Raw genomic sequence first — 576,716 nt, 5'->3', positions numbered from 1 at the left:
ACTGGGTTTATACCCAGAGGATTATAAATCATTCTACTATAAAGACACATGCACATGTATGTTTACTGCAGCACTATTCACAATAGCAAAGACTTGGAACCAACCCAAATGCCCATCAATGATAGACTGGATAAAGAAAATGTGGCACATACACACCATGGAATACTATGCAGCCATAAAAAAGGATGAATTCATATCCTTTGTAGGGACATAGATGAAGCTGGAAACCATGATTCTCAGCAAAGTAACACAGGAACAGAAAACCAAACACTGCATGTTCTCACTCATAAGTGGGAGTTGAACAATGAGAACATGTGGACACAGGGAGGGGAACATCACACAGTAGGGCCTGTCAGGGGGTGGGAGGCTAGGGGAGGGATAGCATTAGGAGAAATACCTAATCTAGATGACTGATTGAAGGGTGCAACAAACCACCATAGCACATGTATACCTGTGTAACAAACCTGCACGTTTTGCCCATGTATCCCAGAACTTAAAGTATAATAATAATTTTTAAAAAGTACTATTTGGGAAGGAGGTTGAAAAGGGATTGCCCAATACTTGGAATACATTTTAAGATCGAGTCCCATCATCTATACAGAAAATTGTATGCAGTCCATTGCCGGAGGCACTGTGATGAAATCTCCTGTGGAGTAAACAAAGAGAGAATAAGCATCAAGACTCAACAAGACTGACTCAACCGGAATCAGAAGAGGACTGGCAAGCTCACAACAAAATCATAATACTGGTCACAAAATCCTCCCTAAGGCTGCCAGTTTCCAGAAGTGTAGCCAGAGCAAATCAGCATGCTGAAAGACAAGTATGAGAGGCTCAGACAATGAGACTTTTTTTTAAGGCACGGCACATTCTATAGCTCACCTAGAGAGGTGCTGCAGATGGTAAGAAAAATGCAGGTCTTCTTCTGCAGAGAGAGTAAGACGTCAAAAAGATTGCAAACCTCAGGGTGATTTAAAAGTACACTCGTTGTCTTTTTGATTTTTTAAAGAAGTGTCGAATTAGGCCCCTGTTAGCTAAAGATTTACAGACCCAGGCCAAATTCCAACAGTCTCAACTCCTTCCAGCCAGCTCCAGGAAGCTGCTGTACAGATTTTTGGGAAGGGAGCCTAAAGAGCTAGAACCACCTGGTTTCAGGGTTACTTGGGAGCATTGAGTTTGCTTGACCTGGTTCATTAAGGGCCATAAAATAATAACCAATTTTTCTAATCTGAGCCTTATTACTGGATAATAAGTTGCCTATTTTATTCCTGCCCTGGGTAAGGAACGCTCCATTTGTCTTGTTCGTCCCTGAAATGAAAATTGCCTACTTTCTGATACGATCCACTGATAAAAACATTGTCTTAACAAATTTTTCTGAGGAATTTCCCAGACCACAGTGAGGTATGAAAACCAAGGCTCTGGAAGCCAGCTGGGGTGCAACAGACCCAGGGTCCAAGGATTTCCCGAAAGTTACCTCTTTCATTCAAGTTGGTGGGAGAGTTTCAGGGCCAAGGGAAGTCATCAGGTTGCCGGACAACCAAGGAGGGCCCTGTCATCGTCTTCACTGGAGAGAGTGACAGCATCGCTGTTGGATTTGCTAGTCATTTATTGGAATCCCCCTAGAACTTAGGATAAATTGGAAAGCTGAGTGTCTTCAGAAAAACTTTGCAGATTGAAAGTCTGTAAACCAAAGTTGCTGGTTTTGATTTGAGGCCTGTGCCAAACACACACACCCTCCTAAACTGACAGGATCAACCTAGCCACCAGCCCCCAAAACACAAACACCCAAAGAAAATAAAGATTCCAGATCCTGAGAATACCTCTACATTTAACTGCAACCTCTACCACCTTTGGTAAGATAAACAACTCAGACAGGGCTTCAAGTGACCTTTTAATCACAATAAGTGGGTTGCACAGGGCCCTCCAGAGATTGTAATGGGGCTCACTTGTAACAAAAGGCAACCTTGACCACAAGCAGAGTAAAATCAGACAGGGGCACAACCTCTGCCCTTGCTCTGTAAACTCCCAGCTTTTTATTTATGTATTTTTATTGCTGATTTAGATTTTTAGCACTTGACTCCAAGATAAGAGCTCATGCAGCCTAGTGTTATCAGTTCACTTTTTTCAGAAAAAAAATGGCATTCTGTTTATTTTATTTAAAACTTTATATTGGCTGGGCGCAGTGGCTCATGCTTGTAATCCCAGCACTTTGGGAGGCCGAGGTGGGCAGATCACCTGAGGTCGGGAGTTCAAGACCAGCCTGGACAACATGGTGAACCCCTGTCTCTACTAAATATACAAAAATCATCTGGGCATGATGGCATGCACCTGTAATCCCAGCCACTCAGGAGGCTGAGGCAGGAGAATTGCTTGAACCTGGGAGGTGGAGGTTGCAGTGAGCCGAGATCGCAATGCTGCATTCCAGCCTGGGCAACAGAGTGAGACCCTGTCTCAAAACAAAGCAAAACTTTGTATTGAAAATCAAGCAGAAGAGAGAGACGGAGCAAGAAGAGGAGAATGGAATCATCGTGAACACTTCTTAATCGCAACGAGCATCATTTATTTTCTCAACTTGTGATTCATAGGATTTCATAAGACATCTAATCCACCCTTCTCATTTTACATATGAGGAAATTGAGGGCCAAAATAACTTGTCTAAGATCGCACATGTTTATGGGTGCAAATATAATGTTAAAACTTATTCCTAGCTACTGGTTAGCTTATTATTATTCAATTTCCTGCTCATTCTTTCCATGAGAGTTGATTAGCATACAAAAATTTGTGTTTAAGGAAAAGCCTGGCTCGTTACTACCAAAAAGAAGGGAAGACTCAATTGGACAAGCCATTTTCTATCTGTCAAGGCCTGAGAAAGCTGTTGCTCCAAGCCCTGGTAAACAATGCCACCTCGGGTAACCAGATAGCCCTGAGGGTCATAGTTGCAAGGCTCAGGACAGTAACCTCACTTCCACTTTACTCTCTCTGCTTGGAAAAGAAAACTCTAGAATTAGCTATCCCACTGTCTTACTAAGACTTGTATTTTTTTTTTTTATTTTTTTTTTTACCTGCAAGGATTCCTTGCTTTTGCAGAAGTTAGACATTTAAGTTAAAAAATCAGGCCCCAATGGGGAAACCCTACCTCTACTAAAAATACAAAAAAATTAGTCAGGTGCAGTGGTTCACACCTGTAATCCCAGCTGCTCAGGAGGTTGAGGTGGGAGAATCTCTTGAATCCAGGAGGTGGAGGTTGCAGTGAGCCGAGATCATACTACTGCACTCCAGCCTGGGCCACAAAGTGAGAAAAAAAAAAGTCGGTTCCCGGAATATGCAATGGTGATGTTTTAATTTCATGCAAAGAGCAGGTCTTTAGTTATCTGAGTATGTGGTTCTCATTTTCCTTGACTGAACTACTGGGAAATTCAGAGGCCACAATAACGTGAAAACAGTATTTACAAGTAGCGTGTTGTTGTTATTACAGCAATTTATCAGTCTCGCTTGTAGCTGGACAAATCTTCTTTCACATTGCCTGAATTAGTGTTTTTAAAACTTTTCCTTTGGAGAAATCTCTTCAACTTCCTATTTCAATTCACCATACAGTTTCTACATGACAGAACCAACATCACGTATATTTGGTGTTTCTTACTTTAAACTGAATTTTAGATTCTATTCTTTATACGTAGATTGAAGAGAATCGTTGATTCACTTCAGAATTCCTCAGCCTCAGCACTGTTGACATTTGGGGTTGGATAATTCTTTGTTGAATGGGACTGTCCTGTGGATTGTAAGATTTTCAGTGGCATTCTTGCCCTCCACCCATTGGATGCCAGTAGCACCTCCCCTCCCACTGTGACAACCAAAAATGCCTCCAGACATTCCATGTGTCTTCTAGGGTGCAGAATCACTCCTAGTTAAGAACCACTGGCTGAGTGTGGTGGCTTATTCCTGAAATCCCAGCACTTTGGAAGGCCAAGGCAGGCAGATCGCTTGAGCTCACGAGTTTGAGACCAGCCTAGGCAACATAGTGAGACCCCATCTCTACAAAACATACCAAAACATTAGTTGGGCATGGTGGTGTGTGCCTGTAGTCCCAGCTACTCAGGAGGCTGAAGTAAGAGGATGGCTTGAGCCCAGTAAGCAGAGGTTGCAGTGAACCAAGATTATGCCACTGCACTACAGCCTGGGCAATAGAGCCAGACCCTGTCAAAAAAAAAAAAAGGACCACTGATGTAACTCATTCAGAAAGTGACCCCGGTAGAATGTAAGCCCCAGGAGAACAGGAACTGTCGGCTTTGTTCATCGCTGTATCAAGCACATGTTAGATGTTTTTTAGAAAAAGCATTTGTTGATTGAAAGACACAATGTGGTGTCGAAGGGAAAGCCTTGGATTTAGAATCCTCGGACATCAACTGCCACTCCCCTAGCTGTGCTGTTTGTCAAGACCACTTTATCTCTTTGAATCTTAGCATATTGGAGAAATAATCTTAGAGTAATACGTATTGAAGAGAATAATACATATTGGAGAAAATAATCTTTACCTTAACTTTACTATCTTGTGAATTTCAAACACGAATTTGTGTGACGATGTTCAGAAACTGTGAAATGACCTTCAGATCTGAAATATAATGGAGGACAAATGCCTTGGAGTAGATGCTGAATTTGAGACTAAAACCCAAGTCCACCTAAAACACGGTTCTTTCTTACTCTGTCACCAAGCGCTCTAACCCAGACTGTTTGACCTTGAAGTAAGGTAAGGATAGAGGAAGGAAATGGAGCTAGATCTAACAGCTCCAGAAAACCAGAGGGATGTGTTATGACTGAGTTGTGACACATGCCTGTTTGTGATTTCTTTGCACAACATAGACTGTTCTGTAGTAACCTAGAGGAAAATAATGTGTTCCTAAGCAAGATGGCACAGTAGCAGGTAGGAATTAAGAACCTTTCACACTACAAGACTATGGTTTCCCTACTCCTTTACCTTACAGACAAACTGAGAGAAAAATCATGTGTATGTGTGTATGTGCATGTATAAACACAAAATTTGCCTGTATTCTCATTTTCCCTCTTAAGTAGCCAGTTTTGCTGGAGGCCTAAACACATCACCAATCCACTTCTTTTTCTTTTTTTTTTTCTTTTTTTTTTTTTTTGAGACGGAGTCTTGCTCTGTCGCCCAGGCTGGAGTGCAGTGGCGCAATCTCGGCTCACTGCAAGCTCCACCTCCCAGGTTCACGCCACTCTTCTGCCTCAGCCTCCCGAGTAGCTGGGACTACAGGCACCCATCACCACGCCCAGCTAATTTTTTTTGTATTTTTTTAGTAGAGATGGGGTTTTACCATGTTAGCCAGGATGATCTCGATCTCCTGACCTCATGATGCCTGCCTCGGCCTCCCAAAGTGCTGGGATTACAGGTGTGATCCACTTCTTAGAGAGTCCGGCCACCCATCCACTTCTTAGAGAGTCCGGCCACCCATCCACTTCTTAGAGAGTCCAGAATAACGATAGAGAGTAGATGAAGAACATCCAGCGGCCAGGTTTCAAGAGGAAGGAGAGAGGATATATAGGTTACACCTGCGTATGAGTGGGATGCTCTCAGAAGATGTACAGGAGCCTTCCTTAGGAAGCCCACCTCATAACACTTGGCCATTGATGCCCCCAGAGTTACCTGGAGCTAGATATTAATGAGCTGGAAGGTGATTGTGGTACCGCGTTACCAGTTCTACAGGAACTAGAATCAGCTGCCCTAAGCGTTCGTACCTCAATTGTGCTATGAACAATTTTTTTTGGCTATGGGTAAGGCACTTGGCTTTTGTAGGCCTCAAGTTTCTCACCCAAAAAAGGGGAATAATATTGGTGATCCTGTCTAACTTGGAGTGAAGGGCAAATTCAGTGAAGAACTTAGCATTTTTTTTAGCACTTGTAATTGGTTGTTCTATTAGAGATCTCCAGAGAAACAGAAACCAGTAGGATGTGGTTGTATGGGGTGTGTGTGTGTGTGTGTGTGTGTGTGTGTGTGTAAAGAGAGAGAGAGAGAAATTTAAGGAATTAGGTCATGTAACAGTGGGAACTGACAATGCTGAAATCTGTGGGACAGGCTCAAAATTCTAGGAAGAGTTGTTATGGCAGTCCTGTGTTTGAAAGCAGTCTAGAAGCAAAATTCCTTGTTTCTCGGAGAATCTCAGTCTTTTCTCCTAAGACCTTCAAATAATTGATTGATGGAGGCCCACTTACATTATGGATGGTAGTTTGCTTTACTCAATGTAGATTTAAATCTACTGATTTAATTGCTTATCACATCTGACATATACCTTCACGGCAACATCTAGATGGATGTTTGACCGAACAACTGGGCACCATAGCCTAGCCAAGTTGACACATAAGGTTAACCATCACAGTTGTGAAAATATAGTTGACCTTTGAACAAAACAGGTTTGAGCTGCGTGGGTCCCCTTACGTGTGGATTTTCTTCCACCTCTGCTACCCCTAAGACAGCAAGACGAACTCTTCTACTTCCTCCTCAACATGAAAGCAAGGAAGATAAAGACTTTTGATGATCCACTTCCACTTAATGAATAGTAAATATACTTTCTCTTCCTTATGATTTTCTTAATAGCATTTTCTTTTGGCTAGCTTATTTATTGTAAGAATACACTATATGATACATATAACATACAAAATATACGTTAATTGTTTCTGATATCAGTAAGGCTTCCAGTCAACAGAAGGCTAGTTAAGTTTTTAGGGTAGTCAAAAGTTGTACTTGGATTTTTGACTACAGGGTGGGCTGGGACCCCAACCCCCATGTGGTTCAAGGGTCAACTATAACTAACTGTATAAACTATTTTTTAAAATTGATCATTAGCATTTTCTATCTTACAAAAGTAATGCACACTTATAGTAAAAAGTCAAACATTACTGAAACATATCAATTCTTACTATCATTATGATTAATAGCCATTATTTGTATAATTCTAAGTATTAAATAATAATTTACTAATTTAATAGCAATCACTGTTTATTGGGTCCTTCCTACCTTACTACTGTGCTGAATGACTACTGTGAAATGTTTCATTCAATCCTTACAACACCTGTATCAGGTGGGAACTGTTACTGTCCCTATGTCAGAGACAAGAAAACTAAATGTTAGACAGGTTAATTAAGTGGCCCAAAGTCAGCCAGTTAGTAAGTAGCAGAGCTGGAATTCAATCCTGGATTGAATCCTGATCTTAGAACTCAACTCTTAACCTTTTTGATTTTTTATCTTCCTAATTTTTTCTTTAGTATTTATCTTTTAAAATTTTTCTCTCTAGACACACAATGCATTCTCACTCTAAAGAAGTCAAACATTAGGAGGCGAACAACCTACCTGTTCCCACCCCTAGGGTAACTACTGTGAAGAGTTCGATGCCTATATATGCAGATTCATTTCTATGCTTATATTACCATAAATTTAAAGAGCCTGAATCACCATGCAACTGCAGATTAGCAGCTGTAGTATCCACACTGAAATTACCCAAGAGTGGTAACAAAACGGTGTCTACAAACCAGTCCTAGATAGCAGCCTGTTCATGCCCGCATGTCATCGGAGCCTGATTGCTACCTGACTTCTGACTCAATGCTTCTCCACGTCTCTCTCTACCCCTGTAGCCAAGACCTGTCATATTCATTATTATTCAAGCCTTCCAAGTGAAACTTAAGACTACTACTAAAACATATCGCTTTCCAAGTTGAACTTCTTTTTTGTGTGTGTGCGCTTTGTGGTTTTATTATTAATCTTTTTTATTATACTTTAAGTTTTAGGGTACATGTGCACAACATGCAGGTTAGTTACATATGTATACATGTGCCATGTTGGTGTGCTGCACCCATTAACTCATCATTTAACATTAGGTATATCTCCTAATGCTATCCCTCCCCCCTCCCCCCACCCCACAACAGGCCAATTTCTAATATTCCATAATCTCTCTCTGTCTCTCTCTTTGGTCTTCGTATGCTACTTCTTCTTCCTCTGAATTTTGTTGAGCTAAATGTAGTGATGCATGTATTTCTGCCATGGCGAGTATTGATTTGCGCAGCCAGAGCCTTCCTTTTGCGTGATCAGCAAAATATGCCAGCCCTAGGTGTGAATAACCTGGCCAAAAAGGGAGAAACAGAAAGACGGTCTACAGTGGCATTTTATCTTTCTATGTCTCGAGTATTTCCCAAACTTCAGTCATTTATCTATTACCTTCACTATTTTAGCCATGTTTTCATGCCACCGCTACTATTATTTACTATTTTTTAAGTCAATTCACTGTTTTAACTTAAAGTTGCCTTAAAACTTCTATCAGTGACATAAATGAAAAGCCACCATCACTTGCTATAACTAGAAGGTATTGTAAAAATAAATAATAACTATTAATTATTTAAGTGTGTTAAATAACATATTTTTCCTAGTTTGGGAAATATTGCTTTAATTGTCTAGAGATTCCACAGTGTTCAATTATTAGTGGGATCTCTGGATTCTGAAGATATCCACCAGAGAGATAAGCTTTAAAGAAAGTTGTCAAAAGTGCAGGCTTTGCTAGGCTCCCCAAACTACAGTTTGGTGGAACAGAGAAATTGACCCAACACACTGACAATGCTTGGTAGTCTGTAGATCTAGATGTGCACACATTTAGAACAGTAGACTCTTAGAGCTGTGAACACAATGTAATCTAACCTCACCATAGAACTTGAGTGCCTGGAGAAAGACAGTGTGGCCTGTTCCCCTCATAGGTAGATGGCAATAGAACAAAGTCAGTTCTACTGACCTTTGCCCTCTAGTCTTCCTATAACCTACCAGGTATGTGGGAGTCAAGCAGGCCTAGTGTTTTACTCCTCTACTGCTCTGTAACAAACCACCCCAGAACTCAGCGGCTTTAAACAGCCTCCATTTTTTTCCCTCACGATTCTATGGGTGAGGAAAGGGGGCAGGGCTTGGTGGGATGATGCTATTGCCCCACATGGAATCAACTAGAGTCATCCAGCCTCATTCTGCTAGAGACCAGGTTGGGCTGGAGGTCCATGAAAGCTTCATTCACATTCCTGGCACATGGCTGCCGCTCAACATGGCCTCTCTCTCTCCACATGGCTAGCTTAGGCTTCCTCCTAAAGAGGCTTCATTGTCTGGGGTAAATACCCAGGACTCATGATCTTGGGCCAAGAAAATTTAGGACGTGGACACACACTAGGAGTTTAGGAGTGGGGGCTTACAGGCAATAGAAAGAGAAAGAAAAAGAAAGGAAAACAGCTCTCTCTCTAGTGAGAGAGAGTGGCTTCCAAGAGGAAAAGGCTGGCCTGCGACGGATGCCCTGGATTTTACAGGCAGGCTTGAGGAGGCAGTGTCTGATTTACGTAGGGCCCACAGATTGGTTCTACCACATGTGACATTTACATAGCAAGCAGGGAAGGCTGGCCACCCCACCCTGATCTTTTTATGCAAATGGACTTTCCGCTTTGACCAGGGCCATCTTGTTTGCTGTTTGCTGTACATGTGGCTGGCAGAGAGAGAAGGGACGATGGAGCTGCCATTTTGAACATGATTGGCATAACTGCCAGCATCTTCATCTGCAGCTTGATTTCACAGGCTGCTCTTTGTTACGGAGGACTCCAGTACCCTCACTATCTGCCTAAGTAATTTCTTCTTAACTCCTATTATCACTCCCAATATAGAAGCTTCAGGATAATCCGGCATCTCACATGGCATTAAGCTGCCTCGAGTGTGAGGGAGCATTGCTAAAGAAGCAAAAGTGGGGACTGTAGATCTCTTAAGACCTGCCTCATTCTCTTGATCAAAACTAGTCACAGAGCCAGCCAAGATTCAAGGTCGGGGAAACCTGTCCCAGCTCTCAAAGGGAGGCAAAGAATCTATAGCCCTCTGTTCCACCACCCTTGGGTTCAAACCTCAGCTCCACTACATAATAAGTATTTTGTCTTAGACAAATTGTTTAACCTCAGTTCTCTCATTAGCAAGATGCAAGTTATAATATTTACCCCTATTAGATTGTTGTAAGGATTAAATAAGATAAGCATGTAAAGTGATTAGCTCAGTGCCAGTAAGATAGTCAGCGTTCAGCAAATCCTAACCGTTTCCTTCCCTATCTCAAGAGCAGAATGTCCTCCAATGTTATGAGGCTGCATAACCTCAACCTTGAGAACCATGATCCTGGGATGGAATATTCAAGCATAATAAAACATTATCTACCAAATGCTAAGCAAAAGGGAAATGCCCTCAGATATCAGTCTTCCAGCCATCCCAGACTCAACCTGTGTCCAAGCCAAAACAGAGGCTATGAATTGAAAGGTTTATCTTTGAAAGCAAACCTTTAAACATTCTGAAGGCCTGTGTGAAAACAGAACCAAGAAGCCAGGCCATAGCTGTTTTGAATCTGACCTTCACATGGTCATTTCATTGATTGGCATGTTTATTCCAGTTCTTAAATCTGCTTTGTGTCTTAAATAGAATGAATACCAAAGATACTCTCTCTCTGCTTGCATTCAAGGCCCAGTGATTTAATTAAGCTGGGCTATTTATTAAATATTATACTAGAAATGTTTTCCTGGTAAAGAAATATGTCCTACACACTAGTAGTTCTCAACAGAAGATGATGTTTGCACACACAACCCCTCCCCTTGCAGAGGAAATTTGGCAGTGTAAAAGATTTTTGGTTGTCCCAACTGGGGAGAGGGGGTGGTACTCCCAGCACTTAGTAGGTAGAGGGCAGGAATGCCACAAAGCATCTTACACTGCACAGAACAGCCCCCAACAACAGAGAATTCAGTGGCCCAAAATGTCAACAGTGCCAATGTTGAAAAACCCTAGTCTAGGACATCATGGTGATGCAATTTGCTTAGAAACTGACATAAAATTGAGTGAGGACAGGCTAACTTGGAATCCCCTCTAGCCATTTAGTGATTGAAGGACCAAATGGACTTTGCCTATCAGGCAAAATCCTTTATGTGGACTCAGAAGCATGGGGGAGGGCGTAGGAGTTGTATTGTGGGAGGTAGCTGCTTCCAATTAAGCACATACTCCAAAAGTGCTGTCTTTTCAATAATTTTAAGATGGTTTGTTAGACGATGATGAAATTTGGGGAAAACAGTATGAAAACAAATCCAGGCAACAGGTGGAGATGGTAACCAAAGGTGGCACCCCTTTCATGAACTTGCTGCCCCCCAACCCAGCCTGACTCTGCTCCCAGGAGTGACCATCCTGCTGCATGCTAGAAGCTGAGTGTACTTCTGTAAGCACCCAAAGAAAATGCCAGAATCCTCCAGCACCTCCAAGATCCTGGCAGGAAACTGGATGGTTATTGGCTATTGAATGAATGAAAAAGCAAAGGAATAGGTTAACCAGTCACTCAGCCAAATGAGCAAGCAAGTAATGTATTAATTTTTGTCATAACAAACCAGCACTTCAATTTTTAAGGGAAACCTAAAGCAAAAGCATAGAATTAAGATTTGAAATTTTGAAAAAGACTAAATATGATTTGATATATATCTTCAAGTAAAATTCTGAAAAAAAAAATCCCAGCTTTTATTGGGGAAATACCTTGCAGCAATGAGAATAAATGTACTGATTCATACAACAATGTGGATGAATTTCACAGATATCATGGTGAGCAAACGGAGACAAACACAAAAGAAAACACACTGCATGGGTCCCAGCACTTTGGGAAGCTGAGGCGGGTGGATCACAAGGTAAGGAGATCGAGACCATCCTGGCTAACATGGTGAAACCGCGTCTCTACTAAAAATACAAAAAATTAGCCGGGTGTGGTGGTGGGCGCCTGTAGTCCCAGCTACTCGGGAGGCTGAGGCAGAAGAATGTCATGAACCCAGGAGGCGGAGCTTGCAGTGAGCCGAGATCTCGCCACTGCATTCCAGCCTGGGCAACAGAGTGAGACTCCATATCAAAAAAAAAAAAAAAAAAAAAAAGAAAGAAAGAAAAGAAAGAAAGAAAACATATTGCATGGCTACATTTATGTAAAGCAGGGTTTCTTGAGGTTGGCATTAGTGGTATTTGGGATCAGAAAATTCTTTGTTGTAAAGGGCTGTCTGTGCATCGCAGGATGTTTACTGGCACCCCTGGCCTCACTAAGAGGCTAGTAGCACCCACTCTACAGTAGTGACAGCCAACACTGTCTTCAGAGATTGCCAAATGCCCAGGGGCAGGGTGAGATGACTCTGGGTTAAGTACCCCTGATACAAAATAACCTATGTTGTCAGAAGAGTGGTTAGTGCCAGGGAGAGGGCCCAAGGGGAATTTCCAGAGTACTAGTAATACATTTATATCTTGGTGCTAGCTAATTTGTGTTTTCACTTAATTAAAATTTTATTGAGTAAAATACATTCTGTGCGCTTCTCTGTGTGTATAAAGTTTATTTGGAAGAAAAAGAACAGAGCTCTACAAACAGGGAAAAGAAATTTCAACAGCGGATGGGGCAAAGGGTTTTGGGCTGGTAAAAGAATTTGTACACTATTCCAACATTTTCCAATAATATAGGTTTATGTCTCAACACTTGTTGCTGTTTCTGAAGTTTATGTAAGATTTTACAAAATGTGCTTAGACAAGAAATTTCTCAGCTCATCTTTAGAGAGAAAAGTCATGGAAAAATAGAAGTGTGTGTTCTACAAAGTTCTGGACCCGCACGTCCTCTGGCCAGCCCCTAAACTTGGCAGCCAGCCCCTAAGGTGGAGTTTCAAACACATTTACAGATTACATTGTTGAGATTATCATGAAAGGGTTCCGTTTGTCAAAGTCCCCTTCCTTGCTATGGTAACTGTCAGGTTTTGGGCTGCTGTTGTCCCACTGTTCTCCCAGTGAGTCATTGCTGTGACTGCACACACACACACACACACACACACACACACACGCGCACACACACATACACACACATATCCTTCTCTGAAATGTCTCTAGATACACTGGGACCCTTTAAACTTGTCAGGGCCCAAAAATCCTATTGAAATGACCTCTGAGGGCCTCATTGGGTTCTTTCCTTGAGCAGGAATTTTGCTTTATCTAACATCTTTTTAAATAAATAGACCAGTGGCTGGTGCTTAGAAACATTTTAGCTCTTTGGGAATTATCTTTGCAAAGTGGTGATTGTAACTTAACCTATCTGACATCTAAGTCATTCTATTTTAACATCTCTGCTAAGGGAAAAGCAAAGACCAAAGACACGGTGCTGAATGGTTTGGAATATACTTGGGACATTATTTTTCTGGAATTCCCTAAAGGGAAATTCTCTTAACTTTCCCACCATTTATTTTATTCATTTGCAAACTTGGTTCTGTAACTTGGTGCCTGACCCAGGATTTCAATGAGCTCCAAGATGTACATGAACAGAAATGTATGAACCAATGCACTTTGAAGGTTAACGGTTTTAATTAGTTGATGAAAAGCCACAGTATAAGTTATTCTTGCAGAGACAGAAACTAGACCGTGCATCTTCTGAACCCATTATATCTAATGTGCCCCAAGTTCTTAGCTGTGTTTCTGGAAAAGAACCATCAACATGGCCACAGTGTCTTGCTCTGGGCTTCTAGGAAATGGTGTAAAATCTGGTCTTTTTTTTTTCTTGAGGCATAAAGCTGTCTCCCTTTTGTTAATTTCAATTGTTTTGGGGAAACAGGTGGTTTTTGGTTACATGGATGAGTTCTTTAGGTGGTAATTTCTGAGATTTTTGGTGCACCTGTCACCCGAGTGTACACGGTACCCAATGTGTAGGCTTTTATCCCTCACTCCCCTTCCCATCCTTCCCCACAAGTCCCCAAGTCCATTATGTGTTATACGTACACCACGGAATACTACTTACCTCTTTTTTAAAGACAAAAGAGATCCAAATTTATGGAACTAGTGGGAAGTTGGGTGAAAGAATCATGCCCCAGAGTTTCTATCACAAAGAGAAAAGATGATATTTTCTGACTTAACACAAAATTGTGGCCTACGAAGAGCAGAAAAGTGATGGGAAATGTATCCCAAGACGCCTTCCTCCTTTGGATCAAAAGATGCATTGCACTAGTGAGATTGCAGCTGTTAACCTATCTTTTAGCATGGGTTCGCAAACTACTGCCAAGAGGGCCAAATCCATCCATGCTCATTCATTTATATATTGTCTGTGGATATCTGGTCTTGTACAGAGAAAGTTTGCCAACCTTGTGAAATTTTATTTTACCTATAAGTTGTATTAATGTTTAGTTGTCAGAATTTTGTCATCTTCACTTTTAGTTTTTACTTTTAAAGAGTAAAGTGGATGGATCACCTGAGGTCAGGAGTTCGAGACCAGCCTGGCCAACATGGTGAAACCCCCGTCTCTACTAAAAATACAAAAATTAGCCAGGCGTGGTGGCAGGTGCCTGTAGTGCCAGCTACTTAGGAGGCTGAGGCAGGAGAATCACTTGAACCCGAGAGGTGGAGGTTGCAGTGAGCCGAGATCGTGCCACTGCACTCCAGTCTGGGCAACAAGAGTGAAACTCCATCTCAAAAAAAAAAAAAAAAAAAAAAGAATAAAACCTCCTGAGATATATCTGCTGCTGGTAAATTTCCTCATGTAATACATTTGTGGCAGTGTGGAATTTTTGTCCCCTCTCATCACTTTATCTTCCTCTCTGTCTCCCTCCCTCCCTCTTTCCCTCTGCCTCTCTTTCTTGTCCCACTTCGTTCTCTCTTTTCCAATATCCTACCCCTTTCTGCCTACCACTATACATCCCCAGTAAAGACAAAACTTTTTTTTTCCCGAAGCAGTGTCTCACCCTGTCACCCAGGCTTGAGTGCAGTGGCATGATCTATCACTGCAACTGCCATCTCCCGGGTTCAAGTGATTCTTCCGCCTCAGCCTCCCCAGTAGCTGTGATTATAGGTGCGTGCCACCATGCCTGGCTAATTTTTGTATTTTTAACAGAGACAGGGTTTCATCATGTTGGCCAGGCTGGTCTTGAGCTCCTGACTTCAAGTGATCTTCCAGCCTCAACCTCCCAAAGTGCTGGGTTTACAGGTGTGAGCCATCGTGCCCAGCCAAGAGAAAGGGTTTTTTGATAAGACAGAAAAACAAAATGAAGACATGGCAACATCACAGTACATCAGCATGTTTCAGTAAAAAATGATTCTTACTGACCACAGATATATCTGTCTTAGAAGACTCAGTCTAAAGACTCTGAAAGACACAGAGCTGTGTGCATCTAGAATGTCTTGGGTGGGCCCAAGAATCTACAATTTCCACAAACCTATTATAGTTGGCACCTGCCCCAGAGGTTAAGCTAGGTCCTCAAACTCTTCTGTTCATGGACCAGCTTCTATTCCCCTCCCTCCCTGTGTGTCATGCCAGCAGGGTTTGTGCTTGGAGGGCAAAACAACTCATTCTTCCTATCAATTGCCTTGAATCTGCTCTGCCCTGGCCACTTGTTTCTCAAGGGATATGGATCTTTTACAGGGTCTGAAGTACCTTCACAGAGTTAGAACAAGTGGCCGTTCAGAATGCATGGAAATGTAATATCAAGCTTAGAAGTGCTTTCTGCTAAGCTATGCCAGGAATGGGAGGCTTAGGCACATGTTTATCATAATGGCAAAAAAAATTTATGGATTGGAACCATGTGTGCAAGGATTTAATACCTGGAGGCAATTAAGACTGTGATAGTTCTAGACAAAAAGCATTAAAATTCTGCAAACCACTCACCCCTTTTTATAAGGGAAAGCTCAGTGCAAACAAGCTACTTCCCCAAGATCTATCGTATAATTGAGAACTCTTTGAACAGTTTATAAAGAAATGGCCTCTACTCTGATACCAAGTTCCTTTTCTAGAATCCATAGGTGGTGCTAGCTCCTTATCTTTCTAACTTGATAGGCAAAAGACCCTCATCTTACCAATTCCCCAGGAAAGTTAAACATAACTACCTTTCTGGTACCCCTGTTGATAATTATTTGAACATATTTTTCTTTGAGGACTTATCAAAATTGTGTTATAATTGCATGTCTACAGTCCCTGTCCCCAGCAAAACTGGGAGCTCTTTGAGGACAATCACTTCTGCAACTTTGTCACCTCACTTCACACCATGCCTGGTACCCACCCTGGTTGATGTTAAATGGATACATCCATGAGTTTATTATCAGAGAAAGAAGAAAAGCTGCTTTTTGTTTGGGGGAACAGGGATAGGGCCCAGGATGAAGTGGGTAAGCCAGCTAACTGGGAGAATTCTCTTGCAGCCAGGCAGGAGAGGTGGAGACCATTCTCCCGGTCGGGGGGTGGGAAGGGGTGGTGGAGGATACACAGGCGCTTGGAATTTTGCTTGTGTGGCAGTGGCTTTGGGCCAAAGTATTGCACTTTTTGCAAACTCAGCCCCATAAACAGACATTTTCTGGACCAAAGCTCTCTGCTCAGATCCTTCCCGCCACTCTGGCTACATTTGTCCCAATCACATCACTCTGTGGGTTGAAAAAAATGCAAGACCTTGGGGAAGAAGAAAGGACATCTTTAGACAAGATGGCTCACATCTCATCCTCATAAGGGCCATGAGGGGTACATGGATTTCATTTTAGACCCCCTTTTCCCCGTGAGCACCAAAACTCACGTCAAGTTATGTTGGTATAGTGCTGGTGAACTTTAAAGGACATTGTATTTTCAAATGAACAAATGGGAGAAAATGTTCTCTTCCTTTTGCAGCCTGGTCCCTTTTCCCTAGTCCCATGGCAGCGTGACTGAGCCACAGTCGTTCCCATCTGTTGTGCAGCTGCTGAGTCAAAGAAAGAGGCTGGGATATTTTCTCGCATTGGGGCTGCATTAGGCCTGAGTTGCTTATACATTGCTTTTGGCACTCATTTTTGTAAGCACTCAAGCCTGTTTTCAAGTAAGCCCCTGAGATTTCTTTTTTCAAAGAATAACATTCTCTACATTCCCATCTTCGTTTGGGCATAAAAATGGGAGCGTTCCCTTTGTCTCTAAGCCTAGCATTTTTGCACAATTTAACAAATGTCTATTGAGCACCTACCACATGGCCAGGCACTGCACCATGGGATGTACGAAGTCTGATGCTGAAGAGACCATGATCTTTGCCTTCAGAGAGTTTGTGACCCATCAAAAAGGCCATAACAGTGAACAACTCATTATAATACAATAAAACGTGTACATATGATATCTAAGTGCCAAAGTGCTACAGAAGATAGAAAAACTAATTATATTTAGGAGTGGTAGGGAAGGCTTCTTTTTGAAGGTTAACTCAAGTTGGGATTTTAGGGGATGACTAGGAGTTTATCAAACAAAGACAATAACAACAATATATAATTAGATGTTTTATTATATTACCTAATTTTTGTCTATATTCACTACCACTTGTGGAGCATGTATTATGTGACAAGCATTCTGCTGAAATATTTACAAACATCATCTTATTTATTTCTCAGAATAATTATTATAATAATAACAAATTTATTTCTAACACTTGCTATGCAGCAGGCCTTGACCTAAGCACTTTATAAATAGACAAAGAACAAATGAGATGAATCTCTGGAGTTTTCTTCACAACCTTGTGGATCACTGCTCTGAGAATCACCAAAAGAGAAATAGTCAGCATTTTCCCAGTGTTTATATATTTCTACAATGTTTAACTGGTTAGTACATGGAAGGGGAGAGGGAAGGATGTCAGACGGTGGCAAAAGAAAAATCTTTATTCCCAGGCCTAACCCTCAATTTACTCTCAAATGTATAGATTTTTATTACTATGGACTTAGAAATATTTTTTTCTTTAGGAAAAAAGAATTTATGATTAAAATATCACCCAGAAAAGTAAAATTTTAGAAAAAAAAGATGTCCTCTTTTCCACCCTTAGTAAAGATCTATAATAACCTTTCTCATGATCTTTATCCACACTTCCTAGAGTTCCTCTGGGAAGAGTCTGCTACTGTCAAGCCATATTTATGCTTGGCTCTTTGGTTCCCATCTGAAACAGAGCTTTGGAACCATCATTATTCTGTAGCTGATCTCCAAGTCCATCTATGACTTGGCTTTGGACTTAGTTCTTTGGTATATAAGTTGACTTTCACCACTAAATCTAAGAAATCTGTGTTTGTATTTGTATTGACACAAATTAGGAATACTGATTGGAATAATGAAACAATGAGGAAAATTTTTCACATGGTGACAGTTACTGATTTTCCACATAAAACTACTCTTCCTGGTTTTCTGTCTTTTTAATCCAACTTTAGAGTATAAAAACGAAGTGAAATTAAACTGCCTTCATGCTACAGAAATAGGACAATTCCGTGAGAGACAATAGTCGCTCAACTGATAGTTTGATGTCCTACATCTGTCCATTGATTTGTCACAACTTGGGAACCATGAAGTTAAAATATTCCAATGTCCAGTGACCACCCCAACCAAAATCCTGCCAACAGGGTGCCCTTCCAAGAAACTCTGTGGTACCCTCAGAAAAGCCCTTTAAAATTCAACATGCTCCTCCTAGATGAACAAACTCTTCTTCAAACTGAGGGTGCTTTGGTCTTAGTGCCTGCCAACCAGTCTCTTCGGAGAAGCTGCAACCCACAGGACGGAAAGCTCCTAACTCATTTGCCAGAGCCCAGCATTGTGAAATGAAGTCAGAAATTTCCACAGTGCCAATAGCCACAAAAATAAGCCTTGCGCGTACAATCTGGGGTCCAGATCACCTAACCAGAGACCAAGTCACTCTTTAGAGTAAGTCAAAGTGTTTTGCTGGTGTGGTTGAATAAGAAATGGCAGTATACAGATATACCCCTGTTCTCTGTTCATCAAAGACTCTTCCCCATGTCTCTACCTAAAGGAGAAAAACAAGGGCGGGAGAAATAGATATTCAAAAGACAGAGCACACCTGACTTTAAAAAGTCATTCCCTGGCTTTGGTTTCAGCTCCCCATTTTGGTCCTTCGTGCATTACCATTTCCTCTCTTTTCTATGAGATTGTTATGTGCATCTAAATCTCAGATTAATTTAACAATCCCAACAATTTTGAGGACATCTGAGTGCTCACAGGTATGGCTTACATGAATCCTTAGCTTCATGACTCATAGTTCTGTGGTTCCCCAGGAAGTGCATCATTGAGAGAGAAAGGCTTTGGGAGCTAATGTTCTAAATATTAATTGAGGTTCTTAAATGTGAGCTCTCATTGCAGGCTCCAGACTCCCCCTGGAATGAAATTACATTGAACATTTAACATTTTTCAGAGTTCACCTTCTACTTTAAAGAAGGGGAAGAAAATTGTTTTGGCAATGCAGATGTCTATTAGTATACACATCAAGAATAATAAAACCATGGTTTTGGTTTTTTTTTTTTAAAAGGATGCAGAAAACAGCTCCCAGAGAAGTAATTTTTCAATTTCCTTGATTTGTTTAGTGGGAAATTGCTCTTCAATTTATTATAATTTGAAAAGACAATGAATTCTTCATTTGGAATTAAAGTAGAAATGACTGAAATGCATCTTGCTTGTCTCAGAATTTACAACCTGTTTGGATAAAGCATTTTGAGTCATGGATCATGGTTAAAACCCAAGACTTAGAAGGCTGGTAATGCATTCCACATGGTTTCTCCTAAATGATAATTATAGCTCATTCTGAACTACAAATTATATACACTAAAAATGTTAATTTAATTTAGGGTAACTGATTTTTTCCCTAAAAGCAGGTGTAATCGGAATTACATTGTCTAAATATTGTCAGTAATGCTAGACATGATGAATTGGTGTAACCAAATTATTTCGAATTTGACTTTATTTTGCGGATTTTCCTTGCAAATGTTCAGCCTGGTACGCATTCTCTGTGATTTATCCTGAACAGATCAAACATTAATGAAGAAAATCAAAACAAATGCCTCTCCCAGGCTCTCCAATATGGCTGTCGGAAATAGACTATCTAGGAGAGAAGAAAAGAGGATTAAAAACTGCAAACCAGCTTCCATGTGACTTCTTAGGATTTCCGAATCAGTCAGCATAAAAACAGAAACATTAATGATTATTGAAGTTGAAATTAACTGCAACCTCTGACGGAAAAGTACTTACTTATAAACTTTCAGTTAGTTTCTATAATGAAATATGGCAATGAATTAGCCATGATAACCTGGAAAAATAGGCTTAATGAGGAAAGCGGCTCATCTTTGGAAGCTGTGTTCTTCTCATATTTATTTCAGTGAATCTTCCTATTCCCACCCCACCAAAAAACACTGCCTTTTCACAAAGCCATCACTGCTTACAGGTAAAGGCAAATAGTTTGGAAAATTTTTAATTAGTCAAAACGTTCAAAGTGTCAGGAGGCTTAGAAACCATTCAAGTTCAGATACACTCAAAAGTCAGTATTCAGAAGGGAGGCAGACTATACCGTGAGTCATGGTTAGGGGCTGTGGCGCTGTGGCTCTGTGGCTCTGTAGCCCAGGGTTAGAACTGGCTTCCCAAACTTACTATGCCCAAGACCTTGAGGAATTTGTTTGATCAGTGTGAGCCTCAGTTTCTTCATCTGTCAAATGGGTATAATAATACAGGACAGGTATGAAAACAAAGAAAGCTTATCATAGAGTTTGGTGCCTAGAAATAATTTCTACATCTTTGCTGGCCTTATTGTAGCAAAAACTTAGAATGTATTTTAAAAATGTAGATCTTTGGGCTCCCACCCTGATAGATTCCAATTTGATCAGGGCACAGATAGGCATTTTGACAAACATCCAAGGTGGTCTTGGCGAGAAATATGGATGTGGTTCAACTCCCTTGTTTGAAAAATGATAAAAATAAGTCCCAGAGGGTGAAATGCCTTTCTCAAGGTCACACAGCTAGTGAACCACCTCATAGAGACCTCAGGTCTCTCATCTCCCATCCCAGCAGGCTCTCCACCACGGCTGTTTCCGTTTATTGAGCCTTTAGGATGAATTTCTTTTTTTTGAGATGGAATCTCACTCTGTCTCCCAGGCTGGAGTGCAGTGGCATGATCTCGGCTCACTGCAAGCTCCACCTCCTGGGTTCAAGCGGTTCTCCTGCTTCAGCCTCCCAGTTAGCTGGGACTACAGGCGCCCGCCACCACACCCAGCTAATTTTTTTTGGTATTTTTAGTAGAGATGGGGTTTCACCGTGTTAGCCAGGACGGTCTCGATCTCCTGACCTCGTGATCCACCCGCCTCGGCCTCCCAAAGTGCTGGGATTACAGGCATGAGCCACCACGCCAGGCCAAGATGAATTTCTTAACCAGAAGTTCACATTAGAAACATGTGAAGAGACTTTTCAATGACTCACACTCAACCCCCAGCATAGCTCTGCTGAATCTGAAAACAAGTGGCAGATCTCAGACCTGAACCCAACTGCCCTGGTGTTCCATAGCACCAGGCGGCTGCTCGTGTTAGCATCCCATGCTCATGTCAGACTGGAGTGCATAATGCGTAATTTAACTCATCTTTGGGTCATTCTTCTCTCCTGACGACACTGCTAGATCATGGTACTATACTAGAGACACAAGTTATTAAATGTATAATAAATATATTTTTGGTTTATTGCCCCTCTCTCAGTACAGAAATGCATTTTGTCATCCCTCCTCATTTTCCAAGAGCCTTTAATATACAGGTTAGGCTAAGATAGCGGTTCTCAACTGGGGGTGCTTTTGCCACCTGGAGAACATTTGGCAATGTCCAGAGACATTTTGGGGTGTCATGACTGGGAGGCAGTGTTACTGGCATCTTGTGAGTAAAGGCCAGGGATGCTGCTGCACATCCTACAATGCACAGGACAATCCCACAACAGAAGTATATGGCCCAAAATGTCACTAGTAGCAAGGTCACAAAACCATAAGCCAATCTGTGGAAGAAGGGCTCAGACTGGGGGATTTGCTTCTGAGGGAGCTGAAAGAGACTTATAGAGGGGAAAAAACTCATGTGGGAATGAACGAGGGAAGAGAAGTGTAGGCCCTACCATTTGGGAGCATCAGAGAGGTTCTGAAGAGGAAACAAAGAGTGGAGATTAGGGAGACAGAGATGGTGGGGCAGTCTTGAGGTGTGAGGGAGTCTGAAACTAAGAGAAAATGGTGCTTTAGGTTAGGAGTTGGATCCTCTTTAATACTCCTCAAGAAATGCAAGTTTAGATGGGAATTACTTATGTTTTGGTATCTTTGAATGTGACATTGCTCTGGGACTGGGCCCATGGAATGCTAGCTGATAGTACAGTTACAGAACAGTCCCTAGAATTGGATCCCTTTCCTGAAGATGATGAATAACATCTTAAAGTGTCAAAACAATTTTTCCTTTATTTAATACTGTTTAGGCCTTAGGTCAACACCATGCTTTTCAGTGAGGAGGAAAAGGGAGGTGGGAGAAGCCGAGTCAAAGACCCAGAAAGGCTCTAGAAGCAGGTTTCTGGATTGGCTTTGGTCACCAAAACCCCAATCACATTGACCAAGAGCCATTAACTTTCATGGTGACCCCAGGAAACCAAATAACTATATAATCTGTAGGTAAAATTCTTAGGCTGGTAAGGGCAGAACATTCTGTAAATACTGACTATGGGAAAGGATATCCCCTGTCACAGATTTTTACCATAATGGCCCACAACAACTCATGCCACCCCATGTCCAGGCATCTCTGCAACACAGCATCATCACTCCTTTCAACAACAGGCAGCTCCATTGTTCCACCCTCTTGAATTTGGGCTGCCCTTGCCACTTGTTTTGACCAATAGGATGTGGCAGAAGTGATGTTGTACAACTCCTGAAACCTGGGCCTTAAGAGACCTTGCAGCTTCTGCTGTCACCCTCCTGGAACCCTGATATGTCCCTGCTGTCAAGAAGTCCAGTGTTGCCTATGGGAGGAAGAGAAGGCGTGTCATGGAAAGCTGAGGCATCAATTACCAGACACATAAATGAAGCCACTGGGCTCTCCAGTGTCAGTCAAGCGGTCAAATGACTGCAGCTACGTGAGTGACCCCAGGCAAGACCAGCAGAAGAACCACCCAGATTGCCAATCCAGCAAATGAGGAGACAATAATAAATGATTGCTGTTTGGGGGTGGTTTGTTTCTCAGCAATTGGTAACTAAAAAAATTCTCTCAAAGTCCCCAGGAACAAATTGCCTTAGGCAAAAATTGCTCACACAGGCGGAGAAGGCAGCTGTGTCCTCCTCACTGTTTCTCTTTCTCCTAGGCCTACAACTCAATCTGGGTCTCAGGTAGTCAAAACTCTGAGGTCAGTAAAATGTCTTTGGCCCATTTTTGGTTCTTGTTAAGGATTCTTCTTTTCCCTCCCAGGAGCTCCTGTCCTCCCCACAGCAACTTCTAAAATACCAGGGCCACCAGGGGAGTAGCTAGTCACCACCAACCTTCTACCAGGCAGGACACCGTGTTCCAAGAAGTCCTCTTCTGGCTCACAAAAACTTTTCTTCCCTAAATATCCTGCTCCCACCTCGCAGTCACAGGGGAAATGGCTCAGATCTGTTGATTTATTAAGGTGTGACTGACTGAAAAAATGTTTCAACAGTATTTATTAATGATGATATTGTGAGAATCCTGTGTGCCTTAGGCACATACCACTGCTAAGTTTACACTGACCAGGTAATGGGGCACGGAAGGAAAAAGAATCAGAGCTATGAAGGGATTTGCCTGAGGGCACAGAGCTCAGAAAGACAGAGCTCAATCTTTCAGACTCGGAAGAGAGTGTTTTTCCAGTATTTAACATCACCTGATCTATAGGTGTGACCTGGGATACCTAATTTCAGAAACTGTGCCAGGGAAAGGAAGAAGGTCACTGGAGCATGTTTAGTCATTCAGTAAATGTTCGTGTGCTCACTGTCTGTAGGGCACCGTCTTAGCCATAGAGCTATATATAAGAATTACTGAGGATTTCTGAGCAAGTGAGCTCATGATGATATTCTAGTCCCCTGGAAGATCACTCTTCCAGTAACATACGTGAAGGGATTCGAATATCGGGTACGCAGCTAGGAGGCTACTTCAGTGCCTGAACAGGCAGGTTGGAAAGTTGAGAAGTTGTTGGCAGGGTGCGGTGGCTCACGCCTATAATCCCAGCACTTAAGGAGGCCAAGGCGGGCGGATCACAAGGTCAGGAGATCGAGACCATCGTGGCTAACACGGTGAAACCCCGTCTCTAATAAAAATACAAAAAAATTAGCCAGGCATGGTGGCGGGCACCTGTAGTCCCAGCTACTCAGGAGGCTGAGGCAGGAGAATGGCGTGAACCCGGGAGGCAGAGCTTGCAGTGAGCCAAGATTGCGCCACTGCACTCCAGCGTGGGCGACAGAGCGAGACTCCGTCTCAAAAAAAAAAGTTGAGAAGTTGTTTGGAGGCAAAAATTCACAGAATCATAGTTATGTTTTGAGAGATAGGATTTACGACCTGCTCTCCCTAATGACATATAATAATAAGGTTATGAACAGAGTCAGGCCAAGCTCTAGAGTCAGACAGAAGTGGACTTGGATTCCTGTTCCTTCAATAGCTGTATAACTTTGTCCGAAATTTTGTGCTTTCTAAATCTCAATTTCCCCATATGTAAAATGGGTCTCATAATGACACCAGCCTCAGAAGATGGTTGTGAGTATTGAACATCATCACATAGGCAAAGCACTAAATTTGTGCCTGGCTTATAAATATCCAGCAAGTGGTAGTTATTTTCACTGTTGCTCTGCTTGTATATGAATGTTTTCCCCACTTGCAAGCTTTTGCTGTGTGTCCATGTCCTCTTTCCTTTACCTTCATTGATGTGGTGTCATTGGGGTGTGTTTGAATGATTGGTCTGGCATTGTAGGGCCTTTGAGAAAACTGCATAAATATAATCTTTGGTGCTCCCAACTTCCATGCATTTTACCTATTGGTTTGACTGTGATTTTAAGAAGTCTTACTAAGTATCCAGCATTACCCTTGGGTCTGTATGACACATATTTTGATTTAAGAAACTCAATTATCTGGGAAACTCAGGACATCTCAGGTTCTGGAAAATTGCCTCAAGGGATTAACCGGTTTAATGGGGGAAGGTAGCAATCCTCTTCCCTCCCACTGCACACTCCTCTGAAATATCAAAGTTTTTCCCAGTGTTTGAATTGAGTCATATGTCAAGAAAAGCACATTGCATTCCGTTGACATAAGACAAATGCCATATGTTAAGTTTATTTTTAAATGGTGGATAAGAACGGGGAAACCATGTTCCAGTCTAAGAAAATATTGATGCTGTGGTGTTGGTGAGGCAGGTTATGGTTTAATTCTTACCTGTGGATTAAAGAATGAAAAATGAACCTACATCCATGGCCTGACATCTGTGTAAATGGAACGTAAGGATGGAGGCCTGTCTGCCTGCCTTATGTTCTTGGGATAAAGTAAATACTGAAAGTCTTGAAATCTTTCCTAAGCCTAACAACATTGGCACAGCTGGGGCCCAGATGCACCGCAGGGCGGGTGGAAGGTCTTGGGTAGGGTAGACAAAGCAGAAGTGAGACGATGCCTTGGAGTTTAGGGACGTGGGAAGAAATAGTGGGAAAAGGCTGCTTTTACCCAGAATTTTCCTTATGCACAATTAGAAAGTGGATGAAGTTGGAGTTTGAGCTGTCCCTTGTTGTGCTGGACCCCTGTTAACCTCAACAAGGATGGCATCATGTTCAAGAGGCCGAAGAGACTTGGAGCCAGCAGATGAGACATGGGGTTTTATTAGTGGGAAACTTACACACAGGGACGGTCCAGTGGTGGCAGACTGGGCAGAAGAACCACAACTGCTTGCAAAAAGCATGCAGTTTATATAGCATTTTCAGTTAGCACCCTCTGCCTAACAACCTCCACCTGGCAACCTTCAATTAACCCAAAACAAAGGGCCCGGATCTCCTGTACAGCTTACATTCCACAGGATGGATCCAAGGGCTTCAAATGTGCTCCACAGACAAGGAAAAAATCTCCCAGTTGGCCGCTCCTGGATTCCTTAGCTCGGAACTCCAGACACATATTCAGGTGCCATATGGGGTCATTTTCAGGGTAGGCTTAAGCAAGTTATTGCCGTCAGGTGCATCTGCCATACATCCCTCCACCCATCCCCTTTCTGGCCATCCTACCAGCTCACTCCCGATTCTATGTTCCACCCCCACCCTTCTCAATATTTACAGTCTCTCTTAATATGATCATGAGGGAAGTCTGGAAGTATCTCTTGAACCTAAAAATGCAGATGCCCCACACCTCATCTGTTCCCATCTTGGCACCATCCTACCTGCACCTCGGCAAGGAGATTTGGTCTCATGTTTGTCACCGCAAGCAATGGAAACAACTGGCGTGTCTGGCAACAGATGAAATAAGCCATGGTAATTTTGTATTGGTTCTGAGATATCTTGTTTATAAAATGGGACTAGTATTGGCTGCTTATTTCATGGAGTTCCTTGAAGATTAAATAATAACAGTTCTTGGCAAACAGCAGTCTATAAATTTTAGCTACCTGTATGATTATTCTACTTCTTGCTACTACATGTAATACTGTACAGCTGTTTTTAAAAAAATGATCTATGTTCTTCTATAGTAACAATGACTTCAAGGGCAAAAGAATGCAAATGAAAACAATAAGCACAGTGTACCATTTTTCTTTTTATTCAAAACAGCACCAATTGCCTGCCAAGAACACACTTGCCCAGCTTATCTCATTTTTACCAGCCTCTCAGACATTCAAGAGGAACTGGAAAATAAAAAATGTACAGGAATAGCATTTATATGTTTAAACAATTCTTTACAAAACAAAATTATACAGTTTTGGGATATACATATGTGTATAAAAACAGAAAACTCTCAGCAAAAATACAGATCAAACTCCTAAAGAAGTAAAGTGAGATCAGGCACGGTGGCTCACACCTGTAATCCCAGCACTTTGGGAGGCTGAGGCAGGTGGATCGCTTGAGGTCAGGAGTTTGAGACCAGCCTGACCAACATGGTGAAAACCTGTCTCTAACCAAAAATATAAAACTTAGCTGGGCATGGTGGCGTGCACACATAGTCCCAGCTACATGGGAGGCTGAGGCAGGAGAATTGCTTGAACCTGGGAGATGGAGGTTGCAGTGAGCTGAGATGGCACCACTGCACTCCAGCCTGGGTGACAAAGCAAGACTCCATCTCAAAAAAAAAAAAAAAAAAAAAAAAAAAAAAAAAAAAGTAAAGTGGATGAAATTTGGGGCTTTTTGTGTTTCTTTAATCTCTCAAAAAATTGAGGGGGTGTAGTTTGGGGTTAGAGGAAGGAATGATTTCAGTCTCATTCTTAATGGTTTTCATTTTGTATAGGAATTTATACTCATATACCTGTTACTTGTGCCATCAAAAAATACTTTAAAGGAGAAGGAGCAACCCATGCTCAGGTGTTCACTTTTAACCAAGTCAGTGTTTGTTCTTGAGTAAGCATGACCTGAATCTTACAATCTCAGAAGAGGAGGGCCCCACTGGGACCTTCTAGAAAAGGTGTGTGATCTACATGCGAGGGAACCGAGGCAACTAGCTTAAGGTCACATAGCAGAGGCAGTAGGGAGGGAAGAGGGGAGGGAAGGAACAAGTGGCTGGCTTTGGGGTGGGGAGGAGTCGTTGGATAAAAACTAGCTAATGTTGCAGAGCAGCTAAGGTTAAGGGGGCCTGAAGGCTGGAAGAAAGGAAGATGAACTAGAAGGATGTTAAAAGGTGTACGTAGCCGAAACACACAAAAGGAAAAATGTAGCATGCAAGTTTCTCAGGCTTTTCTCTTCCCAATGCTTACTGAGCGGCTTCTGGGTTTGCCTGCTCACCCTCTAGGGCCTTTTGTTGTGTTAATGCTGGGAATAGCAGAAAGATAATTTAAAAATATCCAGAAAATCTTGACATCTTTACATTAGAAAAGACCAAGAACCTCATGAAAGAAAATACCAGATCCAAAATGTCAAAAAATATCCAGAAAAATCTTGAAATCTTTACATTAGAAAAGACCAAGACCCTCATGAAAGAAAATACCAGATCCAAAATGTCAAAAAATAACCAGAAAAATCTTGAAATCTTTACATTAGAAAAGACCAAGACCCTCATGAAAGAAAATACCAGATCCAAAATGTCAAAAAAAATCCAGAAAATCTTGAAATCTTTACATTAGAAAAGACCAAGACCCTGATGAAAGAAAATACCGGATCCAAAATGTCAAGGGTAAGGAGTCAAGAAAGAACCATGCTAGAGGGAGTCTGGAAAGCGTGGAGGTTGCAGGGAGGTTCAACAAGAGTTGGCTGCACTCCAGAAACAATGGGATAAAAGGCGGAAAAGAGAACTTTATAACATTTCTGTGAGTTAAAAATGTAATCCCCTTTGCTCATTGTTTCTTGAGACTTCAGTAAAAATTTAAATTGTTCTTCAATATTTTCTGGATGTCAGACTTCATGCTATATTGAATGAGACAGTAGACCAAGTTACTAATGATGGCACTAAAAATCACCACTGCTGATGGAACTGGAAGGGGATAAACAACACTCTGAAATGCCAAGTTAGTATTAAGAGTATTAGAAACAGGCCCTCTCTCCGAATTGTATCTCCCAACCGTCTTCACTCCTTGCTCTCATCCCTTTGTTTCTCAGGCAAATACAAAAGTGACACGGTGGTCATATAAAGTCCACAACTGAAACCACTTTTTTTCCAATGTGATTTTTAGAAAGATTTTCATAACAGCACCATTTGCCTACCAGGAACACACTTTCCCAACTTTTGATTCTCATCTCCATAAGCCTTTGAGACTTTCAGTGAAACTAGAAAATGGAAATATGTAAAAACAGCACATGTCAAATCATCGCAACTTGGAAGAATAAAATATTCTCTCTCTTTGTTTCTCTCTCTCTCTCTCTCACACACACACACACACACACACACATACACACACACAAACATGAGGAAGGGAAAAAAACCAACTCATGTCCTCCATTTGTGCTGGCAGAGTACCAGGTGGGGGTGCTTAGGGACTTACTAAATTTGGTGCCCTGTTGAAAGCATAAGGTTTTTCTACTTAGTTACAAGCAGCCACTGCAGAGCGTTGGTTTATCCGCCCTTAGTGACCTTAGCCTGGTGAATGGGTTTTATGTACTGCATTTTCCAAACAGATCAGAATATGGAATATGCATTGACGTTTATGTGCCAAAAATTACCTGGGTGGCACCTTCCTATAAGAATGGAAATGATTCTCCTGAATCCCGCACACGTTGAACGAAGAATAAACAACCTTGTTGAAAGAGTCTACATGACCTGGAATGCTAAAAAGCCTTTGGTTTGCTTGCTGTAGTGCAAAAATATGAGAAATATTTAATCTTTAAAAATACACAATGGTATCATAATTTTGCTGCAGGTTCAAAGGCAGCACAATATAACTTAGGGTTTTTAAAATGTAATGTCATTGTATATTTTCAAATGCAAACAGCAGAGAGTTTGATAAATAGCTAGAGAGCACCAGACCATATCTTATCCTTATAAAAGTGTCTCCTGTGAATGTTCAGTGTATCTCTCAGAACATTCTTAATATGCTCCATAGCTGAATGTGCAGACAGCAACTCTATAGAAATGTATACACCTACTTGGTGTGCGGTCTATGTCGATTCCAAGTGAAGCTTATATAAACTTCAGATGCCCAGCCTTTTGCTTTTGGAAACACATCTAAATGTTTATAATTTTCTAGATCTCTTCTATACCCAGGGTTTTAAAAATTTTATTTTTGACACAATATTCCTGTTTTTTAAATAATCAAACCAAGTTATTTATAATATATCTTGATCTGTTTTAATCCATGTTTGATGTTTAATTGTGTATTTAAAACTTTATGAGTTTTATATCATAAAATTGATATATGGTCGTTATAAAATGGATTTTGTATAGTGTATGTTTAATTCAACTACAAGTAACAAAGACGTAAATATGGGGATTTATTGGCTCTTATAAAGCCTGGAACCAGGAACCAGGCAGCAGAGCAGCACTATCTAATAGAACTTTCTGTGATGATGGAAATGTTCTATTATTTGTCTTGTCCAGTTTAGTAGCCACTAGTCACAGGTAGCCACTGAGCACTTTAAATGTGGCTTAGTAGGGCTGAAGAATTAAACTTTTTATTTTATGTTATTTTAATTAATTTAAAATATTCATATGTGGCTACTGCTACTATCATAGCAGACGGCAAAAGTGGTAGCAGGTTGGTAGGAAGGAGACTCATGGTCCTTCATCCTAGTGTTCTCCCGTCCATGGCTTCTGCCCTCCAGATCTCCTCATGGTCCAAGATGGCTGCTGGGAGCATACCAGGAATCCACATCCCAAGCAGCAGAAAGCAACATAGGCAAAAGGGCAAATCCCTTCCCTTTCTAGAAGCCCTTTCTAGCTGTCATATACAACACTTCTACTTGCCTAGAACTTAGTCTTATGACTACACCGAGCCATAAGGAGTCTGGAAAATATTTGGGGTTTATTTTATTTGTGTATTAATTTTGTTCTGTTTTGGTTTGATTTTGTTTTCTTTTTTGACTGAGGAAGGGATTCGAGGGCAGGTAGTTCACAGTCCCTGCCACAAAAAGTTGCACAGTTCATCATTCCCTTCCGTTCCTCCGATCCCCAACCCAAACCCATTACTAGTCCTCAGAGATAACTGCCATTAGTAACATTGGATGTAACCATCTGGCAAATTCATTTGTACACAAACATATACCGTTTTTACATTATGCATTATTTACAACGTATCTTGGATGGCTTTCGATGATAGTATATATAGATCTACATAGTTCTACTTCATTCAATAGACAATAAATTCCACGAGGGCAAGAACTGGGCCTGCTGTATTCATCTTTGTGCCCTACATATAGTAGACATTGAAAGAAATCAGCACCATTGTGTCTCAATTTACGGATGTACCATACTTTATTTAATCCATTCTTTTCTCCTAACCCTCCAAATAACAAATCCTCCCGAGAAAAAACAACTTTGCTTTATTCTCAGAGAACTCTGCAGCATTAACTAAATTAGCTATGCCCCTGACAATCTAATTTTCTAATTGTCTTTCCAATCAACTGCAAAAATTGATTGTCTCCACTCTTTTGTGATTTGATTCCATTGCTATAACAACTCAAAAATATGTATCCATGTATCTGTTACTCCAGCCATGAAGATATGTGTGGATTTAGAGACAGCACCAGCTAAGGAAAAATCAAATTGTTTAAAAATTCTCTTAAGAAAGGAAATAAATCACTTCTTTGTGTTTTCCAGACATGGCCTAGTACAGATATATTCTACAACTGGAGAAAAATGGTTATGATTAAGGCTTAGAAGTGGAGTGCAGTGAAGAAACTTTAGGGAAACCTGACAACCACCCCCTCTGCTGATCCCTGTGGAATTTTACATGGATAATGAGTAAAAGGTATAGCTGAAGAAACAGAGAGACAGTTTGGCAAACAGGAAAGAAGCACGAACCCCTGACTTCATTTTCTTATCGTTCAAAGGGTGACAGTGTCCCTTGCATCGTGTCCAGCGTCATGGTGTGAATTCAATGAAATCATCAACGTATTCACCTACCATATGTTGCCTGGCACATAGCAGCACTCACACAATCAGAGCTGTATATGTGGAAAATATTCACTTGTTTCCCACATACTGGAATGGGTGCTAAGAACCACTGAGTCCATTTAAGGAGAGAGATTTTTTTTTCCTTTTTTGAGACAGAGTCTCACTCTGTCACCCAGGATGGCGTGCAATGGTGCGATTATCGGCTCACTGCAACCTCCACCTTAGGGAAAGAGATCTTTACAACAGTCTCTACCATAGCGAGTAACTGAAACTGTTAGGGCCTGCAATGTAGCATATTTTCATTTCTGTATAAAGGCATCCTTACTGATATATAGTCCATACATATTTGGGTATCTCCTATACTAATCGATTAAGGCATTCTTGATACCTAGAGGACATAAAGACCAGCACAATATGCAGGACAGCGGCAATCCACTAGACCAGAAAGAAGCTCCATATTACAGACACCAGGAAATGTTTCTAAACCAGAGATTTCCCTCAGTCATCTGCACCAGAAATCCTTAGAGCTGCTAGTTAAAATGTAAATTCCTGGGGCCCAATTAAACATGCAGAATCAGAATTCATAGGGGTGAGGTCTACAGGTCTCCAATTTAACAAGATGACCAGGTCATTTTTGTGCATAGAAAAATTTAAAAATCATTGTCCAAGAAGGACTTAAATTGAGTAACAATAACTAAATCGAATAACTGGGTGCTTTTTAGAACCTGTCTTGTTGAAGTGACACAGCTGACACAGTAGAATACAAAGAGGAGTAACACAGGTACCCTCTCCTCAAGAACACAGTGTCACGAGCACAGAGTAGAGATGAGTAGGAGGAGAAACAGCAGAAAGGAAGGAGGGATTAGCTCTTTAAGACATTGCTAGGGGAGGCTTTAAAGAACAGGTGATATCTGAGCTAGGCTTTGAAGGCTGAACAAGAGTTCACCAAGTTGCCGAGCTGGCACAATACATAGTCTAGGGCAGTACTTCTCAGACGTTACTGCATATAGGAATTGCCTGGGGAGCCTGTTAAAATGCAAACTCTATTTCAATCAGTCTGGGGTAAAGCTCCCAGATGGTGCTAATGTTCCATGGACCACATTTTGAGTAGCAAAGCTCCAGAGAAAGAAATGGCATAGTCATAATGAATCAGACAAGTGTGTATTAGTTTGTTCTCATGCCACTAATAAACACATGCCCAAGACTGGGTGATTTATAAAGGAAAGAGGTTTAATGGACTTACAGTTCCACATGGCTGGGGAGGCCTCACAATCATGGTGGAAGGCAAAGGAGGAGTAAAGTCAAGTCTTACATGGTGGCAGGCAAGAGAGCATGTGCAGAGGAACTCCCCTTTATGAAACCATCAGATCTCATGAGACTTATTCACTATCATAAGAACAGCACGGGAAAGACCTGCCCCCCGTGATTCAATTATCTCCCACCAGGTCCCTCCCATAACACGTGGGAATTATGGAAGCTACAATTCAAGATGAGATTTGGGTGGGGACACAGCCAAACCATACCAGTTTCCATTCTTCTGATAGTGAGGCAGGAATTACATAGTTTGTTGCAACCTTTTTTACTTCTCTTATGGAGAACCAACTGATCTCTTCCCTTCTACTCAGGAATATCATTAACCATCATTAAATAAATACACCCCTTAGGCATCTCACCCTAGACCCTGCTACATGGAGTTACCTGAGGAAAAAGCAACTCAATCTAAAACCAATATCAGCAATTCTAAGCATTCAGTAAACTGGCCAGTACATTTTAGTGGTTATTGTTTTACATCTATTTTCCTGTATCTTTTACTGTTCTGCCCTTCACCTCAGCCACAGATTTACTTCTTTTTTTATTGTATCCTCAAATTAAGGAACAACAGAACATACTTTCTCCAATGCAAATTCTCAGTGCTCCCCAAGTCCCACCTGTATACCACACCTCGGGGAAGATGCCAGAGATTGACTCTCTCATTGTCTTTGCTATGTTCTAAGAAATTCCCCCTACAATTACAGCTCTCAGCTTAACCTTTCTCCCAATCTCTAGACTGTCCTGCCAATAGAGAATACAGTGAAACGGTATGGAACATACACAGTGGAACAGAGGACACTGATGGAACAGTGTTTATAAGCACAAAGTTTGGAAGTACGGAATCCTAGATAAAATCCTGACTGTGGAATTAGCTGCGTGACCTTCGGCAAATTACTTCATCTCTTTGAGCCTCAGTGTCTTCACATATAAAATGAGAATAATAAAGGCCCTTATCTCATAGTATTTCTGAAAGTGTTAAAAAAGCAAACCTAAGTAAAGGGCCCAGTACCTGGTTTGTCAGAGTTATTTTTTAAAAAAGTTGTAGCTGTCATCATAATCAGACTCACTCTCCCTACTGTATAACCTCCACTGTCACCTCCGTTTCAGTTCCAATCCCTGTACTGACCCAGATGCCCAATTCACACACCTGAACACCCTGCACCCATCCGCCTTCACAGTGCCTTCTCTTACCCATAGATACTACTCTGTTTTTTTTGTCTGAAGCCATTTTCTGCTTGTGTATTTCTTCTAAAAGACTGAATCTTGTTTGCAGAGAAGGACAAACACACCCACATAACCCACGTTTGCTATCTCACCATGTTTTATTATAAGCCTTGTGGACAATCATGACAGGCGAGGGAAAAGGCAGCCTAGGAGAAAATGTTCCTGGATGCACTTGCCAAGCCAAGGTGTGGCCATGACAACCTGTGTACACACATGGATACCACTGAGATTTTTCTGTTTAGGATTTTGGCTTGCTTAACTACTGATCATATCTAATCTGTCTCATATATTTGAAGTAATTAACTACGGTTCTGTGTCCTGCAGTGCACTTGCATATTGCCACAATGACAGGCATTCCAAACTTTTGAAAGTTTGCTACTTACATCAAGATGGACTGAGTACACTTAAGCTGAATCTTGAAACACTTAAATAGTTAACCAATTTATTGTGAAATCAATTCGCCCTTTCACACTTAACTCTGTGAGTGTCTCAATTCATCATATCTGGAGATTCAATGTAGCACATGTGTTGGGGAGGAGAGTTTTTTCTTTGTGTAGTGTGTTGTCTTCTGTCCTGGAATAGGACAATGGGTAAGTAATGGATTATCAGGAGAAGTGAGAAAACTGATTTCCAATTAGTTTTCTTCCTCGAAGTGATTTAGGAGAGGTGAACTTTATTTCCTAAGCTGGCATTTTTCAAACTTTCAAAGATTGATTCATTCAAAAAAATGTTCCTGTGTGCTCCTATGCATGTGAATAGGATACACTAGGGATACACTGATCCCAGCACACCTCCATGATTTCTCTGTACAAAGGTCCATGGGCAGCATCTGACTGGAACGGAGAGAGCCATGGCACCTTCTACAAAGCCTTATGTGTACAGCAAGGGTGTGCACCAAAGGATGCTGTTTCTCCTTTAGTTATTTATTTGAGGCAATTTGGGATGAAGGTCCTGATCAGCATCATTTCAAATCCATTTTCCTACTCTGAGCCTTAGAAGAGGGGCTGAAGCTACTCCTTGGCTCTGCTACTAATTGTTAAATGAAACAAACATGATGCCTCCCATCACGGCGGTTACAGTCTAGGGAGGGGATAAACAGACAATGAATGAGGAAAGAAACAAAAAAGTTGAATGAAGATGGCAAGAAGTGTTATTAAGGAGATGAATAAGGTAGTGTGATAGAGAATAATGAGGAAGACCAGGGCAGGTGACATGTAAGGAGAAATTTGAAAATGAAGCATCAGGCATACAAAGAACAGAGGAACAGGTCTGTGTGCCGATAGAAGGCCCATGAGCCTAGAGGTGAGAGTAGAGTTGTATCTGCAGTGTGGGATGCCGGGGATGAATAGTGCTAGATGAGGTTGGAGAGGAGGACAGAGCTACATCCCACAAACTCCATGTAAGTAATGGGTTTGTGTGTTATGCCAAGTGTAATAGAAAGCCACTCAAAGATTTTGCAGAGCAGGACTCCTCCCTTTTTTATTACGTGAAATCTTACTTGTAAGACCAATATTTTACATGATTATAGCAGACCAACTCAGACTGAAGCAAGGATGGGGACGCAGAGCTTGCCAAAGAGGTGTTCTCCTCCCGGGCTCACTCCTGTGGCACCTCCCTGAGCCATTAGCTCTGCAGGCCACAGTTAGCTCGCTGTTCTAGGCAAAGGGGAGCCAGAGCTGATATTTCAGGCAGATAATGATTTCAACTAGGGGTGAGTGAAAAGAGTGGCATCAGGACCTAGAGTCACCCTGCTCTGGAGAAAACAAATTTGAAATGATGCTGATCAGGGCGGTCACATGATTTCTGTTAGCATTGTTCAGCATCCCAAGCCAGGAATTGAGAAAGTGGACAGCTGGAGTTGAGTAAGACAGTTGCAACCAGAGCTCTAAGATGTTGGTTATAGGTCCTAGTTTGCTAGGAAAGAAGAAAATAACTCAGGGGAGGATTGGAGGGAGAAACTCAAGGAAATAGAGCTCCCAGGAGATCAAAGGGAATATTAGCTGGGCAAGTGCAAGGAAAAAGCAGAAGAGAGTGCCAGGGGTATTGGGTAGAGATGTTCTGGGTGACAAGATCCAAAATGCAACCTGTGACTGGGAGTAGTGGCTCACACCTGTAATTGCAGAGCTTTGGGAGCCCAAGGCAGAAGGATCACTTGAGGCCAGGAGTTTCAGACCAGCATGGGTAACATAGCAAGACCCCATCTCTATTTAAAAAATTGTAAAAATAGCTGGGTGTGGGGATGCATGCCTGTAGTCCCAGCTACTCAGGATGCTAAGGCAGGAGGATGGCTTGAGCCCAGGAGATGGAGGCTGCAGTGAGTTATGGAGCACCACTCCACTCCAGCCTGGGCAACAGAGCAAGACCTGGTGTCAAAAAATAATAATTTTAAAAATAAATAACTAAACAAGAGAGAAAAAAAGCAGGCTGGGCACGGTGGCTCATGCCTATAATTCCAGCACTTTGGGAGGCCAAGGTGGGTGGATCACTTGAGGCCAGAAGTTCGAGACCAGCCTGGCCAACATGGTGAAATGCCATCTCTACCAAAACTACAAAAATTAGATGGGCATGGTGGCATGTGCCTGTAGTCCCAGCTACTTGAGAGTCTGAGGTATGAGAATCACTTGAATCACAGAAGCTGTAGTGAGCCAAGATTGCGCCACTACACTCCAGCCTGGGCAAAAGAGCGAGACTCTATCTCAAAAAAAGAAAAGAAAAAAAAGAAAAACAAAAAACAAATCATAGCTTGTGCATTACTAAGACAAGTGCAGTTAAAGGTTGCTGGAATGTAAGAGACCCAGGAAGTGTGAAGTCATTGGCTGGCTGAGCAGTAGGAGTGCTGAAGTCACGCAGGACGTGGTAGGAAGGATGGACAGAACTGTAGACTGGGTATGGATGAGAATTCATCAATATATCATGGTGACAACAGTGGGGAGAGGGTGATAGAGCTGAGTTACAGAGTCTTAAAGAGTAAAGCTTATTTGTTGTAACTTAATCAGTATTTCAGAAACCCAAAAGTGTATTTAAAAAGGTATTTATTATCCTTTGTATCTATCACTCAGCTTAAGAAAGCTTTATACCAACACTATTGCAGTCACCTGTGTGAATCCTAACGTATTTGTTCTCCTTTCTACTCTCACCAATATAACCACTGTTCTAATATGATGCTTATTATTTCCAAGCATTGCTTTACTTTTTTACTATATATAAAGTTTCCTTTAATGAAGCTTTGTTTTCCATGTCTTTAAATGTTGTGTAAATGATATACTATGTATTTGTCCACAATATGCTTTTTTTTTTTTTTTTGAGACAGAATTCCGTTTTTGTTGCCCAGGCTGGAGTGCAATGGTGTGATCTCGCTTCACTGCAACCTGTGCCTCCTGGGTTCAAGCGATTCTCCTGCCTCAGCCTCCTGAGTAGCTGGGATTACAGGCATGTGCCACCGTGCCCAGCTAATTTTGTATATTTAGTAGAGACAGGAATTCTCCATGTTGGTCAGGCTGGTCTCGAACTCCCAACTTCAGGTGATCTGCCCGCCTCGGCTTCCCAAAGTGCTGGGATTACAGGCATAAGCCACTGCACCTGGCCTACAATATGCTTTTATCATTCAACAGTAAATTATATAATATATAAAATATTTACTTATATAACATGTATATATTATATATAATATAGTATAATATAGTATATTATATATACTATATTATATACTATATATAGTATATTATATATACTATATATACTATATATGTGTATATATATACAGTATATATATACTATATATATACAATATATACATATTAGTATATATTGTATTATAGTATATATTGTATAATATAGTATATTGTATATAATATTTTGTATATAATATTGTATATAATATAGTATATTGTATATAATATATTGTATAAGATAGTATATATATAATATAGTATATAGTATATTATATATACTATAGTATAGTATATATAATATACTATAGTATATATAATATATCCTGGGTCTCTTACATTCCAGCAACCTTTAACTGCACTTGTCTTAGTAATGCACAAGCTATGATTTGTTTTTTGTTTTTCCTTTTTTTCTTTTCTTTTTTTGAGATAGAGTATCGCTCTTTTGCCCAGGCTGGAGTGCAGTGGCGCAATCTTGGCTCACTACAGCTTCTGTGATTCAAGTGATTCTCATACCTCAGACTCTCAAGTAGCTGGGACTACAGGCACATGCCACCATACCCATCTAATTTTTGTATTTTTGGTAGAGACGGCATTTCACCATGTTGGCCAGGCTGGTCTCGAACTTCTGGCCTCAAGTGATCCACCCACCTTGGCCTCCCAAAGTGCTGGAATTATAGGCATGAGCCACCGTGCCCAGCCTGCTTTTTTTCTCTCTTGTTTAGTTATTTATTTTTAAAATTATTATTTTTTGACACCAGGTCTTGCTCTGTTGCCCAGGCTGGAGTGGAGTGGTGCTCCATAGCTCACTGCAGCCTCCATCTCCTGGGCTCAAGCCATCCTCCTGCCTTAGCATCCTGAGTAGCTGGGACTACAGGCATGCATCCCCACACCCAGCTATTTTTACAATTTTTTAATAGAGATGGGGTCTTGCTATGTTACCCATGCTGGTCTGAAACTCCTGGCCTCAAGTGATCCTTCTGCCTTGGGCTCCCAAAGCTCTGCGATATAGTATATACTATACTATAGTATATTATATATGCTATATTATACTATAATATAATATAGTATATATAATATATACTATATTATATTATATCATAGTATATAGTATAATATATAGTATATTATAGTATAGTATATAGTATAGTATATATAGTATATAGTATAGTATATCATAATATAGTATATATAATATATACTATATTATATTATAATATACTATACTATAATATAATATAATATATATTATATAGTATATACATATTATGTAATATGTATTTTTATACATTATATAGTGTATATGTATCATATAATGTATAAAATATACACATTATTTTCCTGAATATATATACACATTATTTTCCCTAATATATAGAGTATATATAATGTATAAAATGTGTATACATATTATAGAATATATATATATTATTATAAAATATGTATACATATTATAGAATATGTATATATTGTATAATATATAGAATATGTATATATTGTATAATATATAGAATATGTATATATTGTATAATATATAGAATATGTATATATTGTATAATATATAGAATATGTATATATTGTATAATATATAGAATATGTATATATTATAGAATATGTATTCATTGTATAATATGTACATATCCTATAATAATATATACATAGCTATATATACATATTCTATAATATGTATATACAATATATACATATTCTATATCTATATATACATATGTGTGTATAAATATATGTGGCAAATGCATTTTTAAACTTTTTTATAATTTTTCTTTTTGCTATCTTTTGTTGAGCCTATTTTCTTAATTATATACATATTTATCATATGTATATAAAAATACATATGTTATACATTATATGTATATATTTCATATATAAATATATAGTATACATTAATTATAATATATGTATATAATATACATTATACATATTGTATATTTATATATTGTATAGTATACATATATTAAGTATGTCATATATTAAGTGTATGTAAGTATAAATATATATTAAGTATACACAAAGTATGTATACATATATCAAGTATATAATATATAATACATATAATATATATAAAATATATGTAAGGTATATATACATACATATATAGAGAGGGAGAGTTCACGTTCACTGCTGCATAGTTTTTTATTATGTGAATACGCAATTTATCCTTCTTCCTCTTGGAGAACATGAAGTCAGTTCTAATGTGTCTCATTTCAAACACTGCTCCAGTGAACATCTTTGTACGTATCTTCATGTGTGTCTGGGTGAGAGCTGCTCTGGTCTTACCTAGCTGTGAAACTCTTGGTCATAGTGTGAGGGCTTCTTTAGCATGACTAGATACTGCCAAATTGCTCTTTCGTGTAGTCATAAACATTTATATTCTCTCCAGGAGTCTAAGTTTCCATTACTCCATATCGTCATCTCCACTTGATATTATCCAACTTTTTAATAGGGTGTGAAATGATATTTACTAAGGTTTTGGCATCTACTTCCCTAATTACTAGTGTGGTTAAGAATCTTTTCATATTTTTGTGGGTATTCATGTTTCTTGGTCTGTGAATTGCTTCAATGTATCTATTACCCATTTTCTGTAAATTGGTGTTATTTTTTAATTGGTATATAGAACCTCATTATATATTCTAGACACTAATTCTGAGTGGCAAATGCATTTTTAAACCTTTTTTAAGATTTTCTTTTTGCTATCTTTTGTTGAGCCTATTTTCTTAATTTTAATATTGAAAAATGTATCAGGCTTTTCTGTGCTGTATTTAAGAAATCCTCAAAGGAAAAGTTCTAGAATGAGTGTGATCTGGAAGCATCCATGATCAGTGAGGGAAAAATCTGTCTTTTACTTTTTGTCCTGAGTTATAGAAAGTAAGAAAGGTTGAATGACCTCTACTTGAAAAAAGGATTGCTATTAAGTTTTCTAGGGAAAAGACTGCATTGTATAGTGATATTTCATGTCAAGCAAAGAGAATTCTAGAGACTTCAGTAGAAGGGGGTTGGTGGTGGACAGGCAGGACAAGGAATGAAAGAGAAAGGATGAGTAAGGCAGAGGTGAAGAAGAAAAGGAAGTGGTTGGAAGGGCTCACTTTCTGGCCAGTGATCATGCATCCCAGCAGCAAAGGGAGGCAAAGTGGAAGAGGGAACTGTTGTAGATCTCTTCAGCCCCTGGGCTCTTTGCAGACTTAAATGTACATGTGAATCACCTAGGGATCTCATTAAAATTCATATTCTAATTCAATAGGTCTGAGACCCAAGACACTGCGTTCCTAACATTAAAATTAATATTCTAATTCAGTGGGTCTGGGACTTAAGATACTGCATTCGTAACAAGCTCCCAAGCGATGCTGATTCTGATGGTGCAGAGCCTATCAAGTTAGTACACCATCCTTTGCATCCTTCAACAGTGCATTTCACAATAAGCTAAATGGTTTCAGAAAGAGTATTCACAAACAACAGATCTACAAAAATATTGTTTGACCCAGAACATTTCTAGTTTCTTCCAGAGATTTATACTTTTTTCCTTCTTCCAGTTCCCCAGGTCATCAGACTAAACATCCAAGCATGTGAATAACAAGGTCGGAGGCCATTGCTTTGATTGGACACAGCTGGTGCCTGGGCCGGGCAATGGGAACTAGGCTGGGCTGTCTAGGGGCTTTCTGGTGACTGAGGAAGCTGAACTGACTCAGGCTGATGGCACACACTCTTTTAAAAGAAAATGGGAGGAAATGCCTGAAAACTAAGCCTAGGATCCCACAGGGAGGGCAGAAGGGCTAACCTCACTTGACACAATTTATCATATGCAGTTGTTCTAGAAGAGTCAGGCAAATATGACATCCAGGTATCAGGTTGTACAATGACTTTGCTAATTTGAGCACCTAAACTAGCCCAGTTAGTATTCCCATCCTAAGGATATGTTATCATGAATGGTGCCATCTGTTTATCTATCTGCCTATCATGGGTCCAATAATCATCTGTCAGTTTATTTTTCCCAGAAATGTATGAACCACTTTTAAGCCCAGGGCTTTAAAGAAATGGAGGAGGCTGGGCTCGGTGGTTCACACTTGTAATCCCAACACTTTGGGAGGCTGAGGTGGGAGGATACCTTGAGTCCAGGAGTTCAAGACCAGCCTGGGCAAAATAGCGAGACTCCAACTCTAAAAAAGAAGAAGAGGAAGAAGAAGAAGGAGAAAGAGGGAGGATGGAAGAAGAAAGAAGGAAGAAAAAGAAAGAGAAGGAGGAGGACAAGGAGAAGGAGAGAAAGAAAGAAGGGAAGAGGAGGAAGAGAAAAGAGAAGAGAAGGAAATTCAAGCGCTCATTGAGAGTTTGTCATTTACTAGCTCTATAACCTGGGAGAAAAGGCCACTTTACCTCTCTGAATCTCAATTTCCTCATTCATAAAATGTAGAAAATGATGTTAATACTTTCTAAAGATTATAGTTTGTGATTTTCCTTTTATTTTGTTCATTTTTAGCTCATTTAAATCAAAATTTCTATAGAGGAGCCATGAACATCCATGTGCTTAGCAAACGCTGAAGTCCTTTAGTCTGACTGAGAAATGAGAGAAAAAAAGAAACCATCTCTTGAAGGAACAGTGGAAATAATGTGGCTTCAACGAGATTGCTATAGATCTGTTACCTTGTGGACACAGTCCAAGGCCATTTTGGTTCGTCTTGAGAAATGCTCAATCCAAGAACTCTTAGAGCTTGTTGGAGCTCAGCTGATATAATTTTAAGATGATTTTGCCTTCCTCCATGAAATTCATTATTTATTACTGTGAATGGCCTAAATCAACTGACAGTTTTTGCTGTGCTGATTGAAGAGGCACATTTCCATTTGTGAGAAATGTATTGCTTTAGCCATGAATTCTTTTCTCTGAGCTACATCGTATGTTGGTTTTCCCCCAATTTTTTTTTCTTTTTTAAAAAATAATTTTGGGGGTTTCTATCATGTTAGGAGAAAATGGAGATCAAAAGACTTGCACATTGTCTTGAAATTCAATTACTAGGTTTTTTTGTTGTTGTTGTTTTATTTTTTTAAACACTGAATCTTGGAGTCAGGGCATCTGAGTTCCTCTTTGTTGTTGCCTCTTTTGCAAAAAGAGAAATGAAAACAAGCCCTTGGAAGACCCTGGGCCCCAGAGCATGGAAAAATTTATTGTCATGCAGGATGCATGAAGGGTTTCAGAAGTTTGAGATGAGAACAGGAATTCGAGTGGCCTCAAAAATACTCTACTTTCAGGAGGACACTTGGATTCAACTGGGAGGCAAAGGCTGTTTTAAACAATGAGGGCAACCTTTCTCTCTTGCTACCAGCGAGATGTCAGAACTGGTCCTTACCATGGGGGAGGGGAAAATAAAAGACAGAGAAATTCCCTCCGCAAGGACCCAGTGTTAAAATACTGAGCTGCAATTATACTTCAAGGAGATGCCCAGCTGGAAGTATTTGAAAGGATTTTGACACCCAGTGGAAAACTCCAGAAGGGGTCCTGGGGTTAGAGGTCGTGTATGTAGCCTTAACGGCTACCTAGGACAGAGTTGTTTTTCTATCAGCACTTGACAGGTGAGTCGTGGACATCACATCTGCCTCCTGAGGGAGCTGACAAAATGTCAGGGCTCCACGCCCAGCTCAGCTTAGCATCACTCACTGCAGGCCCTTGTACAAACAGTTTCCAGTCACCAGGCCCTTTCTTTCCATTCAGCCTTTTTTAAAGTTAAACAAAGTCACTGACCATCACGAAGAAAATATTTAAAGCATTATATGGAAAAAAGGGAGTGCAAAATGGGACTGTACTTTGCTGTGTTTGGATTATAAACAAATATTCACACCTGTGTTAGGCCTCCGGCTGATGAAGCACCTAGCCAACTATTTGAAACAAACACAGTTTCATACTTTTCATAACTCCAAGTCATTTTAGCATATATTGCCAAGACTGCAAATTAAAACACGAAGAAGAGAAAGACCAGTGTATTCTGTGGGTGATTAACCATGGGAGAAAAATTGCTAAATTGGTGGAACCTCACCACCAATCTCTGATATATTCCATTTCTGCATTCAACAGTCTTGCTGGAGGTGGAATATCTTTAAAGTAGCATTTAAAGAATTGATGGTGCTGATAGATTTCTCCAACACATAAAGTAAAAATTAGTGGATACCTTTCACCACAACATTCATGCCAAGCATTAAAATCAGAACAAAAATCAAAGTCAGGAAAACTAGCATGATCAATTTAGTAAAAAATGTGGTCAGGTCAGCCTCACTAAGGGCAGTTTCTTGTTTTTAACTATGGTCAGCCCAGTAGCATAGTAACTCCATAGTACCCAAATATTGATTGGGTTTCCAACACTCCAAAGTTGGCTGACTACATAGAGACAGCTCCTGTCAACAAACGAATGAGGCCTTTGCTGCTTCATTCTGTGCAGTTAAGTGCATCTTCTTAAGAGATCTTCAGAGGTAATTACCTGGTTATTTTTAGAGCCATGGGGAGCACTGTTCCCTTGTTCATTTCCCTCACAGATCTGTGTAAAGTTATTTGCTGGATTTGACTTTCTGGAATTCAGGGTTGGCTCAGGGACCAAGTGAACCACTTAATAGTTGCCAACTGGTAGCCGGACACTGTAGTAGACACAGCCAACGAGGTTCCTCGCGTGATGGCTGAGCTCCGTGGGTGGTCCTCGTGTTCACACAACTGACTTGCCCTTTAGAGACCCCAAGCAGCCCCAGAAGCCACTGGAATTTTTGATAAATGTTGAAAAAAATATATATGGAGAGCCATTTTCTTAGATGAAGGCTGGTAGATTTGTATTCAACTTTTAGGCTGAAAATGAGCCCCGGCTGTGGGTTTTCCTTCTCCTTGTAGACACTGGGTATGCATGGTTACCAATCACAAAGCCATCTCGTGATTGGTCCTGAAGGGTATTTTCATTTTGTTTGAAATGGCTGGAATATTTATGGAGGGAGGACTGTGTGCTGGAGGAGAAATGAGGCCACACTCAGAAATGAATGAAGTGGGGATCCTGGCCTGAGGAAGGTTTTCTTCTGTCAGGGAGATGAATCAGACACAGGTGATTTTTCACACCAGAAAGAGCTGTGGAAGTTCTAAAGAGGGTGATGCCTTTCTTTGAGGCTAGCAGAAAAGAAGTTGATTGAGAAGAGAGATTAGAGTTTCTCAACCTTGGCACTCTTGATATTTTGGACTGGATAATTATTATTTGTTTTCGGGGGCTGTCCTTTGGGTTGTAAGACATTGAACAGCATCCCTGGCCTTGACTCACCAGATTCCTGTAGCACAGACACACACAGACTCCCGCTGTGACAATCAAAAGTGTCTCCAGACATTGCCAAATGTCCCCTGAAGGGGATAGTCACCCCTGATTGAGAAGGGCTAGTGTAAGGTACTGTTTCTGAGAGTTAGACCAAGGGTTAGTTGCATCAGAATCACCTAGTTGCTTGTTAAAAACACCATTTCCTAGGCTCCCCCGCTGCCCACTGTGCCCCCCCCCTCCCCCCGGCGGCCCCTGATGAATCAATCCATGTCTATAAGTAGGTCTCAGAAGTCTGGCTTTTAGCAAGTTTCTCAATTGAGCATAGCAGTAAAGCTGGCTGCAGGCATATGAGTTTTACCTGTTCAGTAAAGTTATCTTTCTGATCAAAGAACAGAGTATCACTAATGCTTTAAGGGAAGTTCTTGAGAACTTGAAGTAAGGTACTCTCATAGATTTGATTCAGGCCTGACTTCCCTATATTGAATTTTTTTTTTTTATGTCAAGCTATGCTGAAAGGAAGTTCTCCGTCTTGACTACATATTAGAATCACTCAAGGAGCTTTGAAAATTATGGATGCCTGAGCTCCACCTCCCAGAGCGTCTGATTTGATTCAACCGGGTGTGGTCTGGGCATCAAGATTTCCTAAATCTCGCTGGGAGACTCTAGTATGTTTCCAGTGTTGAAAACCGCTATCCTAGACCAGATTCTCAAACTTGAATGTGTTTAAGAATTACATGCAGTGCTTATTAAAATATAGATATCTGTCCCCCAATCCCTGCTAGGAACTGAGGTTAAGTAGTACTGAGATGGCATCCAGATATCTTCATTTTTATCAAGCTCATAACCACACACTGTCACATATACTCACACACTGTCACATATAGTCACACACATCCCCACAGACATACTCATGCACATATATAAGCTACAGAGCCATTTTGAGAACTACCAGGTTACAGTACTTGGGTATTACCTATTATGAAAACAGGAATGATCTCCCTTTTATGAAAGCAGATTGACTCCGGAAGAAGGAGATGAAGAAGCCTAGATTCCATAATGCGGGAGTCCCAGATCCTCAAAGTACGATGATTCGCCAAATCAAGAAATGAGGATTAGGTAAGAATGTGTAACTGTGGTCTATAAAGGATAATCTTCCTGCCTATGTATTTATTTTTAATACACAGACAACAAATGGAGGCCATTCCTTGTGTCTTAATAGGAAGCAGTCACCCTCGAAAGGAACTAAATCATCACCTTGGGAATTGTGGCCAGTCATGAGACATGCATGAGGAGACTGAAGGGGTACGTGCCTCTCATTCCTGCTGGAACCTGGATTCACTCATCCACGTATTCAGAATGTGAGGAGAAACCATTCTATACCCAATCCTCAAGTAGACATGGATGATACAAAGATTATTTTAAAAACACAAGTTCCCGCTCTGAAGTGGTCATCTAAGTCATCATAAATCCCTGATCAGAAGCTTGCAGAAAACAGAGACACCCCCGAAAGAAGGCAGGGATGGCCAGAATATGTGAGACTTGGAGTCCAATGAAATTTTTTTTCGTATTTTGCAATGATAAGCTAATGAGCCAAAGTAAGCAGGTCATGGCACCCCCAAAAAGCTTTTCACAGTTTGCTTCTCTTGAGGAGATTGATTTTAAATGTGATGTTCAGCAGTTACCTCCAGCGATGGAAATGAAAGGTGGCAGCCCCAAGAGAGCCAGGATCAAACACTGGCCTGGCCTTGCTCATGTGGATGCTGGGCATTCCCTATTCTCCAACAAGACCAGCTCTTTGGATGCTCACCAAAAAGTCAGCTCCCTCTCCCTCTCCAAATTTATTTCACTCAGGCTGGTTGCACCTGAAATAATAAACTCTGAGGTTACATGTCCCAAATCACCTGTCTTCTCCATTTCTCTCCCGCCTTGTGGCAGCCCACACTCAGTGTGAGTTCTTTAGAGAGGCGTTTGTAAACTGGGAGCAGTCTGTGTATCGCAGGCCTGCCATGGAGAAGTGATCTAGCCCCTCTGAGTTTCATTTTCCTCCTCTGTGGAATAGGACTGATAGGATTGTCAAGAGGATTAAATTCTCCCCACTCATCCCCAATGGGGTAGCTCCTCCTTTTATTAAGATTTCAGCTTAAATATACTGCCTTCAGAGACCACCCAATCGCTTTCTATCATGTTGCCCTATTTCAGTTCTCTACATAGCACTTACTATCTTTGTTTGTTTGTTCATAAGCTCATTGATTGTCTCAGACTGGAAGCCTTCAGAGGGCAGGAACTCTGTGTAACTTGTTCACTGCTGTATCTTTAGCATGGAGAATAATGCCTGGCACATAGTAGGCTCTCAGTAAATTTTTATTGACTCATATGTGCAAAGGACCTAGTACGGTGCCAGGTACTCAATAGGTGCTCAATAAATGATAATCATAATTATTATTTATAATTATTTTTTGAGACAACACAGGATTTTGATTCAGAGAATCTTACTATATTTATGAAAGTGGTGATAGGGACCTCATATGAGAGGTGCCATGACTAATGAGGCTGGTTACTGATTGGGGGTCAGGGAGGTGCCAGGGCAAAACATTTTTGTTGTTATTTCTAATACTTTTAGTATCAAATTTAATACAACCTATGTGGTTTTCTCTAATGCTACTAAAACACGATTGCTTATAATTTTTAAATGAATTCTGTCATCGACACAAATGATGTGCCTAGAGACACAAGCGTGCCCTCTTGATTTTTCTCTCTTTATCTAATTTTCTCCTACTTCACTGATGTGAGGTTACTGAAAATTGGCTCGTGTTACTTACTTCAAGCAACCCAAAACTAACCTTATTGATTTTGCTTTCATCTCACCTTGGGGCAAAGAATAGACCCATAAATCTGAGCATAAACCAGTAAGAATTTTTTCCTGAAGATGATGTTCAAAATCATATCATAAACATACAGTCTTACAAACAGCATGGTAGATTTAGGCAGAAGCAGTTATGTCTGAGGGTTTTGTTTTTTTAACTGCTTTATAATTGAAGGGTTTAAAGCAGACAGTTTTAGAGGCTTTTGTGGAAGGCTCTGGGAGTGATCCAACATGGAGTGGTAGCCCACAGGATCTGACAGGGAATGCCATTGATAAAAGTCCAACATGTCTTACTATTTCCTTGGGATAAGAAAGTTGGAACCGAGATAATAATGTGTCAAAAGCCAGAAAAATTGTGCTCCCTTTCTTCATCACAAATGAGTAAATATATCTGATCATTATCATGGCTTCCATGGAACATGTGGTCTAGGTCTCCGTTTCACAGCCATTGCACTGTATGTCTAAAGAGGATGCTTGAGTGAACTGCATTCTCTGGGTGATTAGTTGTTTCTACAACTGACAATTACAGCCAGAGTCAGAAACTTTTAGTGACTAGAAATGTAGTTTTCTTCACATTTTCTGTTGTTCAGGTCACCCTATGCCATGTTCAGGTCTTTTTCAGGAAGGACACTTGGACCAAGCAAAAGAAATAACATCAACAACAACAATAGTCACAGCTATTATTTATTGAGCACATACTATGTGCAAGGCCCTGACTAAAGACATTACAGATGTGATCGCACAGTCAAATCTTCTTCCTCTTTTTTCTCCAATAGGAGTGTCAGAAGTAGAATTAATAAAGATCCTCTGCCTAGATGTGTACTTTGTGTAAAGAAGAACCACCTCACATTCATATTAAGAATATGTAGTTCAGAACATTCTCCAAAACATGCTAGGGACTGGGAAGATACACAGATTCAAAGAATATTGTAATAGGCAAGAGGTTTATGTTCAGAAACATTCATGTCACATTATTTGTATGAGCAAAAATCCAAAGTGGCTATCAAATAAGAGAATGATTTGGTACATTATGGCACATTTATGTCTGCAATACTATGAACTTATTAAAAACCATGTGGATCAATACTAATAGACAGGAAAACATGCTGAGTGAAACACAAATAGACAAACACACATGATCCCTGTTTATGGAAATTTGTACACATATGGGTAAGGTCAGAGAAACCTTGGGAGACGTTTACTAAATCATTTTATTTTATTTTATTTTATTTTATTTATTTATTTTTTTGAGATGGAGTCTCGATCTGTCACCCAGGCTGGAGTGCAGTGGCTCGATGTCGGCTCACTGCCAGCTCCGCCTCCCGGGTTCACGCCATTCTCCTGCCTCAGCCTCCCGAGTAGCTGGGACTATAGGCGACCACCACCATGCCCGGCTAATTTTTTGTATTTTTTTAGTAGAGACGGGGTTTCACCATGTTAGCTAGGATGGTCTTGATCTCCTGACATCGTGATCCGCCCGCCTCGGCCTCCCAAAGTGCTGGGATTACAGATGTGAGCCACTGCACCCAGCCGATGTTTACTAAATCATTAATCCTACTCATCTCACATTAGGGATGGAAGAATGCTGGGTGATTTTTACCTTTCTCTTTGTATTCTCCTACAACTTTTTAAAGTTCTTATAATGAGCCTATGAATGTGTATGACATTTGAAAAATAGTCTTTTTAAAGAGCAGTTTTAGGTTCACAGCAAGATTAAGCAGAGGGTAGAGAGAGTTCCCATATACCCTCTACCAAACTGCCGCATGCACAGCCTCCACCACCACCAATATTCCCACTGGAGTGGTACATCTGTTTCAATCAATGAACCTACACTGACACATCATTATCACTTAAAGTCCATAGTTTACATCAGGGTCCACTCTTGGTGTTGTGCATTCTATCATCATGTATTGTTTTTAAAATATATGTTTTTAAAGGTTTTAAAGAATGGATTAATAAAACGGTCTCAGTTATTAATGAGAATTGGATGTTTAGGATAACATCTTCACTGACCCCAATCTTCCTAGCACCCTTAAATGAGGATGACTGCCTAGAAGGGAGAGTGCAGGTTTAACTTGCTGCAGCAATATTTTATTTCTGCGTCTTCTCCCTGCCTTTGGGTTGCCTGGGAAGCTGAAATAAGCAGCTACTCCCCATCTTTTTCTTAACCTATATCCCCAAGGATCAAAAGAAGCTGAACTTGGAGTTGTGGTTTTAAGGGCTCAGGAGATAAGAAAGAGCCCATGATGAGGCAGAAAGAGATGTCCTGTGGGAAATCTCTAGGATAAAACTTCGAAGTGAGGGACAGGCTTCTCTCTATGTGCCGTGCTGTTTGTGTTTGTATTTCAGTAGTTCTTCATCTAGCCTTCTTTGTCTTCATCAGTGGGGAAATGAGGAGGATGGTTTCAACATGGAGGCCCTAAATTCAAGATTCCAGAGAGCAAATACAGGCCATATTGTCCTGATAGTCCCAAGATCTCACATAAAGCCTGGCCTTTAGTCAGCACTCAGTAAATGCGTGAATGAATGAGAAAACAGGCAACAGGGATAACAGGACAGGAGGGGCTTTATAGAAAAGCTATCAACAAGCTTTAGGTAAGAGCCAATTAATAAACATTCCTTGTCTTAAAAAATGTTTGCGTGTGTGTGTGTGTGTGTGTGTGTGTGCGCGCGCGCGTGTGTGTGTGTGTTTAGAGACAAGGTCTTGCTCTTTAGCCTAGGCTAGAGTGCAGGGGCATGATCATAGCTCACTGCAGCCTTGAATTCCTGGGCTCAAGCGATCCTCCTGCCTCAGCCTCCCAAGTAGCTTGGACTACAGGTGTACTCCTCCATGCCTGGCTTATTATTGTTATTATCATTATTTGTAGCAACAGGTTCTCCCTATGTAGCCTAGGCTGGTCTCAAACTCCCAAGCTGAAGCAATCCTCCCACCTAAGCTTCCTGAGTAGCTAGGACTAAGGCACATGCCACCACATCTGGCTAGTTTTTCATTTTTTTGTAGAGACAAGATCTCGCTATGTTGCCCAGGCTAGTCTCCAATTCCTGAGATGAAGCAATCCTCCTGCCTCAGCATCCCTAAGTACGTTTGTGTTCTTAAAGGTAACTTTGACTATGCCTCACCTTCTCATTCAGATCTAGCTTATTCCTTTATAGTGCTTCTCCAGTAAAAATGAAATTTAATTTATTCTTTCTTCTATATTCTACCATCACCTTCCAAATGTCCACCATCTTCATTTTCATTTGAAATAACAACAAAAATAATTGGTCACTGCATACTAGTTAAGATTAGGTAAACCAACTTTCATTAGTAATAGGGTTCTGTACCTACTGGACTATAAGAAATGTAGAGAAATCCACCATTTCTGTAGGTAATGATCACAGAGAACTCTGTAGTCCTTATTTCCATGCTTTTCTTGGGAAGAATAGCAGAGTAGAAAGAGTATAGGTTTGGACCCTCTATCTTAATCGCTGTGTGTCCTTAGGTAAATTACTGGAAATCTGAGCATCAGTTTACTCATTTGTAAAAGCGTAAAAATAACTCTATTGGATTGTGAGGATTATAGTAAATGTGTATCTGGAAACTGCTGTTTAAATGATTATCTTTCTACTAAGGTCTTACTACCAGAACAGCGAAAAGGATCCCATTTTTCAGTTTTTGCATTGCAGTAACTGAAGAGAGAATCATCAAATGCTTTGGTCCCTCTTTCAAAATATTTATTTTACATGAAAAAAAAAAAATCAGGGCTAGGTTTTAAGAAAGGCCTAGGAGGTCTAAATGCTTGGATCTGTTGAACTCAGTGAGAGACACCTGGCTCCACATTTTTACACAGGGAGGTAACTCTTCAAACAAAAAGGCATACCACCTGCTGGTTGCTTTATTGAGAAACTGAGAATTATGTAACTTGGAATCACAAACAATCTGCATGTGAAATGAGGAGGCATACAAGGGACAAGTTTAATCAAGTTTATGGGCATTTTGAGATCTGTAACCACAAAGCAAGCACAGGTGAAGAAATCTTCAGTTATAAGGCTGCCGTGTGCCAAATCAAGCCTCAGTGCAAACATGAATTGATCTGATTATTTATCCAGCTCTGGCGTGAGACAACAAAAGGGCAGTGGTCTGGGAAGCCTAGAGTAAAAATACTTTGACTGTTCAGTATTTCACTTATGGAAAGTTATCTCAGATCATTAGCTTAGTAGCCCTATTGCAGAAAGAGAGAACAATAACATATTGGGGTTGATGATGTAATGATATGAACTGTGGACTGCTTTTCATTGGTAGGGAAAGCAGGTGTATAAACATCAATGTACCAAGCTAAATGTGAGGACTGTTTTATTTTATTTTGTTTTATTTATTTATTTATTTTTTGAGACAGAGTCTTGCTCTGTCGCCCAGGCTGGAGTACAGTGGCACAATCTCGACTCACTTCCACCTCTGCCTCCCAGGTTCAAGCGATTCTCCTGCCTCAGCCTCCCGAGTAGCTGGGATTACAGGCATGCACCACCATGCCTGGCTAATTTTTTGTATTTAGTAGAGACGGGGTTTCACCATGTTGGTCAGGCTGGTCTCGAACTCATGACCTCAGTGAGAGACTCACTGATCTCAGGTGACCCACCCACCTCGGCCTCCCAAAGTGAGGGAGGCGTGAGCCACCGTGTCCAGACTTGTTTTCTTTTAAAGAATCTCATTTGGCATGAGAGGATCTTTGCTTTGGACCAAAATCAGTAAATTTCTGTAGAAGTCCAGAGAGTAAATGTTTTTAGCTCTGCAAGTCATATGATCTCTGTCACAACTATTCAAGTCTGCTGTGGCAGCACAAAAGCAGCCATAGACAATTTATAAACAAATGAACATGACTGCCTTCCGATAAAACTTTATTTACAAAAATGGGTTGTGGGCCAGTCTTGGTCCATGAGCCATAGTTTGCTGACCCTTGCTTTAGACCAATGTACTCTGTATCTTTGTCACCCCAGATTCCAGACTATTTATACTGCCAGCTGACATCGTATGAACTTAAGTTTGTCTTTGCAGTAGAATGGATTTGTGTTGTGTGTTTTAAACCTGTGATTTAGTCCAGGAAATATTCCTACCATGAAAACATCACAGTAAGACTATATCTTCCCTTCCAGCCTTACAATTTTTCCCTTAGGTGATTTTCGGGATGTCGCTGTAAACTGCCTAGTTCAACTTGTGTCTCTAGTTTTAATTCCATCTTTCAACAATTTCTCCAAGCACCAATAAACCTTCATCCTTCACACAATAGAGAGGTCTCTATTTCTGTTTTTTCTTTTTTTCCAAACACACTAGATAAGCAAAGACAAATGTGTTGAAGGCTCTGTGTTATTGATGTACACTACAGAGTGCCTTGCCACTCATAGATGTTCAATAAATATTACATGAATGAAAAAGTGAGCAAGAGAAGAATGGAGGAAAGAAAGGAAGGGATGGAAGGAAGGAGGGAAATGATTATCAAATATTGAGTCAGTGAGTCTATGTGTTGCCACATCAATAGAGCTGGTACTTTTGGAAGAACAGCTATAGTCACGGGCTTTCTAAGTACATGTTTTGTTTAAAAGACTCCTCGATGAGGAAAGAGTAGTCCTTCATTTATTCAACAAATATTGATTAAGGATTATCTGTGTGCCATGCTTTAGGGTTACAGTGGTAGACAAAATCCCTGGGCTCCACGAGCTCCACGAGCTCACATTCTATTGGCAGGGGCAGATTGTAAATAAACAAATCTATATATGTATACACACACACACACACACACACACACACACACATATATATATATATTTTTTTTTTTGAGATGGAGTCTTGCTCTGTCGCCCAGACTGGAGTGCAGTGGCACAATGTCGGCTCACTGCAAGCTCCGCCTCCTGGGTTCACACCATTCTCTTGCCTCAGCCTCCTGGTAGCTGGGACTACAGGTGCCCACAACCACGCCCGGCTAATTTTTTGTATTTTTAGTAGAGACAGGGTTTCACAGTGTTAGCCAGGATGGTCTTGATCTCCTGACCTCTTGATCCACCCGCCTCGGCCTACCAAAGTGCTGGGATTACAGATGTGAGCCACCGCGCCCGGCCACAAGCCAATATATATTAAGATTCCAAGGGATTGGCTTCTAGACTCGCTCTGCAACAGTCAGCACTTGGGATTGTTGCCCTCAGCAACTGTTCGTTGAAGGAATGATCGAAGTCTGTGAGTCTGTTCTGCTCTGCCTCCATTTCCCACCTGCAGAATAGATCTGCACGATGGTCTCTGGGTAGAGTTAAGAGCAGAGGAAAAATGAGAACCAGGATATATTTCAGGCACTGTGAGTAGCTCTCTTGCTCCAGCATCAGGCTGGGGGATAGGAGGTGCTTCTTTTAAACAATTTGAAGTTTCCCAGGCTGGTGGCTGGCAGGGAATCCACTGTAAAACGTTGGTGGTAGCTTCAGTAACTAGAACCAGTAGGCTGTCCTTGACAACTTGATGTTCATGCCATCTCTGGGCCATATCAGTAACAGCACCACAAACATGGCTGGTGCCCATGGCAATGACAGCCTTAGGAACATCTGCTTTTTCTCCCTCCAACCCCCATGCTATACTCCCAGAGCCTAGGCTCCTGAGGGGATAAACAGAAAAAGGAATTTGCAGCCAACACAGAGAGAAACAATGAGGATGCTAGCTGCTGCAGCAGCCAGACGAGCCACTGCTTGTCTAGACAAAGTTGTTCTCTGCAAAGTTTCAGTGTCAGGAGGCAGGCAGAGGAGACCTGGGAGCAGAACTCATCCCGACCTCCTCGGTGGCACAGGGACAGCATGCATGTCACTCCAGGAAAGCCAAGCTATTCCAGGAGCAGAGAATTCTTTCAGGGATGCATCTAAAGCATCAGATATTTGTGAGCTATCTAGCATATGACCAAAAAGGGGCTGTGAAAAGGGAGAAGCCAACACAGCCATGTCCTCTCCAGAGAAGAAGACACAGTTTAGGGGAGCAAACACGGGTCCTGTCATTTTCTGCTAATAATCATATATCGCCCCTATACAGAGCTCTGTGCATTCCAAAATACCCTCATTTTAAAAAATAGTTTGTTGAGCACTTTCTGTGTGTCAAGTGATGTGCTAGGCTTTTCATACCTATTATTTAATCCACTTAACTACCCTGTAAAAGGTAGTTATCATTAAATCCATTTTTCACATAAGAAAACTGAGGCTCAGGGAAGTTAAATAAAGTTGTCAAGGGTCACAGAGATAGAAGGTAATGGAGCTGGGATTTAAACCAAACCATCTGATTTCGTCATATGATACCATCTTTAATTTATTCATTATTTCATGTATTCCTCACCACAAGCTATAAGATAAACAGACGGGGAATTATTTTCCTGATTTTATAGCCTAGGACTGGGCTGTCCAGTACAGTAGCCACTAGTCACATGGGTCTATTCAAATTTAAAAATTGATTAAATTAAAATAAAAATTTAAAATAAGTTCCTTAGCAGTCGTTAATTCAAGCACTTAGTAGTCACCTGCGACTAGAGGTTACCATATTGGACAATGCAAATAATAAATGTTTCCATCACTGCAGAAGTTCTAGTGATCAACACTGGCCCAAGTTTCCATCCAATCGTTTTTGAGGATTCTCTACTAGGCACTGTGCTAGAAGGTACAATGATGAGAAGGGCATCATCATTTCCTTAAGAAGGTCACAAATCTTGGGGGTCATGATTGATTATATAACTTGCTGGAAGTATAGACAGGGACCACACCCCTATTCACCTCCATCTCCACCATGACATTGACATTCTGGTCTCTTACGTAGAAATGGGAAAATAGAATGAAGTCTCTCAAATATTGGGTCTTTCTAGATATGCTCTTGCACCAACATTCAGGCTTGTGGTAAACTGGGTTGTTCTCTGAGAAAATGTGTATGGGAGACAGAAATAAAAATAAAGAGGAAAGAGTTTGTCTAGGGAGAATCACATTAAGGTGGTCAAATAGAGATCACATGTGCCTGCTGTTGAAAAAGAGCATTCTTATGTATCCATTGAGCTCACGAAGACATAAACCCAGCTCTTTTTGTGGGTCCAGTCACTGATTTGGGCAAATATTCTTGAAAGATAAATCAGAAACATGCAACCTTCCCCCAAAACAAACACTTATGAAGCTAAATACAGCTCTATGGTAAGAACAGTAGAGAGGGTAGATTTAACAACATAAATCCTTAGTTCAAATTCCAGCTACATCTTTTCCTAGCTGTGCAACTTTAGGCAAGTTACTACACGTCTCTACGTTTCAATGTCGCCATCCATAAAGTGGAAGTGATAATAGTCCTTGTGTCTTACGTTTCTTGTGAGAATCAAATATGGGATTTATGTGAATTGTACAGCACTCACACATGCCACGAATAGAAATTGTAGTTTTGGATAGCTAAAAACCATTTTACCCATGTATATGAACAGATCTGATTTTTCTAGACCAGTAAGCGTTAAATTGGTTTTATGGTGGTTTTTTTTTTTCGTTTGTTTTTTGAGACGGAGTCTTGTTCTGTCACCCAGGCTGGAGTGCAGTGACGTGATCTCGGCTCACTGCAAGCTCCGCCTCCCAGGTTCAAGCGATTCTCCTGCCTCAGCCTCGAGAGTAGCTGGGATTACAGCTGCATGCCACCACGCCCAGCTAATTTTGTATTTTTAGTAGAGACAGGGTTTCACCATGTTGGCCAGGCTGGTCTCGAACTCCTGACCTCATGATCCACCCATCTTGGCCTCCCAAAGTGCTGGTATTATAGGCGTGAGCCACTGCTCCTGGCCTTCTTTTGATTTTTTTTTTTTTTTTTTTGCAGAGATGTCTTTATGAGAAAAATATCAAAATAGACTTTTGAATATTGTGAGCCTTACAAAAATGTCTATGAGTTCTTCACAAATGGTGGCTTGTGACCCAAAAGGTCTATTCAAGCTATTCTCAGAAATAATATGGAAATTAAGGTAATTTAGCTTTGATGATCTAATCTCTTACCAGGTTTGCATCTCAGACACACCTTGTATTTTGTTATATGTTAAGCCTGTGTTAAAAAAAAAATTCAATCCCCCAAATTAGTTCTTCCAGGTGTTTCTAAAAAATAGTTTCCATATGACAGCAGCTCTTGTCAATATCCTGCTGAAAAATGAAACATTAAAAAAAGAAACTTAATACAGCTCTGACTTTGTCTAGGGACTCCTTCAGTTTCCTGTCTCCAGTGATATCATTTTAAACATTTGCTTTCTTCAAATGGCTTATGTGTGCTCTATAACTCTATTTGTGATGTGTCTTGGCATGTTGCTGTGGAAATACTAAATCATTCCACATGCGTATGTGTTTGCCTCTCCACGTATATTCTGGGATTTACTTGAGACCTGTGATTGTGTCTCCTTCTCCTCTTCTTAATTCTCTCTTCCTTACTCTTTCTTCCCTAGGACTGCCTCAAGACAGTGTCCAAGAAACAAGTACTCAATCACTCTTGACTGATTGATTGGTTTTCTAATTTTTTTAAAAAAATTACTTGGATGTATTGACTAGTATGCACCATGCATAGAATGAAGTGCTTTATATGTGTTCCTTCTGGGGTCTTCACAACAGCCCTACGAGTATTATCTCTGCTTTCCAGTTATGGGAACTGAGGCTTAGGGAAAAAAGTCACCTTTCCCAAGATCACAGCCGATGACTGTGTGGCAGATCTGGGAGTCAGAGCTAGGCTGTCTGACTCCAGGCTCATGTGCACTGCCTGTAGTAGCACTCTTTTGCCATCCTTTTAACTAGCTACTTCTCTAAAGTCACTGCTTTGAAGATTTAGAAAGGAAAGGGTGTCCTTTGGGCTCGTGAACCTGATGTCTCTGACAAAGGATGCTAGATATGATGCTCATAGTAAAGTCTACTGAATTCCTCCCTGATCTTCATTTCTAGAAGGTTCATGTTTCCATCCTGATAGGCTTTGATTGTGTCCCCACCTGAATCTCATCTTGAATTGTAGTTCCCATTTTCCCCTTGTGTCATGGGGGGGACCCAGCTGGAGGTAATTGAATCATGGGGGCAGTTACCCCCATGCTGCTGTTCTCCTGATAGTAAGTTCTCATGAGATTGAAGGTTTTATAAGGGGCTTTTCCCACTTTGGCTCGGCACGTCTCTTGCCCGCCGCCATGTAAGATATGCCTTTGCTCCTCCTTCGCCTTCTGCCATGATTTGTGTGGCCTCCCCAGCCACGTGGAACTGTGAGTCCATTAAACCTTTTTTTTTTGTTTATAAATTACCCAGTCTCCACTATTACTTCACAGCAGTATGAAAACGGACTAATACACATCCCCCTTAAAACAGCGCAGATGCCTCCTCATTGCATCGAGGCTGGTTGGTGTATGCAGCAATGCATTAACTATTCCCGCATCCTCTACCTACTTGCTGCTCAAAGCGTAGTCCTTGGACTAGGAATGTTAATATCACCTGAGATATTAGAAATGTAGACTCCCAGGTCCTGCCTCAGACTTAATGAATCATAATCTACATTTTAACAATATCCCTAGGTGGTTTGTGTGCATGTTAAAGTTTGAGAAGCACCTCTCTACTTGTCAGTTGTCACATACAGTGAAACTTCTCTCTTCCACCACTACGGGCAAAGAAGTAAGATGGGTCAGCAGATCCTGATTCAAGTGACTCTAAGCAACGTGATTACATCAATCCAGGGGGTAGTGTTGATTCTTCCGTGAACGCATAACCACTGCCATCAGATGTTCCAGGCTCCTGTCTCAACAGCAATTTTTCAAGTTAGTTGAAAATTCTCTACATAAGGAGCCAAGTGTTCAAATTAAAATACAAAACCTTGTCTACCAGTAGGTTTTTAGTTCATTGTGCTTCCCAGAGCATCACCCTAATGTCCCCCTTTACCAGATCCAAGCTTCAGCTGCTCAATTCATATGATATTTTAATCTAGCCTAATGCCAAAACATAATAACTTTGTTAAAGGAGAGGTGAGTTTAGGATTACAGTCCCTTTTAAGATCTGTACTAAGAAATGTTTATACCACCAGTCTCCAGTGTATGCCAAATCGTGTTGTTGCTGTGGGCAGTACAGTAGAATGGCCTCTTTATTTCTCTGTCTAGCCTCTTTAGAGCTATAAAGCCCAACCATGCTTTGTACTTGTAGTGGTTTGAATGCAATGTTATTTTGCAAAATAGAACTAATGATTATTCTGCAAGGGCTTAACATGTTTGCATCACAATTTAGACCCTGCTTCTTTTCAATAAATATATTTAAATTTATTGTTTTTTCCCGTGCTTGTATTCAAGTACTTACCGAGTAGTCTGGCAGGTACAAAACAAGTCAGACATGAATAACTGCTCTCAAGGAGAATATATTCTGGCTGGGAGAACAAGGCTGTACACAGGAAAAAATTGAAAGGAGTATAAATTCATCTGTGGAATTGACCAAATGGTGTTGTGTTCATGGACATGAGAGAGTATGAGCTTCATCTGTGAAGGCCTCATAGCAGAGGAAAGACTTGAAGAATGGATAGGCAAAAAGTGAAGAAGAGGTTATTCCAGAAGGAAAATAATCTTAGCAAGGGGATATGTGCCAGTGAGCCTGGAACCTTCTTTACTACAGCCTTGTCTGCAGCTAACATTAATTGACTAACATATCCACGGCTGTGTGTTTCTTCAGCTAAAACTGACTAGATTCAAAGATGCATTTAAGCCGGGTGTGGTGGCTCCTGCCTGTAATCCCAGCACTTTGGGAGGCTGAGGTGGGAGGATCACTTGAGGCCAGCAGTTTGAGACCAGCCTGGCTGATATGGTGAAACCCCCTCTCTACTAAAAATACAAAACTTAGCTGGGCGCGGTGGTGTGCACCTGTAATCCCAGCTACTTGGGAGGCTGAGGCAGGAGGATTGCTTAAACCCAGGAGGTAGAAGTTGTAGTGAGCTGAGATGTTGACACCTCACTCCAGCCTGGGCAACAGAGCTAGACTCTGTCTTAAAAAAAAAGCAACAAAGAAAGATGCATTTAGTCAACACATTTTTCTAGAGCTTAAATAATGTTTACAATTATAAAATATTACAATTATAAATAATTATATATAATATACATTATATATCAATATTAGTCTACATCAATAATATATTGGTTAATATTAATATAATGATTCTTCTATATAATTAACTTTACATTAATATAGTAGTAAGGTAATTATGTTACTACAGTAACAATATATAATTGTAAGATATAAATATATACTTATATGATCTAATTGTATATATAATAAATTACACAATAATTTGTAATTCACATTTTTAGGCCTCTCCATATGTCATGGCTGAGTGCTTTACGTGTGATATAACAATTTTATAGGGGTATTTTGGTCTCCACTTTACCAATAAGAAAACAGACTTAGTTTAGGAACTTAACCACACAGTAAGTGGCATTGCCTGTATGTGAATTCAAAGTTTGAATGCAAAACCCACATTCTTAACATTATGTCATACTGCCAGATATTCTGTATACTATATAGCATTTTGAATATTGTTTACTCAGGCACAATACAGCATTAAGATGTTAAGACAGGGAAAATAACCCCTTGAAGCAATTTCTGATCTTTATGAGAAGAGAAAGCCTGATGTATAGAGCTGAAACTATTGAGCAACATTGTGTGGCAACAATCTCTTTCTCAAGTCCTGAGAATACATTAAGAAAGCATGGAGGCAAGGTTAGTTTGGGTAAGACTTCTTAGAATTAATAATTTGGAGAAGATTAGCAGATCTACTATTCTAGGCCAAAGTTCCAATTTAATTATTTACATGCTTGTGTGGTTATATATTGTTCAAATATGACTTCCCAACATGGCCAAAATTTCGAGACACCAATTGAGAAAGATTTGGGTCATTTTAGAAATAGCAACCACTGAGTTTCTGACCTGATTTCCTGGGTGTGTGTTTAAATGCCTTTCACTCACTTATGTTTGGAGCTCATGGGAGGCAGTTTATGAAAACTGATTAAAAGAATGAAAAGTCACATGCTCAAACCTGGGTTTGAGAGCTTATCCTGCCACAAATGGTCATGAGAGTTAGCTTTTCCCTTAAACTCTAGGCCAGTGCACTCAGTGCAGCCCTGGCCAGAAGCATGGGCATAGCCTCAGAACCTGTTAGAGATGCAGAATCTCAGGTCCCACCCCAGAGAGGCTGAATCTGAATCCCTGGGGTAGGGCCAGTGATCTGCATTTTCACAAGCTCACCAGACTCAAGGAACTCTGTGCTAGGCCTCACCTTCCTCATCTCTAAAAAGGAGGTCATATAGCATAGCACCTTCTTCACGGGAGCGTTGTAAAGATTAAGTAAGATAATGCACATAAAACGCTTAGCGCAGTGTCTAAAACAAGGGTGATTAATATTATCTTCCACGGCTTCTTTTCTTTTTCTTTCTTTCTTTTTTTTTTTTTTTTTTTGAGACAAGCACTCTCTTTGTTACCAAGGCTAGAGTACAGGTGGCACAATCTCAGCTCACTGCAGCCTCCACCTCCTGGGCCGAAGTGATCCTCCCACCTTGGCCTCCCCAGTAGCTGGGACTACAGATGTACACCACGATGCCTGGCTCGTTTATGTTTATTTTTTGTAGAGATGGGGTCTCACTATGTTGCCCAGGCTGGTCTCAAACTCCTGGGCTCAAACGATCCACCTGCCTCAGCCTCCCAAAGTGCTGGGATTACAGGCATGAGATACCACATCCAGCCATCTTCCATGGCTTTATTTTATTTATTTATTTTTTTATTAAGAAGGGATAAGAAACCACAACCCTAAGCAGCTAAGTCTGTCTGCCTTAGGTTCCAGCAGAAATCAATTCTTACAGCGAGTGATTAAGACTTGTCTGACCTCTGCCTTGTGTTACTCAGAAAACCTGAACTGTATAAACAAGTTTCTGTTGTGGTCTTTCTTGGGCTCCTGTCTGAAAACCAAGGAGGTCTGTGGCTGAGTTTTTACGGTCAGTCCAGAGGCTCCATGGAGCAGCTCTAATGGATGTGTGTGTCAGATTGCAAAAACACCCAGACTGGAGCATTTAAAGTCCTCTTTAGAAAACCATCTCCAGGTTTCACATTTGAGAACATAAACACTTGTGAAGTGCAATGCTTCTTCCAGGGAGACATGGAACTGGCTCAGCTCCCTGTGAGGTGCCCATTATATATCACTGGCTGAGCAGAGTCCTCGTAAGGCCCAGCTTGACCCAGTGTGCTCACTTTCAAACCATCTGAACCCATTCTAGCATCTCTGTAGCTTTTGCTTAGTGTTTACGTATGAATTTGGAGCATCTATCCCGCTTAGAACCTTCATGCTTTTCACTTGCTCTTTCCCCCTTGGACAGAAATCAGCAAACTTTTCTGCAAAGATCCAGACAGTATGCTTTGGAGGCCATAGGATCTCTGCCAAAACCATTCAACTCTGCAGTTGTAGATCAAAAGCAGCCATAGATGATATGTAAATGAATGGGTGCAGCCGTGTCCCAATAAAACTTTACTTACAAAAAACAGGTGGCAGGCTAGATTTGGTCCACTGAGCCCAGACTTAGAATCTCAAAACATCTAATAAAAGGGACCCAGATGACTAGGCAGCAGAATAATTTGGTGTCCATGGGTAAAGTTCCAGCTTAGTAGTAGTTACTGGCCTGAACTTAGACATGCCTTGGGTCATGGAAAGTAAACAACGCTAATTGTCCCTTAAGACCAGCTGGACCAAGATCTATTCTGAAGCTGTTTTGCTTCCACCTGGTGGGAAACATCTTCTCTTGGCTTAAAACTTTTAATGAAGATATTGCCTCAGAGTTTGAGAACAACCAAAGTGAGTTCCATATCTGGAATAAGGAAGTTTTCCTCTAAATGATAAGGTAGAAAGGGAGATGCTGCTTAGATATCAATGAGTAGGATGCAGGCTCAGACCTAAAGCACAGGAGTAGAGAGGGGGGCCTCTGTCTTCCTTTCCTGAAACAGCTCAGGATACATGAATCCTGGTGCTTAGAAATGACAAAACTGGCCCATCTGCAAAGAGGTAACCCAGAGGTTGTGAATGTCATAGATTATTCTGTATCCATGTCCTAGGAATTCTGAAGAATGATAAGCATCTCTATATAAGACAGAAGCAGAAGAAACCAGTTGACAAACATTCTAACCTGGGTTATTCTTTCCTTTGCAGGGTTTTTGCAGTGCCAGGTGTGGACTGAGATTCAGCCTTGTAAGACTTACTCACTGAAAACTGGAATTTGCTTAGTTCCAAGGTAACCTTTTGTAACAGATGTCATTGGCTACCTATCCAATAGTCATTCCAATTCCCTTTGTTTTTCCTTGGAGGAGAACAAGATTTTCTTCATTATACACAATAAAATTGGGATGTCCGTGTGTAATTAAGAAAACATTGCTTGGTTTAATTCAATTATGATTATCTCATTATACATACCAGTGATTGTTTTATAGATAAATATGTAACCCAGAGCTGCCCAAAGAAAAATAAATTCTTCTGGAGATTTCTGGAAAAGGTAAACGTTCCCTTAAAAAGAGGCATTGGGGAAATGTGTCATCTTGCGGACATTGTTGATGTAGAGGTTGCAACTATGGTGGCCACCTTGCAACCCTGGGAAAGCCAAGCTATAGATGACGAGACAGAATTAACCCTTAGCTGCCTTACCTTGAGGCTTCTTGTTATGGACAGAGTGAAAATGTTCCTTATTGTCTCAACTAACGGGTTAGTTAGTTTCTGTTTCTTGCAACCAAAATAAATCCCCAGTCTTACACATTCCTGTTTGGTCTCTACCGGGCCAGTTCAGCTGTGAAGTTCTGCTTCTACCAGTTCTCAAATTTTCTGCTTTCACTATTCCCACCTTGTTTAACCACCTGGTAGAGGCCTGGGAATTGTACTTGGTTATGTTTTGTCCATCAATAGTAGCCCCTGAGGTTGAGGTCTTACGGGATAGGATCTCACCAGGAAGCCTCTGCACAGTGAAGACTTACTACTCACAGACTGAAGTGATTTCAGTTTGTTACTTTTGTTATTAGAAGGGTTGGTGATAATAACGCTGTTTCTTTTTCATTCATCCAGTACAATTGTCCTTCTCTAACAAAGCTTGTAGGCTAGTGGATATAGTCAAGTAAACTACTACATACAACATAATGATGAGCCATAGTGGGAACTGGGGCTGTGGCAGTTCAGAGGGAGGCCCTGTTTTTGACCTACACAATAGTCTTGCATATCCTATTTCTTCCAAACTTGCAATACTTCCTTCTCTGGAAATCCCAGACTCCCACTTTCTGGCCTCCATTGCAGCTAGGACATGAACATATAAGCCCCTTCTAGCCAGAGAGATGTATGAGAAAATCTTAGAAAAACTTCTGGGAAGGATTTTTCTTGAGGAGTAATATCAACACAAGTTATTTCATTTTTTTCCTAATCTTGGTTGTTTTGTCAGAGGCCATAATTTGGAACTACAGCAGCCATTTTGTGACCATGAGGCAAAAGTCAAGAGAACTGCAGAAAAGTTGAATCCAAGTCTTGATATTGTTATATCACAGAATTAATCCTAGCTCTGTGTCTCTCCATATTTCTTGTCATGTTTTAATACCATTTTAATCAGTATCTGTTACTTACAACTAATAGAATGCTAAGTGATACAAAGGATTCTAACCTGAACTGAGAGAGTCAAAGAATGCTTCCCGGAGGAGGTGACTCATGAACTAAAGCATAAAAGATAGTACACATTATGCAATGGAAGCAGAAGTGATAAAGAAGGGTGCAAAGACTTGGAGGAGAGAATGTGGCAAATGTAAGGACTCAAAATAGGTAACTATCACTGGAGCACAGAATATTGCATATGTACCAGCAAGAGAGAAGGCCAAAGAAGCCCATGGGAGGAATGGGGTGGTGGGGGCAAATCATACATGTCTTTGTAAGTCCCGTTTAGGAAATTTACCCATTTTCTTAAGAACATTAGGAATATTGTTAAAGCCTTTTTCATTCTCCAGGTCAAAAGTAATCACTGCTTTTACACACCCAGATTGCATTGCTGATAGTTTGCTGTTATTTCAGCCTATTAGGGATTACAGTTTGTCATTCAACTATCTGTTTCCTCCAGTAGACTGGAAGATTTTGGGGGTCAGACTATGTCTGATCTTATTTATTTTATTTTATTTTATTTTTATTTTATTTTGTTTTGAGACGAGGTCTCACTCTGTCACTCAGGCTTAAGTGCAATGGCATGATCTTGGCTCACTGCAATCTCCGCCTCCCAGGTTCAAGCGATTCTCCTGCCTCAGTCTCCTGAGTAGCTGGGATTACAGGCATGTACCACCATGCCCAGCTAATCCTGGCCTTAGGTGATCCACCCACTTCTGCATCCCAAAGTGCTTGGATTACAGGCATAAGCCACTGCTCCCAGACATCTTATCTCATTGAGATCAACCATCTCCAACATATCCTAATCAAGGTTTGTTGAATTGAATTACCCATCCCATTACAGTATACAAAACCTGAACCATTTGAATGTGTTTTACCTTCATGGATCATTTTTAATACCACATGAAGCCTGGAGAGGTAAAGAAAGGGGTCCAAGCTTCATGCAGCTTGTTAAGACAGAACCATAAGGATTAGAAATAGGTTTTAACTCTTTTGGTCCAAAAATGCTTTCTGCTACATCATACAGTTTCATCTCACAGCAGGTATTTCCATCACTAAAATGTGTGTACTTTTGTTCATTAGCAGTGAGGTGCCAATGCGATTTAAAAAAATTTTTTTTCATGTAGACATTTCCAGAAGCTTCTGTTTGTAGTGGTGGAAACATCCAGTCACACTTTCTTTTCTTGGGGAGAATCTGATTGGCCCTTTGGAGTTAGCAGATGTAAGGCAAGTAAAGCCTCTTTGTAATGGCTTGAGAAAGACTAGCATTCCCCCATGTCTCCTGTTCTGTAAAGCTCCTAGAATACTAATGGAGTAGGGGATAAATTTCTGTAGGAACTGTATTACGGCAACTATCTACCTGCCATAGCAGATAAATCTGAACATCTCAGTGGCTCAAGTCAATTGTTCTATTTCTCACTCACATAAAAATTAATGTTCAGGAGGACAGCATCAGAGATCCAAGCTCTATCTTGGATCCACCATTCCCTGTGGCTTTTGCCAGATCCTCTCAGTCTCGTAGACTCAAAGAAAAGAACTTTCACCATGGACATCACTTCTGCCCACATTACCTTGAGTAGGACTGTCACAGAGACATTTCTCTGCATGTGAGGATGGGAAAGGTAGTCAGTCCACCTTGGGTGCAGAAAGTTAGCGAAATGGTTTTGGTAGACAAGTAGTCATCTCTGACTTAAGGATCAATGGGAATCTTGGGAAAAAGCAGTGATACCTCTTACCTTCTGAGGTTCTGCTTTATATAGTATTTCTGATAGACTAGGATGGATCAGATGAGGCCAGGGAGCACAGGGGAAATTTCACCATAACTTGCTTGTTGATTCACCTCAAAGCAGGATTGTGTTTTCCACGGAGGGGTAGGTTAATTCTGAACATGATATGTGGCTGCAAGTTAGCAATCCCTCCTTATCCAAACATTGTCTTGGAGTAAGAATGTGTGAGTGCCCACATACTAAAAGAGCTGTATATTAAAGAATTATATATATTATTGGGAGCCCATTCCCCAATATGAAGTGACCTATCCTTCATTCAATCCTTCAGCAAAGCCTACTAAGTACCTACCATGTGCCCAGAACATTCTAGGTGCTGGGGATACTGTTGTTCCCTACTCCCACAGGGCTTAGCTTCTAGAGAAGGAGAGACAGGATAAATAACAAATAAATATAGTTTCAACTAGTCATAAGTACCATGAAGGAAACAGGGTTAGGAGATAGAAAGTGACCAGGGAAGAAGGGTCTAGCACTCTTCTAGTTTGTGTAGAATAGAGTATGATGAATTTAACCAAGGGAGAGAAAGCCTTTATTTCCCTATTTCTTTCTTTTTTTTTTTTTTTTGAGATGGAGTCTCGCTCTGTCGCTCAGGCTGGAGTGCAATGGCGCAATCTCAGCTCACTGCAACCTCTGCCTCCCTGGTTCAAGTGATTCTCCTGCCTCAACCTCCTGAGTAGCTGGGACTACAGGGGCATGCCACCACACCCAGCTAATGTTTGTATTTTTAGTAGAGATGGGGTTTCACCATGTTTGTCCAGGATGGTCTTGATTTCTTGACCTCATGATCCGCCCACCTCAGCATCCCAAAGTGCTGGGATTACAGGCGTGAGCCACTGCACCCGGCCTATTTCCCCATTTCTAAGACCAAGCAAGATTACTGCTGGGCCAGCAATGGATAACTGGAAAATTTTTCTCTGTGGTCCAAGACTACCCCACATTTCTGGACCTTTGCTCTCAAGAGCCATACTATGTGGCAACAATAACAACAGTAGCACAACATGAGCATCACGGATAGATCAATGATATTTTCCAAGATCTTCTTTGTAAAGGACAGTACTCACTTATGCCAGTGAACACCCCTGGGATTCTCAGACTTTGCATAGGAGGTAGAACTCCTTAGAAATAGGAAGAGAAATGATGAGAGATGGGGAGTTAAAATCGTACAATTTGATGAATAAGAGAAATGTTGCTTTAGATGAAGGAAGACGTAACAATTCTACCTTCATTCCACAATGATTTACTAAACACTTTCTGTGGATCAGATACTGTGTTAAGACCTGGAGATAAGGTGAACAAATGCAGCACAGCCCCTGACTTGACACATTTTAGTTTAAAGGAAAACTGAGAGTTTGTGACAGAAAGTCAAAGCTACCCGTGCACAATTTTTTGTGCTCTATGTACAAACCACTTTGCCCATTTCCATAAAGTGGGGTGTAAAGGTGAAGCCTTGTGTGCATCTTTGTCTTTTCATGAATACATGAGGACATTTTTCTTCCCCGCTCACTCCTCCCAGAAGGGGCACTGGCTTTCTGTTCCTAGTAATGATTCTGCAGGCGCCTCCCTCTTCTTGGGGAAATTCAGCCTCCTTCTGTTTTGTGACCAGGCAGCTCTGTGGGTCCCACAGTGTGATATACTAACCTTATCCTGGGCTCCAGCTGCAACATGCATCCTCTGATCCTGACCCTCCCAGATCACCCCGGGGTTGCCAGAAACCACTGGTCCCCATTGTGTGTCATTCCCCCAAAGTTAACTTTGTCATTCCACAAATGCTGTCAGAGGCCATGTCTGAAGACTATGCTGAAACAGCTCATCCAGAAGGAATATTCGGTCAATTCTTTGTCAGAAAGCCAAGAAATAAGACATTTATTTGATTGAATTCATGGAAACGTTGGTCTGTTTGATTTTTAGCAGAATTTCGTCTGGTTAGCTCATGTATATAGGCACAGTTCTTATGTCCTAGGATTACAGAGCCCATGGTGTCAAAAGCCACCACAACAAAAATGTATCTGTTTCCTCTCCCAAGATCTTCATCCTATCTCCATAACCATCCTGGAAAGCACTTGAGGGAAAGAACTATGACATATCTTCCATTGCACAGAGTAGGTGTTGAATATTTGTGTCAGGCAGGGTCTTGCCAAGAAAGAGATGGCCTACTCAAACTGAATAAGTTGAGAGTTTCACTATCCCTAGGCCTGAAAAGACATGAGAAGGAAGTGGAACTGAGACAGGGAAGGCAATAGAAACGGGAGAGAGAGTGTGTGTGAGAGAGAGAGAGAGAAAGAGAGATATTTTACCCACCATGTCCCAAATCCATAGAGAAAGAGATGAGAAAAATCCCTGACCTCACTGTCCTCCTCCCCTCCGATCATCTTCCTGGGTTCCCCGGTGGCTGAAATCCCCTGGAAGCCAGAGGGCACAGGAGCCTGTTGAAGTGACCCATATGTGTCAGCCTCTCAGGACACAGAAAAATCTAGAAGGATGGAAAGTAGAACAAGCAAGAAAGACAGACAGAAGATATCCAGCCCAGTACTGTTTTTTGTTTGTTTCAGGTTTTCTTTTCTTTCCTTTTCTTTTCTTTTCTTTTCTTTTTTTTTTTTTTTTTTTTTTTTGAGACAGAGTCTCACTGTGTCCCTTAGGCTGGAGTGCAGTGGTGTAATCTTGACTCACTGCAACCTCCACCTCCCAGGCTCAAGTGATGCTCCCACCTCAGCCTCCCGAGTAGCCAGGACTACAGACGTACACTACCATGCCCGGCTAATTTTTGTCTTTTTGTAGAGACGGGGTTCTGCCATGTTGCACAGGCGTGTGTGTGTGTGTGTGTGTGTGCGTGCGCGCGTGTGTGTGTGTGTTTAGATCGGATCTCACTCTATTACCCAGGCTGGTCTCAAACTCCTGGACTCAAGCAATCCTCCTGCCTCAGCCTCCCAAAGTGCTGGGATTATAGGTGTGAGTTATTCCACCTGGCCCCCACACTGTTTTAACCTATTTCCAGAAAAGGTTGATTGTATGCCCTTTCTGTGTCTGTGTCTTACTTTCCAAGTTAAGGAGTCATGTGGAATCACAGAGGCTTGAGCTTAGGAGAACTCTGAAAGCACCAACCCCTCTAGGATGCATAAAGCTTCTCTCAAGTATCCTCAGCAAGTGGCCCTCCAGCCTCCTTTCGAATGCTTCTGTTGATAGGGACATCACTACATATGAAGGCATTTGAGGGCACTTCTAATTAGAAGCCTCCACAAACCAGCTCCCTTGAATTTCCTAGTTTTATTCCTGGAGGTCACCAAAACAATTCCAAATCTCCAACTCCCCTTCACAAGCCTGCTTGAGCCTGAAAACTTTCTATTTTGTTCATGGGTAATCACTTTCTTAACAGGAAGGAGAGGAGAGGCTACAAAGCAAATAAAAGCCAATTTCCCAAGCAAAGATAGAAAAGAACTCAAGGTGTGAGGAGGAAACCACTTCTTACCTCGCATCCCACCACAAAAGCATCAAAAACACTCAGAACATGGATGGGCACGGTGGCTCACGCCTGTAATCCCAGCACTTTGGGAGGCCGAGGCGAGTGGATCACGAGGTCAGGAGATTAAGACCATCCTGGCTAACAAGGTGAAACCCCGTCTCTACTAAAAAAAAAACAAAATTAGCCGGGCGTGGTGGCAGCCGCCTGTAGTCCCAGCTACTTGGGAGGCTGAGGTAGGAGAATGGGGTGAACCCGGGAGGCGCAGCTTTCAGTCAGCCGAGATGGGGCCACTGCACTCCAGCCTGGGTGACAGGCTCAAAAAAAAGAAAAGAAAAAAAACAACCTCAGAACATCCTAAAAATGCAAATGCAATGAGGAAATCCCTGAGAACTAGAGCTGGGACCCTGAAGAAAGATTTACTTATGTTTCAAAGCCACATGCTTTAGATTCAGAAGCTGACCCCGCTCCCCTCAGCAACACAAAAGAAACCAAGAGCCATGATGAGCAGCAGCTAGTGTAATTAACGAAAACCTAGCGGCTAAAAATACTCTTTGCCCACGCAGAGGACCACACCATCTTTTTAAAATCCCAGCCTGCAGAAAGCACTCCGCGTGAAAAGAGCCAGGTCATTTGCATGAATCAGTGTAAAACATAGACAGTAGTGTATTTGTTAGGCTGGTAACACATGAGAAATGGAGGAGAGATTTGTTTTCTGTAGCAGTAGACAGAGCATTCCAGCTGGCAGCGTGCCTGAAACAAATAACCAAGACACAACTAGATCTGTGTGAAACGGTGAGAAAGTTTAGAGTCGGTGGGGCAAGGAAGGGCTGGGGCTGGGGTACACTGAAGAACACCATGGACAAGCAGAGAGGACAGGGAGAAGGTTTGCAAACTCTCGTAGTGGTAAATTCACCGTGCAGGGAGAGTCACGTACAGATTAGTTTGCCAGTTCCCATCTCCCACCTGTTCTCAGCTGTCACCACATCAGCATTCCAGTTCCAGCCCTGGATCATGAGCCTCTTTCCTCTTCACTGCTTTTGAGAGTTGAAATTAAATTTGGTTGATTCCATTTCCTATGCTTCTATTTGGCAGTGGCAGACCTAGAAATACCAGAGTAGGAATATCAAGAAGTAGGTTTCAGTTGTTTCCCTGCTGTTTACTGTATAAACTCAAATGCCACAGCAACCTTCCAGAGAGAAGTTTTTTTAGTCTAGTTTTTTTTTATCATATAAATATTTCTGAATTTACATTCAGTAAAATTCACTTTTTGTTTTTGCTGTACAGTTACTTCTGGGTTTTCATAACTGCCATGATGAACATGCAGAACCGTTGTCACCTCAGAACTTTCCTTTGTGCTAAAAATTTGTAGGCAGACCCTCTCTCAGCCCAGCCCTGACCCTTGGAAACCTCTGATAGAGATTTTCTTCTTCTAAAATGTCATATGAATGAAATCATAGAGTATAACCTTTTGAGTCTGTATTAGCCACATTTCACAAATAAGACATAACAAGCTCGGAGAAGTTTGGTAACTTGCCCAGGGCCATACAGCTAGAAAAGCAGAGCAAAAATTTAAGTGCAAGCCCACTGATTGCAAATCTTATCCTTTCACCCTAGTGCTAAGCAGAAACTCTGCCTGGCCTGAGTTTCCTCATCTCCCTCATCAACATGTGAAAAAGGGGCCAGTGAAATCATGAGTGCAGAGCAACTTCAGGAAGTGCAAAGCCCTTTGTGCAAGGTGCATATTGCTTATTGTTTCTTCCAGTCTTTGTTGCCAGCCAACCATTTTGCAGTAAAACATTGTGCCTTCCAAATTGCCCTTCTGAACATGGTGGTGCACCTTTGAACCTGGCCATAATCAGTCTGTTTAAAGAAATACACACACACACACACACACACACACACACACACACACACACACACACTCACCTTCTGCTAATGCAAGAAGTATCTCAGGAGGTTAAGGACCTGTCTGGACTGGAAAGATGAAGCACTGTTTTCCACAAAGTGGCAAAGCCACAGACTTATTTAATGGGATTTGAGGTTGTGCAGGGGTGTTTTGGTCATTGGAAGGGATTTTTCTATTCTCAGGACATAAAAGTAACTGCTATGAAATACAATTTTGACTTCACTATTTTGTCACAAGAAGTAAACATCATCTGCTGGCCTGATGGCTTGAAAGCCTGTCTCTAAACAGCTTCTGCCAAAGGCTTTGAAATGTTTGCTTTCAGACTGGATTCAACCACCAGGATATTTAGAGACACACATGTCATAGCCCCAAGAAGCAGATCCCTCTTTTGGTGAAGATAAATCTGCAAAGCTGTAGCTTTCTGGAAGCCACACAAATATGGATTTGGTCCCTTCCTCCACCCCTGCTCCCCATAAATGTTATGGAAAGCAAATGTCTGGCTGGGCGCGGTAGTTCACGCCTGTAATCTCAGCACTTTGGGAGGCTGAGGCCGGCAGATCACGAGGTCAGGAATTTAAGACCAGCCTGGCCAACATGGTGAAACCCCATCTCTACTAAAAATACAAAAATTATCCAGGCATGGTAGTGTGTGCCTGTAATCCCAGCTACTCAGGAGGCTGAGGCAGGGGAATCGCTTGAACCCAGGAGGCAGAGGTTGTGGTGAGCCGAGATTGGGCCTCCGTACTTCAGCCTGGGCAACAGAGTGAGACTCCATCTCAAAAAAAAAAAAAAAGCAAATGTCTACTTTTCTCTGTTACTACTGTACATGGTGCAGTTTTAGAATTAGGCCCAGTGAAGGCTGGGGCAGGGCCTCAGAGCTCTTGCTCCACTCCAGTGCTGTCCAATGGGTGTACAATGCAAGCCACAGATGTAGTTTTAAATTTTTTTAGTAGCTGTGTTTTAAAAAGTAAAGGAAAAATTGTCATTTATGTTAATAATATATTTTATTTAAACCAGTATATCCAAAATATGTAATCAGTATACCATGATTAATGAAATGTTTTCATTTTTAAAATATTAAGTATTTAAAATCCAGCACATCCCAACCAATCACATTTAAGGTGCTGTATGACACATAATCAGTGACTACTGTATTCAACAGCGCAACTCCAGGGGTAGGGGTAAATTCAAACCCCAATGGGGCTTCTTCATAGTAGTGTGACCTTGGGCAAGTTACTTAAGCTCTCTGAACCTTGGTCTTCTCATCCAAAAAATGATAATGATGTCTACCCACAGAGGGGATGTGAGGATTAAATCAGTTAATCCAAGGAAAGTGACTGGCACATGGTAAGTGGTCAGTGAATGTGAGTTGTTCATAGAAGCATAATTATTATTGTTTTTACTGGCATCGTTATGACTGTTAACATTGCTACTGAGAAAGTCAGAGCTCATCTGGTCTATTGTCGGTTATCTCATGGAAATGGAAACTGGAATCAGATTCGCTACCTCCAAGGTACTGGGGGATTGGGAAAAGAAAACCAAAGGAATAAATCGTATTTTTACAACTGTTAAAAATTTAAAAATCCTTCCTCCATATTATTTCTTTAATAGTCAAAATTAACTTGGAATGTAGAAACTGTTTTGTCTTCTTTACGGTTAAGGAAAGTAAGAATCAGAAAAGTTAGGTAAGGTCCTCAGGCCAAGCACGGTGTTGCACACCTGTAATCCCAGCACTTTGGGAGGCCGAGATAGGTGGATCAGTTGAGGTCAGGAGTTTGAGACCAGCCTGGCCAACGTGGCGAAACCCCATCTCTACTAAAAATACAAAAATTAGCCAGGCATGGTGGTGCATGCCTGTAGTACCAGCTACTCAGGAGGCAAAGCAGGAGAATCACTTAGGCCTGTGAGGCGGAGGTTGCAGTGAGCTGAGACTGCACCACTGCACTCCAGCCTGGGTGACAGAGTGAGACTCTGCCTCAAAAAAAAAAAAAAGAAAAGAAAAGTTAGGTAAGGTGTTCAAAGTAATTCACCCAGGCCAGGAGAGCCTGGACTTATATACAAGGCTATCATCTGCAATGCTGTTTCTCTGAGAACGTTCTCTAAACCTTCAGAGCCTGCCTGGCTGGAGTCCCGCAGGCCTACATCAGAATGCTGGGTATTCTGCTCATTGTGCGTCCCAGGCGAGTTACCTGACCTTTCTGTGCCTTGCTTTCCTCATCAGTAAGGTGGTAATAATATGTGCTGTGTGGGGAGTTGGGTAGAGTAAAGTGAAATGTGGTAGGTTTGCAGAGCGAGTAGCAGGGTATGTCACAAATAGTGAACATCTACTATATGTTGGTTACCTAAACCAACACTCCTCACTGTACTGTCAAGGCATTTGTTGAGTTGATTGGATTGTTGGTGTGAGCTTTAGATAGAGACTGTCAATGGCCAGTGTTTTAAGGCTGCACTTACTTAGATCAGAAAATCTCTGAAGGTTGAGGGTGAATCCCGGCATCATGCCTTTGATGAATGTTGATTGATTTCAATGAGCACATCTGGCTTCACATGTTTTTCTTTTGCCATGAAGCTTTCCTCATCCCACAAGATCACGTAAAGAGGCCTCATCTTGAAGCCATCACTGCCATTCGGCTAGCAGACGTTATACTTAGCTCTTTAGGGAAGGCATAATGAGAAAAAAATTACTGAACATCAAGAGAAGTGTGGCCTAAAGTCTTGGCAGGGTACACCTGGCTCCTTTCCATGGTACAGTTGAGGAGAATTTCACAAAAGTGTAGAGTTGTTTATAAAAATGTGGGTTGGGTTAAGGGAAACCAGCAATAGGTGGGTCGGAACGTTGTGCTTAGCTACAGAAGGGCTGTATCACCCCAAGCTCGAAGGGGAAAGGGGACGAAACCAGGAAGTTCCTGGAACTGGAGAGGATAGCTCTAGCTGTACTTGAGGGCTGCCTCACAGGAGTTGTGGCCTTCAGGAGAAAGACACCACCAAACTGCAGAGGAAGGAGCAAGGGAAATGAGCACTGCGGGCGTCGCTCTCACATTTCTTGACAATGCCTCTAATTGACTGCATTTAATGGAAAGTCAGAGGTCAAGGGAGCCCGCTGATGAAGTCTATGCCCAGAGCTGGTAAGGAATTATGGAGAGTGGTTCTGGAGGGGCAAAAGGAAAATATCCAACACTAAAACACCATTTGGTTTGGGTCTCAGAGCCTTTCCTCAGTAACTGACGATCCAGCTCCTAATCTTGGGTGGTGTTTTGGAAGGGAGCATAATCAACCTGTTGCCCTTCAAGTTCTGCCCTCCTAAAAGCTAATGTGCTCACTAACCCACAAAGTCCTCTTCCTTTCCAAAGTCTGATGGAGGTGGGCATGGTATTTTAAGGTGAACAAGAGGAAAAATGTATTTCACAGAAACTGAAGTGTTGGTCAAAATGTCTTACTCCCAGGATCTGATTTTTTGAAGCTCTGCCTGATTATTTCAAGTCCTTAAGGTAAGGAAGGTGTTAAATATGAATAAAGAAGCAGCCCCCACAGAAGCAGCACTAAGGACCTATACAGCTGCATCTTTGTTTGTAAGCATGATAAGACCCTGAGAAACCAAAACAGCCCATAGATTCAGTGCTTTTAATGAGCAAGGTTAGAAAAGGAAAAGATGGGGAGGACTTTGTCCTTTGCCATATTGTAACCCCAACAGAATAAGTTCTATTTTTTCACATATTTCAATTGACTGAATACAAACAACATGCTTGGCTGTAATGTCAAGAACATTCAGTTTAGTAGAAGTTGAGATTTTTGGTAATCTCTAGTTTTAAAATGGGAAACCTCTCTTCAAAAGGAACATGTTCACTGATTTGCTTACTGCTTCTCTCTTAAAAATTTTTGCTGATTATATATCTAATGCCCTTTGTGGAAAATTTGAAATCACATACACACACACACACACACACACACACACACACAAAACAATGAAATATCAGGTATCTTTTATTCTGACAAATATATCTGCTGATAACTTTTTAGTAAATCTCTGTGTATGTTTGGTATGTATGACTATTTTCCTTTAATCTTGATACATTTGGGGTTGTACTATAATTGTTCTGCTTCCTCTCAGCCTCTAATAATCTAGAAGAATAGTTCTTAATCTGGGACATATATTAAAATCAATTATAGATTTTATTTTTTAAAATAACTTAAAACTAAAATAGAACAAGCCTTCCCCTGGAAATGATAGTTCAATAAATACAAGGTGGATCTTGAGCATTTTTAGATATTTTAAAGCTCTTCTCATGATTCTAATATGCATCCTCAGTTGTGAATCAGTATATTCTCTTTGTTTTTTTTTTTTTTCTTGAGACAATCTCGCTCTGTCGCCCAGGCTGGAGTGCAGTGGCACTATCTAGGCTCACTGCAAGCTCCACCTCCCAGGTTCACGCCATTCTCCTGCCTCAGCCTCCCGAGTAGTTGGGACTACAGGCACCCGCCACCATGCCCAGCTAATTTTTTGTATTTTTGGTAGAGACGGGGTTTCCCCATGTTAGCCAGGATGGTCTCGATCTCTTCACCTGGTGATCCGCCCGCCTTGGCCTCCCAAAGTGCTGGGATTACAGGCGTGAACCACTGCACCTGGCCGTGAATTAGTATATTCTAATGGAAAAAAATAGCAGTGGATTCCCTTTAACATACATATAAACATTTTCATTTTTAACATAGGATCTTTTTTATTATGTGTTTTCCTACAACAAAATAATTATTTTTATATTGTGGTAAAATACACATAACATAAAAATTTACCATTTTAACCCTTTTAAGCATACAGCTTAGAGGCATTAAGAATGTTCAAAAATGTTGTGTAACTGTCACCACTATTTCTAGAACTTTTTCATCATTTCAAACAGAAACTCTGTGTCCATTAAACATTGACACCACATTTTTCCCATATCCCAAGCCCCTGGAGAAAAATAATATTATTTCAAATTGCCTGCAAAATATTCCTTATACAAATATACAATTATTTACTGAACTGTCATTATAACTTTGGACAATTAAGTTGTCTTAGATTTTTTTTCCCTAAGGCTACAGCAAACATCTGTGAGTGTGTGTGTGTCTGTGTATGTGTGAATGTCTGTGTGTTTCTATTTGGTTCTTCTTTATATCTTCTATTTTTATGCTGAAATCTCCTTTTTTCATTTGTTTCAAATGTATGTGCAATTGTTTGTTGGATCATTCATATAGTAGTTGCAGTCAAGTTTTTATTACAGAATTCTAAACATTCATATAAAATATATAATTATTATATGTATATATACGTATGTATGTATATATACATGTATGTATGTATGTATATATATACATGTATGTGTGTATATGTGTCTGTATATACAGACACATATACATACATACATAATCAATAGCCATTCTAAAATCACATGTACTCATCACTCAGGTTCAACGTAATTATTTCATTTAAGTTTTATATTTTTAAAAAACAGCATGATTTTTGGAAATACCAAAAATGGCAAAGGTAAAATCTTTCACCTTATGTGTATGTATATACAGACACATATATATGTATATGTGTGTATATATACATACACGTATAATATATAATTATATATTTTATATATGAGTATGTTTAGAATTAAGGATATATGTCATTAACTTAAGGATATAAAGTTTATCCTTAAGATAAACTCCTTGAGGTGAATTATTGGATCAAATGCTTGGTATTTTAAAGCTTTAAAGCTCTTGACAAAATAGCTTGATTAAATCTTTATCATTATTTTAAAAAACTATTTTACTGCACTTTTCATAAAACTGTCACATTTGGCAGATAAATAATATCTAATAGGTCTAATTTCCCTTAATAGGTTATTAATGAAGAACATACTTCTTTTGCATGTTTGTTAGCCATTTCTTATTTTGTAAATTATCAAGACATTTGACTGTTTATCCGCTTGAGTCTTACTGTTCCTTTTATTCATTTACATAAGTTTAGCACAGATGTAGACTGCTTACTCTTTACCAGTGATATTTGTTGCAAATAATATTCCTAGTTTGTTGTTGGATTATTGTGGCTTTTTTTATTTTCAAAATACAAAGTGTGAAATATTTGTGTGATAAAATCTTTGACCTTTTGTGATTGTTATCTTCTGTTTTTACCTTAAGAAGTTCTTCCCCAAATAGAGGTCAATAAAAAATCACTTAGTTTTTATATTTCTTCTTTAACTTTTTTCCACTTAATTTTTAGATATAACTGGAATTAATTTTGAGATTTTGTATTCAGTGAAAGTGAACTTTTTTTCTGCACAAATAGTTAACCCATTACAAGATATCTATTTGTTGAAAATCTTTCCTTTTCCTGCTAATTTATTATTGCATCTTCAACATATACATCAGAATTTAATGTGCTAGTTCTAGCTTCAGGACTAGCTATTCTATTTCAGGACTAGCTATTCTATTAATATTACAGGACTAGTCATTCTATTTCAATTATTGCCCTTTTATTGTTATACTGGAGCTGCACTGTGTAATCATTTCTAAAAACAAAAAACAAAACTTTTTATTATGGAGAATTTCAAGTATATACAAAATCAATAGCCATTCTAAAATCACTTGTACTCATCACTCAGGTTCAACGTAATTATTTCATTTAAGTTTTATATTTTTAAAATTCAGCATGATTTTTGGAAATACCAAAAATGGCAAAGAATCAAAGACAGGAAACTAGTAATCCTACCATTGCATCAAATTCATTTATGACTTGGTGTCTATCAATATAATAAGTATAAAATAGAAAAATCCATGTAACATAGTAGAAGAAAAACAGTTATTTCAGGAGACCTAGCTAAGGAGAGCCAGTGTAATTGAACCAAGAATATATGAGGATCTGAGATTTCTGAAAGCCAGAAAAGAGAACGTAAGTCATGTAAGAAACATGAGAGTCCATAGGAAGTGATGAACCTTTTCTTTACATGAAATTCAAAGGGGAATGTTTTATTTAAACAATGCTGAACAAAATGGACAATGTCTTCCAAAGCAGTACTTTTTCTTTTCTCAACTTTGGATAAAAACCAGAGTCTGTCTTTAATCACTGTCTTGATTACATTTTAACCAAGAGCTAAAGTAATATCATCCAGCTATATAACTTTTTAAGGATGCTTAGAGAATCTAAGACCTTAAGTCACAATATTTAATTAATGGAACTGTGTTATGACTAAAAGGCTGATAAACATATAATTGTTCCTGTATTAGAAAAAAATGGGAGATTGAGACACACTGCTTTTGACCAGTAATTCTCAGAGTATGGTCTAAGCCTTTTTATGATGGGTGATAGGTGTTAGTGAATTTTAAATGCATGTTTTGAGGTCCCCATCCAGGTAAGATGGAGGAGGCACACTCTACTCTGGATCGCCCATTGAACACACTATAAAATCTACATAGGATGCATAGAGCAGTTGTTTGAGGACCCTGCAAAATAAATAGTAGCAGATGGATTGAGGAAGACTAGACTTTGAAGTGCCACCAAAATGGTAGTGAGTTTATCACTTTTTCCCTTCCTGTATCCCCTGGCCTGAATACAACACACCCTGAAACTCAAACAGGAGTACTGGGGTATAAACAGTACTCCAGAAGAAGCCTCGTACTACTGGCTTGGGAAGAGAGGAAAGGGAGCCTCTGACACTCAGAACACAGTATGGAAATCCCATTTTCTTTTTTTTTTTATTTCCTTCTCTCTGTTTTCTCTTATCCTGTCCCCTGAGCAATCCAAGGTAAGCAGTGACAGAGGCTGCAGCTGGAGCTAGCAGGAGCCAAAACTCTAAGGGAAGGACATCTTCCTCTCCAATCAATAGGGTGGTGATCCCAAGAGAGTGGGACAACCCCTCCACTGCATCTTATTCTTTTTCTGTCCTCGTGCCACGTGGGCTTGGACATTTGTGCAGTTACAGATATGCATGGCAAAAGTAACTAAAGCCCCAGCTATCAGGCCAGAAGGCCAAGAAGAGAAACACTAGGAAACTGAAAGTACCAGGAGGAGTTCAGAGGGGGAGTTCAGGAAAGCAACCCCATAGCTATTTATGAACACTTGGGCTCACTGCAAGCTCCACATGCATGAGTCTGATCCTAATCAGCAAACCAAAGACTTTGAGAATTGAATGAATGCATAGACCATGGCCAAGGTCTCTAACTAACCACTGAGGGACACATATATGGGACACATCAGAATTGCACTGCAAAGGCTTTAAAAATGGAAATGAGGAGCTTCCAGATAGCTGAACACGTGAAGGTTCCCACAGGGGGGATGGAAGGTCTGCGCCCCTCCCCCCATATCTTGCCCTTTGTGTCTCTTCATCTTTATCTATCCTTTGCAATATCCCTTATAATAAACTGGTAAATGTTAAAGAGGAAAAGAAGTAGAAGAAGGAGAAGGAGGAGGTAGAGGAGGAGGGGGAGGAGGAGGGAAAGAAGGAGAAGAAGAGGAAGAAGAAGAGGAGGAGGAGGAAGGGAGAAAGAAAGAGAAGAAGCAAAAGAGGAGGGGGGAAAGGAGAAGAAGAGGAAGAAGAAAAAGAAGAGGTGGGGGAAGAGGAAGAGGAAAGAAAAAGGAGGAGGAGGAGGGAGGAGGAGGAAGAAGGAGGGGGAGGAGGAGGAAAAGAAAAGAAATGGAAACTACGTTTGCAACAGTTCCCACAGGTAGAGGTTGGAATTTGTGGTCTTAACCTAACAGTTTGATTGCCTGCTCCAGCAAAAATTTTAACAACTTTCATCAAATTTAAAAAAGACACAGAGTTTTATAATATTCAAAATGCTCAGAACATAATCCAACTTACTGGGCACACAAAGAATGAGAAAAATCTCAAATTGCTTCAAAAAGCAGTCAACTGACATCAACACTACAATGACATAGATAGTGAAGTTATCTGACAAAGACTTTACAGTAGCTATATACAAATGCTCCAATAAGCATCACAAACACATTTGGAATAAATGAAAAAATAGAATGTCTTGGTAATTAAATAGAAAGTATGAAACAGAACCAAATAGTAATTTTAGAACTGAAAAATACAATAACCAAAATTAATAACTCATTGTATGGGATCAATAGCAGATTGGAGATGACAGAAGAAAGAGTTAGATAACTTAAAAATAGATCAATAGAAATTAATATGCATAGTAAAGAGAAAAATATATATGTTTTTAATGAACAAAGCCTCAGGGACATGCAGAACACTAAGAAAAGGTCTAACATTCATGTCATCAGAGTTCCAGAAAAAGAGAAGAAGGAGTATAATGCTGAATAAATAGTTGAAGAAACAATGGCTGTAAACTTCTCAAATTTGGCAAAAGACACTCATCTACAGATTCAAGAAGCTTGGCAAACTCAAGCTGGATAAACCAAAAGAGTCTCATCATCAAACATAACAAAATTACTGAACTAAAAGCAATAAAAAACTTCTTGAAAACAGGAAGAGAAACACGATGTATTTTTAGAGGAAAATAATGATTTAAGTAACTGTAGATTTCTCATCAGAATACCATGGCAGCCAGAGGAAGTAGCACAACATGCTTTAAGTGCTGAAATTAAAGAACTGTTAATGCATAATTCTATATCCAGTGAAAAACTCCACGAAATGAAGGTGAAATAAAGATATTCTCAGTGAAGGAAAACTGAAAGAATCTACTGCCAGCAGGCCTGCTCTAAAAGAATATACAATCAGAGGTAAAGAGGGATACTGAATATTAATAAAATATTCAAATCATCAAGAAGACATAATAATCTTAAATGTTTATGCACCTTGTAACATAGTTTCAAAATTCTTGAAACCGACACTGACAGAACTGAAAGGAGAAATAGGTATAGGCATATGCACAATTGTAGTTGAAGTCTTCAACAAACTTCTTTCAGTAATAGGTAGATCTAGGAAATAAAAAAATTCCTAAGGATACAGTAGAACTCAACAACACCTTCAACCAACTACTTCAAATTGAATTTTATAGAACATTCCACGCAGCCACATCAAGATACACATTATTTTCAACAACACAGTGAACCTTCACCAAGACAAGCTATACTCTGACTCATAAGCCAAAGCTGAACAACTTTAATAAAAGGAACTGAAATATAAAGTTTGTTCTTGAACAATGATCAAATTAAACTAGAAATCAATAAATGATAACAAAAAGTCTTCAAACATTCAGAAATTAAACAACCCACTTCTACGCAATCCATAGGTAAAAAAGGAAGTCTCAAGAGAAGTCAGGAAATATTTTGAAATAAAAGGAAGGTAAAACATAGATAATTTATGGGATGCAGTTAAAGTAGTCCTTAGAGGAAAATTTGTAGCACTTTATAGCATTAAATACTTACATTAGGAAAGAAAAAAGGTCTCAAATCAGTTAACTCACTTTCTACCTTAATAAACCAAAAAAAGGCAAAACAAATTTATAGCAAAGGAAAGCAATAAGTAGCAGAAATCAATGAAATTGAAAACAGAAAAGCAGTAGAGAAAATCAGTAAAACCAAAAGTTGGTTCTTTCAAAAAAGTGATAAACTTAATAATTCTCTAGCAAGACTGACAAAGGAAAAAAATAGAACAAATTAGCAATATCAGGAATGAGAGGGGGGAATATCATTACAGATTCCACAAATATTGAAAGGATAACAAGGAATGCTATAAAAGAAAAACACACACAAACACACACACAAAATTCCACACATACATACACACTCAACAGCTTAGAAGAAATAGACCAATTCCTTGAAAACTGCAAACTAATAAAACTCACCCAAGATGAAATACATAATATGAATAGTACTAAAACTATTGAAGAAATTGAATCTGTGTTTTTAAAAATCTTCCACAAATGAAATCTCCAGGCCCAGGTAATTTGACCAAAAATTTGAAAAAGATGCCACCAATTCTACACAATTTCTTTCAGGACATGGAAGAGGAGAGAACACTTCCTCATTCATTTAATTAGACTAGCATTAGCCTGATACCAACATCAAACAGGCAATTCTAAAATAAAAAAAATAAACAAAAAAACCCCCAGAAAACTACAGACCAAGGTCAAGAACATGAATGCAAAAATTTTCAACAAAATATTAGCAAATAGAATACATCAGAAAAAAATAGACTGAAAAAATATAAACAGAGCCTCAGGAATCTATGGGACTATAACATTCATGTCATCAAAGGCCTAGAAAGTGAGGAGAAAAAAGACAGGGCTGAAAAGTCTCTGAAGAATTAATGACTGAAAACTTCCCAAATTGACAAAACACATAAATTTCTGGAATTGAGAACCTGGGAAAATTGCAAACAGCATAAACCTCAAAAAATCCATAAGGCACATTATGATCAAACTTCTGAAAACTAAACATAAAAAAAAAATCAAGAAGCCAGCAAGAGAGAAGTGGCACCCTACCTATAAAAGGAAAACAATTCAAATGACAGTGTATCTCTCATCAGAAACCAGGGAGGCAAGAAGGAAGTGGAACAATATTTTTGAAGCACTGAAAGAAAAGAACTGTCAACTGAGAGTCCCAATATCTATTCAGCGATAAACGGATCATCAGGATAATTCTCTTAGGAAAACAAAGAAAATTTGTCACTAAAAGAATGGCTAATGTTTTCTAAACAGAAATATATAGAAGGGAGGAAGGTAGAAAACTATAGGCAAAAATATGGCAAAAATAAAACAGACTTTCACTCTTTTTGGAGTTTTCTAAATTATACTTGATGGAAGCAAAAAAAAAGTTCTAACATTGTCTGCTGTAATTCTAAATGTGTAAAGAGGAACTATTTAAAGACAACTATATTATAAGTGAGAAAGTCTAATCAAACATGAAGACAGATAAGTTTGCAACACTTTACTAGAACTGGATAATGATACCAGTAGACTGAGAAGTTATGTATATATAATTTAATACCTAGAGAAACAGCTAAAATAGCTATCAAATCAACATGAAATTCTAAAAAAAAGTTAGAGTAACCCATAAATGGCAGGGAAAAAGATGTGAAAAACAGAGGGAACAAACAGAACAAAACATAAAATAAGACTTAAGCTCTAAGATATAAATAATCACATTAACTGTAAATGGTCTATATACAATAAAAATATTTACAGCAAGGATTTTTATTTAAAATAGTCCAACTATATGCTATCTATACAATGATATAAGGCAAGTTTAAAGTACAAGGATGGATAAAGATATGAAAACATTAATCAAAAGAAAGAAGAGACTTCAGGTGAAAGAAAATTACATAGACACAGAAAAATGTTATATAGTAATAAAATGGTAAATCCACCAAAAAGACACAGCAATCCTAAGTGTGTATGCATCAAACAACAGAGCTGCAAAATGCAGGAGCAAAAACTTACTGAACTGAAGGAGAAATCAACAAATCTAAAATTGTATTGTGAGATTTCAACATTCCTCCCTGAATAACAAATAGGACAACTGGACAGAAAGTCAGCAAAGATAAAAAAGAAACTCAACAATGCCATCAATCAGTATGATGTTACTGACTTTTATAAAACAATGCACCCAATACCAGCAAAGTAAACATTTTGTCAAGTGCCTGCAGAACATATACCAAGATGTAGTATACTTGGGCCATAAAACAAACATCAACAATTAAAATAATTAAAATAATACAAAGTATGTTCTTTGACCACAATGAAATCAAACTAGAAATCAGTAAAAGAAAGGTAATAGGGAAATCTCCAAAACTTGGAAACTAAGGAACATACTTTTAAATAATCTAATGTCAAAGTGGGAGTCTCAAGAGAAATTTTAAAATGCAGACAATGGAATGAAAATGAAAAATACAACATATCAAAATTTGTTAGATACAGCTAAAGCAATACTAAGAGAATTTATAGCACTACATGTATATAAAGAAGAAACTTCTCAAATAAAAAATCTAAGTTCCTACCTAAAGAACCTAGAAAAAGAGCGAAATAAACCCAAAGCAAGCAGAAGGAAGAAAATAATAAAGGTAAGAGCAGGAGTCAATAAAATCGAAAACAGAAAAACAATTATGTGAGAAAAATCAACAAAAAAGAGCTTTTTTTAAGATTAATAAAACTGACAAACCTTGAGCAAGACTTGAGAAGATACAAATTACCAATACCAGGAATGAAACGGGATATCACTACAGATTTTGCAGACATCAAAATAATAAGTAAATACTACAAACAACTCTACACACACGAATTTGACAACTTAGATAAAATGGACCCATTCCTCAAGAAACACAAACTATCACAACTCACTCAATATGAAATAGATCAGTTGAATAGCCCCCAAATTTAAAGGAATTGAATTTGTAATGTAAAAGTTTCAGAAAACATATGTGACTACCAAGTTGGGGTTTATCCCCAAGATACAAGCTTGGTTCAATATTCAAAAATCAGTCATTGTAATCTGAAATATTAATAGGCTAAAGAAGAAAAATTACATGATCATATCAATTGATGCAGAAAAGGAATCTGACAAAAGTGCCCACAGAACATATACCAAGATGTAGTATACCCTGGGCCATAAAACAAACACCAGCAATTCTAAGAATTGAAGCCTATGACCACAATGAAATCAAACTAGAAATCAATAAAGGAAAGATCATGGGGAAATCTCCAAAACATGGAAACTGAAGAACATACTTTGATTTGACAAATTTCGACATGTATCATGAGAAAAATTCTCAGAAAAATAGGAATAGAAGGAACCTTCTTAATTTGATAAAGAGCATCCACAAAAAAACCTACAGCTGGCATTATACTTAATGGAGAAAGACTGAATATTTTCTCCCTAAGATTGAGAACAAGACAAGGATGCTTATTCTCATCACCCTTATTCAACATGGTACTGTTAATTTCTAGCCAGTACAATAATGGGAGGAAAGGAATAAAGATTAGAAAGGAAGAAATACAACTGTCTCTATATGCAGATGACATGATAGTCTGCATAGAAAATCTCAAGGAGGCCAGGCACAATGGCTCATGCCTATAATCCTAGCCCTTTGGGAGGCCAAGGCAGGCGGATCACCTAAGGTCAGGAGTTCAAGACCAGCCTGGCCAACAAGGCGAAACCCTGTCTCTACCAAAAATACAAAAACTAGCTGGGCATGGTGGCACATGCCTGTAGTCCCAGCTACTCAGGGGACTGATGCAGGAGAATCACTTGAACCCAGGAGGCAGAAGTTGCAGTGAATTGAGACCACACAACTGCACTCCAGCCTGGGCAATAGAGCAAGACTCCATCTCAAAAAACAAAAAACAAACAACAAAAAAACAGAAAATCTCAAGAAATCTACCAAAAAACTTCTATCACTAAGAAGTGAGTTTAGCAAGGTCACAGAAGACAAGATAAACATACAAAAAAATTGCATTTCTATATACTAGCAGCGAACACATGAATACTGAAATTAAAAATATAATACCAATTATAATGACAAAAAATAAAAAGAGTGTATGAAATATGTATAGGACTTATATACTGACAATGCAAATGCTGATGAAATAAACCAAAGATCTAAATAAATGAAGAGACATATATATTCATGGATGAAAGACTCAACATAGTAAATATGCCAGTTCTTCCCAAATATTATACAGGTTTAATGCAATTCCTATCAAAAATCCCAGCTCAGGCCAGGCACAGTGGCTCATGCCTGTAATCCCAACACATTGGGAGGCCAAAGCTAGGGGTTGGCTTGAGCCCAAGAGTTCAAGGCCAGCCTGGGCAACATGGTAAGACCCTGTCTCTAAAAAGAAAAAAATTGTTTAATAAGCCAGGTGTAACGGCACTTGCCTGTAGTCCTAGCTACTCAGAAGTTTGAGTTAGGAGGATCGTTTCAGCCTGGGGAGCTAAAGCTGCAGTAAGCCATGACCAATGATTGCACCACTGAACTCCAGCCTGGGCAACAGAGCGAGATCCTGTCTCAAAAAAATAAAAACCTCAGCATAGGTTTTGTAGATATAGACAAGATTATTCTAAAATTTGTATGTAGAAACAAAGAAACTAGAATAGCTAAACTAATTTTGAAAGAGAATAGGTAAGAATAATCAATCTGCCCAATTTCAAAACTTATTAAATAGCTACAGTAATCAATACTGAGCAGTATTGGCTAAGGAATAAACATATAAATCAATGGGACAGAATACTGAACCCAGAAATAAATCCACACAGATACACCAAACTGATTTTGACAAAGGCATAAAAACAATTCCGTGGGGAAAAGATGGAGCCAGGCACAGTGGCTCACTCCTATAATCCCAGCACTTTGGAGGCTAAGGTGGGAGGATCACTTGAGCCCAGGAGTTGGAGACCAGCCTGGTCAACACAAGGAGACTTCGTCTCTACAAAAAACAAAAATAAAAATAAATTAGCTGGGCATGATGGCACACACCTGTGACTCCAGCTATTTGGGAGGCTGAGGTGAAAGGATCACTTGAGCCCAGGAGGTCAAGGACACATTGAGTCATGTTCACACCACTGTGCTTCAGCCTAGCCTACAGAGTGAGATCCTGTCTCAAAAAAAAAAAAAAAAGATGAACTTTTCAACAAGTGGTGCTGGAGGAGGTGGACATCCATAGGCAAAAAACTGACCTTCAACCTAAACTCTGTACCTTCTACAAAAACTAACTTGAAATGGATCACAGACTTAAATGTTAAGCTATAAAGTAATACTTCAAAAAGAGGAGAAAATCTTTGGGATCTAGGGCTAGAAAAAGAATTCTTAGACTTGACACCAAAATTATGATCCCTGAATTTTTAAAATAAAGATAAATTGGACTTCACCAAAATTAAAAACTTTTACTCCGCAAAATACCTGTAAAAGATAAGCAATAGCCTGAGGGAAAATATTTGCAAAGCACCTATCTAACAAAGGTCTAGTATCTAGACTATAAAAGAATTATCAAAACCCAAATAGAAAAAGCAAACAAGCCAATTAGAAAATGGGCAAAAGACAGAAAAAGACGTATACATTACTGGTGGGAATGTAAAATGGTACTGTCACTCTGGAAAACAATCTGGCACTTTTCCAAAAGTGTATCATTCCACTTGTTTAATATTCTTGAGATGAGAATATTATAAAAATGAAAATCAGATTTCTAGTTGCCCGTAGATAAGGAGAGGATAGGGACAAGAGAGAAGTGAATATGGCTGTAAAAAGACAGCATAAGGAATTCTTGAGTTGGTGGAAATGTTCTGTACCTTGACTGTATCAATGTCAATATCATAGTTGTGATATAATAGTAAAATTTTGCAAGAGAGTACCATTGAAGGAAATTGGGTACAGGGTACACTGAACCTCTCTGTACTACTTCTTACAGCTGCATGTGAATCTACAATTATTTAAAAATAAATCATTAAATTTCTTAAAATGCATTTTATTTCTTTTATGTCTTCTGCACGAATGACTTGTAATTCCATGAACTTTTATATATGATTAAGGGCTACGTAATAGTAACCTGTGACTTGTAATTCCATGAACTTTTATATATGATTAAGGGCTACGTAATAGTAACCTGTTAAGTGAGTTATTTGGAATTCCTAAAACTTGCTATTCATTAATTGAAACTAAAAGATTACTTTGGCTCTTAATTCTGAATTCTACTAAGAAGGCTGTCTGCCAGGCAGATTTCCACAGAGCTATGAAGCTCTTACTGTGTATGTAGGCTCAACTGATCACTGGAATCACTTCTGGGGGTGGTATACATCGTACTTTGCTATCTTACTGGATTGTAATTTTCAGTGTCTCCTAGTGTGGTTTGTTTTGTTCTGTTTTGTTTTTACCTGAAATTAATCTTGGTTTAGCTTCACAATTATTAAGTTTGTTGGGACTGTTTGCTTAACTTTACAGTTAAGAAATTCCTATTCATATGAGCAGTATGTCTAGCCTATAACTTTCCAATAACTAAACTTGCACATATCTCACGTGTTGTGACTCGAAATGGGTCATCCTTACCTGTATTGCTAAAACAGATGTACACATAATCCCAAAAGAATTTGCTCAGACACTGAATCTTTATTGTTATCTCTGAAATATTTTTCCACTGGAAAGTGGAGACAGCTTGGGTGGATAGGCTGGGAGGTCTTTTGCTCCACAAACTGCCATGGCAAAAGAAGTATGAAGGCCTTGAGTTTAGACTCTCTGGTTTGAATACACATTTTCCTAGCCGAATTGAATAGCAAGAAGTCCAAACTGGAGTTGCTAATGAAAGCAGGTATTAAGTTATTGAATGAAATGAGACCCAGATACATTGAACATCAAATGCATAAACAGCAATGTGGACTGTTATGAACGTTAATGATTCTGACTTGCATTAATGTCCAGGTGGAATGTCTTCCTATTTCAGCCCAAGGATGCACTGTTAAGAAAACAATTTCATTTTCCACAGAACAAAGTGTGCTTTGTACACTTGCTGGTGCCATTTGTGGCTGAGAAGAACTTTCTCGGATTGCTTTGGAATGATGAAGAGTGTGTCTCTCATGCAAGAACTGAAATGATACCTTCAGGTGAGTCCAGAGTCCAAATCCTCAAAGGAGGGATTTAGGAAAGCATTCGAGAGGATCAGGTTTAAACCAAACAATCCCTTAAGAAGAAATTCCATTCAAGTTCTTTCTTTAAAACAGGAAATTAAACAGAGTCATTATAAGGCAAACTCAAGAGAGTGGTAGCACCATCCCTCCCAACTGTTAGTTGCATGAATTTCATTTTGGGTCATCTGTGAATCGAAACTATTTAAATTTGATCCCGTTAACCACAGCTCTTTTAAAGTACAACCATCAGAATTCTAGGCAAAATGCACCCTTTTAGAAGCATATAATGTATCTGAAGTACAATTCTTTGCATAATTATCAAGATTTAAGTCTCCTGTAGTATTATTTTAAGTATTTTATTAAAGTCATGGGCCTATTCCCAAAACTCTTGTAGCAGTGGACAGGGACAGATTATAGAACATGAATTCTTTCAAGACCCTAGTTGAGTTAACATACTTTATTAAAATTACTTGAGGCAAACCAGAAAGTAAAACTGGTAAAGCAGGCATTGGTTGGCATACTTTCCAGATGTTTTTATTTTTAAGTTTTCATTAAGTGATTATCAGCAGAATAGCAACAAGATTGAAATCCCTCCCAGTAAATAACTCTCTCAGTTCCTTTCAACAAAGCCTTCACCCCACGACTGAATTGCACATTGTTCTATATGAACACAAGAAGAAAGACTTCATACACATCTTCTAAAATTCTTGTCAGGGCAGAATGTTGGTGCAAACTCCTCTTGAAACATTAAATGATGAATGCTTAAAATTAATCTGGTTTTATTGGAATGTTTTTCTGTGATGTGAAAATGAGGGATTTGGGCAAAACTGTTCAATTCAATCAAGGTCTTCACTTGTACAATTCAGTGAAATGTTCCCTAACTCTGCCGTCCCCACCCTTATTGGCATTAGGGACTAGTTTCATGGAAGACAATTTTTCCACAGACCGGGGTGAGGGATCGTTTCCAGATGATTCAAGCGCATTGCATTTATTGTGCACTTTATTTCTATTATTATTACATTGTAATATATAATGAAATAATTGTATATTTGTACATACAACTCACCGTAATGTAGAATCAGTGAGAACCCTGAGCTAGTTTTCCTGCAACAAGAGGGGTGCATCTGGCCGTTATGGGAGACAGTGACAGATCATCAGGTATTAGATTCTCATAAGGAGTGTGCAACCTAGATCCCTCGCATGTGCCAGACCTATATTGGTCAGTGGCTCTGGGGTTTGGGGACGCCTACCCTAAAAGATCTAGAGAAGGGAAGAGATGGGAGCCTGCCTGGCATATTTGAGAAACAGCAAGGGGGTCATCAGTTTAAAGGAGCAGAGTGAGAGAGTCGGGAAAGCTGTAGGAGACAAGGTCAGGGCAGTATAGGACCAGATGGTGTTGGGCCTCACAGCCCAGTGGAAACTTTGCCGTTTCACTCTCAATAGGAAAGGGAACAAGAGGAGGCCTTGTATCACAGTAGTGACAAGATATGGAGCTGGGCATGGAATCAGCCTCCCTCGACCACAGATCCCCTAATGGAAATGAACGGCTGTTGGAAAGAGGGGAGGGGAGCAGACGCAGACGCGGGGGCGAGAGCCAACAATGTGCACAGCACACTATTTCCCACAGTGAATGACAGAAAATAAAACAAAGTATGTTTTTGAAACCAGGAATACTCACACATGTGTGACACATACACATACAGAGAGAGAGAAAGAGATTTTACATCCCAAATACCTTTGTAGCGATGACAAAGTGAACAAAGTACAGAGACAAAAGAATTGAACATCACTGAAGTGCTTTGATCAAGACTAATTATTATTATTTTTAAATTAGGGTCATTTTGAAGAGTTCAGACTCCTCAGGAGTATATCTTGTTGGTTCCATCTGTCCAATGTTTCAAGAAAACAGTCTGTTTTGGCAGTTAACTTTGTCTACAATTCTTAGATAAAATATGTTAAACATCTGTCCCTGATCAACTTAAATATCACTGCCTTTATTGCATCTACTGCTGGCCCATCAGAATATAACTATATATAAGAGAAGTGTTTTTTTTTCCACCCAGTCTCAAGAACTGCATCTTTGCAGCATAATCATTATCTCAGGACTAAAAGGAAACATTTCTAAGTATGACAATTATGTATAGATATTATTAATTTGGGGACCACATGGGATGAATTGGGCCCAACGCCTATTTAAATATATGTCCACCCTCATTTGCAGCTGATAGCTTGGAGATTTTTTTTATATTTTGTCAGCCAGGACATCACTCATCCCACCTTCCATGAAAGAATTAACTTCCATCAGTACAAATATGCCTACCAATGTGGGTTTCCACCCAGCCATCATTGACACTCCCAAGACAGCCCCTTAGGAAAGGTTCTCTCTACACAAAACACCATGAATGCTGTCCATGATTAAGATCTACTGTCTGCCAGGTACCAGACTGAGCTCTTCACCTACAATAGTCCAGTTTCACCCCTTAATAGCTGTGTGACCTTGGGTAATGTGCTTTTCATCTCTGAGCCTCAGCTTCCTCATCTGTCAAATGGGGAGAACCTCACAGGGTGTTGTGAAGATCAAATAAGTTAATGCATGTAAGATACTTAGACTATGCCTAGCACATCATAAGCACCAAATGTGTAGCCTATTAATTATCTAATTTAAAAATCCTCACAACAAATTTAAGGGAGAACAACATCATGTTCTCCATCGTATTGATTAAGGGGAAGAGAAGATGAATAACAGTAGTAATGATTATAAATAATGCTAATAACTGGGCTAAGCAAGTTAGGTACATTATCGCTAGCAGTGATATATTATCACCATTATAATGGTGACAGTCCTTTCCTAAGGGGCTATTTAGGGAGTGTCAATGACGGCTGGGTGGAAATCCCACATTGGTTGGCATATTAGCACTGATGGAAGTTAATTATTTCATGCAAGATGGGTTGAATGATGTCCTGGCTGACAAAAAGAAATATCTCCAAGACAGGATAATGTACATTATTACTAGGGGTTAATTTCACATGGCTGGATTGACAGAACCAAGATTCAAACCCAGGTCTTCTGACGGGAATATCTGTGTTCATTCTGTTATACCAGGCTACCTCCATCCTTCAGGAGTTTTGTCTACATGGTAGAAGTCAAGTTTAAATTTAATTCTAAATCAATTCTAAAACCCCACTATAAATTGGCCAGTGGATTATGAAAACCTTTGTTTTTGTCAAGTGAACAAATCAGTAAGTTTGTCATCAAGATTTCTTTTTACTGTTTTACTAAACCTACCTCCTTTTTCCAAATGCTGTGGGGTTTATTTTTATTTCCTCTTTTGGTTAAAAAGGTAAAGTTATCAAACAATGGACTTCAAAGGTTTTTTTATATTAAAGCCTATCTCAGGAAATGACTTGGCTTTGAGAGGATGGGCAGTCCCTGTGCAACAGAGCCAATATTTTCATACCTAAGCAACGAGATTCAAAGCAATACAACATTGAATGCAAGCATGGGCTAGAACCATGTTTCTTACAGTGAAGTTCAAGGATGATCCTGCATCAAATAAACTGGGCTGGTGCTTAGAAAAGGCGCAAATTGCTGGGGCAGACTGACTGAATATAGTGATTTTGGAATAAGAGATAGCCATCTGCATTTTTACTAGTTCATCTGTGATCTCTATGCATAATATAGGTTGGAACAATAGCTTTACATATATGACTTCCTCGTTCTCATAATCTTTATGCCTGAGTACAGCTATTTTATTCTGTTTCATAAATAATACTACTGGACTTCAATAAAGTAGACTCATAATTATAAAAATAATCCTCATCAAGGCAGAATTTGCAAATGAGCAGCTTATTTGTTTTACTATTTGGGTACCAGTGGCTTATTTTCAATCATAAATCTGGCCAAGGAATCCTCTTTAAAATAAAAATAAAATAAAAAATACTTCTATAATTTTCGATACATTCTCAGATATAATCTCTTCAACTTTCCCACTCCCTTCCTTTCTTTCTTTCTTTCTTTCTTTCTTTTTTTTTTTTTTTGAGATAGAGTCTCACTCTGTCACCCAGACTGGGGTGCAGTGGCACGATGTCTGCTTACTACAACCTCCGCCTCCCTCCCAGGTTCAAGCTATTCTCCTGCCTCAGTCCCCCAAGTAGCTGGGACTACAGTCGTGTGCTACCATATCCAGCTAATTTTTTGTATTTTTAGTAGAAATGAGGTTTCACCATATAGGCAGGGAGGTCTCGAACTCCTGACCTCAAGTGATCTGCCCACCTCAGCCTCCCAAAGTGCTGGGATTACAGGTGTGAGCCACCACACCCGGCCATTCCCATCATTCTTTCTAATCTATCCTTCTAACAACCTAAAATGAGAACTTATCACTTTTTCCTGTATATCTCTTAAGTCCTTTTCTAGTTAATGTTCTTAAATCTACTTTACAGTTTACTCATTTTTTCCTCAATTATGTCCCACCTGCTATTTAATCTATTCATTGCATTTTTAATGTAATGATAATTTTCATTGATAAAAGACTTATTTCCATGTTTTTTAAGCCTGCAGTTTCTTTTTTCATAATTTCCTATTTTCACTATAGTTTTTGATAACTTAAACCATTTAAATCCTATTTATTTTATGAACGGTCATGTCCTTTGCTATTTTTGTTACATTTTACGCAGTATTTCTATTTCCTGTAGCATGTGTAGTATCTAGGAATCAACTACACTTAACAAAAAGGTCTTTCATTTGGGGCTTGATAAAGTCAGAAATGAAGAGAATATTTAAAGGCAGAGTGGTAAGTCCTTGAGCTAAGGACATGGGAATCTGAGAAGGTGTAGGCGCAGGTTTCAGACCTGGGTCCCAACACCAGACACTGGATCTTATCAGTTAAAGAGAGACAGAAGAAGCTGGGAAACTGGGAAGGCTGGTCTCTTACTGAAAAGAGGCCTGCAGAACCATAGGCACTGGCTTGTGGGGACCCCTGCCCCAAAAAAGTCATTCGTGTTTTGGAAACCTATCAAATCACTTTGCACAATGATTCCTTCATAGAGAAGATAAGAATTTTTCAAGAAGATAGCTTTAAAAATGACAAGTTCAGGCCGGGCACGGTGGCTCACGCCTGTAATCCCAGCAGTTTGGGAGGCTGAGGTGGGTGGATCATGAAGTCAGGAGTTCAAGATAGTGAAACCCTGTCTCTACTAAAAATACAAAAATTAGCTAGGCATGGTGGTGCATGCCTGTAATCCCAGCTACTCGGGAGGCTGAGGCAGGAGAATTGCTTGAACCCGGGAGGCAGAGGTTGTGGTGAGCGAAGATCGCACCACTGCACTCCAGCCTGGACCACAGAGCAAGACTCCATCTCAAAAAAAATAAAAATAAAAATAAAAATGACAAGTACAAACATTTTCCGTTGAAACTATAAATTCCCACAACTAACTGGAAGGAAGTGAAGAACAGCGTAGTTGTTAAAGGCATCATTTAATAGTGAGAAACATCTAGGTTTGAATGTTGATTCCACCTTCCTGCCTGTGTGACCTTGGATAAATTTCTTAACTGCTCTGTGCCTCCCATTCCTCTTCTGTAACATGGGAATAATAATAGTCTCTCCTTATACTTGTCAAGATAGGCTATGTTATTTCCATAATAACCTCACAAAATCAGTGACTTAGCACACAAAAAAGTTTATTTCTCACGCACACTTCATGCCCCTCACACATCAGTAATAGGCTGTATTCCTTGTTATCATCACTCACGGCCCCTGCCCAACAGAAGTTCAATCTCTGTGCTTCCATAGTCGCTGTAGAAGAGGACCAGAGAGCACTGTGTTGTCTCACACCGGCAATTCACTGCTTCCCCTGGAAATGACCCACATTACTAACACTCTTATCTCATTGGCCAAATAAGTCACATGTCCCCACCTAACTTCAAAGAAACCAAAAAGTGCAGTCCTACTGATGCAGGGCAGTCGAGCCCCAAAATTAGGACTTAGCCTGGGAGGGTTCTTGGCTTTTCCCAGGAAAGAATTCAAGGGTGAGCCAGTGGTGTTAGACAGCAACTTTTATTGAAGCAGCAGTGTACAGCAGCAGCAAAGGTACTGCTCCATGCAGAGCAGGGCTACCCTATAGGTGGTGTGTCCAGAGTAGCAGCTCAAAGACAGTTCTGAAGTCATATTTATATACACTTTTAATTACCTGCAAATTAAGGGACAGGTTATGCAGAAATTTCATGGAAAGAGGTGGTAACTTTTGGTGTTGCCATGGCAGTGGTAACTCACATGGCACACTGGTGGGCATGTATTATGGAAAGCTGCTTCTGCTCTGTCCCTGTTTTAGCTAGTCCTCAGTTTGGTCCAGTGTCTAAGCTCCGCCTCTAAAGTCAAGTCCCACCTCCTACCTCATTACCACACTTGAAAGAGGCAGAAAATTGTGTGAACAGCCCTAATGACTATGACACTCTCTCATAAGGCCTTCTGAGGCCTTCTGAGATAATGTCTATCAAAGTCATGTAACACATAATAGATAAATCTTACGTGTTTGTGGTTTTGATACTAATCATAAGGCATTGCCCATTGTCAAGAAGACGTATTTTACTTTTGGAAGTTTAGGACTGCTGTATATAGTATATAGCAGCATTTAAAGTAGATTTCAAAGGCTCAATAAAGATCATCACTGCATATTTTTTGGATAAATAAAATTTGTAAGACCATATCTGGAGGACAGAATTCAAACACACAACTAACAATGCAAATATCAAACCCGTAGCATTCTACAAATTGCATATGACATTTGTATATCCTGATCCTGATTAGAACCAAGCTCTACAATGAGATGGTCGTGGTTGCAGAGGAGACAGAAACAATGCTAACGGCTCAATAATTGAGGACATATGATGTGCTGTCTTTGGCTATGCACTTTATGTGCAGCATCTTATTTTATTCTCACAATAACCCAAGAGGTAGGTACTCTTTTACCTCCACTGTATAGATGAGGAAGCAAAGGCACAGAGAAGTCAAGTAATTTTCCCAAAGTTCTAGTAGATCACAGAGTATTCAGGAAATATGATGGAAGTTCAATACTCCTTATTGCTCTGCCCTCTGGCCTCAGTAGATTTGGCCTCAGATAGTCATAGGACCCTATATGGTGGTGGCCAACCAATAAATTTATTTAGATACACATATGTGGAAAACAACAAAAAAGGAGTATGTTTTTACCCACATGCTTTTGATGTTTGAATATTGCCATTGCTGGGTCTAAATTGAAACTGACCATCAGCAAGTGTCTAAAGAGTAAATAGATGCCAATCTGGTGAAGACTGATCACATTTCCATTTACAGGGATGCTAGATTTTTTTCTGAAGTTGGGGCACCCAGCAAAGCCACAGCTAGCTCTGGGTCTGTGTTGTTAAAGCCAGCTGATGTTTGTTGGGAAATCACCATGTGCCAAGCACAAGGTGAGAACTGCCCATACGTTTTTTCATTTAATCATCAAAACAATCCCAGTACTGTGGCAACTACTGTCCTTCCCATTCTCCAGATGAGGCAAGTGAGATTTAGAGGGGAGGGACCCAGGCTTCAAAGCAAGGTCTGTGTGACCCCAGAACCTCACCTATCCTCCCTTTTCAGCATGGACTGTGTGGGGTTCAGGTTAGTGGAAAGAAAAGGGAGGAATTTCAGTTCTAACTTTGCTGTTTCCACAACTGGCAGTTCTGTGAAGGTCGTTTGTCCTCTAGATGGACTTTAGTTTTTCCCCTTGTAAAATGCAGATAATGCCTCAAATATCTCATAAACCACCAATCACTCTTTCAACAACCTGGAACTTGTGATAGAAATCAAAAGTCTACTTTTTTCTGAGAAACACAACGTTATAGACATTTTGTTGTCATAGTGGCCACACATGAAAAGTTTTAAGGATCAAAACTGTAGTAGTAGTAGTATAGAAATGTATTTGATAGTAACATCTGATTCTGTCTTATAGAATAAAATTCCCATGTTCCACCAAGAAATCTTTTGTCCACTCCTGGGGTGAGAACTGCTGCACAAAATAACCTTAATAACTTCACCTCTAACTCTAAAATGTGACCAGTTTCTGACCACATTTCTCAATTTAAAGAGCAAAGACGGGGTAGCTTCTGTAATTTGCACATCGTGTTCCATGTATCTTGCCTTCTTAATACAAACAAAAGCTAGGCTGGTAATTACACCTAGAAGATAAAGAAAGCATTGTAAGATGTTTAAAATAGGCTGAGAACCAAGAGCACTAGTGGTAATTAACAAAGTATATCATTGAATAAAACAGGTAATTAGCCATGATAATGGAAATGTACACAGGACCTAATTAACAGAACTTTTCCTTACTATCTCTTGGGACAGACGGTAAACATTTTGTATTTAACTATCACACCCATGTGCATAATTTCTTAGTTGATTTTGGCCCAACTGACTGGGTAGTAGTCAAAACATCCAAAAAGTTGAGGGCAGTCAAAATGCTGAAGTTTTTTTATTCATACCATTTCCAGTGAGCCAAAGACAACATCAGTATGAATTGAAAGTGTTCTAAGATATCAAACCAAGATTCTTGTAAGAATTGCTTTCACCTGATGTCTGTGTTAGCAGTTCCTGTAATCCCAAAGAAACAACCCTTCATCCCACTCCTTCCTTTATTCTAGGATGGAGAAAGGTCTTAATCCCTCAGTCAACTGCAATCTGGCTTCCATGCACATTAGTTTAGCAGATCTGCTCAGGGTGGAGTTTCCAATGGCCACCATGTTGCCAAAACCAATAGAAGCCAGTTGATATAATTTCTCCTTATCCTTCTTGACCTCTTTAGTACTTTGGACTCTGTTGACCACTCCCTCCTTTAAAACGTACCCTGTTCTGTGATGCCCACTCTCTTGCTTTTCCTCCTACCCCTATAGTTTTACCTTCTCCATCTCTTTTACTGGCTCTCATTTTTTTGCCCTCTTTTCCCTTTATGAATAATCACTATGTAATCTCATGCCCACAACAATTCTAATTAAGCTGTTGCTTCCTTTACATTTCTACTCCCAATGCGTTAGCTCCAGCACTCAACATTTGTCTCCTGGATTATCTCATTGCCTTCCTAATTTTTCTCCCTGCTCCCAATTTTCCACCCCCAGCCCAAATCCATTCTGTACCAATATTTTCAAACTGCAGCTCTGATCCTGTTCTTTGTTCTCTGTTTTCTGGGCTTCTTTTTACAAAGTCATTTTGTATATGAGACAATTACGGTAGTTTGTAACTCCTCCGGGCTAGGTAAGTGACCCTAGAGGCTGGGGTGATAGAGGCAATAGCTGCTTTCACAGACATGTGCTTCCCAAGGGGAAAGTTACACCAAGGCCAGACTGAGGGGCAGGTGACTCTCCCAGGACTTTCCAGAAGCAGGGGTTTTGCCACCTGAAATACAATTGCTGGAATACATTCTGATCATTCATAAGCCCAGTTTTCTAGTCAAGTTTTATTCTGGCTTAAGGACAGTATGTGGATAAGCATCATAAGCAGGCAGAACCAGTAATTCCCTGACTCAAGTATACCAGGAAAGTCACTGGCTGATATTCTTATTTCCTGTTATAGTGCCTGTTTCATTAGGATTAAATTAGGCTGCTAGTAATACAAAACCTAGATGGAAGTTGATTTCTCTCTTACACAAAGTCCAAAGGTAAGCAGTCCAGGGCCGGTAAGGTGCTCCCTGATCATCAGATACAATCTCCTTCCAAGTTCCTGCTCCACTATCATCAGCACACTATTTCCAATCTGGCCGCTTGAGCCCCAGCCTTCATGTCTGTGTTCTAGCCAAAAGGAACAGCTATAAAAAGACACATCACCTTTCTTTCAGGGCATAGTTCCTGGCAGTTGCACAGACCACTCTTCTTGCATACCGTTAGCCAAACCTTAATCACATGGTCACCTTAGCTGCAAAGGAAACTAAGAGATGTCATCCATGAGGGTCATGATCTCAGCTAAACAATGAGTGTTCCATTGCTAAGGAAGAAGGAGCAAATTTACTTACGAAAAACCATCTTTGCTGCAGCACCTGAAAGCCCTTTGTCAGAGATGCAGACTTTTAGTTCTGAAAGATTTTCATTGACAGACTCTACTCTCTCTCTGTTTGGTACCATCATAGGTCCTTGCAGGCACTGATTTATCAGTTCTCTTCCAATGTGACATCAAGATCAAGGGGATGTCGGAGCAGATGGTGAAAATTACCACCAAGAAACAGAGGAGATTTTAAACCAGAAGGAATAGGACTAATGTGATAATACGCACAAGGCACTAAATAATTTCAAGGGGAAAAGCAAAAAAAAAAAAAAAAAGAGAGAGAGAGAGAGAAGTTAGGGCCTGGTCTGCTGTGTGGGCTTGGAGTCGAATTCCCTCCTCTGTGTACTGGGAATAAGTGGGTTATTATGAGGATGAAATGGTGAGGACATCTTTAAAGCCCTAAGTACCTTCCCGTGATGAACAGTAGATATTAGTCAATGTTTCTGTGACTAGCTACAAATATTACTTTGAACAAAAACCACCAGAGGCCAGGCATGATGGCTCATGCTTGTAATGCCCACAGTTTGGGAGGCTGAGGCAGGAGCATCACTTGAGCCCAGGAGTTTGAGAACAACCTGGGCAACATAGTGAGACCCTGTCTCTACCAAAAAAAAAAAAAAAAATTAAATTACCAGGCATGGTGGTGCGCAACTACTCAGGGGACTAAGGTGGGAGGATCACTTGAGCCCAGGAAGTTGAGGCTACAGTGGGCCATGGCCATGCCACTACACTCCAGCCTGGACAACAGAGAGAGATGCTGTCTCAGAAAAAACCACACACACACACACACACATACACACAGACAGAAAGAAACCAGGTTAAATATATAGATCTGATGTCTTCTGTTAGCCCAGTTGATGACCAAGTACCTATTATAAGTTTCATGAAGACCAGAGCAGGACCTGTTTTGTACACCATTGGATCCTTGCTGCCTAGCACAGCACCTGGCATGTGGTAGATACCCAAGAAATATTCATTGAGTTAAGTAAGCAAATGACCTGATAGAATAAGATAAATTGTACAGCAAGTAGTCAAGAACATCATAGTACAGACTGCATATGAGTTCTAAATCAAATTAAGGGAAAAGTAGTATAATGAGCAGCAGCATTTGGAAGGGAAATGGAAAGAAGAACTTACCAGTACCCTTGGTGCTGGCAAACATTTGGCAAATTTGTTTGTTTGTTTGTTTGTTTGTTTTGAGATGGAGTCTTGCTCTGTTGCCCAGGCTGAAGTGCAGTGGCGCAATCTCAGCTCACTGCAACCTCCACCTCCTGGATTCAAGCAATTCTCCTACCTCAGCCTCCCGAGTAGCTGGGATTACAGGCGCACGCCACCATGCCTGGCTAATTTTTGTATGTTTTTAGTAGAGGCTGGGTTTTACCATGTTAGTCAGGCTGGTCTCAAACTCCTGACCTTGTGAGCTGCCCACCTTGGCCTCCCAAAGTGCTGGGATTACAGGTGTGAGCCACCACGCCCTGCCAAATTTGTATTTTCTTTACATACACTTAGGAGTTTGGCCTTTTATTGTTTTTGATTTTTTTTGAGCTTTCTAAGTCTTAGCTGATGGTTTCTAAATTAGAATAGGATAAAAAATGTAAACTGGAATTGATTTAATTAATCTGTCAAGTACAGACAGGAAAAACCTGTTACGTGGACCCATGTTAAATGACACACATGAAAAATTTTAGTCCCGTGAACTGTTGGCAACTTCCTCTAGTCCGGATGATTGCTTTTCCCTTGAATTAAACACATCTAAATGTGTGTAAAATTCTCTAGCAAATACGGTGACCACATGAATAAGTCAGTAAAAGCTTTCTTTTTTACAGGTTGGGGCAATCTGTTAATGAGATATTTACAGTGTCAGTACCATCATTCCAGGTTCGTCACAGTCCATTTAATATCCACCTGGACATTGCATCATGTAACCACTGGAATGTGTAAATATTTCTCACCAGAATTACCAATAGCCCATACTGGAAAAGATTTGTAAATCTTGTTCTTTTTGTTTTCACTTTTTTTTAATTTTCTTTTTCTTTTTTTTTTTTTTTGAGACAGGGTCTCTCTCTGTCACCCAGGCTAGAGTGCTATGGCGTGATCATAGTTCCCTGCAACCTTGAACTACTGGGCTCAAGCAATCCTCCTGCCTCAGCCTCCCAAGTAGCTGGGACTATACGCACATGCCACCACAACTGGCTAATTTTTACAATTTTTTTTTTTTAGAGATAGGATCTCACTGTGTTGCCCAGGCTGGTCTCGAACTCCTAGCCTCAAGCCACACTTCCTCCTCAGCCTCCTAAGGCACTGGGATTACAGGCATGAGCCACTGTGCCCAGTGTGTTTTTACTTTATAAGAAAATCATATATATTTGCCATTGGACATTCTTTTTTTTCTCATATAGATCTTGTACCCACCTTTATTTAGCTTGCTGTATAATAAAGAGTGAATCTCAATCTATAATTCAGGTATGTAAGAAATAAAATTTTATTTTTTCAATTCTTTGCCTTAATTACTATATCAAGTCTCCTATCAACAAAGATGGGAAAAAATTAATTTCTACCGACTTAGGATCTTCCCTCTTTCCCGAGAGTTGTTGCTCAATGCCAAGGATGAGACTTCCGTTGTGCCAAGGCAATGGAAGGGGGTTCATGTGCTCTCCCGCTGAATCCTCTCCATGTGGCAGATGCTGTGGGTGCTCAGCACAGTCCTCTTTCCCCAGACTCCTGCTCTCATCCCCTGGCTGCTGAAGGTTTGCATCGTTCTCAGGAGTATTGTCCTCCGCTGAGTGGAGCCACTTCTCTTAGAAAAGCCTGGAAGATGATGAAAAAGTCCCCTTCAGGTCCCTCTGTAACTAATGATTGATGGAGCAGCATTAAAGCTCGGCCTTCGTGCCTCAAGATGGAACAAATTCTGTGATGCAACTTCACACTGCAGGGTTCTCCATGGGATCAGGCAAAGGCTGCTTTACTCCTGAAGCCATGTCTCTGCCTAATTTCTTCCCCTGCCCTATTCTGTTTGCTTTCCTCTCTTTCAGGTTTCTCCTGAGTACACTACCTCAAGCAAGCAGTCACTTTCACAAGAATCCCCATCTTGGGCTCTGTTTCTAGGGAATTTGACCTAAGGCAATTTGCACAGAGACTGCCATCATCCTTTATCTTCTTAGGTTGTCAGTCTGTTCAGGTTTCTGCTGAGTCAGCCCCTGATCCTATCTGCGAAGCTTCTTTTTTTTTTTTTTTTTTTTTTTTTTTTTGAGGTGGAGCTTTGCCCAGGCTGGAGTGCAATGGCTCAATCTTGGCTCACCGCAACCTCGGCCTCCCAGATTCCAGTGATTCTCCTGCCTCAGCCTCCTGAGTAGCTAGGATTACAGGCATGTGCCACCATGCCCAGCTAATTTTGTATTTTTAGTAGAGACGGGGTTTCTCCATGTTGGTCAGGCTGGTCTCGAACTCCTGACCTCAGGTGATCCGCCCGCCTCGGCCTCCCAAAGTGCTGGGATTACGGGCATGAGCCACCATGCCCGGCCAAAGCTTCTGTAAATCTAGTAGTTGCTCTGCTATGTCTGTGCCACTCTGGGGATGTGTAGAAATTCTTCTCCTGGAGCGTGGGAAATGTAATGATGCTGTTAAGGCCTGGTTTGCTGGGATGACCATACAGTCCTCTCTTCTGGAATCTTGCTGCCTCATCAGAACTCTGCCTGGCAAAGGAGGCACAAGTACCTTTCCCTCTGATCCCAAAACCTTATCTGGGGAAAACGCCATAACCTCTCCAGGGCTAAGGCTAGAGAGTTAGGGGTCATGCAGGTCACAAGAATGAACCTGCATCTTAGCTCTCATGTTATGCCTTTGACCCTCATCACCCAGTCCAGGAATTCTTTTCTAATTTTAGGAGCAAGAAACCTTGCTCAGACTGACTGTGTTTTCAGCTAGATTAATTGTCTATACCGTAAGTCTTTTCTATTCCTTCATTGTCTTGGCCAGTGATGTTCCAAAGAGATATAATGTGGCTATAGCCGTAAACTACATATGTTTATTCTCTGTAGCTACATTTAGAAGAAAGCAATCAGATAAAATTAATTGTAATAATACATTTTACTTAACTCAAAATATTTTCATTTCAATGTGTAGTCAGTTTTAAAAATTAATAATTATCTTAGCTCATTCAGGCTCCTATAACTAAATGGCATAACGCAGGTGGCTTATGAATCACAAAAATTTATTTCTGATAGTTCCGTATGCTGGAAGTCTAAGATCAAGGCACTGGCAGGGGTATCTGGTGAGGGACAGATTCTTGGTTCATAGGTGGCAGAAGGGCACAGAAACTCTCTGGAATTTCTTTAACAAAGATACTAATCCCATACATGAGAGCTCCATCCTGATGACCTAATCACCTCCCAAAGGCCCACCTCCTAATACCATCACACTGGGGGTTAGGTTTCAACAAGTGAATTTTGGGGGGGACACGAACATTCAGCTATACCAGTAATTAAGTGCTTTACATTCTCTTTTGCACTAAGTCTTTGAAATCTGGTGTGTGTTTTATACCTACAGCACACAGACTAACCACATTTCAGGCACTCAATGGCCATAGCTAGCTGGTGGCTACCATGTTGGGCAGTCCAAGTCTATATCATGAGTCTTCCTTTTTATTCCTTCATTGTCTGACTTTTGAAACTCAAAGTCCGAAAGAAGTTCTTTCTTCTTTGCTTTCCTGCTACTTCATCTATTCCCTGAGGCAATAAGCCCAGAATGAACAACTTCCCAAATACTGAGCAAAGTTATAAAATAAAAAGAAATCCTGAAAGAGGTATAAGAAAACAAAATTAGTTACTCAAATTTTATTCTGCCATTTTTTTACTGATAAAATATTATTTATTATAAATGTATCATTTATTCATATTTTATTATAACATTTTATGTTAATATCATATTTTATATTACTGATAAGCATTATTAATTATAAATACTATCCTACTATTGTTTATTGAATAACTACTACATACACTTCATACACTTTGTAAACTTTACTTCTAGGACTTAAAACAACCCTATGCAGAGGTATATTCAAATTTCTCAACTGAAGGCATGGGCTCATAGAAGTTAAGTAACTTGCATACAGCCACGGATGACAAAGCCAGTATTCAAATCCAAATCTTTCTGGTGGTCCCCAAATCTTTTGCCTCTTCAATGGAGCTATACCAGCTTTTTTCTCTTCTTGCTTGAACTAGTGACTTTGGCAGAACACATAGGAAAGATTGCCTGCTGCCACTTCATGACCTGGGATGAATTAGCTCTTAGATTCAACCAACAGGTGAACCCAGCAAAGCGTGGAGCAGCTGCTGGAACGGCTGGTTCATCCATGATTGCCCTGGCCTTTGGCGCCATCTCAAAGCAAGGCCATTCCTGCTTCCTGTGTCAAGAGAACCTTCATTTCTGATAAATAATGGTGGCTTGGATTGGAAAATTCATGCCCAACCTTTGGCAGCCAGCTATGGGTTCACTCCCTCAAACTGACTGCCTGCGGTTCACAGACAAAATTGGACATGAGTACTGGGTTCTCAGCCATCACTCGGGGTGCAATAGAGACCTGACTTGGAGTTTTAATCCTAGCTTAATCTTTTCTATAACAATTTTCATTTTTTATCTGAAGACAGCTATTCCTTTCTGTTCTACTCTGTGCTACACAGATCTAATTTTCTTCGTTCCTTTCTGAAAGAGGGCAGTCCACAAAGTTCAAAGGGTGGCTTGAGTAACCTGGCCTAGTTCTGTTTAATTCTTAGGTTGGTTTTCAGCATTTGGATTTGATTTTCTCCTTATTAACAATCCTAGCTTAGATCACTTTTTAATTTATCTAGTAGTATAAATAATTATTTACACATATGTCTTATTCATTTTTAGCAACTTGAGAGAAGTAACCTTGCCTTATCAACTTGGTTTTCCTCTTGTTTAATGCATTCATTCAACATGTGTTTATTAAGCACCTACAGTATCCCAGGGACACGCCAGCCACAAAAGATACAAAGAAGGACACAATTTGGTTCTTGCCCCAAGGACCCTACAGCAATATTTTTCAAAATGTGATGTTAATCGATTTTATAGGAAAAGGAATTCCGCTGGCAAGTAAATCTGGAAAATGCCATGTTAAATTACCTCTCCCCACTCCTACCCCATGCCACACACAGGACTTGTCAGAGTCTTCAATAAGCTAATGCACACTACTGCAAATCTCCAATAGAGAGAGTAAAATATGTAGTGTTTCCTGAAATGTTTTGACCATAGAACTGTTTGTATGTGATGTAATCTCATGAGACAAGTGTTTTGTGAAACGTGCTTTAAGGAATGGTGGCTTAGAGGCTGGTAGAAAAAACATGGAAATGTCATTGAAATAATGTCAGTCAACAGTTATGGAGTTCCAGTTCTGGGCCAGACTCTGTATAGATGCTGAGAAGGGGGAATCAATCCTTGTGAGGAAGGTAGAGAAAATAACATCAAGGAAGAGATCTTCTTAAGGTGACAATGGAAAGATTGGGCAAAGCTTTGCATATAGATATTTAGGAATATTTGTGATGAAATGAGTAAAAAAGATATATCTGCATTCAGCTTAATCTATACTCTTATAAATTTTAATAGTCATGTTTTGTTTTGTTGGCTTTTTTTTTTTTTTTTTGAAACAGAGTTTCTCTCTGTCACCCAGGCTGGAGTGCAGGGTGCGATCTCAGCTCACTGCAGCCTCACCTCCTGGGTTCAAGCGATTCTCGTGCCTCAGCCTCCTGAGTAACTGAGTTTATAGGCACACATCACCACATCTGGCTAATTTTTGTATTTTTAGTAGAGACGGGGTTTTGCCATGTTGGTCAGGCTGGTCTCGAACTCCTGACCTCAAGCTATCCACCCTCCTGGGCCTCCCAAAGTGCTGGGATTACAGGCATGAGCCACTGCACCTGGCCTGTTTTGTTTATATATTAAGGATCCACTTGGTAAATATCTCAAAATGGAATTTTGGTGACCTGAGGAGTGGCTTCCAAGATGCATATGTCATATTCCCAGAACCTGTGAATATGTTATCTTAAATGGTAAAAGAGATTTTGCAAATATTATCAAGAATCTTGAGATGAGGAGATTGTCCCAGATTATGTGGATGGACCTAATGTCATCACAAGAGTCCTTATTAGAGGGATGTAGGAGGCTGGTGCAGGTAGGTCATGCTGGTAATCCCAGCTTTTTGGGGAGGATGAGGTGGGAGGATTGCTTGAGGCCTGGAGTTTGAGACCAGCCTGGGCAACATAGTGAAACCCCATCTCTACAAAAAATAAAAGTTTTTAAAAGCAGAGAATGATTTGAAGATACTACACTGCTAGCTTTGAAGAATAAGGCAGGAGGACAGACCAGGGTGAAAAATGGTTGAAATTGTGGAAATTTTGCAGTTAGCTAGTGAGGGAGACATCTTTGGTCTCTTGCAGAGATGATGTCCAACCCCATTACCACAGTAACCTCAGCCCCAAAACCAGTGGGCACTTAATATATATTTGTTGGATGAATAAATAAATACATCACTCCACCCTCTTATTCCACCTCTGTTTTTTAAAGTCCTGTCTGTAGATATGCGGGTGATTTTGTCCTTCCCACTGATGGAAGCCAGCAGGGAGTCTCTCACAAGCAAAAATGACCATTGAGATTCCATGGGGTAAAAGCAGTCTCCTGTTTTTTGCCTTCTGTTTCCCTTTTAAATTCCTGCTCGTGACCATGGCCTCCACCCTCTCTGCCAGAAAACAGGGAGGGAACTAAAAAACAGAAAAAGAAGATGATGATAAAGTGCCTTTGTCACAGCTCAGACTTTATCTACAGCTTCCTCTTAAAGCAACCCAGCCCTTCCCCTCAGATTGTAATAACTGTACCCTTTTTAGTTGTTCTTATCAAGGGGAAAATAAGCAAAGAATCTCCTTTTCAAATGCTTTCAGAAGTCATCAGATCACATCCTGGAAAAAGGGAAAATTTTCAGACATTCGGGGAGTCAGGCCCAAAGAAATTTCACCTCCTCCTAGTTAGGACACACACCTGCTAACCCGAGAAGGTTCTGTCTCCTGTGTCTGGGGACAGGGGGGTTTACTGAGCCTCGGTGCAGCTGTTTGCTTTAGCAAAATAGCTTACACCGTAAATACCCCAAGGTATTGTGCCTGGTGTACAAAAATCTTGATTGCAGAGCAAATACATAAATCTGACCCTGACGAGGGCAGCTGAGCGGGCCACATGTTCGGAAATGTTCCGTGTTTTCTTTATAAGAGCATATTGCCTTGCCCGTGGACTTAGGGGATTCTATTTTCTCTTTTCATTTCAAATCCTCAGGCTCTCAGAAGAATTGAAAGCAAGCAGGTTATACCAGGTGCTTTGAGAACAATGAAAAACTGCGGCTGGACCTAAGAACATCAGTCATTTGGGGAATTTTTCCCCCTTTTTCAAAAGAGACCCAGTGGACTGAGCCGCAGAGCAGTTATTACAGTTTTGCTGGACCAGGTGGTTTTTTGGGCAATATCTGTCATGGACTGAGTTCAGTGGGTGTTGTCAAAGATCTGGCTTATTTCATGAAAAGAGAGATAGCCAAACAGACATCTGAATTCTAAAAAAAGAAGGGAAAATAATCAATTAGGTTATGGAATTATAACAAGACCTCCGTTACACAGCATCTCCCCTCTGGTAATCACAATCTTCAATGGAGATGCAGTTTAAAATAGGGTTTCTTTGTCCCAAGAAATACTCCAAACCAAAATTAGTGCTAAAATCAATCAACCCTAAACCAAGGACCCAACAAATTACTCAAACACTTGCTATTCTGACAGTTCTGTTCTTTATAGCCACTTCCCTTTGTTTCTTTAATTTCTTTCTCCTCCAAAAAGAATGGTTGAAATATATGGCGAGGAGAAAATAACTGATTACCGCTGGCAAGTTAACTGAACAGGCCAATTGTTCCATACGGCAAGAATCAGAAGGCCGGGAAGCCATTCACCAGGAAAGACTGATGTGTGAAAGGGCAAAGCAATGTTCCCTCTATTGTTGAGAAAGACTTTTCATGTTTGGTTCCAAATTCCTCAAGGCAGCCTGGTGTGCGGCAGTCCGGGCCATGGGGAGAGCATGCAAAAGCTGAAAGTCTACGCTTCACACACAGGATCAGGGTCAGCTTCCAGGAGACAAAGCACTCCTGTTCACTTATGTGAGAGCAGCGGAGGCCTTCCGCACAACTGTGAGCACAGAGCAACAGAACGGCCGTTTTGCTATGTTCACATGTAACCTGAATGGCCTCGGGCCTCAGCACATTCCAGTGAGGAATGAGGTCAGAGAGACACATGGGAACCCCTCCTCTTCATATGCACGCGCGCACACACACACACACACACACACACACACACACACACACACATATATATCCCAAAGTGTTTCTGGGAACCCCAGGGAGGCTCATATGCACTTAAACCAGCTTTAACTGTGTGATAATCATACAGGCAATTGGTTATTGCCAAAAGAGGATATTGCCAAAACTTCTCTGCCATGTCCTGCCAGGAAACAGAATCTCAGCCACCCTTGCCCCACTATTCCACCAGACACTCTCATCAACGTATAGGGATTCCCGTAAGGCCAGGCCGGGGCTGAGTTCTACCCAGAACTAGCAGAATGTTCTACTACCTCACACTGCCTGATGATCCTAAGCAGTGCCTTATGTGCCCACATCTCCCAGAGCCCCCCTTGCAAACAGCTGCAGCTTCTCCATGCAGCTCTCCACAAGACTTGGAACGCATACATGGGGCTGAGGAACAGACCCCACCTTGCCTGCTTATCCACCCCCAACTCCTGCCCCAGTGCCTGCTTACAAAGCTTCCCTTTGAGTGAATCATTTTTCTGTCAAAGTCTATCAATTCATGCAAATAATACACTGAGAAGCCCCTGACCCCGAAGTCAATGACAGCCAACTGGACACGCAGCCCCATTGAGGGTCAGCCTATAGGTCCAAGTGAGACCTCAACTAAAAGGGGTTCAATTTGTGTGTGGGTGGCTCTCAAGCTGACATAATTTTTTTATTATTTTACCAGTCATTTGATGTGTTTATTGTACTTGTTACTAAGAATGAGAAAGTCCTAGAATAAGAAAAAGTTATAAAGGAAACAGAGCTACAAGATGTTCTAGTTCAGCGAACTTGGGGAAGAAGAAACCTCGATCCTCCGTATGCCCCTCTGCATGGTTGCAATAACAATAGCAGCTGTAATCACTAACAGGCAGCAATTGCTTTAGAATTTATGAAGCATTTTACATACGTTATTTTATTTAAATAATGAACTGAACCCAACACTGTGGACCCGTAGTTATTAAATAACAATGAAATGGAACTTTCTGTTTCTAAGTAGGGAAGCTTAAAAAAAAAAAAAAAAAAACCTTATTAAAAATAGCTGCAAAGGCAACTTGAACATCAAAGAGCTTTTTATGAAACAGCATTTTGATGAGTTAAGTGTAAATGAATCAGAAACATGTGGATTAAATTTAAGTTAAAATAAACAAGGGTTTAAAAATTAAGAGACAAAGTAGTTTGAAAACACATCTTGTTTAATCCAAAGTGTCTGAGAAATGAAAGGGACTGAGGGTTTTACAAACCGGGGAGGTAAAAAAATGACCACCTTGTTACCTAGAGTTCTTGCCGTAGGTTCTAGTTAGAGTAAAACTCTACAGACCTTAAGTCCTAAAGGAGTGGAGACCTACAAGCTAACTTTGAAATTTTCCTTTAAGTTATGAAATTTTGTATTAATACCACATGACTAAAATCATGAATTAAGCTATCCACAGATTGATTATGCCATTGAAAGCTCCTGTTTTTCTGGTTTTTTAACTCTTCTATGGGATAACTTTCAGGAGCAGTGTGCTCAGTTTTCAAAGATGTATTCAAAGTTTGTATCTCTTTCTCTTTTTTAACATCCAAATATTTACTTTGAGACATCTCGTGATTTTTTTCTTCCTTTCAAGATTAATAGCCCAGAGACTATGAAATTTTTGTTTCCATCTTAGTTATCGAAGAGGGAATCTCTCTTCGATAAATAAAATGGAAACAATTAAAATGTTGCTAAACATTCTAAGATACACAGCTTCAAAAATCTACCTGTTTGGGGGTCCATTGTTGTTTCCCAGAGTTACATAAGAATCCTGGATTCTAGCCAGTAACCAAAACTGAGAAACTTTTGGTTTGCACAAGATGATTTCCTTTTGTCATGAGAAATTTTCACCTTATTGACCGTCCTCTACGTGTCTTCAGTGAACACTGCAATTTGGCATACCTTGCAGATGTTCCTCATGTTAGAAGATAAATGTTTCTTGCTCCAGCAGCAAACCCCATTGCAAACCTCAGGTTTCCTATGTGGAGATTCTCTGTCTCCTGGTAGTGAAATCCCCAAAGCAATTGCCACCGTTAGTCCAGCCTCAGCAGCTAATAAATAAGTACTGCTTCGTATAGTCACAATAATCTGTAGATTTCTAGGGAAAGTTTGAGGCAATGTCTGAGTGTCTGTGGGAGTTTTGTAGTACCAGTTATCCTCATTAATATTTTCTACCACATCATCCCATCATTAACTGGGTTCCAGAAACCAGAGCAGCCTGAGGCAAATTGTCAAATTGTCAAAATTTGTATTTAGTGCTTTTCCAACTTCTCATAGTAGATTCTACAACTTCTGTGCCCACACACAGACCTGGTGCCTTCATGGGGTACAGTGGAAAAGATTGTGCTTCAAGTCACACAGACCTGAGTTCAAGACCCACATCTACCACTTCCTGGTGGATTCAGTAAGAATTTGTCCCATAAAATAGCACTTTTAAAATTTTCCAAGTCACTTCTCTCCACTTCATGTCTGAGGGTCCTGGGCTTACAGCAGGTATGTTGTCGAGTAACTACGTTTTTTGTTTATTTGTTTGTTTGTTTGTTTGTTTGTTTGTTTTTGAGACAGAGTCTCCCTCTGTCGCCCAGGCTAGAGTGCAGTGGCACGATCTCGGCTCACTGCAACCTCTGCCTCCCAGCTTTAAGCAATTCTCTGCTTCAGCCTCCCGAGTAGCTGGGATTACAGGCGCCCACCACCATACCTGGCTAATTTTTGTATTTTTAGTAGATATGGGGTTTCACCATCTTTGCCAGGCTGGTCTTGAACTCTTAACCTCGTGATCCACCTGCCTCGGACTCCCAAGAGTAACTAGTTTTGACATTGCCTAGTTGGAATTGTGTCCGGAATTGGTGGGTTCTTGGTCTCACTGACTTTAAGAATGAAGCTGCGGACCCTCACAGTGAGTGTTACAGTTCTTAAAAGTGGCATGTCTGGAGTTTGTTCCTTCTGCTGTTCGGATGTGTTCGGAGTTTGTTCTTTTTGGTGGGTTCGTGGTCTCGCTGGCTCAGGAGTGAAGATGGGGACCTTCGCGGTGTTACAGCTCTTTAGGCAGCACGTCTGGAGTTGCTCGTTCCTCCCGGTGGGTTCGTGGTCTCGCTGGCCTCAAGAGTGAAGCTGCAGACCTTCGCAGTGAGTGTTACAGCTCATAAAGGCAGTGTGGACCCAAAGAGTGAGCAGTAGCAAGATTTATTGCAAAGAGCGAAAGAACAAAGTTTCCACAGTGTGGAAGGGGACCTGAGCAGGTTGCCACTGCTGGCTGGGGCAGCCTGCTTTTATTCTCTTATCTGGCGCCACCCACATCCTGCTGATTGGTAGAGCCTAGTGGTCTGTTTTGACAGGGCGCTGATTGGTGTGTTTACAATCCCTGAGCTGGACACAAAGGTTCTCCACCTCCCCACCAGATTAGCTAGATACAGAGTGTCAACACAAAGGTTCTCCAAGTCCCCACCAGAGTAGCTAGATAGAGAGTGTCGATTGGTGCATTCACAAACCCTGAGCTAGACACAGGGTGCTGATTGGTGTGTTTACAAACCTTGAGGTAGATGCAGAGTGCCGATTGGTGTATTTACAATCCCTGAGCTAGACATAAAGGTTCTCCAAGGCCCCACCAGACTCAACAGCCCAGCTGCCTTCACCCGTGGATCCTGCACCAGGGCTGCAGGTGGAGCTGCCTGCCAGTCCCGGGCCCTGCGCCCACACTCCTCAGCCCTTGGGTGGTGGATGGGACTGGGTGCCGTGGAGCAGGGGGCGGTGCTCGTCAGGGTGGCTCGGGCCACACAGGAGCCCATGGAGGTTGGGGGAGGCCCAGGCATGGTGGGCTGCAGGTCCCGAGCGCTGCCCCGCGGGAAGGCAGCTAAGGCCCGGCGAGAAATTGAGCACAGCAGCTGCTGGCCCAGGTGCTAAGCCCCTCACTGCCCGGGCCGGTGGGGCCAGCCGGCTGCTCGGAGTGCGGGGTCCGCCAAGCCCACGCCCACCCGGAACTCGCGCTGGCCCGCAAGCGCCATGGGCAGCCCCAGTTCCCGCCCGCGCCTCTCGCTCCACACCCCGCCACAAGCTGAGGGAGCCGGCTTTGGCCTTGGCCAGCCCAGAAAGGGGCTCCCACAGTGCAGCGGGGGGCTGAAGGGCTCCTCAAGTGCCGCCAAAGTGGGAGCCCAGGCAGAGGAGGCGCCGAGAAGGAGCGAGGGCTGTGTGGACTGCCAGCACGCTGTCATCTCTCAGAATGACAGTTGTTGTATGGTCTGGTATTGTTGTCTTATGACCTGTCCTTCATCCATGCAGACAGGCCTGCTGTCTCCCTATGTCCCTGCCTGTGTCTTTGACCACATGGCTTCCCCTGCCTGGAATTTGCTCTCCCTTACTGGTCCCATTTTCTGCTATCAAAAACCTACTCGCCTTGGGCTAAGCTTTCCCAGTATCTCTTCCATGAAGTGCCTGGTCAGAAGTGATGTCTTCCTCCCCTCATTTCCTGTACCCCAACTGGGACCCCCCCCCTCGCCACCCCCGCTGGTCCAATGTCATGTGTTGTCAATATTTCATCTGCATCAACACCATCTCCTCTTCTAAACCTGCTCTGTCCAATATTGTAGCCACTAGCCACGTGCAGTATCTTAATTTTAATTCATTAAAATTAAATAAAATTTAAAATACTATGAGGGGATCAAGAAAAGGTGATATACATACATAATGGAATACTATTCAGCCGTAAAAAGAATGAAATTGTATCTTTGCAGCAACACGGATGGAACTGGAAGTCATTATCTTAAGTGGAACAAGCCAGGCACAGAAAGTCACTCATAACTAGGTGCTAAAAAATGTGTACACATGGACATAGTGGAATTATGGACAGTGGAGACTTGGAAGGGTAATGAGGTAAGAGGGGGATGGATGATGAGAAATTAGTTAATGGATACAATGTACATTATTCAGATGATAGATACCCTAAAAGCCCTGACTTAATCACTATGCAATCTTTGCATATAACAAAATTGTACGTGTACCCCATAAAATTTTTGTAATTAAAAATTCAGTTCCTTGGTCACACTAGCCACATTTCAAGTGCTCAGTAACCATGTGTGGGGCTACCATATTGGACAGTAGATACGGAACTTCTCTATGGTTACAGAAAGTCCTATTGCACAGCACAGTTCTAGACTCTGTACAAGACGAAAGGCCACATCTTTATACTCTGTCTGTTTGACAAACTCTCCCAACCATTGGCCATACATAACTGCACTGCCTGGCATGTCCAGGTCTATGTGCATCTGTCAACTTCCTGTCTTTCAGGGGCAAATTCAAGCACCTTTTACAGAGCAATAATAGTAAAGTTGCATCATTTTAAGTGCTTTATATAGGCTCTCCTGACATTTGGGGCTAGATGACGCTTTGCTGTGGAGGCTGTGCCGGGCATTGCAGGTGTTTGGCAGCATCCCTGGGCTCTACCTCTCACATGCCAGTAGAACCTCCCTGTATTGTGACAACGTATGAATAAAATGTCTGCAGACATTGCCCAATGTCCCCTGTGGGAAGCTGGCAACATCATCCTCAGTTGAGAACTGCTGGTCTAGTTGGTAAGTTAAAGTTGGTTTGATGGATGAATACATGCCCCTCAAAATACTGACTTCTTGCTTCTAGCAAGTAAGATGCAAGTTTACAACTATGCTTAAGGGAAACCAAAAACTCCTTTTAATCCACTGTGTCATCCTCCTGGCCCAGGCCCCATCTGGGAAAGGTTCTGCCACCGCTTCATTTCATGTTGGGTGGAGATAGAGCCTTGGGTTTGGGACAGCCCAGATGCTACAGCCCACATCACTTGCGTTAACCTTGCCTTCTGTGCTCCAAGTGGCCGGCTTTTTCTAGGCCATCTGGTTTAGAAAAACAGTCTCAGCAAATAGCACCTCTGTGGGAGGGGGCAGGGTGGGCCTTGAAGAAATGTGGGAGGAAAAAGAGAGAGCTGATATGTATAGGCCATTCAGTATAGCTATAGAAGCCAACCTCAGAGGTGGGGCCACAGTCCTGAGTGGTTCCAGAGGACCCAGGGCCTAACAAGTGGCTCTGAAACCACAGCAGGCCACCTGGGAATGTTATTTAACCTTTATAAACAATCCCAAGTTCAATAAGGCAGGTAAGATGATTTTTTTTTAATCTGTGGGATCCCCCTAGGGCAGCTCTGTCCCCATTCTAGATTCAGCCTGTCATACCCCCTACTTTCCCTGTTTTTTTGTTGTTTGATAATTACAGTGACTGTAAACACTTCCTAAGAAAAATGTTTCTATTTAAAGTGTTTATCTAAGGTAGCATTTTCTCACTAGCCCTATGAGAAATTCTATAGATAAAAAAGCAGGTCACACAAGTTTGAGAAATGTTGACTACTTTGTCCCCTGGCTGGACTTCCCAATTCACATTACCATACAGAGGCTCTGAGAAGTCCTGCAGCAAAGAAATGTACATTACAAGCAAAATGCACCTTCTCTGGCTAACTCAAGCAAAAGTTGACCACATCAACCCCGTAAGTCCTTTGGGAAGAAGTAGAGATAGGAGATATGAAAATATTTTAAATGTCAAGAGTATAAATACAAATATCTTGTAGAACTCAGGAAGGCTGCTTTTTGCAAGGAAGCAGACAAACCCTGAATTATGGAACCGTTGGATTCAGGACAAACTTCACAGGCTCAAAATTCAACCAAAAAAAAGACAACAAAGATTTTTCCCCAATCAGTATCTAAAGATTTTTTCTTAGAAAAATAATCCATTTAAAGAGTTTTATTTTAGATTCAGAATTTCAGATGTTTTCTGTCTCTCTCTCTTATGCATCCAACTCCTGACTCTAATTAAAGATGTTACACTCAGCTCTTAACAAGCAATAAAATCCAGAGAATGAGTAGTTATAGTTTATAAATAATGATCTGCATCAGGCTGGAATGATAACTGGCAGGATGTGTCCAGAAATGGTCTCCTCCTTTTCTCCTGGCTCTTCCCTTCCATAGCTCTCCTGTCAGGGTCTCCAGGAGAAGCCCCATGAGGGCACCAAGCTCAAGGAGGCACCTGCCTTGCCCAGGTCACAGTGCCAGTATGTGGCAAAGCCATCTGCCCTAAAGTAGTAGAAAAACTTCATGATTATCCATGCCACCTCCTAAAATGATGCAATGACCATGGCAACAACAATAACTAAAGTGGCTTTATGCCAGCTGTTATTAGAAGAACTTTTGTCTAGAAACAGGGGTTTTTACCCTGGGATCCATGGATGTCCAATGGGTTAGTGGTTAGAATTCAGAGCGTCCTTCAACTTGAATGGGAGGTAGAAACCCATCTTTATTTTCAGTAACCTCTCAATGAAATCTAACATTTCCTTCCGTTAAGAATGTATGCAACAAACCACACCATTGAATTAGTGGTACCTGAGACTTTATAACCTGGAGAAGTTAATTTTTTTTGGTATTACATTACAGTTGTTGTAGACGCCTTGAAATATCTTTTTCACCTCACAACTTCAAAATTATGGTAGTTTTTTTTTTTTAATAGAAAGAGATGGGGTCTCACTATGTTGCCCAGGTTGGTCTCAAACTCTTGGCCTCTAGTGCTCCTCTCACCTTGGCCTCCCAAAGCACTGGGATTACAACCACCATGCCTGGCTGATAACTATATTTAGATATATTTGGGTTTTTTTGGAATCCTATGTATTTTATTTTATGCATTAAAAAATTTTTTTTTCTGAGAAGGCTTCAGCAGACTGCCAAGGGATTTGAGGCATAAAAATGATTAAGAACACTTAGTGGGCACTATTATTACCTCCTTTCTGTGAGGCACAGAAAGCCAAAGTCATTTGCCCAAGGTCAAAGAGCTTGTAAAAAGCAGAGCAAGGATAGGAATCCAGGCAATCTAGCTCCAGAGTTCATGCCCTTAATGAAGACTCTGCATCTGCCGCTCTGAGATTCTGTGAAAGCTCCTGTACTCGATTCTAGAGGTTCCGCGGTCTCCCTGTTTGTAACCTCAGCCCCTCGTCCATGCTTTACATAGCAACCAGGTGTGCTCCATTACACCCTTTATTGGCTTCTCATTGTACCATCCTGCTGGCTGTGGCCTTTGTCTACCTCTCCAAGCCCATGTCCTTCCTCTCCCTCACTTTCTGTCTTCCAGTCACGCTAGTCTCTGATCTCTGGTCTCCACCTCAAGCCTTTGAATTTAATTTTTTCTCCAACTGGAGTGCTCTTCCTCCCTTCTTTTCCATCTCATTCTTGTGATCTCTGCTTCCATGTCACTCCTCAAAGAGGGCTTCTGTGATTAACTTTTCAACGTAAGTTCTCCTGGGTTTGCGTTCTATATTTTGCATATTAACCCCTTCTTGGTTCTGGGTATTGCAAATATCTTCTTCCAGCTTTTCGGCTTGGCTTTTCACCTCCTTGTTGCTCATTAAAATGAGCACAATTCTGATTTTAATGAGTCAGATTGAGCAATCTTTTTCTGTATATTTTGTGCTTTTTGTTTCTTGCTTAAGAAATCATTCCCTACCTCCATGGGTCATGGAGATACACTTTTTTTACTTCTTCCTAAAATTATTAAAGTTTTGCCCTTCACATTTAAGTCCCCAGTGCATCTGGAATTGACTTTGATGCAAGTTGTGAGGTAGGCATGCAATTTCTTTCTCTTTCCATATGAATAAATGTCCTAACATCAATTACTAAATAGCCCATTTCTCTGCCATTGGCCCCACATGGATGCTGTCTGGTACATTTCTGTGGTCTGCTGGCCAATCCCTGGTTCAATAATACACTGTCTTATTTCATAGTGTTTGTTTGTTTTGTTTTTTTGAAACAGATTCTTACTCTGTTGCCCAGGCTGGAGTGCAGTGGCACAGTCTCAGCTCACTGCAACCTCTGCCTCCCAGGTTCAAGTGATTCTCGTGCCTCAGCCTCCCAAGTAGCTGGGATTACAGGTGTGTGCCACCATTCCCAGCTAATTTTTGTATTTTTAGTAGAGACAGGGCTTTGCCATGGTGGCCAGGCTGGTCTCAAACTCCTGGCCTCAAACGCCTTGGCCTCCCAAAATGCTGGGATTACAGATGTGAGCCACCATGCCTGGCCTTATTTCATATAGTCTTGATATGTGTTGTGGCAAGTCCCCTTCACTAATTTGTTTCTTAAGTAATGTCTTGCTAATTCTTGGCCTTTGCTATTCTAGATAAGTTTCTGAAACAGCCTGTCAAATTCCACTAAAAATAAATAAAACATAAAAATAAACCTGCTTGGACATTTTCATTGGAATTACTTTGTATCTACATATTAATTTAGGAAGAATTACCATCTTTAAAATATTGAGTGTGTGCATAAATAGGAACTAACTCTGTATTTATTTAGGTTGTCTCATGCATTTTCCCCACAGCTTTATTGACAAATAAGAATTGTACGTGCAAGGTGTATATACAATGTGATGATTTGATATATGTATACATTGTGAAATGATGATCAAATTAATTAACATATCCATCATCACACTTAGTTATCGTGTGTGTGTGTGTGTAGACACTTAAGATCTACTCTTAGCAAATTTCAAGTAAGCAATACAGTATTATTAACTATAGTCATCCTGCTGGACATTAGATCACAGAATTCATTCATCTTAAGACTGAAAGTTTGCACCCTTAGATCAACATTTCTTAATTCCCCACCACCACCACCTCATTCAATGCTTTTAATGCTTTCAATTTATAATTTTCTCCATCAGATCTTATATATATTTAATTATGTTTGTTGCTAAAATATGTAGATAGTTAGAAGATACCTTGCTATGATAATCAGGACTTTGCTTACATTTTTTGTTTATTGCTATTGTAGAGAAATGTAAATTAACTGTATATAGATATAATATTCCACAAACTTGCTAAATTCTTATATCTAATTATGGGTTTTTTGTAAGTTTGCTTTCTGCATAGACATATAATATCATCTGTAGATAATGAGAGTTTGGTTTCTTCCTTTCTAATATTTATATGTTTATTTACTTTTCTTATTTTATTGCATAAGCTAGGACCTCCAAAACAATGTTTAATAAAATAACTGTCAGTTTTTTATTCTGGTTTTAAAATAAATGCTTTTAACATTTCAACATGAAGACTGATGTTTGGTTATAGGTTTTGGTAGATACTGTTTTGGTTTGTATTAAGAAGTTTCCTTTCTGTTCTTTTTTTCCTAATTTAAAATAAATGTTTATTTTTTTTTAGAGGCAGAGTCTCAGTGTTGCTCAGGCTGGTCTCAAACGACTAGCCTCAAGCCTATTCTTAATATTTACCATATTTTTTAATCATAAATGTTTGCTGAATTTTATTTAGTCCTTTTATTAATCTATTGGAGTTTATTTCCTATATTTTATTAATATAGCCAATTAATAGATTTTTCCAAGGTTGAACCAACCTTGCTTTCCTGAAATAAACTCTTGGCTATTGTGCATCATCTTTCTTTATACTTTGACAGATTTAGTTTCTTTAATTTGTGCTTTGAATTCTGTGTTTATTATCTTTAATACATTTGGGCCATTATTTTCTTCTTGCACACTGTTCTTGTCTAGTTTTGGTGTCTGGGCTTTAATAGCCTCTTAAAAATGAGTTATGACATAGTCCTTTTTCTATTTTTGAGGATATTTCATATGATTGGATTTGTCTGTTCCTTGAACGTTTGGTAGAACTTGCCAGTAAGAAGCATCTGGCCTGGTGTTTTCTTGGTGAGAAGACTTTCTAACTGCTGAATCAACATCTTTGATTATTTTAGGATGTGGTAGATTACAAGAATGGTTGCAGTTCTCCATTCTTCTCTATATCCATGCCCTCTCACTAAAGAGAAAGTATCTATTTCCTCATTTTTTTGAATCTGGACTAGCCTTGTGAATTTCTTAGCCAATAGAATGCAGTTCTTCCACTGTCCCTGTTTCACAAGAGGCCTTTTGTGCTTCTGCTCATTATGTTAGAACCCTGCCACCAGCAAGAACAAGCCCTACCTAGCCTGTTGGAGGATGAAAGACCATCTAGTGGTCAAGCAGTTTGTCTCAACTGAGGCCACACTTTACTGCTGGCCTATAGCCAATTTTCCTTGAAGCATATTTGAGAGTGAGCCCAACTTCGATCCGCAGAGCCACCTACCTAATCTGCAGTCTGCTAGTCAGCCTCACTGAGACAGAGAAACAATCCAACTGACCTGTGGATTTCTGAGCAATAATAAATATTTGTCATTTTAAGTCATCGACTGGCAGGTTGGTAGTTAAACGGCAATAGATAGCTAACGCATAGGACCATTTATATTTTCTGATTCTTGAATCACTTTGGGTAATTTGTACTTGTCCAAAAATGTATCTATTTCATCTGAATTATTTAAAGTTATTGGCATAAAATCATTTATACTAATCTTATATTGTATTTTTTAATTTCTGATGCATTTATAATGCCCCTTTCTAATTATTTTGCTTGGGTTTTCTTTTTACTTGATCGACCTTATAGGAAGTTTAATTATATCACTTTAGTAAACCAACTACTATCTGTTGATGGGGAGGGTCTTTATTATGCATTGTGTTATCTTTCGTTGAAGTCTGCCCTTTCCATTATTATGTCCCTCGTTTTATTTTCTTCAGCTTTTTTGGCCTATTATTTATTTGTGTTATTTTATTTCAGTTGAATCTTAGCTAATTTGTTTTCTACTTTTTCTATTTTTAAATATAATCATTTAAGGATGCAAATTTCCCTTGAAGTAGGCCAGGCGCAGTGGCTCACACCTGTAATCCTAACACTTTAGGAGGCCAAGGCAGGTAGATCACCTGAGGTCGGGAGTTCGAGACCAGCTTGTCCAACATAGTGAAACCCCATCTCTACTAAAAATACAAAAATTAGCTGGGCGTGGTGGTGCACACCTGTAATCCCAGCTACTGAGGAGGCTGAGGCAGGAGAATCGCCTGAACCCGGGAAGTGGAGGTTGCAGTGAGCCGAGATTACACTATTGTACTCCAGCCTGGGTGACAAAGAGGGAAATTCTGCCTTAAAAAAAAAAAAAAAATTTCCTTGAAGAATATTTTTGTTGCATCCCGTGAGTTTTCCTATACAGTGTGTTCACTATCATTCAGTTTGAAAACCCATTATAGTTTATTTGACATATGAGCTAGAGAAGTATGCTTTTAATATCCAAACAAATGAGGGGGAGGGCCAGTTAAACTTTTTAAATTCATGGCTAGCCTTATTTTTATAGTCAGAAAGTACTACAACCAATTCATGTTGACTCACAATATCTGATTGTTAAAGATTCAGGAATTTTGCAAACCCATCGTTAAGCCATTGGTAACTTGAAATCAGCTGTGGTGGAAGTATTAATACCATGAAATAGGGAATCGCTGCAAATCGAGGCTTTTTTATTTTTCTTTCCCACAGAGGTAGTTTACTAGCATACCATTTGCCAGTGTGGTACCAAATGCTTAAAATTTGTTTGACGCTTGCTTTATACTCCAGTATGTGTTCAAATTTTATGCACATTGTGTGTATGCACAAAAAAGTTTATTTCAGTTATTAGTAATAGTGTTATATACGTGTCCACTAGATTATTCTTGCTAATCATGTTGTTTAAATGCTCTATATTTTTACCTCCTTCATCTACAATCTTTACCACTGTTATCTTTAGCACCTACCTAGCATTACCAGCCATTCAATACATTTTTATTAAATTAAGATGTAAATTATGGAATGACAGTTGAAGGAGTGGAAGGACTTGGTACATAGTGATAAAGAGAAAGCAGGTCCTTGGAGAAGGTATTTATTACACATCTTACATTCGAAAGGAAGGAGCAGGGGCTCTGCCCAGTCAGTGTAATTAGTGTGAACTGTGGAGGAAACTGAAGTCCAAGCCATTCGTGGAGTTGCCAAATGGAAGGAACCTATGGTCCGCACTCTCAGGGTGTCAGGCCAGCTCAAGTTTCACAAAGGAGTGAGGAAAATGGATTTTTCAGGCTGAGGATATCTAAAAATACTCACCATCTCTATGCAATGTCATCTGCATGTTACAAGTTTAATATTCATTTTGTAAAGTGTTTCCAGATCAGTTGTGTCTCTTAATATACATTTTTATTTTTTAAAAGGCTTAGTGCACTAGTTTAGGTTAGTGAATGGCTAAACGCCCCAAGAAATCATGAGCAATGTCAGAACAAAGTACTAGCAATACCGTTTACCCTTTGACCACCCTATTCTCAGTTTCCGCTCCAACGGGTTTTATTTATCTTAAGATTAAAGCAAATCACCAGTGGACATATAGTTATTGCTTTATGGTGAAATGCAAACACATAAGCCAGAGGCATCAGTGGTTTCTGTCACCTTTGAAAAATGATTCATTTTTATGAGCTTTGTTTTTCACTATTGGGAAACTTGATAACATTTCAGAGCCTGAAATCCTTCCCTAAGCTGAAATAACCTGTTGAAAGTAAATATAAGCCAAGCCTAGGCTAGAAGTGCAGAGGTTTAAAAAAATAAAATCCTTGAATCTAGAAACAGGTCTGTTCATATTATTGCAATAAGGAAAATAAATCGTAATTGGATTTCACTGAGTCGCAATTTACCCTGAAACTAATTGTATTATATCAGAGAAATCTAAGACTCACAAATGCACTGATTAGTACATCTGCTCCATTACTCGGTGCCATCTTTAATCAATCATAATGATCCTCCACTGGGCCTCAGAATCCTTCTCAACACAGAGCAACAAGAGAAACCTAAATACCATTTCTCATTCTCACTGAATAAAGACGTCACCACCATTTCCCATTTTGCCATCAAACAAATGCTAAACTCATCCCCTTGATGTAGGTTCTGGGTTTTATGTTGGTTAGCTTACACTAGGCAGTTCAGGGGTAGACCTCTAAAATTTGGTGACACCGGCGTTCTATTTCTCTTTCACAAATAATCTGTTTTTCATTTATTCTGCTTCTGTCTTACCATAACTTATTTCCTTCTCTCTGTTTATAATAGTTCATATGTATATAAGTCCTTAATCTTATAAACTTCCTTAATCTTATAAATTATATATATAAAGGAAATGTATTAAATTTCTTTAATCATAACATATATATAATATGTAAATTATATATTAGATTTCCTTACTCATAAAATTTCCTTAATCTTGTAAAAAATATATGTAATATATAACATAAAGATTAAATTTCTGTAATCTTATAAAGCATATATATTATGTATATAATTTACAAGATTAAAGAAATTCCTAGCAGCAGAGAAATGTGCAATCAGATAAAATAAAATTGCCTTACTTTCCTTGAGATGAACTTAGTGGCTGTGGTCCCCATAGAACACACTGGAAGGAGATAAGCTCTATTCTGCAGCAGTAAAAGTTGTGATAATAATCAGCAAGTGATTTTTCCACAATGGTGAGATTTTCCATCAGATTTCATTTGACCTTGCACACTGTGTTTGCAATGAATAATTAATGGTACCTATTACAGTAATGTTCCATTTAACTGGCATTGTCAGGGAATTAGATGCCCTAAATGAGTGAACTGGCCAGATACTAAGACTTACTTCCTTTAAGCGCTAAGAAAATATTTATTATAACTATTTCTTGTGCTTATTTTTCTGAAATGTGTAGCAATATTTTGTGACTTATTGACATTCACTGAAACACTAACGTCTATTCATTCAACAAATGCTTAGTGGAAGCCTAATATGTGCCAAGAACTATGCCAGGTATGAGCACTATAATGGTGATTGAAAGAGACAGAGACCCTGTCCTTATTAAACCTGTGTTCTGATGAAGAAGAGAGATAATTAAACAAGGAATCCCACTGAACTAAGTGCTAGGATAAGAGAAGTAGAGACTATTATGAGCTACATTGAACTGAATGGCAAAACAGTTGAATTCAAAGTTGTTTGAGTTCTCCAAAACGGTTTGCCTCTCCACTAAATAACCTCTGATTGCCGTGTCTTGTATCCTTGTGATTGATCTTGGTAATTTATGGATTATTTCTTTTAAATTCAGCTATATTCTTGCTGCTTGCTATGTGTATGATGCTGCTCCTACTATTTTTCGGCTACACAATAAAGTACATCAAGTGATTAAACTAAAATTGGTGAATACATGATGTATTAGTTACCCACTGCTGCATTAACAAATTACCTCCAAAACTTATCAGCTTAAAACAATGCATAATTATTTTTGCACAGTTTCTGTGGGTCAGGAATCCACATAAATCCAGCGTACTTTGTTGGAAGCTCTACCTTAGGGTCTTTGGTCTCTGACATGGCTGTGTGCAATGAAGTGCTAGAGTCTCGCCTGAAGGCAGGATACCATTCCTCAAGGGCTGTTGGGTGGAGAGCTTCAGTTCTTTGCTGGCTGTTGCCTGGAGGCCACCCTCAGTTCCTTGTTACATGAGCCTCTTCAGCATGGCAGCTTTCTTCATCAAAGCCAGCAGAAAGAACATCTGCAGCAAGATGGAAGTCACAATCTTTTGTAACCTAACCACAGAAGTGACATTCCATCACCTTTGCCACATTTTTTTATTCCAAGCAAGTCATTATGGCCCGCCCCCATGGAGATGAATACTAGGAAGGAGATCACTGTGAACCATTGCAGAGGCTGCTTACTCCACACACCAAGCATGTATCATTGTCTTTCTTCTAGAGGCTGTAGCAAACATCACTAAACAATCATGGCACTCTTTCCTATTAAGCCCAGAAAGGGCTTCAAAATCTTACCTAGCAGAGGACCCCAAGAGGTCTGTTACTGATCAGTTGGTGATATAAAACCAATTTGCCTTCTTTTATTTAAACAGTAACAATTCCAAATCATTGCCATAGGGAAAATATTTAGGTAAGGAATCTGGACAGAAACAGAGGACTCTAGTTGAAAACAGAACTACAGCATGGTACAACTATATCCATCATTTTCCAAGTCAATGGGAGCAAAGCAAAGTCTGCAGCAGAAATCAATTGATAAAGACAAATATTTTACAGTAAAGGCCATGAATCAGGAAATGCACATCACAGAATACAAGAGAAATCTGATCATATTATGGTTGAAGATATGCAAGAAGAATCCAGTCCTGACCAGGACAGAGATTATTCCCTTGGCTACACTGAACAAGAGTCATCAATGTTTTACTCAATGAAAAATACTGGAGATGGATATCAGACACCATGGACTGTCTTTTTGTTTCTGTTTTATCTCTGTCTCAGATTGGGGGATTTCCTGATATATATATATATATATATATATATACTTCTTCTATATATATGTGTGTGTTCTTCAATGTAAAGTTTATTTCTAAGTATTTTGTACTTAGTACTTAATGGGTAATTCACTAATATTTTGTGGGGAGATAATTTGAGGCTCTGTAATTATCTTATTCCTCATTAGAGTTCTAGCCCTTGTTGATGATTCTCACCTGAATCTGTTATTTCTTTGATAGTTGCTGCCAAGATTTTTAAGAGTGACTTTGGCATGAATGGTTTAAAGGAATAATTTCCAGATTGTCAGCTCCTCTTTAGGTACTCCTAAAACTGCTATGTCTGAGAGCATGACTGCGACATGCGAGTTCTCCTTCCAAGGCCTCAAGGGGCCTGGGCACCTCCTTCAGGACATGCAGAGACACAGCGTTAAAGATGATGATCCTTTGGTTGTGTGGTAGGCTTCAGCGGGTCCTCTGCCACTTCCCCTTTCACAACTTCCTTTTCCCCTTTTACAAAAGAAAGGCCCACCTCTAATTCATCCTGAATCTCGTTGCGGTGTATTGCCCCAGGAAAAAAAAAAAAAAAAAAAAAAAAAAAAAAAAAAAACAGGTCTCCCAACAAAGGAGTGATTCAAAATCTAGCTGTTTCAGTGTTGAGAAAGTGAAACATTCTAATGATTGGGTTACAAATCCTTTTGTAAGTCAACCGGTTTTCAATTCTTTGCTTTCAACAAAACTGAATGAGGATCTGATGGAGTTGTCAGCTGGTAGAGCATTAAAAATATTTTTGATGATAGATCACCACATAATTTTTGGCAAATAATTTGAAAGAGTTTAAAGAATTGAGTGATGTTGCTATAATAAATCTCTTTCCATTCCCATCTACTAATGTGAAGAAAATTTTTCAGTCCTTACAGCTATGATTAAAAGCAAAGAAAAGAAATAAAATTGATGCTGAACCCTGTCTCTTTTGGAAAATAAAACATATTTAGAAGTTAATGGGAGGGAGGGAAAAGCCCCATCCATCTCATTTAAGATATGCAATTACAGCCTGGCATTGGTAGCTCACACCTATAATCCCAGCACTGTAGGAGGCCAAGGGGGGAGGATCACTTGAACCCAGGTGTTCAAGACTAGCCTGGGCAACATAGTGAGACGCCATGCCTATTAAAACAAAAAAAAAAGATATGCACTTCCAATAAAGTTTTATTATAGTCTAGTTTCACAATTATCTATAAATAATACATTTGTTGTTTTCAGCAAATTAGTACAAATAATAGTTGTAATGGTAACAGAGAAGAAATTTTTAACATCTAGAATAGCAAACTCACAGAAAATATTAAAGATTTAAATTTTAACTTTATAATATCTTGATTCAGGCAAGTGTGACAGTGACCAATAAAAAACCTTTCAAGCATTAAAATATACTATAGTAAAGTCTGTGCAGGAAGTAGAATGGAAACAGGAAAAGGACTGACATATCAAATCCCTAGGATATTTAATTTCCACTAGTTGAAGCTAAAAGAGTTAATCAAACCATTTTCATTTTACAGCATCAAAGTTTGCTAGAAATTATCCAGCTTTTATACAACTTGTTAATCTTATGATGAAATATTTTAGTTCTCAACTTTAAAATATGTAAGGAGTAAATTATTTTTCAAAAACATTTTAAGGGCAATGAACAACATTTGAAGAACATTGCTTTAAAAAGATACCTTTTTTTTGTTTTGCTTTAAAAATTTCTTTGGGGGACGGGACACCACACTCTACTGAAAAAAAGAGACACATTTTTTACAGTCCAGAGGTCTTTTATTTTAACACCTATCGTGCCATCAATTCATAGGGACTAGGTGCCAGCAGCTCAGGCTCCTTCCCAATGGTTTTTACAAAGCGTGCTTCTCTAGGTGGAGCAGGCAGGCACAGTTGAACCCAGGTACTTTCTCTTTGGCTTCTCTCTTTTTCTTGGCAAGAATCTTCCCCTTAACTTGTTTATTTACAACAATGCCAACAGCATTCTGGGTAACATTGTAGACTCTTCCAGTTTTGCCATGGTAACACTTATGGGGCATTCCTTTTTGAACAGTACCCATTCCTTTGGTGTCTACAATATCATCTTTCTTATAGATTCACATCTATGTGGCCAAAGGAACAATTCCATGTTCTCTAAAAGGCCTAGAGAACATATATCAGTGCCTCTTCTCTTTCTCTTTGTGTTCATCATTTTGGCGAATTACTGGAAGATGGTGGTTCCAGCCAAAAGGAAGGCTTTTTTTTTGAGACACAGTCTCACTCTGTCACCCAGGCTGGAGTGCAGTGGCAAGATCTTGGCTCACTGCAACCTCCACCTCTCGGGTTCAAGCGATTCTTGTGCCTCCGCCTCCCGAGCAGCTGTGATTACAGGCACTCGCCACCATGCCCAGCTAATTTTTGTATTTTTAGTAGAAACGGGGTTTCTCCATGTTGGCCAGGCTGGTCTCCAACTCCTGACCTCAAGTGATCTGCCTGCCTTGGCCTCCCAAAGTGCTGTGATTACAGGCGTGAGCCACTGTGCCTGGCAGATACTTTTCTTTTGTATGCATTACTTCACAGAATTTCTGTGGGTACCTTCTGTTTTCTACAGCAGACCTTTGCTTGCCATCCAGGGTCTCCTCTGCCTTATCCTCAGTGTCACTTCATCCCCCAAGGCGAAGACCAGCCTTGCCCACTGGCAGTAAAGGAATCAGGATCATCTTCATAAATTATCAAGGTAAAGATCGTCCTTTGGGTATCATATTTATTACACTTAGATTCCTAGAACACATGGCCCCTCTCTGATGATAGTCAAGATCTCACGTCCAAAGAGGGAAAATATGCCCTAGTGGCAAGTCCCCTTCACCATAATTCTGTTTGAATGAGGGCCATCTGGTTCGGGATATGCACACCTTATCGAGGCCCAGTAGATTCTGGGTAAAGCAAGAATAAATAGACTCAGCATGAAGAGGAAAGTCAGCAGTGATTTCTGAATTCCACAAGCCTTAGTAAAATGCAGATTCCTTACTACTCAGCCTTAAAAAGGAACAAAATAATGGCATTCACAGCAACCTGGATGGAATTGGAGACCATTATTCTAACTGAAGTAACTCAGGAATGAAAAAACAAACATCATGTGTTCTCACTCATAAGTGGGAGCTAAGATATGAGGATGCAACGGCATAAGAATGATACAACGGACTTTGGGGACTCAGGGGAAAGGGTAAGATGGGGTGAGGGATGAAAGACTACATGTTGGGTACAGTGTACATGGCCTGGGTTGTGAGTGCAACAAAATCTCACAAATCACCACTAAAGAACTTATCCGTGTAACCAAACACCGCCTGTTCCACAAAAACCAATTGAAATAAAAAATTTTTTTAAATGCAGATTCCTATACCTTGACAAGGTATTCTGACTTGGTGGGTGTTGGGTAAGGCCCAGGAAGAGGTGCTTTTAATGAACACCCCAAGCACAACCCCTGCCAGATGATTTTGTTGGGATTTGTCCAAGTACCATACATTTAGCTGATTTTTGACCATGATTTAGCCTTTAAAAATGCATTTCTTTCTATTTCTCTCTGGTATTTAGTATTCTGAAAAGTTAAAAAAGAGTCAGTAAATTGGCTCACGGTTAAGCGAGCTGTTATTATATCAAATGACTCTAAATACTATACTTAAATATTACTTTTAGTTGGAAGCATAATCAACCACCTAGAAGATATCAATTATTATTTAAGTTTGATTGAATTTTAAAGTACTTAAGCTCCAAAGAAGAATGTGGATAGGGAAAATAGGTTTATAGGAAAAGAGATTTAATAATAAACATTTTAACTGATGCTTTCTCATTAAAATAATAAAAGTATTATGTGATAGTGAAACTGGAAAGTTTCCCTTGTCCCCCTCACACGGCATGTGATGGGGGTGTGGCTTGCTTCTTCAATGCCCCTCTGCTCAAACCTCTAGGGGAGCATACAGATGGGCAGGCTGTGGGTCTCCGACCCCTCGGCAGTGTCTAGGGGTGAATGTTTATAGCTGAAGCCCCAGGGCGTGTGTTACAGGGAACTCTTGTAGTTTAGCTGTCCATAGGCAGTTTGTGTTAGTTGGCTCAATTAGACCCCTGCCTTATCACAAGGACAGAGGGCTTTCTGTATCCCAGGGTTCTTGTCTTGGTGTACCAGAAGAATCGGATCACACATGGGCTTGGAGAATGAGTGCAAGGTTTTATTGAGTGGAGGTAGCTCTCACCAGATCGGGGAGCCAGAAGGGAGATGGTTTTCCCCTGGAGTCAGGCCACTCAGCAATCTGGGCTCTCCTCTAACTGCCCTGGCCAAACTTTGCCTCCTTCCACCCGTTGATGACCTGCTGGCGTGCCCGTGTGCTCCTACGCTGGTGTGTTCCTCTCAACATCCAGCCAACCCCCATCCCCGTTCCTCCACTCTTCTGATCCTCTCAACGTCCAGCCACCTGTGTATCTGCCTGCTAGGGTCTCAGGGTTTCTATAGGCCCAGGATGGGGGCATGGCAGGCCAGGGTGGTCTTGAGAAATGCAACATTTGAGCAGGGAAACAAAAATGCCTGTCTTCACCTAGATCCATGGGCATAGGCTTGCGGGTGTAGCCCTAGCCAGGGACCATGTCCTCCTCTACCCGGCACTTCTCTGTCCCCCTTCTGTATCAATAGCAATGTAATAATATTGAAGAAAGTCTATGGTAAAATAGGCATGAGGCTAGGACTGTGGATCTATATCAGTCCCACAAAATTAATTTGGCCATACCTGTAAACAATAATGTAAAATTTTATATTTTTAGCCAATAATTCTACTTCTATAAATCTAGTTCAAAGAAAGGCAAAACTACCAAATCTGTCCACTGTAGAACTGTGCATTAGTTAATTATAGAGTGATAACACCAAAAAATAGAAAACAACTCATATGGGGGATTGAATAAATTTCCTGGAGTAAATTTCTGGAATATTATATAGTTCTTTAAAATGTTATTGTTGAAAAAAATTAATGTTATGAGATAATGTTCAGGATATAATGCTAAACAGGTCTCAAATGTATCGGAAAAAAAGAAGAAATGAATGAAGGAAGAGAGGGAGGGAGAAAAGGAGGGAGGGGAAGGGAGAGGGAAGGAGAAAGGAAGAAAATCTAAAATACGTATAGGTAAGACAAAATACCCGGTGAAATTAAGGGTAATTTTTATTTTCTTATTTATATTTTCTTTAGTTTTTAAATTCTTTGCAATGCATTCATCAATTTTATAATCCAAAACAGTATTGCTTTAAAAAACACATTAAGTAGATATTCCAACTTCTGAACTGCTGATTCTAAGGAAAAACAGATTTCACAGTCCACTGGCAGCATATTTGTGCAAAGCCCCATAGAACTAGTGCATTCCCTTATTCCCCAAGTCCATGGACAGCAGCCCGACCTGCAGGCTAATACATATTTCTCTCTGTCTCTCTGTCTCTGTCTGTCTCTCTCTCTCTCTGGCTCTCTCTCTTTCTGTCTCACACACTCACACACACACATAGACACACACACACAATCAGAGGATATTCTAGCATCTCCCTTGAGAGCCTACTTCCTTTCCATTGTCCTGAATAATTTAAATGGAGCTGAAGGAAGCTATTCTTTTCCATGAGCTTGATATTAAAGGGTGGAGAGAACTCTGCAATGAGTTACTTTCATTTGTCAGTATTGTCATGATTAAGTGTCCCCTCTTACATTATTCATTCATTCAACAAATAGTGTTGAGTGCCTGTTAGACACTCAGCTAGTCACTCTGATGGAGACAAAGATTTAGTCACTCTTTCATCTGTTTAGTCAGTAAATAGTATTTCCTATAGTATTTACCCTCTTTGTGACAGACACTGTGCGAGACACTGCAAATCAAGAGCTGTGATGGCACCACTGCACTACAGTTTGGGTGACAGAGCAAGACCCTGTCTCAAAAAAAAAAAAAAAAAAAGACACTGCAAATACAGTAGGAAACTAGATAGATAACGTTCCTGCCTTCAAGGAACTCACGGTCTAGTAAGAGAGAGAGAGCCAAACAGATAAATAAAAATAATTACAGCTTGTAGTATGTGTCATGCAGGGATACACAGGTGTCAGAACAGAAACTAGCACCAGTACCTAAATAGGTAAGGGGGTCAGGAATGCCTCTCTAGGTTGGGGAGTTGGGGTGTGACTAGGAGGACAAGAAAAAACCATCCTGAGAGAGCTGAGTTCAGGCGGAGACAGACCACAAGGTCAAAGCTGAGGCAGGAAAGGATGCGAGTGGCTCTGGGAATGGGAAGACGCTCTGTGTGGCGGCATTTGGAGGTTCTCAGGAGGGGTGGGCAGCTTCTTTTGCCAGGATAGTGACTTTGACTGGATCCAACACAGAGTTTGAGTCCAAGTTTGTATCTTAATGAGCAGAATAGTAAATAGGTATAATTATGATATAAATCAGGAGAGAACAAACTTTTTCTGTAACGATCCAGATAAATAATACATTTGGCTTTGCAGGCCTGAGGGTCTCCATTGCAATGCTCAACTCTGCCGTTGGAAGGAGAAGGCAGCCATAGATGATGTGTAAAAGAATGGGTGTTGGCTGGGCGCAGTGACTCACGCCTGTAATCTTAACACTTTGGGAGACTGAGGCAGGTATCGCTTGAGTCCAGGAGTTCAAGACCAACCTAGGCAACATGGTGAAACCTGTCTCTACTAAAAATACAAAAGATTAGCTGAACGTGGTGGTGCACATCTGTAGCCCCAGCTACTTGAGCGGCTGATGTGGGAGGATCGCCTGAGCCCAGGAAGTCAAGGCTGCAGTGGACAGAGATTGCACCACTACACTCCAGTCTGGGCATCGGAGTGAGACCCTATCTATCTATAAATAAATGAATAAATAAATAAATAAAAGGTGTCTTCATCTACAGAGACAGGCAATGGATCAGATATGGCCACGGGCCATAGTTCACCAGCCCCTTATATAAAGGATAAGTAAAAATCTTCAGGAGTGGCTGGGCGCGGTGGCTTACACCTGTAGTCCCAGCACTTTGGGAGGCCAAGGGAGGCAGATCACCTGAGGCCAGGAGTTCGAGACCAGCCTGGGCAACATGGTGAAACCCCATCTCTACTTAAAAAAAAAAAAAAATTAGCCAGGTGTGGTGGCAGGCGCCTGCAGTCCCAACTACACGGGAGGCTGAGGCAGGAGAATCGCTGGAACCTGGGAAGTGGAGGCTGCAGTGAGTCGAGATTGTGCCATTGCACTCCAGCCTGGGCAACAATACTGAAACTCCGTCTCAAAAAAAAAAAAAAAAAAATCTCCAGGAGTGTATGGGAAAGCAGACAGGGAGAAGATGACTTCCTGGGGTGAAAGCTGAGTTGAGTCCTGAAAAATGAGGAGACTTCAAAAACAAAATAATGGGGGAAAGGGAAATCCAAGGAGAGGGGACAGTAGGAGCTAGCCCCAGAGGCAGGAATGGCCAGTGACCATAGAGGAGTCTGAGAGGTGATGGGAAATACATTTGCAAGTGTAGTTGTTTTATTCCTCAGCTATTTTGAGGGCTTATGAAGTAGCAGGCACTGTGCTAGACCGCTAGGGACAAGGATAAGGGGGGAATAAGGAGCAATCCCTGAATTCTAGGACAGTAGAGACCAGAGGGGGTGACAGATACATGAACAGGACTTCACACAATCAACTCGGTAAGAGAAAGTCAGGGAAGGCTTCCCAGCAAAGGTAAATTTAGAAATTAACTTTTTCCTTCATTATAAATGCTTCATTTAATATTTAATTGAACAGATAAATATATTCATATGCTACAAAATTTAACAGGCACAAAATGGTTTACAGTGAAGTTTCCCTCTCTTAAAGTCTATCCCTCAGGCCTACTCAATACCCCCTCCCCAGAGATAACCAATGTCACCGAGTTGTTCTGGATTCTTCTGGAGAAAGTCTATGCAGATCCAAGCAGATGACTATGTTTTCTAATTATTACTCAGATGATCTGAGCTGAACTTTAAGAATGAATTTTCCAGAGAAGGGAATATGGAGAATGAAAAGAATAGAATAGCAATTGAGGCAAAGGGAAAGATGTCGTAAAGATGGGAAATGGGGAGGACAGGAGATGGCACAATATGTGTGTTGGGGAGCATATGACAAGCTGTCCTGTGTTGCTGAGACATTAAGCATGAAGCAGAGGCCAGGCACAGTGGATCACGCCTGTAATCTCAGCACTTTTGGAGGCCAAGGCAGGAGGATTTGAGCCTAGGAATTCAAGACCCCTGGGCAACATAACAAGACCCTGTCTCTACACAATATTTTAAAACTTAGCCAGATATAGTGGCATATACCTGTGGCCTCAGCCACTCAAGAGGCTGAGATGAGAGTATCGCTTGAGCCCAGGAGTTTGAGGTTGCAGTGAGCCATGATCATGCCACTACACTCTAGCCTGAGCGACAGAGCAAGACCTTGTCTCAAAAAAAAAAAAAAAGAAAAGAAAAGAAAAGAAAAAGAAAAGTGTAAGACAGAAAGGTAGGAGGGGCCAGGTCATGGCAGGACTTGATGTTGTGGAACACAGATTTAACCTAGTTGGCAGCCAGAATTGAACAGAGACTTTTATAAACACAAGAGTAAGAGGCTAACTGATATTTTAGGGTGATCATTTTAACAGTTTGTAGAGGGCAAAAAAGTTGAGCTTCTTTCATTCAGTCAGTGGGAACCAATGAAAGTTTTTAAATTGGGGAAGGGTGATATCAGAGGTGTGGCTTAGCCAAATGAATCTATCAGCATTGTCGGAAGTGTGCTGTTCTTAATACCACGCCATGTTAGATGAAGAATGACTGAAATAAACCCAAATAAGTGACAGTCCACCCATCAACCCTCAGCAGAAATGTAGGTCTTTTGTCTGCTTTTTAATTTTAAGGGAGAAATCTATATTAGCTCTCTATTGCTGCACAACAACTTATCCCAAAACTTAGTGGCTTAAAACAACACACATTTATTAGGTCAGTTTCTGTGGGTCAGGACTCTGGGCAAAGCTTAGCTGGGTCCTCTGCTCCATGGTCTCTCATAGGCTATAATCAAGATGTCAGTCAGGACTGGGGTTTCACCTGAAGGCTCCACTGGGGAAGGATCTGCTTCTGTACTCACTCACATGACGGTTGGTAGGATCCAGTTCATTGAGGCCCTCAGTTCCTTGTTGGCTATTGGCCCACAGCCACCCTCAGTTCCTTGGCATGTGGTTGTCTCCCACATGGCAGTTTGTTTCATAAAATGTGCAAGCTGAGAAGGCAATAGAGAGTGTCTGCTAGCAAGATGGAGGTTAAAGATTTTTATAACTTAGTTAGAGAAATCATATCTTATCATCTTTACCATTTCTGTTGGTTAGAAGCAAGTTGCTAGGACCAGCCCATACTCAGGGACAGGGCATACACAAAGGCATAAATACAAAAAGATGGGATCATTGGGGAGCAACTTGGAAGCTTAACAGGGGCTGCTCCTGCAAGTGTTTTGCAAACCAGGACAAGGCCGGGAGGAATAAAGCCTGTATTGTTCCTCAGCGTGACCCAGCCAGGAAATCACCTTGCTCTCCCCTGGCCTGCTGGCTACTACCCTCATTACCATCACTGCCTTGTGGCTGTCATTTTTGTCCACTTCTCCAAAAACAAAATGCCTCCCTCTTGCAGTTACAGCATCTGGGAATATTTAGATGCAAGCTGTGTTGGGCTGACTCTCCCTGCTGGAGTCGGATTGTTGTGAGAAACTTCCTCCCCGCTGCTGCTGCTGCAGCAATTTCTGACATGCACTGACTAAAGCAAACATCTTTAAACGTGAAGATAAATTCTGAACTGGTCCTTTCCTTTTTTAAGCAGAGTGGACTAGTTGATTTGGTGAAGGATTTGCCTCCACTCCCAGCAGTGCCTTCCAAACTGTAGTGTTGCCTTACATCAAACAATTCACAAAAAGCCTGGAGAAACACAGCACTCAGATCCCAGGCTGTGTAAATGGCAATTCCAAACCACTCCAGGCAGATAGACATGGCAACAGCTGCCACTGAGTATGTATACGGTGTGCCAGGGATTGGGGTAAGAGCCTGACCTTCATTATCTTGTTTTAGTTCACTAACTGAACAGAGTTCATGCTACTATCCCCACATGAGGGAGGAGAAAACTGAGATCCAGAAAGATTAGATACCATGCATGGATACTCCCAGCTAGTAAGTAGCAAGCAGTATCAGGATTCAAACATAGTCAGTCTGATTTGAAAGTCTTGCACTTTTAAATTGGGGGTCAGCAATAATTTATCATTATGAATAGTCATGTTTTGTCCTGAATTATAAGGAGGCCTCATCAGCTAAACATAATTTGGGGAGTGGTAAAATAAAGGTATCCACCTAAAATAAATCCACTTAAAATGGAAATTAAAACGTCAATGTAAAAGTGGAAGGAATTATTTTTATTAGAACTGTATCTTTTAAAATAAAAGTAAAAAGAGAAAAAGCTTATTTAAAAAAAGAATCTTAGGTCAGTTTTCAGCAAACTTTACTGGAAGGGCTAGATAGCATAACTGTCACCAAACTTTTTCTGGAAGGGCCAGATAGCAAATATTTTTCACTTTGTGGGCCATGAGGCCGCTGCTGCAACTACTCAAGTCTGTCATTGTGGTATATAAGCAGCCACAAATAATAAGTAAACGAATGGGCATAGCTGTGTTCCAATAAAGATTTATTTATAAAAGCAGATGGTGGGCCAGATTTGGCCCTCAAGCTGTAGTTTGCTAACTGCTTATTTAGATTATAATGTAATTTATACCAATTCTTAGGAGAAGCAAGAATCATGTAGTTTTAACATAATATGTCTGACAAAATATATGACAACATTTTGTGTGTTTACAATCATGATAACATAATATAACATAATCCCTTCCTATTGACACCTGTAGTTTTATCAAAAGAGAACCAATTGTGAAAAACTATTTGAGGGCCTTATTGCTTTTCTCAAGGTCTCTGTCAATCCTTGGATAGTCAAATAATTATCTTTTGAAACCATTATAACATCATCCTTCTGGATTTTCTCTTCTTCAGTTGTAAGCTCTTCTGCTAGAACCCTGTTTCTACGTAACTCTGCGTAATTCTCTAACATCTTTTCATCAACTTTAGGAAATCTTGTGCATTTGTAAGATTTGCTGTTCACTTTCAAGAAGCTTTTTATTGGGTTTGCCTGTTTGCTCGGTGGATATCCAATGGGCAACAAGAGAGGAGAAACGACTAAAACTGTAACCTAATGAGCAAAAAAGATGCTGAGCCAGGAAGAATTTGAGTAGGAACCAGTTTTTGGTGATCATGTCATTGGTGAATATTTCCTGTGTTACTGTAATCTCAGCTTCCCTCCACAACTGGGTACTTGTAGGTTCTCAAATAACAAGTTCTCAGGTAATGAAGATCTTTCCTGTATAATTTATCCATCTATTTTATGCATACATTATTCTCTGGCATTCAGTTTTTCTGTTATATCTATCATTTATTGAGCATCTACTCTGTTAAAAAAAAAAAAAAAGTCATTTTACTTATGTAAACATCCCTGTTTCCAAATTCTTACTATCCACACTGAGTAACCCAATAAGTTGAGATGAATTTTCCAAAATAATTCTCATTATCTAAACTCAGGAGCTGAATAGCTTCAGACAACACTATATTCCTTGCTAGACAAACTTACTGTTTTTAGTCTCAAGATCCAATTTGTCTTTGGCTAGGAAGGGATACTTGTTTGCTTTTCCTGTTTCTTCTAGCAACTGAAAAGAGTCTTTTACTATGCTCATCTTATAGATGAAGATTCTGATACCCTAAGTAAGCAAGTAACTTGCCCAAGGTCTCCTGGGCAGTAAGTGGTAACGTGAGAATCAAAGCCAGGTCTTGCTGGCTCCAAACCCCACGATCTTTCTTCCACATGCCTTTTATTTTTTTATTCTTATTTTTTATTTTTTGAGACAGTCTCGCTCTGTAACCCAGACTAGAGTGCAGTGGCGCAATCTCAGCTCACTACAACCTCCACCCACCAGGTTCAAGCAATTCTCGTGCCTCAGCCTCCCGAGTAGCTGGGATTATAGGTGTGCACCACCCCACTGAGCTAATTTTTGTATTTTTAGTAGTGATGGGGTTTCACCATGTTGGCCAGGATGGTCTCAAACTCCTGGCTTCAAGTGATCTGCCCACCTTGGCCTCCCAAAGTGCTGGGATTATAGGTGTGCACCACCCCACTGAGCTAATTTTTGTATTTTTAGTAGTGATGGGGTTTCACCATGTTGGCCAGGATGGTCTCAAACTCCTGGCTTCAAGTGATCTGCCCACCTTGGCCTCCCAAAGTGCTGGGATTACAGGCGTGAGCCACCGTGCATGGCCACTTGCCTTTTAAATATGAAATTCACGTGGATGAAAAGCCCAGCATAGTCATCTATCACAAAGTCAAAGTTACAGATTCCTGTGCTCTTTAAATCACATTTAAATTAATAATGCTAATTTTATATCATAAGCAGTGATGTTGCCATTTTTTTTAATTATGCGATGCAGATTTCAGTGTTGAAGGAAATGTAATTTGAGCATAATTTCTCTATTTATTATTAAAGTCATTCTCAAATGGTGGTCCCAGAAGAGCAGCAGCGGTATTGCCAATAAACATGTTAGAAATGCAGCTCTAAGGCCAGGTGCGGTGGCTCACTCCTGTAATCCCAGCACTTTGGGAGGCCGAGGTGGGTGGATCACTTGAGGTCAGGAGTTCGAGACCAGCCTGGCCAACATGGTGAAACCCCGTCTCTACTAAAAATACAAAAATTAGGCAGACGTGGTGGCAGGTGCTTGTAATCCCAGCTACTCAGGAGGCTGAGGCAGGAGAATTGCTTGAAATCGGAAGGCAGAGGTTGCAATGAGCCAAGATCGTGCCACTGCACTCCAGCCTGGGTGAAAGAGCAAAACTCCATCTCAAAAAAAAAAAAAAAAAAGAAATGCAGATCTAGAGCCCCAGCCCAGATAAGCTGAATCAGAAACTCTGGGAATAAGTCCCATCGATTTATAGTTTAGCAAGTCCTCCAGGTGATTCCAGTGAGTGTTCAAATTTGAGAACCACTGAATTATAGGATGAACAACCATAGTCTTTGGTGATTCTTGCAATAAGAACCAGAATGTATGGGTGTCAGAAGTCTGGATGACTTGTTGACTGTCAGAAAGCTCTGATTAATGCTCTTATTTCCCTTCCAGTCATGTCTTCATTCATCTAACAAATACGTCCTTAGCCCCAACTCTGGGTCAGGCATGATGCCAGGCACCGGGAACAAGGTAGAGAAGAAAGACAGGGCCCTAATCTTCCCAGGTTTACAGTCTAATGTGGGTGACAGACCAGAACACGGTCAATTCCAGGACAGCATCGTCTGTGCCTTGCAAGATAAACACAGGGTGCTAGGGGCAAGAGGTTGTACCTAATCCAGCCCTGCAAGTCAGGGAAGATTTCCAGATTAAACAATTCAAGAGGGTAGGAGTCCAGAACATTCTGAGAAGGCCTAGTGCCATGGGAGGTTGTTTTGTCTCTCCCACACATGCACAGCCTGCTTGAAGCAGCTTCATATGGAAGAAGGGGGGATGCAGAAAACTCAACCTGTTGCTTCCAACTTTTTGGAACACTTATCTCCAACACGCATTAAAAACATATGGAAGGTCAAAGCTCCATGTGTTCTCTTGGTAGGGGAGCAGAAAACTGGATACGCAAATATGCATACCTCCCCGATCCCAACTGCTGGACTCTTATTGCCAATTTACGTAATTTCCTGTGCTTACTTCAAAATAGTGAGGGGGGAGGAGACACTGTGAACACCATAATCAGGCTGCTTAGGCTAGTGGCTGCTTAGACTAGCAGCTGCTAGCACATTCATTCCCTTCTTCCTTGATTAAAAAAAAAAAAAAACCCATTAGAACCTGAGGGGAAATGCATCATTTAGGAAAGGAATGAATAGTTTCTTCTTAAGAGAAATCAGTTTAGGTCCAACAAGCCATCCACAAAACAGGATCCCACTTACTCCTTCATCCAGCAAAAGTGCTTTGAGTGCCTACTCTGTGCTGGCACTGAGCTAGGTGCTGGAGAAAGGACAAGTACAGGAAGAGCCCTGACTGCAAGGAGATTAAAGGACAGAAATTGAACACCACTTTCTTTATTTTTACTCTTTTAGGCAGGTCTCAGTCTGTCACCCAGGCTAGAGTGCAGTGGCACATCAGATCTCCCTGCAGCCTCGATCTCCTGGACTCAAGCAATCTTCCCACCTCACCCTCATGAGTAGCTAGGACTACAGGCATGCATTGCCACACTGGCTATATATATATATATATATATATATTTTTTTTTTTTTTTAATTTTTGTAGAGACAGGATCTCACTATGTTGCTCAGGCTAATCTCAAACTCCTGGCCTCAAGCAATCCTCCCACCCTGGCCTCCCAAAGTGCTGGGATTACAGGCATGAGCCACCATGCCTGGCCTGAATACCACTTTAAATGTGATACATATTTAAAAGAAAAATGTTATTAAATAGTTCTATCATAAAGGCACATGCTGATACATGTTTTAAAAAGTTACTAAATAGTTCTACCGTAAAGACACACCCACACGTATGTTTATTGCAGCACTATTCACAATAGCAAAGACATGGAATCAGCCTAAAAGCCCATCAGTAGTAGACTGGATAGACCAGGCGCAGTGGCTCATGCCTGTAATCCCAAAACTTTGGGAGGCTGAGGCAGGCGGCTCACTTGAGGTCAGGAGATTGAGATCAGCCTGGCCAACATGGTAAAACCCTGTCTCTACTAAAAACACAAAAATTAGTAGGGCATGCTGGTGGATGCCTGTAATTCCAACTACTCGGGAGGCTGAGGCAGGAGAATCTCTTGAACTTGGGAGGCGGAGGTTGCAGTCAGCTAAGATCGTGCCATTGCATTCCAGCCTGGGTGACAGAGATACTCCATCTCAAAAAAAAAGAGTTGCACAACAGATCTTTGTGGTGACAGAGCAGTCCTGTGTCTTGGTTGTGGTGCTGGATGCACAAATCTACACATATGGTATAATTGCATAGAAGTACATGCACACACACAATATACAAATGTAAAGTGCATGTAAAACTGCCAAAATCCAAATAAGGTCTGTGGATTATACCAATACTGCTGTCCTGGTTTCATATCGAACAGTAGTTTTGTAAAATGTTTCCACTGGAGGAAACTAGGTGATGGGTACACAGGGCCTCTGTTTTATTTTTGCAACTTGCTGTGAATCAGTAATTATTTTAAAATAAATAGTTTTGCTGGGCACGGTGGCTCATGCCTGTAATCCCAGCACTTTGAGAGGCCGAGATGGGTGGATCACCTGAGGTCAGGGGTTCAAGACCAACCTAGCCAAGATGGTGAAACCCCGTTGCTAGTAAAAATACAAAATATTAGCCGGGCATGGTGGTAGGCACCTGTAATCTCAGCTACTGGGGAGGCTGAAGCAGAGAATTGCTTGAATCTGGGAGGCGGAAGTTGCAATGAGCCGAGATCACGCCACTGCACTCCAGCCTGGGTGACAGAGCAAGACTCCGTCTCAAAAATAAATAAATAAATAAATAGTTTTTAAGACAGTTTTAAACAGTTTTAAAATATATGGAAATTTTAAAATAGTTTTAAAAAGTAATTTGAAAATTATGGGAATGACCTGATGAACAATTTATGCTGCAATATATTACTCAGTAAGCAGATTTGTTCCACATATTGTTTCATTTATTTAGAATTAAAGGGTGCTCTAGACAGAATTGTGTCCTCCCAAAACTTCATACATTGAAGCCCTAGCCCCAAGTATGACAGTATTTGGAGATAGGGCCTTTGGGAGGTAATTGGGTTCAGATGAGGTCAGGAGGATGGGGCCCTTGTGATGGAATTAGTGCCCTTACAAGAAGAGACACCAGAGATATTCCCTCTCCTTCCTCTCTCTTTCTCTTTGTCATGTGAGGATATATCAAGACGGCCCTCACCAGAATCCAACTATGCTGGTGCTGGATCTCTCAGACTCCAGTCTTTAGAACTATGAGAGAAAAAATGTCTGTTGCTTAAGCCACACAGCCTATAGGGCAGCCCAAGCTGACCAAGCCAAAGGGAAATTATTGCTCTTTCATTCATCCATTTGCTCATTCATTTATTTGTTCATATTACGCAGCAGTGACTGCATCTTTGGACTATCACCTCTGGTCCTTGAGACCATAAAACACACAGGGTTTATGGTCCAGGGCCTATTTCCCTGTAGCCACTCCCTATTGCTGGAGAAGGATAAAAGTGACCTGGATCCTTTCAAGATCAATTTATTCTAAAAAGGAAATAATAAAAAATACTCAAAATGCACAAGACTTGTGAAGAAAATGAAGAAAATCCACAGAACATGCCAAAGGCTGAGGGAGTCCATCCTTGGAAAGGTGTCCCGCAGGAGGCAGAAAGAAGTCTCAGCCCTCCTAAAAAGGTATAAGCCAGGAAGCAGAAGGAAACCCCAGACGAAGGCCGACTGGGCCTGGCTGGGGATTTAAAGAGGATGCTCCCTTTAGGCATTTGGATCCTGGAGAAATGATAAGAGCAGATGAGTTGGAAAGACTTAGGGAAGAGATAGGAAGAACAAGAACAAGTTGGTGAAGATGCAGTGGAGGCAAAGACATTCTCACAGCAGGCCATAGCCTGTGTGCTTTAGGCCTTCCATTCATTTTTGTCTGATATTAAAATCTGGTCCCTGCTTTCTTTCTGTTAGCAAAATAAAATAAAATAAACAAAACACAACACAGAGGGCTTCCCCAGATAGAGCAGGGACTCTAGGAGAGACCCACAGACAGTAGCCAGGAGAGATGGATAAAGGGGAGTAAGCCAGGCAGAGAGACCGGAGTGCGTGAAGGCCCTGAAGTGGGACAGGGCACGAGAGACAAAAGTAATCCAGCATCAAAGCCACAGAGAGAGCAGAGGAAAGTGGGAGATCAGAAGAGGCTGAGGAGAGAGGCAGGGACCAGGTCTCCAAGGGCCTTTTGGGTCAGTGATGTTGCCCTGGCATGATTTCCCTGCACCCTTTTTCACTTTCAAATATGTCCTTTAACCATACTTCAATAAAGTAATTTTTAAAAAATTTTTTAAAAAGCCCTTTGGTTGATGGTTTCAAGAGTCACCCCACATTTGGGCCATGGGGAGGACTGTAGGTTACCTTGGGATGATGGGCAGCATTGCAGGATTTTCAGCTAGACTGTTAGGTTCTCATTTTTACTTTAGAAAGACCTCTCTGCCTCCGGGGTTAGAGCTACTGCTGAAAGGGAAAATAAGCTGACCAGAAGATATTTGCTTATTCTCCACAGGGAGAGGAAAAAAAGGGGGGGTGAGGTGGGTAAGGGATGGAGAGAGGCTGCCAGGCCTTCACCACCTGTGGGAATCTATGGGCCAAACTCTACCCCAACCCCAAACCTTCTGGCAGCCCCCTACCTTCCCACATCCCAACCCCACTCTCCCAACTCCTACCCTGCCACCTCCCACCTCCACTCTCATAACAATCAGCCTAACAAAGGACAACCCTGGAAGGGGGTGAGTAGAAAACAGGGTTTCTATCCTTTTTGCTTCTGCTGACTTGCTCCTATTCAGTCCTGGGGCTAAAAAGCCTGTCAGTCTTCAATCTGGACACCCCTCCACCCAACCTTATGCCTGAATTTTCCTCTGCATAGCAGTTAGAATCTAGTGTTATCTTTGGGATGAATGTACCAATGCTTGAAATGATCATTATGAGCAGAGATTCCCTGCAGGGTTAGAAAACCAGACTTTCTCGCAATTTCCCTCCTGTGCATTCTAACCAACTCAGTCGAGTGGCCCAATCTTCCACTTCAAAGAATGCTCTGCTCCCTTTGTTTCAGAACTTCCTATGGATCAGTAAAATGTCTCTAAGAAATTCTGCTTTCTCTTCTTTATCCTTTTATCTTCATCCTCACCCCACCATCCATTTGACTTTGCCAACTACACAAGTTGTTATGGATTGGTGATTTTTGTTTTGTTTTGTTTTTGTTTTTGTTTTTCAGACGGAGTCTCGCTCTTTCTCCCAGGCCGGACTGCAGTGGCGCTATCTGGGCTCACTGCAAGCTCCGCCTCCTGGGTTCACGCCATTCTCCTGCCTCAGCCTCCCGAGTAGGTGGGACTATAGGCGCCCGCCACCGCGCCCGGCTAATTTTTTGTATTTTTAGTAGAGACGGGGGTTTCACCGTGTTAGCCAGGATGGTCTCGATCTCCTGACCTCGTGATCCGCCCTCCTCGGCCTCCCAAAGTGCTGGCATTACAGGCGTGAGCCACCGGGCCCGGCTGGATTGGTGACTTTTTTAATATCACCCAAAACTTTCCTCTGTGACCTTGTCTACAACTCCTGTTCTCAAGAATTTGTTATAGTGCGATATTCATTGTTGCGCAAAGCACCGTCAAAAAAGGAAACATGACTAATTTTCCATCTTTAATCCAACTTTAAATTTCAATCCTTTTTTTAGTGTAAAACCAAGGTGGTTTCCTGTCCCTTTAAGTCAGGCCTTGCAGAGAGTGGATCTGAGTTTGTACTGGCATGATCTTGGAAGGAGAATTATTTCCCGACCTTGCTAGGGAAAGAAAGCTTTCTGGCTATTCGTTGGACAAGGCAATTTTGATGTAAACTGACATTTCTCAGATGCCCATCTTGGGAATATTCTATGTGAAACCCAAAATTTTTGGCAGCTGAAACCTCAGCCCAACTGCCAGGCCCTGGGCAGAGATAAAAGAATGTGGATGAGTGGCAGGCAGATGGGGTTACAACAAGAGGCCTTTTCTCTGGGCCCAATGAGATGAGCTGGGGAAGGGGTCAGGGAGGATGATGGGGGAAGAGCAGTGCCTCACAGTGAGGGAAGCAACAAAAAAGGCACTTTTTCGGCTTTTCATTGAGAGGGCCCGTTTCCCCTGTTTTCCAGCCCATTTTGAGCACCATTCATTGAGAGGCGCCTTTCTTCTGAAGTCTTTTATCCCAGAACGCTGAAAGCGTTCCCGTGTCCTCCCTGCAAAGAGGATTCTCCCACACTCCAGCCCAGACCCGGACAGACTGGCCCCCATCAGTTCCAGGCCTGCTGAGCGCAGTGGCTTCCTCCTTGGCTTCAGAAGCAGTTTTTGTCGTTTCTTTTTCTTACATTCTTCAAACCAGGAATTTAAAAATTGGAAAAGGTAATTTCAAAAAGTAGAAACAAATAAAGGACTTTTCTTCTTCTTTTTCTTTATTCTTTTGCTCTTTGGGAGAGGATATAGAGGTGTTAAAATAGGGAAAATGTGTTGGAATTTTTGTTTGTGTTTGTTTTTGTTTTGTTTTGTTTTGAGACAGAGTGTGGTTCTGTCGCCCAGGCTGGAGTGCAAGTAGCACGATCTTGGCTCACTGCAACGTCACCTCCCGGGTTCAAGTGATTCTTGTGCCTCTGCTTCCCTAGTAGCTGGGATTATAGGCATGTGCCACCAAGCCCAGCTAATTATTATTTTTTTAAAAAAATATTTAGTAGAAACAGGTTTTAGCCCTATTGGCCAGGCTGGTCTTGAACTCCTGGCCTCAAGTGATCCGCCAGCCTCAGCCTCCCAAAGTGCTGGGATTACAGGTGGAAGCCCCCATGCCTGGCCTGGGAAAATGTGTTTTAATTCACTTTGATTTGTTTTCTCATATCTTCCATATAATTGGAGAATTGCATTTATCTTTTCTTTAATAATAAGAATCGAAAGGAAAGTCCTCAAACACTTTCTTTCATCATCAGGTTTTCAGAAGTTCTGATACCTGAAATATGAATGTATTTAAATCTGGACCTCACAAGCCAGGGTGCGTAATGGTAACACACAGTAGAACTCGCTCCTTCTCCGCAGGCAGCTGCCAGGATGGAAACCCCAGCTCCCCTGCCTCCTGGCTGTGTGACCTTGGGCAAGTTGCTTTATCCCCCTACACATCAGTTTTCTCCATCAAGAAATTGGAATACTAATAGTACACATTTAATAGGATTGTTATGAGGATTAATTGGGGTATGGACTAGGAGATGCTCAAGAAATATTAACTTTTATGTGTACTATATTACTATATATTTACTGTATATTAATGCATGGATTAATGTACATCCATGCATTGCTTAACAACAGGTATATGTCTTGGTCAAAGCAGTTTTGCTATTGTGTATACATTCTAGGATGCACTTACGGCACCAACCTGGACGGTATAGCCTACTACACACTGAAGCTATATGGCATAGCCTACTGCTCCTAGCTACAAACCTGTAGATCATGCTACTGTCTTGAATACTATAAGCAACTGTAACACAATGGTAAGCATTTGTGTATCTGAATATATCTAAATACAGAAACGGTACACCAAAATTATGGTGTTATAATCTTATGGGACCACCACCATACATGTGGTCCATGTTGACCAAACATCATTGTCTGGTACGTAAGTGTGCATATACATGTATATATATATATATAGAGAGAGAGAGAGAGAGAGAGAGACACACACACACACACACACAGGGGTGTGTGTGTGTGTGTGTATTTCTTTCTCGGCAAAGATTGATTATCCTTCATTTTTCTAATAAAGGGAAAGCTGGGAACCCTTGCATCTGAGGCCAGTTCACTTCTTTGTTTCAATGTTTGGCCCCACCTGAGGCCCTTTGGCAGGGATAAGCCCCATATAGCGTGGCTCACAGGACAGAACTCCAAACCAATGGGTATTGGGAATTGCTCACTTAAATAAATATGAGTCTCTGGATTTTTTTTTCAAAGCAATTTCCAGAACAGGACATCTTAGCTAAAAGGAAAGTCCCAAAGCCTCTGTGCACACTTCTATCATTGCACTGAAGAGCAGTTGGGTGGGACATCCCAATTCTGTGGCCTTTGGAGTCCTTACTCCTTCCTTCAGGGTCCCAAAGTCATTCAAGGTCAGGTGGGCCTCCAGGAAGCTAATGATCCTTTGCAACCAAATCTAAACACCCGTCCTGAGGGAGAATGGATTTTCCAAAGCCCTGCCCATGGGTTTTCCAATGTCCCAATTTTATGCTTGTTATTATGACTTAGAAAAGCTTGCTGGGTTTGTTTTGAAGACAAGGGAAAAAATAACATTACGCTATTTTAAACGGCTGCAAATATTTCAAATATGACCCAAGGCAGTAAAAATGCTGTATTTCTCAAACCACAAACCCTACTCCTTGTTAAAATCCAATTGCCATCTGAGAGTGGGATGAGGAGTAGGGATGCCAAGTCCACAGAGCATCATACATTTCATCTTTCTTTGGGTCACTGAAAAATACTGTTTTCTCCACCACTTTCATTCCTGCATTTCACAGCCTGAGTTCATAAAACTGCTGAAAAACCATACTCCAAATGTGATTTGGGCTTTACTCTCGTGATGTTTGAGACCCTGCAGCTTTTAGATCTCATTATGACTTGGTTTGGGAGGACAGGGCTTGGAGAGGACTGAAAAGGAAATGCAGATCAGCTCTGATACTTCTTTGGACATTGGAGATGGAAAAGCATAGGTCATTTGAAGAGCGGCTGCCATTGTTTTCTTCCTGTTTCTCTATGGTGCTCAGAGCACAAGAACTAATGCTGGTTAATTTGGGGGTATGCTGTGCCAAGCACGGTGTCTGACACTGAGCATTCAACAGACATTCGTTGAATGAATGATCTATTTAAAGAATGAGGCCTAAAAGGGAAACGAAATTGGCATCACTAGCTTTATTTTTACTGTATTTAAGAAAGTGGACTGTTTTATGTTAACTGTATAGTTTAAAATTTAAACACAATATTTGGGCCTACATAAATAGTTGGAAAAGGTAAAATGTCATAACACTGGGTGTTTGTTATTAAAGTTGGAGCTTGCCTTTGGATTATGACAACTTGATTTAAAACAAGGAATGGATTGTTCCTTGCTCTGCTTGCTCTAAATTTCAGGATTTTGCAACATCAAATCTTTCTTTGGGATATAAACAGATGGTGACAAAGGGTAGGTGTCTTGAGGAGTCGTTGCATCTGAGCATTGACCTTTCTGGGTGGTTGAAGATAAGATGGAGAGAAGCTGACCCCAGACCCAGCATAGAGCAATTCTGATGGCAAACCCACCCAACCTATGGTGTCCCACATTAAAACCAGCTACTTCTCTCAAAGTTCCATAAGTGGAAGACTGGAATGTAACCAAGCAGTAACAGGGAAAAGAGAAGTGACTTTTTTTCTCTTAACTTTTTAATTAAAAATTCAAGGATATATGTGTTGGAGTTTCATGACCTTTACCTCAAGAGGATAGTTTTTTTCTCTTCACCTCAGCACCCCACCAAAACACACATAAGACCTGCTTAATGTCAGCCTTTATGATTATCACAGAGCAACAAAGCTTGAGTATGAGGAGGAAGACCGTCCTCCACTCCAGGAGGCTTGGAATTCTAGGGCCCCACCATGATGGTGTAGTCACATTTTATCTTCTATTAAACCCCTTCTCTATAAGCTCCATCTGTGATCACTGCCTATCAGCTGAAGTGTCTGAGATGTGCTACATCCTTAAAATTAAGAGTTCTGTTGAAGGGTGGGTTAACAGATACAAAATTACAACTAGAAGGAGAAATGAGTTCTGGTGTCCTACAGCACTATAGAGTGAATGTGGTTAACTATAATTTACTGTATGTTCTCAAATAGCTAAAAGAGGGGATGGGGGGGTTGTTTGTTTGAGAAGGGTCTCACTCTGTCACCCAGGCTGCAGTGCAGTGGCATGATCATGGCTCGCTGCAGCCTTGACCTCCCAGGCTCAAGCAATCCTCCCACCTCAGTCTCCTGAGTAGCTGGGACTACAGGTGCACGCCACCACACCCAGGTAATTTTTTGTATTTTTGGCAGAGATGAGGTTTCGCCATGTTGCTGAGGCTGGTCTCAAACTCCTGGACTCAAGTGATCCTTCTGCCTCAGCCTCCCAAAGTGCTGGGATTACAGGTGTGAGCCACCATGCCCAGCTGAGAGGGGATTCTGAATGTTCACAACACAGAGAAATGATAAATGATTGAGGAGGTGGATTTGCTAACTACACTGATTTGATCATTACACATGGTGTACATGTGTCAAAATGTCACTCAGTTTCTCATAATGATGTACAATTATTACATGTCAACTAAAAATACAAGAAAAAAAAGTTCTGTTAAAGGAAAACAAAACAACAAGCAAACCAAAAGTTTAAGGGAAAGAGACTTTTGGAAGAATGAGATCAAGTTCAGATCCCAACGCACCACTTACTGCCTGTGTGGATTTAGGCAAATCACTTGTTGCATTGAGCCTCCCTCTATTGCCTCATATATAAATATAGAAATAACAAGAATACCTTCCCCATGGAGTGGTTGTGAGGCCTGAATGAGATAATGCATTAAAGCACTGAGCAAACTGCGTGGCACACAGGAAGTGCTCAGTACTCAAGAACAAATGTAAGTAAATGAGACATATTAAACTAAAAATCCAGGCCTACCCTAGGACCACAACAGTGGAATTTTCTGCAAAGAAGCATGGCAGAGGGAGGCACTCAGCCTGTTTCCGCCCGGAAGGGGGTTGATACTGTTCTGACAACAACCAAGCCTCAAGGAAAAAAACACCCAAGGCAAGCATCTGGGCTTCCACCCTGTGCTCACCTGGTTTCCAATTAGCACCTTATTAGGCTGCACACCTGGGGTGAGACTTTAAGCTCTACCAGCAATTCTTTAACCCTATCCTGGGCTTTTCTTGCAGATGGGCAGAGCTGTGTAAGAATCTCCTCCTTACCATTTGGAGGGATGAAAATAAGGGAAGGGCCCCATTTATGAACTCTAGACACTTAGTGTGGTTTTCTCCACCATTTCCTGGGTGTGAACTTTTCGCCAGTCTGCTGAAGCCTGGGGACCCCTTCTCAGTTCAAAACCTTGAAGCTTTTGAAATGCATAAAACAACATATACAGAACTATAAAAGAAAAAATTATATTAAAGCACAGTATTTAAATTTTAAAATCATAATTATAATAACATATGAACTTCTTTGGTAATACATACTATAGCATGATCTAGCAGCCAGTCTAATAACTACCATAATTTTGAAGAAGGGATGAGAAAAAATGCTATTTTAGACATGTACCACTCTGATCTGAAAATACCAGTCATTTCTACTGGTGACAGAGTAGCATGTGCTGTCAATGCAGTTATGATTTTTTTGCCTACAGTCATAATGGAAGGAAATGTTTAATTCTAGTTAGAGATTGTAGAAAATTGAGAACATTTTTCCATTGCAAGTTTATCTAAGTTAGGAACCCCCAACCTTGATGCTTCCAAACTTCCTCTTTCCCCAGCCTCTCTTTCGAGCTTTGGAACCAGGGCCAGCTTGCCCATTATAGGTACAGCAGACACAATGCCCAGGGCCCATGATACTTTTAAAGGCTTATGAAAGCATTTTCATTTTCATTTCTTTTAAAACTGGAAGAATGACCGGGTGTGGTAGCTCACACCTGTAATCCTAGCACTTCGGGAGGCCAAGGCGGGCAGATTGCTTGAGCCCAGGAGTTTGAGACCAGCCTGGGAAACATAGTGAAACCCCATCTCTACCCAAAAATTCAAAAATTAACTGGGTGTGGTGGCATGCACTTGTGGTCCCAGCTACTCGGGAGGCTGAGGTAGGAGGATCACCTGAGCCCAGGTGGTTGAGGCTGCAGTGAGCCATGATCACACTACTGCACTCCAGCCTGGATAACCGAGTGAGGCCTCGTCTCAAAAAAAAAAAAAGGAAGAAAAATGAACGTAATAATAATAGATCTATAATAATAAATTCAGACTGGATTATATTCCTCTTTATACAAATGCAGTCTTCAGTGTAATTTTTAAGTTTTTTTTTAAATAAAGGAAGGGGCTTATGAAGACGTGAGGTCCTTGGGCCCTTGAAAGTCACATGCAGCCCTGCCTGGTGTTGATGGTATTTCCTCAGTCTGCTCTGTCTTTGAGAGTCTAAGTATAAAACAAGCAATGCCGGGGAGATAAGGCATGTCCTTGGTTTGGCAATCCCCTTGTCCACCTGAGTGCTAGCCTACTAGGACTCTGCTCTTTTGCTACTGGAGCTGTGTGGGTTGGAGTCTCCATCGAGTGTCACCTTTTCCCATTCCAAGCAGCACCAGCAATTCCGCCAGGTTTGCCCAGGACTTTCCCAGTTTGGGCACTGGAAGTGTCATGTCCTAGAAAACCTGTCAGTCCTGGGCAAACCAGGATAGTTTATCACCTTGTATCCAACGTCAAAACATCTAGGAACCTGCTGTGGTATAAATGGGATTGTCTGCCCTGGGTTCCTCGCTGAGCCTCATCTTCAGAGGGAAAAAATGCAAACCCACAAAGTCACCAGGAGCACTGAGCATGATCCACTGTGGCCAAACGCACAAAGTGAGCTCTCTCCATCTTAATTTGGCTGCTCTAATACAGAAAACAATAAAAATTAAAAGGCCTATACCCTCAATGACAAGATGAGCCCTGATAAGTTTTTCGTTTACTAAAATATTATGTACACACTGGTCTTTTTTTTTTTTTTTTTTTTTTTTTTTTGCTTCGTATAATACAGAAAGATTTAAATACAGAAAAAGGAAAAATTTCTTCTACCCCCCATGTCAACTCCTAGGCCTTCTTTGCAAAAGTAGCCAGTGTTAACACTTTCTTATAGATCCCTTCTCCAAAAAGATTCTAAGTCACTAATGTTGTTAGCCTAATTCCAGAGTCCTCATTTCTAATTACGTAGCATCCTAGCTTGACAGTGCCCTGTTGCACATATTTCTTAATGGCTTGGTACTTCAGTTTCTCTGTCTGAAGACAAGAATAATGACTGGACTTAGCCAATGAGTGATGGTCCATGTGAAATGCTTAGTACTTGGCACATACTCAGTTCTCCTCAAATGCTGTTGACTGTAGTCAGTAACAGTAATGTAGTAATTGCCATCATCGTTGTTGCCTCTGTTTCTCTCTTACCCTCCCCTCACACTAGGTTACTAGTGGCCTAAGAAAGTAGAATGGGGCCAGGTTCAGTGGCTCATGCCTGTAATCCTAGTGCTTTGGGAGGCCAAGGTGGGAGGATTGCTTGAGCCCAGGAGTTCAAGACCAGCCTGGGAAACATAGGGAGACCCCGTGTCTACAAAAACTAAAGTTAGCCAGGCATGGTGGCATATGCCTGTAGTCCCAGCTACTTGACAGGCTGAGGCAGGAGACTGGGAGGTTGAGGTTGCAGTGAGCCATGATCATGCTACTGCACTCCAGCCTGGGCAACAAAGTGAGACCCTGAAAGAAAGAAGGAACGAAGGAAGGAAGGAAGGAAGGAGAGAAAGAAAGAAAGAAAGAAAGAAAGAAAGAAAGAAAGAAAGAAAGAAAGAAAGAAAGAAAGGAGAGGGAGAGAGGGAGGGAGAGAGGGAGGGAGAGAGGGAGGGAGGGAGGAAGGAGGGAAAGAGAGAGAGAAAGGAAGGAAGGAAAGAAAGAGAAAGAAAGAAAAGGAAGGAAGGAAGGAAAGAGAGAAAGGAAGGAAGGAAAGAAAGAGAAAGAAAGAAAAGAAGGAAGGAAGGAAGGTAGGTCGGTTGGTCTGGAACAGGGCACCAGTTAGCCTGTCTGGCATGTGAATATGGGTGAGAAGTAATAGGGATTTATGCCTAATCATTTTCCAGGAAAGCAGTGAGCCCACCATCTCTCAGTGTGTCCTTGGAGAGCCTGGGACCTAAAGGCATATGGCTTCTTTTAGACCTGTGTTGTTCAATACAGTAGTCACTAGGCACATGTGAGCTATTTAAATTTTACTTTAATTTAATTTAAAATTCAGTCCTTCACACTAGCCACAATTCAAATACTTGGTAGCTACATGTGGCTAGTGGCTACCATATTGGACAACACAGATACAAGACATTTCCATTATTGCAGAAAGTTCAACTGGGCAATGCTGCTCTAGAGCCCTCCTGCATCCTAGCACTTAAAGATCCACCCTGCTCTGAGTGGTCAGTTGAAGCCTTATCTCCTTCAACTGCATTGCTTCAGCCCTCCATCTAAAGGCTTCTACCCCAAGCTCATGGATGGTCTTCACGGGTTTTGTAAATGGAGGAGTAAATAATACACTCTTAGCCATACTTCAGTCCTTCTTGGCGCACAAGCAGACAGCATACGTTCCTACTTAGCTTCTTGCTTCTTCCAGGCTGTAGCAATCATTTCTACTTAGCACAGAGCCCACCTGTAACCTCCAGCTCCAAGAAATTTCAAGCATGTCTCCATGCATCTGGATGCCTACTTAAAGTTTTGCATTTAGGCCCCTTTACACATCCCCTGGGGTTTTGCGTGGCTTCTCTCCCCTGCCCCCTCTTCCACCTGAGGTTGTGGACTGAAACCGGGAGAGCCCTAGATTCAGACTGCAGTGCATAGGCCAGCAATCTGGGAAAGGTTCTTAACCTTTCTCTCTCATATCTGGACACTGGAAATTCCATTGCTAAGCTTCTTCCTTTTCTTCCTACCTTCCTTCCTCTCTTCTTGAATTCAATGTTTATTAAATACCTCTGCTAGACATTATTGTTTTGTTTTGTTTTGTTTTAAGACAGAGTCTCACTCTGTCACCCAGGCTGGAGTGCAGTGGCACAATCTCAACTCACTGCAACCTCTGCCTCCCAGGTTCAAGCAATTCTCCTGCCTCAGCCTCCTGAGTAGCTGGGATTATAGGCGTGCACCACCACGCCCAGCTAATTTTTGTATTTTCAGTAGAGATGGGGTTTCACTATGTTGGCCAGGCTGGTCTCAAACTCCTGACCTCAAGTTATCTGCCCGCCTTGGCCTCTCAAACGCTGGGATTATAAGCATGAACCACCCCGCCCGGCCTAGACATTATAGTTTAAAAAATAAAAAGACTTAGTCTTTATACTCAGAGAGCTTACAATCTAGGAGCAAAGAGTAAACAAAAAATCATGATGTTTATGATAATAATAAGAGTTTACACTACTGAAAGCTTGCTATATGTCAGACTCTGTTAAACGCTTTAAAATATTTATTTACATATATGTTAAACTTTTTAATCTTCACCATAACCCCGTCAGGCAGATACTATTATTATTCTCCATTGTACAGGTAAGAAAACTGAGGCACAAGCAAGGTTAAATAGTTTGACTAAGGTCACACAACGAAAGTGGTAGAACCAGAATTTGGACAAAACAGCCTGACTCAAGCCAGGTGCGGTGGCTCACACCTGTAATCCCAACACTTCAGGAGGCCGAGGCAGGTGGCCTCCCAAAGGAGGCCTGAGGAGTTTGAGACCAGCCCAACACAGTGAAACCCTGTCTCTACTAAAAATACAAAACTTAGCTGGGTGTGGTGGTGCACGCCTGTAGTCCCAGCTACCAGGGAGGAGGCTGAGGCTGGAGGATCACTTGAACCCAGGGGGCAGAGGTTGCAGTGAGCCAAGATTGTGCCACCGCACTCCTGCCTGGGCAACAAGTGAGACTTCGTCTCAAAAAAACAAAACAAAACAAAACAAAAAACCTGGCTCAAAACCTAGGCTTTAACCATTATAATCTACTGCCCTTTATTATAGACCAGTGGCTCCCATCTGTGACCAGTTTTGCACCCCCAAGGAACATTTGGTCATGTCTGAAGATATTTTTGGTTGTCACAATTGAGGGGAAAGAGGTGCTAATGGCATTTGGTGGGTAGAGAGCAGAGATGCTGCTAAGCGGCCTGCTGTGCGGAGTTCAGCCCCTCACAGCAGAGACTTATCCTGCCTAAAATGTCAAAAGTGCTGAGGTTGAGAAGTCCCAACACAGACTAATCATCAAATATAAAAGACTTGATAAAAGGCTGTATGCGTACATTCTTCAACAAAGAATTCAGAAATTGATACCACCATTATTATTGTTATAATTTTCACTGGTTTCATTCTTAAAAAACGATGTCATTTTCAAGCATTTCCCTCAAGTGTAACCCGATGCCCCAAATCCAAGCTCCCCAATACTGTTCCTTCAATATGAGACTTTGAGGGGGAAAGGAAGATGGATGGGCTGCTGGTCACCCCTCTTCACTCCCACCAACCAGCCCCCACTGGGAGGCCACAGACCCCAAGCCCCAGGCTTCCATGCACCCCTCTTCACTCCCACCAACCAGCCCCCACCGGGAGGCCACAGACCCCAAGCCCCAGGCTTCCATGCACATCCTCCTGCCCCTGTAATCACTGGGTCTCCCAGGTGCCCTTCTGTATACTACGGTAGGAAATAATTATCCTCCCTGGACACATGCCAATTAAATTCTCCCATGGTTGCTTGTTAGCAAGAGAGTGCGGGCAGGCAGGCTGGTTGGCAAACATTTCCTGTTCATCTCATCCAGGCTCCTGCGTCATCCAAAAGTGAAGCTTTTTCTCAGGATGCCCACAGCTGCACTCCCAGCCCAGCCAGCCAAACATTCCTGGCCCCCCACAGAGGCTGATCATCTCATGAAGAAAAGGGGAAGAGCCATTTTTCTAAGAGAAAAGGTTTTCAAAAAAGGTTTTCAAAAAAAAAAAAAAAGGTTTCCCACTTTTGGAGAGGCCTTGTCTGAAGGTCCTGCTCCCTGGCACTGAGAAATCTCCCATCGAGAGAGTTCTATTTGGCTGTTGGCTCCATGCTAGGGAATGGCAGCTAAAGCTACTGGATCCATCCAGAATAATAATAAGGGACAAGACCCTTGAGACTACACCAGCCAACATTTCTCAAAGCATATTTCATGGAACACCTACTCCAGGGTACCTTGAAAGATGTTAGGGATAAAAAAATGTTCGCGGGCAGTGAAGTCTGGGAAAGCCTGAGTTGAAGAAAGCTGCATGGACAGGTTACTTTGCAACAGGACTACTGAGAGCCTTGACTGTGTTGGTGTGTATCGTGAATGTCTGAGAGAAGAACAAGCATATAGTGTTTCCCCAAATTATTTGACATTGTAACTTAATTTAGATTCTCCCAAAAGCAGAGAAAAAAGCTTGGTATCAAGTGTAGTTTACTTGGGAGTTGATTCCAGTGATCAGAAATGAGGGGGTGGAAAGGATGAAAAGAAAAAACAAAAGGCAATAAAAGTGCATAATGGGCTGGTTTCCACGGTGATCAAGTAGAAATCAGTATTGCTGGAAAATCTAAGAAGGACCATATAAAAAATACGTAAAAATTGTGCCACTAAAAGGCGAAGCAACCAGGGCTTTCATTCTCTGTTGGTTATAGGTTGCCCCTAAGAAGTTAAGTGCCCTGCACTTCCTGGGTTACACCTACATGCTGGTTGCTATGGTTTGAGTGTCCCCTCCCAAACTCGTGTTGGAATTTAATTGCTATTTTAAAGTTTTAAGAGGTGATTAGGTCATGAGGGCTATACCCTCATTAATGGATTAATGCCATTATTGCAGAAGTGAGTGAGTTATTACAGGAGTGGGTTCCTGATTAAAGAATCAGTTTGTCTTCCTTCCAATATCTCATGCACTTGTTTGCCTTTCTGCCTTCTGCCATGAGGTAATGCAGCACAGAGGCCCTCACCATTTGCCAGTCCCATGCTCTTGGACTTCCCAGCCTTCAGAACCATGAGGCAAAGAAATTTATATCCTTCATAAATTACCCAGTCTACGGTATTCTGTTATAGCAGCAGAAAACAGACTAAGACACTGGTGGAGCTGCTCTCCATGTCTTTGGAGAAAGCTCTGAGGCAGCAAAGAGACACCAAAAGAAGCATTTGACAAAGAACTCTGGGAACGTGCATGGAACTTTCCACATGGCTACACTGAAATAATGTAAACCAGAGGGATGTGGTATGGAACACAAGTCTGCTCACCACAAAAGCCTTTATTTTCCCGGAACATATCAGAATTATAGCTCTTCTTAGAACACATAGAAGGAAAAGTTACTCTAACCAACCTGACCTTCTTATTTTATAGATGAGGGACAGACGTTTAGAGGGAGCATGACTTACCCAAGGTACAACACAATATTCCAAGAGAGGCGCACTGTGTTTTAAATTCCTCTTCTGTAAAATGGCACTTATTACAATATTTACCTCCACAGTGAGTTAGTACACCGTGTGCTTAGAACAGTATCTGGCATGTAGTAAGGGTTCAATAAAATGTACTTGTTATTTGCCTAAAAATGAGAGCGATTGCACACACGTGAACTGCTACCACAATGCCAAGTTCACACCATGTTCATAGAAAGGCATAGCCCTTCAGTTCAAGTAGGTTACATTCTTAAAATGAACAGGGGCATGGTTCATTTATTCAACAAATATATTTGAACACCTGCACTGTGCTGGATGTTGAGGGTATAATAATGAGTAAAATAGAAGTGATCCCTTCCTTTATGGAGCATATAGCCTGGTTCAGAAGAGAGAAATAAAACAGATAACCTGGTAACTAATTAATTACTTCAAATGTGATGATGATTTTGAAAGAAAATTATATATGCTATAATATATATGCTATATATGTGGCCTCTTAGCGGAAATAATCTCTCTTTTGCTCTATGTACACACATAAATATCAGCCCTGCTGCACCCACTGGGGCTGCTAGGGAGGTACATAAAGAACCAATAAATGAAGAGACTGAGGCTATGTCTCCACAATGCCCACAGTCCCAAGTCAATTTAGAAAGAAAAATAGTTAAGTTTCTTATCTGACATTATTGCCAACCCCCATCTACCAACATGTATCCAAGAGAGGGTCACTTGTATTTTTCCCATGTTTTGAACAATGTCCTTGGGCAAAATAACAGAAGACCCTGATGAAAAAAAAAAAATGTTGGTTCTGGCATAAAAATGTTTAACCTTATGATTATATTAGCCACTATTTGTTAAACATCAACCCAAGTGCCATTTTGTAGGGTACTTTATATGTTATTCATTTAATATTCAAAAAGTGTTTATCAAGTACCTACTGTGTATAAGGCTCTGTTCTAGGCACTGGGCATGGCTCTGAATAACACAGGCAAAAATCTCAACCCTCTTGGGACTCACAGTCTAGTTGGGGGAGAGAGAGATTACACGTAACAAGTAAGTAAATTAGATGGTATGTTAGCATATCAGGTAGCCTGTGCTATATAGCGAACCACCCCAAATTTCAGTGGCTTAAAACAATAATCATTTATTTAGCTCCTGATTCTGTAAATCAGTGATTTAGGCTGGACAGTTCTTCTGGTCTCAGCTGGGTTTGCTCCCAGGTCTGGAAGGCAGCTGGCGAGGTTGCAACTGAGGTCTCATACATCTGGGGTCAGCTGGACAAAACTAGGCCATTCTGGTCCATGTCTCTCTCCTATCCCTCCAGCCAGCTAGCCCAGTCATGTTCCCATGGTCAGACAGGGACAAAGGCAAACAGCCCAATCCTGCAAGAAGGCAAACGGAAATGTACACATGCTTTTCAAGTGTTTGCTTACATCATGGTTGCTAACATCCCATTGGCCAAAGAAAGTCACATGATGGAGTCCAGCTCCAGAGAGGCAATAGTCTATAAAGTTACAGGACAAAAGATGCAGTTACATGGAAGCCATTAGTTGGGACAATTAAAGAAATCACTTTGCCACAGATAGAAAATAAATGCTACAAGCATAAAGCAGGCTTATGGAGATGGAGAGGGTTGAGGCTTAGAAATTTTAAATAGGAGGGTCGGGGATCCCTCTCTAGGAAGATGACATTTGAAAAGCATTTGGTTTTCTTCACGTATTACTATATACTAGTATTATTTCTAATTATCACAATAAAACTACACATTATAAATTATCCCCATTTTTATTAAAAAAAGAGAAAACTTGAAAAACAAAAACAAAATAAATAAATTTAAAAAAAATTAGTTATCCCCATTTTACAGATGAGAAAATTGAAGCTCAGAGTTGCTAAGTTACCCCCAAGATCTCATAAATAACTGGTTTTAATATTAAATGGGACTCTTTCTATTACAAGCCAAAGACAACCCAACCCAAGCCAGCACAGGCCAAAAAGCAGGTATGAGAGAGCAGACTAATTGGCTTACAAAACTGAAAAAGCCATCAATAGATTGGCTTTCAGGCACATTTGGAGTCAGGCCTCTGACCCCATCATTAGGATCTCATTTCTCTCTATGTTCCTGAGCCCAGCTTCTCCTGTTCCTGGGAAGTGTCTCCTGGAGTGTCAGGACAGTCAACAGCAGCTGCTCCTGATGTCAAATCCAGGAGGAAACAATGAGCCTCTTTTCTGGTAGTTCCCACCTCAGTTTAGAGATTCACTCCAGTTGGACCAGTTTTGATCCTAAAGACCCTTGACATTTTCAGTGGCCAAAAGAATGTGATGCAAAACCTTCCTTATGCAATCACATGCCCTCCACCAAGGGTGGCTGTCTTTTGACAGCTGGGCAACATAAGTGGTTGACAATTCTAAAATAAATGAATGAATACATAAATAGATCTTAATGAGGACTTAGTAACTTGACATGCATGAGTAGTATAGTCTACACAAGGCTATCTTCTTACCAAATAATGTCCAAACCCCCTCACTTCTTTATAATGAATGAGAATAACTTCTGTAGTGTCTTCCACCACCCCAACACACACCCACCATCTTTGTGGATATCATGCAGCTTTTAAAGAATTGTTGATTTAACACTGCAATGCACACAGGTGGCTAATGGAGCACCTATGGCACAGAGGAGGCAGTCACTTTACCTGAAGTCACAGAGCAGGCCAATTCTAGAGAAGAAAACGGACAAGTCTGATGTCCAAAGGCTACCAGGCCATCACAGAAACTCAATGTGTTCATCTATGAAGGAAAATACAAGTGAAATGTCAAAGGTCTCTTTCAGAAGAATCAAGGGTGATTTCTCCTAAAGAAGTGGCCAGTATGAAAAATTTCATGCAACCATCCTAATGAAAGCCTTCTTATAAGAATAATGTACATCCTCAACTGCTTTTCTGAATCTCACTGTTGGCAGTTTTGCAACATATCCTTTGAAAAATTTGTTTACATTGGATATCAAAATACATGATAACATGTGAGATCGTAATGTGACCCAAAGGGAAATGTGTTCCTTAGATTAATTCAGGTCAACAAACATGCAGTGAGCTCCTACATGGTTCTTTAACCATCTTCCCCGCTGTCATTTATGAAGTCTATGTGCCCATCACCGTTCCAAGCACCTGACGTGCATTATCTTTTGTAATCTCCAGAACAACCCTTCAGGTAGGTATTATTATTATCCCCATGTGTCAGATGAAAAAACAGACATAGAGAGGTTAAGTAATTTGTCCAGTTTCACTCAGGTAGGAAGGCAGAGAGCTGGGAATAGGACCCAGGCAGTTTGACCCCAGAGCCTTCCTCTATCTCCCATCTATACAACTCTGCTTCCTTCTAATTCCTGCAAGCCTTAAAGATGGTATATGAGTCATATTTACCAAGTGCTCATATTCTAACCATCCTTTCTCCTGGGCCAACACACTACATTAGGATAGTTATGCCCATTAGCCCACTTAGTCTGCTAGCAATTATGTGAAGCTGTTATTATTACCCTCATTTTTCAGGTGAAAAAAATAAGATTCAGACCAGTTAAATAGCAAGACTGAATGATTAAACATTGGTGAGGTGATCAGAGCAAGGGAAATTCGAGCAGGACCTTTCCCAACTCCCCCCCCAAAAATGATTAGAGTTACTATTTATGGTGCACTTATTATTTGCCAGACTTTGTGCTAAATAAATTATGTAAGTTATCCTCACTTCTCTTTTTGAGAAAACTGAGTCATAGAGCATTTCACTGACTTGTCCAAAGGTCATACAGCTAAGCGGTGACAGACCAAGAATCCAATCCTATTTCTGATCCTAAAAATTCTGCTCTTAGCCCCTGTGAGTGCACAACATTTTCATATAAGAAGAGATGAGAACATGCCCCTCCAGTGGAGAGTAGATGAACAAACTGTGCTATATCCATATAATGGAATACTACATGGCAATTGAAAGGAACTAATTAATGATACATACAACATAGATGAATCTCAAATGCATTATGCTAAGTGAAAGAAGCCAGATTTAAATGGTTCATACTATAAGGACAGAAATCAGATCAATGGTTACCAGGGGTAGCGAGGGGAATTGTGGGAATGATGGATCTATTCCATACCTTCATTATGGTGGTTGCGTGACTGTATGCATTTATCAAAACTTGCAGACCTGCACACTAAGGAGGATGTACTTTACTGTTTGTAACTTATAGCTTAATTTTTTAAATAGAAAAAAAGAAAGAAGAGATGAGAGTGGAAGATCTTTTAGGAAGCTCAGCTGACACTGAATCTTCAGGGAGCATTAGCTTTCTTCCTAGAAAGTGTGTTGGATGGAAACTTGTTGATTTCCTCTGCAAATATTTACTGAGCACCTACTATGTGCCAGGTACTGTATTAGGCATAGAGAATACTGTAGTGAACAGGACAGCGGGACTCCTCAACCTCCTGCAGCTTATATTCTGGTCGAAGTTTAAAAAATAATAACACAAGATAATTTCATCCGGTGGTAATAAAATAAGAAAATAAAACAGGGTCATAAGAGACAGTGAATATATGGTAGGTCAGAGGATATGACTTTAGTGATTAGTCGTGTGCAGGACACTGGAATCACCACATTAAAACTATCAATGAACAGTAATGGATTCAAGGGTTTTTTAAATCAAAATTAATACACCCAGTGAACTCTCATTGATCACGCATATATTATCTGCAGGAATGTTTTGGCCTCAGGGAGGTTTCTTCATGTCACCCAACATACAGGTCACCTTTCCCCAGCCACTCAGGGAGTGCTCATTAATTTTAACAATAAACTACAGGAAACATATTTAGAAAGAGAAATATGCTGGGGCAAGCAATCCCATTATTCATTCTCGAGACTTGGAGCAATGCTTTTTGGATTATTCACACGGCTGCTCCTGTCAATTCTAAGTGGATTTATCATCTATTCTTTTACACAATATTAAAACATTACAATTCCTTTCCAACCTGCACTGTTTGCTTAGCTTCGTATTTTATGAACAAAGCATTCCTCCCTTCCCCTGGACTCTTTCCTGTGCTTTATACCCAGGAAAACCACACGACTTTAAATGCTTTGGGGTTGGGTGGCTTCTTCCTGCAGCTCAGCCCCTTATGTCTTGAGAATACAACGCCAGAAGTCACCTCCCACATTTACAGGGTGTGTTCCTTCTTTGACTAGAGCATATCTTTTCTCCCTTTGTCCTTTGCTCACCTGGAGAATACTTCAAGTTCAAAATGTCAGTATACAGTCAGCAATTGTCAAAGGTGAGAGAGGGAATGACTTTGGTATTTTTGCAAATATACCATGTTGTCACCAACACCTTCATTCCAACCCCACTTGCTCCCCAGTGCCCCAAATGTATATCTGATGTGGGGGGCCGGTTCCATAGCCATCTTTAGCTTCCAGGTTAAAGAACCTGGTTAGTTTGGTTATTGGCTCTGTAATGGCTCCAAGAGTAAGATCGCTATGTTATGATACCCAAACTCTTGCAAAGGTTGCAAAATCTGACACAAGTTGTTCCTGAATTTCCAGTGCTCAGAAAAGAAAACACTTTGTCTTTTGTGTCTGTAAGCTGTTTACTCAGGGCTTTGATCGGGCTCCCCACCTCTCATATACAGAAATGATGACTCCCGGCCAGTTGGCATTGTCTATTTTAATTTGTCCCCAAGCACATCGTTTTCTTCTTTAACTCTCTGTGAATGTCAAGACTCTTCACTGGGAACTAAAAAAGAAGTTGAGAATTTTGGGAAGCCTCTGGCAGAAGAGACAATAAAGTTGCTCCCTGCTAAAGGCTGATGTGCCCAAACAGGTTTAGACAATGTGAAAACCACATCTCAAGTGAGAATTGGCTATCCTGCCTTGCTTCTCCTACAACCTTACTCTCCCACCGGTGTTACTAGAAGGAGTAAAACATGCATTTTTCCACTTGAAATGTCTGTGTGTTTGCTGCTGGACCTGTGGTCTTGGTTAAATTCTGTGACAGCGAGTGGTTTCCAAAGCAGTGAGAGGCAAATTGATTCTGAAGAAGTCATCAGGGACATGTGTAAAGGTTAAGCCACAAAGATGTTCATGATGGCAGCATTTATAGTAGAAAGGAGGAGGAGGAGGAGGAAGAGAGAAGGAAGGAAGAAAGGAATGGATCGAGGGAATGAGGGAGGAAATGGAGGGAAGGAGGGAGGGAGGGAGGGAAGGGGAAAGGGTATAGGAAGAGAAGAAAAAAAGAGAGGAGGAGGCCATCTAAATGTCTGATAATAGAGTATTGGCTGAATAAATTATGGTGTAGCCATTTGATGTTAATAACATGCAGTCATGAAAACTGATGCTATGGAAAGCTGTATGATGGAGGCCTGTAATCCTAGCACTCTGGGAGGCTGAGTCAAGAGGATCGCTTGAGCCCAGGAATTCCAGATCAGCCTGGGTAACATAGGGAGACCCGGTCTCTACAAAAAATCTAAAAAATTAGCCAGGCATGGTGGCAAATGCCTGTAGTCCCAGCTGCTTGGGAGGCTGAAGTGGGAGGATCACTTGAGCCTAGGAGAAGGCTCCAGTGAGCTGTGATCGCAGCACTACATTCCAGCCTGGGCAACAGAGGGAGATCCTGTCTCAAAAAAAGAAAGAGAGAAAGAGAGGAAGGAAGGGGGGGAGGAGGAGGAGCAGGGGGAGGGAAGGAAAGGAAAGGGAAGGAAAGGAGAGGAAAGGAAAGGAAAGGAAGAAGGAAGAAAGAGAAAGAAAAACTATATAATGGCATGAAATGATTTTTTTTTTCTCCTATATGTACCTGCGCACTAGAAGGAAACTAGAAATATTTGGTAAATGAATAAATGAATGTTCAGGAATTACTCTTAACTTACAAAAACTTTGCATTTATATGTGCAGCATAATCTCACTTTTGTTTTAAATATATATATAGATATAGAACTGGAAGGATATGCCCTAGGATAATAACAGCTTTTATATTTAGATAATAGGATTATAGATTATTTATATTTTCTTTGGGCCATCTGCATTTCTAGTTTTCTTCATCAAACATAGATTATTTGGGGAAAAAAATTAGTTAAAATTTTAGGAAAAGCTGAAGAGGGCAGGACCACTGAGGGTGAAGAAGAAAGAACTCTAACTCCTTTACCAAGGACTTATTTTGCCCATTTATTTTCCCCTTTTCCAAGGACATACATAAGTTTCAAAGTTACCCTCTGCCACTGAGGTCAGTTTTTTGAAACTACAGAAAGTGGAGCAGAGCTAGCAACAAGACTGACCTGAGATTCACTGTTTATCTTCCTTTCATTCCTTCAATAAACTTCTCTTGAGAGGGTCATCCTAGGAACTGGGGAAATACAGATGCAACCCCAGCCCTGTGGAGCCTACGGCACAGCACAGAGTTGCTCAGACCCAGCACTGTTAATATCAAGGGCTGGATTATCCTTTGTTTCTGGGCACTGCACTGTAGGATGTTCAGTAGCATCCCTGACCTCCACTCGCTATAGGCCAAGAGCACCTGCTTCCATTGTGACAACCAAATGTGCCTCCAGACAATGACAAACATGGGAAAAATTGCCCACACATGAGAACCACTGGTCTAGCACATAATGATAAAATGCAAGAACTGCTACAAAGAAGGACTTTAGGAGAATGCATTGAAGTGGACTTGGTCTAATCTATGAGGTCAGGAGATCTGAGGGGTGAACAGGAGGAACTATACAAGACAGGGACAAAGCAGAGAGAATCCCATGGAGTGGAGAACAGTGCTGGAGAATTGGGGATCTTTTTCCGTTTTCAAGACAGGGTCTCGCTCTGTCTCCCAGGCTAGAGTGCAGTGGTACAGTCACAGCTCACTTCAGCCTCGACCTCCTGGGCTCAAAGGATCCTCCCACCTCAGCCTCCTAAGTAGCTGGGATGACAGGCATGTGCCACCATGCCAAGCTCCTTTTTAAATTTTTTATGGGGACGGGATCTCCCCGTGTTGCCCAGGATGGGCTTGAACTCCTGGGTTCAAGCAATCCTCTTGCTTCAGCCTCCCAAAGTTCTGGGATCATTTGGGCTCCATTTTGAGAGACCTGGCAGTTTGGGAATCCCAATCTTGGTGCCCTGGGTCTCCTCAGGACAACAACCTGGAGAGTTACAACCTCTTCGCTGTGCATAGGACTTAAAATAGCAGTTCACAGGATGGGGTTTAGGATCAAAGAGCCCTGTAGTTTTCGTCCTGGCTCCTCTACTGACTAGTTGCATAATATTGGGCATGTTATTGAACCTCTCTGAGTTGCAGTTTCCCCATCTGTAAAATGGGGAATCCAATCTCACAGGGTTTCTTTGAAGATTAATTTCTTTAAGGCCCCTTGTGCAGCACCAGACACGTGCTATATGATCCACAGATTATGGTTGCTGATGATAACTCTTATTTTTTGAGCACTCACTAAGTTAACATACATCGTGGCTTTTACACATGACTTAGGGCTTGATACATATTATTTCATTTGATCTTCATAATGTTCTTTTAATCTTACTATTTAAATCTTTTTTTACACATGAGGAAATACATATAGCAAGGTTAGATCACCTGTTTAAAAATCACACAGCTATGAAGTGGCAGAGCCAGGATTTTCATCAGAGAAGTTTAAAGAAAGAGCTCATTTTCAGCCGGGCATGGTGGCTCACACCTGTAATCCCAGCACTTTGGGAGGCCAAGGCGGGTGGATCACGAGGTCAGGAGATCGAGACCATCCTGGCCAACATGGTGAAACCCCATCTCTACTAAAATACAAACAAATTAGCCGGGCGTGGTGGCATGTGCCTGTAATCCCAGCTACTCGGGAGGCTGAGGCAGGGGAATCGCTTGAACCCGGGAGGCGGAGCTTGCAGTGAGCAGAGATCGCGCCACTGCACTCCAGCCTGGTGACAGAGCGAGGCTCTGTCTCAAAAAAGAAAAAAAAAAAAAAAAAAGCAAAGAAAGAGCTCATTTTCTTGATTCCATGCTGCACTGCCTCTCTCACTATTCACCTATCCATTGTCATAACATTTCATCATTCTTTTGCTGTGGAACAAATTACCACAAATTTAGCAGGTTGGAACAACACAAATATATTATCTTTCCAGCTCTGTAGGTGAGATGCTTGTTCATGGGACTTAGCTGGAGTCTCTGTTCAGAACTTCACTGGGTTGAAATCAAGATATTAACCAGGGCTGTGGTTCTCATTTGGGGCTTTGGGTGCTCTTCTAAGTATGCAGGTCATTTTTCTGCCAACTGTCAGCCAGGTACCACTGTCAGCTCCTATAGGCTACCCCAGTCCATCACCACATCCTCCACAGGCTTTCACAAACCTGGGTGTCTGCTTTCTCCCAGGTCAACAGAGACCCAGCTCTCTGAGTTCCACCTCTGCCACCTTCTCCTTTGAAAGGTCTCATGTGATGAGTTCAGGCCCACCTGGATAATCACCCTATCCTAAAATCAACTAATCTGGGGCCTTAATGACATCTGTGTACATCTTTCACAGCAGTACCTGGAATCACGTTGGACTGTACATGATTCACATACACGGAAAGTATGTGTGCATCAGGACCTGGAAATCTTGGGAGCCATCTCAGAATTCTGCCTGCCATTTTTAATTTCTGTGTTTTTAAGCAGTGGTTGCTGACGCTATCAAAGAGAGTTGCCTGCCCATGCTGTGTTTCCAGGCCTAACACTGCCCTTCACACCCCTCCTTCCCCACCTTGCTTGGTGTCCCATGCATGCATACAGGAGTTGACCAATGCTTTCCTGATGGTGAGGTTTGGGGGCTGCACCTCAATCGTTATCTTCATCAGCTCCATGAATTTCCCTATAGTTCTTCCCTCCTCTGTTCTCTGTTAGGAAAGCCAGGTAATTCCCACTATGAAGAGGGAAAGTCCGTGATCTTGGAGCAGAGAGAGGGGTACCCGTGCCAACTATAACTAGGACTGATTCCAATTCAGCTGGTCAGTGCCATTTGGTGGAATCCAAACCTTATTTCTGCCTTCTCAGCCCTGACTTGCCCTCCCCCACCTACCCTCCCCACTACTATGTTCTCTGGTTTCCCCTGAAAATTCCTGTGTTCTTACGAGCATGCCAAGAAAATTGTGCTCAAACCATCTGGACAAGTAATCCCAGCGTGAAAATATCTTGGTGCTTGAGCTTCCCAAACTAAAAAGATTTTAATTTGAGTCACCCACAGAGACCCGCCCTAAAACAGCCTAATTTTTTTAAAAAGGAAGGGAAATGAGACCTTCATAGAAAGGCAGCCTCTAGACTAGAAAATTTCACCCTGCCATAGATTTCTTCACATCTGATCTCCGTGAAAAATTCCACTAATTTTTCAAAAGTAACAAGTGAAAAATGTGAAAGATGGGATGTAGAGAATTAGCAGTACCACGTATGTGGACTAGTTTAAAGGTTTAAAGGTAACAGTCCTTCAGAAAAAAATTGTCAAATGAAGTAAGATTTTTGTTCCAATCAGACTATCTGGCATCTGTTTATTTGGTTCTTGATAATTTCAAGGAGAATATTGATACTGGCCCATCTAGGAATCCCATAAAAGAGTGTAAAGTGACCATACACTAGCATATGAGTTAGACATTTTTATAGAAAATGGAAGCCAATATAATTCTTAAATGAGTGTATGTTCTGCAATTATATTTAGTGAGATTAAAGATCAAAAAAATACTAGCTGGGTTCAGAAAGGTCAAAACACCTAGGATCTTAACCAAGTCCAAACTCTGCAACTGAACTCATCAAAGCCAACTCTCTCCCCAGTTGCCACTGAAAAAAACACAAAAAGGCCTGTGGAAGCCCAGTGTAGATGAGCTGGGGTATGAATAGGCCAACTCCCATCAGTCATTGTGAAATGGCCTTGTTGTCTGGAGTAACAGCTGAGGTTTGTCGTCTCACGGCAACATGAGGTTTGTTGTCTCATGGAGAACAAGGACGCAGACACACAAAGAGTGAGGTTACGAGCAGGGGGTTTTATAGATGAGCTGGTGAGGAGGTGGTATCTGATTTACATACACCATGAAAGACTGGTTAGAACAGGTGTGCCATTTCTATAGGGAGAGAATCTCTGGTAGCTTCCACCCTAATCTTTTATTATGCAGGTGGGTTCTCTGCCTGAGTTGCGCCATGTTGCTCATTTCTTTATTACTGTACACGTGGTAACAAAAAAAAAAAAAAAAGGGAAGATGGAGTCTCCATGTTGGACATGCCTGGCCCCCAGGTAGCCCTTTTCTGTTGGTGGAGCTACTAGCATTTCCCCGTGCAAGCTTCCAGCTTTATCTATGTTTGCAGCTAGATTTTTCAGGCTGCTCTTTATTAGAAAAGGAATGATTTTGGGGGCTGCTTTTTGTTAGAAAAGAAATTCTGCCAAGGACTCTTTTGCCCTCACTATCTGCCTAAATAATTTCTTTCTACCTCCTCTATCAATTGGTTAAGGGCTGTTCTTGGGGGGCATTAACTCTCTAGGATAGCATTTGCCTGCTTCACGGGGCAGAGAAGACCCCAGCAGCCAAAGAAAGCCCTCAGGCAAGAAATGCAGGCTCTGATCCTTGAAAAGAAGATATGAGTGCCTGATATGTCAGGAGATTTAGTGAGGTGCTTCATTTCTCCTAAGAAGGGATGTAACAAGCTCTGCTCCCATTTTCTCTTAGAACCTGTGGGCAAAAACCCCACTACAGAGAGAAAAATGTTTCTTGACATACAAAGGATGTTCAGAAAGTACATTATGATATTAAACAACAGGATAAAGATCAATATCCTGAATGTGGTCTCTGGTATCTCCTCATCTCCTCTGTCCGTCCTCTGTGTTCTTCATGATCCGCCACCCTGGCCTTCTTTCAGGGACTTAAATCACCCTGCTCCATCCCCAGCAGAAGCTTTGTACATGCTGTTCTCCCCACCCTAGTTTGGGGATCCTTTCTTTATTAGCTCAGTTTTTCCTTGTATAAAAATGCCTCCTGACCCCACCCACACCCCAGACTAGGTTAGATCAGAACTTACAGCCATTCCAAATGTGTACCCATCCTTTCATTAGATCAGTAAGCTCAGTGAGGGCAAGGACACAGCTGCCCCCAATTCCCTACCCTATCTGCAAAGTCTGGCACCATGCCTGGCACATAAGAGATTAGGGAACATCAGATGAATTGAATGGATGCTAGGAGAATAAATTCCAAATGTCAGCCATGCAAAGGGAGCCCATTGTAGATATTTGAGATGACTCTAGCATATACCATTGCTTTTGATTTTTTTTATTTGAATTGGTAGTCCTTTCACATATACAAAATCCAAAAGTATACAATAATTTACCTTTTAAATCATCATAATGATTTAAAATATGCTCTCTCCTTCCCACCTCCCCTCCAGGCACCCATTTTCCTTCCTCTAAAGTAACCATTTCTAGTGTTATTTCCTCTATGGTAATCCATTTCTAGGGTCTCCCTCAAGAGATGATATCGGCACATAGACTCAGATACTCATATGAGTTCCTTCTTTTTTTCTGCAATTGGCAGCATACTGTGAATACTGCAACTTTTTTTTTTTTTTTTTTTTTTTTTTGAGTCAGAGTCTCGCTCTGTCACCCAGGCTGGAGTGCAGTGGCGCAGTCTCAGCTCACGGCAAGCTCCGCCTCCCGGGTTGACGCCATTCTCCTGCCTCAGCCTCCCATATAGCTGGGACTACAGGTGCCCACCACTACACCCGGCTAATTTTTTTGTGTTTTAGTAGAGATGGGGTTTCACCACATTAGCCAGGATGATCTTGATCTCCTGACCTCGTGATCCCCCCACCTCGGCCTCCCAAAGTGCTGGGATTACAGGCGTGAGCCACCGCGCCCGATCACCTTTTTTTCTTTTGAGACAGAGTCTCACTCTGTTGCCCAGGCTGGAGTGCAGTGGCACAGTCTCAGCTCACTGAAACCTCCACCTTCTGGGTTCAAGTGATTCTCCTGCCTCATCCTCCTGAGTAGCTGAGATTACAGGCACATGCCACCACACCCAGCTATTTTTTGTATTTTTAATAGAAATGGGTTTTCACCATGTTGGCCAGACTGGTCTTGAACTCCTGACCTTGTGATCCACCCGCCTTGGCCTCCCAAAGTGCTGGGATTACAGGCGTGAGCCACCGTGCGTGGCCTGCAACTTTTTTCACCTAACAATAAAACTGGAAAAAAGTCTATATGAGGAAATAAAAAGCTTCCTCATTCTTTTTTTTTTGTTTCCCAAAACTTTACTAAAATATTCAAAATTGGCTAGGCACAGTGGCTCATGCCTGCAATCCCAGCAGTTTGGGAGGCTGAGGCGGGCAGATCACTTGAGATCAGGAGTTTGAGACCAGCCTGGCCAACATGGCAAAACTCCATCTCTACTAAAAATACCAAAAATCAGCTGGCATGGTGGCATGCACCAGAAATCCCAGCTATTTGGGAGTCTGAGGCAGGAGAATCGCTTGAACCCAGGACACAGAGATTGCAGTGAGCCAAGCCTGTGCCACTGCACTCCAGCCTGGGCAACAGAGCGAGACTTCATCTCAGAAAAAAAAAAAAAAACCCAAAAAACAAACACACACACACACGAATTCAAAATAGAGTGAAATTTAAGTAGTTTTACCAGGAATGCCTGTGAATACCCACCAGTTAGCTTTTACCATTAACACTTTACTGTGCTTGCTTTATCAAATATTCACCCATCAGTCCTCTTTCTATCCATCCAGCAATCCATATTATTTGTGACGCATTTCAAAGTAAATAGAAAACATAAACAGACTTTTATCCAAATACTCGAGCAAGCATATTCTTAGTCAGAATTTCATTACTGGTTTATAACTTTTTACTTAAAAAAAAAAACCTATAATAAAATGCACAAATTTTAAGTAAATATTCTCTAAGCTTTGATAAACATATAAATCTTAGGTGCAAAATTCACTGAGTTTGGATAATAAATACTTTTGTGTGACCCAAACCCCTATCAAGATACAAGGTATCAACATCACCCCCAGAAACGTCCTTCGTGCCCTTTACCCATCAGTCCCCACCTTTGTACCCTCAGAGGCAGCTCTTGTTCTTTTTCTACCATAAAATAGCTTTGCCCACTCTAGAATGTCCTGTAAATGAAATCATACAGTAAGTTCTCTCTTGCTTTTGAGGTCCATCCACCTCATTGCATGCATTTGTAGTTATTCCCTTTTATTGGTGAGTCATAGAATTCCATAGCGTCCACAGTTTGTTTACCTTCCTCATTCTTTCTAAAAGCTACATGTCATTGATGATGAAACTTTGGGCTGTTTCTACCTTCTATGATGACAAAGAGAGTAACCTCCTACATGGATTACACGTATATAGGCTGAATTACTAGAAGTGGAATCACTGAGTCAGTCCTTATTTTTTGATTCTCAAATTTGAGAGCAAAACTGGTGCATGAGGCCAGGCATAGTGGCTCACACCTGTAATCCTAGCACTTTGGGAGACCGGGACGGGAGGATCACTTGAGCTCAGGAGTTCAAGACCAACCTGTACAACATAGTGAGACCTCGTCTCTATTTTTTAAATAAATAAATAAAAATTTAAAAATAAAAAATAAAAATCTGGTGCATGACAAATTCAAAATTAAGGCACATCAGTTGTGTTTAAATGGCAGAGGACTTGCAAGGCATCTTATGAAAATGAGAACGGTGAATTACAATATCAGTCATTTCCCAGTTTGCAAGGAAGGGCATTGAAGTCAAATGTTTGCCTCTCAACCTGAATGCCCATGTTCTATTACACAGCTGAAAGCTGAGAGACTGGTCACAGACAACAAATTTCTATGAATATTGGTAGGTTTTAAACTCCTCTGGAGTGGATATCATTTTGTCCACATTCCTCTAGTTTCCCACTAAACCTTTTGTTTCTGGCAGACTTTATCCCTGAAACTTTACTGCAGACTGGCTGCTGGTCTTGCTCTCAGTCATAATCCTTTGTTCAAGAACTCGCATCCCAGAAAGGCTCTGGGTTTCATTAGATAAGCTTTCCCTCCACCCTTTTTTCACACCCATTATCCCAGGCCCAGAAAGGTCGTGATATTTTCCTTACTTTTCCCCCTTTCCCTTTTATTTCCCACTGATAAATGGCAAAAGCAGCTGTAGGGTTTGCTTTGAAGGGTCTGATGGATGAGCATGATGAATCGGTGATGGATTAGAGCAGATGAATCACAGAAGAGAACACAAAAAGGGAACCAGGGAGAGCGGGAAGCCGGCTCCCAGCTTTACGTTTTTCAAACTCGCCTTAAAAGCCAGCATTTCTTTTAATCTGTTTCCAGTTTCTGCGGTGAGTCTGCATATGTTTAAAAGAAGGAGAGGCCGGGTGCAGTGGCTCGCGCCTGTAATCCCAGCACTTTGGGAGGCCAAGGCGGGCGGATCAGTTGAGGTCAGGAGTTTGAGACCTGCCTGGTCAATGTGGTGAAATCCCGTCTCTACTAAAAATACAAAAAAAAAATAGCTAGCCGTGATAGCGCATGCCTGTAGTCCCAGCTACTTGGGAGGCTGAGGCAGAAGAATCACTTGAACCCGGGAGGCGGAGGTTGCTGTGAGCGGAGATCGCGCCACTGCACTCCAGCCTAGGTGACACAGTAAGGCTCCCTCTCAAAAAAAAAAAAAAAAAAAGGAAAGCGAGAGAAGTCTTGTGGATATAAACAGGGAATTCCATTCTCCAGTCTGACTCTGAGGATGCATTGTCATTCAGGGCGCTGAAATAGCTAGGAAACCACTTCAAGTCCCCTCAGAAACAACTGGGCAGCTCCAGGAAGAAGAACAGTTGGCAAACCAAGTGACAGAATTTAAAACTGTAAATCTTTAACATAAGGATTGACTAGCAAAATACAGCTGTTGCCGCTAGTAGCCATATCCTTGTTTGGAAGGAAAATGTATGCTTGAGCGGATGATCATGAACCGCTTGGTTACTGTGAAATGGTAAGCATTAGCAGATTGGAATCTGGTCTTGTTTTGAACCCAAGAAAAATAAGAACAGTTATTGCATTGCTGTAATGTTTTGTGGTCTTAAAGGGACAAAGAAAATAAACTGCAGTCTGGAACTGCCGTTAAGATTGGGACTGAGAAATTCCAAGTCCGCCTTTGAAATTCAAGAGATACTTAATAGAGAAGAAAGGTCTTGGTGGGATGGATGATTCCTTTGTTTTTGAACAAGAGGGGCCCTCTTCCTCCCTAGATGGAAAGCCATTCAAAGGAAATCATTAAAGGACATCCCTTTTTGCCCAGCTTAGACTCTGGCAATACATGTAAAACCAAGTGTAGAATTGATGCAATTACCCAAATAATGAGGGCCGGGAAAGAAAGGAAAGGAAAAAATCTAGGCTTGGCTATTTGGCTAATTGCTAGGACCCAACAATTCACCCCAACTCTCTAAGACATCATCAACATGAAATACTTATTACTTTCAAATTTCACATTTTAAGAAAGGTAGAGGAAATATTAAAGGCTACAAAACACTGTGAAGCGACAGGGAAGAAAATCTAGGTTTGAGTTATCAAAAACCTTTTGGCCATAAGAGTTAGAGTTCTAAGATGATCAGTATTGATTCCAAGACTAAAGATTTGAAAGAGGCTCTCCCAGCATTGCTGAACACTCAGTGTGATTGAGCACTGGCTATAGGACAGCCACTTTGCAAAATCATTTCCCAGGATTATCTGATTTAATTTTTACCTCCTCCCTGTGGAGATTGTAGCACCTCTTTCTCTTAGAGACATTTAAGAATAAAGTGAGTCATTTTTTAAAACAGTTCTTTCTTCCCTAGTCAAAGTGGACCTAAAACCATTAAGTAGGGGTCAGAAAATAAATTTCTTATCCTCTGCCCCTCTTTGCCACATCTCTTGCATTGGCTTTCTTGAGAATGTGGGTCTGCTGGGAGCACCTAGGGATTCCATGTCAATTGTTGCTCATGTCTTCGGTTCATTTTCACCCCTCTTGTTGCCAAATACTGGACTGATTCTTGGTCACAATAAGTTGAGGAATAATCACAGAAAAGAAGGGAATTGATGGAATTGCTTTGTGTGCATTTTGACCATAAATATTTTGTACATCCACTTACAAGGCTGGCATAGCCCCCCATCTGTTTGGGAAAGTCATGTTAAATATAAATGAAGGTTAAATGATCAGTCAAATTTTTCCCCATCATCTTGATTTCAGAATTTAACAAGGTACCTGGACAGTAATAAAACTAACTCAGAGTCCTAAAGGATGCTGGTGGTTTGTTTAGAAGACGTCTCCACCTGCATCTTATTTCTGACCACAGTGAGCATCTTACGGTTAAGTATGTTTCTTTCAGCAAGTATTTATTGAGCAACTTTTAGTGTACCAGTTTACTTGCTAGATCCAGAAGATGCATTAATAAATAAGATATGTGTTATACTTTTTATGCTTATAGTGCAGTAGAAGGCTGGCATTAAATATGTAATCACTCAGATACAAATATATTTACCAACTATAATAAGTGCTATAGAAGAAAGGGATCTGAAAGAAAGAGAGCACGCAGAGTTTCTAATTTTGATGTGGTGTCCCAGAAAGACCTCTCTGAGGAAGTGACGTAGCAATTGGGGTCTGAAGTAAGACATAGCCACATCACAACTAATGGCAAGGATATTCCAGGCAGAGGGACTAGCACTGGCAAAGGCTGTGCAGCTGGAAAGCGTTAGGTTAGTTCACAGAATTGAAAGAAGGTTGGTGTGCCCGTTGCAAGCAGAATGGGGGGTAAGGCACAGGGCCAGGGGCATGAGCAGGTACTGGAATGCCAGGAAGGGACTAAATCTAGCAAGGCCTAGCCAGCTGGCCTGCATAAACATTTATTAAAGCTTTGCAAGAACAATGAAGAGACATTTCTCAAAAGAAGACATACAAATGGCCAACAGGTATATGAAAAAAATGCTCAATATCATTAATCAAAACCACAATGAGATATCATCTTACCCCAGTTAGAAAGGCTATTATTAAAAAAACAAAAAACAATAGATGCTGGCAAAGATACAGAGAAACAGGAACTCTTATACACTGCTGGTGGGAATGTAAATTAGTACAGCCATTATGGGAAAATATGGAGATTTCTCAAAAAACTAAAAATAGAACTTCCAGCAGTCCCACTGTTGGGTATTTATCCAAAGGAAAGAAGTCAGTGTATGAAAGGGACACCTGCATCCCTATGTTTATTGCAGCACTATTCACAATAGCAAAGATATGGAATCAACCTAAGTGTCCCTCAACAGACGAATGGATAAAGAAAATGTGGTATGTGCACACAATGAAATACTACCCAACAATTAAAAAGAAGGAAATTTTGTCTTTTGTAGCAAGATGGATGGAACTGGAGGTCATGATGTTAAGCAAAATCAGCCAGGCACAGAAAAACAAATATGGCATGTTCTCATATATGTGAGCTAAAAAAGTTGATCTTACAGAGAAAGAGAGCAGAATGAGCCAGGCGTGGTGGCTCACGCCCGTAATCTCAACACTTTGGGAGGCCGAGGTGGGTGGATTGCTTGAGTCCAAGAGTTGAGAGTAGAATGATAGATATAAGAGGCTGGGAAGGGTGTGTGGGTTGGGGGAGGAAAATGAAGAGAGTTTGGTTAATGGGTACAAACATACAGTTAGATAGAAGGAGTAAGTTTCAATGTTTGATAGCAGAGTAGGGTGACTGTAGTTAACAACAATGTATTATGTATTTCAAAATAGCTAGAAGAGTAGGCTTGAAATGTTCCCAAAACATAGAAAGGATAAATACTTGGGGTAATGGATACCCCAAATATCCTGACTTGATCATTACACATTCTGTACATGTAACAAAATACCACATGTACCCCATAAAAAATGTACAAATATGACATATCAATTGAAAAAGATTTAAAAAGAGAAAAGTGTGGGTGGATAAGCAAAAAAAATATACAAAGTTTTACAAGAATAATGAATGGGATGCCATTTGAGGGTTTTAAGTAGGGAAGTGAAATTATGAAATCTACATTTTAAAGAGCTCATTCAGACTGAGGACTGGAGACTGGGTTGAGGGCCGTAAGCCTAGGTAAAGGAGACCAGCTAGGAGGCTGCTCCAGTAGCACCAGCAAAAGTTGAGTGGCTAGAGCTAGGGTAGTGGTTCTAGAGATATTAACTGGTTTGAGAGATTTGAGAAATTAATATTATTCCACTCTCCCTATATCCCTGAACAGAGAGACGATAGGCACAACCACAGAACAAAAGCAAATAACAGTTTTCAGGTTGTCCATTTGGTCAACCAAATGAAGTAATTCACACCTACCTACATAGACTGTTTTTCTAGGGAAAAGAGTTTCCTAAATTATTCCCATTAGCTGTTCTCATCAATACTGTTGACTGGCAATTACTAGCTGTCTAGGTGTTGACATTAGCACTAAGAAGTCATAAAGATTAGCACATCGCTCCTTCCATTGAATTGTTTAAAAAGACTCTCCAAGAGCCCTATATGAGATGAGAGAGACACTGTGGGTTTATTTAACTACCAAGTGTTCATCAGAATTCATCATAAGCTTTATTATCCCTAGCATTAGCCCTACCAGGATGTATATTTAATCTTTCTCAACACAATCATTTCCTTTATCAGTCAGAGGCCACTCCTTCATCCCTGAGTCATGAAGTCTGTCTTCTAAACATCATGGCTCACAATGAATTTGATCTCCCATGCACAGGAACATTCTGTTGCCTGGTCCATATGAATTCTTTGCTGTCTATATCTGATTGCACATGTTGAACTGAGCTCTTGTGACCTTTACTCATCCTCAGCAGAGCTGAACAACAAACTCTGCTTTATGTATTATTTGTCTTTGCTCAAACCACAGCCCTTAGCTGGATAGAGTCTACAAGTTGCTTTCAGTTGAGTTGGCAACAACTCATTATTTGGAGGTCAAAGTTGCATATTCTGTTTCCAATAACACGTGCCTGTGATGAGCCAATAACTGGGGTGCCTGTATTTATGAATGAGCTATTGCAACACCCACTGCAGTCAGAGCAACACGGGGGTCACCCCCATAACCAGAATCAGAAGGACTTTCTTCATCTTAGTGTATTGCTCAGGACTTGTTAGAATATTTTAATATTTTAAAATATTTTTAACATTTTTTAACATTAATAACACATTGATTCTCTACTGGAAGGTGAACATTTGATGGATTTTAGTGATGTCTCTCTTAAATTATCCCAGTTGTGTCTATGCACACACTGAAATGGGTACTCATGAAGACAATTGTCTGGATAAAATGCCAAGAGCTGAGATAAGAATCTGAATTGGATACAAAGTCACTGCTTCACTGTCTCTTCTCACTTGGCTGGTGGTCTCTCTTTGCCACTTACTTCTCTTTTTTTTTGTCTTTTTCACTGATGGTAAAATATAAATAACATAAAATTTATCATTTTAACCATTTTAAAATATATAGTCTATGGCATTAAGTACATTCAGAATGTTGTACAACCATCACCGTTACCTATTTCTAGAATTTTTTATCATCCCATCCGGAAACTCTGTACCCATTAAACAATTCCCTTCTTCCCCACTCCCTCCTCCTGTTAGCACCTGGCTTTCTGTCTCTATGAATTTGCCTATTCTGGGCCCTTCAGATACATGGAATCATACAATATTTGTCTTTCTGTGTCTGACTTATTTCACTTGGCATATATTTTCAAGATTCATCCATGTCATAGTGTGTGTCTGAATTCCATTTATTCTTATGGCTGAATAGTATTCCACTGTATGGAAACTATATTTTGTTTATCTACTCATCAGTCGGTGGGCATTTGGGTTATGTCCACCTTTTGGCTATTGTGAATAATGCTGCTATGAATATGGCAGTACAAGAATCCACTGGAGTTCCTGCTTTCAGTTCTTTTGAGTATATACCTAGGAGTGGAATCACTGGCTCATGTGGTAAATCTATGTTTAACTTTTTGAGGAATTGCCAAATTGTTTTCATAGCAGCTGCACCATTTTACATTCCCACAAGCAATGCACCAGGGTTCCAATTTATCTATATCCCACCAAAACTGTTATTTTCCATTTTTTGGATAACAGCCATGCTAATGGGTGTGCCCATTTCTTTTTAAGTGGTCTTATGTCTGTATACCTGGTCCTGTTGACATAATCGCCTGACCACTCTATTCAATATGGCTGAAGTAGTTGCACATATAGATGCAAATTTTCATTCATGCAAAAACTGAAAAAAAAAATTTATCATCCACATTCAAAGTAAGAAAAGAATGATAATCCATGAGGGACAGGGTAGCCAAGTGGCTGAAAGCTCAGCTTCTGGCACCAGACCGTTGGAATTTGAACTCCAGTTCTGCTCTAACCAGCTGAGTCTGTGTGTCCTCATGACAGTGAGCTGCACAATTCCTATGTAACTTCGTCTCCTATGAAATGAAGATAATAATGATACCTGCCTCCTATGGTGATGGAAGGATTAAATAAGTTAATAAATGTAAACCACTTAGAACACTGCTCTGTAAATATTAGTTTAAGCAACACTGATCTAGTACATTTCTGGGGTGCACATGCATGAAGACTTTGGGGCCTCATCTCATATCCCAGGCAACTAAGTCAGAATCTTGGTGGGAAGTGGGATCTGATTTTTTTTGAGACAGAGTCTTACTCTGTTACCCAGGCCAAAGTACAGTGGCACCATCTTGGCTCAGTGCCACCTCCGCCTCTGAGGTTTAAACAATGCTCGTGCCTCAGCCTCCTGAGTAGCAAGGATTACAGGTGTGTGTCACCACACCTGGCTAATTTTTAGTATTTTTAGTAGAGACAGGGTTTTGCCATATTGCCCAGGCTGGTCTTGAACTCCTGGCCTCAAGTGATCCACCCACCTTGGCCTCCCAAAGTGCTGGGATTACAGGCGGGAGACACTGCACTTGGCCCAGGATCTGCATTTTTAATAAGCACCAAGTGTCCATATGACCCACATGTACAATAGCTCTTAACAACCCCTGCCCTAACCCAGTCTCATCTTTGGATTTCATTTGACCATCAGACAAGTAGGTCAGGTTCCAAGAAGGAATCAAATTTATATCTAAAGATGCAAAATTACAACTGGTATTTTAAACTATTAGAACTAGTAGCCTATGAAGATTAAGGTTATTCCATGAAAGAAATTTCTTTTAAAGTTTTTCAACTTTGTGAATTAAGTCGTGGCACTTTCTTCTTCCCAGAGGAAAAATATAGATTATTTTTCCTATTGAAAATGACAAAGTCATTATATATTTTTAACCAATTCTGGTATAAATCATTTTAAAATCTAAAAAAAAAATTACCCTTTATTGTTCTAAAAGATGATCCTAAAACTCTACAAAATGCCAGCACACTCATGTGGCCAGTCACCTAGTTATTTCCAAATACCCAGATGTGTGACATTAGATAGACAAAACATAGGAACTGAAGACACAACTTCTATCTTGACCTAAAAGGGCCACAGAAATGTTCTATTTCTTAAAAGCATTTTACACAATCCAGGGATGGGAGCTATTGTGAAACACTTTTCACGTTTTACATTTCAGAAGTTCTTTCAGCAACCTGGGTTTTTCAGAAGACTGGAGAGTTAAAGGATATGAATACTTCACCTGGGCCAGCCACTCTTTTACAACTAGGCCAGTCTCATCAAGTTCCCACCAGGAAAGTGATCAGAATTTCCACTTCACAGCAAAAGGAAGTGGAACTGGAAACAGTGTGAAGATTTTCTTCAAGAAAAGGTGGGGTTACTAAACAGAATGTAAGAGAAAAGAAGTAAGAACATTTCAAATATAGAGCCCTAAGATCATTTTGAAAGAGGAGTCACTCTAAAAAATTGCAAATAGTGAAAATATTTTGTACTGAAAAACGAGGACCAGACACATCCTATCAGTGGTTCACCAAGATTTCCCAAAGGCCCCATAATTTTAGGGAGTGGCCATCCGGAGATACAGAGGCTGACTGAGAAATTGTAGCTTTACCAGCGAAAGCTTTCAAAAAAGTCTGAGTTTCATAAACACACTATCAGATCTTAAACACTTCCCAGGCCTATACCAGCATCATCAAGATCCAGAAACGACCCCAGAATATAAAAAGTAACAACCGTTATGAGGTTTTACCAGGGGCTAGACACTGTAAAAGTCCTTCTTATGTGTTACTCTTCAAATCCTCACAACTCTGTACAGTAGACTCAATTTGCAAATTAGGACAACATAAAGCTCTTTCATTTGTTCATTCCATAAATATTCACTGGGCACTTCTTATGTCAGGAACTCTAGAATACAGTGGTTAAAAATGGAGGAGGTGTGGATTGCTAAGTGAAAGAAGCCTATCTGAAAAGGGTACCTATTGTATGATTCCAAGCATACGACATTCTGGAAAAGGCAAACCTACGGAGGCAGTAAAAATCAGCAGTTGTCAGGTGTTTGGGACAGGGAAGAAGGGATGAATAGGTGTAGCCTGTTCTTAGGGCAGTGAAACTATTCCGTATGATGCTATCATGTTGGGTGCATGACATTAAACCTTTGACAAGGGCCATAGAATATACAAGTGAGCCCTAAAGTAAACTATGACCTTTAGTTAATGATAGTAAGACATCAATAGTGGCTCATCAATCATAACAAACGTGCCACACTAACTCAAGATATTAGTAACAGGAGAAGCCGGGGGGAGGAAATATATGGGAATTCTGTACTTTCCTACTCAATGTTTCTGTAAGCCTAAAATTGTTCCAAAATATAAAGTCTATCAACTTAAAAAAAGATAAATGAGAAGTGGGGGAACCATAGTCCCTACCTACCATTATGAAGACTTATAGAGGGTGAGGTAGATTCAAAACAAGGAAACAAAGATATAACAAGAGATATGTAATTAAGGAAACAAACAAGGCAAATGACTGTGCCTGCATTGGTGGAGGGTGGTCAGGGAAGGCCTCTATGAGAGGTGACATTGAAGCAGAGACCTAAAGGAACCACCACACGAAACGGGGAAAGGGTGTTGCACATAGAGGTAACAGCATGTCCGAAGACCTTGAGAAGGAAGGGAAATCTGCGAGTACAAAGAGGTTACATAGCTGACAATGGTGGAGCTGAGATTTCACTCACTTTTTGGTCCCAGCACCGCTCCTTTGTAAGGCCGCTGTCTTGAATGTCAAACCTCACTCTTTCAAATTCTCCCTGGATCCCCTTTCCTATGGCGTGGCTGGATAGGTAAACATTACTTAAAATGGGAATAAATTCTTCCATCGCCAATGGTAAAGTGTTCTGCCCACACTTCAATCAACAGAGAAAATTCCAGAGCTTTGCTTTCCAACTATCTTTAAATTCAGTGCGGCGGGGAGGTCAGCGGGGGAGGTTATTTTGTCATTTGGAAAAAAGGGCATCTATTCATTCTCCAAAAACACCCAACACATACTGCTCAACTCTTCTCGGGCACATCTCTTTGCATTATGAGAAAAGCTCCTGTGGTCTTTATAAATATTTATGATACATGACTGACCATGTTATATATACTGTGCTGTGCTAATATTAGTCATGGCTGAGAGTCTTTCTGTGCATGGAGCATGGTGATCATGAATAAACAGAATGGCTTCCTAGCCATTAGGGGAGTGAAGACATTCACTGCCATTGTTCTGTGGGTCTGCTTAAAGACTTTGCACATACCCAAATCAAAATACGGGTACTCCCTTTTCCTGAAGAAAAAAAAAAAAGAAAATCCAGACTGTTTCAGTCCATATGAAAAAGCATTTCAAAACTGAAAACATGGCATGTGAAGAAGAAAGAGGTAAATGTGTTCTTTTCAATGGAAAAAACAGCTGCTTGGGTCAGATAGAAACCAGATGGGAGAGAAAGAATCAGAAGAGTAAAGCTGAAATGCATTCAGGAAAAAGACATCAGAGGCGAAATGTGCTCCCAAGTCAGAGGAGTGGTGACTCCCAGACTTTTCTTCCTGTGGTGCTGGACCACGGGGCTCAGAGGAATGAATGGTCCTTCTCCGGGAACATGGAAGAAAAGCTGAGGTGGACGCACCAAGTCATCCAAGGAATTGGAACTGGTCCCCAAAACAGTTCTGTCTGTCAACCCCCCGCATGGCCAGGTATCTCCATTAGAGACATTCAGAACTTGGCATGTTCTCTCAGGGAGCCCGAGAAGTAGAAGGATGTGTCTGTGTTCTCACCCAGCCCCAGTGCTGGCAGAAATAAACCAGGCAGGCAGACTTCAGCCTTTTTTAAGCTTGTGTTGATAGGAGCTCTCCTTCGTCATGGTCCACCTGTCTTTTCACACGATTCTCCAGGGCGTATGGACTGGTGAACTCGGAGGCTTTGCTCCAATCCCAGCTGCAGCGGCCACCTTGCCCGGCAGACACGCGATAGAAGGTTCTGGTGAATGGTTCCCTCCGTGCTGTGTTGTGGCTTTCTTACACTAGTGGAGCGTATTATTTGAGCTGCCACATGCTGACCACAGGCTTCCGCTTGCACCACATGCAGACCTCAAAGGAGACTTGCTCACGTGTGGGCTTCCCGCCGAGACTTGCTGTGGTCCTGAGGCCGCGGCCTGGGCGCTGGCACAGCATCTGCCCACACAAAGCTGGAGACGAGCCTGCCTCTCTCTCCATCGAGTGAGCGTCCCAGGCTCAGACTCAGAGAGTCCAATCATCCACCTCATGTGACCAGTGTAGTTATCTAGCAGATTATCTGCTTAGCATGATCCTAGCAGCTAACGATATATTAACACACCATGCTAGGAAGAACAGCATTAAGAGGGCGGCTGGCCCCTGACCATGCCGTGAAAGGACAGAGCTGTGTCCAGACTGCTCAGGTCTCTCCACCCACCCTCAATACGCCACCACCCTGAAGTCAGCCCTGATCGTAGTGCAGTGTTTCTCAAAGTGCATTATGTATTCCAGTCACCTGAGGGGCTTGTTCACAAGCAGATTGAGATTCAATCGTTTTGGGGATGAGGCCTCAGATACTACATTCCTGTCTACACCCCCAGGTAATGCCAATGCTGCTGGTCTACAGATTGCGCTTTGAACAGCGAGGCCTTAGTAAATAAAAAAAAGGAAGGATCATGTAAAGCTAGTTTGTCCAACCCTGCAGTCCATGGCTTTGAATGCAGCACAACACAAATTTATAAACTTTCTTAAAACATTATGAGTTTTTTGTGATTTTTGTTTTTTTTTTTAGCTCATCAGCTATCGTTAGTGTTATTGTATTTTATGTGTGGCCCAAGACAATTCTTCTTCCAATGTGGCCCACGGAAGCCAAAAGATTGGGACACCCGTGTTATGAAGAATAGCACAGACTGATTTCACAAAGCTCTATAATCTTAAGCCAATCACTAAACATCTCTGAGCCTCAGTTTTCACATTCATAACATGGTGATTATAATAATATCTATCTCACAAGGTGCCTGCAAATATCAAGTAGATTTATATGAAAAGCTTATTATAAACGGGATCTTTACAGTTAAAAGTAAGACAACTTCAACTTGAACTTGTTTAAACAGAAAAAATAAAAGGTACTTATTGGCTCCCATAAATTGAAAAGTCTTAGAGTGCATCTGGCTTCAGGCATAGCTGGATCCAGTTACTCAAATTATTTCTTCCAGATGCTTGCTTGCTCTTGCATTTTCTCTCTCAATCTCTTGATCTCACTCTCACTCTCTCATCTGTTTCTTGCTCCTGCGCTCCTCCTCACTCTACCTTCCTCATTCTTTCTTGTTTGGGCTCTGCTTTTTTCTGTGTTGCCTTCACACGCAGGCAGTCTCTGTCAAATAGGTCAAATAGTCTTTACAGAGGAAGTGAGACTTCCATACATCCCATTTTGGAGGGACTCTAATTGGATCCATTTGGATCCAGAACCCACTGCTTGCTTGAGCCAATATCAATAAACATGGGTGTGGAGAACTATGAACGGCTAGGCTTAGTGGCCTCTCCTCTACACACAAGGCTGGAGTGGAAGGACTTTTGTCCCCCTGACTGACTGTCATCTCCCTTCCTATCAAAACCTGTTCACCCTGGATCTCATTCACTTTTTTCGGCTGTTACTTTAGAAAGGAATAGTACACGAACTGGCCTCTAATCATGTGATGTGGAAATATCTTCTATTAGAAGCCAGAGATCTGCATTCTAATCCAAGTTTTGCCACTAACTGGCTTTGAGACTTTAGTCTGATTTGGTTAACCTCCTTGTGGCTTAGTTTCCCCATCCATAATATGAGGGTTGCCATCAATTATCCCACAGGCCTCTTTCAGCTCAAAGGTCTGAGTTGCTATGATTTGTTCCTTATTACATGACACTACTCAGGGGCACTCACATTTTCACAGAGACTTTCTGGGATGGCAATAATTTGATGCAATGAATGAGCCACCAACAGCCAAAATGTAATAAGGATATTTGTGTAAAGGAAACCAGGAATCTCTTTCTTTTTTTTTTTTTTTTTTTTTTTGACAGGGAGTCTCGCTCTGTCACCAAGGCTGGAATGCATTGGTGCGATCTCGGCTCACTGCAAGCTCCACCTCCCGGGTTCACGCCATTCTCCTGCCTCAGCCTCCCAAGTAGCTGGGACTACAGGCGCCTGCCACCACGCCCGGCTAATTTTTTGTATTTTTAGTAGAGACAGGGTTTCACCATGTTAGCCAGGATGGTCTCAATCTCCTGACCTCGTGATCCACCCGCCTCGGCCTCCCAAAGTACTGGGATTACAGGCATGAGCCATTGCACCTGGCCAAAACCAGGAATGTCTTTCTAAGCCTCCTGAACATCATTCCATGTGGACATTCACGTAATCATGGTATGTTGAATTTGCTGTTCAAGTCTTTCAAAACTGTGGCTTTGTTGCCTGTGTTAACACAAGGGCAGAAAACAAGGCTGGGTGGCCACATTCTAGCCCACTTTCCTCCGACCAGTGGCTTTCTACTTTCTCTCCTACCAATGACTCTGGTGCTCTTTTATGATGACTTGGCCAGCCCTTCCATGGCGCCCAGTCAGGTTTGTTTCAAGCCTACTTATCCGTCACACAGCTCCAGCTTCCAAAGTGTTCCTAACCTGCAAGTCTCCACCAACACTTCCCTTTCCTATTTCCCATCTCTTCAAAGTCCTATACCCTAAGTAGCAGATACTACATTCAATAAACTGTAGATTACTAATAGATACATACCCTCCAAAGCAATATAGGTGTGTGAATAAAAATTCATGCTAAACTTCTTGATAACCAAGGCAAAAGTACAACATACCTGATTAAATCAATTTCTTTTTTTTTTTTTTTTTTTTTTTTGAGACAGGGTCTCACTCTGTTGCCCAGGTTGGAATGCAGTGGTGCAATCACAGCTCACTGAAGCCTCAAACTCCCAGGCTCAGATGATCCTCACACCTCAGCCTTCAGAGTAGCTGGGACGACAGTCGTCCATCACCATGCCCAGCTAATTTTTGTATTTTGTATTTTTTTTTTTTTTTTTTTTGTAGAGTCAGGGTTTCACCATGTTGCCCAGCCTGGTTTTGAACTCTTGAGCTCAAGCAATCTGTCTGTCTTGTCCTCCCAAAGCGCTGTCATTACAGGTGTGAGCCACCACACCCAGCCAAATCACTTTCAAGCAGTGGTTACAAGGGAAAACACTCTATCCTACTTATAAATTAGCAGAGGAATTCATATGAGGGACTAAAACAGTGTAAAGAACAACCACTTAAAAGGCTACTTTGTTACATCAATGCTAGGGTGTTCTTCACAGGGACATTTGGTTAGGCCCTTGTGAGAAGATGACCCCTCAGGGTAGAGAGTTGCCTACTTTTCCGATATGTGACCCTGTCCATACAGCACAAAATGAAGCCAAGAGTTATCAGGTACCACAGACAGCCAAAGTTGTTCATTTAAGTCACTTGCCTGATTTCAACAGTGGACATTTGCATTGTCACAAAGTCCTATCATTTTTACATCCCAAATTGTCTCAGATCTATATACCACTGTTCTTCACCACTGCCCCCAGCCTTGAGTTGGACCACCATACCTCTGGATCTAATTCATCTCTCTACCTCCAACCGTCCAGCCCATTCTGTCTACATAGCCATTAGACATAACCCTTCCAAGACATGAAGTTCATGGTGTGATATGGTTTGGCTGTATCCCTACCCAAGTCTCATCTTGAATTCCCACATGTCGTGGGAGGGACCTGGTGGGAGGCAATTGAATCATGGGGGCAAGTCTTTCCTGTGCTGTTCTCATGATAGTGAATAAATCTCATGAGATCTGATGGTTCTATAAAGAGGAGTTCCCCGGCACAAGTTCTCTCTCTTTGCCTGCTGCCATCCATGTAAGATGTGACTGGCTCCTTCTTGCCTTCCTCCATAATTGTGAGGCCTCCCCAGCCATGTGGAAATGTAAGTCCATTAAACATCTTTATTTTATAAATTGCCCAGTCTTGGGTATGTCTTTATCAGCAGCATGAGAACAGACTAATACATGGTGCTACTTCAGGGCCTTCCCATCACCACCAGGTTGCAAAGGTCTTAGCCTGGCTTCCTGGACCCTTCATGATCTGGCCTCCTGTCTATCTGCCAGACTCATCTCTCTTCCCCTTCTGGCCTGCTCCTTCACTTCTCTCCCATCTGAAACATTTTTAGCCCTTCCAGATGCCCCACAATCTTTGCCTAGCTATTCTTTCTCATTCTTCAGATCGCAGTGTAGGCAAAACATCTTTCACAAATGCTTCCTCAGCCTCTCCAGCCTGTCCTTTCTCTGTGTCCCCATCATATCACTTCTCAAACCATCTTAGAATTGCCTATGAGCTCACCAACCTGCTCTGTTGGACTCAACTCCATGGCAGCAGAGCTGTGCCCCCAGAGCCATCTTTGCTGCTTCCCTGGCCAGCCACATGATCCTGAACAATCACTCCATTCCCCTGTGCCTCAGTTTCCTCATCACTAAATAGAACTCATAAAGGTGCCTACTTCATAAAAATGTTGTGGGCACTAAGGGAGAAAATTCACTAAGAGCTCTTTCACTGTGCTAAGCACATAGCAAATGTGAACAACAATTATTATTATTGTCATGAATAGTATTATTGTATTAGGATAGGAATTTTTTCTGTCTTATTCACTGTTTTATCCCCACACCCAGCTCAAAGTCTGACACAGAATAAATGATCACTAAACATTTGTGGGATGAATGAATGAATGTCGAATTATCTGGTTTTGTCCTGGTTTTGTCCTGTACGTAGTTCTGTTGGGTCTTCACTCGATTAAGGTCTGTGAAGACGTAAAGAACCGATTGTGCTAGCACCTCCCCAGTTTGTTTGCTCTGGTGTTTTGTCCATTTACTCTGTGAGGAGAAGGATTTCATTTTATGAAGAAGGGAGGAGGGGGAGCCTGGTTCCAAAGGCCTGTTTGTTCTCATTATTAATTTTCCTCTCCTCTTCCAAGTAGAGTTTGAATGATTTTGAATGTGCACTCATCTGGAAAGGCACCCTCATTCTCTCGTTTCATGCCTGGCTGCAATTAAAGTCAAAAGCAAAATTTAAAAATACAACTTTATTATGAAGTGAAAGAGTTGTTGATCCAGATTACAGAACCTGTAATCTCATAACATTACCATAAAAAAAAAAAGAAAAGAAAGAAAGAAAAGAAAAAAGAACACCAAGCTGCCAACTTGTGGGTTTAGTCTTGCCAATGGAGACTCGAAACTCCAGAATCAATAACTAGGTTAACTTTGCTGGTTTCTAATGCAATTATAAGCATTGGAAAATTGCCCAGATGCTCAAAAAGGAACTAAGGTTCTACTTTAGAACATCCCCACCCCCTTTTCTAAAGAAATACTTGGGCGATAAAGGCAAAATAACTGAATGGGGTGGGGCTCAGCAGTTTCCAGTGTCAGATCAGAGAGCTGTGGAATTTCAGAGCTGGAAGGAAGCTTAGAGGTCATCTCAAGGCCGTTTTACAGATGCAAAAACTGAGCCCCAGAGAAGGAAGGAACTTGCCCAGGTTCACACAGTGGCCATGAATCTTGGGGAATCTCCGTCTTGATTTGTTCATTTGTGCAAGAAATATTTAACTGATACCCTATTTGGGGCCAGGCAGTGTACTTGGTGTGAGAAATTCATTAGTAAATCAAACAGATGTGTTCTCTGCCCTTGTAAAAATAAACATTATACAGGGGAATCAGACAGTTGATGAGTAAACCAGTGAACAAGTATATAATCAATGGCCAGAAGGAAACAAATTGTTGTGATAGAGAGCTGCTTATATGTAGTGGTCAGGAAGGCAACTCTGAGAAGGTGATATTCTCAGCTTCAGCTGAATCCTGGGAAAAGAGAGCTAGCTCAAAGGCCCAGAGACAGGGAAGAGCTTGGCAAATTCAAGAAACTATAGGGAGAAGAACGCGGCTGGAGCATAGCAGGTGATGTGGCATCCACATCCTTAAAGTGGAATATGATAGCACTTGCTGGCTCCTTTGTCCACACAGGGAGGCCACCGGCCTCTGGCAGGATAAGGAAAAGCTGAAACCTAGCCTTCCACCCACTCTTTTCTGAGAGCTGGGAAACCTGTATCCACTGCTGCACGCGGACCTGTTCAACTTCCTTGGGAAAGTACTTTTCCTTCACAAGCGAGGAAAGAGTTTGACCAGACTTAGTAGTCAGCTTCCAAATCAGGAAAAAAACCATGCCAAGGAGAGGGTGGCTCCAGTGAGGAAGGTCTGGGGAGGAAGTTCCAGTGTGGCAAAGTGGTTAAGAGCAGAGACCGTGGAGTCACACACCCTGGGGGAGAGGCCAGGTTTGACCATCATGGAGCTAGGCAAGCTACCTAACTTCTCTGACCTGCAGTTTTCTCCTCTGTAGAATGGGTACCTTGGAGAGGAGTTGGAGGGAATAGAGGAGATCATGCTTATAAAGTGTGCAACGCTCTCACTTGGAGCTACATGCTGGCACTGGCTTCCTTGGGTATGCAGGCCAACTGCCTGCGTGAGCATTCTAGCTCTCTCGACCCAGCAATGGTCCTGGTTCCACAGCCTCACTCCATTATCCTACCTCCCACAGTGACCCACTAGATACCCACATGAACCAAAAGCTTACACTTTGAGGATCAAGAACCATTTGGCTTAAGACCCCATAGGATGCCTGCCCACACCACCCTCCAAATCCAACAGCAGAAGACGGACGACCTCACCAGAATTAATAAGATAAATTGCACTGTTTTTGTTTAAACACTGATGAGGTGATGTCTGGTTTTTATTAAGTATCATAAGTAAATTATTAATTCCTACCAGAAACAAAAGTATAAACATGACCATATGATAAACATGGATACTTGAACAGTCTGTGGATCGCACGAAGGGCACCAACTGGCCAGTGAGTCTGGGACCCATAGGCTTAACTGGCTTGAGGCCTCAGCTGCACTGAAATCCCAGCAAGCTGGCATTCTGGAAGTCAGGAAAATAGGGTGTTCCTCTGCTCTACTCCATACAACCACCATCCCACACCCACAAAAAGCCCTTGACTCCATTGCTCAACACTGAATAACAACAATGATGATAATTATAACAACAGTAATAATTACAGAGCACTTCTCTGCTAGGCCCACTTTGCCCACCACACCAGCCACGAGCCACATGTAGCAAGTGAACACTTGAAATGTGGATCATCAAAATCAAGACAAGTTACAAGTGTAAAATATACACTGGATTCCACAGATACACTATGAAAAAGATACATGCAATATCTTCATAATTTTTTTATGGATTGCGTGTCAAAATAATATTTTGAATATGTTGGGTTAGGTAATATATATTATTATTATTATTATTATTATTATTATTATTATTATTTTGAGACAGAGTCTCACTCTGTTGCCCAGGATGGAGTGCAGTGGTGCAATCTTGGCTCACTACAAGCTCTACCTCCCGAGTTCACGCCATTCTCCTGCCTCAGCCTCCCGAGTAGCTGGGACTATAGGCGCCCGCCACCACGCCCGGCTAATTTTTTTGTAATTTTAGTAGAGATGGGGTTTCACCGTGTTAGCCAGGATGGTCTCAAACTCCTGACCTTGTGATCTGCCCACCTCGGCCTCCCAAGGTGCTGGGATTACAGGCGTGAGCCACCGCACCGGGCCTATATTATTAAAATTAATTTCATCTGTTTACTTTTTTCTTTTTTAATGTGACTACCAGAAATGCTTACTTATGTGGTTCTCATCATTTTGCCAGTGAACAGTGACTAAGTGCAAAGCATGGCACATGCATTATTGGTTTCTTTTTTCTTTTTCTTTTTCTTTTCCTGAGCAGAGTCTTTCTCTGTCTCCTAGCCTGGAGTACAGTGGTGCAATCTTGGCTCACTGCAACCTCTGCCTCCCAGGCTCAAGCAATTTTCCTTCTTCAGCCTCCCAAGTAGCTGGAATTACAGGCACGTGCCACCACGCCTGGCTAATTTTTGTATTTTTGTAGAGACGGGGTTTCACTGTATTGGCCAGGTTGATCTCAAACTCGTGGCCTCAAGTGATCCTTTTGCCTTGGCCTCCCAAAAGTCTGGGATTACAGGCGTGAGCCACTGGGTCCGGCCAACATGCATTATTTTCTTCTACCCTCACAGTAAACCCTTTAGATAGGGACAATTATTACCCCATTTTACAGATGATAATACTGACATTTAGTAGTTCCAACTTTAATCCCTTAAGGCCTAGGAATTGTTAGAGTGTCCTTCCCTGATTTTTTCCCTCTGAATTCTATTTCATTCTCAAGGCTTAGAACTCTGTATCCCGCCTCTCCATGGAAACCTCAGTTCTCTTACCTCCCCTATTTCAATATCTCTTTTTCTCTCCCTCAAATGTTTGACCGTAATACTTGTCACCTGTACCTAACAATAACATACTTAAATGACATCTGCCATGTCTTACATTCTTGCTATTTCACACTGGTTGGCTTTTTTGGTGTAAAATAGTATGTTCTCATGCAGGGGTTTTCAAACTATGGGTTATAACCCAATCATTAGTGGGATGTGAAACCAATTTGGTGAGCCATAGCTAAAAACTTTTTTTTAGCTGAAATAGAAGAGCATAGAAGAAAATAGAATAGGAAAAAAAATTTATATTGCTTCCTAACACTTTTATATGTGTGTACTGGGCCATGAGATAATTTACATTTCCAGCTAATGCATGCCAGGCTTAATACCCAGGTGATGGGTTGATTGGTGCAGCAAACCACCATGGCACACGTTTGCCTATGTAACAAACCTGCACATCCTGCACATGTACCCCAGAACTAAAAATTAAAATTAAAATAAGAATAAGAATAATTTGCATTTCCAACTCTGAGGCTTAGTCCAAAAAAGTTTGAGAAATGCTGTGCTAGTGGTTTAGAGCATGGGCCCCTGGAGCTGGTGCCTGAATTTGAATCCAGGTTATTGCTGGCTAGCTGTGGGACCTTCTCCAAGCCTCAGTTTCCTCATCTGGGGGGCTTGTGAAACCAGCTTGCAGTGCCCCACTCTCAGAGTTTCTGATTCAGCAGGTCTTGAAGGAAGTCTGAGAATGTGCGTTTCTAACAAGTTCCTGGGAGATGCTGATGCTTCTGGTCAGGAAACCACACTTGAAAAACCACTGGTGGCATGCTTAAGAATATGGGCTCCGTTAGATGAACCTAGGCTAAATTCCACATGGTGCTGGCATACATACCTGCTCTACAAACTCAGACTTCAAATCTGATTACACGTTTTAAACTAGTCTGTGCTTTAATGGCAGGATGTTCTGTATCATTCTTTTAAGACCTCTCCCCACACACAAAACTGACCAAGAACCCTCCTAGAGTCTTACTGAGTCCATAAGGATTTTACCACACCTCTTCCCCAGGCCAGAGAAACTGCGCTCATCAGTTACTACTGCTATTGCTTCCCACTAACACCGGGGGCGCTGTTGAAGACTGGCTCCGCACCACTGCTTGTGGATGGAGCCTTGGTTACTGACTTGTCCTCACTGATCCGGGCACCAGCTGAAGCTCATTGAAGTCTCATTATGGCCTTTAGCGTTACAGCTTTTTTTCCCCGTTTACACTCTCATACTTAGCCATTTCTTACCAAAGCACATCCACTGTGCTTTGGTAAGCACATTTCTCATCCACTGTGCTTTGGTAAGCACATACTCAGCCATTTCTTACCAAAGCACATCTGAACCTGGAAGTTCAGACCATCATACGCACACTGCGCCCAAACCAGCCCACCCTTGTGAATTCTCAGCCCTTTGAGTTGAACCTAATCGTTAGTAAGGCTGTCCTCAGGGTAATTTTATCTTAGGTACTTCGTCACCCTGTCTCGCCATTCGGAAAGACTCAGAATGTTGGGGGAAACAGATTTGAGGCAATTTCCACAAACAGAGGTACCAGCTCTCCCCAGGTACCAGCTCCACATAACAAAGGGTGAGGGAGCTTTTGGTAAACCACTCAAAAGAACAAAAAGGTGTTCTTCATTCTTTTTATTATGACAATTGGAGCCTGTTTATGCTTCATTTTGCAAGTAACAGGGGCTTTTCAAGGACCTTTTCCTGACCTGGCTGTTCTACTCCAGAGACTTTTAGCCACTACTTGGATTTAATTCTCGCTTTGTCAAGCACTAAACCCATCCTCAGTTTAGGCTTATAATGTTCAATCAGCACATAAGTACTCATGAATGGGTCATCAAAACAATTTAGTAGATTGCGACCATACTATTTTTTAATGAATTAAAATAGTAAAATTATTTTGCACATATTAGACAATCAATTCATGAAACTTTTGTTTCACTTATGTACAAAAATGTACCTATACTAGATCAAGATTTAAAATGAATTTCTCACTGTGGGGCAAAGTCAAAAAGTTTGTCTACTGCTCTCTGCAAAAGGTCTTTTTGCTCTTTTGTTTGGCTTTCTCTTCGTCCTTTAGGCTCAACTCCAGGAAGCCTTTTTTTGGCCCCCTCTTCCAGCCTTCAAGCTTCCAGAAAATCCTGTGTGTCTCTAAGAACACTTGCCAGGTTGTTTTGCAATAATCCGTGTAAGTACTCTGAGACCCTCCCCTTCACTCATTCACCCCCTATGGACCTTGAGCTCCTTGGGGACAAAGACTGGGTCTTAATCTCCATTGTATCCTCAGCACGGGGTGCACAAAACACTTGGTACGGTAAATATTTGCTGAATGTACCAACCTGTCCTTATGAATTGTTGCCTCTGGCAGCTTTCAGATGCCACCTCATATATAAACTTTTCTCTAACCTTGTATTTGGTCACTTAGTGCACATTTTTATAGGTCATCTGTTTCGCCTAGTCGAATTTAAACCCCGGGAGGACACAGAGATCACCTCTTATCATTCTTTGTATCTTGAGTCTTCCGAGAAAATTTTTCCCAGGTAATTGATGGGTGGTGATGCTGAGCAACAGATTAGTCCTATCTCAGCTTGTTCCAGAAAGTATTTAAGGTTGCTTGACAGGATACATTAAATGAAGCAACATAAGTTAAAAGGCAATGAAAACTTTGAAGAATTGTCACCAAAAGATCAATCTATGCATGAAGATTTTGATACGAGTGTTTATTACATTTTTTTGGTTGTTTTATAAAAGGGAACATTTAGAAACAGCCTAACATTCAGCAATCTTATATTGATTGAATATATTATGGAACATCTACAAGACAGAAGACACCTAATCACACAGAAAGATGTGCATGGTGTAGTAAGTGGGGTGAAGGGAAGGACAGTTATAAAACACTATATATGATATAATCTCATTTTGTATTAGGTTGGTGCAAAGGTAACTGTGGTTTTTGCCACTAAAAGTAATGGCAATAATAGGCAAGGCACAGTGGCTCACGCCTGTAATCCCAGCATTTTGGGAGGCCGAGGCAGGCGGATCACTTGAGGTCAGGGGTTCAGACCAGCCTGGCCAACTTGGTGAAACCCCGTCTCTAATAAAAATACAAAAATTAGCCAGGCATGGTGGTGCGCAACTGTAATTCCAGCTACTTAGGAGGCTGAGGCAGGAGAATCACTTGAATCTGGGAGGCAGAGTTTTCAGTGGGCCAAGATGACGCTAGTGCACTCCACTCTGGGTGACAGAGCAAGACTCTGTCTCAAAAGAAAAAAAAAAGTATGGCGATAACCACAATTACCTTTGCACCAACCTAAAATATATGTATAGACTGTGGGTTAGGTGGGGGTAGGGAGAAAATATACCAAAATATAAATGGTGTTCTCTCTGGGTATGAGTAGGTGATTTTTACTCATTTTGTGTTTGCTTTTCTGTGTTCTATACATTTTTAAAGATTTCGTTTGCACAAAGTATCATTCTTTAGTAAAGGCAGGGTAGGGACGTTTATTTTTTTTAAGTAGGTAGGCCAAAAGAAAGAAAAATATAAGTAGAAAGCTAAGAATGAGGCTTATTCCAAAAGTGAACACCATACAAACCTAAATAAGCAAGTCACAAATTTGACTCTGAGCTTTCCAGCAATTAACACAGAAAGGGAATCAGGACAGTCTATCTAACTGACACTGTCCAGGAACAACATGGCTTTTCCTGATACAGAGGAGCAGGAGGACATTCTGCAATGTAAGGAATAACATCCTCAACCAGATCCTGTCATCGAGGTGAGTTTCCTGGAGTTGGTTTGGAATAGAGCAGGCTCTAAATTAGATTACCATGTTCCCCATCATTATTATTATTATTATCATTATTATTATTATTATTATTATTATTTGGTAGAGGCAGTGTCTCACTATATTGCCTGGGCTGATCTTGAACTCCTGGCCTCAAGAAATCTTCCTGCCTTGGCCTCCCAAAGTGCTGAGGTTACAGGCAGAAGCCACCATACCACCTGGCCTCCCTGCCTTTCTTCTAAGGATAGCTTTAGGCAAAGTATTTAATTCCTAAGTACCTCTATTTAATAGTGGTGAATTAATTACTTCATATCTAAATAACTAGCGATTATTAATAGCTGCAATGAGTAATTATAGTGATTAAGCCATCCTAGCCTCAGGCTGGCTTCTCAGAATCAGTTCCCTCTCCCAAATTGCCAGGAGCACCATTCTTAAGGAAGGGTCTCCTAAGCCTTGCACTGCAGTGGGGCCAAGAGGCAACTCAGTGACTCACCTACATTTTCACTTCTGGCTTTTCCAGGTGTGCAAAGGCAAGAAGCCAGAAAGACTTGATTATTTAAACTATCTCCTATCTAAAGCCCAATGTGCCCAATAAAACCAAATTAGTAAATTTTTTTTCATGCACAGGGGCTCCTGGAATGGACACAGAGAAAAGAAGGCAAAAGGCTGCAGAAAGGGATTTGGTCTCCAATAACATTCCCCTCTCTGGATTCCCAGGCCTTCTCTAATGGAAGCATTTGGGGTCTGAGTTCTTATGACCCTGCCCCTAGGTATGCCTGACACTGCACTAGGTGCTGGGCTACAAAAGTGAATGTAGGCAGGTGAGAGAAGTTCCCAATGGGGGGACTACTGGATAAGCAGATCATTTCAGTATCATAGTTAGAGAGGGCACAAGAAACTAGGGGAACACAAAGAGATCCTCAAGGGTCAGGGAAGGCCTCCTGGAGAAGGTGATATCTAATCTGGGTCTTGAAGGAACATATGGTTCAGTAGAACTGAGAAAAAGGTACAGGTCATTTAAAGGAACCAAAGACATACTCTATTCTGGGAACTACAATCATCTCCTTATTACCAGAGCATAAAGTTCCAAATGGGATGGAGATGAAGCAAAAGAGGCAAGTTGAGGCCAAATCATGGAGGGCCATGGATGTAGCACTAAAGAAGCAGTCTTTGATCCTTTAGGCCTGGCCCAGACCAGGCAGATGCTGTGAATTAATGCACTCGCCCAGGGACAAGAGAAGACCATGGGGACTGTGGCAAACTGGAGTGCACTTGAGTCAGTACTCGTATTGCCAGATCTTTCCATTGTTTAAGAGAGGCCAAAATCCAGATCCCTATGTACAACTCTCCCTCAAGGGAAACACTGTTGATTAATTAAAATTTAAAACACAGAGAATAACCAGCAAGGGGAAGGCCCCAATACTGTGTCCGTGAGCCTGATTTAACCTGAGGGCCAGATTTGGCCTATAGGTTACCATGTTGCCACTTCTGCCTTAGAAAGTAAGAACTTAAATGTAAACGTCAAAACTGTAAAAACCCTAGAAAAAAATCTAGGCAATAACATTCAGAACATAGGCACAGGCAAAGATTTCAAGACAAAAATGCCAAAAGCAATAGCGACAAAAGCAAATATTGATAAATGGAATCTAATTAAACTGAAGAGCTTCTGCTCAGCAAAAGAAACTATCATCAGAGTGAATAGGCAGCCTACAGAATGGGAGAAAATGTTTGCAATCTATCCATCTGACAAAGGTCTAGTATCCAGAGTTTACAAAGAACTTAAACAAATTTACAAGAAGAAAAAAAAGAGTGGGCAAAGGACACGAATGGACACTGCTCAGAAGAAGGCATTCACGCAGCCAACAAACATGAAAAAAAGCTGAGCATCACTGATCATTAGAGAAATGCAAATCAAAACCACAATGAGATACCATCTCACAGTCAGAATGGCAATTATTAAAAAGTCAGGAAACAACAGATGCTGGCGAGGTTGCAGAGAAAAAGGAAGGCTTTTACACTGTTGGTGGAAGTGTACATTAGTTCAACCATTGTGGAAGACGTTGTGGCAATTCCTCAAAGACCAAGAGACAGAAATACTATGTGACCGAGCAATCCCATTATTGGGCATATACCCAAAGGAATATGTATCATTCTAATATAAAGATACATGCATGCGTATGTTCATTACAGCACTATTCACAACAGCAAAGAGATGAAATTAACCCAAATGTTCATCAATAACATAATGGACAAAGAAAATGTGGTAAATATACACCATAGAATACTATGCAGCCATTTAAAGGAATGAGATCATGTCCTTTGCAGGGACATGGATGGAGCTGGAAGCCATTATTTTCAGCAAACTAACACAGGAACAGAAAACCAAACACCACATGTTCTCACTTGTAAGTGGGAGCTGAATGATGAGAGCACATGGAGACAGGGAGGGAAACAACACACTGGGGCCTGTCGGGGGTTGGGGGAAGGGAGAGCATCAGGAAGAATAGACACTGTACTTAAACATGTGGAGAAACACAGGGGACAAGTATGTGAGAGTAAGGACTTGTCTCATTCATCTTGCATCCTCAGCCATCACCTATGACGGAATCATATGGAATCAATGAGCATTTTAATGAATTGATTAGTTTATTAATGATTTGGTGGCTAAAGACCAAGCTTCAAGTCCTGGCTTGGCTACTCATTAACTGGGTAACACAGGTCAAGAAACTTGATGTTTTAGAGCCTTAGTTTCCCACTCTGTAAATTGGGGATAATAATGCCCACTGTGTCTACCCTATTGGCTCAAAATCCAAATGCAGAAATGCCCATAAGGAAGAGCTTTATAAAACTCACAAGTGCCCTATAGGATGGACTGGGGTGATTACAATTACTTTGCCAAACCTGGGTATCTTTAAGAGTAGCATTTTTTTTTTTTTCGAGAAGGAGTGTCGCTCTGTTGCCCAGGCTGGAGTGCAGTGGCGCAGTCTTGGCTCACTGCAAGCTCCACTTCCCGGGTTCAATCCATTCTCCTGCCTCAGCCTCCCGAGTAGCTAGGACTACAGGCGCCCTCCACCACTCCCGGCTAATTTTTTGTATTTTTAGTAGAGACGGGGTTTCACTGTGTTCGTCAGGATGGTCTCGGTCTCCTGACCTCATGATCTGCCTGCCTCGGCCTCCCAAAGTGCTGGGATTACAGGTGTGAGTCACCGCACCTGGCCAAAAGTAATATTCTTAGGTATACATAAAACAAGAGAGAAAATGTTCAGAATTGGATACCTTTAAGATGGCCTTCCAAGCTTTTACAGGTTCCTACCTCATTGCAAGAAGTGTGGCACTCAATGCCAAGGCTTCAGTCCCATGCCAATGAACAACTGTAAGGCAAAGGAATCCTCCCACAAACCTCTCCATCAGCTATGTATGTGCTGTGAACTGTACATTCCAATTACACAGAAGCACTTTGAGTCAGACTTCTATATGCAGAGTGCTCTGTAGAGCCTTTGCACATACCAATCCCTCTGCCCAGAACACTCCTGCTTAGCTTTTAGGTCTCAGCTTCAGCTCCTTAGCATTCTTATAAAAACAGTTTTGGAACTCATGAATCACATGAAAGATCTCAGAGACCCCAGAGATTCCAGACCTCTGCTGACTAAGCTATTACTTAGCAACCGTTTCTTATGTTTCTCTCTTCTCTCTCACTGCAACTAAAAGTTCACTCTCTCTTTTTTTTTTTTTTGAGATGAAGTCTCACTCTGTCGCCCAGGCTGGAGTGCAGAGGCGCGATCTCAGCTCGCTGCAACCTCCGCTTCCCGGGTTCAAGTGATTCTTCTGCCTCAGCCTCCTGAGTAGCTGGGATTACAGGCACACGCCAGCACGCCTGGCTAATTTTTGTATTTTTAGCAGAGACGGGGTTTCACCAAGTTGGTCAGGCTGGTCTCGAACTCCTGACCTCGTGATCCGCCTGCCTCGGCCTCCCAAAGTGCTGAGATTACAGGTGTGAGCCACTGCGCCCTGCCAAAAGTTCACTCTTTAAGTAATAACAACTACATAGAATTGAGCTAAACCCTTCCATAACTCCAAAAGTACTGTAGGCAGCAGACTTCTAACCACTTGGAAAGAATTTACTGTTGACTGGGTGCAATGTCTCACACCTGTAATCACAGCACTTTTGGGAGCCTGAGATGGGGGCTTCACTCAATGTCAGGAGTTCATTACCAGCCTGGGCAACATAGTGAGACCCCCATCTCTACCAAAAATTTTAAAAATTAGCCAGGCATGATGGCGTGCATCTATAGTTCCAGCTATTCAGGAGGCTGAGGTGGGAGTATCACTTAAGCCCAGGAGTTTGAGGCTGCAGTGGGCTATGATCACATTACTGCATCCCAGTCTAGGCGACAGAGCCAGACTCCATCTCAGAAAAAACAAAAACAAAAAAAAAACAAAGAAAAAGAAATAATTTACTACTAATTTTAGTCAAGCAACTAATTAGCAGTGTTTTTTCCTAATCTTTCCCTTTTTTTTCTTTCCCTTCCCATATTTTTTTTTAAATCCCTGGCAACATGTCATTTACCCTTTAACACTTCTGTATAAACCTCTAAAGTATAAGGACATTTTCCTATAAAACTGCAGTACCATTCTCTATTACCTCTATTAACAATACAGGTAATTATTTTAATTATTTAATACCAGCTAGCCAGTTATATTCAAATGTCCCCAACTGTCCCAAAGTGTCTTTGTACAACTTAATTGTCCACATATTGCACTTGATGATTATTTCTCTTTCATCTCATGAAAGCTCCCCCTTCCCTTTCTTTTTTTCATGCTATTGATTTGTTGCCACACACACACACACACACACACACGCATACACACACAAAGTCAGCTGTCTTACCTCCTGAATTTATCTGATTGTTTCCAAAGCATGAAACTGTTTGACTTGTTAACTCTCCCTCCTGGTTGGCTCCGGAGGCTTGATTAGGCTTCACTGTTTTTGACAATAATATGTCATCTTGGGTTGTATGTTTCACATATTGCATCTCGTCAGGAGTTATCTAAGGTCTGGTCGTACCAAGAAAAGGCTTGTGCTTTTTCATTGTTACATGCATTATCTCATTTAATCCTCACAGCAACTCAAAGAGATATGTGTGGAGTCCTAATTAGGGACAGGGAGTTGGACTGCCAGAAACTAGGGAAAGCAAAAAGAGAAAGCAGATAAGCTATAAGTCTATCTTTCTTCATGGTCCAAGACCCATAGCCCCTCCTGCACAAATGACTCACAATCTTCCTGAGCCCAGCTATCACCAGACCCTTGGCTGAAAGAAAAATGCAAGTTAGCTCACTGCAACCTTGGCATTATCAGTACTGCACAAAGCCCTCTTCAGCACATAGTACAACATCCTATAAAAGCCCTAGCAAGCCTTTGTCTCTTTGCAGTCGGCTCTTCTTTTGCTGACCTGCCCATTGCTTCCTTGCAACATATTTTCATACTTTCTCTAATCTGCCTTTCTTTAGCTGCAACTGTCTTGGTAAATAAATTATTCTTATCGCCCATGCAATGCTGGCCCCATGACAGTATGTTCTAAAATTTATCCCATTTTATACTTGAGGAAACTGAGGTACAAAGCAGTTACCTGCTTGGCCCAAGTTTACACATCTAGTACGTAGCTCTGTGACTGGGGAGCGTTAGATGTGCCTGAGAAATGGGCAGGGTGGGGATTTCTATTTGCCACTCTCTAAGGACCCCATATCTTAGGCAGTTGATCCATCTTTTTATCTTCCACAGCCTCAAAGCCATTCACTTACTAAAAAACTTTACCTACTCCCAGCTTGAGGGTCTTATATGAAGGCCTGGTAGAGAGAATACCTCCTTTCACATACCTGTAGTGAACAGAGAACCAATTTTTTGCACCAACAAACAAGATATATGTGTGTGTGTGTGTGTATGTACATATGTATGTGTATATATACATGTTTGTAACCCCCAAAATCAATACTGTAGCACTTCTGTGATTATTCAGACCTGCAGAAAGGGGGGAAATTTGAGTCACCTAATGTGCATGTTCCCAGGTCGAATACTTGTTTCACCCCTCAGCCTATAAACAGGGGTCCTTTTCGAGGTCTATCTAGCACCAGGTTTTTCACATTTGTGTGCTTTTAGTTGGTGATTTTGCTGTTTAAAACAGCCCCCAACCATAGTTCTCTTGTGTTCCTAAGCGTAAGAAGGCTGTGATGTGCCTTGCAGAGAAAATACGTGTGTTAGATAAATTTTGTGCAGATGTGAGTTATGGTGTTTGTGAGTTCAATGTTAAAAATGAATCAGCACTGTGTATTAAATAAGGTGTCTTTAAACAAAAACATACATAAAACAAGGTTATGTGTTGATCAGTGAATAATCATGTTGTGACCACAGGTTTGCAGGAACTTAACCCTAAGTTTCCCCTAGGGTCAATGATTTGCTATTTACTAATTCAGTATTTGTTACAACTTTAAAGAACATAGCTACCATGAATAATATAATTGACTACAAGTATGTGTGGGTATATGTGTACATAAAATAGATATATATTTTTTTCTTAGTGGTAATCTTTTTCTTAATTGCTATCTGACAACAAAGAACCTGTATATATGTGTGTGTCTATGTATATATACACTCACCTTAGGGTTGTTCTATTTTTAGTTCCCTCAAATCTGATTAAGCTAATTTTCTAATTAAATATTTTGAATCAGACCTTTACAAAATTGCAATGAGGGGGAAAAAATGCACTGAGCACATGATGAGGCGTGGGAGTTTAAAAATACATATATCAGATTTTGTTTTTTCTGCTCCAATCAATTTAGGATAAACTTTTCCACTGAAGCACATCCTGGTACTGCCGACCTGTCTGAGGTAAGTGGACTGTGGGGAGTAGGATCCAATCTGCTCCCAATTTAATATTACTCAGAGCTGAAGTATTTATAATTTTGTTTTGCTGAATCATTATAAGGTATCTGAGTAAAAGAAAATCAATTCCTGAAGTATTTATGCCTCTGTGGTTTTGGGGGGAAATTCAACTAACAATTTTCATTTATTATAATTAGGCGTTCAGCCTTCATTGGTGTCTGTAGCCCTAATGTAAGTAATTTCATATTTACTCAGGGCCTTCCTTTTAATAATGAAAGCTGGGTTCCCATCAGGGAATTCTCAATATTCTTTCAATCTCACTGCTAAAGGATAGAGTAAAAAAGTTCTTTTAGAAAGCAATAACAAAATGTCCCCCTTCCCTAAGATATACAGTGCTAGCTTTATAGTGTTTTCATAAGGGAGAGCCTTTACAACATAGCACTCATTCCAATGTTTCCATATTTAGAGCAATTTTTCATTTTGTTTTGGCTATTTAAATTTTTTCTTATTAAACATGTTTACAAAAATGTAGAAAATGACTTTGATGAAAACCATGATCTGAAACACAGCTCTTTGAAAGCCAGAAAAATCACACCTTGTAACCCTTTAAATCCAAGTATTGTTTTCTAGCTGAAAGTTCTGAATCCCACCTTGTATACCTCATGACTGATTGAAATTTTGAAAATAAATATCATAAGACTGAAATGACCTTGGGCAGCCAACCTAATGGTGTTTACCAATGGTTTTCAAACAACCAATCTGAAAAGTTTTACAACCATAATCTTAATTTCTGAAGTTAAATGTCCAAGGCATGTAATGGAGGAATACATTTAGGAATTTTCCTTTTGCAGTCCTTATTTACCAAGTATCCACGGACAAATACAAGTTTGTCTTTAAAAAAAAAAAAAGGGAGGTGGAGAAAAAAAAATGCCCCAAAAAAGGCATCTTGGTGTAGATTTTCTAAATAAAAAGAAGATTGGCTACCCTGACTCCCTGTTGTTTTCCTGTGGCCACCAAAGCTGAAAAATTCGTTATCTTGAGACACCTATTTCTAAGACCTAATTCTTCCCAACGTACCACAGGAATGATTTCTTGGACATGAGAAGACAGAACACCTCCTTTTCAATTCTCCCCTTGGATTTCCAATAAAAGCATTTGTTTGAACAACAAAGCAACATGGGGGCCAGGCCCAGTGGCTCACACCGGGAACCCCAACACTTTGGGAGGCCAAGGTGGGAGGATCGCTTGAGCCCAGGAGTTCAAGACCAGCCTGGGCCACATATACAAGACTCTATTGGCAACATAGACAATTGTCAACATAGCCAAGACCCTATTTCTCTATTTTAAAGAAACAAAAAACAAAAACACAAAGCAATGTGGGCATGATTGTAAAACCACAGCCATTACCCCTCCTCCCTTAAACAGGACTCTTCAGGCATCAGTGTGCCCAGCCCCAGAGGATAAACTGATTCGTCCAAGTCAGTTATGACTTTCCCATTTCTTTTTGCCAGTCATTGGTCTAAGACAATAGTTCTCAACCTCAGGCAATTTTACAGACACACACACACACATTTGACAACGTCTGGAAACATTTTTGGTTGTCCTAACTGGGACTGTATTCCCCGCATCTAATGAGTGGAGGCCAGGGATGCTGCTAAGCCTCACACAACAAATAATTACCTGGGCCAAAACGTCAATAAGGCTGAGGTGGAGAAACCTCAGCTTAGGGGTTGACATGTAACATAGTTCTGGGCAATGAAATGTGACAGAAAAGAGGTAGGGGGAACTTCCAGAAAGTATTTTTCCTCCTTAAAAAGAGGAAATGTTTTTGCCTTCCCTCCCTCTTTTCTTCTTGGATACCAGAGAATGAAGATGTGATGCTTGGAACTACTGCAGCCACCTTGGGACACGAGGGAAGTCAACACCAACATGCTGAGGATCTTTGAGCTGCTGCACCAACCTAAAACCACCTCTCTCCAGACTTCTTGTTGCATTAGAAAGTTAATTGTCTTTACTTTTAAAATGATTGTTAGTTGGCATTTTTGTTACCTATTGTCAAAAGCATCATAATTATTACATCTAACTAAATTATATGCCATCTACTGTGGCATATAATTTTCTTGCAAAAGGTCCACATTAGGTTGACCAGAAAACAGAAAAACTTTCTGAGATTCAGATGTTGTTCAATGAGCTGGGCTCAGTCACTAGCTAAGTGACTTTCTTCTTGCACAACACCCTTTCATAACAAGTGAATTCAATCCCTGCTTCTGAAGAATGACAAATCACTATATATGGGTCTTCAGAGTGACTCATGAAGACTGAAAGTTGTGAAGCCATCCTGTCCTAGTTTAAATCCAAGCTATGACACCTCACAGTTATGTGATCCTGGGTGAATTTACTGCTCTGCTTCAGTTTCTTTATCTATAAAATGGAGATAATAATGGTGATATGGTTTGGCTGTGTCTCTATTCAAATCTCAACTAATTTTTTTTTTTTTTTTTTTTTGAGATTGAGTTTCACTTTTGTCACCCAGGCTGGAGTGCAATAGCAAGGTCTCAGCTCACTGCAACCTTCACCTCCCGGGTTCAAGCAATTCTCCTCCCTCAGCCTCCCAAGTTGCTGGCATTACAGGCACCCGACACCACACGGGGCTGAATTTTTTTTTTTTTTTTTTTTTTAAGTAGAGACAGGGTTTCATCCTGTTGGCCAGGCTGGTCTTGAACTCCTGACCTCAGGTGATTTGCCTACCTTGGTCTCCCAAAGTGCTGGGATTACAGGCATGAGCCACCACACCGGCCTTCAACTTGAATGTGTCTCCCAGAATTCCCACATGTGGGAGAGACCCAGAGGGACGTAATTGAATCATGAGGGCCAGTCTTTCCCTTGCTATTCTCATGATAGTGAATAAGTCTCACTATCTGATGGGATCTGATGGGTTTATAAGGGGTTGCCGCTTTTGTGTCCTCCTCATTTTCTCTTGCTGCTGTCATGTAAGAAGTGCCTTTGGCCTTCCCCCATAATTCTGAGGCTTCCCCAGCCATGTGGAACTATAAATCCAATTAAACCTCTTTTTCTTCCCAGTCTCAGGTATGTCTTTATCAGCAGCATGAAAACGAACTAATACAGCAAATTGGTACCAGTAGAGTGGGGTGTTGCTGAAAAGATACTCAAAAATGTGGAAGCGACTTTGGAACTGTGTAACAAGCAGAGGTTGGAACAGTTTGGAGGGCTCAGAAGAAGACAGGAAAATGTGGGAAAGTTTGGAACCTCCAAGATACTTGTTGATGGCTTTGACAAAAATGCTGTTAGTGATATGAACAATAAAGTCCAGGCTGAGGTGGTCTCAGATGGAGATGAGAAACTTGTTGGGAACTGGAGCAAAGGTGACTCTTGTTATGTTTTAGCAAAGAAACTGGCGGGATTTTGCTCCTGCCCCAGAGATTTGTGGAACTTTGAACTTGAGAGAGATGATTTCGGTTATCTGGTGGAAGAAATTTCTAAGCAACAAAGCATTTGAAATGTGACTTGGGTGCTGTTAAAAGCATTACATTTAAAAAGGGAAGCCAAGCATAGAAGTTCAGAAAATTTGCAGCCTGACGATGTAGTGGAAAAGAAAAACCCATTTTCTGGGGAGAAATTCGAGCCAGCTGCAGAAATTTGCATGAGTAGCAAGGAACCTAATGTTAATCCACAAGACCACAAGACCAAATGTCTCCAGGCCATGTCAGAGACCTTCATGGCAGCCCCGCCCATCACAGGCCTGGAGGCCCAGGAGGAAAAAGTGGTTTCGTAGGCTGGGCCCAGGGTCCCCGTGCTGTGTGCAGCCTGTGCAGCCTAGGGCACTAGCCCTAGGCTCAGGCTGTGGCTTCAGAGAGTACAAGCCCCAGGCCTTGTTAGCTTCCACGAGATGTTAAGCCTGCAGGTGCACAGAAGTCAAGAACTGAGGTTTGGGAACCTCCACCTAGATTTCAGAAGATGTGTGGAAATGCCTGGATGCCCAGGCAAAAGTTTGCTGCAGGGGCAGGGCCCTCATGGAGAACCTCTGCTAGGGCAGTGCAGAAGGCAAATGTAGGGTGGGAGCCCCCACACAGAGTCCCTACTAGGCCACTGCCTAGTGGAGCTGTGAGAGGAGAGCCTCTGTCCTCCAGACCCCAGAATGGTAGATCCACCAACAGCCTGCACTGTGAGCCTGAAAAAGCCACAGACACTCAATGCCAGCCCGTGAAAGCAGCCAGGAGGGAGGCTGTACCCTGCAAAGCCACAGGGGCAGAGCTGCCCACGACTATGGGAACCCTCCTCTAGTATCAGTGTGACCTGGGTGTGAGACCTGGAGTCAAAGAAGATCACTTTGGAGCTTTAAAATTTGACTGCCTCATTGGATTTCGGACTTGCATGGGCCCTGTAATTCCTTTGTTTTGGCCAAATTCTCTCATTTGAAATGGCGGTATTTACCCAATACCTGTACTCCCATTGTATCTAGGAAGTAACTAGCTTGCTTTTGACTTTACAGGCTCATAGGCAGGAGGGACTTGCCTCATCTCAGATGAGACTTTGGACTGTGGACTTTTGGGTTAATGCTGAAATGAGTTAAGACTTTGGGGGACTGTTAGGAAGGCATGATTGGTTTTGAAATGTGAGGACATGAGATTTGGAGGGGCTGGGGCAGAATGATATGGCTTGGCTATGTCCCCATTCAAATCTTAACTTGAATTGTATCTCCCAGAATTCCCAAGTGTTGTGGGAGGGACCCAGAGGGAGGTAATTGAATCATGGGGGCCAGTCTTTCCTGTGCTGTTCTTGTGATAGTGAATAAGTCTCACGAGATCTGATGGGTTTGTCAGAGGTTTCTGTTTTTGCTTCTTCTTCATTTTCTCTTGCTGCCGACATGTAAGAAGTGCCTTTCACCTTCTGCCATGATTCTGAGGCCTCCCCAGCCTAAGAATGGGGAACTGTAAGTCCAGTTAAACTTCTTTTTCTTCCCAGTCTCAGTTATGTCTTTATCAACAGCATGACAAGCGACTAACACAAATGGTGTCATCACAGGTCAATGAGTTGTCACATGAAAAATGCTTAACACAGCGTCTCACACATATTAAGCACTATGTTCATATTATAATTGTCATTGTTATTACTAAGTATCACATCTGAGAATGCCAAGTGTCTGCTGAACAATTTTTTAAAAATCTTTTTGTAGAAATAGGGTCTTGCCATGTTGACCTGGCTGGTCTTGAACTCATGACCTCAAGTGATTCTCCTGCCTTGGCTTCCTAAAGTGCTAGGATTACAGGCATGAGCCACCATGCCTGGCCAAACAATTTTAATATGTAAATCTTACCCGAACACCTGACCATCCTTCAGAGGTGATAGCAATAGCTGAGTGGGCATTTTATGTGAGCTAGTGATAGGGGAATGAACTAGCAATACTCCCTTTATCCATTCTTACCAAATTCCACTATTGTTAAGGGACATAACCAGGTGGCTTGAACTCATTTTTCCCAGAACAACAGTGGCATGATGCCAGCAGGCCCACTGTAGGTGTGTCACTGGTAGAGGAGCTAATTCCGTAAGAAACATGCCTCCAGTCTTCCAGTATTCATGATTTCTTCACATGGTTATGTGTGGATCCAGATGGTCGGTCTAGCATCCTGTATGCCTCTGCTTCACATTAGTTCTTAACTTTGTCAAACCAATACCAGGGAAGATACCATGAAGCTCTCAGTGTCCACATATTCACTGGGTAGAGAAGTCTTCCTCAGAGACTGCCGTCTTCCTCTTTGTCTTTAAAACCTCATCTGTTGTCTGAACATCTGTAGGCAGCTTTGACATGAGGCATTTGGGGATTTGAGTTGATTTCTGAAGCTAAATATCCAGTGGGACTCAGGTGAGTTACTTCATGTCACTACATTTCCTCATCCTTAAAATGCAGCCCCCTTTTATAGAATCAAATTCTTTTTTTTTTTTTTTTTTTTTGAGACATAGTCTTACTCTGTCGCCCAGGCTGCAGTGCAGTGTCATGATCTCGGCTCACTGCAACCTCTACCTCCCAGTTTTAAGTGATTCTCCTGCCTCAGCCTCCTGAGTAGCTGGGATTACAGGCATGCACAACCATTCCTGACTAATTTTTACATTTTTAGTAGAGATGGGGTTTCACCATGTTGGCCATGCTAGTCTCGAATTCCCGACCTCAAGTGATCTGACCACCTTGGCCTCCCAAAGTGTTGAGATTACAGCTGTGAGCCACCATACCCAGCCTATAGAATCAAATTCTGTCTGGTTCTCTTCCATTCCTATTCAGTTATTTAGTAATAAAATCAGTGTTCCAGCACATTTCAGGGCTTCGTGCAAGTGGATTGCACTGAACTGCACCGGTCCTCAGCCAAATTTTATGCTCCCTTTTCATAAATACCTGAGTAATATTTAAACCCAAGAAGGCAGGGAAAAAGCAACAGAGACCCAAAGGGAGTCAGCCAAGAACCTACGTGAGTTGTGTATTCGGAGTGGTGCTCCTACCATCCTGGAGCATAAATCTTAAACTGCGGATCTGTTCTTTTTTGTAGACTCCACACCGGACAGCTTGACAACCACTTTAATGTCCAGGTCTCGCTAGGCAAAAGTAGTCCAATGCGCAATGAAGTGTCCTGTCTTGTGTAATGTTCAAGAGCTTGGCACCGACATGTCTATTTTCACCCTTCCTGGAAGAAATCAACCCTTTTCCCCATCTACCCAGTCTCAATCTCAGGGAACAGGCTGCACACTTCCCCTAGTCTTGACAAAAATGTTAGCAAGAAGTGCGATCTTGAAACCATTCCTTTCCATCGGCCTGTCCTCTTTTCATTGTTTCTCCAAATACATTATCCATGTGGCCCCGAAAAGTGGAGCCTGCAGGTGGACTTTGGATGGTACCTAGATAACCTTTTCAGTAAGAAGTTCCTTTTACTACATTTCAGATTTTTAAAGGTGAAAAAAATAATTATAGTGATACAGATGAGTTTTCTTTTCTTTTCTTTTCTTTTTTTATTTTTAGAGATGAGATCTTGCTCTGTCACCCAGGCTGAAGTGCAGTGGCACAATCAGGGCTCACTGCAGCCTCGACCTCCTGGGCTCAAGTGATCTCCCCACCTCAGCCTCCCAAGTAGCTGGAACTACAGGTGTGTGCCACCATACCCAGCTAATTTTTTATTCTTTTTTTTTTTTTTGCAGAGATGGGGTCTTGCTATGTTGCCTGGGCTGGTCTCAAACTTCTAGCCTCAAGCAATCCTCCCTGCTTAGCCTCCCAAAGCACTGGGATTACAGGCATGAGCCACCAAACCTTGCTGAATTTCATTTTTTTATCGTGAGTTAATTCCAGTAACAACAATGTAATCTGAAGTACCTTTCTTAGTAGCCAACATCAATGGAATGCTGGGGATGTTCCAGGTAGAGCTGGCAGGGCTTTGTAAGCACCCTCCTCACAACCCTCCATGGTAGATAGTATTATTCTCACTTCACAGATGAGGAAAGTGAGGCTCAGAGACAGTGAAGCAAGTTGCTCAGTTATTGTATCAGAGCTGCCTTCGACTCTGCTACTCTGCTCTTTTTTTTTTTTTTTTTTTTAATGAAATGGAGTTTTGCACTGTGGCCCAGCCTGGAATATGGTGGCACAATCTCGACTCACTGCAACCTCTGCCTCCCGGGTTCAAGTGATTCACCTGCCTCAGCCTCCCAAGTAGCTGGAATTATACCACCACACCCAGCTAATTTTCTTTTTTTCTGTATTTTTAGTAAAGGTTGGGTTTCACCATGTTGGCCAGGCTAGTCTCTAACTCCTGACCTCAAGTGATCCACCCATCTCAGCCTCTTAAAGTGCTGAAATTATAGGCATGAGCCACTGCGCCCAGCCTATTCTGCTCTATTGATACACTCACTTTAAATTGTTAATCATTGAAATGAAGCTCCAAAGCAATGGAATTAGGACTCAGTGGGTCTGCTGTTGGCCAGGGAATCTGTACATTTACCACATCTCAGCAGATGCTGCTGCACCTCTCTAGGGAGATCTGTGCGAGCCTCTGAACCAGATGATCTTTACAGTCTCTTCCAGATGGAAAAGACAGCAACAAACATATCTATTGAGCACACTGAGCCCTGAACACTAAACTGGGCATGTACTGGGTATAAACTCATCCTTTCCTATCCAGTCACAGTCTCCCCTTTTTCCTTCCAGGAAAAGCCCCAGATCCTTCTGGCCTCCACCCAGCAATCCTTCTCTAGAGAAGCCAGGATTCAGCGGAAATTCAGCAACGGTGAGCACTTGACTTATTCCCCTAGGGATATGGCGCATTAGTCACCCCATAAACATTTAATTATATTTAGCCATATTTTATAAGCTGGCACATTATCAGAGCTGTCTCTCTCTGTTGCCCCAAGTGCCACTGTTTGAAAGTACCCATAAGACCTCTTAATGTTGTGTCCCTCTTGGCTTCTGGTAAAACATAGGCATATACAACAAAAGAAACTAGGAAAGGCAGATGCTGCTGAGTTAGCCAAGAGTGCTTGCAGAAACCCCTTGAAGAAGGAAATATGTGTGTCATTCAAGTGCGGTGTAATTTTCAAAGGATGTTACCCTAATGACGTGCATAGAAATGCCTGGGGACCCTGTTGACCACACACATGCACAGACACACCCACACACCTGCACTCAACAGAGGGTGATTCTATCAGTCTGGGCTAGGGCCCTGGAATTAGCATTTTAACATTTCATTGCAATATTAATGTACAGAAAAGTACAAAAAGTAGACATCTCAATTAATTTTCACACCCATGCAACCAGAACCCAGATCAAGAAACAACACTGCCAGCACCCTAGAAGTCTCTTTTTTTCCCTTTATCACTACTTCTCTCCAACAGTTACTGTTTTGCTTTTTTTGTTTGTTTTTGTAGTTTTGTTTTTTTTTTTTTTTTTTGAGACGGAGTCTCACTCTGTCACCCAGGCTGGAGTGCAGTGGCACGGTGCGATCTCCACTCACTGCAGCCCCTGCCTCCCGGTTCAAGCGATTCTCCTGCCTCAGCCTCCCGAGTAACTGGGATTACAGGTGCGTGCTACCATGCCCAGCTAATTTTTGTATTTTTAGTAGAGACGGGATTTCACCATGTTGGCCAGGATGGTCTCAATCTCCTGACCTCATGATCCGCCCACCTTGGCCTTCCAAAGTGCTGGGATTACAGGCGTGAGCCACCGCGCCCGACCCCAACAGTTACTATTATTCTAATTTATAACCCACGCATTAGGTTTTACCAATTTCTGTATTTATAGAAATGGAAATATATATTGTACACCCTTTGGTGTCTGACTTATTTTGCTTGACCTTGTGTTTGTGAAATTCATCTATGTTGCTGCCTACAGTTACAGTTTATTCTTTTTCAGTGCTGCATAGATTTTTCATTGTGAATGTAATGCAATGTTTAAATTTATTCTAAGACTGCTAATGGGCAATTGGATATATTTCAGTTTGCAGCTATTGTGGATAGTGCTGCTATGATCATCCTAGTACATGTCTTTTGATGAATAAATGTACACTGTTCTATTTCTAGGGATGGAATTGCTGGGGGAAATCATCATTTTTAACAAGCAACTCAGGAAATGCTGACTCATGCTGACGTTTAAGGACCACACAAATAGACAAACAAGTAAGTTACCATTTACCAAGATTATTAATCAGGCTTGGCTTACACATCAATACACGAGATATAAATTGTGTCCACAAAACCCTTACAGTCTTATTGAGAAAGCAAAACTTAGACTTACTAAGTATATATTGAAGAAAACATTTTACACAAAATAACTCAGAGAGCCACTCCAAATATTCTTGTCTAGAACAATATACACATATATAGAACAAAGCTGCAAAGTAGCTTCCTATAGGAAAGACACTCATTATGTTTCGTTTAGTTTGGCATAAATAATGGGGGGTTTTGTTTGTTTTTTTGTTTTGTTTTGTTTTGTTTTGAGAGTAGGTCTTACTCTGTCACCCAGGCTGGAGTGCGGCGGAGCAATCACAGTTCACTGAAGCCTCAACCTCCCAGGCTCAAGCTATGCATCCACTGCAGCACCCGCCCCTGCCCCCTCCCCAAGTAGCTGGAACTATAGGCGCATGACACCATGCCTGACTAATTTTTCTATATTTGTACAGATGGGGCTTTGCTCAGGCTGGTCTCAAACTCCTGGGCTGAAGCGATCCACCTGCCTTGGCATCCCAAAGTGCTGGGATAACAGGCATGAAACACCGCACCCAACGATGTTTCAAAAATCAAATGATGTCACTTTAAGTCTTTGTTTTTTTGTGTCTCTTGAAAAATTAAGCTCTCGCAACACTGGGTCCTCATTCCTGAATGGCTGTAATTGGCTGGAGCTGAGCAACAGCTGTCTCTTCAGATGGGACATGTGGTCTCCAGGGCACCAGACCCCCACTAATTCCTGTTGTCTTACCCTGGCCTCCTTCCCTCATTCGCTGCTTGATTCTTGTGGGCATTTGGCTTTCTAGTCCCTGGTCTAGGGAATTACATTTTTTAAACATTTTCCTGTAGGAAAATGTTCTGTCCTCACAAGAACCCTGCAGGTTCTCTGGGGCCTAGTAAGATTATGCCCATTTAGGGGCTGAGGAAATTGAGGTTTCAAGAGTGATTGAACAAAGTGGCATAACTAGTAAGTGGCGGTTTTCTATTTCCTAACGCAGAGGGCTATTTGGAGAAATATTTTTAAATCGTATGTGTGCTTTTTTTATGTTAAGTATCAACTGAAATAAATCAAGATAGGTGCAACAAGATGTTCATAATAAAGTTCAGCGAATTTTTTTCTTTTTCTGAGGTATCAGTAAGGGAAAAGCTCTGTGGACTAAAGTGGTCACAGACACATTTCCCCTAAGGATGCAGGATTTCACCTGAGCTGTGACACATGACCGGGAAGAGGGGGAGGGCGATAGCATTCCGAACAGGGGCTCAGCTGGAGCAAAGACAAGGAATGAGAAATAGGCAGGTCTGAGGGAGAGACGCACAAGACAGAGGCTCAGAGGTATAGTGGGAACTGAGTCTCCTTATAGTTGCTGGCTGTGTTGCCTTGGGCAAAGGGCAACACAGTTGGTTTGTTGGGTCGCTTTAAAGGTAAATCCCTCCCTAGGTTTTCAGAGGACTAAAGGAAACGATGTATGCTAAGTTAGTTAGTTTATTCATCCTTATTAGGAAGAACAGCACAGTACTGACTGGCAACCACATAAGAAATGATCACTATTGTGCTCTTAATATCACAATGTTGATGGCTGGCTTGCCAGAGGTTGGCAGTACAACGAGTAGAAGAACTGAGTAGCTCCCCAGGGAGTCCGATCTTGAAGCAAGATCTTCATCCGTATGCCGTACCCCTCAACCCTACCCAAACCTCACTGCTCCTTAACTGTAGGTGGTGGGTGTTTTATCTGAACTCTCTTCCTCAGTATTACTCTTTAGTTTGCTCTTGAAGTCACTGTTAAGAAGCATCATCCACTGGGTAAAATATATTAAGACAAAATCTTCCTTCAGATGCACCCACTTTGGAGCTTGCGCTGTCATGAGTCTAGTAGGCTTTGATGCTTAGGAAGGGAGGTCATATGGTATAGTGGAATTAGAGTGGATTCTAAGATCTGACATAGGTTTGATTTCATGAACATCTTGCTGTGTAGCCTTGGGTGAGCCATTGAAACTCCATGTTTCAATTTTCATTGTCTACAAAATGAGAAAAATAATACCAACCACTCAGGGTGATTGTGAAGATTCAAGATAAATATATAAAGTGGCTGTCACATAGTAGGTGCTCAGCTCATTGTCATTATTGTTGATCCAGTGTAAGATCTTTATCCAAAGAGCCTCTGAATTTACTCATACTTAATTTTCTGGGATCTTCCCCAGGCACAGGCACAATATTGTAAATACACTAGGGACTCAATCATATCAGCTGACTTTCTGGTCCCATCTGTGTTGCTTAAAAAGCTGTGTGACCATAAGCAAGTCCCCTAAACCATTTAGGTCTCAATTTCTACATCCATGGAATGGGGGAGGGACCCTGTATGAACTCTAGCATTAACATTTTTAAAAGGCTACATATAACACAAAAAGAACAAATAGCATTTTTTTACATTTTTATTTTATTTATTTATTTATTTATTTATTATTTATTTATTTTGTTTCTGAGACAAAGTCTCACTCTGTCACCCAGGCTGGACTGCAGTGGCACGATCTCAGCTCACTGCAACCTCCATCTCCCAGGTTCAAGTGATTCTCCTGCCTCAGCCTCTCAAGTAGCCGGGATTACAGGTGCCCGCCACTACGCACAGCTAATTTTTTGTATTTTTAGTAGAGATGGGGTTTCACTGTGTTGGCCAGGCTGGTCTCAAACTCCTGACCTCGTGATTCACCCACCTCAGCCTCCCAAAGTGCTGGGATTACAGGTATGAGCCACCACGCCGGGACAATAGTAAATTTTTAAAAGAAACTGTTTTAGGCCAGGCACAGCAGCTCACTCCTGTGATCCCAGCACTTTGGGAAGCCATGGTGGGTGGATCACTTGAGCCCAGGAATCCAAGACCAGCCCGGGTAACATGGCAAAATCCTGTTGCTACAAAAAAAATACAAAAGTTAGCTGGGCATGATGGCACGTGCCTGTGGTCCCAGCTACTCAGGAGGCCGAGAGGGGAGGATCATCTGAGCCCAGAAGGCAGAGGTTGCAGTGAGCTGAGATCATGCCACTGCACCCCAGCCTGGGAGACAGAACAAGACCCTGTCTCAATATAAAAAGAAAAAAAAAACCCAAACTATTTTACCAATAAGAAGTCCAGAGCAGTAAGGAGGTTGCAGGATTGTTACCCCAGACTCAGCAATGTCACTGAGGAGGTCGGTGTTTTTCCTGTCTTGTCTCTGCCATCTTTTGTATTAATGACAAAAACCTACTGCAGCTGCAACCATCACATTTTTCCCCAAGAATATCCAAAGGCCGTAAGGAAGGGCAGTTTCTCCTCATGCATTTTTTGTATCAGGGATAAAAGGGTTTTTTCCTCCCAGGATTTCTCTTGAGCTCACTGGCCACAGTTTCACCACATGGAAAAAGAAATGGAATTACCATGATTGGTTAGATGAAGGTGTCTAAAACATGGTACTATTGACATTTTGGACAAGGTTATTCTTTATTGTGGGGAGTGCCTTATGCATTATATGAAGCATCCCTGGCCTCTATCCACTAGATGCCAGTGGCAACCCTTTTGATAATAAAAAGTGATAATAAAAAAGTCTCTGATATTGTCTAGTATCCCTGATAGGGCAGAATGGCCCCAGTTGAAAACCACTAATTTATACTAATCAGCACTTAATCCTCCCTGGAGATGGGGAAGGATAACCTTCCCAAAACACATAGCAAAATCAATACCTGACATCATTAGGGTCCTGCCAGCAAGGAATAAAGCAGAGGGCTTGAGAGGAACACAGAGGGTGACACTTGGCTCTGTCTGATACAAGTGACGAATTGGTAAAACAACTAGAGGTACCCATTCTGGAAGCAATACGATTTCAGATAAGAGAACTGATAGCTAATTCCAAATGTTGGTGGCACCAGCCTACAGAAGGAAAGGAGAATAGAATGAACACTTACTGAGGATCTCCAGTTACCCATCCTTTGCTGGATTCTTTATATGAATTTTGCTTTTAATTCTGAGAGCACTACAGTGAAAGACTAAGCTTGCGTCATTTGACTCCTGGAGGGTTATGACCAGGGAGCGGGCAGATACTACATTCACTTTTTCTTGTTCCACAGACCCCTTTGGTAGCCTGGAGAAGTCTGCTGGATCCCATATTAGAATAATGTTTTAACTGCATAAAACAGAATATCAGTATAGTGAAAGGATACAGGTGAGTTTTTTCTCACCGAGGACTTAGGAGGAAGGTTGGAGGGATTCAAGAGGGATTCAAGATTCGTATGAGTTTGGACCTTTAAAAGCCCCTCCAGTTTATTTGTTTTAATTCTTATTTTTCTTTCCTTTTTTTTTTTTTTAATTGAAACAGGGCCTCACTTCGTCACCCAGGCTGGAGTGCAGTGGCACGATCTTGGCTCACTGCAACCTCTGCCTCCCGGGCTCAAGTGATCCTCCCACCTCAGCCTCCCAAGTAGCTGGGACCACAGATATGCACCACCACACCCAGCTATTTTTTTATATTAATATTTTTAGTAGAAATGGGGTTTCGCCATGTCACCCAGGCTGGTCTGGAGCTCTTGAGCTCAAGCGATCCGCCCTCCTCAGCCTCCCAAAGTGCTGGGATTACAGGCGGGAGCCACTGTGCCCAACTAATTCTTACTTTTCTAACTATAAAATTAATGTACCCTGATTGAAAAACAATGAGAGAATATAGAAAAGTATAGAGTGTTCATATTCCCATCACCCAGAAACAATCACCATTGACATTTTAGTAAGCCCTTCCAAACTTATGTATTTTTATACATCTATACATATGCACGAGACATACATAGAGATATACTTTTTCCACCAAAATGGAACACTTCATAATTATTTGTAACCTGCTCTGTTTCATTTAGCAGTTCGGGAACATTTTTCTGAGTTAGAAACTTTTATTCTAGACTGGGAACAGCAAAGTATACTCCACAAGCCAAATCAGGCCCTCTGCCTTCTTTAGTAAATAAAGTTTTATCAGAACACGACCATGCTCATTTTTTTGCATGTTGTCTGTGACTGCTTTCACATTACAAACAGGAGAACTCAGTAGTTGTGACTGAGACCATATGGCCCATAAGTCTAAATTTTTATTATGTGGCCCTTTATAGAAAAAGCCTGGGGACCTATAAGCTAGATCACGGATTTTAAACCTGAGGGTTTATGAATTTGGGTTGGCGGGGAGACTACATCTTTATTTTTATCAATTCTAGCTGAAATTTAACATATCTTTCAAATTCTTGGTATAGACAATAAATCACAGTTGTGTTAGCAGCACCTGTGAATTTGTCTCCACTAAAAACCATAAGTATTAATATACCACGGAGAGTTTGTCACAGGTATCTAGATGTATTTATGTTTACCACTACTTGAAAATTATAATTATTAGTTCTATTACTAGATGTTTTTATGTTATGCCTTTAAAAAGAAGAATCAGCTGGGCAACATGGCGCACGACTGTAATCCCAACACTTTGGGAGGCCAAGGCAGGAGGATCACTTGAGACCAGGAGTTCAAGACCAGCCTGGGCAATATGGCGAAACCTCATCTCTACCAAAAATACAAAAATTAGCCAGGTGTGGTGACGTGCACCTGTAATCCCAGCTACTCGGGATGCTGAGGTGGGAGGATGGCTTGAGCCTGGGAGGTTGAGGCTGTAGTGAGCCGTGATTGCACCACTGCACTCCAGTCAGATCCTGTCTCAAAAAAAAAAAAAAAATCACATTTATTAATACATTACAAAAAAATTTTGGTATTCTGATTATGTTATTTCCATGTATCTGTTTTCTTCACATTCCTATGTATTCAGTTTTACACCATTAAAAACATTATTCTGAGAAGATATTGCTTACATTTATCCAGATTGCCAAAGGGGTCCATGGAACAAGAAAACGTTAAGAATTTCCAGTCTAGGTAATTTTTCATGACTGTCTATTATTTCACTGTTGTTGCTATTTAATCAATATGTAGGCTATTTCCAATTTATCATTCCGATTTTAAAATATATTATTGTAATTATTTTATAACAGATAATTATAATTGTTTTAAAATAATCTTTTAAATCCCATGAGGTATGCAAATCCATATACTCTTGTCAAGTAAATATTTACTTGGGATAAATTCCTTCAACTGAATTGTTGCATCAGTGGTGAGACCCTTTCTTAAGTTCCTTGATACATGTTGCCAAGTTTTTTGTTTTGTTTTGTTTTGTTTTGTTTTGTTTTGTTATAAGGTCTCACTCTGTTGCCCAGGCTCAAGTATGGTGGCGCAATGAGGAATCACTGTAGCCTCAACCTCCCACCTCAGCCTCCCGAGTAGCTTGGACAACAGTCACATGCCACCAACCTGGCTATTTTTTTGTATTTTTAGTAGAGATGGGGTTTTACCGTGTTACCCAGGCTGGTTTTGAACTCCTGAGCTCAAGCAATCCACCTGCCTCAGTCTCCCAAAGTGCTGGGATTGCCAAACATTTAATAGTGACAATGATGATGGTGGTGGTAGTGATGATGATGATATAAACATGGTACTTACTATATGCCAGACACTGTTGTAAGCATTGTTCATGTAATAACTCATTTAATCTTCTGAGGACACCATAATTATACCCTTTTGCAGATGAGCAGACTGGAATAGAAAAGTAAACTCTCCCGCCGGGTGCGGTGGCTCACGCCTGTAATCCCAGCACTTCGGGAGGCCTAGGCGGGCGGATCATGAGGTCAGGAGATTAAAACCATTCTGGTTAACACAGTGAAACCCTGTCTCTACTAAAAATACAAAAAATTAGCCGGGCGTGGTGGCGGGCACCTGTAGTCCCAGCTACTCAGGAGGCTGAGGCAGAAGAATGGCACGAACCCAGGAGTTGGAGCTTACAGTGAGCCAAGATCGTGCCGCTGCACTCCAGCCTGGGCGACAGAGTGACAGTCCATCTCAAAAAAAAAAACAAAAAAAACAAACAAACAAAAAAAAAAAAAAACAAGAAAAAAAGAAAAGAAAAGTAAACTCTCCCAGAGTCACACAGCTACTCAGGCAGGATAGCTTCATAGTCTTTACTCTTCATGAGACGCTCTGAAAACCCACTGCAAAGGAAGCTGAGATATGAATGACAGGTAGGAGCCAGCCCTGACAAGACCAGGCCAGGAGAGTATCCCAAGAGAAAGGGAACAAGGAGAGGTGATGGTGTAGCCAGAGCTGATGGGCGAAGCCTAGATTGGAAAGAGAGATGGGAGAGGAAGCCCAGATCACGTAAGGCTTTGGGAAGCCATTGACGGGTGCTGAGGCAGGAAGTGGTGGAACCTGACCAGCATCATGGAAACAGCCCTCTGACTGGTGTGGGGATTATTCCCAGGGAGAGGGCAAGAACAGAAGAGGGACATCCCATTGAGAGGCTATTGTGAAGGCCCAGACTAGGATAGATGTGGGCAGGCCATGCCTAGTCATCAAATTTGTGATATATTTGAATATAGAGCCAAACACTACTTTCATGGTATATCTTCAGTCTTTTCTGATCATGGGATCTTCCTCTACTACCTTTCAAAATATGTTTCTTTCTGAGGGATTTTAAGATTTTGTGGCTACAAAATACAAAGTGGAATACACATTTTAAACTTACCTGATAAATTTGATGTCTAGACCATCACTATCCAATATTAATATACCACAAGTCACATATGTAACTTTAAATGTTCTATTCGTGACATTAAACAAGTTAAAAGATACAGATGAAATTAATTTTAATAACATATTTTATCGTTAAATATGACTTAAATATATGACCCAAACTAGTATCACTTCAATATGTAATTAACACTTAAAATTAGTAATGAAATATTTTACATTCTCTTTTCATACCGAGCTTTAAAATTGTGGCTCACGCCTGCAATCCCAGCACTTTGGGAGGCCAAGGTGGGGGGATCACCTGAGGTCAGGAATTCAAGACCAGCCTGGCCAACATGGCGAAACCCCGTCTCTACTAAAAACACAAAAATTAGCCAGGCGTGGTGGCATGCGCCTGTAATCCCAGCTACCCAAGAGGCTGAGCCAGGAGAATAGGAGAATTGCTGGAACCCAGGGGACAGAGGCTGCAGTGAGCCGAGATTGCACCACCGCACTCCAGCCTGGGCAACAAAGCAAGACTCCATCTCAAAAAAAAAAAAAAAAAAAAAAATTCTGGTGTGTATTTTACCCTCACAGCAAATCTCAGTTTTCCTTGAGAGCTTGTAGTATTTTGGCTACAAAATACAAAATGAAATACATATTTTTATATTCATCTGATAAATTTGTTATGTCAGGAACATGACCATTCCACAGAAATATAATTTGTCACATATGTCATTTTAAATGTGCTAGTAGCGACTTTAAAAAGAAACAGGACCAGCCATATCTCATGTGCTCAATAGCTGCATATGTCAAGCAGCTACTACATTGGACAGCACAGCTCTAGAACACTCAATTCATTCAAAATAATAACAAAAACCTAAACCATCTAGAAATAATTCTAACAAGCAATGTACAGAAGCTGTATATATACTTAAAACGGGAGGATTGCATGAGACCAGAGTTTGAGACCAGCCTAGGCAATATAGCGAGACTCCATCTCTATAAAAAAATTTTTAATAAGTAGCCAGTCTTGGTGGTGCACACCTGTAGTCCTAGCTGCTCAGGAGGCTGAGGCAGGAGGGTGGCTTGAGCCCAAGAGCTCGAGGTTTCAGTGACCTATAAGGCAAATCTATAAGGACTTCAGACAGATTAATAGTCACCTGGGGCTGGGAGTGATGGAGGAATTGGGGGGGTGCTGCCCAAAGGATAGGGCAATTCTTTTGGAGGTGATGATATTGTTATAAAACTCATGTAATAATGATTGCACAACTCTGTGAATATACTACAAACCATTTGATTGTTTTCTTTAAGTGGGTGAATTATATGATACATGAATTATATCTCAACAAAGCTTTTCAAAAAGAACCCACATATTTATCTAATAATCTAAGACAAGATCATGAGTCATGAAGACTGATAACAGAATGTACCTGGTAATAGAAAGCCTATGAGACAGGAAATCAGAATCCCTATGACCATATTGAGAGGTGACAGCGTGCTGGCAGCACACGCAGCCCTCGCTCACTGTCCGCGCCTCCTCAGCGCCCACTCTGGCCGTGCTTGAGGGGCCCTTCAGCCTGCCGCTGCACCGTGGGAGCCCCGCTCTGGGCTGGCTGAGGCCAGAGCTGGCTTCCTCGGCTTGCGGGGAGGTGTGGAGGGAGAGGCATGGGTGGGAACCCGGGATGCGCACGGTGCTTGCCGGCCAGCGCAAGTTCCGGGTGGGCATGGGCTCCGTGGGCTCCGCACTCGGAGCATCAGCCAGCAACACCAGCCAGGCAGTGAGGGACTTAGCACCCAGCCCAGCAGCTGCAGAGGGTGCGCCGGGTCCCCCAGCAGTACTTGCCCACCGGCACTGCGCTCGAATTCTCGCCCAGCCTCAGCTGCCTCCCTGTGGGGCAGGGCTCAGGACCTGCAGCCTGCCATGCCTGAGGCTTCCCCTGCTGTGGGGTCCTGTGTGACCCGAGCCTCCCCAGGGAGCGCCTCCCCAAGGAGCACCGCCCCCTGCTCTGCGGCGCCTGGTCCCATCCACCGCCCAAGGGCTGAGGAGTGCAGGCTCACGGCAGGGGACTGGTGGGCAGCTCCACCTGCAGCCCTGGTGCATGATCCACTAGGTGAAGCCAGCTGGTCTCCTGAGTCTAGTGGGGACTTGTAGAACTTTTATGTCTAGCTAAGGGATTGTAAATACACCAGTTGGCACTCTGTGTCTAGCTCAAGGTTTGTAAATGTATCAATCAGCACAATGTATCTAGCTCAAGGTTTGTAAGTGCACCAATCAGTGCTCTGCATCTAGCTAATCTAGTGGGGACTTGGAGAACCTTTATGTCTAGCTAAGGGATTGTGAATGCACCAATCAGCACTCTGTGTCTAGCTCAAGGTTTGTAAATGTACCAATCAGCACAATGTATCTAGTTCAAGGTTTGTAAGTGCACCAATCAGTGCTCTGTGTCTAGCTAATCTAGTGGGGACTTGGAGAACCTTTATGTCTAGCTAAGGGATTGTGAATGCACCAATCAGCACTCTGTGTCTAGCTCAAGGTTTGTAAATGCACCAATCAGCACCCTGTGTCTAGCTCAGGGTTTGTGAATGCAGCAATCAGTGCTCTGTGTCTAGCTAATCTAGTGGGGACTTGGAGAACTTGTGTGTCTACCTCAGGGATTGTAAACGCACCAATCAGCGCCCTGTCAAAACAGAACAATCAGCTGTCTGTAAAATGGACCAGTCAGCAGGATGTGGGTGGGGCCAGATAAGGGAATAAAAGCAGGCTGTCCCAGCCAGCCCTGGTAACCTGCTCAGGTGCCTTTCCACACTGTGGAAGCTTTGTTCTTTTGCTCTTTGCAATAAATCTTGCTCTTTCGGTCCGCACTGCCTTTATGAGCTTTAACACTCACCGCGAAGGTCTGCAGCTTCACTCCTGAGCGAGCGAGACCACGAACCCACCAGAAGGAATAAAACTCCAAACACATCCGAACATCAGAAAGAGCAAACTCCGGACACGCCGCCTTTAAGAACTGTAACACTCACCGCGAGGGTCTGCGGCTTCATTCTTGAAGTCAGTGAGACCAAAAACCCACCAATTCCAGACACAATATGAGCTACTTGTCCCTTATCTATAAACAGTACCTACACTACCTACTTAACCACACAGTTAATTGGGAAGATCACATAATAACTTAATCTTTCAAGTAAAAATGTATTGGTCAGCTACTGTGCACTAGGCATTGTTCTGGGTGCTGGGATGTGGACACAATAGTGAACAAAACAAATGTATATTATGCTCTCAGGAAGTCTTTCCTAGTATCAGCAATGGGCAAAAAATAACTAAACCAATACTTGCAATGATTTTTTGGGTATGACACCAAAAGCACAGGCAACAAAAGAAAAAATAAACAAGTGGGACTACATCAAACCCAAAAGCTTCTACACAGCAAAGCAATCAATCAACAAAATGAAGAGGCAGCCTACAAAGTGAGCAATAATATTTGCAAACCACATATCAGATAAGGGGTTAATATCCAAAATATATCCAGGAACTTACACAACTCAATAGCAAAAACAAAAACAAAAAACAAAAAAAAAAAAAACCAATTAAACAGTGGGCAACTGAATAGGTACTTTTCCAAGGAAGACATACAAATGGACTAATAGACATATGAAAAAAAATGTTCAACATCACTAATAATCAGGGAAAGGCAAATCAAAACCACAATGAAATATCACATCATACCTGTTAGGGTGACTGTTGTCAAACAAAAATAAGAAATAAGTGTTGGCAAAGGCGTGGAGAAAAGAGAACTCTGTACACTGTTGCTGGGAATGTAAATTGATACAGCCATTATGGAAAACAGTATGAAGTTCCTCAAAATATTAAAAATAGAACTACCATATGATCCAGCAATTTCACTATTGGGTATATAATCAAAGGAAATGAAATCAATATATCAAAGAGACACCTGCACCTTTGTGTTTATTGCAGCATTATTTATAGTAGCCAAGATACAGAAAAAATCTAAGCATCCACTGAAAGATGAATGGATAATACAAATGTGGTATATATACACAATGGAATATTACTCAGCCTTAAAAAAGGAAACCCTGCCATTTGCAACACTGTAGATGAACTTGGAGGACATTATGTTAAGTAAAATAAGACACAGAAAGACAAATACTGTATGATCGCACTTTTATGTGGAATCTTTAGAAAGTCAGGCTCATAGGCCGGACACAGTGGATCATGTCTGTAATCCCAGCACTTTGGGAGGCCAAGGAGGAAGGATTGCTTGAGGCCAAGAGTTCAAGATCAGCCTGGGTAACATAGCAAGACTCCATCTCTACATTTTTTTTTTTTAAATTAGCTGGCCATGGTAGTGCATGCCTGTAGTCCTAGCTACTCAGGGGACTGAGGCAGGAGGATCACTTGGGCCCAGAAGATCAAGGTTGCAGTGGGCTATGAAAATGCCGCTGCACTCCAGCCTGGGTGACAGAATGAGACACTGTCTCTTTAAAAAAAAAAAAAAAAGTCAAACTCAGAAGTGGAGAATAGAACTGTGATTGTCAGGGGCGAAAAGGGATGAAAATGGGGAGATGTTGACCAAAGAGTTCAAACTTTCAGTTATAAGATGCATAAGTTCTGAGGGTCTAATGTATAGCTTGCTTACTATAGTTAATAATACTGTTTAATAATACTGTATTATTTACTTGAAATTTGCTGGGAGAGCACATCTTAAGTATCCTCATCACACACAAACACACAAAAGATGGTAACTTGCATGGTGATGAGTGTGTTCATTCACTTAATTGGACTAATCATCCCACAATGTATATGTATATCAAATCATCACATTGTATACTTGAATATATGCCATTTTTGTCATTTATGTCTTAATAAAGCTGAAAAAACAAATATATTGGATGATGACAAGATGATAAATGAAAAGTAAAGCTAGGTAAGAGGTGAGAGAACAATGGCTGGGGACAGTATTATATACACATAATGCCACATGACACATGGGGTGCTATTCAGAGAAGACCTCAGTGATGAGGTGGCATTTCTGTGATTTGAGAAAAATATGTCAGCTGGCTTTATAAGCTGCAAAATATTAAGGATATTTATTGTTACTGCCATGAATGATATTAACATACCTGTGCACACTCTGAAAGACATAAATATAAATTTCAGATTTCTCCTTCCTCCACAAATGTATCTGTTGTGGACTCAATTGTATTTCCCCAAAATTCGCAGGTTGAAGCCTTAACCCTCAGTGGGTCTCTGCAAGAGGTGGAGAGGATTCAACCCTGTTCTGCTGACTCCAAAGCTCTTACCTATTATTTTACTGCTGTTGACATTTACTTAAATTTCCTTTCCATATTTTTCGAAGCATATATATGACATGTAATATTACATTAAACTTGTAATATATATTTATGTCCTGCCATTTAAAAATAACATTGCATCATAAATAATTTCAAAGGCTCTTTTGTAGTTTTATAATATATATGAGACATACATTTCTTATTGAAATTGATTATAGTTCATTTTTTATCATTGTTACTTTTATTTGGAATGAAATCTACTTTATCCACTGTATTTTCTAGCTAGTTATTGCTGGTATTCAAAATGCTACCAATTTTTATTTACATCATATCCCAGGAATTTATTAACCTATCTTATAGGTTAGTAAGAACTTCTTCTCATTCTTTCCAATACTATTTCTCATATTTTTATTTCATATATTATTGGCATTGGCCAGAGCATCCAGAACAATCGTAAATCTAATTTTAATGGGAATATGTTTTGCTATTTAACATTGTTTGCTGCTGATATGGGATAAATGTTCTTCGCACACTGAGGAAATAGACTATTCTCCATATTTTTTCTAAGAAATTTTTATTAGATATGAACTTGATAATATTAGGTGGCTTTTCTACATTTATTAAACATTAATTTTTATATTAAACCTTCTGAAGTATCACATGTACAAAACTTCTTTGAAATACTAATATAATCTGTACTTGGTTATCAAAAATGATTATTATAACATAACGTTAAATTTTGTTTGATAATGTCTGAACTTATCTTACTCTGGAAAAGTTTATGTAGTCAAGATAGGAATTATTTATTTTGTGATGGTCTGAGACCTCATTGGCTTGGCCTTAAATCTACTTTAGAGATAATTTTTTAACAAATAGTTCAATTTTCATCCATGATTATTTGGTAGTTTTATGTTCTCACAAAATATCATCCATGTCTTTCAAATCCTCAAACGTATTGATAGACAGAGGACATCTGTTTTTCCTTGCTGTTTTTCATTTGAAATTTCTTTTATTCTGTTTTCCCTCTTTTTCTGGGTAAAAATTTTACCCAGACAAATCTCACAATTTGTCTATTTTACTATTTTTCTTTTAAAACTTATCTAATTATCAATTAAATTGTTCTTCTTTTCAAATCCACTAACTATTGCTCAATATTTATTATTTTTCCTTCTATTTTCAATGCCTATGTTTTATCACTTTGATAAGTTCTGTGTTGAACATTCACTTCATTTATTTTTGTACTTCCTTAAGCCAATGATTTTGCTCAGAGTTTGGTTTTGCTGGTTTTCTGAAAATATTCTTTTTACATTGATTTCTAAATCATCAGAAATCATACTTTTTATTTCTCTTTTGACTCAGTATTTTTGGGGAAAATTTGTTTGTTTGTTTGTTTGTTTTGAGATGAGGTCTCACTCTGTCACCCAGGTTGGAGTGCAGTGATGTGATCTCGGCTCATTGCAACCTCCACTTCCCTGGCTCAAGCGATCCTCCCACCTCAGCCTCTCAAGTAGCCAGGACCACAGGCGGACCCAAGCCTGGCTAATTTTTTGTATTTTTGGTAGAGACAGGGTTTCACCATGTTCCCCAGGCTGGTCTCAAACTCCTAAGCTCAAGCGATCCACTGACTTGTCCTCCCAAAGTGCTGGGATTACTGTTATGAGCCCCATCACACTTGGACCTATTTTTATTTATTTCTAAAATTCCTTCCTTCCTTCCTTCCTTCCTTCCTTCCTTCCTTCCTTCCTTCCTTCCTTCCTTCCTTCCTTTCTTTCCTTCTGTCTGTCTGTCTCTCTCTCTCTCTTTCTTTCTTTCGAGCCAGGGTCTCACTCTGTCATGAAGGCTAGAATGCAGTGGTGTGGTCACAGCTCACTGCAGCTTTGACCTCTTGCACTCAAACAATCCTCCCGCCTCAGCCTCCCAAGTGGCTGGGATTATAGGCACACACCACAAAATGTGGCTAGTTTTTTTTTTTTTTGCTTGTTTGTTTAATTTAGAGCTACGGTTTCACTATGTTGCTCAGGCTGGTCTCACTCCTGAGCTCAAGCAGTTCTCCCACCTTGGCCTCCTAAACTGCTGGGACTACAGGCATGAGCCACTGCGCCTGGCCTAAAATTTCTTTGTTACACTTTTGTTATTCACTTCTAATTTTATTGCACTATCTTCAGGACATTTGATCTGTATTTTCATTTGGGGAAGTTATTTTCTCACTGTGCTAACATATAGTCAATTTTTATAAAAATTAATGGGTGCCCAAGAAGAGGATATAGTTTCTGGATACAAATATACTATTAAATCTTAATTTATTGTTCAGATTTTCTCCTCTATGTGTATTTTTTAACTACCAGATTTGTAAAAGTAAATGAAAAATGTTTCAGGAGCTCTCACAATTACCTTTTATCCATTCTTCCTTTTTTTCTGGCTCTTTGATAAACAAAGCATGTACATTACTGACTATTCTACCTTTGGTGTGAATTTTAACTTATATCAGTATAAAATTTCCTCTTTTGTCTCATTAATGCTTTTTTTGCCTCAGATTCTACACTGTCAGAAAATAATTTTCCCACCTCTGTGTTCTTTTCATTGGCATTTGCCAGAAAAATCTTACTCATTCTTTTAAGTCTAATCTTTTCTTTTTAATTTCCTTGGGGGGTGGGGGTGCATTTTGTAACCAACATGCTATATTTTGTTTCTTTTCTTTTAACTAGTGTCAGTTACTAGCAAAGAAAGTGTGTTTTAATTTCTTTTGAGGGAGCAGGCTTCACTGTTTCATGAGAACTGCAAGTTGCTTTCCTAGTACTGCACCATTTGACTTAGTGAAAATTCTTCTGATGCTCTACATCTGATTGTCTGTCAGGGCTGGTTTCTATATTTTTCTTAGTTCTCATTAAGTATTTGAGTGGAAGTTGGCAGATACTGTGTCAGGGCCTGCAAGCAGTTGCCATTTTAAATTAGGCCAAGTTTTCATGCTTCATAACTTAACAAAAGAAACAAGTTGCTGCTGGAAGTAAACTCTATCATGTGTTCATCTTTGTGTCACTCACTAGATTCAATTTCTGCCCAAGTGAGCCTGATATAGAACTAATACTAATACAGTTCTGTTTCACAGGTATTTATTGGCCTGCCAAGCACTGGGCTAGCTTTCATTTATTGATTCACTTTTCACAAAAATGTATTGAGTACTTACTTGTGCTAGGCAGTGTTCTCACCCTGGAGATAAAGTGGTGAACAAAACAGTGTTTGTATTCTTGATGAGAATACAGTACATTGTAGTACCAAAAAAAAGCAATGTAAAATAAATATATAATTCTGTATATGTGCCATATGGAAAAATAAAGCCCAGTTAGAGAACAGAGAATGATGAGAAGAGGTGGCTGTTTTAGATGGCCGGGGGAGTGACGTTGGAGCCGAGACCTGAAAGAAGTAACAGAGCTGCCACAGGAGATTTGGGGCAAAAAGCTCCAGGCAGGAGGAGCAGTACTATGACCAAGGTCCTAAGACAAAAACAGGCTGCGGTCCGGAGTGAACCGTGATAATGTTCCTCTGTGTCACTCAATCAGAATTCAAAGCCCTGCACAGAAGTAGCTGAGCTCGGGTTCATGTGCTCCCACCCTGGCGTCCAGGCAGAATGAAGAGGAACAACCTGTCATCCGCCTCTGACTTTTGTAATAAGAGAGGGAGCACATGCAATCGGTGACTCCTCCCAAATTAGAACAAAAGTTAGCTGCTAAATAAATACAGTTCGTTCCTTTGGCTGCTCAACATACCTTTCCATAGGTATATATTTTTTTAAAGTTTCCAGTTAACATTTTGCCACCAAATCTCATCTCAATCTCATCCACTTCCCAGAAGAAGGCAACACAAAATTTCTTTGGTTCCTGTATCCAACCTAAAGTCTGGGATTTCTGCAGAGGACCATTCTTCTAATTCTTTTGGATCCCATCTCAACATTATAAGCCCTGTGGACTCAACTGTAAACCTAACCACAATAACACACCCTATATAAAAATAGTGTGGGGAAGAAGGAGAAGGGAAATCAACAAACACAAACACACATAAATATGCATGCATTCTATTTAAAATATATATGTAAGTAAATATAAAATATTAAAATATTTTAAATGGTTTCTATTCTAAAATGTTTTAAATTATCTCTTAAATTTAAAAGGCGAAATATAAATTAAAACTGACACCTATCAAAATTTTAAATCAAATTATTTAAATAAAGCTGAATTTTAAATTTAATTATCCACCGCTCTGGGTATAAACTGCTGCTTGCGATAAATTTGATTAAAAGAAGTTACAACAAAAACAAAAACAAAAAGGTCTAAGTTTAGCTACTTCATCTTTTAAAGGATCTAAAATATTTTTGATGTAAAAAAAATTTTAGGTCACAAAAAACAACATGTGAAACATACCACAAAAAAGGCATTCCAATATGCAAGGAAACTAGATCGAGGAAACAAAATTCTTTATATGACTGGAATTTTCCAAAGTAACTGAGCTATTTCACATTTCCACAGGCAATGCATGGGTGTTCCAGTTTCCCCACATCCTTGTCAGCACTTGTTATTGTGTCTTTTTTATTACAGCCACTCTAGTGAGCATGAAGTAGCATCTTATGGTGACTTTAATTTACATTTTCCTAATGTCTAATGATATTACCACCTTTTCAATTGCTTATTGCTCATCGGTATATTTTCTTTGGTGAAATATCTATTCAGATCTTTTGGTCATTTATTTATTTATTTTTGAGACATAGTCTTGCTCTGTCACCCAGGCTGGAGTGCAGTGGCGTGATCTCGGCTCACTGCAAGCTCTGCCCCCTGGGTTCGTGCCGTCCTCCTGCCTCAGCCTCCCAAGTAGCTGGGACTACAGGCACCTGCCACCAGGCCCAGCTAATTTTTTGTATTTTTTAGTAGAGACGGGGTTTCACCGTGTTAGCCAGGATGGTCTCGATCTCCTGACCTTGTGATCCTCCCGCCTTGGCCTCCCAAAGTGCTCGGATTACAGGCATGAGCCACCGTGCCCGGCCTGGTGATTATTTAATTGGGTTAATATTGAGTTGTAAGGACACAACCCCTTTATCAGATAGATAATTTGCAAATATTTTCTTTCACTGTGTGGCTCATCTTTTCACTTTACAATGTCATTTGAAGTGTATTAATTTTTAATTCTGATAAAGTCCAATTCATCCTTTTTTTTCTTTTATGTGCTTTTTTCTGTGCTTTTGGTGTCCTGTCTAAGCTTTTTAATTTATGTTCAAGGAAGACAACATAATTTTGCCTTAAAAATATATAATAGATACAGTTTTCTTACCTTTCCACCAATTTTTGATAAGCCTCATATTATGGTGACAACACTCTCTTCCTAATCTAGTGTCTGCTTTGCAAGGGAAAAATAAATCATTGGGGAAAGCGTTTTGCTATCAGTGCAGACTAAGTCTGCAGGTCATTGAGTTTCTCCATTGAGTTTTTGCCTGTGTATCATGCACTGTCTGTCCACACCTACCATCTGACTTCATGGGTAACTTTGCACCACTGGCTTAGTCCTGTAGCACACAAAAATGCTCCATTTTGAAAGCAAAGATCACACTTCATAAGTTCAGCCTCACTGAACCTAAAATAAGACAAAGGGAGATGAGAGACAGTAATATTTAGAGCGCACTTGTGGAGTCAAATAGTCTTTGAGTTCCTGCTCTGCCACTTACTATTGACAATGAGAACTTAGCGAAGTTATTTACTGTCTCTAGACCACAGGTAGTCCTTTCATAGGCGGGTTACAGTTATAGTTAAGCTAGGCTAGCCCTGCACATACTATGCCTTCCATAAATATCAGTCATTGTTGTTACTGTAATTATTATTGCTGTCATTAATATTTAACTGAGACAGGCAAGAAAGAACCCCCAATTGTCAACTTTCAGAAAGTTCTTTTCAATCTAGATTTTTTTTTTTTTTTTTTTTTTGAGATGGAGTCTCGCTCTCATTGCCCAGGCTGGAGGGCAGTGGCATGATCTCGGCTCACTGCAACCTCTGCCTCCCGGGTTCAAGCGATTCTCCTGCCTCAGCCTCCCCGATAGCTGGGATTACAGGCATCCTCCACCACGCCCGGCTAATTTTTTTGTATTTTTAGTAGAGACAGAGTTTCACTGTGTTAGCCAGGATGGCCTCAATCTCCTGATCTCATGATCCGCCCACCTCGGTCTGCCAAAGTGCTGGGATTACAGGCGTGAGCCACCGCGCCTGGCCTTCAATCTAGATTTTAAAGATACATAGCTCACGTCTGTAATCCCAGCATTTTGGGGGCCGAGGTGGGAGGATCGCTGAAGCCCAGGAGTTCAAGATGAGCCTGGACAACATAGGGAGACCCCCATCTCTAAAAAAAAATTTTAAAAATTAGCCAGGAGCGGCAGCGCATCTCTGTGGTCCCAGCTACTTGGGAGGATGAAGCAGGAGGATCCCTTGGGCCCAGGAGATCAAAGTTGCAGTGAGCTGTGATTGCACCACTGCACTCCAGCCTTCATGACAGAGTGAGAACCTGTCTCAAAAAAAGAAAAAAGGAAGCACAAAAGATACGTAGGAAATCAGATATTTCTTGCTACTCAAAATGTGGTCTGAGGATCAGCAGCACCAACATCACTTGGAAGTTTGTAAGAAATGCAGAATTTCAGACTCCACCTTACTGACCTAGAACCTGCATTTTAACAAGATGCCCAGGTGATTTTTGTGTGCACATTCCAGCTGGCGAAACCCTAGAATCTCTCTAGTGTGGTAGGTGGAGAGGTTGTGAATGCTCTGGACTACTGCTTTACCTCCTTAAACTCCACCCACCATTCCTACCAACAACCCTCCCTTCATTCCCCTAACGTTCTTCAAGGAGCTTGTGCTTTGGCTTGTGGCTTCCTTTATGGGAGCAAAGGCAGCTAGGGAGAGTCCTGTCTTATCTGAGAGGCACTATTACGGTTCATCAGCATTTAATCAGGAGGCTCTGTCATGAGCGGGTTTGCTGTACTCTTTCAAGAAAAAGCAAACAATTAGCACAGAAAAGATATGGATAGATACATAGAAGGATTTGGTTTTCCCTTCCCCAGGAGCCAATTACAAGCTGACAAAACCAGCTATCAAAGCTTGCAGTTAATCTTTTAGAGTCAACATCTGCTGAAACTGCTTCAATGCAGTGTGGCCCTTCTGATGGGCATTTGTGGATTGGAGCTCTTCCCAAAGTCACAGGCTTTTCCTGAGAAAAAGTCATCTTTTCCAGTATGAATTAATAGAATGTATAAGACTTGGACCTTGCTTGACTGCTAACTCATCTGTCCCCAAATCTTTGAAAAGCAGTGCCTCCAAATGGAAAACACAAGTTCCCTCTCTCATTTTTTGATTTAGAAGCCCCAGGAAAAAGCGTGGGAAAAGTCACACCGGAAAATCACACATTTGAGATTCTGTTTGACTGAAATAGAAACTGAGATTTGCTAGCAACTTCTTGGATCAAAGAAGTGGTGGGGTAGGGTGGTGGTTGTGGGGTTGGAGTGAAATGGCAACTTTCCCAAGCAACAACGGAAGGGTCTACGAGAAAGTGTTTCTTTTTCTTAATGCCCACCCCTCATAAACCAGCAAGGAAAACATAGCAAGGAGGCTGGTGGAGTGGCTCATGCTTGTAATCCCAGCCCTCTGGGCAGCTGAGGTGGGAGGATACCTTGAGCCCAGGAGTTCAAGACCAGCCTGGTCCAGATGGTGAGACCTCATTTCTACAAAAATAAATTTTTCTTTCTTTCTTTTTTTTTTTTTTTTTTGAGAAGGAGTCTTGCTCTATCGCCCAGGCTGGAGTGCAGTGGTGACTACAGGTGCCCACAACCACACCCAACTAATTTTTTGTATTTTTAGTAGAGATGGGGTTTCACCGTGTTAGCCAGGATGGTCTCTATCTTCTGACCTTGTGATCTGCCTGCCTCGGCCTCCCAAAGTGCTGGGATTACAGGTGTGAGCCACCGCACCCAGCCAAAAATAAAAATTTTAAAAAAATCAGTCAGGGCCAGGCACAGTGGCTCACGCCTGTAATCTTAGCACTTTGGGAGGCTGAGGCTGGTGGATCACTTGAGGTCAGGAGTTCAAGACCAGCCCGGGCAACGTGGTGAAACCCCGTCTCCACAAAAAATACAAAAATTAGCCGGGTGTGGTGATGCATCCCTGTAGTCCCAGCTACTAGCGGGGCTGAGGTGGGAAGATCGCTTGAACCTGGGAGGTTGAGTCTGAAGTGAGCCAAGATTGCACCACTGCACTCCAGCCTCGGTGGCAAAGTGAGACCCTGTCTCAAAAAAAAAAAAAAAAAAATTAGCCGGGCATGGTGGTGCGCACCTGCAGTCCCAGCTACTTGAGTACTGAGTTACTGAGTCCTGGAGTTCAAGGCCGCAGTGAGCTATGATCATACTACTGCACTGCAGCCTAGGTGATAGAGAAAGACCCTGTCTCTATAAAAACAAAAACAAAACCCTGAAAACACAGCAAGGAGAAGTATTATAACCATAGGCATTGCATGCAAAGGCTTTGGGGGACAAGATGACATCTAAGTTGAATTTTGCAGGGCAAATGAGTTAGAGGAGAGGAAAAGTGGTCAAGAGGACCATTTTTTCTTAAAATATAACTCACGTACCATAAACATCACCCTTTTAAAGTGTACAGCTCAGTGTTTTTAGTATATTTACAAAATTGTGCAACAATCATCACTATCTCATTCCACTGGCATTCATCACCCCAAAAAGAATCCCATAGCATTAGGAGTCACTCCCCATTCTCTCCTCCTCCTAGCCCCTGGCAACTAATCTACTTTCTATAACAAGATAATTTTTAAAACAGAAAAAAAGCAAGCCTGCCAGGTGATGAGGTAAAAGTTCTTCACAATTAATAAGAGTAGCTCAAAGGTATTCTTTCCCCATTTTAAAATCCAGCTATGGTGAGGCCATCAGATCAGGAGACTGGCTGCCATTGAAAAGACAGTTTGTTATTCACAGTTCTCAAGAGGAGGGGCAGGGTATGTCATGCAGGGCCAGGTCGAGAAGCACCAGGGACAATCAGGAGGGAGAAGGAGGGAAGCAAATGCTTGGGCCAGAGCCTTTATTATGGTTTTTACAGGAAGAAATGGGCAAGTCAGGGTAGTCAGATTTAGAACTGAATAGTTTGAATAATTTCAGTGAGCTCAAAACTATAGGGGGTGGTCTCTAATTGTCCTGTACCTGGGCCAGTGTGATTTAGGGCAGGAGGCTAGTGTCCCAAACTGCAGGAGCCTAATGAAAGAAGGTGGGTGGGAGGTATGGACACAGGATTGGTTGGTTTGCATATGAAAGGCATGCTCTAAAGCAGTTGTTTGCTATCTCTAGGAATTAGCTAATCTTGAGAGAAGCAGTCCCTTCCTGGAATAGAAAGGCCTCCAGATATCAAAGCACCATAAAATGTGCAAAATAAAAAACATGATTAATACACACCAGACAACGTCATCAGCCGGGATATATATATCAGGAGATCAGACCAGTGTCTAATACAAAATGTTTTCATCTGTTTTTGCTTCTTCTTTCTAAACTTAAATATGTTGAGTTTCATTTTAAGCAATAAGATCCATGAAATCATGGGGCTGATATACTTAGTACATTTTCCTATTTTTTTGTTGAGACAGAGTCTCACCTTGGCCTCCCAAAGTGCTGGGATTACAGGCGTTGAGGCACCATGCCCAGCTACCTCGTATATTCTTTAAGTGCATGTTAAAGTAAGTACATAGCACAATTACCTGAATAATGTCACACAGCACTCATGTTTTGCATGTCCCATAATGAGATGCATTGATCTAGTTCAACTTCTTCATTTTATGGAGGACAAATTTAAAGCCAGAAAGGGCAAGTGACTTGCTCAGGGTCACATAACTATTTCTGGCAAAAGACGAATTAGAATCCATTACCCTTGACTCCCCATTCCAATGCATATTCTCATCTGTGTAATTCAAATTTCACTGGTGTTAACAAAAAGCAAGGCAACCACTTTGAGTCACTCTTACCAGGGACCTGCTGTGCTATTCTAATAATTTCATGGTCCAGTCATCTGTTCAGAACTAACAGTGTCATTTGCACAAAAACAAAAGCACCTCTTCTGGTTTGTTTATCTGTGTTCTTCATTCTCTCCTGCAAGTCACTATGGAGTGGGAAGGAAGGTCTTCTAACTGGATTTCAGATTTCCAGTAACTGATGCATCCCTTGCTCTGAGAACTGGGCCAGGAGAACAGAAGTATAATCCTGGTCCCAACAAAAGTCTAGTTCAATTCATACATTAAAAAGATCAGCATCTAGGCCGGGCGCGGTGGCTCACGCCTGTAATCCCAGCACTTTGGGAGGCCAAGGCGGCTGGATCACTTCAGGCCAGGAGTTCGGGACCAGCCTGAACAACATGGGGAAACCCCGTCTCTACTAAAAATACTAAAAAAAAAGTAGCCGGGTGTGGTGGTGCCGCACTTGTAATCCCAGCTACCTGGGAGGCCGAGGCACAAGAATCGCTTGAACCCAGGAGGCGGAGGCTGCAGTGAGCCGAGATCGCACCACTGCACTCTAGACTGGGGAACAGAGCAAGACTGTCTCAAAAAAAAAAAAAAAAAAAAAAAGATTAGCATCTAAAGAAGGAAATGCCGTGAAAGCCACACTATGGAAGATTTCAAAAAGTACATAAGAGCGTAGGTAAAGGACTTGAAATTTTATGCATAAACGCCCATATATTTTACAAAGCAGGCAAGGAACTTCATTAATATAATGCATGACAAGAAAGCAATCCAGCCCACTTGGCAGGCTTTTCCTTGAGGTATCTGTGGTCTTAATAATGGTGAGAGCTGACACTGAGTCCTCACTTCCCACCAGGCATCTGTCTAAGCCCTCAGTACATGAAGAAGGCACTATGATTCTCTTCACTTTACAGAAAAGGCTACTGAGGTCAAGAGAGGTGAAGTAACTTGCCCAATGTCATACTCACAGTTAGTGGTAGAACTGGGATTCATACACTGGGATGTCTGACCCCCAGGGCCCAGGTCTTAGCCACACCATGTAAAGGACTCCTTTCCCAACACCGTGTCATCCCTTTTTCAAGAAATTCATGTGCTTTGTGTCTGGGCGCCTAACTCAAATTGAACTGCCTTGAAAATATTGAAATATTAAGATTTAGAACTATTCCTGGCACAGATGCTCAACATGAAACAGCTCCAGGGCCACTAAATAGACTGCAGCTCAGGCAGGCCCGCTGTCGATATTGATTGGTTTCCTTGCTACCCTGTTTTAGTTCTTTCTTATTCAAAGTTCATTAGGAATTACTAGAAGGCACTTGGCCCTAGCTCCCTCCACAAATTCAGGATGAACTTTTGTGTGTCATTTCCTAATGAAATAATTACAGGTCTAATACTATTGCTGTATTAAGGGTTTGCTCAGTTTGGTTAGGGGTGGAGACTCAGGGGGAGGAACTGATTTTTTTTTTTAAGGATTTAGGAAATGTTTTTTCCCCTTCACCTTCTTCCACACTTTCAGCTGCAAGTGGTTCCCCCTCAACTAATTTAGGCCACTCTTCAATTCCTAAAACTATTCCATTTCAGCGCTAGGAAGAGTATTACCAATGTCTAGCTCAGTGCTTACATCTACTATTAGAATTGTGATATTAATAGTAAAACTTCATTGCTTATGATATACAATGTTTTGTTGTTGTTGAGTTTTTTTGTTTGTTTTCTTTTGTTTTTTTGAGACAAGGTCTCACTCTGTCACCAGGGTGGAGTGCAGTGGTACAATCATGGCTCACTGCTGCCTCAGTCTCCTGGGCTCAAGCCATCCTCCCATCTTAGCCTTCTAAGTAGCTGGGACCACAGGCATGTGCCACCACACACTCGGCTAATTTTTTTTTTTTTTTTAGAGATGAGGTCTCCTTATGTTACCCAGGCTGGTCTCAAACTCCTGAGCTCAAATGATCCTCCCACTTCAGCCTCTCAAAGTGCTAGGATAACAGGTGTGAGCTACCATGCCCAGCCGATGATAGATTTCTTGTTGTGCATTACGTTAATGTAATTCTGTGCCGCTTTTGTAAAATATTATGATATATATACATAAATATCCAAACCCTGCAACTAAGCTCAATAAATTAGAGTAAATATAAGGTTATCCCTGTCAAAACATCACTTATCACTTATATTCTGACGTGATTTTTTTTTTTTTTTTTTGAGACAGGGTCTCACTCTGTTGCCCGGGCTGGAGTGCAGTGGCACGTTCACAGCTCACTGCAACCTTGACCTCCTGGGCTCAAGTGATCCTCCCACTTCAGTCTTCCGAGTAGCTGGGGCTGTGGTGCATGCCACTGCAGCCAGCTCAAATGAGGATACTTTTTTCCTTTTTTTCTTTCTTTTTTTGAGACAGGGTCTTACTGTGTTGCTCAGGCTGGAGTGTAGTGGCACATTCATGGTTCACTGCATCCTTGACCTCCTGGGCTGAAGTGATCCTCCTACCTCAGCCTCCCGAGTAGCTGGGACTATAAGCACATGTCATCATGCCCGGCTATTTTGTTTTTTTGTTTTTGGTAGAGACAAGGTCTCCCTATGTTGCCCAAGCTGGCTTGGACTCCTGGGCTCAAGCGATCCACCCACCCAAGCTTCCCAAAGTGCTGAGACTACAGGTGTGAGCCACTGCACCCGGCCTGATTTTTTGATGGGGAGAGGAAATAATGTTATTTCTAGAGTGCTGGAAATTTCCCCAAACCTAGATTATGCCCGTCAGTGAGTGGAAGATGGGAACATTTTCTATCAAGCATGTCATGGTGAGAAAAAGTAAAGTTTGGAGCTGTTTTTGCTCAACCTCCTCATTGAACAGATGATGAAACTGAAGCTCAATGAGCTTAGGTAAGTTAATCAAGGTCACCTGGCTGAATCAAGAACACACAGGGACAAAAAGCCAATGTTCCTGGGTAGCCTGAAAATAGAACCATAGCCCAAAAGGAGCTGCAGCTCAAGAGAGGCTGGTCAGCTCCTGGTTTCTAGTGCAGTGGTGTCCAATAAGTGTCATTAGCTAATTGAGGTCTGTACTTGTTTCCTGTTGCTGTAACAAATTACCACGGATGTAGTGGCTAAACAACACATATTTATTATCCTACAGTTCTGGAGTTCAGATGTTGGACATGGGTCTCACTGGGCTACAATAAGGTATTGGTGGGGCTATGTTCTTTCTGGAGGTTCTGGGAGAGGATCCTTTGCTCATTTGGGTTGTTAGCAAACTTCAGTTCTTCACAGTTGTAAAACTGAGATCCTAGTTTTGTTTTAAATTTTTTTTTTTTCCTGGCTGTAAACTGAGAGTCCTTGCCAGCTTCTAGGGATGGTTGCATTCCTTGGCTTTTAGCCCCATTTTCTATCTTCAAAGCTAGGAATGGCAGGTCAAGTCCTTGTCATTCTGCATCTCTCCCACTTTTCTTCCAGAGTCCTACCTTCCTCTGACCACAGCTTCCAAGGTTTCTCCCTTTTAAGGACACGTGATTAAATTGGGCCCCTCTGGGTAATTCAGGATAAACTTCTAATCTCAATAGCCTTAACCTTGATCACATCTGCAAAGTCCCTTTTGCCATGACATGCCCATGGGTTCCAGGGACTAGGACGTGGGCATCTCTGGGGGCCACTATTCTGCATATCAACCCAGTCCCTCCAGGACTCTGCCTCTACCCCAAAGAGGAAACAGTTTGGGCCCCCAGCTCTCCAACTAACTACTCAGCTGTCATAACTGGACTCCTTCCTTCCTTAATTTCCCCTTTCAGTGGAAGTGTATTAACTTCCTCCAAAACACAAGATTAACAATATCACTTCTTTGTTCAAAATATGGGGTGGCTATTCCTCATCCACGTAATTGAATGTAACTCCTCACCCTGGCCTTCAAGGCTTTTGGGCCTTTGGTGATACTTTCAGCCTTCCTTTGGTGATACTTTCAGCCTTCCTTTCACTCATATCATCACAATTCACTCTTGCAAACTATTTTCTTTTGTCAAAGTGAACCACTTGTAACCGAGTGACCAGCTCAAATCAATTAACGTTGTTTAAGCTGTTACAGATGGCACAGAGCCAAAATTGAAAGTCATGTCACTCAGGCACATGCAATGAAAACTAATTGTTAACACCACCAGCCTGGCAGATCAGCTGCACTGGCATCACCTGGGACTACTTAGAAATGCATTAAAAGCTTGACCCCCCCCCCGCCCCCCACCCCATATAGAGAAGACACATTTGAGCATTGCCTTCTGTCTCCTTGCTCATCAATTCTCAGTAAAGCTTTTACTTATCTCAAAAGTCAGTGCCATAAGTCTTGGCTTCTGTGTGCATCACCCAGCGAGCCCAGTGCTCAGTAACACTCCAAATGCATCAGACACTTTCTCACTTCTGTATTTTTGTCAACATTATTTTCTCTGCCTGGAGCATCCTTCTCCTTTCCTGTCTGCATTTCCAAATCCTAAAGTTTTCCACGCTCAACTCAAATGTCACCACTGCTTTGAAACTTTCCCTGTTTTCTCCCACCACCTTAAAGGCTAGAAATACATGTTTCTTCTAATTTCTCAGGGCCCTCATCTGTCCATTTTTGTCGACACTAAGCACATTTGGTTATCTGTTAGAACAAATTACACCAACACGTAGTAGCCTAAAACTATAACTAATCATTTTTATATTTCATAATTCTGAGTCAAAACTTAGGTCAGGACAAAACAGGGCTGGTTTATCATTGCTCCATGATTTCTGGAGCCTCAGCTGAGTGGACCTGGGCATCCCTCTTGCCCATTCTCTTTCCAGAGCTTCTCCACATGCCTAGCATGTACTTCCACATAGTATGGTATCCTCAGGGTAGTGGGCATTTGTACATGGTAGCTCCAGGCTCCAATAGACCAAAATGGAAGCTGCTAATCCCTTTAAAGGCAGCCTGGAGCTGACATAGCATCATTTCTGCCTTACTTTACTTCCCAAAGCTGTCACATGCCAGCTTTCAAGGGAAGGAGAAGTGGACCCTCACCATTCTACAGGAAGGGTATCACATAATTTGAGGACATCTCATAAAGAACAGAAATCATTGCCTAGGTACTTAGATGTATACCTGATCTTTTCTCCAAGGCTGTGAGTTCTGGTGTATGATTTATTTTGTAGCTCCCACGTTGCCTAATGCAGTGCTTTGCCTGTAACAGGTGTGCAGTAATTTTTGTTGTAATAATGGACAAATGTGTTTAATAGATTCTTCTAGCCAAAGGCAATCACACCTAATTTTAAATTCTGCAGAGTAAAAAAAAAATTGGGGGGGCTAGAGGTCACTGGAGAGATTTTGAAAATAGATGACTATGTTCTTTGGAGGGCAGACTATAGGCATGATTCTATAGTCTTTATAATGTGAATTATGGGTAATCAATTTGGAGTTGTATTGAACCAATCTCTATAATTAGATTCCAATGAAGCACCTGCTTTCTGTCAAACTTGAGTTCATGAGTGGGCATATTACACAGAAACCCTTTTCACATCGATTTTCAATGCTGCCTAATAGTCTGTTTTGCTGAGTCAATCAAAATTTAAATCTGTAATAACAAAATAAAATTCTTGCCATTAAGTTAGTTTTTATCAGCTCTCTGCTCTGAGGTTACATAATATCAGCTTTTTGAAATTACAACCCTTGTTTAAATATATAGTGTTCCTTCTGAAATGCCGTTTGCCGCAGCTCTTCCAATTTTAACCATCATTATATCAGGAAAAAAATGCTACCTTTCTTTCTTGTAATAAGAACATTGAAAAGGTTTTGCAGAAATGAAAAACACATTTAACAATAGTAATACAATAATTATAATAAGGCTATTAGTTTTATATAAAGAAAATGATTACAAGGTAATGTGAAGAGTAAAAAAGCATGAACTTGAAAAAAAGGACTCCTAAATTGAAATCCTAGCTCTTCTGCTTCTTAGAAAATTGCCTAATTACTCCGAGCTAGTTTTTCCTCATCTGCAAAACAGAGCTACTAATATCTAACTCACAGGGTTGTTGAAATGATTAAAAGGACAGTGTACATTTCTAGCACGTTGAGAGTATTCAGTAAGAGTTAGCTATTATCATTTTTATTGATTAATGGTTACTTAGAAAGGACACTGTCTCTAAAGAAGGGGAGGAGGAGGAAGGAGAAGGGGAGGATAAAGGGGAATAATGCATTCAATTGTGAAAGGAGGTAAAGAAGAGCCAGGAGGGGTAAGGGACGTATGTGGAAAGGCACTGGGGGCATTGGTGGGGATAAGTGACGTCTTCTCAAAGGATGTTGGCCCCGAAGCGTTTGATGGAGAAAGGGAATATATAAACAGGCAGTGGTGAGACCATACATGACAACAGAATCCTGAGCCATAATCTTTGTAGCAACTGCCTTGGCAAGCCAAACCGAACCTCTGCAGCAGCCACTTCAGGAAACCAAACCACAATCTATGCAGTCAGGACTCGGTCAATGACTGCCAAGGTCTCTATTTTTTGCCCCCACTTCCAACTCAAGACCAACCAGAACCAGGCGCGGTGGCTCCCGCCTGTAATCCCAGCACTTCGGGAGGCCGAGGCGGGTGGATCACCTGAGGCTGGGAGTTTGAGACCCAGCCTGACCAACATGGAGAAACCCCATCTCTACTAAAAATACAAAATTAGCAGGGGGTGGAGGTGCATGCCTGTAATCCCAGCTACTCGGGAGGCTGAGGCAGGAGAATCACTTGAACCTGGGTGGTGGAGGCTGTGGTGAGCTGAGATCATGCCATTGCACTCCAGCCTGGGCAACAAGAGCAAAAACTCCATCTCAAAAAAAAAAAAAAAAAAAAAAAAAAGACCAACCAGAAAAAGCCAAATATGCTCTCAAACCAATCACATAAAACACCCCACTTCTTGTGGGCATGACCCCAGCTGCCCCGTGCCTACAACTTCCAATCAGAGCACACCTGAAGTCTTTCCTTATTCTCTCGATAAAGACACCCCTGGCAGTCTTTGAGTCTCTGCCAAATGCAAGCGATGGTGGCTAACTCCCTTGTGTATTCATTTCTCAGAGCTGCCATAAGAAGTTACAAGTTTGGTGGCTTAAACAACAGAACTTTATTCTCTCACAGTTCTAGAGGCTAGAAGTCTGAAGTCAAAGTGTCAGCAGGATTGTGGTCTCTCTGAAGACTCTAGGGGACAATCTGTCCCTTGTCTTTCTCTGAGCTTGTAGTGTTGCCGGCAATCAGCATTCCTTGGCTCGTAGATGCATTGCTCCAATACCCATCCCATCATCACATGATGTTCTCCCTCTGTCTCTGGGTCCCATCCTGTCTTATAAGGACACCAGTCACCATGGATTATGGGCCCAGCCTACTCCAGTACAATCTCATGTTCACTAATTACATCTGCAAAAACACTATGCCAAAGAAGATCACATTTGGAGATTCTGGGAAGGACATGAATTTTGAGGGGACACTGTCGAGCCCAGTACACCTTGCTGTAGCCAACTCCAAATGAACAGTTCTCTATTCCCACATGGCTTGTGAGGACAGTGGCAGAGAGCTGGCGAGTCAAGGGGGCAGAACAGTGGGGAAATCATAGGCCATGCAGCAGGGTAAGCTACTGCCATAATAAACACTCCCCACAATTCAGAGGCTTTGTGCACCAAGTCTACTCCTCACTCAGATCATAGTTCATGATGAGGGTGGGGTGGGGGAGGGGTGGGGTTTCCATGCAGTGGCTACTTAGGGATCCCTACTTCTCTTTCTTGACTCATTTCACCTCTACTCATAGTTCACCAGCCTGAACTCAGTGCGACCACACCTGTTCCAAGGGAGGCAGGGACATGTATCATAGCCAGGTGCCCAAGAAGAGGTCACATATCAGTGGTGGTCTGAAGCCAAATTGTGGAGAAGAGGAAGGCCCATCTCCTCTGTCCATGCTCCGCTGCCCTACAGCCAGATGTACCAGGACCCCCAAACTGCAAGCTTCACAAGGGACTCCTCTGAGGACCACTGTCTAAACTATGCCAACCTCCTGGACCATCCTTTCCATGGTCCCTCTTTACAATATGACAGTGAGCAGTTTATAAATGATGAAGGCATAATGTGTTAGTCATCTGAAGGGGCACTTGTAATTTACCAAGAGATCTAGATTTCCCCCCAAAGAAATGAATCTCTAATAGTAAAATCACAGCTCTCAGAAGCAAAGCATGTGAGGTAGTAGGGATAGGAGGGCCCTTCTAATCACAGAGAGTGATCTAATCACATCCTGTACCTAAGGGTCGATCAGACCAGAAGGGCTTCATCAGAAGGGGCTTAGTGGCCAGGTGTATGGATTTTAAATAGGCTCCAAACTGTTTCCCAGCTTATCTACTCACCAGCTGTATGAACCGGCACATGCTTCTTTTAACATCTCTGATGCTTGGTTGCCTCATCCATGAGACAGGGCAATAATAGAACCCACTTCACTGGTTGCCTCTAAGAATTAAATTAGGTAAGACACAAATTTTGCGCACAATGAGTGGTAACCATTGGTAGCCAGAAAGAGCAACTTACTTGGTATTTTTTCAGTGATAATGGAAAAACTTAAATTTTAAAATCCCACCTTCTCAGTATCTTAGTATCTAAATACGTTGTCCAACACACACATCCTCCTGATCAATTGGGAGTCCCAGCATGGGGATACCCTCCTGTCTTCATCTTTGTACTCCCCTCCACTGTGCCCCCTGCCCGCCCGCCTGTCACTTTGTATGGCGCGAGTGTGTATCAAAGCTCAATTAAAGCTCCGGGTGCTGGGGAACAAGAACGTGATCCTTGAGTCATTTTAACAACTTATAATTAATGTAATAAGAGAAGCATTGTTAATGCATTAAGGAAAACAGGGCTGTCTGCCAGAGAAACAAGCAGATCTTCACTTTGGAATCCTACACTTAGACATTGCTGCTTTCACCTTAATTCTCAAGGCACCCTTTGGGACTTCGCTGGCTGAAATAGAATTGCAGAGGACACAGCATTCATCATCAGGCCTCAGGTGACAGGCCTCTTAGGCAGCACCATTGCTGTCATTTTTTTTTTTAAACAAAACTCCCTTCAGCCTGAGAGTTCATGTAGTAAAGTCCACATGGGGCGAACACCACCTGGGACCCAGTGGACATTTGGGGAGTCAGTCATATGTCAGAGCTGCACTCCCTAAAATGCTGACATCCACTCCCATTCCACATTCCATCTGCAATTGGGATGAAGTCCCTGATATGGTTTGGCTGTGTCCCCACCCAAATCTCATCTTGAATTCGAGTTGCCATAATCCCCACGTGTCGTGGAGGGATCAGGTAGAGATAATTGAATCATGGGGGCGGGTTTTTCCCATGCTGTTCTCGTGATAGTGAATAAGTCTCATGAGATCTGATGGTTTTATAAAGGGCAGATTTCAGTGATAATGGAAAACTGCACGCGCTGTCTTGCCTGCCGCTGTGTAAGACGTGCCTTTGGTCCTCCACCTCCTGCCATGACTGTGAGGCCTCCCCAGCCATGTGGAACTGTAAGTCCATTAAACCTCTTTCCTTTATAAATTACCTAGTCTCAGGTATTTCTTCATAGCAATATGAAGATAGGCCAATACAGTCCCCTCTTAAAAGTCCTCGGTGGGAATGAAACGGAGAGCTGCTCTTTTCAGTATGGTTTAAGGAAAACTTCTAGCAGATAGATGAACATCATAGGGTTTGCCCCATCTGTGCTGCTTGGCTGACCCTGGGGGCCTTGGAAGAAGCTTCTCCGGTCATCGTGGGGCCCCCATGGCTCCTGCTCACAACAGTTTTAACAGCCTAAGTTTGTTCTCTCATGTACATGCTAGTGCCAGTGTATAAGGAGACTGTTTTCTTCGTACTCTGACTAGGCAGAATTTAACAACTGTTTTAATGTCTTATTTATTTACATAAGAAAAAAATCATGGCCGGGTGCAATGGCTCACGCCTGTAATCCCAACACAATGGGAGACAGAGGAGGGAGGAATGCTTGAGGCCAGGAGTTCGAGACCAGCCTGGGAAACATAGTGAAGCCCTGTCTCTACAAAAAAACAAAATACTAAAAGTAGCTGGGCATGGTGGTATGCACCTGTAGTCCCAGCTACTCAAGAGGCTGTGGTGGGAGAAATGCTTGAGCATGGGAGGTCGAGGCTGTAGTGAGCCATAACCACACCACTGTATTCCAGTCTGGGTGATGGAGCAAGACCCTGTCTCAAAATGATTGTTTAAGCTTTTCATAAGGAAATGTAGAAACCTTTAGTTTTGTCCAAGATGAAAATTTCACTTTCTGAGTAATAAGTATGCCTAAAAGCTGTTGAGTCACTTGCTTGAGCCCACTCCCACTATGTGGAATGTATTTTCCTTTCAATGAATCTGCTCTTTTCTTCCGTTGGAAAAAAAAAAAAAAGGGTGCCTAACTCCAAGAATTATGTACATTATTCACCTGTCACCATCCTAATTCATATCCTATTCATGTCCTTTGTACACAGGAAACTATTCTATTCTAGAAAAGAGAAATCAGGCTTTGTTTTGTGTTTTTCCTACAACGTAAAATTCCTGTGGGCAGTAGTTGGGTAATATTTTATCTTTGTAGTCCCTTAGCTTAGCATTGTAAGGAAATGTGAGTTGTACTACAGGAGATGGGAGAGCTTTGCCTAGTCATTTGCTCAATTACTCACCCTACGATGTGCCATTTACCGTTTAGACATGGAAGAAAGAGCAAGGAGCAGCACAGACAACCTCCTTGCTCTTGTGGAACTTATATTCTAGCACAGGAAGACCCACTCTATGCAAAGAAACTAAGGATGAATATGAAACTCTTAAGATAATAAGCGCTATTCATTTTTTAAGCTGATGAGAAAGAGATGACTAGGAGGAGGAAAGAGGCAACTTTAGCCAGGGAAGTCAGGAAAGGCCTCTCTGAGAAGCCAAGAGCCGAGCTGAGCAGAGCTGGAGGCACAAGAAAGAGCTGTCTGTGAGATCCAAGGCAGAGTTTGGCAAATGACGACCCCCAACCAGATCCCACCCACCATCAATTCAGATAGAGGGAACAACACATGCTAAGTCCCAGCACAAGGACCAGGAGGACAGCAGAGAGGCTGGAATTAAAGATGGAAGATGGAATTAAAGTCTGAGAGACAAGCAGAGAGCAGATCCTATGGGACACAGGATATTTTTTGTCATCTCATCATATGCTACCATATGTTATGGGTAAGATGCTTTTGTCTAGTCTCTACCTCAAAATAATTTCTAGTAACAGAAAGCAAGGCCTATGTTTTATCATTGTAACTGACAAACTCTACCCCATCTTCCTTGAACGACTTGGCCTGGGGGCTCACGAATTCATCACTTGCCACCCTATTGCTTAGAGCAGAGGTTTACCAACTAGAACAGATGAGCCTCATCTCAGCTCTGCTACTTACAGCAGTGTGAACTTGGGCAAGTTATTTAACTTCTCTGTGCTGCAGTTTTCCTCACCTGCAAAGTGGTGCTGCTACTACCCAACTCAAGGATTTTGTGAAGATGCAATACATGTAAAGCACATAGTAAGTGCAGCTGCTATTGCTATTATTGAGCAGAACACTCACGGGGCACATTAAATGTGGATGCCTGGTCCCACCTCTAGATATCTAGATTCATAGATATCTAGATTCAGTAAATCTGGAGTGGGACACAGAAATCTGCCAGGAGGTGTGGAAGTCACACATTGAGAAATACTGGTCCAGGAAGACAGGTGTGGGACCATCTGGTCTGGCAACCTGACCTAGCCTAAGGCACTGATAAACGGTAACTGTCTATCATTGAATGGGTAGATACTCTAAGGGTGTGGGGTGGGATTTTTTCCTATGTAAGCTCAAACCTGAGGTTGAGCAAGAACGAAGGTGGAGGTAAGGACAGAAATGGGTTGGGCCTCAAATCAATCCTACTCTGTGATGACAATATTAACTACTCTCCATTGTAGGCAGAGCCCTGTGCAGATTAAGTTGGGATATGGACAAGAGGCAGGGAAATACTGGGTACAAGAGGGTGGTTCCCTGGCAAAGGCCCCACCCTCAAGCCTGAATATCCATAGCCCTAAATGAGAACAGGCATTTCTGTTTTTGTGCCCAAAAAGCTACCTTTTGGCCCCCCACACCCCCTATCCTGCCCACATATAAATCCCAAACTCTACGGTCCAGAGCAGACCTGCAGACCAGCAGACCAACAGACCAGTGACAGCAGAACAATGAGAGAGAGAAAGAGAGGAATGACACAGCAGAGAGAGAAGAGGGACTTCTGGACGCTGAGGGGAGTGTGGCCGGGGACGGTAGGAGAGTAGTCCAGCTGCTGGGCGGCCAAACTCCAGGGGAAGACCGCCTTCCCACACCATCCCCCTTCTGGCTCCCCATCCATCTCACTGAGAGCCACCTCCACCACTCAATAAAACCTTGCACTAATACTTCTAGCCCACATATGATCCGATTCTTTTGGGACACTGGGCAAGAGCTCAGGATACAGAAGCCTGTCACACTGGCCCTCTGCCCTTGCGGTAAGGCAGAGGGTCCATCGAGCTGATTAACACACAAGCTGTCTGCAGATGGCAAAGCTGAAAGAGCTTGGTAACACTGGAGTGCAGGCACCCACCCCTAGACAATACCACAGAGCTGAGAGACCAAAGCATTCAGCCCAGCCTCTGTACCTGCCCATGCTCATGTTTCCGCTAGGGGTTTGAGCCGTGGGGGTGACTGAACAGCTGAGCCACACCCTTGTTGCATGTCCTGTGAGGGGAATCAGGGAACTCTCCTGTTTCAGTTGTATATAGAAAAATAGTTCTGTTCTGTAATTCTCATTAATCTCTTGTGTTTATCTCCATTCTTATCCTGTGGATGTCAGTCCTTGGATTGCACTTCATGGGGAGGATATTACAAAGGGAAACAAGGCTTCCTCTCTTTCCCTGTGCCCCATTAGGTAGAGCTACATGGGCCAGGGAGGTAAATGAGTGGGGTGGGACTGGTGTGAGATAATAGAGAGTGGTGAGGACTATGGTGAACCCAAGAGCACAGGCTGTACTTAAAGGGCTCATGGCTCCTTCCCTCCAGCCAATTGTTGTCACACAGAAATTCAGACCAAGAATAGTCAGATATTCCTATTTTCCAAAAGAAGCCAGATATCCAGATTTTTGTGCAATATATTTCTCATTAATAAGTGTTGGCAAGTAATTCATTTCTTTAAAACCCCATGCGGGCCAAACAAAACACATCTGCTGGCTGGATCCAGCCTGTGGGTGGGCTTTCAATTTGCAAACTCCGGTCTAGACTGAATAATTCCAGCTTTGGGACCTATGCTGACATTGTCCACCCACACACCCACCCCTACTCTACCCCATGGCCTGGTGGTGGGACAGGACCTGTCCAAGGGCAAGGAGTCTCAATCCTAGCTGCACATTAAAATCACCTGGGGAAAGAAAAATATATACTGATGCCTAGGGCCCATATCCAGATATTCTGATTTAATTGGTCCAGGTAGAGCTCCTCAGTTAATATGGATTCATAGTTCAGCTCCACTGTATTTGCAGGGGATGGTCTTGGGACCAGGGTGCCCAGAAGTCTGAGAAACAATGCCAGGCTAGAAATCTCTGTTAAGGTATTGGATTTTCTCTCCTTTCCCCTTGTCTATGGAGAGCAGTTATATTAAGTTAAAAAGAGTTTGACATTATTAAAAGTTTTGTCTTTCAATTTCCATCACAGTCACTTCTAGGTCATCCCTAAATTCTCATATTCTAGAACAACTTTACAAGGTAGAGGTCTTGGCCCTGGTCCTGGTTTCAGTGGGGTCAAGAAGGGACAAGCTAAAGGTACCTTGCCCATCCTGCTCCCCTCCACTAACGTCCACATCGAGAAGCAGCATCCCATGGCAGGGCTGAGTTCGGAAGCTCCAGGTGACAGCCAGCAGGTCAAAGGGAAGATTCTGTAACATTGAGGAGCTGTGCCAGGCTGTCTCATGTAGCTTTAAGGCATACCACCTCGTTCCCAAACAGAGGAAAGTGACCCTTAATGTTGGGGCTGGGAGTTGATACTTGGGTGATAAATTATTTTTAGTCTTTGATACTTAGCCAAGTGTTTGGTTCAGAGTGGTTTATAATTGTGTGTTGAAGGAATAGAGGAGGAGACAGTGAAAGAGAGAGTCAATGGCTGTCTTTATTGCTTTTCTGCCTTTTGAGGCAATTCCTACTCTTCTCATTCCCTCCCTATGAGTAAATGGGGGGGTCTATATGGGAACTGGGTCCACTAAACATTGTTTTGTATTGGCTGCTGTGCTTCCCAGCAAGTTCACGAGTTGCCAGGGTGGTTTCGTACAAAGGCTTCAATCACATGTATTAATTGGTCCTTAACACACAGGAAGACACCAGTGAGGTTTTATAGTGTGTGGAGGTTTTTTGAACCAGGAACCAGATTCCTAGTTTTCCCTGCACCCACTATTTTCCCTTTGAAGTCAACAGGAGCCCTGCTCAGGGTGTCTAGAGAGAAACAAGGATCTGGTCTAAGTGAATTGTTAGGAAAATGTATTAAAGTGCTAAAGGAAGATTAAGTTACCTAGAGAAAACACACTTTGGCCAGAAGGAACTGCAACGAGAACCATCTGAAGGAGGTCCTGGGGTCAGAGAAAAGAAGAAAACGTATTTTTAAAATTCAATTAATGCATGCAGTTGCCTCAGAGGAAATAAGGACCCATTGTCCTTTGCATGTTTAAAATATAAATTGCCAATTAACAATGCTATTGGCAAATTGCTCTACAATTAAAAACATAGAAATGTTGTTTGAGGCAATTAGAATAATTGTCATATGTTAATTATGGGTTGATGGAGTTTGCATGCTGCCAGCAATTACCTTTTGAGCCTGAGCTTTTCTGAACAGAATCCAAATCCATAAAGACACTGATATAATAAGAACTGTCTTCTTTGTTGGCGTGCCTGCCATATTTTTAGTGTCTTGTAAGGTATATAATTACCTTTAATTAGGTTTCCAGAAGAAAATGTTTAATATATGTTTGACTAGGTCATCATTAAAGAACCTTGTAACCAGTTTGAAAGGAGAGGAGAATAGGAGGAATACAGACTTGGGAGTCAGGTAAACCTTGGTTTAGATATTTACTAGCTGGGTACATTAGGCAAATTGCTCAGCCTTTCTGAACCTTAAAGCAAAATGAGGAAAATATACCTTACAGCAATGCTAGGAGTATTATATGAGATAATGTTTATATATTCCTAAGCCAGGTGCTCAATAAAAGCAATGATTGTTTTTCTAGAAAGAGTAGAGATATCTTCTCAGGCTTGAGGCTCCTATTAACTCTTTCATTATAGTAAAATCCTTGAAGTTACTATGCTTGCAACTAGGACTGTCAAATGTGGCTATACAGATTATGCCCTGCACAGCTTCTAGGGTAGTCACTGACATTGGAATCTATGTGACTAGTGCCCCCTGGGGTTGTGCAGTGAACAAACTTCACAACTATACATGGCCACTCTGCTTGCAACCAGGATCCTAAGTTTATATCCTTTTTATTCTTGGTCCTCAGATAAGCATGTTCTGTTTTTGTTCATTAGACCTTCTCCTAGCTGGGCGTTTTCAGCAGTATTGATTGGCAGTAAGCAGATTTCCACCTGCAGGCCTGCAGTATGTTTTTGTAAATAAAGTTTTATCGGAATGCACTTACACATATTCTAAATGAATAAGTTCATATTCATGTTGCCTATGGCTGCTTTTGCGATACAATGGTGGAGCACAGTGGAGTTGACCCTTGAATAACATGAGTTTGAACAGCGCAGGTCAACTTATACATGGGTTTTTCTTCTGCCTCTGCCGCCCCTGAGACAGCAAGACCAACTCCTCCTCCCTATCCTCCTTCTTAGCCTACTCAGTATGAAGACAAGAATACAGACCTTTACGATGATCCACTAGCACTTAAGTAGTAAACATATTTTATCTTCTTTATAATTTTCTTAATAAATAATATTTTTTCTTTTTCTTTTTTCTTTTTTTTTTTTGAGAAGGGTCTCACCCTGTCACCCAGGCTCCAGAATGCAGTGGTGCAATCATGGTTCACTGCAGCCTTGACCTCCCAGGCTCAGGTGATTCCCCCCACCTCAGCCTCCTGAGTAGCTGGGACTATAGGCATGCACCACAGTGCCTAACTAAGTTTTTTACATTTTATTTATTTATTTTTTAATGTAGAGACACGGTTTCACTAAGTAGCCCAGGCTGGTCTCAAACTCCTTGGCTCAAGGGATTCTCCTGACTCAGCCTCCTGTGCTGGGATTACAGGCATGACCCTCTGTTCCTGGCTCAATCTTATGATTTCAGATTCTCTCATCCACACCCCCCCAAACCCTCTGGTACCTTGTAGCAGTCATCTACTGACCCTCAAAAAGATTTTAACTCTTGACCCACTTTCACTCTCACAGTAATCTTTCTGTCATAATTCTTGGTAATTTTCATAGCCATGCAAATGATCTTTTCACTCTCCTGGCCTCCCACATTTTGAATCACATCATCTCCAGTGATTTTGTTTTCATTCATCATTTGACAAACATTTATTGAGTGTTTGACCTTGCTCTTCTATTCTCAGCTTCTTGCTCCCACAGTCATACCTTACCTTGCTAATAATAGCAACCCCTTTACAATCAAGCATGCCTCTTTACAGCCACATCTTCTATTTTACCTTCTCATGATTTCTTAAACCTCCATCACTTATTCTCCCTCTCAGCCAATGATCTTGCCTTCTATTTCACTAAGAAAATAGAAGCAATCAGAAGAGAATAGCAAGGCGGGACGCAGTGGCTCACACCTGTAATCCCAGCACTTTGGGAGGCCGAGGCAGGCGGATCACCTGAGATTAGCAGTTCGAAACCAGCTTGGCCAACGTGGTAAAACCCCATCTCCACTAAAAAATACAAAAAATTAGCTGGGTGTGGTGGTGGTTGTCTGTAATCCCAGCTACTTGGGAGGCTGAGGCATGAAAATTGCTTGAACCAGGGAGGTGGAGGTTTTAGTGATCCAAGTTCGCGCCATTGCACTCCAGCCTGGGCAACAAGAGTGAAACTCCGTTTCAAAAAAAAAAGAGAGAGACAGAGAGAATAGCCGGAAGCTCCTACCACCATGGCTACCTGCACTGGATAATGAGGTACACCTCATTTTATTATGCTTTGCAGATAATGCTTTAAAAAAAAATGGAAGGTTTGTGACAATCCTGCATCAAGCAAGCCTATCAGTGCCATTTCTCCAATAGCGAGTGTTCACTTAGTGTCTCTGTTACATTTTGGTAATTCTCACAATATTTTTAACTGTTTCTTTATTATTATGTATGTTTTAGTGATCTGTGATCAGTAATCTTCGATATTACTATTGTTATTGTGGGGAGACACCACAAACCATGCCATAGAAGATGGTAAACTTAACAGATAAATGTGGCGTATGTTCCGACTGCTCCAGCAGCCACGATTTCCCAGTCTCTTTCCCTCTTCTTGGACCTCCTATTTCCTGAGACACAACAATATTGCAATTAGACCAGTGAATAACTGTCCACTGGCCACCATGTGTTGAAGTGAAAGGAAGAGTCACACATCTCTCACTTTAAATCAAAAGCTAGAAATAATAAGTTTAGTGAGGAAGGCATGTTGAAAGCTGAGATAGGCTGAAAGCCAGGCCTCTTACACCAGTTAGCCAAGTTGTGAATGCAAAGGAAAAGTTCTTGAAATAAATTAAAAGTGCTACCCCAGGCCGTGCGCAGTGGCTCACACCTGTATCCCAGCACTTTGGGAGGCCGAGGTGGGTGGATTTCCTGAGCTCAGGAGTTCAAGACCAGCTTGGGGAACATGGTGAAACCCTGTTTCTACCAAAAATACAAAAAATTAGCCGGGCTTGGTGGGACATGCCTGTGGTTTCAACTACTCAGTAGGCTGAGGTGGGAGGATCGCTTGAGCCTGGGAGGCAGAGACTGCGGTGAGTCAAGATCACGCCACTGCACTCCAGCCTGGGTGACAGAGTAAGACCCCTTCTCAAAAAAAAAAAAAAAAAAAAAAAGAAAAAAGAAAAAAAGAAAAAGTGCTACCCCAGTGAACACAGGAATGATTTAAAAAAAGCTAAGCAGCCTTATTGCTGATATGGAGAAAGTATAAGTGGTCTGGAGAGAAGATCAAACCAGCCACAACATTCTCTTAAGCCAGAGCCCAATCCAGAGCAAGGCCCTAACTCTCTTCAATTCTGTGAAGGCTGAGAGAGGTGATAAAGCTACAGAAGAAAAGTATGAAGCTAGAAGAGGTTGGTTCATGAGGTTTAAGGAAAAAGCCATTTCTATGACATAAAAGTGCAAGGTGAAACAGCAAGTGCTGTTGGAGAAGCTGCAGCAAATTATCCGGAAGATCTATCTAAGATCATAGCTGAAAGGGCCTACACTAAACAATAGATTTTCAGTGTAGATGAAACAGCATTCTACTGGAAGAAGATGCTATCTAGGACTTTCTTAGCTAGAGAAGAAACATCAATGCCTGGCTTTAACGCTTTGAAGGACGGGATGATTTTTTGGTTAGGGTCAATGCAGCTGATGACTTTCTAAGTTGAAACCATTGCTCATTGACCATTCTGATAACCTTAGGGTTTTTAAGAATGATGCTGGCCAGGCGCGGTGGCTCATGCCTGTAATCTCAGCACTTTGGGAGGCCAAGGCAGGTGGATCACGAGGTCAGGAGATCAAGACCATCCTGGCTAATACGTGAAACCCCATCTCTACTAAAAAAAAAAAAAAAAGATGCTAAATCTACTCTGCCTCTGATCTAGAAATGGAACAACAAAGCCTGGATTATAGCATATCTGTTTACAGCATGATTTCCTGAATATTTCAAGCCCACTGTTAAGACCTACTTCTCAGAGGAAAAGATTTCTTTCAAAATATCACTGCTTATTGACAATGCTCCTGGTCACCCAAGAGTTCAGATGAAGATGTACAAGGAGATGAATGTTGTTCTCATGCCTGCTAACACAACATCCATTCTGCAGCCCATGGATCAAGGAGTAATTTCAACTTTCAAGTCTTATTATTTAAGAACTATATTTCATAATGTATTTCAGCTGCCATAGATAGTGATTCCTCTACTGGATCTGGGCAAAGTAAATCTAAAACCTTCTGGAAATGGTTCACCATTTTAGAAGCCATGAATGTTCTTCAAAATTAACAGGAGTTTGGAAGAAATTTATTTCAACCCTCATGGATGACTTTGAGGGGTTCAAGACTTCAGCGGAGGAAGGAATTGGAGATGTAGTGGAAATAGTAAGAGAACAGGAATTTGAAGTGGAGCCTGAAGATGTGACTGAATTGCTGCAATCTCATGCTCAAACATGGGCAGGTGAAGAGTTGCTTCTTATGGATAAACAAAGAAAGTGGTTTCTTGAGATGGTATGTGCTTCTGGTGAAGATGCTCTGAACACTGTTGAAATGCCCAAGAATTTAGAATTTCACATCAACCTAGTTGATAAAACAGAGGCAGGATTTGAGAGGATTGACTCCAATTTTAAAGGTTCTACCATGGGTAAAATGCTATCAAATAGCATGACGCGCTACAGAGAAATCTTGCGAAAGGAGGAATCAGTCTATGCAGCAAACTTTACTGTTGTCTTATTTTCAGAAATTGCCACAATCACCTCAGCCTTAGCAACCACCACCCTCATAAGTCAGCAGCCATCAAACATTGAGGCAAGACCCACCACCAGCAAAAAGATTACAACTTGCTGAAGGCTCAGATGATCATTGGCATTTTTTAGCAATACAACATCTTCAAAGTAAGATATGTACTTTTATTTTAGACATACGCTATTGCACGCTTAATAGACTATGGAACAGTGTAAACATAACTTTTGTATGCACTGGGAAGCCAACATATTTGTGACTCTCTTTATTGTAATATTTGTTTTATTGTAGTGGTATGGAACCAAACCTGAAATATATGCAAGGTGTGCCTGTAATCTGCCTTGCAGCTTCTTTAAGACTCTTTGGTCCAAGGTAAAATCATCCTCTCCCCTTGTCCACTCTTGGCTATTCAAGAATATTGCTCTCACATTTCTCCCCTTCCCTTAGTACATTATTGATTTTTTTCTATTCTCTACAAATGTATTTCCATCATTAAAAATGCCATGTTATTTCTCTCATCTCAAAATAAAACAAACTCTCTTGACTCCACTTCCCTCTCCAGCGATCATCCCATTTCTCTGTTAGCTTTGATAACACAACTCCTCAAAAAGGCTATCATCATTGTACCAAATTATTATTACCTTCAGTTCTCTCTTTAATACTCTAATCTTGCCTTCATTCTCTCTACTTCACCAAAAGAGCCATTGTCAAGGTTACAATAAATCTGATGCTAAATCCAATGGTCAGTTCTTAGTTCTCACCTAGATCTTCCAAAAGCATTTCCCACAGTGAACTATCCCTCCTACTTAGCTTCCAGAACACCATGTTCTACTAGGGGGGCATGGGAGAGGTGGTGAATCATGGGAGAGAAACATTTAGGAGACCCTGGGACACATTTGGATTGACTGTATTGAATGCAGGCAGAGTCAAACTCTGTGTAGAAGCCACACTCTTGTAAAACAGATATGTCGACTGAGAAGTAATAGGTCTCTCATTCATGTGATGCCTAGAGGAACTTAGTGGCTGAGGAGTGAAGGAGTGGATATAGCAAGAGGAGTCAGCCCTGAGTTGAGTACTATTCCCCAATTCATAAGTTTTTGACCTTGGCCAGGTTACCTATGCTTTCCAAGCTTCAGTTTTCTTATTTATAAACAGCCGACGGAAATGCCTACTACAGAGGCTTGCTGTAAAGGATAAATGAATGAGTGTTAGAGAAAGGCTGGGATCATAGTTGCAAACTCAAATGCCTGGTGGGGTGGGCAGGCAGGAAATATAAATTAAGACAGCAGATGCCTACCTCCTAAAGGTAGGTCAAATTCAAATTTTTAAAAATAAACACTTCAGGCCAAATTAATCCCCTTGAAGCCCAAGTTTGGCCAGCGTTTTTACCTGGATGATGGCTGAAACATGGTAGATGTTGGTTAATATTAGATTCCCTTTGAGCTAGAAATCTACCTCAATCAGTCCTTCAGTCAACCTAGATGTTTCATGTCTACTGCATTCATTCTGCACATCTGTCCTGAGCCTTTCTCATGCCAGGTGCTGTGAGAGACCCTGAGGGGTAGAGTGGAGGTCCCTGGCCTCAGGCTCCAGGTCTACTATTAGAAAGAGTCAGATACAAAATGGGCTGACAAAATCTAAAAATAACTGGAAACTGTGAAAGGTGTTATGAATACAAATAAAAGAATGAGGTTTAAAACAAATTTTGAGAAGGAGCTGGGAATCTACTATAATAAAGTATATGAGAGTGCTGGTTTAAAGTGTGAGTTCTGGGCCAGGTGCAGTGGCTCATGCTTGTAATTCCAGCACTTTGGGAGGCTGAGGCTGGAAGATCTCATGAGCTCAGGAGTTCGAGACCAGCCTGGCTAACATGGAGAAACCATGTTGCTACTAAAAATACAAAAACTTAGCTTGGCATGGTGGCACACACCTGTAGTCCAGCTACTCGGGAGGCTGAGATGGGAGGATTGCTTGAGCCTGGGAGGTGGAGTTGGCAGTGGGCTGACATTGCACCACTGCACTCCAACCTGGGTTACAGAGCAAGACCCTGTCTCAATAATAATAACAATAATAATAATAAAGTGTGAGCTCTGGAGTCTAATTTCCTGGCTGTGTGATCTTCAGCAGATTACTTCCTTCTGCACCTCAGTGTTATATTTTATAGAAAGAAAAGATTTTAATAGTTCTGCCTCATAGGGCTGTAGGGAGGATCAAATGAGTTGATGCATTTGAACCACTCAAGTTATTCCCTGGTGCATACTGTAGTAGGTTCTCATATAGCTTAGCTATACGGCATGCAAAAGGTTCTAAGTGTGCATTTAGAAACTAGAATTACAATTAGGGTGGCCAATTTGTCCTGATTTTTCCAGAACTTTTCCTATTTTAGCACTTGAAGTCCCATGACCTGGGAAACCCCTGAGTTCCAAACCTGGGTGGTTGGTCACTAGAAGTTTCTGACCTGGCAGATCTGATCCGGCAGGCTTCACCCTGACCCACTGCACTCAAAGACACGAAATCCCTTTGTCTTCCAATAGTCTGTGGCTCTGTGGCCTGCTTCCTGTGAGCTGCTTATAGCCTTGACTGGAAAATGAGGTTTGCATACAGAAAACCATTCATTCATTTGATCATGTATTCATTCAGAAATATGTATTGAATGCCTGCTATTTGTCAGGCACTGTTCTAGATCCTGGGGACCTAGCAGTCAACAATACCATCAGATTATAAACTCTCTGATGGCAGGGACTTAGCTAACTTGATTTTGTAAGCAGCACTGCTTTACGGTGATGGCTTCTAAGAAATGAGAGCTGGAGAAGACTGCAAGACAATATATAAGGAGGCAGTAAGCTATGCTTTGCAGAACTTAAAGGTTAGCACACAGCTAAGAGATATAATCCCCACCACTGTCACCCACTACCAAAGCATACCCCCAAACTCTGTATCTCAGTGTCAGTTTTATGGCTGGGATTCCATTTTAAAATATTCATTTATTTGTCCCATATGAAAAATGGAGTAAACACGTTAAGCCTTATCTGATCTTTTCGGGAAGAATAGAACTTCAATTATTTCATCCTCTCAATCAGTTATTTTACCTGGATGCCATGGGGTTACATAAGAGAACATACCTTTTATAAATAAGCAAATCCTCTGCATTTCTCTCATGCCTGTTTCTAAGAGAAGTGGAAGGGAACCTGTTTTGTGGCCTGCTGAAGAACCAGAATATTTATTATCTAAGAAGTTTTGTTCGATGGCATCAGCCAGTTAGCATGTTGCGTTCAATCAAGGGCCCTGACAAACATGTCAGGAAGGTCAACTGATAACACTAATTTTTTTGGCACTCCTGATGACGGGTTTATTTGATTAGATTTTATTCCTCCCCCAAAATCCACTCACGTTTTATTGCATGCTCACTTAGCCACACTTGTTATCTCAGTTATCTATGGCTGCATAACAAGTCACCCCAAAATTTAGTGGCTTAAAACAAGAGCTTTTTTTATTGGTCACGATTTTGCGGGTCAGGAATTTGGGAAAGACCCTTGGAGAGGGCTTAGCCCTGCTCATGTGATGTTGGCGAGGCTCATTTGTGCAGCTGCATTTAGCTGGTCTGTGCTAAAAGGTCCAAAATAAGTTCACTCTCATGTCTGGGGTTATGATGCTGGCTGTTGGCTGGGCCACCCAGTTTTCTTGCACGTTGCCTCTCTCTCTCTCTTCTCCTCCAGGGCCTCTATTTCTAGGAGGGCAGCCTGGACTTCCTTACATGACAGCTCCGGGTAGGAAGTGGGTGAGAGACAAAGCTGCCAGGCCCAGAACTGGTAAGAGCGTCACTCTCACTGCATTCTATCAGTCAGAGCGAGGCACAAGGCCAATCCAGATTTAAGAGGGAGAGAAAATAGACTTTGCCTCTTGATGGGAGAAACTGCTAGTGGCCGTCAGCAGACAATTATTCTATACAGCTGCCTTCTCCAAATAGTACCCAGTCAAGGCACTTCAAATAAGAAAGAGTTGCGGAAAAGACAAAGACTTTTCTTTGATTTATAGCATCTAAATCCAAGAGGAGTGTCAAGCTCCCCCAGGGAAATAAGGATATTTAAATGATTATCTAAAGAATGTAGCTCATGGATAAGAATGACAGTGAAAAGCATATAATATGTGTCTGTCTGTAGGTTTATAATAAATTTGAAATGTGTCATAAACCCAACTGTCCTTTTGGAAACAAATATAACAGGCTATAAAATTCGCAAATGCTTTTTATTAGTCTGAATGCATGGTGAAGGAAAAGAGAATTGAATGGCACGAGAGGATTTTACCAAAATCTCATGGGCAGCAGATGTTTTGCATGCTCTTCAATTTAGGTGCAATAATGTCAGCCACATGCTTGTCTTTATTTTTGAAATTACTTTTTTTTTTTTTGAGACAGAATCTCACTTTGTCACCAAGGCTGGAGTGTAATAGTGTGATTTCAGCTCACTGCTACCTCTGCCTCCCTGGTTCAAGCGATTCTCCTGCCTCAGCCTCCCGAGTAGATGGGACTACAGGCGCATGCCACCATGCCCGGCTAATTTTTGTATTTTTAGTACAGACAGGGTTTCACCATGTTGGCCAAGCTGGTCTCGAACTCCTGACCTCAGGTGATCCGCCCAACTTGGCCTCCCAAAATGCTGGGATTACAGGCATGAGCCACCGTGCCCAGCCTTAAGGTTCACATTTCTGAGAAGCTCCAGGTAATACTGATGTGGCCAGCACACATATTTGAATAGCAAGCATGTATAAAATAAAATGGGGGAGGAAAGAGGCTTGATAATTCTCCCTCCTTGCAGGGCAGGCAGGACTCACTCAGCAAATATTATCTCTGTGCCTACCATGTGCCTGGAATTGTGTCAGACAACAGGAATACCAAGAAGGGATTTAGACTCAGTCTTTTAACTTACTTTTAACTTACTGAGCTACTAGACTGGAGGGAGAGATAAACAGGAAAAATAATCAAAAGTGAGAATGATAAGAGAGGGAGTGTGATTAGGGTAGGTTAGCTGTGAGCCTCTTCCTGCTCAGCACCTAATTAGGGTATAATGTGGGCAAGGGGATTGATTTCAGAGTTTCAGTAACTTCACATGTAAGATGACAATCTCTAAGGTATCTCATAGAATTCTTCAGTGAAATTAAGCCACGATGTGAAATAATGCCTAGCACATAGTAAGTGATCAGTAATGTTAACCACTGTTGTTATACAAGTACTGCTGGGTATGGGGGGAGAAAAAAGTCTGGATATTTATCCTTTACAATTTTAACTTATTAATCATAGAGGGAACTTTGAAAATCTATTAGTAAATACGAAAAAGTAAAGAAATCACATCCATTCTCATGGCATCCCTGAGAAAGAAGCTCCATGATACACTTCGTAAGACATTCACTGAATATAAAGTATGTGTGCTGGTGGTTGTGATGAAACTTGTGATTTAAGATTCTATTTATTCCTGATGCCACGTGACCTTGGGACAATCACTGAACCTCAGCTTTCTCATCTGTAAAGTGGGAACAATAACAATTTTCATATTCAAAGTTTAGGAGGCTCAAATGTCAAAATAGATCTTTGGGTTTTTTTGTTTCTTTGTTTTTGAGACAGGGTCTTGCTCTGTCACCCAGGCTGGAATGCAGTGGCTCGATCTCAGCTCACCGCAACCTCTGCCTCCTGGGCTCAGGTGATCCTCCTGCCTCAGACTCCTGAGTAGCTGGGACTACAGGCATGCACCACCATGCCCAGCTAATATTTTTCTTTTTAGTAGAGAAGGGATTTCACCATGTTGGTCAGGCTTGTCTCGAACTCCTGACCTCAAGTGATCCACCCATCTTGGCCTTTCAAAGTGCTGGGATTACAGGAATTGAGCCACCGTGCCCAGCCCAAAATAGATCTTTGGTGTCCACAGAACTGGTTTGGAATCTTGGCCCTGTCACTTATTAGCTTGTGTGGCCTTAAACGTTTTTCTTAGCTCCTACCTCACTGAAAAAAGTACATAAAGCACTCAGCAACGTGAAAGACACATAAAAAGTGCTCCGTAAATGATAGCTGTTGTTATGATGTGACAGTGCTTTGAAAAATGTAAGGTATATGACTTCATAAGATTATTATTATGTTATGATGAATGTGCTGTTCTTTATATACATTGCAGTGTTAGTTCTGAGTGGTTGGCAGTGAGGCATAAACTTTGAATCCTCCCTGCACTCGCCCTCATGTACTTCTCGGAGTGACATTTGCAAAGGCAGCAGATTGGGAGTGAGAGGTGCGGTCTCTGGTGATGATGTAATTAGTCCATCCCATTATCATCACCGTCAGAGGTAAGGGACTGCCTCCTGCAATGACCATTACTCCAGAATCTCAATCTCAGAATTATGAAATGCTCATACCTTTGACATATTTTTTTTCATCCTTTCAGTGAACCAGTAAACATTTCACATTCACAAGGCAAGGACAAGTGTCAAGGTTCTAGTTTGTGTTAGAAAGTGGACTCTAAAGGTTTTTGGCCCCTGTCGATGGTGCTCTGCGGAGGAGGGCAGATCCTGTGAAGGGTCACAGCTGAGCTGCAGGCAACAACCATTCTTGCTGTGGAACTGCAGCAGCTGCAGCTTGGCACTGTCTGGGCATTAACCAATATTCCAATAGCCAGAGATTGCACAAGAAAACCACCTCCACCAAAGGCAAATGTTGGAATGGGGGATGGGGAGATCTCAAAATCTTTCTCTTTTTATATTCTATTCCCAGACTCATTAGCCTCCTCTCTTACCTTCTCCACCCATCCATCTCCTTGACAAGATTATTGCGACGAAGGAGTTAATGAGTACACAGTTTTATTTTCCTTGGAAGAGAGATAGAAAACAGGCTCAAAGCAGGGCTGTCATCACCCTGCAAGTCTTCAGGGGTTTTATAGCTAATTATTAACCCTTTGTCACATTCCTGGACAAGAAACTTTCCTGCTGAAACAACCTGCTAAGATTTTCCATCTACATTATACATATGGGCTCTCAGTTTTTCAGAGTTAACAAATCAATAACACCTTGAAAAAAATGAGATGTAAACAGTTTATAATGCCCCTTTTGTCCTTTATCAAAATGATCCTTCTTTACTCACTCAGCACCCAGGTCAAGTACCATTATCCTTGTTTTCTATTTTTCTTTTATATATATATATTTTTTGAGATGGAGTTTTGCTCTTGTCACCCAGGCTGGAGTGCAATGGTGCGATCTCGACTCACTGCAACCTCCGCCTCCCGGGTTCAAGCGATTCTCCTGCCTTAGCCTCCCAAGTAGCTGGGACTATAGGTGTGTGCCACCATATCCGGCTAATTTTTGTATTTTTAGTAGAGATGAGGTTTCACCATGTTGGCCAGGCTGGTCTTGAACTCCTGACCTCAGGTGATCCCCCCACCTCGGCCTCCCAAAGTGCTGGGATCACAGGCGTGAGCCACCATGCCCAGCCCCTTGTTTTCTATTTGAGAAAACTGAGGCTCCAAGACAGAAAATGACTGGTCAAAGGTTTCACCCATAACAAGGCCTGGCTGGAACCCAGCTCTCCTGAATGGTGCCCTGGTGCTTTTTTAATGTATTGAACACAGTGTAAAATCTCACCTAACATTAAGAAAGCCCCTCTGAATCTCAGCATTCTTTAAAACCACTAAAGACCACCACCTAGAACTATAGCAAACTGGCACAAATTCAGTCCCCAGGAAGTTGTGTTAAAAAAAAAAATTCCTATGGTTAACCTTCTTTCTTGTTATTTTGTTATTTGCTTCTCTCCCCAATAGATTTCAGGCTATTTAGATTTTGGGTTCCTCTCTCAAGCAGCGGGTTTAGGATGATTAACTGCTAGGGCTTCTGTAGTCAAGAGAGACCTGCAGAGATTCTCACTGGGGTTTGATTCCATGCTATCCCTGGGGTAGATGAAAATGAACTGGAAAATCTAAAATCCCTGGATGACTCATTTAAGGAATAAGCATTTAGAAAGATCAAAGTTGCAGTGTGAGGAAAATAAGGACCTACAGCACCCAAATCAACTGTTGCTCTGTGCTGAATGGACCAAGACTTGCACTTTTATGAGCAGGGACATAGATTCCCTTAGACATTTGCCGTTGTTGTTGTTGAGATCTCCTTCATCTTAGGTGGTGGCTGCAGATGAATTCCCCCCTGAGCTGGATATCACTGCTCTCCAAGTTCACACTCTCATTGCAATCACAAGCCGGTTGCTAGTATGTGGGCAAACTTCCATACATGGTATGGGGAGCAGACATGACTTCATGCTTTGCTGTAGACGAGAGGAACTGCCAAGGCTTAGGTGCCCTGTCCCCGCAAGTGTGCCCCGGCTTTGGAATCCTTTTCTCTGGCTGCATGGTAACCAGACCACAAGGGATGCTTTAGATTTGTGGGCACTCCCTCACCTTGCAGATTCTTAAATTCTATTCTCCAGAAAACTAAGATTCCAAAAAAGCATCTCACAAGTACACCCATACACATTTGAAAAAACATTTTACAAGAATTACCCATTTTTATAGTACTAGAAATGAGACAAACCTGAAAGATAATTTTAGGTCAGCATCTCAAGAGGTTCAATCAGTTCAATTCATTTTTTGCTGCATATGCTGTTTTATTGTGGGGTGGGGACAGGGAGGATCTGACAGTTTCATTTCAGGAAACGGCTGTGGGTATTCTGCATTAAATTACTGTTTTGTGTTCTTTGTGTAAAACTTAAACACTGACCGAGAGGACTTCATAAATTTAGGGTCTTTTTAATTCCATTCCCGCTGCTTATTATTATTATTTTTACCAAAAGGGATAGAACAAAAGGACATATTTCTTCTCGTCCAGATGGAAGGTGTATGTTTATTTGGATTACATATGAAACATAAAAGCTGGTTAAAGCTCTGGGTGGCATGGGTCAGGTGCAGCATTTTTCTGATAATATTTCTTGGGAATTAGATTTGAATTGATTTACCCACATATTTGAGCACTGCTTTGGGCATCACTGCTGAGATCATGCAAAATTAAACAAGAAAAAAATGAGGCACAATGAATTCAGAAGGGGAAGAAGGAAAAGGGGGAGGAAGGGATAGGAAGATCACATTTTGGCTAAAGAAAAGAGGTGATCTTATGGCTGAGGGAAAGTTTAACACATTTAGTGCATCTCAATTAAAGCAAACCTCTTAGATTGTGTCGAAAATGGAATAAACCCTTTAATTTTTTTTTTTTGCCTTTTTTCCCTAAGGTTCAACTTCTCCTCTTTACCTCCCACCCCACCCCACTTCCATAAAACACAACTCAGATTTAATGTTCTGGAGCAATTGCTTTTCAACAGACTTGACCTGCTTAATCTTCCTGACAATGTGCGCAGTTATGTTAGTAATTTGCATACTCTTGGGAAGGGATATGAGACACTAGCAAACCAAAACGCCCAGAGGGCAGCTATATGTTACAGTGGTAATCTTTTTCCTTTTTTCTCAATGTGTGTATGTCTGCTTAATGTTACCACGTACTATCGTAACACACTACTACTATGGTCTGATCTTTAAGAGCCAAAGTTAGAAGCTTTGTTAACTATTATTTCTCCTTTAACTCTGTCTCTTACGAATACACTATGGCTTCTTGAAAATCATCTTAAAAAGACTCTGATTAAAACAAAAACCCAATGACAACAACAAAGCAACCCCTTTATCAAAGGCTGCAGCATTTCCAGAAGTACCCTTCAACTCACTAGATGGGAAGGAGAGCGCACTTTTTTTTTTTTTTTTTTTTTTGAGACGGAGTTTCGCTCTGTCACCCAGGCTGGAATTCAGTGACAATTCAGTGACAAGTCTCTGCTCATTGCAGCCTCCGCCTCCGGGGTTCAAGCAGCTCTCCTGTCCCAGCCTCCCGTAGCTGGGATTACAGGTGTGCACCACCACACCTCGCTAATTTTTTTATTTTTCATTTTTAGTACAGACGGGGTTTTACCATGTTGGCCAGGCTGGTCTCGAATTCCTGACCTCAGGTGATCCGCCCGCCTTGGCCTGCCAAACTGCTGGGATTACAGGCGTAAGCCACCACTCCTGGCCGAGGGTGCACCTTTGAGACTAGGTTTCTGCAGCACACATTCATTTTAGTAATCAAGGACATATTGCTGGATTTAGGACGTGAAGAACAAGTCAGGAGCAGATGCTCCAGGCTGCTCGAGGAGGAAGGGGACCACGCCTAATGAAATAACCAAGGATGTTCCAGTCAGGAAGAAATGTGTTAAGTTTTAAACCTGTGTCTTCGCTTTTGGAAGGCACCTGGAAAACGGACGCGGGTTTGCTTCTAATCTGCAGTCCTGCTTGCAGCCTGAGGAGGACGTAAAAAGCCTTGGGGCCAGACAGCCCCAAAACGGGGGCGTTTTACCCTCTTAACTTTCTCTCCCCTTCTTGACGCAGAAGGAGTATCTTCACGCCTCCTTTCCCCAGCCCGCGTTCCCGTTCTCCAACAACAACCTGCGTGTCTCCTTTAAGAGGCGGGGGCCGTCCCTCCCTTTCTCCTCCCAGTCTCCCGCCCTTCACACCTTGGGTGGGAAAAGAGTGTGGGGGCGGGGTAGCCGGTGAATCGGGAGGGGCGGGATCACAGCGAGCGCTCCAATGGCCCTCGAGGCTGGCCACGGTGGACTCCGGCAGCCAATGAGCAGCAGGCGGGGAGGCGTGGCGGGGCGCTGTTGCAAAGCATCCAACGTGGGCCAGCAGGCGGCCGCGGAGCGCGGAGCCTAGGGGGTGTGTGCGGGCGAGCGGCCGGGGGCGGGGCTTGGGGGACCGGCCGGGGCTGGGCCGCGGGGAGGCGAGCAGCAAGCGGCTGATTGTTCGGCCGCGAGGTCGGCGGGACTCTTGCTGCGCGGAGGAGCCGTGCGGAACCCGAGGCTGCGCGCGCGCGCGCGCTCTCTGGCCGCGGCGTGGGGACAGCGAGGCGCACTGGGGCCGTCCAGCCCGAGGTCTACGGCTTTGCGCTCCGAGCCCAGAGGAAGATGCCTGCCGGCACCGAGCTCGGGCTGCGGGGCTGAACGCCTGTCTTCCAGGCGCAGCGGCAGCACTGCCCTCGGCCGGTGTCGGTAGCGGCACTCGGCGTGCCCCGGGCGGACGAAGAGCGCAGGCTGGGTACACCTTGCCCGAATCGGCGGAGTTCGCAACTAGCGCGGGCGGGCCGGCTGGCCCGGATGGGCGCGGGGTTTGCGGCCCCCGCCGGGTGCTGCGGAGCGGCCCGGGCACCGGGGGCCCGCTGAGTGCCGGAGCCGCGGCCGCAGAGAGAACTTGGGGCGGGGGCCATGCCCCGGCGCGGAGTCTAGAGCCGAGCGGAGCGCCCCGCGGGCCCGCCCGCGTCTGCGGCCGTTCGGGTCCTCACAGTCCCCGCGCCCGGAGTTCGCAGCGCGCTCCAGACAAGATGGCGCGGCCGGTCTGGGGAGGGCTCGGGGCCCCGCGCCGCTCGCCTTGCCTTCTCCTTCTCTGGCTGCTTTTGCTTCGGCTGGAGCCGGTGACCGCCGCGGCCGGCCCGCGGGCGCCCTGCGCGGCCGCCTGCACTTGCGCTGCGGACTCGCTGGACTGCGGTGGGCGCGGGCTGGCGGCGTTGCCCGGGGACCTGCCCTCCTGGACGCGGAGCCTGTGAGTGCCGCCCTTTCCGCCCTCTCTGCGCCTTGGGGCTCTGTCACTTGGGGATGGAGCGGCGGGGGTTCGTACTCAGGGAGGGGGTGCGGACTGGGTTGTGTGTGTGGAGTTGTGCGTGCATGTGCATGCTGGAAGACTGTCAGGTTGGGAGTGGCGGAAGGGAGATCCTGCGTGGAGGTCTGGGGGAGTAGGCGTGCGAGAGAGCCTGGAGGAGAAGAGCGTGCCTCGTGGGGTCTGGAGACGAGCGAGCGTGGGTCGTAGAGGTTTGGGGGTTAGCCAGCACGCGTCGTGCGGGCCATCTGGGGGTTAGTGAGTGGGAGTCTGGAGCTGAGTGTGTTTGCGGGTGGGTGGGTGGGAAACGTCTGGAGAAGAGTGTGAAGAAGTCTGTGTGGGGGTATGTGGGTACGTTTCCTTTTCCTCTCCTGTAATCCAACTATTTGGTGTCTGAGCTCCTTGGTCTTCCAGTGGGTAATGAATGAAGGTGACTGTTGGCTCCAGTCTTTCGTTTACATTATTTATTAGTTGATAGTGTGTGTAGCCGTCTCCTGATCCCCGAAGACCGTCGTGGCCTGACTTGCCTCTCTGTGCGGGGCAGAAGGCAGTCTTCCCCCGAGGACCCCTGAGTTAGAGGGCTTTGACAGTTCCTGGCGACCTGTGAGTGCTGGGAGTTTGTCCTTTTCCGCCTGTTTGGCATTTTACGGAACTGTGTTCCAGACCCTTCCTGTGTGTTCCCTGGGGCCCCATTGGGCTTGATGATCCAGTGGGGTGGGGCCCACCCTCAAGACTCTCTCCTCCATAAATGGTGCAAATGAGTTTTGGAGAAGTGCTGCTTCAGGAGAGGGTGCCAGGGGCTTGGCTGATTTAAGCTGTTTGTTTCACCCGAAAGAGGTTCTTTTCTGTGCTGTCAGGATGTGGGCTTATTAGGACTTAGTGGGACACTTCTTACAGGAGATTTGACAAGAAAAAAAAGGCATTAGACTTCTGTAAACATGGTAGAATAGAATAGTCTTCTTTTACTTCTAACAAATCTGGTCCATGAGTCAAATCCCGTTCAGTTATCAGTAATTAGCATCTCTGTAGAACCATTAGTACCTTTCCAGAAAAGGCCTAGCTTAAATAGTCCGCATTTCGGTTGAATAATTGGACATTTTTCCTAGAACATAGGAAAGGCACAGCAGTAACCTTAGGCATGACTATGGCTGTTTTAAAAAGAGAAAACTGGTGTCACAAGTTGTAACCAGCACCTGTGGCTTGATCGAAGAAAATGTGGCCTGTGTTCTGACTGCCGTGAAGGGAAGAAAAGTTAATTCCTTTTAAATGTAAAGATCCTGTACCTCTCAAAATGGGGCACGAATCTTTAACTTGGCCCCAGACACTGCTCCATGAACAAGTACTACAGAGTTCTGAAGACAACCAGGAACCCTTTAGTTACAGTTAGGTTTTCAATATCTACTTCTTCTATGGAATTAACTGAGTTAGTGAAAATCAGTGGTCGTAGGGTGGAGGCAGAGCTTTGTGAAGTACTGGGAGATAGAGCCCAGTATTGTCCTTAGGTAGTCTCTTATTTAGTCTGGGGTATTGTGATTTTTCCCTTACATACGGTAGTTTTTTTTTTTTTTAATAGAATCATGTGGGCAAAATCAGATTAACTTCTTAAGTGTTCACCTGTTGGAAGAGTGACTCCCAATGCCATGTGTCAGTGGCATTGTGGGGAAGGCACTTAGTTCCACAGCAGTAACTTCCCAGAGAGGGCAGGGTGTCCTCTTATTTGCACTTTCCTATGGTCACAAGATCCACTTTGCCTTGCCCTTTAATTTTTGGAGCAAACATACTGGTTATTTCTTTAGGCTTTCTGTTGCCTAGGAGTGACATTTCACATGGCATAAATACCTTCAAAATTGAAGTCCTTCTCTTTTACTCACACATTTGATGATCGAGAAATACCAAAGTGGGTATTTTGAGCACCAGTAGACTTTAGTATACTGATTATGGTGTTGACTGATTCGATTTTAAGATATGAGCAGCGTGATTTCTGGTTAGTATGTAGCAACACAGTATGCAGTGCAAAATGGCTATCCTTTGAAAAATATTTGTGAAGTTTTCTTATTTCTGATTAAGGACAAATCAAGCAAATGTGTTCTTTTTTTCTAGACTTCAGACTTATGAATTTAAATCATTAGTCTCCATGAGTCTTATTCTGGAATTTCCATAAGAGTATTTATATGGTTTATATTCCTGGCTAAGATTCAGCAAGACTTTAGGGGAGAAAGTGTCTGTATATGATATAATGAAATATCTTGTAGTTTCACCAAGTTTACACGCTAAGCCCACGGTGTCTAGAAAATGCTTTGAGCTAGTTTATAAACCCATGAACTGGATTTACTGCAGCTAGTTGAAACAACTTCAGGCTGTGGGTTTGAGATAGCAGAGGACCTGTGGCTTTATGGGACCTTTTTTTTTTTTTTTTTTTTTTTTTGTAAACAGTGCGTCTGATGTGGAAGTTGCTTCTAGGCCTGATATAAGAAAAATAAAACTTTTAAATAGTGAATGTAAATGCAGTGTGAATAGAAGAAACAGAATGGATAATGATAATCGGTTCATTTCTGGGGCCTGAGGATAACTTTTCAGCACAATAACTTATAGTTGTAGTAGTCAAGCCATAATTTAAGTCTCCCAGCCCATTACGTAGGTGAGATTGGCATGGTCCAACTAGCACATTCATAAATAGCACCAAGCTACTGCCAAGCCTTATTCCAACTTCCCAGAACCTGAGAAGAAGTTGAACTTCTTAGAACTCAGATATTTGCTTTCTTTGAAATTATTTTTGAGAGCATGGCTTCAGAAGCTATTTAAGAAGTATTAAATACAGTTTACCTTAGACTCTTACCTGTGCCGTAAATTTCAGCAGTGTTTAGTCACAAAATGTTGCTAGTTTAAATGTCCTGAGAGCTGAATGGTAGCCCATTGGGATTGGGATTAGGATTAGGAAGGCAGGCCTAGAGGAAGAACAAACCCTGATTTTTGTTCTCAGTGTGGAGTGAAGATGACAGACCATTCAAAAGCAAGGATATTCACAAAAGTGTATACCAAGTGTGGTTATCCTAAGCCACATTAAGATGAGTTTATTGATTTTGATCTCTTTGTACTATGTGTTTGCAATACCAGATCAGTTAGCTTAAATCTAACCTTGCCAGTTTTGGCAAAGAAGTGGTACTTATGATTACCTTAGAAAATAAACACCAACTGTGGTTGCCATTGTGGTTGGGAAGCAAAGAGGGCCTTTGTCTTTCAAATTTTACAGCTGTGCTGGAAGGCCCAGGTGTGCAGGGTGTTGTGAATTAAGGGTTTGGAAAATACTTTCCATCCTGTTTATGCAAATTAAATTTAAAGTGCAGATCACCAAATTGTTCTAGAACCTAAACTGAGATTCATGTTTTTTTTTAAAAGTAGATTGTTGTATGGATGGTCCTGAAATATTTCCTTCTCCATATCACTTAAGCTCAACAGACTTTGAATGTCTTCCGATTTGTGGGACAGGGAAGAACCTGGGTTGTTTGGAATAGGGAGCATTTTAAACACAGGTTAATTGCCAAGAATACAGTCTGAAAGGTGCAAGTGCTCTTAGAGTTTCAGGGAACTTTAGCTTGAGCTCAGAGTCCTTTTCTTTTGCAACAAGTGTCTTCCCTCTTGTTGGGGGATAACTTGTCTGTTGATAGCTCTCTGACAACTTTTTTTGAGTAAGGTGAGATTTCTGGCAAATAATATTGGTTGTCGTGAGAAAAAGGCACACTGTTTAAGTCTTGCTGATATGAAATTGTGGCCGTAATATCTATTCTTTGAGTACTGCTAAAGTAGGAAGTGTCCAGAGATTCCCAGCGCCCCATGTAAATTAACTGTGTATTGGCACACAGTGTCCCTCTTGCCTTTAGGACATGTCAGAACTGTTCCTGCCCCGCTTTTCAAGGGACTGTTTTAAAAAGTAGTGTGTTGTCTCTTTGCATAATTATATTTGGTTACTAGATTTTACAGACTTTGGACTTTTGAACATACTATCAGCAGTAATTCTCGGAACCATCTTCAGAAAGATGAAGAAACGTTAAGTGTAGTGTGATGAGAGCTGGTTCCTAGTGGATGTCCTCATGTCCCATCTCCCCAGCTCTGCACCGTTAGCTGAAAGCTTTCCTCCCTCCAGTGTTAATTACTTTGCCTGGGTTCTCCCTGCAGCTTCCCTGAGTCCATTGGGACGGCCTCTGGCTGACCTTTCTCTCCCTCAGACACCATGATCACAATGAAAGGGCCTCTCCCGCTTCTGCAGGGGTGTCTCCTTGGTGCAAAGTCTTCAGCATCCTCTCTTTCAGGGTGGACAGGAATGCAGGAGAGAGCACTGGGGTTTTGTGTGACTTAACAATGCACCTGGCTCAGTGCTGTGCACCTGCTAAAGCCCTGAAGGTCTGTTAGATAGGAAGGCTGGGTGGAGGTTGTTTAAAATAGCCTATAGTTATTTGAAAAGTGGCATCCACAGGAGAGGGAAATCTAGAAGAGGGATTCATTGAATTGAAAGTTGTTATATGCAGTAAAGGATGTTGGTTGTATCAGAGTCTTTCTTTCTTCTTTTCCTCATTTGTTTAAAACATAAAAGGGATTCCTCTGACCTACCCCATAGGTAGAAGGACTTCAAGTTTCACAAGCAAGCCTAACTTTCAATTCCTTTTGAATGAGCTATGTGACATTTACTCGCTGGGTACGTTCCCCCTCCTCAGTGACTGCAATTTGAAACGCTGGGGGTCTTTTAAAAGCGAACAGAGCTCTGGGCCGTGTTAATATTCAGAGCTGTTTACAATGGATGCAGTTTCAAAGGCTGATGGCATTGTCTTGAGACAGGAGGGAGGAGGGGTGGAGGAAAAATTCCCAGGCAGGGAAGGGCAAATATCTAAAAATCTCCAGTGTTTACCAGCCTGTGGGAAATTTAGGGACCGTTACTGTTATTTTTTATGACTTAAGCATGACACTGAGCCACTAGGGTTCATTCTATCTACCTCATGGCTTCAGTTCTTGTATGTCAATTATGTGGTTATCTTGTGCTTTTGTTTCAAGTTAAAGTGTGGAAATTGGTAAGAAACTCAGATCGTATCTCCTCTGCAAAGAAATAGAGCACTTTGAAGACCAGTGGTTAACATTTTTATAATAGTTTACCTCTGGGACCTGCATTTATGTTTTGCTCAAAGAATTTGATATAGCTGCACAGTTTAGAAGAGCAGTCCCGACTGACCAATTAATTGTCCAATTATGACCAGGACTGAGAAGTTTTTTGCTGAAGTACTTGATACATGACCATTGTTATTAAGCAAAATGAATGGATCAATAAAGATTGCAGAAAAAATTTGCAGTTTATTGATGGTCTAATTTCTAGTTGAAAGTTGGCAATTTGTGTCTCTTTTTTGTAGGGGGTGGTGGGTATGCTTGTGAACTTTTCTGATACAAAGGCTTTTTGCTTTATACGTTCTTATATTCTTATATTTTGTATAATTTGTTATCAATGGTTTTTACCTAAGTACTTTATGCATAGTCTTTTGAAACACAAGTTATAACTTCAATCTGTTCATAGAAGTCCTTCAGTTTTTTAAGCTCTTTCTCCATTTCACTGGGTTTTATACTTTTCATTTCCTGCCTTTAGTTCTTTATATCTTCTAAATGGGCATTTGCTACCCAGCTGTCCCCTGGTCTCCATTTGGGTTATTGACTGGGGGAGAGAATGGGCGAGGGACAAAGCTTTCCTCACCTTTACTGTGTTAAATATGCAGGGGCCCTTGCCCCTGGTGATCACACCCAACTCACACTCTTCATTAAGGAGTGGTGGTGAAGGGGTTGAAAGTTAATTCTGTGGTCCATCCCTGGCACCTCCAGTCTACAGCTACATGTGTGATTTTGGGCAAACCTCTTCATGTCTAAAAAGACAGAAAAATGCTCTATCTTATAGAAGCTGTGAGGACAAAGTTAGATAATGCCTATATTTAGCTAGGTTCCTCAACTTGGGTCCATCTACTTTATGATGATTCTGGAGCACAATTTGAAGGTTAAAGGCCTCAGTAGCTCCAATTTATTATCCTGTCTCACAGCCAGTCTCTCCAAGCCAGATTCCTTCCTTCCTTCTTCCCTTCCCCTTCCCTCCCCCACTCCCTTCCCTCTTTCTCTTTTTCTCTTTCTTTTTCTTTCTTTCTCTGTTTTCTTTTTCTTTTTTCTTTCTCTCCTCCTTTCTTTTTTTCCTTCTTTCCCTCCCTCCCTCCCTTCGTCTTTCTTCCTTTCTTTCTCTTTCTCTCTCTCTTTCTTTTTTTTTTTCTTTCCTTTCTTTCTTTCGACAGGGTTTCACTCTGTTGCCCAGGCTGGAGTGCAGTGGTGCAATCAAGACTCACTGCAGCCTCAGCCTCGTGGGCTCAAGCAATCCTCCCATCTCAGTTGCCTGAGTAGCTGAGACTAGAAGGCTCATGCTACCACACCCAGCTTCCAAGCCAGATTGCTGGTGACAGAGGCTTTCCTGGGAAATGTTTACCTTTCTGCTGTGAAGGAGTCTTTTGGAATGGGAAGATGGCAGCCTTCTCCTGTGAGTTTTGGTGATATGTATGAAGCAGCCTTCTCCCATGGATTTTTGGTGAAATGTATGAAGTGCCACAAGTGAACCTCATGTACCCTTGGAAATCTTAGCCAAACAGGCAGGAAGCTATAAACAATTGCAACAGATTATATAATTAGCAAAAATTATTGAGGTATTTTATAAATCTATTCCAGTTGTACAAATAGTTATGTCTATTTACCACTATCCTTTTGGAAGGGAAGCAGGTATGGGAAGGTGGCAGGGAAGTGAGAGGCCCTTAAACTAATCATTTTATCCTATTATTTCCCAGGGTTTCATTGAAACTGAACCCTACCAAGATGCAAGTAGCACCTCTCAGTCAATAGCTTGGAAAAATGCAGGTGCGCTCTTCCAAACAGGGTTAAGTTACAGACTTTAGGGCTGACTGAATCCTCACTGTACCCGCTTCTCTTTGGAAAACCTTGAGGGAGGAGGAGGAGGGAGGAGGAGGAGGGAGGATAGGAGACAATTGTGGAGTTGTATGCAAAGAACATTTTTCATTTGTTTTGGTCTGTTTGGAATTGCATAGTAACTTTGTAGGGGACACAGGCGGGGAACACAGGGTCATTTGAGGAATCTGGCAAGGATGCCACCTGAAAAGCTGTTTACTGTTTGCTATCACTCCTTGTGCACCTGTACCTGAGTTCCTTCCCCAGTGAATGGCCATGATTCACAGCCTTGCCCACGTGAACGGCCACGATTGTTTTCGTCTTTATTACTATTTAATCTAGCATAACCGGTAAGGCCCATTGTGCGAACAACCAATCTGTTCATTTCTGCAAGTCCTAATACATTTTGGTTTCCTTATGAACCAGGATGCAGGTTCTAATTACTGCTTGTTCAGTTTGTTTTGGCAAAAGGTGACGTTTAGAGGGTTTAAAGAAAGCATGGCCTCTTTTTAAGTGTTTTGCGTTGATTAGTTTTTGAACTTTTGTGGTCAAAAGTTCTAATCTCTAATCTTTTATGATCTGCATTCTCAAGATCTCACATTATTAGGAAGAAAATGAAGGAAATGAGTGAAGGTCTCTCTTACAAGCAGAATTAGCTGGACTTTGAGAAACACGATGAACGTAATGCAGGGTTTTTCTTCTTTTTTTTAGCTGATTAGAAAAAAAACAACTCACAACTTTATTTTCTAAGACTCCTTTATGCAGCATTTAACAGCTTCCCCCTCCCTGTTTTGCTCCTTCCACCAATTTATAATTTGCCATTCAAATATTTTACTGCTTATCTTGGTCAAAGCATACATTGCACTGAAATTCTTTTCTTCCGGATTACCTACTTGATGATAGCCTGTTAAATGCAATGAGAAGGATTGAACACTTCTGAACTGGAGGATAGATAATCTTGCTGTTGTTTCAAATCTTGTAGTTCCAGTGCTCTTTTGTTTGAAAGCATTTGTCTCTCAAGCATTAGCACTTTGGGCTGGATAACAAGAAATTAACAAGCTGGGCTCTGCTTAGAGAAAACTTACAACAGATTAGAAAGTAAGCTGTTGCAGGTACAGCTTCTTTTTCTTGTGAGATGATCTGAAATACATAGCTTTTAGAAAAAATTTTGAATTAAGGGAACAGTTGATATGCAGGCAGGTAGTTTAAATAAACTAACTCCTGTTGCTCTGGAGTGTTTTTTCTTACCTTTTGAATATGGAGAAAGGTAAATATCTACACAAGTGGACAGAATAATGTAATGAACTCTAGGTATCTGTCACCCACCTTCAACAATCATCAGCTGTCTTATTTGATCTATTTCCCAATATGCTTCTGCCTTTCCATGTTATTTATTTATTTTTTCTTTGGAAATAAATCAAAGGCATATCATTTTATCTGCAAATGTATAGGTTTTTTAAAAATTAACAGCTTTATTGAGATATAATTTATATACCACACTATTTACTGTAGGGTGGTTTTAAGAAATTGGAAGTTTTGAAAAAATTGACATTCATTTTAACTGTGTTTTTCCAAAGGGCGTTTTGGTAAGCTATATATTTACAGAATGTTTACTGGGCACATTCTGTGTGCACCCTAGTTTATATGTTCTCAAAATACAGATTTTTTTTTCTTTTGTAGGAGGTGTTTAGCAAGCTCTTTTGTGCTAGTCCTCTGCCAGAATGTGCAATTCTGATTAACCTTCCACTTTCTCCACATAGCTCTTACTTGGGAGGTTTCTACCAAGCTATTAATTGTTGATTAAAATCCATTAGTGAACAAACATAATTAGAAATGGAATAGATCATTTAAAAAGTGATGTCTCAGATACTGTTGTTTAGTAGAGGGATAATTAGCCATTGGTTGTAGTTAAGTCATGAGTCTGAATTGAGTTAACTATTGTTTACTTTGTAAGGCCTGACCCTCCAGCTGTGGCTACTTGAGGCTGCTTTAAATAGAGTTAGAGGCAGCCTGTAAGAAAAATCTTCAAAAAGCAAAGAACTAGGTTCCTGGAACCCTCTGTGCTTGATTTAAACTTCACACAGATTTGAAAATGTGTTCTCCAAGTAGCTGCTGAATGGTTTGTTTTATTTTATAAAAGTCCATAGTTTAATTTCTCCTCAGTCCGGTACTTTGTTGGTGAGGGGGCTTCTTGAGGGGGCTTCTTTAGAATGGATTTTTTGCTAGCTGCAGCTTCATTTAGGAATCTGAGTGGGAATTACTAGTCCTCCAAATTCCATTCACTTTATCCTAGTTTTTGGAATGACTTCCATCTTCTATCTGTGAAAATCAAATTCCAGGTAGATTATGGAGTGTTCAGTGGCCTTAAAAGCTGTCCAACATGATCAGGTTAAACTGGTGGATCTATGAAGCTTAATTAAATTTATATGATAATGATTAGACACCATTTACAGTGGGTTCTCTGTTTAGAAAAGTGGAAGCACACTCGAATGCATTTTTTTTTTTAAATTATGGGGCAGAAAAGCTTAGTATTGAGAGATTCTATGAAATTAAGTGCTGTTTTGCAAATTAGGAGAACACCATTCTTTCATCTGGTTTTAGCATTGTGGTGGTACCTTGACCCAGCATCATGCCTCCGTCTTAGTTTTCGTTTTATTTTTAATTAAGAAGAATTTTTCTCTGTGTCTGTGGTTTCCTCCCTCCACCTGGACTGGTGTGAGTTTCTGGCACACAAGCTCCCAGTGCTTGCAAAACTTACAAACAGTCAGAAGAGCTCGTTGCTTCCAGGAAGTGGATTGTTGATGCAATGAAGTGATGGATGCAGAGGCTGCAGCTCAAAGGGAGCAGGGTTTCCTTCCATCTTGGAGGAGGGGAGATCCAGAAAACAAGCTGACATGCCCTGTAGTTATTAAGATCTGCCTCATCCCAAATTCCTCTGATTGTTTTCTCAGATTTGGAGTCTGTGTAGGACTCTTTGCTTTGGGTGGTTTGGCCTTATCCAGGGCTATGCTTTACCCAGTAGAAAAATCAGAGACTCTTCTATGGAGATTTTTGGATTCTTTCACAAGGTCATTTGAAACAATACTTAGAAATGAGTAAATTATATTCATTTCATTACTATCCTAAAATAAAGATTGGCTGACCTTATTATTTACTTGGGAGAAACTTTATGTGAAGTCATGGTGCTCAGAACGTCTTTCTGGACAGAAAGGAGACCACGTTTTCATGGAGTTTCTTAAAGGGGTGCTTGCCCAAAGAGGCATAAAAATGATTCACCTGAGAGGAAAAAATTAATTTTCTTAAAGTCATGAAAGTGAGGATGTGGTAGAATGGGAAACTAGCTCATGGCTGGGCCTCAGGAGACGTTGGGGTTTTGTCCCAGCTCTGCCACTGATTGGCAGCATAACCTTGGGCTAGTCACTTCATTTCCTGTCTGTAAAGGGATGTATAACTTGTAAGACCCCTCATTTTTAGGTTCATGATTCTATTCTAATTGAAGCCAAAAGGGAGTAAACTTACATTTCATTGGATGGTAAGAATTAAATTGATCTGTATCTAGGATACTTACTTAAACATTCTCTCTCTCTCTGTGTGTGTGTGTGAGACACACACACACACACACACACACACACACAAAGGGTCCCACTCTGTCACCCAGGTTGGAGTGCAGTGGCGCAATCATGGCTCACTATAGCCGTGACCTCCCAGGCTCAAGTGATCCTACTACCTCAGTCTACTGAGTAGCTAGGACTACAGGCATGTGCCACCACACCTGGCTAGTTTTTATTTTTTGTAAAGATGGGATCTTGCTATGTTGCCCAGACTGGTCTTGATCTCCTGGGCTCAAGTGATCCTCCTGCCTTGGCCTCCCAAAGTGCTGGGATTACAGATGTGAGCTACCATGCTAGGCCAATGTTTGCTACTTCTGAGTGAAATTCTCAGATGGATACCATAAGCAGCAAAGAGGAAAAAGGGTATGTGCATGCAGAGTCTCAATGAGGGACCCTTTTGTGAGCCTTTAGATATTATTGAGGAGGAGTGAATACTCCACAAAGAAAGTGGTGCTTTCCTTCATTTTTACCTCCTTTTTCCCTCTGGCCCAAAGAAAACTGTGGAGGCTGGTGCAGATCCACTTTAGATCTTTGATTTAGAATTTTAAGAACTTAGGTAAAAATTTAAAGAAAAAAAAACAGGAAAATAAATTACAGGCATGTTTTCCCAAAGGGTCCTTTCTCAGGGCCACTGCAGGCAGCATCTTTCTCAGGCAGTCCTTCAGTGAATACTTGCCATAAGTGAAGTTGTAAATGATGCTGAGAAACTGCCTTTAAGGACTGGATGGGCCACCTGTCACATTCTATAGTCATGGCCACAGGAAGGGCAGCTACTCACTGCACTGCCTGTTCTTTCTGGGCCAGCTTGCCATCCCTTTTACCAGGGAGATCTTTCGTGTATCCCTTTCAAGGTAGAAACTCAGCCAATTAACATGTACAGCCTAGTGGCTTCTTTTTTCTTTTTTGAGGCAGAGTCTCACTCTGTCGCCCAGGTTGGCGTGCAGTGGTGTGATCTCAGCTGACTGCAACCTCCGCCTTCCTGGCTCAAGTGATCCTCTTGCCTCAGCCTCCCAAATAGCTGGGATTACAGGCGCCTGCCACCAAGCCAGGCTAATTTTTTGTTTGTTTGTATTTTTAGTAGAGACAGGGTTTTACCATGTTGGCCAGGCTGGTTTTGAACTCATGACTGACCTCAAGTGATCCATCCACCTCAGCCTCCCAAAGTGCTAGGATTACAGATGTGAGCCACCACGCCCGGCTGTGGCTTTTTCTAATTTTGAAGTCTGACTCTGTTTTTGGCCAAATTCATATTAAATTTACCCACCTACCTAGGTTTGCATTGGTTACCTCTTAGTTACACTGTTTTTGAAAATCTTGAAAATTATGACAGTAATTGGACTCCTTAAAATACTTTTCATGGAGAATCTAGAAGCTTTTATTTTCTTTGTTCTGGATGTCCACTTTTCTTCGACGTGGAATTTGTTAGTGCCTTCAGTGGAAATTCTTGGGCTTTTCTTTTCCTTCCACTCATTCTTTATCATGTAAATTTTCATAAAACGAAACTTCTGGATTTAAAATCTGTTTTTATTTTTATTATTGTTTTCCGGAACAAATTCTTGGAATTTGGAGTTTTGTTTGGGGATACAACTAAAATACAATGAAGCTGGAGGAATAGTTAGTGGTCTGGAACTTCTTGACAGAAGTTTAACAACAATTAGGGACCACTTTAGGAATAGAGTGTCCAAAAAACTAGACTTTACAAAAAAAATTCTCCCTTTAAGAACCAAAGATGACCTTTTTCCATTGTGCTTTCTGAGCTCAAAACAGGCCAAATGATCTTCCCACCCTTCCTCGAGCCTCGTGTGTCAGTGTCACACACTCTCCCTGTTACTCACTTGGTCTCGTTCTGGTGAATTTATTGTTTACATCTTGTCCTTTCCCGGAGGAATCTCTGAGTCTATCTGATTAGGTAACTCTTCACACATCCCTGTATGTGTGTATGTGTGTGTGTGTGTGTGTGTGTGTGTGTGTGTGTGTGTTTCTCTCCACTTAGACTTGAAAGCAGCAGGGATCATTCAATTTCATGTACCTAGGAGTCCCTTGATAATTATTTGTTTATTGCCTTACCACTTTGTCTTGGAGCTTGGTACATTCTTTCAGGGCAGAACGGATCCCCCAGTTTCATTGTTTCTCTAAGGGGTTCTGAGGTTTACCCCTGAAGTATAATTTTTCCTGATTGGCCTGTGTGGAAGACTTCATAGGAGTGTTTTTAGAATTTAAATATCAGGAGTAAAAGGCCATTTTCTTTGTGCTAAGGGTCTGTTTTCCCCTCTGGAGCCAGCGGCTAAATGCAGAGGCTTTCTTCAATTGCTGTTGCTTCTTGTAGTGTGGCCCCTCAATGAGAAGTCATAGCTTGTGGTTTGTCTGATTTTGTATGTCAGAACTTTTGGAGAGAATATTTGACCTAAAACAAAAATTATGGATAGTCCTCTCTTCCTTTCCCATTTCTCCTTATTTTCTACTTGCTGCTTGAGAACCACTTCAAAGAATCAGATGTGTTGGTGCCAGACACCGTGGAGTTATTGTTAGAAGAATTTGGAAATATAATTGAAAGCAAACTTTGTTGAGCAAAGCAGATCTAGGCAAGTTCTTACTTTGAGGGCGAAGGGAATTCCAAGTTTTTCCTCTATTTGGAGCTGATGTCTCAGAACACTTGTTCTGTGAGATGAATCATCTGTGAATTCTACATCTGGGAGTTATATATTGGGAAATGGCATTCTTTTTAAATGTAGAAGAAACACAAAAGCTTAAAGTTACAGTGTAGTTGGAAAATTCTAGTCAGAGTTTAAAATATTAGCATTGAGGTGAAATTGGCAGAGTGATTGGACATGAGTCTGTGATACCTAAAATAGACATGTCCATACATGGAAAACAATATGATAGCCACACTTACTTATTGGGACCCTTTTCGTTTGTTTTGAGACATTTTTAAAAAGTCATAAACATCAGCTATTCAGAATCATTAGTTGAGTCGATTGTGACTTGAGAATCAGAATTTAAGCGTTTGTCTTGAGCTCTTTAAGTTCAGGTGCCTTGCTAACCAGTGAAAAGCCCAGAGCAGTGCAGTATTTCAGGGTCTTCAGGGGAAGATAATGTTGCGTCCTTGTCTTCTCAGAGTCCTGCATTCCAGGCATCTGGTTATAAGGGGCCATGGTTGTGGGGATGCAGCAGCTGTGCTGTTCATGACGCACGGTGGTTAAGAGGCAGCTCTGGGGCCTGGCTGCCTGGGTGACCTTGGCAATTTACTCCACTTCAGTTTCCTTTTCTGTAAAATGGGGATAATTGTAGTGCCGACTTCCTTAAGCTTGTTATAAGGAAAAAAAATGAAATATTTAACACAGGGCCTAACACACAAGCAGAAGCTTGAGGAAGGGTAGCTATAATATTATTATTACAACTATCGCAATAATAGTGTACCTTTCTGCAGCAGGATATATCTGTGTTAACTGATCATCACCATCTTAACTCTATGAAAAATATTGTCTCTGTTGTATACATGAGGCCCAGAGTAGTTGAATGACTTGTTTAGAGTCTAGCAGTTGCCAGTTAGAATTCAGACCTGCGTGTACATGTTTAGAAGAAAATACGGTAAGACTAGCACTGCCTTCTTTCTGGCCTCCCTTTGACGTCTCTGAATTCCTGGAGGCCGATTGGTCTTTGGTGGCTTGAAGCACCTAGTGTAGTTCTGGCTGTACAGCTGGTGCTCTATACATGGTGTCTTGAATGTGATCTTGAAGAGCGTGTTTCTTTGTTGGTAGGCGTGTGTGTCAGATCCATTTTTGGTTTGCCTCTTTGGTAAAGGGGGTGGTAACATGCACATATGTTTTGCCATCTGTTGTTTATTGTTTCTGTTAGGTTGTGGTTTGTGTTCCTGTTCCATGTTCCTTTGGTTTCTGGAGCAACTGCGAATATTATATGCTTGGGGATCAAAAAAAGTAAACTATTTATAAACAGTAAAGTATCCTTGGGTTTGGAAAGTGTTTTTCTCAAATGCGTGTATATTTGTTGGCTTTATGATCATCTCACTGATGAATCATTAGATAATTTGCAGACTGAGACACATCTAAAAGATGGGCGAGTCATGGTCCAGCCTTGTGTAACCAGCTCACAGACAGCCTTGGTGATAAGGCCCTGGTGTTAACGCTGACCCGAGTGGTGTATTTTTAACTCAAGAACATATAAACAGTTTAGCCTGCTGATGGAGTTTATGCACCGCCTGAAATCTTTGGCATGCCTTGGATTTGTGGCTCTGTAAGATGTACGTAGTCCTGGGAGAGTGCTGTGGCCGCCAATGACCCACTGCCCCCACCCTTCATTCAAAAGAAAAGGAATGTAGCAGCAAGATGGAAGGAGAAAGGTGGAATTTATCAAGTTTTGTATGATAATTTTTCCTTTTTTTTTTTTTTTTGAGAGAGTCTTAATCTGTCACCCAGGTTGGAGTACGGTGGTGTGATCTCGACTCACTGCAACCTTTGCCTCACAGGTTCAAGCAATTTTCCCACCTCAGCCTCCTGAGTAGCTGAGGCTACAGGTGTGAACCACCATGCCTGGCTAATTTTTGTATTTTTTGGGGGTAGAGACAGGGTTTCATCATGTTGCCTAGGCTGGTCTCGAACACCTGGGCTCAAGCAATCGCTGGCCTCGGCCTCCCAAAATGCTGGGATTACAGGTGTGAGCCACCATGCCTAGCCTGTAGTATAAATTTTATGTTAAATTTTTTTTGTCATTACTATTTCACTTTGTTATGCAGACTTTAGGGGGAGGAGAGAGCTTTTTACTCACATCTGTTTGCAACCCCTTGCCCCCAGCTGTAGGGGTCTTTGCAGAGTTGCAAATTGGAGCACGTGAATCCCATTGTTTAAAGCTGTTACTGTCCACCTGCCCCTCATCGCACTTCTTACCTGGCCCCACCTGTCCCAGCCACCACGTGGGGCTTTTTTAAAAGACTTTTTTAATACCACCATGTCCCATGTCCCATGTCCCTCACCCACCATTTCCTCTGTCTGGAGAATGGGTCTTCCCTCTTTGCCTTGCAGATTTCTATTCATCTGTCTTAAACGTTCCTCCCCATAGAAACCATGGCTGACGTTCCCTTTAAGTTAGATTCCGATCGTGAGGATTCTGCAGTGCTATGTATAGAAGTTTTGTGTGAATGTTTGATTCGTTTCTGACTACCTCATTAGTCTGTAAGCTCCCTGAATGCAGGGACTGGCTTTGTTTCCAATCCACCATTGTATTCCCAGAATCTAGTGTGAAGCCTGTGACACGTTAAATGCTCGTGACAGATACCAGTGTAGATAGAGATAGTGGCATTCATTCTGTAGAGTCCTGTACGTCCTATGGAAATACCTCTGCCAGATAGAATAATTCAGACCTCCCAGGCTTCATCTGTGTATTTCCTGAATACACCTTGCTTGTTGAGTAGCTTCCTATACCCCTCACCACCCTCCACCAAAGTCTCTTAAGTGTTGAGAAACTTAGAAGAATGGAAAGGAAGAAGAAACAAATAGAACCGAAGTTGAAAAGATGACAGGCTGTTTACCTGCCACATTTAGAATTGGCGGTCTTTTTGGTCTCTCTGAATTTTGGAAAAGTCCCATATGCAAGAATTGTCACTGAAGTGGCTTTGTAGTTTAAGCAGTGCATGTGAACTGTCCCCACATGGGGTCCTCGGGCGCTTCGTCCCTGCTGGATTGCTGGTGGCTGTCCTTGGCAGGTGGGCCAGGCTCAGCCGCTCTCCTCCGTGTTGCGTTTGGCGAGGGAGCCCGTGGTGCCCTTCCCAGCTGTTGACATGGTCTCTCATCTGCTCTTTTGCTGGAGCCGCGTTTTAGAGCCTGCTTTTCCAGAGTTGACACTGCAGGGGCGGGTGGCTTCTTCATAGACCGAGGCTGTCTAGACACCCTTCCCCTTGTGGTTATTCTGCTCAGTTTATGCTGAGCCCTCGCCAGGCAGCTGGTTTCGGTTGCTTGAGCTCTTACTTTGCTCAGGCCTCTGCTTTGACAAAAAGGATGACCAGGCCAAGGTAGCTTTTCTCCCTCTTTGCTGCTGGCAGAGAGAAAGACTGCTTTCCTTGACCAGAGGGAGCTGTGAGAATACTAAGGACAGGTTACCCTGCCCTCTGTGGACCCAGCCCAAGTAACTATGTAAATTGATAGAAGCTTCTATGGCAGGAGACTTCAGGCAGATACATTTCTAAATCTGGGCCTTTTTAGCTTGGACTTCAGATGTGAGACATTGGCCCCCACCCCATCCTCAGACACGCAGGATCTCCATCCATGGCAGAGAGAGCACTGCTAACCCAGCTCGCGGAGCTCCTCTCTGGGCAGTCTCCCAGGCATGCTAGCAAGGGGCAATGGGAAGCTGTGTTCTCCCTGATGAGCTCAGCCTCACACGTTTCTTTTAATGGCTATCGAGATCTTGGACTGTGATGCTGTAGGGAAGCCTTTTGTCCCCAGTGAGCTGGAATAGTCTAGGCACATTACTATCTTGGTGGCCTTATGGGGGGTGCTGGAGGGGGTGCTATTGATCTGTTAGCCTAGTTACTATGTCTTTTTTACTTTTGATTTTCTGGTGACAAATGTTAGGCATTTATTGAATAAAGAAGAAAGTACAAAAGAAAAAAGAACAACTGATTTCATTATTCGGTGATAAATATTATCACTGGATAGTGTATAAATTTCCAGTAATGTCTGAGGCTGAATACCTATTTCAGTTATGTTTTAAAGACTCAATATCTTGAATATTTTCCCTGACTTTAAGCAGTTTTTAAAATGTGCTTTAATATTTATTGTATAATGAATTATTACACAACTTACATAAAACTTGTAAAGTTTCTCTGATATTGGGCATTTAGGCTTTTTCCTAAGCTTTGATAGACATCCTTATGCATAAATGTTTAGCCATTTGTTTCCTTAGGATGAGTTACCCAATTCAGATAGCGCTGGGTATGCAGATTCTTAATATTTTCGGTACCACTGCCTCTAAGAAAGAGGCTGCCAACTTACATGTGAACTTGTGCTTGTCCCACACCCTCACAAACATTAAATGCTGTTTATTTCTGTAATCATGTACCAGTTTAATGGATGGAAATTGCCTCAGATTATTTTAATCTGCATTTCTTTGGATGGTGGGGCTGAAGACTTTACATAGGATACTCCCAGATATTTCCTTTTTCAGTTTCCTTCCTTTGTTGATGCTCAGCCCAGTACATCATCTGCTGTCCTCCACTGTGGTCTTTGGGCTTGAGCACAGTACATCTCTTTGGTACTAGGGAAGCTGTGTTTCTGAGAGAGCACAGGTGTAATTGCATAGAAAACTGTGCTGTCAACAGGCATGTCACATGCTTTGACTCTGAACCAGGACATCTTTGGGTTCTTCTTAAACAGATGTGGACGCATGTTGCGGAGGGGACTGTTGCAGTGGCTCTGTTGATCCTGTACTGCTGCAGCCTTCTGCAGAGCCACCCTGCCTGTGCCCAGGCTGCCCCGTCTGTGGCCAGGGTGCCTGGTACCTACAGCTGGTAGGAATCAGCGCAGATTAGCGTGGCTGAGAACCTTTCAGGAACAGCTTCCAGCAAATGGAAATTATTTTAAAACAAATTTATGTGGTTTTTCTGTCAAACCTACTTGGAGCATAAACAAGGTTGAATTGTAAGCTGCTTCCCTTCTGCAAGCGAGCCCATGTTTAGAATGTGGCTTTCAGCAAAGTAAACATGGTCTCGAAAGTGAGTTGTCATTGTATGCATGTGCTTTGAAAAGTAAAAGTAGTGCACTGAACCAGCATTCTCATAGATAATTGTGATAGAGTTTTAGACATCCCTTCTCGTTTATTTGTCTTCCTGCCACAAAGATCACTACTTCCTGTAAAGGTTTTAAAGGTAAGGAGTAATTTGGTATTGAAAGGATTAAGGGAAAGAAATGCCAGGTCAGTTTCTGTGGTGAGAAGCATTTTAATTTTGCTCCTTTGCCATGGGGAATATAAAAAACATCTTTTGAAATACTTAATTCTGTGTGCATGCGTGTGTGTATGTGTGCGTACACGTGTGTGTGTGTGTGTACATAAACCCTCCGGTCTGTGCATCTTTGAATTCTCTGCCAATTTCCAGGTGGTTCCCCCCACCCTAGGGACAATGTTGGCTTTATTAAATTGGGCACAGCCTCCCTAGAAGGTGAAACAATGCTTTTAATGTTCTGATTATATATTAATGAACAACCAGGCCAAGGGGCACTTGCCAAAAAAGCTACAAAGTGAGAAAGCCACCAATATCAGAGTGAACTTTGCACTCTGAAAGTGTGAATGATGTTGGGTGAAAGAGTTTATGGCGCAAGGGGAGCAACTGGAATCTCTTTGATGTTGTGTAGCATCCTGGCCCCATTAGACTTTGGGCCTTCCCGTTTAACTGCATCTTTGCTGGCGAGGGCAGTGCTGAGGTGTGGTCTGAAATATAGAGGGACCTCAGCCACAGAGGACTGGCATACCTGTGCTGGCAGGGGGACCGTTGGCCATTTCTGTCTGTTTTCAATCAACTTCAACAAATTTTAATCTAACACTGAAACATATAGTTTCACACCCCCACCCTCCCAGCTTTTACTCTGGAGGGACTTTCCAGAAATAGCATGCTATTATTCTCAAATCCGCCTGCCCCAACCACAGAAAAGGGTTAGATCTTAATCTTAATCTAACTAATTTATTTTCTCCCCATTGTGGTGACATTTCCTCCTGCCTTCTGGCTTGGTCTTAATTTTTGAATGGCCACTGGGAGCCCTGCTTTCCACAGCCTTGCTAAATAATTTCTCAAAGGAAGAAAAGAAATGCTCTTTCAAAATGCCAAGAATGTGTTTTCTGTGGGAGGGTAAACTCTAGCTGAGGTTTTCTGCATCTGATGGACTCATGGACAGAGCTTGGGAGCGAGTATAGGACAATCTGGGAAGCAGACAGAAGCTCATGTTCTTTCTGGGTGTTCTTTTGGGTGTTCATTTATCTCCTGGCACGTAGAGGAGCAGTTCTTTCTGCATTTCTGTGGTATGGAAGTAGCTAGGTGGCATTTTCAGTCTGGAATTCTGAGAGCCTGCTAAGGTGGGCAACAGGGCTTTTTTTTTTTTTTTAAATAGCTTTATTGAGATGTGATTCAAATACCACAAAACTCATGCTTTTCAATGATAGGATTCTGGGTTTTTAGTATATTCATAGAGTTGTGTAACTACTAATCTAGAACATTTTCATCACCCCAAAATAAAACCCTGTACCCATTAGCACTCACTGCCTATCCTTCCTTCCTCCCATCCCCCGGCAACATCTACTTTCTGTCTCTATAGATTTGTCTGTTCTGGACAATTCATATAAATAGAATCATGCAATATATGGCCCTTTCTTTTACTTAGTTACTTAGCACAGTGTTGTCATGATTCGTCCATATTATGGCAGGTATCAGTACTTCATTAATTTTTATGGCTGAAGAATGCTTCCATCATGAGGAGAGACTGTATTTTCTTTATCCACTCATCAGTTGGTGGACACTTTGTTTATTTCCACTTTTTGGCTGTAATGAACAATGCTGCTGTGAACATTTGTGTGTAAGTTTTTGTGGTGAATGTATATTTTCACTTGAGTGTACACCTCGGGCATGTACCAAGGAGTGGAATTACTGGGTCATATGGCAATTCTATGTTTGACTTTTTGAGGAACTGCTAGACTGTTTCCTGGAGAAGCTGTGTGCACCACGTGGCACTTCCACCAGCAGGGTATGAAGGTTCCCATTTCTGTACTACCTCACCAGCACTTGCTGTTATCTGTCTTTTTAAATTTTAGCCATCCTAGTGGGTATGTTGTGGTATCTTGTGTTGTGGTTTTGATTTGCATTTCCGTAATGACTAATGACACTGAGCATCTTTTCTTTGCTTATTGACCATGTGTATATCTTCTTTGGAGAAATGTCTATTCAGTTTCTTTGCCCGTATTTTAACTGAGTCCTTTGTCTTTTTATTGCTCAGTGGTAAGCAGAGCATGTTTAGAAAGTACAATTTCAAACAGCTTGGGGTATTCCCCTGGTTGGTAGTGTGCTTTTCTCTATCTTCCTCAGGCGAGAAGAGTTTTTATTTTTAAGACTTTGAAGATCTACAGGTAGAAGTGTAATGCCTGATAACTTGCCCGTCTGTTTGGACTCTCAAGGGAAAAAGAAAATGTGGCAGGAAAGAGCAGTGGTTTTCCTTGCAGTGAATCCAGACTACAGACGCTCTAGGGGAGCTTATTACATAGTGTCCCTAGGAGAATGGGAGAATTTGCTCTCCTGTAACCTAAGGAAATTGGCTGTGCATATGCATTTATGGAAGAGCCTGACCGTTTTCTCTGCATTTCCTCTGTTCCGAGGCAGGTCTGCCTTTGCCGACGGAGCTTTGCAGCTATAAATTCGACAGAAGTGCAGTATTGAGGCTGTCCAAGTGCAGGCAGGGTAATTGCTCTGGACAGGTTTACAATAGGGAGGTGTGAAGTGCTTGGTGGAGACCAGAAGCTGGGGGAAGGGAGGACGTATTGAACTTGGGCGGCTGCAGGGTGATGGGCTGACAGAGCTAATTGAAAACTATGGCCCCGGTGGCTTTTAATGGGAAAGGGAGCCGAGGCCTGCAATGGTTTCCTTGAGAGCAAGAAACCAGAAGGAAAATGGCTCATTGAGCTACTCAGGGAGTTAGTACTAAATCTCTGCAGGCCTGGGTGTAGAGGGTCAGGTTTTCTGAGTTTTGTTTTTAATTTCCTACTCCTTAGTCCCATTCTAGATGAACTGACAGGAGGGTGGTGGTGAGCTTGAGAAAAGGCCTGCGGGGACATACTGGAAAAAAAAGCTGACCCCTACAGTGGAGACCCTTGGAGATCCATGAGTTAGGGAGATGGTCAGCGGGCTGAACTGCCTATAGACAAGTGAGATAATAATGACATGGTAGCCTCTGTTAGTCCTCTAGTCAGAGTTTATGGTGCCAGGGCCTGGGAATCTGCATTGTAAACAGCTGTTGGAGGAAATTGCTTTGGAGTCTTAAATGTGAGGGCAGACTCCCTGAAGGCAGATCCTACCTTATTGACCTCTGTGGTCCTCCTGGCACGCAGCAGGTGCTTAATAAACACCTGTGTGCTTATTTCCAAACCAACTGTGAGTTACCGTTGGGTTTTCTTTCTGATAGTATCCAGGACACTGCTTTCTCATGTCCCTGAAACTCCTGCCTGCGCACACCTGTCGAGATAACCATGGGTTGGCTGTCCTACACATCTGCCCTTAAGTTAACTGTTATTTTCTGCCCCATTGGGGTTAACTGGTTACCTTTTCAGGACCACCTGCATGCACTGAAATTAGTTGTGTATTAAAAGCAAAAACATAGAACCCATAACTGGATTTATCTCCATTTATTTCCAATTCCATGGTAGCAACATGCCCAAAGTCCTTTTCAAAGGCGGCAAATAAATGGTGTGGAGATGGTGGAGGTGATAGGATTTTCCTTGAGATGTGCTGTGGTTAATGTGTAACCTCTTTCATAAGACTGATGTAGATGTTGATGCGGCCTTGAAGCCATTGCAGGCCCACAAACCCAGGCTGTGTGTCGTGTGTTTGTAGCAAGTCCATGGCTTTGCAGCTAACTCATACCCCCAAGGTTTAATTTTTTTTGGTCGAAACAACAACCAACATCTGTTTGGTAATCCTCCTATCCTACAGCAGGCCACTCCTATCCTGTAGTGCATCACTCACATAGTTGCTGGAGAAGGCTTTATTAGATCACCTCCCCTCCTCTCCCCTCTTCCTCCCCCATAGGTGTGTCTCCAGCACACCTATGCGTGATCTTACACTTCTGGCTCTGATGATAACATCTTTAAAAATGAGAGAATGAACTTAAGTGAGATAAAGGAAGAAAGGTGGAAAGGATAAGGTTTGAGGCGAGAGGGGATTGGGCCCTCCTTTTTGAGGATGACTGAAGTATAAAAACTTATCTTCTCCTTGTAATAAGACATCTTGTTCTGAAGTCCAGACAGTTTGCCTCTTGGATGAGGTTATTCCAGCCCTACCTACTGCTCCATTGTGCCTTGGCATCTTTGGGGATTGTCCATTTGGAGGGGCCAGATTAGAAAAGGGAGAGCATGATTACAGCAATGTTTTACCAGCAAACTAGGATCATCTTGTCCTGTATTTTTGCCTTGCCAGAATTACCTGTTTTGTCTGAGAAGCAACATTAAGCATAGGAGTTTGGATACCGTGGAATCCAGAGGGCAAATGACCTGGGTCGTAGTGTGTCTGGCTCAACAAATAACATTTTGAAGTGCCACCTGGCCCTAATGGCAACAGCAGCCATCAGTTAAAAAAACAGCTGTTAAGTAAGAGCAAGAACAGGAGTGTTTGTGCAAACAACCTTTAAATTTTCTGATCCTTGATGAATGTTAGTTGGTTTGTGAATTATTAACTTCAGCGTGTGTGAGGAAATACTGGCTGCTTAAGTATATTTTTATGTAAGAAAAAAATAAAACTGACCACACCCTCAGCTGCTACCATTTTGGGCTCAGTTCCTGCCTGCTCTCACTCAACAGACTTATTTAAAGCAGAGATAGGAATGCCGGCTCCTCACAGACCACATGTGTGTCGTGCGTCACAGTGCATCAGTTGCCATCACAATTTCACTTTGAAGGGAACGGAAGTGTTTTGCAGCCTGCTGGGATGTATAAGTAGGATGATCCCTACCGGGCTGTACAGAGGATCCAGAGTCCTCATGAGGATTTTGGTAAAGATACCAGTGTAGTTGGGAAGAATCCTGCGTATGGAATCAGAAAACTAGGTTTAGTGAATTATAGAAAACTGGCTTGAGAAATCCATTTAATGTCACTCAGCCAGCAACTTTTAAAGAGGGTTTTGAGGCAGGTTCTTTAATGTGACCCTGGAGAGACAGCCATCTTTTTCTAGTGCTTTGATTTACACAGCAGTGTGTCTCGCAGGAAGAGGCCAGCAGATTTGACTGAGGAACTGCAGTGTGGCATCTTGGAAAAAGGGGATTTGAGGACTTTGAGAGATAGGAAAAGACTTGGAGAAATCCATTTGTGAACCTGGTTTCCACAGCTGTTTTTCAGAGGTCTCTTGGACCTCTTAAAGTTGATACTAATGGACTACTTATTTCTTTTGACTTTGACCTGGGAAAGAGAATTGTGATTAGGCCCTTATCTGGGGGAGAGGAGAGGCTAAGGGAGGAAGGGGTGAAGGATTAAGGAGTTGGAGAGAATTGGAACTGGCCAGACAGGGCTATTTGAGCTTCACATACCTTTGGGTATTGGTTGCTGGATTAATCCTGCAGTGTAAGTCACACTTAGACATGCCTAGGTGTGACTCTTGGGGTTCATTCACTTTACTACAGGGTCTAAGCTCTGCTCATTTCGAGTGAGGAAAACATGCTTGCCATGGGAAGGAAGAAAGCAGGTGCTCTGTCTCCCTTCCCCACCTCTTCATTGTCCTCAGTTGCAATGCCATTTGATATAGGCAGTTCTGAAATACATTGTACGCTTTATTCCCAGGCTGCAGGGATTATTGCTGACATAGACCATGGGTCCTGCAGCCAGCCCCCTGTGTATGGAAATGGAAGAAAAGAAATTCAAGCTGTAAAGAATCTCTGTTTTGGGGCTTTGTAGTGGCAAATTACGTGAATAACTGAATTGAAAAGGTGCCTGGTTTATACCATCGTGAATACCCAGGCCTTAGATAAATATTGACACTAGTAGTGTGACAGGCAGGCCTACCATTTGTCTCATGCCCTTAGGAATAAACGATCTTTTCTCAGGTGCTTGTGACCTTATAAACCATCCTGACGAGTTTGTGCAGGTGCTTTCTGCACTAGTTCTTTGAGAGTGGATGGTTTTCTCTCTGTGCTTATGTGAGCTTAAACCTAACCAAATCTAAAGCCACTTTGGCTTATTGATCCTGGTTCACTTTGCCACAAGTAAATGCAGTTGTCAGCACAGTTTTGCAGAGTCATGTTTGTGTAGCCATGCGGACTAGACCTGGGATTGGAACAGCTTTTATTTACTTTGATAGTATTTCAGGACTGAGTGTGGTGGGGAGTAAGGAGAAAGGAAAGCCAGTTTGGGGAGACTTAGCTGGAGTTCGGGTTGCATCTGATAGCTGAGTGCCTGCCTTTTCCAGCAAACTGCTCTCACCCCCAACCACCACCTTTTGTTTGGTTCCCTATATCTCAGGGCATAGAACAAAACCCACTTAATTTTGTTAGTGTGCAGTATGCAGACGCAAGTCATTCTCCACCCTTCTACCTCCCTACCAATGATAGCATGTTTATTGGAGGGAAGTCATGTTGGAGTCACTTGATTTAGGACAGGCTAGGCAGAGACTTTGACAAACCTTGATTTGTCAAAGGAGTGATTGGTAGAACCTGGGAGATTGTGTGTTCGTTATATAGCAAGTGTTAGGCTAAGTCCTAGCTGTTTTCATAGGGCAGCTGCCTCAGTGTAGCTGATCTTGTGGATGTCTCAATTTGGTATGACCAGTGGGCTTGGATTTTCTGTTTGGATGTGAAGATGCTCTGTGAATTGAATGGCTCTTGTCTCTGTCTAGTGCACAGAGAGGCTGTGGAGTATCTAGAAGTACACATGGTGTTTCTTAGATTTCTGCCTGTAACTGAAACTCCAAAAAGAGTTTGCTGATAATTGACTTTTGACAAGGCTTTTAACCACCTTTGCTGGTGATTGGCTTTAAAAGAAAGAACTCATATTCCACAGGTACCAGTATTCATTATTTTGGTGAAGATACAGTTTAGCAAGTGGAATTTGGCGCTAGGGTCCACCCTGTAAGACACATCCTTTGTGAGTAAATGACCTGGACCTGCAAATGGGAGTGGGATGGGTGGGGAGGGGACAGGCGTGTGGTGGGGTGATGCACCCAGCCATATTGAATGTAGATGGGGCCGGGTGCTGTGGCTCACACCTGTAATACCAGCACTTTGGGAGGCCGAGGCGGGCGGATCACCTGAGGTCAGGAGTTCGAGACCAGCCTGGCCAATGTGGTGAAACCCCGTTTCTACTAAAAATACAAGAATTAGCTGGGTGCAGTGGCGGGCGCCTGTAATCCCAGCTATTCAGGAGGCTGAGATAGGAGCATCACTTGAACCAGGGAGGCAGGGTTTGCAGTGAGCTGAGATCACACCATTGCACTCCAGCCTGTGTGGCAAGAGTGAAACTCCATTTCAAAAAAAAAAAAAAAAAGAACGTAGATGGACCTTGTGAAAGAGGTGAGGCATTGTTTTTAGGGACTTTGGCGAATGATTTTAAAAAAAGAAATAAAGAAAAGTGTGTTGTGGCCTAGTCATTTTCACAGCCAGTTTTCCATTTGACATAGTAAAATTTTAGTATGTTCAAGGATGGAGGTCGCATGCATCATCTGCTATTTTGTGCTTGTAATTTCAGTGAAAAGGAAGTTCCATGTTTTAATAGCAGAATAGTCTGTGTACAATAATGCATGCTGAAATACTTTGTGGTTTTTGAATCTTGACTTCGTGTCTTCTCAGCCATTTCAACAACCAGAACCAGGGAAATCATCACTGCTCCACGCCTCTAAACAGGGAAAATGATGTGGTAGATGGTCTTTTAAATTGAGAGTGTTTCACGACGTCTTAGTATTGCAGAAAGAAAAACTTAGCCTTTCGGCTTTAGCTAAGCATTTCATGACACACGTAAACTTTAAGAAGCCCAGTGGAAAAAGTGAACAGGACGAGATCCCAAGTCGATAAGCTAACTAATAAAGTCAGTGACTTCACTGTGGGCCAGACGGCTGACCTTTTAAAACTGTGTGTTTTCTTTAAAATACTTAGCTAGAGATAGTCGCGTGCCTCCCTGTAATACAGCGGATGTATTCTTGAAAAGTTGTGGGTAAATTCGCTTTTCTAATTTGGCTGATTTAATACCAGGGATCTGCTGTCTGTATTTGTATGATCTGCATTGTTGTGAGGCAGCTGAGAAAGGAAGAGAGGATAAACCTAGAAAATAGTATTGGAAGGAACCTTGTAACTTAATCCATTTGTAACGCCGAGCATTGTGGCAAATGCAAGTAAACATGGATTTTTATATGAGCTTTATAGATTTTGGATGCTTGGGCTTTGCACAGGCACCAAGAGACCTCACAGAGATGTTAGTGAGCTGTGGGTGTGATGTCACACAGTTGAAAAATAAAGGACCCGTGTAAGTTCCAGTGGAGGCTGACAGAGGACTCCCGTACTCTGGGGAACTTCTGGCTTCCCAGGAAGGGTTTTTCTTACAAGCAGCTCCAGCCTGGAAAGGTAGTTACACCCACTTATGTCATTTGTCCCTTAAAATTTTTTGTGGATGGGGAATGAAGGAGATGCCAGTAACACTAAGGTAAGCTGTTGTTTGTGCAGATGTATTTGTTGAAAACAAACCACTTTCATTTTCTTCTTCAAATAGGACATATAGGAAAGCTATACATTGCTCTTTTGTAACCCAGAAGGGTATTTGCCTAAAATTGCCCTTCTCAGTCTCTTTAAAAAACAACAAAAACCCCTAATCACTACACGTCCAGAAGTGAGTCACCACTGAGTTTGCTTTTTTTTAAATCTTCTGACATACATTTCTGTAACATGAGGTTTTTGTACTAATATTTTCATTGATTGGATTATGTTAGAGAGTGAATTGTCAAAATGAGAGTTAAAAAGGCCCAAAATGTCCGATCCTTTCCTGGTCCTAGGAAAGTCCTAGACAAGAGTTTTTAGAATAGTGCGTAATGAATGACTCAGATGGAGGGAAGGGGTTTTTTGTTTTGATGTTTTCATCTGTGTCTGTTGCACCCAGAGGAAGTAATATATTATTGGAGGTTTCATTCTTAAAGAACCAAGAGTCACTGCTATAGAATTTTCTTATCACTTTATCCCAGTGAAATCCGTGGTTGTACCTTCTGCCGGAAAGGCAGGCTTGGAATTTGGCCACCCTGCTCTTATGACCAGGAGCAATTTTATGGGCCTGTGTTAAAACAGGTATTTTGCTCTTTGATAGCAGTGTTCATCTCAGGGCCCTTAGGTGTGAGCGTGTAGTGTGTAAAATCACCCACCGTTAAGTGGGGAATCATTTCAGTGTATTGGAACAGGAGGTTCATCACAGCATCACTTACGGATGGTGACTGTGCCAAAGTTTACACATTTAAATTCTGTTGTGTGGCACATGGCAGTCAAAGAAGCTTTCATTGTTAGTTTGCATCTTTCCTGTGACCATCCGAAGTTAGTGAATTTTTTTTTTTTTTTTTTTTTTTTTTGAGACAGAGTCTTGCTCTGTCACCCAGGCTGGAGTGCAGTAGTGTGATCTCGGCTCACTGCACGCTCCGCCTCCCGGGTTCTTGCCATTCTCCTGCCTTAGCCTCCCCAGCAGCTGGGACTACAGGTGCCCACCACCACACCAGGCTAATTTTTTGTATTTTTAGTAGAGATGGGTTTTCATCATGTTAGCCAGGATGGTCTTGATCTCCTGACCTCATGGTCTGCCTGCCTTGGCCTCCCAAAGTGCTGGGATTACAGGCATGAGCCACCACGCCCGGCCCGAAGTTAGTGAATTTTAAAGCTGCATCACATTTTCAGAAACACCCTGGATTTTGCATCGGTGGTTTCATAGGAAGCTAATCAGTCTCCTGAAAGTGGACATTTAGCAGGGGCCGGGGCAGATGTGGAGGGGTAAAGGTGGAAGTTTTAGGAAAGGAAAACAGTAATCCGTGACCAGAGAAGCATTGGTGGACTTTACAAAGCACTTGGTGAACCTGGGATTCCAAATGTATCCACCAGGTTAATGTGTCCTTTTTCTCAGTTTTACTAAAACCATCCCATATTTCCTGTCCCTTTTGCCTGACTTGTTTTCACTACTCCAGAAGCAAAAGTCTCCGTTTTCTGCCTCAGTAGAGCGTGGTTTTCATTTATGAGAACCCTCTGCCATCCTTTAACTGAGAGAACCTCTGGGTTTTACCTCTGGCCGCCCTTCATCCCCGCCATGCCCTCCGTCCCTGCTAGTTGGGATGGATGAGCCTTTGCTCTCCCTGCAGCAGCTGGGGCCCTAGGCTGTCAGGGCACCTCGGGGAAGAGTTTAGTGGGAGCAGGGAGCACCTGGCTCCGAGGTTCCAACCCCCCTCTGTTCTGCAGAATGACTGGGCTCCCAGGAGGTAAAGATTCAGCTCTGTTACTGGATGGGGTGAGGATAGGGGGGCTATTGTGCAGGTCATGAGTTTGCAAAGTCCTGTAGAGCTTAAGGACTATGTGAAAGTTAGTGAATTAGTGTTTCTTTTTGGAGATGATAAAGTAGAGAATAGGTGATCCTGAATGACCAGACTTCTGACCCATCTCTTCCTGCTCCCCATTTCCAAGCTTCTGCAAAGCACTTCTCTAATAGCAAAGCCAAATGGTGGCTGTAGGCACCTCTTCCCTGCTGGGGTGGCCATGGTGATATTCCCTTTGTGGCAGGTCTGTGGGAGGGTCAGCCTCTGGCAGCAGCTATTCCCTGCCCAGATTCCTTTTGCTTGTAAAGTCCCCACCAACTGCAGAGCTGGTGTGTTGGAGCGCCTCTTCTTAATTAAATTAATTAATCTTTAGGGGTTAATGATGCACATACCATATTAACAAGAGACTATTATGGGAAATTTGTGGGCTTTCCTCAGTACTAAACTGCACTAAAGATGAGACTGCTTAAAGTAAAACAAAACAAAACCCATTATAGCTAATTATTTTGTTTCTTTTTGGCCAAACTAAGATTTTTGGTAGGAAAGATCCTAGAATCTCCCATTTTAAGGGGTAGTATAGAAAGCAAATGCGAACTGCCTTCAGTGATGGTGAGAAAACAAATTGGGCCTCTTGATTATCTAGTTCAGAACTTTTAAGTAAATGAACAAGGCGATACTCTGTTCTTATGGAAATCAACTTTAATGGCCCCATAGATTAATGTTCGTGAGGGACCTGGCACTAGGGTTTGCTAAGGTTTATATAACCCTTGACTTAACCGCCCGGTGGGTTGTGGGTCTGGCAGCATGGGGTTATTCTTCTCAACTTTGCTGTAAAACCATTTGTGTCTTGCCCTTTCCTTTCTAGGAGGTCCTGACTTCTTGGCCTTTTTGTTTGCTTATTTTACTCCATGCCCTCCATTCCTTATTTTACTTTTCTGGCCTCATTTCCCAGGACTCCTCTTCAAAAAAACATGCTCTTCTTCTAGGCTTAGCTGAAGTCTTGCATTTTCAATAAACGTTTCTCATTACAGCTGATCTTTCCTGCTCTGGACGCCATCTGGCCTTCATTCATGTTATCCATACTAGGGATGACAAACTCAGATCTCAGGGGCTGGGAAGATACTGCCAGTGAATAAAGAGGGCATGGGTGAGACAATAAGGAGTGGTGAGGTCTGTGGTCATTGGAATGCTTGGTAAATGCAAGTAGTTGATTGTTTCTGTTAGGAATGCTGGCCCTCTGATTATTTTCAAGAAAACTGAAACTTTAGTTTTTGGTGAAAACTTTAGGTTTCTACCAACACTGTTCAGTCAGAAACAAGCAAGTTTCCCTGCAGCCCAGCTTTGTACCCACAAACTACCAATTTGTAGCTACTGATCTACCATTATAGAATGCTTGCAATGTCAGAGCCTTTGGCTGTGTTATTTGGTCAGTATTCTTTTTTTTTTTTTTTTTTTTGGTAGGGACAGGGTCTCACTATGTTGCCCAGGCTGGTCTCAAATTCCTGGCCTAAAGTGATTCCCCGACTTTAGCCTCTGAAAGTGCTGAGATGTATAGGCGTGAACCACCACACCCGGCCAGGAGTCTTAACTTGACCAGTGGGTTGTAAACCACTTCAAGTCACAGACTAGATCTTATCCTAATTTGTTATCAGTTTATCACAGTGCAGTATACCTTGTAGACAATAAATATTTGTCAAATTTGACATTTGTTGGGTGCTAGAGGGAAAAGATGTAGACTTGTACTCCAATTAGCTACAGACCAGGATGACATGTGTGAACTAGTAAGGCCGAGAAGCACATGTAAGACCTTATGGGATCACAGAGGTAGGCATGAGTTTCTTCTCTCAGTTAATGTCACGGGCGTTAGACTTCAGAGGCCCACACTGATTATTATAGCTGATTTTTAAGGAGTAAAAATAGGCAATGAGTCTGGGTTCATATATAGCTGTATGTATATAGTATCTCCTATTTTGAGTCACTGTAGGTTTCCCTTATTTGCATAGATAATGGTCTATGTAAAATTTTCAGAAATGGAAATAACTGGTGACTCATTACTGACTTTGTGAGATACAACTGCCCAAAAGCTTACAAAATGAGCTATTTGTATCACGTTGAGATCTGAGTGATTTTTTTCATTTGATTATTTGCAGAATATGTTCTTTTGCCATAGGGAATATGTGGCTGCTTAGCTTACTGAAGAGAGGTAGCAGCAAGTACAGAACCTTCTCCTGAGTGGAGATCCTTGGATAGGATACTAGAGGAATAATTCCAGTTCAAGATACAATTTTGTCATCTTAATATAAGCCTGTAATGTGTATTATCCGCTTGTTCAGTTGTGGTTTTTGGTTAACAAGGGGAAGCATCACAACAGAAAAAAAGATAAGAACATCTAATATTCTGGGATTTGAACGAAGTCTTATTCTCATAAAACCTTACAACATGGGAACATAATGTGGTGATTTCATTGGAGCTTGATGTGTACTATGTAATTCCTCAGAAAGTAAAAATGCAGCAGAAACAGTCTTAAAAGCTTAAAGGATTAAATAACTTAAACATTGTTGCATGTTTTTCCTTATTTGCACCCGCTGAAATTTTGAAAGGACGAATCACCTTTTTCCACCTTTTTCTGATTAGTCCGAAGCAGGCAATTTTTTAACGAGTGGCTGACAGTGCACGTTCTGAGGTTGAGAAAGAGATGAATCGCCAGAGCCCACGGCTCCCAGGCCAGAGCTGGGTGCCCACTGGTGCTCAGAAGTTGGGTTGTTGGATTGCCTCACACTTACTTTCCAGCTGTATTAATGCAGTTTAGCAAACATCTGAAAGCTTAAAATATGCAAAATACTGTGGCGCTCAGGAGTCCAGACAGAATTGAGTAATGGGAAATAGGCTAGCCTGGAAACCAAACCAAGTATGAAAACCTCATTCTTCATGGAATGCTTGTCACGGATTTAGGACCAATTCCTTCCACTTTGAATTATTCTGTTAATGTTGAAAAATGGAGCCATGGGTTGCGCTCCTCTTCACAGTGAGAGATTTTGTCTGTGTTCGTCAGTGTTCTGTGAGCAATGCTTGCTTTTGGGGATGAAGTGATAATTCTGTTGTCTAACGAAGTGGGGTTGTTTCCTCACCACAGCTTACTCAAAAGTAAACAACTTTTTATCCCTCAACTTCCAAGGAGTCAATGAATTACTGTTCACCAGCTTTGAATAACATTTGCCAAGTTTGTAATATGTGGTTCTGGTTGTAATCCAGGAAGGTGCTTGTCAGATTAGATAAATACCGTTTAAGCCTATAGAATTATACTCTGAGGGCAGTTTTTATTAAGAATGTCTTCCTCATAACTTCAGTTTTTGAAGCCTCTTTCCCTTGTTGAGATGGTTCAGAACTTTTTGTGTGCTTAAAGGACTTGTGTCAATATCAGTGTCCATCCCTCACCACAGCCTTTTTACATAGTTCTTGAGTTATTGGGTAGCTCAGATTTGTGTTTTAGATTCAAGTTGCTTCTGTAGGTGACATTTAACTTGAAATGTTTGTGGATTATTTCATGATTTAGATATATTCATTGATTATTCTGTAATTCAGACACAGCACAGTTTAATAGAAATTTCAGTGCTGATAGAAATAACCTCTGTCTGCATTTCGCATTTTGATAGCCACTAGCCACATGGTACTGTTGAACACTTGAAATATAGCTAATGTGGGCTGGGCGTGGTGGCTCACGCCTGTAATCCCAGCACTTTGGGAGGCCAAGGCGGGCACATCACGAGGTCAGGAGATCAAGACCATCCTGGCTAACACGGTGAAACCCCGTCTCTACTTAAAAAATACAAAAAATTAGCTGGGTGTGGTGGCAGGTGACTGTAGTCCCAGCTACTGGGGAGGCTGAGGCAGGAGAATGGTGTGAACCCGGGAGGCAGAGCTTGTAGTGAGCGGAGATGCACCGCTGCACGCCAGCCTGGGCGACAGAGCGAGACTCCATCTCAAAAAAAAAAAAAAAAGAAAGATAGGTAGTGTGGCCAAGGAACTGAATTCTTAATTTTATGTAATTTTAATTTCATTTAAATATAAATGTAAATAGCCAGTGGCTACTAAATTGGACAGCACAGGTTTAGATAATGGTGGGGATTTTGCAGCTATTGAAGGACTTTAGCTCTTCAGATTCCTTGGGGTTGGGGCAAGGGGACTTGTCAGGAAACGTGCTCAGCGAGCAAACTGTTGTTGTGCACTGTTAAACAGTTTGCTTTTCAGACACGCCTGGATAAAACTTGAGCTGTCCTCTGCAGAGGTGCCTCTTGTGTGTTCAGCGAACGGTGGGCTGAACGGTCATCTTTCAGCAGATTAGCTGAAAGAACATCTATTGCTGGGCTCAGTTGTTCAGAGATCTGCGCACCCTTTGTGCAAGAGCAGGGAAAATTTGTGTTATGACAATGGCTGACAAAATGTTTAATTAAAGCTGCAATTGGCAGTAACTAAATTCTCCGAGGTTTCTTTCCTCTCCTCTTTGCTACTGAAAGGTGCAGAAATGCTTTTGACAGCATCTTTCCTACTGACAGATGAATTGTTTTGACAGGAGAATCTGAAACCTTCAACTGAAGACACATTCAGATGTCAGGCCTAGTACAGGGCGATCGTGTTCATAGAAATAAGTGAGATGCTTTAGATGTGTGTGCATGTCAGCTGCCACCTGAAAGAAAGGCCTCATTAAAGGTTTTCACTGATTAACTCTTTGATTGTTCTTGGGATCTCAGATGGGAATTCAAGCTGCTTGCTGCAGAGCTCTTGGGCTAAGTGTATTTTCTTAATTACTGAGAAATGCGTGTTATCAGTAAGCAGTGAAAAGGCTTGAAAAAACTAAGTAATTTTAAAAATTTGGAAAAAAAAATGCCAATGTTGATAGCAACATCATTCACAATAGCCAAAAGGAGGAACAACCCAAATGTCATCTGTGATGAATGGATATACAAAATGTGGTATATACATACATGGGAATATTAGCCTTAAAAAGAAATGAAATTCTGCCAGGTGCAGTGGCTTACTCTGGTAATCCTATCACTTTGGGAGGCTGAGGTGGGAGGACTGCTTCAGACCAGGAGTTCAAGACTAGCCTGGGCAATATAGCGAGACCCTCCGCCCCCCATGTCTACTAAAAAAATAAAATTTAGCCAGGTGTGGTGGTGTGTGTGCCTGTACTCCCAGCTACTTGGGAGGCTGAAACAGGAGGATCACTTGAGCCCAAGAGTTTGAGGCTGCAGTGAGCTATGACTGCACCACTGCACTCCAGCCTGGGTGACAGAGTGAGACCCTGTCTCTAAAAAAAATGAAATTCTGACACATGTGACAACATGGATGAATCCTGAAGACATGTTAAGTGAATTAAGCCATTCACAAAAGGACAAATATTCTATAATCTACCAACATGAGGTACTTGAGAGTAGTCAGATTCTTAGAGACAGAAGTAGAATGGTGGTTGCCAGGGGCTAGGACAGAGGGGAATGAGGAGCTAGTGTTCAGTGAGTACAGACTTTCAGTTTGGGATGTTGAGAAACTTCTAAAGTTCTGGAGATGGACGGTGGTGATGGTTGCACAACAGTGCGAAGGTACTCGGTGCCACTGAAGAGTACACTTAAAAATGGTTACAAAGGCAAATTTTATGTTATATGTATTTTACCACATTAAAAAAATTATGCTCAGGCCGGGCACGGTGGCTCACACCTGTAATCCTAGCACTTTGGGAGGCCGAGGCAGGTGGATCACCTGAGGTCAGGAGTTTGAAACCAGCCTGGCCAACATGGTGAAACCCTGTCTCTACTAAAAATACAAAAAAATTAGCCGGGCATGGTGGCGGGCACCTGTAATCCCAGCTACTCTGGAGGCTGAGGCAGGAGAATTGCTTGAACACAAGAGGTGGAGGTCACAGTGGGCCAAGATCATGCCACCACACTCCAGCCTGGGCGACAGAGCAAGACTCGTCTCAAAAAAAAAAAAAAAAAAAAAAAAAAATTACGCTCAGAGTTTGTCTTCTTGAATTGGGCCAACAAGAAAGTGTCTCTGAGGATTTTATTTCATATTGTAGTTCCTGGGGAGAATGTGGTAACTATTTTCCTTATTTCCCAATAAACCTATTGAGGATCCACAGCTGGCTCCACTCTTTAGGCCCACTTGCTTCTCAGACTTAAAAACCAGAACAGCCCCTTGTCCACAGCAGAAAGGGACGTGAGCCTTGGTGGCTGTCCTCTTTTTTGCCAGCAGGTGCTCTGAGAGGAGAGTTACCCTTTCTGGGTAGCACCCTAACACTTGAATGTTGATAGGTGGCTTTTCTAGTTAATTCCAGCTGACCCCGTGAAAACTTACGTTTCCACTTCTAAGTGTGTTCATCTCTGTTGCTGCTTGTTGGCATCTCAGTGTTAAGTCCTGATACTGCTAGGCTTCTAGATAGTACTGGAATGGAAGACCCTTCGCTCAAGTAGCCTTATCTAAAAAGCAAAATTTTTATAACATTTTTGAAATGTGAATACATTTTGTCTGCTCTTTAAGGGAAAGACAAACCCAAGGGTGTTGTGACTTAAATGGTTTTATACCAAGTTGCTGAAGACTTTGGATACTTGCTGGGTGGGAAGTGAGGGAAGTTATCTCATTTCAGATCGTCCCAAACCGAGCCATCAGTTTAATTGCGTAAGACCTGGTGAGCCCTAGCTCTATCCAGGCCACATGTGTAAGCCAGAAACATATGTTCCCTTTGAACCTAATGGCCTCAAGAGTCAGTGGCCCAGATCAGAGGCAAAAACTGGCGATCCTCAAGCCAAATGGGGCCTGCAGATATGTGAAATCTTTTCAGGTTTTTTTTTTTTTAAGTAATAAAGCAACCCTGAATGGGCCAAACAAAACATGAATTCAGATCGTGAGCCTCTGAGAAGACGGGTCTGCACTGGCCCTTGTTTCAGGGGACAAGAAGCAAATGCCCCTTTAGGTGTGTGGCAGGCACTTCCGTGTCAGCCTTGTTGTAACAAGGGCAGGCTCACCAGCCCTCTCTTACTTGCTTGTCCTCTAAGCTCTTGCCTTTGTGGTTTCTGAGTATTTCTCTAATATCCCTTCCTGCTTCACAACTCCTGTTACCTATGATGATACAAAAGTTACAGTCATCGTAAACTCCCAGTATCTTTACACCCAGAAACAATATTTCCATCCCCCTTTTTACGATAATCTGCTCAAAATAGAAGAAAATCTCAGTCTATTAAGTCCTTTTTCTGATGTGGGAGAATTCTCTCAATTTCTAGATTTTCTTTCTCAAGTCTAAGTTGGGATTTCTGGGTACCCATTAACAAATACCCCCAGGCACAGACAAGCTCACACTTGAGTTCAATATGCGGTTTAAAGCATTACCACCTTCAGTCTTTATGGTAACATAATCTCTGGACAAATTGCTTTTAATTCAGGCTGTACCCATGAATACAGAAGTGCCATTAGTTTCAAGTGTAGTTTGACTTTTATTTAGATGAACGTCTCTGAGCTCACAGTGAAATGGCTCTCAGCTCTAGGTTAGTATTGATTGAAATGTCTCTGGAGTAAGTTTAAAAGATTGTTGCCACAATACATGACACTTTCTGAGACAGACTTTAAACTCAAAATTAGTCGTATTGTTAATTGGCAGTAGTGTGAGTGGAATTAATAGCTGAGATGAAAAATGTTAACCTCTTTGGCAAACACAGGGCTGAGTAGACTTTGGAGGCAAGGAAAGATTACTTTCTGGCAAAGAAAGTTAGGGCCCATTTGGATCACATCTTTGTGGCTTCTGTTCCTGAAAGATGAAGCTGCTCTGGTTGAGATTGTGGTCACCTAACAGAATAGTGCCCAGCTTGCTCTTTGTCTGCCTCTAAGGGTATGGCTGGGTTATGAAGCAGGGAGAGTTGTAATTCTGAACCATTGACACAGACGCCATCATCTTGAGAAAGCTGCTCACGTGAGGCTTTCCCTGCCTGTGGTTAACACGAACAAGAATTTCCAACAACTGGCCCTTTTCTCCTGTGTGACTGTCCCTCCCGGTTTATTCAGTGTAGGTGGGAATACTGTGTTCATAAGTAGCCTTATGATTCAGGATCTTACAGTGTTCACTTTCTAAACACTCACTTGAACTTTGACTGTTTGTGCAATTTTTAGTCTTAAGCTCTTGTGTAGACCAGGGTTTTTCAACCTCTGAATGCTAGGATTGACATTTAGGGCCGCGCAGTTCTCAGTTGTGCAGGGCTGCCTGTGCATTGTAAGATATTTAACAGCATCTTTGGCTTGTATCCACCAGATGCCAGTAACACCCCCCACTCCCTGCCACCAGTTGTGACAACCAAAAATGTCTCCAGACATTGCCAAGTGTCCTCTGGGGGGCAAAATCATCCCTGGTTGAGAGCCACTGGTTTAGACAATGAAGGGGTTGTTTCCCTTTTCTCCTTTACTGCTGCTTGATGTTGATGCTACTAAAACATTAATTTAAAAAAATGCCGTTAAGAATAGCCTTGTACTTGATATGGTGCAAAGCATTTGGACCAGGACACCTTAATGTAGGTAGGGAACTGGTTTACCTTAGAATTTCTTTCCAAGTTGTTAAATAGTGAAATGATACTGATAGAAATTCGTTTGGGTTTTCATAGAGTTGCTTGGAGTGCCTTATTTATGGATGTAGGTGGGGAGGGGATATGTCTGTAAATCTCAGTATCAATACGGTTACTTAATACATGATCATGGGATGGGGGCTTGGATTTGAGGGTGGGGGAGCCAGGAGAAGAGAAGATTTCTGAATTCTGGGTATGATGCCAAGTGTTGATTTCGTTTTTTTCTCTCTCTGTCTTTACCAGAAACCTGAGTTACAACAAACTCTCTGAGATTGACCCTGCTGGTTTTGAGGACTTGCCGAACCTACAGGAAGTGTGAGTCTCCCCCTAAACCTCTGGTGGATGGAAGGATGGAGAGCTCTTTGGGAAAATCCTCTCGTATTGCAGCATCGCTCACTCCCCTAGATCTGCAGTGTAAACTTGTAGGAAGGAACATTTGTGTGTGGACTGTGTTGATGAATTCTACTCCTGCTTCTCTCTCCCTTACTGTAGGCTCTTGAAGGATGTGTTACAATTCAGTAGGCGTAGAGCTCCTGGAAATCCTGGGCGCATGGTGGGTGTATAGCAGAGTCCCTCCATTGTGGGAAGCCTTGTAACTGGAGTGACACATCCTGGGCTGGTACTTTCTCACAGTTCCTGCACCACCACGCCCAGCTAATTTTTGTATTTTTAGTAGAGATGAGATTTTGCCGTGTTGGCCAGGCTGGTCTCGAACTCTGGCCTCATGTGATCTGCCCGCCTTGGCCTCCCAATATGCTGGGATTACAGGTTGATCAGCCCACTCAACAGTGGCATGTGAGCCAGCAAACGTGTATTTCCTAGGAAGTGAAGTTATAGAAGGATGAACTATAGAGGCTTACCTGTTCCTCTCCACCTCCAAACAGAGCTAGGTATGACTGCCTTTGGAGCTCTAGGCTTGCTGTCCCTTGCAGTGTCTTGGAAATCAGGCTGCAGTCTTTCCTTCTTTTTAATGTATTCTGTTTTTGATGTGGATGTTAGGATTATCAGGAATTTTAGTTTCATGGAGACTTTATAGAAACCTTCACATATATGTAGTATACATATTGTAGAAAAATTGGCAACTACAGAAACGTGTGAAGAATGAAAATCACCAGTATTCTCACCCAGGCATAACCATTGTGAACACCTAGTGAAAACTATGACGTGTACATATGTAATTTTAGGATCAAACTGTACATTATGGTTTTATATCAGTCTTTCCTACTTATCCTTACATAAGATACTTTATCATGTAAATTAAAAGTTTTTGAATGTCCTGTTTTAGCTTTTATGTAAAACTACTATACGTGGATATTTCATATATTACCTACCCAGTACTTCATTATTATTTTTATTAGACATTATTAGGTAAGTTTTTTACTCATTTTTGTTATGAGTAACTGATGAAAGTCTTATTTGTTGTTTTTTGTTTGTTTGTTTGTTTAAGACAGGGTCTCGCTCTGTTGCCCAGGCTAGAGTGCAGTGGCGTGATCTCAGCTCACTGTAACCTCTGCCTCCCGGGTTCAATTGATTTTCACGCCCCAGCCTTGTGAGTAGCTGGGACTACAGGTGTGTGCCACCACATCCAGCTAATTTTTTTAGTAGAGATGGGGTTCCGCCATGTTGGTCAGGCTGGTCTTGAACTCCTGACCTCAAGTGATCCTCCTGCTTTGGCCTCCCAAAGTGCTGGGGTTATAGGTGTGAGCCATTGCACCCAGGCTTACTTGTTATTCTTTGATTCCATTATTGATGACATATCTAAAGAAAGTTTAATTTGATCAGCTGGTACAATTTGCAAAATACTTGCATTCCATACCCTCATCTCCAGATTCTCCAGATTGGCGTTTATAATTTCTGCTTCTGTTTAAAAAAGGTTTAGGCTTCCACAGTTAAAGAAGCATCAGAACAGGAAGGGGCCTTGGAAATGGTTTCTCTAGGACTCTCATTCTCCCAGAGGATCAGTGAGTCCATGGCAAGGGAAAGGAAGTTTGAAGTGGGTCACTGTGTTAGTTTGCTAAGGCTGCTGCCATAACAAACAAGTAGCACAGGCTGGGTGCCTTGAACAGCAGAAATTCATCTTCTCACAGTCTGGAAGCAGGAAGTCCAAGATCAAGGTACTGGCAGGTTTGGTTTCTTCCGAGGCCTTGCACTGTGCCCTCACGTGGTCTCTCCTCTGTGTGCATTCATGGTGTCTCTGTGTGTGTCCAGATTTCCTCTTCTTATAAAGACACCAGTCATATTGGATCAGGGCCCATCACCTCTTCAAAGGCCCCATCTCCAAATGCAGTCACATGCTGAGGTACTAGGGGTTAGAGCTTCAGCATATGAACCCTAGGGGAACACAGTTCAGCCCATCATAGTCACCAAGATGATAAACCCAGGCCATCATGGAGCTTGTTAGGTTTGTAACCCAGTGCTTTCCCTGATCCAAGCTGTCTTTAATGCTTGTGGTTAGAATATATTCAAATTCTGTGTACATCTCCAAACTTAGTGGTTTCTTTTAGGACTGGACAAAATTGGAGAATTCCCTCTAGCATCATTCAAACTTTCATTGAATACTTACTCGAGCATCTGCTCTGTCCAGGAGCTATTCTGGGTGCTGGGGCTACAAGAGTGAACAGGACACAGATAGGGCTGGGACTGGGGAGGGGCAAGTGAGGCACCCAATACAGGCGCAAAATTTATGGGGACACCAAAGACTCAGCAGTCAAGATAAAGGGTATTTTGATACAATATTTGGAAGTCAAAATGAATGTAAAAAAAAAATGATGAGTAAAATATAAAAAGCTTAGATCAAGATAGGATTAGTATTACTGATTTCTTTCCTTTTGCCTTCAGTTCCAGGATGGCTTCACACGGTGCTGTTGCTGATTTTGTCTTGATTTAAACTTTTCATATTTTGTTCATCATGAATTTTGTTTTGCATTCATCTTCATATTTAAAAAATATTGCATTAATATAGTCTTTGTCCTGGTGACTGGGTTTTTGGCTGTCCCTTAAATTTTGTGCCCCTCCCTACCCAATTCCAGCCCTGCAGACAAACCTCTCCTCTCACTGAGTTTACATTAAGTTGAGGGAAGCCATGGACTGAATAAGGAAACCAGTAAGACTTACTGGAGATAAGTGGTATGGGGGAAATAGAACAGAGTAATGTGGGAGTATTTTTTGTTTGAAGAATTTTGGAGGCTTGATAACGGAAACAGTGTGATCAGGAAGGTCCTGAGTGAGCAGGTGTGAATGATGAGGACAGGGAGCACTGCAAGTACAGAGCCTCAAGAAGGGAACAGGCTGAGGACCACTGTGCCTGGCATGCACGATGGAGGGGTGCGTGGCCAGAGGCCAGGTCCTTTTATGGTTTCAACCCTCACTGACCCCTATCTATCAGGGGCAGGCATGGTACATGCTCTGGTGAGCATTTTCAGTGTTGTTCTAACTCCCTGTTCCTGTTGTTCCTTGCCTAGACAGGCTTTTACCTTTCATTTGATTTGGCTCCCGTGACCTGCAGCCTGTACTCAGCACTTTTTAGAGTTTATGTCCCACCCAGCTCTAGAACTGAGCACTCCCACCTTTCCTTCATTGGAGATACTGGTTATGAGTCTCAAAAATATATTTCTCACTTAGGAACAGTCACAGTAATTGTAGCAGTGTGCTAATAAACCTTTGGAGAATACGACATCACTTAACCCTAACATCAACTCTGTGATATAAAACATTATCTTTTTTTTTTTTTTGAGATGGAGTTTCGCTCTTATCTCCCAGGCTGGAGTGCAGTGCAATCTTGGGTCACTGCAACTTCCGCCTCTTCGGTTCAAGTGATTCTCCTGCCTTAGCCTCCCGAGTAGCTGGGACTACAGGTGCCTGCAACCATGCCCAGCTAATTTTTATATTTTAGATAGAGATGAGATTTCACCATGTTGGCCAGGCTGATCTTGAACTCCTGACCTTAGGTGATCCACCCGCCTTGGCCTCCCAAAATGCTAGGATTAGAGGCATGAGCCACCACGCCTGGCCTGATATAAAACATTTTTTTTCTTTCTTTTTTTTGAGATGGAGTGTTGCTCTGTCACCGTGGCTGGAGTGCAGTGGCGTGACCTCAGCTCATTGCAGCCTCCACCTCCTGGGTTCAAGTGATTCTCATGCCTCAGTTTCCCAGGTAGCTGGGATTACAGATGTGCACCACCACGCCCAGCTAATTTTTGTATTTTTAGTAGAGATGGGATTTCGCCGTGTTGGCCAGGCTGGTCTCGAAGTCTGGCCTCATGTGATCTGCCTGCCTTGGCCTCCCAGTGTGCTGGGATTACAGGTGTGAGCCCCCACACCCAGCCCCTTAAAACATTTTCCACCCCGCCCCTTAAAACATTTTCTTTGTAAGCATTTTCTCAGCTGGGTGCAGAAGGATCACTTGAGCCCAGGAATTTGAGACCAGCGTGAGCAATAAAGTGAGACCCTGTCTCTACAAAAAATTAGCTGGACATAGTGGCCCATGCCTGTAGTCCCAGGTTCTTGGGAGGCTGAGGCCTCAAGATCGCTTGAGCCCAGGAGGTTGAGGCTTCAGTGTGCCATGTTTGCACCATGCACTCCACCCAACAGAGCAAGACCCCATCTCTGAAAAAAAGTAAGAAAAATAGAAGGAGTTTCTCTGCTTTGCAGAAGAGGAAACAGATACTTAGAAAAGTTAAACTTGCACAGTGTCACATGGTTGGTAAAGCTGAGAGTTGAACTCAAAACCTGTGCTAACCTTGGCGGCTGCACTACCTTAAATTCCTACATCCTTCATCTTAACTCTCACAGTCAACTGAAGATGAAGAGGAACTGAGGCATGGGATTTGGCTGAAATTGGGTGATAAGTGAGTGGTAGAACTTGACCCATGTTCTCCAGTATAATCCTGGTCCACACCATCTATGGCAACAGTACCTTCTGAGTGTGGGGGATGTTAAGACAGAGGTCATATCTTAGGGATTCAATACGATGTGGTGGGAAAAACTCTCATTTTGGTAGCAAATAGACTCACGTTTGATTTCTGGTTCTGCCCCTTACTAGGGTCCTGAGACCCTAGACAAGTTACTTAGTGCCTCAGCGTTTGCTTTCTTTCTTCTGTAACATTGACATCGTAACACATTGTCGGTGTTATTATAGTTATTAAGATGATGCACAGGGCCTTGCACATGCGAGAGGCTCACTGAATATTATCCCTCTTCTCTCCTGCTACGTTTGGAACTGCCCAGCCCTCCAAGCTGGGTGCATTGTTTAGAAATGAATCTTTGCAGGCTGACTGGTTGAATGTCTTACCATTGTGCCTCCTATCCCTAGTGTCACTCCCTGTTCTGTGAGATGGATGAGATGAATTCCCTGCTGCCTAGAACAGTAGAACTTCTCACTGATAAAGACCCAGGCCTTTCCCTAAGGGAATTCTAAAAAGTCGTGGAGACAGAAAGAGGCTGTTAGGTGTTGAGGGGTGGGGAGGTGGGGAAGGATATTGAAGAAAAGAAAAAAAAATCGTAGCTGACATGCTACTGCTTCAAAATTAACCAGTCTCCAGTGTTGCCCAGGCGCTGTCAGCTCTCCCAAACCTTATAGAGCCTTCAGTCTGGAGCCCTCATTGAGAATGGAGCCACAGGCTGGCAGAACAGCAGGCAGTGGTTTAGCAGTGGTTTTATTCTGGAGGCCTCAGAACCACATGACATCATGGGCCGGCTGGAGAGAGAAGGCGAGGCCCCTGGAGGACATGAGGACGCTTGTGCAGCTGCGTCCAAGCCACACGGTCTTCACTGCCCACAGCCCTGAGGAAAGCCCACCAGGGAGTGCCTCCAGCTGGGGTCCTGGCCAGCAGGCTCCTCTATTAATAAAAGGGGCTATTTATACAGTCCTCTGTAGAAACTGCCCTCAGATCACATTACTGCCGCCCGGCCCGCGAGTGCCTGCTGTGGGTGTTGCCGTGTGCTTGCCAGGGCCACTGACCTGGTAAGGAAGCCTCAAGTGTGCCCTGCCTGCTATTGGGTATTTGTGGTTCATCGCACTGTGTCAGGCTGCTGCTCCCCACAGTGGGTGTCTGTGAGCAGGGGTGCGGGGGATGGTAGTATGTTTAGGGAGGGGGTAAAATAATGAGGGTTGTCGTTTTGGGGTACTGCTTTTTGGCTGTGAATTACTATCACTTTTTTTTTTTTTTTTTTTAAGACAGGATCTCACTCTGTTGCCCAGGCTAGAGTACAGTGGTATGGTCATAGCTGACTGCAGCCTCAAATTCCCAGGCTCAAGTGATCCTCGCACCTCAGCCTCCTGAGTAGCTGGAACTACAGGCGTGCACCACCACTCCTGGCTAATTTTTTGTAGAGATGGGTTTTGTCATGTTGCCCAGGCTAGTCTCGAACTACTGGGCTTAAATGATCCTCCTGCCTTGGCCTCCCAAAGGGCTGGGATACAGGTGTGAGCCACCATGCCTGGTCCTCCTGCCATCTCTTAAGCATATCCTGTGTATCTGTCAATATCCTGAGATCTTAGGTTTAATTATTTCAGCTGGATCCTCCCAAAACCCTACAAAGCTGGTACTTGTATTATTTACATTCTTCAGAAGAGGGAAGTAAGGGACAGCAAGGCTGAGTGACATGCTTAGCATTGGATTGATAAAGGGTGCAATTGGAGTTGAGTGAACCAAGATCTGTCTGATTTAAACATCTGAGCTATATAATCCCATCCTAATAATCCCTGTTCTGTAACTGTGCCTCAGTTTCCTTTCTTAAGGAGAGGTGATAATTTAGTACTTTCCTCAAAGTGTTAGCATGTCATTCACTGAGATATTGCACATAGAAAACTTAGGACAGAGTCTGGCACATAGTAGATGTTCACCTTTATTATTGTTTATTTTGTTAAAGTAATTATATCCTACGCTAAAATAATTTTATCTGGCTATCTTGTGTAGAAACCACATATCATAAAGTCTCACCAAATCAATTAGTTAGTATACATTATTCTCTAGTAACTAAAGCAGAATACAGTTATTAAGTGGCCCTGCTTCCGAAACCCATATTCCTATGTGATACTGATGGCTTTCACCCTTTTAAGAAACAAAACCAACTACAGTTTCAACACGCTGCCCAACTTTGACTACTATTAATTGCAGCTCTGTCTGTATTTGGGAGCAACCAAAGAAACAGCCACTATGTCTGCCAGTAGTGGATTGGCCAGATAAATTATGGTCCATTCATACCAGCAGAGGACTACTGTGCCACCAGTTAAACGAATAGTGGAGACCTCCAAGGTATATTACTAAAGAGAAATGGCGGTACACAACAGTCTGTTTAATACACGTGCATTTGTGCAAAAGAAAAACACATACACATCTCTAGTAGCCAGCAGCAGGAGCTGCCCTTTGGAGGCAGACCAGAGGATGGAACTGCAAAGAAGCTTTATGTTTACTATGTATTCTTTTTTGAAATGGTTTGAAAACTTTATTCTGTGCTTATACCAGCTATTTAATAAGTAAATAAATAACAGCAAGAAAAATTCAGGCACGGTGGCTCACGCCTGTAATCTCAGCACATTGAGAGGCCGAGAAGGGCGGATCACCTGAGGTCAGGAGTTCGAGACCAGCCTGGCCAACATGACGAAACCCCGTGTCTACTAAAAATAAAAAAATTAGCTGAGTGTGGTGGCCTGCGCCTATAATCCCAGCTACTCGGGAGGCTGAGGCAGGAGAATCGCTTGAACCCAGGAGGCAGAGGTTACAGTGAGCCGAGATCATGCCAATGTACTCCAGCCTGGGCCACCACAGAGCGAGACTCCGTCTCAGAAAAAAGACAAGCACTATTTCTGCATTGGTTTGACATTGTTGAAGCCAAATTTGATTAAGATTGATGATGATGATGATGTAGTACTATGAAATAGCCTTTATCACATTTTGTAGCTTACAAAATGTAAAACTTCCTTTAAGTCAATTAAATGGAAGTTTTGGGAGAAAGCTGAGGGACCAGAAGGTCCAAGCTGACCTTACGGATTGAACTGGGAAAGGACCCACCCCCAGGTTCTGCCCTGGGGTCAGGAATCCTTTTACCTTAGCTACACCTTCTCTAGCCCCAGGGTCTGGCCGTGATTCATGGGTCTGATGCATCTGAGGCACTTCTTAATCCTGAATCATCAGAAAAGGTTTAGAAATAGAGGCCAGACGTTTCAGAGAGATTTTTAGGGCCTTGGATGGAAGTAAATTGTGGGGAGAGATGGGAGTCGGCAGGGGAAGTAAATTGGCGGGTAGGGGGTGAGAGAAGACTGTACAATCGTAGATATTTTTAAAAATTTCATCAGGCACAATCTTTTACTTCCTTAAATTTCTTTATTCATGGAGACTCTGCTAAACTTCCTGAGTGCCTTTCCCCTCAAAGCTGTAGCTGTGCTATTTTTGACCAGTCTCTATTTCAGTCTGGCAAGAAGTTCTTTGCATCTCAGAGTGAGCTGGGCCTCTGCTGCCTTCTGAGGAGAGTATTCTTGTTTCAACAGGGGACAGAGTGAACAAAAAGGGAGCCAGCAGTGGTGGAGCTAACAGGCTTACTCTGAATAGCGGTTCTTTTTTCAGTAGAAATGATCTGGAAGTAAGCTCACTGTGCAGGGCCTCTCCTGGGGGCTTTGAGTGTCCTCCCTGTAAGTCAGGCAGCCCTGTTGCCACCAGAGCCCACTGTTTCTGACTGAGCCCTTGACTCGGGCCTGCTCATCTAGACATAGAAGGCCCAGTTAAGCTCCAGCACTGGTCCACCACCCCTCTATGCTCCACTTCCAGCAGTTCTGTCACAATTTGAAATATCATGATGCCCGCTTCCCTTGTTCATTTATTTCTGTGAAATTGGGTGGAGCAGTTTGTCACAGATACAGTAGGCCTGGCCTGAGACCAGGCTCATCAGGCGTAGCCCCCTGCAGAGAAGTCCATACGCTTTGTTTCAGGTTTAAAATCAAGTGAGATCCTAAGCTGGCTGAAAAACAACTGTGCTGTTACCTAAGGGATTATGAGCTTTCCTGCTGGCCTTTGAGCCCGCTGCTCTCCTCTGGTTTGTAGTCATACTTTTTTCAGCTCTTGGCCATGTCCTCTCTAGTAGCATGACCCTAGACGAGTGACTTAAACTGGCCTAGAGAACTTACTGGTAATGTAGAGAATGGTAGTAGTTAACCTGGTACCTGACTCAAAGTTGTTGTGATGGTGAAAGTGCACGAGGCATGTCGAGTTTTTGCTGAAATAAAGAAATAGAAGGTAATGAGGAAAAACCTAGACTTTGGGGCTAGGCACCCTGGGCCACTGCAACTTATTGCTGGTGACCTTGGTCAAATTACTTAACATCTGTGTTTCAGTTTCCTCATTGGTGCAGTGGAAATGTTCCTGAGACCTACTTCTGAGGGCTGTAGAGATGCATTAATATACTGAAAAGCTCTTAGAGCTGTGCCTGGCACATAGCCTTCATTAATTTACCTGCTTTTGTTTTTGTTACTAACATTCTCTGTGTTTGAGAAGAAATCGCAAGCAATGAAAGAGTTCTTAGGCAAGCTGCCCGATTGACAGCAGGTCCCCGACCTTAGTTTTTCTTGCTCTGATAAAACCTGGGGGTCTCTTGTAATAATAGGTACGTTGATGGGTACTATGAAAAATTTATTAGCTGAGATTAAGACTAATGGGGAGTTTTCAGTGTCCCTGAGTGAGGATGGGAAATGGATCACAGCAGGGTTGGAGGAGATAAAAGGTGAAGCAGAAACAATCTGATTTAGGGGGCAGTCAGATAAGAGACTGTTAAAGTAATTAATTGTCTATTTCAACACACAAACAAGGGCCCTTTAAGTGGAGAAAGGATTTGCCACATGATACGGATCTGCCTTCTCTCTGCCAGATGCTTCAGCCATGAAGCTATTGAAACAGGCATTCTATGTCCCACAGCCCAGTAATTGCCAAGCTTCATCCCTAACTGGCTTTGGCACTGAAGAAAGCAAATGGGATAATTCAAGGCCTTTCCTTTTTTTTTTCCTTCTCCTATTCACTTCTATAAAAGATGGCAGACAACCAGATTATTCTATTCAAGCACATGCTAGCTGTATACTTGTATGAGTACAGCTGTCATTTCAGTTGCTTTGTCTTCAAACAGAAACAGGATGCTCTGTGTTAGACGTACCTCCCTTAAAAAACTGAGAATAAGAACCCAGTTTTATCCCCTTGACTTTGCATCGCAAGTACAATTTCTTTCTAGCCCATCACCTGGCAGAAAGCCTGAACACTTTGCTTTGGTTTTCTTAAGGATTGTTGGGCTCACTTTGCAAGTCTGATTTTGGATTCTCTTCCCAGATTTGGAAATACATGTCCATGTAAGGAGGCCAGATTGCACAGCCTCTGGGGGCAGACCAGGCGAGCCGTGCTTTGGTTCGTGGGTTTCCCCTTCCGTTAAGAGATATTAACTATGGAAATACAGATTTGGACTATTTTAGCAGGAAGGGAGCTTGGAGAGCAACTCTCGTCTGTGGAGAATTTTCAAAGTGTCTATGCACAAAAGTGTGTGTATATATGTTCATTTTCCTGGGGGATGCATCCAGAGGCTTCATCAGAGTCCAGCTGGAACCTCAAATGGAAGAGAGTCTCTGAGTCCAGTTCCCTTGTTATTTCACAGATGAGGCACTGAAATAATTGGCCCCATGTGTCCCAAGCCCCTCAGAACTCCATGTGAGCCAGGGCGTGAGTCTCTGGCTCTTGTTCCACACATGTTGCCCTTTGACAGGGGCAAATTTCAGCCCACGGGGAGTGTTCTCACCGATGGTCTTAGGGGCGCTTTTGTCCCGAACCTGCCTCTTGGCTTGTTCTCACTGTTTCTTGTCTTGATTTCTGAGTTTGATGGAAAGCTGATGGGAGACAGGAGATGCTTCCCCTTAGTGTTTGTTTCCAGCCATGGGTGTGATCAGTGGCTAGTTTTTGTGACCTCATGTGACTTCTTTCCCTTTAAAAACTCACTGCTAAATTCTTTCTCTTTTCTCCAACATTAGAATATAGGTTTACTGTGGCAGACTCAGCAGCGTTTGTTTGTTTCTGTTGTATGTGTATGATTTCAGACTAATTTAAATGCCTTACATGATTAATTTCTTGTTGTTGTTACAGGTACCTCAATAATAATGAGTTGACAGCGGTACCATCCCTGGGCGCTGCTTCATCACATGTCGTCTCTCTCTTTCTGTAAGTGGTGCCATTTGGGGGACTCTGGGCTGTGTGGTGGGGCCATGGTGTTTGTTGCCTTGCTGATACCTGGTGGCAGGATAACTTGAGTTCATGTGCTCGCTGGTGAAGAAAGACCTTTCTTCATGTGGCCCTCATGATCATGACAAACACTTTGCTTGCTGTTTTGGGATTTGCAGAATTAAACGCTGGAAGTTTTACCTCATCTTTAATTTGCAAGAAAGTAGGTCTTTTGTCTTTTTTTTTTTTTAATGCCCAGAGGTATATGGAACTAGATTTCTTGCTTCTGTGGTTGGTTAAGCTGCAACTTTGAGTAAAACTGGAGTTAAAGGAAGCTGTGTCAGTTATAAGACAGCAAGCTAATCTTTGTGCCAGTGAATTTGGTAATGTGACTCAGTTTACTTTTGTGGCTTTAAGAAAAAGAAAGTGCCCCCAGGCCTCTGGAATCAACGTAAAAGTATGTTGTCATGGTCAAGTGTTAGATAAGATGCGATCTATTTGTTATAGACAGCACACTGGAAATGAAAAAGCAGATGAAGGGCCTTAGCTAAAAAGACATGAAGGCACCCATTGGGAATATTATCATTTGTGCTGTTACAAACCTTTGCTAGAGAACTGAGCACTGATCCTACCCCTATTTCTTCAGCAGTCAGGTGGAGGAGCTTGCTTGTTTTAAACTCACCCAGAAGACTTTCCAGATAAACCAGCCATGAGTCCAACAGTTTTCTCTGCCAGATTTTATTGGCAGCTTCCCCAGCAGAGCACCTCCCTCTTCACACTGAATTTCCTGTTTCCACTCCAGGCTTTCATAGTTTAATTTTATTTTGATTTTGCTGGTTTTATAATTAGTTTGCTCACCTATATGAATCTTTTCTCAATACTGAGGCTCGGCAGGCTGAGCAGAGAAACTTTGCAAGAAGGTGCTATTAATAAGAGTGCTGGCATAGCTTACAGATCTCGGATCTTTGGCTGGCAGCATGCCCTGTGTTCAGGAGGTGCTGTGTCCCTGTGAAACATGGTCTTGGGTTTAACCCTTTTCATGGCATTGTGGGATTGCAGGAGAGCGTGGGGGGTTAGACTTGCACTTCACTCTGTGCCCTGGACAGATGACCTAGTCTCTCTGAACCTCGTTTCCCTCATTTACATAATGCATTTTTGACCCATTTTATACATGAGGAAAGTGAGGCCCGGGGGAGTGGAATGTATATGAAGCTCCCAGCATTCTGTGGGAGTGTTTGACAAATGGTGGTTACTGTCATTGGCTGGTGGCTAGTTGTCACGTAGCTCCTTGGATCTTGGCAGGATCTCACCTTTAAGGCCACAGGATTTAAGAGTCAGTCTCTGTTCCTGTGAAGTGCTGGAAGGAAGGTTTGTGGCCCTTTGTTCCCTTGATGGGTAAATGTCTGACTTTATTTTGTACCCACTTGGTTTGTGGGCCCAGCATCTGGAAGGTGTTTAATTTTTGGCTTAATCAATGAGTTCGTCTTATGTGAGGCTGATAGGGATGTGATAACCTGTTGTGTGTCCATAAAGCAAAGCACTTGAAGATGCTAGGAGCTCCTTGCTGCTTAAAGCACAGGTCATGGACCATCAGTATTGAGTTAGCTTCGAGCTTGTTAGAAATGCAGAACCTCAGGCTTAATGCCAACACTACTGGATCAGAAGCTCCATTTAACAAGGGCCCTGGCCGTTTGTCCACGAGTTCAAGTTTGAGAAATGCTGATGTAACTGCTCTTGTTCCTCACATGGTGAGGAAGCTAGGGCCACAGAGAATATCTCTGTGTTATCAGAGAGGAAACTGAGCCTCCCTGGAGGTCTTATAAGTTGCAAAAGTGAGAGGTGGAACTGAGACCAGACACAAACGCCTTTGCATCACTCCTTTAACCCCATGCACTCGGGGCAGGAGCATGGCAGGTGACTCTGAACCACACTGTGCCAGAGGCAGGCAGGGCCCCCAGTTTGCCCCACGGGCCTGTGGCACTTAGAATTGCACCTTGCTCTGCTGACTAAAAATACATTTCTGTTCCTTGGCCCAAGTGCCAAGAGAAGTGGGGCTGTTTGGCCTTGTTCCTGCTATTCCATTAGACAGCATCGAAGTATGTAAAGCAAGAGAGAAAAAAAAGAGAGTTACTCCCTGTTTGGATTCAGTTTGGAAAATGCAGGTTAGCACTGGCAGCCAGCTCTTTGGCCTGAAGTTGGGCACCATCTGACTTGGTCAGTGATTTCTCTGAAATGACAGAAACCAAAGGGGCTTTATCTTGGTTTTCTCTGAGGTGCCTGTGTTCCCCATTCTTAGATTGGATGCCTGGATTCAGTGCTGGCAAGTTAGGTTAGCAGCATGACATCTGGGCAGCTGGATTATTGATAATCCTTCATGCCTTTTCTGTATTTCCCAAGTGGACCGTGCAAAGGACAAGGGAGAAAACAACAGAGCAGGCAGTGGATGAGCATCATTTTACAGCCCAAAGAACCACCTTCCTCATCCTAATCAATGAAGGCAGAAGACTTAGCAGCCCCATCCACATGATGATTCCAGTCATCCAGGTTTTGAACAGCAGGTTTTGCTGATGTGTCTCTTACTTTTCGGAACTAGTGAACTGAAGGGTGTCACGTGTTCTGTAAATATTTAGTAGGCACTTTTTGTGTCCCTGCAGTTGTGGCCCAGAGGCTGTCCCAGGGAGAAGCAGAAGCCTCAACACATCGTCTGAAAATGTGGTAGTTAATAGTTAGATGCTTATAGTCCTTAATCCTCAAATTCTTATTCCATTTTTGTGGGCAGACAGAGGATCAGAAAAAAATAATCAAAATGTGCAGAGAGAATAGAGCAAATGTCTGCTGAGGCCATGTGAGTGACAGGAGCCCAGACAACTTTCTTGGGACAAGTTTATAGGTAGATGCATCACAGAAAAGTCGGCTAGGTGTGGGTCCTGCTGTCTGTAATGTAGTTGTGACCTGGGATACATACGTTACTTTTTTTCTCAGATGAGGAAGTTGAAGCAGATGGTAGAAGTACCCTCGAAGCTTGTGTATTCTCTTTGTGACCCGAAAGTTGAGAGTAGGGGCAATAATGTCACAAAAGACATAGTTACCCTCTGACCAATAACCACTGTTGTTGCTTTCTGTCTTTTCACAGAAGTAGTGGGTTTGTTAATTTTCAGCTTGGACACCTATAATTATGGACTTTTGCCTCTGGAAGTTGGCCCTTTCTCTCTGTGTTTCATTTTGCTTATGCAGAATTGAGCCGACTTCCCAGACACCAGAGCCCTCCCAAGCTGGGTGGCACCATTGGGAGAGCCTCGTGGGAAGAGGCATTGCTCTGCACCTGGCTTTTTCTGTCAGGGCTTCAAAAGAGACTGCCATAGTTTTGGGAACTGGAGTCATACAGCAAAATTTCAATTGGTTAATACTTTCTGATTAAAGGAATCTAATTCAATTAACATATTTGTCAAAGAACAGATTTATTTGCATTGTGTTCTGAGGATAATGCCGGAGCCATTTGTCCTTAATAAACAGAAAGCATAGAACTCAAGGAAAGCTCTTAATAAGAATGGGTTCCGGTGAGGGAGCTAATTTCATAAAATAGTGCCGAGAAAAAGAAACAGACTTTTGTTAAATGGGGGCAGAAGCTGCCAGTGGATTTTCACGTTTGAGATTTCTTTCTTTTTTAATTTAAAATCCAGGACACTCAAGTTACGATTCCCACAGCAACAGTAATTTTGTCTGATGCATCAGTGACATTTCTGTTGAGGAAAAATCTGTTTTTCCTGTGGTGTTGCTGCACTTGTACCGTCGAGAAGATTGGTGACAGTGGAAATCGTTGAATTTTTCAGTCCTGGGAGTAAAAATGTATGTGGTATAGTTGGTCTTAGCTTTCGTCTCCTGTGCATGGACTGTAGCATATTACCCATAGGGTTGGCCTTGTCTACCTAACAACTTCTCCAGCTGGTTTGTTCTAGAGCTCATCCTTTTATGGTGCCTTGTCATTTGCTCTCCCACAGCCTGTGTCCTCAACCAGGAGGAAGACCTAGGCAAAACTTAGGGGCACACAATTAATTGTGACTTTGTAATATTGCTATTAAAATTCCTTAGGTTTAGGTTGCATTTGAAAACACATTGAAATGCCTTTTACTTCTAATCTTGAAAAAATGTTTTTGAAAACTATTTTTTTTAATGAGATAAGATAAATGTACCCGGGGACATGGGGAGGCAGTGTGGGGCTGGTCAATGGGTACAAAAAAATAGAATGAAGACCTGCTATTTGATAGCATAACAGGGTGACTATAGCCAATAATAACTTAATTGTACATTTAAAAATAATTAAGAGTGTAATTGGATTGTTTGTAATACAAAGGATAAATGCTTGAGGGCATGGATGCCCCATTCTCCATGATGTGATTTTTATACACTGCATGCCTGTATCAAAACAGCTCATGTACACCATAAATATATACACCTATTATATACTCACAAAAAAATCAGAAAATTTTAAAAAATGAACTTACCATTAACTCACCATTTAAAAGCCACTTGTAGTACGTTCTCAGTGTTGTGCAACCATCACCACTACAGAATGCTAAAACATTTTCATCACCCCCCAACCGCCCCCGCCCCCCAAAAAACCGCATACTCCTTCAACAGTCACTTCTCATATCCGTCACCCTAGCCCCTGGTAACCACTTATTTGAAAACTAATTTTTTTTTTTTTGAGGAAAGCATTTTTCTCTCATGTTAACAAATGAACCTGGAAGACTTCGTTTATAAGTAACTTAATAAAATATCTGAGGTGGCTTTAACTATATTTTGCTGTGACCTCTTAGCTGAAGAGAAGTGATTAAATGAAAGGGATAGGAAGGCCGGGCATGGTGGCTCACACCTGTAATCCCAGCAGCTTGGGAGGCTGAGGCAGGTGGATCACCTGAGGTCAGGAGTTCGAGACCAGCCTGGCCAAAATGGCGAAACCCCATCTCTACTAAAAATACAAAAATCAGCCAGGAGTGGTGGGAGGTGCAGGTAATCCCAGCTACTCAGGAGGCTGCAGCAGGAGAATCACTTGAACCTGGGAGGCGGAGGTTGCAGTGAGCTAAGATCGCACCATTGCACTCTAGCCTGGGAGAGAAGGACAAACTCTGTCTCAAGAAAAAAAAGGCGGGTGGGCGGGGGAGGATAGGATACTTAACAGCCCTCTGTTGTAATTTCTGGAGAATAAAACTTGGAAGGAAAGAAACGCGGTGTCCTACCTGTGACCAAGCGGGGAGGTGGTCACCTTCCCCCTTCCCCGGGGGCGAGTGAAGAGTGGACGAAGCCCTGGGTGGGGTTGGAGGGATCTGAGGCAGCAAAGGCCTGAGCCCTCATCTTGGCTGGATCTGTTGGTGAAGTAAAATCAATAGGAATACTTAACTCTCTGAGTACCTAGCAAACCCTCTGGAAAAAAAGAGGGGCGAAATCAATTTTCTTTACAGGCTCGTTAATGCAGAGATCAATTCGCATTAAAGTGTAATTAAAGAGTGAGCCTTAGAGAGAGGCAGCTGTGATCTGCTGCAGCTCAGGGCTGGGGGGAATAATGAGAGTCCCTTAGAAGGCCCAAGCTGGAAGTGACCTGGAGTGCAACGTCGGAAAATTAGGCTCGGCCTCATGACCTGAGCTAAGGTTGTTAATAATCAGGCTTGAAGCACAGGTGAGATTATACTGAGGAACAGGCAGCGGCTGGCATTACCACTGCATGTGTGTGTGGGGATGGGCAGACTTATTCTCCATCTAAGGAGCTGGGTTGAGACGTCTTGTCCTTCTCTTCACTGCCTGCCTTTAAAACTTTCTCCATGTTGCATCTCCTGAAGAAAGGCATCCTTCACTGGCATAATAAAGAATTGATGTGAAACATTTTTCCATGTGATGTTTATCTTTGGAGGGATGAAATAAGAATTTGTCTTTAAAAGTTGAGTGGTAATCTCAGATGGTGGAGCTCTTTGTGCATTTATTCCTAGCTGGACCTGTGGGCACCATAGGTGTGTGTACAGTCGAGGTGGGTGTAGAGATTCTCCCCAAGACCAAGGGTTGCCCCATCCTTCCTTCGGAGGAATTATCTGCTGGTCCCTCCACCAGTCACCAGATTAAGAGTGGACCTAATCAAGGGTGTTAGAAAATATGAAAACAAGTATATAGGTCCCCATGCTACTTTGGACAGGCTTCCCCTGCGTAGCAACCTGATTTAGCTTTACTGTTGAAGGATGGCCAGTCCGTTTGGGTAAAAGTAAACCTTACTTTAAAAAAAAAAAACCTTACTTTTACCATTTGGGTAAAAGTAAACCGTCAGTGTAAAAGTAAACCTTACCTGGGCTACTGGCATTTTATTGCTCTGGCAATAAAATGAATTCTCATTAAGAGTGTGGAGTTAAGAGTGAATGACTCCAGCTACTTTAGGAAGAAAATGTGAGCAAAGCTGTTTTAAAAGGCCCAGGCTGAGTTTAAGTGAATGCCTTTTGTTCCTTGGGTAGTCCGAAACTGTTTTGGTTCCCAGATGCTAAAGGGGGAAGATACAGGCCTAGTCAAAAAAAAAAAACAGCACAACAGGGAGGAATTATGTATATACACATATATATACACACGTATATATATGTGTATATATGTATATAGATACAGATATGTGTGTGTGTATATATGTATGTGTATACACACACACACACACACACACATATATATATATATATCTCTAAAGTTCTGGTCCTCTTCTGAGTTTTCAAAGATGTGTTCACTTCCTGCCCTGTTTGCACAGATTTTTGTTGATGTGAACTGATTGTTTCTTCTGGATAAAACCTCATGCCCTTTCCCTTGGGAGATGGCAGCCTCTGCTCACTGGTAGACCACCTGTAGGGCTTGCTGAGACACAAGTCACTGGGTCTTACCCTCGTTTCTGGCTTGGTTCAACGGGTCTGGGATGGGACAAGAGAATTTGCTTTGCTCATGAGTTCCCAGGTGATGATGCCACTGCTGCTGGCCAGGTGGCTTTGAGAACCACTCCTGGGGCTCATATGGGCCTGGGGGGAGCCCCAAGGCTCATGTGTCGGTTCTGACCAAGCTGTTTAGGCCTTGGGGGACAGTAAATTTCCACTCCTAATGTCACCAGTGTGGTGGCAGGCATTTGTTTGGGGCAGTGGGGCTCTGTGGCCCTGGTAATGGCTTCTGAGAAAGGCTCTGGGGCAGTGGGCAGAGTGAGCTCCAGTACCACGGACAGAACAGACCTGGGTGGCTCAGGGTTTGAGGCCCATGACTGTTACATATTTGCTTGTGCTTAATTTGCTGTTTGTTGGTGACCACTCAAGTCTGCCCAGCAGACCTTCACCAGCTGCTGTAGAGGTGGAGAGCGCTTCGTGAGCAGCCCAGCGTGGCAGGAGCCCTGTTACTCTCTCAGCCGGTGGGTGCTGGCAGCTCTATTTACAGGTGAGCATCCCCTCTCCCCCGGCAGGAGTCAGTTTTAGCACGCTTACCTTTCTTTTGATTATCAGTCACTCGTATCTGATCAGTCTTTATCCTCAGCTAAGACTTGAATGCCACCTCTTTTTCCAGATGGAAGTTAACAGGCGTGTCTGAAAGGTGGGCATTTTTTCCCCCACCCTACTGGGGTCCCCACCTGCCCCATTGCCCCTTCCTAGCACTGCATTGTTTATGACCAGATTACTCTCCTCCCCTTTTCCCAGCCTGGGAACTGTGGTCAGGTCAACAGTGGGCAAAAGAGATGAAAAAGTGGAGGAAGTCTCAGCTGGTTCATGGTGGAGACCGTGGGTTCCTCTGCACGGCTGCTGTGAAGTTGGCCAGCACATGCCCCACTCAAGGCCTTTCATGAGCAAACAGGTTGGGTTCTATGGGCCTGGAGTTACTGCCCTCAAGGAACTGGCAGTCTAGCTGCAGAGGAAGATGGGTGAACAGACAATTGTCATACAGGGGCTGGGGAATGTCTAAGGGGCACCTCACTGCCCGTCACTGATGGGGCACATGACAGAGAAGTTTCCCAGATGAAGTGACATTTTAGCTGAGGCTCCCTGTTCTGCAAACCTCCTTTCTCTTCCCCTACACAGAGGTATAAGTTACAGGCATTAAATGGAACACCCTAAATGTTCAGCCAACACAGTGGGTGCTTGGAGGATCATTCAGAGGAATACCAAAAGGACATGGCTAATTCCATTTTTAGGCCAATTTGTGCACACACACACCCCCTCACTCATCCCCTGCCCCCTCACTCATCCCCTGCCCCCAACACTTACCCTCCCTTCCCTGCCTTTTTTCTTTTTCAACAGGCGGGCTTTTTTATGAAGAGCCAGCAGACCGCTGTTGCAGTTCTTAGAACTGCAGCCTCATCAGATGCTGGATACCACCAAGGAGCCTCAAAATAGAAAATTAAACACCCAATTTACAAAGAAAGCAGCTCTCTGTCCCGGAAACTTCCCAGGGATTCCGTAGTGCAGACTGCCACTTGCCCCCAGTCTAAGCGAGCCTTTCGCTGGGAAAAGAGCTGCTGTGGCCTCCGCAGCCAGCCTGCCAAATTACACAGTCATGACTTGTCATTTTCCTTCTCTCTTTTCTTTCCTTTTTTCTCCTTTCTTTGAGAGTGGGGGTGGTGAGCCAGCCAGATGAGAGGTACATCTGCAAGTCATTTGCTGAGAAAGTGAAGGAACACCAGCTGTGGGGTTGGGGGAGCCGAGGAAGGGGAGAGCCCATGGAATAGGAGCTTTGTCATAGAGATCACTGCCTCTTTTGGAAACTCGGTAGCTTTTGTTGAGCGTAGGGCTTTTTTCCTTTCCACCACCCCGCCCGCCTCTTTCTCTCTTTCTTTCCCTTTTCCTGATGACCATGCAAGCTTTAAATATAGCCCAAGATCCATTGGGGACCCGGGTTGCTCCCCAATGTTGGAGAAGCAGTGGATGGTCTCGGAGGGGAAGTGCTGCTTCTTCCAGCAGTGAGTGCTGAAAACCCTCCAGGGCTGCTTGAAATGGAGCCGGGAAGCGGAGCTGCTCTGTCATTGCACAATCTCCCGTGTGAAAGGGGTTGGCTCCAGCCCATATCAACAGTCTCATTCCAACTGGGACCATTTCCTCCTCCTCCTCCTCCTCCCCCTCCTCACTTCCTGCAGGTGGCTTCTGTAATCCAGTTACCACTGGGAAGCCTCATGTGCATATGCACCTAATCTGAAAATGGCTGGCTTGACTTTGACCTGTGTGGTGACCTTGCAGAGAAGGCAGGGCCTATTGTGTCTGCTCACACCTGGGAGCCATTTTCAGCTTTTATAGCCCAAGTGGAAGAAATGTGTTTGTGTTTATGCCGGGCCTTTCCTTCATAAGGCCTGTCATTGTTGGGCCATACATAGGGAATATTGGATTCCCCCTGCTTGTTTAAAGGCAAGAGTTTTTAAAGATAGAATAGTTGACTCAGTATATTGAGTCCTATGAAATCACTGTTTGTGTTTTGTTCAGTAGTGGTCAAACATCAGCAATCTTGTATTGTTCAGCCTTTTGAGAAGAAAAAATAGTGACCGTCAGCATATATGGTACACTGATAATGGCAGGCATTGCTCTGTGGACTTCCCGGGACCTGTCTTACTGTGTCACCTCTGCAGTCCTATGAGACACAGGATCTGTTAAGCACAATTTACAGGTGAGGCACCTAAGGCACAGAGAGGGCAAGTAACGTGCTCGACGTCACAGAGCAAGGAAGCATCAAAGTTGGATCCTGTTATTTCTCTCCATCTCTGGGGCTTATGCTCACTGTACACTTGGAAGTATGTGGTCTGGGTGCCTAGAAGGGTCTTGTCATTTTACGTGCTGACATTTCAAACTGTACTAGGCGTGGGAAGCCTTGGTATTGTGGCCCAGAGGCTCGAATGATACTCTGGAGTGTGGAGTCAGAGGCTCCTACCCTGCAAATGCAGCATGCATCTCCCAAAGTGGTGCTGCGTGCCTCTGTAATGCCCTTGCTTTAAAAGCCTCTTTCTGACCTGAGGTGAACTTGCTTTGGGTAGCTCTTGGTATGATTTTCTTTCACTGATGCGAAGTAACAGAAGGTCCTTCCCCCCACTATCTTTCCCTGTCTCTCTCTCTCATGTCAATTCAGAGCTGATTATGCCGGCCATCTGTGAAAGGTACAGTGAGGAAAAACACTCTTGTCGTCAGGTCTCGGCAGAGCCCAAACGTGTTCGATTGTGCCAGTAGATTATCGGATAGTGGCTATCTGCCCCCGAAGACATCACTTCAAGGCAAATTCCTCTGCAGTTTCCTCACTTCCTGGATGCCTTTCAAACCCAAACAGCTGAAATAAAGGTGCCAGTTTGTGGTTTTTTTTCTTCCCAACTTCGTCAACCAGGAGGTGAAATGTGTGCTGTGAAGTGTGCAGCCCCAGAGGTACTCATGGGCTGCCCTCTCAGGGGCCACTGGCTTCTGCCCAACTAGCTGTCCTATTGTAGAGTCTCTTTGGGGGCTCTGATACTTTTTTTCCTCGGGGACAGCTGCTGTGACATTAGTTTGTAAATAGCAGGGCTCCTTTTCCACGTAGCGGTAGGACAAAGGTAGGTACAAATGGATCTCTTCACCTTACACTGATTCAGGCATCATGTGGGCTTTATAGAGAGGGGGCATTTTTGCACAGTGGTGAAGAGAAGGCTCTGTATCCATCAGATCTGGGTTTGAGTCCTGCCTGCATCACCTTTGCTATGTCACCTGGGCAGGTTCTCTCAGGCCTCAGTTTTCTCACTCATAAAATGATATTTGCTGATAAGGTGGTGGTTAGGATTAACTAAACAGTATGTGTCCTCAGTATAGTGTCTGGTATATACTGAACGTGCACTGAGTGTTAGACACTCTTGCTATCTCTGACAGCTCTGTACTGAGCACCTTTGGGCCTGTGGGCAAGGCAAGCCTGCTTTTGCTGCTGTGCTCTGAGGGGCATTGCTGCTCTCTACGCTGAACCCTGGAGGCCGCCTGGTACTGGAGACTGGAGAGGGGTCTATTTACATCCCGTAAAAATGGATCTTACTTGCAGATATCCATCATAGCTCACCCTCCTATAAACCAGTTGAAGCTTACAGAAAACCCTCGTATATGTATCTGTTCATTCCTCTTATGGGAGCTGTTGAGGACAGCAGCAGAGTTTATTTTCTCTCCTCTCTTGTCATCTTCTGTTTCTCTACCTGGGGTAGGTGCAGCAAGCAGCAAAGTGCTAGGCAAATGTTTAAGCGGTGGCTGTCACTCATAGTAGAATGACCTAGGGAGCTTTAAAAAATCTAGATGTCTACGTCTCAGGGCAGTTAAATCAAAACCTCGAGTTAGTGGGCTGGGGAGCAGAGGGGGTGAGTGTTGGGCCCAGGCGTGGTGGTTTTTTTAAAAAGCTCTCCAGGTCATTTCAGTGTGCAGCCAAAAGCTTTAATAAGCCACAGCTGGGTAATTGCAACTGAAAGGCATTGTTCCTCCTCTTCTCTCCTCCCCTCTCATAACTATCATTTAAAATACCCAGGCTCCCCCACCTCCCTGCCCTCCACTCCTTTTTTTTGCTCTTTCTTTCTCACCAGGTGGAGGGGAAATAAATATTGAGGCTGGCCTTCATTTTAGTACTTAGGACTCTGGGGATCCCTAGTAGAGGTTTTAGTTTACCTCTTTTCACTGTTGATTTAATTTGAAGATACTGTGCAGGTAGCCACAGCGTGATGAGGAAGTTGCTTTGGTGGTGCGCGGGTGAGGGTGTTTGGTCTGATTAGACCTGCCCACCTTATTTGGAGATCACAGAATTCAACTGGATTTGCCCCTTATCTGGGTCATTCTTTCTGCTGATAGCCCACCCAACTGTCACTTGCATTCTACCTATATGTCAGAAATGTCCCACCATGATGGTGGAAAAAACTCCCTTTATAGTAAAACAATAGGCAAAACTGACTTATTCTAAGCTCCTTAAACACCTTTTTCTTTATAACTTCAAAAGTAAGACTTGGCTCTTTAAAAAAAAAAAAAAAAGTAAATAGATGACATAGAAACTGAAGGATCTCACCCAAAAGCTTTATTGTAATATAGCAAAGTTCTGGTGCTAAAATTGAGTTGGATAATTGTATAATGGGATTTTGTGAAGGTTGTGTTTGGAATTGGATGCTAGGTTAAGTTGCAAAGAGTAGAACTTTGGAAATGAGAAAAAAAATTCCCCTTGGACTTTTTAGAATGTGACTTTTCTGCAAATCAAATGTACTTTTTATAAGGGGAAAAACAGTGGTTATCAGCATGCATAGTGAAGTTTTTCTGCCTCGTAATTGTTTGGTTCTTCTCAATCGGAATGAGAGCTGGCGTGTTGAGAAAGCCAGCATGGGCTTCGTGGGCTGGGCCCGGGGAGGCCTTGGCGCAGTTCTTCCAGGGGCTCCCCTTCCCCATGGCCTTGCGGACAGCCGTGATAAACCCTTTCACCACCTGGCTTTCCTCACGGGCTAGGCTGGCCCCTGCTCTGTCTTCCTCTCCTCTAGTGTGTGTTAACGAGAACCCTGATTTGGTGATGCTATAGCAACTATGTGGTTCCAAGTAAGAGCCCAGTGCCTGTCTTCACTTTCCCCCATTCCCTGGAAAAGAGCTGTAGTCCCTGAGAGATTCAATACGTCATCAAAGGAAATGGTGATATGGCAGAGATGTGCATTCCCTGCCTTGGTGGCCTCATGGGTCACCTCTAGGAAGAGAAAGCCAAAAGGCGTGAGTTGTTGGCACAGTAGTGAGGACCAGGTGGCCTCTCACAGCGCCATCCCTTTGTGGGCATTTCAATAGAGAGCATTGGTCCATTTTTGCTCACCTCCAGCTGGGTGCTGGAATTTCTGCAGTGGTATCTCTGCTGCAGGGGAAGCCCTCTCACCGTCCTCTTGTCGGGACATAACCCAAGGCTCATTCCAACTCTTGGGAACTGGGAGGAAACATCCCTTCCTGGAGTGTACAGGGCCTTTTCCCCCTTGTTAGCGCCAGTAGTGTTCAGAGGAACGAGTGTCAGGGCACTTGGCTTGTGGTCCCTACTCTGACATTATGGATCCATTATAGGACATTTCACAAAACACTTCTCTTTGTGACTTCTGTTCCTTCACCTGTAAGGAGAGGGGCTGGTTCAGTATCAACCATACTCAACCAGGGTTAAAAACACACATGGCTGCTTCCCTACTGGAGGTCTGGGCTGTATGTTCTTTGGAACAGACTCACATCCCTAGTTGAGAACTGCTGTTGTGGGTGACCCTCTAGTTGTGGGGCCCCAGGTTCCTGGCAGGCTCACATGTTTGTGAATTCTCTGGAGAAGGCCGGCTGAGCTGTGTGCTCTATGATGCAAAGTCTGCTTGGAGTGGGACAGGGGGTAGCACCCTAGCAGGCCCTTCGGGTCCGGTGCCAAATCTGGGCCATGCATCTTATCTCTACAGGGGTTCCCCAAGGCCTTGGCTCCCAAGCATCCAGATGTGGCTCTCAGGCAGCCCTCATCCCTCCCCACTCCACACCAACCACCCAATGAAGTACCTTCATCAATATTTGACGAAGACATGAATGAAGGGTCCCTTTGTGGCTTCCCATCCTCTATGGGACAAAGTCCCAGCTCTTTCAGAGTTGGCCCTGGCTCCATTTCTTCCTGTTCTCCCACCTCTAAATTGTGCGTAAGGAAAGCCCACACTGGGTGTGTCTCTGGATCCTGTACCTGCTTCATTTTGCTACCTTGATCTGGAATAGCCGCCCCTCTTCTGACCTCCTCCCCCCATGATGTTGTGTTCCCCTCTGCCACTGCACCTATGACATCTCTCTGTCTCCTCCGGGGCTGGGGTGAGGGGCTGATGGCACAGTAGCCACATCCGTCTTTCCTTGCAGCAGCTGCATGTAGCAGGCATCCCATCCATGTATGGATGAATGACTCTGAGGGACCAAGTGGAAGGGTCATCTTAAGGATAAGTGATTGTGGGGTATGGGGCAGACACTAGGTTGTTTTAGATATTTATTCAAGGTGGAGACACAGGCTTGGGCACGTAATAGTGGAAGTGGCCTGCTGAGGGGTGCTGGAGGGCATGGCTCTCCAGCCAGGGGATAAGTCTTGCTTTCCTGGATTTACTGAAGAGTCAGGCAGGGTGTCATGGGAGAAAAAGTATTAGTGGAAACTGCCATGTGAGAGGCCGCCTGGCCCAGAGGTGGACAGGGCTTGCCCCCAGGGCTCATTATTGGGGTTTGAGTCCTGGTTCTGCCACGTTCTAGCAGCAGCTTTCCAAGCCTCAGTTTGCTTAGATGAGAAATTGCTCTTACCTTACCACAGATGTGTCAAAAAAGGGCTCTCCCAGTCTCTGCTCGCTTGTTTGAGGGGCCAGCAGGTGGTTTGGGAAACGCTTTCTCTGAAGCGAAGGTGGAGAGTCACTGCAGATCCCTGCAGGCGTCCAGCCCATGCTGGGAGATGCCACCCATTCCCCACCACAGAGACGGAAGGAAAATGAGGGAGGTGCAGCAGGCTGCGTAAAAGATCACATTAAGGAGTGCCTGGATTCTAGAGGTGCCAGTAGATGGCATTGAGGGGAAAAAGAGTGCTCTGTGTTCAGAAAGTTCAGAAAACCCAGAGTTGAAGGTGAGCACCTTTCTTTCCTGCAGAACATTTCAGAGCCTTTAGTGCTTGATGTTCTCTTTGAGTCTCCAAGGACAAGCAGAGGTCTTCCTAAGATCATTTCATCATAGCTCTATTATGTTTTCATTTTCTTTCAGAGGTAGGAAGGGAGATTTTGGGAGCATGAGAGGTGCTGACCTAGAGAATGATAAAATCCACTCCTCACGTTCCCCTGGCAGGAGAGAGTGCTGCTTCCCTGTCTCTAAATGCACATCCATGAAGTTTAGACTTCGCTACCACAGGCATATATTCCCCCCTCCTCTTCAGTTCTTCCTGTGCAGGCTTGTCACAGTTTGGCTTCATTTGGAGGCTGGCACCAGACCCCCGGGCTCTGCGTTGTATGTCTTTTGACCTCAAATGAGGGGGAGAGACGTGGTGTTTCCCACAGATAGTGAGTAGTGAGCCACCTGGAATACTTGTTCTGTGCGATGTTAATGGTCATTTCATGAAAAGGATTTTGTGGTCATGTAAGTTTAGCAAATGCCAAAGCAAGCCGAGTGAAAGGTGTTGTTATCATCTCTCCTAAGCCGCTTTTCTTTGCTGACCTGCTGAGGGAGTCTGCAAGAGGCGGGGGAGGAAATGCCCCTTCCTGAGCTTGCCTGCACCCAGAACCCTTTCCATGGAACACCTCCCAAGGCCAGTATTCGAAGGATGATGCTTTGGGAGTGTGGTATCTGGCAACCTGCGTCTGCCACTTTCTGGGCATGCACGTCTGGCACGTCTTCCTTGGCCAGGTAGTGCTGGAAGAAGACACAGGGCTGGATGACAACCCCTGATGCCAGGCAAGGGCCACGCTAGCTGTCCTCAGCTTTATCAGCAACACCCTTGTCTCTAGGAGTCCCAGTCCTCAGCCCTTTCCTAAATGATGGGAAGTAATTAAACAGTTCATGCATATCCCTACATTTCAGAAATCACACAGAGCCCAGTGGTAGTTGGTGCTTGGCTCTGAGACCTCAGTCATACTGTGTAAGTTTCTGCTGGTTTGAAGGATGGCTGGAGACTAGTAAAGTAGCAGGAAGGCTGATTCCACTGGGAACTCCCCCAGACTTTCCATCTGATTCCACCGTGAATGCCATGACACTTTTGTATTGTTGTTTTAATTATACTTTGGGATAATTGTTGATTCACATGCAGTTGTAAAAAAAAAAAAAGTAATATGGGGAGATCCCTCACGTACCCTTAAACCCAGTTTCTCCCAATGTTGACATCTTGTACAGCTTTTCATAACCAGGATATTGACATCGATGCAGTCAGAATGCAGAATATTTGTATCATTGCAAGGATCTCTCCCCTTTATGGCCACAGTCATTTACTTCTTGCCCTCACACCCTTGGTTGTCTTTTTTTTTCTTTTTGAGACAGAGTCTTGCCCTGCCATCCAGGCTAGAGTGCAGTGGTGTGACCTTGGCTCACTGCAACCTCAGTCTTCCAGGTTTACATGATTCTTCTGCCTCAGCCTCCCAAATACCTGGGATTACAGGTATGCACCACCACACCTGGCTAATTCTTGTATTTTTGTTTTTTGTTTTTTGTTTTTAGTAGACATGGGGTTTCACCCTGTTGGGAAGGCTGGTCTCAAACTCCTGACCTCAAGTGATCTGCCTGCCTCGGCCTCCCAAAGTGCTGGGATTACAGGCTTGACCCACCATGCCTAGCCCCCCTGGTTGACTTCTAATGTGTTCTCCAAATTTGTAGTTTTTTCATTTAGAGTTTTATATAATGGAATAATAAAGTATGGATAACCTTTTGGGATTGGCTTTTTTCACTCAGCATAATTCCCTGGAGGTTCATCTAGGTTATTGTATGTGTCGTTCCATTCCTTTATAATCACAGAGTTGTATTCCATAATATGGATGTGCCGTACTTTAACCATTCACCCGATGAAGGACATCTAGAATGTTTCCAGTTTGGGGCTGTTTTTAAAAAATACTGCCATGAACATTTGTGTTTGGGTTTCTTTTGTGTGTGTGAACATAAATTTTCACTTCTCTGGGATAAATGCCCAGGAGTGCAATTGACAGGTCATATGGGAGTTGCATGTTTAGTTTTTTTAAGAAACCATCAGACTCTTCCAGAATGGCCATACCATTTGACATTTCTACCGGCAATGTATAGGCAATTCCGTTTCTCCACATTATGGCCAGCATTTGGTGGTGTGGTTTTTTTTTTTTTTTAATTTTTTTGAGACAGAGTCTCGCTCTGTTGCTCAGGCTGGAGTGCAGTGGCATGATTTCTGCTCACTGCAACCTCTGCCTCCTGGGTTCAAGTGATTCTTATGCCTCAGCCTCCCCAGAAGCTGGGATTACAGGCTTATGCCACCAGGCCTGGCTAATTTTTGTATTTTTAGTAGAGACGGGGTTTCGCCATGTTGGTCAGGCTGGTCTTGAACTCCTGACCTCAAATGATCCACCCGCCTCAGCCTCCCAAAGTACTGGGATTACAGGTGTGAGCTACCGCGCCTGACCGTGGTGTTGTATTTTTTTAATTTCAGCCATTCTGATAGGTGTGCAGTGATAGCTCATTATGGTTTTCATTTTTATTTGCATGATGACCAATGATGTTAAGCATCTTTTCATTTGCTTGTTTGCCACCTGTAGATTCTTTTTGGTAAAATGTCCATTCATGCCTTTTGCCCATTTTCTAATTGGATTTTTTGGGTTTTTTTTTGTTGTTGTTTTGCTCTTGAGTTTTGTGAGATGTTTATATAGTCTGGATATATATTCTGGATACTAGTTCTTTGTTAGATATGTGATTTGTAAATACTTTCTCTCAATCTGTAGCTTGTCTTTTCATCTTAGCAGAGTCTTTCACTGAACAAACATTTTTAATTTTGATAAAGCCTAATAAGTGTTAAGTTTTCCTTTTATGGATTGTGCTTTTAGCGTCAGGTCTAAGAATTTTACCTAACTGTAGATCCTAAAGATTTTCTCTTGTGTTTTCTCTTAAAAGATCTGTAGTTTTATGTTTTGCATGTAAGTTCATGATGACATGTTTTTAAAAGCCTGAAATAGGGAAGAAACTTGAAGCTTGTGGTTCCACAAAAGAAACAGCAAGAATTGCTTCTCATAGGACCCCAGCATGGACAAGGCAAGGGTTGAGATGGTTCTGGGGTACAGAGAAGGGGTGCTGCAGACAGTGCCACTTTGGTGTTGTTACAAATCATTTTTGGGGTGGGTGAAGAAGGGCTGCGTTAAAGGGCCAACTCCTCAATCCCACCCATACCCATCCTTAACCCTCCCAGAGTACTGTCAGGTCATATGCTGAAGGCTTGAGAAATTGCGTGGTAAGAGATATTGTAAATCGTATGATTGGGAGATCAAAGTCTTTCAGTTGGGGCAGGAAGCAGGCCTGGTTTTATTTTTAAAGGCACATCAGTGGTATCCCTCCCCAGAGGAGGAGAGGATCTTGTCTTAGAGGCTGCAGCCAAGTGCTGAAACAGCTTCCTCCTTTGCCTGGAACTGCAGAGCTGTCAGGAAGCTGGCATGTGAATCTCAGGGAATGTGCCAGTGGCCAGTAGAGGTGAGGGGCCCATGTGTAACCTCAGAGGGAGCTTTAGCGCTGCAGCACCCACAGTCCCCTCTCTGTCTTCATAGCCGCAGGCTGTCTGGTCTGGCTTACTGTGCCACTGTCACTCCAGAGAGCGGCACAGCCTGGAGTCAGAGGATACCTATGCTTGCATCTTGGTTAGCTGGGTGACTTCATACCAGGGTCTTAACCTCTCTGATTCTGGAGTAGGTGGTGGCTTCTCTGGCGTGGTGGTAAGCAATGAGCGGACAAGTTTCTTCTGTTCCCTGGAGAGTGCTCAGTTCTGTGCCTTTGTACTTACTGCCTGAGGAAATAAGAGCCACTCTCACCCACCTGTTTAGGATGGGGACATGGCCACTGACCACTCCAGTCATCCTAAATATAAATAGAGGTGGTCTGGCTGTGCCCTCTGGCAATGCTGTGTTGACATGCTGTGGGCTGAGGGCCTGGAAGCCTACGTGTGGGTGTGGGCCCCTGGCAGGACTGGGGTTGAACAGGACATTCCCCTTCTTGTTCCCTCTGTATCTGCAGAGTCAGGTCCTGCCTCTGCTCCAGTCACATGGTGTGGCCCCAGTGTAGGGTTATATCCCTGTCCCTGGTGGATGCCGAGAAGAGGTGAGAGGTATGGGGTGCTATCAAGAGAAGCTGTCTTCCTCAGGTTTCTTCTGCCCGCTTCCCTTGTGAGGCAGTTCCACATCCTGACTAGGAGTGTGGGATATGGATTCCTGTTCCGGGCTCCAGTCCCAACTGCACTGCTTACTGCTGTGTAACCTTCAGCAAGTGAGTTGACCTTTCCGTGCCTTAGCATCCTCATCTGTAAAATGGGGACGGTAATAGTGGCCGCCTCTGGGGTTGTCATGAAGATTAAATGAGGGAAGATGTTAAGAGCGAAGCCAGCGCCTAGCTACTGGTAAGCACTAACAAAATGTTAGATTTGTTCCCACTGTTCCTGCCATTATGGCTACTCCTGCCACCCCTTCTACTGGAAAGAAAATGCAGTGTGACTCCTCCATAGCTAAGCATCAAGGGCAAGCTCCCTGGACATCCATGGCCCTGTGCAGCATTGGAACCACTTCCTGGAGGCCGCAGAAGCACCAGGGCTCCATTCCAGACTCCGGCTACAAAGGCCCTTTGAAGTTTGCACCACCTGGAGCAGGCTTTTGTGCCATGAGAGTGTCGGGGGCAGGGGGTTCAGGAGGAGGTTCTGTGTGGAAAACCCTCCTTTGTGCCTGGTGGACTGGTGGTGGAACTGCTCAGGCCACCCTGGGCTGTACCAACCCTACACAGCTCTCCACCACACTTCTTAGTCTGCTCTGCACTTAAGGATTAGGTCCCAAAGTTCATTGTCTACGTTTTCATTAACTGCTTTGTAAATATAAATTTAATGTCACATAATTGACAGGCAGTATGCAAAATGTGGTGGGGATTCCATTATCATCATACTGTGAGAACAACATCCTGTATTCCCTACCTTTTTTTCTACGTGTATCTTCTAGAGAGGGACAGTCATGTGAATTGGTGGGCTGTGTGCCCTGCTTTTGGTTTAGCATGGTGGCATGGACAGTCTCCAGGTGTGTGAGTGCTGCAGACCGCTTTGCCCAAGGCTGAGATGGAAGGGTGGCTGTGAGAAGGAGGTTCATTCTGCTCCCTTTGGGAATTTGGCGTGAGGTCAGCATGTTTCTCAACAGTGGTTCCATTTTTTCAGGTCCTAGTTGGTGAGGTCAGAGGAACAGAAACCACAATAGCTCATGTCAGAGCTCATTGGTCTTGGACTCCTGGGTGACCCCCTCCCCCAGTTGCTGACCAGTCCCTGTGGAACTTGGGCAGAGGAGGTCCTTGCTGTGTGAAGTGCAGTATCTCCATCATTTCACACCCCTGGGCTTGGGACTTCCCACCTCACCCTAGTTGGCGGAGCCTTCTTTGGAAGAAAACCATGCATGGCAGCCTCCTGATACCCTCCAACGTGGGTAGTGCAGACGCTTCTTGGTTAAAATTTCTGGGGTTAGTCCCTGGCCTTAAGGGACACTCTCATCACCTCATTCTTGATCGTTGCCATCTCACCTTTTCTGCTTTTCTTGTCCAGAAACAGTTACCCAGCCCCTGGAGTCTGGTTGAATCCATGTCTCTCATTCTGTGTCCTGGTTTTCTTTCCTCCTTCCCTCGAGGGGCAGAGCTGAACAGGCAGGGACACATGTGCCCTGACAATTGTAATGAAGTATATTTAGCCTTCTTCTCAAAGGGAAATCAGAGGGGTTCAGTTCAGCTGTGCCGTACCCGGGATCCACGGTTGTGCCGGGGTTGGTGGCTCCACATGACACAGCTTGATAGCCCGGTGCTCTGCCAACTTTCAGGGTGGGGCCTGTGCTCTACGAGGGCTGAGAGCTTGTGGCGGGGTCTCGGTGTGGTGGAGGGAACACCATCAGTGTGCTGGGGTGTGGGGTAGCAGGTCACCAGGGAAAGGAAAACAAAGGGGGAAGAAAATAGGGATGTATTGATACATTTGGGGGAAAACAAAGCCCTGAGAGATAATCAAGTGTCTATGTTGGCCCTGAGCAAAAGCGATAAATACGTTTGGCTCTTCTGACCCAGAGGTGCATGTGGCTGGGAATTCTGGTGGAAGTGGCTCATTGTTCATCTCTGGCCCAACTTGAGCCTGGTTTTTCATCTCTTGGCCCAACCTGGTACTGCTTTGCCATGCCCAGATGCCAAGACAGCTGACCTCCGTGTGGACATGGAACTAACTCCTCAAGCCCCTTAGAAGTCACTGCCCATGTTAGGATGGCATAGCCTTTCTCCCTGGGAATGTGATCCATATGTGGCTTGTACAGCTTCCTCGGGTCAGCAGTGTCCACGTGGAACTCCTAGGGGAGGCGTGCAGATGGGGACCTCAGGCAGGGCCGAGCTGTGGCTAGAAGTGAGTGAGGGAGAGATTGTTGGCCAGCCTTGGATAAGCATAATTGTCTCAACATTGCAAGCCAGTGAGGGCCAGTGTTTGGGGTTCAATTGAATGTGGGAAATGCGTAAGTAACCCCCACCCCGTGCTATTTGAAAATCCATCGTATTCGACATTTGCTTTTAAATAGGTCTGTCAGCTTCCCTACCTTTTTTAAAAAAGTTAACTCCACGTTGTGTCTTAAATTTTTTTCTTTTTAAAAGTTTTTAATTGGATGGTTGGTCGTGCCTCAGTGTTTTTTTTTTTTTTTTTTTTCCTGAGTAATGTTCCTTGGTTCAGGTTTGTTGTGGTGAATGTAAGACATTGAACTAAAGTTGTAATTTGTTTGTTTATTCAACAAATATTGATTGAGTTTTAAGGTTTTAAGTTCTAAGCGTTATCCTGGGGGCTAAGGCTATAGCAGTCAATACGATAGACTAAAAATTCCTAGCCGGTGTGCGGTTTATATTCTACCCAGTCAAGACTGCAGGACTACTTAATACTTTAGGAGGTTTTGTTTTGTTTTGTTTTGTTTTTAATTAATGGACTTTTATAGCAGTTGTAAGTTTACAGAAAAATGGAGTGGAAAGTACGGAGAGTTCCCATATGCCCCCCCCATCTCTTCTCTCTCCCCCTCACACACACTCACACACCCACCCTGTTTCCCCTATTGTTAACATCTTGCATTAGTGTGGTACATTTGTTACAATTGATGAGTCAATATCGATCCATTATTACTAAAGTTTATAGTTTACATTAGAGTTCAGTCTTGGTTCTGACAAATGTATAATCACATGTGCCCACCATTACAGCGTCATACAGAATAGCTTCACTGACCTAAAAATCTCCTGTGCTGAACCTGCTCATCTCTCTCTCCCCAGCCTCTGGCAGTTAAATATTGTTACTGTCTCCATAGTTTTGCCTTTCTCAGAATGTCATACATTTGGAATCATACAATTGGTAGTCTTTTCAGATGGGCATCTTTTACTCAACAATGTGTATTTCCTTAGGAGTTTTTCTGCTGCTCTTGTTTATTTGTGCATCTTAAATGCAGAGCATTCTGATAGTTTGGATTGGGTCCTGGGTCATTCATGAGTTGGGTCACTCTAGACTTCACAGAACAGTGGTGGCCAGCTGTTGATCGTACCTAGATTTTTTCGTTTCAGGGATCCGGGGCTTTCAGTTCAATGGGTGTAAGTTGATGGGTGGGAGAACCAAATGGGATCTGCTGTGGCAAGGTCCCTGGGGTTAGGTAGTCTCATGGGGATGGGACATTGGGTCGTCTTTGCAAGGAGTTAATGGAAGCTGTTTGTTGAAGACCCAAAGGGGAGGGTGACCCTAAAGGAAGTGAACGGGTTGGGAGGTTGGTTGACACAGCCCAGTCCTGCCTTTGGAGAGGTTGACCCTGCCTGGCGGAGGCTGTTTATCCCGCCACTGGGCTGCTCTTGTTTTTTATCCAATCTCCACCTGAATAAACAGATCTGGAACGTCATCTGCAGCCAGGCTGAGAATCTGCCAAAATTCCCCAGGGAACTGGTGATTCACCAGCAGCAGGGGAAGAGAGAGGGAACAAGCAAGAGAGAGAGACCTGCTTATTCTGATTCTCATTTCCTGTCCAGCAAATAACCCAGGCTGGGCTGTTTCTTACGAGACAGCAGTTCTTTGAGTAAATGATCAATTTCTGCAATAGAACAAATGATTTTGATTTTAATTTTTAAGAAGATGGATGTAAAGCAGGCTAGAGGGAAATGGTTTCAACTGTCATTCTGAGAAGAGAGACTTTTATTCAAGTTGGATTAGGAAAGCTCTTCCGCATTCACTTGTTCTTGAAAAATATCTTAATTTTCAAGTTCTATATGGGCATTGGTCCTGGCACAAGTGCATTATCGTAAGCTGTGGACTTTAGCATCAACATTATTTCTTGCCAATTTTGAGACTTAGAATTATTCTTTTTTTATGTGTGATCATTAGGCCCTCACTTATTTTAAAAAATTCTACTGGACACCTGAAGAAGATTAGATTGAGCTTGGCCATGTTCGGTGGCCCCAGGCTGTATTCCTAATGTGTTTTTTGGGGAGGGGTCAGAAAGGGGACATATGAGGGCAGTGGCATCTGAGAATGTGGTCAAATGAAGCAGCATGAAACAGGGCACTTGGAGCTAATGGTTTTCAGATTCATTTCAACCCTAGGGGACTTGGTTTAAAAGAAAACTACCAGTGTCTACTAAGGCCAGACATATGCAAGCTCAATGACCTGAGTAGCAATTCCATGCCTGGACATTGCACGCCTGCCAAAAATGCATGCAGACATGCACCAGAAAGCAAGTGCAGAAGACAAGTCCGTGTTCATAGCTGTGATTTTTGCAATAGCCTGAATTGGAAATAACTCAATGTCCGTCAACAATAGAAAGAAAAAATAAATTGCTGTATGTTCTGTCAATAGAAATATCGTACAGTGATAGAAAAGAATTAACTACTGCTAATGCAGCAACCCAGATGGATCTCATAAACAATGTTGAGTGGAAGTAGCCAAATAAAAAAGGGTATGTGCAGAACAGTTTTGTGTCTGTACAGCACAGAAATAGGCAGGCAGAATTAATTGTGGGTGGTAGAAATTAGAGGTTTCCTTTGGGAGGAATAACAACCAGGAGACAGGAGGAGGGAGGCTTCTGGGTGCGGAAATTTTTCTCTACATTTTGTAAAAATCCTTTATATTTCAATAAAAATGTTTACAAACAAAACAACTGCCAGCATTTGACCATATGGCCTGTCTGATAGTGCTGCAATTTAAAAAAAAAAATTTTTTTAAGAGATGAGGGTCTCACTGTGTTGCCCAGGCTGGTCTCGAACTCCTGGCCACAAGCAGTCCTTCTACTGTTGTCTCCCAAAGTGTTGGGATTACAGGCCAGAGTCATTGTGCCCAGCCTGTATCTTCTGACAAGGAGAAATCATCACCTTCATGTGTGTTTTTGAAATGGTTAATGTTTTTTGGCATTTGCAGTCATAAAGTACACCTCCTTAGGTAGGCATCAGGGCTGGTGTGCCCTGTACTAAGTTTCATCTTCCGTCAGTAATATGAGGGTCTCAGATAGTCTCACATTGTGTGGATTCCAGGTGTGGTATGTTGTTAAGCTACACTGTAGCCTCAGAAGGCATATGTGAATGTGTACACGCCTTCATTCATTTTGATTATTTTGAGTGCGTGCTGTATGTGGGTGGTGACACTGAGTGTGTGGTGCAGAGCCTTGGTAAGAATTCCAGTGCAGCACCATGATGGGCAGAGTGCTGCAGGGTGTGGAGTTTGATGAAACCTGTCTGCCAGGATCACTTTGTTGGGGTAATGGGGGCCGGGGGTGTTAGATTTTTTTTCCCCCCAGTCCAGGGCTAGATTATGTGAAACTTATTTTCTAGCCGGAGGTTCAGGCGACGCAAAGAGCTATTATGTGGATTTCGCTTATTCATTAAGTAAGACGTGTTAAGATTTGATCTTGAAGTAAAACTGTGGTAGATTTGCCATTTCAGTGAGAGTCCACACTCAGATAGTTGACTGTGGACTTTGTGAATCACTGTAATTGTCTGGAAGGGCGGAAGGGCACAGCTTCTTAGATCTTAGGGATGGAGAGCTGGCCACCTTCAGTATGTTTCAGACTAATTGGCGGAACTGAAACGAGGAAGGATATACAGTGTGGATTTCTGTCTTCTGTAAAGTAACCCTGTTTGCCCATCTATCTTCACTGGCTCCAGTAAGGAACCTGGTTGATCTCTTGAGGAACATAACAGTGGTAGAGACTTATGTTCCATTTCACTTTCTGAAGAGGTAGAAAAGACATTAGCAGAAAAGACTGTGATTAGTGATGTCTGACATGGGGACTGGAGGGACAATGGGAAAGTTTTCTCTCTGCAGTTAAGAGGTATTTCCTTATTTTGCAGGTGGTTAAATGAGGTAGAGAAAGAGTGATTTATACATGGTTCCAAAATTGCATGAAAGCAAGAATTAGAGTCTGGGTCTCTGCACCCCAAGAAACACAAACTGGTTGCCATAGTGTTGACAGGGTCAGCACACCACAGACAGTGGTCCCAATCCTGGCCCACTGCTTGTTTTTGTAAATAAAGTTTTATTGGAACATAGCCACACTCATTCATTTACATATTGTCTGGCTGCTTTTACATTATAACAGCAGAACTGAGTGGTCATGACAGAGACAGTATGACCCACAAAGCCTAAAAATTTACCATCTGGCCCAATGTAGAATAAGTTTGCTGGCCCCTGGTGTAGAAAATAGGTGCATAATTTCAGGGGTCAGAAATTACCCACTTGACCCACCTTGTCCCAACTGCCTTTGATCTCCTTGCCCTTTCTTCCTGGCTGTTATCTGTGACATGAGATCTTTTCCACCACTAACGGGAATACCTTGTAAACCAGGCTTTCACAGAACTGTAGTGGAACAATCACTTATGAGAAAAAGTTTTAAATGTTGGTTTCAAATGCCTCCATCTGTTTCACTGTCTAATTTAACATCAGCTCTGAAAATGTAGCCAACTGGGGAGAGCTTATCTTGCCTGCTTTCCGCCTTTGAAGACTGATTTTATTTTTGAAGCCTTTAACAGGTGTTGGTTTAATAGACTTCTGCTGTATTAAGTTCTCCTCGCTCCAGAGGGCAGCCCAAGGGGTAAACTGACACTGTGGACGGAGGCGAATGCCACGTGACCTGGCCACCACACACTTCCCCCAGTCCCCATAAGTGCAGAATCACTGGTTTTGTCTGGTTGCAGAGAAAGGCTGCGCTGTTCCTTTGATGAGGCCAATAAGAACTGTTCCTAGCACAACACTGTCCTCTTGCCTTGCACCATCCTCACCCTTTTTTGTAAACTTAAGTGGATCCCTTTGCAGCTTACCTTCCCTAACAATAAAGATACTCCTTCCTCCCTCGATGGCAGATCTTTCAAGATCTCAAAGAAACTGCCCTTTTCTTTCCATCCAGAACATTCAAAGTAAAAACTTGAGCTTTATCTGCCTTATTTGCTGAGATTCTGTCACATGAAGTCCTGTGCACATTTGCTCCTCACACAGGACTCTGGGAAGCTTGTATGAGAGCTGGGCCACCTGGCCGAGGCCAAGCTACGTAGAACAGTCTGAGTTGACTGAGAAATGGCCAGCTAATGTTCAGATTTAGCCAAGCTTTGGAAGTTTATGGGTGGAATCTGGGCCAGTGCCCTTAAAATTCTGCCAGGAGAGCCTCTCGGACAGGCTAGATAGGGTCATGCTTCCCTGGGCTTGCATCCCGGCTCCTCTTGCTTCCCAGCTGTGTGACCTTGGGCAAGCTCCAGCAGACTTCTGAGCCTCAATTTCTTCAATTGCCTAAGTATAGATGCTTCTCAACTGACAATGGAGTTATGTCCAGATAAACCCATCCTAAGTTGAGCAAAAAATGCATTTAATACCTCTAACCTCCTGAATACCACAACCTAGCCTAGTCTACCTTAAATGTGCTCAGAACACTCATGTTAGTCCACAGTTGGGCAGAATCATCTAACACAAAGCCCATTTTATAATAAAGTTTTGAATATCTCCTATAATTTATTGAATACTGAGTGGAAAACAGAATGGTTTTATGGGTACTTGAAGTACAATTTCTATTGAATGTGTATAGCTTTTGCACCATTGTGAAGTCCAAAAATCGTTAAGCTGAACCGTCGTAAGTCAGGGGCTGCCTATAAAGATAATAGTACCTACCTTGTTAGATTGCTGTGTGATGGCATTGATGCTTTGCCCAGGATCTACTATGTATATAATAGGTGTTCATTAATTGGTCAGCTGTTGAGAGGCAATAAAAAGAGGTATGGATCTTCTTGGGAACTGTGCAGTTAGTTATGTTAAAGGAGTGAAAATGATGACCACTTGGATTTGCATGTGGAATTGAAAACATGGATAGTTTCCTGAAGGTGGAATGCCGGGTTGAGTGAGGGCAGCAGACATGTTTCCATGGCATCAACTCTCAGGCAGGAGGTGGGAAGGCTTCCCTGCAGGGGTTTGAATGCCAGCTGTTTACTCTAACCTTCATGGGGGGGAGACCTAGAGAGGGTATCTTAGACCAGCAGGCTACCTCTGGAATGGTGGGGTTGGTGGGGTTTGGTGGGCTTGGGTCAGGGACGTGGCCTCAGTTCCACTTGCTGTGGGAGTGGGGGTGGGGGGTGTCATCCAGATGCTGGGGAATCTGTCAGATATCTAGCCACCCTGAATCCTGCAGAAGTTGCAGTCTGGGATTTGCTTTGAAACGTGGGGTCTTCCCAGTGGCTGGGTTTGACACTCTCCAGCTGGAGCAGGCTTCTTTTATGCTTGAAGTTAAGAGTGAGAGCTCTGAGTCAGCCCTTCATTCCTGAGAGGGGAGCCAGAGCTGCTTGTTTGCACTGAAATATGTCAGAAGAGTAGACAAGAACCAGTCATTAATTTTATTCTTTTTTCCAGAGCACCTCCTACAGACTAGATCCTTAGCCTGGTTCTGATGACACAAGCATGACTACTAAAAACAAGAACTCATTTTATTGAGCAGCTGTTACGTGTCAGGTCATATCAGCCCATGGGGCATATGAAGTTCACACATCACTTTACAGAGGGGGCTCTTCTGAGGTTCACACCTGTGAGTGGGATAGCTGGGATTTGAACCTGGGCAGGGAGACACTCAAAGCATATTGTTCCACAGTGCTGTGCCATGTTCCACAGCAGGAAGAACTCCACATGTGCCTTGGAGACCATGGACAGGACTTACTTGGGAGACACAAGAATCGTCATTTGAGATTTAGACAGAAGAGTGCTGTGAACTGACTCACATTTTGTTTTAATTTGTTTCTTTTGAGATGGAGTTTCGCTCTTGTTGCCCAGGCTGGAGTGCGGTGGCATGATCTTGGCTCACTACAACCTCTGCCTCCCAGGCTCAAGCAATTCTCCTGCCTCAGCCTCCTGAGTAGCTGGGATTACAGGCATGCGCCACCACACCTGGCTAATTTTTTATTTTTAGTAGAGACAGGGTTGCTCCATGTTGGTCAGGCTGGTCTCAAACTCCTGACCTAAGGTGATCCGCCCACCTCAGCCTCCTAAAGTGCTGGGATTACAGGCGTGAGCCACCGTGCCTGGCCTTGTTTTAATTTTAAACTGTGGTAAAGTACACATAACATAAAATTTACCATCTGAAGTATTTTTTAAAATGTAGAGTTCAATGGTGTTACAATGCATTTATGTTGTGCAACCAGTCTCCAGAACTTTTTTCCATCTTGCAAAACTAAAACTTCATACCCATTTGATATGGTTTGGCTGGGATGATGTCTACCCAGATCTCATCTTGAATTGTAACTCCTACAATTCCCATGTGTCATGGGAGGGACCCAGTGGGAGGTGATTGAATTATGAGGGTGGGTCCTTCCTGTGCTGTTCTCATAATAGTGAATGAGTCTCACAAGATCTGATGGTTTTAAAAACTGGAGTTTCCCTGCACAAACTCTCTTTTTGCCTGCTGCCATCCATGTAAGATGTGATTTGTTCCTCCTCGCCTTCTACCATGATTGTGAGGCCTCTCCAGCCAGGTGGAACTTTGTGTCCAATTAAATCTCTTTCTTTTGTAAATTGCCCAGTCTTTGTGTCTTTATCAGCAGCGTGAAAAATAACTAAGACAGTGAATTGGTACCAGTAGAGTGGGACATTGCTGAAAACATACCTGAAAATGTGGAAGTGACTTTGGAACTGGATAACAGGCAGAGGTTGGAGCACTTTGGAGGGCTCAGAAGGCAGGAAAATGTGGGAAAGTTTGGAACTTCCTAGAGACTTGTTGAATGGCTTTGACAAGAATGCTGATAGTGACATGAACAATAATGTCCAGGCTGAGGTGGTCTCAGATGGAAATGAGGAATTGTTGGGAACTAGAGCAAAGGTGACTCTTGTTATGCTTTAGCAAAGAGACTGGCAGCATTTTGCCCCTGCCCTAGAGATTTGTGGAACTTTGAACTTGAGAGAGATAATTTAGGGTATCTGATGGAATAAATTTCTAAGCAGTAAAGCATTAACGATGTGACTTGGGTGCTGTTAAAAGCATTCAGTTTCAAAAGGGAAACAGAACATAAAAGTTTGGAAAATTTGCAGCCTGACAATGCAATAGAAAAGAAAATCCCATTTTCTGAGGAGAAATTCAAGCTGGCTGCAGGAATTTGCATAAGTAATGAGGAGCTGAATGTTAATCACCAAGACAGTGGGGAATATGTCTCCAGGGCATGTCAGAGATGTTTGCAGCAGCCCCTCCCATCACAGGCCCGGAGGCCTAGGAGGAAAAAGTGGTTTCGTGGGGCAGGCTCAGGGTCCCTGTGCTGTGTACAGCCTAGGGACATGGTGTCCTGTGTTCTAGCTGCTCCAGCTGTAGCTGAAAGGGGCAACATAGAGCACGGACCATGGCTTCAGAGGGTGGAAGCCCCAAGTCTTGGCAGCTTCCATGTGGTGCTGAGCCTGCAGGTGTGCAGAAGTCAACAGTTGAGGTTTGGGAACCTCTGCCTAGATTTCAGAGCATGTATGGAAATGCCTGGATGCCCAGGTAGAAGTTTGCTGCAGGGGCAGGGCCCTCATGAAGAACCTCTGCTAGGGCAGTGTGGAAGGGAAATACGGTGTGGCCCTCATGAAGAATGTCTGCTAGGGCAGTGTGGGATCCCCCACACAGAGTCCCTACTGTGGCACTGCCTAGGGAAGCTGTGAGAAGAGGGCCACTGTACTCCAGACCCCAGAATGGTAGATCCACTGACAGCTTGCACCAGGCACCTGGAAAAGCCACAGACACTCAACACCAGCCTGTGAAAGCAGCTGGGAGGGAGGGTATACCCTGCAAAGCCATAGGGGTGGAGCTTCCCCAAGACCATGGGAACCCATGTCTTGCATCAGCGTGATCTGGATGTGAGACATGACTGCCCCGCTGGATTTCGGACTTGCATGGAGCCTGTAGCCCCTTTGTTTTGGTCAATTTCTCCCAGTTGGAATGCCTATATTTACCCAATACTGATACCCCTATTGTATCTATGAAGTAACTAGCTTGCTTTTGATTTTACAGGTTCATAGGCAGAGGGACTTGCCTTGTCTCAGATGAGACTTTGGACTATGGACTTTTGAGTTAATGCTGAAATGAGTTAAGACTTTGGGGGACTGTTGGGAAGGCATGATTGGTTTTGAAATGTGAGGATGTGAGATTTGGGAGGGGCCAGGGGCAGAATGATATGGTTTGGCTGTGTCCCCACCCAAATCTCATCTTGAATTGACTCCCACAATTCCTATGTGTCATAGGAGGGTCCCAGTGGGAGGTGATTGAGTTATGGGGGCAGGTTTTTCCTATGCTGTTCTCATGATAGTGAATGAGTCTCATAAGACCTGATGGTTTTAAAAACAGGAGTTTCCCTGCACAAGCCCTTTTTTTTGCCTGCTGCCATCCATGTAAGACATACTTGCTCTTCTTTGCCTTCTGCCATGATTGTGAGGCCTCCCCAGCCACGTGGAACTGTGAGTCCAATTAAACCTCTTTCTTTCATAAATTGCCCAGTCTCAGGTATGTCTTTATCAGCAGCATGAAAATGGACTAATACACCATTAAACAACAGATCTTCCTTCTGCGGTCTCCCTGGTCCCTGGACACCACCATTCTACTTTCTGTTTCAATGAATCTGACTACTCTAGCTACCTCACGTAAGTGGAATCATACAGCATTTGTCTTTTTGTGACAGGCATCTTTCACTTGGCATCATGTCCGCAATGCTCATCCATTCAGTAGCACGTGTTAGAATTTCTTTTCTTTTTAAGGCTGAGTAATATCTCATTGCATGTATATACAACATTGATGGACATTTGGGCTGTTCCACCTTTGGCTGTGGTGAGTAATGCTTCTATGAACATGAGGATACACATGTCTCTTTGAGGTCTGCTTTCAGTTATTTAGATATGCAGAAGTGGAATTGTGGGATCATATGGTGCGCCTCTGTTTAATTTTTTGAGGAATCTCCATAATGTCGTCCTCTGCAGGTGCACCACCGTTTTACATTTCTACCACTGGCATACAGGGTTTCACTCTCTCCACATCCTCACCCACACTTGTTATTTTCTGTTTGTTTTTTTGTTTTGTTTTAATAGTGGCCATCCTAGTGGGTGTGAGGTGACTTCTCATTGTGGTTGTGATTTACATTTCCCTAATGAATGGTGATATTGATCATCTTCTCATGTGCTTGTTGGCCATCTGTGTGTTTTCTTTGGAACAATGTTCAATTCTTGGCTCATTTTAAAAATCAGGTTGGTTGTTTTTTGTTGTTGTTCTTGTAGAGGTTCTTTATATCTGGATATTAGCCCCTTATCAGAAATGTGATTTGCAAATATTTTCTCTTACTCCATGGGATGCCTGAAGTGACTTATTTTTAACAGGTCTCTCTGGCTGCTGGGTTGGGAATAGACTGTAAGTGGGCAAGGATGGAAGGGAAGGTCTAGTCAGTAGCCCATGGGCATGGTTATCTTCCATTTCCAAGCTAGAACATTTTGAATCATTATTGATGCCCCTAGTTGTCATCTCCAGCCCCCACCAGGGCAGGTGTTTCAAGGTAGGATGCTGAAGTTGGGAGGAGACAGGTGGGGAGAGGCCAGCAGCTTTGATCAGAGGGTGGAGCTGGTAGGGTGGGTAGGACCTAATCAGAGGGTCTCTTGTGCCTGTCTCTGTATTGCTGCCATCTCTCTCCTGGCCCACTGTGGCATCCATTCCCAACTTGTTAGCTTGGGCTGCGAGGCATTTGCTGTTGTGGTCCTGCCCACCCTACTAGCTCTGCAATCTGATCCAAGCTCCCGGCTTCTGCCTACCTGTCTCCTCCTGGCCTCAGCATCCTACCCTCAGACATTCGCCCTGGCACCTTGTGCACTCCCTTGCTCCTCTCACAGACCCTGCCACTGTGGCCCTCACTCCCACACACCCTTGTCTCCCATCTCCACGGCTGCCTCTTCTGCCAAATGGGGAACTTTCCCAGCGGGTGAAAGAGACTTGTCTTCTGCACAGGGTCCTTTATGCAGAGTGGGGCCCAGATTGTGTTTGGTTCAGCGAATGAAAAGACTGACAAGAAGCAAAAGGTACCAGACCACAGACAAAGACTGAGGAGACAGAGGAGGAGGTGGGGAGAGGACAGAACTGGTGTGGGAGAGATGTTGGGCCTGCAGCTGTCCCACGGCTTCGCAATGTAAGGCCTCACCCCCTCTTTGTGCCCTTCTGGGCCGGTGGCGCCCGGCCCTTCTGTCCAGCACAGACTCTTTTCCTGGCGCCCTGATACCATATTCACAGTTTCCGGATAAGACTCAGCTCTGTCGCCTTTATTTCTTGTTCCTTTTCTTCCCGTACTTTACATAATAAAGGTTTTCTTTTCTTTTTTCCTTTGGAGCCAGAAAACTGAAGAGACTATCTTTATTAAAGAACTTAATAAAGAACTCAAAGGAAGTGGCTTTGGGGGCTGGGGAGGAGAGGAAGGGAAAGGGTCCTTTCATGCCGGGGAGGTTCTGTGTGCAGAGTTGCACCCTTGGAAATGGACTTTCGAGTTCAGGGCCTGGGAGACGCATGAAAAAAACAAAGGAGTCCACGAGAAGCCCCAGAGCTTCTGGGAAAGAGGTCCTTGTTTATGCCTGTTGGAACTGATTCGGTCAAGTGTTTGTTTAAAGGAGATGCCACTTGGTAAGCGACGCCTGGCTTACTTGTGTTGTGTTCAAGAATGCTTTGATTGGCCGGAGATGCTGACACTGTTTATTCAGAACTGGCTCGAGTGCGAGTGCCTGGAACCTAGAGGCCCAGCGCCACCACCCAGCAGATTCCTAAGTGTCTAATATTGCAGTGAGGGCTGCAGTGGTTTGACTCTGCCAGGCAGCGCCAAACCCACAACAGGGCGGTTAGCTACCTCTAGCCTTGGCTAGCATTCGTCTTTCTCTTGACTTATAACTGTTGCTTGTTTATATAGTGGGTTTGACAGAAAGTAGATTAAAGGTGCGCACAGGCCAGCTGCGGTGGCTCACGCCTGTAATCCCAACATTTTGGGAGGCCAAGGCGGGTGGATCATGAGGTCAGGAGATCGAGACCATCCTGGCCAACACGGTGAAACCTTGTCTCTACTAAAAAAAATTAAAAAATTAGCTGGGTGTGGTGGCACGTGCCTGTAATCCCAGCTATCTGGGAGGCTGAGGCAGAAGAATCGCTTGAACCCAGGAGACGGAGGTTGCAGTGAGCCAAGATGGCGCCACTGCACTCCAGGCTGGCGACAGAGCGAGACTCTGTCTCAAAAACAAAAACAAAACAAAAAAAAAACACAAGTTACAGTAGAACATTCCTGTCTTGGGAGGTGGTGACCACTAAACATTTACCTTCAGATTTGCCACATGCTTTATGTGGTTTTAGGCTGGATCGTCCCTATCCCTGAAGTGATGGGTTGTGGCCCCATCTTCCAAATGAGAAAACCGAGGCACAGTGCTTAATATTAATGGTAGAGTCGGGAGGTTCAGGGAACTCAATTTCAGTTAGACTCAGCAGTGAGCTCCTCTTTCCCATTTTACATTGTCAGGATTTTGTCGTAATCTTTTTTTTTTCTTTTTCTTTTTTTTTAAATCCTCTGTGTCTGGTATATGGTAGGTGTTGGTAAAATGTGAGGTGTGTAATGATGTGTTAAACTGGATTAAAGTGAACTCTGGGCTGTGGTGCCTATGGCTCTTGTAAGTTATGAGGCTGGACTAGGTCTGAGGATGATGGGTGAGAGTTGGACTGGAGCTGTCTGGCTGCACAGGACAGGGCACATCCTTTATGGTGAGTGCATCCGTGGATTCTGGTCAGGTCATGCTGGTCTCACATGGTCTTCAGTGTCACTGCTGTGTTGTTGCCCTTGGAGAGGGAAGCCTAGGGATAGAACTTTGATAAACTTGTCCCAGATTGAAAATCCAATATTCTCCTAGCATCTGGCCAGCAGGTGATAACTTGATGGGAAAAGAAACAGGAGATCTCATTTTTAAGAGTGTCACTGCATTGTAGTTATATTGGTGGGGGGTGGGGTGCAGGAATACTAGTTTCTTGTAGTTACTTTGCAAAAAGAGATGCTCAAGTCACCTCCCTTGTTGTGTTTCAGGCAGCACAATAAGATTCGCAGCGTGGAGGGGAACCAGCTGAAGGCCTACCTTTCCTTAGAAGTGTTAGATCTGAGTTTGAACAACATCACGGAAGTGCGGAACACCTGCTTTCCACACGGACCGCCTATAAAGGAGCTGTAAGTGCCTCTGTTCTGCCACCTGTGGCTGGCCCGCTGTGTCCAGCCAGCTAACAGCTTCACCGGCACCCAGTTCTGGATGCAGGAGGGATGCTTCCTTCCCTTCTCAGCCATGGCTGGGCCGAGTCAGTGGGGATGGTTCAGACCTTCCCTGAGCAGGGCAGGGGCGAGCCCCATGCATAGAGCACGTCCAGATCCTGCAGCATTATCCTGACATTACAGACAGACAAGGGACAGAGGCAGGAAGGACTCAGCACTCCAAGACGAGAGTCTAGGACTCAAGAACAGATCGATCTTGACCACAAAGCCTGCTTTCTTTCCCATTTCCTTGGCTGCCTCTCAGAAATGCTTCCAGAGGAGATTCAGGGAGGATGGTTAGAGGATTCGCATTGGAAGCCTGTCTGACAGGGCTTAGCTTATCAGTGCTTATCTTTCTAGTGTCATGCACTGTAAAACAAGTCATTGGGTTTGTTTGGGGGAGGGCAGTTACTCTATTATGTGGGTTTTCAGCACCTTTTAGATTTGTCTGTTTCTCTTACCCATATTAATGTCCCATATCACACACAATGGATGGTAGACAGGAAGGAAAAAACGTTAAAACCTACTTAATCAACTACTTGTTGGTAGGAAAAGTGTTACTCTGGGAAAGAAACTGCAACCCCAGGCTAAAGAGACGTTTTCCAATTCCAGGTGAGTTTTCATTCCGTGTGTCATTACTGTTCCAGAGTTAACTTTGGAACGCATTTGCAAGGCTGGTTTAGGGGTCATTGTGACCCATCTTTTCAGGGAGGGTGAGGTTTGGCACATGGATTTTCCAAGTAAATACTGCAAGAAGAAGAGTGATTTCTTTCTTAGCCTGCATTAGGGCGCCAGAGTTGGGAACAGGAGGCCTTGGCTTTTGTGAAGCCTCCAGTGTGGGCCCTCAAAAGGTGTCCACGTGAAACCACTTTGCTTGGGACAGAGAAACCATAACTGCTACACTAAGATGCTCTGACCTCTCCCTGCACAAAAGTGGGAGGGACTTTCTATTTTGGCAGCTATTGGGTGATATATCTTCATCACACAGGCTGTTCTTTAATCTGAGGTGTTGAGAACAAACAGTCCAGCCCCATTTGCAAAGAATCCTTATGTGCCTTGTCCTAGGCCACTATCTGCTGGAGAGACAAAAAGTGCCTTGCTCCCTTCCACCCTCTGTGGTAGAAAATCCTCTCTGGTCTTTCTCCTTTTCACTTAGGCCAGAAAAAGCAGCATTTGTTTGGGGAAGGCAGAGGAGAGGTGTTGGAAACCACTTCTCACAGGAATGCCATATTGTTCTTCCTTGTACTTTCTTTTCTTTTTTATTACTTGATATAATTTGCATACAGCAAGATGCACAGATCTGAGCTGCAGACTTCTATGCCTTTTGAGAAGCGGTGTCTGCCTTTCTGTATTGTCACGGGAGATGCCCAGACTTAATCACGCTGTAAGTGTAGGTACCATGACATATTGCTTGTTTTCCGAAGGGATTCTGCACAGGTCTCTTCAGCTAGAGTGTTTCTTTGAGGCATTTAAAATTACAGAAATGAATTGGTTTATACATATGTGTTATGTAATTCATATAGCAAGACCCACCTCAAAACTAAAGGCTATTTCTCTAAATTATTAAATTAACGCTGACCTTGCCTTTCAGTTGATTTTCTGCTTTCTAGGAGTTTTCACGTCAACCTTGGGCACTGGGTGGTGAGAAGAGTCCTGCAGGTGGCTCCTGACGCAGGGCTGGTGTGTCAGTGGGCATGGAGGTGTTTGACTTTCACTCCCACCCTCTTGGGGTGGCCCAGCAGCTTCAAGGACGGTATGCTTTCGACTAAATCGGCCTTGCCCTCAGGGCTTAGGTGCACAGTCCTAACACCTGCATCTCTCTAGCTCCCCATCCAAAGCCTGTGGCTGATAAACATCTCACTGGAAACCTGTCCCTCTGGTGTCTTAACTCATCTTCCCAACTCAGACCCAGAGAGGTCTGGTGTCTGTAATGAAATGAGGAAGGCCTTTGACCAACCACCACATTTTCTTTTCTGAATCATTCCAGCAACCTGGCAGGCAATCGGATTGGCACCCTGGAGTTGGGAGCATTTGATGGTCTGTCACGGTCGCTGCTAACTCTTCGCCTGAGCAAAAACAGGATCACCCAGCTTCCTGTAAGAGCATTCAAGCTACCCAGGCTGACACAACTGTGAGTACAGAAACCTACACTTTAATTAAGGCTAGCCAAACTTTATGGAGGCCAGATTTCCCCAAGGACCTCGTACCAAACGCCACCCTTTCCTTGCTCCATTTGGTAAAGCTCTCCGTAAATTACCATTAATGGCAGCACCTCATAAAAGCAAATTCGGAGCTGGGTCTGGTGCTGTGGCTGCTTCAGGTTGCTGAGAAAGACATCCACTGAGGTCGCTTTTCTTCCCTGATGTTTTCCAAAATGGAATCAGGAATCCTGCTGCTTAGCTGATGCTGGCTAATGCTGAGGCTGCATGGGTTTGGGTTCTTATTTATCTTAGATGTTTTTCTGTATTTTTTTAAGATACCCATAAAATCTGTACCTTGGACATGGTGGTGTCCGACACTTCTTGAACAGTTTGAGAGGAAGTTAGTGTAGCTGGAGTTAGTAAGCAAAAGACAAGCCTTTGTCTTCATATCTTTAATCTTACAAGGTAGTTGATTTATTATTATTATTATTATTTATTTATTATTATTTTTTTTGCGACAGTCTCGCTCTGTCCCCCAGGTGGGGTGCAGTGGTGTGATCTCAGCTCACTGGAAGCTCCGCCTTCCAGGTTCACACCATTCTCCTGCCTCAGCCTCCAGAGCAGCTGGGACTACAGGCACCCACCACCATGCCTGGCTAATTTTTTGTATTTTTAGTAGAGATGGGGTTTCACCGTGTTAGCCAGGATGGTCTCGATCTCCTGACCTCGTGATCCGCCTGCCTTGGCCTCCCAAAGTGCTGGGATTACAGGCATGAGCCACCGCACCCGGCCGATTTATTATTTTTGTAAACAATTTAATTGTTTAGTTTACTGATGGAAGGCTGAGTACCCTTCTAGAAGGCAGAGTTTTAGATTCAAGAAAAGCTCTGTTAACCAGAGCCTGACGAAGGACTTTTTTCCCTGATTTTTTTTTTCCTGTGCCCTCTTTTTAGCAGAAGAGTGTATTTCAGGAAAATAAGACAGTATTGGAAATTTTGTTTCAACAAAACAAAGTAATTGTCGAGGGCCAGGTTGGCGGCACGACGGGGTGTGCCTGGCTCTCATCCTACCTGGGTTTCACCTCCCCTGGGTGGGGAGTCCTAGACTTTGCCATTTTCAGTCTGTGGAGAAGGTCTCAGTGATTCCTGAGAAGGTTTGTGTGGGGCAGCATCATGAGACACTGCAGAAATATTTGGGGAAAACCAAGGGCTTTCTGGCTGCTCTGCCTCCCCTTCCCGCAGGGTTGCTAATGGATCTGGCCCACCCAGATTCCTGACATCTTTTGGTGAACTGAGGCTTTGTCATACTGGGGCTAGAAGCCAAGTGTATATGACTTGTGGGGTGTCTCTCCCCCATCTCCCCCTGCCCCTATGTGCAGTAACTTCTCTCCATAGTGGAGATGCTGTGAAATGCCCCCAGTGGAAAGTGTTATTGCCATTTGATACCTAGTGGTTTGGTTTTTCCTGGGTTGAGGCATGTGGTGTGGATTTCTGTTGCTGAGCTCAGAGATACCTCACATAAGACATTCACCCCTTGAGTCATACCCACGTCCTCACTGCAGAGTCACAGATGGCACTGGTGCTACTGGGGGAGGAGACGTGAGCACACACGCGTTCTCTTCTGTGCAGCTGTGGGCCAGCCTCGGAGCTGGCTGTGGAGAGCTGGCCTCACTCACCCCTCTTTCCTGCACTAGATGTGGTCAGGTGGCAGCATCAGTGCCTGCATGGCAGCCGAGACACATGGTGGGCTCCCCTACACATCCTGGCTTCCCAGGGATCCCTGCACTGGGATTTCTCCTCTGGCTTGGAAACTTAGCCAGGACTGCCTCAGAATGGTTGTGGGTGGGATATGCACATAGGACACTCTGACCCTGCTGGCTTCATCTCTTTAGGGACCTCAATCGGAATAGGATTCGGCTGATAGAGGGCCTCACCTTCCAGGGGCTCAACAGCTTGGAGGTGCTGAAGCTTCAGCGAAACAACATCAGCAAACTGACAGATGGGGCCTTCTGGGGACTGTCCAAGATGCATGTGCTGTAAGTGCGGACCAGGGTACTGGCATTGCTAAGGATTGCTGTGTGGTGTGGTGTGATGTGGCGTGTGTGTGTGTGTGTGTGTGCATGTGCGCACCAACACCAACATTGCTGTGTGTTGTTGGGTGTGTGCACGTGTGCACGTGCGCGCCCACACCAGCATTCAGATGTGCACTGGGCATGGAGTGGGGCACCAGTGCCCAGCCCCTCTCTCCTGAAGGATTCTTCAAGACTTCAGCCGGACCCAGCCCCCCTTCCCTTTGCAGCTTCACCTGGGCCCAACTCAGTGTCTTGGGGACCGGGCCAAACCTGAGGGTATTTTCCTAGCAGATTGGGAAATCCACTGAAATCCACTTGGGGGAAGTTTCAGCGGATTGAGTCAGATAAGTTGGTTGATGGAGATGGAGTTTGGGGGCCATTCTGCCAGGACTGCTTTCCGCAGCTTGCATCCACTGCCCCCGCCCCTGCTTCCTCGGTGAACGTGGGGCTGTGGAACAGACCCCTCCTCACATCCTCTCCACTCCTGACCACAGGAAGTTCCTTCTCTCCCCTTCTGGGTTTGACAGTCTTTCTTGAGGTGCAGGTGGGCCAAAAATGTAGAGCTCATCTTAGGAGGTTTATTTCTGTCTTGTGGGCTAATCAAGACACTGGGTGCAGATGTTTAACTTTTATCAAGGGAGCAGTCTCTTCAGCCAGATGTGTACAGCAGCAGAAGGGGCTTGCCTGCACGGTAACGTGAAACAGCAGGGCAGCATACAGAAAAGGCTTTTTAAACGTTGAAAGCCTTTTTAAACGTTAATATTTATTTTTAATCAAAAGTAATTCGACTGTATAGTTAAATAAAATCAGATAGTAAAGAAAAGCCATCACTGCCCACCCCAGCCTCCCCCGCCACCACCCCCTCATTCTCTCTTCACCCCAGTTCTTCTCCCAAGAGGCAAGCACTTCGAAGCCTTTCTCTTTTTCGTTTTTCTGTTTTTAGCTTTGCTGGTTGTTCCTTCCAAGTTGCGATTTCCTCCTTGAGAGTCAATGATTTAACTTGCTCATGTCCGCCCCTTCTTCTTCCAGTCTGGGCAAATTATATCATGACTCGAATGTCCTTTACTGGTTTTCTTGGCAATGGAAACGAGCTAGGCCCAGGTCCATCCACATGTTGTGCTGTCACTCTGATAACCGTCTCTGCATGACCAGCCCTCCCTACTCTGTGAACAGTGAGGATGTTTCCTGCCACTGGGCTTCTTGCTCTACCCATTCTCCACCCTTTGTTTTACATATTCAAAAACGTTTCACTTGACCTCCTTAGGCATGTCATTTTGGACTTGGAAGTCCAAGGTGGTCATGTGCTGGGTAGACTGAAGTTAAAAGAGAATTCTCAGAGGAAAATGGGGTTAGCACCTACCATTTGGTTTTTATGTTGAACAGATTTGTATAAATTGAGACTGATGAGCTGCCTTAGAGGTTATTTATACATTAAGTGCTTACCTTTTGAGCAGTAGCGGAAAGAAAGATGGAAAAAAGCAAAACTCAGTTACCCAAAGCCCTTGTAATATTGGACACGGAGCAAAACTCGGGTTACGGACTTTTGTTGAAGAGGCGGTTGCCTGGGCTGGCACTGTCCTTCCTGGCACATGCTGTGTTGGGAAGTGGGGTGTTAGCACACTTACACGGTGGGCCTGAGAGCTCAGGCCTAGAGCTGCACTGAATCCTGATGTACCCTTGTTTCCTTCTTATAGTGACCCCGTGGAGTCAGTGCTCTTGGATATCTCCATGTTAATAGATGTGCAGGTTTATTCAGCCAGCAAGCTGCAAAATTAGGATTTAAATCCAGGTAGTCTGACGCCAGAGCTAAAGCGGGTCTCCTAGCACAGTGGCACAGAGTCCAGCCTTTGGTAGGCAGACCCAGGGTTGAATTAATTCTAGCCCCTTCCCTACTGGCTAAGCTGTGTAAAGTCTTAGACAGGTTACCTGGCTTCTCTCAGCAGCACATTCCTCATGTGTGAGATGCGGGTGATAATAAGAGCCGCCTCCTATTCGCTCTCCTTTCTGTTCCTTTAATGGGCTTTGCCCTTGCCTGGAACTCCTATGCCCGTTTGTTGGCCTGGGTCACTTTTTGTTTTGTTTTTGGTAGAGATGGGGTTTCGCTATATTGCCCGTGCTGGTCTCGAACTCCCGAGCTCAAGCGATCCTCCTTCTTCGGCCTCCCCAAGTACTGGATGGGCATGAGCCGCCACACCCAGCCCTGGTTCACTTTTACTCAGCCAAAAAAGTCACTTCTAGGAAGCTCCCTCTTGCCCTATGAACACTCGAGTCGGCCTTGGCATGTGCTGTCATCCATTTTGATTTGCCTGTCTTCTCCCAGCCCCTACTCACATGCACATGTGTGCGACTAGACTCCACAGTTCTCTCGTGCACTGTTCTAGCCTTGATGTGACCGCAGTGTCAGGTACAGCGTGGCTGCTCATTTGCTGTCTGTCCAGTGAAGGGAGTGAAAGCTCCTCTTCATCCTGTGCATGGCTGTCGTTGCAGGCACCTGGAGTACAACAGCCTGGTAGAAGTGAACAGCGGCTCGCTCTACGGCCTCACGGCCCTGCATCAGCTCCACCTCAGCAACAATTCCATCGCTCGCATTCACCGCAAGGGCTGGAGCTTCTGCCAGAAGCTGCATGAGTTGTAAGTGTCCTCGGCTCTGGGCTGTGGCAGTGTTTTTAGACACTGCTTGGAGGTGAAAGTGCTAGGCCTGGTTCGTTCCACCACACAGTGGCCTCGGGGAGGGCTCAGAGACAGGCCAGTAGCCCTGTTCCCAAACCAGCCAGGCCCAGAGTGGAACCCTCAGCGATTTGAGCCCAAGTCCCTTCCTGATCTCCCCTTCACTTCCTCTGCATTTGGATTAGCAGGGGCTCCAGGAGTAGCAGCTAGGTCTCTGCAGGGAGCCTTGGCCCCCAAGGTCCTGTTGGGTTTGGAGACAGTTCCAGGGGTAGAAAATTCCTGGGGAAGGGCAGCTATGGCAGAGTGCTGACAGGAGCCATTTTGAGAGTGACTGTGGGTTAATGGCCACACCAAATAGCATGTGCTTCTTCAGTGAGGGGGTCATTTGGGCTCAAACAGAGACAGTGAAACGCTGACTGTGGATGAATTTGTGTCCTCGGAGTCGCCACCTTCCTTCCTGTAGATGAGCTGCCCAGGTTCTTGGCCCCTTCCCTTTCTCTGTTTTGCATCGCAGTGGCCTGCTGGCAGAGGCTCCTGTGCAGTCGTGTGCGTGCTTAGTTCAGAGATGTGTGGTGTGGTCCTCTTGCTCCTTTTGGAGATTTCCAGACAGGGGTCCCAGGTTGAGACTGAGAACTGAGCTTGTCTTGCCCAAAGTTCTGAGATTAGTAGTGACAGACTGTCACCTGGGTAGCGATGGGCAGTGGCCCTGGCCACCCCATCATGTCAGGGTGTGGTTATTCGACAGTGAACGCAGCATTCCTAAGGACTCCGAGAACATCTTTACAAGTCTATAGTTTGTGTTTTCACTGTTCTTTCCATTTGATATGCTCCAGTTTAGTCTACTACGTTTCTTTATTTTTCACAAGAGTTGGGTGGGTTTTTGTTTTGTTTTGTTTTTTTCTTCCTTTTCTAGGCTTGGCTGTTGGAAAAAATTCACCCACTGAAGTGAATGATTGTTAAGAGTGCCAAGCCTCACTCTGTCCTGTCTCTCTCTTGACCTCACCAGGCAGACTCAAGGGGATGCGTGAATCTAATGTGGATTCTTGCAGCTGGTGTTTGTGTCTGGTCTTCTGTGTTCTCCTCTCTCTCCCTGTCCTTCCTTCCCTCCTCCTCCCCCCCTCCCCCCACCACACACACACACACACACACACACACACACACACACACACACTGACTTGGAGTTTATATTTTGGTGACTCCATCATTATCTAATGCAAAACACAGTGGTCCTGCCTCTTTCCTAACTTTTCTTGGATTCTGTGAGTGTTAACCCTTTGGTTTCAGCTTCCTACGCTTCAGGGCCTGCAGTTGTGCATTCCATGTGGTGCTGGATGGCTCCTTTCAGGCTCTGTAGTCAAGCTGTGACCCCACCAGGGGACTCCTGGTTTTGTTGGTCAGGGCTGGGAGGTGTGGGAAGCAAGAGAGGTCTTTTAAGTCCCCGAAGCCTGAGCCAGTCCAATTCTTAAAGTGAGGGGCCATCCTCTGACTCACCAGTGTATCGTGGCCCCAGGGATGGCATGCTGTCTTCTGCGGGGTCCGGGATCCCCTCTCTGGCTGGTGGAAAGCATGAAGCCCTCTAGAAGGGGCAGCAAAGATCACAGAAGTGCGCTTGAGCAGTCCTAGCAGTTTGCACCATATCCAGGTAACCTCAGAGGCAGATTTGGGATTGCTTCCCAGCATGTGTTTCCCACCCCTCCTTTAAGCTAAATTCTTTAATTGCAGGTGAGGATATAATTTTGATCTCCTGCCAGGTCTGTTTAACTGACAGACACCCTGACTTATTTGTCCAGGAAGGAAAGAATGCTGCTCCTAGCCGCCTTTAAAAGCTCATTAATCTTCTCTGAGTTTATTTTCCATCTTCCTGCCCCTGCCCCAGCCCCAATTTTTCAACGATAGATGACCAGTATGTCACGTAAGCAACCCAGAGGTGCAGGAGTGCTGGGAGGAAGCTTTGATTCTGAGGTTCGGGCAAAGCATGTGCTTTTACTGCCTGCAGTAGGGGATCATGCTCTGAGGTCCACGTGGATGGGGGCAGGGAGGCCTGAGCAGGAGCCTCCTGCCCTGGGGGAGTTGCCCCACTAAGGCATGAGGCACAGGTGTGGTTGTCCCACGCAGGGGCTAGTGGTGCCCTCTGCTGGCAGATGCAGGGAGTGTGACTGGGGCTCCCTGGCTTGCTGCGGGGTCATCTCCAGAATCCCAGGCTTCTGCTATGAGAGAGGTCTTTTGTAGCCTGAATCAGGAGCTGCCTTGGACAGCATGAAGGCGCTGGAGCTTGAGAGTTGTTGTGTGTCATGACCTTGTGTGTAGTCTTCACAGTTTAACAGCCACCCTGGCCCCTGTGACCTATGCACCCATTCTGCGAGTCAGACTAGTGTGTTGGGCACTGATGAGTTTCTAGCTGCATGGCCACTTTTACCCCCAGGATTCTGTGGGTGTGGGTGTGTGTGTGCGCGCACACACGTGCGTGTGCATCTGTGTCATTTCCCACTGAAACCCAGCTGACTGTGGCCCGATTTCTGGTGGGGTGGGGTTGGGGGGCAACCACACTAGATGGTGACATTGCTGCCCTCCCTTTCCTCAGGGTCCTGTCCTTCAACAACCTGACACGGCTGGACGAGGAGAGCCTGGCCGAGCTGAGCAGCCTGAGTGTCCTGCGTCTCAGCCACAATTCCATCAGCCACATTGCGGAGGGTGCCTTCAAGGGACTCAGGAGCCTGCGAGTCTTGTACGTCTCCCATTACTGACAGGATAAAGGGGTCCCCAGTGGGGAGAGCAGAATAGAGCAAACCATCTGCTTTGTTGAACTCCATTTGCGTTGGCTTCGAGTCAGAATTGGATCCAAAGCTGGCTTGCTCTATGTGCAGAGTCTCAAACTTTTATGTAATCAACTGAAAAAGAACTGGTTAAGCAGAAAAATCTCTCATTCCCCCAGGATGGTGCCTAGAGAGGGATGGCAGCTCCTAAAAAGTAGTTGTTCTCAAGCAGTGATGCCCACGTTGTGCTGGACAGGATGCTGGCTCCTAGTGTTGGAAAAAGCTTCCCCACGCTGAGCGCCTGGTGCAGCCTCCAGTTCGGCAGCCGTGGGTCAGTCTTTCCCATCTTGAGTCTTCAGCTGCAACTTCCAAGTCCTGAATATTTTTTCTCTAAACCATGGGAATACTGCAGTGCATCTCTCGTCCGAGCATTTGAACTTCTTCAGCATAACCTGTACCAAGATGCCTCCTTTCCAGAAGCAGCACTTAGGGAATCCTGTGTCTCTCCTTGTACCTCGTCGGGGGTCAGTTAACAAAGTGGAGGTGCTAATGCCATTTCCCTTGAAGTCCCTAATTAGATGGGGTTGGCAAAAGTGGCTGCAGGATGCTTTTCTGAGGCTTGTATGAAACTTTTTCATGGTTGGCTTCATAGAGCTTCCAAGCAGCTATCAGCATAAAACCCCCAGAGAGGGGCATGCGGGTTTCAGAGGACAGTGGTGGCGGGTTCTAGGGTCTCCTTCTCAGGCGTAATCCACTGCACAGAGAGGGATCTGTTCCAGTGTGACAGGGAGGGAGGCTTTTGCACTTGCACCTGGCAGAGCTGGCTTTAATGTGGAGCCATTGCCAGGGAGTGTGAAAGAGGCCGGAGCCAAGCTATTCAGGCCAGGTCAGCCTGTGAGCCCATACAAGGCCCAAATAACAAGGCTGGGAACATTCAGACTGAGCGGGCCAGAAAGGAGAGAAAATCTTTGGCAGCCAGGGCTAGGAGCAGGGAGACAGGCACACAAAGCCACAGCCCCGGGTCCCTGGTTCCTGGTTTTTTCAGTATGCAGATGATAGGAAGGAACCCATTGAGAGGAGAAGTCCCTTCCAGCAGCAGAATCTCCACTATTTGACCTTCCTGCTGTAACAAGAAAGGTCACCGCCAGCATTTCACTCTTCAGTCTGAGCTGCCCTCTCTGCTGGCAGCATTGATTCCTGCTGCAGCTTCTCACAGGAGACAAGAGTTCCTTTTCTCTCCCTGGCCTGTGTCTGCAAGGGCTCGGGGGGGGAAATTTAGGAACCAAGAACCTTGTGGAAAGTTGGAGAGGGCAGGATGGGGGCCTGGTCGCCAGGTGTGATGTCTCGCCTGGGCACTGTGACCTGCTCCTGGAAGCTGGGAAGCCATTGAGTCATCGGCCATGGGATTTGCATGGTTGGAGGGGCCTGGGCTGAGTTGGCCTCATCCCTCTGATCCTGGTGAGTGGGTCACAAGTCTGACTCAGCACCCAGATGTCCTCCCTGGCTCAGAGTCAGCGCCCTGCAGGCCTTGGGAGGAGATGGGCTCCGGGCTCCAGACCCACTGGCTGGTACAGAGGCGCCCACGGGCCGGCCCTGTGCCGGGTCTCTTTCTTCCACGTGCTTTCTGCAGTTTCTCGGTCACGTCCAGAAAAGGGACTCTGGTTGGTATGAGAGCAGACGGGAACCTTAAGGAACCTTTTGGGTTGATTCTCAGTGCCGGGGCCAGATGTCCGCTCTCTCGGGGCAGAATACAGACTGGGCTGTCTGCACCACCTCCCTTCCCTTGAGCGTGGCCTCCGCAGACAGGGAGGCAGGTGGAGCCCAGGGAAGTTTCTTGTCTAAGGCATGTGTCATCTTGGTTGGAAGGCTGAGAAACAGGGCTTCCCTCCCAGGGCCACGTGTCTCTTCACCCTACGTCCCGGCTGTGTCTCCAGGGTGCATGCACCCAGGGGACTTCAGCTTCCGAGCAGCAGGCTGGGTGAGAGTTTGCTTTCCCTTCACGCCCCGACTGCTCGGTGAGCTGCTTTCTGTCCTCTCCCCAGGGATCTGGACCATAACGAGATTTCGGGCACAATAGAGGACACGAGCGGCGCCTTCTCAGGGCTCGACAGCCTCAGCAAGCTGTGAGTATCCGCCGCACGGAGCTCCGCCGGTGAATGCGTGGGACACACTTCGGTGGGAGATGTTGCTGTGGCGCCCCCCGCGCCTCTCTGCTCTGGGCCCAGGCGGAAGAGGAGCTGGCTTTTGTTTGGGGCAGAGCTTCTTTTGTTTGTGGAGAAGAGTTTGAAGAAGAGAGTGGGGGACACGCCACTCCTTGCTGGCCTGGGTGTTGGGTTCTTGGGGGCTGGCAACCCGGCGTTTGGCGGCTGGTGGAGCTTCACTCACAACTCACATGAAAACTGCTGAATTTGCTGTTGCCCTTTGTACAAAGGAGTCTTGCTCTGTTACTGGGTTTCTCAAAGTTGTGTAAAGGTCAGTAAGGTGTGAGGGCGGTGGGGCTCCTGTCAGTACTTTCGTCATTAACCGTCATCTCAAATAACTACGTCATTTCCAAGGGTCGTAGTAGCAGCTATTTTGAATGTATGGTTTGGGGTCTTTTTCTTTTTTTTTCTAGCTAGCTCCTAGATTTTGCCAGTTAATCTGCCAAGCACCTGTGTGTGTTGTACCTAATGATCTCATGAGGGCAGGCTCTGTTAGGCAACCTCTTTATTAGTTGAGGAAAGAGAAGTGAGGGGATTTTGCCCAAAACTACACAGCTGGCAAGTGGCAGGCTCAGGATTTGCTTGTTTGGCTCCAAAGCCCACGTTCCCTCCCCCTTGGCCCGCCCTGTTTTCTCTGCGTGTAACCAGCACTTTCTGCAGATGCCACCCAAGGACCATGCAGGAAGGGGACGAGGGTCATTATTACTGTTTACTAGCAGCTCGGAGGGAAGATTGGAGGAGGGCAAGACAGAGAAGACGGCCGCCACTCGATTCCCCTAGCCCGTCCCCAGTGACGGGGAGCTCAGCAGAGTGCGAGTGTCAAGTAAATATTTGGAAAGCCCTAGTGGAGCTCGATGATAGAGGAGAGCCTGTGGTAGGGAGAGTCTTTTTATATAGTAGATGCTTCTGATTTGTTTTGAAAAGCGTGGCTTTTTGCACCTTTTATATACGAGGGTCCTGCTTAGGAATAAGCTCTGTTGGCTGCCTGAAGAAGGTACTTCTTGAGCGTCCTGTACTCCAGCATCATGTCGGAGATGCTTATCAGTGATTCTTCTCCTTATTGTCCCTAAAACAATGCTGATTTTCCCCAGCCTTTAACCCATACGTGACCCCTTTTTATCCCATACGGGGCAAACCTGGGAAGAGCCAGAAGTACCGAGTGGGGTGGGGCAGAGGCCTTCTTAGCAAGAAGAGCTCCAGGCCTGGGATGTGGCTGCTGAGGTGTTCAGCACTGGGGCCACCACTCAGCATAAGCCTCCCTGACCTCGGCCATAACCGATTGAAGGGTGAGGGTGGTGAGAGTGGGCAGCACTGCCAGGTTCCTCGTGGGGCGTGTCAGTCCGGAGGAACCTGGAGCTGTTTCCTGGGTGTCATGGCTTCCAGGAGGCTCTGTCTCAATACAGAAGGCCCATGAGGTGTGCCTGGCCCTGGGTCGCCTGGGCTTCCAGTGCTGCATGAGTCCGCCACTGCCTTCCTGAGTGCCCGCCCTCTGTGCCCTGGTGCTTTCTCCTTTGTCCCCCTGCTGGACTAGGCTCAGCACTTCCACCTGAGCCCCAAGAGGTCAGCCCAAGCCCCTGCCTTCCTCACTCACATAATGTTGTTTGTAGTGAGCTGGTCCTGAGACTCCTGGGAACTTGTTAAAATCTAAGCCTCACCCCACCCAGCCACTGAGTCAGCATCTTGGGGCCGGAGACTCTGTGTATGTTTGAAAAAGGGTGAGAGAGAAAGACATGCATCCAAGTGGGGAAGCTGGGACAATAAATAAACAAGAATTCCTTAATATGATTAAATATATGCAATCACTTATTTAAGTGTGATGCTATCATGGTTATGTGGCAAAAGAAAAAAACGAATCATTTTCTTCTTGGATAAAGAAAATGGTATGATGCCTATGATTTGGATTCCATAAACTCCTGCTGGGTTTGAGAACAGGCAGTGGCTAGAGGTAGAGATGAGGTGAGATTGGCACGACTGGAGGAGGATTGGCACTGTGTCACGGGCACTTGGGGTTCAGGATACTACTACGTCTACCTAGCATGGTATGTGCAAATTTCCACATTGAAAGGGAACCGGAGAAGTAAATGCTTCTCATGTGATCCTGGTACACAGGGCTATGTAGAAACTGCTGTGTTTGGCCTATCACAGGTGTTGAGTCGATGTTTGTGAATGAAGGGAGGGACAGAGGAAGAACCCAGTGCCTCTTTGGTCCCCTCCCCACCCGCCTACTCAGAACATTCCAGGAAAGCTCTGTGCTGTGGCCCTGGCTGAGAGAAGACCACAGACAGCACTGTGTTGCTCTGTGGGAGTGGCCCAGTGCCGGCCTGTTAGGATCCACTGAGAAGTGGGGTGCGTGTTAGCACAGAGAAGAGCCGCCCCTCTAGAGCAGCTGATCCGTCCTGTGGGGAGTGCAGCCAGTGCCTGAGTCCCTTCATTTGGTGTGGGTTTGTTTTTGGAGAGCTCAAGGAGCTTGTGTTCAGGGTCTGCCCTAGGATGGGAAGGTAGAGACCCCTGCCTTCGCTGAGTTACTTAAGGACCTTGGGTCCTTCCCACCATGCAAGAGGTCAGACCTAAATTAAAATGTTTTCCAAGAAAGGGAGATGTGAGCAGCAGAGCCATAAACGGCCTCTCTGTGAATTTGGGGTGGATGCTGACCTGCCCTTAATTTTTCCAGCTTATGCACACAGCTGTGTTGGAGAGTTCCTCACACTGGAGCTTCCCAGCAGGGCGAGAATGTTCCTAGACCCCAGCACATGCCTTTCTTCCTAACTTGTCTGGGATTCTTTTGTAGACCCACTCCAGGGCCTGTTTCCAAATGGTTGTGCGGTTCCCGGGCTGGGGCCTGCACGATGGCACAGAGTCAGTACGCAGGAGGGAAGGGAGAATTTCTGGATCCCAAATTACAGGCAGAGGAGCAGTTAGTGACCTGAGTATGCGACTTCCTGCCCAGTGGTTCCAGCTGGCTCCATGGCATTCCTCGGAGGGAGGGGCAGAGTCCCACACAGGGCACATGGGAAGGGGCATGTTTGGGGGATCTTGCAGAGCTGATGTGAGCGCAGCCTCCATCCCTGCCTGTGTGGGGGCCGGGCCTGCAGTGGAACTCATTGTGTGTGTGGGTGGGAAGCGGGGGCTAGTGCACATGTCGCGGCTACTTCCAAGGACGTGAGTACAAGGACCCACGTGAGCATTGCCCCCAGTACCTGCCACTTGATTTGGCAAGCGCTAACCAGGCCTTTGGAGCTGTTGGCTGGGTTGGCCAGGAGATGGATGGGAGGTTTGACAGGTGACTCCCGCAGGTCGCTTTCTGTTCCAGGTTGGTGCTGGGGAGGTCAGGCCAGGTGTCCCTTCTGAAAGGGAGCCCGGCTGTGGTACAGAAATAGTGTCCTCCCAGCCCATAATCCCACCTCTCCTTTCTCCTGGCAGCAGCCTTTTATTAGAGCCATCCCAGTCTGCTGGCTGCAGCTCCCCGTCCCAGCCCCATATGTCTGCTGGGGGAAGGTAAGGACCCTGCCTAATCTACCAACAAGATGATTAGCCCCTGCATAGTTGAGAATTTGAGAATTTATTTTATTGCTATTGTCACCGTTAAAAATAACAGCCTGCCCTCATTGTAAAACAGGTCAATGTGACTAATATTTAATGGATGAAATAAAGCGCAGCTTTTTCCTGGATCTCATTTACAGGAGATTTCACTAAACAGTTCAGTGCGTTTTTACTGGGACCTGGGGCACAGTGCCTGGGCGGGGGGATCTGAGTAAGAGTAGAAGTTGGCAGTGCTCTCTGAAGCGCTCAGGGTGCAGTGCCCCATGAGCTGTTACTTGCTGGCGAGTTTTGTGGTTAAAGAGCCTAAGTTAGCATGGCCATCAGCTTTTCTGTGTGTTTGGTTTATTTGTTTTAAAATAAAAGTTTCAGACTGAAGAGAGGTGTGGAAACGCTTTCAGAATGCGACTGTTTTCACATTCATGCAGACGGCCTGAAAGAAAGAAAACGCAGAGGGTCTCTGGCCCGTTTGCCCCTTCACCGTCCGGAGGCAGGAAACAGAGCTGGCTTTGTCTGAGGGCTGAGCTTGCAGTTAGTGCTGGGGTCAACCTGAATGGTGGCCCCCAGGGAGGGAGTCTGTTTCTGATGAAACGGAGGGTCAGGCAGCCCCTGTGGAGTGGCTGCCCTGGAAGCTGGCCACACGGACTGGTGGTGCCTCCCTCTGGCTCTGCTGTGAGCCTGTGTTTCCAGGAGGCAGCCTCCTGGTACCTGCCCAAGCGGTTCCCAGGAGGCCTGTTGCAGTCAGGAAGAAGCAGCGGCCCGTGTGGTGGGCAGGTCCCAGGCTGCCCTGCCATCTTTGGTTTGCTTCAGGGCTTATATTTCCTTTCTTTTCCTCCTTTCAGGAAGGGGCTGGGGCTTCTTGTTTTCCCTTATGGGTCCCAGTCTTAATGCAGGCTGAAGGTGGAGCTGGCTTCTAGTCCGGTCTCTTCCCCGATGCTAGGTGAGATCCTGGACCAAGAGTCCCCTTCCCAGTAGGGGGCTGGGCCAGATGGGCTTTCTCCAGGGGCTTCCTCTCCTGCCCACCTGCACCCCATTGCCTTGGACAGACCTTTGACGCTGAGAATCACCAGGAGTTGGCTCCCAGCAATCGGTATTCTTAGCAAGCCTGTTAGATCCTGGTGTACCTTAAGATTGACAAGTCCACGAAGCTGATGGTCAGCACTGCCTTCGGTTGTTCCCTGGTAGTCTCCTGTGCCATCTGGATTAGAGGGAATGCCTTTGGTGGGTTCTCATCAGAGAACATGATAACGGGGAGGGGAAAACTCGATTCTCTTCATTCCCAGTGTCCACCCTAGGGGCTCCCCTGCAGAGAGACAAGCTTCCCTTTAGATCACACAGTGTGGTGGAGGAGGCACTCATTTCTTCCATGTGTTCTGCAGGGGCGCAGACTTTGGTTTCTGGGAGAACTCTTAACAGTTACTGCTAAGGCTGGGATCAGAGTTGCCTGGAGGCAGGTACCCCTTTTTATGAGCAGGCAGTCCAGGAAGGGGACAGGCACTAGCGATAACGTTGGAGGTTGGCCCACTGACATCATGTAACGTCTGGGGTCTGGCTTAAGAGCCAAAGCACTGGGGCATCTCCTGCAGGCCCTGAGGGGTCCCTCTCGTAGGCAGGGACACAGCTCACCATAGCTGTGTGCTGGCTGCCAGGACATCTCAGGTGCAGAGAGCTGTGGAGCCAGCTTGATGGATGCCTATTTTACTGTCCTCTTCTTGCCTCTTTTGGGAAACTTTATTCCCAGAATGCTCTTTTCAGAAGTGGGTGGCAGTTTGGGGGTTTTTGTTTGTTTTTTGTTTGAGACAACATCCCGCTATGTTGCCCAGGCTGGAGTGCAGTGGCGCAATCATGGCTCACTGCAGCCTCCACCTCCTGGGCTCAAGCAATCCTCCCACCTCAGCCTTCTAAGTAGCTACGACTACTGGTGCGTGTCTCCATGCCCGGATAATTTTTTAGTTTTTGTAGAGACAAGGTCGCCCTATGTTGTCCAGGTCTCAAACTCTTGGGCTCAAGTGATCCTCCTGCCTCAACCTCCCAAAGTGCTGGGATTACAGGTGTGAGCCACCATGCCCAGTCATGGTCGGCAGTTTTAATTCCGAAGATTTTTCTTTCCTTTTGACTCAGCTTCCTCTCACTGAAACCATAATCAGTCTCATCTCTCCATCACTAAACTTCACCACCCAAGGGTTGGTGGTCCTTGGAGAGAGACTGGGCCAGACAAGGTGATTTCTGCCTAACACTGGGAGGGGCCTTTTTAGGCCAGACGGCACATGCAATTCCAGCCTGTCATCACTATTAAATTCTAATAAAGATAAAAGTATTTCATTTCAGAAAGGGGAAGGCCTGTGTGCCTCAAACCCGTATTCTCAGCGCAGGTCAGCTTTCCACCTGCCCCTCACTGGACAGACTTATCAGGTAGCACTACCTTAATTGTGTGTTTTCTTTTTCTTTTTCTTTCTCTCAACCCTTCCTGTTTCGCTCTCCTTCCCCGGCCTTAATTTCTGGATGTTTGGAAACTACAGGACTCTGTTTGGAAACAAGATCAAGTCTGTGGCTAAGAGAGCATTCTCGGGGCTGGAAGGCCTGGAGCACCTGTGAGTATCTCACCAGCCCTGCCCTGAGGCACAGCCTGCCGAATGCGGCTGCCGGGGAGTTCTGCTAGCAATTTAATCGCATCTTTGTAAACTGAGAAACAGGCTATTTGGAAACACCAGCTGCTTCCTTCTCATTATGTCAGCTTCAACTTTGGCCTTTATGTTGCCTATGCCAGGAACAGTTACAGAACATATGGCCAGTGGATGTGCTCCCAGTTAATTCAGTTGGTATTTGGATAAATACCCTCCCCACTCCTGCTGCGCAGCCTAAGCCCTGCACTGGCTCCTTCATGGACCCCTGGCCTCATTGCCTCTTCCACCAACGCGCTTCCTCCTGGCCAAGCCTGTTGCCTCCATTAAAGCAGCTTAACAATGCAGAGTAGGTGCTGGGCTGAACCAGTTTGGTGTGGTTGCTTCTGAGACCCTGGGAGGAAGGGGACAGAGCCACCCGAGACAGTCATGCTGTTGCCATCTGGGGAGGATGCCTCATGTATGTGATTCTTAGTTTGTTTCCTCTTTGAATCAAGTTTGACTCTAACTCTGTTGGGAAAGGTTTTGCCTTGCTGAGCAGGCCTCAGCCCAGCTTTGATGGTGCCCTAAGGCTGGCTTGGCTCCTGAGTCATTCTGTGGGCTTGTGTTGCGATTTGGGAAACAACAGCCACCTATAGTAGTTAGGACACAGGTCTGGCTGGTCCCTGTGGGTCATTAGGACACAGGTCTGGCTAGTCCCTGTGGGTCATCTGTGAAACCAGGACTGTCCTGAAAACCCCTCAGGTGTACCTAGGGTTTCTTTGCATAAGTATGTATGTTCTGTTTCAGGAACCTTGGAGGGAATGCGATCAGATCTGTCCAGTTTGATGCCTTTGTGAAGATGAAGAATCTTAAAGAGCTGTAAGTATCTGGATTCCCTGGGTCTGATTAATGGTAGTGGAGACTTTCAGAGTAAGAAGCTTCTGCAATTGCATTATGCTCACTTGTTAAAAGTTCACATGGTACATATTTTGGATTTTGTGGGCCACAGAGTCTCTGTCATGACTACTTGATTGCATCATTGCAGCAGAAAGCAGCCATAGACATTACATAAGCAGGTGGGTGTGGCTATGTGCCCATAAAGTCACATTGACAGAAGCAGGCAGTCGGGCCGCAGGCTGAAGCTTGCTAACCACTATTCTAGGCAATGTGAAATATACTCTCCTCTATAAAGTGGATAATCACCCCTTTAATTATGTCAGGGCCAAGTTTTCATCTTTTGGGCTTGCTTACAATAAAGGCCTGTGTTGAGAGGGGCTACTTCAGAGCCTGGTGGGCTGTGAGCAAGGCAGAGCTCTGGAGGGGATGGGATGCTTAGGGGTGCAGTGGTGTCTGCCCATACCATTTCCAAGCTTTCTGGGCACGGTTCACAGGTGGTGGTGCTGCCACTGTGGACTTGGACTGTGGGCTCTTGGGGGACAAGGTTGGAAAAGCTTCCCTGTATCCTACTCTGGCAGGGGAGCTAGTCTAGGTCCTCAGGTGTAACACCCAAGTTTCCTTTCTGTTTTTTTTTTAGCTAGACATGAATCTGATTCTACAGCCAGTAAGTTCTAGCCATGATATCAGTTCCCTGAAGGGGTAACTTTTGGTTCCTAGAAGTGCTGACAGAATGGCAGATGCCACAGGACAGTCATCTTTGTGCCCTGACCTCATCCTCATTCCCCGAAGCCACTCTTGATGAACCCTCGGGGCAGGGAGGCTGGGACTGGGGAAATGAAGTGCATTCCCCGTAGCTGGGAACTGAAGCGGGCTGGGTGACACCAGACTGAGTGAGGAGGGAAGGTGGCCTGGGCACTTGCCCTGTGATGTTCAGCATGCTGTGAGCCTCAGGCCTGCTGAATAGATACCGTCCTTGCAAGGGTTGGATCTTGGAGCAGGTGTCTGTGATGGGTTCATGGAGCTCAGGGCTCTGCAGACAGCTGCTCCGTGCCCAGGGCCTTCCCTCTTCCAGCCTCAGCAGCTCTGCCTCCATCTGTTGGGTGAGACAGAACATACAGAAAGGATTCCGTGGCTCTCCTTCCAGAGCAGGGGAGGAGATGATTCCAGACCACCGTGAAAGGCTGGACTCAGAGGTGGACTCGCAGTAAAGCAAGTGGAATGAAACATTGGTTGTAGAAGACAAGCGGTGGGGCACAGGAGCATTCACTGTGGAATTCTTTCACCTTTTCTTTGAAACTTTCAGATATGATGTCAGGAGTGAAAAATACCTGATTCAATTTAAACGGGAAGAAGGTATTTTGAGAGAATGAGGGAGGAGGATAAGATTTTCCTTGGGAAGTTGGGAGGAACTGGACCCTTCCAGAAGCTTGGACCTCCAGCGTGCTTCTGCATGGTTCTGGAGGCTCAGCCTCGGTCTCCTGCCTGGGTTTCCCATCGTTGCTGCATATACCTAGCTGGAGCCGGCCCTGTGCCCAGTCCTCAGATGAGAGAAATGGTTAATTCCACTTGGTCGTCTTCTTCTCCATCAGATCAAGTCAGGTTGTACTGTGCACTTAGTCATCCTCTGGGTAAATTTCCACAAGTGATGATTAGAAACACACTTTGAGTTGGAATCATGAAAATGCACCACGTGAGCCAGCAAAGCCCTGGGATGGCTGCAGAAGGCAGTAGAGCCGATGGCGCTGTGCTCTCCACAGGTGGAAGAAGGGCGGCAGGAGCCTGCAGAGCCTAGGGGTTGGAATCCTCGCTACTGCCTGGCCCCAGGCCCTCCCCATGTATCCTCTCAGTCCTAACTTGCTGTTTAGGAACATGCTGTCTCCACCCTGAGTACCCACTGTCTTCCTGGAGTCTGGCCTCCTGTCTGAGGTGGGTTTCATGGTGGAAGAAGTAGGAAATCCTCAAAGGCGTTAGCCCCACACATCCAGGGTGTGTGTAGGATGAGGCTTAACCCTTTCTACATGTGTCTGATCAAAGATAAATGTCAAATTTGTTTTCCCGTTTGTTCCTGTGGTTCAAATGGAATATGTCCTTGTGTCCTGCACAAATGCTTAACGTCACACAGGGATGGCCCAGCCTTCTCTCCTAGGCTTTCGTGAACAGTGCCCAGGCTGTTCTGCCTGACTGCACGGAAGTGCCCTCTTGCTGGGGAGCTGGAGGTGCTTCTGACAGCGGAGAGTTCTCCATCCAGGCTGAGTTCCCCCCATGCCTGGCGCAGCCAGCCCTGACCCCCATGCAGGGTGCACTCCTGGGAGCTGCCCTCCCCAAACACTGCATGGGAATTGACCATTTCCTCAGGGATGGCCGTTACAGCCCTTCTGCCACCTGCAGTGACTCCACAGTAGGACAGCCCTCCAGATAGCTCTCAGCAGAACGCTACCTGCCCGTGAAATAAAAATGCAAACTCTCATGCTGATTTTAAGATCTAATATGGGCCAGCATCCCAGTTACAATGGCCTTGAGATAAGTTATTTCTGTTTTTGGAAAAGCACTTTCCAAAATTGTAATTATTTTAATAAGATGCCCAACTCATCTAGGGGTGATGGGGAACATGAGGAAGAGTGGATTTTACTTAATTTAGCCTTGGGTCATCTGCTTACATTTCATTCTTCCTTGCTGTGACAGTTTCTCTGCTCATTAGAAATCTGGAGAGAAATAGAAGAAAATGGAAGGCCAGTCCATTTGGTTGCTTTGTTGATGTCTGAGGACAGTGGTGGGTGGAGAAGGCAGCCAAAGTCGTGCTCTTGGCCTGCATGATGTTTTTGGAATTTCTGCGCATACCTGTGCCTCCTGTTTGTCACCATGTACCAGAGACAGTGTATTGCAGGGAAGCCTGTGTGCTCTCTTTCCCAGTCTTCCCTTATCGTGGGCCAGCCATCATTCTTTAGCTCACAGCTCTGAGGTCTTCCAGGAACAAGGCAGCTAGACTCTTGGTTGACTTATCTTCAAGTGACTCCTCAGGAAGGAATGTCCGCTGAGATGGCGATTCCGATTTCTGTTTAAAAAGCTTATCCTTAGTTGCTGAGAAATGAAAAAGAAAATATTCTCTGTTTTGGTTGGAGCCCCACAAAGCTAAAGTTGTGCATTCTCATGCTCCCTGGGCAGTGGCAATTAACTAACAAGCACTATTTAGGGAGCAGAGCCGAATTCTGCCGGCCCCCTGAAGAATACTGGTGCAAAGATCAAGGCACAAACAAGAGGGTGGCACAGTGACGGGGCTTATTACATTTGGAAGTAAGAAAACATGCAGCTTTGCCAAATGGAAAAGGAACAGCCATGAGGCAAAAGAGCCCTCCTCGGAACTTGTTGCAGAATTTGGATCAAAGTCTCAGGCCGAGTTTGGAAGCTCCAAGTAGTTTATCAGGAAAGTGGGAAAAACCAGAGGGGGGACGGTGGCAGCATAGCACTGTTGGATGTATCAGAGGTCAGGAGAGGTCAGAAGGCAGCCCAGGGTCACACAGGAACAGTGTCTGCCCCAGAACATGGCATGGATAAGCTCCACATTGCTGCTGCTCCAGTTGCGGTCCTTGGGTCAGCAGCCCCAGCATGATACGTGAACTTGTTAGCAGAGTCATGGGTTCCACTCCTGACCCACCCAATCAGCAACTGCATTTTTTCAAAATCTCCCGGTGGGTTATATGCACTGCCCTGGGAAATTGGAGAGGAAGTGTGAGAAAAACCATTTCCCCCTTCCAGCTTGCTGATGTTCACTTGAGAAGCTGATTGGAGGCGACTGATCATTGTGTGTGTGAAGGGAGTGTCCCTCCTTTGCGGCTGCACCTGAAGCATCCACTGTTGTGTTTCTTTCAGCCATATCAGCAGCGACAGCTTCCTGTGTGACTGCCAGCTGAAGTGGCTGCCCCCGTGGCTAATTGGCAGGATGCTGCAGGCCTTTGTGACAGCCACCTGTGCCCACCCAGAATCACTGAAGGGTCAGAGCATTTTCTCTGTGCCACCAGAGAGTTTCGTGTGCGGTAAGACTGTCTTTGTAACTTTTTTTCTCCTTCATGAAAGGCAAGGAAGCCAGGAGGTACTCTTCATTATGGGAGTAATTCCTGTGATGAGAGTAAACCCCAGCCCGTGGTTACAGATCAGCTGCTGGATGCAATTTATTTCTTGCTGAAACCACACACAGTATTTACCGTAGAGTTGCCTCATTATGTGGTTCTTGGAGGACATGCATTTAATCAGAAGGGAGTATAAGTTGGTTCAGTTACAAATCAGAATAATCAGTTACAGGAAGATAGTTCTGTTGTTTCAGAAGGGCTCTGGTGCCCGGGTTTAGCTGCGAATTTACTCAGCGTACGAGGCTGGGGTTTTAATGTGTGTTTCTTTCCAACCCCAAGAATGAAAGGTTAAATACAGGAAGAACAAGTCTCAGGAGAACAGTTGCTGTAGTAAAAATAATTCCTTGATGTTGACTTGTACTCTTGCTGTTTCTCCAAACCACTGAAATCTGCACTTGCAGCTTTACATTCTTTTTGCCTTCTGATTCCTGGAGCGTAGCTCTTGCCATCTTTTTGACTGGGAGTCGGGATCCAAGTTTGGTTGCAGAGAGCACAGAAAATGCTGAACAGCTGAAAACACACACGCAGGCTAGCTCAGACAGGATTGACACAGGCTCACGGTCAGGAAGACATGGTCAAAAAATGAGATGAATTTTGAGTTTTTCCTGTTTGCTTGCTCTAAGCAGGAGCAAGAGTGGGATTCCCAGGCCTGACTGGAACTGCTGGGCAGGTGTTAAGTCCCTCCTGCCTTTTGTGCTCACTGGTCTCCCTTGAGCCTTGAGATCCCTGCTGTGAGGATCCTAACCAGGAACTCACCCATCCATATGGCAACCCTTGTGGGCCACTTCTGTCTCCTACTTTCTGGCCGTAGCAATAGCCATTGTGCCTGCTGGAGTAGCCAGTGTGCCTGCTGGAGGCAAGATGTGTGTGCCCTCTCCATGCATCCACCCCTACCTTCACCATCACCACTTTTGAGAACAGGCCTGCTGAACTTCCTCTGGATCCAGACCAGGGACATGTCTTAAACCCACTGTGAACATGGCAGCAGCTCTCCAAACTGAGCTTTTCATACCGATCTGTCTTATGGAGCCTTCTGTGTGGAATCTAATGCTCGCACAGCTCCATTATCCAGGCACAAAATGGCTGTATAATCCATTGTTCATTGGCCCATTGTCATCAAGTCCTTGACCCTTAAATTGTTTATAGACCTCCCGCAAATAAAGCTTTCCATCGCTCCCTCCCCTTTCCTGCCATAGGGCAGGCTTTCCCTCTGGGTGAGCCAGGTAGGACTTTGGTAAGTTCACCTAGCCCCCAGCCTGTGGCCCTGGCATATTCTGGATTGCAAGAGTTGTTTATTTCACATCTGTCATCCCCACCCCCACATTTTAGCTCAAGCTTCCCCCCCTCTAAAAACGTCAGGTGTTAATGGGAATCATGAAAACACTTGGCAGACGATCAAGGTTTCAGGCTTTATGGGAGTCTCCCACTCCTTTTTTAAAAACGGAAACATAAGCACTCCACATCCACTAGGACAGCTAGAATCCAAAACTCAGATAATAACAAGTGTTGCTGAGGATAGGGAGAACCCTCCTACACTGCTGGTGGGAGTGTAAACTGGGGCAGCCACTTTGGAAAACAGTCTCGGCAGTTCCTCAGTTCAACATCCAGTTACGACATGACCTGGCAGTTCCACTCTTGGGTGTATACCTAAGAGAAATGAATGTATATGTTCACACAGAAACTTCTTCATGAATGTTCATAGCAGCATTATTCATAATGGCCAAAATATGGGCACAACCCAGGTATCAGTGGATGACTGGATAAACAAAAGGTGGTATAGCCATACAATGGAATATTCATTAGGCTGTGAAAGGAATCAGTAGTCCTGCAACATGAATGAACTTTGACAATGTCATGCTAAGTGGAAGAAGTCAACCACAAAAGACCGTTAGATTATATGATTCCATTCATAGAAATGTCCAGAATGGGGAAATCTCTGGAGGTAGAGATTAGGTTAGTAGTAGTTTAAGGATGGGGAGGGATGGAAAGAGAGGGGTAATAGCTAAAATGTACAGCATTTCTTTTTGAAGTGATGAAAATGTTGTAAAATTGACTGTTGTGATGGTTGCCCATATTGGTGAGTATACTAAAAACCATTGAATTGTATACTTTAGATGAGTGAGTTGTAGTGTAGATGAAGTATTCTCAATAAAGCTGCTTTTAAAAAGAAATATAATTTATATATCATAAAAATTTACTCCTTTAAAATATATAAATTGATGGTTTTTATAATAGTCACAACTGTGTAACCATCACTATTATCTAATTTTAGAACATTTTTATCACCACTAGAAGGATCCCCATACCATTAGTAATCACTCCCTATTCTCTGCCCCCAGGCCCTTGATAGCACTAATCTCATTGTGTCTCTATCATTTGCCTATTCTGGGCATTTAAAATAAATGGAACCATACAGTATACGGTCTCTTGTAACTGGCTTTTCTCACTTAGCATAATTTTTAAGCATGTATCAGTACTTCATTCCTGTTTTTAATGGCTGAACAAATGGGTTTACATTTTATTTATCCATTTATCAGATGATGGACATTAGATTGCCCCCACTTTTTGGCTATTATGAATAATGCTGCTATGAATATTCATATACAGGGTTTTGTGTGATTCTCTTGGGTACAAACCTAGGAATGGAATTGCTGGGTCATACGCTAACTCTGTGCTCAACTTTTTTGAGGGACTGCCAAACTGTTTTCCAAAGTGGCTTCATGATTTTACATGCCCATCACCAATGCATGAGAATTCTAATTTCTCTCCATTTTTGCTAGCATGTGTTATTAACTGTCTTTTTTATTTTGGATGTACTCGTGAGTGTAAAATAGAGTCTCATGGTGGTTTTGATTTGCACTTCCCTAATGATTAATGATGTTAGGCATGTTTTCACCTGCTTATTGGACATACATATATATATATCTTCTTTGGAAAAACAGCTATTTAAATCATTTGCCAGTATTCATTTGTCTTTTCATTGTTTAGTTGTAAAGTTCTTTATGTATTCTGGATATGAGACCTTCATAAGATACATGTTGTGCCAATATTTTCTCCCAGTCTGAGGGAGGGCTATTTTTCATTTTCTTGATAGTTGAAATGCAAAAGTTTTTCATTTTGATGAAGTTCAATATCTCTATTTTTTCTTTTATTACGTATGCTTTTGATGTCATATCAAAGAAACTATTTGCCTGAGATAAGGTCACAAAGATTTCCTCCTTTATTTTCTTCTAAGAGTTTTATAACCTTAGTGTTACAAAGCCCTCTGATTTTATTCTTTTTCAAAATTGTTTTGACTATTATGGATCCCTTGCCATTTCCCTACAATTTTTTGGATCAGCTTGTGAATTTCTGCAGTAAAGGAAAGTGGGATGTGGGTTGCATTGAATCTATAGACTAATGTGAGAAGTACTGCCATCTTAACAGTATTAATTAAGTCTTCCCAATCCATGAAGATGGGCTGTCCACCCTTTTTTCTTAGCTTCTTAAAAATTTCTTTCAATCATGTTTTGTCACTTTCAGTGTACACATCTTCACCTACTGTTAAAGGTATTTCTGTTTTTATTCTTTTTGCTATTGTAAATGAAATTCTTAATTTCACTTTTGGATTTTCAAAAATGAAATATTTATTGCAAGTATACAGAAATGTAATTGAATTTTGTATCTTGATCTTGTATCCTGCACATATGTTGACATCATTTATTCTAAGTTTTTCAGTAAATTTCTTAGGATTTTCTTTATATGTGATCATCATGTCATTTGCAAAAAGGTAGTTTCACTTCTTCATTTCCAGTCTGGGTGGCTTTCATTTCTTTCTCTAGCCTATTGCACTGGCTAGAAGCTCTAATACAAAGAAGAGTGAATTTGTGAGAGTTTTGGTGGGAAATCATGAGACATCCACCTAAAAGTCCTAATTTGGCTCCATCTAACTTCTTTTTAGTTATTATCTTTAAAAATCTTTAAAGGGCACCCAATTTTCTTCAATTAATAATGTAAAAAATACTGCACTGATATGTCCCAGGACCCTCAGTTCTTTAGGGATGGACTAAATGGCTGGTATCATCACTCAGGAGAGTTTCAAACTTGATGGAGGTTATGTTGAGAAATAAAGTTTATAATTCGGTTTTCCATGAACTTTTTGAAGTCCCCTCATAGTGTTGTTGAAGTCTTCTGTTTCCTTGATCTTCTGACTAGTTCTATCCGTTGTTGAAAGTGGGGTATTGAAGTGTACAAACTATTATTGTTGCACTATTTCTTCCTTTAATCTGGTCAGATTTTATGTTTTGTGGCGCTCCATTAGGTATATATGTATTTATCATTTTTACGTGTTTCTGATGCATTGACCCTTTTACATTATAAAATATTATTCTGTCTCTGTAGTAAAAACTCCTGTCTTAAAGCCTATTTTGTCTGTTAGTAGTATGGACACTTTAGTTCTCTTTTGGTGACTGCTTATTTGTATCTTTGAATCCACACTGTGTCTCTTGTAGGCTATAGCTGGATCATAGTTTTTTTTATCCATTATGGTAATCTTTGCCTTTTGATTGGAGTGTTTAATTCATTTTCCTTTAATGCATTTACTAATAAGATAGAGTTTGCCCCTTATTTCTTCTCTGTGTCCTATCTTTTTGTTTCATTGTTTTTCCAATACTGACTAGTTTTTTTATTGAAAAGATATTTTCTGGTATACTATTTTAATTCCCTGTTTTTTAAATACACAGGTATTTTTTAGTTATTTTCTTAGTTTTGCCCATAGGAATTAAAATTAACATCTTACAACATTCTAGTTCAAATAAATAATGAAATTAACTTCAGTAATATGCAAAAATTATGTTCCTATTAAGATCCAGTTTTATTCCTTTGTGTTACTGTTGTCGTACACATTACATTTTCATTAAGCCCATCAACACAGCCTTATAATTACTGGTTTATGTAGTTGTCTTTTAAATCAGGAGACGCGAGTTACAAAAATACACGTATCCTGTGTGTTGTATTACCTGTGTAGTTACCTTTAATGGGATTTTTTATTTCTTGGTGTGGATTGGAGTTGCTATATGATGTCCTTTCATTTCAGCCATACTAAATACTCTCCTGGATTTCTTGTGGGGCAGGTCTGATAACAGTCAACTTGCTTTGTGTGTGTTTAAAATAAAAACATCGGAATGTTTTAATTTCCCCTTCATTTTTGAAGGATAGGTTTTTTAATACATAGAATTCATAGTTGAACGTTTTTCTTTCAGTAATTTGAGTATCTTCCTACTGCCTTCTGTTCTCTGTGGGTTCTGGTAAGAAATCAGCCGTTAATAATAATGAAGATCCCTTGAATGTGATGAGTTGCTCCTCTTTTGCGTTTTCAAGATTCTTTGTCTTTGGCACCTGACAGCTTGACTATGATGCATCTGCGTTTGGATCTTTGAATTTACTCTACTTGGAAGTTCATTAAGATTCTTGGATGTGTGGCTGCACATTTTTCATCAAATTTGGGGCCATTGTTTTGCAGATACTTTTTCTCTTCCTTTTTCTTTCTTCTCCTTCTTGGACTCCCATGATTTGTATGTTGTTGTGCTTGATGCTGTCCCACAAGTCTCTGTGGTTCTGTTCATTTTACCTCATTCTTTTTTCTTTGTTTCTCAGACTAGATAATCTCAGTTGACTGTCTCAAGTTCCCTGCCCCCTCCTTCTGCCAGCTCAGTTCTGCTGTCAAGCCCCTCTAGTGAATTTTTCATTTCAGTTATTGTACTTCTAAATTTCAAAATTTCTGCTTGGTTCATATCTATAATTTCTCTTTATTGCTATAAAATTTTCTCATACTTTATCCTTTTTTTTTTTTTTTTTTTTTTTTTGGAGACAAGAGTCTTGCTCTGTCACCCAGGCTGGAGGGCAGTGGCGTGATCTTGGCTCACTGCAAGCTCCGCCTCCTGGGTTCATGCCATTCTCCTGCCTCGGCCTCCCTAGTAGCTGGGACTACAGGCACCCGCCACCACACCCGGCTAATTTTTTTTTTTTTTTTGTATTTTTAGTAGAGACAGGGTTTCACCATGTTAGCCAGGATGGTCTTGATCTCCTGACCTCATGATCCTCCTGCCTCAGCCTCCCAAAGTGCTGGGATTACAGGTGTGAGCCACCCCACCTGGCCACTATCCTTCGATTTTTTTAAGACATGGTTTCCTTGAGGTGTTTGAATATGCCTATAATTGCCGATTTAAAAAGTTTATTTAGTGAGTCTAAGTCTGGGTTCCCTCAGAGACAGTTTCTGTTGACTGCTTTTTTTCCTGTTTGAGTGTTTCATAATATTTTGTTGAAAATTGGGCATTTAAAATAAAATAATGTGGCAACTCTGGAAATTGGATATTCCCTTTCTCCTCCCCCAGGATTTGCTGCTGTTGCTGTTTATTGTTACAGCTTGCCTAGTGACTTTTCCTGGACAAAGGCTATATAAAGTCCGTCCGCTTAAGTCCCTGCTTGTTTAGTTTAGTGGTTAGCTAATGGTTGGACAGAGAAGTCACCACAACCACTGTCTCCTATCCTTTACCGACGGCTTGTGTGTTTGTGTTGGGGTGTGCCATCACTTCCTATTTGTGTAGACAGTCATGCTCAGCCACAGGTGAGGAATGAGGACCCCCTCAGGTCTTTCCTGGGTGTGCACATGGCCTTGCACCTGCATGTGGCTGTCTAGATCCCCAGGAATGTATTGGACCTTTTCAAAGCCCACCATTAACACTGTATTCCCCACATTTTCCTTTATAGTTTTTTGGCCAGCTGCTTGTTTGCCCCATGGGTATTGTCCCCTCAGACAGCTGCACTGTTGAACAGTGGCTACTGATTGTTGTCGTCATGTGCCCTGGGGCTAGGGCTTCTCCTGCTCGGCAAACTAGATCAGGGCAAATCAATGCAAATCCTGTGAATGGGGCTTTCCGTGTTGCTGCCAGATAGGCCACATGGTGTCAGTTCTGAGGATGGGGCTTTTGGGGAGCCCATTCTGACCCTTGAGTGGTTGCTAGGCTGCTGGGTTTCAAGGCTACCATGGAGCTGGGGAGGGAAGAATGGGGCTTCGGATAAGTTAAAATACCACAAAGCTCACATTTCTTACTGAGATGTTGCTATTTGCTTGAATCAACAATCCATGGATTGTTGTAAGCCTTTGGTTTTCCAGAATTCTGAAAAAGTTGCTTTTGACCATTTTTCCAGGTGTTTTCCTTGTTTTAATGGAGGTGCAGATTTTTGGAGGTCCTTATTCTGACATTTTGGAAGTGTTTTACACCCCCTCCTTTTGGAGTAAGCTTTGTGGGTAAGATCTCTGCAGTCATGACCAGTGGTGCCTGACTGTTTTGTGTGAAAGTCAGCAGGCAGAGCCAGTTGTCTTAAGGAAACTGCCGGCTGGCTGGTTTGAGAACTGAGAAGTGGTGGGTTAATTTCTAATCAAGGAATGTGATCATAAAGGTGATCAGTACTCACAGACTTCTAATTAGATGAGGTCAGATGTCCATGGTGCAACTCTTACGGCATCTGGTGGGGCTGAGGATGCACAGGGACCTCAAGCTCTGGTTCCTGCTTGGTGTCTGTGTCAGTTTTTGTTAGCATGAACAGCAGCTGGTTCCTTTGTGTACCAAGAACCCAGCGCTTTACAGTTGACCCTTCTCTCCCCAGATGACTTCCTGAAGCCACAGATCATCACCCAGCCAGAAACCATCATGGCTATGGTGGGCAAGGACATCCGGTTCACATGCTCAGCAGCCAGCAGCAGCAGCTCCCCCATGACCTTTGCCTGGAAGAAAGACAATGAAGTCCTGACCAATGCAGACATGGAGAACTTTGTCCACGTCCACGCGCAGGACGGGGAAGTGATGGAGTACACCACCATCCTGCACCTCCGTCAGGTCACTTTCGGGCACGAGGGCCGCTACCAATGTGTCATCACCAACCACTTTGGCTCCACCTATTCACATAAGGCCAGGCTCACTGTGAATGGTATGGAAACACCATCTTTGTTATAGTACCAGAATCCTACAAAGCACACTCCTGATTGCCCTTTCAGCTTTCCATGTAGAGATGACTGAGACAGGACACACACATGCTTCTGTGGGGCACTATTAAATCATATTGTTGCCTGGGTTTGCCCCAGAGCAAGCTTTGCAGATTTCAAGGGTTATTCACAATGAGTTACTTGTTTTTGGTGAGTTTTAAAAATCTAGTTATTGGCCGGGTGCTGTGGCTCATGCCTGTAATCCCAGCAGTTGGGAGACTGAGGTGGGCAGATCACTTGAAGCCAGGAGTTTGAGACTAGTGTGGCCAACATAGTGAAACCCCATCTCTACTAAAAATACAAAAATTAGCCAGGTGTGGTGGCACATGCCTGTAATCCCAGCTACTTGGGAGGCTGAGGCACAAGAATTGCTTGAACCCAGGAGGTGGAGGTTGCAGTGAGCCGAGATCACTTCACTGCATTCCAGCCTGGGTGTCAAAGTGAGACTGTCTCAAAAACAAAACAAAACAAAAAACTAGTTATTAAGTCAAATTGTGGAGAGCTAAGCCTTGTGTTTTGTCCAGTTCTTATCCTCTATAAGCCAAGAGATCTGGTTTCCAAATTCCAAATATCCCCTTAGCCTGGGGAAGCTGCTGTTCTTTGAGTAGATGGCACAGCATTGGAGTCAGAGGCTAGCTACTGCTCCAGAGACTCTGGAGTGCAAGGCTGGTGTGAGCCCTGGCCTGAAAGACACAGTGTCCTGGCAGTTGACAGGTTTTTACTCATTAACCAGCCTTGGAGCTTGTCAAGGGGACCATGTGTTATTGTGTGTTTGGAGGAGAGGGGTGGGGAGTAGATAGCTTGAAGAGTTTACTGTCCCACCCCAGTAACCTAATGGGGTTATCCTGATTACTAACTCTCTAGTTAAAAAGAATTGGCTTGAGAATCATCAGAATGCTGGATCTGCTTTGCTCTTTAAGCCCCCACAGATCACAGCGAAACACCTTCTTTACCACACTGTAGTGGGGTTGTCTTGGCTTATTCCAAGTCCTCACAGCTTCCGGAAGACTCAGCTGTTTGTTAGACTCTCCCCAAAATTGACGTTGACAGGAACTCTGGTGGTGCCTGACACGTGGCTGGATGCCTCCCACTCTGTCAGGACATCGATCTTTAGGCTGAGCAAGCTAGCAAGCTGAATGCTTCCTGCCTGGGTATACGGCAGTGGGCAGGAACACCCTGGGTGAACAACCATCCAAATGGATGAGCCATCCCATTCATCCCATGAACACCCATCCAAACGGATGAGCCATCCCATTGCTCTCCCAAGGTGGAGGCATGCCCACCTTCCCTCTGTAATTCCATCTCCACAGCCTCTCTCTTGGTGGGTAAAGCAGGCAAGCATCAAGCCTACCTAGTGTGGATGGGCACCCCCTGCAACTCCCGTATAGGCATTGCCATGTAGAGTAAAAGCCTTTGCTTTGAAGGGACTATAGCCAGCCTCGGGTGTACAATGCAAGGCTGATGGGATGGAAGTGTTCCAACTGTGGTGGGAGAAGCTGGGGGTTCCTGATTCACAGGTGGCAGGAGTGGTCCTGGGCAGACATTGGGAGAAAAGAAGTGAACTGGCACTGGGCACAGTGACAGGTAGGTGTTTGCCAGAGGACTTCCTGGTTTTGCATCTAGCTGTCCCGTAACCCGACCCTGTATACGTATGTTTTCCAGTGTTGCCATCATTCACCAAAACACCCCACGACATAACCATCCGGACCACCACCATGGCCCGCCTCGAATGTGCTGCCACAGGTCACCCAAACCCTCAGATTGCCTGGCAGAAGGATGGAGGCACGGATTTCCCTGCCGCCCGTGAGCGACGCATGCATGTCATGCCGGATGACGACGTGTTTTTCATCACTGATGTGAAAATAGATGACGCAGGGGTTTACAGCTGTACTGCTCAGAACTCAGCCGGTTCCATTTCAGCTAATGCCACCCTGACTGTCCTAGGTTTGCCTATTGCTCTACTGTGTGTGTGTGTGTGTGTGTGTGAGAGAGAGAGAGAGACTCTCAAATGCTCTGTGTGGCCAGGGGTGGTATGCGTTGTGGGCCTTTCGACCCTGTTTGAAATTTGGGGCTGCTTTTTGAGTTGAGTTAATTTTTCTTAAACAAGTGTTTCTATCTCTTTAAAAGAAATGATAGCTGGTGAATTAAGAGTCTTCATAGGGTTTAGCTACAGAACATTTTAAGAATTGGACAGGATGGATGTGGGCTTGGTCAAGAATAAGGACACAGGCCTGACACAGGACAGTTAGGGAATAGCAGGGGCTTTTGTCAGCAGAGGTTCACTGTCCCTGTGGAAGCCACTCCCAGCATGGAGATGACTCAGTCAATGAGTTGAAGGGTCTTCTCCAAAGCTTGCCACTCTGAGACAGAATCTCAGATGCATCTCATTGATATGTTGGATTGTCCATTGTCCAGAAGACCAGGCAGAGCCAGAGCAACGGAGGCCCTGAGAATGACTAAGATCTCTGTTGCTCTCTTGTAGAGACCCCATCCTTGGTGGTGCCCTTGGAAGACCGTGTGGTATCTGTGGGAGAAACAGTGGCCCTCCAATGCAAAGCGACGGGGAACCCTCCTCCCCGCATCACCTGGTTCAAGGGGGACCGCCCGCTGAGCCTCACTGAGCGGCACCACTTGACCCCTGACAACCAGCTCCTGGTGGTTCAGAACGTGGTGGCAGAGGATGCGGGCCGATATACCTGTGAGATGTCCAACACCCTGGGCACGGAGCGAGCTCACAGCCAGCTGAGCGTCCTGCCCGCAGCAGGCTGCAGGAAGGATGGGACCACGGTAGGCATCTTCACCATTGCTGTCGTGAGCAGCATCGTCCTGACGTCACTGGTCTGGGTGTGCATCATCTACCAGACCAGGAAGAAGAGTGAAGAGTACAGTGTCACCAACACAGGTCAGGCCCTGCCAGCGGAGCTGACTTTCAAGGAGGGAGGAATGGCAGTGATGCTGGGGAACTGGGCCGGGTTCCAGTGGCTTTTGAAAGAATCGCACTGTGTTCAGAACTCCTGAGGGTTTAGTCCCACTAATTCCATTTTAACTTTGAGGAACTTAACCTTAAACAGGAATACTCTCAAATACAAGTAACTGACGCACCGTGCAGTTTTCCCTCTCCTTGCTAACTCAGAGGCCGCCTATGCACAGGCCCTGCTGCCACGTAGTAGGTTGTTCCTGAAACAGCGCGGTACTTCTGTGAGTCCCGGCTTTCCATCACTGGTCTCCACTTCTTGTGGCATCTGGCATCTGCTGGCTGTGCTTTTCACACTGGGTGTAGAGTAAAGCTGAGCAGGCTCTGGGAGGGCCTGTTGCGTACATGGACTCCATGTCATCTCTCTGCACAGCGCTGATGGTCGTCACTGGGAGGATCCCCTTTCTGAGCTTGACAATGAACGTGTGTCTGCATTTCTTGTCACTTGAGACCCTGGTGTTTTATTTGTTCTGTCTCCTTGCAGATGAAACCATCGTGCCACCAGATGTTCCAAGCTACCTCTCTTCTCAGGGGACCCTTTCTGACCGACAAGAAACCGTGGTCAGGACCGAGGGTGGCCCTCAGGCCAATGGGCACATTGAGAGCAATGGTAAGGCCTCAGTAACCGTGAAGCAGAGCTCTGCTGTGACTGTGTCTCTGGGTGCTGGAGGTGGCCTCCAGCTCTTTACAGGGCAGGTACCTGGCATTAGATGGGGCAAACTTGGTGAACTAGAAGGCGGTATGACTAAGGGCTGCTATTTTGGACCCAGTCTTCATGAGTTCTGCAAGGTTTTAAAGTCCTGTGCCCTCAGGAAGCCACTGGATTGGGCTTAGCATCTCCCTGGCAGGATAAAGTAGGCTTGCCTGGAGTAGCAGCTGGAAAGGGCATTACGGTGCATGAACCCAGCCAACCCATTCCTTACATGGGGAATGTGCCCAGGTCTGCTCTGTGATCCAGTCTTACACTGGAAAGCTGTCACCAGGATGAGGTACTTCCAACAGTGGGGGCCTCTGAGCCCTTGCCTGAGACCGTAGAGGCTCACCCTGAGACAGCTGCTCATTTCACAAGGCCAGCCTGCCTGCTGGGAAGTAGTAGTAGAAAACACGCTGCTTGCCAGACCAGCAGCCCCACCACTCTGAAGAACTTTTTAAAAAAATGACTGTTCTAGCGGCCTTGCTCATTCCTTTCATAAGGCTTACTGTGAAATACCAAGCCCAGAGTTTCTAATCGTGTTGGAATCCACTTGCAGGTGTGTGTCCAAGAGATGCAAGCCACTTTCCAGAGCCCGACACTCACAGTGTTGCCTGCAGGCAGCCAAAGCTCTGTGCTGGGTATCACAAAGAGCCGTGGAAAGCGATGGAGAAAGCTGAAGGGACACCTGGGCCACATAAGATGGGTATGAGATGCTTCCCATTGGAAGTAGTTTCTTTCTGAAATGGAGATTTGGGCTGACCTAGTCACTACATCAAAGGGGGAGACACATTCCTAGTCCACAGCTGTCTCCAAATTTGGTATTCAGTATATAAATGGGAAGCTCAGGCCTGGCTCTCTTAATTCCAGGATAGTTTCTCCTAAATAAATCTACGCCATGGTAAGCCTGAGCATGAATTTTCTAGATTTATAAGCAACTTAAATAAGGGGCAAGGCGCAAACGAAGTATAGAGTTTCAGTCAGCACTTTTTCACCAGGGCTATTTTGAGGCTTAATTTCTAATTGTTGAAAAGACCCAACACTGCATGGTACCTAACGCTAATGGCTTTTCCCCTGCGAAGCAGTAAGACTACATTCTCTATGAAATTCACTGTAAACACGAAAGACCCCACAGTTCATGAGTGACTTGGTGTTTGCCCAGTCCTTTCTCTGGGGACATAGTTGGGGAAAAGAGGAAGCATGCATACAGTGTTTGCAGTCAGGGTTCTCACCTTGCACAGTGGAGCTGAGCAGCCTGTCCTCTGTGTGGGGACGAAGACTCCCACAGCAGTGACTCTAACCCATCTTTGGCGCTGTCCTTCAGAACACGGTGGCCGGGTCGTATGTAGTGACTGCAACACCGAAGTGGACTGTTACTCCAGGGGACAAGCCTTCCACCCCCAGCCTGTGTCCAGAGACAGCACACAGCCAAGTGCGCCAAATGGCCCGGAGCCGGGTGGGAGTGACCAAGAGCATTCTCCACATCACCAGTGCAGCAGGACTGCCGCTGGGTCCTGCCCCGAGTGCCAAGGGTCGCTCTACCCCAGTAACCACGATAGAATGCTGACGGCTGTGAAGAAAAAGCCAATGGCATCTCTAGATGGGAAAGGTAACTTTTTACTGTCTTCTAACAGGTGGGTTGGGAGCTGCTTAAACGGTCAAGTGGGGGTCTGACAGGTTCTTTCTTTCCTTGTAGGGGATTCTTCCTGGACTTTAGCAAGGTTGTATGACCCGGACTCCACAGAGCTACAGCCTGCATCTTCATTAACTTCAGGCAGTCCAGAGCACGCGGAAGCCCAGTACTTGCTTGTTTCCAATGGCCACCTCCCCAAAGCATGTGACGCCAGTCCCGAGTCCACGCCACTGACAGGACAGCTCCCTGGGAAACAGAGGGTGCCACTGCTGTTGGCACCAAAAAGCTAGGTTTTGTCTACCTCAGTTCTTGTCATACCAATCTCTACGGGAAAGAGAGGTAGGAGAGGCTGTGAGGAAGCTTGGGTTCAAGCGTCACTCATCTGTACATAGTTTTAACTCCCATGTGGAGTATCAGTCGCTCACAGGACTTGCATCTGAAGCACAGAAACGCAAGAGGGGATTTGTGTACAAAAGGCAAAAAAAAGTATTTGATATCATTGTACATAAGAGTTTTCAGAGATTTCATATATATCTTTTACAGAGGCTATTTTAATCTTTAGTGCATGGTTAACAAAAAATTATACAATTTTGACAATATTATTTTTCATATCAGGTTGCTGTTTAATTTTGGAGGGGGGTGGGGAAATAGTTCTGGTGCCTTAACGCATGGCTGGAATTTATAGAGGCTACAACCACATTTGTTCACAGGAGTTTTTGGTGCGGGGTGGGAAGGATGGAAGGCCTTGGATTTATATTGCACTTCATAGACCCCTAGGCTGCTGTGTGGTCGGACTACACATGCACCGGAAGGAGCTTCAGGTGAGCACTGCTCATGTGTGGATGCCCCTGCAACAGGCTTCCCTGTAGAGCCAGGGGTGCAAGTGCCATCCACACTTGCAGTGAATGGCTTTTCCTTTTAGGTTTAAGTCCTGTCTGTCTTTAAGGCGTAGAATGAGGGTTGTTAATCCATCACAAGCAAAAGGTCAGAACAGTTAAACACTGCCTTTCCTCCTTCTCTTATTTTATGATAAAAGCAAATGTGGCCTTCTCAGTATCATTCGATTGCTATTTGAGACTTTAAAGGCTGCTGGTGTTGGTACCTGTGGATTTTTCTATACTGATGTTTTCGTTCTGCCAATATAATGAGTATTACATTGGCCTTAGGGGACAGAAAGGAGGAAGTTCTTACTTTTCAGGGCTACCTTATTTCTACTAAGGACCCAGAGCAGGCCTGTCCATGCCATTCCTTCGCACAGATGAAACTGAGCTGGGACTGGAAAAGACAGCCCTTGACCTGGGTTCTGGGTATATTTGCACTTTTGAGACTGGTAGCTAACCATCTTATGAGTGCCAATGTGTCATTTAGTAAAACTTAAATAGAAACAAGGTCCTTTAAAATGTTCCTTTGGCCAAAAGCTGAAGGGAGTTACTGAGAAAATAGTTAACAATTACTGTCAGGTGTCATCACTGTTCAAAAGGTAAGCACATTTAGAATTTTGTTGTTGACAGTTAACTGACTAATCTTACTTCCACAAAATATGTGAATTTGCTGCTTCTGAGAGGCAATGTGAAAGAGGAAGTATTACTTTTATGTACAAAGTTATTTATTTATAGAAATTTTGGTACAGTGTACATTGAAAACCATGTAAAATATTGAAGTGTCTAACAAATGGCATTGAAGTGTCTTTAATAAAGGTTCATTTATAAATGTCAGTATAGTTGGTGGTCCTTCTTTTACAAACGCAGTCATTCTGCCTTTAATTAATTATCTTCCCCCAAAAAAGAAAAAAAAATAGGCGAAGCAAAATCATATACTGTTTGTTTGCTCGCTCCAGGGCAGACAACACTGCTAGATTCCTGACATTTTGTTTTGAATTTTTCTACACCTGGAGCTTGTTAGTCAAGCTCTAAAATGCCAAAGTGTGGTGACCTTTCCATTTCATCCTGCCTTTTCAAAGCTGGCCCAGGCCCTCCTTTCAGCCTGACATGAGAATGGCTCACCCACCGTGCCCTCCTGCACGAAGCCAGCTGGGCCCACCTAGTCACTTGAGTTGCAGCTGCTTTCTCTCACACACCACAGGGGGCGCTGGACACATCTCTGTAAAATAATACAATTGTGTGTTTTTATGGGTGAAATCTGAGGGTAATTAAAACCAGCAGCCTAGTTACCCAGAAAGAGTACTTGCTATGCACCTGTAGTTCATTCTTTTTCAACAAAGCCTACCCTTACACAACAGGAATTAACTAGGGGGAGAAACACCCACATACACAACTCTTCCCCAAGTCTCCTTTTCCCAAACAAACAAGCTATTCTTTTAGAATTATAACCATCTTGCCTTCTGCTGAATCCACCATCAGGTGGCAGGAAATGAAAGATCAGATACAGATCAAATGAAAGCTCTAAAAGGCCTGGCCTCAGCATTACCAAACTTATTTATTAAGAGGTTCTGAGGAAATTGTTCAGAGTACCGCCACAGACCCCGTTTTCTTCTCTTAGCTCTCTGGCATACAGGCCAATGACTTCGTACCAGCCAGCCTATACCACGGATGGCACAATCTCCATGCCGGTATCTTAGCAGAACTGGTCTTCAGCACTGGGGCCTATAGTTCAGACAGCTGCTCAGCGGAAGAGGGTTTACACGGCAGGCCCCTCTCTTGACAGAAGTGGAGGTGAGGCTCTCTCTGCTTCAAGGACTCTTTCTGCCAACTTCCAACAGCAAGCTGTGCGTTCGGTCATAAGCCCCCAGAAAGATGAAACCTCCCAGACTGATGGCTGCCATTCGAGGGAAGACACCTGCAAATAATCTAGGGGAAAAAACAGGATTTTTAATGTTGTGCGTATTTAAAAAAAGGTTAAATTCCAATACCCACAGCTTGCTCAGCTCAATACACCATGCTCATTAGTGGCTAACTACCAAACAGCTTGTGCACACTCCCAAATAAGGCAAGTAATAGCTGTGTCCCAACAGTAGTTCTAAAACTTTCATGCCATTTTTCCCTTTGAAACATGAAATTGATTTTTTTTAAAAAGGCGTTAAAGAGCTGAATCCTAGGTAAGGCTGGAAGGCACTTCCAGCCCACACCTCTAAAGTGATCTCCAGGGGTTGCTCAGTGAAGAGATTTTTGGGCAATGCTGCCGCTCCACCCACTGACTCAGTTGCATTTTGTCCTTCGAGACCCCAAAACATGACGTCACGACAACGAGTTGAACCTCCATGGATTCCCTGTGTTCCTTTTCTGTCTAAAGGCATGAAAGGCAAATGGGCTGTGGCTGTGAAGGGGGCAGCATGCCTCCACCTGCACAGTCCCCTTGGTATCACAGAAGGCTGCTAACCAGCCAAGGTGCAATGTAGAATAATCAGAGCAATGCAAAGTAAAACTACAATGCCACGAGGATACAAATTGGGGATTCATTCTTTAAAACTGCCCCCCCTCCCCATACCTACTCAGATATTTGTTCAAAAATTTTCATTGTGGCAATGCTGATGGTGATATAAGTTATGGCACAGTATAAACATACAGTGGATGATTATGTAGCTGATAAAGATGAGGAAATCTACAGATGCCAACATAAAAAAATTACAAAACAGGTTTAAAAAACTAAGTCCAAGGGCTATGATTCCATATCTAAAAGGCAAGCCACGGATGTGTCTTAAATCCTAAACTGAATGCCTGCTGCCTGTGGATTACAGGACACATTCCTGGCCCACGCTTCCATAACCTTTGAACCTTTTGACCAAGAGTACAGGCATGACTCAGAGATGTTTCAAGTTTGGTCCCAGGCCAAGTTTGGCCACCATAATAGTGAATATTGCAATAAAGCAAGCCATTCAAATTTCTTGGTTTCCCAGGGCACAGAAAAGTTATGTTTCTACTATAGTCTATTAAGTATGCAGTAGCAATTATGTCTAAAAATTGTACATACCTTAATTTTAAAATGCTTTATTGCTAAAAAATGCTCATGAGCATCTGAGCCTGCAGTAAATTGTAATCTTCTGGCTGATAGAGGGTCTTGCTTTGAATGATGGCTGCTAACTGACCAGGGTAGTGGCTGCTGAAGGTTGGAGTGGCTGTGGAAATTTCTAAAAATAGTAATTGTTGCATTGATGGACTCTTCTTTTCATGAAAGATTTCTCTGTAGCACACAATACATTTTGCCCACAGTAGAACCTCTTTCAAAATTGGAGTCAACCGTCTCAAACTCTGCCACTGTTTTCTCAACTAAATTGATGAAAGATTCTAAATCCTTTATTGTAATTTCAACAGTGTTCACCGTATCTTCACCAGGAGTAGATTCATCTCAATAGATCACTTTCTTTGCTCACCCATAAGAACCAACTCCTCATCCGTTCAAGTTTGATCATGAGATTGTGGCAATTCTTCACATCTTCAGGCTCCACTTCTGAATACGGTGGTCTTGCTATTTCCAGTACATCTAGTATGTGTTTCCCTCCACTAGTCAGCCATGAGGATTGGAATCAACTTCTTCCAAAGTCCCAGCATGGTCAATATTTTGACCTCCTATGAAGCCACTAATGTTCTTACTGGTATCTAGAATGGTGACTCCTTTCTAGAAGGCTTCCAATTTACTTTGCCCACATCTAGCAAAGGAATCACTGTTGATGCAGCTGTAGCCTTATGAAATTTAATAAAACCTGAAAGTTAAAGTAACTCCTTGATCCACAGGCTAAGGAATGGATGTTGATAGCAGGCATGAGAACAACATTCATCTCCAGCAGAACTCCAGGGTGACCAGGTACACTGTCAATGAGCGGAAATATTTTAAAAGGAATCTTTTCCTCTGAGCACTAGGTCCCAGCAGTGGGCTTAAAATATTCAAGAAAGCATGCTGTAAACAGATGTGCTGTCGCTCAGGCTTTGTTGTTCCATTCCTACAGCAGAGGCAGAGTCGATTTAGCACCATTCTTAAAGGCTCTAGGATTTTCAGAAGAGTCAATGAGCACTGGCTTCAACTTAAAGATACCAGCTGCATTAGCCCCTAACAAGAGAGTCAGCCAGTCCTTTGAAGCTTTGAGGCCAGGCATTGATGTCTCCTCTCTAGCTAGGAAAGTCCTAGATGGCATCTTCTTCTAATCGAAGGCTGTTTCATCTACCCTGAAAATCTGTTGTTTAGTGTTAGTGCCTTCATCGATGATCTTAGCTAGATCTGGGTAACTTGCTGCAGCTTCTCCATCAGCACTTGCCACTTCACCTTACACTTCTGTGTTACAGAGATGACTTCTTTCCTTAAACTTCATGAATCAACCTCTCCTAACTTCAAACCCTGCAGCTTCCTCACCTCTCTCAGCCTTCAGGGAAGAGAGTTAATGCCTTGCTCTGGATTAGGTTTTGGCTTAAGGGGATGTTGTGGCTGGTCTGATCTTCTATCCAGACCAAACTTTCTTCGTATGTGCAATGAGGCTGTTACACTTATCATTTGTGTATTCACTGGACAGCACTTTTCATTTCCTTCAAGAACTTTTCCTTTGCATTTACAACTTGGTTAACTGTCACAAGAGGCCTAGATTCTGGCCTATCTCAGCTTTCCACATGCCTTCCTCACTAAATTTAATCATTTCCAGCTTTTATTTTTAATTAATTAATTTATTTTTTTTGAGATAGGGTCTTGCAAGCTGGAGTGCAGTGGCACGATCGTGGCCCACAGCAACCTCTACCTGCTGAGCTCAGGTGACCCTCCCACCTCAGCTTCCCAAGTAGCTGGGACTACAGGCACACACCAACATGGCCAGCTAATTTTTGTATTTTTTTGTAGACAGGGTTTGGCATGTTGCCTAGGCTGATCTTGAACTCTTGGGCTCAAGCCATCTGCCACCTTGGCCCCCCAAAATGCTGGGATTACAGGTGTGAGCCACCATGCCCGGCCCAAGTTTTTTATTTAAAATGAGAAAGGTGTGATTCTTCCTTTCACTTGAACACTTAGAGGCCACTGGAGGATTATTAATTGGCCTAACTGCAATATTGTGTCTCACAGAATAGAGGCCTAAGGGAGAGAGAGAGGGAATGGCTGGTTGGAGACACAGCCCGAACCCACACCACATTTGTCGATTAAGTTTGCCGTCTTCGGTGGACACAGTGTGTGATGCCCCAAAACAATTACAGTAACATCAAAGACGGCTGATCACAGATCACCACAGCAGATGTGATAATGAAAATATTTGACAGGTGAAAATTACCAAAATGTGACACAGACACAAAGTCATCATGTGCTATTGGAAAAGGGCTCTGCAAGACTCGCTCAACGCAGGGTTGCCACAAACCTTCAATTTGGAAAAAAAGTGCACTGAGAAGTGCAATTAAACAAAATATGCCTGTATTACTTCTGTAAGCAGAAAGAGTTAATGAAGGCAAAACTAGTGCATATGCCAGTGAAAAGACTTCTGGTCAGATCTATGGAAGAAAACTGAAAATGGCCAAGTATGCTAACAGTAGCTATGCATCCTTTAAGATATAGGAAAAGCCTCCATGACAAGCAAGCTGGTGGCCTGGAGAGAAACATGGCAGGAAGACGGTCCCTGCAGGCTACTCCCAGAACCTGACTGCATCCTTTCTCCCAACACCTTTGAGCTGTTGGGGGAGGCCGAGCAGCCTCCCTCTGTTTGCAGCACTTGGCACTTCTAAGGAAAATGAGACACTTAAGAAGAGTTTTGTGGCCCTTTTTAGTTAGCTAGCTATGGGTTTAAATCATTACAATACTGCACATAAAATTAAGGACCACTATTACTTGTCCAAAAATAACCATGAAAATTGTATTGAAAACCAAACTACACTTGCTTAAAAAAAAAAAAAAATCAGCATCATGCAAAGGGTGGGTGGTGAGGACAGAAACTTATAAATTACCACTATGTCCTTCCTGCCTGAAAAACAGATGAGCCTCCCTGCTCCTACCTTACGAAGGAAAGAGTGCTAGACAGGCGGCCAGCAGATGCCGAGCTGTGGGAGACCACTCTGGCCACAAAGTTCTCCCACCTTTACTGACTGACTTATTTCTAAACGCCAGTGTCTTCTTCAGCTTCTGCCACTCACAAGCTCAGCTGCTCCTGGCAAGACGCAGATGGAAGCAGTTTATGGTTTCAACAGATGACCACTGAATCTATTAACGTAATTACGGCCTTAACGTGGAGTAATTTGTACAGTGAGGGCCCCAGCCAGTCTCGCAGGTGAAGACTTTTGAGTTGAGCAGGAGCGTGTTCTAGTGCCCACAGATTAAATGAGAGCAATCGTAAGCACTTACAATGCCAGACAGAAAGGGATGCTCGCGGCAGTGGCAGCTACTACATAAAGGGCACAGTCAACAAAAACAGAAAGCCAGCTGATGAGTGAAGAAAACCAGAAAGGGGCCATCCGGGGTGGGCAGGCTCCCCATCTGCCTTTGCCTACTGGGCTGAATGAACACGCGGTGTTTGTTTAGTAATATATTTGTTTATATGTGTACTCCCATATGTGCCAGAACAAGGTCTTCACCTGCGTGGACCACACGGAAAGATAAAAGTGGTCGCCACTTGACTTGACCCCGAGAGGGCAGCACCATTCCATCCTAAGGTGAGGAGATGGTGTCTGCTGGAAAACCCAAGTAGTACCTGGTAAACTTAGTGCACGCCCCGGGGAGGAGACAGGAGGTGGCAGCAGCGCTGTGTGCTTGGAGCACAGAGGAAGCCGGCAGAGATACCTTCAGGCTGAGGGTGCCTGGGACCTCTGTTCACAACAGCCACCCAGGTTTTTCTGTGACTGTTTTTTAGTCAAATTATTTATTGTCTTTAATCATTAATAAGTGGCTAATCAAAACTCCCTTAAGTGACGACCGCTGCTGTCTGTAATGCTCTTAAGGACTACACTGTACAGACTGACTAGAGCCCATGACTTCTGAGACTTTCCGAAGATAGATAAGCAAAAAAAATTCCACATGACCTTTACAGAGCTGACAATGGGGACAGAGACAGGCCCTTGTCCTGAGGAAGACACCCCTCCTCTGCCTGTATTTCTGGCACTGCTTAGTATTATAACGTCAAGTATAAGACATGCCACAACCAGGACAGGGAAGACTATCTTCAATCATCTACTCAACATAACTCCTACCAGCTTTTGGGGCCATGGGGTTGCCAGTCGATCATGCCATCCCCACCTGCCACCACTGTCTCCAGAAAAGGCTGAGGGGCTGCAGCTCTGCACAGCTCCACAAAGCTAAGGTCAATTGAAGTGGTTTGCCCAACAGTTGCCACAGAATCAAACATGAACTACACTGAAATCGGTAAGACAGTGAAATTTGGCAGTTTGGTTTTACAGTCTAAAAAAGCCACTGAATGTGACTTCTCCATGTATGTAGCCCAATTGCTATTTGAAACACAGAAGAACTTTTTTGTTGTTGTTTTTTGAGACAGGGTCTTGCTCTGTCACCCAGGCTGGAGAGCAGTGGCACAGTTGTAACTCACTATAACCTCGACTTCCCGGGCTCAAGCGATTGCTCAGCCTCCTGAGTAGCTGCGACTACAGGTGCGTGCGACCACACCAGGCTAATTTATTTATTTATTTTTTAGAGACAGAGTCTTGCCATATTGCCCAGGCTGGTCTCAAACTCCTAACTTCGAGCTACCCTCCTGCTTCAGCCTCCCAAAGTGCTGGGATTACAGGTGTGAGCCCCGCACCTGGCCCCTAAGGACCTTTTACCTGCTACTGGCTAAGTAGCTTCAGGACTCATTTTTTCTCACACCATTCCTTTGTTTGCTGTGGAACTGGCAGCAGAATTAATGTGCCACAGATAGAAGCACCCCTCACGATATGGCAGCCCTAAGTGGCAGGCTCCCAGCACACATGCCCCCCACTAGGCCCTTCCCACGCTCTCACTAGACGTCAACAGCCAATTATTCCTCTGGCTTTGCCCCAGTTCTTGTTTCAAAACCGTGACACCCTTCACACCCCCAATGTCAATCCCTCAGAGTTGTCACATTCAACAAAACCATCCAATATCACCTACTTTTCAAACTTCCAACTGGAAAATTTCAATCTAGGATGTGCTGCTCTCCTATAAAAACCTTAACTGGGTCCTGACTCACCTACTTCATGTCCTCCAGATCATCAAATAGCTGAGATTAAAACTGCCAAAGGTACACAAAAGCTACAATCACATAAGTGATCCAACTCGGCATCAGGATGAGGAGGTGGCACTGCCAGCTGAGACGCCTGAAGTCCAGGCAGCTGCCGACCCTCTGCAAAGGGAGGCCACTGCTTTGCTCTTGCAAGAAAATCCCTGGTATATGGTCCCTAAGAGAAAATCATAATTTCACATGCCTGTAAGATCTCAACATTCAGGCGGCTTCACAAGTTTATGGTGTCAAAGCAATGTTTTAATCTTGCAGAGAGAGCTTTTAGGACATGAAGCTAGAAGTCTGAGGCACTTCTGTAGCACAATGGTTCTCAATTGATTCTAATAGTGGAGTCATCCCACCTGCACTATGGTATGTTCAAAGTAATTTGTTACTAATAATAGTTAAAAGCATCAAAACCACAAATGCTTTCTTCTAACAATGTTCCCTTCACTCCCTTGTATTTCTGCACTGTGTAACCTCTGAAAAGCCCATTTTATCACTGCTGCAGCCCAGACCCTGGTGAGAGCCACACATGTGAATTTCATCTAACATCAAGATGGGCAAGGCTGAGAACTGCCTGGCTGGAATAATCCGTCAATTTGATTTGCTATGTTATCTCATATATACAACATCAACTATAATATTTTGCACAATAAATAGAAACTCAAAGCAGAACATAAGCAGAAGGGAAGGAGAGGTGTTCATCCAAAGTTAGGCTAAAGGAGGAGGAGTGGTGGAGAGGAAGAAAGGAAGGAGGGCATTCCTCGTCTTACCCTGCCAGCCCCTGTGACCGCCAGACCCCATGCAGGGCAGAGAGCACATTCCCATCAGCAGTGCTGGAGCCAGCCTGTGTGAACAGACAAAGAGAAACCCGTTATCTTCTGAAGCTCCCAATCACACACTTGCCTCTCAGATATCCTCAGACACACAGCTCCCCATCACCCTCATCTAGAACACAGTGTCAGATACCAGGGAGTTTCTTGGCAATCAGGACCTGGCTCGCTCGCCCAGAAGTGCTTACACTCAGATATGCAGGCAAGCAGGGATGTGGCCCACGCCACACGGGTGGCTGCTTATCAGAGCTCACGAGATGACTGATGAACTATTTAACAGCAGAAAGACAGAAGCACTATGAAGCAATGTGAGGAGGGTGGGGAATCATTAGTGTAAATGGTACAACTATGAAACTTGCCTAAGCAGCTAATAAGCATATTTAATAGAGTGCCGTTTAAATGTTCCATTTAAAACGTGATTAACATTCTTAGGTTGGATCCTGCCACCTCCATACTAAAATTTGGCCCATTATTTGTTCTACTTTTCCACAAAGATAGGACTTTTTTGTTTTGGTTCAGTTCAGGTATGTTATACGTATGGCATTCTTTCAACTCTCTATCTAGCAGGGTTTTTTAAAACAATTTTTCTCTTAAACAAATGTTTTCTCTTAAACATTTCTGACAACTGTCTTAACCCATCCAGTTAAGGCCAACCATGACCCTAGGTTCAAAGCCTGTCACTTACCTGCCACATAGCAGGAGGCTCGTCAACCTCTCTGAGCCTTAGGTTTGTCACCAGTAAAAACAGAGTTTATTTGAAGATAGTACTGCCAGGCAGTGGCTCTACCAGCCCTATGTGCTTACATAACATAGGTGAAAATGACTATGAAATGGTACAATATTATGTAGACACTGGGGACATTGTTCCATCAATGGCAGTTTTGTTAGAGGTTGCACAGGCAGCATAAGATGCTATTACAGGTAAATGGTAGCCATTTGTGTTCACTTTATACACCTGTAGTCCTAGTGCTAACAGACAGGAGCATCTGAAGTATCTCCATTACATTATTTCACCACTTACCTTTGCCAGCATAATTCTTGTCTTTGCCACGTCTAGAGGGGTGGTGACTGCAGCGGCAAATCCACCTGTACAAATAATACCCAACACCCAAGTGAGATCCTGTTTACTGTATAATTTTGTAATTTTTAGAATTCCGGACTCGGCCCAAATCACTTCGTCATTATGTACACCTGGCTGATTCAAGAACAGGATGCACACATGCACAATCTTTATCCACACGCTTCATTTCTTTTGCAGCGATACAGAGCTGCATGAGAGAAGAAAATGCTCTACCCACTCAGGTGAAAAATACAAGGCTCCACAATTTATCTTGCTCTTCCATTAACTAGCAAACTAATGAGTGTGTATGTTTACATACATGATGAATGTGTACACATGACATACATGTATATGGCCAGATGCCCACTCTCAATATGTGAGACACACTGCTCCTAATGGTTCTCAAAGGGTTCATGACTTTCTATGGGCCACTGTCTTTTATTTTGTTTTGTTTTGTTTTTTTGAAAAGACAGGGTCTCACTGTCTCTCACCAAGACTGGAGTGCAGTGGTGTGATCATAACTCACTGCAGCCTCACCCTCCTAGGCTCAAGTGATCTCTCCACCTTGGCCTCCTCCTGAGTAGCTGGGACTACAGCTGCGCACCACCATGCTTGGCTAATTTTTAAATTTTCTATAGAGACAGGGTCTTGCTATGTTGCCCAGCCTGGTCTTGAACTCCTTGCATCAAGCACTCCTCCTGCCTCGGCCTCCCAAAGTGTTGGGATTACAGGCATGAACCACCACGCCCAGCCTGGACCACTGTTCTTTAAAGTGACTCCAAAATGCGTCTATCATTTCTGTTTTGCATATAGCAAAATGGACAGACAGACTCACATGTGACATTGTGGGGATTTTGGGTATACATGGCTGGATTCTTTGAATTAAAGGAGCAAAGCTTTTTGTGTTTCACGGGCTCCTGATAGCAGGCTAGTCAGAGTTACCTTTCTAAGCTCTCTTCTACACCTTCTTAGCCTGAGTCTCGCTTCAGCACACATTCCACATTATGGCTTCCTTCCTAACCTTCTCTCTCATGTTTGCGTTATCTGAATGTCATGATGGCTGAACTGTACACAGATTGGACTTTTTGAAGGACTTTCTGTTTTAACATAAACCAAGTTTATGGTGTCAATATTTCATTTAAAATGCAGTACAAAGATATATTCTAAATCCGAAGAGGCCCTACAGAGACAGAAATAATAAAAATCCTAAAAGGCGTTACAAAGATTCAGCTTCCATGAGCTAGGGGTAAAGAGGCAGTGTTATAAGGGCAACAGGACACCCGTGTGTGAAGGATACTCCAGAAATAGCACTACTTTCCTTCTCGCTTTTGTGGCTTGTGGACAAGAAGGTCATCTGATCTCTGCCAAATATCTTTCTAATTATGAGGCTGAAATAAGATTATACCATGCCTCCTCCATATGGTAACACTGATTATGACACTGACTTTTTGAAAGGTGTACCTATTTATGCCCTCATGGTCCATTTCTGGTTACCCCTGAATGTCACACACCTTAGGGGTAATACTATCAACTGACATGAATATTTGAATCCCCTTTGGTTTAGCCATTTCAAATTATGACTATGTAAAACTCTTCATCTCCTATCCAGAGGTTGTCTGAAATTCAGAGACTTGCTAAGCTTTGTGTCTTTTAAATTTTTGTGGACTTGGTCTTGAAATCCTACTCTTTTAACCATATATTCTGCCCTGGAAAAGTAAATATACTTTTAGTTACATAACAGGATCCATGAACACTATCACTATCTCTCTCTCTCTCTCTCTGTGTCTGTCTGTGTCTGTCTGTCTGTCTGTCTGTCTGTCTATCTATCTATCTGTCTATCTATCTATCTATCTATCTCCCCCAAGAAAGGAAGAAAAGGAAAAAAGACACAAGACACAAAGGCAACAAACTTTACTATCCCAAACTTCCCATACACCAAAATAACAGATTTGGTTTTGTTTCCCTTACCAGCAGCACGGTCTAGCCTGAAAGAACCCTTCTTTGGAGTTGGAAAGACCAACGCTTAAATCCCAGTTCTACCAGTTGTCTAGCCTTAGGTAATTACTTATTCTGTGGCTGAAGTACCTTATGAGCTAGGAACTCTTACAGTCCCATGCTACAGGTGAGGAAACTGAGGCTTATGGAGACTAAAAACTTGAAGATTTTACTTAGTGCAGAGCTGAGACGGGATCTAAAGCCCGTACTGACTCTGGAACTGGGACTCTTACCCACTGGTCTCCTAGTGGCCTCAGTTTTCTGATCTGTAAAATGCAGATAGTAGTATGACACAGGAATTAAATAGGCCTACGCAACATGTCTGGAACAGCATCTGGCTCACAGCAGTAATCACAAAATAATTAACTCTTTCCTTGGTGGGCAGAGCTAATGAGTGCTTTTTCTTCGTATCTTTAGACCAGCACACTCACAGCAGGCACTCGAAAACGCTTAATCGGTACCCTGGTCTATAGTTTTTATAAACTGAAAATTTCAACTCATCCTCTAAAAGGCAGGGAAAGGTAAAGGTAGGAGCTAATATCTGCAGTGCTTACTTCGTATCTGGCATGCCAGGAATGCACTAGGCACTTTCATTGATTATTTGATCTCATTTGCATAGGTGTTACTATTCTCATTTTACAACCAACTTACTTGCCCAGGCCACACAGCTGGTGCGGGACCTGGGACTGTCACATGTATGATGACTCCAAAAGTAATGCTCGTTCCACTACATAATGACTTTGATATATAAGACAAATTAAAATTTGTCCAATTGTTAAACCCACTTTCGTATGTGAAAATGTTCACAAACGATCCTAAACCAATTAAAAAGACCTAAAGGTTGATAAGGAACATCTAATAAATTTAGTTACTGCAAATCAAACTTATTTTGGCCATTAGCAAAGATTTACCATTCCTTTAGTGCGGATGCCTACCAATATTCTCTTGGAGATTTAGGTTTCATGAAAGTAATATGAAGAAAAGTTACAGACAGAAACATGTATGCTTCAATAGGTCCTAACTTTACTACCATGAGAGAAGCTGTATTTTATGTGTTACTAATAGACCAATTTGCCTGTCTTCAACTATCAAAGATTTCTCTAATTCACAGACCTCACAATGCTTTTGTAAGGCTGTAAGGAGGACTTGTGAAGATAATAGAATAGAATAATGGTCATAACGGGGAAGGGCTGGGGGCCAGGACTTTCAGTTAAAATGTAGTTATTTTCTATGTTTTATTTAAGGGCACTGTAAGCTACTGGTAATAAATACAAGGAACAGTCTAACATATGAGACAGGAAATAATTATTTGGTACAGCAATTACAGGCTGCTTTTGTGTTCAAAGCATCTGTGAAACAGTTTTCTATGGTCTCCACTGGAGTTAGGTTTGTACTGAATGTTAGGCTAACTGCTTTCGAGGACAGGATTCAGGAGAAACTAAAATTTTATGATAAAACTATTATCTCCTATTTCCTTGGGGAACAAATGCAGATTCCCTAACTGCCCCTCCCCCAACACCCATAAAGACAAAGTAGCCACCTTCCTACAATAAGGCTGGAGCTGTCACCTCTAAGCAGCGGCTGAGAATGTGGGGGCAGCAGTGGGGAAGTGCCCGAACCCACCCCTGGGCAACCTTCCTGCCATTCATTGCTCCTCCAGACCCTACGTTGCCCCTGATTAGTCTGGAAGGGAGAAGAGCACCACCATACCCCTCTTATGCGTGACCTCCAGTGAAGTGTGCAGATGTGGAAGACTTCCCCATCAACAAGAAGGAAAGTGTTTTTTGTTTGTATTTTAATAGAGATTGTGTCAGGCCTTCTCATTTGTTACCCAAATAATCCCTCACCCTGTTCTCGAATTTCAAACCCATGGAGAGATCGCAATCAATGTCTCTTTCCCTGCCTCTTTCTCCCCCACCCTCTTCTCTCCTAGAGAATGTACAGAGGTGTTTATTATGAGAAACGAATCAAAATATACTAGAGTACCAAATACCACTATAGTAGCAAATGTCATAATTACTTAGGCTGCATTATGGTTTATGTTTAGAAGTTAACTCGAAGCAAGGAAGTTGCAAAGTCCTTTGATCCCCCTAGTTTCACCCCTGACCAGAAGCCAAGGGAATTTCTGTGCATGACAAGCCATCAACACCTCCAATCTCACGGGACATTTTTGGATATTTGCGCCAAGTAGTTTATAAAACAAGCATGAACAAGAAAGAGTGCCAAGGATGGCACACAGAATGGTTCATCTGCAATGATTTAGCCAATTTAAACTTGGAAAAGCACATGGGGATGAGAAATCTGACTTCTGATTTGAGGGCAAGTTTCATCACTGCTTTTACGGCCATGTAAGGGTAAAGTCTGCAAGTGCAGCGTGTATTTTAAAGGGACTTCACAAGATATCCTTCATCTCTATATTCTGTAAGGCACCATGTTGCAACTCTTACCGAATCTCACTTTTTCACAAATGGGAATATTTTCAAGTGATGTTTATCCTTCAGAAATGCCTTAAAATAGTAACCTCCTCTGGATCAACAGTTGTACCAAATAAAATTTCAAAATAAGGGATATAAATAAGCAATATATTTATCTTTTGCTAAATATATGTGGTTCTACTGACAACAGGTTTTTTGCAGGCCTTGGACAAACTCCTTCACTTATCAGAACTTCAGCAGAAAAAAATAAGATGCTTATATTGGAGGCATTTTAAAATTTACGAGCTATTAGAGGAGACTGTTGTGTACAGTAACTTTATTGATATGACATTCCTTCACTCAATCAAGAAGGTGAATTACTGTGAAAGTAGGTTTTCATTTTCTGGATGTTAGTTGTTCTTACTGAAATAGTAGTAATTCCTTACATCGACTCGGTTTTGCAGAGTACAGAGTACTGACCATACATTATCTCAAGCCCTGAAGTAATCCCCTAAGGTAGGAATTGTTGCTTCTACATTACAGGTAAGGAAACTGGCACTCAGGAGGGTCCCAAAGTCTCATTCCTGAGTTGGGGAGCAAAAAGAGACTTCAGAATCCTGTAAGTCACACAGCTCAGCCTGTGCTAGATGTGTAGCCATGGCCACCTCGCTCCCTTTCTCCACACCCCAGCATCACTGGAGCACCGGCTGTGCTGCCACACTCCCCAGGTGAGTCACCTTAACTGAAAGGGCCTGGACGGTAGGATCCTACCACATAGATAGAGGATGTCTGATAGGAAGTTCCCTTCTCTCACTCCTTCTGACAGTACAAGTGCTTGGTGTCTATTACAGAGTATTATTCTGAAAAGGAAACTGTAATTAATGCAAATTTCCTTAATAGTAACAATGTCTCTGCAAGCAAATCTTTGAATTGGGTATTTAAGGAATAGGACCAGAGAATATGTTCTTATTTCAACACATGGACGTTTTATAGTATTGCTAACTTTAAAAAGTAGCCTTACTTATCCAGGATGACTACATTTCCATAATGCGCTCATTTTGTCCCCAGGGCCCAGGAGAGTGTCTACAAAAATGCACATCTCTCTTAGGGACTGGGGAATAATGACTCCTGACCTCTGGAAAATGAATCAAGACCACCTACTTATTTAACACAGCTAATGACTATGTGTCATGTGGAAACGATCATCATCATAATCAATCTGGATTGGTTTCATGTCTACAGGCAAAATTCTTATTGCTGATTATCAATTCTACAAGTCAAATGAGTCTATTAATAAAGAGTCCTATAAAATGAACATTTTGTTTTCCCAATCACGACAACAACAACAAAAATGACCATTAAACAAATTGCAAAATAATTATTTTCCAATAAAGTTAACACCCTAAACCTCGCCTACTGGCTTCACATCTCAACTAAAAGTTTCCTTTTCTGGCAAATTTCCATTTTATTTCAACTATAATTCTAATTTAACGTTGTAACAACAAAATATACTTCTCTCTTAGGCTTTTAAACATATCACTTATTAAGCTCTTTAAAGCATTTGAGTTCTCGTTAAAGCCTCACTGGAAAATTCATATGACTTAGTGATGGATAACACGGTATTGCATATTGTCACCTCACTCTTGCTTTAATGTCTCGAAAATGCCCAGATGTGTAGATCTCCATACTTCCTACACAGAACAGTTTAGCCTTCAGTAAGTTATGGAGGAGCCTCTGCTCTCCTGACACTAGTTAATCTACAGTGCTGTCAAACATGTCACACAAACCGTGAATCATTGCCTTCTGCAGAAATCGCTTAAACCCCCTAAGCACTGCCCAAGGCAGACAGCTGCATGGTGAGCCCTGCACCCACAGCAAGTTTCTTCCCACAGAGGACTTTATAAATCATCTTTAAGATAATTCCAGGGCCTGAGTGAAGGCTTTAATAAAGATAAAAAGAAAAAGAAAAATTTGTCAAAAACAAATTGGTCGTCTTTCAGGCAGACACCTTTTTAGCAGTTTTTTTTTTTTTTTCCCTCTAAGACACGTTCTTTTCTCAAACAACTAGTGGAGCGCTCTTCATCTAAACAACCTGGAATGTCTAAAGAATGTTGTTTTTGCATAGTTAATATTTTCACATTTTTCCCCCTCTTTGGTCTTTCCCAGTATAATATAATCCTTTGCACCTGCAAAAGCTCCACAGACTGCTGACTGCCAAGAATCCACCACATGATCCTGCCTCCAGGACCAGAGGGCCTGTGTTTAAGGAGAAAGAAAAATACAAGTTATTAAATATTTGAATTTATCGGAACCTCCTGTGGGTTAGCTCTGGGGATGGGAACTTAAGTGAGAAGCTATTTTGGTGGCATTCTTTACTGATGACATAAGTGACTTTCCCAAAGACTTAACTGCTTTCTAAAATAAGTCAAAGAAATGAGAGTGACAGCTACATTAGAGTGCTCAAAGTAAACAATTTTCAGAGAATACATATGTGTGTGTGCACGCACACAAAACATCATCGCCACAATTCAGATAGTGAACTGACTCATGACCCACAAGTTTTCTTGTATCCCTATGTAACCCCTCCTTCCTGTCCTTCCTCACTATCCCCTAAGCAATCTGATCTGTCATTCTAGATTAGTATGCCTTTCCCAGAATGTTATATCATTGTAATCACATATTTTAAAAATCCAACTTCTTTTATTCAGAATTATTTCGTGATTCACCCACGTCATGCAGATATCAACAGTTGCCTTCTTCTTCATTAGTAATATTCTGTTGTATGGATATACCGTGATTTACGCATTTACCTGTTGATGGACATTTGGGATTTTTCCAGTTTGGGGCTATTACAAATAAAGCCACCATGAACATTTGTATACAGGTCTTTATATGTATACATGTTTTCATTTCTCTTGGAGAAATACCTAGCGGTGAAATCACTAGATCACATGGGAGTTATACGTTTAACTTTTTAAGAACTGCCAAACTGTTTTCCAAAGCGATTGTACCATTTTACATTCCCTTGAGTTCTGGTTTCTCCACATCTTTCCCAATACTTGTTATCATCACCACTTTAAAATTTTAATCATTCTAGCAAGTGTGTTGCAGTATTTCTTTCTTTCTTCTTTTTTTTTGAGACAGACTCGCTCTGTCACCCAGGCTGGAGTGCTGGAGTACAGTGGTGCAATCTTGGCTCACTGCAACCTCCAACTCCTGGGTTCATGTGATTCTCCTGCCTCAGCCTCCTGAGTAGCTGCGACTACAGGCGCCCGCCAACACGCCCGGCTAATTTTTGTATTTTTAGTAGAGACGGGGTTTCACCATGTTGGCCAGGCTGGTGTCGAACTCCTGACCTCAAGCGATCCACCCGCCTCAGCCTCTCAAAGTGCTGGGATTACAGGTGTGAGCCACCGTGCCTTCCTTGTGGTTTTAATTTGTATTTCCCTAATGATGTTGAGTTGCTTTTCATGTACTTATCTGCCATCCACAACATACTGTCTTTGGTGAAGTGTCTGTTCAAATATGTTGCACATTTGTACTGGGTTACCGTATCTCAATGACTGCATTTTAAGAGTTCTTTACATATTCTAGACATAGCTCACTTACAGATGTTTTCTCCTAGTCTTGTCTTTTCATTCTTTTAACAACATCTTTCATCATTCTTTTAACAGCGTCTTTCAAAGAACCGAAGTTTTTAATTTTGATGAAGTCCAAATTATTCTTTTACAGATCTTGCTTTTGGTGTCACATCTAAGAAATCTTTGCCTAACTCAAAGTCACAAAGATTTTTTGATCCTGTGTTTTCTTCTAGAAATTTTATGCTTTCAGGTTTTACATTTGTATCTATCATCCATTTTGAGTTAATTTTTATATATGGTACAATATGTAGATTGCAGTTATTTGGTTTTGTTTTCACATATGGATATTCAGTTGTTCCAGTGACTGGGAAAGATAATCATTTCTCCAATGAACTGCCCTCTTGCTTTTGTCAAAAATCAATTGTCCACATATGTGTGGGTCTATTTCTGAACTCTCTATTCTGTTCTCATCTATAGGCCTATCTTGATATCAATTCCATACTTTCTTCACTACTGTAACTTTATAATGAATCTTGAAACCAGGTAGTATTTGTCTTCCAAATTCTTTTTCAAAGTCCTTCTACCCATTCTAAATATTTTGCGTTTCCATATGAATTTTGCAATCTGATTATCAATTCCTACGAAATAACCTGCTAAGACTGTGATTGGGAGGCACCAAATCCATGGATTATTTTGGAGAGAACCAGTTGTTAATGTTGAGGGGTTTTCTTCTCATAGGCATGGCATCCCTCTCCATTTGACTAAGGCCATCTTTTGTTTCTCTCCACACTGTCTTAGTTTTCAGTATACAGGTCTTGCACTGGTTTTGTCAAATTTATCCTTAAGTATTTCACATGTTTTGATGCTACTGCAAATCGCACTGTTTTTTAAATTTCAGTCTCTGGTTGTTCATTGCTAATATGTAGAAACTGAAACTGGTTATCAACACAATTGATTTTTGTACACTGATCTTGTATTCTGCAGCCTTGCTAAAGTTACCAACCTCATAGCTTTTTTTTTATAGAGCTCATCAAATTTTCGACATAGATGACCGTATCATCTGTGAATAAAGACAGTTGTACTTCTTCCTCTCCAATTAAGGTAACTTTTATTGTTTATTTTCATTTTTGCCTTACTGAATTGAGTAGGACCTTCAGAATAATGGTATGCATTGCAATAGTGACCACAAATATTAACAAAAAAGACCTCTTTAATATATTAATTTAAATGGTTAGAAAAGTATAATGACTTTCTGAGAGTGGTCTGACATTTTTAGGGATAATCAAATACACAGCAACTAAAAGAAGAACAGCAAAGTTCATTTTAATTTCCTACTCTGAATGCTTCTCCACTGACAACTATCTCTGGAAGGTTGGGAGGGTCACTGAGGGGATGAAGAAGATACCATAGCAATTCATTAGGTACAAGACCCTGTTTACTCTGTCAACTTTCACAACTTCTCTTAAGTCAGACAGCTACTATGTTAACTATCTAACAAATTAAATATGTGACAGCGTGTGGTGTGAGGACCAACATTTCCCTCTATCCATACTAACGTGAATGATTCTCTGCAAGTGTATTAATTCAATTTACTGCACTGAGAGTGCAGCTATCAAATAGGTATTTATCACCTTACTTGTGAAAGCAGATAAGCTAAAAAAGAAAAGACTTATTAGAAACAGGTTTCTAAAGATAATATTGCCATTAAACAGAGTATCTGGTATATTTTCAGAAAATGCTCTAATGTTTGCAAATACATCTGTATGCTTTAATAGAAAGCATTATTTTTTCCAGAGCTCCTAGAAGCACTGCAGAAAGAATAAGAAACAAGACAATGGAATCGCTTTTTCTTTACTTTTAAGGTGGCAAAGGGTGTATTTTATCAGGCTAATGCCAGTTTTAACACCAACATTTACTTCACCAACTTAGTAGAAAAGCAATGCAAAATATAAACTAGATTTCTGTTGATGACTAAAGGTCACTTTCAGTTAATCTACTTATATCTTTAAATGTTCCAAAGAGTAGAAGGCTACTCCAAATAGACTTGAAATGCTGGTAATAATGCTGAGTTTATAAGCAAAAGTAAATAACAATAAGATGTGAATGTGATAAGAAATCAAAAATGTTATGCAAGTCATAAATTCAACAAATACTTACTAGGTGTCAGGTATTGTAGTCAAGAAAAGAAAAAGTAACAGTCCCTAGGTCTAATATTTGATGAAGGTATGGTGGGGGCAGAAGAGGACTATACAAGAGAGAAGTGAGGTGACAGAGAAAGCTTCACAGAGGTGCCTGTTATAATCTAGGGAGGAAAAAAAATTGGTTGCCAGGGGGGGAAAAAAACACAATCAAAATAGACTCAGATAGCTGAAGACAACATTTAAAAATAGAATCTCCACAGATAAGTCTAACTTTCCACTATCACCTGGCCAGAATAATGAGCCTATAAAAAACACATAAAGAAATAATTTGGTATTTGACATGGATACTAATAAATATCTTAAAGCAAACAAAAAATCTCTAGAAGATCCAAAACATTTAAAGTGAGAAACTTCAGTGGCAAACACAAAGCATGACGTAAAGAATGACTGTAACAGCAACCACAATACACACTTCCATAGAACATACAGAACTTCCCACATTCCAGGTGTGAAGCACTTTCCATACATCAGCTCATGTAATTCTCTCCAGAATCTTCCGACGTATATGTAATTTCTATTATCTTGTCATTTTATAGACAAAAACATTGTGGCTCACGCCTGTAATTCTAGCACTTTGGGAGGCCGGGATGGGAGGATCACTTGAGGCCAAGAGTTTGAGACTAGCCTAGTTAACACAGTGAGATCCCATCTCTAAGAAAAAAATTGTCTAAAGATGAGGCTCAAAGATGTTAAGTAACTCATAGATTAAACAGCGAGTAGGAAAGCTGGGATCTGGATGGGACACTCTGGTGTGGGCATGAAAACACATGGGTTTGGATCTATAGGATATAGTTGTCCTGGTAACACACAGATAAGCATTCATGAGACACTTTACTTCCACACGCAAATCACAATTTCTACCGGAATGATTTAAAATATCCAAGTGAATGAACAAACTATGTCAATGTCTGAAACAACTTGCTTAAATGAGTTTGAAATGATTTTTCTAAATGAGGAATTGTCTGAATACAGAACTTCAGAAATGTAATATTGAGACCAATCTAAAAAGAGCGTTATTTACAAATTATTCATTTGAGTGCAACCTTAAACTCATAAAACAACAATAATCACAACGTGACTGGTAAAAAATACATAAATTGTGGAAATATTTTGAAATTACATATTTGCTCATCTATTTGGAGGGACAACAGAATTGTAATAAACAAAATACTCTAGCTGGAAGACATTACTCACAGGAAGACTATGTATTGATTATGACATTCACATAATTTTAGACTGGAATGTAGGATAAAAATATAGTACAGGAAACAATATAAATTATTACTATTGACAATATTAGTTGGGATTTACTGACTACCTACAATGCTCTAGGCACTATGCTAGAGATTTTACACGTATAATCTCATTCAATGTTGAGAAGTATATTATTCTCCACAAAAACAGGTGAGGGGCAAGTTCTAGGAGATTTGCCTGAGGTCACATAGATAGTAAATGGGAAAACTGAGGCTGGTTCGTCCTGCAAATAGCATTATGTTTCCTCACTATCATATACAGCTCAACTTCTAGTCGAACTACATCATAATACACACGTTATTAAATATTTTGAAGTTAATACAATGAATTTAAATAATGTGGGTTTACAAAAGTTTTTTTTTTTAAGAATCTGCCGAAAATTTTCTAAATTTCCATAATTTCTCAACCTAAATAAGTAATTTCATTGCCACAGAGGTCTAATGATCATTTCTGACAAGGCGGATAAATGATTAGGGGAGGAGAGGGGCATTAAGGGGCCCGAATGTGAAGAAGCAGTATTGGAGTCTCAACTCACAGAGGAGGTTGTATACCAAAATAACAAAAAGGAATTTAAAAAGCAAGGGGCCACATTTTCCCTGATGTTTGCTTATTTATCCCAATTCAATGTCCCATTTCCTTTTTCTGTTCAAATGTAAGTAACTTAAGAGACAGGATCTTGTTCTGTTACCCAGGCTGGAGTGCAGTGAAGTGATCACAGCCCACTGCAGCCTCCAACTTCTGCACTCAAGCGATCTTCCCGCCTCAGCCTCCTGAGTAACTGGGACTATGGGCAAGGGCCATCATGCCCGGCTAATTTATTTTATTTTTTTGAGGCAGCATCTTGCTATGTTTGCCCAGGGTAGTCTCAAACTCCTGATCTCAAGTGATCCTCCCACCCCAGCCTCCCAAGTAGCTGGAATTACAGTATAAATGAAATTTTCACATGAATCTATGGTTACATTAATGAGAAATAACAAGTTTAAGTAATGAGAACAGAAGTCAAAAATGTTCTTAGTTTCACTTCAGTAATTTTTCTTAAGTAAAGCTTCCTTAATACAGGTTGATTAGAAACCATGTCTAATAGGTTGTATGACACTTATTTTGAAATAATTTTAGATTTGCAGAAGAGTTACAAAAATAGGAACATTCCACCGAGTGCAGCGGCTCGTGCCTATAATCCCAGCACTTGCTGGAGTCTGAGGTGGGAGGATCACTTGAGCCCAGGAGTTTGAGACCAGCCTGAGCAACACAGGGAGACCCTGTCTCTACAAAAAAATTTAAAAATTAGCCAGACGTGTTGGCACACCCCTGAGTCCCAGCTACTAGGGAGGCTGAGGCAGCAGGATTGCTTGAGCCTGGGAGGTTGAAGCTGCAGTTATCAGCGATCACACCACTGCAATCCAGCCTGGGTGACAGAGCAAGACCCTAACTCAAAAAATAATAATAATAAAGTTCCCACATATCCTTCACCCAGCTTCCATAGTATAATGATCAAAGCACAAGACTGAGATTGGTACAACACGATTAACTAAGCTACAGACCCTAGTTGAGTTTCACCATAATAACTATTGTTTAAAAGTAAGCAATTTTTAAACATCAGCTTGACTTTTTACATTAACAGTATTTGTATTATTCATTAGGATACTCAGTGATACCACTACAAAAACAATCAGGTTGTAATTTCCCAAGTGATTCTTCACTTAATGCTAAAGGCCTATCAGAGGAAGAATAGCATGAAGTAGTTTGGCTCCCCGACCCCCACCCCAAGATAATAGCTATTAGCACCAGTAGTCATAGGCCAGAAAGCAAACACCAGGCACAATACTATGAAGTGGCTGGGAGTCCAACCCCAGACAAAGTGTCTTCTATTTAAAGTATAGCCTGAAGAGAAGGCTTTGTTTTTCACTTTTAAAAGACCCACCCAAATAAGCACTACTGTCTTATGAATAACACACTGAAAATAACTGTTTTGGCTCCAGTGAACAAATACTTACAACTTGGGACTTCTTTAGCTGCTCTATTCAAAAGCAGTTATATGGCTTCCAACCTTACAAGATGATGATATTTTACTACATGCTTTTTATGCACGTAGTAAAATAAGTATGTGCACAGAATCATCTACTCAATTCCAAATTAGTAACATCAGATGACTAAATTTAAGATAATGGAAAGGATAATGCTTAGTTTTTTCAAACCTAGGCTTGCTCTTGATATCATCCTTTGGGTAGGTCTCACTGCTGTGAGTTTACCACCAGAAGTTTATAACAGATTAAAGACAGGAGACAATGATTTTCGTGCACATACTTTCCATACTGTAGTTGATCAAGCTATTGTGTAGCTTTTGCACATATATTTTTAAAAACAAAGCAACAGCTGCCTATAATTTTATCATTCAATCAGATGAACCATCTCTCTGTGAAGTACTCACATACTACTATGTCTACAAAAGAGATTTCTAATAGCAAGTTCTGAAACTGAAAACAGTATCAAACATAACTGGGAACCACAATTCGGCTTTCATTCCGCCACACCATAGCTCTTGCAATACGAGCTAGTGGCTAAAAGGCTAAAATGAATTTTTCACATAGCACTACTTTTCATAATTAAAAATGGATATACCTAACTGATAATTAGGAATCCCTTATGGTATACAGGCTGATTTGGGTTATAAAGGCAGCTAGACTGAAACTGTTCTGGGATGTGCAAGCAGCATCAATTTTATATGCGTTGATGTGTACCTTGTTTTGGGCAATAATATATGTTGGCTGGTTGAGATATTTAGATATTTGCATTCTAGATAAGTCGGTAAAGATATTAAGAATTTATAAGAAAATCTTGAACTAATGATTGTGCTGGTAATTACAGGCAAAGACATTGATTATTCTTAAGCAAAAGCAAGACGGACTAAAATGCTGGGTTTGCTTAGTAATATTTAGGTTTTAGAGTTTATACAGTGATATTTTTGGATATGACTGGGCTAGATTTTAGATATGTGGGGGGATATTTATTCTGACTGGGGGTTCTATGAGCTTTCTATTTGTGGTTCTTATTAGTTGTATTAGTCCATCTTCACATCGCTGATGAAGACATACTCAAGACTGGGCAATGTACAAAAGAAAGAGGTTTAAGTGGACTTACAGTTTCATATGGCTGGGGAGGCCTCACAATTATGGCAGAAGGCAAGGAGGAGCAAGTCACATCTTATGTGGATGGCGGCAGGCAGAGAGAGACCTTGAGCAGGCAAACTCTTGTTTTTTAAAGCTATCAGATCTTGTGAGACTCATTCACTGTCATGAGAACAGTGCTGGAGAGATCTGCCCGCATAATTCAATCCCCTCCCACTGGGTTCCTCCCCGACACCAGATTCTCCCAGTCTCATGAAATGGTATAACTGCAGACCCTGAGCACTGAGCATCTTCTAATTCTTGTTTATATTACTAAAAGTATCAGAGAAATTTGTTGTGGGTAGGGTGGTGGTAGACATTTTAACTACTATTAAAACAAGAATCAACAAGAAAAAATGCTATTTATTCTTAAACTTGAAAACATAGCTTTTATGTAGTACTGCACGTTTAAAATACTTATAAAACATAAAAGAGAGATCTAAGTAATTATTATATACATTGAACTATTGATATAAGTGAAGTGGTAATGCATTGGTCCCTGATTTCTATGACAAAGCTATGATTTCATCTTAGAAAAGTATTAGCATAATGTTGCTGTCTTACAAAACCAAACTGATTTTATTTTCATTTTGCTTTAAATACTGCTTAGCTTAAAGATTACATCTCATCTAGCTATTGCTTTGTAACACCCTGTAGCTGTAAGCAAAACCACTCGGACCTGACAGTATTCTTAACAGTTCTCCACACTGCAATATAAACTGATGTCTCACACTAAGAAAATAGAAAAAAAATGCATTCTCACAGGAAATTTTATCATATCCTTTCATAATAAGCTTACTTTTGACTTAAAGCTTGATAAGAAAAGATCTGTATGGTTAAAAAGGGAAAACTCTTTTATAGCTGTGAACATACCTTTAAAAGAATGTATAAATAAAACAGTTAATGTAGATACAGTTATCCAACTTTGCATTCAACTTGAAAAAGAATGCTAACCTTCAAACAATTAGCAAATAGTTACATAAACACCTGCTGTGTAAAAGACAGAACCATAAAGAATAAACAGAAGACATAGTTTCTTCCTCCAGTAAGCACCGTCCTGTGGGGAGTTAAACACAAGCACGTGGAAAATGCGGTTCTGGCTGAACTCATTAACTGTGAACTTATCTGTGCTCTCCAGGGTTGGTCTCTGAGAACTGACTCAAGTGAGCACAGTTTAATCCTTGCCCAAGCTCAGCAGATTCAACGGATACTGGGGAGAGGTGGTCTAAGAAATATGCTGGCCAGGCTTTCCCTAAGCTACATGTCATCATTAAGGAATCAATGCAATTTACAGAAATGCCTTCAATGAGCTGACTAAATATGACCTCAACTTTTTATCAACTTTTGAGTATACGAAAATACAAAAACGTTATGAAACACATCATGTGTGGTGTGCATAATTACATGCAACGTGATTAAGAATATCAAGTCTGGAGTTAGATCTGAACCTGAGTTCAAATCCTGGCTGTACTCCTTAGTACTCCCATGGCCTTGGGCAAGGCGTTCAAACTCTCCTTCCATTTTCACATCTACAGAACAAAGAGCAGGCCAGCACCTACTTCACAGGACTGTCATGAAGATGAACAGGAGATGTGTGGGAAGTGTTACTACAGTGCCTGGCACAATGTAGCTTTGAAAAATGTTGGCTGTTCTTGCTTTTATTATGGCTGTTATCATCACTAAAAAATCACCTGGTAACCTGAGTCACCTGTCTGCTACGCAGCACACAGTAAAAGGTGCTCAGGCAACTAGGTGAAAGACAACCTTATTGAGCCCTGCTTCCCTGGTTTTAAGGTGGGGATAACAACAAGGCCCACCTCTCTGGGTTGTCTGTGGTGTGAAGAAGACAGTAACAAATGCATCGTGCTTAACCCAGAGCCTGGCACACAGTGTCTGCTCATCACACCACTGATGTCGTGAATAATCATTCCAATGATGTAAGTGCATAACTAAATAAACTAAGTTATTAAAATACCAGTAAGGAAATAAATAGGTGTTATGATTACGGAGGAGGGAGGAGGGGAAAGTCCTACTTTGGAGAGGGGTAGACTGGGAACGTCTCTCTGGGGTGACATGTGATCTAAGGCCTGAGTAATGGGGAAAGAGGAGACATGAGAGAGGTATGGGGAAGGGGGATGGAGAGAGGCCTAGGGAAAGAGCTGGAATGAATGCTCCATGGGGTCAGTTGTGTCAGTCCTCTTCATCACTGTATCCCCAGACCCTGGAAAATGCCTGGCATATAATAGACACTCAGTAATGACATATACACTATTTATATATTTCAAAACATCATGCTGCACACCTTAAATATACAGATATTATTTGTCAATTTTCAAAAATATGAAAAAACTCAAAATTAAAAAAATTATCACACATAAAAAATGATGTATATAGAATGAAGGAAGAAAGAATATTTCTAGCAGGGAGATCTACAAATGTAAAGGCCTTGGTACATCTCAAAAAAAAAAAACAAAAAACAAAAAACGAGGGGAGGCGCTAGGCAGCAGCACAGTCAGCGCAACGTGGCTGGGCACAGCGGATGAGTGGCACAGGATAAGGCTGAGGCAGACAGAGGCCAGATTACACAGTGCCTTGCCAGCCAGAGCTTAAGCTCTGGGTTTATTTTTCTTTTAACGAGATGACACTGACAGGTTTTAGCAAGGAATAGTATGGTCTAATTTCTTTTTCTTATTTTTTTAAGAGACAGGGTCTCACTCTGTCGCCCAGGTTGTGAGCTCAAGTAAGTCTCCCACCTCAGCCTCCCACACAGTTGGGACTACAGGTATGCACCACCAATCCCAGATAATTTTTTTTTTTAATTTTTGTAGAGATGGAGTCTATGTTGCCCAGGCTGGTCTCAAACTCCTGAGCTCAGGTGATCTTCCAGCCTAAGCCTCTCAAAGTGCTGGGATTACAGGCATGAGCCACTGTGCCTGACCTAATTCATTTCTTTAAAAGATCACTCTGGCTGCTGTGTGAAGAAGATATTTTGGGAAAGCCTGAGTGAAATGAGGGAGACCACTGGAGAGGCCAGTGTAGCAATTCAAACAAGGGGTGTTAGAGGCTTGAACTAGAACAGTGAACTTGTTGATGGGCTAGATGATGAGGGATAAAAGAATACAACTCTGGAATCATTCTTAAGTTTCTATTTGAGCAAGCATAAGACAACTTTGCTATTTACTGAGAAGTGGACCAACTAGGAAGGAACAGATTGGGAAGAAGACAAATAAAAACTGACAGTTCTGTTCTGACCTAGCCACTCAGAGACATCCTGAGTGAGGATGTCAACTAGGCAGCTGGTGATCCGAGGCTGCCACTCAGAGGAAGGGGCTTGCCATGGAGCTATAAACATGCAAGTTGGTATAAAGATGGTATCCAAAGTCAAAGGATAAGATAGAATAGCAAGCTACAGGTCTTTGTCAGATAATAAAAACCATGAAATCTATCATGCTTCTCTTCTTGTTGGGCTGCCAGAAAGTTCCAAAGTAAATATAAATCTTCAAGGAAAATTATCTTCTCTAAGACTTTGGATATGATAATCTACTGCTTTTGCTTCCCCATCTCTTTATGGTGTCTTGTCCTCTTTCATCTAAAACATGCTTTTGTAAGCATATGTATAATAAAGAAAAGAAAAACAAAGGAAATGATGTAGCACAGTAACAGGATTTGGGGAGCAAGTATTCTGCAATAAGAGACACATTACATTTAAGTTATCAGCGAGTTGGGTGCCACTCTGACGGACTCTCAGCTCCTCAAGGGCATTAAGCCATTTCTTATTCATCTTTGCATTCTTGTGAAATGCAACCATATCCAGCTCAGAGTAGACAGGCACCAGAGCTGCAATGACAGCAGGTATCATTTACTTGTAAATTGAAGGGGTTAAGGCCTTATCTGAACACTATAAGATGTTTTAAACACAATATGGTGGGTGATTAAATACGAGTCAGTGACACAGACAAATCTGTGGTAAGGGCAATTCTTCAAGGCCTTCATTAGAAGACTTCAAGCAGGAGATCAAACACTGAATTGAGATTTGAGTGATGCATCACTTTTGGATCCTTGGAAGCATACTTCAGAAAGGAGTCAGAGAACAGGGAAGGGGAGAACATATTTAGAGGCAGTAAGGAGGCTATTCTGGCTGGAGGGGAAGAATTTTGTGTGTGCGTGTGGGTGTGCACACACGCGCGCGTGCACACACAAACACACACACACACACACACACATACAGAGTATAGGGCAGAAGCTGAAAAAACCAGTCAAGGACAGGGTGTTGAGAAACTTGAATGCCAAGAACTTCATGTTTTAGAGTTTTAGAAAGTTATATGTTCCTGAGAACCTAAGTGTTACTGAAGGAGAAGTTTAAAAAGATCAGACACATCCAAAATGTAGAATGGATGAGAAGAGAACCTACTAGGATGTGGGAAAACATAAGGTACTATGAATCCGGTGAAATGTGGCCACAAATTCCCAACAGTGAAGTCAACAAAATTTGTTGAGTAATGTGATATAGAGAAAGAGCAAGAAGGGAATCAAATTTTAATCTGAGACTTGAGACCAGGTGGCCAGGAGAATACTGATTAACAGAAATGGGAGACAGCAAGAAGACATGATTTTACAAGAAAGATGATGACTTTTAGACAGAGTTGAATTTAAGGTAACAGTGGCCACCACCACCTCCAGCCCCTTACTCCCTGCAGTACCATGTGATGCAATCTGCTAGTCTTGGCTAAGAAAAATTTTCCTGAATGGTATTCCCACATAAACACAAATAAACACAGTGGAGAAATCCTTTCATATAATACAATCTCCTTCTATAGCTGCAAACTCAAGTTTAAATAGATAAAATTGTAAACACACACAAAAAAAAGTTCCAAAAACTGTCTACTTCTACAAAAGCACTGTGATTGTACGTTCAGATGTTTAAAAAACAGTATTGTATGAAAAGATGCTCAACATTATTTAGTCATGAGGGAACTAGAAATTAAAACCCCAATGAGATACCAATTCACAAGTACTAGAATGGCTGGAAAAAAAATTTAACCTAATAGTAACAAGAAATGACATGGATGTAGAGCAACTAGAACTCTCATACACTGTTGGTGGGAATGCAAACTGGTACAGCCACTTTGGAAAACACCTTGACAGTTTGTTTCTTATAAAATTAAACATACACCTTCTGTATGACCCAGGGATGCTACTCCTGGCCTCTTACCCTAGAGAAGTAAAAACCTACATCCATACCAATACTATATGCAAATACTTACGACAGCTTTATTTATAATCATCAAAAACTGGAAAACAACTCAAATGTATATAAACTAGTGAATAAATTGTAGCATATCCATACACATATGGAATACTACAAAGTAATAAAACAAACTACTGGTACAAGCAACAACAGGAAAGCACCTCAAAAATATTACATTAAGTAAAAAAAAGCAAAGCACAAGATGGTATAATAGTACCCTGTATCTATTTCTATGATGTTCTGGAAAAGAGAAGACTACAGAACAGTGGCTCACAGGGGCTGTGGGTACAGAAAGGGCACTGACGGCATGAGGGAACTTTCTGGGTTGATGGAAATTTGGTGGTGGTTATAAACATTTATTGAAACTCACAAAAATGTACAGGTATAAAGGGTGAATTTTATCATATGTAAAGCGTTCCTCAAGAAACCTGACTTGACAGAAAAAAAAATGGCAGCATCTTAACATTTGCTCAAAGAGAATTTTTAAATCTTAGCATTGTCATCTATGATTACTCTGAAAAATTCTGGACATTTCTTAACTAGCTAGAATTCTACAAATGTCCTTCATATTGAAAAGAAATAAACACTATGCTTTTTCCTTCTTCAGGCCTCAAAACATTCCTTTGCAGAATTAGGGCATAAGGATGTTAGAGTGTGCAGAAACTGTGTGAATGCTGGTTATTGAGACATTAATAAAGTAAGTCTTGTTTGCTGGACAGCTGTTGGCTTCATTGTTCTTTTGTCACACACTAAAAAGGAGAGCTGTTATACGAATGGAATGTGACCTTCTCATTGGATAGCTGTTACATCATGCCCTGAAACACTGCCAGAGAACTCTATTTTCACCACGCACCACATAGGAAATGGTAAAACAAACAAACAAAACAACAAAATAGCCAAAAAACTATATTAAATGAGCAATACTACTCCTTAAAATCAGATCACTTATAAGAAATACTTCTCGATACTTAACATCTCATAATTTACTTTGTTAATGAGTAATGTTTTTTCTCAATTTAGTATACTTTAGTATATACCTCAACAATTTATTTCCGAGTACAAATAATTTTTATGATACTCTTCAAAATGCATTTCGTATGAGCACTCCAGGACTAGTCAATCTATAAAATTATGAGAGTAACTCCTTTATTTTTGTATTAGCTAATGCCTACCTAGATTATTTTATAGCCTGGTCATTTATGAACCATTTTCACTAGAACAAGGGCTTTCAAAGTTTTTGGACCATTATCCACAGCGAGAAATACATTTTACATTGCAACCTAGATACATATGTGTGTGCATGCATGCGTAACATTGAGGTCTTACAAAATAAGACTTACTCTTACCACGTAAGATGCCCTCTACTATATTCTTCTTGATTATGGTCTTTAAAATGCTGACAAAGACCCACACAATTTATATCATGGCCCACAGTTTTCAGTATCACTGCACCAGAAAGTGAAAAACCAATGTAACATCTCTGCATGTTTTGAATGTAGGCTTTTTAAAATGTCTTTTGCTGTTGTTGTTGTTGTTGAAGTTCCAGGGTATGTGTGCAGGATGTGCAAGTTTGTTACACAGGTAAATGTGACCCATGGTGGTTTGTTGCATGTATCAACCCATCAGCTAAGTATTAAGCCCAGCATGTGTTAGCTATTTTTCCTGATGCTCTCCTTCCCCCTGCACCCCACAACAGGCCCCAGTCATTGTGTGTTGTTCTTCTGTGTCCATGTATTCTCCTTGCTCAGCTCCCACTTATAAGTGAGAACATGCAGTGTTTGCTTTTCTGTTCCTGCATTAGTTTGCTGAGGATAATGGCTTCCAGCTCCATCCATGTCCCTACAAAGAACATAATCTCATTTCCTTTTTATGGCTGCATAGTATTCCGTGGTGTGTATGTACCACATTTTCTTTATGCAGTCTATCACTGGTGGGCATTTGGGTTGATTCCATGTCTTTGCTATTATAAATAGTGCTGCAATGAATATACGTATGTATGTATCTTTATAACAGAATGATTTATATTCCTTTGGGTATACACCCAGTTAATGGGATTGCTGGGTCAAATGGTATTTCTGGTTCTACGTCTTTGAGAAATCGCCACACTGTCTTCCACAATGGTTGAACTAACTTACATTCCCACCAACAGTGTAAAAGCGTTCCTTTTTCTCCAAAGCCTCACCAGCATCTGTTGTTTCTTGACTTTTTAATAATCGCCATTGTGACTGGTGTGAGATGGTATCTCATTGTGGTTTTGATTTGCATTTCTCTAATAATCAGTGATGTTGAGCTTTTTCTCATGTTTGTTGCCTGCATGAAAGTCTTCTCTTGAGAAGTGTCTGTTCATGTCCTTTGCTCACTTTTTAATGGGATTCTTTGTTTTTTTCTTGTAAATTCATTTCAGTTCCTTGTGGACTCTGGATATTAGACCTTTGTCAGATGAATAGGTTGCAAAAATTTCCTCCCGTTCTGTAGGTAGTCTGAACGCTCTGATGATAGTTTCTTTTGCTGTGCAGAAGCTCTTTAGTTTAATTAGATCCCATTTGTCAATTTTGGCTTTTGTTGCAATTGCTTTTGATGTTTTCATCATGAAATATTTGCCCATGTCCATGTCCTTAATGGTTAAAACATGTTGTTGTTTTTTTTTAAATAGCTCACTGACCTTCCCCAAGGTTGTCTGACAACTCACCACACTCTGCTCCTTCCCTCTGGAGGCTCCTAGTCCTGGCTGGAGTGAGCAACCAAGATGGAAGGGACAGTCAGAGCCCTAAGACCCTGCTGCTCCCCATCCAAGTGGTCCTTACACAGGGTGCTAGGGGAGCTGGTCCTTCTCAGTCTTCAAGTATTCAAGGATTTGCATTTTTCCTCTTCCATTTTCCCTCACTGTTAGTCTTTAACTTCTAAACACACACACACACACACACACACACACACGCACACAGCAAAATGAAATTTAACGGTGGAGAAAGAATGGCAATATGGAAAAAAGTAAAACTAAGTTTTTTCTTATTATCTGTGGATTTCAGTGCCACCTGCTATGCCTATTTCCTAGGAGCACAGCCACCTGAACAAGTTTAAAAGGCTGAAATGGCATGTAAATCACACATAAAATATATTTTCAACTGCTAATAGGTTTGAGTTGCTGAACTTCTAGTCAACATTATGTTCTACTCTTCCACACTCAAACTATTAGGTATGTTATAATTAGAGATAAATTTTATGTGAAGATTGAGAAACTTACTTTTAAGGACTCCCATAAGGGAAACTGGACCAAAGAAAAAGGAATCTGAAGAGAGAGAAAAAAAAAATCAAATAAATTAGGCAAAAAAGAGCCAAGTTTGCCTGTATGACTATACGAGCCTATAAATATTATTTCAACTTTATAACAAAGCTAATATCAAACAAATTCACAGTTATAGTAGACATAATGTTTAGAAAAAGAGTTAAACTGTGGCCTGTAGATTTTCATTTTTTGTTGGGAGGAAGTCTCGCTCTGTCACTCAGGCTGACAGATCACCACCCTCGACCTCCCAGGCTCACGAGATTTTCCCACCTCAGCCATCAGAGTAGCTGGGACTACAGGCACACGCCACCACACCCAGCTAATTTTTGTATATTTTCTTTAGAGATGGGGTTTCACCATGTTGCCCAGGTTGGTCTCAAACTTGAGGGCTCAAGCAATCCACCTGACTTGGCCTCCAAAAGTGCTGGGATTACAGGCGTGAGCCACTGAGCCTGGTGATCTTCTGAGTTTTTGAGCCCAAGGGACATAAAATGATGTTGTGAATCCCCTTTGAAATGGAAACAGAAGCACAATAGTCTGGCTACTGAAATGACAAAATAAATATTTCCCAGCATAATAAAAACACTTTAGGACGTGACATTTCTGTGCTTAAGAGCCAAGGCTGTCTACTCCTTAGCAGGCAGTGTTAGGATTTAAAGGAGAAACACAGAGGAGAGAGAAGGAAGGTAAGGGGTGGTGGGAGAGAAGTGTTAGGGGAATGGGGAGACAACAGAGCAGAAAGAGGGAGCAGGAAGAGAAGGGGAGAGAGAAAGGAGTGGAAGAAAAGGAAAGAAAGTGGAGAGAGGAAAAGAGATGGGTAAAAAAGGAAGCAGGAAGGAGGGGAAAGAAAGCAGGGAGGTAGAGGGTAGGGGGGCAGAGAGGAGGAGGACAGAAGACAGAAGACGGGGCAGAGAAGGAAAGGAGAGGGAGAAAAGAGGAGGGAGGAGACTGGAGAGAGGGCAAGGGCAAGTGGAGGGAAAAAAGAGGCAAGGAAGAAAGAGGAAGCAGACAGAGCTACTTGCAAGAGTCAAACTTGAGAAACAGGACTCCAGGAACAGAGCAGCCAGTGGGAAGCTCGCACCCTTCAAGGAAGGATCACCAAGTCAGTCAATGCTAGGGGAGTGGAGAGGTTCTAACAAAACACAGGGGGATGTGGGTCTGAGCACTGATCACGTCCCAGGCACAGCTAGGGAGGGGAGTCATGCGTAGTAATGAAGTATGAGTGGTCAAGAGAATCACCACACTTAGAGTTAGGTATTTACGATGAGCTGTCTAACAGTAAGGGCTAGAACTACCAACACTTCTCATGTGCCAGGTACTCTGCAAATATGCACTTTGTAAGCTTTATTTCACTGAATCCTCACAACACATGCTGAGACAGTTAGGGAGTATTACTTCCTTCATTTTATAGTTGATGAGACTGAGGTTCAAAGACGCTGTGTAACGCCTAAAGGCAGTTAGGAGGTAAGAAGCCCAGATAATCTGACTCTAGAGTCTTATCTAACTACTACTATACCCAGGAGACATCTAAATTATCTGCATATAAATTCACCCACAGTACAATCTGTTATTAATTTTCTGAAATTCAAACTTAAGACACCCATGTCATATTTCCTAAGATAAAAATGTCTTAACACCAGTGGACCCCACCCAGCAGCTGAAGTAATGTCCAGTCACAGCCCAGGGGACCAGTGCTGGTGGTGGTGATGCCCACGAACACGCACACGCCACGGGCCCAGTACTGGCATTGCACAGGCAGCCCAGCTGCAAGGGAAAAGTAAACGTGGACTTTGAACATTATCATTATCACTACATGTGGGTGGGTGGGTGTGGGTGTAAATGTCCCAGTTTCAGAGGAATTAATGGGTATTTACCTTCACGTGAATTGAGGGCATTGTTCTGTCTTTTTTTTTTTTTTTTTTTTTGAGACAGAGTCTTGCTTTGTCGGTCAGGCTGGAGTGCAGTGGCACGATCTCAGCTCACTGCAACCTCCATCTCCTGGGCTCAAGCAATTCTCCTGTCTCAGCCTCCCGAGTAGCTGGGATTACAGGCATGTGCCACCACGCCTGGCTAATTTTTGTATTTTTAGTAGAGACGGGGTTTTACCATGTTAGCCAGGCTGGTCTCGAACTCCTGACCTCAAGTGATCCGCCCACCTTGGCCTGGTATTGTTATTTCCTAAATATTTATATTTAATCAGAAATTTAAAGATTAGCATCATCTGTCTTACTCAGCTACAGCAAATGATGGCCCCAAGTTTGACAGACAGTGACCATAGAAAGAAAATCTGTCTACCATTCAGGAAGGAAATGTCAATGAGAAAAAAAGATCAATGTCAATAGCCTGGACTAATTTGACAAGCTAGAATCTCAGGGAAGTTTGTTATCATCATAAACAGGCAGCCAGCCCCCCCGAATGTCGAAGTTCCATAACAGTAGTTAAATACAGTTTTTTATTGTCACAAAAACATAAAAGCATCTGACACTATCCATTCTGAAACTCAAGCATTATATTTCCAATTAATTATCAAAACAATAACTTGACTGTGTAATAGGTTTCTAAAAGCTTTTCTAAATTTTTTAAACTTTATAATATGTAATAAAATATGCCCCAAAAGACTGACAGTATGATTATGGATTAGTAAGAAGGTAAATATTTCATAAGATGAAAAAAGATTTAAAATTTACTCTAACAATCCACATTGGCATCATTCACTTCTCAATTAAAATCACCTACAAATTGCACTGAATGTTATCTGCTCTTACTTGGTACTTAATACTTTAGATTTTGAATTCTATCATTAAACATTTTGCCCATTTCCTTTAATGAAAGTTATTCATTGAGCTGCTCCTTCAGTTTAAAGAAATAATTTTAAAATCACACATTTGGAATGGCCATACTATTCCACTGGGTATTTATTTTAAAAAGGGAGCTGACAGTAAACCCCAGCTTTACTCTCTAAAACAAGATTGACAGTCTAAAGTAATTAAATATGCTATAAATGCCTAAATAATTAAATTTGCTTCTGACTTCTAGTAGTGAAATAGCCCTCATAAATTCCTGTGTGAAAATTTTTCAAATATTCTTCAAGTCAAAATTGTATCACACACATGTTGTCATTTACAATATGAACAAACAATAATGAAAATGTGTTCCACACATGTGAAAGATGGGCTGCCAGCAAATACAGCTCCATAGCTAAAACAAACACTTTTCCCAACGTCTACAGAACGTGGGCCCGTCAGAAAGCTAGCTCCCTCCCCGCGTCTGGCTTGAAGTTACATAACAGTGATTGTTTCTTCAAAACGTGGAATTTTATACCCCCAAACAGATGTAGGCTGTTATTCTAAAATGTTTTATAGATGAAGAAAATGAATAGCTGCACTCAGAGCTCTTATATTCCAAAACACAACATACCCATTTTATTGCACCTAAAGTTACAAAATGGCTCACTGTTGTGACCTGTTTAATGCCTCCATTTAAGATGTTTTGTTTGAATAAGGTTGTTAAGACCCAGGGCACTAATAAGTGAGCGGCAGTAAACCCAGCTACTATCAAAGACACAGATGGAGGGGCAAAAAACCTGCTAAAATTCAACATGGATTCCATTTAGTAATAAACAGAGCAATAATTCTATACAAGAGTGCATGTGAGGATTCCAGGTGAAATAGGGATAAAATGAAATCTGGGTGTGGTAAACAGGAAGGGCATGTTAGGCATCACTAATGAAATAAAGAACAAAATTACATTATGAGCACACTTCACCTATCACAAAGTGTAGGACTAGAATTATCTTTGAAGCCAATCAATGCTTCTATCCCTGTAATCTTAAAATAAATGTAACCTAATGGTCCTTCAATAAACAGCAAAGTGATTCAGAATACAACTGAAGAGATATGAAGATATTATTTCTAAGGTATCATTTAGCCCTAACGTTCTATTTTCAATAAAAAAAATTACATTACAATACCAATATATTTTTTAAAAATAAGTAAGACTTGACTGTAAGCTGCAATGAACATAATGCCACCACGGGTGATCTAGGAAGCCTAAGGACCAAGAAAGGCCATCTAAAAAGCTGTAAATTGGCAGAAATAACCCAGAACTCTCTAGCAATAGATTTAAAAAACACAGAAACCGTGTGCAAGACCTCTAGTTGAAGAACAGCATGGAATTGGTAGGCCTGCCATGTATAGCACAGTGGATCCAAGGACTGGCCCATTGCAATTTTCAAGAGATCTACAAGCGATTCACAGAAGGGTCTCCTTTTTCTTGCATGATGATTTCCAAATTCTAGTGGTTTAGAGTTTTCCATTCTACTGTCCCACCGACAACAAAACCATTCTTTTAAATACTCTGAACCTTTTCCAATTCAACCCCAGGGGTAACCAAGGACAAATGAAGTTGAAGACCTAAAATTTCCTTGTCCCATAGTGATAATTATTCTTAAAAAAACAACAACAAAAGTGAGAACCATTCAAAGCTAGTCTGCTAGTATTAAACATAGCAGGAAAGAATTCCAATAGTTAAATACATTCTGATTTTTAAAATTTAACTACTACAGTTCATTTATTTACACCGTACATAAAGAAAAGAGCATATACCCAATAAAAGAAAATAACCTAAAAGGAGGAAAATTGAAAGTGAATTACTCCTTAGGTTAATAAAAACATATTAACATTCCTAAAGCATCTTTCCAAAGAAAACATAAACACATGAGTAAAAGAATCTAACAGAGAAAAGGAGATGAGTGTGAACAGTTTGACTGTTAAGTAAATCTTTCAGATTTCAAGGCCAGGGGCATTAGGAGTATCTCCAAACACAACTCAGTACATTAGTCATAAATGCTATCACTGAAGGTAATGATTAGATTTTCTTTTTCCACATTCTACAGAATCATCACAGTAATTTTGTGTAGATGGAAGTGGCTCCTAATGTATCACTTTACATATTAGACTGCCAGTTAAATAACACTATTTTGTAATGAAGATAATGGCAATGTCAAATTAGTCTGTTATTCACTATACTTCTAAAGCCCTGGAAACAAGTTTCACTGTTTTTAAGAAGTATTTAAATATTTGACACTGACTTATGATAAAAATGCTCATCAAAATAAGAATGGAAGGGAACTTCCTCAATCTGATAAAATATACCTCCAACAATGTATGGCTAATATCATTCTTAATGGTGACAGACTGAACGCTTTCCCCTTAAGATCATGAATAAGGTAAGGATGTTTATTTTCACCACTTCTATTCAACATTGTGTTGAAGGTCCTAGTCAATGCAATCAGGCAAGAAAAACAAATACAAATATAAAAGAAATAAAAAGCAAAGATTGAAAAGAAGTAAAACTGTCCCCATTTACAAATGACATGATTGTTTTTGCTGAGAATCTTAAGGAATCAACACACACACACATTCTTTCCCTCTCCAACAGAATTTCTAAACAGTAGCAGCAAATAAATGAAAAACGACTTTTTTTTTACAAAAAATTATATTTACAATATTATTAAAACCTGATTCAAAAAGTTACATAAAAATGCCAAGGATGTGGAATAACCAAAACAATCCTGAAAGATGTAATAAAGGTGGAGTATTGACAATATTTGATTTCAAGATTTACTCTAAAACTACTATAATCAAAACAGTGATCAGAGTAACAAGGCATAAGGATAAACAATGAAACAGAGGAGAGTGTTCATAAACAATATTTTCAATAAATGGCACTAAAACAACTGAATATCCACAGCATAAAAATAAGCCTTGACCCCAACCTCAAAACCCTACACAAAAATTAATGAGAGCTGGATCACAAACCTAAAGATAAAAGCTCAATCCATAAAGCTTTTAAAAGAAAACATGTGAGAACGGGTGATCCGTGGATAGGAGGAAATTTCTGGGACCGCAAGACGCAATAACCACAAAAGAAAAAAAACTTTAGAAAAATTAATTTACATCAAATTTTAAAACTTCTGCTCATCAAAAGGTACTGTTAAGAAAAATCCCAATGGAATATTCTGCACAAATAGAAAAATCCAAAATCCACCACCAAAATTCATATGGACCTCAAGGTACCCCAATGAAAGCTGGAGGTCTCATACTTTCTGATTTCAAAAGTAGCTACAATGAACAAAACTGTGTTGTAGTGGCATCAAGACAGACATATAGACCAGTGAAATAAAACAGCCCAGAAATAAGGCTTCACATATATGGTTAAACAATCTTCGACAAGGGTGCCAAGACCATTCAACAGCGAAAGGACAATCTTTTCAACAAACGATATTGGGAAAAATGGATGTCCAGATGAAAAAGAATGAGCCTGGACCCTTACCTCATACCCTATATAAAAATTAAAGTGGATGAAAGAACTAAACATAAGACCTAAAACCACAAAACCCCCAGAAGAAAACACAGGGAAGTTCTTCACAACATTAGATTTGGCAATGATTTCTTGGATATGACACAAAAAGCAAGGCAACAAAAGCAAAAAGAAATAAATGGGACTACATCAAAATTAAAAACATATGTGCATCAATGAATGCAATTAACAGCATAAAAAGACAACCTATGGAATAAGAGAAAATATTTGCAAATCATATATCTGATAAGGGGTTAATATCCAGAATATATAAAGAATCCAACAAAACAACCAGATTTTAAAAAAGCAAAGAATTTAAATAGACATCATTCTAGAGAAGATACACAAATAGACAACAAGCATATAAAAAGATGTTTATCATCACTATCATTAGGGAAATGCAAATAAAAACCATGATGAGATACAAACTCCCACCCTTTAGAAGGGCTACTAGCAACAAAAACAGAAAATAACAAGTGCTGGCAAGGATATGAAAAAAATGAAACCCTTGTTCACTGTTGGTGAACAAGGGATATGCAAGGCTGCAGTCACTTGAAAACAGTATGGCTCTTCTTCAAAAAAATTTAAGTAGTAGAATTACCATAAAATCCAGCAATTCCATTTCTAGGTATAAACCTAATAAAAAGGCAAGCCACAGAGTGGAATATTTGCAAAATGTGTATTTAACAAATGACTTGCGTTTAAAATATAAAAAGAACTTTCAAACCTCAACAATAAAAAGAAAGCTTGATTTTTAAAATGTGCACAAGACTTGAAGAAGCACTTCACAAAGGAAGATCAGTAACATAAGCACCTGATTCAACATCATTAGTCATCAGGGAAATGCTGAATAAAATCCACTGATAAAACAATTTGATGGTTCCTTAAAAAGTTAAACACAGAATGACCTTATGATCCAGCAATTTTGCTCCTGGGTATACAGCCAAAATAACTGAAAACAGACTCAAACAGACACTTGCATCCCAGCCTGCAGCATAAGTCACAACAGCTGAACATTCTAAGTACATTAACACATAAATGAATAAATAAAATATGGTATATACATACAACGGGATGGAGTATTATTCAGCCATAAAAAGGAATAAAGTTCTGATACATGCCACAATATGGATAAACTCTGAAAACACCATGCCAGGTAAAATAAGCCAGACATAAAAGAACTAATGTATGATTATAATCATATGAAATATCTAGAATAGGCAAATTCATAGAGATAGAAGCTACATTAGAAGTTGTAGTTTGTGTGGGAACTGCGTTAGAAGCTGTAGTTTCGCTAGGGGAAGGGGAAAGCAGGAAGCTCTGTACTCAATGATACAACCTTTCTGTCTGAAGTGATAAAAAGGTTTTAGGAATAGATAGTAATGACTGTTACACAACACTGTGAATGTAATTAATGATACTGAATCTTACACTTTAAATGTTTAAAATGGCAAATACTATGATTATGGTAGTGGCAATTTTACCACGATTTAAAAATTTTTTTTTAGAAACCGCAATGAGGTGCCGTTATCCACTAAAATGGCAGAAATCAAAAGACTGAGAAAACCAAACAACTGAAAGGATATGGAGCAACCACAACTTTCATACTTTGCTGGTGGGAATGTAAAACTTTGAAAGGTGGTTTTTTGAAAGAGAAATTTTACTCCTAGGTATTTATCCAAGAGCAATGACAATATATGTCCACAAAAAGATTTATACATTAATGTCACAACAGCTTTAATCACAACAGCTAACGTCCATCAATAAGAGAAGGGCTAAACAAATTGTGGTGTATTCATATAAAGGAATATTAGTAATACAATGAAAAAAATTATTGATACATTGCTGTAACATGGACAACCCTTACACAGGTTTTACTGAGCAAAAGAAGAAACAAAAAGAGTGCAGACTATATGATTCTATTCATATAAAATTCCAGAAAAGGCAAAAATAACCTGGGCAGGCAGAATGGGACTGAAGATGAGAGAACTTTCTGGGAATAGGGAAATATTCAATATCATAAGGATATGGGGATTACACGACTATACATTTGTCAAAAGTGTACATATATAATTTGTGCATTTCAATATATATGAATTTTACCTAAAAATGTACTGTAAAAAATATAATAGTAGTCAAGGTGAAGAATGAGCATAGACATAAATGAAATAAAAATGGCAGAATATTGATAGCTTTTGCAGGTTGGTGATGGGTACTGCATGGTTCATTATATTATAAACTCTGTTTACTTTCTGTACATCTGAAATTTTCCATAATAAAAAATAAGTGTATGTGTAAAGCATGACATTTGCATTATTAAAATTAATATACAGAAGTTCAACCAAAGTTAACTGTCATTAACAATTTGGAATAAATCTTCTGATTTATCTCAACACATTTAGTTTTAATTTCTGGTGGTTTGTTTTAAACATTAGCATGTGTTCCAAAATTTGATTTTTTCCCCCTAAACAATATCTTAGATATTTCCATGTTGATTAATATATTAATAGATCTATCATTCTTTCTAATGCAGAGAATTTCATAATATTTAACTGTCCCTCATTGATGGCTTATTTCTATTTTTCTTCCTCATAAAACACAACTTTTGTTTAATCAATCATTTCTAATGTGTAGGACATTCTAGCTGTATCATACAGACTGTAAATATTCCTCAACATACCTCACACTAACATGGTAGGTTAAGACCCAGCGTTAACATTTCCACAGTACAGTCATCCTTAGAAAATGCCCAGTGTGAACATCTGGGTATATCAGAACACAAAGAAATCTGCTGCTGTTAGGTATCAAGTTTAACAAATCAATCAAAACGAAAATCACAAAATTACACTGGCTTTCACAGTTGAAGTGAGTGACTGTAATGCAAAATTCAATTTAAACTGATCCCCCAGCTAATGTTCAATATTTGCTTTTAGATTTTATCCTATTTCCAGGAGTCTGTAAGCATTACTGATACAGTGCAATTATGGTATCAAGATTTTCCAACACATGTCTGATTTAGCAAAATATAAAATACGATGTCACAGTAGATACAAGTTGTACCTCACCTAAAAATAAAGTTTTAAAAAGGAACAATTTTTGCTAGTTGAGGTTCTTAATAAAAGCAGGAACACTTGAAAAGTTTTTAAAAATCTATTACTAATTCTACACATACACACATATACCTATGTTCCACTTATTTTCATTGGCTTCCTGGAATGAACTCTGTATCACACCACAATTTTTAAAATTGTCACTCGGCAATCAGGATGATTCTTGTTCATGAAACCTGAAAACTTCTTGTATGTAAGAAGCAATCCAAGAAGTTCATTTTTGGTTATTCACAGTCATTTCCAGTATGTTAAGCAGTACTGACTTCAGTCCTTTAAGAAAATAGCCAGGCAGTAGTTGAGGGAGGTAAACTTAAGACTCAGAAATTCCAAAACCAGAATTCCTATCAAAACGTTAGAACTCGCACAGGGTCAGGAAACAGATGTTTTTAGTTAGAATTTGCATGCAACTTTAATCTTTTATCAAATATAATCCGGTTGCCTTAAGATTTTTTTCTTGCAGCTGAGAATGACATCACTGTGTACAGTTCCATTGTCTTTCCCACCCCCAACTTTCCTTCCCTTTCAGCAGCACATTTTAGCATCTCTTTACCGAGACAACAAAGAGGGGAGAGGAAAAATGAATGGCCAATGCGTCAAGAAACACAACAATAAAAGGTAGATTTTATTTTACTTATTATTCTATCAAATGTCCTTGTTAACAAAGGCATATGCTTATTTATCCAGGCTTTCCCTATTTCTGAGCAATTTTTCTGGTACCAAAGATGTTTTAATTGATGGCTTCCCAAATTCTAAAAAATAAAATTTTAAAACCTAGCCAGGAACAAGAAAGGTTCTCATCTAATATTCAAATCATTTGTATAGATACATCCTCTGTGCATTTATGCAAAATTACAATTAGAAAAGAATCATGAAAAACATTAATAAAAAGCAGCTTGTTGGGTGGTTAAGGCCCTGTGAACAGCTCCATAGCTTCCTCCTTTCTCACCTGCCTACTCATCTACTCTCCTTCCTTCCTCCCTCCCTCCCTCCCCACCACCACCAACTTTCCCAAAACAATCCAGTATTAAAAGCACCTTTGAAAGCAGCCCTGTTAAAAAAAGATGGCAACCAGGAGGCTTAGTAGTAATGCAGCATGGACCAATTTATACTGCTGTATGGTCGGAAGACAGAAGGGGCTGAGGAACAGAAGAGAAGACAGTAAGCTTGATAAGGCAGGCAGGGGAGGTGTCTGGCTTACTTCTCATCACATCCAGCATCTCACCTAACAGGACACTCGATACATATTTCTTACATCAGTGAATGGAGGAAAGGCAAAGAAAGGGACGAAGAAAAGGGAGGGGATAAGGCTAAAAGAGTTAGGGGAGAACCCAGGTCTTGTGGCTCATGGTCCAAGGAATAATATTACTGTTTCTACTCATCTACTGCTGATTTACAATATTTGTTAGAACACTGTGTTAAGAGCAGAATACTAAGACCAAAGAAAAGTGAATATCAATTATATACAAAAAGGATAAAACACAAAAATAAATCCCATTCTTTACATTTATTCGTCAGTTAATCCAACAGGCCAGATAAATATGCACATATACACATCCCAGGAATTCCCAACTCTGTAAAGTCACTCCATAAATGCTTTCCCAATTACTTCTTATTTATGATAATAGAAAACAGCACCACCATCCAGATGTTGAGATCTACAAATAATCTGCTTTATACATTTAAAGAAAAGCCATGCTTCACAACCATAATTTGGAGCAGAATTTAGGGCATTTAATAAATGGGCAATTAACAGCCACAAGACACTGCCCCCAAGTTACTGTTTTTTTCCCCAGTTGTTACACAGGTTGGAACCTATTATATAACTTGTAAACACTCTACCACAAGTAATCAGTGTTTGACCCTAATTACAACAGTTCATTTATATCAGCCAATTAAGAGATAAATCAGAAGAGATAGAAAATAGAACGTAGGATCTGATACAGATTTTTAAAGTTGGTAGGAGAAATAAGTATCAGCTAATAAAAGGAGAAACAAGAAATTAAACCAGATTTTATCAGTTAGCTTTGCTGCAGTAACAACACAACCCTCAAATCTCGGTGGCATACATCACACGTGTATTTCCCAGTCACATTACATGTTAGCTCTGGGTTAGCTATGGCTGCCCTCAAAGCTGTGGCTTTTGCCCTGAGTGTCTTCTTACCCAGAATCCAATCCAGAAGAAAAGATCACATTTGGGACATGCTATTCTCAAGTCAAAAGGCAGAAGCAAGAGGGATGACAGAAACCTGCTACACCTCCTAAAGCTTCCGCTCAGGGCCAGGCACAGTAATTCACACCTATAATCCTAGCACTTTGGGAGGCTGAGGCCGGTGGATCAGTTAAGGCCAAAAGTTCGAGACCAGCCTGGCCAACATACCAAAATCTCGTCTCTACTAAGAATACAAAAAATTAGCCAGGCATGGTGGCACACATCTGTAATCCCAGCTACTCGGGAGGCTGAGGCACAAGAGTCACTGGAACCCGGGAGATGGAGGCCACACTGAGCCGAGATCATGCCACTGCACTCCAGCCTGGGTGACAGAGCAAGACTCTGTCTCAAAACAAAACAAAACAAAGAAACAAACAAAGCTTCTGTTCAGAACTGATATACATCCACTCATACTCCATTGGCTAAGTCTCAAAATCAAGTCTGACTATGCGACAGGGAGACACAACAAATCAAATCACACTGCAACAGACAGGGAAGTATCATCAATCTTCTCAGAGAGAAAGAAGCAAAAGGTTGAGAATAATATATCACTCCTATAGGTCTTCTAGTTTCCATGCCAAAGGCTGTTTTACCTACTATTGTTAAGTCTAGACAAAAGATCCACAACTGTTAAGGGAATGAAAACATAAAAAATCTAGGCCCAAAAGGATTCTAGAAAGAGTCAGACACAAACTCACCTCCCTTTACCTCCATTACCATTTTCAATCTGTCTGCTGCAATAGAACACAGCCCCGGGACCTGCAGACAGCTAAATGGAAGCGAAGACTTGCACTCTCTGTAATACAGAGGAGGGAACTGGAGTGTGTGCTTTTTGTTTGTTTGTTTTTTGTTTTTCTAGGTTCTGGACAAGTATCTGGAGACAAGCCTCTCTGAACCCTAGAACAAGGACCACAAACTAACGGTTCTAAGAAAAGCCTGGTCCACAGAGATCTGATGACCCTTGGGTGGGGAACAGGGAAGGCAGAACATCTATATCTCCTTGAATCATTAGAGGCCAAAATCAGACCTGGGTCCTAATAAGCTGACCAAGAAAACACAACAACACATAAAGAGGCTGAGCATCCAGAAAGACAGGGGTCAAGATGGAGGGAATAAACCCCAAATCAAACAGAGTTGCTTGGAGAGAGAAAGGCCAATATGAGTCGGAAAAATTAAGGGACAGTGGGGAGATTTAACTACAGCAGAGAGAAGCTTTCCCACATCTAAAAACATGATTTTCCAAAAAAAAATATAGTAGATTAAATGAAGGAAAGAATGGCTCATGACGAAGATCCAAATTTGTGGTCTGGAAGGTCAAATGGAAAAAACAGCTCAAAGCAACAAAATAGAAATGACGACAGAAAAGATAAGAGACTTGGAGGACAGATCTAATAAGATGAACAGCAGTACCAGCTGAAGAAAGATGAAAAGACGGAGGAGAGGCAGTAATAAAGCAGAAGAATATTCGCTTGGGCCAAAGAAAGACCTTGGTCTGCCGATTAAAAGAGCTCATGTTATTCTACACACAGATCTTGACACATCCTACTAAATTCCTGACTCTATAAGAAAATATTTTTACAAGCTTACAGGTAGGTAGAACATAGTACTTCGGGAAAAAAAAATTAGAGGCAACAGACTTCTCACCCGCGACAATGGAAGCCATAGCAATGGCTCTAGCAAAATACTGAGAGAAAAGTAGCAAACCCCAAACACAACACCTGTCACTTGTCCTGAAAAAAAAATGTATGTATGGATACTCAGAAAATACACCACCCACATATGTCATATAGAAAAACACCTGAGAAAGATCTCTGATTGAGAGACAAATGAATTAGAGACCTCTGGGGAAGGACGGGAGAGACAAGAGCAGCAAGAAGTCAACCCTGTCTGTGCCTGCACCTGCTTTCTCTATAGATACACAGTTTCGTGTATCTGTATCTATTCCACTAGACAGATAATAAAGTTCAAGCACTGGCTGGGCACAGCGGCTCATGCCTGTAATCCTAGCACTTTGGGAGGCCAAGGCAGGCGGATGGCTTGAGTTCAGGAGTTCAAGACCAGCCTGGGAAACACAGTGAGACCTCATCTCAACAAAAATAAAAAAAGAAAATCCAAGTGCTGCCAAATTACACTTGTAAGTCTAATTCTAGAAAATCATCAGTTGTAAGGCACATCTCAATTCCAGAGGTGCTAAAATGCAAAAAAAAAAAAAAGTGCTTTAGTTTTATGAAATATGGTAGTTATATATATTCAATCTAAATGAGTACTATTAATTGTTATGGCAACACGTAATAAATTCTAAATAAGAATACTTGAAACAAAACAGATGTACGGCAAAGTATTATCTGCTAAGGACTGAATTGAAAGTATGAAAATGTCAAAGGAATATCAAAGCATTGGAAGAAGGGCTAAACACAGTAGGAGTAGGTGCATGCTAAGCCTCTTGGCTGGAGGCAGGCCGTGGTGGCTCACGCCTGTAATCTCAGCACTTTGGGAGGCAGAGGCAGGTGAATCACCTGAGGTCAGGAGTTCGAGACCAGCCTGGCCAACATGGTGAAACCCCATCTGTACCAAAAATACAAAAATTAGCCAGGCTAATTTTTGGTGTTGCGCACCTGTAATCCCAGCTACTCAAGAGCCTGAGGCAGGAGAATTGCTTGGACCTGGGAGGCGGGGGATGAAGCGAGCCAAGATCGTGCCATTGCACTCCAGCCTGGGCAACACAGCGAGACTCTGTCTCAAAAAAAAACAAAAAAAACAAAAAACTTTTTGCCTGGGTGTGGAGAAAGCAGAACAAGAGGAAAGTGAAAATATTCCAAAGTTATCACCTTACTGAGGAGGGATGTAAGCAGGAGACAGAAGTTATTATAGCAAAGACAAGTTGGTGGGGAAAGTCACATGTTTTATTTTTAAATAATGGCATATAAACATTTCTGAGTACAGGGAAAGAAAAGGTCACCATTAACGGAATGGAAATATACAGTAGAATTTCCAAAGTAACAAGACATTTTTTAAAAAAGAAACCCAAAATAAATTGATCAAACCAGCAAAAACCAGATATAAGAAACTGCAAGTTAAAATATGTAGCAAAGAAAGCAAGAAAAAACTATATGACACATGAAGAAAGTAAATTATTCCCCATTAAAAGACCTATCTATATTCTGTTTAAAAAAAACACACACATAAAACAAAATAAAGAAGTCTTGGAAATAAAAGGATAGGCATGGAAATGAGATTTAAAAGGTTAAAATGACTAAATGGGATTTTTTAAAGGGTATTAAGTAACGACAAAAGCCATGCTTTATGAAAATAGTATATCACAAACCAATACTCAAACTAAAATACAGCAGTTAAATGAAATACAAATTCAAACTACATAGGGATGCCTACTGTTTGCAGTATCAATCAACATTCCTTAAGAGTACTGGTGAATACAGTAAAAGAAAAAATAACTTGGTGGAAACACGGGAAAAGGAAGGGAGGAAGGGAGAAAGAAAAAACTTTTCTTACTCTCATACAATTACTTTTGCCCTAGAAAACCCAGAAGTTTAGATATAGCATAGTACCAGAGTTATATATAGATATATAAACTAAACAATAATTAATAAGCACTTTAAATAAGGCTCTCTTAAAAGAAGAGATATTGTTTCCATATATGTAAATAATATCTAAATTATATTAATAATAAATCTAAGGTTTTAAAAAATGACTGAGATATACAAACTCTCACAAATCACTACCCAAGAAAAGGAGTAACCAAGATTTTCCCATGGATTCTGTTCTTGAAGGACAAACAGCTATAGGCTGGTAGTTTATCTTGGATCTGATTCCTTGCAAATGAGTGTGGTTCTTCCAGTATCAAAAGAATTTTCTTATAAGAAAAGTTTCATATTTGAGGAAGTGTTACTTAAAAAATTTATAGACAGAATCATTCATGACATTCGTTTAACTTTTTGAATGGGCAAAAGTTTGTGTGGATGTTTCAGCAGTTTACAAACTTCGTGTATTCTGACAAAAAAAAAATGCCTACCCACTCCCCCCACCCCACCATTTGTCTATTAACTTAAGGATCACTTATATAGATATTATCATTGTTAGCTAACATCTCAAGGCACAAGTTAGGATAAAGCACACTGCCTACAACAGAGGTAGAATACACAGAAATATATAGATGCAGATATGAACAGACACACATGAAATATATTTTATATATATCCTACTCCTGTTGTACACTAACATTTAACATGCACACACATATATATAACATATACAACATTTAAATAATCCTGATAATTGTGCAAAATTCTGGCTGACCTGTTGTCACATCTGATTGGAACATCAGTGTTTTTCCCTGTCTACTCAGCGTTTCCATTAGGTTGTCTAATAGTTATCTTAAACTAAACATGTCCAAACTCAACTTCTAATCTTCCTCCCAAACCTGCTCTACCTACAGTTTCTCCATCTTAAAGATGACTATATAGGCCCAGTTGTATAGGCCAAACCAGACCCTGGAGTCACTTTTGACAGCTTGCTCTCTCACACAAACTGCATCCTATCTGCCAGGCTAACTTACTGGAAGCTCCTGATGTCAAGAGTGTACTGAAAAATGAGCAGAAAGCATAAAGGTAAGGATGGGGTGACAGTAGGGTGTCCTAATGAATCAAAGCCCCTAGAACAGCATCTGGCACATAGGAGGTTCTCTGTAATTATTTACTGACGGATTAGATCCCTACAAAAAACATGCTAAAGCAGTTATAAAGATCAATACCATAGCTTTTAAATCTAGAAGTTAATTTATAATCTCTACCTACATCAGTATTAAAATGCATTGGAGAAACTGATGCCTATAATCCCAGCACATTGGGAGTCTGAGGCAGGAGGACGGATTGAGGCCAGGAGTTCGAGGTAACAGTGATGGAGCAAGGCTGTAGCTCATAAATAAACAAATAAGTAAAACTGAATAAAGTAGGAGGAAAAAAATTGGAACAATCTGTCACAAAATACTAATGGTCTTTTCGCGTCTGTTAGTGCCTTTCTTCTTTCAATTTTCTTACATTTAAAAGTGTAATAAATATCCAATTCCTTTATAATAGAAAAATTTCTTTTAAAACTCTAATGGAAACTGATCTCAACATTGTCTAACACTTATATTCATTCTTAGGGGTAAGGAAATAGGGAAAAAAAAGGGAGAACTAGTTAAAAGCAAACTGATCACAATGTTTTTCATTATTAAGCAGGCACACACTCCAACTTGCTCCTGGGGTAAACAATCCTTTGGTTTTCCAATTCAGTACCACTTACACGCATAAAATTCGAATGACTTTCTAAATGTGTTTGGTTAACAGAAGGATGCAGAATTTTAAGAAAATGAGGAGGTCCTTAAGTATGACACATTAAAAAGAAATTTACAGAGAGACTCCAAGAGGAGAGAAATAAAAATTATGGTATGCATGCAAATTAAATATGAAAATGGAAAATCTTTTGCAGAGAACTTTACAGTAAGCTCTTATTTTACTGAAAGGGCCACCGACTTAATATGAAATTCCAATGTAAAAATCAAAAAAGTCACATATCCATATTTCACGTCTTTAAAATCAAGGTAAGAATAATAATGGCAAACCCTTAGTGATCACAATGTGCCAGGTGCTGTCTGAAGTACTTTACATACTTTACAAATACGTCATAATACATAACTAATTCTAATGAAACTTTTAAAAAGCTAGGTGGCACATATGTTGGATTTTTAAAAAGGTTGGCCAGGAGAAAATAATACTGTAAATCACCTGCTCAGAGGGTAATTTTTCCTTAAAGATATGTTCTCCTAATCCAGTAAGGAAATATTAAATTTCTTAAAACACTTTAAATGGTGCCATTTAGACAACAAATAGAAACTTAAGGGCATAAGTCGAAATGCAAGTAATTTTATTAAAAGAAAATCTTATAAAGAGAAACTAAGTGTTTTACTGCTAACTAGGAAATGTTCAAGACACACAGGCTTTATTGATTAAGAATGTATAATACTTCTAAAAAGATGCCTAAGTTATTTCTTGAATGCTGAGAGACTTTAAAGATCTTTTAATATAGATGACTTTAGCAGCTGTCGATGAATGGAGGTACTGTTAAATAGGAAACAGAAGTGGATCAGCTGACAGACCTTTTAGAGTCCTATCTTCAAAGGAAAGAGGATGAAAATAAACCATTTAAAAACATGTGAGCTGATGAGGAAATCTAGAGTCCACAGCTGATCTCCTATTTATTAGTAGGTAATGTGTTAGGACCACATGCTCTGAGTTTATGACTATGAAGGTCTAACACTGATTCACGTGAGCAGTGCCTCACAGAACCAGCTTTCATACTAAATCAAGTTATATGGGGAAAGTAGTTGAAGTCTAACTATAAAGAAACACCTTCTGTATGAAATAACCTGTTCTTTGAATTTGCATCTTGATAGGACTTTTACTCTCTTTTCATATCATTACAAAAGAATGCATCATCATCACAATACTAAACAAAACACAAAATAATCTGCACAACTTTTTTAAGGGAAAAATGTGTGTATTGTTTATTACACTGAACAATTCTGACCACCAACAACCAATGGCAGGCGGGAGGGAATAACACTGAGACCATAAAACCATCTTGCTTCTTAACAAACTTTCCTCCTTCACTTTAACATTTTTGAGGATTCTTTCCCAAACCTATTAATTCCATATCATGATGGTTACAAATTTTCCAATTCCGCCACTCCTTTCAGCGCATTATTTTTTGTATCTTCATTAAAGTGGCAAAAAAAAAAATCCCCTACTTGTAATAATAAAGCAATGTTGGAAACAGACATTAAAACACAGGACAAGTGAAAAACAGATCTGTCCTAAGACTCACAGGACTATAAATTTAGGAAGTACACAAAAAATTACAAATTAAACTCAATTTGATACATTAAATACATGTAGCTTTTTGTATGTCAATCATACAACAAGTGGTTTTAAAACAAATGATCCAACCCATACTACCAACTAATAAACAAAAAAATAAGCAAATGAATCATGAAAAAAAAATCATCCTTTTTGGATTAATCCTTTCAGTGAAGAACACTAACAATTATTTACATTGCAATGAATACAGTTCCCTAAATATAACAAATGAATTATTTTATATACACGTTTCATTTTTATTTTTGGAGAACTGGTTAATAAATATATTTTAAGTTCAATGTATTATATATTTATGAGTGGGAAGCAATCTTAAACATTTTTAACAGCAGAAATATATAAAACAATTATAAGTGGAAATAATACAGACAAAGTGCCTTGTGTTTTTATCCCGGAGTCAAACCACAGAAATCTTAGGTTACTAAGAAAACTTTGAAAAACATTATTTTGAATATTAAAAATCATGCATTTTGGGGAGGGAGAATATTAACGGCCTTTCTTTGACTTAAAATACTTTACAATTTATGAAATATACAAGTTGGAATGGAGCAACTCCTAAAATAACCAGTACTGTGAGGAGGGAAATTGAGCACAGACACAAACTACTGTTTCTTCACTCAACCTGTTCCCAATGCTCAGCTGAAGAAGTTCCCACCTAAAAGAGCAGAAGTCATTCTATTTTAGAGGGGTAGTGTGAATGATTTTTTCTATGTATTAACTAGAATTAAATAGTAATTTGTAAAATGCTTTTCCATTTTTAAACATGAGAGTCTCTACCTGAAACCACAAAGCAGCAGGTACTGCCAGGGTCTTAGGCTAACATCTGCAACCCACCAGTCTGCATGGCCTATAAGTAGGTGTGGAGAGGACCAGAGTTCACCTGTCAGCAGCACCACAGACTCGACTGTCCGGGCTTTCTGCCATTAATTACCAGAGATGTGCCCTTTTTCTTGGTATTCTTTTTCCGCTGGAGGCTTCGAAGATCTTGTTCCTATGAACACATTTGGGGCTCAACATACTGTCTGCAGGGTGTGGGGGTGGAAAATTGGAGGCAGGAAGCAAGAGGCGTGCGTGCACTCACTCTCCCTTCCTGCTTCTCGGGAACCCAGGCTTGTCCAGCATGAAACTGGAGGTGAACCCAACCATCTGTGTCTGCAGGGAGACTTCTCCTGTGGAGCACACGCCACTTGACACCACTCTTGTGGATCCATTCACTGCCTCTGGCATCCCTGCCCTGGCTGCAATTCTGGCCCAGGAGGCCAGCAAAGCCTCTGGGGCAGAAGCTGTCACCACAACTGTATTAACTCCTTCAAGGAGAGCAGCGGACTCTACCAGGGCAGGCAACCCCTCCTCAGGAAGAGAGCCACTTTGGGAGGATGCATCTCCTCAGAACTTTGCAGGGACATTTCCCCCTTTTCCACCTTTCATTTTTTTCATAACGTCTTCCAGATTCTGGCCTCTTTTTCCTGTGCTAGGACTATCCTTTCGATTTGGGTAGATACTCAGTATCTCCACTTAGCTATTTCACAGGCACTCTGTATGTCCTGCAATCTAGCCCATAGGCTGAAGCCCCAACACCCAAAGCCTATCCTTCTCCTGGGTTCCTGAGCTCAGCCAATATGGTCACTATGCATCCAGGTGGTTGTGTCAGAAACCTGTGGATGCTTCTTGGCACCTCATTTCTCTTCAGAAGCTAGCAGCCAATCCTATCTTGTGAATTTGCTCTCCTAAATATTTCTTCAATCTATTTCTCCCTAATGTACTCCTAGTCCAAGCTACTATTACTTTTCACCTGGACAACTGCAACACCCCGACTCATCTCTGTTCAACCTCTTTTTATTCCCCTACCACGATCCATTCTCCAGAGGAGCCAGAGGCAACATTAAGAAAACAGACCAAACTGATCACCTTCTGTTTATAAAACCTTCAGTGATTTTTTGTTGCATTTAGGATGAAGGAAAATGTCCTTCCATGGTCCTGGAGGCCCTGCATGCGCTGGCTCATTTCCAGCTACTGGACCCTCCTTGGTGCTTTACGCTACACTGGCCTTATCTCCGGGGCCTTCTTACATATGATTCCTCTGCCTGGGCTGCTGGCCTTCCCTGCACCCCCTTATCACCTAGTTAGTTACTATTCGTAAATCAGAACTCAGACCCAACAGCATACCCTCAGGAAAATGCCATTAACTCGTCCAGACTAGATCAGGTGTCCTACTTAGACATTCTCATAGCGCCTATAAAGCACTCGTTACATTCTAATTAAACAATGTTGGTTTCACTTACCAGACTGTGAACTAGGCAAGAGGCAAAAGCAAGGCCCACACTGATCTTCTTAACAGATGTTTCCCCTATGCATAGTACCTGGTACATATGAAAGACTGAATATGCCTTTGTAAATGAATCCATGAGCTGACCACCTATCCATCCATCAATCAATCTACAAAACCTCATTAAGCTACTATATAAACAAGATAGGTGTGCATCACCTCACCTTTCTTTAATTTGTATTTGATTTTTATTCTGGCTATCTTTTATTTTTCACTGAATATATGCCTTACGTCTCCCATAAACTGAAGCTGCATGAATGCTTCTGAGGGAAATGCTTGTACTAGAATTGTGGAAACACTGAAGGAGACCAAGATAAGGCAAGGGTTGTCAATCCTCCAACATAAAGAAAAATCCAATCTGAATTTCTCTCAGAAGGACCCTCTCCACCCCCTAATAAGATAGTATATAAGCCCAAAATTCGAACTGTCTATTTGAGTCACATTTATTTGTGAATTCCTGGGTACATATATACACCATCAAATCTATTTTTTCTCTTGCTACTCTGTCTTTTGTCACTATAATTTGTAGGCCCCCAACTACCAAATGTAAGAGAGTAAAGAAAAAAGATTTTTTCCTTCTCGCAAAAGACAGAGAATATAAGGCAAAAAAAAAAAAAAAAAAAAAAACTGTGCTTACAAAAGAACTTTAATAATGAAACCATCTTTGCAAAAATCACGAGAGTGAGAAAAATCTGACCTAACCAACTCCATCTTGCTTCTAGCCTCCCAAGCTGCTCTTGTTCATTCCTGGGTGCAGGCCAAACTAACTTTGGGAGGAATTTAGTTCAGAGTTTAACTTTGAAATAAAGATGGTAACAGCCCCTCCCTGAAACAAACTCCCTCCTTGCTTAGGGACCAGATCCCCTTTGTAAAACTAACAAATTAGCCACATGATTAGAAATTATGGCTCAGGAATCATGCAGCCAGAGGCCACAAGATTCCTAACCTCCCCAATTGCTCCCATGGATAACATTACTATTGTAAGACCTAAGACTGGTGTTCAAGGTATTTTTCAGACTCTGCATTCTGACAGACCAGCTGGCATCACTCAGACCAATAAAATCTGGCTCAACTAGTTTTGCAATCCCACTCAGGAACAGAAGACAGCAAGAAAACCGGCTTCATTCAATCCACTAGGATTACATCCCTCACTCAACCAAACAGCATTCCCCATTCCCTAGCCCCCTGCTGTCAAACTACACACACACACACACACACACACACACACACACACACACACATTTTTTAACAAACAGGGAGTCTTCTTAAAAACACACATTTTTTTTCATTGCCCAGGCTGGAGTGTAACGGCTATTCACAGGCACTATCCCACTACTGATCAGCATGGGAGTTTTGACCTACTCTGTTTCCAACCTGGGCCAGTTCACCCCTCCTTAGGCAACATAGTAGTCCTTGCTTCCAGGAGGTCATCACATTGATACTGAACTTAGTGTGGACACCCAATTGGTATACTGCTCTACAGCCCAGACCTCCTGGACTCAACAGATCCTCCTGTCTCAGCCTCCCAAGTAGCTGGGACAACAGGTGCACACCACCACACCCAGTATGTCAAAACTGTCTTTATTTTAATTGATTTATTTATTTTTTGAGACAGGGCCTCAGTTTGTCACTCAGGCTGCAGAGCAGTGGCACAAACAAGGTTCACTGCAGCCTTGACCTCCCAGGCTCAAGCCATCCCTCACCAGAACCCCCCAAATGGCTGGGATTACAGGCACGCACCACTAGGCCCAGCTAATTTTTGTATTTTTTTTCTTTTTGTAGAGACAGCATCTCACCACATTGCCCAAGCTGGTCTCAAACTCCTAAGGCTCAACCAATCCGCCTGCCTCAGCCTCTCAAAGTGCTGGGATTACAGGCCAAACTATCTTTAAAAAATCCCAGCCTCTGAATTTTCACTAAGGCTGAGTAATATAAAACTCCGGTCTCCCATTTACCCAGCTCTACGTGTATTAAACTCTTTCTCTATCGCAATTCCCTTGTCTTGATAAATTGGCTCTGTCTGGGCAGCAGGCAAGAACTTGTTGGGTGGTTACAATAACTGATATAATACATTATTTTAGACATAGTACATTAATTAAGACCAGAGTATTATTTTTATCACTATAAGGTTGACTGGAAAATGTGGTTTTAGTTCAGTCAAAGCCTGTTAAAGGCAAGACACTCAATACCAATGTGGCATCTACTAACCCTCTCTCTTCCATCACTCCTTCCATTGCCCCACCCAATCTGAGGGAATGACCGCATTTACACACATTAGTAGCCTTATGCTGTTCCACCTCAGAGAGGAAACAGGCATCTCCACTATGCCTATTTCTAATGCTCAGAGCAGCTACTATAGTACATTCCTACTTCAAAAAGACTCATTTTCAATAGAAACCTTTGTAAAGAAATGAGTTTTATAATACCTTACTTGATTATCTTGAAATTTTCATTTTGATGCAATATAAACTGTAATAATTAAAAACCAAGAAGGTAAAAAAGAGATTGGGAGAAATTTGCTCCCACTTGATCACAAAACCTAACTATAAATATACTATTAAAAACTTGCAGAAAATTCTTTATATCAATGATCTGTAGTCTTCAATATCAGGCACTCAAAATAATTGAAGTCTAGAATGAAAAAGTCCATCTAGCAACTGATAATTTACCACTGACTGAGTGCTGAGCTATAAATTTAGTTAGAAGTTGAAGCCATGGCATATGTATAAAACTTCAAATTCTAAGTCTACATTCATTTGCCCATGCTTGTTTGTTATTAAAACCACATGTTGTCACTGAATCATTTTACAGTTCATTTGAGACAAACATGCAGAAAATTGTGGGAAACAAATAAAGTCCTAAAAGTCTGTTAAAGGCAAGATACTCAATGCCAATGCAACCTCAGTTATGAGGCTTTGTGAAGCCTAAGCTAAAAAGTGTATCTGTGGTTGAAAAGAGGTTTGTCTTAATAAGAAAACTCCACTGCAGCTGTAATGAGATTGAAACTGTAGCAACCACTGATCGAATTTTTATTTTTATCCCATAAACTAGAAAATATGAATCTCATTGCTTAATGAGAAAATGTGTGCCAAAACTTTAATATCTTTAACTAGTCACATATTTAAACTTCACAGGGTAAAAGTGTCCTATATTTTAAAAATCTAAAGCATGCATCAAACTAGTGAATTAATAACAAAGGATTCCTTCCTTAAAAGACACTTTGCTGTATCCTAAATGTGAAAACAGAAACATCTCAGAATCTCCCCACACTCATCTTCAAAGTTCATTTCATACCTTATAAGCATTTTAAAGCAAATTTGCTATGATTTGAATGTGTCCCCCAAAGTTCATGTGCTGGAAATTTGATCCCCAATGTGGCAGTGTTGAGAGGCAGGGTGGAATGGGAGGTACTTGGGTCATGGGGGCACCACCCTCATGAATGGCTTAATGCTGTTATCCGAGGAGAGAGTTCCATATAAAAGGGTGAGTTTAGTCCCTCAATCTTGGACTTCCTAGCCTCCAGGATAATGAACAGGTAATTTCTGTTCATTATAAATTACCCAGTCTGTGGTATTCTGTCATAGCAGTACAAAACAGACTAAGATAAAGTTCCTCCTGATAATTCTGAATTCTAACTAGCATACACCACTCTCAAAATAAGAAAAAAAAAAAAAGGCAGAAAGTTATATAACAAGAAAGCATAATACAACCCCCAAAGAAAACTTTTGAAAAATGTAAACTCAACTTTTGCCATGGTTTTCACAACCCCATGAATCAAGTTATCAACCTGCTTCATCTCTACTTCCCTATAATTACTTTATGTACCCTGTCCCCCACCCACTGGACACACAATTCAACTGAACGAACTTTTAAAAGACCTCTACAGTTTGCTAAGCATGATGGTTTATAAAGAAGTAAAAGAGATACAAATCCCTACACGGAAGGGTTTCTCAAACTGGAAGGAACATCAAACCAACTATCAGCACTCCATACTAGCGCACTCTGAGAGCCCAGTGCAGGAGGTGACTGGGGGAGGGGGAGCCTTTCCAGAAGGGACAACACTGCAACTGAGCCAAGATGCATAGATTCTCATCATGCTATAAAAGACAAGAAAAGAACTCTAAATACAGAGAACGGTTTAAACGTTAGCATGCATCATAATCATTTGAAGCACTTGTTAAAACACAGATTCTAAGCCCTAGCACCAGACTTCCGATTTAGGTAGGGCCTGAGAATTTGCATTAATATCAAGTTCCCAGGTTATGCTAATAATGCTCTTGGTCTTTTCACTGTAACACTATGTGATGAAAGAGGTGGGGGTCTCTGGCATGTGCTCTCTTTCTCTCTCAGGTGTTTTTTATAAAGATGCTAATCCCATCATGGGGCCTCCACCCCCATGACCTAATTCACCTTCCAAAGGCCATACACCTCCTAATACCATCATCTTGAAAGTTGGAACTTCAACGTAAGAATTTTGGGGGAACACAAATATTCAGACCATAGCAATTATATAAATGTTTTAAAATATGACAATTTTTTAAAACTGCTGAACTCAGGGCACTTTTAACCAAAGTTTAAATATTTCATAAACAAATTATCTTAAACGTACTTTTAAAAATGGAACTGGTTCACACCATTTCACACCTATTAGTATGACTATAATTTAAAAAGAAAAAACAAAATAACAAGTGGTGACAAGACACTGGAACCCTAATACATTGCTGGTGGGAGTGTAAATGGTGCAGCCACTGTGGAAAACAGTTTGAGGCTTCCTCAAACAGCTAAAAATAGAATTCCTTTATGACTGAGCAACTCCACTTATAGGTATACACCCAAAAGAATTAAAAGCAGGAACTCAGACAGAACCTTGCATACCATTGTTCACAGCAGCCTTATTCACAATAGCCAAAAGATGGAAACAACCCAGGTGACCATCAACAGAGGAAGTATATCCATGCCATGTAATATTATTCAAAGAGGGAATGGGGTTCTGACACAAACTACAACATGGATAAACATTAAAAACACTGAGCTAAGTGAAATAAGCCAAACACAAAGGACAAATATCACATGGTCCACTGATATGAAATAACTAGAACAGGCAAAATCACAGAGACATAAAGTGGATTAGAAGTTACTAGGGGCTGGGGTGAGGGGAGAGTGGGGAGTTATTGCTTAATGGTTACAGAGTTTGTATCTGGAGTGATGAAAACATTTTAGAAATAGTGATCATGGTTGCACAACACTGAATGTAATTAATGCTATTAGGCACTTAAAATTGTTAAAAAACGGCAAATTTTAGTTTATATATTTTTTATTAAATACCACCATAAAAAGCTCAAGTTTAATTAATTCAAAGTTTAGTCTCAATTATTTGTCTAAAAGCCCACTAAAGATTAAATTGCTTTCCAGCACTTTGGGAGGCTGAGGCAGCGGATCACCTGAGGTTGGGAGTTTGAGACCAGCCTGACCAACATGGAGAAACTCCGTCTCTACTAAAAAATTAGCCAGGCGTGGTGGTGTGTGCCTGTAATCCCAGCTACTCGGGAGGCTGAGGCAGGAGAATCGTTTGAACCTGGGAAGTAGAGGTTGCCGTGAGCCGAGATCACACCATTGCACTCCAGCCTGGGCAACAAGAGTGAAACTTCATCTCAAAAAAAAAAAAAAAAAAAAAGAAGATTTAATTGCTGTCACAGTACTTTGATTTCAGTTTAGCTGACCCCTTAAGTTATGAAGATGTATCATATTTTTTTGTTTTGTCTACAGTATTTACATGCTCACAAAGAAAAACAGCTAATGGAAGATTAGACAATAATTTTTACCAAATTTAATCAGATCAACTTTGAAAGGCAGAAATAGTCACAGTAAACAAGCTCACTAATAATAGATAAAGAAGGTATAAGAATGCTAGATAAGTAACTCTGTTTCAAAGGTAAATTATCTAATTTTGTTTCCCCCAGTCATAAGAAAAATAAACCTCCTAATAAAAGTGCACAAAGTTTTTTAATGGGATAAAACAGACCAGCAGGATGCATTATATACTGGTATGGTATCTTTGCCTATAGTTATTTTCGTAGCCATAATATAAATTTCCCAACAAACATAATCTTACTTGTCTCTGGCACTCCCTCGACTTTCAATACTTTGGGTACGTTAAAAAGACAGAAAAAAAAAACAATTATATAATGAGGCTCCTAATATACAGGAAATGTGTAATGAGCTATGCCATCATATACACTTCTCTACTTCAGTAACTTTGGTTCTACAAACTCTAACCTGATTTAAGTGATGCTAACTCCTGATTTCTCACGTCAAAACTAAGTTTCTCAAGGATGGCTGTGACTTTGCCTTTACTGTTTGTTCTATAGCCTTAAGCATTTAGAAAATATCAGTGTCAAGTGAAAGTTGGTAAGTATAGCGTAAGTTACAATACGGGCAATGTAACTCAAATTTGTCAATCTAAAACTCCTTTGAGGCTGGGTGTGGTGGTTCGTGTCTGTAATCCCAGCACTTTGGGAGGCCAAGGTTGGAGGATCGCTTGAGTCCAGGAATTAGACACCAGCCTGGGCAACAAAGAGAGATCCCATCTCTATAAAAAAACTTAAATAGCTGTATGTGGTGGTGCATATCTATGGTCCCAGCTATATGAAGCATGAGTAACTTGAGCCCAGGATTTCGAGGCTGTAGTGAGCTATGATGAGACAGTGCACTCCAGCTTGGGTGACAGAGTCTCCCAGCCTGTCTCAAAAAAAAAAAAAATTTTTTTTTTTAATAAATAAAAGTCAGGTGCAGCCAAGATGGCTGAACAGAAACAGCTCCGCTCTGTGGCTTCCACCGAGAAGGACAAAAATGGTGAGTGAATTCTACATCTTCAACTGAGGTACCAAGGTTCTCTCATTGGGACTGACAAGGCAGTTGGCATGACCCATGGAGAGCAAGGAAAGGCAGGCTGGAGCAAGGGCCCACCCGGAAGCTTCACAAGGCGGCAGGGGGAAAGGGGGCTCCCTCCTCTGGTCAAGGCAGGCAGTGAGGGATTGTGCTACCCTTCCCTGAAAGCCATGCTTTTCCCACAGCTTCTTGCAATCCACAGATCAGCAGGTCCCCCTCATGAGCCCATGCATCCAGGGCCTTGGGTCCTAGGCACAGAACTGTGCAGAATCATGGCAGCTGCTCAGGAGGGTGGTGTCTGGAGCAGACAATGAGACACAGGAGTATTTGCATACTCCAGCTCTGGGAACCCCAGTGAGGCAGGACATCTGTCCACTCCCATGGGAAGGGGGCTGAAGCCAGGGAGCCAAGTGACCTCACTCCCACAGAACCCCAAGAGCTAAAATCCACTGGCTTGGAATCCCCACCAGCCAGCACACCAGGCTTGAGACTGCCTAAGACAACTGAGTTCCTGAGGAAAAGGGGCAGCCACCATCACTGCAGCTCCAGTTGGCTGTTTTCCCCTGCCTCCAGTGCCAGCAAGACTGGGTGGTTTGGACCAGGAGCAACTCCCCACATCACAGTACAGCGGCTGGGTCAGTTCTTGGCCAGACTGATTCTTTAAGCAGGACCCCAATCCACTCCTCCTCGCTGGGTAGTGCCTCCCTGTGGGAATTTCAGCATCCCCAGCCAGGGGTTTATGGACAGAACTCTGATATCCCTGACAGAAGCCCCCAGGAGGAGGGGCGGCTGTGGTATCATGGATAAGCAATCTTAGTCTTTTATGCCTGCTGGCTCTGGAGAGTCAGGGCAGCCTGGATGAGGGGGATTCCCCACAGCACAGCACACCCACTCTGCCAACGGGCAGCCAGACTGCTTATTTAAGTGGGTCCCTGATCCTGCTCCTCCTGACTGGGTGAGACCTCCTGACAAAAGCCTGCAGACACCTCATACAAGGGCATTCTATCCAGCATCAGGTCAGTGCCTCTCTGGGACAGAGCTCCCAGAGAAAGGAGCAGGCTGCCATCTTTGCTGGTCTGCAGCCTCCCCTGGTGATACCTCCAGGGACGGGAGGGGCCCCGGAGAACAGGGTCTAGAATGGACCCCCAGCACACTGCAGTAGTCCTACAGAAGAGGGGCCTGACTGCTAAAAGAAAAACAAACCGAAAGCAACAACAACAACATCACCAACAAAAAAGACCCCACACAAACCCTATCCAAAGGTCAGCAGCCTCAAAATCAAAGGTAGATAAACCCATGAAGATGATAAAGAATCAATGCAAAAATGCTGAAAACTCAAAAAGTCAGAGGGCCTCTTCTCCTCCAAATAATCGCAGCATGTCTCCAGCAAGGGCACAGAACTGGGCCGAGGCTTGAGATGGGTGAATTGACAGAAGAAGGCTTCAGAAGATGGGTAGTAATGAACTTTGCTGAGATAAAGGAGTGTGTTCTAACTCACTGCAAAGAAGTGAAGAACCATGATAAAACATTACAGGAGCTGTTAACCAAAATAACCAGTTTAGAGATGAACATAAATGACCTGATGGAGTTGAAAAACACAACATGAGACCTTCACAATGCAAACACAAGTATCAATAGCTGAATAGACCAAGTGGAAGAGAAGATATCAGAACTTGAATACCATCTTGCTGAAATAGGCAGACAAGATTAGAAAAAAAGGAATGAACAAAACCTCCAAGAACTATGGGATTATGTTAAAAAACCAAACCTACAGCTGATGGGGTACCTGAAAGAGACAAGGAGAATGGAACCAAGTTGGAAAACACACTTTAGGGTATCATCCAGGAGAACTTCCCCAACCTAGCAAGACAAGCCAACATTCAAATTCAGGAAATCCAGAGAACCCCAGGAAGATACTCCATGAGAATATCAACCCCAAGACACATAATCATCAGATCCTCCAAGGTTGAAATGAAGAAAAAAAAAATGTTAAGGGCAGCCAGAGAGAAAGGCCACTCATCTCTACAGGGAGGCCCATCAGACTAAGAGCAGACCTCTCAGCAGAAACCCTACAAGCCAGAAGACATTAGGGGCTGATATTCAATATGCTTAAACAAAAGAATTTCCAACCTAGAATTTCGTATCTGGCCAAAGTAAGCCTCATAAGCAAAGGAGAAATAAAATCTTTTTCAGACAAGCAAATGCTGAGGGAATTCATCAGCACCAAGCCTGCCTTGCAAGAGTTCCTAAAGGAAGCACTAAATATGGAAAGGAAAAACCACTGCCAACCACTAGGAAACCACACGGAAGTACACAGGCCAGTGACATGATGAAGCAACTACATAAACAAGTCTGCAAAATAATCAGCCAGCATCATGATGAAACAATCAAATTCACACATAACAATAGTAACCTTAAATGTAAATGGGCAAATGCCCCCAATTAAAACGCACAGAATGGCAAACTGGATAAAGAGTCAAGATCCATTGCTGTGCTGTATTCAAGAGACCCATCTCACATGCAAAGACACACATAGGCTCAAAAGAAAAAGATGGAGGAAAATTTACCAAGCAAATGGAAAACAGAAAAAAGCAGGCGTTACAATCCTAGTCTCTGACAAAACAGACTTTAAACCAACAAACATTAAAAAAGACAAAGAACGGCATTACATGATGGTAAAGGGCTCAAATCAAGAAGAAGAGCTAACTATCCTAAATATATATGGATCCAATACAGGAGCACCTAGATTCATAAAACAAGTTCTTAGATACCTACAAAGAGATTTAGACTCCCACACAATTATAGTGGGAGACTTTAATACCCTACTATCAAGGATAGACCATTGAGACAGAAAATTAACAAAGATATTCAGGACCTGAACTCAGCTCTGGATCAAGTGGACCTGACAGATACCTACAGAACTCTCTCCCCAAAAACAACAGAATATGCATTCTTCTCGGTGCCACATGGCACTCTAAAACTGATCGCACAATTAGAAGACAATCACTTGTCAGCAAATGCAAAATAACTGAAATCATAACAAACACTCTCTTAGACCACAATGCAATCAAATCAGAACTTAAGATGAAGAAACCCACTCAACACCACAAAGGTATATGGAAATTGAACAACCTGCTTCTGAGACTACTGGCTAAATGATGAAATTAAGGCAGAAATCAAGAAGTTATTTGAAATCAGTAAGAACAAAGAAACAACGTACCAGAATCTCTGGGATACAGATTTGCAGCCTTATGAGGGAAATTTATAGCAATAAATGCCTACATCAAAAAGTTAGAAAGATCTCAAACTGACAGCCTAACATCACAACTAAAAGAACTAGAGAACCGAGAGTAAACAAACCCCAAAGCTAGCAGAAGACAAGAAATAACCAAGATCAGAGCAGAACTGAAGGAGATAAACATGAAAAACCCTTCAAAAAAAAAAATCAAAGAATCCAGGAGCTAGTTTTTAAAAAATATTAATAAAAATAGACTACTAACTAGACTAATAAAGAAGAAAAGAATCAAATAGACAGAATAAAAAGTGATAAAGGGAATATCACCGGTGACCCCACAGAAATACAAACAATGATCGGAGAATACTATAAACACCTCAATGCAAACAAACTCGAAAATCTGTAAGAAATGGATATATTCCTGGACACATAAACCCTCCCAAGAATGAACCAAAAGGAATTGGAATCCCTGACTAGACCAATAACCTGTTCTGAAATTGAGGCAGTAATAAATAACTAAAACAAACAAACAAACAAAAAGCCCAGAACCAGATGGTTTTACAGCTGAATTCTACCAGAAATATAAACAGGAGCTGATACTCTTTCTTCTAAAAGTATTCCAAACAACTGAAAAGGAAGTGATCCTCCCTAATTCATTCTATGACGCCAGCATCATCCTGATACCAAAACCTGGCAGAGATACAACAACAAAAAACAAAACTTCAGTCCAATATCCCTGATGAACATCAATGTAAAAATTCTCAATAAAATACAGGCACACCGAATACAGCAGCACATCAAAAAGCTTATCCACCGCGATCAAGTCGGCTTCATCCCCAGGATGCACGGCTGGTTCAACATACACAAATCAATAAACATAATTCATCACATAAACAGATCCAAAAACAAAAACCACATGATTATCTCAATAGACACAGAAAAGGCCTTCAGTAAAACTCAACATCCTTTCATGTTATGTCTCAATAAACTAGGTATTGATGGATCATACCTCAAAATAATAAGAGCTATACAGGACAAACCCACAGCCCATATCATACTGAATGGGCAAAAGGTGGAAGCATTCCCTTTGAAAACCAGCACAAGAGAAGGATGCCCTCGCTCACCACTCCTATTCAACATAGTATTGGAAGTTCTGGCCAGGACAATCAGGCAAGAGAAAGAAATAAAGGATTCAAACAGGAAGAGAGGAAGTCAAATGGTCTCTGTTTGCAGATGACATGATACTCTTTCTAGAAAACCCCATTGTCTCAGCCCACAAGCTTCTTAAGCTTTTAAGCAATTTCAGCAACGTCTCAGGATACAAAATCAACATGCAAAAGTCACAAGCATTCCTATACACGAACTACAGGCAAGCAGAGAGCCAAATCATGAATGAACTCCCATTCACAATTGCTACAAAGAGAAAAAAATAACTAAGAATACAGCTAGCAAGGGACGTGAAGGATCTCTTCAAGAAGAACTACAAACCACTGCACAAGGAAATCAGAGAGGACACAAACAAATGGATAAACATTCCATGCTCATGGATAGGAAGAATCAGTAACACAAAAATGGCCATACCACCCTAAGTAATTTATAGATTCAATGCTATTTCCATTAAACTACCATTAACATTCTTCACAGAATCAGAAGAAACTATTTTAAAATTCATATGGAATGAAAAAAGAGCTCATACAGCCAAGACAATCCTAAGCAAAAAGAACAAAGCTGGAGGCAACATGCTACTGGACTTCAAAATATACCGCAAGGCTACAATAACCCAAACAGCATGGTACTGCTACAAAAACAGACACATAGACCAATGGAATAGAATAAAGAACTCAGAAATAAGATGGCACATCTACAACCATCTGATCTTTGAGAAACCTGACAAAAACAAGCAATGGGGAAAGGATTCCCTATTTAATAAATGGTGCTGGGAGAACTGGCAAGCCATATGCAGAAAACTGAAACTAGACCCCTTCCTTATATAAAAATTAACTCAAGATGGATCAAAGACTTAACTATAAAACCCAGAACCATAAAAACTCTAGAAGAAAATCTAGGCAATACCATTGAGGACACAGGCACAGGCAAAAGTTTCATCACAAAATCACCAAAAGCAATAGTAACAAAAGCAAAAATTGATAAATGGGATCTAATTAAACTAAAGAGCTTCTGCACAGCAAAAGAAACTATCATCAGAGCAAACAAGCAACCTACAGAGTGGAAGAAAATTTTTGCAATCTATCCATCTGACAAAGGTCTAGTATCCAGAGTCTACAAGGACCTTATATTTACATGAAAAACAAACAAACAAACAAACAAACAAACAGGGGGATCTGGCAAGATGGCTGAATAGGGACAGCTCCGGTATGTAGCTCCCAGCAAGGCCAAAACAGAAGGCAGGTGATTTCTGCATTTCCAACTGAGGTACCCAGTTCATCTCAATGGGACTGGTTAGACAGTGGGTGCAGCCCACAGTGGGCAAGCAGATGCAGGGTGGGGTGCTGCCTCACCCGAGAAGCACTAGGGGCCAGGGAACTACCTCCCCTAAACAAGGGAAACCTTGAGGGACTGTGTCATGAGGAATGGTGCATTCCAGCCCAAATACTATGCTTTTCCCACAGTCTTCGCAACCCACAGATGAGGAGATTCCCTCTAGTGCCTATGCCACCAGGGTCTTGGGTTTCAAGCACAAAACTGGGCGGCTGTTTGGGCAGAGCTAGGTGCAGGAGTTTTTTTTTTGTTGTTTTTTTTTTGTTTTTTTCTTCGTACCCCAGTGACACCTGGAACCCCAGTGAGACAGAACTGTTTACTCCCATGGAAAGGGGGCTGAAGCCAGGAAGCCAAGTGATCTTGCCCAGTAGGTCCCACCCCACAGAGCCCAGCAAGCTAAGATCCACTGGCTTGAAATTCTTGCTGCCAGCAAAGCATTCTGAAGTCGACCTGGGGTGATTGAGTTTGGTTAGGGGAAGGGCATCCACCATTACTGAAGCTTGAGTAGGTGGTTTTCCCCTCACAGTGTAAACAAAGCTGCGGCGAAGTTCGGGCTGGGCAGAACCCACTGCAAAGCCACCAGAGCCAGACTGCCTCTCTAGACTGCCTCACTGGGCAGGGCATCTCTGACAGAAAGGCAGCAGCCCCAGTCCGGTGCTTATAGATAAAACTCCCATCTCCATAAGACAGGGCACCTGGGGGAACAGGCAGCTGTGGGCACGGCTTCAGCAGACTTAACTGTTCCTGTCTGCCAGCTCTGAAGAGAGGAGCGGATCTCGCAGCACAGCACTTGAGCTCTGCTAAGGGACACACTGCCTCCTCAAGTGGGTCCCTGACCCCCATGCTTCCTGATGGGGAGACACCTCCCAGGAGGGTTCAACAGACACCTCATAAAAAAGAGCTCCAGCTGGCATCTGGTATGTGCCCCTCTGGGATGAAGCTTTCAGAGGAAGGAGCAGGCAGCAAGCTTTGCTGTTCTGCAGCCTCTGGTGGTGATACCCAGGCACACAGGGTCTGAAATAGACGTCCAGCAAACGCCAGCAGACCTGCAGCAGAGGGGCCTGTTAGAAGGAAAACTAGCAAACATAAAGCAATAACATCAACAAAAACAAAAAGGACACCCACGCAAAAACCCTATCCAAAAGTCATCCACGTCAAAGATCAAAGGCAGACAAATCCATGAAGATGAGGAAAAACCACCAAAAAAAAGGCTGAAAACTCCAAAAACCAGAATACCTCTTCTCCAAACGATCACAACTCCTCACCAGCAAGGGAACAAAACTGGGCAGAAAATGAGTATGAAAAACTGACAGAAGTACACTTCAGAAGGTGGGTAATAACAAACTCCTCGGAGCTAAAGGAGCATGTTCTAACCCAATGAAAGCAAGCTAAGAACCTTGATAAAAGGTTACAGGAACGGCTAACTAGAATAACTAGTTTAGACATGAACATAAATGACCTGATGGAGCTGGAAAACACAGCACGAGAATTTCGTGAAGCACACACAAGTATCAATAGCCGAATCGATCAAGCAGAAGAAAGGATATCAGAGACTGAAGATCAACTTAATGAAATAAAGTGTGACGACAAGATGAGAAAAAATAATGAAAAGGAATGAACAAAGCCTCCAAGAAATATCAGACTATGTGAAAAGACCAAACCTACGATTGATTGGTGTACCTGAAAGTGACAGGGAGAATGGAACCAAGTTGGAAAACACACTTGAGGCTATTATCCAGGAGAACTTCTCCAACCTAGCAAGAAAGGCCAACATTCAAATTCAGGAAATACAGAGAACACCACTAAGATACTCCTCGAGAAGATCAATCCAAGACACATAATCATCAGATTCACCAAGGTTGAAAGGAAGGAAAAAATGTTAAGGGCAGCCAGAGAGAAAGGTCAGGCTACCTACAAGGTGAAGCCCATCAGACTAACAGCAGATCTCTCTGTAGAAACGCTACAAGCCAAAAGAGAGTAAAGGCCAATATTCAACATTCTTAAAGAAAAGAACTTTCAACCCAGAATTTCATATCCAGCCAAACTAAGCTTCATAAGCAAAGAAGAAATAAAATCCTTTACAGACAAGCAAATGCTAAGAGATTTTGTCACCACCAGGCCTGCCTTACAAGAGCTCCTGAAGGAAGTGCTAAATATGGAAAGGAAAATCCCATACCAGCTACTGCAAAAACAACAAATTGTAAAGACCATTGACACCATAAAGAAACTGCATCAACTAATGTGCAAAATAAACAGCTAGCATCATGACAGATCGAATTCACACATAACAATATTAACCTTAAATGTAAATGGGCTAGATGCCCCAGTTAAAAGACACAGACTGGCAAATTGGATAGAGTTAAGACCCACTGGCGTGCTGTATTCAGGAGACCCGTATCACATGCAAAGACACAAATAGGCTCAAAATAAAGGGATGGAGGAATATTTACCAAGCAAATGCAAAGCAAAAAAAAGCAGGGGTTGCAATCCTTGTCTCTGACAAAACAGACTTTAAACCAACAAACATCAAAAAAGACAAAGAAAGGCATTACATAACGGCAAAGGGGTCAATTCAACAAGAAGAGCTAACTATCCTAAATACATATGCACCCAATACAGGAGCACCCAGATTCATAAAGCAAGTTCTTAGAGACCTACAAAGAAACTTAGACTTCCACACAATAATAATGGGAGACTTTAACACCTCACTGTCAATATTAGCTAGATCAGTGAGACAGAAAATTAACAAGGATATTCAGGACTTGGACTCAGCTCCGGACCGAGGGGACCTGATTGACATCTACAGAACTCTCCACCCCAAATCAACAGAATATACATTCTTCTCAGCACCACACAGCACTGATTCTAAAATCAACCACATAAATGGAAGTAAAACATTCCTCAGCAAATGCAAAAGAATGGAAATCATAACAGTCTCTCAGACCACAGTGCAATCAAATTAGAACTCAGGATTAAGAAATTCACTCAAAACCGCGCAACTACACGGAAACAACCTGCTCCTGAATGACTATTAGATAAATAACGAAATTAAGGCAGAAACAAATAAGCTCTTGGAAACCAATGAGAACAAAGACACAACATACCAGAATCTCTGGGACACATTTAAAGCAGTGTTTAGAGGCAAATTTACAGCACTAAATGCACACAGGAGAAAGTGGGAAAGATCTAAAATCGACACCCTAACACCACAATTAAAAGAACTAGAGAAGTAAGAGCAAAAAAATTCGAAAGCTAGCAGAAGACAAGAAATAATTAAGATCAGAGCAGAATTGAAGGATATAGAGACATGAAAAACACTTTTAAAAAAATCAATAAATCCAGGAGCTGGTTTTTTGAAAAGATTAACAAAATAGACCACTAGCCAGACTAATGAAGAGAGAAGAATCAAATAAACACAATAAAAAATGATAAAGGGGATATCACCACTAATCCCATAAAAATACAAACTACCATCAGAGAATACTATAAACACCTCTATGCAAATAAACTAGAAAATCTAGAAGGAATGGATAAATTCCTGGACACATACACCCTCCCAAGACTAAACCAGGAAGAAGTCGAATCCCTGAATAGACCAATAACAAGTTCTGAAATTGAGGCAGTAATTAATAGCCTACCAACCAAAAAGAGCCCAGATGGCTCACAGCCGAATTCTACCAGAGGTACCATTCCTTCTGAAACTATTCCAAACAACAGAAAAAGAAGGACTCCTCCCTAACTCACTTTATGAGGCCAGCTTCTTCCTGAAACCAAAACCTGACAGAGACACAACAAAAAAAGAAAATTTCAGGCCAAGATCCCTGATGAACATGGACGCGAAAATCCTCAATAAAATTCTGGCAAACCGAATCCAGCAGCACATCAAAAAGCTTATCCACCATGATCAAGCAGGCTTCATCCCTGGGATGCAAGGTTGGTTCAACATATACAAATCAATAAACATAATCCATCACATAAACAGAACCAACGACAAAAATCACATGATTATCTCAACAGATGCAGAAAAGGCTTTCAATAAAATTCACCTTCATGCTAACCACCCCTTCATGCTAAAAACACCCAATAAACCAGGAACAGTTATGGAATATATGGAATAGTTATGGAATAGTTATGAATAGTTATGGAATAGTTATGACAAACTCATAGCCAGTGTCATACTCAATGGGGAAAAGCTAGAAGCATTAACTTTGAAAACCGGCACAACAGAAGGCTGCCCTCTCTCACCACTCCTATTCAACATAGTACTGGAAGTTATGGCCAGGGCAATCAGGCAAGAGAAAGAAATAAAGCGTATTCAAATAGGAAGAGAGGAAGTCAAATTCTCTCTGTTTGCAGTTGACATGATTGTATATTTTGAAAACTCCATCATCGCAGCCCCAAATCTCCTTAAGCCGATAAGCAACTTCAGCAAAGTCTCAGGATACAAAATCAATGTGCAAAAATCACAAGCATTCCTACATACCATTAACAGACAATCAGAGAGCCAAATCATGAGTGAACGCCCATTCACAACTGCTACAAAGAGAATAAAATACCTAGGAATACAACTTACAAGAGATGTGAAGGACCTCTTAAAGGAGAACTACAAATTACTGCTCAAGAAAATAAGAGACGACCCAAACAAATGGAAAAACATTCCATGCTCATGGATAGGAAGAATCAATATCATGAAAATGACCATACTGCCCAAAGTAATTTATAGATTCAATGCTACCCCCATCAAGCTACCATTGACTTTCTTCACAGAATTAGAAAAAAACTACTTTAAATTTCATATGGAACCAAAGAAGACCCGTATAGCCAAGACAATCCTAAGCAAAAAGAACAAAGCTGGAGGCATCATGCTACCTGACTTCAAACTCTACTACAAGGCTACAGCAACCCAAAACAGCAGGGTACTGGTACCAGAACAGATACATAAACCAATGGAACAGAACAGAGGCCTCAGAAATAACACCACACATCTACAACCATCTGCTCTTTGACAAACCTGACAAAAACAAGCAGTGGGGAAAGGATTCCCTATTTAATAAATGGTGTTGGGAAAACTGGCTAGCCATATGCAGAAAACTCAAACTGGATCCCTTCCTTATACCTAATACAAAAATTAACTCAAGATGGAAGACTTAAATGTAAGACCTAAAACCATAAAAACCACAGAAGAAAACCTAGGCAATACCATTCAGGACGTAGGCATGGGCAAAGACTTCATGATTAAAACACCAAAAGCAACGGCAACAACAGCCAAAACTGACAAATGGGATCTAATTAAACTAAAGACCTTCTGCACAGCAAAAGAAACTATCATCAGAGTGAACAGGCAACCTACAGAATGGGAGAAAATTTTGCAATCTATCCATCTGATAAAGGGTTAATATCCAGAATCTACAAGGAACTTAAATAAATTTACAAGAAAAAACAAACGACCCCATCAGAAAGTGGGCAAAGGATATTAACAGACACTTCTCAAAAGAAGACATTTATGCGGCCAACAAACAAATGAAAAAAAGCTCATCATCACTGCTCATTAGAGAAATGCAAATCAAAACAACAATGAGATACCATCTCACTCCAGTTAGAATGACGATCATTAAAGAGTCAGGAAACAACAGATGCTGGAGAGGATGTGGAGAAACAGACACCTTCACACTGTTGGTGGGAGTGTAAATTAGTTCAACCATTATGGAAGACAGTGCGGCAATTCCTCAAGGAACTAGAACCAGAAATAGCATTTGACCCACCAATCCCATTACTGGGTATATACCCAAAGGATTATAAATCATTCTACTATAAAGGCACACATACACATATGTTTACTGCAGCACTATTTACAATACCAAAGACTTGGAACCAACCCAAATGCCCATCAATGATAGACTGGATAAAGAAAATGTGGCACATACACACCATGGAATATTATGCAACCATAAAAAAGTATGAGTTCATGTCCTTTGCAGGGACATGGATGAAGCTAGAAACCATCATTCCCAGCAAACTAACACAGGAAAAGAAAACCAAACACCATATGTTCTTGCTCATAAGTGGGAGGTGAACAATGAGAACACATGGACCCAGGGAGGGGAACATCTCACACTGGGGCCTGTTGGGGGTTGGGGGCAAGGGGATGGATAGCATTAGGAGAAATACCTAATGCATGTGGGGCTTAAAATCTAGATGACAGGTTGATGGGTGCAGCAAACCACCACGGCACATGTATACCTATGTAACAAACCTGCACGTTGTGCACATGTATCCCCAGAACTTAAAGTATTAAAAAAGAAAAGAAAAAAGAGAGAGACAAGAAAAAGAAAAACAACCCTATTAAAAAGTGGGCAAAGGACATGAAAAGACACTTCTCAAAAGAAGACATTCATGCAGCCAACAAACGTAAGAAAAAAAGCTCAACATCACTGATTAGAGAAATGAAAATCAAAACCACAATGAGATACCGTCTCACGCCATTCACAATGGCAATTATTACAAAGTTAAGAAACAGACCAGGCGCAGTGGCTTACGCCTGTAATCCCAGCACTTTGGGAGGCCAAGGTGGGTGGATCACAAGGTCAGGAGTTCGAAACCAGCCTGGCCATGATGGTGAAACCTTGTTTCTACTAAACAAAAAATTAGCTGGGCATTGTGGTGCACACCTGTAGTCCCAGCTACTCGGGAGGCTGACGCAGGAGAACTGCTTGAAATTGGCAGGCGGAGGTTAAAGTGAGTCATGTTAGTGCCACTGCACTCCAGCCTAGGCAACAGAGCGAGACTCCATCTCAAAAAAAAGAAAAGAAAAAGAAAAAAAGAAAGAAACAATAGATGCTGGCAAGGTTGCGGAAAGACAGGAATGCTTTTACACTGTTGGTGAAAATGTAAATTAGTTCAACCATTGTGGAAGATGGGGTGGCAATTCCTCAAAGAGCAAGAACCAGAAATACCATTTGACCCAGCAATCCCATTACAGGGTATATGCTCGAAGGAATATAAATCATTATATTACAAAGACACACGCACATGTATGTTCACTGCAGCACTATTCACAATAGCAAAGACAAGGAATCAACCCAAATGCCCATCAACGATAGACTGGACAAATAAAATGTGGCACATATATACCATGGAACACTACCCAGCCATAAAAAGGAACAAGATCACGTCCTTTTCAGGGACATGGATGGTGCTGGAAACCATTATCCTCAGCAAACTAATGCAGGAACAGAAAACCAAATACCACATGCTCTCACTTGTAAGTGAACAATGAGAACACATGGACACAGGGAGGGAAACAACACACTCTGGGGCCTTTCACAGGGTGGGGTGGGGGGAAGGGGAGCATTAGGAAAGATGGCTAATGCATGCTGAGCTTAATACCAAGGTGATGGGTTGATAGGTGCAGCAAACCACCATAGCACATATTTACCTATGTAACAAAGCTGCATACCCTACATATGTATCCTGGAGCTTAAAAATTAAAATGAAATAAATAAATAAAAGTCCTTCAATCCCTAATATAAAAAATTTGATATCTGTTAACATCACCTTTTAAAATCCTAACCAGGAATTCCATTTTTTATAACACTGATTAAATTACATAATGTTACTCTTAGAGAAACACCTTAGAAGAAAAATAGCAGATCCATTTGAGATAAAAGACATGTTCTCCTGTTGTCTTTAAATTATAGCAATGTACTTAGTAACAGAAAAGAAATCCATTTCCTGAATTTAGACGCTGCTTCTCCCAACTTCTCACAACCATGAGAACACCAAAGAAAGGCATGAGAAACTAACAAACTATAATGAGCGTGTACATTATTATTTGAGGGGAGTGGGATGCAGATCATTTAGAAATGCTTTCGGCTTTTGACAGCTCCAAGTGTAAAAATTCAGTTCCTAGAAAACTGTCAGTTGCTAATAAAGAATCTCGGAACTCTAACAAGTGATACTACCGTGTCATAAAAAATAAATCACAAGATATACTTTTTGGTGACAAAATCTTTTAAGTTTCTTAACATTATGGGGTAAAATGGTTGTGAGTTTATCAGGTCTTTTTGGCCCTATAAATCATAGTACATGTTATAAGTCATCCTCTTAATACTAATGTATCAATTTTTATCACAATTCATTTGGTAAACAGGATAATTCTGCAAAGTATTGAAAATTGCAAAGTTCTGAGCCAGCAACAAATTAGATTTCCACCCACATGGTGGTTAATCAGTCCCATGTACAGAGAGAAAGGAAACTGGATATAATGATTCTAAAAGCATTTTAAAGAATGTATCAGTGAACAACGAATCCTCAATGCCTGACACCCCGATGGTTTCCTGAAAGCACCAGTGAACCATGCAGCGTATATCCCAGTTAGCATGTTCAGCAATCAGGGGTTGTTACAGAGCTTACCAGTATAACAGCATGTATACAAGCCACACACAACAACTCACAGAAGCTCAGAAGCCACCCCACACCTTTGACTCTAATCCTCCTCCTGCAAAAATAGAAGAAAAAATATGACAACAGACATGTGAACACAAAACTGAAACTGAACAGAAAAGGGAAGATGTTAGCTTAGATATGAGACATAAGAAAAAGTATGCTCCAGAATCTTTTTAAATCAAGAGGCATTGTGGGAGGTCCCCAAGATTCCCACTCCCTGATGTACCTGTCCTGCATAATCCTCCCCCATCCAGTGTGGATGGGACCGTGAACAGGACAAAGAAAAGTCCTGTGACGAAGTTACATTTAATGAGAAACATGAATGGATTCTGCAGATTTAATTAAGTTCCCCCATCAGTCGGTTCTGAGTTTATCAAAAGGGAAATTATCGTGGATGGGCTTGACTTCAAAGGTGAGTTCTTAGAAAAACCAGCCCCTTCCTAACAAGATCTGAAGTGTGAGAGATTCTCCTGCTGGCTCTGAAGAAATAAAATTTCATGTTGTAAAAGGGGCTATGGAGGGGGCCACATGGCAAGGACCTGAGAGCAGCCTCTAGAAGTCAAGTGTGGTCACCATCCAATCGCTAACAAGAAACAGGACCCTCAGTCATACTGCCACAAGGAAATGCCATCTGCCAACCACCCTGTGCATTTGGAAGAGGACCCTAGCCTCAGATGAGATCACAGTCCCTGCAACACCTTGACTGTCACTGTGTGAAACACTGAACGGAGAACTCAGCCACGCGGTCCTCAGACTGCTGCTGTAAAGACCCATGAGATCATCAATATATGTCACCTTAAACCACTAAAGTTGTGGTAATTCATTACACAGCAACAGAAAGCTAACAATCATCTACTGCACCTCTAGACATTCCCCTAAGTGATCCTGATGTTACATGACACTTGAAGTTACTCATTTCAATGGAGTGAAAAATGTGGGACATTCTAGTTAAGTGATCTTGACTGGCAGTTAAAGTTTCAGAAGTCCTACAATATTTTCTGACTTACAGCCTAATCTTACCTGGAAGGCATCTTGCTGATTATCTGATCCAGCCACCTCACTTTTAGCCAAGACTAAGAGAGGGAGCTAGCCTCCCCAGGTTCACAGGGCTAATGAGCAGCAGAGGACGAGCCACAGCCCAGTTACTCCAACACAGTCAGCTGTTCCCAGAAGTCTTTCCTTAAAGGTGGCTGCGCCTTAAAGATACTTGCAGTTGTGCTTGACTAGAGAGGGGGAGAGAAGTATATCTCCTCTCTGATACTGTAGTAAAATGGCCATAAAATAAATACTGAATGCTTTAGAAAAGTGGAGTATAAAGCCAATATTTCAAAGGATTCAAAGACTAAAAGCAGCATTAAAGATGTCAACAGTGACTAGACCATGATAACTACTGTATTATAATGTCTTCTGCGTCTTTCAACCTCCCAGGGGACATTTAAATTGTCACTACTCACGGGAGGTGCTCCTGGCATCTAGTGGGTAGAGGCCAGGGATGCTGCTACACAGCCTGGAATGCTAAGGGGGGTCCCCCATGGACACAATCCACAGCCCCTTAAACTCTGCTCTAAGGCATCAGTTATCTCTCTTTATCCCTGCTGACTCCCTAGCACTGAGACACTGAACACATGGCGTGCACCACCTGTGCTCCCTTACACACACAGAAGGCAAAGCTCTCCCATATCTCAATTTTCTTTGGCTTGGGCTTTAATCACTCTTCTTTGGTTTGAACTTAAATACGGGCTAACCTTTTCACCAAGTTGTATCTAGCTCTAATACACAAGCACACCTGCCCAGCTCAATGTTCCTTCTGACAGACAAAGCCAAAACACTATTATGCATACTTGATTTTAACTAATGTATGTTTTACACATGGATCAAAATCTGGTGACCTATCAGCAAAGGCCTAGTGGAGTATGAGTGTGCAGAACACATAGTGGAGAACCGCTGCTTACTCTAAACTGCTGGCAGCAAATAAGTATTACATGACCCAAACAAATGATATCGATGACTAGAATGAGAAAAGTGTCAAAACAACAGGAAGTGGCAGGGACTCCGATGACATGGAGAGCAGTTTCTGTCAAAACAAGCAGCCGCTACTGTGTTCTAGACAATTACTGCTATGCAGAAATGTAGGCCCACTATGACCAGATACCCAGATTGTCCAAGAAAACTTAGATAACTGGAGTTGTATATGAAACCACTCAATTTTAACATGTTAGCTTGTAGTTTGCAAAAACCTTGAGTCCAACATTTTGGGCCACGTCTTTGAAACTTATGGTCTAGAGATTATAAGAGCAAATGAAGAGGTGCCAAGTGGGCAAATGCAGAGGGAGGAAGGTTCAGGATATACTCTGCACAACAGATGGAGTATTAGAGACACTGGGGATAAAGCTAAGTGATAGGCCTTGGATGAGGTCAACAAGTTTCAGAGGAGCTGCTAGTGATATTATCATCATTATCATCACAACAATAATCATAAATTATAACATTTATATAGGACTGTATTTCAGGCACTGTCCTAAGCACTTCATATGCAGGAACACATGTAATTTTCCCAACAACCTTATGAGGTTGGTATTATTGTTACTCTCATCTTACAGAGGAACAAAATAAGTCAGTTTAAATAACTTGCCTAAGGCCACATGGCTAAGTACTGGAGCTGAGATTTGAACCCAGATAGGCTACCTTCAGACTCCATGTTTCTAATTACCCCCGTCACAATTCTAATGCTTGTATCTGTAGGCTTTTAATTCTGTATCTCTCTGTAACTACATATAAAATATGTTTCATCCACCTAAGTTCTGAATGGTAACATGTTGATAGGAAAAGACTAAAACAATGCTTAAGGTACTCCGTCTAAACACGTATAGAAATGGAAGCATTCTTCCCAAATGAAAATGTTAGCCCCTGCTCTCTATAAATTATGTTGGCCTAGTAGGATTCAGTCCCTCTTGTTAAAGTTTTACTTTCTAATGACATTCTTGGCTTCTGCTTACATAAAAATACTAACAAACAGATGCAAAAGTCACACTCTCCGGCATGGAAGTCAAAAGGCATAGACAAATTGGTTGTGCCCTCCAACCAGAGTGGGAACTGTGGCAAACAATTCTAACGCCCATCAAAGATGCAAGGCATGAACTTGTCCTACACACTGTGGCAGCATTATTACTAAATTCCTTAAAAAGTCTGTATAAAAATCCGTAACAACTTGGCAAGCAAAATTACACTTCAAAGCAGCTAGTATGTAAATTAACTTCACATTTCACTTCATTTTAAAACAAGAGAACTTGCTATAATAAATTCAGGGAAACTGGCAATTTTGAGTTGAATACTAAAAAGAAAAGTAAATTTTCACCTTTACATGAGATCTACTATTTTTCATTCTTCATGAACCCTATCTTCCATTTCAGAATCCAATTCTTTGAGGACACAATGAGTTCTATCATCATTTTATTCTGGCAGGTCAAACATTGGTCCAATATTATAAAAATGCATAGACTTTATTGAGACATAAAAAGCAAAAAAGTATTTTCAATGCCGTAATTCCCAAATCTGCTTAGAAATCCAAACAAGTAATTTTTAAGTAGAATTTTAAATTGTGTTGGAAAAAACAAAAAACTCTGCATATACAGAAGCATACAGATTAACAAGTGAATGCAACAAGATACTAAAATATAATACACGTGCTAGCAATCATTTTGAAGAAAGCACTAAAAATATCAGTACTAGTCCACCTCCCTTTAATATATGCTACAGTCTAAAATATTTATATTTCCTTCTTTCTAGAAAATTATACTGCTCAAACTTTTTTTCCTGAAGCAAAAAGGAAAAAGTCTCTCTCAAAATGCTATGCAAATATGCAGAAACCATGACATTATCCCTAGGAGGATGTATATAAATCCTTATTCTGTTATGGATCTTAAAAACAAAAAATGAGCATCAGCGACACCACCACCAAAGGACTCTTTAAGAAAGTACTTTTAAGATTTTAATTGTTCAAAATTGTTTAAGACAAATAGGAAAAGGTAATTTGAAATATATGCAAAGAACAAGAAATTTTACTTGTGGCTAATTCAATTATTTCCTTTGGAAAAGAATAAAGTTCAAATCATATTGCCAATGTCACTATAACTAAAATCTGACCATTACAAAAGGTCTCCCAAACTGCAGTCAATGGCCTGCTCACTTCAAGTAATATTGGTAATGGCTAAATTCCAGTATAACACTAAAAAAAAAAACAAAAAAAAACCTAGCCTAGAAGTCCACTGGAGTTCACTGTAACAGGATTTAAGCTATAATTAAATTTGATTAGCTTGGTTCAAACCTCAAGTTCAAAAGACTTATCAGCATGAATGGATGAAAAGCCCTTTTACACGGGCATTTTGAAAATATGAAAAGGGCTGACACAGCAAGCTTCAAAGACTTTAAAAGCAACTGACCCTTCCCAGAGCAAAGGAGAAACGCTAACAGCTGAAACTCAGATGCTGCGTGCAAAGAAAATAAAGTTCCAGATGGCTCAAAAGCCTGGTAGTTTATTAAATATTAAATACTATTATTTTTAACTGGATTTTTGCCCAGAGATAGCCAAATATGTCATCCATAAAATGTGAAAAAGCAGTACGATACCATCCCCTGAAAAACTGAAGCAAATAAATATTTTCTTTTTCAAAAACTACCCGCATGTGGAAGTTTCTCAAGGAGTTATACAAACAACCATGATGACAGTCAAACAATCAAGACGTTTAATAAAAAACAAAAACATCTATAACCTAAAAATCCAAATCAGTTTATTTCGAGACATTTAACTGTTACTCTATAAACACACACTTCATGCACACATACCCCCTTGGATCACATTATATTTTCATGCATGAAGAAAGGAGAAAAGTGAAGGAAGCAATAATAAATATGGACTACGGAACTGTGTTAGTGACTGGGGGTTAACATAGTTTTTACAAGTAGTTAAAAATTAGTATGAAAGGATTATATATACAAAAGTTTGTTTGCCAAGCACATTGGCTCACACTTATAATCCCAGCATTTTCGGAGGCTGAGGTGAGCAGATCACTTGACGCCAGGACTTCAAGACCAGCCTGGCCAACATAGCAAAACCCAGTCTCTACTAACACAAAAATTAGCCAGGCATGGTGGCACACATCTGTAGTCCCAGCTACTCGGGAGGCTGAGATATGAGAATCGCTTGGAACCCAGGAGGCGGAGGTTGCAGCGAGTCGAGACTGTGCCACTGCACTCCAGCCTGGGTGACAGAGGGAAACTTTGCCTCAAAAAAAAAGTTTGCTGTATGTATTCTTTTAAATACATACATGGAAATGGGTGCATATACACGCACATCAAATGAACTGTATACATACATATATAAACATACACACAGTAACAAATGTATACATAGGTACGTATTCATGTGTACACACACACACACACACACACACACACAAACCAAGGGTCCCTTTTCAACAAAATAAAGTTAGTTAACTAAGTTTACACACTGAGTTTTTAGATGGCACCTTCGAGTGAGTTTTTATGTTAAAATTTTTCCCTTGTTAGCATACTGTTTCTATGTAACTTGGGATCTGGGGGAGGGAAAAGACTGTTTTTCATGAAATGGAAACAACCTATGCCAAATGAAGCAGGTGTGAGATATCTCAAAGATGAAAGCAATTCTCCAAATAGCAACGTCATCCTGTAATGCTTTCTTGACATGTACAATTTTGCTATTCCTCTTTTTGACATTTATTACAAAGTACTGTGTTTGTGATCTTTCCTAACACAGATCAGTAGTGTGACTGGTGCTCATTTCTAGCAGCTTTTAGCACTGAGGAAAAAGTCAATTCAACACTGATGTCACTTAAAATGGGTAAGAAATCCAGCTACAGCAGAGGCTGCTGTGCCCCTTAAATGCTCTTCTCTTAAGACACTTTCTTCACAAGCAAATTAATTCTTAATGTAATTCTTTTATTCTGAAAACTGTTTATTACAAATCATCAGTTTTGAAATAATTCAAAGTGATCTCCCACCAAAAAAAGAAAACCCCACAAAGAAATAAATCATATTTACTTTTCTGTCCATTAAAAATATGCTGAAGGTGACACAGATGTACCTCTCAGAAATTTCTCATTATATTAAAACTTATCCACAATTTATGACAAGGAGTTTTACTAGAGAAAATATTAATTTCACCAGCTTAGTAATAATATCCAACATTTCATTTTCCTCCTGATATACCTACCAAATGGTTTTGGTATTTAAGCTTTTCTTTTTTTCAAAACAGAAGAAGAAAATCTGTTAACTGAACTTTGTATCACCTAGTCCAGTTGTTCTCACACTTCAGAATGCATCAGAATCATGCAGAGGGTGTATAACACAAATTCTGGGCCTCACCCCAAGTTTCTGATTCAGAAGATCTCAAGTGGGGACTTAGATTCTGCATTTCTAGCAAGTTTCTAGGGAATGCAGCTGCTATTCGTGGAGGGACTGTACTTTGGGAACCAATGATCTACTCAGTATTTTCCTTCTTTTCATAATTTGCAAATTTGATAACGAGGAAATGATATGCTATATCCTTTAAAGACAGACAGCTTTTGAGAACTTAGAATTAAAGAGAAATTGACAAAAAGGAAATCTAATCTAAGGCACAGCACAGCCCTCAAAGATGATCTAGTCTAGGATTCAGCAAACTTTTCCTGTAAAGAGCCAGATAATAAATAGCTTAGGCTTTATGGTCCATACAGTCTCTGTTACAACTACTCAACTCTGCCACTGTTGTGTGAAAGCAGACAGACAATACATAAATGAAAGAAAGTGGCTGCATGCCAATAAAGCTTTATTAAAAAAACAGGCTGTAATCTGGATTAGGCCCACAGGTCATAGTTTACCAACTATTTTTTAAAAAAGGAAATCAATACCCAGAGAGATTAAACAACTTCAAAAGGCACAAGATAGTTAGTGGCAAAACTGCAACTAGACCTTCAGTGTCCTGATGTCTGATGTACTAAGGAAGCTACTGTTATAGTAATATTTTGATAAAGAACAGCCACAAATGGAATGCATTACAAAACCTCATGTAGCTTAATGATCAAAAAGAAAAAATGACTTTACTAAGCAAAAGAGCATCTCAGTTCTAGAATTAATGCCAGACATTCTTTATTTTATTTTATTTATTTATTTTTTTTTGAGATGGAGTTTCACTGTTGTTGACCAGGCTGGAGGGCAATGGCACGATCTCGGCTCACTGCAACCTCCACCTCCTGGGTTCAAGCAATTCTCCTGCCTCAGCCTCCCAGATAGCTGGGATTATATGCACCCACAACCATGCCCAGCTATTTTTTTTTTGTATTTTTAATAGAGATGGGGGTTTCATCATGTTGGCCAGGCTGGTTTTGAACTTCTGACCTCAGGTGATCCACCCGCCTCAGCCTCCCAAAGTGCTGGGATAACAGGCGTGAGCCACCGCACCTGGCTCAATGCCAAACATTCTTATTCTTATTATTACTTATAAATGGGAGGCTTCCACCATTGGACGACAATCTGGACTCTTGTCACATGGCTTCCTGCAGTCTACACTAGGTTGGAGCAGGACCTACGACAATCAAGCCTTCTGTTCAGGGAGTGCGGAAAACAAAATCGAGGACTTCTCAGTTCTTACCCTCTTGGTCCTGCAACTTTCTCATCCCATCTGCCATCCATTTTATGCCATTCGTTAAAAAAATTCTTCCCAGTACTAAAATTATGGTTAAGAGCCAAAAGAGGTAGTAAACTATGAAACTTAAGTTAAAAACAATGTTTCTGTTCAAAGTTTTATTTTCATTCTAGTGATTAAATAATTATTAAGTTAAATATAATATTTAGCTAATAAAAGTAAAGCAGACATTTATCTTCACTACTTAGATAACTAAAAGTATACTATGCGTACACACACAATACATTCACATATGAACACATACTCCCTATGCTTTCATAGCTGCCAAAGCTTTTACTCTTAAAACTGATTATTTAAATAAGCAATATATTTTAGCAATAAATAAAGTAAATTTTATGTATGGCCTTACAACTATTTTATGACAGTTTTTTTTTTAAATAAAGCAAATGCATGCATATCAGGAAAATAAAATAACTTGATTTTAAGTATCCGAGATAAAGTTTTGAACATGTTTGATGTACTCTAAACCATGCATGGAAAAGCATCTGTTATTTACAGATCAAAGCAAACCTGAGTATCCTAAAACAACTAGAATGAAAAATTCCCAAATTTAATTTCATCCCTGTCCAAATGCTTCTTTGAACTAATAATTCAGAGAATTGGTCAGTATGTTGAACTAATTAGCATGCTTAATGCTTGCCAACTTTGATGGCTCCAATTCTTTATGAAATTTTTTTTTTTATTTTCCAAGACGGAGTCTTGCTCTGCCACCCAGGCTGCAGTGCAATGGTGCAATCACGGCTCATTGCAACCTCCGCCTCCCGGGTTCAAGCTATTCTCCTGCCTCAGCCTCTTGAGTAGCTGGGATTACAGGTGCCTGCCACCATGCACAGCTAATTTTTGTATTTTTATTAAAGATGAGGTTTCACCATGTTGGTCAGGCTGGCCTCGAACTCCTGACCTCGTGATCCACCCATCTTGGCTTCCCAAAGCTGGGATTACAGGCGTGAGCCACCGTGCCCAGACAAGAAATGGAATTTAAAAAATAGTTTTAAAAACACACACATGGCCGGGCAAGGTGGCTTGCACCTGTAATCCCAGCACTTTGGGAGGCCAAGGCGGGCGGATCACGAGGTCAGGAGTTCAAGATCAGCCTGGCCAGCATGGTGAAACCTCGTCTCTATTAAAAATACAAAAAATCTTCGGGAGGCCGAGGTGGGCGGATCACGAAGTCAGGAGATCAAGAGCATTCTAGCTAACATGGTGAAACCCAGTCTCTACTAAACATACAAAAAATTAGCTGGGCTTGGTGGTGGGCGCCTGTAGTCCCAGCTACTCGGGAGGCTGAGGCAGGAGAATGGCGTGAACCTGGGAGGTGGAGCTTGCAGTAAGCCGATCGTACCACTGCACTCCAGCCTGGGCAACAGAGCAAGACTCCATCTCAAAAAAAAAAGAAAAACAAAAATACAAAAAATTAGACAGGTATGGTGGCACGCGCCTGTAATCCCAGCTACTCAGGAGGCTGAGGCAGGAGAATTGCTTCAACCCAGGAGGCAGAGCTTGCAGTGAGCTGAGATCTCGCCACTGCACTCCAGCCCAGCCAACAGTGCAGGACTCTGTCTTAAAAAAAACACACAAGCAAATTTGAGAAAATGCAAAGGCCATCCAAGTTGGCAAAATCATATATATTGAATAATGCCTCAAGATGCCTCAAAACATGAGTGATGCCTGTTTAATATCCTCTGAGTTACAAAATAGGTTGTAAATTGTTTTGGGGTTTTTGATTTGCATGAGATAAATCAACTTTTTAAATTCTGTATCCAACTAGTTTTTATGAGATTCAGCATACATCTAACTTTATTTTAATATAAAGAACAGAAGTAAAGTGTTTTTGGTAAGAAGTTAAGTTTATATTTTTTAATTGCAATGAGAGTAAATTCATTTGAGATCTTTTAAATGTAATCCTACAACTAAGAGCCAAAAGCAAAGTGGATTCTTTACTGTCCACAAACTTGAGCATCATGGTCATTTTTGCTACAAAGACTTTCCTAACAATTACGTGTGGTAATCAGTAAATGACCCATAGTAAATAGGTTACTACATAGTAGACAGAGTGTTAACTAGCTAATTACACCTTTTTTTTTGTCCTACTGCTACATGAATTTTTTTTAAAGTTCTATTTAATGCTGATATTCTAAGACTACTCATTTCTATAATTTATAAGAGAACATCATACAGAGCCTTCCAAACAAATTCCACCTTGACTCGCAATTTTATTTTCTCCCTCTAACTTGAGGAGTTATGCATGAAATAAATAAATAAATAAATAAATAAATACTACATGACTATCTCAATAGACACAGAAAAGGCTTTCAATAAAATTCAACACCACTTCATGTTAAAAACTCAGTAAACGACATGATCATATATCTAGAAAACCCCATAGTCCCGGCCCAAAAGCTCCTTATGATGATAAACAACTTCAGCAGAGTCTCAGGATACAAAATCAACGTACAAAAATCACTAGCATTCCTATACACCGGCAAGCCAAGAGACCTATCGGGAATGAACTCCCATTCACAATTGCCACAAAAAGAACAAAATACCTAGAAATCCAGCTAACCAAGGAGGTGAAAGATACTACAAGGAGAACTAGAAAACACTGCTCAGAGGTATCAGAGATGATACAAGCAAATGAAAAAACACTCCATGCTCATGGGTAGGAAGAATCAATATTGTGAAAACGGCCACACTGCCTAAAGCAATTTATATAATAGATTCAACCCTATGCCTATTAAACTACCACTGACATTCTTCACGGAACTAGAAAAAAACTATTTCAAAATTCATATGGAACAAAAAAAAAAAAAAGAGCCCAGGTAGCCAAGGTAATCCTAAGCAAAAAGAACAAAGTTAAAAGCATCACACTACCAGACTTCAAGCTCTATTACAGGGCTACAGTAACCAAAACAACGTGGTACTGGTACAAAAACACACACACAGACAAACAGAACAGAGAGCCCAGAAGTAAGGCCACACACCTACAATCATCTGCTCTTCAGCAACGGTGACAAAAACAAGCAATGAAGAAAGAAAGCATTTCCTATTCAATAAATGGTGGTGGAATGACTGGCTAGCCAAATGCATAAGATTGAAACTGGACGCCTTCCTTACACCATATATAAAAATTAACTCTAGATGATTAAAAACTTAAATATAAAACCTAAAAATATAAAATCCCCGGAAGACACCTAGGCAATACCATTCTGGACACTGGAACACAAAAAGATTTCATGACGAGGATGCCAAAGGCAATTGAAACAAAACCACAAATTGATGGGAACTAATTAAAGAGCTTGTGCACAGCAAAAGAAACTATCAACGGAGTAAACAGACAATCTACAGAATGGGAAAAAACTTTTGCAAAATATGAAAAAACCTCAATGTCACCGATCATTAGAGAAATGTAAATAAATCAAAACCACAATGACATGCCATCTCATACTTGTCAGAATGGCCATTATTAAAAAGTCAAAAAATAACAGATGCTGGCTAGGCTGGAGAGAAAAAGGAACGCACACAGTGTTGGCAGGAATGTAAATTGGTTCAACCATTGTGGACGACAGTATGGTGATTCCTTAAAGGCCTAAAATCAGAACTACCATTTGACCCAACAACTCCATTACTGAGTATATACCCAAAGGAATATTAATCCTTCTATCATAAAGACACATGCACACCTATGTTCACTGCAGCACTATTCACAACAGCAAAGACAAGGAATCAACCTAAATGCCCATCAATAAAACACTGGATAAAGAAAATGTGGTACATATATACCATGAATACTATACAGCCATAAGAAAAAACATCACTTCCTTTGCAGGAATATGGATGATGCTAGAGGCCATTATCCTTTGCAAACTAATGCAGAAAGAGAAAACCAAATACCACATGTTCTCATTTATAATTGCGAGCTAAATGATGAGAACACATAGATCCACGGAGGGGAATAAGAGACACTGCAGCCTATCGGACGGTGGAGGCTGGGAGGAGGGAGAGGATCAGGAAAAAAAAAAAAAAAAACTAATGGGCACAAGATTTAGTACCTGGGTGGCAAAATAATCTGTACAACAAACCTCCATGACACAAGTTTCCCTACATAACAAACCAGTACATGTACCCCTGAACCTAAAGTAAATTTAAATTAAAAAAAAAAAGAATTAACAAAAATCCCAACCCCAAAGGGGTGTTTTGTGCATATGATTTCATGAAGAAAGTCCAGGCTCAATGTTTGAGTACCATTCAAAGTACAAGTAAAAAATACTCCTTAAAGGCAGTTAAGCACACTTTTTAAAAATAATGCTTTCCGCATTGGCTTCGGCAGCACATATACTAAAATTGGAACTATATAGAGAAGATTAGCATGTGCCCTGTGCAAGGATGACATGGAAATTCGGGAAGCTTTCCACATTTTTAGAACTTCATGAAGTATACACAAGTATTAATAGCCAAATAGATCAAGCAGAAGAAAGGATATCAGAGACTGAAGATCAACTTAATGAAATAAAATGTGAAGACAAGATTAGAGAAAAAAAGAATGAAAAGGAACAAACAAAGCCTCCAAGAAATATAGGACTATGTGAAAAGACCAAACCTACGTTTGATTGGCATACCTCAAAGTGACGGGGAGAATGGAACAAAGTTGGAAAACACTCTGCAGGATATTATCCAGGAGAACTTCCCCAGCCTAGCAAGAGAGGCTAACATTCAAATTCAGGAAATACAGAGAACACCACTAAGATACTCCTCGAGAAAGAGCAACATAATCGTCAAGATTCACAAAGGTTGAAATGAAGGAAAAAATGTTAAGGGCAGCCAGAGAGAAAAGTCGGGTTACCCACAAAGGGAAGCCATGAGACTAACAGTAGGTCTCTCTGCAGAAACCCTACAAGCCAGAGGAGAGTGGAGGCCAATATTCAACATTCTTAAAAGAATTTTCAACCCAGAATTTCAAATCCAGCCAAACTAAGCTTCATAAGCAAAGGAGAAATAAAATCCTTTATGGACAAGCAAATGCTGAGAGACTTTGTCACCACCAGGCCTGGCTTACGGGAGCTCCTGAAGGAAGCACTAAATATGGAAAGGAACAACTGGTACCAGCCACTGCAAAAACATACCAAATTGTAAAGACCGTCAACACTAAGAAGAAACTGCATCAATTAATAGGTTATTTTGCCTAGCATCGTAACAACAGGATCACATTCACACATAACAATATTAATCTTAAATGTAAACAGGCTAAATAACCCCAACTAAAAGACACAGACTGGCACATTGGATAAAGAGTGGAGACCCATCAGTGTGCTGTATTCAGGAGGCCCATCTCATGTGCAAGGACACAAATAGGCTCAAAATAAAAGGATGGAGGAATATTTACCAAGCAAATGGAAAGCAAAAAAAATCAGCGGTTGCAATCCTAGTCTCTGACGAAACAGACTTTAAACCAACAAACATGAAAAAAGACAAAGAAGGGCATTATGTAGTGGCAAAGGGATCAATGCAACAAGAAGAGCTAACTATCCTAAATACATATGTACCCAATACAGGAGCACCCAGATTCATAAAGCAAGTTCTTAGAGACCTACAAACAGACTTAGATGCCCACACAACAACAGTGGGAGACTTTAACACCAATTCTCAATATTAGACAGATCAACAAGACAGAAAATTAACAAGGATATTCAGAACTTGAACTCAGCTCTGGACCAAGGGGACCTAATAGACATCTACAGAACTCTCCACCCCAAATCAAAAGAATATACATTCTTCTGAGCAACACATCGCACTTATTCTAAAATTGACCACATAATTGGAAGTAAAACACTCCTCAGCAAATGTAAAAAAATGGAAATCATCATAGTCTCTCAGATCACAGTGCAATCAAATTAGAACTCAGGATTAAGAAACTCATTCAAAACCGCACAACTACATGAAAACTGAACAACCTGCTCTTGAATGACTACTGGGTACAAAACGAAATTAAGGGAGAAATAAGTAAGTTCTTTGAAACTGATGAAAGCAAAGACACAACGTACCGGAATCTCTGGGACACAGCTAAAGCAGTGTTTAGACTCATATTTATAGCACTAAATGCCGACAGGAGAAAGCAGGAAAGATCTAAAATAGACACGCTAACATCACAATTAAAAGAACTAGAGAAGAGCAAACAAATTCAAACGCTAGCAGAAGACAAGAAATAACTAAGAGCAGAAATGAAGGAGATAGAGACACAAAAAACCCTCCAAAAACACAATTAATTTAGGAGCTGATGTTTTGAAAAGGTTAACAAAATAGACCACTAGCCAGACAAATAAAGAAGAAAAGAGAGAAGAATCAAACAGACACAATAAAAAGTGATAAAGGGGATATCACCACTGAACCCACAGAAATACAAACTACCATCAGAGAATACTATAAACACCTCTATGCAAATAAACTAGAAAATGTAGAAGAAATGGATAAATTCCTGGACCCATACACCCTCCCAAGACTAAACCAGGAAGAAGGTGAATCTCTGAATAGACCAATAACAGGCTCTGAAATTGAGGAAGTGATTAATAGCCTACAAACCAAAAAAGGCCCAGTACCAGACAGATTCACAGCCGAATTCTACCAGAGGTACAAAGAGGAGTTGGTACCATTCCTTCTGAAACTATTCCAAACAATAGAAAAAGAGGGGCTCCTCCGTAATTCATTTTATGAGGCCAACATCATCCTGATACCAAAACCTGGCAGAGACACACACACACAAAAAAATTTCAGGCCAATAACCCCGATGAACATGAATGTGAAAATCCTCAATAATATACTGGCAAACCGAATCCAGCAGCACATCGACAAGCTTATCCACCATGATCAAGTCAGCTTCATCCCTGGGATACAAGGCTGGTTCAACATATGCAAATCAACAAATGTAATCCATCACATAAACAGAACCATGACAAAAACCACATGATTATCTCAAATGATGCAGAAAAGGCCTTCAATAAAATTCAACATCTCTTCATGCTAAAAACTCTCAATAAACCAGGCATTGATGGACGTATCTCAAAATATTGTGAGCTGTTTATGACAAAACCACAGCCTGTATCATATTGAATGAGCAAAAGCTGGAAGCATTCCCTTTGAAAACTGACATAAGACAAAGATGCCCTCTCTCACCACTCCTATTCAACAGAGTATTGGAAGTTCTGGCCAGGGCAATCAGGCAAGAGAAACAAATAAACGGTATTCAAATAGGAAGAGAGGAAGTCAAATTGTCTCTGTTTGCAGATGACATAATTGTACGTTTGGAAAACCCCATCGTCTCTGCCCAAAATCTCCTTAAGCTGATAAGCAACTTCAGCAAAGTCTCAGGATACAAAACCAATGTGCAAAAATCACAAGCATTTCCATACACCAATAATAGATAAACAGCCAAATAATGAGTGAATTCCCATTCACAACTGCTATAAAGGAAATAAAATACCTAGGACTACAACTTACAACAGATTTGAAGGACCTCTTCAAGGAGAACTACAAACCACTGCTCAAGGAAATAAGAGACGACACAAATAAATGGAAAAACATTCCATGCTCATGGATAAGAAGAACCATTAATGTGAAAATGGCCATACTGCTCAAAGTAATTTATAGATTCAATGTTATTCCCATCAAGCTACCATTGACTTTCTTCACAGAATTAGAAAAAACTACTTTAAATTTCATACGTAATCAAAAAAGAGCCTGCATAGCCTAGTCAATCCTAAGCAAAAGAACAAAGCTGGAGGCATCACGCTACCTGACTTCAAACTATACTACAAGGCACAGTAAACCAAAACAGCATGGTACTAGTACCAAAACACATATATAAACCCAAGGGACAGAACAGAGGCCTCAGAAATAACGCCACACATCTACAACCATCTGATCTTTGACAAACCTGAAAAAAGCAATGGGGGAAGGATTCCCTACTTAGTAAATGGTGTTGGGAAAACTGGCTAGCCGTAAGCAGAAAACTCAAAATGGACCCCTTCTTTACTCTTTATACAAAAATTAACTCGAAATGGGTTAAAGACTTAAACATTAGACCTAAAACCATAAAAACCCTAGAAGAAAACCTAGGCAATACCATTCAGGACACAGGCATGGGCAAAGACTTCATGACTAAAACACCAAAAGCAATGGCAACAAAGCCAAAATTGACAAATGGGATCTAATTAAACTAAAGAGCTTCTGCACAGCAAAAGAAACTATCATCAGAGTGAATAGGCAACCTACAGAATAGGAGAAAATTTTTGTAATCTATCCCTCTGACAAAGGGCTAATATCCAGAATCTACAAGGAACTTAAATTTACAAGAAAAAAACAAACAACCCCATCAAAAACTGGGCGAAGGATATGAACACACACTTCTCAAAAGAAGACATTTATGTGGCCAACAAACATATGAAAAAATGCTCATCATCAATGGGCATTAGAGAAATGCAAATTAAAACCACAATGAGATACCATCTCATGCCAGTTAGAATGACAATCATTAAAAAGTCAGGAAACAACAGATGCTGGAGAGGATGTGGAGAAATAGGAACACTTTGACACTGTTGGTGGGAGTGTAAATTAGTTCAACCATTGTGGAAGACAGTGTGGCAATTCCTCAAGGATCTAGAACCAGAAATACCATTTGACCCAGCAATCTCATTACTGGGTATATACCCAACAGATTATATATCATTCTACTATAAAGACACATGCACAAGTATGTTTATTGCGGCACTATTCACAATAGCAAAGACTTGGAACCAACTTAAATGCCCATCAATGATAGACTGGATAAAGAAAATGTGGCACATATACACCATTGAATACTATGCAGCCATAAAAATGGATGACTTCATGTCCTTTGCAGGGACATGGATGAAGTTGGAACCCATCATTCTCAGCAAAGTAACACAGGAACAGAAAACCAAACACTGCCTGTTCCCACTCATAAGTGGGAGTTGAACAATGAGAACACATTGACCCAGAGAGGGGAACATCATACACTGGGGCCTGTCGAGGGGTAGGGGATGACTACAGGAGGGATAGCATCAGGATAAATACCTAATGTAGAAGACGGGTTGATGGTTGCAGCAAACCACCATGGCACGTGTATACCTATGTAACAAACCTGCACATTCTGCACATGTATCCCAGAACTTAAAGTTTAATTTTTTTAAAAAAATGCTTTCCAATGTCAACATATCAATTCCATTACTCTACTCTTCCTTTTCGTAAGTTGTCTAAAAGGAATGCCCAGAATTCAACTCATTCAGAGACAAGGATTCTCTCCTTCGCTGTCTATTTGTTCTCATCTTGCCAGTACTCCAACACTTTAAAATATCCAATTACTGAGTGTTCAACTACTAATGAACTGCTTTACAAATATCCATGGATTTCCACACACAAATAGGAGGAGCCGTCTAGGGGCAGAATCTCTCTCCTCTGTCCCATCCACACATGGCTAATTCTACAGCTCTGTACCCTACACTTACTCTATAAATCTTTTCTGGTGAACTAAAAATTACTGGGTCACCACTTCAGTAACAATATTATTCTCAAAACTATAGCAAACGTTTGAGTGATAGTGTACAAAGAAAATTTCTGTAATCTGTCCTCTGCATTAAAAACTTCACATTAATTCCATGATTTTTAGAGTTTCAATTCTAAGAAGGCAGTACTACAACAAGAAGCAAATAATTTAGGTTCTAGGTTTATTTCAGCACAAAGTAAACAGTAATCTTAGCAACTCACTTCAGATTTTGTATTTTATAGGATATTGTAAGGAAGACAACTCAAAGCAAAGATCCTTTGTGCTTAGATAAAACAAAATACACACCACCTTTTCCTCCTTCCAGTAGGTGAATGTTGAAATTATTTTTACTACATGATAATGCAGCAGCAAGAATTTTAAAAACTAATGGCACAATCTATATAAGGAAGTAATAGTAACTATATTATGAATCAAAAAAGAGGAAGAAGTGAGTTTCTAATCCACTGTCTACATATTAACAGTATAGTAATGCAAGAGAAAATAGGCATTTTCAGAAAAATAGAGACAGAAAAAAAGTGAAAGATACCGAATTGTTGAACTGTAAAAACAGTGACTAAAAAGTCAGTCCTTTCTATCACTTAAAAAAGAAAAAGAAAAGGAACAAAGAGATGTTTTAGGAGAGAAAAGACAGGAAACAGTTTGAGATTTTTTTTTTTTTTTTTTTGAGACGGAGTCTCGCTCTGTCGCCCAGGCTAGAGTGCAGTGGCATGATCTGGGCTAACTGCAAGCTCCGCCTCCCAGGTTCACGCCATTCTCCTGCCTCAGCCTCCTGAGTAGCTGGGACTACAGGCGCCTGCCACCACGCCTGGCTAATTTTTTGTATTTTTAGTAGAGATGGGGTTTCTCCGTGTTAGCCAGGATGGTCTCAATCTCCTGACCTCGTGATCCGCCCACCTCAGCCTCTCAAAGCACTGGGATTGCAGGCGTGAGCCACCGCACCCGGCCCGCTTTGAGATTTTTTTAAGATAGCCATCATATCAATTTAAAAAACAAACAGGCCAGGCACGGTAGCTCATGCCTGTAATCCCAGCACTTCAGGAGGCTGTGTTGGGCAGATCACATGAGGCCAAGGGTTCAACACCAGACTGGCCAACATGGTGAGACCCCACCTCTATTAAAAATACAAAAATTAGCCGGGCATGGTGGTGCACACCTGTAATCCCAGCTACTCAGGTGGCGTTTGAATCCAGAAGGGAGGTTGCAGTGAGCTGAGATCACGCCACTGCACCCCAGCCTTGGTGGCAGAGCAACACCCTTGTCTCGAGAAAAATAAAATTAAATTAAAAAACAAAGGGAAAGGTCTCAGAAAATCAAAACATCATCTTTCAAGACTGGGATATTCAAAAATATGAAAACAAACACCTAAATAAAGAAAAATAAAGACATTGCTTGGAACCTATATATATAGATTCCTTAATATATATATTTCTTCCAGCTACAGACCCATACAAATCTGGCCAACTGATTTTTTTAAAAGATGCAAAAGCATTTCAGTGAGGAAAAAAATCTTTTCAACAAATGCTGTTAGAACAACTAGACATCTATATATGCAAAAAACAAACTTTGAGCTAAACCTCAACCCTTAAATAAAAATCAACTCAAAATGGATCATAGATGTAAATGTAAAACACAGAGCTATAAAACTTTTAGAAGAAAACATGGTAGAAAACCTTAATGACTTAGAGTTAGGAAGAGTTCCTAGAGATGACATCCAAAGTACAATTCATAAAAGAAAAAATGAATCGAACTTTACCAAAATTTAAAACTGTAACTTTGTAAATAATACTGTTTAGAGAAATTACAAGTTACAGATTATTAGAAAATACTGCAAGTCACCTAAGGGCAAAGGATGAGCATCCCAAATACATAAAGAACTTTCGAAACTCCCAAAGAAATCATACAATTAAAAATGAGAAAAAGACTGAACAGATACTTCACGATAAAAAGATGCAAGGATGCCAAATAAGCATATGAAAAGATGTTCAACGTCATTAGCCATTAGGGAACTGAAAATTAAAACCACTATGAGAAACAGCATCAACTCCTGGGAATAGTTTGTTGGTCTTCCCTGCATTATTTCCCCTCTACTAAGGGCAGGGTGGTTGTTTCTGTGGTTAGCTCCCAGAAGGGCAATGTGGTTCGTTCCAGGCCTCAGAAACACCAGAATACATCTGGCTTCAAATATAACAAGTTTTGGGCCAGGCGTGGTGGCTCATGCCTGTAATCCCAGCACTTTGGGAGGCCAAGGCAGGCTGATCACTTGAGGTCAGGAGTTGGAGATCAGCCTTGCTAATAGGGTAAAACCCCATCTCACTTAAAAATACAAAAATTAGCCAGGAGTGCTGGTGGGTGCCTGTAGTCCCAGCTACTCAGGAGGCTGATGCTGGAGAACCACTTGAACCCGGGAGGCAGAGGTTGCAGTGAGCCAAGACTACACCACTGCACCCCAGCCTGGGTGACAGAGTGAGACTCTGTCTCAAAAACAAAAGCACAAAAAAAAACCCCCAAGTTTTGAACCTGTGAGGAGGAGTTTGCAGTGAGCTGAGCTCATGCCACTACACTCCAGCCTGGGTGACAGAGCAAGACCCTGTCTCAAAACAAAACAAAACAAAACAAAAAAACACCAACTTTGGTTAAGAGTGTTCAGACCAAGAAAATAAATGCAAAATTTCATGATGGAATATGTCAACTCTGTAAAGAAGTTCCTGAATCGCATGCATTAATAAAATTTAAAAACACAAACCATTATCAAAACCTGAAAAAATGTGTTAAATGTTTATTTATAAAAGTCAGTGAAGGATTCTTTTCACATAATGTGTAGACTATGTGCCTATGAATGTGAAGTCTGCACAAAATGTAGAAACGAAGAAGTCCCTATTATTCTGTTTAATAAAGAACCAGAAAAAACAAAAATTACTGAAAATAATCTAAGTTCTAACCAACCACAGAAGAAGCTGCAGAAAAAGTTAAACTGATGATTTAGATTTTGATATTGATTTAGATGACAAAGAAGAGTGAATTAATATCAATATATTAAAAGTGAATTTGAGAATGTGAAATTCTGACCGACTTTTGACTTCCAATTTTCACAAAAAATACTGTGAAATCATGAGAACATTTTTAAAAAGCTATTGAAAATAGGCAAAATTTACACATGAACAATATAAATCATGTATGATATTTCAACAATTATAAAATTTTCATCCATCGTGTTTTTGGATTTTTTTGTTTTTTGTTTGTTTGTTTGTTTTGAGAAAGGGTCTCGCTGTTACCTAGGGCTCCAACTCCTGGGCTCAAGTTTTCTTATAACAATTTTTTAAGTTGCATATGCTAGAATATCTGCCAAAATGAGTATGAGGGTATCATACTGCAGTTCATGGGGATTATTTAAAAGAATTTATTACCTAGTATTACCAAACTAAACAAGATTCAGAATTGATGGCTGTATAAGAACTACCTTATTGTAAAAGTAAGATGACATTATATTGGTAGCCTCAAAAATTGGTCCTCAATTTTTGATAAATTTATCTCAAGTAAGTGCCTTTGATAAATTTATCTCAAGTAAACGACTCACATAGCAAAAATCCCCTTACTTCACTTGTTACAAAGCAAATGCAGGGTTTTTTAAAAATAATAATAATAATGTTTAACAAGTGGATAGCCATCTTTCTTTGAAAGTATTTTTATATACCTCATTACATTGTTTTTACCTTTCTTCTCCTGTGAAATATGTATATGAAAAATGCATAGAATTCATATGGATTGTTTAATAGATAATTATAAAGGAAAGCTCACACATTTACTCAGATAAAGAAATGACCAGCACCAGAAGACCCCTACTAGGCTCTTCCTCAGCAAAAGTTCATCCTTCTTCCCAGAGTTGGTACTATTCTTAATTGTGGTATTTTCTTATCATTTTACTACCCATGTCTGTACTCCAAAACCATATAAATTAGCTTTAATCTGATTTTTAACTCTTTCCTATCCTTTTATGTTGAAAAATCTCAAACCTACAAAATGGTAACAAAATAGCTCAATGAATTTTTGCATATTCTTCACCCAGATTCCCAATTATTATTAACCTTTCGCCATGTTTTCTTGATATCTCAATAGATGGATATAAATATATATTTGCTGCACCATTTGAAAATGTAGCAAGCACTGCTTTTGAACTCTGTATGAACACTTACCTTATATGACTTTGCATCTCTTTTTTGTTATGAAATTTGTTGAGATTGATCCATGTTGTTGCAAGAGCTGCAGTTTGTTCTTTTTACACTACTATGTATTATTCCATGCACTTACATATCATAGTTTATTTTTTCTTATATTGAGAAACATTTATCTCAAATTGTTCCTGTTATAAACAATATTGATATGAATATTGTTGCATGTGTCTCTTGGTACACATGTGCATTTCTGTTAGGTATATACCTGCCAGTGGTGGAGAAAATCAGCTTATATGGATCTTCAGTTTTACTGTATCATATGAAACTATTTTTTCAGAAGGACTTTATTCCCTCTCTGATAGCAATGGATTAGAGTTCCAGCACTCAGCATTCTTTCTAACATTGCTCTATTGCCCAGACTGGAGTACAGTGGCATAATCTAAGCTCATTGCAGCCTCCACTTCCTGGGCTCAAGTGATTCTCCCACCTCAGCCTCCCAAGAAAATGGGACTATGGGTGTGCACCACCACAGGCAGCAATTTTTAAAAAATTTTTTGTAGAAACATGGTCTCACTATGTTGCCCAGGCTAGTCTCAAACTCCTGGGCTCAAGCGACCCTCTCGCCTCAGCCTCCCAAAGTGCTGGGATAACAGGCATGAGCCACTATGCCCAGCCTATACTGAAATATTTAAGTGTGTAATATTAATTGACTTTAAAATATTTTAGCATAAAAAAGTGAAGACACAGATAACATTTTAGTGGCATCAGAAAATATTACCTAGGAATAAATTTAAAAAATTCAAAACGGTCAACAAATTTACAAAGTATTATCGAAACATTAAAGAAAATGGAGATTAAAGTAAATGGAGATACCATGTTCAAGAGATAGAAGTCTCAATATTCTAAACTTAGAGTCTTATAGAAAGTTTCTCTCTCATAAATATGTGTGGTTCTTTTTTGCAAATAAATTTATTTTCTGGACTATTTAACTTTTGTGATTCAAGAGTCAACTAAGATTAAAACAATAATAAATAAAACCATTATGGGGTATTATTACACACCTACTAAAATGGCTAAAATAAAAATCCTCACAGTATCAAGTGCTAACCATATACTGCTGGTGGGAATGTAAAATTGTACAGCCACTACAGAAAAGAGTTTGGGCCAGGCACAGTGGCCTAATAACCCCAGCACTTTGGGATGCCAAGGTAGGCAGACTGCTTGAGCCCAGGAGTTTGAGACCAGCCTGGGCAACATGGTGAAACCCCATCTCTACAAAAAAATACAAAAATTAGCCAGGTGTGGTGGTACATGTCTATAGTCCCAGCTTCTCAGGAAGCTGAGGTAGGAGGATCACTTGAGCCCGGGAGACAGGTTGCAGTGAGCCAAGACTGCGCCACTGCACTCAGCCTGGGTTAACACAGTGAGACCTTGTCTCAAGAAAAAAGAAAGAAAAGAAAAGAGTTCACAGTTTCTAATAAAGCTAAATATACACTCACCACATGGCCCAGCAAACCCATTCCTGCATTTCTACCCTAGAAAAATGAAAATGATGTTCACACAAAAACTTATACATGACTATTAACAGCAATTCTCTTAATAATGACACCAAAAGAAGTCAAATGTCCTTCAATAGATCAAAGGATAAACCATAATTTTTGTATTCCACTATATGTCCTAACAATGGAATACCACCCTGCAATAAAAAGGAAGAAACTATTGATACATGCAATAATTGGGATGAATCTCAAAGGCATTCCGCTGAGTGACAGAAGGCAATCTGAAAAGGCTGTATATTCTGTAATGCCATTTAAATGACATTCTCAAACAGAAAAAACTATAGTGATGGAGAACAGATCGCTAAAGTTGCCAGCAGTAAGAAGCAGGGAAATGGGTATGCACCGGCTAGCAGAAGGGACTTTGGGGTGATGGAAATGTTCTGTATCTTGATTGTGATGATGGCTATACAAATCTATATGTACGCTGAATTCACAGCACTGTACACCGGAGAGAAGTTTACAGTATAATTTTTAAAATAAATCAAAATTCTGTGTTCTTCTTGCCTGATGTAAATATATGAAATGGGAAAGATGAAATAATTTAATTTTTTTTCTGCCCAATAAAAGAGCCTAGATGCAATGATACACCTATAGTTTCTAAATACCACTCCCCACCAGAAGGAATCAAGGCCCCCTTGGGGAGGGGCTGATTACAGGACTGGGGCAGGGAGAGTACAAGGTAAGACTAAGATACCTTGCTACACCAGCAAGGAGGTTCTCAAAGACTAATGGGGGCCTGGCACGGTGGCTCATGCCTATAATCTCAGCACTTTGGGAGGCCAAGGTGGGTGACTCCCTTGAGGTCGGGAGTTCGAGACCAGCCTGGCCAACATGGTGAAACTCCATCTCTACTAAAAATGCAAAATCAGTTGGGTGTGGTGGTGCGTGCCTGTAATCCCAGTTACTCGGGAGCCTGAGGCAGGAAAATCGCTTGAACCTGGGAGGCGGAGGTTGCAGTGAGCTGAGATCATGCCACTGTACTCCAGCCTGGGCAACAGAATGACACTCCATCTCAAAAAAAAAAAAAGGACTAATGGGGAAATGTCACATGAACACAGAAGTAGGCTGAAGAGGCTCCCACTGGACAAATATGGGACAGTTTAAGTATCAAAAGAATAATACTAATGGTAATAGACTATAATTACCCAACAAAAAAAGAATCCATGACTATGGTGGTGATTGCACACACTTATGAATACACTAAAATCCCTTGAACTGTCACTTTAAATGAGTAAACTGTCTGGTACATGAATTGTAACTCAATTAGGCTATTTTTTAAAAATCCAGGAGTCCATGGGGATTTTTTAAAAAGGATCTGGAGGGCAAGGGAGGAAACTCTTCCCTACAGAAGAATGCCAGCTAACAAATTCATAGAAAAATGACAGTATTAGGAAAATCATTATTTTGCAATCACCCATGTAACAAATGCTTCAGACAAGAAGTATCCATAGATGTTAAAACTATTAGGTGAAAGATTATTGGGGAATGGGATAATCACGTGTTCTCAAAATATTACCCCATAGATTGCCTCTTAACATCAAAGGATAATTGAACCTTTAGTGTATAACAAACGAAAACAACTTAATCAAACCATTAAACTCACCAAGTGTAAGACTTTTTGTGCCTCTGGTATAACTCAATGAGAAACACCCCAAAATACTTAGGTATTCATATAAAAAAACCAATTAACCTGAGTCTAATCATAAGGAACTCAGATAATCCAGATTATGGGACCATTTACAGGATAAATATCTTGGACTCTACAAAAGTCTATGTCATGGAGGAAATAAAAAAGGTTGGGGACCCTGACGACCAAATGCAATGTATTTGTTCAGCTGTATCCTGAGTAGAGAAAGAAGCTGTAAGGCTTTTATCACTGGGACAACAGGGAAATTGACCACATATTAGATAATATTAGTTAGTGAATATTAAATTTCTTGGGTGTGATAATGGCATTGTAGTTATGAGAAGTAGGACTCCATTCTCAGGAGACATGCTGAAATACTAAATGATAAGTGTCAGATTGTCTGCTACTTACTTAAAATATTTCAGGAAAAAAAAGAGGAAGAAAGAGGAGCAGAGCAGATTAAGCAAAATGTTAATTGGTGAACCCTGGGGAAAAAAACACACGTTTTACCTTTTCTATAAATTGTAATTTTTCAAAAAAGCTGGAAAGGCAGAAAAAAAAGAAAAAGGTGGTGTTACTATTCATTTCAAACTTCCTCACTCATATCTCAAAGAGTAGAAAGGAAATACATATGTTGTTACTAGACGAGCGTAAGAGTTCAAAGAATTCAGAGACCAACTCTGCCTTCCACTAACGGTATTTCGTGCTTTATGTAGATCAAGTTACACCACCAAAGGTCAGTTTTCTCACTGGTATTAAACAGAGAAATGTCTGTTAGCATATAAAATGGTTTACAAGGTAGATGAACATTACAGATTGACTGGGAATCATGACAAGGTATTAAAGAGGTACTTACTTTCCAATTACTCAGTTGGCAATAATGATTGAGAATTACTGTGAAGATTAAATGAAAAAAATATATATGAAAAGTACCTAGTCTGGCATATGGCAGATGCTGGATAAATTCAACCTACTTTCTCCTTCAAATACAGAAAAATAATGTGGTAAGAACTTATCACTTACCAAGAGGCAACTATATACCAGACCTTTGGTGTTTTCACTTCATCAAAACTTAATGATTGAGATGTGTTGTTCTCACTACTTTTTCAAACTAATATTAAATGTCTACAAGGATGAGAAAACCTTGGAAAACCATTGTGTGAACAAAAAGATAAATCAGCAGAGTCTAATTATCACAAGATCTTTGTTAGTCAACATGAAACATAACATAGCTGACTGTGAACACAGATACTATTGGTATCCTCTACCAGGTAAATGACATGTTTGTCATTTACCCTGTGAAGGATAATAAATTTTGTCCTGAAGTGAGTTTTAACTTAGTCATCATTCCATTCTCTAAAATAGAAGTATGGAAAAATTCACTGATAATAGGAAAGACTTACAACAAGTGGATCAAGACACAGGCAAGCTGTATCAGAAACTTGGTAATCAGTTTGTAAGACTCCCACAGATCAATTTAACCACTTATTTCCAAAACATAATCAGGATACACACTAAACTAATAAGATCAAAATGCTTTTCTAAGAATCATAACATTAACATAATTCCTTCCTACTATAAAAAAAAACCAATGAAACACATTTGAGGCCAAAGAATCATTAGAATGGTTATCATCGGCTGTCTTTAATGAGAGATTTGTAAAATAATAGGCACTAGAGAAAGATAATTACCTGACCCCCCTCCCAAAAAAAATCAGAATCAAATAAAAGCCTTCAAACAAATGAACTATATTCTTATATTTTTCATATCTGAAAGCATTTTCATTCAATGAGGACACTATAGCACCAGGTGTAAGTTTAACAGAGGCAGAGCTGTTGGTAAAACCTGGGCTGCCTGAACACAAAGCCCTGCTCTGAACCACTATGCTATGCGGCCTTCAGGAAACAGCAAATCTGACCCAAGAATAGAAGCCCAAACACAGTGAATATTAACAGAGGATTAGAACAGGAGAATGAAAGATTCCAAGATTCCCAGGGTAAAAGGGGACTCAGGACAAAAGACAGTATGTTTTCAAAGTCGTCATACCTAAAAATAATGCAAATAATGCCTTTTTCATACAGAAAAGGCAATTAGAAACTCCAAGAAAAAAAGACAAGCTCATGCCCCAAATGTTGGAAATTAAATCTTAGCAACTGATAGAGTGCAAGAAAAGGTCTATTTGATTCTGATGCTGAAACCATCTCTCAGGGTGTAAGTCCCACACACACAAAAAAATACAGCCTTAGCACACTACATGGTCTGATCATTCATGAAGTCTTCTCAATAATACAAACACTAGTTCACCGGCACTCCACTTTTAGAATCAATACAGAAAAGCTATGAAAGAAGTGACTGAGGGTAAAAGACAGGATGAAATTGTCAACCCTCTTGACAACGTACAATGAAAGTATAGTTGAGAGAAGTCTTTCCAGAAAGTGAAATTTGCAGGTTAAGGAGGACAAGGTGGCAAAAAGAAAGCAACAGCCTCATGATGTCAAGAGAAAGTTGTAAGATGCTGAAAGTTCGTAGGATAAGAAATAAAGAAACAAATATATAACTTAAAGTTTCTAAAATGAACAGAGGAATGAAATTTATATAACTGGAATGCTAGGATGAGACAGGTTGGGGAAGAACAGAACATAATGTGAGCTTAATCACATCTTCCATCCGAAAGACTCAACAAACTTTATCTACTGACAAATTTTAAAACAGACATTTAAATATATTATCTGAAAGTACCGATGAAATAAGAACTAAAAATAAAACAGTTAAAATTTTAAAAACTAAAAAATAAAGGCTACCTCTAGAGGGTGGAACCAGAATGGAGAGGGATGGGCAGGAGACTGTTGTTTTTCATCTTAAGTCTTTCTACATTATTTGGGTTGTTACTAATTGCATATATTATTTTAATACAAGTTAACAATAAAAGAAATTAAATTTTAAGTTTAACTTGTCATTATTTTAGAAGATGACTCTAAAAACAAGTATTTCATACAATGTCCAAATGTGGCATTTTAGTTTGTTTTTTTAAAACAAACTTTCATAAAAGTTGCGTAAATAGCAGAGTTCACATATATGCTGGCTTCTCTAATGTTAATAAATTAACTAGAGTACACTTATCAAAGCCAGCTACCAGTTTTGCTGCAATGCTAATAGCTAAATTACAGATTTTGAATGTTACCAGTTTTTCCCAAAATCTTTTCTGTTCCAGGATCAAATCCAGGATCCTACACTGCATTTACTTGTTGTGTCTCCTTAGTCTTCTCTTATTTGTGGCAGTTCTTTCATCTTTCTTTATCATGACTTTGACAATTCTGTACAATGTCTCTCAATTTGGGTTTGTGTGATGTTTTCTCATGATCACATTGAGATTATGCATCTTTGGCAAGAAGACCAAAGAAGTGACATTGTGTCCTTCTTGGTGCATTATATTAGAGATGTATGATGTTAATATAATCTTATTAGTGGTGATGTTAATCTTGATCACTTGGATAAAATAGCGACTGCCAGTCTTTCCAACCATAAAATTACTATTTTCCCCTTTGTAAGTGATAAATAGCTTTGGGGAAATACTTCTAGACTATGATATTCATTTTTTAAAATAAATGACAAATAAAGATTATATATATTAAAGTGAGCAATGTGATGATTTGATACACATTGTGTAATGATTACCACAATCAAATTAACACATCCATCACTTTTCATGCTGTATCTTAAATACCCAGAACCTGCTGATCCTATAACTGAGAATTTGTACCCTTTGACCAACATCTCCCCATTTACCCACCCCCTAACGCCCGAGAACCATGGTTCTACTCTCTGCTTCTATGAATTTTACTTTCTTAGTTTACACATATAATACAATATTTGTCTGTTATGACACTCATTTTTGATACATTATACATATTTACAGTTATCTTTTAGAGATGCATAGTGATGTATTTCTGGATGAAATCAGAATGTCTGGTATTTGCTTCAATATCATACAGACATGTGGGAAGCAGGGTTTGGTATAGATGGAACAATATTGCTCAAGAGTTGGTAATTGATGAGACTACAGGGATTCATTTTAGTAATCTTTTTTGTGTGTCTTTAAATTTTTCCATGGTAAAAGTTTTAAAAAATTAGAACCCAAATAAATACAACTCCATGTACATATGTATCAAAAGATAACACAAATTTATCCATTCAGGTATCTTGATCGGAAAACACTATTATGCTTAAATTTACATTTTCTAATTTGAACTTTTCTTTTTTTCCAAACAGTGCCAGGAAGCAGCTTCCAAGTTCATGCTGATGTTTTTGCCACCAACATTTAAAATACAGGCATTGTGCGCCCTCTAGTGTGTTCTTCTATAATGTCAGTTTTGCACTGACAGGTTGAATAACAAAAAGCAGAGTATATTCAAAAAGGGGAAAAAAAAAAATCCTCACAAAAATTTCTGCTTCTCCACTAGTCAATAAATTATCTGCTAGTTACTTGGCTATGTATACCAAAACCACTTCAAGGCCAAAGATTATCAACCTTTTCCCACCTACTCTACTGTTTCTCAGAACATACGATGCAGCTCAGGGAACAAAAAAGGACAGAAGACTACAATCAGTCAAAACATTTTTAAGCACCCCTCACAAAGGCCAGACGAAAAAGGATGCTGAAATCAATATTAATGGCTATTTTAGAAGCATCTCATTGTGTTCTGCCCATATAAACGGTTCCATTTCTATCCTTTAGAATCCTCTAACACTCAGAAATTGTGCTCCACTCTCACTCAGGTCAAGATTTGGTTCAAGTCTTGTAGATCCCCCATCACATTATTTTCTTAGGATTTACTGAAAAATTCTATCAGTGAATTTATCTGCAAGACACAAACAGGAGGCAAAGTGTAATAAGAATCACAGGCTTTGGAATTATACAAACTTGACCTCCAATTCCAGTCCTGCCACCTCCTCGTTGTATTACTTAATTTTTCTAAGCCTCTGCTTATGATCTGTACAAACAGGCTAATGTCTTACAGTTTAAGGATTAGAAAAATATATGTGAAGTTAACAATCATAATTAGTATTCAAATTTTAACTATTTTCATTATGTGATCCCAAAGTAATCTGTAGCCAGGTAGTCGAACCCACAGATAAACATTTTAATTTCCTTTGAATGATTCCAATCGCTATTTTTTAATTACACATCTAAAAAACTAGATTTGAACTTCAAATTTAGTTTTCTAACATATATAGTTTCTTAATACTCCATATAACATGGTGTTTATTCAGACAATAAGACAGTATACAGTAATGGGAACATCAAGGGTAATTCTTGACCCACACTGGAGATATTCACTGGAGATAATTTGCACACACCTAATGAAGGATCTTCTTCATAAGTTTTATTATTTTCATGTGTCACTTCAAAAACTGTTTTGAATATATGAAATAGTTACAGGAGTAACTGTAACTAGAAAAAAAAATTAAAATAAGAGCTATTTGTAGACAGCAGTAAATATGATAAGAAAAGAAAATTAATCTCAATGGAAGTACAGAGAGTTTATCTGGCAGAAAACCATTAGCTTGCCTAGGAATTTAGTGAGAACTCCATAATTCTTGCTAAATATATCTGGAGATTTTAAATACCTAAGTACTTAAAACTGGTCTGCTTTTGAGAAGCAAGTGTGAATAAGTCATTGATTTGTTAAATATTTTCTGAGTGTGCTATGTGCCACACTCTTCTAGGTGTTAGATTAATAGTAGGGAACAAAACGGGAGGCATCTGCCCTCCTGATGCATACATTCTAGTGAAGGGAAGACAGCAGTAATTAATTTTTTTTTACTATTATTATACTTTAAGTTTTAGGGTACATGTGCACAATGTGCAGGTTAGTTACATATGTATACATGTGCCATGCTGGTGTGCTGCACCCATTAACTCGTCATTTAGCATTAGGTATATCTCCTAATGCTATCCCTCCTCCTGCCCCCCACCCCACAACGTCCCCAGAGAGTGATGTTCCCCTTCCTGTGTCCATGTGTTCTCACTGTTTAATTCCCATCTATGAGTGAGAACATGCAGTGTTTGGTTTTTTGTCCTTGCGACAGTTTACTGAGAATGATGATTTCCAATTTCATCCATGTCTCTACAAAGGACATGAACTCATCTTTTTTATGGCTGCATAGTATTCCATGGTGTATATGTGCCACATTTTCTTAATCCAGTCTATCATTGTTGGACATTTGGGTTGGTTCCAAGTCTTTGCTATTGTGAATAGTGCCACAATAAACATACGTGTGCATGTGTCTTTATAGCAGCATGATTTATAGTCCTTTGGGTATATACCCAGTAATGGGATGGCTGGGTCAAATGGTATTTCTAGTTCTAGATCCCTGAGGAATCGCCACACTGACTTCCACAATGGTTGAACTAGTTTACAGTCCCACCAACAGTGTAAAAGTGTTCCTATTTCTCCACATCCTCTCCAGCACCTGTTGTTTCCTGACTTTTTAATGATTGCCATTCTGACTGGTGTGAGATGGTATCTCATTGTGGTTTTGATTTGCATTTCTCTGATGGCCAGTGATGATGAGCATTTTTTCATGTGTCTTTTGGCTGCATAAATGTCTTCTTTTGAGAAGTGTCTGTTCACATACTTTGCCTACTTTTTGATGGGGCTGTTTGTATTTTTCTTGTAAATTTGTTTGAGTTCATTGTAGATTCTGGATATTAGCCCTTTGTCAGATGAGTAGGTTGCGAAAATTTTCTCCCATTTTGTAGGTTGCCTGTTCACTCTGACGGTAGTTTCTTTTGCTGTGCAGAAGCTCTTTAGTTTAATTAGATCCCATTTGTCAATTTTGGCTTTTGTTGCCATTACTTTTGGTGTTTTAGACATGAAGTCCTTGCCCATGCCTATGTCCTGAATGGTATTGCCTAGGTTTTCTTCTAGGGTTTTTATGGTTTTAGGTCTAACGTTTAAGTCTTTAACCCATCTTGAATTAATTTTTCTATAAGGTGTAAGGAAGGGATCCAGTTTCAGCTTTCTACATATGGCTAGCCAGTTTTCCCAGCACCATTTATTAAATAGGGAATCCTTTCCCCATTGCTTGTTTTTCTCAGGTTTGTCAAAGATCAGATAGTTGTAGATATGCGGCCTTATTTCTGAGGGCTCTGTTCTGTTCCATTGATCTGTATCTCTGTTTTGGTACCAGTAGCATGCTGTTTTGGTTACTGAAGCCTCGTAGTATAGTTTGAAGTCAGGTAGTGTGATGCCTCCAGCTTTGTTCTTTTGGCTTAGGATTGACTTGGCAATGCGGGCTCTTTTTTGGTTCCATATGAACTTTAAAGTAGTTTTTTCCAATTCTGTGAAAAAAGTCATTGGTAGCTTGATGGGGATGGCATTGAATCTATAAATTACCTTGGGCAGTATGGCCATTTTCACGATATTGATTCTTCCTACCCATGAGCATGGAATGTTCTTCCATTTGTTTGTATCCTCTTTTATTTCATTGAGCAGTGGTTTGTAGTTCTCCTTGAAGAGGTCCTTCACGTCCCTTGTAAGCTGGATTCCTAAGTATTTTATTCTCTTTGAAGCAACTGTGAATGGGAGTTCACTCATGATTTGGCTCTCTGTTTGTCTGTTGTTGGTGTATAAGAATGCTTGTGATTTTTGTACATTGATTTTGTATCCTGAGACTTTGCTGAAGTTGCTTATCAGCTTAAGGAGACTTTGGGCTGAGACAATGGGGTTTTCTAGATATACAATCATGTCGACCAATAACAGGATCTGAAATTGTGGCAATAATCAATAGCTTACCAACCAAAAAGAGTCCAGGACCAGATGGATTCACAGCCGAATACTACCAGAGGTACAAAGAGGAACTGGTACCATTCCTTCTGAAACTATTCCAATCAATAGAAAAAGGGAATCCTCCCTAACTCATTTTATGAGGCCAGCATCATCCTGATACCAAAGCCGGGCGGAGACACAACCAAAAAAGAGAATTTTAGACCAATATCCTTGATGAACATTGATGCAAAAATCCTCAATAAAATACTGGCAAAACGAATCCAGCAGCACATCAAAAAGCTTATCCACCATGATCAAGTGGGCTTCATCCCTGGGATGCAAGGCTGGTCCAGTACACGCAAATCAATAAATGTAATCCAGCATATAAACAGAACCAAAGACAAAAACCACATGGTTATCTCAGTAGATGCAGAAAAGGCCTTTGACAAAATTCAACAACGCTTCATGCTAAAAACTCTCAATAAATTAGGTGTTGATGGGACGTATCTCAAAATAATAAGAGCTATCTATGACAAACCCACAGCCAATATCATACTGAATGGGCAAAAACTGGAAGCACTCCCTTTGAAAACTGGCACAAGACAGCGATGCCCTCTCTCACCACTCCTATTCAACATAGTGTTGGAAGTTCTGGCCAGGGCAATTAGGCAAGAGAAACAAATAAAGGGTATTCAAATAGGAAGAGAGGAAGTCAAATTGTCCGTTTGCAGCAGTAATTAATTTTTGAACAAGAAATGAAGGTAATTTCAATCATCAGTGCATGCAAAGGTAACAGGTGAGTGATCAGGGACGGGGTAGGTCTATTTTAGCTGGAGTGATCACAGGAGGTCCCTCAGAGAAGGGGCATGTAAACTAACACCTAGATAAAGGAAAATCACGCAAACATGTGATAATATGCACTTACAAGCCACAGTTCTTCATGAACACTTCCATCAACACAGATTCCTTACACTTGCTTATTTCCTCTAATTAATTTATTTTTAATATCATGTAGACTTCCAGTTTCCCCAAACTCCTGGCACTAACGCCTATCTAAAGGCTTAAAGACTACAGATATAAATATGGATTACTCATTTTAAATATATATTTTCCTCCCCAGAAAAAATTTATCTGTTTATAAAATGTAAAATACACAGCTCACCATAAAGGTTAAGTTCACGGATTCTGGAGTCCTCTGATCTCTCCCTTACTGGTATGAGACCCTGGGCCAACCACAAACTTACCAAGCTTTAGTTTCTGTCAAGTAGGGATCGCATTTTGGGCTACTGTGAGGATTATGTGAAATAATGTATGTAAACAACTTAGCACAGTGACTGGAACATTCTAAGTACTTGGTAAATGTAAACAGTTTCTTTCCATCTAAAATGACACACATTTTTTAGGTGTTTACATATGAATATATCAACATAAGAGGTATTCTGAGATTTTAACTTTAAAATCAAAACTATATATAAAAGTAAATAAATCAGAAGTAAATTCATGTCTTCAATTTCAGTGAGACCACCAAATAATTTTTAAAGATGAGTTTCTACACTAGTGCCCAAAAGAACAAAGGTGGCAGAAAAAGAAAACGAACAGACATTTCCATTTACAGAGGAGAATGACCAAAAAAAAAATAGTGGTACAGACAATTACTCATGGATCTTAACAACGCTGGATGCCCACATGTGGGCTGAAGCTAGAGATGTATGAAATGGTCTTCTTTCTGAAGAGATGAAACTTTAGCTGGAAGGGTTTGAAGGGACAGAATATGGCAGATCCTATGGGGTGACTCAGTAGCGGTAGTCCCACTGCCCCCAGCCCACCCTTTGCCTGACTTCATCTACTACAGTGAAAAGCTACATACTCAACTTCCCAATCCCCACGCAACTCAGAAAGGCCCTGAGATACCATCTGTCCCAGGAAAGTTTTTGTTTTCGAGATAAACAAAAGGACAGATAAAGTTAGTACTGCCTCATGCCCTTCCCCTTCTTCATGTCTGGAATAGAACTATGATGCCTGAAAGTATAACAGCCATTTTGTGACCATGAGTCAATTAGCCAGAGCATTAAAGTTAGCTGGGCAAAATGAAAGAGACTGGATTCTCCTTGCCCTCATCTAACCAGTACACCAGCCTTAGAATGATCATCTTCAGATTTCTTGTTACAAAAGGGAAAAACAAAACTTTTTTGGTGAAACCATTGTAGTCAAATTTTCTGTTATTTGCAGCCTAAATGCAATCCAAATGGACCCACGAAGATGAAGAAAGATGACATTTCACACGAGATGAAAACCACAAAGGAACAACAACAAAGAGCTACTTCAACACTATGGTTTATGGTCACAACGTTTAAATAAAGAATTAACAGATAATTTCCACCTGTATCCAATAGCTTCCAATGTGTTTACAGTGAAGCATCATATTATTACATTTACATCCCATAAACCATACACACAGGAACTGGTGCCCCTTCAGGACAACATGGCCAACATGCAACAATGGAAATATGTAGCATTTTCAAGTCACTTCACAGCACAAATGAAATTTGTCCAAGGAATGATAAAAGTAAATAGCAGCTGGTTTCATGTAAACGAAACATGAGAAACTATGCACTGAAGGGCTAGAGTAATACTTCCACATTAAGATAATTTTACTCAATTGTTCTTCCTAAAAATGTTTGCTTATTTAAGAGATGATGAAAAACTAAAGGCTGAAGTCCAGGTTTGAGGAGTAATATTTTTAGGTTCTTGAATTAAAGAATGAATCAAATGAACCAGCACTCATTCTTCATAGAACATCTCTACAGTAAAGTTATAATAATGTAAATGCAATTAAGTGACTCATTTTATAAACCTCTATGATAAAAGAGGAAATTTCATTTTCATTTGTTTAATATTTCCATCAAAAAGAATGTCTCATTACACATTTACTGAAAGCCTGAATAATAAAACAATGGACAACTTCCAAGAACAAACAGGGATTTTTTTCTTTTCCCATGAAGCCAGCATTATGGAATTTTAACAGATGTTCTATTTGGTCATAGTTAATAAAATGAATTATGTAGGATTAAAATAGGGTTCAATATGTTTGCATTGGATTTTAACTGAAAAACAATTTCACATTAGAAGTTTGGAAAGATTTTGAATCATTTTTTTTCCTTTTCAGTAGAAGTGCTAAGATGAAGAAAGTAAATGAATAATTATAGCACTTACTGCTTTTCCAATAAAACCAGACTTATAAAAACTACTTTTTCAAGGTTTAAGAAGACTAGAATCTTAGAAAAGTATACACCCTTTGGTATTTCATCACCCGTCTCATGCAAAGATCATAGTAATGTAGTATATCAAAAGCCTGATTCACTACCCTACATAACTCCAAGCCCCCTTAGAGCTCCCTCACCTTTCTGAAATGATCATGACGTCAGGCAGCATCTGAACAAAAATAAGTCAAACTTAAAGCAGTGAAAAATGACAAGTATTCACTGAGTGCTCACTGTGTAGAAGGTATTATGCTAGAGCCTGTGCATCCTACAAGGAGGTAAAAACCCAGTGGCTGTTTTCAAGAGGACTTACATGCTATCTGGAAAGATAAGGAATAACCCAACTATAAGGAGAAACTGAAAGAGAACAAGGTAAATCAAAGAAAACAATTTCACACAAACATACACAGAGACAGATACACAGCACCGATACAAGAAGGGGGAAAATTCTCCCTTATGAGCTAGGACTATTTTTTTTCTCTTTTACAATCATGATAAGCAGGGAATAGTACATAGAGCCTTAAGGACAGTAAAGATGCAACAGAAGTTCTGGCGATAGTTGCTTAGGTAACATTTTTCAGTGGAAAACATCCAAGTGGTGCAATCTCCATAAGAATAAGCCAAAAATGAACAATCGTGGAATTTTCCCAACACACTTCCATTAGGAATCTTGATCAGCTCAATCATCAATTAGGGTCACTTTACTTTTTATACCAATATGCTGTTTTTCCTACATAAGTAGCCAGTGAATACAAAATCAATTGCAGATTGCAATTTTTTTACTATTATAGAGATGCCTCTCAATAAGACATTTGGATACAACACTCTCATTATAGCTGAAGAGCTTTACAAGCAGTAACAGTTGTCTGGCCTCTCATTCAAACACAGCAATTGTTAGTCACCAACATGTCTGAATGCAGACATATCAAGGTTGCAGCCCTGTTAAAGAACCTAACAACCTAAAGGCAGGTTTAATTTCCGAATCTCCTAGCAGGCTATACTGCTATCACAGCTGCCTTTTAGAACTGCTGTAAAGGTATAAAGGTATCAACCAGAAGAGTCTATGCAAAGTTCCTAGCACAAATGGGCAAACCTGGACTCAGATTAAGTAAACTTGTCAGGAGCAGATGGCTGGTAAGGGACAGAGCTGCATTCCACACTTAGGTGTTTTATCAGTCCATTCTCACACTGCTATAAAGATACTACCTGAGACTGAGTAATTTATAAAGGAAAGAGGTTTGGCTCACAGTTTGCATGGCTGGGGAGCCTCAGGCAACTTACAATCATGGCAGAAGGCAAAGGGAAAGCAAGGCACGTCTTACATGGCAGAAGGAGAGAGAGAGCACAAAGGGGGAACTGCAAACACTTTTAAAACCATCAGCTCTTGTGAGAACTCTCTCAGTCTCAAGAGCATGAGGGAAACCACCTATCCAATCACCTCCCATCAGGTCCCTCCCCTGCCACGTGGGGATTACAATTCAAGATGAGATTTAGGTGGGGACACAGAGCCAAACCATATCAGGTGTCCTTCACTGTTAAAGCTCTTTCAGTTACCAGAGTACTAATCATCCTAGTTAACATTTCCTGAGCACATACTGTGTGACAGGCACTACAGAAAGCACTTGGCCTGGATGCCCTCATTTAATCCTCACAAGAATTTGGGGGAAGTTTCAAATCATCAGTTCACAGGAAAGTAAATAAAACTGTTCTCAGATATATGTTATTATGTCTAGTCTTACTTGTAATTAAAATTAGAACTACAATGACATCATGTTTTTCTTTAAGACTGCTAGTCCATAGGTGAGGCAGGGGAAAACAGAAGGCTCCTACATTGTTGGCAAGTGTCAATTGGTACTTCCCTAAAGAGCAATTTGGCATTATCTACCAAAATTACAAATGCCCATACTTTTCACGAAGTAATTCTACTTTTGGTATGTAACCTGCAAACATTCAACCATGTATAAAATAACACAGGAACAGTATCACTCACTGCAGCATGTCTGTAATGTCCACCAACTGGGAAATGTTAAATAAACAATGGTTTGTTTATACAATGGACTACTATGCAATCATTATAAAAGACAGTGCTCTTAATGAAGTGATATAAATGATCTCCAAAACAAAGTAGGTTAGAAAGCAGCAACAAAAAATACAGAAGATCTAGGATAGAGTGTCTCTGGAAAAACACTAAGGAGACTTATATAACATGAGTGTTTGGGGGAAAGGCACTGAGTAGGCAGACAGCAGAACTGGGAAGGAGACTTTGGAGGGCAGTCCTTGACGCTTGATCCCTGAAGGTTCCCGTTTCCAGCCACTGGATTTAGGGGAATCCCCACTGCCTAACATGGATAAGGAAAAACAAGTCTGAAAAGCTGCTATATCCACTTTTGAATAAACTACTAAGAGTGATGATTTTTGCACCTAAAGACTGGGGGCTTCAATGAACTTACTGAACAGATTGAATTACTTGTTTGGCATGTTGACTGCTTAGAGCAAAACTAGGGTGGGGAGAATAACCCTCACCTATCTCAAATCTCTTTACTAGCATCTACCGAAAAGAAACCAGAAGTTATTTGTTATTAAAATGGCTACATCTTGCCATTGGGACAGCTCCAACCAGCTTCTCACCTTCAGGTTTCTGCAGACGGGAGTCAGATACCAGCAAGTTATCCTCCAGACTCCAGGGGACACATGTCAGGCTCTTTCAAGGGCTTTTCCCAAACTCTCCACTCCAGTCCCTGGCAAACAGCTGAGGGCAAGAGGTTCAACTTCTCCTCCAGGCAAACACCCCACTTTGTGCTCTCTTGAAGGCCCTCCCTTGGCTTGCACTCTCTTCTATGGTCATGAAAACCCCAATTCTGCTTCAATAAGCAAGCTACACACATGTACTTTCACACCCTTATGGCTTTGCTCTTGCTGTTCTATCTGCCTATAACCTTAACTACTTCTAACTGCCACTCCTTCAACAATTAAGAATCGTTTTATGCTAACTGAGCACCACTCAAGCATTGCTTCGTCTGTAACCCCAGCTGCATCTTGTATATACTTATCATTACAGTGCTTTATGACACTGCACTGTAAAGTGTCTACTTCCCTGTTTGTTTCCCCGCCAGAAAGTGAATCCTTCAGGGCAGAAATGTTCCTTGTAGTGCCCCAAGACCCAGTAGGCACTCCAGAAAGGACGGCTGAGTGAAATTTGTGGACAAAAGGCATCTGCTAAGTTTAACTAATTCCCACTTCTTTTGAAACAATCTGCTTTACTCTGCTTTCTTCCTCTATAAAAAGTCCTTCTAATTCACGTCCAAGAGTATGAGGCTGCTCTCCATAAAATTTTCAGGCCAATAGCATCTCAAATCATCCTGGATATGAAAGCATCTATGATTTTGCTCCCCACTTTTATCTTACTGCAGTAATATCACTGCACCAGCATGCTTGACCACATCTCATTTGGCAAAGATCATGAGAAAAATGAACACTAAAAGGATGAGGTAGTGTAATCTGCTGACCTTGCTTAGACTCCATCTAAAATTCACAGTAACTAAAATAATTTCAGAGAATGTAAGGGATAAGCATGCAATCTCCACAAACATCAAATGCAGTAAAAAAAAAAAAAAGTGTGACAACATTCACACAATCTAAAGAACACAGAATCTATCTTATAATGCATGGACTCAAACTTCAATCTCATTCTAACGGGCAACTGCTAGGGAGATAAAACCAGTTTAAAGAAAAAATTGCATACAGAATAAATGTATACGTTTCCAGGTGATTCTCACTAAGATTTTGATGTATTTTCTTATTGAAACAACAAACACGCTCTTGGCAAAAAGATTTTATATTGGTGCCAGAATAAAGTAAGAATCTAAACTATTTATAATGCATAAAATTCTGCTTAAAGCAGATGTATCACTTCTTATTTTTCTCATTTTGAGAAGAAGCTATGTTTCATTCGGCAATAATTCTTCTCTCATTCTATCACAGAATCTGTACAAAAGCAATACCTCAACTAAAATCAACTCTGAAGGATCTTTTATAAATATGCATGATGCAGAAGACCTCAATTAAATTTCCAACAAAACGCTGCCATTTTGAGTAAACAAAGTCATCTCAGTGAGGTCACACTACTTTCAAGGATTGCAGGCTAGAAATTACTAGCATGACATATGTCAAAACAAATTTTTTAAAGAACAGAAAGCAGTTGCGACCATGTGTTTTATCTGTTTGTATGTAAAACCAGTATTCTCCGGCATGTAAATATTCATTTATTCAGCATCTCTCAGAAAAATAAAAAAGGCTTATTGCCTCTCTTTGTCCTGCACCCAGGTGAAATCTGAGTAAGGAACACATGTTTAGTGAGTCAGAAACTAAGTACAGAGTGAATATACAGTATGGGTGCTATTTCTGAAAGGCACAAGTCATCTCCACACAATTAACTAATTTTGAAACATTAAGTTTGCCTTAAAAAGAAGTTCTTCAAAGATCTACACCAACTAGGTTGCTATGAAAACCAAAGCTTTAAGTCACCAGTAACAGTGTTGGTATGTCATAAAGAAGATTGTTATCTCTAGTTAAAAACAAAAAACTACCTGAGAATAAAATTTGGGATTTCAATGAATTTCAGTATTCGGTCAAATACGGCAATATTTTACTATTATGTTTCAGTATACCAGAACCTCCAAATAGAAAACGCAGATGCAGAGCAGATGTATGCAGGTTCTCACTTATATTTTCTTTAACAGAGAATTGTGTCCCAAACCAGACTTCTCTTATATCTCACCTATCTGAAAACGAAGTTTTGAACTTAGAAAAAACTAACTTTTTCAAGATAGTCTATGTGAAGCAAAGATTATAACATGCTTCTTTTTGTTTTTATTTTTTTTCTTTTTTGAGACAGGGTCTCTCTGTCACCCAGGCTGGAGTGCAGTGGCACAATCACAGCTCACTGCAGCCTCGACCTCCCAGGCTCAAGCAGTCCTCCCACCTCAGCCTCCCAAGTAGCTGGGATTACAGGTACCACCATGCCCAGCTAGTTTTCGTATGTTATAGAGACAGGGTCTCACAATGTTGCCCAGGCTGGTCTTAAACTCCTAGGCTCAAACAAACCACCCACCTCCACCTACCAAAATGCTGGGATTACAGGCTTGAGTCACCATGCCTGGCCCATACCATGTTCTTGCAGTAATATACTGAAACTACTTAGTGATGGTAAACTTTTGCTCTTTCAACCAAACAGAACAAAAGAAAATTTCCCATGTGTTGAATCACAGAAATTTAGAGTTAGAAGGCAAAGAGAGGTGAAGTGGCTTCCCCTGGGGTACACTGCTCTGTGAATCACCTGCAGTGCCAGGACTCCAGTCCAGACTGAACTTCCCAGCTCATATTTTGTTATCAAGAAGCCAAGGGCTCACTGCCTGATACAGACTTCTGAGACATCCACCTCTTAAACCAGCGGTCCCCAACCTTTTTGGCACCAGGGACAGGTTTTGTGGAAGAAAATTTTTCCATGGACCAGTGGTGGGGTGGGTGGTTTCAGGATGAAACTGTTCCACCTAAGATGTTCCACCTCCGATCACCATGCATTAGATTCTCATAAGGAGCACACAACCTAAATCCCTCGCATGCGCAGTTCATAATAGGGTTTGTGTTCCTATGAGAATCTGATGCTGCTGCTGATCTGACAGGAGGCAGAGCTCAGGTGGTAATGCTCACTCACCTGCTGCTCACCTCCTGCTGTGTGGCTCCGTTCCTAACAGCCCACAGACTAGTACCAGGCCACAGACCAGTACACATTCACGGCCCTGGGGTTGGGGTCCCTGTCTTAGAATGCTTATTTCATTACCAATTTTTCATTAGTTCCTCAAAATTCAGTAATAAACTTGATATCTTACCCTTAGTAGTTATTTCTTTTTTTTTGGAGACAGAGTCGCTCTTGTTGCCCTGTTGCCCAGGCTGGAATCCAGTGGCACGATCATGGCTCACTGCAACCTCCACCTCCCAAGTTCAAGCAATTCTCCTGCCTCAGCCTCCCGAGTAACTGGGATTACAGGTGCCCACCACTTGGCTAATTTTTATATTTTTAGTAGAGACGGGGTTTCGTCATGTTGGCCAGGTTGGTTTCGAACTCACCTCAGGTGATCTTTCTGCCTCGGCCTCCCAAACTGTTGGGATTACAGGCGTGAGCTACCACGCCTGGCCCGAAGTTACTTCTTAATACTTCAACTATAAGAGGCCGGGCGCGGCGACTCACGCCTGTAATCCCAGCACTTTGGGAGGCCGAGGCGGGAGGATCACGAGGTCAGGAGATTGAGACCATGCTGGCTAACACGGTGAAACCCCGTCTCTACTAAAAATACAAAAAATTAGCTGGGCGTGCTGGTGGGCACCCGTGGTCCCAGCTACTCGGGAGGCTGATGCAGGAGAATGGCGTGAACCTGGGAGGCAGAGGTTGCAGTGAGCCGAGATGGCACCACTGCACTCCAGCCTGGGCAACAGAGCGAGACTGCATTTCAAAAAAACAAACAAACAAAAAATACTTCAACTATAAGAGACATTTAGCCACCCTAGAATAACAAGTCAGTAACAACATGGGTCATTCTGACCACTGAAATTGCTCTTCTGGCAAACCCATTCTACTCATTCTTTTAAATATAAAAACTCAGAAAATTTAACAGAAGAGTGATGATAATTTCCCTTTTTGATTTTTTAAACCAAGTTTCTCCAAATATATTTCTAATTGTTAAGTAGTATAAATTTACTGAACAAAGGACATCATTCTTTCGTACTTCAATATTGGAAAGTAAGTGACTTACCTCTCTTAAAACTGTGCTTTTATAGCCTCGATACAACCCTTGGATACCCTGAAACAAACACACAGCCAAGAGTTCAGAAAGAATGGCAGAGATTTCTGAAGGACATTCTGTATACAGCAGATCTACCTGCTCTTGTTTGAGTTCTAGAACATTCACAATTGCCACACTTCTCTAAGAGGTTAATGATTCTAAACTGTCCTAAGGTACATAACTATACCTTATATAACTTATATACCTCTATAACTAGCTCCTAAGGGAGCTCAGATTAGCTGTCTTTGAAATAGGAACATCTCTAACAATAAAACTGACTACATATTTACTTAGCTTTAGTTGCTGTTATTCTACTAAATATTAATTATATAGTACTTAATTGCTCTAACATGTCTTCTCTTGAAAAGAACATTTGAGATGCTTTAAATACATTTCCAAAAGCAAATGCATACAAATGCCAATTATCCTTTTGTATAAAAACAATTATATTTATAGCCTCAAACATCAGAAATTCATTCATAATCTCTCAAAGTAGTGGTCAATATTTCCAGACAACCCTGGATTAACCATCCACATAGTTCAACGGGGAAGTTATACTAGCTTCATCTCATTTGTACAATTAGATATTCAATGTCTCCTCACCTAGGTAACACACCATTACAAATAACTTTTCTAAAATCAAGACTCATTGAAAATTCCCATGTGACTGATTCTCATGTCTTTTTTAAAAAAAAGGCTTCCATAAAAACAATAAAGGAAAGCAGCTAAATGCTCTCTAGTCACATGGTCAGGAAGAATAATTTCTGACTGACAGCTTCAAATACATCAGTAAAAGAAGCTACATTTTGGTATAAACGTTATGACATTGGTCACTGTTATCAGTCCAGTACTAAATCTCTTCCATGGACCTAAAATACTATACTGATGTTTTAATATAATATCTTTCTTCATTTTACATATTTAAAATTTGTTTCACATCTGATTCCAGAAGAACTGCAGGAAGATTACAATTCAGGACACTCAATGTTATGCTCAGAAATTTGAAAAACATGTAAATGAAAATATTCAAAAACAAATAAAAGGCAAAGATAATCTTAGCAAAAATTTACTATAACTGGACATTAAATTTAGCTCTAAAGTTTTCTCTAAGGCTCTTAGGATGAAATCCACAGTGTTCATATTAGCTACTATAAAATCTTAGTAAAGAAAAGAAGAGCTTAAAAAACCCATCTCACCTCTTCATATAAGATATTAGAGAAAATCTGAAATGTTCTTGTAGAAGCAGATACCTGTGCCCTCTGCTTAACCACTTCAGATGGAACTCGAATCAGGCAGGCAACCTAAAAGACAAATTTGATTATATCCTAAAAAGTAAATAACTGCTATAAAAATTGAAATGTTTTGGTAAGCAAAAATTGTAGTAAAAAGGTATAATATGTAGGCTTACTGCAAGATGTCAAAAAGTTTCGTTTTTTTTTTTTTTAACCTAAAACTCTTGGACCCTTAAAGCATGTACATTGTTTTGTCAGCCCAGAACCTTTCCTGGCTTGTCCTATATAGATCCTCCCACCTCCCGCCAGATGTTCCAAGAACATCTGTCTACAAGCCTCCCAACGGCAAGAAGCACATTTACTCATTTCGAATCCCCAACGCCCAGAACTGCAACTGGCACATGACATTTCAAACATGTGTGATGAAAAATGAACCAGAGGAACCTCTGCTTTACTGGAAGTAATGCATACATCCGTAGAGGCAAGCTGACCATCAGCTGGTACCCAGCCTTCCATCCCTCACCAACTCCAGCCCCTAGACCTCTTGATCATGCAGCAACTGAAAAGGGACTCCCAGCACTCTCAAACACTCTCCTCCAGCATTCCAGCAGATGTGAGTCATCCTCACAGCTACCAGCCAATATATGATTCTAATATCACCCTTGGTGACATGCTGAGGCCGGGTATATGTCATCTCAAATCCACACTGCCAGGATTTTACCTTACCCTATATTAAGGTAATTTACTTATTTTCAGAAATAGAAACAATAAAGAATTAGTCAAACCCAAAGGAACTCTGCCCACAAAAGGAAAGAAGGCAAGGTTGGAGAAGGGGTGGCAAGGTACAGGGAGGAAGATGTGTAAAAATATTTTAAACATTTTAATGAAAGTCCTGTATTTAAGCCGCTATGCACCTAGCAGTCTGCAAATATACAAACTTTTTCTGCAACTTAGATTTCACATATGTAACCTTGAACATGAAAGTTATGGCACTCGGGAGGCCGAGACAGCAAGGTAGCTTGAGCCCTGGAGTTCAAGACCAGCCTGCAAGAAATGTAAGAAAACCATTCCACCAAATAGAGTACACAACTCAAAGAGGTTTGCCCTTTATGATCCATATTCTCCTGATTCCTAATCAGAGATCAGTACTCAATTTGGATATCACATAAGGCTTTGCCTGTCCAAAATTAAATGGTTCTAAGGCAAGGCTCTACAGCAAATTTATAATGTAAAAGACCAAATGGGAAATATTTTACAGTTTGCAAGCCACATGGTCTCTGTTACAATTGTTCAACTATGCTGTTTTAGCACAAAAGCATCTATACCTAATAATATATAAATTAATAGTTTGCCTATGTTCCAATAAAACTATATTTACAAAAACAGGTGACAGCTTGCCAACTCCTACTCCAAGGGAATTAGCCTTGGCAAGAGCAGACTGGGCACAGAACAGATATAAGCCCGAGCACCCCATGACAAGTGGGACAAAGACACCATGTGATGTGATTTTAGATGTCATGAAGTCAGCTAACACGGGCATATTGCCTCTAAAGCTAGGAAGTAACAATGCTTCATACTGATGCATTACAACAAAGGGTATGGTTACAGTAACAAAGGATTCATAACCTGAAGTTATTTTTCTACCAAAACTGACAAGATTTACAAAACAATATCATCTGATTTCCATTTCTTCATTCACTGAACATTTGAATGCTCCTTATGTATAAAGCTGTCTGTAACTTGGGCCAACATATTTTTCCACCCAGTGTCCCTTCAAACTTATCTAATTCAGTTCAAGAAATACATATGGAGCCAGATACCACACAAGCCACTCCATGATAAAGAAGACTAAGATGATGCCCTGGCTTCAAAGAACCCGCAAATACATATAAATAATTTCAATAAAACATGGCCAAAAGGGGGGTGGGGCGCATGGACAAAGATTATGGGAAATGTGGAGGAGGAGTATTTAGTCCAACCCCAAGATTCAGAGAAACTGCCCAAGATTACACCATTATAGAACCTTCTGGATGAGCCGGAATGAGCTGGCAAGAAAGGTGGAAAGGGCACAGTGGGAAGAATGAACAATAAAAGAAAGTACATAAATACAAAAGCAGGGTGTTCAGGGGAATCAGCGGCAGTCCCACCAACACAGTATTCCAAAGCTGGCAGCTGCCCACACCATTCCGTATTACCAAAGCAGCAAGTGCAAGGTCAGGAGTAATGACAAGTAAGACTGGACAGACAAGGCCCTGTATACCATGCTAAGGGGCTGAAACTTCATTCCATAGTCAGTGGGAACACTTGAAAAAGCTGAAGCAGAGGAATGACGTGTGCTTAGGGAGATCACTCTGGCTGCAATGCACAGGACAGCTGGAGGGTGGGGAGGAAGGCAAGAAGCAAAGGGGGACCACGAGCCAGAAGGCAGAAGATGGGTTACGAGACTGCTATAGCAGTTCTATAAAAGACATCTGGAAATGAATATGGCTCAGAGAAGGTCAAATCTGAGGAAAAAGGAGTAAAATGCACCGGACCTGGTCACTGACAGGAGGTTAAGGAGTGAAGAAGTAGGGAGACAGTAAGATGCTTCTGTTTCTGGTTTGGATAATAGGCATATGGTGGTCCCAAAACATGAGATTAGCAGTCCAGGGAAGAAGGGAGGTAAGTTCAGACTAGGCAAGGCTGAGTTGAAGTCTGGGGGACAGGTAAGGGGCTATGTCCAGTCAAGAAATGAATATATGGCTATAAAACTAGAAAGTAACTTTTTCTTGGATGCGAATACAGATATGGAAGTCATCAGCATACAGGTGATCGCTAAAACCAGATAGTAACACCCAAAGAGAGAACCAAAAAGGAAGATCAAAGCCAATAATGGAACCCTGGGAACATAAATTTCTAAAGGGCAAGCAACACTGGAAGGGGGTACATAATGTTGCAGGGCACACCTGCCTTCTCTGGCAGCCCAGCTTCCGACTCTCACGTGTGGGGGGCTTCCCAGTTAGGAAAAACAAAGAGAGTCAGTCTCTCCCCTCCTACCCTGGCAGGAGGACCACAATCAGGTGAGTTAGGTCTGGCTAATCAAACACTCCAGTCCAGGGGTCTGATTCTAGAGCTATGCTGGCAAATATGCAGGCCACTAGCCCATGCGGCTATGGAGCACTTGAAAAGTGGCTAGTACAATTGAGATGTTCTGTAAGTGTTAAATGACAGATTTTGAAAACTTGGTATAAAAAATTAATGTAAAATATCCTGTTAATAATTAAAAAAAAAAAAAAAAAGAAAAGGAAAGAAAAGAAAAAAGAGAGATGAGGTCTCACTATGTTGCCCAGGCTGGCCCTGAACTCCTGGGCTCAGGCAATTCTCCCACCTTGGCCTCCTGAGTAGGTGGTGCCACCATGCCCAATTAATAATTATTTTACATTAATTATACAGTGAAATCTAAATACCATGGATGTGTTTGGTTTAATAAAATATGTTATTAAAATTCATCCCAGCAGATGTTTTCACCTTTTTTAATGTGGCTATTAGAAAATATAAAATTTCACCTGCATCTTACATTGTATCTCCATCGAACAGTGCTGTTTGGAGCAAGCGGGAGAGCTGAACATTCATTTACAGAAATAATTGCTTTTTTAGATGCAAGTGCCAGGACCATGACTATAAAATGACATTAAGTCACTTAAGTTATTTGGTGACAGGCAGTTGAAACTTTAGTCCAGAACTTCAAAGTGAACAAGACGCCAGGCTCTTCCTATCCTTCTGCCCAGCCACCCAGCTTCCTGGCTTCTCATCCTGGGCATCCTGACTCTCAAATAAAAGACAGCTCTTACGTCCTCCAGCACCACCCCATCACACAACAGAGTTGAAGGCAAGAAGAACAGGCCTCCTCCCTTTTCTCAGATTTCCCCCGCAGACATCTCCTTGCATGTGTTGGCCAGAGTTGTGTGACATGGCCACCCCTTGTTAGGGAGGTGGAGGATATCTAGATCTAGCAAAGCGTTAGGAACATGAGACACAAACCAAATCAGTATTCTGTGGGCAAAGGAGAAGTGGAAGGCAACAGTGTCTGCCAATCTTCCAAAAAATATTCTTCATTCCATAAGTTAGCCAGGATCAATGTTGATGGCAAGCAACCAAGCACCCTACTTGATGTGCAAGGGGGCCAGAAGCCTCAAATGGAGATTGGCAGAGCAACGCATCAAGAGTCTCGAGCAGTGCACATATGAAGGTTTACAGAGTTCACCGGTATTGCTTCCATAGAGTGGCTGGGGTGGGAGATCCATTACGGTCAATTCATAAGGGATTGAGGGAGATGAGCAAGTGTACACTACCATCGTGTGAAGATGGCTAGGTGTTAGGAGATGGATTCAGAGTTAAGAGGGCCACAGGGTCAAGGAATAGTGTGGTTTTAACACGGTCAATATTTGCACATACGATGGGGGAAAGTGCTATCAGCAAGAGAAAGGCTGATAATCTAGCAAAGAAGTGAAATAATACATGAAGACCCCACAGGAAATGAAAAAAGGTAGAGTCAGAGGCCCGAGCCCATGCCTCTCCGTCTATGACTACCTCCCTTCACCAGGCCCATCCCTCAGCCTCGGGGTCACTCCTGCATCAAACCTGGATCTTTGGTTCAGGGCTCAACTCCAGGGAGGAATGAGCAGTGGTCTGGCTGAGGGTCTGCAGCCCTAGACTGTGGCCCCAGTTCTGCAAGTGAATTCCCAGGTGTTTCCCTGGCCTTCCAGAGTCTTTTCTTTTTTTTTAATTCATTTCAAAATGAAGAAAATTGACAAATAATAATGTATATATTTATACAATTAGATGCATATATGTATAATTTTTCTTACTTGACTTGGACCAGAAATCTTTATGGTATCTTTTTAGGTCCTTATTTCTATAATTCTTAATTTTCCAAAGTTGTACCTTATCTAACCTCAAAAGATTCCCTCCCTCTGTATTCTTAATTCCCAAATAAGCTTTCTTATCTGACGTTGTTTTACTTACTAGCTTACACCATATAGTTTGTGAAATATATTTCCTCTTCTACTAAATTGTAAGCACCCTGACAGCAAGAAGATGGTATGCACCAAACTTACTAATCAGCTGGTGTATTATTTTATGTTGAAAACAAATGAAACTAGCCAGGAGGAAACCAATCAGCAAAAAAAAGTCATCAATTCCACAGAAATGACTTCTCCATACTTTAGAATTTACATATAAATATACATAGAAACAGGGTATCGTTCTGTCACTCAGACTACAGTAAGGTGGCATGGTCAAAGCTCACTGCAGCCTCAGTCCTAGGCCCAAGTGATCCTCCCATCTCAGCCTCTTGTGGAGCTGGGACTACGGGTGTGCCACCACACCCTGCTAATTTTTTCATCTTTTGGTAGAGAAAGGATCTTGCTATGTCGCCCAGGCTGGTCCCAAACTCCTGGCCTCAAGTGATCCACCTGCCTCAACCTCCCAAAGCACTGGAATTACAAGCGAGAGCCACCATGTCCAGCCTAATTTTTTTTGTTTTGCCTCTACATATATTTATTGCCTATACATATACTTATGTAAAGAGTAGGGAAAAAAACAGAGTAGAATTACAGATGTTTCTTTTCTACCTACCTATATTTTCTAAATTCTCTACAATTCACATTTATTATTATTTCACAAGTTTTTAACATAATTTCAAAGGAAAAAAGTATTTATTATGGACCAAAGATTTTAAGTGAGGAAGAAAAATAAAATAAAAGGGCTAATTTAAAATATGCTTTTAGATGGCAACCTATCAGCCTTGATAAAAAGGACATATTATAAATTTAGTAGCAATAAATCCACAAAAACAGATTAAACAGCTTACTAGTAAGGCCTAAAATTGGGTATAAGTCCAATGAAACCTACATGAACCTAACAGGACAGCTCCCAGCATCTAAAACTCATTAAAGAAGTGAAAATAAATAAATAAGAAAAAATAAGAGAAAGAAAAGGGTATAATAACTCCTTGTATTTTTCAATTCAAGAGGTCAAGAGTGAAATCCGACCCCAATATGTGAAGAAAATAGGAATTGTCTACTTCTGTGGTTTGGTATAAATATTTATGGAACTTCATGCTTCATAACCCTCCAAGTTCTTACTATTATGTTTTTAGTTCTTAAAAACACAGATGCAGAAGAAAAACTTTGAAAAGCCTCTCCAATAAAAAATCAATCTAACTAGCTGAGGGGTACAAAGCACCCAGCATGGCTTCCTGACTTCTGCTGGGTGACAACTGTGGCATGAGAGATGCTACAAAGTAATGCTTCTGCTTCCTCCAGTACCTCCGGAGCCTTCCATTTGGTTTTCTATTAACTCTGGTCCTTCTTAGATTTGAATTTGAGCTACAACAGAGTATTTCACTGCACAAGAACAAAAACATGTTACAGTATTATGGTTCTATGAAAGGAAACAGAATGTCATCTGTGGGTCTCTTGGTAAATCCATTCTGTAAAGCATTCTTTCCTTATAAATCTGAGGTTCAGTATGAATCCATGACACAGGAATAGTGGCATTTTCACTAAATCCAAGAATGTTTTAAATGTTAAAGTTCTATTTAAAAACAAGAACTACTAAGGTTTTCCATAAAGGGGAAAAAAAAAAAAACAACATGCTCCCCTTCATACTTTATCAAAATCAAAATGCAATGCTGGCCTCCTTAAATATGCCAAAATATGAAACCTTAGATTAAAATGCTGATTAAATCATGATGCTGCTACCAAGATTTTTCTTCCTTTGGCATAAATAAAATATTTTCTGTTGTTTTTAATTGACTGCTGCAACTAAGGACTGAATGTTTCCTTTTGATATTTATTAAATGAAACACCCAGAACCAGGTGCACATGCATGCTGCCCCTGCTACTCAGGGAGGTGAAGACAGGAGGATAACTTGAGGCGACAAGTTTGGAGCCAGCCTAGGCCACCTATGAGATCCTGTCTCTTTAAACAAAAACAAAAACCCAAGATGCAAGACTACAAATCATAAAACTAAACATTTGAAAGGGAAAAAATTCCAGTGAACTTCGGCCTCACTTTAGGTACTGAGTGGAGGAAAAGAGAGATGGATGCTGCTAAAACCCCTGGTTCTTTCATTGCCACAGCCAAGTTCCCTTCCTTCAACACATCACCACCAGGGTTTTACAATTGCACCTTGTCCTCTAGTCCTGGAAATGCTCTTCAAAGTCCCTAAGTATCCCCAATAATACCTTTTATTAACATTACATCTTCTTCGCAACTATTTCAACATAGTTCACAAAAAAAATTCTGATTTAAGATTTTTCTCCAAGAAACTCCATCAACTACCTGCAAATATTCCTCTGATATTAGAAGCTAATTATGTCAGCATTTTATATATAAATCAATCTGAGATCATAGAAGTTGCTGAAGGTCAGAGAGCTACTTAGCTCAGGAAGCATGGGTGAAACCCAAGTGTTCTGACTATCATCTCCAGAATTATTTTTCAATAAAAATGTCATACTTACACACATCTAATGCACTTAGAGGTTCAAGGTTTAATTTCAGCTAATGCTTCATGTTTCAACAGGCAACTCTATAACCAATTCAGCAGAAATTTAACAATACACTGAACAGAGCCACTCAAAGCTTCATCGTATTCAAAGCAAAAGCTGCTTTGGACTTTCCAGAGCAAACTCAAAGTGGCAAATTAGTAAGACAGGGGGTAAGGGAGAGACCCCTGGAAACTATGAAGATTTTTGAAATGCAAGTTGCTTACTTGTATTTCATTTCCACATTCTCTTTGTAATTCCCAAAATTCTCTTTAGAAAGCAGGTTTCCAATTAAAAATATTTAACATCTCTTTCTATACCATCATTTAAAAAATCAAAAACCTCTACAACAGTTCATTTGTGTGTCAAGTCTGCCATCTTCTGTTGATAAATGGAATTACAGCTGTTGACAAAACCAATTTACAAATCCTAACTTACACTCCTTAGATTTTAATTATTACCTACTTACATTGGGACCTATGTTCACCAAACCTTTCTCCCTTATAGGACTCTTTCCAATCACGCAAATAAGTTCAATCGTTGTAGGTATCAGTCTTCCCTTGCCTGACAAGACTGCTGTCACGGGTAAATACAGACTACACAGGGAAGTCTTCTCAAAGAAAATAACTCTATCAACACTTAGTCCCTGTGTCTACAATTTGTTCACAGAATTTTATACAACCCAAAAGATAAGCCTCAAATGGCTTTTTTGCTTTTGTATTTTTCCATAACAGAAATGAGCCATGATTTCACAGGAGGTGACAAACATCCCATGGATGGATTTATAGATTCCCACCAATACAAAAATCTGAACGTTGAGGAGGTGGCAATGGTGACTGTATTTGCTTCCTACTGCTGCTCTAACAAATCACCACACATTTAGTGGCTTAAAACATAAGCTTATTATCTATAATTCTGAAGGTATGAATTCCAAAATGGGTCTTCCTGAGCTAAGATCGAGAGGTGTCAGTCAGGCAGTATGCCTTCTGCAAGCTGCAAGGGAATGTTGACTTCCTGCTTTCTAGGGCTCCCCTGCACTCCTTGGTTTGTGGCCCCTCGCTCTATCTTTGGACCAGCAGTATACCATCTTCAGCTCTCTGACCCCCGCTCCCCTCTCCTAAGGACCCTACTGATTAGACTGGGCCCACGTGGATAATCCAGAAAACTCTTTCCACCTCAACATTTTTTTTTTTTTTTTTTTGAGATGGAGTCTCACTCTGTCACCCAGGCTGGAGTGCAGTGGCGCGATCTGCAAGCTCCGCCTCCCAAGTTCACCCCATTCTCCTGCCTCAGCCTCCCAAGTAGCTGGGACTACAGGCGTCCACCACCATGCCCAGCTAACTTTTTTTTGCTTTTTTTTTTTTAGAGACAAGCTTTCACCATGTTAGCCAGGACGGTCTTGATCTCCTGATCCGCCCGCCTTAGCCTCCCAAAGTGCTGGGATTACAGGCATGAGCCACTGCGCCCAGCCCCCATCTCAACATTCTTAATATTATCTGCCAAATCTCTTTTCCATGTGAAGAAACACATTCAGAGATTTGGGGACTAGGACATATTTATGGGGGGGGGGGGCATTATTTTGCCTATCACAGTAACCAATGGCAAATTTTGGAACCTCACCTTTTAAGAAACCAGTGATGTGAATCCTTACTGCACAAGTAGTATACTTACCACTACTTCTGCCATTTTTTAAATACTACATGAAAAAGAAAACAGAGGTGCTCCTGGAAGTATACAGAGAAATATTTATCTAATTACTTATTCTGCAGTGGCGTTTTATTATTAGCTGGGAATAATAATAGCTGGGAAACTTGGAGCACATCACTAAACTTCTTTGAATTTCAATTTTTTCACCTTCTGAATAGATACCTTTCCCAAAACTAGGAAATTCTAAAAACGTGCCGCATTCAGCAACTTGCGTGAAATGGGGCTAGACCCAATGTTTATTCAATATTTTGTGTGTCAGATGCTAGGCTGGACACTTTGTTAAGTGCTGTATAATTTCATCCTTGTGAGAACTGTGACTGGGATGGCATTAATCCTATTTTTTCAAGATGAGGAAAACAGCATTTCAGTGAAGGAAAGTAAATGGCCTACAGACAAATAAGTGGACAAGTCACAAATCTGACCCCGATCTGTGTAACTTGACAGCCCATGGTCCATACCATGCTACCTCCCTACAGACATCCTCAAATACTCCCTAGTTATTTAACAGATGGATCCAACTTACTTATATGCTCCTCAAAAACGGGGATCAAATTTCTTATTCGGTGTCTCTTAGCACCTATTAATAGTATTAGCTATACAACTCAAATATTGAAAAGCACACAATCACAAACCAAAGCAAATAAGTGACAGTTGCATTTAATTCAAGAACCCTAATCTTAACAAGGCAATATTTTAGGAAATAAGGATTTGTCACTGACAGAGTTCAGGCTCGCTTGGAAGTGGCCAATCCTAACCTCCTTTGGTATTTTGGTCCTTTGAGAGTAGTATTCAGTCTTTCCATTTACAATGCAGTGGCAATAACTGACCAAGTTACACTCCTGTGGCTCAGAATCGTTTCTTCAACTTCATCAACCTATATGAAAATCATATTGTGCCTATAAAGCTCAACTTAATTGTGTTCTATAAACTCATGCAGCTCTTAAATAAAAAGTTAACAGAGCTTCCCTTCCTTTTTGTCCACTAACTAAATAAAAAAATCAATGAAATACACTCTCCCAGGTCATGAATCAATACCATCTGAACTAACACTGCATACTATATTAGAAAAAGAAAATCCATACAACAGAAAACAATCTGAAATATGTTAGACAAGGAACTCATCGAGAAACTGGGGGCGGGGACGCAGATGGGGTACAATTTCCTTTCTACAGGCCTCCCTGATAAATCTCTTCAGCACATTCATGCCTGTACTATAGATGAATAACTACAAGCAAGGTCATAACCACACACAGATAATGCCAAGCCAGGGGAAGCCCTGACCCTCCCGTCCTGACCCTCTCTCTCTTTCGTCTTCTTTCCCTCTCTTCATGTTAGCTCAGACTCAGATGGCTGGGCCCACTGGCAAGATGGGGCATGCTTATTCAACTTAGCTCGGTAGACTCCATTGGAGAATTCAAGCAGGTGCACAACACACATAGACACAACAAACTAAAAGGCATCCATGATGAAAAACGCACTGAAGGATGTCGCTGGAAGGGCTCCTGAAAGAATGATCATCTTTCCACCAGCTCTACCTCTTTAACGTCTCTTGAACTCACTCTCTCCCTCTGCATCCCTCTGCCCCAGCTGTGGTTCTCTCCTGGGGATTCCTTTAATAGTCTCCTTATCTCCACACAGCTGCCAGGTGACTCTTTTAAAATTACAAGTCTGATCAAAAGTTAAAAGTCCCAACTCCTTAGTATAGCAGGCAAGGCCCTATAGCTCTCAGCCCCTGCTTCGCCTCAGGGTGACCCTATCATACTGTGCTCCAAACATATGGAACTTAAAACTACCTAACAAGGGCTTTTCAGAACTCCAACACCCCTCCTTGCACCCACCCACCTAACAAACCATCCTATTCTAAATGCAAGATAATAAAATTGTACTATAACTGAGACTCCTGCTAAATCAGATTTTAGCTGCCCTGCCACAGACACAAAACAAAAAGAGTAATTATGTTAAATGATGGATATGTTGACTTACTTCACTGTGGCAACCATTTTACTATCTATATGTATCCCACATCGTGTTGTATACCTTAAATAGATGCACAATTTTTTTAATGAATTAAATTAAATGCAGCTTAAAGCCTGGCTATTCTGTGAGGCTTTTTCTGAATTAACACCCATCCATCTACCCCAGTCCGGAGAAAACCAACCACTCCTTCCCTTCAGTCTCTCACTCTACCTTGTACAGATGACCCTCAATTTATGACAGGGTTATGTCCCAATAAACCCATCATAAGTTGAAAACGTTTCAAGTTGAAAATGCATGTGACACCCCCAACCTACGGAACATCATTGCTTTAACCTTGCCTCCCTAAAACTTGCTCAGAATACTTACACCAGCACAGCTGACTGGGACATGCACTGCCCAGCATTGCCAGAGAGCATCTTATCACCTATCACTAGCCCGGGAAAAGATCAAAATGCAAAATCTGAAATACAGTTTCTATTGAATGCATCTCACTCTTGCACCATTGTAAAGTCATTTAAGTAGAACCATCGTAAGTCACAGACCGTCTATAGTTCCTTTTCTTAAAAATGCCTGTAACACTTTAGTGCACTTACAGCAAGCCTCTAAAAGGCAGTATCTTATCCTGTCATTTCATCCTCAATGCCTGGAACGTATTAGGAACTTCAGATCTAAATCCACAGCACTAGGTAAGGACAATAGAAGTGGTGAAGGAATCTAAGATGAGCTGAACAAAAGCAACCTATTACAAAAAAGAATCAAAGACGCACAAGTGAGGAAATAATACAAAATAAAAGGAGTCTGGAAAACAAATTGCTTTTTATATTGTTGAGATAATTTTTTGTGTAATTCTTATGGTTTAGGGTTGCTAAGAAGGAATTTAAAAGTCTGCCTGCCTTATGTATTTAATGCCCTGAAGGAAGACTCCCAGACACACTGAAAAAGTCAACAGACAGGAAAACAGGGTGAAAGGTCCCATAATACATGGATGTGCTTAGACACCTCAAACAAAAAAAGTGTTTGTTTGAGTGCACTCAGGTATCTGACAGTTCTGTTTCAGCTTCTGTGTTTCCTGGTAATAGTCATACACTATTGATGAACCTTCCTTCATCTTTATATACAAGCAATTACCATCATCAGCTACACTTCACTGTGGCTCAGGGCAGCCATGTTATCTTCTACTTCACCTATCCCCCACGACTCAATTATACAACTGTGCAGAGATGTGGCAAAATATTCCAACTGCAAGTGAGAGATAATCTGTATTGATCGATGAATATTTCAAAAGCATGATTAATTCAAAAGATAAAATACATTTCAAAAGTTGTCAACCTTTCTTCTATTATCTTGCTCAGTGGTTCTTCTTAGAAAAGGCCAGTGAAGATCATGAAGAATACTACGTACTCATTTTTAAAACATGATATTAAGTAGATAAACAAAACAGCTTAAGCCACAACTAGGGAAAAACTCAGTAACATGTGCACCATGCTCTGGAGCTGAAAAACACCACACAGCATCTATGCGTCCAATCCTTTAACCAGTGGGAAAGCTGAATAAGAACATGTTTGCCCCATATGCTGATACCAAACGAGACCCTGGAATGGACTGTGGTACAAAGTGGGTCCAACAGCCTTGTCAGTTACTAAAGGAGCTAAACCATAAAACAAGCTGCCTTCGCCTACGAGGCTCTATGACAGCATGGGCCTTGGAGAAAACCTCACTGAGGTTCCAACTCATTCTAACTCCAGTTAAATCCAAATCTACATGTCTGAGTTCATTGTCACACTCAAAAATAACCAGTTTATTAAACTAGCCTTTTTAGGTCTAAAATATGTCATTTTGAGGAGAACAGAAAGAACAACACATTTGATCTACAAGTGGTACACCACACCCAGTGTTGTGCACCTACTAAAATATTATGTAGGGAATTACTGAGCCAATTCAGTAAAAATATTTACTACTGGGGTGTAAGTTCAGATGTTTTATGTGCCTAGATCAGTGGCATTAAATATTGGTGAGTTGCACAATCATCTAGAAATTGTGTTTAAAATACAGGAACCCTAGTGTCATCTCCAAAAATCCCCATTTGTAACTAGCTACCTACGCAATTGATGGTGAAGTATGGGCAGGTGCTCGTCGGGCCTTCTTGGGGAAGTACTGTTAGAGGCTGTCAGAAAAACATTTACAAAACATGATATCATTTATTTCCTAGCTTTTTCAATCCCAAGTGAGAACAGGACCATAAAGGACACTTGAAAAGGACACTCTACCGGCATCTAAGTGTATGAGGACATGTACATGTCACCTATGAACATACATTACATTCACAGTGTTGCTGCTTTCAAGGGTGAAGAAATTTCAATGTTTTTTTCATTTCTGACAATATGAATAAAGACAAAAGTAGGATAAGATACAACACGTCAAATCTTAAAACCTTTTAAGAAAAGAAAATCACTACCATTAGAATGTTATAGCATATGTACCGTTAAAGTAAACCTGCCCCAACCTTTGATCTAATTACAGATTCTACTTCCCAAAGGGCTTTTTCTGTGTGTGATGAAAACTGAGCTGGAAAATTATTGAGGTAGGGATTTAGAGATTTGGCACAGCAATCTTCCTAATAAAAATGGCACAAGCAGGACCCCTCTTGCTATTGTTACATGTTAAATCTTATTTGACTGATTTTACTGTACTCTAAATTGCAAACATAAGGTAGAAGGTTGTAATTATAGTTTCATTGATTCATCATTAAGTTTTAATCAAGCTGTTGCTACAGGGAATGGTTATTATTTTGGCACTGTTCTTTTGTTTCTAAGTTTCTTTAATAGTTGCTACAAGAAAGTAACTGTGGCTATATTCAACACAAACAAAATATGTTATTGTCTCTAAGGAATCTGTCTAACATAATAATCTATCAAAGCAAATGTGTTACAGAATAATGATTGCACTAAAGTATTTCTTATAATCTCTAGGTTACTATACCTTTCTGACCATTGACAGCTATAAATGTTTTCTATTCCTATTTCTTTTTATTTTACAAATGAAAACTTATGTCCTCTAAATTCACCTGTTGGTTTCTCTTAATCTTAGCAACCACACTTCCATGAATCTGAAATCAAAAGTTTATCTTCTATGAGACTAAAACAGGTTACTAAAAAAAGAAAGGCGTAATATGTATATAAGCATTTATTGAGAAAATTCATACTGAATGGCTTCAGGAAGTTTAAGATCAAAGATTATTAGAGCATCAGAACCAATATTTCCACAAACTTCATAAATTTGGCAAACTTCTCAGCATACTAAACCATAACTGAATTTAAAGTCCATTTAAGGTCAATATTGGCAGGGTGCAGTGTCTCATGTCTGGATTACAGCACTTTGGAAGGCCACAGTGGAAGAATTGCTTGAAGCCAGGAGTTCAAGACTAGCCTGGGAAACATAGTAAGACCCCATCTTTACAAAATTGTTTTAAAAAATTAGCCAGGCATAGTGGCACCTGCCTACAGTCCCAGCTAGTCAGGAGGCTAAAGTGAGAGGATCACGTGAGCCCAGAAGTTACAGGCTACAGCAGCTATGACCACATCACTGCTCTTCAGCCTGGGTGACAGAGTGAGACCCCATCATTCATTCATTTGTAAATATGTGTGTGTGCATTTGTGTGTGTGTGCATATATATATATATATTTAAATAGTCAACATCAAGAAGTATTTCATGTGTAAAGTCCTAAATCTATGTACCCACTGCTGACCAATTGTCCTCTTAAGATTCTCTAGGGGCCCGGCACGGTGGCTGACACCTGTAATCCCAGCACTTTGGGAGGCTGAGGTGGGCGGATCACGAAGTCAGGAGATCGAGACCATCCTGGCTAACACGGTGAAACCCTGTCTCTACTAAAAATACAAAAAAAAATTAGCCGGGTGTGGTGGCGGGTGCCTGTAGTCCCAGTAACTCGGGAGGCTGAGGCAGGAGAATGGCGTGAACCCGGCAGGCGGAGGTTGCAGTGAGCCGAGATCGCGTCATTGCACTCCAGCATGGGCGAAAGAGCAAGACTCCGTCTTAAACAAAACAAAAACAAAGATTCTCTAGGAATTGCCAGGCCTGGTGGCGCACACCAGTAGTCTCAGCTACTGAGGATCCCTTGAGGCCAAGAGTCTGAAGCCAACATGGGCAAATTACCAAGAGCCCAGCTCCATAGCAACTATAAACAGGTGTTTGATAATTGGCCTTACCAGCTCAGGGACCACAGAACACCCAAGAGACACAATGTAGGTAAGAATGTCCTTATCTGTTGTATCTCCAGTCTCATGGATACTTGTTTCCTAATTCTAAAATCTACCTACCCCACCTCCCATGCCTAACAGTCCACATATCAAATGTTATGACATAATATTTGGAAATCTTAGAAACTTAGAGCGTTTTCCAAGGCTCCAATTTTTTAAAATATTAGTTACAGATACTAGGAGCATCAGAATATAAATGACTTTCTACAAATAAAAAGATGTATGATTAACATGAGAAATCTAATAGCTACTATTTGCCCTACCTATTATATCACTTCCTATTTTTTTGGACAGAAAGTTTATAAACTGAAGAAAGCCTGCCCTTCAACATGGCAAAATAGCTTTCAGGCAAGATGGCCCCAGGTGAAATGAAGTGGCCAGGTTCTTTTTTTGTTGCTTGCTCTCAACAATGTATCAACAAATGTAAGTATACATACTCCAGACTAACTGCATATAACGAGACTGTGTGTCAGGACATAATCACCTAAATTAATTTTAAAAAGAAACGAAGTACTAACAGATGCTACAACACGGATGAACTTGGAAAACACTACACTAGCTGAAAAAAGTCAGTAACAAAAGACCACATATTGTAGGATTCCATTTATATCAAATGTCCAAAATAGGCAAATTCATAGAGATAGAAAGTAGACCAGTGGTTGCCTAGGAGTGGGGAGGGTTGAGGTGAAATGGGGATTGTGACTGCAATGGGTAAGAGCTTCCTTTGGGGAGAGATGTTTTAAAATGGACGCTGGCAATGGTTGTACAACTCTGTGAATACGGTGTAAACCACTGAATTGTACACTTTAAAGGGGTGAACTGTATGGTATGTGAACTGTATCTCAATAAAGCTGGTTTCTTTAAAAAAAAATCTTCTTCATGTTAATTTTTACTTTTGTGTTACCTCTCTTTCCATATCCCCAGTTCACTATATTCTTAAACAAGGAATATTAGGTTACTAAACAGTTTGTAGATTCTTGTTCAAACTTCCTAAAGAAAAAAAGTGCATCAAAAACAAATTCACAATATAACACAATTTTTAATGTAAATGTTATAAAGGTTAATTCATTTCCCAAGTTTCCTATGTAAACATATGCCATTACTTTTCTAATTACAAAGAAAAGGGTGATTTGATAAAAGGCTTACAAACTTAAGACCTTTATCTTCACTGTGTTGTCCATTTCTACTATGCCCATCACAAGGATGGGGGTTTAATAAGACTGCATGAATACCAGGCTGTGTGATTTGAAAATAACACTAATAAGCAACATAAAAGGCTGTCCCTCAGTATTGTGCAGAAGGGGTAGGGAGAAAGATAAGTTAATGAGGGGAATGAAGAAACTTTTATTTGTATTATACATTTCTCCTCTGCATTAGTTTTGAGGTTTTGTTTTTTTTTTTTTTTTAATCATAACTGTGTTTATGATTTCGGTTTAAAATATCACTTTTGGCCAGGCACAGTGGGTCATGCCTATGATCCCAGTACTTTGGGAGGCTGAGTCAGGAGGACTACATGACACCAGGAGTTCGAGACCAGTCTGGAAAACATAAAGAGACCCCCATCTCTTCAAAAATAAAAACAAAAAATAAATATCACTTCCACTTACCACTTACAGTACTGTGTTCTACTTTGACTGAAATTATTTACAAAAGAGTTTTTTGTTTGTTTTTTGTTTTTTTGAGACAGAGTCTCGCTCTGTCGCCTAGGCTGGAGTGCAGTGGCTTGATCTCGGCTCACTGCAAGCTCTGCCTCCCGGGTTCATGCCATTCTCCTGCCTCAGCCTCCCAAGTAGCTGGGACTACAGGCACCCACCACCACACCCGGCTAATTTTTTTTTTGTATTTTCAGTAGAGACGGGGTTTCACCATGTTAGCCAGGATGGTCTCGATCTCCTGACCTCATGATCCACCCACCTTGGCCTCCCAAAGTGCTGGGATTACAGGCGTGAGCCACCGTGCCTGGCCACGAGTTTGGTTTTTAAACACATGGTAGGAACAGACTGCCTATTTTTTGTCACTGTTTCCAATTTTACTTCATTATAATGACACAACTAATGATCTGTAATGACACTGTCTCTGCAGTATTCACTAAAACTGGCCCTGTGGGCTACTGTTATTTTTATTAAGTTCCAATTATGCTTGAAAAAGTCTATCTTCTTCACTTGTTGGGTGCAAAGTTTTACATGTATCAACAGACCAATCTTGTCATTGTGTTGTTCAAATCTTCTATGGCCTTAGTAAGTTTATGCCTACTTCGAGAGAGAGATGTGACTATCTCCAACTAAGACTATAGTTTTCTTCATTTCTCCATAAAATTCTGTCAGTTTTTGCTTTATATGTTTTGAGACTATGTTATTCAGTGCAGGTTCGGGCTTGTTATACCTCCTGAAAGAACTGTTCCAGTATCATTGTGCACTGGTCTCTTGGTTTTTTGCCTTACGTATTTTTCCCTAATATTAATATTATTCCACAAACTATTTTTCAATTAGTATTTCTCTATCAGTTAAGGTTTCATCACAGAAGCAAAACCACTATGAGTGATAAGGATAAGGATTATAGAGATTTGACCAGCAATTATGGGAGCTAATTAAGCAGTTTGTATAGGGCTGTTGCTTCTGCATCTAGTGTTGGGATAGAAATCAAAGGGCAGGCAACAGGGAAGGAAAGATGGATGTGAAGTTGGGGAAGAACAAGGACAGACTGGAAGTCACATTTATTTCTCACCAACCTGTGACAGAGAACTTGCAGTATAAGCTGGCACCCTTCATGACAGAGCCCACAAATCTGACCTAGAATTTGGAGAAGCTGATGGAGAAGAACCACTGGGAGCTGGAGGAGCTGGAAGCCAAACGCCAACATGGTGATACAGCCAAGTCAGTGACAGGGTGTGTGAGCTGCAACAGTGCCTGACCATATACCAACCTTCTGAGCAGAAATACAGCTCTTCACTTCTACCTTACAAAGAACATGCAAATTTCTCTTGTGGCTGACCCAAACTGAAATTATTTTGGAAAGGAAATTCTTGGAAAAGTAGTTCCAGCTCAGTTGTGCTGACACAATACAAAGCTGTCACAATTCGAATGAATATTTTCTTCCACTCTTTGTCTTTTTTCCATATAATTATGTTTTAGATCTGTCTCTTGTAAATTACACATAGCTAGAATTCTTCTTCTGTCCTATATAAGGCTCTATCTTTTAGTTGTCAGGCTCTATCTTCGAACTGTCATATTTAATCCATTTACATTTATTGCCATTTATGACTTTCATAATTTAAAAATAATTTTTAAAAAATGAAATAAATATGTACTGAAAATATACGCATGATGTGCATTTCTGAGGTATTTTATACACAAAACTTGTTACTTACCACTTCTCCAGCAGAGGCAGCCAACATATGTTTCATAGGTGTCAAATATGAAGATGAATCAGCATGCAAAAACCACTTCACATATTCATAGGTGATAAAAAATGCAGCAGCTGAAATTTAAAACAAGCCAGTCTTTCACAAAGTTTAAACATATATTCACACTGTTAAGAAACATGTTTCTCAAAACGTATGACAATAATTATTAAATTATGAGATAATAGAAAAGGTGATAAGCACATATCTTTTCTTCCTACCCTCACTCTTTCAGAATTTACTGAGGCCATGTTATATGCCTGATCTTAGACTTACAAAAATGCAGAAAATATAACACCTACCCTGAGGGAGCATAAGTGCTAATCTAGCACTTACCGTGTTGTACTGACAAATTACTTATACATTTTTAAAGTCAACTTTAGAAAAGGATATGAATTTCTGTGATCCAAAATATCATTATGGATGGCCATAAAACAATCAACTACATTGATGAATAAACAGGTTAAAATTGCAAACATACTTTAAAGAAAATGTCTATTCTATAATGTTTTATTACTGGTTACTCAAAATAATCATGGCTATTTTTTACTGCATGAATTCACTTTTACATCAAGAAAACAATCAGCCATTTAATTAAAATCTCTAAAAATCTCTAAAAAGTTACCCCTATCACAATGAACTAATCAGAGCTGCATATGAGGGCTTTAAAACTTTCTATGTACTGTTAACCAAAAAATGTTTATCAGTTGGACAAAAGATAAGGCACAAGAGATAAAGGAATGACAAATTCATCTTCTGAAGGGCATCTGAACATGTCACAAACTCTGAAACACTAAGGAAAACAGCTTGATGGTGAAAATCCGTTCTCCAAAGTCAACAAAAGCTTGTAAAGGATCTTCACGTGCTAACAAATATACACTAGGCTAAATGAAGAGGCACTCTGTCCATGAATGAATAATGACCAGTTCAGGTAGTTTTACCTGGTTAACACAAGTCTATTCCCATTTGTGTTTCTTCATGTGATTTTTCCCACTTCAGCCCACTTAATAAATGTGCAGCTATAATATCTCTAATTGCATTCAGCTGTTAAGTTCTGCCACTCTACATCCTACCCTCCTAACCCCCAAGAAAAGGGAGAGAGACAGTGGTAAAACTTCCTCCATTTCACGGTTAACCACCTCAACTTCATCTGACTTTATGACTTCTTTTGTAACATGAAAGGTTCTTTAAGAATATAAGTTCCAAACCTCCCTCCACCCTCCAGGTGGCATCCAAGAAGACCTCTACTAACTGCAAATGTCAGTACAGTCAGGTTCCAAGTTGGGGGCTGAACAAGTTAAAGCAAAGAATAGGGGCTGGGGTATCTGATGCCTATAGTTCCTTCTGGCTCTTTAAAAAAAAAAAAAGCTATGCTTTCTCTACATTCCCTTCAAAATAGGGAGTAAGGCTCCTAAACATGGTCTTCTCTTCACCTCTTTCCATCTTTGGTTCCCTCTAGCCCCACCCCAACCCCTCACTCCTGCAGCACAGGTTTACAAAAACATCCACATCCACTGATGATCAACTACAGTGAAGTTCTGTACTTAGATTAAAACCGTAACCAATAGCAAAAGAAAAAAGACACCACACACAAAAGTCCAATTCTTACAAACTTGGCAGTAAAACAAGGCTATTTTTGAACCCCGGTACTCTGACTTTTCCCTAGCATCTCCCATTCACTGAAGTTTCATGGATGGCAAAAATAATACTAATAATAATTCAAAACCACATTATATATGTAAACTCCTGAGGGAAGAATGTAAAACCTGTGATCTTAATGACATCACTATGTAACCTATGCAGTACAGCTAATTGTACATCTCCCCAAAATAATCTTTCTATGCAATATGTAAGAGAAAAAGATCTTTAGAAGAATGAGTGTAGAGACACCATAAGAAATGGTGACCAAAAGATAGGGACTTTGTGACATGTTTCTTTGCAATTCCCTAGTTTAGAGGTTCTCAAACTTGTCTGAATTTAAGAATCATCCTGGGATTTTTTTTATAACATCCAATGCCCAAGCCACACCTCAGACCAATTAAGTCACAATGTGTAGGGTTGGGTGACAAGCAGCAGTACAGGTGATCCTTGAACACGGGTTTAAATGCACAGGTCCACTTACACATGGCTTTTTTTCAATAAATATACTGGAAAAATTTTTGGAGATTCGTGATGATTTGAACAAACTTATAGATGAACCACATAGCCTAGAAATACCAAAAAATTAAGAAAAGGTGGCCAGGTGCAGTGGCTCATGCCTGTAGTCCCAGCACTTTGGGAGGACGAGGCAGGTGGATCACGAGGTCAGGAGATCGAGACCATCCTTGGCTAACACGGTGAAACCCCGTCTCTACTAAAAATACAAAAAAATTAGCCGGGTGTGGTGGCGGGTGCCTGTAGTCCCAGCTACTCAGGAGGCTGAGGCAGGAGAATGGGGTGAACCCAGGAGGCGGAGCTTGCAGTGAGCCGAGATCGCACCACTGCACTCCAGCCTGTGTGAAAGAGCGAAACTCTGCCTCAAAAAAAAAAAAAAGAAAGAAAAGGCTAGCCTTGTCATGAATACATAAAATATATTTAGATACTAGCCTATTTTATCATTTACAAACATAAAATATAAAAAGTTAAAATTCATGAAAACTTACAAACACAAACCATATAGCACATCATTCATAGTTAAGAGAAATGTAAACAAATGTAAAGATGGGCCAGGCACAGTGGCCCACATCAGTAATCCCAGCACTTTGGGAGGCTGAGGCTTAAGCTCAGGAGTTCAAGACCAGACTGGACAACATGGAGAAAGTCCATCTCTACAAAAAAATAAATAATTAGCCAGGTGTGGTTGCCCACATCTGTAATCCCAGCTACTTGGGAGACTGAGGTGGGAGGATCACCTGAGCCTGGGAGGTTGAGGTTGCAGTGGGCCAACGTCATGCCACTGCACTCCAGTCTGGGCAATGGAGTAAGACCTGGTCTTAGGGGGAAAAAAATGTATAGTGTTAAATCATAACTGCACAAAATTAACTGTAGCACATACTATACTACTGTAGTAACCTCTTTGCCACCTCCTCTTGCTATTATAGTGAGTTCAGGTGTTGCGGAGTATCCACCTAAAATGCCACGAGACACTAATTATCTCCACAGGAGCAGTTCATCACCCCAATAAATTGCCTATCACAAAACAAAAGGATCTCTCCCAGTTCTTATGTATTTTTTGTTGTGATTAGTGCCATACCACAAACTTTGAATAACACCATAGGACCCAGATGAAGTGCCAATAGTGATGCTGGAAGTGATGACATTACAAGAAAGCTCCTAAGAAGCAGAAAGGAGTCATGACATTACAAGAAAAAGTCAAATTGCTTGTTAGGTACCACAGACTGAAACCTGAAGCTGTGGCTGCCAGCCATTTCAAGATGAATGAATCCAGCTTAATCCACTGTTAAAAAAAATAATAAAAAAATAAAAAAAAAAAGAAACGAAACTCATTAACCCATCGCTGCAGCTATGCCAGCAGGCATGAAAACTTCGCACTTCCTGCAAAGTACCTTTTTTCTTGTTTTGAAAATGCAGCTTTCATGTGGGTAAAGGATTGCTATAATAAAGGCATACTTATTATCTCTAAAATGATTTGAGAAACAGCAAAGTCATTTCATGACAAGATCAAACAAAAGGAAGGTGAAAGATCTAAAGCTGAAGAAGTTAATGCCAGCCAAGGATGGTTTGATAATTTTAGAAAAAGATTTGGCTTTAAAATGTCAAGATAACAGGAGAAGCAGCTTCTGCCATCCATGAGTCAGTAAACAAGTTCCCAGCTGCCATTAAGTAAATTATTGAGGAGAAAGAACATCTGCCTGAATAGATTTCTAATGTAGATGAAAGTGCCCTGTTCTGGGAAAAAGAAAAATGTCACCAAGGACATTTATTAGTAAGAAGAGAAGTAGGCAAATCCTTCACAGTATTCATGACAGAGCCAATCAAGAAAATCATAAAAGAGATTGTGGATGTGGCAAAAAAAAAAAAGGTTGGAGGTGAAGGGTTTCAAAATATAGATCTTAAATTCAAGAGCTAACAGACACCACACCAGAGGAATTAACAGAAGACAACTTGGTGGAGATGAGTGCTTCCAAACCAGTGTCAAATGACGAGGGAGAAGATGTAGAAGAAGGAATGCCAGAAAAGAAAATGACATCAGACAATCTAGCAGAAAGGTTCTGATTATTAAAGACTGCTTCTGACTTCTTTTATGACAAGGACCCTTCTATACAATATGGGCACTGAAACTAAAGCAAATGGTGAAAGGATTGGTACCATATAGAATCATTTTTAGAGAAATGGAAGAGCAAAAAGGTGAGACAGAAACTATGATAAATTTCCATAAAGTTACACTATGTGAGCCTGCTTCTCTTGCCTCCCCTTCCACCTCCTCTACTTCTTCTGCCTCTGCCACCCGAGACACCAAAACCAAGTCCTCTTTTTCCTCCTCCTCCTCGGCCTACTCAACATGAAGACCTTATGATGATCCACTTCCACTTACTGAATATACGTTTTCTCTTCCTTATGATTTTCTTAGTATTTTTTCTCTGGCTTACCTGATAGTAAGAATACAGTATATAAAACATTTGCCAGGTGCAGTGGCTCACACCTGTAAGCCCAGCACTTTGAGAGGCCAAGGCAGGCGGATCACGTGATGTTGGGATAACCTGGTGAAACCCCGTCTCTACTAAAAATAAAAAAAAATTAGCCAGGTGTGGTGGCATGTGCCTGTAATCCCAGCTACTCAGGAGGCTGAAGCAGGAGAATTGCTTGAACCCAGGAGGTGGAGGCTGCAGTGACCAGAGATGGCGCCACTGCACTCCAGCCTGGGGGGTGACACAGCAAGACTCCATTTCAAAAAATAATAATAATAAAACACATAAACATGTGTTAATACATATCTTAACACACAAAGTATGTGTTAATCAACTGTTTATGCTATCATTAAGACAGCAGCAGGCTATCAGTAGTTAAGTTTTGGGGGAGTCAAAAGTTATATTCTGATTTTTGACTGCACAGGGGATCGACACCCCTAACTGCCAAATTGTTCAAGGGTCAATTGTATTTGTTTAAGCTCTTCAGTAATCAGGTGATTCCAAAGTGGACAAATTGGGGAACCCATGCCCCTCTCACGTACTTAAAACTATGGTTGGCATGGAGTGGATGCTCACTTAACAACTTGTTACAATTACTCAGAGTATTAACATACACAAAAATCGAAGGATGACCAAAACAGTTTGCCATTCTAATGATGGCTGGGGGATGGGGAAGGGCAGGAGAAAAAAAGAAACAGAAATACTATTTTTCTCTTTGCACTACAAATCTTTATATGAATGCTATGCTCACAGAATGAACATTTAAATGTCAGGTTAACATAAGAGAAAAAAATTCTCATGAATCATCCTGCGAAAAACAAAAGCAATCCCCAGAATTTAAGAATCTTCTAGAGCTGTGGTTTTGTGGGTGTGTCTTATATATGGTGATTTTTTGTTTTGTTGCTTTAGTTAACTTTCAAATGCCACTAGAGGCATCCAACAGTAAACAATTAAAATAAGTATCTGCAAACAGTATACCAAGAAGCAGATTAAACAAAACAGATTACACTGACTAAAGAGTAAGAGCATCATAAGTCACATAACATGACTTCAGAACCAAAACAAAAGACATTGGAAGGAGAGTATCCAGGAGAACATTAGTGAGAAACACTTGCACCGTGTAAGAGCAATTTAATTAGGATAGAAATGTTTAATGCCTCTTAGGTTCACCTGGTCTCTAAGATGCTCCAAAGCAGCTATTATCAAACTTGGCTTCACAGCGGAGTCACCTTGGAAGTTATTAAAACTCCTAATACCCAGGCGAAGCCTAGACCAATTAAACTTCTAGGATGACACAGGACATCAGTATTTTTTAAGGCTTCCCAGTAGATTCTAATGTGCAGGCAAAGTTGAGAATGATTGTTCTGAAGAATCACAGCATTAAAATAACACTTTAAGGATTCTAGCTGGAAATTTTAACAACAGAAACAATTTTTAAAAGATTGCTTTTTTTTCCCTACTACAAATATATTGAAATGGAATCTATAACACTATCTGATTCAAAAATAATGGGTTAGGCCCAGCACAGTGGCTCATGCCTACTATAATCCCAGCACTCTGGGGAGCCCAAGATGGGCAGATTGCTTGAGCCTAGGAGTTCAAGACCAGCCTAGACAACATGGCAAAATCCATTATCTACAAAAAATACAAAAATTAGCTGGGCGTGGTGGTGCACGCCTGTAGTCCCAGCTACTTAGGGGGCTGAGGCAAGAGGATTGCTTGAGCCCAGGAGGCCAAGGTTGCAGTGAGCTATCATCTCACCACTGCACTCCCACCTGGGCGACAAAGTGAGACCCTAACTAAAATAAATAAAAAATAATAATGACACCAGGTTAAAGAAGGAAATTCAGAAGATAAGCTTCAACACACAAGGAATTCTAAGGGGGTAAGACCATACACCATTCTGAAAATCCCATCTTATCGTGGCTTTACAGAAGTGAGAATATAATTTTTTACCATTAGGAAAGGATCCAACAGCAGCCGAAGGAACGCCAGCATATATTCCATGAAAACCACCAGCCTTATTAAATCCTTGGGGACTCTGCAGCCTGGTTTTAATGGTATCCAGAGGAAATAATATCAAGTCAACAGAAACACCTGCTACCCCACCAGCCTTTGAAAAAAAAAGAGGGAAGAAAAAGAAAAAAAAAAGGTTACAACAAAATAAGCTCTCGGCCACTTGGGGGCAAAGATAGGAAGACAGTCTTTAAAGCACATTTCTCATTCCTTTCAGTCCACAACTTCTGCGGCACAAAGGACCGTCAGCCTAAATCTAGAAGTTTTCCTGGGAAAATAGCCATTATTGTGCTATATTTTTAAGTTGTAAATTTTATATTTTCTTTTTAAATCAATTTTTAATAAAAAAATTTTTAAACAAAATTTAAATTCATTGTTAATACAGTACTCACATGGTTCAAAAAGCTAAAAAAAAAAAAAAAAAAAAAAAAAGTCCAGATGTGGTGGCTCATGCCTCCCAGCAGTATGGGAGGCAGAGGTGGGAGGATCACTTGAGGCCAGGAGTTCAATACCAGCCTGTGCAACACAGTGAGACATCATCACTACATAAAATAAAAAATTAAGCTGGGCATGGCGGCACATGCCTGTAGCTACTTGGAAGGCTGAGGAACAAGGATAACTTGAGCCTAGGAGTTCAAGGGTTCAGTGAGATATGATCCCACCACTGCACTCCAGCACAGGTGACAGAGCAAGGCCCTGTCTCTTAAAAATAAATAAATAGCCAACAAGAACAACAAATAAACCTCAGAAAAAAGGTAAAGAGCTCAAAGTCTCCTTCCAACCTTGTTCCTAATAACTCAGGTAAACCACTTTTATTGGTTACTTGCTGTATCCTTCCAAAGTTACTTTAAACATATATAAGCATGTATGAACATACAGTCTCATTTTCTTTAAAAAGAAAAGATGATGTACAATATGCAGTATTCTGTACTTTTTTTTTTAACACTTTATCTTTTCATGTCAGACCAAATGTTATATTGTTGTCTTAATAAGCAGTGAATCCAAATTGACTCCTTTCAGACTGGAATTTTGAAACAGCTTATGATCTCTGTGAATCTGGATCTGTATTTTAATAATCACACATCTAAGGACTCATACAGTATTCTCTTCGCTTTAATAGTATTTGAAAATTCCTTGATAATTTTTAAATCAAGTGAATAAATTGATTTTTTTTAAGAGCTAAATTCCTAAAGGAAATTAAAATCTGGCCCCAACTAGTCATCTCCCAAGAGATACCATGTTGCTTTGGGGAAGCTGTACTTTAAAAACTGATTAATTTCTGCTAAATGGATTTTGGGGGGAAAAAACTGATTAAGAGCTAACTCTGTACCTCATGATTACAGTGACACATATGTAGAATATTTTTAAACTCATTACACCTTAGTCAAAGAAAACAGAAATTGAGAAAATATGAACACAAACAGCATCAAAGAAAGGCTAATACATATGAATCCTTACATGTGTGATTATTAAAATACAGATCTAGATTCACAAGGATCATTAGTTGTTTCAAAATGTGGGTCTCAAAAATGTCAATACAGATGCACTACTTACTAGTGAAAAAGACAAAAACATAACGTTTGTTCTGATACGAAAAGATCACCCAGATCTAAAGCCATCATTTAAAGATGTGAGTCAAAATCAGTTTACAGCAGGCAGACAGAGGCATTATAAAGAGGAAACTTTCCTACATAGTAATTTTTTAACTAAATTGCTATTTTTTGCTATATTTTGAAATCAGAACCATGTAAATACATTATCTATTCAAAAAGTAAAAATACACATTTTTAGACTATACATTTCATGACAAAGGAAAAAAAGATCATCAGTATTATTCAAACATACAATCGAACTTCAAACTGATTGTTTCCATCCTTCGAGTTTACAAAATGTGCAATGCTACAAAGCTTGGTACCTAGCAAATACTATCTGCTTTACTTACCGCTCACCATAAAACCATCCCAGGAGTTAACTTGAAAAATGAAATACTTTAATGATAAATCCAATACCTATTTTCAAATTAACTAGCACAGGTTAATTATTAAAAATTAATTTACACTAGACAAGTACATTACTACAAATAGTAATACTATACTTCATGATCAGCCCAAAGACATTAAAGAAGCCCAAAGACCCTGAAGTTCTACTCTGCAAATTACCTAAGAAGACGTCACCCAAAAGGGCACAGAGATGTGCCAGTAGAGAAACCAAGCAGTACCAAAAGAATATCCAATAACATGGGATTTCTTTCTGGATATAAAGGTGGCCTTCCCTAAGTCATGGGAAAAAGTTCACAAGTAATGTAGGAAAGTAAAAAGGCCAACTATCAAAACTCTTCTTACTTCTTGTTTCAGGATTTTTATAAAATTCACTAAGTAGAGCCGGGCATGGTGGTATGTACCTGTAATCCCAGCTACCTGGGAGGCTGAGGCAGGAGGATCGCTTGAGCCCAGGAATTTGAGATTACAGTGAGCTATGATTATGCCCATGAATAGCCACTATGCTCCTGCCTGGGCAACACAGGGAGACCTCATCTCTAATAATAATTTGGTAGGTAAATATTTTGCCTGCCTCTTCGTTTTCTCAAAATACAGAGAGAATAGAACCCTGGCGAAAATGTCTCATGCGACTAGATTATTTAAAAACATGCTGCACTTCACTCTAATTTTCTCTTTAATCTTAGGAGAGGATTCAGAGAAGTGCTATCTACTGCTAAATTTTAATCAATAATTACTCTTTTAATCTAGTTGGCTACCTTACATGTATTGATTCTCTAACCCTCCTTTCATCACAATTATTATCTTCTGAGGAAAAAAATGACCAGATTCAATTTACTTGTCTGGTAAAACATCACTCAAGGATTACTAATCGCTTCTATCGATTTCAAACTTCAATATAACTCAAATGTCATTTAAATTCACGAGACTGAAAAAAAAGAAAAACAGCTAACAGAGAACCTGAAGAATAAGAATACCCATATATTTATCCACACAACCACATATTTCAGATTTAAACAAAAACCTTAAGGAATGCCTATATCAATATTGTTTTGTATGTAATTATGTAAAAAATATATAAGCCAGTAACAACCTAATTATAAAGAACTCCATCAAACTCTTTTATTCTTTAGCCTGAAAATGTTATTTTGCTATAATCATCTATCAGAAAGTTATCAGGCAAGTGATTCATTTCATAATTTATGGTAGCTTATACCAAAAAGTTCTAACTAGAAAAAAATCCAAAGAAATAGGACATAACCCAGACAACCAGCAAACCTTGCTACAGCATCACAATGTATCGAGCCCTCAATATCTTATAGATAAAATACATGTCTCTACCTTAAGTTAATAAACGTAAGAAGTGTTGGCAGACTGTAGAGAGGAAGTGCCCAATTAGTGCTCTGCAATTACTCTGAGAAGTTATAGGTCAGAATTACATGCTATAAAACTTTTTTTCTCAAAAGGAGGAGGGCACACCATAAAAACAGCATTGCTACTCCCCTCTAGGGCGAAACCAAACCATCTGTGTAATGTAACTAAGCAAAATTAATAGAGGCCACTGGCCTAAACGACAGCTAAGAAGAGCCAGCCATAACATTAACATGGCTTCTCAAGGGAAACATTCCCCTGACAGTCTCGGTTTCCTCCACAATGAAGTGGCCACCCATGACTTGAACCACCATCTTCCTCACTGCAGAACTGCCACCTCTGCTTTCTGACATACCTGTCGTCTTCCCCACTTCCCATTCATTCTCCCTGCAGTGCTCGCTGCCTCTCTGTACTAATCATTTTCATAAAATCCAAATTTCATCTTGCCACTCTCCAGCCTATAAATCTTCCAAATTTCCAACAGCCCCGAGGATGAAGAAGAAAACCCTACCACGGCCTTCCAGGCTCTGGAGGTTCTGGAGCCCCTCCAACTCCCAAAACTCGCACTATGGGCCCTTTGTTCAGTCCTTTCTTTCCACCTGGATCTTTTCCTCTAAATCATCTGATCTTCCTCATTTCAAGGACTTTATACAGATGCCCCCTAATCTCCAGTTCAGGTTTAGATCCTGTTGTTTCCAAGCACTGAACACAATTTTAATTACATAGTTTTGCCTCTGACCATTTGTTCAGTACCAGTCCAATTAAACCACAAGATCTATATCTGTTTTCTTTACTAATATGTTTCCAGCACCAGCACATATTAATAGGAGGCATTCAATGGCTTTAATAAAGGGTTACTATCTATATTTTAGAAGGCACTACAAATCAACCTTAAAAAGGTACACTGAATTTTTTCAAAAATAGCAAAAGACAGGACCTGGCAATTCCCAAAAGAAAAATATAAATGACTAACAAAAATATGAAAATATGATTCTCTGTCATTATCAAATAAAAACAAAAATGTTTTCCCAATTAGAAAAAAATTAAAAATATGAAGAATGGGTATGGGCACTGTTAACGAAAACATTACCATAATCTACTGGAGGACAATTTGGCAAAATGAACATTTTAAATTATCAAACCTTTGATCCAGTTATTACTAAGCATCTCTTCCACAGAAATAAATGCACAAATATACAAGAATGTCTACTACAGCATTTCTGTAATAATAAAAAATAGAAAACAACCTAAAAGTCCATCCACTGGGGCCCTGTTAAGTAAATTAAGTTATACATAAATAATGAATTGCTACATAGCCTTTAAAACAACAAGGTAGGCTGGGTGCAGTGGCTCATATCTGTAGTCCTAGCTGCTGGGAGGCTGAGGTGGGATGCTCACTTGGGCCCAGGAGTTTGAGGTTGCAGTAAGCTATGATCACGCCACTGCCCTGCACTCTAGCTTGGGCAACAGAGCAAGATCCTGTCTCTAACCAAAAAAAAAAAAAAAAAATGGGGTAAACCCATACTTATTGGCACAGAAACATACACTATATTCTTAAATTAATCAAATTAGCTATAAAACAATATATGCTATATAATCCCATCTTTTAAAACGTGTAACTATTTGTATATGCATAATTAGAAGTCTGGAGCATAAACAGTAAATTGCTAGAAATTATTGCCTCTGTGGAAAGAGATTCAGGATGAGAAATACTACTGTTAATAATATTTCTTGTTAATTTTTTTAACAAGAAATTAATTTTTAAATAATTTTTAACAATTTTAAATAACAAGAATTATTAATTTTTAAACAATCTTGTTAATTTTTTATTTGCTCAAGTTTTATAATGAATATTACAAATATATAAAAGCTAAGTCATTCAAAATTAATGCTTCCCCTGGGGAAAAAAAAAATCTCTAATTTACTGGTTGTACTTGATATATAGAAGCCACTCAGCAAACGGTAACTAAGAACCTCAACCTACTGACCCTAAGCTACCTCCTCTGCAGCTTCATGAAGCTTCACCCTCTATAGACCTTGGAGTTTTCAACCAATCTGACTACTCAAACATCTCAAACATGTCCTGAAACAATTTATTTTTTGAGATGGAGTCTCACTGTCACCCCATCTGGAGTGCAGTGGCACAATCTCAGCTCAATGCAACCTCTGCCTCCCAGGTTCAAGCGATTCTCCTGACTCAGCCTCCGGAGCAGCTGAGACTACAGGCACATGCCACCATGACTGGCTAATTTTTGTATTTTTAGCAGAAGCAGAGTTTCACCCTGTTGGCGAGGCTGGTTTTGAACTCCTCACCTCAGGTGATCCACCAGCCTTGGCCTTCCAAAGTGCTGGGATTACAGGCATGAGCCACTGCACCCAGTTGTTTCCTAAAACTTCTCATTCCTGTGCTTCTGCTTAGGTTTTTCTCTCAGTCTAAAATTCCATTTTGTTTTTTTTTTTTGAGACATAGAGTTTTGCTCTTGTTGCCCAGGCTGGAGTACAATGGCACGATCTCGGCTCACTGCAACCTTCACCTCCCAGGTTCAATTGATTCTCCTGCCTCAGCCTCCCAAGTAGCTGGGATTACAGGCGTGAGCCACCAAGCCCGGCTAATTTTTTGTATTTTTAGTAGAGACAGGGTTTCTCCATGTTGATCAGGCTGGTCTTGAACTCCAAACCTCAGGTGATCCGCCCACCTCAGCCTCCCAAAGTGCTGGGATTACAGGCATAAGCCACTACGCCCGGCCTAAAATTCCCTTCTTATCCTTGTCTCCTGCCTATTGCAGCCAGTAAACCACCATCGCCTCCACCCCCATACATACATACATGCACACACACACCCCTGACAAAATCCTCTCCGTTCTTAAAGCTGCAACCCAATGCCACATTCCTCATAAAGCCTTTCCCAATTTTCCAGTCAGAATTAAATGCTATGTCCTTGACTCTAGTATATAATGTTGTTTATATTTCACTTTTGGTACTAACCATCATGTCTGACATTTAGATCCTTCAGAGTAGAAACCAGATCAGTTAGTCACCTGTCTTCCTAAATATCTAACCGAGTGTCTCTTATATAGCAGGGTTGCTAAAATAGAAATGTGGGATGATGAGATAACACTTTGTAAAAAGAGGAAATGTTCAGAAGAAATCTTGCAGTCAAGCACTGCTTGGTGGTCCCTGTTCTGGTCTGCCACAGCATGTGTGACAACCAAAAGTCAGGGTCTGCTATCTGCTGCTATTCTTCCCAGCATTCCTCAGCCACCATGACCACTTTGTGGAATACTCAGGGGGACTTCTCCAGAAATCTCTGCTTAATATTACCTCCTAATGGAAAGAACTGTGTACATTCAGTTTTTTTTTAGTGAGGCTATTCTCAAGAATACAATAACAATGTTCTAGAATCTGACTCGATTATTCTTCCATTTCTCCAGGAATTCTTTCAAATTAAGTATTGCCTAAGAACACAGCTTTGGCATCAAACAGATTTAGCTTCGGTTTCAACTTGGTCTTTGTATTAGTCTGTTCTCACACAGCTATGAAGAAATACCTGAGACAGGGTCATGTATAAAGAAAAGAGGTTTAGTTGACTCACAGCTCCGCACTGCTGGGGAGACCTCAGGAAACTTACAGTCATGCCAGAGGGCAAAGGTGAAGCAAGCACCTTCTTCACAGGGTGGCAGGACACAGTGAGTGTAAGAGGGGAAATGCGAGACACTTATAAAACCATCAGATCTCATGAGACTCACTCACCATCAGGAGAACAGCATGGGGGAACTGTGCCCACGATCCAATTACCTCCACCTTTGGTTCGTCCTTGACACATGGGGATTATGGGGATTACAATTCAAGATGAAATTTTGGGTGGGGACCCAGCCAAACCATATCAGTCTTCTTAGGGAAACTAACCTCTCTGAGCCTTTGTTTCTTGACACATGAAACAGGGAAAAGAGTACCTATACTTCATAGAGTTTTTGAGAATTAAATAAAATAAATGAGAACTAAACACAATCAGATGAACCTGTTATATGGTTAGCAAAATGCCTAGGCCTTAATCAATTATCAATAAACTACTATTTTTAGAATTACATTACTATAAACATCCTTCAAAGTTTGCTGGTACCAATACTGACATGCAAATACTAAAAACCATGCAAAAGCCTAAAGAGTACTTTACCAAACACTGAAGATGACATTCCTATATTCAACTCAACTGACAAATTCATATATTAAAATCTGTAAATTCAAGTTTTTCACTAGCAATAATGAATTAAAAGCTCTTCTCAAATTCTGCTCTCTGGACAAGAACCCCCAGTGAACTGACTCAACAGAAACCAAATCATGTGATGCCTGACAGGAACATTCAGCATCAACTTCAAAAACTTAAGAGAAATATTAGTGTTCAAATTGCTTTATGATTCTTGTATTCAAACTTATACGTTAATTTTTTAAAGTAGAATATAAAATTATACCTATATGACCTCAGCTATGAAAAAGTTGCATAAGCACTTTTAAAGTGCTCAGTAAACAGTTAAGTGTTACCACCACTTGGAATTATATAATTAAGTTTCGTTTAGCATCTGCCTCCTACTAGACTCTAAATCCCTGAAGGTGGGGGACCATATTTTTCAGGCATTCAACCCCAAATAACACAGCAAAGGCCAACAAATGTATCTGGTTAAGCATGTAAAAGACACCTGATTTGGGGAGGTGAGATAACTGTGGGTGTAACTTTTATCTTTCCTTTATTTGGAATTTAATTAATGTTACCCAAATTTTGTCTGTATTACAAAAGATTTAATATTTAGAGCAACTTTCAACATGTAGTAGTAGGGTTTGGAAGTGGTAACAAAAGCACATTAACAAGTCACTTACAGCTAAGTTATCAAATACTAAAACTTTCCAAGTATGCCTTTCTTAAACAGAAAGAAAAATGAAAAAAGAAAGGTAGTCCCATCTGTGGGTAGTAGAGATGCACAAAAAAATGCCTCCATCACAGTGGTGGTTATCAGTTGTGGTCCTTGCATGATTGGTGCTCTCCAAGCAGTGCTTTGCGTGCTCCACGGGCTGAGCAAAATTTGGAATATACTTGTGTTTAGATAATTTGTTGCTCAACACAAAAGCAAGCAAAAAGGGAAGACTTGCTCACTCTGACATAAATGCCAAAAATAAACAAGTCACATAAGTCCTAAGAAAGAGAAGCATAATTCTCAATTTTTTATAAATTTGGAGATAATCTTTACTTTAAAGATGCCCTTTACTCCAAATTGAAAACTAGGAGGTCACTATCCAGAAAAGATAAGAGGCAAAACAAGAAAAACAACAAAACAGAAAACCTCTTTTAATAGTATACCCAATACTTCATTTGTATTACCTTTCTTCACTCCACCCAAGAACCCCTGCCATCGTAACCCACATTGTTGCCCTCAAGTATCCTACTGCCTGTAGGTGGTTCTCAGCAGAAGGGCAGGTCCAGTGAGAAGACACCCAAGTATCATGAAAAAGCTCCCCAGATGACAGCACCAGCCAAAAATCACCTCACTGAAAACAGGAAAACAAGAACAAAAACTACAAGCGGTCCTCACTTTGCATGGTACCTACATACATGAATTTCAGTTACCATGATTTACTTAAATAACATGAATCTCCCAATGACCCAGGTCAAATTTCAGTTACCACAGCATATTAACTATGAGTAACTGGATAAAGTGTAAACTTTACCACTTGTTCAGTCCACAAATAACAATACAATTAACAGAAATCACCGCCTATTACTCAGTTTATGCACAGACAGCAAAGCAAATAGTTGTTACCTCATCTCCCAGTAATAAATGCACACGACATTTTATAAAAATAGACAGAAAACTGATGAACAAAGATGAAAATGCAAAAAAAAATGAAAAGTGGTAACACAAAGTTAAACGAAAATCAGACATAAATGGTATTACAGAAGAAACAGCTGGCCATGGAAATATTCACACTGCTGTCATTAATCTAGATAAGTAACTAGAAAAAATAAGTGAGAGCAAATTTAACATAAATAAGGAAAGTAGTTGTGATGAAAAGGATGAAAATGTCCCAGACTAAGTTATGTCAGCAAGTCTTCACATTAAAGGAACTCACAACATTGAAAGCACAAAAAATAAAATGTTAGAAGTTGATCCAAACTGAGAAAGCAGTATGACAACTTGCCAAGGCATAAAAAGATGCTCTTCTATAATACATAATGAGAACACAAGCAAATGTTCAAACTACTGTTGATAAGGTTTTGTCCAAAAAATTGTTATTAATGTTTCCAATGTTTTTAATTACAGTGTACTAAATAAACATCAGCTTCGCAATTTTTCCCCTATATATTTACAACCAAAGCATTTTTAATGTTTTGACAAAAATTCTTAGGGTCGGCCAGGTGTGGTGGCTCATACCTGTGACACCTCTCTCTACAAAAAAAATTTTCTAAAAACTGTAAGAACAACATGGGCTGGGCTCAGTGGCTCACGCCTGTAATCCCAGCACTTTGAAGCTGAGTCAGGAGGATTGCTTGAGGCCAGTACTTCAAGACCAGCCCTGGCAACACAGCAAGACCCTGTCTCTACAAAACAAGAAAATTTTTAATTAAAAAATTAGCCAGGCGTGGTTGGTGCATGCCTCTAGTCCCAGCTACTCAGGAGGCTGAGGTGGGAGGATCACTTGAGCCAAGACAGTGCCACTGCACTCCAGCCTGGGCAACAGAGGAAGATCTTGTCTCATAAAAAAAAAAGAAAAGAACACATATGAAATGGTTTGGCTCTGGGTCCCCACCCAAATCTCATCTTGAATTGTAGCTCCCATAATTCCCACATGTTGTGGGAGGGGCCTCGTGGGAGGTAATTGAATCATGGTGGCAGGTCTTTCCCATTCTGTTCTGGTGATAGTGAATAAGTCTTACAAGATCTGATCATCTTATAAAGGGGAGTTCTCCTGCACACGCTCTCATCTGCAGCCATGTAAGACGTGACTTTGCTCCTCCTTTGCCTTCTACCATGATTGTGAGGCCCCTCTGCCAGCCATGTGGAACTGTGAGTCCATTAAACCTCTTCCCTTTATAAATTACCCAGTCTTGGGTATGTCTTTATCAGCAGTGTGAGAACAGACTAATACAGGAAATTGGTACCCACAGTAGGGTGCTACTATAAAGATAACTGAAAATGTGGGAGCGACTTCAGAATGGGTAAGCAGCAGGGGCTGGAACAGTTTGGAGGGCTCAGAAGACAGGAAGATGTGGGAAAGTTTGGAACTTCCTAGAGACTTGTTGAATGGATTTGACCAAAATGCTGACAGTGATATGGACAATAAAATCCAGGCTGAGGTGGACTCAGATGGAGATGAGGAACTTCTTGGTAACTGGAGTAAAGGCCACTCTTGCTATGCAAAGAGACTGGCAGCATTTTGCCCCTGCCCTAGAGATCTGTGAAACTTTGAACTTGAGAGAGATGATTTACGGTATCCGACAGAAGAAATTTCTAAGTGGCAAAGCATCCTAGAGGTGACAAAGCATAAGTTTGGAAAATTTGCAGCCTGATGATGCGGTAAAAAAGAAAAACCCATTTTCTGGAGAAAAATTCAAGCTGGCTGCAGAAATTTGCATAAATAACCAGGAGCCAAATGTTAATTGACAAGACAGTGGGGAAAATGTCTTCAGGGCATGTCAGAGACCTTCATGGCAGCCCCTCCCATCACAGGCTCTGGAGGCCTAGGAGGGAAAAAATGATTTCCTGGGCTGGGTCCAGGGCCCCCCTGCTGTGTGCAGCCTCAGGACTTGGTGCCCTGTGTCCCAGCCACTACAGCCGTGGCTAGAAAGGGCCAAGGTAGAGCTCAGGCTATGGCTTCGAAGGATGCAAGCCCCAAGCCTTGGCAGCTTCCACATGGTGTTGGTCCTGTGGGTGTGCAGAAGACAAGAACTGAGGTTTGGGAACCTCTGCCTAGATTTGAGATGATGTACGGAAACGTCGGGATGTCCAGGCCAAGGTGTGCTGCAGGGGTGGGGCTCTCCTAGAGAACCTCTACTGGGGCAGTGTGGAAGGGAAATGTGGCTGCCCCAATAGGGAGTCCCCACCAGGGCACCACCTGGTGGAGCTGTGAGAAGAGGGCCACTGTCCTCCAGACCCCAGAATGGTAGATCCACTGACAGCTTGAACCCTGTGCCTGGAAAAGCTACAGACACTGAATGCCAGCCCATGAAAACAGCCAGGAGGGGAGCTGTATCCCACAAAGCCACCATGGGAACCCACCTCTTAGAGCAGTGTGACCTGGATGTAAGACATGGAGTCAAAGGAGATGATTTCAGAGCTTTAAGATTTGACTACCCTGTTGGATTTCAGACTTGCATGGGGCCTACAGCCCCTTCATTTTGGCCAATCTCTCCCATTTGCAATGGGTGTATTTACCCAATACCTGTAACCCCATTGTATCTAGGAAGTAATTAACTTGCTTTTGATTTTACAGGCTCATAGGCAGAAGGGACTTGCCTTGTCTCAGATGAGACTGTGGACTGTGGACTTTTGAGTTAATGCTAAAATGAGTTAAGACTTTGGGGACTGTTGAGAAAGCATGATTGGTTTTGAAATGTGAGGATATGAGATTTGGGAGAGGCCAGGGGTGGAATGATATGGTTTGGCTCTGTGTCCCCACCCAAATCTCATCTTGAATTGTAACTCTCATAATTCCAATGTGTTGTGGGAGGGACCTGGTGGAAGGTAATTGAATCATGGGGGCAGGTCTTTCCCTTGCTCTTCTGGTAATAGTGAGTAAGTCTCACAGGATCTGATGGTTTTATAAAGGGGAGTTCCCCTGCAGCACATGCTCTCTTGTCTGCCACCATGTAAGACATGACTTGCTCTTCCTTTGCCTTCCACATAACTGTGAGGCCTCCCCAGCCAAATGGAACTGTAAGTCAATTAAGACTCTTTCCTTTATAAATTACCCAGTCTCAGGTATCTTTGTTAGCAGCATGAGAACAGACTAACACGATGTAATCCTACCACCAAAAATACTTAGTGCTATTTTGGAGTATTTCAATCTGGCTTTTTTTTCCCATGAATGGAATAGGTTTTAACATAGCTTTAATTAGGTACAAGCAAATATACATACATGCAATGTTTTTCTCTTAATTTTATCTCATAAGCATTTTCCATGTAATTATAGTACATTCTCTTCACAAGCACTATTTTTTATGGCTGCAGACTAGTCCAAGAAATGGGTTTCCCATTGTTTGTCTAATTCTTCCCCTCTGTCCCATGTTTTAGTAGCTTCTTACTGTCTTCACTGAGTTAAATGTTATTTATATAAATATCTTTAGGTTGCTAATACATGGTTCCAGTTGCTTTCCTAAAAGTATGCACTGTTCAATGTACTCTTTGAGGATTTTGTTTCTGGATACCCCACTCTGTGCTCCAAATGATAACTAACATCCCAGAGGCTCTCCACTTATTCAATCCTCTTCATGAAGCTTTAGGAAGGGAGCATTTCAATGTCTGCTACTTGCCAGGCTCTGCTCTGTGTGTTTAATGTTACCTCATTTAATTCTTCAAATCCAAGTTTCAAGACTTCAGCAATCATCTAGGCTTTTCATTCAAAGTAGTACTGAGTGCTTACCTAGGGCCAGGTACTGGTAAAAGAGTAGTAAGCAAAACCAAACTCCCTCAGGAGTGTTCACTGTGTCTCAAAGGCACTCCAAGACATTAAAAAGTAGCCACTCCACTTCCGTACTACTCTGATAATAAAACATTTCAATGGCTTCCATTACACTTCAAATGAAATCCAAATTATTTTCCCTAGCCCATAAAGCCCCACCTCAGCTGGCTTTGCCTACCCCTCCCATACCAAGCCCTGCCATGCTATCCTTACCCATTAGGCCTCACCACTTGAAAACTCTAAGCTCTTTCCACTTGAGCCATTCCCCATGACTGAACCTCCCACTCTGATCATCAAAAATTCAAGCCCCTTCCTATCTTTTAGGTCTTAGCTGAAATGTCACCTCTTCGTGGCTTTCCTTGGTCACTCCATCTAAGAGGTTCACCAATATTTGCCTACTCTGTCGCATCTTCAGTTCATTTCTTTCATAGCACTTATTCATTGCAACTGTTTTATCTGTTGGCCTTTCTTCCCTACTTGAAATGGGGTTATCTGCCACTGTATCTACAAAGCCTACCACAATACCCAGTGGGCAGAATAGATGGAAGAAAAACTGTGTGCTGAATGCATAAATAAAATGTTTTTCCTTTACCTGGAATGAAATCTAGTTTCTTAAAACTTCCACCTATTGATTCTAATTTTACCCTCTATAAATACATTGGGAAAAAAGTATACTTTACTGCATGTGTATCATACTTTAATTAAGTATATACTAAATCCATTCTTTTGTTAACTGCAGCACTCACCTGTGTTTTAGCAATTGCGACCTTTGCTGACTTCGGAGAGTATCAAGAAGCAGATAAGGGCAGGACTCCCAGGTGACATCACCTGGGTTGGAATATGAGCTCCAATACTTACACAGACGAAATGGATCTCACTTGTGTGATTTTGAACTAGTTATCTAATCTCTTGGTATCCCACTTCCCTCATTTGGAAAATTAGGATAAGAGTTCAATTATTGTGAGAATTAAATGGGATAATGTATGTAAAGAGCTTACCCCAGTTCCTGGCACAGGAATGTTAACTGACAAACTACTGCTGCTGTGTCACCAGGTAGACAGGAAAGCTCCTTAAAAGCGGTAACATTGGCCAGGCGCCGTGGCTCACGCCTGTAGTCCCAGCACTTTGAGAGGCCGAGGCGGGCGGGATCACGAGGTCAGGAGATCGAGACCATCCTGGCTAACACGGTGAAACCCCGTCTCCACTAAAAACCCAAAAAATTAGCTGGGCGTAGTGGCGGGCACCTGCAGTCCCAGCTACTCGGGAGGCTGAGGCAGGAGAATGGCGTGAACCCGAGAGGTGGAGCCTGCAGTGAGCCGAGATGGCGCCACTGCACTCCAGCCTGGGCCAAGAGTGAGACTCCTTCTCAAAAAAAAAAAAAAAAAAAAAAATCAGTAACATTATTTCTTTATATTTCTAAGACCTACCTTATACAAGTTTCAACAAATCTAGATTTAAAGCTATCATCTTACAAGTCTGGCTAAGACATCCCTACTTCCATATATTCCCCTAACACCCTGAACCTAGCCCACCTGTTATTTATCCCAACAGTCATTTTACTATTTTGTCTCTAACACCTGACCCTTAGGAGCAGGTCTATCTTGTTCACCATGTTATCCTCAACACCTGCAACACCAAAATTCGATAATTAAGTGACTAAATCACTGTGGGCCTCCATTTTCCCTATGAAAATCATTTTTAAAATTATTTATTGTCTGTCTCTGCCCATTCCACATAATGAAAACGTAGGCAGCCAAACTCTGTCTTGTTAACTGCTGTATCTAGTATCCTCTACCAGAGGCTCCAAAATATTTGGTAAAGGACTTTTTTTTTCTGTTAATTCATGTTGATTCTCGTAGTTTTCTGCTACGGAATTAAATACTAAGCCTGTTTATTGACTCCGCAGCGTTCCCGATGAGCTATGTGTGCTCATTAATATTTCTCCAAAGCCTAGGCTTGGAGCAGAAATAGCAGATTATGTATTGAATGAACAGAAGGACATGTCATTTTCTAAGACTGAAAAGAGATGCAGCAAAATGAGAAACGTAGTATTGAATAGAAGGGCTGGGAGGGATTTGAGTAAGGTTTTTGTTGTTGTGTTACGTACATTTCTTTAATTCCCAAGATCTCTAGAGTAGTTACACTATTTAATGGAAGAGTAGTTAACAGTGTATAATAGAAGCTCTTTTTTAAGTAAATGAGGGTGCAAAAGACAATGAGTCACCTTCCTTCCCCCACCTGTCTCTTATGACCTGGCAGTACAGACATAGCCTTAACACCTGGCCCGCCGGTGGCCTGGGAGCCTCGTGCTCCCTCTCAGACCTGGCTGCCAGTAACCCGAGGACAGTCCGGCGCGCAAAACCGGAAGAAAACCAGTGCAGAGAACCCCCACGGCCTCCAATGCCGGACGCCGGCACTCTGAGCAACCCACCCCACCGCCCCGCACTCACCACCAGCGCTGCCATGAACCCCGGCCGGTCCATGGTCGCTCAGACCTCGTCAAGGCTACAATCCAAGCCGGAGCAGAAGCGGACCACGTCCTCGCGCGCTGGGCGCCGCCATGTTTGAGGCGGGTCTGTCGTGAACTTCCGGGACCACGTGACGTAGAACCACAACAACTGCACGTGCAACGCGGGAGACCTGGGCCTAGGGGAGGGACAGAGAGGAGGGGCGGGGCCTCGGGGAGTGTGGTGGAGCTAAGTCCCGGCAAATCCCTTACCTCGGTTTCCTGCAGCAGCGTTGTGTGCAGCTAGACGGAGGAACTTTCGCGAGCAAAAGATCCGTGGCCGAGATCCAGGAGAGAGCAGCGGTAGAATGAGGCCGGCGTGATTCTGAACTGTAAACCCAGAAGAGGCGTGGCTGTCGCGGAGGGAGGAGTCGTGAGGGGTAGTACTAACCTCGGGAGGCGCGATTCGGGATCCTAATCGGATATTTCATTTTGGTTTATCTCTTAGTTTTGTCAAAAAATTTTATCTGAGTTTATATTAAATTAACTCATTATCAGAAGATTATTAAATAAAGATATAGAAAAATACATCAAAAGTTTCCTGACCGGAGTTAAAAATTAGCATCCTCCATTTTTCTTTACAGAGTTACTGCACTTAAAATTATTTGTTTGTTCAGTTATTTACCTGCTCATGTTGTTCGCTGTTGTACTCATGTGTACACCTCAAAGCACACGTTATTAAGTACTTAATAACATTTCTTGGAGTGGACCTGTCTTTATTAAACAAACAAATACCTTGTAAACTTCTGTGTATATTAAGGGCCAACTACATCTCAGACGTGGTGCTAAGTGATTGACAGACATTTTTTCATTTAATCCTTTCACCAACCCTATGATGTCAGCAACACTACTGTCCTCATTTTACAGAGGCTCCTGATGCTCCAACAAGTAACTGACTCAATGTGGCTACAGAGAACATAGCAGAACAAGCACTGAAAATATACTTAATGCCCTCATCATCTTTCCTCAAAACCGTTATAATAACCTGAGCAGGCTCCTTGCCTGGCCTTTCTTCAATCCCTATTCTATAACACTGCTAGAATTATTCTTATAATTATTCTTATTCTCTTCTAGGTAAAATGATCTAGAAATGATATGCAGAATAGCTTTAGGTGTTAGATGGAATTCAAATTCTATCACCTGCTGGGTTTGGGCATAAGTTTTCCAAGATTAAGTTTTCTCCCCTGTAAAGTGGCGATAATGATAGCCACTTTGTCATGCGGTACTATTATATTAATAGATTAAATGAGATAATGCACTCAAGTTCTTAGCCTAGTTCCTGGCTCATAGAAAGTACTCTCTAAAGATGATGGTAATGTTATTTCCCTGCTTACAACTCCCCTCTGCTGCCAATGGAGACAGTCCAGCTCCCTAGCACGGTATACACCTCTCAGCTGGTGTCTCCTGTCACTCTTCCCACTAGCCGGACTACACACAGACAGACTATACACTTTCAAGCCTCCTAATTTTGCCCATGTTGTTCTCTCTACCCAGAATACCTTTCCCTAAGCTGCCTGTAGGCCCTCTCAAAACATGCTAGTTCACTTTGTCAATGCCAGCAGAAGAATCCCTGTTGCTGCTATTAATGTCTTTCAAAGTCTCATGTGCTTTGGTCAGGCCTACCCAGGATAATCTCCATTTTTATTAACTCAAAGTCAACTGATTAGAGACCTTAATTATATCTGCAAAATTCCTTTTGCCATACGTGATAACATAATCATGGTGGTAATGTTCTGTCATACTCACAGGTCCTGCTCACATTCAATGGGGTGATTATGCAAAACACATTAGGGGCCAGGAATCTTGAGGGCCACCTTAGAATCCTGCCTACTTCACATTCCTATAAACCCTCACTGGCAGCCTCCTCAAAGGCCATCAAAGTTCTGTTAATAAGCTTTCACTGACATTTCCCTCACAGTCTTCCCACCTTTCACCTACTGCCTGGTGCCAATGGCACTCCCACAGTTCAGGAATTACAGTAGCGCCCACCTCCAAGTACCAAAATCCGTATTATTTGTCTATTTCTGCGTAACAAATTACCCCCAAAATTTAACAGACTAAAGCAACTATAAACTTGTATTACCTCACACAGTTTTCATACGTCAAGAACCAAGGAGTCACTTAGCTGGGTGTTTAAGACTCAGAAATTTTCATGACACTACAGTCAAGATGGTGGCCAGGGCCATATCATAAAACTTGATTATGACCGCAGGATCCAATTCCAAGATGGCTCACTCCCATAACTGGCAGATTAGTGCTAGCTATTGGCAGGTAGCCTTAATCCCTCATGGCATACATCTCTCCATAGTACTGCTTGAGTGTCTTCATGATATAGTAGCTGGTTTTTCCTAGAGTAAGTGGTCTGAAAGAGAACAAGACAGAAACTACAAAGTCTCTCATGACCTGTTCTCATAAATTACTCAGTTGTCATTCCAGCAATAGTCTATTGTTTACACAGGTAATCGACATTTATTATGGGGCTGGACTACCCAAAAGTATAAATACTGGAAGATGAGGATCACTGGGTGCCATCTTGGAAACTGGTTACCACATCAGGGAAATGCCGGTGAACACCACAATGAGATATGAATACACTAGAACTCACTAGAGTGGCTAAAATTAAAAAGCCAAGTGTTGACAAGGATGAGAAGCAACTGGAAATCTCATACATTGCTGTTTCGAATTTTATATGGTACAACCATTATAAAATCCAATGCCACACTTAGGTATTTACCCGAGAGAACTAAACATTTATACAAATACTTTTACATTATATTTCAAAGCAGCTTTATCCATAATAGTCAAAAACTGAAAACAACCTGAATGTCTATCAACTGGTGGTATAAACATATTATGATACATCTTTATAATGGAACATCACTCAACAATAAACGGACATGAATTACTGATATATGAAACAACATGGATTAATCTGAAAGCATTATGCTATGTAAAAAAAAAAAGACTACATGTATTGTGATTCCACTTACGTGAAATTCTGGAAAAGACAAAATTATAGTGACAGAAAGTATATAAATGGTTTCCAGGCGGTGGAGGTAGAGGCAAACTATTGACTATGAAGTGGGCACAAAACAATAGTTTGCAATCATGAAGATATTCTCTTGTTATTATTGTGGTAGTAGTCGCATGGGTGTGTACATTTACTAAAACGCATTGACTTGCACAATTAGAATGGTTGTACTTAGTATACATAAACTATAAGGCTGGGCGCCGTGGCTCATGCCTGTAATCTCAGCACTTTGGGAGGCCAAGGTGGACGGATCACCTGAGGTCAGAAGTTTGAGACCAGCCTGGCCAACACAGTGAAGCCCTGTCTCTATTAAAAATAGAAAAAATTAGCCGAGTGTGGTGATGCGGGCCTGGAGTCCCAACTACTCAGAAGGCTGAGGCAGGAGAATCGCTTGAACCCGAGCGGCGGAGGTTGCGGTGAGCTGAGATTGTGCCACAGCACTCCAGCCTGGGTGACAAGAGCAAGACTCCATCTCAAAAAAAAAAAGTATATGTAAATTATAGCTCAATAAAGCTGATTAAAATATTACTATCTCGCAGGATGATGAGGAATAAATAATATATGCACAGAAAGTTTTAGTCCAGTGCTTGTCATATAGAAATATTCGGTTTATTCCGTATTTTCCTATTTAAGTTAGAGATTCTGAATATTATGAATGAGAGACTGGTAAGTTATCAAGGTGCATAAGTACTTTGTGATACATACTACTATAGCTTCCTAAGTGAAAATAAATCTTATTTCTAGCTGCTAATGTTCCTGGAAGTTTTTGATGTAATTCCTTCCCTAAGAGAAAATTTAACCTAGACTTATACCTTTAATTTTGATTTAATACATCCTTTGAAGTAAAATTAAGGAAAAAAATTCCTTTCCTCTTCAATGCAATGGTTGTCTTTAACTTTGCAAGAAAAAAATTGTGTTGATGTCATTTTCTGGTAACTTGGAGGGAAATGTAATTTATCAGGTACCTTTCAGAATCAAGAAGAAATACATAGTCTCTCCTTTTATGCAAGGTAAAGGCTTTACCAGGTATTTCATGATACCACTGGAATCCTTTTAGGAAATACAGATATTACAAACATGACCTAGGGCTTCCTTTTCATGAAATGCTAGCAGAAAGACTCATTACTACTTGTGCATGCTTTTTAAATGGAGTATTTCAATGCATCATCATTATCACCACATTGCAGGCAGCATATGTTCTCAAATCTTTCATTTTAAAAGATACAGGCAATGTGGTAAGCACTGATTTGCGTTATACATGTGATATTATAATAATCCTGTCTTTCTCACTTAAATCTATCACTGTAAGCCAAGTTTTCTTTTAAACAAGCTCTAAAATCTTAATAGTATTTATAAAAATTAGCAAGAAACCAAAGACATAACTCAAAAAATAATTTAAGCCTACCTCAAAAAAAAAAAAAAAAAAAAAAAACAAGGACATAACCTTCAACCAGGACTAGGCTTAAGTTCCAAGCCCCGTTACTGTTTTGTTTGTTGTTGTTGTTGTTTGTTTATTTGTTTGTTTGTTTTGAGACAGGTTCTTGTCCTGTTGCCCAGGCTGGAATGCAGTGGTGCCATCTCGACTCACTGCAGCCTCAACCTCCGGGTTCAAGCAATCTTCCTGCCTCAGCTCCTCAAGTAGTTGGGACTACAGAAGCATGCCACCACACCTAGCTAATTTTTGTATTTTTAGTAGAGATGGGGTTTCACCATGTTGCCCAAGCTTGTCTTGAACTCCTGAGCTCAAGCGATCCACCCACCTCAGCCTAGAATTACAAGTGGGAGCCACTGCACCCCACTCCATGTTACTGATTTTTATTGAAAAATACGATAGTATTTGTTAAGATCTGAATGTGTCTCCCAAAATTCATGTGTAGAAACTTAATCGCCAGTGTGATAAGAGGTGGGGCTTTTAGGAGGCAATTAGGTCATGATGGCTCCTCCCTTGTGAATATGACCAAAGTCTTCGTAAAAGAAGCTTCACAAAGTATTCAATCAGCCTTTTTTCCCTTCCACCTTTTGCCACCTGAGCACATGAGGATACTGTTCAAAAGTGCCATCTTGGAAGCAGGAACTGGGCCCTCCCCAGACACCGAATCTGCCAATACCTTGACCTTGGACTTCCCAGCCTCCAGAATTTTGAGCAATACGTTTCTGTTCTTTACAAATTAACTAGTCAGTGGTATGTTGTTATAGCAGCACAAATGGACTAAGACAACAGTTAGAATCATTTTCAATAAAAATATTCCTGGAACTATTTCAATCCATCTGCAAAGGCTAGTAAATATATATAATGGAAAGAAAGTCAAATGAAAAATTTTTAAAGTCCTGTTTGAAAAGTCAGTTTTCCTTTAAGTGATAGACTCAACAGAGTACCAGTCATATGGCTTTATGTTTACATTTAAAATTAGTGAGAGAGAAAAAGATGACTCTTTCAATAAATGCTTTTGGGACTATCAGCTAACCATTTAGAAGAAAATAATGTTTGATCTCCATCTTACGCTTTGCCTCCTAAAACGGTTACATATTTTTTCACTGATATAATTAAACTATTAAAATAGTACTGAATCCCAGAACTGTGTGAGACTGAGGTGGGAGGATCACTTGAGTCCAGGAATTCAAGACCAGCCTGGGCAACATGGGGAGACCTCGTTTCTACAAAAAAATAAAATAATTAGTCATGCACAGTGGCACGTGCCTGTGGTCCCAGCTACTCGGGAGGCTGAAGCAGGACAATCATTTGAGATAAGAGGTCAAGGCTGTAGTGAGCCGTATTCATGAGACTGCATTCCAGCCTGGGTGACAAAGCAAGACCCTGTCTCAAAAAATAAAAATAAATTTTAAAATTAATAATAATAATAGAACAAAAAGGTAAACATTTTACATTTTTGTTTTTGTTTTTTGTTTGTTTGTTTGTTTTTGAGACAGAGTATCTCTCACCCAGGCGGGAGTGTAGTGGCGCTATCTAGGCTCACTGCAACCTCTGTCTCCCAGGTTCAAGTGATTCTCCTTCCTCAGCCTCCCAAGTAGCTGGGATTACAGGCACCTACCACCATGCCCGAATTTTTGTATTTTTAGTAGAGATGGAATTTCAGCACGTTGGCCAGGCTGGTCTGGAACTCCTGGCCTCAAGCCATCCACCCACCTCAGCTTCCCAAAGTGCTGGGATTACAGGCATGAGCCACCATGCCTGACGAAGGTAAACATTTTTCTATTCTTGAGATAAAGAAACATCTTCTATGTCTCAAAAAAAATTTTTCAGTTAATAGCTTTGTTATTAAAAATTAAAATAAAAATAAATTTGACAGGGAAAATATGTGCAATGTATATAATCACATCAAATTTTTAAGTGTAAATAGTTCCCATAACTCAACAGAAAAACACTAATACCAACAGAATAAAATGAGTAAAGATCACAAAAGTAGAAATACAAATAGATAATGAACATGTTAAAAAATATTTTTCAATTCATTAGTAACATGGAAATGAAAATTAAAACAACAACAAAGCATATTTTTTAACATTTTAAATAGGCAAGGATTTTTTTCTAGAGGGAGAGTTGGAGCAACTTTTCTGGTGAGCAATGTGGCCATATGTAATAAAATCTTAACGTGAGTCAGTTTTGCATTGTTATAAAGGAATACTTTAGGTTGTGTAACATATAAAGAAAAGAGGTTTATTTGGCTCACGGTTCTGCAGGCTGTACAAGTATGGCACCAGCATCTGCTTGGCTTCTAGTGAGACCTCAGGAAGCTTTTATTCATGGCAGAAGGTGGGGTGGGGGTAGGCATGTCACATGGTGAGAGAGGTAGAAAGATAGCTGCCAGGCTCTTTTTAACAACCAGCTCTCATGTGAACTCATTACTGTGGAGACGGGGCCAAGCCATTCAAGAGGGATCCACCCCCATGACCAAAACACCTCCCACCAGGCTCAACCTCCAACACTGGGAATCACATTTCAACATGAGATTGGGAAGGGACAAACATCCAGACCATATCAAACCCTAAACTCTGACATTTCTGGGGATTTTTGCATTACTGATCATTTTTAATGAATAATTACTTTTTTTTGAGACAGATGATCTTTTTAATGAATAATTACCTTTTTTTTTTTAGATGGAGTGTCACTCTGTTACCCAGATTGGAGTGCAGCGTTAAGACCTCAGCTCACTGCAACCTCTGCCTCCTGGGTTCAAGTGATTCTCCTGCCTCATCCTCCCGGATAGTTGGGACTACAGATGTTGTGGGTAGGAACAATGAACAGGTGAAGCACAGAGAATTTTTTGGCAGTTAAACTATTTTGTATGATGCTGTAAGGGTGGACACATGTTATTATACGTTTGTCCAAATCCATAGAAAGTACTACACCAAGAGTGATTAACCTAATGTAAACTGTGGATTTGGGGTAATGATGTTTCAATGCAGGTCCACTGATTGTAACAAATATACCCCTCTGGTAAAGAATATTGATAATGTCATAGGCTGTGCATGTATGGGGGCAGAGGATATATGAGAAATCTCCATACTTTCTGCTGAATTTTGCTGTGACTATAAAATTTCTCTAAAAAAAATTACATTAAATATATATATTTTAAAAGAAAGTCATTTTACTAGGCTTTTTTTTTTTTTTTTTTTTTTGAGACAGAGTCTTGCTCTGTTTCCCAGGGTGGAGTGCAGTGGCATGATCTTGGCTCATTGCCACCTCCACCTCCTGGGTGCAAGTGATTCTCCTGCCTCAGCCTCCCTAGTAGCTGGGATTACAGGTATGGGCTACCACACCTGGCTAATTTTTGTATTTTTAGTAGAGATGGGGTTTCACCATGTTGGCCAAGCTGGTCTTGAACTCCTGACCTCAGGTGATCCGCCCACCTCGGCCTCCCAAAGTGCTGGGATTACAGGCCTGAGCCACCGTGCCTGGGCTGCGCCGGGCCTAGTTCTTGAAATTCCCAGTGGTAACATTCCTTAGTCACATTTTATCCTCCTTTTATCCAGGGAGGATAGAGGAAAGGAAAGGATACAAGGAAAGAAGGAAAGGACAGTAAATGGAAAAAATAAAAGTAAGATGATTTAAGAAAAGGAAAAGATTGTGTCCCTCTGCTCCGTGTTTAACAGATACTTTTTCTACAACCGAATGTCAATCGGCAAATGAATGGGGACACAAAATATGGAATGTACATTTACACATATGGTGGAGTACTGTTTACCCTTAAAAAGGAAGAAGATCCTGGCACATGCTACAATGTGGATGAAACTTGAAGACATTATGCTAAGCAAAATAAGCCAGTCACAAAAAGACCAATATTATATGATTCCATTTAGGTTGAGATGTCCAGAGTAGTCAAATTTATAGAGATAAAAGTAGCATGGTGGTTGCCAGGAGCTTAGGGGAGGGGGAAATGGAGAATTCAATGGATACAGTATTGAATTGTTCATTGAATTGTTCAATGGATACAGTATATCCCCCTTATCCATGGGGGATACATTTCAAGATTCCCAGTGGGTGATGCCTGAAACCTCAGAAAGTACTGAACCCTATGTATACTAGGTTTTTTTCCTATACATATATACTGATTATGAAGCTTAATTTATAAATTAGGCACAACAATAATGAATAATAAAATATGAATTGGCACATTGGCTTGCATTTGTAATCCTGGCACTTTGGGAGGCCGAGATGGGAGGACTACTTCAAGCTAGGAGTCTGAGGCCAGCTTGGGCAACAAAGCAAGACCTTGCCTCTATGAAAAAAAAAAAATTTATTAGCCAGGCTTGGTGGTGTGCACCTGTAGTCCCAGCTCCTCAGTAGGCTGAGGTGGGAGGATCACTTGAGCCCAGGAGTTTCAGGCTGCAGTTAACTACGATTGCACCAGTGCACTCCAGCCTGGACAACAGGACACCCAGTCTCCAAAAAATAATAACAATAAGTAGAACAATCATAACAATATACTGTAACAAAAGTTATGTGAATGTAGTCTCTCACTCACTCACTCTCTAAAAATACCCTAACATTTTTGGACTGCGGTTCGGTTCACTCGGTAACTGAAATCACAGAAAGTGAAACTGCAGATAAGGGGAGACTATTACAGAGTATCAGTTGGGGAAGATGAAAAAATTCTTGAGATCTATAGTAGTGATGGTTGCTCATGTACATTGAGCAGCAAATGTACTTAATGCTACTGAACTGTACGCTTAAAAATGGTTAAAATGGTCATTTTTATGTTATGTTATATTTTACAACAATAAAAGACATACTTTTTCTTCAGAAGAGATGGAACGCATTTAAAATATTTGATTTCAAAAATGAAATGCTTGTGAAACATTTGTGAAATTTCTCAGTCTCACAGAAAAGCTGACATAGGCAATGTTCTTACTTTTTTTCTATTTTTAATTTTTTCTCTCAACTGGTCACATCACAGCAACATTCCTTAATCAACCAATAATCAAAGCTCTCTCCTCCCCCTTCAATGCCATTTTGTTTTGTTAAGTAAGAGTTTCTGGATGGAAAGACAGGGGGAGGCAGCAATAAGTGCAAGCTATATTAAGAGCCGCAAGACCCCAGGTAATTTCCCAGTACGGAAAAGTTTAAAAGAATAATAGGGATTTGAATTTCCATTCACCGGCTCCCTCACGATTACGTGCCACTTTCAGGCTGTTTGCCATTTTTTACCTTTCTCATTGCAAACCTTCCAAAGAGCTTCAGGGCACTGTGGTCTTTTTGTTTATTACCTTCTGTCAAACAAACAGCAGGCCTCCACTCCAAAGGGCACAACCCCTCTATTGTTCTGAGCTACCATTGTGTGTCCTAAATGAACACAGTCCGCTTAATGCTACAGGTCGAACATCAATCTTCTTGATCTGTCCCCAGGTGAATCCCCTCTTAGAGTTCAAGAATCTCTTGTAAAAGATGAGTGAATACCTTTGTTTTGTCATTTCTCAGATCCAATGGTGCTGACATAGCAAAATAGCCACCATTCCCCACATAATTACAAGAGGACATGGTCATGTTACCAGCTGTCCAGTAATGTGCCATGCAGGTGCAGTGCCAAAGCCTCTATTAATTTTTAGTTCTGCGCTATTCACATGTTTTATTTCTCAGTAGACATATGTTTGCTTTTAGCCTGAGTGATCTGGCCCCTGACTGTTGCTTTACCTTCATAGCTCGCCAGTCACGTCTCCTTGCTGACAAAGCTTTGGCGATACTCAGCTTTTTGCTAACTCAGATGAGTCAAGGCCGGGCGCAGTAGCTTGTGCCTGTAATCCCAGCATTTTGGGAGGCTGAGGTGGGAGGGTTGCTTGAGCCCCAGAGTTCAAGACCAGCCTGGGAAACATGGCAAAAGCCCATCTTTACAAATAAATACAAAAATTAGCCTCGCATGTTGGCCTGCTTCTATAGCCCCAACTACTCGAGAGACTGAGGTAGGAGGATTGCTTGAGCTGGAGGTCAAGGCTGCAGTGAGCAAAGATCACACCACTGCACTCCAGCCTAGGTGACAGAGTGAGACCCCCATCTCAAGAAAAAAAAAAAAGAGTCACAGTTGTCCATACCTTCAGCCTCAGGACATTTGCATATGCCGACCCCCACTCCCACATTTCTCGTTATCCTTCACTGACAGTTCAACTTAATGTGGTTTCCTAAGGGAGATTGTCGTTTTCTTCACATCACCCGACTCCAGCTTTTTTCCCATAGCATCATATTTTTTCCCCAGAACTTATTGCAATCTATAATTCTAGATTTGTGGGCTGATGTTATTAATATCTGTCTCCACCACCAGATTATAAAAATGTGTGAAGACAGAGACAATGTCTATCAAGTTTGCCACCGAATACTCAGTCCCAGATACATCATATAGGCTCAATTGCTGGAATAGAAAAGGGAGAAGGAGAGAGGAAGGAGGAAGTGAAGGAGGCCATACATAGTTGCATCTTTAGCTCCATAACAAAGCTGATGTGCATCAGGAAGGTCCAATAGGCATCCGAAACTCCTAAAAGCCTATGCTAGGGGATTGGTATTGCTATCGACATCTTCAGGGTATTCTTTCCCCCAGGAAACTACTGCATATATATATATATACATATATATATATATACACACACACATATATATACACATATATATACACATATATATACACATATATATACATGTATATATATAGAGAGAGAGAGGAGTATATATATACATGTGTGTATACACACCTCTCTCTATATATAAGGTGTGTGTGTATAGATACACCTTTATATAGGTGTGTATATATATATACCTTTATATATATACACACCTATAAAAGTTGTATATATATATCCATACCAATATATACCTATATATACCTATAAAATATATACCTATATATACCTATAAAATATATATATTTATATATATATTTATATACACCTATATATACACCTATAAAATATATATATTTATATATATACCTATAAAATAGATACATATAAAACAGATATATATAAAATAGATATATAGGTGTGTATATATATACCTTTTATATATATGCCTATACTTTTATACGTATATAAAAGATATATATATACCTTCTATATTTTGATAGACAAAACACAAAGAATATATAACTATATACCCATATAAAAGTATATATATATACACCTTTATATATGTACACCTTTATATATATACACCTTTATATATATCTTTATATATATCTTTATGTGACTATATATAGATACATATACATACATATAGATATATATGTGTATATACATATGTATATACACATATATATATACACCTTTATATGGGTATATAGTTATATATTCTTTGTGTTTTGTCTGTCAAAATATAGAAGGTATATATATATCTTTTATATACCTATAAAAGTATAGGTATATATATATAAAAGGTATATATACCTTTTTGTGTATATATATATACACACCTTTATATGGATGTGTGTGTGTATATATATATATATATATATACACCTTTATATGGGTGTGTGTATATATATACCTTTATATGGGTACATAAATATATATATATACACCTTTATATGGGTATATATATATAAATGTATATATATGTGTATGTATATATACACATTTATATATATACCCATATAAAGGTGTATATATATATATACACACACACCCATATAAAGGTATATATATATATGTACACCCATATAAAGGTATATATATATACCCATGTAAAGATGTATATATATATACATATATATACACCCATATAAATATATATATACACCCATATAAATGTGTATATATATATACCCATATAAAGGTGTGTGTATATATATTATATATATATTTATATACATTTTTTTGAGGTTTAGAGCAGAAATTAAATAGGCGAAAGAAGCAGAATAGCTCTCTGCTACAGGGAGGGTCCTGGAAAAGTGGGTTGCCTTGCTTCTATATTTTTGACAGACAAAACACAAAGAATGCCAACTTGAATGTTTTTCTGGCAAGAGGGCATGTGAAATCTCTTTCCTAATTTCCCTGATCAGGGCCTTTTCCCGAGTTCACTGACATTGGCCTGCCATGACTTCCTTTAAAAAAAAAGGTTCTCTCAGAGACATAACTGATTCCAACTAGAGCAATGATAAATCAGTTCTGTTGTGATCCAGTTGGCAATAAATTGGCCATTTCACAAGAGCAGAAAATCATCTCTCTTTTTAAAAGTCATTATGATGAGCAATGAAACTCTATGGTGCTTGCAGAAGTAAAATACGAAGATTTAAAAAAAAATCTAGATTTTTATTTTAGTAAAGCTTAAGAGAGAATGATTAAAAATAAAAGTTTCCAAAACGTGAGAATACCATTGACTAATCGCTTGGAAACGGAGTCATTTTTCTGTAGCGTTTTAACTATATAAAGTCTTTTTCCATGCAATATATAAGTTGCCATCAGTTAGTATTTACAGAACACTGTGCTTGCATAAGTGCTCACAGTTTACTTTGTTCTAGTGTATAATGGATATTTAACCCACAAGAATGCTACCTCTATCTTGCTGATAAACTGTCTCAACAATTGGGTAATAGCAACAGTACATTGTCTATTATACCACCATTCTTTTCCACTTCTATTTCTCAATTTCTGCAATTTCCTGTAAAAGAAAGATTAGATGGGCAAGAAAATTGGCACAAGCGTTACAAGAAAGATTTAAAGTTGAGAAATACATTTCTAAAATATATACTGTGTGCCTATCTTGGCTCTCAAGTATTCTACAATTAAGACTACTTTGTAATGAGAAAATAATTTAGTTTTAACTATGCATTTGTTTACATTAAAATTTATAGCATTTGTCAGTTACTTTGGGCAGGAATTTACAGATGAGGTCCATTGTTTCATAAGCACTGTATTCTTTTTCATCCAAATTTATATACAATGTTGTGAGTAAAATCATTCAGGCCTGGGCTGAACAAAGACTTGCCTTTAAAACAAGCTTGGAGTCTGTCTTCTCATAATACTGTCTCATTGGAAATTAAGATTATCTTAATATATAATACAATGATCAAATGGAGATTAAGATATATGTGGATGGTTATACCTGGCTTGTTTGCCGTGAAACCCCTAATTGTTGGAACTGCACCAAGAGTGGAAGACCCATGAACTGGACTAGTATGGTCTAAAGGATGGGGGGGAAAACTGAGGCTGTAGCTTCTCTGTGTTAAAGTGACACACACGTACCTTGTATTTGAGGCAGCTAGACATGACTTATGTAGGTGAGGCGGGTACTTGGGTAGCATTTGGGTCTCCTAATAAGGCACAGATACCATACATGTGGTCCTGTATCCATCTAAAAAGCTAAGAAAATATGGTATTAGGTTTTAAAGCCTACGGAGTCTTTTGAGTCTGATCGCCACACAGAACCTGTAACTAGGCCAGGTGAGGTGACTCACACCTGTAATGCCAGCACTGTGGGAGGCCAAGGCAGACAGATGACTTGAGCCCAGGAGTTCCAGACCAGCACCCCCACTCCCCAGGCAACATGGCAAAACTCCGTGTAAAAAAAAAAAAAGAAAGAAAGAAAGAAAGAAAAATTAGCCAGGGGTGGTAGTGCATGCCTGCAGTCCCAGCTACTTGAGAGGCTGAAGTGGAAGGATGGGAGGATTGCTTGAGGCCAAGAGGTGGAGGTTACAGTGACTACTGGAGTGCATGCCACTACACCCCAGCCTATGCAATACAGCAAGACTCTGTCTAAAAAAAAAAAAAAAAAAGAACCTGTAAGTACTGCTTGCTGAGCGATGCAAATATGTTAACTGAAATCTCCTTTATTCTGAAATGTCCTCTGTCTAATGCTTTATAATAATTTACTTACTCTCCCAAAAAATAACACCTACCCTTCATAAGAGGATTTTCTTATAAAAGAAACAGTATGTACAGCCTTGCAGATTGTGCATTACATGGCTCCAAGGGATGCCAATTATACAGACATCCCTGTGAATGTGTTACAGATTTTTCATTGCCCAGCCCCAGGCAGTAATAATTACAATACAGTCTACGTACTTGGCAGTCATTGGGCTTAAATGGTGCACAACTGGCTAATCCTAAATAGCCATATGTGGCAGCCCTGGATCTACCTCAGTCTGAAGTTTGTTGGTTCCAAAATGGACCCTGCCTCGAGGTAGAGAAAGTAAGGATTTTTTAGTAGATGTTGCAGATACACTGCCCCATATCTGCTTGGCTCGCCTGCGTTGACGTACAGTTATGGCGGACAGTCCCTGGCACACTGAAAACATGCCAACTTAGGAATTAGTGTCTCTTGTTTTCTCTACCTGAGCCCTCTCTCTTGCACCATGGGAAGTTTGCAGGCACAATTGAGATATGTGGGTGTATACTCATAAATATCCCAGCCTTCCCTCTGATGGGGATATTTTGTATATGTTTCCAGTAGTTTCTCAGAGGTTCCCAGGAAGATTGAGACATAGTTGCTTACAGCACTAACCTGCTCTATTATGCATACTTTATCAATTTTTTCCCTTTTCCTGCCTCACTTTTTAAACTTTCTTATTTGTGCTTCCAGGGATTTTCTCCCTGCAGAAGCTACCTGCACCCAAGTCCTTCTCTCAGCGTCCATGGTAGACGAGATCCAAATTAAGACAGATGCCCTATGAACAAATGGCCTTAGTTGGATGTAAGCTTGAATGTTGGCCCATGGCTAGATATTTGTTAACTGAATAAACAAATAATTCTTCCACAGGGTCAAGGGGCTGCCTCCACTCAGGAAGAGGAGAGGCAAAAAGAGTTAAGTTGTGAGTTCTCATACTTCAAACTGCATGTGTGACAAAGTGACAGAAAATTGAACTGCCTCCCAGCTATGCAATAAAGTATGCATCAGTCCAAATACGAATGAATCCTGTTTTATATAGCACTGGCATAGTTGATATTGCAATTCTGAGTGCGGGTAGACACAAGACCCTTGCGTTTATGCTGCAAAATATCTCCCTCCATATCTCAAATTATCTTCATTATTTTAGTCAATTACCTGCAAGCACCCCCATTCCAATACTAGACTCAAAAACTTAAGATAATCTAGCTTTGGAACAATAGCTACACCTACGAGTGCATCTGCTTCCTAACCAGAGAAAGATGTAAGACTCTGGGGACAGGAAATTTTTAATTCATTTATTTGTTATTTAAAATCATTCCACAAAGGAATAAACTCTGAGCCTCCACCACGCTTTTTTCTTTCTAATTGGAAGAAGAAGACATGTTCAAGGAGTGTGAAATTAATATAGTACATGCACAATCTCAATAAATAAACACAAAAATCTTTTTGTTGCACATTGCAGGCTTCATTCAATTAGTGAAATGTTAAAACACCGCTGTGTTGCACAACTTAACCTTTTAATATCAGGAAAACCCAAATAAAACAAATAACTAACAAATAAGAAAGTCAATGTTCTTAGCCAAACATGGAATCAGCAGAATCTGTTTTCCAAGATTCACGTTTCCATCTCAGAGCCCCATTAACCCTCCCAGTCAATACCCTTCCCTACCTGCTAGTTCCATAGTCTTCCTCTTTGCAGTCAGCTGTTTAAAATGTTGGCTGATAGCTAAGGCAAGAACAGTGGTTTAACATTCATGGCAAACATGTTACAGGCACCCTAACTTTGCCTACTGTACACACGGCAGACATTGATAATCTATCACTGAAATGATATTGTACTCGGTAAAGTGCTGCCAGCCTCCATCGGCAATCAGAATTGGTGCAACAAAGTCATTTCTCAACTAATCTTTGCCGAACTTATACATGTTCCTGTCAATGTTCTGACTCTAGGAATATAGATGAACAAGATAGACAATGTTCTTGCTTTTTCTGGGGTACTAGCATTCTAATTAATGCTTTTAAAACAGAAAACTGAAAATCTGAAAGGATAAACCCCCAGGAGTTGATGATATTGGCATTTTAGGTTTCATACTTCTATCAAATAGCCATTCTCATTATTTTCTTTTTTCTTTTTCTTTTTTCTTTTCTTTTTTTTTTTTTTTTTTTTTTTGAGACGGAGTATCACTCAGTCGCCCAGGCTGGAGTGCAATGGCGCGATCTCGGCTCACTGCAAGCTCCGCCTCCCGGGTTCACTCCATTCTCCTGCCTCAGCCTCCCGAGTAGCTGGGACTACAGGCGACCGCCACTACGCCCGGCTAATTTTTTTGTATTTTAAGCAGAGACGGGGTTTCACCGTGTTAGCCAGGATGGTCTCGATCTCCTGACCTCGTGATCCGCCCATCTCGGCCTCCCAAAGTGCTGGGATTACAGGCGTGAGCCACCGCGCCCGGCCCATTCTCTTTATTTTCATGCAAGTTTCCTCCTATAAGTAAGTCCAACAATTCTAGCATTGCATCATTAGGTCAATTATCTCATTATTAATAAAACTTCATGCCTAGGGGAAGAAGGTAAATAAACTGCATAGAATATTCCATTCTTCTCTTTGCCTCTTACCATTACACAATACTGAGTGCCTACTGTGTATCGGGGCTAAATTTGGAATAGGGAATACAAGGATAATTTCATTCTCTGCCATTGTAAGGCTCACAGTGTAATGAGGGAGGTAGAAACATAAGCAGATGAACTCAAAGTAATCCTATAGAGTACTACGACCTGAACTCACTGTGTCAGCTCAACAAGCAGACCCTAGAATGTAATCAATTCATTGTAGAATTGTTGCAGTAAATATTCTGGATGTAATGGATTACTTTTATGAACTATACCAAAATAATTAGCATCTTTAAAGTAAGCAGTCTTTTCTTTTTTCCTCTAGACATAAGGGACACCCAAAGGGGAAACAGTTTAAAACCATGCTCTAATTTTTAATGAGCATTTATCTCCCATTATTTTAAAAATTTAAAAACGCAAAATCAAACATCTATGTATTAGCACCCAAAGGTATTTTTATATTTTATTAGTCTACTGATGTTTTAATAAGGGTAAGTTAAAATTATATTTAGTCAGCAGTTTTTGTATTTTTTCTTTTAGAAATTACAAGCATTTAAGGGTAATTTATTAATTGAATTGGGCTTAAGTTTTTTTTTTTCCTTTTGTTGAGACAGGGTCTCACTCTCATCACCCAGGCTGGAGTGCAGTGGCATGATCACCACTCGCTGCAGCCACAGATTCCTGGGCTCAGGTGATCCTCCCACCTCAGCCTCCCAAGTAGCTGGAACTACAGACACATGGCACCATGCCTGGCTAATTTTTTAATTATTTATAGAAACAAGGTTTTGCCATGTTACTGAGACTGGTCTCAAACTCCTGGGCTCAAGAGATCCTCCCGCCTCGGCCTCCCAAAGTGTTGGGGTTACAGGTGTTAGCCACTGCACCCAGCCAGAACTAAGTTTCAAAAGTTAGTTAAGAATCTAGAAATTACAATTAAGTTAATATATTAAATCTTTACGAATTGTATTAATATAAAATATTATAAAACTTAACCATTTAAGAAGACAACCACTGCTATGTCATTTAGTTAAAAACAACATAATATATGTATAATTTTACATTTTAAATTTGGTCTTGAACAAAGCAAAATAATGTGTCAACCTTTTGTTACGGTAAACTAATTATTCGAGACCGAGTGATGTCAAACTTCAGGACTGACACTCAGACACTTGCCACCAGTTATTTAAATGGTGAACCCAGTGTAAGTTAGCAGAATTCCTTCTTTTGTTTGTCTCTTTTTTCATTTTAAAATGTTTTTTTTACAATGGGAGTTCTTAGAGCTGCTGATGTGTGTAGATCACATATGGAGTGAAATTAGAACCATTCAAAGATGTGTGGGAGTTCTCGCTGTTGAACAAGTGTCTCCAGTAATTCTTACAATGAAGCAAGCTTGGGACACCTACCCTTGTTAAGGTCAACTTTGCCAATAGATTTTTTTCTTCATTTTACTTTAAGTTCTGGGATACATGTGTAGAATATGCAGGTTTGTTACTTAGGTATACACGTGCTGTGGTCGTTTGCTGCACCCATCAAGCCATCATCTAGGTTTTAAGCCCCACATGCATTAGGTATTTCTTCTAATGCTATCCATCCCCTTGCACCCGCACCCCCATGACAGGCCCCAGTGTGTGATGTACCCCTCCCTGTATTCATGTCTTCTCATTGTTCAACTCCCACTTATGAGTGAGAACATGTGGTGTTTGGTTTTCTGTTCCTGTGTTAGTTTACTGAGAATGATGGCTTCCAGCTTTATCCATGTCCCTGCAAAGGACATGAATTCATTCTTTTTTATAGCTGCACAGTTTCCATGGTATATATGTGCCACATTTTCTTTATCCAGTCTATCATTGAGGGGCATTTGGGTTGGTTCCAAGTCTTTGTTATTGTAAATAGTGCTGCAATAAACATACATGCGCGTGTGTCTTTATAGTAGAATGATTTATAATCCTTTGGGTATGTCATTTTTTTCTTTCTTAAATGATCTTTTGTTGGCAGCTTCCTTGATTTCATGACTTTGTAGGAGTTTTCATTTACTTCTGCTTTCACTCTTTTGTCCTATGTAGTGTAAAGTACTCTATATTGCATCTGTCTTTCTTAGGTTTTGGTAGTTTAATCGCGAAACTCTCTGTCTTGCCCATTCAGAGCTATGGTGCTTATGGTTGCAAAAGAAATAGTCATTTATTTTGTTGATGATAGAGCTTAAAACCAACTCAGAAATGTCTCAGCAACATCAATTCCTTATACGCAACATGCAGGCACAGTATTTGTAGTGAAGGATTAAAAATTGTTAACTCACTTGACAAGTTTAAAACAGAGTCTATCTATCTAGAAAAGGTTCCTTTTAAAAACAAATCATTACACCTATAACCTTAGGATTTGGGGAGGCTGAAGTGGACAGCTCGATTGGGCCCAGGAGTTTTAGACCAGCCTGAACAACATGGTGAAACCCCATCTCTATTTAAAAAAATAAAAAATTAGCCAGGTATAGTGGCACGTGCCCATAGTCACAGCTACTTGGGAGGCTGAGGTGGTAGGATCACCTGAGCCTGGGGAGACTGAGGCTGTAGTGAGCTGTTATTGCACCACTGCACTCCAGCCTGGGTGACAGACCCTGTCTTTAAAAAAAATTATATATATACACATATGTATATAAACAATCATTATATATATCAACATATATTTTGTTAAGGTATGTATAACAATATAACATATAACTATATGTAACTACATATTATATATGAAGTATATATATAAAATATATATATAAACAATCATTACCATTTCTTTTCCTTTTTCCTAATTTCTTAACTTATTTGCCTCATTTCTTACTGGTCTCATTTTCCCTGGTAAGGAGGAAAAAGGAGTGCAGTCAAGAAACAATGATTATGACAAAGAACAGTCAGTCCATTGTCTTTCTTCCACCCTTACCATTGCCTCTTCTTGTGAATTGCTGCATGCAGAAATATCAGTCTTTTTCTCATAGTGCTTATACGGTACTAGACTAACTCCTTTGTGCCACAGCACCCTGGGGCTGTGTCTGGCACATAGGGAGTACTCTGTAATCTTAGGGATATTTCCCCCACTTAGTCAGTTGCTTGTTTAGTTCAGTGGCATTTTCTCGGAAAGCAGTTATCAATGAAAACCTTATCCAACATGAACTCTCAAAGGTTTATACCACCTCTGCAAGTAATTTCTGATTTTGATTTCTGTTTTATAAGATACATAACTCTGTGGCCTATAAAACCAATTTTCCAATTGCTAAAAATAGCTTTTATGAAAACAGCTACTGAAAACATAAGTACAGGTTTGCTTGCTAGCTTTCTTCTGTGGGAGACCATGAAAGTACCCTGATCATTTATCTCTTTTGCTCTTATAAGGTATGGCTAATATGTGTATGGTCATTCTCTAAGGAGATCCATTGGTAGAGCAACCACAATAAGCAGTAACCAGTGTATAGTCTTTGTAATACCTTTTATTTAAGAAAATGATGCTAAAAGGATCCATTGTGATGGCCATGACACTTGGATCCATAGCTGTGAGCCATGAGCCAAGAACTGTGACCACATCCTTGTGGTCTGTATGCTGTGCCACCCACCATTCTTCACTGCCTGGATTGTGCAGCCAGCTGGCTTACCCCACCCGGCACCGGCCAGGGAAAAGGTAGTAAAGACGAGGGGCAGTGGGTCAGGGTCAAAACGCGTGTGAAGGTCAGAGTGAGAAGAGAGTCAAGGTAAGGGTCAGGGTCAAAGTGTGCCACTGGGAATGTGAGGGTAAGAGTTAGTGGGAGGATGAGGATCAGGGTTAGGCTGATGGTAAAGATGAGGGTAAAGGACAGGTTAAGGTTAAGGTGAAGATGCGGGTCGGATTCAGTGTCAGGGTGAGTGTCACAGTCAGTGCCGGAGTCAGGATGTGGGTTGGGGTCAAGTGAGGTGTCAGGGACATGGTGAGGGTGAGTGTCTGGGTGAGAGTAATGTAGAGGGTGTGAGCGGGGTCAGCTTCAGGGTCATGGTGAGGAATAGAATCTTGGTGTGGGTGAGCATCAGGGTCAGGTGCAGGGTCAGGATGGACAGCATGAGGGCAAAATTCTAGGTCAAGGCAAGGTCCTAGTGAGGGTCACTATGAAGGTCAAACGCACATGAGGGTCAAGAGTAAATGGACATATGACCACTATGTCCCTGACATTCACCCCGTTCATGAACTGCAGTGTCTTGGTGAGGATGAGAGCTACCATTAGGGCAAGAGTCATGTTAACAGACATGAAGAGTTTCAGGCTCAGTGTCAGGCTGAGTGTCAGGTTAAGTTTGAGGGGTCAACTTGACCCTGACTGTGCCCAGAATCCTGATTATCATCCTGTTCTGAAACCACCCTGACCTTCACAGTGATCCTGAAGCTGACTCTGACCCAGATAATACTCTTACACTGACCCTAATCCTGCACTTGACTCTGGACTTTTCCTGACCCTAACCTTCACTCTGACCTTCACCATGATGCTGGCTGACCTTGACCCTCAGCCTCACACTGACCCTAACTATCAAGCTGACACTTTCTCTGACATATACACTCACCCTTAACCTTATCCTTATGCTTATCCTGATGCTCTCTGACCCTGATCCTGTCTATGACCATCACTTGACCTTGGCCCTTCCTCTGATCCTCATGCTGACTCTGAGCTGACTTTACCCTGAATCTAACCCTGATTTTCTCCCTGAATTTTATTGTCAAATTCACCATTTTTATAACTGTGAGCCTTACCCTTACACATATACTGACTCAGAATCTCCCTCTCATCTCACAATAACCCTGTCTTGCACCTGACTCTGACCTTGACCTTCAGCCTCACACTGACCTTACTTCTGACCATGAACCTGACACGCAAACTCACCTACCTCTGACCCCTAATTCCTACTCTTTCTCTAAACCAGACACTCAAGTTCACCCTGCATTTGACATTACCACTCATCCTATTCTCACATTGACCTTGACCCTTGCTTACTTAGCCTGACAATTATTTCAATCCTCATCCTTATCCTTAACCTAACCCTGACCCTGACCCCAACCCTGATCTTTTCTAATGTTGATACTGACCCTCACCTGATGTTGATCTGACCTTGAAGCTGAGCCTGAGACTTATCCTGATCCTTTAATTGTAACAGTCCACTTGATGCTGATCCTTATATTGAAACTTACTCTGAATTTCACCATGACCCAACCTTGACACTCACCCTTACCCTGAACTTATCCGTCACTATGTCCCTGATGCCTATCCTCATACAGACTCTGACACTGACCTTCACCCTGAATCTGACCGATACTCATTGTGTAAGGTCAGGTACACGATGTATATATATATCTGAGTTTAGGTTGGCAAACAGAAGTAATATTGAAAAAAATTCATATTGGGGCAAACCAGCTCAGCCTTCTTACACATTACTCTCAAATGAAACTTCTTATTGCTTTTTAGAGTAAACTGACATAAACATAAGGACAGCAAAACATACTACTTTCAAAGGCGCATTCTTACTAAAATAAAAAAATATACAAAAGACCACATATAAGCCATATTTTAACTGACCCTTATTTATTAAATTATCAGTGAATTAACAAAATATGCCTTGGATGATAATACATATATGTTTGTATTTGCCTTCTCAAAACTTTTAATTAATATAAGATAATGCTTATTAAAAAATGACCCAGATGGTTTTTAACTTTCTGTCCTCTAGGTGTCACTTATGTCTACAGAAAAAGAAAGAAAAGGCTGATTAAAGATAATAATTAATGTAGATGGTTGATTATATAGGGTATAAGAATTACAGAAAGAGTTTCTAATTGATTTATTAGTTTTTTAAAGTTATTGCAGTTAATTCACATAATAATTTAATTTGATATAGATTGTTTTATTTAATATACTGATAAATTCTATTTTAAGGCTATAGTTAAACACTTTATTATTTAATAATGTGTTGTATATCCACAAAATAGCAAATCTAGAATTAGCTCCACTTTCTAACAATACCAAATCTAGAGCAAAACCCTCACTTCCTTAGACCCTCCCCCAAGTCACCCAAAAAAGATCATGTTCTGTAACAGCTACTTTCTGACGCCTTTTTACTGAGACACCCTGTAGTTCCCAGTGGTGTGCATTCTCCCCCAATGCAAGCCATAATAAGCCCAATTTATTCATCTCAGGTATGTGCCTAGGGGGTCTTTGACACAAGGACACTGACAAGTTGAGTGCATAGATACGCACAGAAGCTGCGAAGTCAGCATGACCAGAGCTGGATCCCTTGTTTTTGCCTTTTCAAAATTTTAAAATACTGAAAGATAAATTCTTATGAACAAATAAGTTGGATGGTTTTAAACTTTCTGTCCCCTGGGTTTTCCTTACGTCTAGAGAAAAAAAGCAGACTGATTACTTACTTAAAGATAGTAATTAATGTAGATATTGATTAAACTGAGTATAAAGATTGCAGAGATAAAAGTCTATGCAGAGGATAAATGTATTTTCAATAGTCAGAAACCTATTTTTATGTTTGTACACGTGTGTCTGCCTAAATTCATACAAATAAATGTATATCAATAGCTCCTACGCTTGATCTTAGCCAAAAGGCGGACAAGCAATATCAATAGTTCCTTTACTACAATTTGTTACATAAATAATTTGCCAAATGAATAATTAGAATTTAGGTCTTCTATGTAAATTTACCAAATATTTTTATCCCCAGATCAGTAGAGGTTTCTTTTGTCACCAAATTATTCTGTTAATTCTCAATGCTTTTTGCATATTCTTCAACCATTCTTTTGAGTCTCCTTTGGATAGTGTTGACCTAATTTTATTTGTTCATATTTTAAAATGCCGGCACCTACTGTAATACACCCCTAAAATACGGACCACACAACCAGAAGATGGCGACGCCGAGCGCGTGCGCTCCTCGCTCGGCAGCACCACTCATCAGCCAGACGCTAGCCCGAGGGCCTGCCCGGCGCAAGCGCACTTGCTTGAAGGAACAGGTGGTGGGAATCTGGTTTTTAGCTGAGCCTCCAACCCTGCCTCCTGTGTCGTTCTTCCTACTGCGGAAAGAAGAGGATGCAGCAGATCTCCCCGTTAATCCCTAATCCTTGTCAGGCCGTTGCAGCAGGCACTCCCGGGGCTGCCGATGGCTCCCTACCGCGGGTTCCTGGAGAACAGCAATTTGGCAGCAGCTGCACCTGGAATAGTCTGTGCATGCTCAATAGTTGGTCAGGGGGCTTTTCTCCCAAAGATCAGCACAGGACAGCGTCAAAGGGATTACAGCGGGTGTTTCCTAGCAACGGTGAGTCCTGCCCACTGCAGATTCTGGGTAGGGGGTATGGGGCGGAGACTACTCTCTGAAAACTTTGCCAAGAGTGGCAGTACAGCATAATTGCGAGCATGCGTTGGGGAGCAGTGGGAAGGTGACTTATGCCAAAAGAACTAAATTGCAGGATTCTGGGTGCATTAAACTTGAAGTCCGTGACTGGGTCACTGGTAAAGGAGGTGGGATTGGGGTGGGCAGACAGCTCTGTTGCACCTCCCTCCCTTCCCCACCAAGGGGAGGAGTGGGTGAGTGGCTGGGTGGGGACCCCAGGTAGACCACAGGGTCCAACCACCCGTTCCTTTAAGCAAGTTTTGGGCCCGGCGCGGTGTCTCACGCCTGTAATCCCAGCACTTTGGGAGGCCGAGGCGGGCGGATCACCTGGGGTCGGGAGTCCGAGACCAGCCTGGCCAACACGAAGAAACCCTGTCTCTACTAAAAATACAAAATTAGCTGGGCGTGGTGGCGCATGCCTGTAATCCCAGCTACGCGGGAGGCTGACTCAGGAGAATCACTTGAACGGGCGCGGAGGTTGCGATGAGCCGAGATCGTGCCATTGCACTCCAGCCTGGGCGACAAGAGCGTAACTCCGTCTCAAAAAAAGAGTTTTCATCCTTGCAGAATAAGGACCCTAGAGAGGGTTGATTTTAGATATGAAAGCTAATAGTAATGCTTTCTGCCATGGGAGTTTAGAGATTTTGAGAGCTTTGCTAATTTTAGTTATAAAATTCCATTCGTTCTCTCTGTTCATCTTAAGGACTGCAGATGATAAGGACAGTGAAGTTTCTGTGTAAAAGTACTTAAGTGCAGTTCTAGTAAAATGAGCACCTCTGTCATTGGAGAGAGAAATGGGAATTCCCCAGGTGGGAAAACAAAACCAAGCCATCCCCTGAACCCTTTCAACCCCCAACCCAGCATGGAATAGCTTTCCAGCAAGGAAAAACTTCAGTCCGCCCTGAGAATAAATACACAATGAGCAAAACATATTTATAATTCATTGTAAAAGGTATTTGTATGAAGTCCATTTGGAGGTATTTAAAGGGGCATAGAGGCTTCGATTCCTGTCCATGAGCCCACCTTGGCAGTTTATCAGGATGTGTCACTGGCAGATAAGACACACTTTCAAACACATCCTTGGCAGCTACATCTAAAATTAAGCCACCAGTGTTGGTCTAATATTGTTGTCAACTTATCGTTCCTTTATGGTTACATCATGAAGAATTTTCGTTAAGCTCCATTTTCAAGTGTTGAGGCACGCTCAGTTGACCATCCTGGTGATCATCTAATGATCATCCTAAATTGAATTAGAGACTTGTTTCTGACAGTTAGGAACAGCCTCTCTGAATTTCTCCAAGACTTTTCTTGTCCGCGTGATGATAGGACTGTTTATCTAGGTTAATATTGTTTGTTTAGCATAGGGGCCAGCCAAAGCATTACCATGAGTTTCTAGGTCTTGTCTTTTCAATGACTGTGTTTTTATGATAGCTGTTTTCTTAGGTAATAGTAAAGCATCTAAAAGTTCTTTAATTTGTCATTTAATTGGTGTAAGTTTTTTTTTCAAGGTTAGAAACATCTCTGTTTCTAAACAATTCTGAATTTGTGGACTACCCCCAAAACACATTTACTATCAGCATAAATAATTGCTTATTTATTTATTCGTGAGCTGTCAAGCCCAGGTAAGGACAATGATGTTAGTTATCTGAACTGATTTAATTTCTGGAAGTTGTCTATGTTTTAAGGGTGAATTTCACTCCATGATAGCATTTTAACTTTGATCAGATAAAATTAGGTCAAGGTTATCCAAGGGAATCTCTGATGATAGTTGTAGAGAATACAAAAGCAGTAGAACAATTTGTTGACAAAAAAAGGAACCTCTGTTGACCTGGGCATAAAATAAGTCACCTCATGCAAAAGACCTAAATTCTAATTTTATTCTTTTGGTATATTATTTATATAACAAATTGTACTAAAGGATATATTCCCTTTTTGTATGCATCAAGACATACAAATATAAATAGGTAATAATTTAAAGTTTTAAACTATAGCTTTAAAGCACAATTGTCAGTATACTAAATAAAGCAGTATGTATTATGTTAAATTTATTATATGAGTGAACTACACAACTTTTAAAAATATACAAACAGAAAATCCTATATATACATACCTGTATCTCTCTGCAATCCTTGTACCTAGTGTAACGAACTGTCTTTGTTAATTACTATCTCTAATTAAGGGAATAATTCTTTTCTTTCTTTTTTTTCCTCCAGACATAGGAGACATCTACAGGATAGAAAGTAAAAAACTGCCTAGGTAATTTTTCATGAGCATTTATCTCATGTTAATTAAAAGCTTTGAGAAGGCAAATATACACAAATATGTCTTATTATCCAAAGGCATTTACATATTTTGTTAACCCACTGACATTTTAAGAAGGAAGAGACAATTAAAATTAGGTTTAATAAACAGTGTATTTTTATCTTTTTTCTTTCTAGTAAGAATGTGCCTTTGATATGTATTTTACTGTCTTATCATTTATCTTGCTTTACTCCGAGAAGCAATAGGGACTTCTAATAGGAATGTCTGAGGCCGAGCCTGATTGTACTACTACAAATTCTTTTTAATACTACTACTTAGATTCACTCTCCTTTGCTCTGTTGTGTTAGTCAATTGGGCTGCTATAACAGAATACCGTAGACTGAGTGGCTGAAACAACAGACATTTATTTCTCACAGTTCTGGAGGCTGGGAAGTCCAAAATCAATGCACCAGCAGATCCCGTATCTGGAGAAAGCCCTCTACCTTGCTTACAGGTAACTGTCTTCTCATACCCTCGCATGCTGGAGGGTCGAGAGAGGGAGCAAATTCTGGAATTTCTCTCTCTCTCTTTTTTTTTGTGTGTGTGAGATGGAGTCTTGCTCTGTTGCCTAGGCTGGAGTGCAGTGGTGCAATCTCGGCTCACTGCAACCTCCGCCTCCCAGGTGCAAGCGATTCTCCTGCCTCAGCCTCCTGAGTAGCTGGGATTACAGGTACCTGCCACCACACCCAGCTAATTTTTGTATTTTTAGTAGAGATGGGGTTTAACCATTACCGGACATGCTGGTCTCGAACTCCTGACCTCGTGATCTGCCTGCCTCGGCCTCCCAAAGTGCTGGGATTACAGGCGTGAGCCATTGCGCCTGGCCTATTGGAATCTCTTTTTATAAAGGCACTAAACCCATTCAGGAAGGCTCCACTTTCAGGACCTAGAGGCCCCATTTCCTAATACCATCAGATTGGGGGTTAGAATTTTAACTTTTTTTTTTTTATTATTTGAGACAGAGTCTTGCTCTGTCACCCAGGCTGGAGTGCAGTAGCACAATCTTGGCTCACCGCAACCTCCGCTCACCGCAACCTCCACCTCCTGGGCTCAAGCAATTATCTTGCCTGAGCCTCCCAAGTAGCTAGGATTACAGGCACGTGCCACTACTGCCTGGCTAATTTCTGTATTTTTAGTAGAGATGGAGTTTCACCATGTTGGCCAGTCTGGTCTTGAACTCCTGACCTCAAATGATCCACCCACCTCAACCTCCCAAAGTGCTGGGATTACAGGCATGAGGTACTGCAGCCAGCCAGGATTTTAACTTACAAATTTGGGGGGAACACAAACATTCAGTCTATACCTACCTTGAAAAAAAAGAATACACCTTTTAGATGGATATGTGTTGTTCTTCTTACATTCATCTTAGTTTACTGCAGGAAACAATAAGGAGATATTTTTGAGAGGAATGTCTAAAACTGAGTTTGCTGATGCTAATACAGATTCTGTGTGCATGTGTGTGTGTGTGTCAGGGACTCATTCTGTCACCCAGGCTGGAGTGCAGTGGCACAGTCACAGCTCACCGCAGCCTCGACCTCCTGGATTCAGTCAATACTCCCGCCTCAGCCTCCTGAGTAGCTGGAACTACAGGTGTGTGTTACCATACCTGGCTAGTTTTTTGTATTTTTGTAGAGATGGGGTTTCACCACATTGCCCAGGCCAGTGGATTCTTTTCAGTACTTCTGCTTAGACTCGTCCTTATTATTGTCCCTTACAGTAGGGCTGTGCCTTTGCAATGAATGTCACATACTCATATGTGCTTATGTCCATCTCAGTTTACCCTAAGAAGCAATAAAAAGTTTCTTTTGAGAGGAATGTCTGAAACTGAGCTTATATGCACTAATACAGATTGTTTTCAATGCTACCTCTGTTTGCCTAAACCAAGATGTATTTAAGATTTATTTGACTCCAAAAAACTCAGAAACTCATATTCATCTTGATTACAATTTCTTCCTGTGAATCAGAACAAGATAAGAGGAACCTATGCTATATATGTGAAAATGAGTTCATATTTACACACTGTCCTCAACAGTAATTTCTTGCGAGTTAAAGCAGATATCATTGAAAATTGTATTTATGTGAACAGACTAGCATTAAAGAAAAAATCAGACACTTGTCTCTAAAGAAAATTCTGGTCAGGCACAGTGGCTCATGCCTGTAATCCCAGCATTTTGGGAGGCTGAGGCGGGTCAATCACCTGAGGCCAGGAGTTTGAGACCAGCCTGGCCAACATGGTGAAACCCCATCTCTACTAAAAATACAAAAATTAACCAGGTGCGGGTGTGCACACCTGTAATCCCAGCTACTCGGGAGGCTGACGCAGGAAAATCACTGGAACCCAGGAGGCAGAGGTTGTAGTGAGCCGAGACTGTGCCACTGCACTCTAGCCTGGGTGACGGAGTGATACTCCATCTCAAAAAAATAAATAAAATAGATAAAATTCTTAACTGTTAGCATTAACCTATGCTTTACCTGAGGCAAATCAATAAGAACTACACATTTTTCTCAACTGCAGTTTCTTTCTTTTCTTTTTTTTTTCTTTTTTTTTTTTTTTTTTTTTTTGACAGGGTTTCACTCTGTTGCCCAGGCTGGAGTGCAGTGGTGCAATCTCAGCTCACTGCAACCTTTACCTCCCAGGCTCAATCTATCCTCCCACTTCAGCCTCCCAAGTAGCTGGAACTACAGGTTTATGCCACCATATTTGGCTAGTTTTTTAAAATTAGTTTTTGTAGATGGCTTTTCACCATGTTGCCCAGCCTGGTCTCAAACTTCTGGACTCAAGCAATCCACCTGCCTCGGCCTCCCAAAGTGCCGGGATTGCAGGCCTGAGCCACTGCACCCAGCCTCAACTGTAGTTTCTTACTTTGAGGGAGACCACAAATCAAAGCAGCATATTTGAAAAATACAGTAGGCTGGGTGCAGTGGCTCACTCCTGTAATCCCAGTACTTTGAGAAGCTGAGGTGAGAGGATCACTTGAACTGAGGAGTTCCAGACCAGCCTGGGCAACATGGTAAGACCTTGTCTCTATTTAAAAAAAAAAATTAATTACCTAGGAGTGGTGGTGCATGCCTGTAGCCCCAGCCACTCAGGAGGCTGAGGAGGGAAAGTCGCTTGAGCCCAGGAAGTTGAGGCTGCAGTGAGCCATGATCATACCAATGTACTCCCACTTGGGCAACAGAGCAAGATCCTGTCTGAAAAGAAAAGAGAAAAGAAAAGAAAGCACACAGTACATGTGTAAACAAGTTGAGAATTAGTTCTCAAAAGCACATTCTTATTGAGAACAGTAAGAAATCCAAAAGAAACTAGAGTGTGAGTGTATAAGATTTCATGTTCAAACTCAACTTGGTGATGGTTAGGTCATTATTAGAGTCAGAATCATTATAAGGGTCAGGGTGACAATGAGGGTCAGAGAGAGGGGGTCACAGACAGGGAGAGGTTAAGCGTAAATGTCATGATGATGGTGAGCTTTAGGATATGGTAAGTGTCAGGAGCAGTATCACAATCAGTATTAGGATCAGCATCTGAGGGTGTATTTGGGGATCAAGTTGGGGGTCAGGGTCAGTGAGGGGGTTAGTGATAGGGTGAGGTGCAGAGGGTCTGGTACAGGGTCAGAGTGAGAGTGGGTGTATATTTCAGAGTCAGTGTCAGGGTGATGGTTAAGGTCAGGGTCAGGGTCAACATAAGGGTCAGTATGAGGGTTGGAGTAAGAATGAGGTCAAATAAGGGTCAGTGTATGAATGAAGTTCAAGGCCAGGTGAGGTTTAGGATCAGGATCAAGGTGAAAGTGAAGATGAGGCACAGGCACAGTCATTGTTCAGGGGAGAAATGATGTGTGTATCTAGATGAGGAGTATCCAGATGTGAGTTGGGATGAGGAATCCAATCAGGTTCAGCATCACTGTGAGGTAAGAATTAAAGATTAGGGTCATTGTAAGGATCAGGCATCACAATAGGGTGAGGGTCAGGTTCAAGGTAAGGGTGGTGTAAAGGTCAAAGCTAGGGCATCAGGTTCAGCGTGATGAACAGGGTCTGGTCAGGTTGATTATCAAGGACAGTAATGTTTGAAGAGTAAGGGAGTCAGATACAGTGCCAGGGTGTTAATCGTGGTGGGGGTGGGGCTAAGTACCAGGTCAGTGTCTTAGTCCATTTTGTGTTGTTATAAACGAAAACCTGAGGGCTGGGTAATTTATAAAGAAAAGGGGTTTAATTGGCTCACAGTTCCGCAGACTATATAAAAAACATGGCACTAGCATCTGCTTCTGGCAAGAGCCTCAGGCTGCTTCCACTCATAGAAGAAGGCAAAGGGGAGTCACATGTGCAGAGATCACATGGAGAGAGAGGGAGTGAGGGAGAGTAGAAGGGGAGGTACCGGGCTCCTTTTAACAACCAGATCTCATGGGAACTAATAGAGCAAGAACTCACTCATTCCCCTCCTTCCCTCTGCATACTCCAGGAAGGGCGTTAATCTGTTCATGAGGGATTTACCCCCATGACCAAAACAACCTACACTAGACCCCACCTCCAACACTGAGGATCAAATTTCAAAATGAGGTTTGGAGGAGACAAACTTTCAAATCATTGTAGTCAGAAACTTGATAAATATAAGGGTCTGGGTCAGAGAAAGTTTGGGGTTGCAGGTGAAGATCAGCAGCAGGATCATGGTGAGGAGTAAACTCAGGATGAGCGTAGGGACAAGGTCAAGCACAGGATCAAGGACATGGTGAGGTCATGATACATTTGAGGGTGCAGGTTAGGGTTTGTATCAAGATTACAGTGAGTGAGAGGATTAGAGTGACGTTCAGTGTTAGCTGAGTCTCACGGTCAAGATGATCATGAGGATAGGGTTCTAAGTCAAGGTCAGAGACATGGTAATAGTGAGGAGGGTCATAGTCAGCATGGCAGCCAATATCAGGTATGTGGTGAGGGATAGGTTCAGGGTGAGAATAAAAGTTAGAGTCTGGGTTGCGTCATGACGATATTCAGGGTAAGCTTCAGCTTCAGAGTCTTTTCATTCTCAAGATAAGGGTTAATATTAGATTGAGGGTCAAAGTGAGGGTCAGGGTCATTGTGAAGGTCAGCATAAGGGCCATGATCAGGATGAGTCTCAGGGACAAGTCAAGGTCCAGTTCATAGTCAAGGTGTTGGTCAGGGTGTGGGTGTGTGTGAGTGTAGGGGTTATGGTCAGGGTCAAGTTATATGGAAATAGAAGGATTGATGAGAATGTCATTGGTACAGTTAGGGTCAAGGTTAGCATGAGGGTTTCAGAGGAAAGATTAGGTTGACTGTCAGGGTCAGTTAAGATTCAGGGTAAAGTTCAGGGCCAGGGTAAGGGTAGAGTCAGGGTGATAGCATGAATATCAGGGTCTTTGTGTGAGTCACTATCAGAGTGAGGATTACTATAAGGATAAGGGTGAGTTTCAAGATGTGGGTC

The 576,716-nt window shown here is 41.6% G+C and overlaps 2 protein-coding genes, 1 long non-coding RNA gene, 1 other non-coding gene and 2 pseudogenes across 17 annotated transcripts; 4 read left to right on the top strand and 2 right to left on the bottom strand.

The window, feature by feature from the left end:
• The first annotated feature begins 25,829 nt into the window (after positions 1–25,829).
• Positions 25,830–33,769, top strand: LOC129143501 (uncharacterized). The gene is made up of 3 exons (XR_008547002.1): positions 25,830–25,939; positions 31,199–31,349; positions 33,542–33,769. It is a non-coding gene; the product is annotated as an uncharacterized LOC129143501 (long non-coding RNA).
• Positions 33,770–141,217: 107,448 nt separating this feature from the next.
• LOC100612441 (transcription elongation factor A protein-like 8) lies at positions 141,218–145,135 on the top strand (annotated as a pseudogene).
• A 118,204-nt stretch (positions 145,136–263,339) lies between these two features.
• On the top strand, positions 263,340–385,380 carry LRIG1 (leucine rich repeats and immunoglobulin like domains 1). Of its 6 annotated transcripts, none has more exons than XM_063806893.1 (19): positions 263,340–263,395; positions 301,978–302,049; positions 312,843–312,917; positions 347,135–347,272; positions 349,338–349,481; positions 351,383–351,526; positions 354,050–354,193; positions 356,811–356,954; positions 359,025–359,105; positions 365,240–365,311; positions 366,131–366,202; positions 370,088–370,251; positions 377,992–378,312; positions 380,030–380,311; positions 380,850–381,269; positions 381,826–381,951; positions 382,592–382,738; positions 383,357–383,641; positions 383,729–385,380. In XM_063806893.1, exons 6-19 carry the CDS (start codon positions 351,516–351,518, stop codon positions 383,953–383,955), a joined length of 2,496 nt encoding a protein of 831 aa, XP_063662963.1. In that variant the 5' UTR covers positions 263,340–263,395; positions 301,978–302,049; positions 312,843–312,917; positions 347,135–347,272; positions 349,338–349,481; positions 351,383–351,515; the 3' UTR covers positions 383,956–385,380. The 6 variants fall into 6 exon arrangements, with proteins under 6 accessions (XP_063662963.1, XP_016796953.3, XP_054536740.1 ...); XM_016941464.4 differs by lacking the exon at positions 263,340–263,395 and adding an exon at positions 263,977–264,274; XM_054680765.2 differs by lacking the exons at positions 263,340–263,395; positions 301,978–302,049; positions 312,843–312,917 and adding an exon at positions 343,576–343,694.
• Positions 385,250–575,183, bottom strand: SLC25A26 (solute carrier family 25 member 26). 9 transcript variants are annotated; one of them, XR_010155635.1, is made up of 14 exons: positions 574,336–575,183; positions 572,892–573,066; positions 572,593–572,658; positions 544,577–544,962; positions 529,030–529,186; positions 522,413–522,522; positions 503,519–503,623; positions 502,293–502,340; positions 417,760–417,804; positions 401,257–401,326; positions 394,623–394,687; positions 393,542–393,615; positions 386,196–386,472; positions 385,250–385,765 (listed from the first exon to the last, which is right to left on the bottom strand). XR_010155635.1 is itself a non-coding variant. In XM_054680771.1 (14 exons), the coding sequence occupies exons 5-14, from the start codon at positions 544,607–544,609 to the stop codon at positions 386,355–386,357; spliced, it is 825 nt and encodes a 274-aa protein (XP_054536746.1). In that variant the 5' UTR covers positions 544,610–544,962; positions 558,347–558,463; positions 572,593–572,658; positions 572,892–573,066; positions 574,336–575,179; the 3' UTR covers positions 386,083–386,354. The 9 variants fall into 9 exon arrangements, 6 of the variants coding, with proteins under 6 accessions (XP_054536746.1, XP_054536745.1, XP_054536747.1 ...); XR_010155636.1 differs by lacking the exon at positions 572,892–573,066 and adding an exon at positions 558,347–558,463 and having other exon boundaries at positions 574,336–575,170; XM_054680771.1 differs by lacking the exon at positions 385,250–385,765 and adding an exon at positions 558,347–558,463 and having other exon boundaries at positions 386,083–386,472; positions 574,336–575,179.
• LOC104005613 (developmental pluripotency-associated protein 4-like) lies at positions 437,249–469,491 on the bottom strand (annotated as a pseudogene).
• LOC112208724 (U6 spliceosomal RNA) lies at positions 471,834–471,940 on the top strand. The gene has a single exon (XR_002943301.1). It is a non-coding gene; the product is annotated as a U6 spliceosomal RNA (small nuclear RNA).
• Positions 575,184–576,716: the final 1,533 nt, after the last annotated feature.

This window comes from Pan troglodytes, chromosome 2, assembly GCF_028858775.2.
Source record: "Pan troglodytes isolate AG18354 chromosome 2, NHGRI_mPanTro3-v2.0_pri, whole genome shotgun sequence".
Classification (NCBI taxonomy): domain Eukaryota; kingdom Metazoa; phylum Chordata; class Mammalia; order Primates; family Hominidae; genus Pan; species Pan troglodytes.
Note: the sequence above shows the minus strand (reverse complement) of the source record. Positions and strands in the feature narration are given on the sequence as shown.

Bases quoted from the DNA above. Each gene is read 5' to 3' on its own strand.
- LRIG1 (XM_016941464.4), top strand. From the start codon at position 264,057: ATGGCGCGGCCGGTCTGGGGAGGGCTCGGGGCCCCGCGCCGCTCGCCT. The intron at 347,273-349,337 runs GTAAGTGCCTCT...GAATCATTCCAG, and splicing joins GGACCGCCTATAAAGGAGCT to CAACCTGGCAGGCAATCGGA. The intron at 366,203-370,087 runs GTAAGTATCTGG...TGTTTCTTTCAG, and splicing joins ATGAAGAATCTTAAAGAGCT to CCATATCAGCAGCGACAGCT.
- SLC25A26 (XM_054680770.1), bottom strand. From the start codon at position 544,609: ATGGACCGGCCGGGGTTCATGGCAGCGCTGGTG. The intron at 503,624-522,412 runs GTAAGTAACAAG...TTTGTCTTTTAG, and splicing joins CTGCCTCTGCTGGAGAAGTG to GTTGCCTGCCTGATTCGAGT. The intron at 386,473-393,541 runs GTAAGACGAGGA...TTTTTCCCCTAG, and splicing joins CGGTCACAGGGGCTGGCAGG to ATTATTTGCAGGTGTCTTCC.